The 562,409-nt window shown below is 40.3% G+C and overlaps 9 protein-coding genes across 27 annotated transcripts; 4 read left to right on the plus strand and 5 right to left on the minus strand.

Moving 5' to 3' along the window:
• The first annotated feature begins 2,555 nt into the window (after positions 1-2,555).
• Positions 2,556-186,611, plus strand: VWA8 (von Willebrand factor A domain containing 8). 3 transcript variants are annotated; one of them, XM_059493551.1, is made up of 45 exons: positions 2,556-2,779; positions 15,055-15,132; positions 25,315-25,445; positions 28,333-28,443; positions 40,703-40,870; positions 42,549-42,713; positions 43,096-43,145; positions 43,467-43,575; positions 46,320-46,424; positions 53,463-53,594; positions 54,908-55,042; positions 55,123-55,200; positions 59,825-59,985; positions 61,105-61,218; positions 68,285-68,453; positions 68,735-68,812; positions 71,546-71,661; positions 72,591-72,697; positions 74,617-74,723; positions 78,782-78,853; positions 88,898-88,974; positions 101,003-101,078; positions 101,717-101,852; positions 103,155-103,274; positions 105,480-105,685; positions 113,598-113,749; positions 122,332-122,440; positions 123,391-123,529; positions 125,237-125,439; positions 132,335-132,451; positions 132,924-132,988; positions 133,088-133,213; positions 133,835-133,944; positions 135,983-136,137; positions 137,872-138,073; positions 144,510-144,591; positions 146,543-146,747; positions 162,583-162,691; positions 163,439-163,595; positions 166,321-166,429; positions 171,067-171,192; positions 173,009-173,167; positions 180,859-180,957; positions 182,109-182,347; positions 184,699-186,611. In XM_059493551.1, exons 1-45 carry the CDS (start codon positions 2,635-2,637, stop codon positions 184,805-184,807), a joined length of 5,718 nt encoding a protein of 1,905 aa, XP_059349534.1. In that variant the 5' UTR covers positions 2,556-2,634; the 3' UTR covers positions 184,808-186,611. The 3 variants fall into 3 exon arrangements, with proteins under 3 accessions (XP_059349534.1, XP_059349536.1, XP_059349535.1); XM_059493553.1 differs by having other exon boundaries at positions 136,010-136,137; XM_059493552.1 differs by having other exon boundaries at positions 125,240-125,439.
• A 23,214-nt stretch (positions 186,612-209,825) lies between these two features.
• On the minus strand, positions 209,826-223,441 carry RGCC (regulator of cell cycle). Its single transcript, XM_059466107.1, has 5 exons — positions 223,336-223,441; positions 222,987-223,163; positions 213,805-213,912; positions 212,200-212,262; positions 209,826-210,566 (listed from the first exon to the last, which is right to left on the minus strand). Exons 1-5 carry the CDS (start codon positions 223,370-223,372, stop codon positions 210,559-210,561), a joined length of 393 nt encoding a protein of 130 aa, XP_059322090.1. The 5' UTR covers positions 223,373-223,441; the 3' UTR covers positions 209,826-210,558.
• An 11,927-nt stretch (positions 223,442-235,368) lies between these two features.
• NAA16 (N-alpha-acetyltransferase 16, NatA auxiliary subunit) lies at positions 235,369-297,356 on the minus strand. Of its 4 annotated transcripts, none has more exons than XM_059465906.1 (20): positions 297,064-297,356; positions 284,907-284,991; positions 282,558-282,662; positions 281,833-281,990; positions 280,602-280,736; positions 273,889-274,042; positions 272,261-272,380; positions 270,038-270,133; positions 266,380-266,486; positions 247,737-247,809; positions 247,330-247,499; positions 246,815-246,967; positions 244,782-244,910; positions 244,028-244,241; positions 242,098-242,291; positions 241,264-241,372; positions 240,667-240,765; positions 239,937-240,080; positions 237,421-237,518; positions 235,369-237,157 (listed from the first exon to the last, which is right to left on the minus strand). In XM_059465906.1, the coding sequence occupies exons 1-20, from the start codon at positions 297,115-297,117 to the stop codon at positions 236,957-236,959; spliced, it is 2,598 nt and encodes an 865-aa protein (XP_059321889.1). In that variant the 5' UTR covers positions 297,118-297,356; the 3' UTR covers positions 235,369-236,956. The 4 variants fall into 4 exon arrangements, 3 of the variants coding, with proteins under 3 accessions (XP_059321889.1, XP_059321890.1, XP_059321891.1); XM_059465907.1 differs by having other exon boundaries at positions 244,782-244,906; positions 246,811-246,967; XM_059465908.1 differs by lacking the exon at positions 237,421-237,518.
• A 3,800-nt stretch (positions 297,357-301,156) lies between these two features.
• Positions 301,157-314,484, plus strand: MTRF1 (mitochondrial translation release factor 1). Of its 2 annotated transcripts, none has more exons than XM_059465922.1 (10): positions 301,157-301,450; positions 303,904-304,403; positions 306,909-307,000; positions 307,806-307,887; positions 308,098-308,205; positions 308,294-308,466; positions 309,625-309,742; positions 310,882-311,018; positions 312,590-312,688; positions 314,260-314,484. In XM_059465922.1, the coding sequence occupies exons 2-10, from the start codon at positions 303,920-303,922 to the stop codon at positions 314,377-314,379; spliced, it is 1,413 nt and encodes a 470-aa protein (XP_059321905.1). In that variant the 5' UTR covers positions 301,157-301,450; positions 303,904-303,919; the 3' UTR covers positions 314,380-314,484. The 2 variants fall into 2 exon arrangements, with proteins under 2 accessions (XP_059321905.1, XP_059321906.1); XM_059465923.1 differs by having other exon boundaries at positions 301,161-301,450; positions 303,945-304,403.
• Positions 314,485-317,699: 3,215 nt separating this feature from the next.
• On the minus strand, positions 317,700-341,109 carry WBP4 (WW domain binding protein 4). Of its 2 annotated transcripts, XM_059465924.1 has the most exons (10): positions 340,871-341,109; positions 334,345-334,417; positions 332,809-332,871; positions 332,583-332,706; positions 331,564-331,767; positions 330,714-330,769; positions 327,834-327,900; positions 325,707-325,846; positions 324,485-324,714; positions 317,700-322,726 (listed from the first exon to the last, which is right to left on the minus strand). In XM_059465924.1, coding segments are annotated over exons 1-10 (1,167 nt in total). In that variant the 5' UTR covers positions 340,873-341,109; the 3' UTR covers positions 317,700-322,518. The 2 variants fall into 2 exon arrangements, with proteins under 2 accessions (XP_059321907.1, XP_059321908.1); XM_059465925.1 differs by lacking the exons at positions 332,809-332,871; positions 334,345-334,417 and having other exon boundaries at positions 340,871-341,085.
• ELF1 (E74 like ETS transcription factor 1) lies at positions 340,925-428,649 on the plus strand. 11 transcript variants are annotated; one of them, XM_059465912.1, is made up of 10 exons: positions 341,072-341,122; positions 345,974-346,045; positions 390,747-391,056; positions 399,246-399,420; positions 407,592-407,699; positions 408,273-408,437; positions 413,266-413,349; positions 416,384-416,576; positions 417,659-418,126; positions 426,962-428,649. In XM_059465912.1, the coding sequence occupies exons 3-10, from the start codon at positions 390,985-390,987 to the stop codon at positions 427,575-427,577; spliced, it is 1,881 nt and encodes a 626-aa protein (XP_059321895.1). In that variant the 5' UTR covers positions 341,072-341,122; positions 345,974-346,045; positions 390,747-390,984; the 3' UTR covers positions 427,578-428,649. The 11 variants fall into 11 exon arrangements, with proteins under 11 accessions (XP_059321901.1, XP_059321893.1, XP_059321904.1 ...); XM_059465913.1 differs by lacking the exon at positions 341,072-341,122 and adding an exon at positions 341,195-341,287; XM_059465918.1 differs by lacking the exon at positions 345,974-346,045 and having other exon boundaries at positions 340,925-341,122; positions 426,965-428,649.
• Positions 428,650-431,212: 2,563 nt separating this feature from the next.
• On the plus strand, positions 431,213-456,937 carry SUGT1 (SGT1 homolog, MIS12 kinetochore complex assembly cochaperone). Its single transcript, XM_059466296.1, has 13 exons — positions 431,213-431,350; positions 431,439-431,484; positions 434,846-434,936; positions 435,612-435,681; positions 436,000-436,070; positions 440,094-440,147; positions 441,947-441,963; positions 443,023-443,057; positions 443,478-443,574; positions 444,585-444,692; positions 454,230-454,320; positions 455,617-455,798; positions 456,407-456,937. Exons 1-13 carry the CDS (start codon positions 431,307-431,309, stop codon positions 456,506-456,508), a joined length of 1,008 nt encoding a protein of 335 aa, XP_059322279.1. The 5' UTR covers positions 431,213-431,306; the 3' UTR covers positions 456,509-456,937.
• Positions 456,938-461,811: 4,874 nt separating this feature from the next.
• CNMD (chondromodulin) lies at positions 461,812-476,204 on the minus strand. Of its 2 annotated transcripts, XM_059466404.1 has the most exons (7): positions 476,094-476,204; positions 475,680-475,814; positions 473,132-473,272; positions 469,950-470,063; positions 467,177-467,330; positions 465,808-466,010; positions 461,812-463,429 (listed from the first exon to the last, which is right to left on the minus strand). In XM_059466404.1, the coding sequence occupies exons 1-7, from the start codon at positions 476,163-476,165 to the stop codon at positions 463,214-463,216; spliced, it is 1,035 nt and encodes a 344-aa protein (XP_059322387.1). In that variant the 5' UTR covers positions 476,166-476,204; the 3' UTR covers positions 461,812-463,213. The 2 variants fall into 2 exon arrangements, with proteins under 2 accessions (XP_059322387.1, XP_059322388.1); XM_059466405.1 differs by lacking the exon at positions 475,680-475,814 and having other exon boundaries at positions 476,094-476,198.
• Positions 476,205-497,216: 21,012 nt separating this feature from the next.
• Positions 497,217-501,443, minus strand: PCDH8 (protocadherin 8). The gene is made up of 3 exons (XM_059466306.1): positions 499,032-501,443; positions 498,679-498,889; positions 497,217-498,210 (listed from the first exon to the last, which is right to left on the minus strand). The coding sequence occupies exons 1-3, from the start codon at positions 501,441-501,443 to the stop codon at positions 497,837-497,839; spliced, it is 2,997 nt and encodes a 998-aa protein (XP_059322289.1). The 3' UTR covers positions 497,217-497,836.
• Between the last annotated feature and the right edge of the window lie 60,966 nt (positions 501,444-562,409).

A 562,409-nucleotide genomic window follows, 5' to 3' on the forward strand; every position in this document is an offset into this window, starting at 1 on the left:
CTAAGAGACTTCTCTTTTTTGTTTCTTCACATTCTCTGGGCATAGTTTCAAAGGAGTTTAATGTTAGACCTACCCTCTAGACAAAGCTTTAACAGTAAATGAAGAGACTTACTCCTATTACTGTAGTCCAGCCAGACCATTTCAGTAAAATTCAGGCCTGAGTGCATTCAGTGGGAGATTTCCTAGGAAGTTCAGATGAAGCTAGGATTCATCTCAGCTTCTCTCTTCTGGTGTAGGAGAACTGACTGCAACTAGGCAGAGATGATGCATTGTTCTTTACAGTCCGCACCTGTGCCTAATTTAGTCTTGCAGCTAGAGCTACACAGCAAAGCACTTGACAGCTACTAGAGAGAATAGTCTGGAAACTGTCAGCTCAGAGGGATGCTTTTAGAGCTCTCACTCTTTGGAGTAAGTTCTTTTCTGTCTAATCAAAGGAAAAGTATTTTTGTTAAGAAACTTGACATTCCAAATAAGAGTGCTGTTAAGTCAGGGAATGAAAATATGAAATTGCTGTTTGTTACCAGTGCTGTAAATCTTGCTGAAAGCCTTCACAAACACACCAGATGCAGACTGCTAAATCCTTCCAATTCATGACAGCACCGAGCCACTGAGGGAATCACGCTTTCCACAGAGAGGATTGAGCAAGTACCAGATATGTAAAGCCTGTATGCATCAGTTATGATTAGCAAGGGATGCCACACTCAAGCAATAATTTCATATTGTATGGCCAGATAAAAATTTCACACCTATACAAGAAAAAGCTTGATTCTATGCATTCACACTAGTACATTAAATTTTGAGTGCTGTCAGGACTGAGTGTATAACCTAAAAACAGTGCAGCATTCAAGTTGTGCATATAAGTGTTTGTGTATACATGTATGCATGCAACAAAATTGCCATATCTATAATTATGCACAGAGATAACAATGTTTCCATTATATATTTCACAGCAACAGCTTCAAAATCAACAAGTATAGTTTTCTCTTGCTACAGATGGAAAGTTGGAGGCTGAACTTCAGGCTGAATTTGAAGTTTTGGAAGAGTTGATTAACTCAGAATTTTAAGACAATGCTTTAAAAAGCAAAACATTTTATAGATACATGACTCAGAAAAGGCTGAAATTTAAAGCATTTAGCTTGACAGGTGCATCTACATAAACACACACAGAGGTAAAAGGAGGCTTTGTACATTCACAGTGTGAAATTACTGTGAAAACACTGTGGATCTGTACAAAACTGAAATGTCTCCTTATTTTCAGCATAGGACAAAACCTTTTCAGCATTCAGGTGATGCATTTAATCACTTGCATATCTGTTGCTATTTATTCTTTTTTACATAGCTATGACAAAGGGGAAAAATGTAGTCTTCTAATTTAATAACCCAGATTGCTAAGATATATTCATAAACCATTCCATTGTTAGTTTGCCTCACTGGCCTTCTAGTCTGTTCCAACCGACCTTCTTGTTATTTAGCCTATCTTTAGCCTCCAGCATTTGTGATCTTCAGCTTACAAGAAATTAGGGCAATATCCATAAAAGGATGTTTCAATTTAGTTTATCCTGTCTTAGACCCAGAAAACAGGTTCACAGACCTATATTAGGTACTAAGAATAGAAATTTTACCTAACCAATACCCTATCCAACAGGAAATGCTGAAGAGGTGAAATTTCACCTCTTGTAAGTGTTTAATGCACCTAACATTGAGCTGCAGAAACATCTAGGACAAGACTAACATTCCTAGTTCCTAGTATCTTATGGGGGCTTAGAAGTCTAGGTTGTCTATGTTTAAACTGATGCTTAGCTCCCACTTTAATGACTTTCCTTTGGGATAACTATTCGGTGCTGGAAACATGCGGGAAATGGGAGGTTTACGAGAGCAAAATCCTCCTGTCTGAGAGTGCAAAAACCTCAAGTACTGCTGATAAAGGCGGTGGCTTCACTCTGGCTTCTACTTCCACAAAGGTCCCTCGCCGTCTTCTTACCAGTGCTGAGAACCAAGTCTCAACTGGATTTTCCTAGGAATTAGGCTTAGTTATCGGGAAAGCTTCAGCCTTCCACAAATTATTCTAAAAGTTATTCCTGAGCTTTCACTTAAATCCAAGAGCATTACCTTTAGCTGGAATAAGTCAGTTTTGAAGTCTATTTCTGCAACGTGACCTTTTACAAAAAATCTCACATCTAAGCCAAACGTCACTCCGGAGTAACTCAAATTCCTCCTGAAGTACGAAATGCCTGGACCCGAGACTGCAGGCGAGGGGAAGCACTGGGGCAGGAGGGCCAGGAGGCACCAGAGGTAGAAAATCTTCGGCGCACGGATCCGCCTCGGCCGCCGCTACCTCTCGGGGCTGTTTCAGGCCTTCCCAGCTGCGGAGTTCAGCCCCCTCGTATAAAAAGAAACCATTCTGTTCCCGCACCCTCCCGAGGGGCCGCCCCGGGCTGTGGGGCCAAGGCCCCGCTCCGGCAGCTCCCGCACCCGGCGGCATCGGCCCGCGCCCGCCCGGCCCCGGTTTCCGGCGGGACCTTGTGCGGCTGCGCTTCCCTTCCCCCGCGCTCGGCCGGGCCGCGGCGGTCCCGCTCTCGGTGCCCGGGCTGTGCCCGTGTCCGCCCGGGCTGTGCCCGTGTTCCCGCGGTCTCCATGCCGTCGCGGGTGCTGTGCCTGGGCGGCGGGGCCGGGGGTCCCGCTGCGCGCAGGGTCCGCCTGCTCCTGCGGCAGGTGGTGGGCGGCGGCGCGGCCGCGGCGCGGTATGGCCGCTCCGAGGTCAGGGCGCTGCACAGCTCAGGTAACCCACCCCGGCCCCGGTGTCTCGGCCCCGCTGCTCCCCCGGCTGCCTCTGCTCTGGCCACAGCCCCGGCGCTGCCGCCGCGCCCTGGGGAGGCCGGCAGGCAGGTGCCACCCCGGGCTGCGGGCTTGTCCTTGTGCTGCCGCCCCTGTTCTCATGTTCGTGAGTGCGGGGGCTCCGGAGAAGGGCAAGGGAGCTGGTGAAAGGTCTGGAGCGCAAGTCCCATGAGTGCGCTGGGGTTGTTTAGCCTGGAGAAATGGAGGCTCAGGGGAGACCTTATCTCTCTCTACAGCTCCCTGAAAGGAGGGTATAGCCAGGTGGGGGTCGGTCTCTTCTCCCAAGTTACAACTGACAGGATAAGAGGGCATAGCTTCAAGCTGCACCAAGGGTGATTTAAGTTGGACTTTAGGAAGGTTTTCTTCACAGGAGGTGTGATTGAGTGTTGTAATGGACTTGCCAGGGACGTGCTGGAGTCACCATCCCTGGAGGTGTTTAAGGAACATGCACTCAGTGCCATAGTCTGGTTGGCACGGTGGTGTTTGGTCATAGGTTGGACTTGATTATCTCAGAGGTCTTTTCCAGCCTGGCATGAGGGGAAAGAGCAGAGTTCAGTCACAGGCTTCCAGGGACGCTTATGTGGCTCATGATAGCTCCTGGTCCAAGTGCTTCAGCTGCAGTGAGGCAAGGGGCAGCCCTGCAGCTGGTGTCTGTGAGAGCCAGCCTGCTCTGCAGAACGTCTGTCACATCTCGCCATGCTCTCTGTCCGTTCCTGCATCTCGCCATGCTCTCTGCTCCTGCATGGCAGCGCTTCCTCTTCCCGCTGGGCAGAGCCGCAGGGTTCGTGTCGGGGCTGCCAAGGCTGCTGCGTGTCTGAGTGTGCCAGCAGCATGTGGTAATGAGATAAAGAGTTGACCTTGAGCCTGCAGTGACCTGAACTGCCCTGAAATATCCTCTGGTGACCCTTGAGACAGGTGATGGGCCTGTGCAGAATAGAAGCAGTGTCTGGAAAGGGTGACATATGCCTGTGGTAAGTGACACTTCTCAGGATGAATGCCAAAAGCAACAAAGCTCCTAAGTACAGAGTGAGTGATCAGTAGCGATCTGCAAGTGGTTCTGATGGGGGAGTACTTGCTCAAGCTCTTAATTACACCCCTTTAATCCCATTTCTCTACATTTTAATATTTTAAAATCTGTTTATTAGTTAGCCAGTTCATTTCTTTGTTTAGTTTCTGAAAAGTTACTCAAGAAAGTAGTCTTTGAGGGATGGATAGCCATAAAATTCCTTCAAGAATTTGTGAATAGATAATACCTTGTTTGTGAAAAGTACAAAAAAGACTGGAGTTATTTCCCATCAAACAAATTAGCATGAAAGAAAACAAGTTAATAATGAAGTGAGTCAAGTAAAACAAACACCTGAAGAAGGTAGCTCAGCACATTTTTGCCCTTTGTTGGGATGAGTAACCTTAAGAAGAAAAAGAAATCTAGCAGTGTAAAACGGTCATTCAGCTGTCATTTCATCACTTTCATAAATTTCATCACTTTAAATGTGTTGTCGAATGCAACTGAGTTTAACTCAGTGATATTTGTGAATACAGTCTGTATAAATGTGAATAGCAGGAGTATTCCCAGTTACAATCAATGATGGTAGGAGTTTTGGTAGAAAGATTTAAGTCTCAAAGCCCTAGAGAATCTTGTAGATAATATTAGGGATATTTGCCCTCCTAACACCTGAGACATCTCATTCTTTGTAGTGCTTCCCATTTTGTCTGTGAATTTGGATCAGAAGCTGTTTGTATTGAATATGAAGCATTTGTATAGGGTTTACCTGTATGACACATTTATAGTATTCCTTTTTTTGGTAACAATTTCACTTTGATAACACGTTTTTCATGATCTCAGTTAGCTGGTAATCATCACAAAGTTTCACAGAATGTCTCTTAATCACTTCTGCCCCAGGGGCAGTTATCTGTGTCTGTCCCTCCCATGGTTTCTCCTTTATTAGGCCTAAGATATCAGGCTCCTTTATCAATTCCATTGTGCTCTCTGTCTTAGTCTCCATATTTGGGACCTTGCTATTTAGTGTTTTTTTCCCTGTTTTACTTTGTGGGTGTTTTTTAAATTAATTTTTAAAATGTTTGTGTGTCCTCTTGCAGAGCCTAGCATTTTTTTGAGGATATTGAAGTTACAAAGGATGATCTGAATTTTTTTGTGCCATATGTGTTTTTGCTATTTCTGTGCAGCTGCTGTAATTACAGTTCTTGTTGTAAGTGGTGTTGAGGTTGCATAAATAAATAAGCAAAATGTGTCTTAAAAGGCTGGAAGCTGTTAAGAGTCAACTAAACAACAAATTGTTGTGTACACAGTAATTTGGATGTGACATCCCTGCCAGGTCAGGCTGAAATCCCAGACAGGATTTACTGTCCGTCCTGGTACATTCTGAGTGTAAGGGAGGAACTGTTGCCCGATGTTGTGCTGTTACATGAGAAGAAGCCATCCTTGTTAGCTTTTCAGCTCAGTCTTTGCAAAGTGAACGTGGCTTGCTGGTCCACTGGGGGCCAAGGAGGAATGAATCGCTAAAGCTGTCAAGTAGTGAAGCTTAAGAGAAGTCTCAAAGTGAAAGAGACTGCAGGACACAAGGATAATGGGAATGCCTAGGAAGGGTTTGGGGTTGCATAGCTTAATTAAGGAGGGAAGCAATTTATAGAAGCAAGTGTTGTAGAAGGCCGACTGTTGGAATCATTTTTAATGCGGGTTTCATGTTTCCTTCTAAAAGACTAAAAAGTATCACATTTTTGTAGACTGTAGATTTTTGTAGACTTGTGATGAATTAGGTTAAATGCACTGTGACCTGAATAAAATGGAGTTCTATGTAACTCAGTTCACATTTATTTAATTATTTTAATGTAAATGTAATATTAATGTTTTTTAAAAGTTGACATAATACACAATATTGGAGTTGCTGTAAGGGATTACAGGAAACAAATGCTGAATTTGATGTAAACTGAAGAGCTGGAAAAATAAAAACCATTGCCAATTAGATAGTACAGGCAAAGGAAGGTCTCTTGTGTGCTTTGTTGCTCAGTGTACATAAAATAACTTATGCTTTGTCACTTGTGATCGATCAAAATATGTACTAGCTACATTTGCTGTTTACTGTAGCACTGCTTGTCCAGGTTCACTTCCTCTACTTTCTTTATGTGAAGTTTTTGGTCAATTCCCGTTCCTAATCAAACTTGTGTTTAAAGCCTAAAAGATCTCAGTAATACATCCGAGTATATCTGCTGAGTAAAACACAGTCACTTGTGAAAATCATCAGTGTACAGCATCTAAACGATTGTGGTAAAGATCTATAATCTGAAAGAGGGCTATGAATTTGACTGTGTGTTTGAAGTGTTTTGTTTTTTTCCAGGTTTATCATTGTCAAAAGAGTAAAGATCTGGTTGATGATGGTTGTAAATGCTTTCTGGCACGTTGCCTTTTCCAGTTTTACCTGTGTCATTATCTTTGTTGAGGTTCACATGTTGACAGCTGAGAGTGTGTTTCTGACATATTTTTTTTTTTGCTGGCAAAACCTATTTTTAGAGAGACTTCATTATTTCTTCTTTCTCATGACATTCCTATAATTGTTCATTGCCTCCGTAGTTGTACTTAGGGGACTGCATTGTGGTGACTGAAATGATTCCAGGGATTTGATTTATGGTGAGCCTTGTGTACGGTTGTTGCGTCAGCACAACTCAGAAGGCAGCAAATGGGGATGGGAATTTTCAAAGCCAGTTGTCTGAAAGTTTGCAGTGTTATGCCTGGGTTATTTCAAATTATTCTAACATTTAGAAAAGAAAAGGTTCATGGTAAAAAAAATAGTGTATTTTATTAGACAAGCTGATGTAGCTGGAACAAAGGGGTAAAATGTCAGGTCAACTTCTGTAGGGCTTCGCTTTTGGTATATAACTGGATGTCAGTAAATAGTTTCTGAGTGTTAATATTTGCCTGTTGTTTGAAATTTAATTTTTTCTGTTAAACAACAGGCCTGATATGTGTTGATGTGTTCTACAAGTTGTGCCCAGCTTAATGTGTAAGATTGCAGTTATAGCTGCTTGGCATACTCAGGGACTCAGGATAGTTGTAGGCAATGCCATAGCTAATTTTAAAACTGTTTTGTCAGTTTTGGATAGCTTTTCAGTAAATGTGAAATTTCAAAAACATTTATTTTGGTTCTCAGTTGCAGATTCTTTTTGATTGAAATTCATTTTTGAAATTATACTGACGTACTTGTTATCTAAGTTCAGTTTAGAGTATATAGTCTGGTTTTTCTCCACTGAGCAAAATGTACTTCAGAAACCTTTGTGCAGTTTGAAAACACTCCGAGCTAATTTTTCACAAAAGTAGCATTGGCTACAGAAGATCTGAAAGGGAGGCCTGGTGATGCAGTGGGCATCTGTTACTGTGTGACTAAGAGGAGCTGGTGATACCACTTTCTACAGACAGCTAGCAGTAACCTCCCACTCACGAGCTTTCGTGCTCACGGGGGATTTCAGCCATGCAGACATCAGCTGGGAGGGCATTCTGGCATTGTGTGTGCACTCTTGGTACTTCCTAGGCTGTGTTGGGAAAAATTTTGTAACTCAGATGCCAGGGTTAGGGTTATCTCTTCACTTTGTCTGCTGCTTTCAAGTAGGGAAGAGCTGTGACCTGTTTGGTCACAGGTGGCAGCCTGGATCTCGGTGACTGGAACGTGACTGAGTTACACATCCGGAGAAGGGCTGGGAAGGTAAGCAGCAGAATTAGGATCTTGGACTTGACGACTGCAAGCTTTCACTTATTCAGGAGATTGGTAGGTAGAATCCTTTGGATAACAACCAGGAAGATGGAAGGTACACAGAAGAGCTTGAAAATTGTTAAATTTGGCAGTTTGGAAATGAACCATTCAGCAGTAGCAGAAGGCCTTTTTGCCCAAGCAGGGAACTTCTAAAAGACCTAAAACACAAAAGGGGAACATACAAAAGTACAAGTAAGGACAGACAGCAGGAGTGTAAAAGTGCAATTTGGTATGTAGGGACAAAATCCCTACCACCTTGCCTGAGTGCAGACATTTAGTCCAGAAGGACCCTGATGAACATGAGAACTGGGATGACAGAAACCTCCGACAGTTTAAGTATGAAGATCTGCTAGTGGACTAAAATGTTTCTGGGCAGGGACTGGCTAACTACAGCTTTGGTGAAAAGGCTGTGGGGTTGCAGTGATGTCTGGTTGAGTGCAGCAGGGGAAGAGATTGGCTAAGGTGGCTGTGGAACATCTGCCCTTGAAGGTTTTGCGATTCAGTCAGACAGAGCCACTGCTCATCAGATCTCATCTTGGCAGTAAACTGATGCTGAGGTTGAAGATGACCAGTGTTTCTGCAGTGTTCTGATATTTGATGAAATGGGCAGCTTAACACCTCTCTCACATGGTAAATGTATTAAGAAGGTATGTTCTGGAATTTATCAAGTCTGTGTAAGATCATCACGGTAGTAAACATTTAAAATTGACTCATAAGACTTTTTAAATTGAGCAATATCAGACTCCCTACTTTCCGGGTATTAGCCCAAACAAATAATAGCTTTTGCTAAGTAAAGATTGTATGCTTCCTGCCTGGCTGGATCATAGAATCATAGAACATGCTGAGTTGGAAGGGACCCTCAAGGTTCATTGACTGCAACTCCTGGCCCTGTGCAGGACACCCCAAGAGACCCACCATGTGCCTGAGAGCATTGTCCAAATGCTTCTTGAGCTCTGTCAATCTTGGTGCTATGACCACTTCCCTGGCAAGCCTGTTCCAGGATTCAGCCACCCTCTGGGTGAAAGCCTTTTCCTAATATCCAGCCTAAATCTCCCTGACACAGCTTCAGGCTATTTCCCCAAGTCTTATCACTGGTCACCAGAGAGCAGAGATCAATGTCAGATAAAATTTCACATTCACGTTGTTGATCTTTTACTAATGCAGAAAAATGAGTAAAAATGTTACTTTTCTCGAGTAAATACCAAGATTTCGGTTTCATGACACCTTGGACTGTAACCAGTAAAAACACTCCTTAGCCAGCCCAAAATAAACAATTGAAAAATCTAGTGTTAGCTTCAAACCTGAAAATTAAAAAAATAGAAGGTTTAAAAAGAACATTGAGTAGAGATTGAGTAATATTCAAATTTTATGTTTGGAGCAGTTTTATTGGTTTTTTAGAGGGAAAGATTTCCTTTTGCTCATAAAAAAACAGAACTTTAGTGGATTTTTTTGCTTAGTTCAGATAGGTTTTGTTGTGTAAACATTTCATCTATTTCAGTCAGCAGCAGCTGTCAGACTGCAGCATCCTGTTGACAGGAGCTGAGCTCCACCTCTATTATGTGTAAAGGCACTGGTGGTCAAGGAACAAACTTAAACCTTGTGAGTGCAGGGGATAGGTTTCTATGTCTCATATTCATGTTTTTGAGAGGTTTCCAATACTGATATGAGGTGCAGAATAGGTGACAGTGTTGCTCAGTGAGTGTAATGTTTGTAGACATAAAGATGGCCAATAAGAGCTGCTATGAAAGTTACAGGTTAGTTACAGGGCTGGGTTTTTTTCCCTCCCCTGAATAGTGTATTTGGCAAAGTTAAGGAAAAAGAATAAACCTGGAAAGTATAATTTCTGTTTCTTCAAAATAAGGCAGCTCTTCAAGGATTAGTAAGAGCTGACACTCTTGTCTGTTTCTTTATGGAAGTGTGCTGGATAAATACCAGTTCAAAGCATAATTTTTTCCCCCTCCTTCACATGAGAATGAAATTAAGACCTGGAAATATATATTTGAATATGATATAGATTTCAGACTTTCCTTTAACAGGTATGGTTTTATCACATTGAAATTATTATTAGCAGAGCTTAGCACCTTCACAGTTTTAAGATGTTCTTGCTGTTGCAGGCTCTTGAGACCAGATGGATGGTCTGTGTGTAAGTGAATGTGCAATATACTAAGGAGAGTGTGTTAATCTCACCTATTTTCAGGACTAAGGAGGCCAGAAGGCAATAAATTCATCAACGTAAAAACATAATGTTCCTGAAGCTTCATTCTTACAAAAACACAGATAATACAAATATGATTTACACATGAGATTGGAACTGTTTGTGTTGTATACTCAAAAACCTAAATACATGTGTAGATCTCTTCAGGTTGTTTTCTTTTACAGTAGGATTTCTTAATTTCTTTATTTTAAAATAGCCTTTTTGAATGTAGTGATTTTATTATTGTTTTATTCATGTGGTTTTTTACCAGAAAAATGGCAAGCAGAATAAAACATCTTTCTACTTTCTAAGTTCTTAATGTGTAATTCTTGATGTGTAGTCTGACGAGTGTTGCTGTAAATAATTTAAACAGCAGTGGCTTTTTCTTTTCAGCATAGAGGAAAAAATAATAGGATTAAGGAAAAGTCTCTTCTTGGGAGGTGGAGAGGTGAGGAGGGATAGTTGGTGTGGTACTTACTAGCTGTTAAGTTCAGTCAAACCTGCCAGGTGCGTAGTGAGACTGCATGTTCAGGAAGCCTCACTGAGACTGTAACATCACATCATGCACAGTGGGTCAGAACAAAGGTCCATCAAACCCACTGTTCCATATTGGCCAGCAGTGAGTAGGAGATGCTGGGGGAGAATAAAAGCACAGGGCGTTCATGCAGGGGTGCCCTGCCAAAGTGCCTTCCCAGCCTCCGGCTGCCTCCGCTGCGGCTCGGGGCCTTGGAGATGGAGGTGCTGCCTTTCTGTTCAGACTGAGTAGAAGAAATAGGCCTGCTTGTCTGAAGAGCTCTTCTCAGTTACTGTAAGAAACAGATACAGACAATAATATTGCTTCTGTCTAAAATGTAGCTCTAAAGAAGAGAGTGTATCATTCAGTGCTCTGCAATTACTGGGTAGCTATATGTCCATGTATGCCGCTCTGTATTGCCAGAGGTGCAATTCACACCTGTCTTTTTCAGATGCAGTAGAAAGAGCTCATTGCATGTATTGGGGCTGTTTTCAGTCCCTTATCTTTTTTTTTTTTTTCCCAGAGTCTCTTCAGGATTGTGTCACTGGTTTCAGTCTGTATGCACTGCCAATTTTTTACCCCTGTTGCATAGGCTCTCAGAAGACCTCCTGTGCCTGTATCCTGTCTTCCCCATGAGTGGGATGTCCCCTTTACCTTTTGGGTTCTGGCCAATGTGGCTCTTGTTTTGTTTCAGCAGACATGTTTCTTTGTGTATATTATGCACTGCTTGTATCCCACTGTTTTCCCCAAAGACTGTGGTATCTAAGGTTACTGTTTTCTCTGTGGGAGATGAGAAAGCAGAAGCATATCTTCACTGCTTGCCCAAGCAAGCCTGATACAGCCTACAAAGTCTCCATCACAAAATCCTGTGGATATAGCTTTTGTCCACAATAGTGTGGGAGAAGCTTGTGGAATGGGTTGGAGTATATGTGGGCAGTTCCATAATTTGCCATGTAGTCAAACAATTTGGGATACATGTGCTCAAATTATGGGTTTTGCTGATTTAACATCACCATTTAACCAAGCAGGCTGTTATCAGTTCTTTGCCAGCTGGTGAAACACTAGAAAGAGCCTGTCCAGAATGACATCTCTGTTCAAAGGGTTTGGAAATGCAGTGGAAATGGAGTAACCAAACATGAGTTTTTAAACAACTACAGAAGAAACAAATTGAGATGGGAAAATGTAGCCCAGGTGGAAGTGCATGATAAGATTAGTAGGCTAATCCTGCCTGTGCTCGTTTAGCTAGGAAAATGGACTTTGCTGTCTTGGTTTATTATTGCTTAAGGTTCTATTAAACACTGCTAATATTTTTGCTTTTTGGATAGATGAAAGCTGGAGGCAACATTTGTCTCCAGGCAGCAGTAAACAATTAAAAGCTGAATACCCTGTGTGCTCAGCTCTCACCACATCTTACATATAGTTTTCTCCCAGTCCATTTCTCATGGAAGAGTCCATTTTTTGTAGGGTCCATTGATATCTAGGATACTTGTGGGATTTTTGAACATGGTTAGATGTGTTGATCAAGAGTTAGCATGATATGGACTGACATAAATGCCACCAGAAATGATCATTTTTCACCTAGACAACACTTGGTTTTGATTTGTTTGATTTTTTTTTTTTAAGGGAATGTAGGAAATCAACTAAGGATTTTCAGTACTGTGCTAATGAGCTGGGTAATTGAAATTCTGTCCTGTAGATGCTGTTATCATCCCCATGTATTGAAAAAGTTTGACATCTTGTTGTTTTGGCATTTTGGCCCTACTGGGTTTTGGAAGACTGTGTATGCATGTGACTGTTGAGCTGAGGTGATTTTAGCAAGGAGCTAATTAATCGTATACTCTTGTCTCATTGAATGTTGGCTGGGGAATTCAGAGAAAATAAACTGTCACTAATTTCTTAGGGATATGTAAGGCAACCTGCTCTTTTTGAAATGTTATTGTTCCAGGCTGAGCTAATGAGAAAGATGTCAACTTTTGCAGGAAGCAGTGGTTTCTTAGGGTGTTTTCATCAATGTGGAGGTGTTTTCATAGAACCATACATGAATAGAATATACTGAGCTGGAAGGGACCCACAGTGATCGTCAGCTCCTGGCCCTGGGCAGGAATTTGCCCCAAGAATCCTCAGCATGTGCTTGAGAGCATTATCCAAACACTTCCTGAGTTCTGTCAGGCTGTGACCACTTCCTGGGGAGCCTGTTCCAGTGCCCAATCATGCTCTTGGTTGAAGAGCCTTTTCCTAAATCTCCCGACACAACTTCATGCCTCCCTGGTCACCAGAGAGAAGAGACCAGTTGTTGACCCTGCCCTTCCCCTCATGAGGAAGCTGCCGACCACAGTGAGGTCTCCTCTCGGTCTCCTCTTCTCCAGGCTGAGCAAACCATGTGACCTCAGCCACTCTTCATATGGCTTCCCCTCATCCCATCACCATGGGTAGCCCAGATTAAAAAGGTGTGATGGCAAAAATGTGGTGCCCTGCTATGATCCCTATTAGCTGTTTCCCAGTGAGGAGGGACAAACTTGGAATAAAGGGAAATGATGCTTGGTCAGTAAAATAGTTTTTCTTACTTTAAACTCAAAGAAATGGGCAAAATACTGGGATAGCCAAAGACTAGATTTTAGTCCCTGCAGTTCTTGTGTCTATTTTTCAGTGACTTTAATTTATGTAAGAGTTCCTAGAGTCAGGACCAGGGCTCTAAACTATTGCAAGACTGTTTTGGATTGTATTTCAATGCTTCAGGCTGGAGCGGGCACAGTACTCTTTGGTGCATTTGAAACGAAAATTCAGCAAGGGTCAGAAAAGGAACTCTAGACAGCTGCCTAATTCTTAGTTTAGCCCAGCTTTGTTTGGAACCATTCCACTTTTGGGCTGTTGCACAATCAAAGAAGTGTGCTTAGTTCTAGCATGATGAGTGGGAACTGCTTGCTCTGAGAACCAGGGATGGATCCTTGTGTGCTTTTTATATGGCAGTACTGTGTCCCACTTTCTGGCAAGCTGTTGGAGTGCTGTATTGCTCCAACTGTATTGTTACATGAAACTTACTATATTGGATTGCATAAAATGTGGGAACAATCACCAGCTTACTACCTTTTGCCAATATTTTAGGGAAGAATGGAGTGCTGATTTGATTAGACTCCAGAAGCAATGTAAAGACCCATGTGCAGGCATGTGTGTGAGGCTGTAAATCCCAGTCTCTGAATTCTAGTCAAGCCCTTTAGTTTAGCAGGAAGTCAGCTATAAGCCTTTCTTCACTGCTTCCTGTTTGTTACTGTAGGTGATTCTACTCTGGCTGTTATAAATCTAGTCATTTCCCATGAACTGTGTGAGCCATGTCAGAACCTGGGAGTTCTCACTCCTGTGAGGTGAGCAGTAACATCTGGGTATGCTGGAAGAGTACTGCGTTTGAGTGTAAAACTAGAGTCATGGCTGGCTGAAAGGAGCACTGCTGCATGTGTGGGAGGAGTTTTAGTTGCCTCTTTTCATTTGGGCAAGCTGCTTCTCCAGTATCTCCCTTTCTGGTTCCAGCATTGCTCTTCCAAACTGCTTGGCTTCTTTCATGGTGCTGGTGATAGGCAACTGTAGATTGGGTCCTCCTGGACAGAATAGGACAAGGGCAGGTCTACAAGAGGATTGGATCCCTGTTTAATTAAGCTCTGTACTTTCTGCATCTTAATTCTGAGAAAAGCCTAAACACATGAGACAGTTCCAAAATTTGACCTCAGTTCATGGATGGAGATGTAATCAGTGTTGTGGTAAAACTATTCCCCTGTGCAGCAGTCTTACTCCAACAATCCTCTTCATCCTCACACATGCACTACAGTGCAGTGAAGGTGATGTTATCTTTAGCAACAGTGATAGGAAAAATGCCATTTTTCTGGAGTCATCTTATTTTCATGGTCTTAATACTTGTAAACTCATTTGTGGGACCCAAACTGTTGAAAGAAAATAAACTTTGGTGTTCTTACTAGTCCAAGCCTCATTTTCCTGGGTTTTGGGCATCGTGCTGTTTTTCAGTGTGACTACTGGCTGTGTTGGTGCTTGCCCATTTCTGTACTGCAAACTAGATTTCACTTTTGGTTTCCATGAGAAAGTGCACAGGGCATGCCCTGCAATTTAATTCAAGCCTGTGATTGCAGAAAGATAGATAAGACAGGCAGGTCCTAGTGAAGAGACCATTAAGTAAAATGGCCAGATGCTTTAGGTTTGTTGAAACCCAGAGCAAGAAGTACTTGAGATCACTCAGACTTTGGAAAGGTGCCAGGTTCTGCAGCCCTGTAGTAAGGGAGTACAGGAAGGGCCCACTGGCATGATTATGTCACTTTGTACCTTTAACAGATACTGTTCCAGGCTGCTTGAAAACTCAGGAAAATCATCATCCCTACAAGTGTTTGTCACTGATAGCTCTCCAGGCAAACATGCTAAAGTTTTAATTTCAGTAAGTCAACAGTGGTAACTAGAATTGTGTTCTACACTGTGCTTGATTTTCATAGCTCCCAACAGCTTAAGGTTCTAAGAGCAGCAGTAAAAGAAAAAAAACAGGAAAAGGTAATATTAATTAAATATAAATTGTGCAGGTAGCTGATGTACTGAAAAGCAGCAGAGCCTAATTAGTAACCACAAACACGTTGGAGGCTGCTTTGTGAATGCCTAGTCAGCCTCACCACAGCAGGCCTATGATTTAAATTTTAAGGGCATGAAATATTTAAAAGTATCTAAGTATGTAAGAACTAAAAGACTTCTTTTCTTTATTTTAGGTGATACTGTCACTATTGGAGATGTGTCTTTTAAACTCAAAACACCGAAGAACCCAGAACTTGTTCCACAGAACTACAGTAAGGATCTGCTTTCCTTTTGAAGGACTTTCAAGGCTTTATTAAAAAAATTTCTATTCACTCAGTCACCTCCCTGACTTTACTGAAATTATCTAAGGAATATGTTTTGAAGAAGCATGCAGTTTGGGGTAGGCTGTCTTTGCTTAGCTCATTATCTCTGGTTCAGCTGGTTGTGTAGGAATCTTAACTTTGAATAGAAATTATCCCATTAGTCAATGGGACAGCAAGAGAATCATTTCTGTATGTTTAAGTTTTTGTAAAAAAAGATTCTTATCCAGGGATTACTTCTAAACATAATCTCAAGTTGTATAGTCATTAAACTGTGGCCATTTAGAATTACCATTCAATTGTGATATGATTATACATCCTAGCAGTTTGCACATGTATGGTGGTTTTTTGCTGTGATATTTAGTATTCCCAGGTTATCACATAATTGTTGTCAGCAAACATACAGATCTTTGTGATCCATCAAGTTAATGAGAAGTCAGTTGCATAGTCATGAAAAACACTGTCAAATGGAAAATATGCAGACAATAATGCACATTAACAACGTGCACGCATGTGCCTAAAATTCATTCACACTATCTTTTGATACCTTATTACAGACATCACTGGTTTGCAGCCATTCTTATTTCCTGGCTGTTCACAGACAATACATGCTTCTTGAGCTTTTCCTTTTGCACCATGGATCACAAGTGAATCACGTTTGCATTGTGGCTTTTCTCAGTAACAGGCCAGATATTTCCTGAAGATCCAAAATGATCACTTGCCATTTGTTCAGAACTTTCACATTTAGGCTGCTGGATATCTAGAATGCAAGTTAAAAAACATCCACTAACAACTGATTTTTCCAGTCAGATAAATTTGCAGACCAAAACCAAGCACGTGTGGTATTCTAAAATGGTATGCAAGTCTCACACGACGGTTTACACAGAGTAAAGCTCTGAGAACTCCTAATGACTGTCATTGCACAGTTCTACAGGTGGAAAGTGGGTGTAATCATTGACTTCAAGTGAATTTGCTTTCCAGGATTGTGTCTAAATTTATTACAGGGCATTTTGAATCAAGAAAACTCCTGAGGCACTGGTCTTTTTTTTTGTTTTGTTTTGTTTATTTTTCAGAAGGATAGCATTGATAATATCAGCAATAGACTCGGCACTGCACAGCTGGCCGTATAAAAAATTTATATTGTTTTCTTAAGTAATAGTACTGCAGTTCATCAGACTGGCTTTAGGTGGTTCTGTTTGAGCAGGAAGGTTGGACAAGCTGACATCAAGAGGTCCCTTCCAACCTCAACTATTCTGTGTTTCTGTGATTCCTGATTTTGTAATGACTGGGATAGTAGACTCTTAATATCGACATGTTTAGATAATTGTTTCTTACCTCTATTTTGTCACACAACATTTTGTCTGAAATATTTTCCCTTGGAAAGGTGTAGCAGAAATACAGAAATATAGAACAGTTTTGGTTGAAGGTTACCTTTAAAGGTCATTTAGTCCAACCCCCACTGCAAAGAGCAGGGACATCTTCGGCTAGATCAAGCTGTTGAGGGGGTGATACTAAGGAGAAGATTTTATTTGCTTTGACTATTTAACTGGTGTGAAATCTGCCAGTAGTCTGATGGGCCAGATTACTGATCTGCATCTGGACTGTGGGCTGATGAGGTCTCATAACTCAGTAGGCATCACACTGTCACTTTCCTACCAGGTGATCTAAGGTACCGAAAATTTCCAGTGTCCTGTACCAGCCCTTGTTACAGGGTAGCCTATGAGGAAAGGGTTTCTGTTTTAGACTGTAATGACACATCCCATTCCTTGTGAGCTCCCTGGGATTGCAGCCAAACAGTTGAGTTGAGAAATGTTGCACAGTATTATTACTTTTTACAGCTCCTTAAATAATAGATTTTTGCTTTTCACTGTTTATTTTGTATTCCTCTTCTCTCATTTTGCATCAAGGACATCAGTTGTCTATGCCAATCCGTTTTCCTTATTTATAATTTTGGTAGATTAATTTGCTTGCTCATTTTCTGTGCTGTACCAAAGGTGTTAATTATAACAATGCTTTACCAATGCATTTCACTCTTACAATTTACCAATGCTTTTTCGCTATTACACATTTTGTTCAACCTGCACTTTTCATCAAGTTAAATGTTAGCTCTAAGTTACTCTAACATCTCTTTCAGTTCTTTGGACTGAGAAGGTAAGAGAATTACGAAAGCATTTGGTAGAATCAAAGGAGAGATTTTTCCGTTTAATGACTATAAGAAAAAGTGGCTGAAAACTGATACTGAAAAAGTTATTAAGCATGGAACTGTACAGAATAATGAGATCTTTGCTAAAATCTGATACCATGTAATAATGTTTTTGTTACTAACATAAGTCTGATACCAAGTAACAGTAACACTTACTAGAACATATGTATTATTAGTAGTTTCTCTCTTTAAAAAAAAAAAAAATTGTGACTAAAAGGAGCCTGTGTCACCCTTGGGGTACTGCTGTCACATAGTAGTCCTGTACTGTAAGTAGGCTTATTTAAGGTACAAAATTTTGCTTGTAAACCTAAGTATCAAATGAGTTAAAATTAAGTAAAGTGGAATACTAAGGTATTTCATAGCAGAAAATTTATTTCAAATACCTGAGTGCAGTTTCTTTGTATATTTAAACTTAGGACTTTTTTCACCCTTAGTGTTTAAGTTCTTTGGTTATCTTACTATGGAGAACAAAGATATATTCCTGCAGTGGAGTTAAGTAGATTGTATTGACTTCCAAGACAAAGTTGATTATCATCTTGTGAGATATTTAGAGAGTGTATGTGAATTACTTAACAGATTCTTTTCTTCTTTTTTGAGTACTTCTGTTTTTGCTGTATGAATGACTGCTGTAGATACAAGTATTTTTGGTATAAATCAAATGGAATTGCATGTTTATACTAATTTATAAACTAAAACATCACATATTTTTAAAATTTATTTTAGTAGCTAATATTAAATTAAGAATGTACTTACATGATTTCTTTTAAACTAAGACTAGAAATAATTAGATCATTTGCTTAAGTGGGAAATATCCCTGAGAAGGTCTCTGCCATTGCAATGTTTGTAGTGGAGTAAGAACTAGGAGGAAGGAATTGAAGCAATTGCAGTTCATTTACTAGTATTGCATATGATATTGTTTCCTAGCTCCTCATTTGTGTGAAGTAAAATGTTTCTGCTTTTGTTCTTCTGCCAGATAAAAGCCTCGTTAAAATGTTGAAAGTGCATATCTATAATTTGCAGCAAATTTTAGGTATATTATAACATATGCTAAACTCAGCATTGTTTCCTAGGCTCAAAAATAGCCTTAAAAATCAGAAAAAATCATAACGCAGTAAAGAATGTAAATGTATGAAGTACCTACAAAAGTTTACATTTGTTATTTTGTCACATAACTGATACCAAACTATTTCTTTGTGGTACCAAATTAGACTGATTTTTAACTTCTTTATTGCACCATATTACATTTTGCAGAAATGGATAGGGTAGGTATTGCTGCTTGCCCTATGTTTCCATGTCTTTGCTTTTCTGGTTTTTTGCTAGGTCCTAGCAAGTTCTCTATGAAAGTTCTCCATTTTTTGTGTTCATGTGAAATATTAATTTGTTTTGCTGTTGTTGGCAAATTGCTTTTTCTTGGAAGACGATAATTAAAGGTACATAAAATCTGAGTTCTTTTTGTAAGTGACAAGTAAAAATGAGTCATGCACAGGGGAATTTTATTAATGGGATTTCTGTCAACTGTGTCTGACACGTTCTAGAAAGAGGGCACTTATTTTTGTGCTGCTTGTTCTTTTATCAGTGAAAATAAGCCCTACATTTTAAAAGTCTCACCATGTCTGAAAGCAAGATTGTTTCTTTAATTATATTTTGTAGAAACTTTGTGTGACTTTCTGTGATAGTTTAGATCTAAAATTGAATTGCAAGTATGCACTCTTTTTTTGGGGTGATTCATGGCAGTGTACTGCTTTCCTTAATAGTTTCTGGAAATGTTATGAAAATGACAATGTACTTGACATTTTAGCTATTTATTAATCTTGACAAAACGATTCCCAACAAAGCTCTTCCAGGACATTTTGTTCAATGATGGCGAATCCTCGTTAGGGCAGGAAAAGGGAAGTTCTTCTGCAACAGGGCTTTGCTGCTCTGTGAAGGTGCAAGTGCATTCAAGTGAGTTTACATGCAACTGCACTGAATTGTGGAAGATTAATTTCAGTGTCATTTTTGCCAGATGTCCTCAATCTGAGCACCCCTCCAGTGTGTGATCAGAAGTGATATGTGTGTGTACAAGGGATTAAGTTACTAATTTAGTTTGGGGTTTTTTTTCAGTTGAAATATATGAAACAATAATTATTGTGAGGAATTCAAGCAGAATGTTTGTGTGTGTAATAATCTCTGTCCTCACAGGATCGTAAGTGCCACATATTGAAGTTGGGACTGATGTATGCTCAGTTTTTGGTTTAAGTAGGCTCAGCTTTTCACTGGAATGTGTGCTCGTTCTTTTTTGTGTTAACTTTACATCTGAGTGTCAGCGTGTAACACTTTCTAGAGACCAGTTGTATTGCAGGATGACTGTAATTTCATGCTAACAAACACTTCATTCATTACATTTCTTCATTCCTAGCCTCAGGGAAGGTGTCTGCTGTCAGAGATGATGATGATTTCAACAGTTTGAGTTTTCATGCAGGCTTCCAGCTGTTCTGCTGTTTGGGTGTTACCGACCAATCCAGAATCTGAAATAGTGGGCTTTTTGTCAGTAGAGCTCTGGATGTTTTGCATTATTGTCCCTATTTTGTCTGTACTGAGTGAGGCACAGGCAAACATGGGGACATGGAAACCTACAGAGAAGGTCTAGATGGAGCTCAGGGAGTTGTCCCCACTGTTCCTTGTGCTTCAAAGTAAGGTCAGCTGAATCTGAACCGCTCCTGAGAGGTGTTTGTCCTCCTTGTTCTTAAAATGTGCTCATGATGTAGATTTCAGAACTTCTCTGCACACTTTGCTCCGGTAATTAAGGATTCTTTTGTGAAAAAAGCTTGTTGGAATGCTTCATTTAAGTTTTTTTGGGCACACTTTTAGTTGCCAGGGGTTTATTCTATCTAGCATAGCTTTGATGCAGAGAACTTTTTTTCTTCATGGTGGTTCTCTCTTGCATATTGGAAAACAGTTATTTCTCTCCTAGACTCAATTCAAATATCTTATGAAAATTTTTCTTGGTTTTTATCCTAGATTCTCTCATACTTTTTGGTGCTGGCCTGAGCTGTTGTGTTCAAAAGCAGACACACTATGTCCCTCCAGTTGGAGTATAAGCTATGGATAACTGCTCTGACTATGTATTTTTCTGAGTAGTACATCCAGCTAGGAATAGTTTCACTTATTCCATGTTTGTGTCACAGGGAGAAACTTAGTCTTCAGAATCCCATTCAGGGTTTCTTCCAGAAAGTTATTTGGTTTTACATGTTTCCTTTATATTATCTTTTAATTTCTACTTACATGGAGAATATGATTTATCTGTGTAGAACTAACACCTTCCTGTGAAGTAATCAACTCAGAGGAATTGATAAATGAGCTTACAGTCTCATTCAAGAAGTAACTTCCCCCTTTCTAAGCCCCTGCAAAAACTTGCAACTTGTTTCCTTAACACCGCAAGACCAAAAATTTTTGGAATGAAGAGTGTTCCCATGAAAAATTTATGAGGAAAAATAGTATTCCAGTGAAAACTGTCTGTGATGTAACCACATTATGAGACTGAAAACTCTTTGGGTTCTATGCATAAGCTTTAAATGGGAAGAGCAGCAATGTTTTATTTGCTAAATGGCAGCAGCTGAAAGCAGACCACATAGCAGTGCCTCCCTCTCTACCTTGGCCGTGCTGCCTCCTTCACCCTGTCCTGGCCAGCTCACTCTTTTTCCTCCTTGTCCCCCAGGCTGAGCAAGCTGTGAAGTAAGTCTCAGTGAGCTCATTTTAAAAGAAAAATAAAAATTCCCTTTTTGAAAGGTATTTATGTTTTTAGACAAAGACCTCCTTCCTTGTCCCTTCTCCCTTAGCTGTGTTTTACAGGTGCTGCTCCCTGTGTTGGATGTGCTGCAGACAGCCATGGACAGCCACAGGACCCCTTGGTATTCAGATGGGAGGGACATCTTGCTCCTGTCATTAAGTTATAGCTCTCCTGAAACAAGGAGCCATTTTCAGACTTGGAGTGTGCCTTGTAGTGAAAGTTCAGGGTATACAGAGGTGTTTTTTATTCTGCTGAAATTATGTATGTTGATGTTTTCTAAGTGCCTGTTGGTTATTATGAGATTGACCAGAGTCATACAGGGACAGGAGTTCTGCTGTATTTTGTACCACATCTGGAACAGGTGTTCTTAGTTTACCTAACCATCTGAACAGTGGGAAGAGTTACACATCTCCTTCATTTATGGGATTTCTTCTGTAGGTGGGACACAAGGACTTGCCAGCAGATAATGTCTGGTATCTGCAACGAATCTTACAGCTTCAGTGAGTGTGCCAAGAATTCAAGTATGAGTGAACTGGAATATTTCTGAGGCTAGCATAGCCATTTCAGTCTTGGCTTTATCAAAAGCTGATTTGTGGATCAAACGAGAGCAGCTGCTGTGTTTGCTTCAAAATCTATCTAAAACATTTTCTACTTTTCTTTTTTTAGGATTTCTCTGTTCAGCTTCAGCTGCTCACTTTACAGAATGTTTGTGCAGATTCTGCTAGGTGCTGTTCTACTCATCACTTATTACAAATCAATAGAATGCAATTTCTTTTGCTGTCAGTCCTTGGTACACAGGAATAGCAAATTGTAGCACTAGCTACTCTCCTGCATGTGCCAGATGGTGTCTTAGAGAACATACTGCAGAGGCTTGCTATGCACCATCCTGCAGATTAAGAATATAGGGCCTACTATTTAACTGCTGCAAATCAGCAGAGTGGCACTAAACAGATTGTGCAATCCCAGTTTGCATTAGATGCTATCTGACTCATCAGATAATTAATAGAATTTGTTGTAATATATTTGCTGCATTTGCCCTGTCTTCTAAAACTGTCAAGAAAATTATTATATGATACTTGTGGTATAGTTGATATATAGCTCTTGAATAGAGAGGATTTTTTTTTCATAAGTCATATTAGAGATAACCTAAAAGCCTTGCAATGCAGAGAACACAGTACAAGTAGTCCAAAATTATATAAATTAAATACAAGATACTGTGTATGTGCATCTGAGGTTGCTTTTGAAAAGCATACTGTGCTTTGGAAACTGCAGCACTGACTGCATGTACAAGAAAATGTTACATTCTTCTAATTTTAAAAAGACAACTGGGAAGGTGAAGTAGGTTTAGTATCTGAACAATGTACAGATACTACATGTTAGAACTGAAGGAACTGACAAGTGGAAGCTGCTCTCTTGACAGTTCACCATAGGGAATGCTAGCTTGGAATCATTGGCATCATTTGTAGCAGACTTTCTTTGAGTGAGTTTGCAGATGTCAATGTGCTACTTTGTGATTGAAAACATGTATTATAATTGATCTAGCTGTAATCTGTTTGTGAGGAGAATTATGTGAATGGGGAAGCAAGGAAGCCTTTTTCTATGAAATGTATCAATAAGGAACTGTCTTTTGTGACCTTTTCTCAAAAAAAGCAGGACTTTCTCAGATATTAAGTTGTAATTTTTATATATTGCTATTGCAGAGTACATTTGGACTGTTTGAACACAATGATAATATAAGTGCCTTTAAATTACTTAAGGTTTTTTATGGGGATCACATCTAATATTTTATATTTTTTTGAATGCTGTGCACTCATGTTCTCTTTTACATGATAGTTTTTCTTGCAGATGCTGCTGAATATTCTAAACTCCTGTTGCTATTTATGGTACTGTTTTGAAGTGTGAGCCAAGTTTTTTCTATTGAGACCATCCTAAAAATGAAAAAGATAGCTACACATATTAATGAGAATTATGCCAGAGGCATTTGTAGTCAGGCTGTGTCAAAGCTGGTTTTGCTGTGCTTCTAGTGCATAAATTTTGACATGAGAGAGTTCCAAGCTTACTTTTCCACTGCAAGCAAAGTATTTTACTTTTGAGACCAGCTATTGTAGGAGTACACTAGAGGCACATTGGCTTCGTCCAGGTAGAAGTAAAATCAATGTGAGATCTGTCCTAAAATTTTAATCATACCTTTAAGATAATACTTTTTCTTTGTGTGGTGCTTTTCAAATTCCCATACCTGTCCAGTAGCAAAGTTTGGACACAGCAGTTATTCTGCTGTTATCTATTACCCTTTATTTCCCTTTATTATAGATACATAAAGAATGTATCTAGTAGGAATTTCCCTAATTTCCTTGAAAATCTTGTAGAAAGGGACATGTTTTTCCTGTGAGGAATTGATTTGCACTTGCCCAGCTGTGTGTGGTACAATGTGCATTGCTTTTGGAATGCAGTACTTCAGCAATGAAGAAGAAAACATTTTACATTCATATGATCTCACCACACCATATGTGAAAGCTAATCCTGGACACACTAATTACAGTTGGTCAGAAAACAAAACTAGAAAATAGGGTAAACCTGAAATGTTTGTTTACAATTAGTCTGACAATCCTAATGCATAGATTGCCCACCTGCATGTGTATGCTATTTCTGTTCACATTGGTAGTAAGGATATTGTAAATTTCTCTGGAAGCAGATGATTTCAAATGGATTCCCTGAATGCCAGACAATGACCAAAACCTTCAGTTAATTTTTGTTAAAATTTTCCTTAATCTCCCTTATGCTTGAAAAATCTTCCTTGATTCTTACACAGTCATTTAATGCTCTTTCTGTAGTCTTACAAAAATAGATTTTAATTGTGGTTTGTGAAGATTCAGCAGCGAATTTAACTCCTTCAGGACTGAGTGGCACTATTGCCTGCTGTTCTTGACTCTGTCCTGCACATACTGGTGCCCCTGTATCAGATGTAACACCAGGGCTTGTTTTTGTAAATGTTGGCTTCTAATTGCACCCAATAATCACACTGAAAAAAGGTGAATAACCAAGTATTAGTTTGGAGATTTCATGGCCTCTTGCTCCTTTCTTACTGCACTTAAGGATCCCAGTCACTGCCCTTGAGCCTCCAGCTTCAAACCTCATCATTGGTCTTGTCAGACTGTTCTGAAAGCAGCCATACACACCCATGCCTTCATAAATCCCCCTCCTGACTTGCTTGTTCCCCTTCTCCTCCTACACTAGTGCTTTTTGCTTGTGGCTGAGAAAGAGCCAGGCTTTGCTGGGGAAGTGTGTGAAGGACTTTTCTGGGGATAGGATGATGTATGGCAATGAGTGTGATGTATGGCTCCTTCAGTATGCTGTTTCTGCATGATGCTTTCCAGTGCTGCCAACATTTGTATACATGTGATAAAAGTTAACTATCATCAGGTTATTGTTTTTTAAATTAATGCATATAGGTATTTCTTAATAGAAGTAAATAGATCTGCTTCAATTTTTTTTTTTAATTGTGATTTTGGAAGCTGTATGGTATAAATGTAGTGATAGGCCAAAGTTTGGGTTTCCTCAATAATTTAATTCTGTGACTTATTGTGTCAAAATATAAACAAGAATGCAGTTGTCTTTAAAACATGCAGCAAATTAAGTTTGTCCCTGAACACTAATCCTAGTCTGGTGCAATCTGAGTTCTTTTGGGTTTAATTCAGCTTCACAATTCATTGAGAAGCATTGAGATGTAGGCTGGATAAATATTTTACAAATTATATTTTGTAAATATATTATGTGACTGTATAATGTATTTATAGTACATTAACTGATGTTGGGGAGTCCACTCAACCTTGAGTAATAAAAACCAGTTTTTATGTTGATCGGTTTAATGTGAAATACAAATCCACAACCTATTTTTCTGGTTTATGTTGGTTGTTGTTTTTTTGAAGGATGAAGTTGTGCAGAGAAAAAAGAAATAGGTAAGATAGATGTATAAACTTTTATATGTCAGTTAAGTGGTCTGATATAAACTCTGTGTGGAATTCTCTGTTTTTCAGCTGTCCAGATTAGGGCAGTACAGCTTTGTGTATTTTCATTTTGGAGATAAGCTCAAAGAAAGTGTTGAATGGCCGGGTATCTAACACTTCAAAATTTATTAACCTGCTCTTATCTCTGTGTTTCAAAGTGACAGAGTCTCTGGCCCAGTCTGTAGTCCACCATTTAAGATGGATAATGCAGAAAGATCTTCTTGGCCAAGATGTTTTTCTTATTGGGCCTCCTGGGCCTCTCCGGAGATCAATTGCCATGCAGTACCTGGTGAGTGTGTTGGTTTAAATGTGTTGGAGACATTGTTATTAATGTCAGCCATTCTTATACCAGACAAATGGTAAAAGGTAGTCCTAGAGGATCTTACAGCAAGCTACTTAGGAAGTAAATAAGTTTTTTCATAAGTGTGCTTTTCAAAGCTCAGTTTTTGTTAACAGACAAATAGAAAGTACAGACATTTTAATACATATTTTTCTGCTTAAACTCCAGGGGAATAAAAAGAGTTGGAAAACTGTGTTACCATATGCTATCACAAATGGAGAAACAGGTTGTTCTCGGCATTATGTATGTTAGAAGATTAAGATATCTGCCTTGTGCTATAGACAACAAATCGTTTTTGCTTCATTACATAAAAAAAGAAACGAAGGAAAGGATTTGGGAGAGAAGTGTTCTGAGTAACATTTGGGAACAGTTATTCTGAGTGTTTAGAAAGAGTAGATGCGTGTATGATCCTCTCTTGGAATGTGGGAAGGACTTGTCTACAGCCATCTGCATGAACCATGGCAGCACCATGCACAAAATTTCTCATTTAAAAAGTCAGTGCCCTTAAAATGATCGGGGGGAGGGATGTCTGCCTCAAAACGTGATGTGGGTAGGATTAGGTCTGCTGTGAGCTGTGTCTGGAATCTGGTTGAGCAGAGGGTACACAAATGGAGGTGTATAAATAGTTGTCATAAAGATCAGGCATTCCTTTAAAAATCAAAATATACTAATTCAAAGGCTACCTCCCTGAGGTAAAGCATAGAGGAGAAAGCTACAAGACTCTGAACTTTGTCAAGGGGAGAAAAGGTTTCTTAATTCAGCAAACCAGATGTGCTACTTGACAGTTTGATGTGTTCCTTAAAATAAATGATAAGAGATTGGAATAACCTAAAAAGAGGACTTGGGAAAACACCTGATATCCAGGGATAGGATATAGAATGTACCTTCTTATTTATGCCACAGACTGTATGCACTTGAGATCTATTAGAAAGGCTGCCGCTTACTGATTCAATGCCAAGCCAAAAAATTATGTGAAGGCTGGTATTTCCATGTGAGCTGATACATGCTGTGGTGCCTTTAATGAAAATATACAAGCCTGGAAAACTTCTCTTTGCTGTTGCTGAAAGCTATTATGCATTCCTTCACAGGGCTAATTGTTGAAAAACACTCTTTTTTGCCCCTTTAGTTAAAAGAAAGTGTAACTATATCTGCATGCAACATAAAGAAATTTGTGGCTTTGTAACCCACTGCAAAAGTGGAAAGAAAATAGTTTTAATTGGGTTTCATATCTTTGCTTTATTTTTTTCATACAGCTGTAGTTGAAAGCTGCCTGTTAAGAGGTACATCTTTAATTGAGAAATAAGGACGAAGAGCATTTCATTATGAATTGGTTTCCTAAGCAGAATGCATGATAACCCAGATATGGAAGTAGCAGAAATATCTGTTGTAAATACAAGGGGGAGTTGTTTTTATTCCTTTAAGATTGCAAATTCTGAGCATATCTCACATTGAATCAAAATAAGATAAACAATAACCCAAGGATTATCCTTTCTTTAATAGCCTAGTTTTACAGATGCAGAGTGCATCTCATTACAGCCAAGGAAGAGAGGATAAGAGTAATACAGTTCATCAGTGTATTGGTAGGGCATGTGCAGGTAACAATCACAGCTACATCACGCTATAAGTGTTAATGAACTGTGAGAGTTTAACATTTCAATCTTTCACAGAAAACTTCTGATTTTGATTTGTGGATGCTTGTAGGGTTTTCTGGCGTTCTTCTTTTCGCTGCTGATTTATGTCCTGAGCTATTTCAGGGACGCCGCTTGTAGATTTTCGGCGTTTCTCTTTTCTCTTTGCTCGGCGCTGATTTATGTTCGGAGACAGATTGCTCAGGGAATGCCATTTGCTCGGTTTCTCGGCTGTTTAGGCTTGTAAGGTTTTCTGCGAGCTGTTTAGGCTGTTTAGGTCCAGGGAATTCTCAGGGAATTCCCAGGGATGGCCTTGGAGAGCCGACGCTTCAAAGGACGAGGAGAGACTTCTGATCTTGTCTCGGTCTTGGTGTTTATTAATTGTTTATCTAAAAGATTTTCTTTCAGCCCGACAGAGGTCTGCACAGCAAGTCAGCCATGGGCACACTGCCGAAGCCCCCGGGCGGTCACTTATCTTTATACCCTAAGTTACGTGTACAATATTTATCATTTTTCTCCAATACTTTCTACTCTTATTAACCTGTGCACTTCTAGTAACAACCAATCCCCAAGTGCCACCACCACCACAGAAGATGGAGGCCAAGAAGAAGAAGGACAGGACACGCCCCAATTCCTCCATCTTACTTCTTTAGACCCTCCTGTACCAAAATCCTAAACCCTGTGTTTTACACTTTAACTAACTTATCCCTTCACCATTCACCCAGTGAATTCCTCCCAGTCCTCATACAGGTCTCATCTCCTGTGTAGGATCAAAATCCTGCCACCAGACACTTCTGGCAACATTCCAGGATTCCCGAGCCCCCCAAGGGTGGTCTCGGCCTCTCTGCACCTCCATCCTGAGGTGCTGAGATCCCACAGATGCTGGCTGTTTTTCAGAGTCTGGAACCAGAAGATTAACCTACAGGATGTTACAGATGTTCAATGGAAAGCATATATAGCTCTTTTAGAATAGGTTTGGGGAAAATAAAAGTTTATTGAGCAGAAATTCAAACCATTTTGTTTGAGGAAGAACATGCTGTTAACATTTTAAAAATAAGAGATACTAGATTTTGTCCAGATTTATTTCAGATCACTGTGCTGCTGCCTAGAGCTTTTTTTGTACAATTATACCATTAGGTGTGTTCTTAAAGTTCAGTAACTCAGGTTCTAGTGTTATTTCTGCAATAACTTTAGGCTGTTGTCCTCAGGAGCTGACAAAGCGGGAGGTTGAATATATTGCACTGTCGAGGGACACCACAGAAACCGACCTCAAACAGCGGCGAGAGATCCGGGATGGCAGCGCTTTTTATCTTGACCAGGCAAGTTGCAGTCACACACCACCTAGTCATGATTCACAAGTAGTTTGAAGGAAGTCGTGGTTTATATTATGAAAAATCAATGTATGGATTGTTGTGTTTCTAATCCAAGTAGAAAGTCCCTTGCACAATAATCTCGTTATTGTCATAAATGTTATCTTTATCCAAATCTAAGGCTACTCTGTCTCTTAAGAGTACTACAGGGTTGATTTAGACAGACCATTTTTGGTAAGAGTAAGGTCCATTCTGTGCAAGCTAGATGAGCACTGCCCTTGCTATTGTCTTCCTCAACATTTGCAGTACATTAGGTGTATGCAGAAGATTAGGTGAATCTTCTGATCTAGTTTAATTGTGAAAGCATCTAGTTCATGTGTTTAATGACTGCTCTGTGTTGTGAAACCCAAGCACAGTAAAGGGAGACAATTGGGAGATTTGATTTGAAACCTCACTGTTGACCGGGAATAAAATAATGATTTAAACACTCTTGCCATCCATATTGCTCCAGACCAGTAGCTGATATGCCACAGTCACAGAATTACTTGGGTTAGGTAAGATTTCTCTTCATAGGTTATCAGTGGAGATTTCCTTTCTGATTATGCAAGTAAAATTCACACTTCATGTGTAATGTCTGTTTTCGTAGATACCTAAAATTTTTACAGAAGTTAGGTTTCTGGTTAGATAGGATGGGAGAGTTGCTGTGATGCAGTATGAATTTAAAGGAGTTATCTAAAAGAGTTTTTGGTTGGTGATGCAATAGAGGTTAATGATATCACCATCATAAAGGTGTTTCGTGAGAGAAAACCGGAAACTTTGTTCTCTCTTTTAAAGAAACATTTTTCTTTTTTTTTTTCTTAAATTCCCAATGATCTCCTTTTCAGCTTCCAAATTTTCAAGAAACCTTTAAATAGATTTTCTTGAAACCACAATAAATGGCTTTGAGCAGTGAAAAATCATCAGAATGAAGAATTAAAAATTAATCTAAAATATGTTTTATTTTAGTTACTTCTGGGACTTCAAATTATTTCATTCTTATCTGGAAATGTGAGGATTGCACAATAGGAGATAATTTGAAGCACTGTACTCTGTTTTAGGGCTGTAAATGGCTTCTCATTTACCAGAAGATCAGAGCATTTGTGTAGGTTCTGGGATTAACTCATAGACTATTATCACTTCCACACCTGTCTGCTGTTAGGGGCAGCCTTATCCTCACCCTTGGTACAGGATAGTCAAGGCAATTGACCCATGGTGTAATAGCATTAATTAACTAACATCTGTAAGAGCCGCTGTGTTAAGGACTGTAAGAAGCTCACTGAGATGTGAGATGGTCTGTTACTTGTGTATTTGTCTGTAGACTTTGATCCCAGACTTTGATTTGTACAAAGTGAGGCTGTCTCACTCTGCTTTGAGTCATCTCGCTCCAACATGAACACTCTGGGAAGATTTGCTTCTTAAGATCAAGGTCTAAGATGACCACCTTCCTCAGTTGGTTAGGAATTTTCAGTTGAAAGGTTTTTGCCAGAATCCAGCACAGCAGTACTTCAGACCAAGATTTAGCTTTAGCAAGACACCAAAGTACTAAAATCTGTTGGAATCTGTTGCATCTTTGCTGAGCTCATGTTTTACTCATCATATTTATAACCAATGTGTGTTCAAGCTTTGAATGGAACTTAGGAAAATAAATACTTGGTATTTAGATGAACACTTTCAAAATACTGGAAATATGAAAGATGAATCTCCTAGATAATGATGTTCCAGCTGAGGTTTTCTCATCCTGCATTTTTGTTACATGCATAAAATATGGTACATAGTTATGTTTAGAACCATCATAGTCTAATTATTCCATTCTATTATTGAGCTATAAAATTTTACAGATTACACTGGTGCCTGAATTTCAATGATTTAATGTAATGATTTTGAGATTTGCAGATGCTGTACTAATTCAGAGCATTACAGAAGCCTGACACTACTCTTCTTTAAACTACAAGCTATTAACTGAGATCAATAGGAAGCACAAACAAAATATTCCCTAAAGAGCTTGGATTGCTTCAGTTGACATAGCTGAGACAAAGAAAAGGTGAATTCATGTGAGTGACTGAAGGTAGTAGACTCTCCTTTTCAGATTTTTGTACCATTTCCTTTCTCATGCTTGCTCTTCATGTCACCCCAGAGAAGACAGCAGAGCTTGAAAGTGTGGTTTCCAGGACATCCTGTGTCTGAATTCTACACCTTCAATAAAACTTATCTGTTGTTTAAGATATAGGAGGCTCTTTGTAAGCAAGTCATAATATACTAATGTAGTTATTTTACACTTTGAATAATAATACACTGTAAAAAAATCTGGCATCTTGTGACCAGAAAAAACTTTAATTTAGTGACTCATTGGGTTTGCAGACACAGAAAGGTTTACAAAGTGGTCTCTGAGTGACTGTTAAGATATTGTAGTTGTTTATAGCTCCACATTTAATAGTGACAGATTAGGTGCTGTAAGTTATTATCTCAGAGGTTTCAAAACATCTGCTATATTTTAATATGAAATTATGGAATATGATGGCAGATACTTAATTAAAATACATTGGAGAGGCAGTCCTTTGGAAGCAGTTGTTGAAATTCCATATTGAAGTATATATTGAAAGGCCAGCATATCAAATATTCTTACATATCAGTATTTCTTAGTACTAGAGTGAATCAAGTGGGAGAGTTGGAGTTAGGTAGTTAGAAGAGATATCTGATGAAGGCTGAAACAAAAGGGGTTTATTTACCTCAGAAATGGATCATTAAAATAATGGTAAACATTGAACTATCAAATTCACTGCCAATTAAAATAATGTAAAATAAAGAATTTATGATGAGGTAATGGCGAATTATTTGTTTTAATTCATGTACTGACAGCAGAAAATTTTGTTTGCTTGTCTTTACTTTGGGCCATTAATTTTGGCTTTCAGATGTTAATTCACTGTTAAAAGCCTCAAAATTTTCATTATTTCTATTACTGAGCTAATTAAGTAACCTATTGGTTTTATTCTCTAATTTATTGCATGGTTTAATTATATTGTATATCAAGTAATTAGAATTACTTTATATTACATAAGTATTCAAATGGCACCTTCAGATTTTACTTTTATTGATAGAAGACTTGTCTTGCAAAATGGCTTTCTGCCTCTATAAATCTGACAGTTAAGCTGTCAACTTCATTGAACCAGTAAGAAGATTCTAATAGCCTATTGTATTTCCAAAAATTAGGGAACTAGATTTGAGTTATTTGTCCTTTTTTTTCCCCATTTCTATATAGTTTTGCTTTTTCTTTTGTGTGTACAGATACATAAGTCACATCCCTGGTTTAAATTCTCATTACTGCAGCCTTCTGCATTAATAATTATTAAATCTAAGGAAATCCTACATTATTTTAATGTAGCAGGTGAATTTGGGAGAGCAGCTAATCCACTTTGTTAGTGCTTGAGAAGTGTATTGCTCCAGGATTGTGTTGCAAAGGACATTGTCCAGAATGCCCATTTTTGTTTACTCTTTATCTTCCAGCATTTGCATTATGAAGGAAGCTTCCCAAACACAAACCATGTAATAAAGTACACAGTCTTTTCTCTTCAAGACATTCAACTTAACTGAGGCTGGAATAAGTAGAAAGATGTCCTAAGGTTATGTGCTGAACAATTGAAAATATAACGTCATGTTTTTGAAGATTTGCTGATTGAACTGCATCCACTGAGTGGATATATATGTATTTCACTGTCCTTTCTGTCTGTACAGAATTAGACTCTGTTTTGCAGTGTCTTTGAACTATGTGAACATACTCATTTTAGTTCAATGCTTTTTCATCCCTAACTGCACCAGCATCCTAAGTTATACAATGGCAAAATGTAAAATTGATTGTCAAGATACCAGAAGAATAGTCTTCTGACATGGCTTGAAACACTTCATGTAGTAAACAATTAAACACCCGAAGTGACAAAAATTACTCCTTAAACTATACTGTCTGTAAAATGAACATTACATGAAATCCCCTGGAGTAGCACTACCCAGTCTGGAGTTTGGCTTCTTTTAATCAAAGCAGATTAGAAAGGGAATTATAAAATAAGATGTGAGATTAATTGAATGAAATTATAATAATATTGGAGAGTGAGATTATAATATTTGAGAGTGTGTGTGTATGTGCATATGTATGTATGTTTGTGTACACAGATAAAAAACTTCCTATATTTTCTTAAAGACATGTAAGACTGATTCAGCTTTTAACAAAAATTAACCACTGAGTGAAAATTGTGTGATTCTTTGATTTATTAACTTACTGCCTTGGAGGTGGCAGTGAGTTTTTGATGTGCTGGGAAGTTAGCCACAGCCACATTGTCACAAAGTATAATTTCATGGGCTGACTAGCACTGCGGTGTCTGTGTACCTAGAACAAGAAGTAAAATAGTGAAGTCTGAAGAAGGAAGAGACAAGCAGTGCACTCAAAATTGTGAATGTTTCTATTCATTTTCTTAGTTTCTCCTTCAAAGAAGAGACAAAGAGAGAAATATTAGGTAGACATCAACAATATTTGGATGAAATTAATCTTTGTTGATGTTGGCATAATATATCTTTTATCTAAAATAAAAATGCATGTTAAGGAGCTCTGTATGGCAGCCTTTTATCTCATAGAAGTGATTTTGGTATAATCATTTGCAATACTTCATTCATGCTTCTTAAAGTGTCAGCATTCAACTGGATTTGTTAGGCTAGCAGCTCAGACTCTGGTGTCTTGTTTTGATGTGCAGGGCATATAGATGAATATCTGTGATGTAATGTGAGGATCATGTATTTGTAATTCCTTATAAGAAGTGTGAGATTCTTTTTGCTTGCTTTTGTATCTGTTACATGTATATTCCACTTCCTTTTCAGCTGTTATTTCCTACTATGGGGAAAGGAGCAATAGTTTGTAATATGTGGGATCATAATATCCATAGGCAATATGGACTTGATGGATGGTGCTCTGAGTCAAAGTGATTTAACAGTGATAACTAACTTCAAAATTGTTAGATATCTGTCAAGCATGTAATTTTCTTTTTATTTTGCTGCTCATCAGGAAGAAAAATTTAAATTGCCCTCCTCCCTTATTCCTGTACAGAAAATAAACCTTGCCTAGGTTTATTTATTTGTAGGTTTTTTTACTAATAAATCTGTTGAGAACCTCAGTTTGCCTTCTGCTGGGCCTGGTTTCAGGCCACGAGGCAAAATGTTTCACATACTTGATGTAATTGTGCTCTCTTACTAAGACCCTTGCTGTAAAGCAGCTAAAATAGCTGGACCCTGCCAAGGCAGGGACATAATTTCTTGTAAATACAATTTGCAGGTACTGTTGCAAAAACACCTGACTGTCATGTTAAGGTAAGGGGTAATGGAAGTAAAACCAGATCACTTGATGTATGGTACTTCAAAAATGGAAAATAAAATTGTGTGGAGGAAGGTGAAATCAGTGACTGGGGAAACAAAAATCAATGACTGAAATGAAGGACTGTTCCAATTCTTGTCACATTTACATATTTATGCTCTCATCATATGTTGATTCATTTCCTAGGGTAAATTTTTCTAGCCAAGTTTTGTGATTCGAAACTCGAATAAATTCATTTCTTTAGCTGCTTTTCATTCTGTGCCATGATACAGCATCATGAAATAGCTCCTCACCAGTTCAGGCCATTCATCCTCGCTGAAAAACTAACTGCTGCAGACTGCTGGATTCCCTCTTTGGATACCAGCTAGCCTGGCTGACAGTACTCTGGTATACTGCAATTTCTCTGTCTTTTGTGGGTATTTAAATAAAAAAAGGAGTGGATAACAGGATCTGCTCTGTAATTTTGCTAAACTCACAGGAGAAAACTAGCTATGAAACCTACCCAGAAAACATTTGATTAACTCAGTGGGGAGGTAGGCAGAATAGTGATGATGTAGCCCCCTCCTCCATTACAGAAGGTGTTGAATTAGTTCTTAAGTTACCTTTTTAATTTGACTAATTGTTTTAGTTACTATTACACTGATTTTCATTAAATTTGAACATCACATTTGGAATATGTGTAACTCGGTATGTTTGAGGCCTAAGCTCAAAAATGCAAAACTGTAGCTAATCATCATCTACAAAGTAAAATTTTTTTGTTACAAAAGATGGGATACACTTTTTTGGATGGATGGTATGCCTGTTTGTTATCTCATCTTGGAATGGAATTACACATTCATAACTTTTTTTATTAAATACATTTTATTTTAAAGAACTAGCATAAGATTTTAAAAATATTTATTAAGGAAAAAGATAGCTTTAAGTTTTCATTAAAATGTGACATTTTAGTTTTTAAAGTGGCTGAATGTGGCTTTAGTAGGCCTGTATCTTACTGTGAAGTTTTTGCTGATACTTTTACTTTGGAGAAAGCCTTCTCATATTCAGCCATTTACTGGCAGTCCTTGTCAACTATGGAAGTCCCAGGTGACTGGAAGTTGGCAGATGTGACACCTCTCTCTAAGAGCAGTCAGAGCAAATTTGAGATTGTAGGATTCTATTACTTCAATCCAGTAAGTAGTCATCTATTTTAGTGTGGCTCAACAGGCTTCTAGTTTGCTCAACTCATGGGGGAAAACAATAGCTAGGGAATTAAGAGGCCTTGAAGCTGAACAAATACCTTACAATATAGTCTTTGGTAGAGACATATCATTAGATATGTCTTTTACACATATCTTGAAAGTCTAACAAATTTTTTTCCTCAGTAGGGGACAGTAAAAGCTCCTCATATTCCGTTCTGCTTCTCTGTCCTTTTTTTTTCCTATTATCCTTTACTTGTTGGGTAGTTTTAACAATTTAAATTTTAGAGGTTGGATTAATTGTATTTGACTTGTGGAAATGAACTTAGAAGATATCAGTTTCCTTTGAGTTGTGTGATGTTTGTTAGCATGATAGGTTACAGGGACTCAGACCTCTCATCTATGGAAGGTAGACTGTACCACATATTTAATAGTTCAAGTTTTGTCAACCTGCTGCAGCCAGTTGCCATTTTGTTAGCTCCAAACCAGCCCAAGTTTTGTGTTGTCTTTACCAGATGGTTGTTCAGGATCTTTTTTCATCATAAGTGACATCTGGACATTACATTGTTGTGATGTTTATGAGCTACAGACATGATTGGAAAGAATTGGGTGGATGAGTTTGTGTGGGATATTGTGTGGGTGGTGGGAACAAGATATTCCATTGGAAGGGACATCTGAAATGTAGGCTGAAGATGCAGAGAATCCTTACCTCATTTGTTCTTGTGTTCACTGAGTTGCTTGTACTGTTGTTTTTCTGTGTTCTTATGGTTGCTGTGCTTGAGATGTCAGTACAGGGATCTAGATTTCAGAGCAGGAGCAAGTCATCATCTAAAAAAATCCTAAATTGTACCTTGAGGTAGCTTCTGTAAAAGACACAGTTATTGGTTACTGTTGAGCAATTTCCAGCCTTTTAATTATAAAACAGTTCTGAAATGTAGTCTGTCCATCATATTCTGAATGATGCCTAGATCTGAAAAAAGTTCTCTGGAGTTCCCCAAGAGCTCCAAGAACTCCAAGAACCTTCCTCACGGATTTCAGGACAACCAGAATGTTCTGGTGTGCATTAAGCATTTTCCTGAGAGAAAAGAACTACCACTTCAGTTCTGGTATGTGAAAACTATACTGTTAAAATTCTTGTGGCTTTACAAACTATTTTGGTAAGCTGTGTAAAAATGTCTTCTTTCTCCAATATTTTTGCATTTCAGTGTGTGCATTGTGGTGAGGTTTTTTCTGTCCTTCCTGTTCTGACACTATATAACTTCATCCATATGTTTATACACTGTGATTTATGTCAAAATTGGGGTTTACAGCTTCCTGCATTTTCATATTTTGCACTGCTCACCATAATTCAGCTACAGGAAAGTCAATGAAAGGCTGCCTGGAGTTGTCTTGTTCCTAAGGTGTTTTTGCCTTTAAAGATATTTTTTTTTTTGGTAGGTGCAGTGTGAAACCATTGTAAGCATTCTGCATAATGTATTTGTTGCATAAAGCCACTACAATAAGAGCAATGCTCTGTGAAGTGTTTTTGCTCCCAGACTCTGGTAGCTGCAGGTATTCCCTGGAGCAGGTATCCAGGTTACCAGCCTTCCCGAGCTCTGGCAGCACAGGTGGGAGGCAGCAGCATCTGTCCTCTGATGAGCAAAATAGTCCCTTTGCTGCAGTGACAATAAATCTGCAAGCAAACTTTTAACAAATCTTTCTTGACCTTTTAACAAGAATGAATATGTTTAATCTCAGATTTAGTGACAAGGTTACATGATATAAACCCCCCCTGTCAAATTTGTGGTTTATGTTAGACGTTTAGAGTCAACAAAACTAATGAGAGAGGGAGTCAATGCAACTCTCTCTGGGTTCTCATTATAGAGTTGTGAAGATTTGTTTCTTGGAAGCATTTTTAAAAATAATTTTCAGTGACAGATTGCAAACTTAGTTTCCTTCCTCTGATTTTTTATATGTGTTTTAGCTCCCATACCAGTCCATCAATACACAGCTAAAACTGATGTTTTCAGAGGTTGCCTTGTAGTATGTCTAGTTTATTGGAAAAAATTACTACTCATTACTACTACCTCATTACTACTCAGAATGCAGAAACAGTGTGAATCAGAGATGAATACTTCAGCTCTTACGGTCTTAAGAGCAGACTTAGGCTACTTTGCACAAAAACTTTAGAGGCAGATGAAGTGTGCACTTACTTCATTGTATTCTAGGGAATCCAGTATATTCAGGTATGCTTTGAAAATGGAAGAAACGACATTGGAGTAAATTAGTGCCCAGGGGGTGGTGGTGGTATCATTGTTATGAGGTGTCTTTGATTAGGAAATAAAAAACTGTGGTTGTTCATTCAACCTTTCCTGAATCTGATCGTAAAAGGTGCATATAGGTAGGCAAAGATAATTTGAAATTTTATTTTCCTGAGAAATAGAATTTTGAATTAAAATTTCGAACAAATTTAAATTTTGATACTGTAAGCTGATGATCAGCAGTCAGCCCAGTGTATGTAGTAAGCTGCTTCTCTGGATTGCAATGCTAATGGAGAACATTCTCTTTCTCAAAATTAATGATTGTTATACATTTCCTTATATTTGCTGTCTACCCCTACAGCAGATTTTCTTCATATTCCAGTTCAAGAGAGAGGTTTTTGTTAGTACTGGAAGTCTGTTACTTCAACACATCCATAGTGTATGTGTGTCTCAACATGAGTCAACAAGATTCTATGGATACTCAAAATATTTTGAAACCATATGAACAGAATGTGTATTTTCCTCTGACTAGTAAAAATCAGTCATAAAGTCTTCATAGACTTATAATATGTAGAATCCAACCAGCTTGGCAAATAAATTGTTTGTTAAAACAAGTTCTGGCTATGTCTCCAAGCTGCATTTAGACAAAATAGCATTTTGTTCATGCCAGGTACTGGACTGTCAGCTGGAGACTCAGGTTTTCTATTCAAGCAGGTTGGAGCAGATTTTTGGCATGACCAATGACCTTCCTAGGGAAGAATGTTAGTAGAAAATTTGTTCTTTGTACACATTTTATGGGATGAGGAGAGAGGTGATTTTATGTTGCCTGTTAGGTAGTGTATGATGTCCCAAAGGAAGAAAAAAATTCATTGCTTTTTTTGAAGAATTAGTTGTTCAGTGGAAGAGAAATAATCTGAGGTTTAGTCCTTGTTTAATGGATTTATTCTTATTTTAGGTTCCTCAGATACTGATTATGAGGCTAAATATAAAAGTGTTGTCTTTTTAGGAAGGGAACTTGATCTGGGGATCTGTGCTAGGATTTACGAGTGCTTTTTTTCAGTAATGTTTGCCTGAATCCAGATTAGTTGTATTAATAATTAGGAATTGTTTCCATCTTAATAGTGATGTGAAAAGTTTACTCCATGGCTAATTTGCCAGTTGTTAGTTATGCTTCTAAATTGCACAGAAGTATCTTGATTTGTCTTACTGGTTAGTGTTGTGGTGGTTTAGCACCAGATAGAAATTAAACTGCAAATAAGCCTCTCCCCTTTCCCCCTTCCCCTTCTAGTGAGAGAGGAACAGAGTCCAAGATGTGGGTTGAGATAGCAATTTACTGAAAGCAAATAGCAATGGAATAAGAAATGCACAGTAAAAGCAGCAATATTAGCAACAAAGGTATTAAAAAAAAAAAAAAAAAGGTGCTTTACATACAAAAAGTGTTCACCACCTCAGCTTAGTTGTGGTTTGCCCAGACAAAGACAAGATGGTGAGAGCTCCCTCAGTCAGTGCTTCCCATCCCTAGCTCTGAGACAATGGGGAGCAGTGATGGACAACCCCCTGAAAGCCAGGTCACATTATGCCATGCCACCTGTTTCTGGACAGTTCTGCTGGGACTCTGTTCCATGTGGCACTATGGCTTTTGACCAGTCCCTGCCTCTGCCTCTGGGGCTTGGTTTGGGCTGAGCTCCTGTTGTCCTGGTTTTGCTGCCACTTCATTCCCCAGGGCCACTTCCTGCACTGGCGCCTGCTGAGGTTTGGCTCTGTGCCAGCTTCACCTTTTGCCAGGCTCCACTGGGCTCAGCTGCTTTCATCACCCTGAGCCACACTCTCCTGAGGGATGGGATGGGAAGGGCAGGGTCCTCATGGCTGGTCCTGGCTACCTCTCCCAGAGAGAGAGTGGAGGCAGTGTTGCACCCGTGGTGTGTGCTCACCCTTGGCTTCCCCTGAAGCCTCACCTCGTTGTGACCTGTGTGTTATAGAACAGCAGCCTGGGCAACCCGTGTGGTTGTGAGCTCCAACCCCTCTCTGAAACCAGGGCAGGTGTCTTCTGTGTCTCCTCGGATGGGTGTCTGAGTCAGTTGTGTGCTTTAAACCCATGCAGCAATTAATTTGTTGTGCTGAACTCATCTTTGTTCCTACTTTATCTGTATGCATTTGTCTTTTATGCGTCTGCTTCCATATGTAATTTTTGGTTGGTTATTTTTGTATTCTGGTGCTTCTTCATTATTCTTGTTCATGTCTTCCTTCTTTCTCACTGACCTATTTTTTGGCATCTATTGTATTCATCAGTGATTTTCATCTAGCATTATATGACAGGTTCTTCTGTAGGAGTTTATAGGAGACATGCTGGGAAAAGATTTCATTTGTTCTCTTTGCAACTGTGCTTGTGTCTGAAATTGTGTTTAGATGTGATAGGAATGCAAAGAAAGACTCTGGTGCCTCTAAATGTTGCCTGTGCCCAAACCTGCCACATTATTATCAGCTTAAATTTCTGCAAATCAGAAGAAGACAAGAATGCATTGTATTTCAGAGTCTTTTACTGGGCAGTAATTATGAATATTAGATATCAAGTGTACTTAATGTACTTGAGTTAATGTCATTGTAACAAAGTTGCACAAAATCATCAGCACCAGAGGTTAATTTTACCTTTTGGCTCCACGTAGGAAGCAGCCATATATAAACAACCAATAAAGTAGAAAAGAAACCGTTTTCTAACCCTAAGTTTTCAATGGATTATCAAGTTAATGGCTGCATTTTTATTCTGGTTTTGTAGAGGACCGTACTCAAGTCAGTGAATATAATTTTAAATTAAATGATTCCTTTTAATTTTATTACTATTTTAAAAGTCTGATTACTTGTGGCCCTATTTTGCTTTCATCATCCCTGTTTGGTTTCAACACACATTCTAATCAAACTAAAGTAATGTCCTGAGGATGAATTATGCTGATGAATATTCAGAAAAATATAAGGGAATACTGGACTTTTTTCTAAATGTCTTAATATGATGTAAATAGGTAAAACCCCCTTGATTGTGTTTTCTGTTAAAAATGCTATTACAGAATTGTTTGGTGGTGTTAAACTACCTGAAAGTAGTAGAAAGAATGAAAGAATATTATGTGACATCAACATTAAAGGATGTGACATATATATATATATATATATATATATATATATATACACACACTGTGTTTGGTCTAAAATTCTGTAAGGTTTTGTATCTTATGCTGTTGGTACAAAATACTGGAACTTCTGTCAGTCCCCATAATAGTTAAGCAGTAAAACTCCAGCTCATGAATGTGTCACCCTTCCACTGCTACTGAGAGTCATGTTGATTTGTACAGAAGTAAATGTTGTTTTGGGAAAGTTCTTGGAAGAACTTGGAGGTTCTTTTTCAACAAAAAATTGTTTGAATTAATTTTGTGAAGTTTGTTAAAATGTTGGGGGATTTTATATTTTTTTCAAAGTGTGCAGTTCGTGCAGCTACGGAAGGCAGAATCCTTGTTCTGGAAGGCTTGGAGAAGGCTGAGCGGAACGTCCTGCCAGTGTTGAACAACTTGCTGGAGAACAGGGAAATGCAGCTTGAAGATGGTCGTTTTCTCATGTCTGCAGATCGTTATGACAAACTTTTGCAGGTATGGAAATGCTATTTGAATTTTCTTTTTTTTTTTTCCTCCTCTTCTTGGTAGTGCTAGAATTTTGTTGTGAAGGAGGGAGTACTTAGGAGTCAAATGGGGGAAATTTCACCAAGGTTTCAATGGGTTTTTTTCTATGTTGTCTACGTATGAAAAAGAGTAGTCCATGTTAGCCTTGTATGAAGCCTGTATGTTTCTAGAATGGGAAAGCCACAATGTGAGAGTAACTAAAATGTCCTTGTGAAAAGATATTGAAGTTGAACTTGATGCCATGAAGTTCAGATAATGCTTCAGCATGGCAGTAGTCTTGTTGCTAAGCTTTTAAAATATTAGGATACCAAAAGAATGAGGTCAAGATGAGTATCTCTAGTCACTATATTGGTGCTGTTTTGCCTTTAATTTACAAAAGTATATGTAAACAGCAGTCTAAACTACAGAAAAAATGGTTAGAGGCTTTTCCTTTGATTGGAAATGGATTTCAGTGTCTGCTGTCATTAGTGCTTTAAGCCATTTTCATTTCTTTGGGCTTTGAGTCCCACTGCTTGGAGGGATACTCTTCAGGCTTTTTCTTTTATTTTTTGACAGTTTCAGTAGTACTTTGCACCTTAGTTCCATGTACTGTAGTTTCGAGCCACATACCTGTCAGTCTGATACCTGCTTCCTCACCTGCTTCCTCATGTTTCTATTCTGTCATACCTGTGGTTAGGTGTATGATTCAAACCCATGTGACACAGCAAAGAAATTTGCAATAAGCCTTCAGATACTGATGTCCATCATATTAGGTTGCCAGCTGTGCTGAAGTACCATCAAAAAAAATTTTGTAGTATTTAATTGGTAGATGCAATTACTGGAAGCATTATTATTATATTTCAAAAACAAGCTTTTAAAATGTAATTGTATTAAAAAAAATAAAATGAGAATTCAAACTAAGACGTTGTAAAACGCCTCTCTTCTTTTAAACACTTTTCGGATGATTAAATGTTTCAAAACTATAGCCTCAGGCACACTGATAATAGTATATGAATTAAATAAATCTCTTGCTACAATGCTAAATTTAATATTGTTGTTTTGTTGTTTGGGAACTATTGTATTATATAAACTAATGTTCAATTTTGCTTCTCCTGTGTGAATAATTACTGAGCATTGAGGTCTGAAGGAAATGTATTCATATATAGTTTCAGGGAGGACTTAACTGTGTGTGATATGGATAGAGAGCATTTTTTTATGTCAAGAATCCTTTACTTGACGTAATACAACATTTCATGTCCTAATGAGGGAGAATAATGGAGCTTCTAACATGGAGATTTTAGTTGCCTTTATACTTAAAAGAGAGGGAAATAAAGAAGAAAAAAACTTGTTCATTGTAGCACACTTTTAATGTTTTAGAATAAAATATATTTTATGGTCAGTTTATTTTCTTTTCTTTGTAAAAAGGTCTGAAAGTTATACCTTAGTCGTTTTTTCTGTGTTCATTTTGGAAAAACTTGTTTTTATCATCCACAGATTTGACCAGTTGAAGTCTCTCTAGTTATTGCATGAAAGACGAGAACATTTGAGAAATTGCCACATTTAGGCTGATGGACTGGGGCTTTTAATTGAGCTGGACCTTAGCCATCATAAGTTTTTAATGATGCAATGTGGGCTCTTTTTTTCCTGTTGCTTTTTTAAATTTATTTAGGAGCATACCAAATCAGAGTTAGATGCATGGAAGATTGTTCGGGTTAGTGAAGATTTTCGAGTGATAGCCTTGGGCCTGCCAGTACCTAAATATTCTGGTAACCCTTTGGATCCACCCCTCCGCTCTCGATTTCAAGCAAGAGATGTTTATCATCTGCCCTTTAAGGTGAGTGTGGTAGACTGGATCATTTGTATTGAGTAGAGATAATATTCTGATGTTATGCTCATCTCTGAAAAGAATTATTGAGTAACACATTTATCTTGAGGTGCATTTTTCATATTTTCGTATTGCATAGTAAATTCCTGACAAGTCTTAGAGCTGCCATGGAATGTTGCAGCAGAAAAGTAAATTCCATAGCACGGCCCATTAAAGAAAGAATTTGATCTTTTTTTTTATTCTTAAATAAAATTAATTCTGTGTCAAGGAGTAAGTAGAATACTCATGTCTAAATTAGAGGGAAAGATAGAGAATGCTTCATATCATGACCTGTGACTCACAATATGATGCCAAAATTAATTTACTCTGTGATTTTATGTTCTATTTCCAGGACCATCTTCAGCTGTTATATTCAATTGGAGCAAACATTTCCACAGAGAGGTAATTTTTCATAATTAAAAAAAAAGAAATTGAATGAAGAAACTATGTCCTTTCAGAATTCCATCCTATTTTTGTGCCTCTATAACTGCATAGAGACCAGAAGTTAAGAAATTTTTAATATGTGTGGGCATATGCTTGCACAGCTTTTTCTATGCAGCCTTCATATAATGAATCCTTAGTGCTTTAGAACTTCGGTCGCACCTTACTTGTGTGCGCTCAGAAGTAGTTTCAGCATCTTTTACTATATTTAACTTTTTATGCTCTAGTATTTTAAATACAGATAGCATGTATAAAACTCTGTAATTACTTTTTCATATGCAGAATTTCTCAGCTCCTGTCTTTTGCTACAACTCTCTGCTCTCAAGAATCTTCTACATTGGGACTTCCAGATTTTCCTTTAGACAGCTTATCGGCTGCAGTTCAGATTTTGGTATGTGCATACATGTGCTGTGAAATCGTATGGGTTTAAAATTGCTCAGAATTAGATTTGGTTTATTCATGTTGTTAGAAGAAGATTAACGTGAATATTAAAAAAAAAAAACAAACCCTGAAAACACTAGGAATAGTTTGAGGGAGAAAAGTCTCCAAACATATAGCATAATACTGAAGAACAAAGTATGGTATGACGTAAGATTTGTGTTGTTATTAAATATATGTATCTTAGAGCTCAATTTATTATTTTACCCACTCTGGTAAATCACCTTACCAAGCTTCAGGGCATGTACAATTTATCTGATGGCACTGAGGTGGCAAGTAGAGAGAAATAAAAACCACAACCTAAAAGTGCTTTGTATTTAATGTTACATATGTAAGTCAGATTGATTGCATTACGAAGATACCTGTTGCTCTCCACTGACACCCTAAAGTACCCAAAACAAATGTGGGCATAGGAAAGAGTTAAATTGTATGAGAGGAGGCCTACATTAGGTCTTTGGGCTGACTGGTGGATTTAGAAGAAACAGAAATGGAGAATTATGTGAAGATGCAAGCTGTACAGTCTCAAAGATGCAGTGCTTCCTGACAGCTAAGTCCAGAGAGAAATAGGGATTGTATATCCACAGAGTTCATAGGGACAGGTCAGGCAGCTCAGGACTAAAGTTGGGTCATTCTTTCTGCTTTCCTGGATAGTCCTTTGTCCCTTGGACTTTATAATTCCATGGTAAAAAGTCAAAGACAACATGGAAGGTGCCTCCTGATGAAAGTCAGGAACATGAGATCTGTATAGAGAGGGGTTTGTGCCCTTTCATGTGCAGGAACACAACCCAGGAGGGTAAAATGCCAGGAGAGTTTCTCAGACCCACTCTCCAAGGTGCAGGTGTCTGTAGAAGGAACTCTAGATAGTTCTCTGTTGTCTCATGTGCAGTCATTTTATCTATGGTACTGCTTAGCAGCACTTCACTTCCTACATATTTTATTGGATTATAAACATTAAAGCATATTAATTACTTGTGTTACTGTGGTGCACAATCCCCTCAGTTGTGCTGGATACTTACAGAGAGAATTTGTTTTCTGAATTAGGGGTCCTACATTAGATATTAAAAAGTGGTGTAAATTCAAGCTCAGTGAAATGAAGTAGTATTTGAAGGGCTTTGGGAAAAAAAAATGTTGGATTTTGAAATAAATTGCTAATTTTTATTCTTTGAGCTGCAAAGTGAAAAATTATTTTTAAATGAATGCCAGATAGCTTTCAGAGTAACAGAAAGAAAATGAGCCCTAAGCTATTATCTAAACTATGGAGTGAAGGAAGCATTTTATTTTACATTAGAGAATGTGAACTGTTACATTGTATGACAGTGTCTTTTTTAGGTACATGGAAACTGTTTCTTTTAGAATTAGTTTTAATCACTTGGATTTCTAAGCTGTGCTCAGTGATTTCGAGCTACATAATTTTTCCTTTGTATGTTGGGTCAGTGCCATACTCTGCTTCTAGTTTAGTTAGTCTGTTTAAAAGTGTGAAGAGAGTGCATTGTGATGAGTAGTTTCTTATCTTCTGTCATAGAGTCACACAGTCCCAAAACATAATTTCTTAGTTTGAGAACTCCTGCCTGACAAAAGGGATTTTTTTTTGTAAGGTCTTTTTCTGAAGAGGCTTATTTTATACATTCCATTGTAATTATTACTAATTTGAGATAATGTGGAAAAATTATATGGTATGTCTTTATATATAAATGGAGGACTTTTAAAATGCAATAAACGGCTCCCTAATCCTTAAAGCTGTACATTTACTATAGTGCAATAAATGATTTATTTTTACTGGGTTTTTTAATGTGGAACATTATAAATAGTGTTACTGCTTATAAATTGAATTATGCATTTCATAAAATATGCGTCTCCTGGTTTCATTTCCAAGGAACTCTTCTTTCAGTTGTGTGCTTATGTAAATCCAAGTGTATAACTGAAAATCAGTTAATTTTATTTGAATTGCTTTATTTGCTTTGAAGGCTTAAAAAGATAGTGCGTGTCAACTGACTGTTTTCCACTAGTGTTACACACAAATAGTCCTTAAAAATTTGCAATTCAGTTTCGAAGCAAACAATCTATATTTAATCAATTGAGAGAGAGTTTGAAATGCCTTTTTTCTACCAGGAAAGGCTTTATGCAGAGTGTCTTCAGTAGTCATAAATGCATTTCTCTTTCTTTACTGCTGCAGCAAAATAGTCAAATGTGTTTCTAGTTCAGGCAGCAATTGACAGAAGAGTTAGTACTTAAATCTAATAGGGAGATAGTAAAAAAAATAAAAGGTTCAATATAATAGAATCAAAATTAAGTACTATAAATTGCTCTGAATGTGTAGATTATTATTGAAATACAGATTTCTTGTCATGTGTTTTTTTTTCTAGTACTGTGAAACTCATTTACCTGTGGTGGGATTTGTCTGTCTTGGCCATATTTGTCTTTAGGTATCTGAGCCAGTCACTGTAGCTTCCATTTATGCACAGGAAAGAAAATAATTTTTAGAACATAGTTCTTCTAATCTACTTTGGACACTTAAATTATAATGAATTACACCTGAGGAGTGCCTGTTTGGACATCTAGTCAAGTACTGCTTGTAGTGGTCCTTTGTATATTTCCCTTACAGTCTTATTTTAAGTTCAAAGCTGTGCAGAATTTTGGGTTAATGGCTGGTGATAGAATGAGCCAATAATTTTTTCAATTTTTTAAAATTTGAATTAGGATTCCTTTCCTATGATGTCAGTCCAGCATGTTATTGACCGGCTTTACCCCTATCATCTTTTCCTTGGAAAGGAAGGCAGAACTGCAGTCAAAGACATGTTAAAAGTAAGTATTGAATATATATTTATATTATAATTCTAGGGAGTGGTGGATTATGGCTGTAGTTCTCCTGATTAATGGTATGTTCTGGTTTAGGGCAAATTTATGAGGAAACTTCAGAAGTGGTCTTTTCTAGAAAGCAAATTCAAGTGGCCTCTACCCCAACTGGTTCGGGAGGTAAACCTCCTTTGAGAAAAGTGGAAAAAAATGTTTATTTAACAAGCAAAGCACTCACAAACAGGGAAAAATAAATAACATTAAACAATGAACCTCTTGCTGTTCTGAAGAGATGGCAAATTCAGAGTCCTTGTATGGGCTGCAGCTCAGCTTGTTCAGTCTCTTGTCAGTCCCTCCTGCACTGGAAATCACTGCATCCTGGGGCCTGGTGGGCCACAGGTGGGAGCTCCTGGTGTTTTTCTGGGTTTTCAGCAGGGCTGAACAGTTCCGAGAAAAAAAACAAAAAACAAACACAGTCCGGAGAACATCTCTGCCTCAGCTAGCTAAAAAGTAACTAAAAGCAAAGGAAAGCCCTGTCCTGCTGTCTGTGCTGCAGACAACGTGCACTGAGTGAGGAATGGGAGGGAGTGAAAATGAAGCTTCTGTGCTCACAAACTGTGCACCACCGCTTCCTCCTCCCTTTGCTCTTGGGTCTGGTTGTAAAGGTGTAGAACTTATTTCTGGGCTAAACAGATGAATGGGGATACAATTCAGCACCTGGTACTTCAGGTCATGGTACTTCATTATTTCTGTATAAAAACAGGAATCTTAAGTAAATTAAATGGCTACATTATTGCTAATGCTTAAAACTTTTGTAACAGTATTTTTAAAAGCCCTCAAAACTAGTTAATTTTATTATGGTGAAAGGTGAAACCTCTACGATCTTTGGAATATTTAGACCTCAGTTAAAGACCACAGAAAAGTCCTCATTATAAGTGGTTAATAATTTGAAAATAGTTATTTGTATGGTTAAGGTAATGCATAAAAAATACCTCTGGCATTTGACGTTTAAGAGAAGATTCTAAAAAGACTGTAAATATCGCATGTACAAAGTACATTCACTGTTGCATGATTATAGATTGTGTTAGTCTCTGGTTTGGTCTGTGTTACTTTTTGTTGCTTCTTGTTGGTCAGATCTGTTTTGTCAGTTTGTCCATGTTTAATAGTAGCTTACAAAGCCTATAATTATGATGAGTTATTTTATTTATCTTTTAAAACTTAAGCACAGTGTCATCTTTCTTTAACTTTTAATATGTTGTAGCAGTTATATATGTTGCTGAAAATTAGCATTAAAGCATTTTAACCAGCTCGTTCAGTCCTGAAAATTAGATATTATTTCTACATTCATATTTAGAAATAACCAACTTTGTAGCTAGCAAATATTTGGTTTCCATAAAACCAAGCTTATGTGCGAGGGAAATGTTTGCCTGACATCCCTGCTGACACATTCTTCTCTCCCCTCCTTTTTGCATTGGAGTTCAGTCTTATATTCCCTATGTAACTGGGCTGCTCTCCTACTTGTCTTCCTCAGTTTTGGGATGGACAGTCCTTGCATTTGATTAGAAGGTTGTTCTGAATGACTTGCTAGCTTTTCTGAACCATCAAAGCTGACTCCTGTGGGGTCTGACCTACCACTTCTCCAAGAAAGCCAGTATGGCCTGAAGTCCAGGACCAGAAGTAATTTGTCACTTGTCTGTAACTGTTGCACAGGAATTTCCATCTGAATATGAGGAAGAACTGCTTTATTGTGCGGGTAACCCAGCACTGGACCTCTGAGAGGTTGTAGGGTCTGTGTCACTGGAGATTTTCAAGAAGCATAGGGTCACAATCCTGTGCCACGTGCTCTGGGATGACCCTGCTTGGGCAGGGAGGTTGGAGCAGATGACCCCCTGTGGTCCCATCCAGCCTGACGTTCCAGTGGTTCTGTGTCATGCTTTCCTTCCACCACAGTATGGGCTGGTTAAAGTTGCCTGTAAGATCAATCGTCTCTGTGTGTAAAGAGACTTGTATCTGTTAGCAGAGCAGTAGCAGTCACTTTTTAATATGTCAGTCACACATATTTTAATATGCCTTTATTTTAAATACTTTGTCATTTTGTTTATTCCTTCAGTTACAGATGGTGAATGTCTTTGTGTTCTACACCATCAGCTTAATTTTCTATTTCTTTTCTTTAACTTTGTGTTGTGCATGCTTTTGCTTCTTGTATAAGACAGATTGATTTGGCTCATAAAACTTTCTTTCTAAATAATAATCTGCTTTTAAGTACTTATTTAATGGAATTTTCTGTGATAATTTTCCTCTTTTTAAAGAAAAAGTCTTCCTCATCACTACCTTCACAAACTTACTATGTCAACAAATACACATAATCTTATTTGGAATTTAATTCTATTTGCGCATCACAAATCTTGTTAAGCACTGAAACTTAAGAAATACAGAAAATATCTGTTTATAATGATGTTATAACAATAGCAGCTCCAGAACTGTATACATTTTAATAAGAGATTATTTTTTGCATTCTATAAGAATGGAGAGGGAGAGGAGTCTTCCAGAAGCAAGACTCCTCTTTTTTATGGGTTTTGTAAGAGTGTCCAGGTAATAACTGCTACTGAATACTTCTTTTTGTGTAAAAGGAAATGCTAATCTTAACTGGGTGGTAACAAGAATTGAAAAAAAACCAAAAAATACTGGAAGTGTGTTGGCATTGATGGATTAATTTGTGTATTCAATCACTTCTTAAGCTCAGCTAACGTTTAAAGAAAAAAACCCCAAATTTCAGATAATGGAATGTACAGTTTAGGTGTCACGCTCAGACGCAGATATGGGGGATATAGGATAACAGTAATATAGGATAACATACCCTAATTTCAGGGTATTTTCCCTTCCAGTCAGCTGTTGGAGCTGAGAAGTGAGATAGACTGTGGTTATGCCAAACAGGTAGTTTTGGCAGCTGTTAACTGCTGTCCATGTTTCCTGAAGAGATCATATTCTTAAAGCACTGTCTTCCCAAATGTTATCTTCAGCTTGGAGATATTCTTTCCTTATGCACCTAGCTTACTGAGGCAACACCAAGATCTAGGCATTATTTGTAATTCATATGCTCAGAAATGAAATAATGTGACATAATGACTTATGCCTTCCCTGGGAGGGAAGGTATTGTCTTGGGACCGTTTGTGGATGAGAAGCTTCAGGCGAGCCAGCAATGTGAGCTTTGAGCCCAGAAAGCCAGCTGTACCCTGGGCTGCATCAAAAGCAGTTTGGCCAGGAGGCTGAGAGAGGGGATTCTGCCCCTCCATTCCCACCTGGAATAATGTTGAAGAAAAAAGGATGTGTATCAACCAATTTTTTAAATTTGATTCTAATGTAACTCCTTGTTTCAAACTAGTTAGCATAAAAAAAAAAGCATTTAAGGATTGTGCTCTAATCCAGCATCAGCAGTGGTCTTTAGAGGTGCTTAACATACAAAAGCATTTGTACAAGTGCTACAGTTTGCAACACTTATTAGTTCACTAGCTTGCAACAGTCAGGACAAAAGTACCAAAATAAACTTGCCAGTGATGTGGCTTTGTTTACCCTTATTTGAAGTTTCTGCACTTTGGCAACTGTATCAATTTGTTCTCTTATTCTTAAAGATGATCCTTAACTCAGAAGATCTGACGAAGGAAAATATGAGTTGGTTGGAATTTTGGTGTTCAAAATTATTCTGTACTTTCATGAAATATTGGCATAAGAAATTATTTTGACTGACAGATGAACATTTGAAATATAATTGTAAAAATTAAATTTTAAAGTATCTGTGGTTTTTCTCTGCAAGACTGAGACATGGAGAGATCACTGATTTCAAGGAAAACAGCTTCCAGTTAAACATTGTCAAACAATAAGCTTGAGCATGTTTCCCACAGCACTGCAGTTTTCTTTTCTGTATGCAGCTGAGAGGCTTTTATAAAGCTGATTGGCTTCATTTAGGCTAGGCATGGTGGGGAATAAGAGGCTCCACATTTTCTATACTTATTTCTTCATTGTGCCATAAACGTTCAGTATTTTACAGCAGATTTATTGGATGTTTTGGGTTTACTCTTTTAATTCTCACATGCCTTTTGTGCACCTTTTTTCACAGTATTGGAAACACCCACTGTTTGGTTTTATTACCTTCTAATCAGGAGAATCTTTCCATGAGATTTTAGAAAAATACAGACAGAAGAGATTTGTCTTAATAAATGAGCAAGTCACGTTTAGTCTATATCCTTTTTTAGCTTCACTCTAAAGCCCTAGAATTTTCCTACATTTTTTTCATGCTTTGATTAATTCTGTGTTTATTGTCTTGATCTTATATCAAATAAAAGTTTTTTTGTTGCCTTTACTCATTTTTATATCACTTGCACACCCATTTTAATCTTACCTGACCTCCTCAATGAAAACTTTTTCCCTACCTCACAGTACATAGGAGTGCTTGTAAGACTGGAATTCTATTTCATGTCTAGACAAGAAAGAATTCTTCAGAGTTATTTTCTAAGATATTTCTGTTGCAAATTTTGTTCTAAGAAAGGATTTGTTTCTCTCCTACTCCTTCCAACATACTTTATAATCTTTGGGGTTTTGCATTAATAGATGCTCTTAGTGCCTATACATACCATTGTAGTGGAATCTGTCAGACTTCATATATCAATCCATCCCATCTTGCACTTGCAGTTGCTATTTTGCTCCTTGTGAAGCAGTTCAGTCCCCTGGTTCTTTGGAAATTTCTCTTTCTTTCCCATGCAGATAATCTTCCAGCCTTTGCATGTCTCTTTTGGATAGCCTGGCTGCCTTGTGGGCTCGGCTGAGCGGTCATCTGCAGCTCTGGCTCATGTTAGCTTTCTGTTTCTTTGACCAGTTGGATTACTGGTGTATTCTTCCATCTTGAGATATTGCCAGTTGTTAGATGCTTCCAAGTCGTCAGAATTCCTCTTCCTTTTCCCCCTAACTTTTACAGTTTGCCTTTTCTTGCATATTCTTAGGCATGCAGAACGTGGCCTGCTGATTATGAGCTGCCAGACCACTTCCCTGGTTTTTAGTGACTGGTCTATTCCTTTTGCTTTCCTCTGAGTCAGTGAGGCTGCCTGCTTCTGGATTTCCAAGTATCTCTTAAACTTTCTGATACTGAATGTGCTTGGTAGTTGTTCTCTCAAACCACAAATATTTTTTTCCTTTGTAGCTATCAGCTCAAACATTTTGTAGAGGAAGTTGTTTCTGGCTCAGCAGAAGTGTTTAATGTGTTGTACATCCATTTTATGCCATTCTGATTCCATTTCTACCTATCATAATTCTAAATGAATAACTGATTTAAAGAGACCTGTCTTGGTCTGAAAGCCACAGGCAGTTTTGTTTGCTGCTCCTGTTCAGGTGTAAGTGTGGTATTTACTAGAGGTGTGAGATTGTTTAATTACTAGAGTATTCAGTTCAGCAACATCTATGTAATTACATGTTGTAAATTCAAGTTAATTAGATGAATTGTGTAAATTGTGTAGATTGTGTAAATTCAGTAACAATTTGCACATAGACATTCCTCTTTCACTGCCTTGACTTAATGTCTACAATGCTACAGAACCCTCAACAACAACACAGAAAAACAAAGAAAATCCCACCAAAATAAAAAAAACCCCAACCAGTCAAAAAAATACCTTAGAAATTTTAAACTCCTAAACCTTTGTGTGCAAGTTCTGTTGTTGCTGTCTCTAATTCCTTGTTACCCAGTATCCAGCCTCTGCTGGTGCAGGTAATCTAACTCAATCACAGTTGTTTTCTCTTGTTGGTAAGGGATTTAGTGTACAAGCAGTTGACAGTTTTATATAAAAGCACCCTTAACTCTATCCAAAATGCCATTAAATTAGTAAGAGTATTGCAATTTATTAATGAAGATAAGAATGAGAACATTTGGTACTTGCTTTCACAGAATCATAGTTGGAGTGTTTCTTAGAATCATACTTGGAGATAGTACTTAGCAGGAATTCCTGTCCTCTCTTTTTGTCTAAGAATTTAATGGTATCTGAAGTAGACTCAGCTGTTACAATAAGAATATAATTTGATGTAGCCCTTTACTAAAGCACATTTATCTTAAATACGTGTTTAAACATAGTATTTTTGTAAGCTTTTGCTCCAGAATAGAAATTTTTAAAGTGAAGAAGAAAAAAAGCTTTTGTAAAAATCTGTCTCAGTTTTGTTTTTGAACTTTAATAGGCAGTGCTATGAATCCTAGTAGTAATAATACTATATGCATTTTAAGAGTGATTTTACATTTATGAATTCTGTTTAAAAAACTCTGTTTTCTAAGAATGCTAATGAGCTGGACAGTACTTCTTTTGTTTACTCAACTTTCACTGTGTTGACTAAAATCGCTCTATGAATTCAGTATTTCCAGTTATTAGCTTTTTTTGTGCATAAAGTCTCCCCCAATATGACTCTCATTACTGAAGTTATTTAATGGTTTTCGTGCTTTCTATGTACAGCAAATATAAAGAATATAATGCTTGAAAGAGGATTAAGAAAACATATGTCCTGTTTTGTCCTTGATATACCCAGAACATGCAGAAGGCTTAATTTGTACAGGTTGTCCTCAATTTTCATTGTATGAGACAGCTATGAAACTAAGTAAATGCAATGTTTGCTGGTTATTTTATTGGTAGTCAGATGTTTAAATCTACAATTGGTTATAATGAGCTGCGGAGATAGGTGATTTATTATTACACATACTAAAGGCTGTGGTTCATTTCTTGTTTTATTTTAGACTGTCAGGCCAAGACTTGGCAAAGTCACGATGTGACATTTTCAATTTATATCTGTCACTACAGTCTGAATAAGTATACAAACTCTCTGCTTTGGTTTTAAATGTAAAATATATGGGCCATCTAGAATGTTAACACAGGTATCTACAGTAAAAGTTGAAGTAAATGGATTTAGGACTTTGCAAGCAATTAATCATGAATATGCTTCTGGCATTATTTTAGAAGAAACAGTTCTAAAACCCAGAAAGTTGTATTTAATAATTTATTTCCTCACCACTGAATTTTACAGCGCTTTGAGCTTCAAGATTCAGAAAAACACTTGTTTCCCAGGAAGATTACCAGAGTAGAAAGTGTACATGGAAACAAACCCTTTAAAGCTGATGTAACTGTCCAAATTGGTGAAAAAGAAGTGACATTCCAGGTATGAATTTATATATTCATCAAATATGTTTTTAAAAAACACTAACTTGTTTTCATCTCTTCAAGAATTTGACACACTTGGTAGTAAAAGTCATTTGCACAGAACTAATTTTTCTGTAGAATAACACATGGTATTTATTGGAGACACATTTAGATACTGGAATATTAGTTTATGGATGCACATGATTTTATTTCTAGATAAAGTCATAGTTTCCTCCATGTGAATCATTACATTTTGGATGAAAGAAAAAGCCATTAATTTTCTTTTTTTTTGGTTTATTGAATTAGAATAGCAGAGAGTACTTATGATGTTCTTAATGCTGGTTTCCCTTTTTCTTTTTGTAAAAACAATAGTCTGTCTTTGTTTACACTTCAAATAAAATCTAATGAGTGCTTGGTAATGTTCCGACACAGGATGTTTGGAAAATGGAACAAAGTAATCACATCAAATATGATTAGTTTGAGTTTCTTCCAATGAAGTTTATGACCTGCGAGGTGGTGAAATAAGTTCTTACTCAGGAAACAGATGCTGATCTGAGAATTTGAAGTTAATGTTGAATTTGGAGAGTCTAGAGAGTCTGTAAAGAAGGTGAATTAGTGGGAGTCAGAGAGATTATAACAACATTGGTGTGGAATACCACAAGCGAGTTTGTACCATGACAAAGTGAAAAGGAGAATCACAGCAAATGGGAATTTTTCAGGAAGAGTTGAGTCTGTAGGAACTTGATTCAATTATTTTCTGAAGTAAACATTTTTGGTTTAATTTTGCATATAGGCGATACATTCTGAAAGTACTTCTGCAGAATGCCTCTCTTATAATCTCTGAACAGGAGGGCGTAAGAAGTTTGTAGATGAAACAGTTTCCAGACTAGAGCAGGAAGTGGAAGTGTAGAGCAAGAGCCTTAATGTGAACAATTTAATCTCTCCAAAGTTTGGGTCAAAGTAGTTCCTCCAGATTTTCACAATACTAATTGCTCTATCCCTTCCACGTTTCTCTGATGAGCAGTAAGTATTAGTGACTTTTTATTATACGTCTCTTTCATGAACAGCCTTAAGTTCTTTGCGTACCCCAATGCTGTACTTGCATTGATTCACATTTTGTTAATTTTTTTCAGGAAGAGTGGGTGAAGGAGTTTATCTATCAGAAATTACGGGGTTTAGTTTTGTGACAGTGGCAGTTTCAAGTTTTATGGATGACCATTATCAGCGAAATATTACAGTAGTTTTGGACAAGCATAACCTGGTTCACACAAAGCTTAGAGTTATCACAGTATAGCTTATTTAGCATTTTGATATACTTTTTTTTTCTTATAGGTTCCAGCTGGAACTGGAATGTTCAAAAATCATTCTCGATCAGATACTTTCATAAGGACTTCCAGCCATAATCAACTGTTGGCAGAAATGATGCAGTCCCATATGGTTAAAGATATGTGTTTAATTGGAGGAAAAGTAAGAATTTAAATTTCTGTTCTCCCTTCTCTCCCATGATCTTTAGAATGTGATCTAATTAATATTTTTTAACTTTTTAGGGCTGTGGCAAAACAGTTATTGCCAAGGAGTTTGCTGATATACTGGGATACAGCATAGAACCTATCATGCTATACCAAGTAAGGAAACTATCTGCTGGATGATTATGCTTTAAATATGGTCTTAAATAGAGACTTCCTCACAACACTAAAGGTGTTGGGTGTTTTTGCAAGCCCCAAGCCCTGTCAACCTTAAGAGCAATGTCATAGCTAGTGGTCATTTGGTACTTGTTTGGAAAGAATTATCTGTCTTTGGTTGTCTTAACCTCATGGCATAAACTGAAAAACTACAAGATTTAAAAGTAGAATTAATTAATCTCCTTGCTTTTCACACAGAGATCACATGTGTAAGGTTGTCTCCGTAACCCTGAGGAATGAAAGTGCTTAAATAAAATATGAAGTCAAGGGTCTCGTATGATCTTATGAGTCAAAATACACCATATAGAACAGGATTTACAGTTCTAAGTAATAATTGGCAATGCTGCAGGAAAACATTAGCATCAGGTTTAATGCAACACACTGGTCTCTTTCTTCCATCCCTTTTCTGCTTTAATTTTTTCCCAGACAGCATGGAGACCTCCAAAGGAAGAAATAGCACTGGCATCTGATTTAAAAGTGTACTGGCATGTGGGGAGAAACACTGACAGAGATGGGTGGTGAGGCTGAAGTGTTGGAAAAGTGAGAGTGAAATAGAAAAGAGAACTACTGCTGATGATAAAAAAGACAGTCCATTTTATGTTCTCCTGCACTGCTGAGAACGTCTCCAGACAGGGTCCCACTGCTTTTCCTTTCCCCCCTGTGTGGCTTCAGCTGATAAGGGCGAAGACTTTGAAGCTCTGTCTGCATAACTGGAGTCAGATGGATGACTTCTGCCCTTTTCTTATACTTAAACGTGGCCAAGTGGGAGCAGATTTGGGTTGCAGGTCTACATATCCTCATCAGTGTTATGCCATGTTCATAACAATATACCAGGATTCCCAGCAGTGCCTACTATCTTTTGTCTAGTAGCCTTTTGTATTAGGTGTATAGTTTCTGAGCTAGAACTCTGTGTCCAGCTGCTCTGCGTACTTCTCTCTGTACTTGTCACTGTAAACACAGTTTTAAATCATCCCAGAAAAATAACTTACGCAACTTGACAAACCTGCTTAAGGGTGAGCACAGCTTAACTCTTGTATTGTTGCACATGATACAATATTTGGTATTCACCAGCAAAATTAGATAATTATTTGCTAAAAAACATGGCCACTGTTTCTCAACTTCCTACCTTTATTTAGTATGGCTTCTATGAATATGAGCGACGGCTTCATTTTTGGAGTCACGTGAACAGAGTTGACAGTGGAACCATTTAGTAAACATCTTTCTTTGAAAGGGATCTGTAATTCCTATAAAAATAAAATCTAGGAAAGGATTTGAGGTCTCACTGAAGGGAATTATTTGCTTTGGTTTCACCAGGGTTTAATCAAGCTCAGAGGGCAAAGGGGTTTTATAGAAAGGCTTTTGGTGATATCAAAACAGTATCAATAAAGCAAATAAATGACTGAAGGCTGCTTGTTCATTGTAAATTCCTGTGTAGCCAAGACTAGGTGAGATCCACACATGTATCTATACGTATAAATGTTTCCTAATGTACATATGTTACATACATTACATAAACTTAAAAGCTTTTACAAAAAGCAGTGTATAAAAATACATGAATGTAGCTGAGCTGTAAATAGAATTTCAGAATGCATTTGTTTTTCTAAAAATATATAACCTATCAGGGGCTTTTCTCAGCAAAGTAATAGGATAATTTAATTATGGAACAAATGTTGGATTTATACACTAATTCAGCAGTGAAGACTATGAAAGTTTGATAATGCTGTAAATTTAGCATATTTTTCTACTTTCATTCAAAAAAATGTCTTCTGGGTTTTTTTTTCAGAGAGACATCATACAGTCCTAAATCCATTTCGAAAATTAAGGAGGCTTTTCTTTCTTCTATAGTATTTATTTACCTTCTGATAATTTTTGCACAAAAATGAGTAGAGAGACATTTACCTTTGGTCTGAAGAAATAGAATCGTTTCTACTCAGGCTGACTGAAGAAATTAATTCTTGGAATTTTTTAAATATATGTGTATATATATATGTGTGTATATATATATATAGTCTTTACTTTTAGTATTTGCTTCATTGTTCTTTGCAGCTGGAGTTGATTGAAGGACCTGAGTAATGTGAAAAGGTGTATTTCTCTATATTGATTTCGCAGAAAAAACAACTCTAAAAGTTTTTGTGTTGTGAGGTGAGGATCAAATTTACCTAAAGCAAACCTTTTGGAACATGGATCATCTCTTATACTAACAGTTGGCTGAGAGAGCAGTTCCTGTCTCATTTGTGATATCTGACATCATTATATGGATTTCTCATGATATGTAGTTCCATGTAGGTAGATTGCTGAGAAAGGAAACTCATCCTGATTAGGAAAGGTTTGTTTTTAAGTTGCCTCTTAATGCAGTTAAGCAACAGCAAATGAGAAGCAGTAGCCAGCTAGTGCTTTGTGGACTGTAACTAGGGAACTTTCAGTCCAAATGCTTAAAATAAAATATTTTCTCCCCCCAGAATTTCAGAGGGGAAAAAAAGTAACAGTCGAAGTCATGTTATAACAGTTTGCCAGCAACTTGCTCCTTTTCTTCCCTAGCAAAAACAGTTTTCTAAGCACATCACTGGTGTTTGTGTACTGTGGTGTTTTTGTTTCTAGGACTTTTTTTTTTGCCTGACCTCATAATTTTTTCTTACCAAATCCTTCCAGTTTTTTATTTGAGAAACACTAACAAATGATTAATCCAAATATGCATAAAAAGCAGGAAACATAGATTCTTCACCTCATGATTGCCAAGAACATGATTAGTACTACAAGCCATGAAAAAAGGCTAGGTTGGAAGCTTGTGTTGGTATTGCTACTAGAGGGAATGCAGAAGAAGTTACCCTACTTAGTTTTTCTCCTAAACATATTTTTTCCTGTATACAAACTGCTCTAGAAAATAAACAATGAAATGTAAAACACTTAAGTTAAAATGACTGCTACAAATTAAAATAAGCTTTTTGTTTCACAAGGCAATATATTGTTGCCATTGCTTTGTCCAAAATAAGAGGAATAATTAATTCTTACACTTCAGTGACCTCCCCTCCAATGGGAGGCCTTTTTAGCATTAGAGTGTTATAAGATTAGTTTTAATATCATATATTTAGTGATTTGAATAAAACTTTTTAAAAATTGAGTTAGGGTAAATAAATAAAAACAATAAATCACTGAGCAGGTACTTAGCCGTAAAATAAGCTCCTTACAAAAACTGTGCAGGTGTTAGCAGTGGTATTCCTTTTTAATCATCCCTTAACTGAATCTCATTCAACCATTTAAATCACAATGTTATATTAATGTTATATTTCAGAAAATATTTTGCACAAAATGCTCTTCTGAGTTTATGTGCCGAAAATTAATGGATGGTTCTCATTGTTAGAATTAGAGATGGACATGCTGTACAGCATACCAGGCCCCCAGTCAATTCACACTATATGTTGTTTCATTTCTCTAGAGGTGAATTATCCAAAGGTGTGTTAGTTAAATATTCATTACAGCATTTACTAGCTGCTGAATGCACAGTTCTTAAGCAAGTCCTAAGCCCACATTTTTCTCTCTTTTATAAAAATGTTAATGTCTAATTTGTTAATTATATAGAAAAGAGTGTACGCAGCAGTAAAACAAAAGAAATACAACAATAAAAACATGGTATGGTTTTGTGGATTTGAATGTGACTTTGAATTAGATAAATGTGGAAGCACTGAAGGAACCAGACTTTGAACTGTTATTTTAGGGCTTTTAAGGAAATGTAGAAAAAGGAAATTATTCAGGCTGTATGATGTAATGTGTTCTATTTTTATTCTTTAAAGTTCAAAGGGTTTAGGGTTGTGAAAAAGACATATGCAAAAGCTACAATTACAATAGAAAATACGTTTTTATCTGATTCTGGGTTGTGCTCACAGCACAGCCTGAGCAATGAATTTAGTCTTCCAAGTCACAAAATTACTATTATGTCTTTGTTTCTCTCATGCTTACCTATTGTAGTGGAACATCTAAAATACGTGTGCTGGAGGATATGCTAGATTTTGTCTTTGGTTTTATTCCCTGAGTATTATTTTGTGCTAGGCTATTTACCTTTGATAAATTCTATGTTACAGGCTTCTTTCTTACCCTGTTCATTATTCTCTGATGCTTCCAGCAGTATTTTCCTCCTGAGAGGTGGAATGTCATGCTGGTTTGTGTTCAAGATTAATGATAAAATCTTTGCTCCTTCAGGTGGCTTCCATATGAAAGAAATTATTCTTGTTTGCTCCAGGTGTAAATTGCTGCCCCCTTCTGTGCACAGGCTGTGTACAAGTTCTCATAGGCTTGTGTTTTGTTAAAGAGGCAGGGGGGAGAAAAGCTTTTGTTCTTGTTTCAAAGAGGTGATATTGGCAAGTCTAGAACTTCCAGAGACTATTTAGCATTTTGTAAGTAGCTTTGTGTGTGTATTGCTAATACTCTTTGGAAAAGTAGTTGAAGATTTCCTGCTAATCTTCCGTTATTCTTGGGAAGAACAGAAGCAGTTTTTTAAGGAGAAAGCACGTACTTGTAATTTAAGTATATCATTAATCATAATTATATTCTTCTGATGGACTGATACTTGCAGGATATGACAGCTAGAGATTTGCTCCAGCAAAGATACACTCTTCCGAACGGAGACACTGCTTGGAGACCGTCACCACTTGTCACTGCAGCTCTGGAAGGAAAGCTTGTTCTTCTTGATGGCATTCACCGAATTAACCCTGGCACTCTAGCTGTGCTCCAAAGGTCAGCAGGGGAGCTTGGACAGGTTGGGTGCACGTGGTGTTTGAACTGAGTGCATGCATACTGAGACCTGAAGCTGCTGCTGGTGAATATGGCTTTGGAACTTCAGGAATACTGTAAAGATCAAGCTGAGCATTACAGTTTCAATGCTTAAGAGCTGAAGCAATTCTTTAATTTTTTGTAAACCTAAAATAATGCAGGAAATTTCAGCCTGTTGGAAATATAGAATGTGAGTTTGAATTTTGGAATGAGCTAGATTTTATTCTAGAATTATGAAATCTGAAAATTAGTAATATTTGTTTAACAATTTTAAAATGCAAGATGTCAGAAAACATTTGAAACACTTTGAGTGCATTCTACTTCTAAGCAAGTAGGTTATAATATATGTTACACAGCATACTTTATATTGATTGCAAAGATCTCTTTCTAAACATTATTTCATAATTCAATAAAAAATAAATTAAACTTTGCAGAACACAGTAATAGCAAATACTATGTTAATAGTTATTTATACTGTTCAGTCAAAATTTTATGCCATTTCGTATGCATCCATCATATACTGCCTTTTGCAAATCAGAGGACATAGTGAGCTTTAAAAGCAGGTTACAGCAAAAGTATTTTCTTTTTTCTATTATTATATATATGTGCAGAAGGACAGAACAGAGATTTATGCTTGTCTGTGTTTTTGCCTTTTCATCTGTTTAGTGTTCCTTTCTGATTTTTAGTTTTGACAATCAGCTTCTGCATATCACAAAATAAAACCTGGACTTGTATGTATATTAATCATTAAAGCCAGCTGAAAGATAGCATTTCAAGAAATAAAAGTATATTTGTTACAAGCATAACATAAAAGCAGTTTCGTGCCATTTATGCACACTCCACTGTTAACACAGATGATTTTATTTTTCATGTTCTTACCATATGGATTTAAACTAAGTTGATTGACTTTGCACCAAAACTTATGTTGTTTTACCTCCATGCTTGGATGCATCTTGAGTTGGTATCATTTTTCTTTTTACTGAGGTGTATTTTAACTGAGATAGCTTTTAAAAATACCCTTAGCTGTTACCTGTATTATAAAAATTAATCAAAGTTAAGATAGAACTTATTCTTTATTTTCAGACTAATACATGACAGAGAACTGACTCTCTATGACGGCACCAGATTGTTAAGGGAAGATAGATACCAAAACATAAAAGAAGAATTACAGCTCTCTGATGAGAAACTACAGGAGAGGTAAAGTATCAGCTGCGACTATAGAATGCAAACAACATTTCAATTTTATAATTTTTTCTCTAATTAAAAAAAAACCAAAATGCTTTTCTGTTAAACTGATTCCTTCTAATTGCTAAGAGAAGCATCTTTTAAACATAAGGTTCCTCCTTAGCTCTATTTCTTTTTGTAGTATGGCAAAATTATGTCCTGTTTAGAGTGCTTGAACTAAAAGGAAAATATTCAATAATATTTAAGAGAAGGAGATAGAAATTGAAAAGAAATTTTAACTAGGTACAAAAATAGATATAAAGCTATATAGTACCTAATTTTGGAACATTTTATTAAAAGTCTTGGAAAATAAAGCTAAATTGAAGTTAAATACTACTTGTTACTTTCTTTTGCCTCATGAGCTAGAAAGCTGGTATTTAATTTACGATTAATATGGGGCAGGAAATCCTAAGGATGGGTTGGGACCCATAATGCTTATTCTTTTTGTTCCTTTACTTCCACTTGTCTGCTAGAAACATTCCACAGATAGAAATGTTATGCTGCAGGGTGTGCGTGTGTCCAAACTTTGAAGAGGCCTGATGGGTTTGTAGCAGGGGTGCACTCATGATATGCCACATATTTTCTCTCAGTTGTCTTGCTGAATCTGATTTTTTTCTTTGGCCTCCATAGTCTACCCTTTAGAAAAGCTGCTTTTCTTTTACTTCCTAGTTGTTTCCATATTTCTGGTTCCCTTTTCAATCAAAATACAGTGGGTTTAAAAAAAATAAGGCAAGAACTGCTCCTACAAAACCAACAAAACCCTCAAATTTCATTCTAAGCCTACTTGTTGCAAATTCTGTCCAGTCTGCAGAGGCCATACACCTAGCTAGATGGTAATTTCCTGGTAATTTATTTGTGTGAAGAACTATATATCAAGGAAATGTTCTATTTATCAGGATTTTAAGCAAAGACTTTGAAAAGAGCAGCAAAAAGCTCCAAAGGCCCACCTAGCATGGTATCCCTACTTTGCATCACACTTTTTACTATGAAATATATCTGTTGTACCAGTCTCCTCCCTGCTCTGTGTTCATAGTCTTGTCCAACGTGCTTTCAGGCAGAATGGCAGTGGCTGTGCTTTAGTTCATATCCAATATACTCCAAAAACCTGGACAGTTCATCACACATTCATCTTCAGAGCTGCCACTCCTAGTGGATTGAATCTCTCTCACAAGAATAGAGATGTACATCTGGATCCTGCACATCCTTTTTTGTTCTAACAATGGCTGTTTTGGCAGTGCTCTCCCTTTAATCTTCATTATCTGTTAGACCATGAGCACCTGTCCAAGCTGTCCTCTTTAATGATTGTTCTGTAGACCCTTCTCCTTTGTGTCACCTGTGTATCTACTTTCCTTCTTTTTAGCCTCATTGAGTAACCTTTTGGTTCAGCTGTTCAGTGGTAATTGTGCATTGCTTTGGCTACTTTGAAGATTTCAAAAGTTGCGGGGTTTTTTTGCTGTCCTTGAAAGGCTGTCTCTCTTTCCTTCACATCTCACTGTACTGCTTTTATCTAACCACCTCAATATTTTGTAATATAATGTTTCTGAGTTACTAAGCTCTTAATTATCTATTTGACTGACAGTGATCTCTAATCCATAAGCAAAGTGTGTCTGTTGTACTAGACAAGAATGCATTTCTGATTAGTCAGAAATGGGGTCTCAGAAACAAACAGATACCCCATTGTGTAGTCATTCTTATGTCTGGAAGCTCAGTGGGACCATGTAGCACCATCCTGGATGCAGATGAAAATTCTTGCTCCTGAATTATCTGAAGTCCATTTTGCTTAGAATCCTCCTAGGTGAAGTTTTCATTCTGCCTTTGTTTTCTGTAATGACTTATTTTAAAAAACAAAGTTAAAATAATGAAAACATATATCTACTTCTTTGGTTTTGGCTTTGTGCTTCTTTAGCATCACTGGATGACTCCTCTATATAGAGAGGGTGTTGTCTTCATCAGCCCTTGAGGAAATGAAGCTGTTCCAGGACCTCATCCTGGTTCTGGTGACTTCCATATTCTGAAAACATCACTCACTGCCTTTTAACTGACTCCAGGATGCAATGTCAACAATTGCTGTTTGATTCCAGGACTGTATTTGTCCTTGCTACTCATCCTTTTCAGCAGTAGTTGTCAGTTACTGCAAACTTCAGTACCTTCCAGTGTTGCAGAATCCAGCAGAATTAATCCATCAAATCATATCTGAGGTACTGACAGCTAATTTTATCACAGATTTTAATCCCAACAGTGCTCACCGTCCCTCCTTTGCCTGCAGTACATTGGCTTTGGAGAAGCTACTTAGAGTATGTTGTAATATGAATTTGTTAGCAGACTGGTTGGGCAAATTCTTACCCAAATCACATCTGGGAGATGCTCTCCATAGTGATGAGAGACATCTCTCTTGCTTCATGCCAGTGACTGTGACTAGTGGCCTTAGCTGGATTTCTGAGCTTTACTTATTTGCTGGATTTGCTGGATTTGACTAAAGTAATTTCAGTTTGCCAGGCTGTTTGCTGTTTGCCAGGCCTGTGGAATAGATGATGTCATTCTCAGTTTTGTTGGGACTGAATCTGTAATGTTTGAGTGACACATTGTCTACTTAATTTTCTAATAAGGGAATATTAATATGTTCCTGCAGTTTTAGTGCCTTTAATCTTTAGTGCTTCAATAGTCAAAATACTCTTATGTGTTGTAGAACAGAAAGAAGAGGACCAAGATGTTTTCTTGTGGTTTTTTTACTAAAGGGATGGTGTTTCAGATCATGCTGTGATCTTGAGAAATCACATGCCTCTGTGTGCAAATGCAAACAGTATTACAGTAGAGAATGTGAATGTGCTTAAACTCATGATGATGTTATTAGAGGTGATGGACAAAGAGGAAAGTATGGTTTGCTTTTCAGATTGTTGTCAGTTTTTGCAGATTAGAGCACTATTATTCATGTGTCATATATTTGACAACATTTTGAAGTTTTATTATTTTTTTAAGAGCTAAAAAAGTATATTTTGATTTTAAATTAGGTTAATTAGTGTCATTGAGTAATATGTTCACTATTATTTCATTACATTTCTACATCTGTAGAAAAATTTCCACTTTTCTAAGAAGGGCTTCAGGATGGTGGATAAAATAGCTCTTTCAGGAGTGACAAGCGCCAGCAGTGCATTGCCTTTGGGACATTCTGAGATACTCCTTGCCCTGCTGAAAGCCTGTAAGCTGCAAAATAACTTGTGGTGGCCACAGAGTCCTTTTTCCTATATTCTTTATTATGCCAGTTTGGCTGTGAAGTTAAGTTACCAAATGGTTGCAGAACTCATTCGCTCCTCTGAGGAAACTAAGAATTCATGTTCATGAGTTTAAAGAGAAGAAAAAAGTTGCCCTTGAGAAAGTGACAGATGGTTCTTAAAGATATTTTACATAGAAGGAAATAATAGCTGCTGATAACTTATTCATTTAATGATTGCATGATTCATTTCCCCCAACAAGTTCAGAAAGTAAGTGTGTCCAAGGAGTGCATATCCAAGACTTCTGCATAGAATTTCTTCTGTAATCATCCATTACTTCACCCAGACAGATGCTGTAAAGGTAGCACACAGCCTTTACAGATCCAGCAGTGAAGTGTTTGTTGGTCTCAGGATGCAGTATATCAGTATATAACCTGTTTGTGTGGGTATACCCCTTCAGCACACACAGATGCTGAGTTCTTGGTGTGGTGAACAGAAAGGCAGCTATTATAGGGAAATCTAGGAGTAGATGCATAATAGGATAGTTGAAAAACTAAAATAAGTCTCTCATAATGCATAGGTGGTTTTAATGCCTTGCAGAGAGTGGAGTCTTTTCTATGTGGTTAGGTTGAAAAGGAATGCACAGTAGATGAGACAGATGTGTGTAATTGTGGCACGGAGTAAATTTAACAAGTAATAGAGTTTTTAATTGCTTACATTTTTTAGCTTTGACTTCATTTGTTGTTTAGGGGTTTGGCTTTTTTCCAGTTAAGTGAATTTTAAGATAAAGGCATCTGTTAATGTTAGACTGTGGTGAAATTTAAAAGAAACAGCAAAATATAACAATAGGTCATTTTGGTTCTAGGGTTGGAATAATTCCCAACTTACAAAATTTGATAGAAAATGAGATTTATTAAATCATATTACAGAAAGAGATAATAAAAAATAGTTTAATCTTACAAAAAGTGGTATTAGAAATGCTGTTCTGCATTTTATTTTATTCTATTTTTTATGAGAAGCTTCAGTTGCTCAGAACCATGATCAATAACAAGAAAATCTTTCCCTAAAATCACCCTGATCTATGTGTGTGATTTTCTTTATAAGAAAAATGGTGCTAATCCTTGGCTGAAAAATTAAACAGTGATGTCAAAAGGACACTCATTTTATTAGGAAAATGCCTTGCTGCCTGTATTGTCAGTAAATGTTTAATAGAGAAGGATAGATTCTTTGCATGAATAAGTTAACATCAAATCTTCCCACCATGTTTGAGGCTCATTAATTTAAAAGATGCCAAGTTTTTAACAAGTTACATTTACTTTGTTTTCATCTGTAAAACCCACAAGATTTCTTGTCACATCAAAGATTTCTTTTTTATGACCTACAGCTCCATGTAGGAGCTCTCCATATTGTGCTGTTTTTGAGACTTGATCTGTAATGTGATGGAACAACTTTGAAGCTCTTCAGTTGTGCTGATGGAAGATGGGAACTTAGCACTGCAGAACTGAGTCATTCATGGTGTTTGTTTAATAATACACTTAGCCTGATATTTTCAGCATTGCAAACATCACTCAAACAATGGGCTTTTGAAATAGCCAAATTTTTTTTTTTTCATGTTTACAACCTGGAAACCTACAGCAGTGATGTTGTCCAAATCTAGAGAGTACATTAGTAAATTGAACTGATATCACCAAATTAGCTCTCCCTGACTTTGCATCTCCTCTCCTCCCACTTCTTTCCTGTCCTCGCTGGCTGTCCCCACCAAGTGCTTTGGGGGCAGTGAATAGGAAGTGATACAAAAGAAATACGAGTCCTACACCTTAAAAGTTGACTCCTTGTGTTCTCTTATGGTGTTGTAGAAGGGCCAGAATTTGATGGATATCTGGAGGAGGGTTGCTTTTTTTCCTAGTAATGTTAGGGAAAGGGAGTCTGAAAGTATATGTATTTATCCTATCTAGGAAATGTTTTCTTCTGTAATAAAGTTGGCTAATGTTCCCTGACCTTCTTTTATGCTTAGTGACAGTGCAATTCCCATTGGTTTCTCTTTCATGTGATGTTTTTAGACATCTATTTCTATTTTTATCAATCAGGGAGTAGCTTCTAGGCTTATGACTTTCAGCTGAGAAAAACTCATACCACTGCCTTTGTTTGCTTTGATACAAGAGACTGCTGTAATTGCCCTGTTGTATCACAGGTTTCTTGTTATGATGTACAGATGAGCCAACTATGCTGTAGGTTTGTCAGTTTATGTCTTCAGTAATTTGTATGGAAAATGACATAGTAGCAGCAATATAAACTGCCTAATCAAATTTCACTTGCTTTTTCCAAAACATCCTGTATTTTAATAAGAGTACTGTAAAATTAGTTGATGAAAACAGGCCCATCTTGGACAAAATTTGACTGGCTTTTGTATTCTGATGTGTTACTCCATTGTTTCTGCTGCTTCTGGAGATGATCTCTGTTGATCAAAGCATGGTGCTAATAACACCAAGGTCACAGGTCTGATCTCTCTATGGGTCATTCACTTAAGAGCTGGACTTGATGATCCTTCTGGGTAGCTTTCAGCTCAGAATATTCACTGATTCTGTGTGATGCTGTGAGCTTGCAGGTGTGCTGATTAATGAGTACCAATGAGTGTCCAGTCAGAGGAGGTGAAAGTATTACAGAGACAAGGGATACAGAAGATGTGAAGGTCGCAAGATATCAAAATCCAAGGCAGCAGTCTTTTAGTGCCTTAACATACACATCTAAAAGTTGTATATTTAAGTTTGTGTTGCAAGTTCCTATTATCTTCAGTGGAGTCAAGACTGTTAGTTACCAAATCCTCAAGTGAGAACTGGGAAACACTGGCTTAGGGTAGGAGGCCAGTCCCATAAAGAATTAAAAAACAATAATAATGAAAGTACCTTTTATAGCCAGGAACAGTGTGTGTTTTTTCACAGGAAGCTGTGGAGGCAGATAGGATGAAGAAGGGAAGTTCAGAACAGTGTTAGAAAAAAATTTTGGGCAAAGAGAAATTAAAGCAAATAAAGTTCTATCCTGTGATGCCTTTGAAGATATGGTTGGAGGTGCTGAAAAAATATGAGAAGGGCAGAGTACTGGTTGTGGCTAGACTTTTGTGCTTGATTGATTTAAGGAGCGAGTACAACAAGTCTGAAGTTCGTGTGAATCCTAATCTTCCACTAGAAAGACCTGTCTCCTCATGCTGACTCTAAAATGAGCCAGGGGTGAAGTGACTGGTTTGGTCTTTGAAGCATAACTTTCAGGAGTGATATGAAGTTAGACATATTAATCCAAGGACCACAAAGAGCATCTGTAAGGGAATGTTCCTAAAATGTTACTAAATTCAGCTCTTCACAGTATCTAGGCAAATCTCTACAGTGTCATCCTTTCTGTCAGTCTAATTCAGTAAAAGAAGTTACTCATTACTGCAGCTCTGGTAGGTCTTCTTTTGTGCCTGAGTTGCCTGTTCTAGGTAAAGCACTTGTAAAAGTCCGTTAAATGAGTGAGATGTGCCCATTTCAGACATACAGCACAGTTCTCTGTAGCTTAGTTGGTGGTATTTATCCATCTTAAGGTGTGCAGGTCCTGTTGCAAATGAAGAGACTTGGGTAGACTTATGAGCATTAAGAAAGTGTGTAAATTTTAAAAATTTCAAGTCACTTATGCAGCCTGTGTCTTTTTTTAGAAAATAAAGTTGCATTGCAAATGATCTGGATATACTATGATATATTTCAGCACAATAATTTATCTTCTTCTCATTTATTGTAAAAATTAAATCTGATATTCATTCCTTAAGCCTGGTAATGCATTTTTCAACTCTTTTTTTGCAGATCTATCTTTCCTATCCATCCTTCTTTCAGAATAGTGGTCTTAGCAGAGCCTCCTGTCATTGGAAGTACTACCCAGCAATGGCTGGGTCCAGAGTTTTTGACACTGTTTCTGTTTCATAATGTTCGATCTTTAAGCAAGAGTGAAGAAATTGAAGTTATTAAACAAATGGTAAGTACATTCAGTACCTTAGGCACTTACTGAACAGGATTATTTGCTACTTATAAAATATATTGCTATTTCAATGTAGCATAAAGGAGCTGATTTTTGAAGTTTATCAAAGCAACATACCTGCTTATCTTTTAATGATGTAATTCTTATTTTAATATCAAATGCTGCTGTAATAAAAAATACTCTTTGTCATAAAGCAACTGTGGCGACTCTGTGGTTATTGCATACATGAAACTTGGATATCTTGCAATAAGATTAATACTGTTTTTTCTTTCAACCAGATTCCAAATGTACCCAGTGCTGCTGTGGAAAAGTTGTTGTCAGTAACACACAAGCTTCGGGAGACAAATGATGCCACTGTGAGCCCTTCTTCTTCTTTTCTCTTTGCATTTACTGTCTCCTGCTGTGACTGTCTTTACAAAGGCTAGGTGAAACATGCTAAGCTATAGTGTTATTTCAAAGGCTGCCTGATTGGAAAACCAGCCCCAGAAAGCTATTACTAGCAATTACTGTGCTGCATACTATAAACTTATTTGATTTATGATGTATGTATTTGGAATCTCCCTAAGTTTTAGGAATTTGCACAAATCCCAGAGAATCAAAAACAGAACACAGTGAGTTTAGGTATGTGGCTTACAGTGAAACATGCTGAGGGGCTTTTTGAATGTATGGATATAATCACATGTTCAGGTATTTTTTTATTACTTTGCTTAAGTAATTGGAAAATTGATAGCTGAGGTTATTGGGGATTTTTTTGGCAATAGGAGCTATGTAGTCATTATAAAATGACAATGGACAGCAGCAGAGATTCAGAAAATAGAATGCTCCAGAACTCCTGGCTGCATTGCTGCTAGAGGCTATTCTATTAAAGAAGTAATGTCAGGAAAAATAAGTTCAGCTGACAAAGTGACCACAGAATTCTTTAAAAATACAGTTAAATTATGGTGAAAAGAAGAAGAAATTATTGCTATGGCAGCTAAAACACAGCATACCTTTGATGTAAGTAAAATGTAAAACATTTTGGTGGAATCCAGCAGTACCAGCTTAACTGGTACTTAAGAAATTTAATTTGTTGTCCTTAGTTTTCACTATTTTAACATTGATAATAGTTCTTATAGTTTTTCTATTTAAGAAGCTGAGAGAGGCTGTTATGTTCTTTTGAGCTTAAAAAAGTAAGAAAAAATTGACTTTTAGGTACACTGTAGGGGCAGTTGTTAAAATCATCAATTGAGCTTCCTCCATCTAATGTATAAATGTATCAGTCTTGACATACTTGGAGACATACCATGTCTGAATAGAGCACCACAAAAATCTTTTCCATATATGTGGATATCTGTAGAATTGTGAAATATCTAAATGAATTATGTGATGCTGAATGAGAAGTAAGTCACAGTATGGTTCGAGACAGGATTCTTGTAGATCAGTGGTGACATGAGGCATGTTAGAGACAGCACACCTGTGCAGAGAGGTGGAACGTGTGCCTAATGTACATTAGGCTATTTATAGAGTTGTCTAAGTAAATAAGTGTCTGCCAGAGATTATACTGAAGTATTAACCATTGTTTAAAATTGTTTTGTTAACAATAGAATACCTGTAAACTGTTCACTCTGTGGGTGTTGTCCACGTCATTGTAATTGTTTGCTTGATTTACAATAGAATCTGGAGGCCACAATCAAGATCCTGTTGAATTAGATGCCTCATAGAAATATATTAAAAAAATTGTCACTCACACAATTTTATGTTTGCAGTTGTTCAATATAAAAAAACCCAAACAAATCAGGTAATAGTGGAGGAAATTATGTTCACAATACTTTCGGCTACCATTTGGAAATACTCAGAAGACATGATAAAACTTTTCCTCAATGGTCCTATCCTCTATGGATAGTAAGGAGAGAACATAGACCCTTGCCCTTTCTTCAGGCATGACTGAGTAGGTCTTGAAGTAACTCATGAAATGTCATCGTTTACAGTGCTTGCTTGTAAACTATGGTTGTTCAGAAGATGCTTCACAATCTTCTGTCAGTGAAAGCAGGAGGAAGAGGAATAGTAATCTCTGCAGTTACCCCAATCTAAATAATTCTTTCTCATTGCTCAGAGATATGCTAAAAAGTATTATTCTTTCCTTTCTCATAATTTGAGAGAAGTTTTGTGTGATTTCACAGAGCTGACTTTTTTTTTTTGCAGTTAGAAATTTTATATAAAAACTTGTGTAAACCCAAACAAAACATTTTGAAATTACCTAATTAAAATATTTCACTTGACCCAGGCAAAACATGGCGTGACTTATCAGATCACACTCATTGTTGTGTGTTTCCTGCTAAAATAAGGAACCTATTTGTATTAGATACCTTCATCCGGTAGATATAATTATAGAATGATTTCTTTCTCAGTCTTTGGATCCTTCTTTAAATACATGGTTGCTTGTTTTGTGATTCTTTCTGTTTGGTTTTTTAAATTTTGCTGTGTTTGTTTGAGGTCTGCCTTCCCAAGCATTGAATAATTTCTGTAAATCTTTGCTGGTTCATGTCCAGTTTTTAGCATTTGTTTTAACATGTGGACAACAGCAAAGGACACAGTGTTCCAGTAATGGCCCGCCCAGAAGGCGTGTGCAGAGGTGATACAATCTCCGTGCTGCTGCCCAGTGTTGTCTTGTTTATATGTCTAAGAATCCTGCCAGACCTTTTTGCCAGAGCATTACATGTGGAGCTCATATTTAGTTTGTGAAGAGCAGATGACTTTGTAGCACATTGATCCTTTCACAGTAACTAACCTGCTTTTTTTTGCAGATATTAAAGCTAGGGTTTATATAGCACATAAAATTCAGTTCACAGCACATTTTTCTTCCTGTTGCTTATCAAGTGCTATTTTAAGACTAATCTTTTGGTGACATAATGATTTCCATGACAGTGACTTACTGCAAAAATACAAGCTTGCCTATTAAAGTGCACGATTTGCTGTAGAAGGCGCAAAGCATCTATGAATCGGGAGAAGAGTTGAAATTATTCCTTTTGGATTGCATTTTTCTCCTGACTTGTTTGCTCTAAATCCCTCACACAGATTGAATAATTAAACTACCCTGTATTCTTTGACAGGCACAGTCACTGGCCTCGTTTTTATCTACTCGACAACTGTTGCGAATTTGCCGTCGACTGTCGCAACATCCAGATGAAAGCCTTTATGATGCTGTTAATAAAGCCTGCCTTTCCAGGTAGAACTGCTGTATTTGGTGGAAGTTCCAAGAGCTTCTTGGTCAGTTGCTAGCAAGCAAGATAGCTTTTAATGTGTTTCAGTAATTAATGCAATTGCTGTCTTGCTCCTTGAAGTTAGTAATTTCTTTAGGAATATTTCTGTGGTATTCTCAAACCTGGAAGATAAGTACAAATGAGTTGGTACAATTTTCCCATCTTTATGAAGATATGTCACTACATTATATAAATTAGTTCACCATTATCAACATAGCTTCACTGTCTAAAAACACTCAAAGCAGAGCCATATTAATGTCTAGTTTGACTTAGATTTCATGGGCACTTGGTTTCAGTTCTAAAAGCTGTATCTAGAAGAGTTACAAGAGTTTTGTTTGCTTTGAGATTTTGTTTGTGGATTTTGGCCTGTTTGGGGATTTTGGGGGGTTTTTTCCTCTTCAAAAGAAAGCAAGTTGTTATTATGAAAAGGTTTGGAAAACTGAAAGGGTCTAGTTCTAAACACCTCAGAGCTTACTCTCTCTCTGAGATCCAAGTGAATTGAGTAATGAGAAAAGGTATTTCCAAAAGCAATTGTTTCTGTTGTGGCTCTTACTTGGAATAGAATGAGGACATGACATGCCTCCAGTTCTAAACCACCCTCCATTACAACCCTATTGCAATATTTGATAACACTGAAGCCTTTAAAAAAGAGTGCACCACCACAAGTGTAGTTCATTGCCTATGAAAGAAGCTCAGTTCCTCTCCTTGGGGATAGGTGAAATGTGGAAGCCTTTTTGTGAAATGAATAGACATTTAGGGTTTGGAGGTGCAAGTGAATCTTCATTTTAGATTACCAATTACATTAGATTTAGATTTTTAGATTACAGAAAATAATGAAAACTTTTAAAAGTAAAACCCTTAAAATACAGCCTCCCTATTATTCTCCTTCTTTTAGATTTTTACCAAACCTTGCCAGATCAGCTTTACACAAAAATCTGCAGGATTCTGGTATTGAAACAAGTCCAGATGACACAGAAAAACTAGAGGGAAAGGATTACACATGTAAGCTTTCTGCTATGTTTTTTTCCTGCTCTGCATGAATGTTACTCAAATTGCTGGATGTATAAAGGTGTACTAGTTATCCTCAAAATTAAATGTAATTTGCTTCATTTGTATCTCTGACTTTGTTCTATCAGAATGTGTTGCTGCTCTCAGTATATATCTGCTGAGTTCCCTGCTCATGGAATTTTGTTTTCCATCATGTTTAAGTGTTTCTCAGTCTATAAGATCCATGGTCTCAGGCTTTTAGTACTGCTTTTTCATTTTTCATCACTAATAGTCCTCTGTAGAGTTACAGCCTTAGTTTGATCTTAACATTTTTCTGTTCTGTTTTTTTACCATTGCTTCTTTCTCTCCCCTCTTAAAATCACCTTTTTTTTTTGAGATTCTTGTAGAGGTTTTGTGCCATCATTTGCTTTCATTCTTGCACACACTTCTTTGTTATTCTGTTTGTTCTCTTTAAATTGCTGTAGTAGTTGCATGTCACCTTTATTGAGCAGGTGTTAGTTTCTTTGGCTTATCCAACTTGTAATCATCTGTAGTCACCTTCAGGGCTATGCATATATTTCTGCTTCTGCCATTTTTCTCACTTCTGCTTTCTCATTCCTGTATGACCCCCTTCATGCTAGCTGTATATCTTTTCATATCCTCTGTCAGGCAGCGTACTGGGAGCAATTTGCCATTTTCCATTCATATGTTTTTCCTGTTCTCTGCCTCACCAGTGTTATCTCTGTTCTTGTTCTTCTGTATGTTTGTTCCCAGTTTTGTGATATATTAGATTGGTGTATTTTTAGTGTTAGATCTGTGCAGTGGTAAACACATCTTTGGTTTTAATTCATGTGGATTCTATTTTTATGAATTTATTTATGTCTGTGTATATAGAAGTACCTATTTTATATGATATAATAATATATAGATTTTGTATCTTTCATATATATAGATTTATATATATATCTTTTATATCTTATATATATTATATATGTCTTTTATAAGGTATATTAATGGATATATAGTTTCTATTATATGCAGTACAATATGTGTATGCAAGCATGTACAAATATCTATGCAGCCACGTGTATATACATATATATCTACAACCATCTATGTATTATATATCTCTTATTCACATTATATATAATCTGGATACATCCCTTGAATTTTCTGTGTTTCTCTGTTTCATGCCATAATGGCAAATAGCTAAAAAAATCTGTCTGGAAATAAGGGTATTTTCAGTTTTATACCATGCCAGATTAGGAAATTAGTAGCAAAACAAAAAAATATTTTTATTGCATTTTTTATTAATTACACTTATTTTTTATTTTCCTAAGTACTGAATTTATGGTTCTTTTGATCTATAAAAAGTTTTTTAAACTAATTTTACTCTCAGGGCTGTAGTTGAGGGGTAGTGCTGAAAGGGAGATTCAGCAGTGGCTCTGTACTGTTGTGGTGGGTGTGCTCCCCCTCTCAGCTGAGCCTCCACAGAGCTTTGTTACCTCATGTCCGTGCCTCACTCCACAGTGGGACAGGGGAAGGCAGAAGAACAGAAGTGTGAAACCTTGTGGATTGAGAAAATATAGCCTAGATGTTCCAGTAATACAAGGAGAGTGTCAAATTAGACCAAGGCAGTGCTCACAATTTCTGGTGTTTCTTATGGTCCTTTTCATGTAAGATCACCTTTTCATTATTTATTGTAATACACTTCTTTACAGTTTTAAAGAGAATTCAAATTCATGATAATGCAGCGTTTTGTAAGTTGATACTCTTCCAAGTGTTTTCTCTCTTTAGATAGAAATCATTTACTGCAAACCAGAGCCTTGTTACAATCTGTAAATCGTTACTTGCGAATGTTAGGTATTGATTGCATTGTCTGCTTAGAAGATGTTGTAAGAAATACATTTGCTTGTTTCCTGAAAAATGACTAGGTGAAATAAGCAACGGGATTCTGAAGATAGGCTCTGTGACCATGCCAATTTATAACTCAGCTGAGAAAATGAAAGTGCCAGATGTTTTGTTTTATGAAAATGCACAAGTAAGTACAAATCTCTGACTTCTGAGTTAGAAAAGTTTGTTAAATGTATACTAATGGGTATGCTCATATGTGTAGTAAATAATGCACTAACTAAATTTTAAGGATATATTTCTGAAGTAGTTTCTTTAGTCTTAAATTTTCTCATAGCATTTGGTGGTCATTTTAGACATATCTTCAGCCCCGTGTGAAGAGATTATAACAATTCTATTGAACATTTTATGTTTACTGCTGCTGGACTGATCCACCCTTAGGGCTGGATTGTAGATTGCATCCTGAGACTGTGTTTTACAGGCCTGTTGCATAAAGTTGTATCTCCCTGGGTTGACCTTGGCTGAACTCCAGGTGCCCACTAAGCCACTATCATTCCCCCTTCCCAGGTGGAGAGGGGAGAGAAAACAGGCTGGAAAAAAACTCATAGGTTGAGATAAGGCAATTTATTAAGCAAAAGCAAAACCAAAAATTTGTGTGTGCACAATCAAAAAGAAAAACCAACAATTTAAATCTCTACTTCCCACTAGCAAGTGATGTTCAGCCACTTTCCAGGAAGCTGTGGGCTTCAGCACATGTGGTGGTTGCTTGGGAAGGCAAACATTGTAAATAACAAATGCCCCCACTCCTACACCTTTTCTTAACTTTTGTAGTTGAGGTGATGTCATATAGTATGGAATATACTTGTGGTTATTTTGGGTCAGTTGGCCTAGGTGTGTCCTGTCCCAGGATTTTGCCTACCCCAGACTACTGATGGGGAGGAAATGCTGGGGAGACAGTGCTGATGCTGTGCCAGCCCTGCTCAGCAGGTGCTAAAGCACTGGTGAGGCGGCCCCAGCTCAGAACAGAGTGGGACAATCCCCTCCTTTGCCCACTGGAGATGCTGTGCCTGATGCCCCCAGGGCAGGGTTGGCCCTCCTGGCTGCCAAGGCACTGCTGGTTCATGTTCAACTTACCATGGACCAAGACCCCCAGGTCCCTTTCCATGGCACTGCTCTCCAGCATCTCTTTCCCCAGTCTGTCTGTACCTCCAGGGTTGCCCCATTCCAGATGCAGAATCCGGCACTTGCCCTTGTTGGACCTCATATGGGTGAGGATTGCCCAGCCTCTGATTTGTCAAGGCCTCTCTGCAGGGCCTCTCTGTCCTCAAGTAAGTCTACAGCTCTTCCCAGTTTTGTGTCATCTGAGAACTTGCTTAGTATCCCTTCCCATTCTTTAGAAGACAATTATGAAGATGATGAAGAACAGAAGGTTTAAATTGGAGCCCTGTGGAACCCCACTACTCACTGATGTCACCACATTCACTACAACTTTCATACCCAACCAGCTCCATCTCAGCTAGACCCAATACACTCCTTTACATTAGAATTAATATTGCATATTTGAAAAGGAAGGAGAATAGTACTTAGAAAATTAGTTATTAGCGTTATTAATTATTTCTTTTAAATAGTTTAGCTTATTAATTAGGCATTAGTGTCAATTAGGTCATAGTAGTAGTAAAGAGTGGTTAATGAATACAAGGAAAAGGAAGGGCCTTGTGACCAGGCTTTTTGGTTTCTCCAGCACCCCATTTTGTAGAGCAGCTTTCTTCTCTGCCTAGCGTAAAAGCCTCAAAACTGTCAGACAACGGTATCCTTAGGAAGAGATTTACTCTCTTGGTTACCTTTAAAATATTTTCCTACTGAAAGGCAATACTGATAGCATGATCTTGTGAAATACTTTGCTTTTAGGGGCCTAGTTTGGGTTTCCGTACTTTCTTTTCCTAGTCTTTTTTGTACCTCATTTATAATTTTGCCCCAGAAAGGCTAAGCTACATGGGTATCACCTATTGAAGGTGATGACATGCCATGCAAGGGGAACAGATGACAGACTTCATCTTCCCTACTAACATTTCATGTGAGATTTTGTTCTGTTACCATTTTGATAAAGCACATAATTTGTGTCTGTTGGAAAGGAAATCCTGAGTTCTCCTAGGACTTACCACCTGCTTTGCTTTTTCCACCTTCTTGCTTATAGCTTCAGAAAACTGTAGACAAAACTGTGTTCAGATTTTATTCAGGGAACCTCTGATAAAATTGCTGCAGAGAACCTCTGTTAAAATTGCTGCTGCTCTGTATCTTTCTTAGCATAGATATGCCTGCTAAATGCTAAAGGAAACAGCAACCAAATACCAGTCAGGATAGGTGTTCCAATTTCTAAATGAATTGTACTCTTATTTTCTGTATTGCTACTTTGCAGTTTGGTGATTCAAGTGCTACAATGATCATTTAACAAAACCTGCTGGAGAACAAATTTTATTTGAGTTTAGTGCAGTGCTTTCTTACCTAAAGCTACAGAAATAAACTGAAAACTGAGAAAAAGTATGTCCTCAGCCCTTTGTAGTGCTGCACAGTGTAATGAAACACATAGATTTTTGCCTTTGTATGTTTGGTCTTGAAACAATTCACATTACAGTGAAATTTAATATTGCCATAAAACATTGCTGTTGGTCCACAACAGGTGTCATAGGGATGGGAATAATTTTTTTAGGTAATATGCCAAATGCAATTTTCAGACAAGGCACTGGGGAACATGGATTGATAAAGGTGATGGATGTGTCTACTTACAACTCCTTTGCCTAAATAGGTAATATTAAATGTCTGCAGGTATCATAATACAATGCTAATTTAAGTCCTGGTACAAAAAAAGAACCAACAAAAGAAGAAGTATCAGTACATAGCATTTCTGGTGGGTAAGCTGCTTTGCAGGGGAACCATAATGTATGTATATTTGTTAATCTAGGATAAAAAAAAAGTAATCAAAAGGATGTATTTGTGCCTTAGAAATAAAATCTAAAATTGTAAGCAGTGTGTGTGGTAAACTGACTAACTAGAATTTCTCCTATATCTGGTCAAATTTATTTTTCTCAGTTATAAATTTCTAGTGCGTACACATGCAAAAAACCAGAATAATTTGCCTTGAAGTGCTCTCCTTAAATTGTGTGTTGAGCATTCAGTAGTCTTTTGAAATGCCTGGTTAGGATTTCACGGTATTAAGCTATGTTTACAAGAGTTTCTTTCCCCACCCCCAGCCTGTGTTCTAGAGAGATTTGGAAATTTAAAATATCCGTCACACAGAAACAAAGGGTTTTATGCTCAGAAATTATAAGTAAGCTGCTGATTTTTAATTTTTATATTAATCAAGTCCTAGAGATGAGATGATAATGTATTTATTTAAAGACAATCATTCATTTCTCTAAGTAGATTGACTGACCTACTTACTGATGACCTATTTTAACTAGATACAGTGGAGAAATATACATGACTTTATTGCGAGTAAAGTAGTCTGCATTGCCACATTATCCTGAAATCCTTTCTATCCTTTGAAACAAATCCTTTGTGAGAAGCGAGATAAGGTTAAAGGATGTACAGTGTGTACCTGTTATGATAGTGGATATATGCAAAAATATACCTCCAGCATTTTGGCTTCAATTAGGCACATATGAACTAATAATTAATAAAAATTTACTAGTTAGGCACATATTGTAAGATACATATAGACACTTTCAGACTTGAATATGCATATTCCTATCTTTATTTTCCTTGAAAATAAAGTTTTATTAGAACAGAAAAAGTATATTTGGTATTAAGTTAGACCTGATGTTTAATGTTCAATGATATATATGTGTGTATATGTCTGATTCTCTCTATTTGGTTTCTGGAATCTTCTACTAGGATATTGCTGGAAGGTTGGCACAAACTAAAGAAAGTTCTTACAGTCTGGGTGACAAGCATTCAGCTAGGCTAAAAGGAAATGTACAAGGAATGATTACAGAGAATTAAAAGTATTTAGGGAAATCAGGCTCCCACAATGAGTTTGAGCAGAGGATGTAAATGCTTCCTTGTTCTTATTACTGGATATATTGCCTCTGCTATTATTGGCTGAGAGGCTCTTGGTATGAAATAAGTAGCTATAAGTAAGTATAAAGTTCAAAATATCTAGCCCCAAATGCTTGTTGTACCACTGTCATTAGTGAATGCATAAATCTGAGAGCATAAAATCAAGTGAAAATTTTGGGTTCTTTTCTCTAGCATATGATGGTAATGGAAGATATGCTCAAGGACTTTCTGCTGGGAGAACATCTTCTTTTAGTTGGTAACCAGGTGAGTGAAATATTTCTTGCAATGTGTAGAACAAACACGTTATTCGATAATATAATTAAATCTTTGTTTTACTTCTTTGTAATTGCATTCATTTCTATTACTGAGCTATTTGGCCCATTTTCAATTCCTTATTGTACATTGTACAGGGGTTTTTATAGGCACACATTTGTGGAAAATGTAAATGCCGTAAATGTGTTGTATATGGCTGTCAGAGTAAAAACTGAAGGAATTAATCACAGAATATTCTGAGTTGAAAGGGACCCACAAGGATTATCAAAGTACAACTCCTTGTCCTGCAAAGGACTATCCTCAAGAATCGCATGCTGTGCCTGAGAGTGCTGACCAAGTGCTTCTTAAACTCTGTCAGGCCTGACCAGTCCCCTGGGGAGCCTGTTCCAGTGCCCAAACACCCTCTGGGTGAAAAACCTTTTACTGATATCCAATCTAAACCTCTCCTGACATAGTAATAGCAGTATGTAACATCATTAGCATTAAAATCTTCAGTTAATGGCTTTGGGTATTATTCTTGACCATGTATCAAACCACTCCTTTAAAATCTCCAGTGGTAGGTAAGAGGGGTACACTTCAGTATTACCCAAATCTTATTGACAGCTAAATACTCATTTTCTCTAAAAAGTAACAGATTTGTATAGTTCTTTGACTGGTATCTTTGGTTATCAATACCTCATTGTTGAGATTGGTTTTTGCCCCAAAAGTAATCTCCCTTTTGTTTAGCTGTCCTTAGCAAACAATAATTACAATAATTTTTTAGCAGATGTTTCTCTTTTTGTTTTGCAGTAGTCTGTAGAACATGTCTAACAAAAAGCACTAACAATCTAACCAACACAGCAATTAATATAAAATGCTAATTATTATTAATGTGCATATATTGAAGTATACTCTCATCTGTTCAGCATCCTTGTTATCAACTTGAATTTACAAAGATGGTTTATTTGAAACCTCTGTAGACTTTTGAAGGATAATGCCATCTTCTCCAAAAGGTTTAATCTCTTCATAAATAGAAATTTATCTATTTCATAAATGAAACAAGATCTATTTATTGTACTTCATAAACAGTGCTGTCTATGCCTGCTTCCAAGCTGGTATTGAAAATGTTATGTAGTACAGATTGCCTGCAGCAATTGCTGGCAAGGAATAGCAGGAGCAGGCTGAACCGTGAGAAAACAGAGGCAGGGACGGAGTCCTTAATGATAACTTTTGCAGTCCCTCAGTGCCAAAGCAAGAGTAGCAGGCCTGGGGACAGCAGCCATGGTCATCCAAGTGCTCAGTGGCTGCCAGACTGGTCCGTGGTGAATAAGGCAAGTCTGAGATCAAGCTGGGAAGTCAAATCAGCAGGTCCAGGCTGGGATCAGCAAGATACAGGGCCGAGCACAGCATCGCCTCAGTGCAGGCTGGGAAGGAACCAAGGAAAGGGCTTGAGTGTAAATGCAGCTCCCATGGCATGGGGGACAAAAGGAACCCCAGCAAAGCAGGAAAACCATGTCAGAGCTGACCTTCAATACAACAAGTAAAACCCTAGGTGTGGGGAAAGAGCTTGTTTATACCAATGGCAAATCAGAGCTCTGACACATGCCTCATTTAGCAGAAAAGTTTTGAAGACTATGCTAGTACAATTATTAGGATATAATGGATATTTCCAGCAGATGTATTCTCATTCTAATAATTTAATGCATGTCAGATTTTCTTCCATCTTTTGAGTCTCTACTTGAAGACAGCATTAAAAGATTTGACTGGATTGAAGTATTGGAACATATTGCTTTGATTCCAGACATCAGCTCAGCTGTACCATTAAGTTGGAAAATTAGTTGATTTGCTGCGCTTTCCCTTTGGCAAATCAGGAGTACAGTTGTTTTTTTTTAATTGCTAACATACTTTTGAGTACTTCCAGGTTTACTCTTTACAAATTTGTTCCAGAGTTTTTATGTGTGACTAAAAAAAGGCCAACAGGCCTTTTCCTTTCAAAATACTGTTTTTAAGTTTGAAGTGCTGTATTTGCCATTCTGCAGTCTTTTCAGTACCACAGCAATCATTCTTCATTTCTCAGGAATGATCACTAACCACTTAGAAATTCCTTGGCTAATTCCTTAAATATTTTACTGTAAATTTGTGGAGCTTGTGATGAATCATGTTCAAGTACTTTAAAAGCAACCACATTGCATCAATTGTGCTTTCATGCAGTATGTGTAGGTACCTCATTGAAGATATTAGTCTTTTCATAAATTTTTTGTAAAGAAAATTACTTTTAAAAAACATTATTTTTTTCTGTTCAGTTACTTTTATCAGTTCAGTCTGTATAAGAAGCTAGGGTTTTGTGATGCCTTGATATATACATCAGTGTGTACCTGTTTTTCCCCTTTGGAAAAAACAGATAAGTTTGAGGGGATACAAAGTACTGTTTTGAGTTCCTTTCTCTTAAGTGTCTTATTAGTGAACGAGTGAATCATGGAAATTCAGTGTAATAACTGAAAATTCAAATTCTCTGAACTGGAGTATTTCAAAACATAGGACTAACATCCTTTTGAAAGCTTGTGTCATTTCCTAGATATTTAATTGAGTTGGCATTTACCTTAGGACATAGTTTGGTCTTTCAAAATGATGACTAAGCATCTCCATTCAGCTGTGATTTAATGTGCAAGTTTGACCTGTAGTCTTTCTTTTAGAGTCTGGATTTGGTTTTGGTTGGTTGACTTAATGTGTTTTTCCACCTTTGCCTCTTCTATTTGCACAACACATGTACACACACACGATTCCTTTTAGCTTAAGACCTCTGTCTTTTCAAAGTCTGTAAATGTGGTTTCTTCTGTAACTTAAGAGCTGCCTGATGAGAACCCTTTTACCAAGACTGTTTTCAAGGTACAGACTCTGATGATTAGTATCAGTAAATTATAATTAAATTATCTTGGTGGATGTTGGGAACTGGCTTTCTTAATGAAATGGAGGAGAGTTTGAAGACAAATGTAAGATGCCAACAGATATTTTTAGAAGTACTCAGCTTCTGAAGTAAACTGCTTTACAACACTTCATTCATATTTGTTCCCTGGGGCTTATATGGCCTAGGATTTCACAGTGTAAATGTTTTACATGAAATACAAATATTTGTTTACAGTGGTTGATGATTTACTTTGGATGTTAACTGGAATGTGTTTCCATTTTGTATACAAACAAACAGGTTTCTTTGAGTTCATATGATATGATATGATAGATATGAATTTCCAGCTATGAAATAGCTTCCAAGTAAAGGACATGCCAGTGCCTTAACTATGGGTTCTGATATTGCTTCCTGAATGAGCCTGTAGTCTGAGTGTAAATGAATCCATCTATGACCATCTACAGTTTTTCAAAGCACCTGCAAAGCAGCTTCTTCTTTGGCTGAGGGTAAGAAGCTGCATATTACTCTCACACCAGCGGGCAAAGAACAGCAAGAGCCCCCAGTTATTTCAAATGTTGCAATGACTGTTTATGTACTCATTAAATACAGGTCTTGCAGTAGCTTTTGAGCTTCATGAGACAGACTGGGTAGGGATTCTCACTACCTTGGAAAATTTTTCGACTGTGTTTTTGAGATATTTTTTCTGATAGACAATGTGCAGTTCTTTGACCACTACTTGCTGTCTTTTACTGTCTCCTTGGATTTTCTTTGGCAAATGCAAGAGAAACTATGTTAATAAATAGAATTTGTTTATGTGGAAAACCTTTGGAAATAGCATTGGCTGAAATGATTTTATTTCGTCTCACAATTTTAAAGGTTAAATATAACATTTCCAAAATTGTTGCATTTGGAGGTTATGTAAAGAGATGTGTTGGGTGCTTTCACCTTTATTAGTCATAGGTGAGGTCTTGGCAGCCATCATCTGTCTTTGAAGATACCACACATAGTATTTATAGTTACATAGGATCTGTGGCTTTCTGGATAGAGAAGGCTCACAATCCTCTCACTTCTGAATTGTTTTATTGCCATGAAATTGTAAAACACCCAGCAGCATGTTAAGCAAAATTGAGGTTATTTTATTTGGCATCACTCTGTTGCCATGAGTTATTGAATGAGCTGTTGAGAAGTAGAATGAAGAATTCTATGAAGGTGCTAAATGTTGTAAATAATCTGAAAGAAACTAGCATCACTTGTTTAGTGTTGATGTGAACCCACAGTAAGCAGAAATACATGAATTATGAGTACTATGTCCAGCCTATGAAGGCTGTGAGTGTCCTGTGGGTGGACTGGAGCATCTCTCTTACGTGCAAAGGTTGAGGGAGCAGGGCCTCTTCAGCTTGGAGAAGGGCATCTTGTCAAATCTTTGGGGTCTTGTATACAAATACCTTAAGGGTGGGTGTCGAGACAACGGAACCCAATTCTTTTCAGTGGTGCTCAGCAATAGGACAAGGGCATCAGGCACAAACTGAAACACAGGAAGTTCCATCTGAATACAAGATAAAACTTCTTTACTGTGAAAGTGAAAGAGCATTGGAACACGCTGCCCAAAGAGGCCATGAAGTCTCCTTCCCTGGAGATTCTCAAAACCCTCCTGAATGCAATCCTCTACAACCTGCTGGTAGGTGAACCTGCTTTAGCAGGGTGGTTGGACTAGATGATCTCCAGAGTTCCCTTTCAACCCCAACTATTCTGTGATTAAAAGGATTTAGAAATGTAATGGCATTCTGGTACATTTGCTAATATATTTCCCTGACAATGTAATTTCATCCTTTCTGCTGCCTTTCTTTAACTACGAGATCAATTTACATGAATTCTTGGGCTCACACTAGGAATTTATTTTATTCTTGAAGAATTTAGTAGGACAAATGATTGAGTCTTTCTTAAAGATATTTAAAATGACATGCTTGATTAGATCTTTTCTTCTAATATAATATTTTCATTTCTAACTCATTGTGAAATTGAATTAAGTGCAAACTGAGAATGTAATGATATCAGTCATCAAAAAACTTGAAATAGCAAATGCTTGGCATTTCAACATTTATAGAAATAAGTCTTGTTTTCCTGCTTAAACTTGTTTAAAAATAGACAGTTTCTTCTGCAAGTCAAGAATGTACTATCCCAAACCAATTTTTTATTATTATTGTAAGCATGAAGAAACTGAGCTCCAAATAAGTTAAATTGGGCCAAATACAATGATATTTCTTGTCTAGGGAATTAGGTATGACAGTTGTGGAAAACTCGGAAAATATTCTCTTTCACTTGGTACAGTCAGTGTGTACACATCTGAGAATAGGCATGCTTCTGAAATGTGTCTCTGCTTACAGTATTGCTTTCTGCCTTTACACATTAAACTGGAGAACCAGAATTTAAAAATAAACAATGAATTGATTTTTCTTTTGGATACTTCTTCTCACAGATTCTTTCCATCATATGCTTCTCTCCATTGGACCACAGTTATCTTCCCTCACTGGAAATGCAATGATTGTATTTAGCCTGACAGGTCTCTGGTTCTCCTTAAAGTCAAAAAAAGGCATCAGCTCTTAAGCTTATCTAGAAATACAGTCAGAGATGCATCCAAAGTATTCCATTCATGATTCCTAACAGGGAATTAAGTTGACTCTTATGGTGAAATTTTCTTCTTTTGCTGCCACTATAATTTTGGTGTGCCCCAGATGATAAACTTGCAATAAAAAAAAAAATCAGATCCTGAATCACAGAACACTTACTTTTGTAACTGATGAATATTTAGATTGCATCTGGGGCAGGAGTTAAAATCACCACTGCTTTTGTATTTAAATTTGTTGTTTGTTGCTAACATTCAAGCAAGGTAGCCGTGATAGGGTCGATTGCAGTGGTCCTCTGGTAGCAATGTCTAGAGTCTGCTGGTGGCACACCTTCTGCAGATATTAAAATGCATTATTCACATTTGTTCCAAGCAGGGCTTCTCAACACCTGGAGTGTGTGAAATAATTCTGCATAGGTACTGCGAGTTGCTTTGGTGATAATAGAACATTTTTTTAGAAACAGAGACATCCTCTGGTCTCAAAATCGCAGCCTCAGCCGTAATTGCCTCAGCAATACATGCATTGCAAATGTCTTTGTTAACAGAAACACAAAAGCTGTAGCCATGAAAGGTGGTTTGGTGCCAGACCCAGGGTTAGAAACAGAGCATTATGAAAAGTGTTTTCATTTTCTTTATTTTCATTGTTCAGTGAAAAGTTTCTGTGATAATGATAATACAACACTTTCTGTGACGTTAGAAACTGAGAACCCTGACATGAGGGCTCTGCGTACTAAAATTGTTAACTCAAATTTGTCTTTCGTTCTCTAATAATGCAATTTTAAAATTAATTGTAAAGTGAAACTTCTTGAAGTGAAAAATTGATAAACTGCTTTTTTACCAGTTTCAAAATTTGTTTCATTCTTTTGTAATGAAAGAGGTGTTCTGATATGGAGATGATGTGATTGCAGTGTTTCAGCTAAAGGGCAGTACTGAACAGCACAACATAGCAACCTCTTCAGCTGGTTCAGTATGACCTGCAAATCATTTAAAAGAAAATAAAAATGAGGCATCCTGGTTTAGATTTTTTTTTTTCTGAAGAGGCAGATTGTTAATTTCAAAAACTTGAGTCCAATTCCTTTGGACTATAACTTTATTGTCTTTATTTGGGCTGTGCAAGGGACGAATGTCAGTTGTCAGTTCTGCATCCTGAATTGCAAAATGTCTCCTGGGACTTATAACAACAATATTGTTTATATTTGAAACTGCAGCTTCTGCTAGGAAATTAGGCCATTTCATCCTTGGTAGCAAGTATTTACAGTGTCGGTTAGAAGGATTTTTAACTAAGGGATTATTTTGCCTTCTAATTGCATAATTTCTTGTTTGTTATTCATTAGTGCAGATATTTACTTCCCATTTTTCTATTTCAGTTATCCCATATGTCTGATGGAGGAAAAATTGTCTAATATTTGCTTTCTGAAGTATTTTTATTCTCTTCAGCTGAAACACCAACACAGATGTTCTTCTCTCTCTAATTAGCATATGTTTATATTTCTGTTAAATTAAGTAACTGCAATAGTGTGTATATAAATAGCACACAGCAAGTGTTAATGGCAAACTGGCTTGTCCTCTGAATGTTACCTTAGCCTGCAATAATTGCAAAATTATATGAGATTATGTTCTGAATCCAGTCCAAGTTCAGCTCAATCTTTTAGTATGTTCATATGAAAGATAGTTCAGGTTATTCCTGTTTAAATTGTTTGTTGCTAGCAGTGTGGGAGTCCAGAAGATCAAGCTTGATCTTTGGCAGTAAGGGCAAAGGAGGTGACTGTTGCCATTTTTGTAATTTCTTGTTTCTTGGCTGCCTGTAACTAGAGTTGGTTTAGTTTTTATTTTTCCAAAATGTGTTAGCATTTTCCACATTTCTTGTTCGCCTGAAGAAGACTACTATACATGTACTCTTTATCCCATGGAGGTAAGGTGAATTTGTAACAAACCTGCTGTTTTTGGCTTTACACTAATGCATAGTACTTGAGGAACAAATTCATCCAAACTCTTGGTTTTTGGAGTTTCTTAATAGTGCTAAAGAGCCTTCCAAATATCTTTGGTCTCTTCCTTCCTTTCTGTGATATTGTAACTTCTCAGTGGAGTAGCTGAGACCTAGAGGAATGGTAACTTGTCATGAAGTAGGAATGTAGAGGGCTGGAATGAAAAAGCTTTGAGGAGAACTTTGCTGCAGCTACTGTTGCCAACCAAAGATTTTATGTGGTACACCACAGCCTCTGTGAAGGCACACAATGTACCCTCTGAAGCAGTTTAGTCTAGAAGTTAGGCAATGTTAACTTGTTTATAATAGCTAAAACCTGGTGAGAATGCCTTTTGGCTTTTAAATACTGCATGCACCTTTTAAAAATGTATGATGTTCTGAAATTGAAGTAAACCTAAATAAAAGGAAATATGTGGAGAGTGTGGGGAGATGCACAGATAAAAAGGAAGAAAGGGTGAGATGTGGTCACGGCACAGCTCCCATTGACTTCACTGGGTTACTTTGGTAACTAATTTTTTTTCTTTTTAATTACAGTAACCACTTTGTGTAATATTAAGTATGTTTTCCATTGATTCAGTATGTTGATATATTTCATCATCTTTGTACTTGCCACAACTGGCTGGAGTCCCACTCTGCACTGAAACAGGATATGCAATCTGCTTGCAATCAGTGCAGAAACTTTGTGCAGACATCTGCCCAGCCATCTTTAGCTCTCTTAGGAAAGGAAGCTGCTTTCAGCATGGGTGTTTTGTGCTTGGCATTAGAAATGCTCCTGTTTATTCACCCATTTATGATCTGACTGAAAGTAGCAGGAAACATATGTGAATAAAACTGTCTGTGTGTGCCACTAGGGGATTCTTAGCCTGTTTCTGGTTGCTTTGAATGTCACTGATAAAATTTCTGAACTTGAATATTTTCTCCCAAATGGGTATATCCTATAAGTTCCTGCAAGATCCTATGAGCAGAATTGCATCCCCTGTCACAGCAGTGGAGAACTGTTTCAGGTGACAGTTTTCAGAAACTACTGTGAAAGGTGTTAAGTGTGTTGCAGCTTCTTACTACACCTCTATAAAGCTGTAGATTCTTCTGAAGTAGATTTGTGAGGAGGCGTGTGGTAGAGCATTAACGGAGTTGGCTCTTCTGTGTGGGAGTCAAGTCTGCAGTAGAATATAGGTAGTTCTATTTTTGTCTCCTCTGCAGTATTTTTTCCTCTGCTCTCATGGTGAGAACTCTCCTCCTGTGATTTCATTATACATATGTGCATGATTCTCCATTCTTACTAATGTAGCAGAGGAAAGAGAGACTGTGGTCCCATTTTAAGAAGCTTAAACAGTTTGCAATTCAGCAGCTGGCAGTTAGCATCACTCAGCTAGAACTTAGTGTCATAAATGTCATAACTTGCAGCTCTGAAGGCTCCTATTCTGTTTCAATGCCAAGTGAAACAGATTAGTGGAACTCAAATTGGTTTAATCTAATCTCTTTTATCTTTCTTTGGGTTATATTTATCTTCTTTACACTGGCGTGGACTACTAGATACATTCATGCAGTCAGAGTGAGAATCTCAGCAGAGGGATAGTGTCTTGTCAAACAACTTTTGGCCGGTCTATGATTGAGTTTTTCTTTCTGCTGTTTCCTTTTTCTTTGCTACCTGTAGCACTCTCACTGGCATTCTGAGCTTCCTGCAGCCACCTACTTGCTGTAGGGATAAGAATTTCTGCATGTGAGCTGTCACCTTGGTCTGTATCTACATTAGCATTTCAGACCAGATCTAGAATGTACTTTTGAAGGGAATTTCCTTACTGCAGTTCAGTACATATCTATCTCTCTTAGGATGAGAGTGAAGTGGATGTTCCCCAGTAGCCCACCTAATTTGTGGTCTTTGATAATTCCTTCCCTGGGACTAGGTTAGACCTGGACTGAAATATCAGTTCCTAAAATGTTTAGGACAGGGCACACCAGGGCATTGCCAACACCTAATTCACTGCCATCATTTTCCACAGCTTGCTAGTGCAGACATCCTTCAATAGAGTTAGAGATCAGTTTTATCTACAGCTGAATTCTGATTCCATCTGGGCCTCTTTTTGTAACTGCAGTGGAATGTGATCAGCAACTATTACCAAGGCTGTGCCCAAATTCCATGTGACAGTTACAGGATGTGTCCTATGACCACCAAGAATTAACTTTGCCTATTAAGTGCAAGACAACTTCCTAGCATTGACATTGCAATACCTTTGTGAAATAAAAAGGCTGGAAAAACTTGTGTTAGTTAAAGGATGCATAGCATGTGTGACATAACTCTAGGGACACAATCCTACTTCTGGTTATTTCTAGTAAGATAGCTAAGTATTTTGTGAATATATATATATAAAATAAAATACATGTCATCAACTTGTGTTCAGAATTTTCTGAAATAGATTGAACTTGTATTTACCTATGAAGGAGTATGGAGAGTATTTTAACCATTTTGGCAAGTTATCTTTTCTGTCTTTATAACTCGTAAGTATGTACATCTGTATTATGTCTTATTATTATATTTGTTTACTGCAGGGAGTTGGGAAAAACAAGGTTGTTGACAGATTCCTTCACCTTTTGAACAGACCCAGAGAGTATTTACAGCTACACAGGTAAGAATGTGTTAGATTTCCATACTTTTTGGTTTTAATCAAATTTCTCATGTTATTAAAACTCATGTTTCTGAAATTAATGTGTTTTTGGTGTTTGAACAAAGGCCCCCTAAGTGGCACATGGACCACAGGAATGTGTCTGGCAGAGGCAATAAGCTGACAGGTTGAGGAGTGGGTACAAGAATGTGGTGCAATCATCTTGTTTGATACACGAGGAAGTAGAAGTGTGCTGATGCTAAACTTTGTTCAAAAAACAAGTAATATTTTGCTGTCATTTCTGGAAAGATTTCCCTAGCATGCAATATTGTGTGAGGGAAAAACTGTTTGAGTATATCACTCATCAGACAAGAAACATTCTACATAGTAAAGGTTTTTTGGCTTTTTTCCTTTGGCACTCCTGCTAAGTGCATGTATTTCTTTCTCACCCATAAGAGTTTGGATTAGAAAATTACATCATAAGCTAAAAAACAGACTTCAAGACAACAAACCAACTGAAAACAATTCAAAAGCTGAAATACTAGGAAATTATCTGCCTGCTTTTTATAACATGAACTTGAAACTAATAAATGGAAAGAAAGAATAAATATACCTAGAAGACTCATTTTCAATTGAACTGAATCCCATTTCGGCTTTGTTCCTAATCTTTATCTCTTTGTCTTCAACTTCCTAGCTTCATACCCTGTCTCTTTCCATAATCACTGTTTTTTAAATAGTGCTAATGAAAATGTTGATCTTTGGTATTTTGCCCATTAACAGCATCGTCTCTGTAACACTTTGTCTCCCACTTTCTCACCCAGAGTTTTGTCTTTAAGTGTCTTGTACTTGTATTCCTGATACTTGGATAGATCTATCTCATAACTTCTCTACTGCTGTTCTCCTTTATACTACTTATTCTAGACTTCCATCAGTTCTACATGAAATTCTGCTTTTGTGACCTCCTGCTTTCAGCTTTGCATTAACTTTCCTGCTTGGAACAGCTACCCACTTTGTCTGGATAAAATACACTGTGATTTTTGCCAATCCCAATTATGTCACAAAGTACTGCACTATTTCTGTCCTTTTGTGTGTTCTCCAGTGATGAGGCAGAACAGTGCTTAATATGAATTCATATAGCTCAGGAGAACATTGTATAAGCACCATGTTTGGAGTTTTCATGCAGCTGTAGAACGTATAAATTCTACATGCTAGTTGAGACATCACTAGGAAGAAAAATGTGCATTTATTGTCTTGTCAATACCGTGTTCTATAGTCTCTATAAGGTACTGCTTGTGATTACAGGGGTTTGGAGAGAGGTTGAAGTAGAAAATGAAGCAGAAAATTATGAGTAGTCCTATGTAATTATAGAAAAATAATTTATAAATATAGCAAAATCAGAAATTTCTGTTTTCTGGGTAGTATTTTGAAATGCTGTGTGAAGAACTCAGTCTATATAATATTTTGATTATACTTTACAGGGTGTTTAAACAAGGATTAGAGTATTGTTAGTGCACTCTTCTGGATTCAAAACAAAGTAAGAGCAAGTTTACAAAATACCCAAACAGTTTCCTAGTAAGCTTTTACATACTTTGTGGGGGAGATTGTCAGTAGCTTATGGCATAGATATACTTTCTTAGAAAATATTCTAGAATGTGTACTTCATCTTTGATAGCCCTGTGTTTCTTCAGATTTCCTAGCTAGCTACTGTAAGTACCTTTAAGCATGCCAAGGAAAGCACTTCTAAATATAATGCTTTTAATGGTGCTTGTATACCTGAATTATATTTCTTGACAAATTTGTTTGGATGAGTTTTTTGTTGGTTTGGAGTGTTTTTACTGTCTTGATGAAAGAGTGTAAGGAGTTCTGCTGTTCTAACTCTACATATGTTTAATGACATTCAAGCAGGGAGTATTTGCCTTAGTGGCAATAAGCTATTACCAGGAGTCATTTTAAAATCTCACATTTTATGTCTTGTACTTCAAGAAGATGAGAGGAGATAAAAGACAGGAAAAGGGACATCTGTATTTACTCTGCAACTGATTCACATGGGAAGGGTCAGCCTGACCTAAAGGTTTTGATTGCTTATAGAGGCTATAAATCCTTTCTCTTAATATTTCCTACAGCATCTCGTTGAGAAGTTTTATATTCTTGAAATTTGTAAGTCTTATCAATCATTTTAATACCATAAAGCAGAAAATCTTAATGGAAGGAAGTTGCAATTAGATTCAATAATGACAGAAAATAAGAAAAATGTGTATTTATGAATTATTAAAAAAATTGGCTGCTTTCTCTTGCATACTTCCTAATATTAGCAGCTGATCAGGAGTTGACCGGCTCTCTCATTGCTTTCATTGTGGGATTATGGAAACAGGTAATATGGCACAGGCTCAGCCCAGCCTCTTCCTAGGACTGCACTCATGAAACATTTTACTGCTTTTCTGTGTTAAGGAAGAACTTCCATCTGCCAGGATTTCCCTGTCCCTCCTTTCCTACAAGAATAATTTTCAGCAGAGAAATTCCAAATTTTTGTTTACCCTCCTGGTATGGGTGTCTCCATTTTGTTCACCCAGGACACCAGCTACATGTTACAGAATAAACAACAGCTTTATTTTGTTTTATATCAAAGAACTTTTAAGAGTTCTTATAGAAATTAAACATGTACTGGTTTTACAGGCAGTAACTAAGAAACTGACTGAAAGAAAATTTGATCTTCTCCAAGCTAATGTAACGACTATTTGTGTTGCTCCTAAATTAATGAACTCTGGAAAGTTTCATTATTTTATGAACCTTTCTGTTACTGCTTTTGCTATCTCTCCTGTGGATGATGTGGAAAGAATTTTCCAGTGGTTCTACACAAAAATCTGAAGTTAAATTTGGTAGACTAAATTAGTATTTCATTAAATCAGGGAAATAATTTTCATGGAAACTGATAATCATAGAATGTGCTGAGTTGGAAGGGAACCACTAGGATCCTCAAAGTCCAGCTGCTGGCCCTGCTCAGGACCAGGAGTCTCACCATGTGCCCGAGGGCATTGTCCAAATGCTTCTTGGACTTGGGCACACTGCGACCACTTCAATGGGGAAACTGTTCCAGTGCCCAACCATCCGCTGGGTGAGGAACCTTTTTCTAATATCCAAACTAAACCTCCCCTGACACAACTTCAGGCCATTCCCTGGGGTCACTGGTCAGCAGAGAGAAGACATCAGTGCATGCTCCTCTGCTTCCCCTCGCAAGGATATCTTGCTTTATTTTTCTTTATTGTATATTTATGTTTCATTATATCTTTCTTTTTTAATTCCCTCATGATATCTTGCTTTGACTTTCACAGTCTCTAAAACCAAGATGATTCCACAGAAAGAAGGGAAAAAAACTTCAGAGGAGACTCAGGCAAGAAAATATGCCCTGTTAAGACTGTAAAATCCTTCTTAGCACTGATAAGAGCAATAGATAAGTATAAAACTGTAAGCTCCCAGCTCTCCTACATAAAAATGTCAGAAGAGAGTATCATGGACTCTAAATAGTTGACTCCTTTGATATGATCAAAGAGATTAATTTTACTTCTCTTATCATCAAATTGCTAACTAATTTTACACAAAGGATGATTTTGCTGGAGTAAGATGTTCTTTATCTGTCATTTAACCATTTACGTTTGCATCTATTTGGAATTAAGTCATACTCTCAAGCTGTTTTTTATGTTTCAATTAGGATGATTTCTCTTCCTTGCAATTACTATTTTTGTGATGACTATATATACAGAACTACAGCATTTATCCTTCTGTTTTCAGTTCAAGCTTGATTTATTGTTTGAGTTTGGGAATTTTGGAAGGTTTTTTTTTTTTTTTTTTGTTTGGGTTTTTTTGGTTTTGTGAGGATTTCGGGAATTGTGAAGAGACTTTTGATAGAAAGCTTCCTAAAAGCCTAGGTTCTGACTAGGAACGTGTAAACTTTAGTGACACAATTTTTGTGGTAGTTTCTGGTGGTATAAATTTGGTGCTAAATGTGGAGAGGCATGTGGATTAATATATATGCATTGAGTTTTTTGGAGTCATATGTTGCTGATCTTAGCTTTCATCAAAATTTTAAAAAATACACTGCTATGCTTAATACAAAAGCATAAAAAATAAAATAAATATTTAAATGTAATTTATTCTCATATACTAATTTAGGCAGCTAAAAACAACTGGAAAAATATTGGGAAGAACAAGACCTGGGAAAGCTGTCACCGCTGTTCTGTTGGTGTTGGATTTGCTTTAAGTCACATAGCCAAAAAAATCTACTAGTAACATGAAATCTCTGAAATTACCATCTGCCATCATGAATTGTGCTCTTAATTGCTCTGATAGCAAACAAAAACCTCTCTGTCTTGATGATGCCTTTACATAAAATTAATTGTAGAACATCTGTGTTCGAAGAAACGTGTTTGGTAGGTTCAGGAAGGCATGAAGTTCATTTTTGTATATCAAAACCTTTTCTTTAAAGTTTGGTGTACATTGTGCTCCTTGATTTTTTGAGATATTCAAAATCTGGATGCTGGACACTGTCTTGAGTATCTTGACTCTACATGGCCCTCTTTTGCAGAGAGGTTGGACTAAATGACTTCCAGAGGTGCCTTTCAACCTCAACCATTCTGATTCTGTGATTTAGCAATTTCTGCAAGGTAGCAGCTGGATGACCCCTAGCTCTTATTCTAGGTGTGTTGTAGTAATGTTGTAGTCTTCCAAAAAAAAAAAAAAAAAGTTAAAATTAGTTTATCTTATCTTTATAAAATTTTATAATCCAGCAGTGGTTGTTGCATGGAAGGAAGCCATTTGTACTGTCCTTAGCTGTACTGTCCTTAGCTGATGCTCAAATGTGTTAGTATGAACAGTAGTTAAAGTTGTGAGAATTAAGAAACAGCTTCAGACTCAATATTGTTTTCAGAACAGTGTGTTAATGAGATTAAATGTGATAACTTCTAGAATATTTATTTATTGTTATGATACACATTTAAATGAGTGGTTGTTAAGCAGAAGTTTCTCCATTATGTTTCCAGCTTCATGCTGTGTCAGTGACAGATTAGCTGTAGCAAATGCAAAATTTGGAGCTCAGTCTCCTTTGCCCCCTATCACAGCCATTCCTCTATACAATTGAAAATGGTCAGGAGTAAACACTACTGATCCTTTTCTGTTCTGATGGGAACTTGAGAACTAGTGGGAGAACTGGATCCCTCCTCTGAGCTACTAAAGATGTGGCCACTGAAGTCACGATAAGTAAAGTTAGTCAACTTCAACTCTAATGTTTTCAGTGTATAGATCTGCATAAGAACATCACCATCACTTACAGAAATAGAAGCTTTTGATGTGTAGACTGAAGTGTAATCTACATCAATAATTTATTAATGGCTATGAATGGATTTTCTGCTGGTCAAAACCTCAGTGAATCTGCAGATGCTAAATTATTAGTTTCGTTCCGTTGTTCTCCTTCTATGTTTCAAGAAAATAATCTTGTAGGAAATTAGTTTATTGTGAAAAAAGATAATATGAATCTTCATAGAGTCATATGGCAAAAAGAGGGAATGTTTTTTAGTGTGTGAGGGTTGTTCTCTATGAAGTCAAAAATGTTAGAACGGCTTGTAAATATGATGTGATACCTTTTCTTGAAATAGAGACCGCAGGAAGTTTTCTTCTTCAGCTTTTGATAAAACATGTTTACCCCTAAATTAGCCATGTTAAGTCTTAGTTCTCCATTTGATATCTTTTTCTTACAAGTTGAGATAACTTACTTTTCTAAGCATTTACATATACACTACAGCAACTTATCATTGTTGTAAATGTGATGTTTGACACTGTCAATGGAATACTAACTGCTTTGAAATTCTATTTTGTATCTGATAATCTTACTATTCTCTCTCAAGATATTACACTACCTTGTTCTATGTGTCCCAATGCATTTCCTTACAAAGAATTTGCTTAAAACATCTTGATTTGATATCACATCTTCCTGTCAGAGTTACTATATTTATTCTAGTGACTGATGATTGAAAAGTGTGATACAGGGTTAATTTTAAAAATCTACTACATTTTGTGTTGTGCCTTTTCTAGTTCCCTAATAAATTACAGTAATCTGATGATCTTTTTTCCAAAACTTACCTGCATTTGCATATGTTATCCTTTTCAAAAGAAACGTAATTTTGCTGGGATCTTTAACAATCCAATTAATGGGGAGTTTGAGGTAGGAAAATGAGCTTATGGTGTCCCTACAAGCAATACTTACTACAAACTGTCCATTAATCTTTACATCTTAATTTTCTTTCCCTCTTTTTCAGCACATGTAATAAGTATAAAATCAAATTATCTGTTTCCATTATTGACATAATTTAAAACTACCCTTTCAGCTTTATTGACTTCAGGTTTTTAAAATTCTAATTTAAAAAGCTGTTTCAGAAGAAACAGCTTCCTTTGCCCAAGATACAGGTGGATACTAGAATTATATTGTACTTGTTCTCAGAATTGCATTTAATTGTCATCTCTTGAAAGAATATATGACCACATGAAATAAATGCTGATATAGCTCTGCAGGTCTGTTTTTAAACATGAACAATACAGAAAAGCCATCTCCGTAGTGGGCTGTTCAAGGAAGTGTTCTATAGCTGCACTGGTTTATTTCAGTTGAGCACAGGAAAGGCAGGGGAGATGTTCTGTTGTGGTTTTGGTTTTGGCAGCCACAAAACAAAAGTCTAGGTAATTTTTCCTCATGACTCATGTGTCATTAATGCTTAGATTATTTTCTTTTAATATTGTGCTTTATATTGTGTGCTTTATTCTTTATGTAGCTCATGTTAGGAAATAAGTAATAAGATGATACATTTTTGTCATGAAGATTTATGTTGTGAAGCCCTGACTGCATTGACTATATTATAGGTGTCTTTATAGTTTTTACTTGTTTTTTGCCTGTTTTCTTAAATACATTTTCAGCCAATACAGAGTTGCAATGCGAAGCTTCCAAGATTTCATGCCAGTCAATGGTCCCTATTTCCAATGTTAGCTTTTCATAAGCTGGCTGACTAGCTCTTTTTGTCAGATTCCAGGTGTTAGAAAGCTACTTCGTTTTTCTTTTTTTGTAGGAATTGAATTCAGATTTAATATCCTGCTGCATGGCTGTTACAGAGAAATAGCTCAGGTTAGAAGACCCTATTGTTTCATTTTCCTCTAAAGCTGAAATAAGAGTTTCTCACTGTTTACTCAATTAAATGTATTCTTACAAGCAATAAAGGAAGCTGCAGGGTGTTGTGTTTCCCCATTTATGGATTTTACGATTAGGGTGAGTGAATTTTGTATTTTGTTTTGGCAGATGGATCACATACAAGTAATTGTGTAACTTCAGATTTAAGCATATACCATGAATTAAACATAATTCCCTTTGACCTTTCTTCTGCCACCTGCAGTCATACTGAGTAATGAGTACCTTTATAGTCAAAATAATTTCTTGCATTTTAAACAAACTTATGTCCTGCTGAGTAGCTGTAACAGCATAGCAGGAAAAAAAAAAAGGTGAATTTAATTATCAGTTCCTACAGATAAGTCAAAAAGCCTTTACAGGGTCATTTTTACAGAGCAATGAGACATCTGGTTGGCTTTTCAGATATTTCAGAATTTCCTAAACATAGCAGTCAGGTCATGCAATGCAGTGGCTCTGTGATGGGTTGACTAAAGAAATTAATTTGTAAATGTCAAAATCATGCAGATTGATTCTTTGTGTTGGGATTGCCTGCTCTTCATCAGGATAATCCATGAGTGGATTAACTGACCAATTAACAGCTTCAAATGGCCTTTGGACTAATTATTTTTCAAATACTCTTTCAAATTAGGTCACAGCAGATGGGTATATTCATGTCTGATTGACATGTAGAAATATGTATCTATGTCCATAGGTATTTAATAAAAAATGCCTCACAGAAATGAAGAAGAATTTCTAGAGCATACACTCTACATCTCTGGTTTTTCCTTTTAAATGCTGTGAAGTTTTGTGTGGTGAATCAGGAGGAGGCCAAACCTGAGCTTGGTTTATATAACCTTGTTGCCATGAGCAGGGGACCCCTAGAACACAAGGTTGCCTTGCACAAATAATCTCTTACCCTTTTAGCCTCAGTGTAAGTACACACAGAAGCCAGGACTGTATTCTTCTGCATGTGTCAAGATGGAGTAATTCCAGGGAATGTGAGTGATTGTGATGTCAGCTGGGGCCTGACACTGTGTCCTGTATTAGGGCACAAGCCTTCCTGGGGACTCAAATCTTCAATTAAAGCATTGGAGCACCTTTTGTTAAACTGGAGGATAACAACTAACTCTCTGAGTTAGTTGATGGAAACTTCTCCTGACACAGTTCATAGTTGTTCTCCAGAAGGAAGGCGTTGCTGTCAGTGAAACAGAAACTGTCACAGCAGTATGTTGGAGTCAGTCTGCAGACCTCAAAAATAGCTGCCTTTAGGGTAAAAATGCAGCAGTAGCAAAAAGTAAATAAAAGACAGCAATAGGAGCTAATTAAAAACATGAGAAGAATTCTCAGAAGTCCTGCTATGAATTGAGTGGTCATGTCAGAGGAGTTTCTATATTTCAGTAGTAAATATTTCTTCTCTTTTTTTTCTTTTTAAATGGAGCCCTTGTGAGAAGGACTTCCTTGATAAAAGTACATTCTTAGAAAGATATTAGTGAGTTTTTCCTATTTTTCTTTTACAATCAGATAAAGATAAAATCAGTTCAGTTGAATAAGATGACTGTATGTCAGATAGTTTTTCTCCCTCTACATTCCTACAGTCTTGCTTCTTTGTGTCAGGCCTATTTTCATTGCTGAATGTGATGAAATTGGGAGGTTTTGGTATTCATGTCTTTGTTAGAGCCTGTTAGTTATTATTAAGGTGCTATTGTTACTAAGTGAAAGTGAATTGGAGTTTTTAGTTGCTTTCCTGAAGGAATTTTGAGTGCCAGATATATTTTGCATTTAGGAAATGCTGCTTGCTATGTTGTTCAAAAATATTTCAGACTTAGTGCGTTTTTGTTTTTTCTACATTTCAGTGCCTTTACATTTACGTAATTCATTAAAAAGCGGAAATTTAAGAAAAAACTCAAAGGAGACAGTTTCTTTTTAGCCATTCTTTACTGTGTTTGGGTCATGGTAGGTTTCTGAAGAACAGAAATTAATGATATATAAGTGTATAGCATATGATTCTGAAAGGAAAATAATACTGATCTGTCATAACCCTTGTAAAACCATTCATACACGTCTGAATGTAATAGCCTAAGCAAATACAGGAATTTCACATGCACTTAAATTATCAAGCCAATGGAATTAATATTTGACTTACATTTAACTTCTGTAATACGCTGCAAATCCCCCAATGTATTTCCTTAAATACTAAGGCCAACTATCAACAAAGCAGAAGAAAGATAAAATAAGAAAAAAATTAGAAGATAGATTCAATTGATAGATGTCAATTTTTATTTTAGTTTGATACCTTCTGTATTTTTTTTTATTGTGCTACTTTTGTAATAGCACTGAAATGAACAGTAAACTCTTGTAGTGTTTATTTTTCCTAAAAATATGTCAATTCTGTCTTCTCTGAAGAATGAGATCATCCTAAGGATTTGTGTGGGCCGCTGATTATTGTGGAATACTAAGCACAATTTAGTATTCCGTATTAGGGGGTTGTAAGTAATCTCTGCAGAGCCAGGGGATTAACTTGCTCAGCAAAAGTAAGGTACTATTTCATGTTACAGTAGAAAATCATCTCACATTTTTGTCTTTTCTTGTGTCATCACCTGTGTGACAGCACATCACTAGAGATATTCATTTCCTGATGTGTTTTGTTCACTTTATTGTTTTTCATTCATTATCTCCTAAGTGCAAATTTATGATCTGTAAAGCGTCCTGTAATTCATCTTCCTTTATGTTATTTTTGGCCTATCCTTGGGTCCTCTCATTTTCTCACCCTTCTATTACTTTAAAGATCACAGTTCAAATTTGACAAATTCTTCCCCTTTTAACCTTATATTAATTCCTCAGAACATTTTTCCTTGCGTTATTTCTGACTAATTAGTACCTGTGACTGTGACCTTCAAATACTCTAGCATTTGGTTTACACATTTTAAAATTCTTCTGCTGCTGCAACTATATGGGCTTGAACTAGAAATGTTAACTGATGGTGGAGGTAGGCTGATACATACAATCTGAGAATTTAGTCCCTAAATAATGTGTGTTCAAGAAACAAAAAATCACTGGTTTGTTGTTATTTTTGGATCTGTTATTGATTTTCTGCCCAGCGTATGAATTGCTTAGACACACAGGATGACAACAGAAGCTTTGTTTTTGTGTCCACAGTAGGATTTCTAAGATAATAGATTAGTGCTACTGCTTATTTTAATGATTTAATAAATTATATGTTGCAAGTGAATACAATGTTAATATAACTATTTGGGGAAGGGTTCCCTACTTGTGACAGGGTTAACTGAATTGAATGTGGTCCCATCTTTGTAACCTTTCCCTTTCTAGATTAAAGTTCAGATCGAGTAGCTAAACATTTGAAGTCTCTCTTTCTGCCCTTTGCTTTATTTCTGTGCATGGAAACTGGGATAAATCAATTGTGGGCTTAAAACTAAACAAGAAATTATTAGTGATTAGGGACAGAAATCCTGCTGACAGCAGTTTCAAATAAAGGAAATGTGCAAGTTATCCTCTCAGTTTAAAGCTGTTTGGAAGCTGGCCACTTAATAGCACTGCTAACAGTACTGTTTGATTTCCTGTACCCATGAGCTTATCAAAATTGTTGGTTTTTACAAGGTGTGGCAAAATTAAAGATAGAACTAAGTGGATCTTTGAAAGAGTGAGTCAGCTAGGCTTAAGCAAACATTTTTGTTACACAGCACAGCTGTGAAAGGTAAGAGATTTTTGTTGTATCAAATATTACGTACAGTGCAAAGGTTACCAACCTTACTAATGGACCAGTATGTGGATCTCAAGCAGTGTTAAGAGAGGTTTTCCTGATGAGTTTTGTCCTGTGATCAGCCCATTATTCTTTTGACACAGACTAATCTAAATTTTGAAATATGGGAGGAAAGGGATGGCAAAACCAACTTGCCCTAAGATTGAATTTCCTGTTGCCCATGAAAGCATGGGAGTCACTGGGACATTCTGTCATGAGCCAGGTCTGGATTATTCTCTAGCTCATTGGTCCATCTGAAGCCCAAAGTGGGTTCAGAAACAGGGTTGGTTATACAGATCATGACAAAGGTCTGGGCAAGTACTTTATACAATCAAACTTTCCCTGAGTTATGGACATAATTTCTGTAGGTGAACCCATTGTGGTGATGTCTGTTGCTTCACCTTTCTGAATTGCAACTGTTTTTTTATTTATCTGTGCATTCAGTGGTGGTTAAAATAGATTAAATAGTGAAGATTAAGCAATATTCTCATTATAGATTTTAATTAGCACTGTTTTACATTTGAAGAAAAGGTAATTCAGCAATTCAAAGACAAATCAAATTTCAGAAAGAAGCTGCTACTGAAGCGTCTGTCCCATCTAAGAGATTATACTGGTCATGATATAAAATGTAGCAAGCCAGTAGGGCTTAGAACTAAAAATAATTGATTTTAAGAAATCCACATGATAGGTTGTTTTGTTTGTTTGTAGGTTTTTTGCATGATGATATGTGGAGCAGAACAGCTAAACCAGTAACAATTGCTGTTTGTCACAAAAAATGACGGTTTCAGCATACTTAACTAGAAATAATAACATCACTAATGTGCCTGCATGCAAAAAATACTGGTTCTCTTCTCAGGGGTTTTGTTCTCAGGGTTTATGAGAAATGGAGAACTACTGTGAAAGTCCTGGCAGAGGCAAGGATATTCACATTTGACTACTAAGCGGATACACTGTTGTTCTCAGTTATTCAGTAGTCTAAAAAATTTTTTTTCCTCTTAGAAAGAGACTATTCAATTTTTCATTTATTCATTTTGTATTTTATTGTAACTAACATTCCTGTATTTTTAATTAATGCCATCTGTTTTTCCACATTTCAGGGATACCACTGTACAAAGCCTTACCCTACAACCTTCTGTAAAGGATGGTCTTATAATATATGAAGATTCGCCACTGGTCAGTAGAAGCATTTGAATTTATATTTGGATTTTTTTTTTAATTTAAACTGTTGGTAATTTGACTTTTCATGGCCCAGTGAGTGAGTTTAGTAATAAACATTTTAATAATTTTTATTGGGTCACATTGGTCACATTTGCTGTGCCAAATGTGAATAAGATGATGATCTTGGGAGTCCCCACATACAAAATGAGTATGGAAAATAATTTAGTATTAACCTGACACATTTTAACTGGTAGAGTGGTATTTGCCTCCTTCTCCTTTGAAGCACCTCACACCTACATGCTAAGTTGGGTTCTGAACAGCTGTTACAGCCATTCTTCAGTTCTTTCAGCTACATGTTGAAAGTCTAGATGCAAGCTGGCTTTACACGTCTGTCTGCACTCCAAGTTGTTCAGTCAGGCTGCTCACTTCCCTCGCTTTCCATCCCTATCCAGGAGAAATGGAAACACCCAACTTTCTTGTCTCACGTGCCTCCTCTTCCTTCTATTGTGGTTTGGCCACAGCTTGTCCCTGTTCTGAGTCCCTTTCTTGTCTCAGTGCCACTGAGGTGTCACTGCTGCTCACTGAGAAACTAGTAATGCAGCTCCTTGCAGGGTTTTGGCCAGGAGTGATGTTATTATTCCTTTCTCTTCTAGGTAAAAGCAGTGAGGTTTGGCCATATTTTGGTAATTGATGAGGCGGACAAAGCACCAACAAATGTTACCTGTATCCTAAAAACTTTAGTAGAAAGTGGGGAAATGGTTTTGTCAGACGGAAGGCGAATTGTTGCCAGTAAGTAGAGCTAAAGCGTTTTCATCATTTACAGTAAAATGTAACATGTTGCTGGTTTTCAGTTGCTCAGTAGCAACACAGACCATTCCAAATGGATAAATAGTTTGTTGCTAAGAAGTTAACAATTAAAGAATTTACAGTAATTTTCTCTGCTACTTTTGCAATAGTCACTAAGGTTTTTTTAAAATTAGCATTCTTGTTAATTTTGCTGAAGAATTATAAGGAATCTTAACCCAGAAAGTTTTGACCTCTCTGCTTCTCATTCACCATAAGAAATAAAGATCTAGTTGAGAAAATTATGATCTTAGTTATGCCCATCTGGACATTTGGGGTATCACTGGATCAGGTCTAGAAGGAAGATATGTTATATATCTGTGCTCAAATTGTAAAGGATTTTATCTAATCAAATATTGCATATGCTTACTTGATTATATGCTTATTTCATTATTTAAATATATCCTGCAGGATGAGGCTATCTGTAATTTGATGGAATTTAATTCATCTGAGTTCCATGAAAAAATATTTTTCATTATTTTTCAAAAAAAGGCTATGTTTGAAGGTATCTCTTGATGCTACTCGATACTAAACTTTACATAATTAATTTAATTTTAACAATATGGGGAATAATGTTTGAGTGTAGCAGTCATTCAATACTCACATGGCACGCTTGAGTTTTGCTTGTCATTATAAACTTTAGGTGGGCTTATTCTAAAATATTTTCTAGCCAGTCCTAGTTATTACTGTAGTTTTTTTTGGAGGCAGTTAAAGGATTCCCAAACACCATGTGCCACTGGAATCATGCTGAAAGGGAACAAGGTTCTGAATGGAGCCAGTCTGAGTAGTTTTGGAGATCCAGTCTTCGCATGTGTTAAATAATGTATCTCTATGTTCTCACAAATTTTGTAGTAACCAGGAGGAATTTCAATCCTGTCTTCCCAGATCAAATAGTGTCAGACCTATATAAAATCACATTTTATTCACCATTGGCTTCACCATTTTAGTGAAATTAAATATAAAGAAAACAGGTAGTCTGCACCCCAAGAACAGTGGATGCATTTTTGTGTTTTTTCAATTAAACACTTTGGTTAAATTTTTGTGAAACAGACTATGAAACTTGAAAATGAATGCTAGAAAACTCAGTTGAATGGTGTGTAACTGTTCTTCTAATTCTAAGAGGAATGTAATTAAATTAGAAGAATTTTTCTTCTATTTCTAAGAATTCTTCACCTAATCTAATTATGTTCATTCATTCAGTATTGCAAAGCTTAAATATGCAAGTTATAAATTTTATTTCTTTTCCAGATCATGCTCATGTAGAAGGGAGAGAAAATGTAATAGTTATTCATCCTGATTTTAGAATGATAGTTCTGGCAAATAGGCCTGGGTTTCCTTTCCTGGGTAATGACTTTTTTGGCACATTAGGTAAGTGATTCATGTTAATTTATGATCTTTAATAGACTTGACTAATAGAATATCTGTCTTAATCAATTACATTTCATGAGGAGAAGGGACCTTATGCATATTGATTGATACTTTATGTCATGTACGACATTAAGGCTGTAATGTAAATTTATGTATCTTAATAAAAGTGCCCAAACTTGCCCTTAATGGAAAAGCTGTATGTGATCATCTGTATTAAAACTATTTTGTTTTATGGGATCTGGATGGACAAGATTATTGAAATTTTTGTTAATGAGTGTATAGAGTATACAAATACTCCAAACAAATTAACTGTAAACTTAACATCTGACAGCTCTTTCAACTGCTCACTATTTTTTTTCCCATATCAAACAAGCTACAGCTTGGGTACTGTCCTGTTTGGTACAAGAGACAGTAGCTTGATGGATGGTTCTTTTCTTTGCTTTCAGTAGCAAAGGCTACTGTATGTTTTGCTGCTAGCACTGTGCTACCTGCTTTTCCATCTTGCTTCTCCATGTATATGGTCTTAGTAAAATATGTATGTTTGACAAGATACTGAATTTATCTCAGTATCAGGTAAAGCTGTCCAAATTTCACACCAACGGTGCTCATATCAACAGAAGCCTTAGTTTAGAAAGCTCTTGGTAGGTCTCAGAAATTCTGTGTGTCAGCAAAGATTCCCTAGAGCTTCATCTCACAGCAAAAACACGAAATTAAGTTGAACAGGGGCAAGTGGTGAAGAATTCTTTGGCCTGTATAGCCCACTGTTCATCTAAGTGGGCCTCTGGCAAGGTTTTAGCATTGTTGCTACATGATGGCTGTGAACTGAATACCCTCCAGACTCCACTGACTGTATTATCTGTGTTAGCTTGGCCATTGATATGCAGGAACCTTAATTTATGTAGTTTTGCCTGTTAACTTTGGCCATAATGCTTAATCTGTAAGAAATCGACTCAAAATATACTCAAAAAAGCAGTTGCAAACCCAATTCCATACTACTTAATAGTTCTTTGTTTTTCAGGTGAGGTTCCCTCTGAATGGACATTCTCTGTCTGAAACTCATTGATTCTGAATTTCACAAAGCTACGTTGCCCCAAAAGAATTTATTGTTGTGTTTATTTTTCACAGCCTAGTTTCCTTCCTTACATGAACCCTTTAAACAAAATCATCCCAGTGTTACTGCTCTTGGTCTGCATGGCAGAGGTGTGGTTGAGTCTTTGGGGTTCTATATTGATATTATTTTTTCAGCTTAGAGTTTCTTCTGCTTTTAGTTTGTCCTTTTTCTGCAGGATCTGATCATGCTTCTGCAAAGTTTTGTACAACAGTTCAGAGACTTTTTGTGAATAAACTCAATTTATGGATTATATGTTTGGTATCGATATAATGCCAATGTATGGAAATAATATCTTGCCAAATTTCTTACTATACTTCAAGGCAGGCAGGGAGTAAAGATAAGTTCAGTATTTCCTCTAGGCCTTTTAATTGGGTTTGCATTAGGGCCCTCCTGCATTTCAAGATTTCCCTGAATTCTGTGGTGTTTTGAAGGAATTCAAAAATAAGTTCAATTCAACCAGTTATGTTTTCTTAAAATCTTTTTTCTCTTATTTTTTCCTGCACATTATAGTGCAAGAGTTCTATTATCATTACATTGCAAGGGTTCCATATTGCTGAAGTTTTGTACCTCCGTGATGCTTCTTATAGGCGTCTCCTCTAGGCACTGACTCTTCCTTGTCCTCATGGCAGCCAACTGACTCCAGTTCCCCTCGACCAACCAATCCACTCTTTTAACCACTCTTCTTATTGGTTACAGCTGTGGCCTGTTAAAATCAGGCCTGCTCCTAATCTTTAATAATTAACCCAGCTGCAACTCTTTAGGGGGTACGATTACTTTCCACACTACCCTCATTTACTTATGTTCTATCCCCATACACCTGCATTCATTTGACTTTTGTTTCTTCTTGAAGTTGATTTCTCCCTCATGATATCAGCGTCATTAAAATGACAGATGAGATCTCTATGTTTCCAGAAACCTCAATGTTCCTCATAGCTTGTACTTCACATTTTTCACAGTTTTAGCATCTTGGTACTTAGCATTCTTTTGAGTCATATCTTTTCTATTAAAGGTCCAGTGTTAAACTTAAAGGGGCTGTTGGGATGCTATTTCTTTATAAATTATCTAACTTTGTGCTTTTCCTTTTTTCTTCGTAGGGGACATTTTTAGTTGCCATGCTGTTGATAATCCCAAACCACAGTCAGAACTGGCAATGCTTAAACAATATGGTCCCGATGTTCCAGAGGCGATTCTGCAGAAACTGGTAGCTGCTTTTGGAGAGCTCAGGAGCTTAGCTGACCAAGGAACTATTAACTACCCCTATTCCACTAGAGAAGTAGTGAATATTGTAAAACATTTACAGGTACAGTACATCACATTTAATTGAAAGCTTGAGTTCATCAATACTGATTTTTTAATGCCTGAAGGTTTCAGAAAGAAGATGCCATTATTGTTCATGCATTTTTATTTAATTCTTGTGAAGCACTTTACATTTTGAAAGATGCATAATATTAAAGATGCTCAGATAGTCAGAGGATAAGGATCACAGATGTACACGGGCAGATATTTATTCTGCATATTTATCGATAGAAAAAAAACCTGTAAATCTGTTTTTCTACTGTGTGAGAAAAAAGTTGCATACTGTGAATACTGTGTGCAATGTTCATACTGGCCCTTATTATAAAACTCCATATTCAACATACAATACTTCCAGGACAGCGCAACCGTTCGTTTTATTCTGCTATAAAATTTGTGGATTTAATCCTTTCCTGTGAAAAATACAAATTCCTGCTGCCCAACAATAATACATCTGTAGTGGATTTTTTTCTAAGGAAAATGCTAGATGGATAACAACTCAGCAAGGGAATATGTAGGATTCATTATTACTTCCTACACACATTTAACTGCAAAATTTTGAATTCTGATTTAATGATGATCTGGTTTTTAAATATTACGGTAAAGTCTGACTTCTGTCTTTATAAAGTGAAGGATTTTTTTGCCTGAAGTATTTGAAGTGTCCTAATGCTCTTTGAAATAGCAATGCTTTTATTTTATTCAGTTTATAATTCTAAAATTGGTCATTTGTTAATTTATAGGCCATTTCTTGAATTATTGAGTCCTATATGTTTTTAAAAAATAGTGGAAATGAATGTAATTAATACAATTAGAATATAATTTCTCACAAGTTTGGATCTACTGCTCCTGTGTTTTATACTGCATGGTATAACAGGATTGCATGATAGTTTTGTGTCTGTGGTCATGTACATATTCACACACATTCAGATCCTGAAGGGTGGATTTGCTACTTTTAAAAATCTTCATCTAGATTTGTGGAGAGTATAGATTTTTATGTTCTGTGGTCTCTAGAGCGTGAGAAGATCTCAAGACAAGCTGGTGCTCCTAGTTATCAATAATAGAAAGAAAAAATAATGCTCTCTAACTTTGTGCTAAGGGTTAAGAAGATTCAGACCTAAAGGCTGAGGAATCCAGATAAACACATAAGCAGAGCAGTCTATTAGGATCCATTACCAGCTGATAGGTATTTGTTTACCAAGCTGATAGAACATGTACATGCTGATTTCTAAACACACAGTTACATTCAAAATGACAGTGGAAAAATTACAGACTTGAGGAATATTTGCTGTGCTGCTGAGAAGCTAATTTTTAGGGTATTTGTTAAATTAGCTGGTTTCTGTCTTCATACCTTTCTGCTCTCCCTGCCTTCCTAGCTTCTTTCCTTCATCATCTACCTCCAAGTAACCTGAAGTTGTACTGATTTCTGTTAGTGATCAGTGCAGAAACATAAGACTTAATTATTGTTTTATTTGAGTGTGGACAGTATCTAACTGGAGATTGAAAGAGCTGTATTGCTAATTGTCTTAAGGGCTCTTACTGTCTGCTTCTGTCTCCCTCACTTAAGCAGATTAGTACGGTCACTTCAACCTGGACATTGGGTGCAGTTCAGTGGGGAAGTTTCCCATCTGCTAAGCTTTCACCTCTTTGAAAGTGTAAATATCCAAATAGCTCTCCAACATGCATCTTTGACTTGTTTTGTAACATTTATTTTCAAGATCCCAGTCTCCTAGCAAGAATAGAACATTTTGTTTACTGTAACTTGGTTTTCAATCTGAATAATAAAAAACTGTGAGTAGCCAAATGTAAACAATGAATATAAACATAATGGTTATTCCAAAGTAAGAAACTTTTAGGTCTTCAGGTAGAGAAGAAAGAGGAAGGAGGGAAATGAGTCAATAATATTGCTGGTCCTTAGGAAGGAAGGAGGGAAGTTAGTCATATTGTGAAACAATTTCCCTTACAGCAGTTCCACAGCCCTGCTCTCTTTGTACTATTGTGTTGATTTCTTTCACATAATTTTGGAATTTTTTCCTTGTGTAAAAAAAGGTTGGATGTTTTGGACGAAAAAAATGCTTTTGATTACTGTTGTCTGACAGCAGTAATCAAAAGCATCTGAGCATCAGGACTAGTCACTTAAAAATATACTGATTGCTATGGTATCAGCAAATTGATAGGCTAATCTCTGACTAATTGCGATCTTCAGCACTTAGGATACACAGAGAGAGTACAGTTACAAGATTATCCTCCCCTAAAGACTATGCAAGTAGGGAACATGTAGTAATTTAGTTGTAGCTTAAACATTGTGTTCAGACCTAGGTTGCTTCTATATTAACTTTTTCTTCGGGAAAGGTTTTTTTGGTGATGCTTGAGACACCAAACTATTTTGAAGACCCAAAACTGCAAGTATAGGGAGAGTTGTCTAATGCAGGTACCTAACTTGATTGCTGCAACTTTTTCTCCTCACGTTCTGTATCAGGAATTGAGATCTTGCAGCTCTAGCTGGCAGGTGACCTGATACAGCCTTTTTGTCTTGCTCAGCTCCAGTTTTCAGACTGTCAAATGTCAAAAGTCTTTATGTTAATAGTAGCTTATGGGTAAGCTCAGAAACTCTGCCCTTGCTCTGTTGGGTTAGCATAAGGTGCTTTAACCAAGGTATGCTGTGACTGCTTCTCTGCAATCTAATGTGCTGTTTTTCATGAGACCTTGGTAGATGCTAATCAGGAAAGCCACATTAGTCTAGATAAAATGGCAAGAGCTTTTTTGCTAATTCTTCTTTAGTTTCAGAAAGCTGAGATTTTTTCTTCTTGGTTATCTTTCTTGTTTATATCTGAGATTGCTTCCTAATGGTAGGCACTAGTATAACAGTTTTCAAACAGTAAATGCCTAAGAAGCCTTCTGGCCCTGAAGTCTACTTGTCATCAAGTTTTAAGGCCTATTCAGTAAGCTTTTGTGGTAAGATAGTGCCTTTTTGTAATGTTCAGCCTAATCTCAAAAGGAAACTAGGCTTATCAAATAACAGTTTTTATCCCCTTCTCACTTTGTGCCTGATAACCTTTTACCCTTTTGGACAGTCACAATGGATCTCAGTTATCAATTTTCAAAGATAATTAGGTTTTTGCTGGTTTAATCAGAATCAGTGGCTATATGACAGAGAGGAACTGATTGAAATTGCAGGGGGAGAATTCAGCTGTTTCATTTGGCAGTAGATGTTGCCCACTAAAGACAGGAGTACTGGTTAATCCATTTGTATGTCTGTCACTCAGGATGAGCCATAGACATGGTGCTTCTGGCTCTGCTGAAGGACAGCTGAGGAGGAACAGAGAGAGCTGGCAACATTCAGTAAAAGGGTGTAGGGGTAGGTGCAGGGGCAAACCAAGAGCGCAGGGGAACAAACAGATATCTGAAGGCACTAAGATACATTGGGAAGTGCGCGTTAGTGAGAATGCAAGGCAGAAGTGTAAAACAAAAAGTCTGAACTCATTACAGACTGAACACCAGATAATTTATCACTTTCATTTCAGGACAGTGGTAGAAGTACAATAGACCTCAATGGGTATAGCATATTTGAATTCTTGATTTCTACTGGAAACCACAGTTTTGCTTATAGATTTTACACAGGCTGTAACAGTACATACCCTCATGGAATGTTAGATCCAAAAATACATGGCTTTTTCACCAAGTCAAATTCTCCATCAAATAAAGCACACAATGTACAAATAAAAATATACAATTGTTGAAAGCAAAAAACTATGTTACTTACTATTTTAAAGAATAGCCAAGAATCTCAGGTACATACAAAAGTGTTAGTTGTAAGGGGAAGAATCAATGAATGACAGTCAGACAGACTGATAAGAGGTCAATATTTTCTCTAGTAATGTACTTTTTTTAAAAATCAATAGAAACCAAATTTTTTTTTTTTTTTACGTTCAGTTCAATCCCCAAAGAGTCAGCCCTTTTTTTGGGTTTTGGGTTTTCTTGTCTTTTTCTTCTTTCCCTTTAAATGAGCTGTCATTTTCTTTCTTCAGTTAGCAGTTGTCCAAGCAGTTATTAAAGAGGGATTGGATTTGTTCTGGTTGAAGCAGGAGAGTTGTGGTTTATTTAATAACTGAAGTAGAGGACCTTTGTACAAGTGGCTTGTGCTCCCAGAAGCCATCTGTTGTACCTCAGGAAATTTTTTATGATGTCCAGCTGACACAAGAAGCATGGAACTGTTGATGCAATTCATTACAGAAAAGTGTACTGATGACAGAAGTTATGCAGTGATTCAGAAGACTGCAGACATACTTGGAGACTTCTAGAGAAAACTGGATATTATTTGAAGTACTTGACCAAGGATTCTGCAGTACCTAATGCAGGGAATTGAAAGTGTAGTTCATGAGTAAATTAGATAGCTTGGTGCTGGCGTGTTGGTTGTGATTTCACTGAGAAGAACAGAGAAAACACAGTATTCATAATATAAATTTTGTTTCAGGATTATTCTCTACTTCTTACTGGTCAGTTAAGCCAAGGTGCAATTAAAATGTAGAAGTTAGCACTTTCACTGCTAACATTGTCATGAACTTTTCAATTCACCTCATATATGAAATGTTTATACATTTAGTGTTTAGTTAGAATAGATGATAGGAGAATGAATTTAGTACCTCTTTCATTGTACTTGTTACTTTGTTAGAACTGGATGTTGTAACAAGGATGGCACAGGCTGTAGAACAATTTTATATTATCCCATAATAACTTGTATTTTGCTAAGCTGTAATGATGTAGAACTTCTAATAGGTCCCTCATAGACAGATTTAAAAAGGAGAACATAGTTTAATATGCTTTTATAGCAACACTAGTATTAAAATATTCTATGCCATGTACACCACAGATAAAAAAGGTTTGTATAAGCTTAATTTAGCAGTGGTATTCTAGTCTATTACAGTGACTAGCTAATTTTAGTATTGCTTGTGGCACGGGTATTTTATTACTGAGATCAGATATTTATAAAGTCGGGAAAATATTAAACTCCTAATGCTGATATTTGATTAACAGTATAGATCAAAGCATTTCTGAAATTCTTCTGTTTTCTTCTGTTTTAATTTTTTAATCAGTATTCAAATATCTGTATTTTTAATACATTTATAAACTTCTCTGACACGTCTGTTTTTCAAGTTCTCCATACCAGCCTAGCTCACTAGTGGGGGAAAAACAATTAAGACTACAACTTCCTAAAATATCTCTCCACAAGTTTATGTTCATCACTGTCAATGTGCCATACTGAGATGGAAGTGTCTAGGTCCTTGTCTGAAAAGTCTAGTATTTGAATGAAAGGCCTGTGGAGAAAAAGTGAGACATTTTTAAATAGAAAGATTCTCACTCCAATCTCTTGCCAAAAAAAAGGATAAAATAAATCAGGCAGTAAAGTTCCAGGATATACAGCAAGTTGATAATTGTTTTTTAAAATTCTTTTTATTTGCTTTGCTCCATTTACATCTGTGGTGGGCTAACCCTGGCTGGATGCCATGCCCACCAAATATATTCTTTCACTTCCCTCCTCTGCTGGGAAGAGAAAATATAATGAAATCCCTATAGAACAAAATAAAGGCAGGGAGAGATCACTCACCAATTACTGTCACAGGCAAAACAGATTTGAAGAAATTGGTTTAATTTATAGCAAATCAAATCAGAGTAGGAAGATGAGAAATAAACACAGATCTTAAAACACCTTCCCCCTATTCCTTCCTTATTCCCAAGTTCAACTTAGCTCCTGCCTTTCTCTACATCCTCCCCTTCAGCAGCACAAGAGGATGGGGAAAGGGAGCTGTGATCAGTTCTTCACACGTTGTTTCTGCCACCACTTTCTCCTCAGGGGGAGGACTCCTCACCAACTTCCCCTGCTCCAGCCTGGGGCCCTCCCATAGGAGACATCCTCCATGAGCTTCTCTATTGTGAGTCCTTCCCACTGGCTGCGGTTCTGCAGCAACTGCTCCAGCCTGGAGCCCTTCCACAGGGTCACAAATTCTGCCAACAAACCTGCTCCAGTGTGGGCTCCTCTCCCCACAAGGCCGCAGGTCCTGCCAGGAGCCTGCTCCAGTGTGTGCTTCTCACAGCCAGAGATCACAGCCTCCTTTTGCATATACCTACTCTGGCTTGGGGTCCTCCACCTCGGTGACTTTCTTAATCAATTACACCAGTTTCTCTGAGTGCTTTTCTGGTATTAAAAGTTCTTCATTTCTCTTATTTTAGCTTATAGAATCCGAGAATATTTTTGGCTGGAAAGCACCTAAAAGATATTCTAGTCCCCAGCTGCTGCGGGAAGGGACACCTGCCACTAGGCCATGTTTCTCAAAGCCCCATCCAACCTGACCTTGAGCACTTCAGGAATGGGGCATCCACAACTTCTCTGGGCAGCCTATGCCAGTGACTCACTACCTTATTATAAAGAATTTCTTCCTAATAACTGATCTAAATCTGCCCTTTTTCTGTTTAAAGCAATTCCCCCTTGTCCTATCACTGCATGGCCTTCTAGTCCCTCTCCATCTCTCTTATAACCCCTTCTAGGTACTGGAAGGTGTTATAAGGTCTCCTTACAGTTTTCTCCAGGCTGAGCAACTCTCTCAGTCTGTCTTCACAGGAGAGGTGCTCCAGCCCTCTGATTGATCATCTTTGAAGCCCTCCTATGGACTCAATCCAGCAGGTCCATGTCTTTATGTTGAGAACCCCAGAGGTGGATGCAGCCCTGCAGGTGGGGTCTCACCAGAGCAGAGCAGAGGGACAGAATCCCCTCCCTCACCCTGCACTACTTGCAGTGCAGCCCAGGACACATTTAGCTTTCTGGGCTGCAAGTGGACATTGCCAGGTCATGCCCAATTTCTCACTTTCCAGCACTCCCAAGTCCTTGTCAGAGCTGCTCTCAATCTGTTCATCCTCCAGTCTGTGCTGATTCAAGTGGTTACCCCAACCCAGGTGCAGGACAATGCACACAGCCTTGTTGAACCTCATGAAACTCGTGTGGCCCCACTTCTCCACCTGTCTAGGGCCCTCCAGACAGCATTCTACCCCACAAGCATGTTGGCTGTATCAGTCAGCTCAGTATCATCTGCAAATTTTCTGAGAGTGCGCTCAGTCCTGCTGTGTCATTGATGAAGATAATAAACAGTCCTGGTCTGTACTGACATTTGTCACACATCTCCGTTGGGACCTTGAGCCATTGACCACTACCCTCTAGATGCAACCATCCAACCATTTAATTCCTCATTCAGAATAATCAATCCAGCACAGTAACACAGCTTTAATTTCTGCTAAAGATACTAATGAAAGTCTGATAAATATTTGGGGTTTTTAAATGTACATAGCACATTTCAACTAGTATTTTTCCCTAAGGGAAAAAATAATTGTGGGTCTTAAGCAAATTTCTGTGTCTACTAAAATCCATCATGACCTAAAATAGTTTTTTTTTTAACTAAGCAGTATATTATCTGCTTCTCTCTATTAAACATTAAGAGTCAGAATTCTTAAATTAATTGTGTGGGTGAATTACATGAATTATATTAATTATATGAATGTTATCTGATACTGTCTTAGTATCAGATCTTCATGGTTTACAGAAAGCAAATTTTAAGAATACAGAATAGTATTAATTATATTCTCCAATGATTACACCATCTTGTTGTGTGTATAATGAAAGTAATTCTTTAAACCAATGATGTTGTTTAGTGTTAAATAATTGTCACATCCTTTTTTTGTTTAAACCAAGTTTAGTGTCAGTAGTTTCACTCTGACTTGAAATGATGTCCTGGAAATGAAAAGTAAAGATTACTTCAGAACTTGTCTGTCAATCAAAGTTGGAATTGTTTATTTTAGAAGTACATAATGATGTGCTGTTACTTAATAGATAGTAACTAAAAGAAATGTTATTGTAATGGTCTGTTTCTTTACAGAAATTTCCATCTGAAGGACTTGCAAATGTTGTTCGAAACGTGTTTGACTTTGACTCCTACAACAATGAAGTGCGTGAAATTTTATACAAAACTTTGCACAAGTATGGGATACCTATTGGAGCAAAACCGACCAATGTACAGCTGGCCAAGGAGTAAGAATAACATAAGATATATATTAAGAAGACATATTTCTCATGATCACTTTATAAGTGTGTTATCTTGCTGCAAATTGATTTTAAAACAACCTGGAATTCTTGGAAGTCAATCCTCCACTGGTTCAAATTTATAATCTTCCAAATAATTTACAACAATATAAGTTACTTCATGAGTATTTGCTTATTATTAATATTTAACCTATAAAATCGATGTACATATTAATAGCTTGTAAGGTAAACAGGTATATCTTAATAAAGGGAAATACTTGTTTCTTCTCCTGTGTTTTTAATTCAATTGCAATACACTTCTGTCCTGTTACTTATCACCTAAGTCTGCAGAAAAAAAAGTTGTCTTCAGTGGTAGCTGGGTTTTGTCTTTGATGCTCACAGAGGGCTCTACAAAAGTATTTCTTCTGAGTGGAGCAGTGCATGTAAGCTTGAAGAACAGCTTCTGTATGTGTCTGCAAATCAGTTATTCTTTAATTATGTTATTATTTGATATATTACACCATATACTTCTTTTGCAGAGGTTAGAATCCAACCAGCTACATGAGATAGTAATGCCCTCCTGTCTTCAAGCCAACCCCCACTCTCTGAAGGGGCCTTACCAGAAAGCTGGAGAGATACTTTTTACAAGGGCCTTTATTGACAGAACAAGGGGGAATGGCTTTAAACTGAAAGAGAGTAGGTATTTTTAGGTGAGATATTAGGAAGAAATTCTTTACTGTGAGGCTGGTGAGGCGCTGGAACAGGTTGCTCAGAAAAGTTGTGGATGTCCCCTCCCTCCAAGTGTTCAAGGCCACGTTGGGCAGGGCTTTGTGCAACCTGGTCTAGTGGAAGGTGTCCCTTCCCATGGCAGGGGCTGTTGAAACCAGAGGATCATTAGGGTCTTTTACAACACAAACTATTCTATGATTCTGTGAAACAAATGTAATACACTCTTCCAAAATTCACAGAAAACATGCTTAAGTAGATCATATTCAAAAATAATTTAAAAACTTACTCTGTCTTCAGCTCTAATACATAATTTATTTATGAAGAAACAAATATTTCCCTTTCATGGAGAAAGCTTTATGGATATATGGAAAACTGAGTTTGCCACATGACATACATATTTGATACTTTCTAAGGAGGGACTGATTTTTATGGCATGATGTATTATTGATAGTGATTCTGGTATGGGTGAGTGAGCACTGGAACAAATTGCCCAGAGAGGTTGTGGACTGTCTCTTACTGGAGGTATTCAAGAACCTTTGGAGCAGCCCTGTGCCTCTGGGTGACCCTGCTTGAGCAGGGAGGTTGGAGCAGATGACCACTGTGGTCCTTTCCAGCCTTACACATTCTGTGGTGTTATGTCCATGTATAGGTTTCTCCTCCTGCAGCACCACTGTTATCATATATAATATCCTACATTTAATTATTACAAAAGATTGGCAGAGTAGTGCCTGTGGTGTACCTTTTAATTTTGATGACAGGACTATTACATGCCTGGGGAACCAGTACTTGAGCAATGACAAAGTCTGTCAAATTGACAGAACACACTTGAAACTCTTGCTATAATTTCTTTGCTGAACATCCCTTATTAATATCTATTTTAACTAATTACAATGTTTGTTACAGTTTTTGAGAAATTTTGTCTTTGTATAATTTTAGAAGTATTAGATGTGGGAGAGGATTCTTTAGTAATGAGACAATTGGAGGTTTAGGAAACATAACAGAAAGACTGATGTAATTGGGGACTGCTCAGTCTAGAAGTGAGAAGATAAAAGAAAAATGTAATTATATTGAATTAAAGATAACCAGCTGATCATTTTGAATTCATCACTGAGGTTTTCTAGGAGAGGTTACACCAAGGATGACAGACAAGATCTCCACAAGATGCTTGTCAAAAACTTCACTAGACAGGCAGCTGTGAGCACGTAATTTGTACGCTGAGGGCCCAGAGGAGGAGAAAATACAGGAGCAGTTCACACACAGCTGATAAAAAAAACTTTTTCTTAGATCTCACTGTGCTGGGCTGAGCACTTGGCTTTGATGGTCTGTCCAACTTACCTGTCTTGGTCTCAATCCCTCACTCTCATCCACTACAGCTGGCATTTCAGGTTCTTACCCCTGCATTGTAAGACAGCCTTGATTTTGGTCATGAGATTCACTCCTATGTAAGCCACAGGTAGATCACCTTGAATTACAGCCACATCTTTCATGTTTTGGCACTGTTGGTTTTGCTTTGAGGTTAAAGAACATTGAGATAGTCTCTCCAAATCTGTTCCAGCCCATATTGCAATCTCCCATGATGGACAGACACATTGAGGTAATTTGGTATATATTGTTTGGACTGCTGCAGAAAAGATACTGGAGTACTGCCCTCTCTATTGTTTTCCATGAATCTGAGAACAGGATAATGATGTTAATTTAGTCCAGCCCACCTCCTTCAGAAAAGATGCAGGTTATTCTAAAACCTTAGCTCACTTTTTCATGGTTCATGCCTGAAGACCTTCAGAGATGAAGTTCTATAACCTCCCAAGGCAAGTCAGTCTTGTTTCCAAATAGCCTCAGCACTAGAAAGTCACCTCTCAATCTTCCCTGTTTTTAAGGCCTCTGTTTGGTTTTATTTTTCTTTTATGCTTCTTGTCTTCATTTGATGTGTGTCCATCCTTAAGTATTGGCTGTGAAACTGGTCAAGTTCCTTTTTTGCTGGTGCCAAGTACCGTAGTATGAGAGTACAGAATAGAAATGTATTGACATTTTAAAAGCTCAGAATGTTTTGCATTTCATGCCATATTTAACTCATCTCTGTTTTTCTAAACATAAATCTCCACATCCTTTTTGCAAAACTCTCCATAGCACTTACCCCATCTTCACTTTATGTGATCAACTTTTTCACACTTACATTTTTCTTACTGTATTGGGTTTTTTCAGATTGGTTTTATGACATGTCAATATCACTTTCTGTTTTAAGCTAGTTTCCCTACCTGCTTCTAGGCTCTCACAACCTGGCAATCTGAAGGTGTGATTTCTAGGTGTGATTTCTATGTTGTTCCAGCAACAACAGCATATCCTCACAGATGACTTTTGTGCCCCAGTCTTTTTTTGGTAGACTTTAAAGACTTACTAGCTATCATAATAAATTGCACAGCAGTTCTCTTAAGTAACATGAAAACTGGGATAGTAGTCCAAACCAATTCTTCCTGAGGCTATTAATCATACAACAGCAAAACGGTTGTATAAGAATACAAATTCAGTACAATTAAATTTTGTGATACAGAAGCATTTCCAGGAGATTCTGGGGAGGAAAACTGTTATAGTGAAATACTGACTACTTTACACACGTGCTCTCTGGCATGTCTTGAATCGAACAATATGTGAATTCCTATTTGAATAAGCTTTGGAGAAGTCTGTCACCTATTACTGGATCGAAAAGAAAACTTGCATAAATCAGAATTATTTAAATTGCTGCTGCAAAATAACTACTGTAAATATAGGAAGAAAAATACATGAGAGACACACAAGCAACACACTAAAATACAGGGTCTCAATAGAAGAATTATTTAAGTATGTGTCCAGCTGAAATTGCTGAAATCCAAGGAAAATTGAACAGATGCTTGCGGTGACCCTTACAGGAATTTTAGATTAAATTCTGGAAATTATATACCTAGTCTTGGAAGGGAAGATTAGATGGTATATAATGACCATTTACAGAATGATTCTTGCAGTAGTTGTTTTTTAAAGAGAGAAATTAATTTGTTGACATTATTTATTAGCAAAATGAATATCATGTATTAGACCTGTAAAGGAATGCTTTACTTGGTCTTTTTGCTTTCTTCAGTTGTCACTTTTTTTCCAGGTAGGATAACCGTTCTTCAAGGTACTGACATGTTCAGTATTGTTGGGTGTTAAAATATTGTCTGCCTCTCCTGGTACCACCTGTCCACTATTTAATGATTTTTTATCAGTATTGTATGTAAAGCAGATGAATTGTCTGTGATGGTTTGCCAAGACATAGTAGGTAAAATGAATTATTCATGGTACTAACTCATTTTCTTTCTTTATGTGTACAATTACATTTTGTTTTTCCCATTGACATCTGTTATGTCGTATTTTTCTAAATACATGTTAATCTGCCATTTCAGTGCACAGTTCAGACCATCTGCAATTTCTAGGTAAAACAGCCTTTAATCCTAATTCTGACATTTATCCTTGATGAAATTGCCATTCCATATTTTTCCTCCTGTCACTATTCACTTCCAGGTGCTTCCTATAAATTCAATATTTGTTTTATATGAACTGAGTTTTTTATACGTAATGTAAATATGTACATTTTACCAGCTTTGTTTTTCTCTTGAGACTGTTCTTTCATGTGGCTTTTCTTCCCCTGGTAATCTGTAGTTAATTATTGGGTATGTCTCCTATCATACATGTCTGTTGTCAACCCTGTGTGTTGCAGGGCCGGCTGAGGAAGGGAAATTGTCAGGGGACAGGAGTTTTAACATACAACTGTTCTGAATGTCTGTTTCAGAATATCTACTGAATGTCTTCAAATCAAAATACGTTTGGATAAATTATGGAGAACTGGTTGGCAAGGAATTTTCCTGATTTCAAGCTGTAGCTTACTTGAGTCCAAAAAGGTTACGTGGGATGGAAATCTTTTCAGCTAGATGGAGCACAGGCTGTTACTGGAGGCCTTGAATAATACATTCTGTGCCAGCACTGAGCTGGTTTACAAGATCATATATTAAGCAGCTTTGTTATATGTCATAGTTCATCTCCCCAGCTGTACTAATACGATGCCTGGCAGTGAAGAATTTGCTTTCAGTGGAGCTGCACTTTTACAACATTCGTATCCATCTTGTAGTATGTTCTCTGAAAGCTAAACAAAAAAATTTATAAACAGGTTATGTTGACTTTTTAACACAGTTGTTTGGTGATTTAGGGCTTTTTTTTGTTTTTCATTTTTTTTTAAATACCCTAAAATGAATTTATTTTCTTAAATCAAAAATATTAAATGGAAAGAAATTGTGTTCTATTGGTGTCACTTTGAAAAGTTTACTAGCAGCACAAGAGAATTATGTTTTGACAGATCATTTTCCCTTTGATGGCTGTGCATGCAGAAATTCAGGCTAAACAGTAATTTCTTGTAGAATTGCCCCATCAACTGTAGGTCTCGTGCAATCACTTTTGTGAACCCTGCCTATATATACATTTCATGGACAGCAGTAATCATGTAGAAAACCAGGATCTAAAATTAAGGGTGAATAAACAGAAAAAGTTTTGAATTTTCCTTAAGCAACAGGCATTGACACATCCATAATCAAAGAACTGATCAGGAATAATTCTCTAGAAATTGCTCTTAAATCTTGGATTTCTTACAAGATTAATGTAGTCTGCCTGTAGTTTTTCTGTTCTAGAAACCCTTTCCAGCTTTTGACAAAGGCAAACATGGTTTGCTCTGTACACCCCAGCTTAGAGACCAGTGAAGTTTTAGTACCATTCTTACTCAGCCACTGCACTTTTTATACCTATCAGATCTCTTTGCCTTACAGATTTTTGCCAGTGTTGACATTTCCATTGTTTTCTATCTGCCTTTTAAGTAAATGCTATTTGGTTAATTAATTTGCAATACAGCAATGTGGCAGGAACATCTAGTGAAGTCTTGCTAGTTCTGTCACTTCAGGTTATTTTCAAAATTTGCTTGTTACAAGTCCTGGGAAAAGAAGGTAATTTCCTTACTTCCATGTGTATCATATGTATTCATTAGGGGAAGGCTGTTAAGATGTATACACATTTTTAGTGTGAATATGTTGTTTCAGTTGTTCTGCACCCTCACTCCCTCCTGAAACTCCTTCAGCAGACTGATTGTAAGACCTTAATGCCACCAGCTTCTTCAATACTCTTAGTCTTTCTTAGACCAGATTTACACGAGAGAGCAGTGGGACAGCAAAGAAAAAATAATTGTCAGGCCCTGGAAAAATGAGATCCCTATTACTCTTGACAAAGAGCTTTGTATTGTGAACTCTGCTTTCTGTATTATTCTGAAATTCAGATCTACATTTTCCTCCTCTTTACTATTTATGATGACTAGCTCTGCTCCCTCAGAGAAACTAAATCATTCAGAAACAGGGAAGAGAACAAAACCTCAAAAATCTAGGAGAAAGTAGAAATCAGTTTTCCTGAGAAGAGAGGAACTATTAGCAAAGAAAATCTCCAGAAAGCTGAAAGAGAGTGGAAATGTTTATTTGGGTATGCAATCTGTAATTCTGTTGCTATAAAAAGCAGGGTGTTTGGTTTGAGGTGGTTATTAACATATGTTTTGTTTCAAAATTTAATAGCTATTAATGATCATTAGTAAAGTTCTTGATTTCTAGGATGTTGTCCATGGGAGTAAAGTGTAAGGAATTAAAACTAAAGTCCAAATCCTTGTGAGAGCTGATGTTCCACTGACCTAATGGGAAATAACTATTGCTGATTATTGACATATCAGAGATTATGCTATTCAGAGTCATAGAGCACAAAGAAGTCTCCAAGGTTTTTTTGCACACAAAACAGCTTGTGGGTCAAGACATAAACAATGCTTTGCCAACAAATCATTTAGAAAACCAAATGGAAGCCTGAAGTAAAATTCTATTTTCATAGATATCTAAACTGACATTTAGTCTAGTGGCTTGACCATTTGCCTGTTTTTGTGGTTGCATGAATAAATATATCTAAGAATTTTGTATATGTTGAAATACTGCATCATTAATGTTTTTTCCTAATGATGTTGAATGTTGCCATGCAAAAGCACAGCCCTGTATACTTGAGGGTTTTTGGTTTTGCATTTTTTTTTAATCTGGCTCAATTTCCCTTCTTCATTTGGGAACAATTTTGGCTATACTAGCTAGGTGTAAGAATGGAAAAATGCAGAATGAAGTGAGGAAAAACGCAAAATTAATCACTCTGCAAACACTTTTATCTATTGATATTTTTAGTCGGCAACAAACAGGCCATGAAGATTCTCTTGGTTCTTTGACTAAAAGAGGGAATTAATGAGATACTCTTTCTTCATGACGTGCCCCAGTGGCACATTGCTGGCAGCTGGCCATTTATTTGTCTGTGAGCACCAGTCATCAATAGCATCCAAGCCATTTTCTGTTTGCAAAACAGTGTCTTTGGCTGTCTGACTGCCTTGGCAGATGGTCCAAACACAGAATGGTGATGGAGGCTGAGTGAATGCCTGTGACTTCTGGCTTCTGGTTGTTTGAGGTTTGGAATCAATATATCATTAAGAAATGTTAAGACATCTTTCCTGAATGAGTAGCAAAAATTAAGGGATATCTGTATTCGTCCCCTGTCTTTTCCTCTAAGTTCTTAGGGGAAAAATAAAACTAAAATTCTCTAAGTTTTATATATATAGTCAAGTGATATTTTAATGTGGGATTTTTTTTTTTATTTTATTTGGGATCCCTTCTTATTCTGAAAATAATATAGAGAAGAAATTAAACAATCCTCTAATATCTAAAAGTGCCAGATTGGTTGGTGAGGACAGGGAAAATAATTGTAAGAGTAGGAACAAGCATCATCAGATAGGACAGAAGGGACTAAGCAGATACTTTTAACAAACAGTCTAAGAGAACTTCCTTAAAATAGACTTTGAAGATATTTATAGAAACTGGGAGAAGGAATGTCTTCTGTTCTCCTGCCAAGTCCTGTAGCTGTGCAATAATGTGCAACAGCATGTAACACAGAATGCTGTTTTGATAGGAAGTCTCTTTAGGAGTGACTGGTCCCAAAAAGAAAAAGCCAGAAGTGATGAGTTCATTAGCTTGAAGGTATCTGTGCCAATTAACGAAGTCAAACTGCTTTCAGTGGCTGTAAATCACTTCAGGGGAAAGAAAGAGAAATTGCACTGTCTGTATTTTGCTGTGATGCTAGATTGTCACACATCAGCATTTTCTTTTCATGTATAAATGAGTTTTGCTGGCGTCCACATATTTATTCCTTAGATAAAAGATACAGAAATGAAGAAATTAAACCATGGCAAGCAAATGTGGCCTTTGAAGATGTCCTGGTCCTTTCTGTAGATTGTACTGGCCAGAAGGCAATGGGATACTCTCCTGTCTGTATTCCTTTGCCTTTTTCATGTGAGTGGTAGTAAAATAAACAGAAATAATTTTTTTTTCATGGTTAATGAGCAACAGAGCTTACTGTGGTTTTTCTGCTGGTCTTTCAGAAGAGTGAGCTACAGACAGAGGTTCCTTTAAGGGGTGCTGGCGCACCTGATCCAAATAAAGCAAAGCAAGAGTTGGTTTGGATATAGCTTACATAATTCAGACTGGAGAACTTTTCCTTTTGAGGCCATATTATACATTGCCTCTTCTTTTATGATACTGCTTAGATTGTGTCTATATTAGTAGTCCAGAAGACTAACATTTTTGTGATTTAAAATGTAAAAAGGAATAAAATATTTTAGCAAGAAAACACTTTCTTCAAGAGAGTCTTCAGATATATTTTGTTGGAAAAATGCAGTTGTCTAAATTATTTATTCCATATCACTTACTGGTTAATAAATGTAAAAATTCATTTGTTCCTACATTATTTGACAGACTGCCATTACCAGATCATAAGTTTATGGGCTACTGGAAAGTCGATCAGCCAGGAAATGCACAAAAGAAAATGCTGTGTCCATCAGAAACTCAAAAAATAGAAGTAAAGGTTTGTCTTTTAAATTATTTTTTTATTCATATAATACCGGTTTTATTTACTGGGTTGTGACAAGTCTAAAATGTGATTAATTTTTTCAGGAAGAAGAGTGTGTACAAGGCATGGTCCTTGTCGCTTGTTCTTGGAGTTTTTACACTGACTAGAAAACTTACCATTTACATATACCTAGCTGTCACAGTGTAAGATGTGCTTGAAAACCAGTAAGCTTGGCCAGAAGTTCTTGGAAAGAAGTATTTATAAGGATATTGATAATACCTTATCTGAAGAAACTTTGTAGCTGTCTTGGATGTTTGGGGGTGGCCAGTTACAGGCCCCAGATCTCAATTTTTGGCTATGATCAGTGGCTGAAAAGAAGGCTTCTTTCTGTTTGTATTTTGCTTGCAGCTGAAGTCTTACAGGTCTTTGATGCTGGCAAGTTTGAATCTGAACCTTTGGAACCATTTGATCTGCATCCAAAGTTTCTAAGTCCTTTTCAGCTCTGAGTTCTTGGCTTAACTTCAGTAATTATTACTCCAGTGAGTAAGGAAAAACCTGTACTGCTAATGTGCTGTATGGGTGAGATTTAAACTTTATATAACAAGAAATTGCCATATAATTTCTTTGAAACAGAAATATTCTGGTATTTTCCTTGTATAAACTGTGTTTCATCAGTACATGCTACCTCCTCATGCTACTAAGTGATAATGGTTCCAAACCATGAAAAGACTAAAGAGGAGAGGTACGAGGTTTCAATACCATAAAGGAAATGGTAGTGTGGATATTCAGAGAGTTTATATAAAAGGCATTTCCTTTTCCCCTTAATTTGTTTAGTAATAAATATAAAATTATTTAGCGGGTTTTTATTGTTAATAGTTTTACAGCATTAAGAAGACTTCTGTACTTTCATAAAAAATGGGGAGTGGAATATTTTAGGAAGCCCTCATGGTTATTATTTGTTTTAGGGCCCTGTGTACTTAAATATTCAAGGCTTTCCACTGGAACGACATGAAGCCAGGTCCATCAGTTTCACAGAAGAACTTGCTTTTTGGACACTGCCTTTAGATGAAATTAACTTGGTTTGTGACGTCACAGTAACAAAAGGTACAGTAAGAAAAGCTACTGACTTTTGTAATGATCTGGAGCATTACAAAGAGGTGAGATGTCCTGAAGATGAGGAAGGATTGGGCTGTTGACTTCTTAAGTCCTTGCCAATAGCCAGTGGCAGAATATCAAAGGGCAATATGAGGGATTTCAAGTGTAGTAACAACACTCCAGTGCATTTACATTAGTGTGTATTTTTAGATATGCTTGCAGTGGAGTATAGGAATAATACTAGGAATTGTAATATGAGAATTAAAATACAGAGTATGGGAGTGAAGTGTAGGAATAATAACTTACCTTTTTCCACTTTCTTTTGTTTTTAATAGTAGGTGAAATACAAAAATAATCCACTGAAATTGGTGCATAATTTCACTGAGTCAGTGTGGTCATTGTAAGGATATGCATCTTTCTCAAGCTAAGAGAAAGATGTGTAATTAAAGTAGAACACAGCCACAAATCTGCAAGTTTGTTAAGTTTGTGTGTTCAACCCTGCACTACTTGACAAAAACAATTCTTTGACTTTTCCTCTCTCAATTCAGTTCTAATAGAAATCTTTTAACTTGGAGGGTGCTGTGCTTTTTTCATCTGTGCTTATACTGATTCTTTCTCACTGGACCAAACCTGCCTTAGCTGCCTCTATAGCTTATGTCCCAGCGGGAATTGCACCATTGGGAATATTCATAAATGTTTTTAGGGTTCATCATTAAGCATGTCATGATGCCTTAAGTTTTTAGCTTTTAATGATTTTCAGATCCTGTACTGCATTAGTGTATAACTCTGAACTCCATGCAGAGTGTTAGTAAGCTCTCTTCCCATTTTGGTCAGACAAAACAATCTTCCAGGCCTGAGAACCAAGGCCACCCTCACAGCCTCAGGCATTGAAAAGTATAAATAAAAGTATATGGCAAGGAGCAAACTGGGGGAATATGACTTCATTCCCTGAAGCTTAAGTTGGACAATTAACCTCTGATATGCAAATAGACAAAACATATCTGCCTGAAAATCTCGTGACCGTTGTCCATCTTGGGTATAGCCTCTGCAAGGCTTTTGCACTGTCCCAGGTGTGTCTGTTAAAGGCCTTTAATAAATACCTGCTTTATTCTCTAAATCTGTCTAGCCTCTGTTCTAGGTAGCCATTCCAAGGCATCAGTCTAGACATTATTATGTATTATGTACGGATCTTTAATGATCAATACTGGAATGCTGCTCTTTCTATTTGCAGTCCAATTTACAAGTACATTAGCAGGCTTTCATGGAAACAAAAGAGAAATTAGGTAGCTTTTTATTGGTTTCAAGAATTGTCTGAAATTATTCAGGAAAGTGGTTTATTTGAAAAGTTCTGTATATTGTTTGCACAATGTACTATGTTTAATTATTAAATACATGAATTTAAAGAGAGGATAGGATAGAGAAAGAAGAACATTATAAACCAGCAAAATCAGAGGAACATACTAGCAGCTGGCTGACACTGCAGTCGTGCCTACACAAATGTGTCTTGGACTGCCTGCTTAGAGTTAATAGTGTTGTGGCAAGATTCTGCCTGTTAACATTTAGTTAATATCAAGAGATCATTTCTCTTTATCTCCCTTGTCAACAGTGGTAATTTTTCAGTACTTTTTGCTATATCATCTGCCAAGTTTATGACATCTATTTCCAGAAGAAGAATGCACAATGTCAATAGCCTTTCACTATTTTTTCTTATTTCAGAAGAGGAACATAAAAATATTCTTTATGTTACTACATGCAATCCTGTTTCCTTATACTTCATGAACATTTCTGGTAAGACTGGATACTTTGTGGATCTTTATGACCTCTTCCCAAGAACAGTTGGAAGTGTCTGGCAACCTTTTGTGACTGCAGCACCACTGGGAAATCCACTTAAAGGTCACGTGGTTCTACATGAAGAGGAGGTAAAAAAAATTAAATTCCAGCTAAATGTTTAGTCATGAGCAGAGTAGTATCATGAGGGTATGTCACTGGGGACTACCTCTATAGACTGGACAAGGCCGCCTCCTGCTGAATGTTCTCTCTTTTACTGTACTTGTAGCTTGAGAGTTGCCTTCTCAAGCTACATGAATGGAGATTTTCCTCTTGCATCCTTTAGCTGGACCATGTCCTTTTCTATTCTTGAAGCTGAGTTCTACCTGCTTATCTTCCCTCACTGACAGAGGGAGATTGGGCTTGTGGGAGAACAGGGGAGAGTGGGTCAAGTTCAGGAGTCTCGGTCAAACAGCACATGTTTGCAGAGTAAAATGTTTTATGGGAACTTAAATTCTACTCCAATCTTGTCCCCCTTTTAACTTTTCAACTAGTATATAAAAGAGACATTTTCTGAGTCACCAAGTAAAATGTTGCTTGTATTTGCTCCATATTTGTTTTCTAATCCTTGTATTTCTTCTTCTCTAACCTGTGAAGTGTTAAGACTAGAAGGAAGACTACGTAAGCATTGACATCCACAATGCAAATTGAGAACCACTAACAATGTCAATGTTGTTTAGGAATGTGATTTTTTTTATTGATGGAGTGACAAACTATCCTTTGTTCTCTCAAAAAGAAAAGAAGCCTAGAAGTTTTTCTTTTCAATTAGGTGAAAAAGCCACTTCATAGGTCTAGGGCACTTCACCTCAAATTTAAGGATAGCTAATTGAACAAGAGCCAAAAAGTCCCACCTGGGCAATTTAGTAGAAAAAGAAGAGAACAAAGAAATTAATCGCTTTTGTAAGGTGTTTTACCAGGAGCAAACACCTCCTGCACCTAGCTCAGTTTTTCTCTGTTTGTTATTTTGCCTGTTATTAAACCTTTTTGATTTTTATGCCTTCAAGAGTAGCTGAGCTATCTTGGATATGTTATAGACCTCTGAAAGCTTATTAGACCTAGCTCGGAGAAGTTACTATAACAGGGTTGGTTTGACTTGAATGCTTTTTTAAAGACAACTATTGCATACTTTGCACTTTCCCTTACTATCTGTGTGCTGATTGTAACATTTTCAGTTCAAAATTTCTTTTCCCAGGAGTGGGAAGAGGCAACAGTATATACCTGCTGCTAGTGCTCATTTTTTAACATTAAAAATAGTTTATTAGTCTACCTAGAACTCACTGTGGTTTGATATGGGCATTAAATCAGTCATTATTGTTGACTGTTTTTTCCTTTCTTTGAGTTTCTTCTATCAATGTTTCAGTAGGTGAAAGGCTTCAACCTAGAAGAATTCTTCTTACATTGAGTTGGGATGTTCATAGTTTTCAGTCATTTCTAGTGTTTCTGCAATGCTGTTGTTCTAGGAACATTTGTCAAGTGTTGCTGCTACTTTCTGGTGTCAGATGCTGCTGTTAAGCTCTGTGCCTTATGAGAAACACAATTCTTCTGCCTTTGGTGGAACTGCCTATGCAGGTGCAGCTGCCTTTTGGATACTTTCCAATGCAAACTGGAAACAGTATGATTCTGAGGTTACCTTCTTGTTGAACAGCTATAGAAATACCATTTGGGCTATTTTGAGGTGCACATAGCACATTTTTTTGTTCTAAATAATTCTTGGCTTCCTTTGGAGAAGTTGATGCAGGAAACTAAAACAGATGGCAGTCTGTCTTGTATCTAAGAATGTTTAGAACGTCTCACACTTTTTAATATAAAGCCAGCAATAGTCTTTGCATTCCAAATCTCCAAAATTCCTACCATTTTGTTTTTAAGCAAATCACAGTAGCATCTGGTGTCAGAAATGAAGGTTCTTCCATGAAGTGTTAGGTATTTATCTCAGAGTCTGGTTTTGGCTGTCCTCATAGAATATACCTTTTAGTGATAGATACATTTTTCAGATTCTGAAATAAAATTTGTGACATGGAGAGAATATGGTAGTTCAGTGTCCCTTTCCAGATTACTTCAGTCATGTTATAACCTCATGTTTTTCTCTAACAAAGCTTAAATATTGCCAGTTTCAGACTTGCCTTTCTTGGCAAGTGCTACAGGTGAATACATCCTGTCTGTAAATAAGCTTGTTTTACACAGGAAAATAATACAGAATTGAAATATTCCGAATGTTTTGCATTATCTTAGCTCTTTTGACATATTTTTACCATTAAGGTGGGCCTTATTCACTGTTTGTGAAAATACATTCCATTTAATTACAAACTTGTTTGCAAAAAGTCCTATTCTTAGGACACCATTCAAAAGTAATTTTGGACTTCTTGAGAACTTAAACAAGCAACTTAGAAAACAAAAAAAGAAGGAAGATTATTCTCTTGTATATTGCATGCTCATATCCATGGACTACATTGGTAATTTATTTGGGGTGGTTCTTAAGTAAGCCATTAAAACAAAGGTTAGATGAGTGCTGCTGTTGTAGTCTTCACAACCACTGCTGTCCTTCCTTATGTTGGGGTTCAGTTGTTGAGATCTCTAGTTCCCTCTGAATCACAAGAGGGATTCCCAAGCAGTTTAAGTTTTATACATTGAGCTTAGGTTTTATTCCTAACTCTTCCTACAGTGGAAAAACCATGTGCTCTGTGCACCTGTGAACTCAGGTGAATGTTGCTGTGTATGAAATTTAATCCATTATTATTGGTGTTAGCAGGTAAGTATATGGCCTAAGATAATCATCCTAGTACCATCTGTATTTGCTGTGAGAACAGAGGTGACCTGAAGAGCATTTCCTCTCAGCTCAAGTAGAACATGTTTAATTGCCCTCTGGAAGTTCCTCTCTCTTTCCACTGGCTACAGAAAGAAGGCTTGGCATATAGTCAAAGTGCCTACATTTTAGGTGTAGTAAGATCATGGGCAGGCATAAACTCAGAACTTGAAGCATTCACATGTTAAGAAAAGTAGATTAGTCGCACATCTGCATTTCGAGCAAGGCTACAAGCATTAGCTAGTTGTGCCACAGTGCATCAAACAAAACAAGAAAAACAAATAATATAAATAACACATTTGATGCTTTAGAGATTCATCTGTGTTTAGATGCAAAAAGACTAAGTATTAACAATATTTGTAAAAAAAATAACTTGCATCTATTAAATAAAGTGGCCACTTGACAGCTGCTATTTCATAATAATCAATATCATCCATTAATTAGACAGTACCAAAAGCAGCTTTTTCAATTTTTTTCTTTTAATAAAGGTCTTTGGAGATTAATGTTTCTGACTAAGTTATAAAAAAGAATGATTTTAAATGGATGATAACCTTATTGGAAAAGATGGAATTATTATATTGTGGCTCTTCAAATAAGCTTGTGGGTTTTATCTTGTTCCCAGATAACATCCATCTAGATTCAGTAGAGCCCTCCAGTAAAATAAAATGAAAAATCACCATTTCTTCCTGTCCTTTTAAATAAAAATTTACTGAAAGTAAACTCCTCAGGGATTTAACTTAATGGCACAAGTGGGAGATTTATCTGATTTTAAGCCACATTTACATCTTCTTGGAAGAAAGGGTAGATGATTTTATTCCTCGTGGTGGCCATTGGTCTCAGTGAGTGCAAGCTTTTTTGACTCTATCTTTTTGTTCAGAGTAAACTCATAGACTTTGAAAGGACTCTGCAGAAATCTCAAGTAACTTTGTAAGATGGGAATTGCATTCATCTTTTCAAAGCAGCAATGCCTCTGCCATCTGTCCTCCCCACAAGTACTTCAGGGCCTACTCTTATTTCCTGCTAGAGCTTTGTGCCCTCTGTGTGCACTTTTCTTTCTGCATCTCTCACATCTACTGCTTAGAAGGAGAACAAGTAGAGACAGAAAAGAGTTTTGATAACTTTTATGCATTATTTTATATGGGGCTTTAGGAACAAACTGCACATGGAGAATTGATTTCTTATAAATGAACAGCACACTTCCAGGATTTTTTACAAGCACTTTACTGTGTTGAAAGGCCACAACTGGACAAACAGAGTAACCTACAGGCTACCTCAGGGAGCACAACAAACTTTGTTCAGGCAGTGTCCTGTTGGCATCCTTTAACTCTGCTTTTATCTTTCTTGGTCAGGAAATGGGGTGGGGGGGAAGGAAATGCTTTTCCCCGTCCCACGTGCTGCTGCAGTTCTGTCAAAGCTCCCTGATAACAAGGGAGTGAGAGAGTCTGTGGCACAGAAACTGATGCAGAGATCCACCTCACTCACATGTAGGAGATGGCAACCGTTTTTAAAAGACTTCTTTTAACAGTTTGTGATCTGGCCTGTAGCACAAGTGAGGATCTGAATATGAAAGTACCAGCAGCATAGTAACTTCTGTGACCTCTAGTCCCCATGATATTCTGATGTATGTCTTCAGAACAAAGAGTGATTTTCTTCAAAAACTGATTCTTTTTTTAAAATATTGTATAAGACTTTCATTTTCTACGAGTACACGTCAGAGTAAAGGTCTGCTTAGATAGAAATGTGTACACCTTCTGTAGAATGGGAAAAGGCTCGTTTTCCATAAGCACAAAGCTTATGCCACTACTTGTTCTCAGACCTTGAAATATCAAGTACAGTCTCCCAAATGATCTGAAAGACACCACTAGCATTAATTAGAACACCAGTAATCTACTTGCAAACGTTTACCTACCTCTGAAGATGAGATGGTTTGAGCCCCAAGCCATAAATTTTTGCACAGACTTTTTCCAATTGAACCTGGTGAACGGTGTGTTAATGTTTGTATCTGTTCCTATGATTTACAGTGTCAGGATTGTAATGTTTCTATCACTCAAGTGATCCTTGAATAGCTCTAATAGAAAAGGTGGGATAGGAGGCGAGAGGATGTATGATTACCCTGCCAAGCTAAGGGTCAGCCTCAGTCTGAAGCAGACTGTATATGCAAGCTTCCTTGCTGAGGACATGAGCATTGAGGGCAGAACAGATCAAAACTGACAGTGCATTTAGGGAGAAGAATACAAGAACATTAAACTGAGTTATTTGCACTGTGCCACTCTGAAACTTCCCCAAGCTCTCCCCTCTCTCTGCAAAACCATAAGGAACAACTTCCCATACCAGCAAAATGAAGTCACAGTCCTGTTTGGTTTAAGAACTTTTTAGAGGAAAATGCTGGCTGAAATAAAAACAGCACTAAGGAAAGGGAAACTTTGCAGTAACTAAAAATAAAGGCACACCACTTCACAAGATTGGTTATTGCATCTGTCCAGAGTTTGGAATTCCAGACACTGGGGTCGGGAGGTCACCCAAAGGTTACTTTTCTCCCAGTCAAGAACAAACAGAGCAGAATTGCACACCAACGTCTTCTCCCAGCCCACTTGAGGAGTTGCCAGAGCTGCTCTTGGATGTGTTCACAAGTGACGCAAAAATCTATTCTTAAACACAGACAGAATATACATCAGTCACTTAGCACAGAAGGAAGCCATTAACATCAAAAGGGGTGGAGTAGAGAAGCTTTTTATACTACCAACTGCTTTCATAAATTTAACACTAAGTGGAAGAGTGTAATTGATTCATATGTGTTCTTTATCTCACGTGGAAGGCTGATGCTTTTTCAGAATTGTATAAATGAAATATGGCAGAAAACCAAAATACCAAGCAAATATCCTATTTTTTTTCCTGAATCACATTTCTATAATTTTAGTTTGTAATACATAAGCAAGCTTCTTTTTTTAGAAATATTGAACTTGAACTGAAATTCCCAAATGCTCCAAATAACATGCTAATATTTCAAATACTTTACCATATTTAGCTTCAAATTACTGTCATTATTAAAGCTACCTCTCACAAATATTTCTAGTGAAAGTATGAAGAGTACCCAAAGAGAACAAAACTGCTGTGACTCAGATTGTTCATATTTGTTTTATTTAGGGGAATTCGTGGGAATTTATGTTTTACTTCCTTAACGTCTATTGTGCGTTATTGCACATGTTGTACGTAGGCAGTTTACTTTTAGTAAGTCCTTGCAGAACCTAATGTCCTTGCAGAAGTGAACATTTCCTTGAATGGCAAGCAAAAAATTGAGCCCAAGGCTTAATTAACTTATTCATTTGTACCTTTTGAATTTCATTTGATGCAGTTAAAGGCTGGCCCTGAACGCTTATTGTCTTGAATTCTTAGTTAAACACATTAGGAGCAGCTATAGCACGTTGTAAAAAGAAATGTTTAAAAAGCCCCCATCATTTAATAGCATGTATGACCCTTAGGCATCAAGTAACAAATGAGAAATCTGAAGTTCAAAATTTAGCACACCATTTTTCATGTGACGGGGATTTGCACCATCCCATCTGCTTCTGGTCTCCATCCTTTTGAGTCATCTTGCTGTCCTCCAACAGCTGTCCTACCTCTGACACTATAAGCTGTCAGAGAGTGCAGGTCACAGAAGGATTGTCACACCCTGGGATATTTAATATCCACAGGCTCCACAGTATCAGAAGTATGAACTTGGAGAGAAAGTACTAAGCCATTTCTTCTTTCACTAGTTTGTCACCTTCAGTGGGACTTAAGCAATAGGTACAACAGAAAAATGGTAAGAAAACATAAAAACTGAAATGAGGTATTTTAGTGACTTGACAGAACTAATTGATATGTCTCTTATCTGTAGCTGCATCTTAGACATGTAAGCCATACTAATCCAGTTTCTAGATGTTATGCAGAAGTGAATGTGAGATGTATAGATAAAATGCTGTGGAAAAACTGTAGTATCATTCCAGCCCTTGCATGTACTTAACCTCTTCAGTTTCTCTATGAACTTCAAAATGAACCAAGAAAATCCAGCTTACGTTTTGCAACAAAATCTTAATCATCTTTTCAGCATGCCATAAGTGGCTCAAATTGCAAAAGTGCTTCAGATAGATTTGTTGCAGTCTCTTAAACAAGCCTGAGATGAACATGGATCTGCTTTTCATTTTCAGAGCAATGTTGTGTTGTTGCTGGATACAAGCAATGGTGCCCTTCGCCGACTTTTGCTCTCACCAGATGCTCAGGACTCTCCTAAGAGAACATCTTGGTGGAACAACAAGGAAGTGAAGGTGAGGAATAGCACCTGCCCCTATTATACTAAGTTTTTTTAAAACTAAATGTCAGTATTGGAAAAACAGGTTCATTAAGTTTTTCCTGGTTTTACAGCCCAAGCATTTATTTAATTGTTTATTCTTATGTATGCCTAAATGACTTACACATAAAATAGCATTGTTATGAACTAGTGACATAAAAAATAAAAATAAATTTTCTGAAGATACGTGTCTTTAAAATGTCCCTTTTTAGGGCTAGAACTGGAAGTAATGGAACATTTTGTTACAATGAATTATGTCCAACATAATGAACGCAATTATGATACAATTTATGACTTGGAACAAGGCAAGCTAGATAGCATTTTGAGAGGTAATTAAAGCTGTGGATTCTTCTAAATAAATGAAAAAAACTAGTACACTTTCAGAGGAGTCAGGGAAACTCACTGGGACAAATCTAACACTGATTGTCCTATGATGTATGCTTATACAGAGCAACTACAAAATGTGCCGGGAGTTTTCACACAAAAACTGGCTGGTGTTCTACAAAGAAACAGGGTAAGAGTAAATTATATCCTTATATTAAATTGATTTAAATCAGATCTCCTTGTGTGTATCTCTAACTGATTATTCTTTTCTTGGCTTCCAATTTTATAGAAACCACCTTATTGTACTGGATGTATTGGAGGGTCAAACTCACACCATCTCACTTCCAATCAGTCTGAAATCTGTTTTCCTCGTGGCTGAAGACCGGTGGCTCCTGGTGGAAAATGAAACAAATAAGTTAGTTCAGCCTAGTTTTCTCAATGGCATTATTTCTTGTTTGTGTCTCATTTGTGTTCAGGAGTTTCACTTCTGGTCTCAAACTTGTTTTTTTCTGTTTGTGAAACTGGCTGGACTTAAAATATTGGTGTTTAAGATGCAGATTTGCTGTGGTGAAAATGCAAATAGACTTTATGGTAGGAAATGAAGAGGATATTCCAGCCTCTGAAAGTCTAGCTATCATATATGTGGTAATATTAATTTTACTAAGGTGATATTGACCTTTAGAAATGAGAATGTTGATGGACCTCTCTCTGGAAATACAGGCATGTAGTCCAGAGTTAGTGCCTGCTGCCTTTACTTTCATGGTCACATGAAAGAAACATTACTCTGCTGTCTCATTTTTATAAATGCACAGCAAATGAAAGTGTGTAAATAGTTGCCAGAAGACAAATCTGCTATTTGCTGGCTTACCCTTTCCTATCTCACACATGTTTGGGAAATTATATTTGGTTTTATCAAAAGGTGTTGATAACCTTGTTTATATAAATGGAGAATGTTTTCAGTGTTTCAGAAAATAGAAGTCCTTGTTTAGAGTGACAAGTTTAATCAGGAATTATTATAAATGTGTATCTTTCACAGGAAATTTCTTTTAACCAAGCATGCCCATATGGAGGCTCAAGGCAGTGAGGTTTGCCAGCTGCATGCATTGAGTGAAGAGCCAGCTGACATGGGATTTGGCTTAACAACAGGTACTGAATGCAAGCTTGGCTAGTTCCTTTTTTTTTGTTATTTTGTCATTTCTGTTTGCAGCTGCACAAACAAGACTCTCTAAAGGTCTGAGTAACCGTCTCTCCTATTCTGTTTTTGCCCCCTTATCATGTTTGGTTAATAATAACAGCTTTTCTCACGGCATGGCGCATTCCATACTCAAACTTCAAGTGGTTTGAATAAAGCATTTTTGTTTCATTCGAGCATTCAAGACCCTCAGTCATGGACTTTCAGCAAACAGACAAGCACATAGAATAGAAAAGGAAGAAAGATGACTAGGCAGGTATTAGAACAGGAAAAGAAGGGAACAAATATACTAATGATTCCAGACTGTAGACTGTTGCAGGTCTGCTGCTCACACTCAGATGAGGTAGAAAACACTTCCCAACCCTTAGAAAAATACAAACCACCTACTGTTAAAACAGAGCAGAAGTCACAGTTCCTGTGGTTCTGTTGATAGTATGCAGGAGGCCATTGGGACCATCACACCTGTGTTAAAAGATAGATAGGGAGAGTTTGATCAGTAAAACTCCCAGATGGTGCTAGGCACTGAGGCATGTCTTAGTTACACAGTAAGGCAGAAGTCTGCAATGATCATCATTTTGCCTGGTAAGATCTGTCTGTCTTCAAATCTGATAACATTTTCAACCCTGAACATTTGATCGCGGTGCACAAAATCTTTAGAGTGCTTGGTTTAATAAGACTGGAAGTATATGTGCATCCCACCAACAGCTCATAGGTTTTGGTCAGTATATATCAGAGAGACAGAGGAAACAAACAGAGAAACCACTCAATGTCTCATAAAGAAGGAACAAGTTTTGTTCTTGTTCTTGTGGCTAGCATAAATAAGAAAAATGAGATTAGCACAGTGTAAACATGATACAAACATTATTAACAAATAAAAGGGCTTCATTTACATAAACAGCAACCAGGTGGATGCTAAAAACTAACCATAGCCTAAATATCCAGAATCCTTTTTAGCTCTTGTACAGTTTACTCTACCAGCTTATCAAGTGCTATCAGAGCACAGTAGTTTCCTTCCTCTTACTACCTTATTTAGAAACCATTCTGGAGTATCACTCCTCAGATGGATAGAAATGTTATTATAATTTCCAGTCTCAAATTGTTTGTGGGCAGTTTATTGCTGCATGCTTTCTGTGCTATTTTTATGCTTTGTTATCTTGTTTCTTCTCTTCCAATCCAAAATGTTATCATATCCCCTGTCCACCTTTTTCCAAATCATCCAGCAAACCCCAAATATAGCATCTTCAGTCTGTTCTTTTTCTTTGAGGCAGAATCTGTGGCAAGAGAGCTAAAAAAAGGTAGACCAGTGTCGGTTTATGCTGATCCAGACCATTTATCCTTTGAGGGAGGAAAGGTTTCTCCCACTGCCATGTAAACAAGATAGTCTTGTGCTCATCAAAGTGGAAACAGTGCCGAACTAAAGATAGCAGGTTCTGTTGGACTGTGTTGGTAATTTGAGGCAAGGTTAAGGGCTTTCACAGATGCACAGAATAAAATTCAGCTTTTCTTACCTTAAAGACAAAGGAAACCAAACCATTATTCAAGAGAAATGCATTACAAATTACAAATAACATTATTTAAATTACAAAGACAGCAAGAGAATCACCAAGAAATGTCACATTGACACTTACCTGTGCAGACCTATGTTTTGCCTTCTGGTGCATTTGCGTTATAACAAATTTCAATGAGAATACATACTGTTTTGTTCTATTCTATAGGCTTTCTGCCTCATTTGTACAGCAGAGAGAAAAATTAAGTGGTATAAGCAACTATAAAGCTAGTATTTCCTGATTTTAAGTACTTGAGTGTACAAAAATAGGATTATTTCCTTCTCCTCTGTGTTATAGTATAGTATAATCAGATCTTCTACTTTTTAGTAATTTTATGCTCAAAGTAATAGCCTATGTTCAGTGCTCAGCACTCTTACAGTTAATATCATTTCCTATTGCACATCTGGGTTTAATGACTTTCATTTTGTTGAATTTTCCTGTTTAGTGTCTGAATTGTGTGTGCCTCATGCAGTTTCAACTGACCAGCTATCTTCAGAAAACCTCAGTGCAGCTGTGGGACAAAAGATCAGCTCCCCCAACAGGATCTTCTCAGATGAGCATAATTATGCTGCTGTTGTCATTGGTTTCCCAGACCTCTTGGTAAATACTCAGCATTATTGTACAGTGAAATAATACAGTCTCATTTATTCTGCAACCCGTTAAGTACCTGTTTACCAAATGATTTGAAAAAATAAGGGAATGACAGCAAGGGAGAAATTAATGTAGTGTACACCATTTGTTATGGTAGTCTAATCTAGAGGAATATAGGTGGTTTTTTAGGTAATAAGAAATGGGACAATACAATGTCTAGCATGGACAAAATGCATTTTTAGTAAGCTCTGAACAGTGCTGGCTAGAGTAATATTTTCTAAATCATATATTTTTACAGTTTTTTAATTAAGCATAATCTCTGAGAAAAAGGATATCTATATAATTTTGAACTGTTCAGTGTGAACTTCTTGCCCAGTGTGCAGCAGGTAGCAAGACTAGATGAAGGAAAAAGAAAAAAACAATACAGAAAATTATAGCAAAGCTATAAAGCCTCTTCACTACTGAATAATGTAGCTATGTGTAAATACTACTTGTAAGTGTGCTCACTGCCATGACACAGTTAGAAAAGGAGCAGAAAAGAAAGTGAAACTTAGCAGTCTAATGACTAGGGCTGTTGCAAAGAGTAAAAGTAAACTCAGGGAAAATACAAGCAGTGTGTTTAGTTCTTCAGACTTTTTTAATATTTGCTTCCTAATGGTACATAAAAAGGGTAGTGATTATGGAATAAATAATTGTATGTCATGTTTGTTTTTTAAATTGGGGCAAATTATAAAGTGTAACTGTTAACAGACATGAATAAGCCTAATGACAGAAGAAAATTGATTGCAATCCAAAATTATTCAAAAATATGTTTTTGTCAATAAGACCATCTTTGCAATTAGCTTTTGATTTTTCCTTGGTTTGTTTTTATATTATCAGATGGTTTATTCAAGCTGTTCATATTACTTACTGTAGATGTGATTTTTTTGCTGGAAAAGGGAGGTGGTCTAGAGGAGGGAGTACTAAAGAAGCTGCACACTTCCATACTAACACACCAGTGTTAGTGGTGAAGCATTTTTGGCTCTGCATGATTTAGAATGCGGTACCACCTTTCCTCATACATAGTTTTAGAGATCCATGTGAATTTCAAAGAGGGAGTGCTAAGGGTTAATGGAAGAGTGATGGGGCAAAACTTCAGATTCAGTGTTCCGTGCTGGTGGTGTAGGTGTTTAGTGTGAACAAGGTATCTGAGCTCTTATTTGTAATAGCAGTGCTCAGTTGACCAAACCCTGAGACCTTGGAGATGACTTTTTCACCAGACTCTTTCAACCATAGTGGGAGGTGAAGCCACTGGCTTTCATGTAGAGACCTGCACTTCAATTTCTGAACCTGGAGCTAAGTCCTACCCTTATTGCTTATCTTTTAATTAATTACTGGAATATCTATTTGCATTTATCTATATTAGTGGAAACCTAATAGATTTTTTACATAGTTTGATTCCAAATCAGGTTATTTCAATGCTTTCTGTTCCTGGTTGAAGTCAAAAAAAGTCAATTCGACTTCAGATCTTCAGACTGTCATGATGCCTAAAACTCATGTAGATGGTTTGTTGGTTTTTCAACCTGTGGGAGTTTTTGATGACAAAATAATCCAGGTCATTCCTTGTCATATGGTAGCATAAGAAGTAACCACAATAGCCACATTTGATTGGAAATTAAATAAGAAGTGTAACTTATCGAGAAGTGTTTGTTCTTAGATTCAATAATAGGGATGTTTTCTTCAGTAGCACCTTCTCTTTTGCAGTCTCCCAGTGAAGTGTATAGCTGGAAGAGAAACTCCTCTCTGAGTCACAAACGTGCTTCTCCTTCTGATCCACTTTATTATGGAGCCCAGAGGAAAACAGGAACTGCAAAACAAACCAATTGTGTTACTTTATTGGCTTCTAATCAAATAGTCCGAATTTTAGCACCTGGAGATGTGCCCCTGAAAGACATTTACCCAAAAGGTAAGAGGTTCATGTACCTGTGCTGCAACACACTTGTTTTTTGTTTTGTAATCTGCTATCACTCATTAATTTTTCCAGAATGTTCCTTAATAGTCACAGGGCAAGCATTTGAGAAGAAAGGAATGTAGTTGCACTTATTTCTAAAATTAATTTGAATCTTAATTAGCATGCTGAATTATACTTCTGAGGAATTAACAGGGTGTCTACACTGTGGATATCTCGGTAGATGGGATTTCCCTCTGTCTGCAGAGGAAACCCAGTAATAGAAGATGATCAATCCAGTTCAGCAATTGGCCTTCACCAATCTTCTGTTTCAGTATCACACAGAGATGCAGTGATAAACTTGTTATATGACTAACTCAGAATTCCATCCCCAGCAGGGACAATAGGAGAGGTTGTTTTGGGAATGCATGTGAGCCTATCTACTTCTTTGTCTTTCTCTTCATACTTTCTCAATATTTGCACTTGTTTTGCTGGGAATGTTGCAGAGGACATCTCTGCCTCAGACTTTAAATCTCATTTTATGGACCTGTTGTCCACAAGTTTATCTGGCACCTCTCTGAACCTGTGCATCTCCACAGCAAACTTTTACCTTTTGGGAAAAAGTTCATGATTTTTTGTGATCATCTGATCTCTTACCAGGTTTATCAGGTGCCCCTTATTTTCTAGCATTGCAGGCTTCAGTGAGTAACAGTTCTGCATTCACCTTAAACATCACCTTCATGACTGGGCAAGCTTCAGTCACTCCTGCCTTCTCTCCAAGCTGAAGAGACTCAGACTGTTTAGTCCTTCTCCTGTCTAAGAGAATCTTGCATGAACAACATTCACATGCAGCAAAACCATCCTCCCTTCTGACACTAATAAAGCAGGTGTAGACTACGGATCTTCAGACATTTTTGTGCTGCCATGCCAAGCCTTCTGTTGCCATTATAATTTTAGCTTCTTCAGACAATAACTGAAAATACACAAATTAATACTAAATAACAGCATTTGTGAGTTTTGCATTTATTACCTTTAGGAATCTCCAAAGTTTACTATCAAAAAAGAAAATGCCCAAAATATTTGTGTATGGTAGAATGGCTTGATTTCATCAGCAGAAGAAGCTATTCCTGATTTAGTCCCTGTGTGAACTCTCTGACCCAGACTAAACATTTTATTCCAAATTAACTGAAACAGAATGAATGATCTAATCTGCCTGTCCTCATTTAACACAGATCAATTTCCCTATGTAGAGAAACCCTTTTATTTGTTACCAAGAGGATAAAACATTTACTTGACTAAAGAAGCCAAGTCAAGGATATTAACAAGGTAGAAAACTTCAGTTACCTCCTTTTGTAACTGAAGGAAAGATTACCTCTTAAAAAGATTAAAGTTAATAAAATTAGTTGGAGTTAGAATCTTGGAACTAATTATACAACTTCAGGCTGTAATCTTCTCATACTTTATAAAATGCAGAATGGTCACACTGGGTCACTTTTTCAGGTTTTCACAGAAAAAATAAATCTGAATCAGAAGAAGTTGATTTAGAAGATAAATCTTCTGAGCTTTTTCTTAAAATTAGTTTACTAATTTGGGAGTGAGAGAGGTATCTTCCCTCAGTGCTTCCAAATAATACCTAAATTGAGATCTTGAAAAAGATCTAAAAGATCTTTTATTTCTAAAAGCCTTTAAGTTGCTCTGCTATACAACACCTTGTATTGCTAGTTTATTATGATTAAAAAACAGGGGACATTCTTCATGAATCCAGGATACCAGTAATCTGAGCATATTATCAGTTCTGAGAATTGGCTTCTCTCTGACCAAGCAGTTTAATTTTTTCTCAGCTGTGATGAAATATATTTATGGAGATTCATAGTTTTAAATGTATAGAAAATTGTATGAGGTTTACACAGTGCTTTATGTGGCCATTTAAGTTGAAAGATTTCATGCCTTGAAGATGATTATCATTGATTTTTCTTTTCTGAATGATGTTATAATTTTTTAAATTACAAAGACTAATTTTAACTGAATCATGTTTAATGTAACCTTACTGATTCAATTAAATAGGACCTAAACAAGACTCTAGGTCTTCTGTTCCATAGCTTTTTTCAGGACTTTTTCAAGACATTTCTATTTAACAGTTAGTGGCTGGATTTTCTAGTGGAGGAGGAGCTATGTGGGAAATCCTGTGGTGACCTGTGCTACTCAGCATGTCATGAAAAAAATGGAAAACTTAACAATGAGGTGACAGTGCTGATGATAGTGGTTATTATTCATTGTAGGAAGGATTTACCATGGAAAATTATGAGAAGGACTACAGTTCTGAATTCAATAGAAATAACCGGTGAAATTCAGTGTAGATGAACATCTGGAGGAAGAAAAATATCCTAATTTTACATCATAAAAGATGGGGATGATGAGAACATCTTACAAGCATTATTTTGCTGTCACGATAGATGGTTTCATTAAGATAGCATTTCAAAGCTCAGTAGCGCTTGAAAGAATCAAATGAAATGTTAAGAATTACTAGGGAAGAAACAGAAAAAAGCAGAGAACCTCTCTGTGCTGTTGTACAAATCCACATGTCCTTAACACTGTTCAGTTCTGGTCCTCTATCTCTAGGTGGGAGAAGGCTGAACTGGGATAAGTTCAGAAAAAGACAACAAGAATGAGCAAGATTGCATTGGCCAATCCTCCAACATGTGAAGACAAGATCAGGAGAGGGACATATGGTAGAGTTCTACAAAAACATGTATGGCATGGAGATGGGGAAAAAACCAACAGTTTTGCACTCAGTACCAGGGTTAGGTAGCAGCTAATGAAGCTGTTAGGAACTTCATTGGAACAAACAAGACATATTTCTTCATAGAGTACTAACCTGTGAAACCACTTCCCAAAGGATATTGTGAATGTTTCTTTTTCCAAAAGAAAACTGGACAAACTCTTGGAAAGTTAACTAAATACATAGATATCAAAATATAGACAGCACATTCAGTTTAAGAAGCCCCAAGATTGGAACTGGTTGGTGGCTTGAGGAAAATACCATGTGCACTTGTCTGCTCTTACACATTTCAAGCACCTAGCTACTCTTGGAGACAGGATACTAGATTAGATTAGAGGGGCCTAGTACTGCCCTTGTTATGGCACAAATCAAAAATATTTCCAAGTGAAAAAGGGAAGACAGGAAAAGAGAAGCATGTGTCTTTGTGCTCACTTGGAAGGTGAAATAATAAGGTCATAGCCCTCATGATCTCCATTTGAGATTCTGGTTTTGCTGCCTTCTTTGCTGGGCTGTTGTTTCTTTTGGAGTTTGCCTCTCGGTCTCACTGATTGACAGAGTATTTGATTGAATACACATTACCTGCTACCAATTTCTGCTTAACAGTCTTGGTCCCTTGAAATTCAGTGCTGCTTTATTCCTCATTGTGCTCCATTATTTCTGTATTGGAAACCTGTAGTTACTTACCTATGAAAGTTTTATCCTTCCCTGGGAGATGGTAAAGGGAAGCGAAGGCATCCTGCTACATGAAATCAAGGATGTGTCTGTCCCTTGAAGTTCTTGCCCTATTGTCTTCTGCTGCCTTTGAGAAGTTGTTTTATATTTTTGATTCTGTTTCCATATCTATCAGATTTTCTTTCTCATCTTCTTGGACAACTGGTCAGTTCTGGCATACAGCCTTCCATTTCTATTAATAATTCAAAGTACTCAGCCAAACTCTAGCATGCTCCAGTATGTATTAGTGAAGCTGTTCCAGGAACAATAAGCAAAGAAATATTTGTCTGTATGTTTTATTGGAATTATAAACCAAATGATAGTTATTTTTGAAAAGAAATTATAACAAGTAATAATTTCCCCAAAGACTGCCAAATAGATGTATGGACACAAAATATAAACTCAGACAAGAGATTGTGGCAAAATCCAGCGAAGAACTAATGTTTATTCTAAAAACAAGACTGTAAAGATGAGGGACTACTTGAGATCAAATATTTACTTGGATTCTCAGCACTTTCTATAGATGAGCATAAACCAACACCCTATTACTGGATTTGTATCTCTTTGAGTATGACAGTAACTGGAACATGTAGTGTAACACAATGTCACCAAAATAGCCTTGACACATCATCTGGTCCATCTGTTTATATAGGGACAGGATGACACGTGTACTCTCTTCTTAACTGAGGTTTGTGAAACAATTGTCCTATTTCATTGCTTCGTTCTCTTTGTATAAGAAAAGCTTTTCATGGTATCCGTTTTTTTTTCTCTAAACAAAACTGAATACTTCATGTCACCTTCAGTCATTCATGATAATACCACTCTCTTTATAACAATCTTCTCAATAGAATTGGATGTGGTTTTTTGGAAAACCCTCTGTTTAGACAAGAAAAAAAATCTTTGCAGCTTTGTCATCCTCAGGACTACTTTGTGTCACAGGATGATGGAATAGGTAAGGCTAGAAGGGACAGCTTGAGGTCATCTAATCCAATCTCCCTGCTCAGCAGGGTCCTCTAGAGTATGTTACTCAGGATTGGGTCCAAACAGTTCCTCTCCAAGGAAGGAAACTCTACAATCTCTCTGGGCATCTAGTTCCAGTGCTCGGTCACTATCACAGTGAAGAAGTTTTTCTCATGTTCTGGTGCATAATTTTCTGTCTGTTGCCTCTTGTCCTTGGCACCAGAGAGCAGAGCCTGGTCCATCCTCTAACACCCTCCCTTTAGATACTGACAGCCATTATTGAGGTCTCTTCTCAGTTTTCTTTTCTTGAGGCTGAGCAGGCCTCAGTCCCTCAGCCTTTTCTCTTAAGGGAGTTGCTCCAATCTCCTCATCGTCTTCGTAGCCCTCTGCTGGACCTGCTCCAGGAGCTCCATGTCCCTTGTACTGAGGAGCCCAGATCTGAACATTGTGTCTGTTTTCCTTAAAGCTTTATGTCTGGAGCTGTGCATAGCTCTTCTTCTCCGTCAGGCTTTGGCAAAAGAAGAACAAACTGCACTTGTTCATGTCTAATGTTCACATTTCATCGTCAAGATTCTTGACTGCAGTTCTGGGGCCTAGCCAGCAGTTCTTGTGTAGCATTTAAACATTTGATAGCCTTTTTGTCAGCTGCCTACTCTGCAATCCTTTGTCTTTTTATTGTCTTTAATTTGTTTGATTTGTGTTCTTTCTCTAATTTATTAACTTAATTTTTAATTCTTATCCTACAGTTCTACCCTTTCTAGTTCAGTATCTGCCCTTGTTCTAGATCTTCATCAGAATTTTTAATGTGTATCTTACTCTTCATTACTAACAAAAGAGAGAGAGCGCATTTTAAAATAGTAACAAAATCTAGGGGACTGCAAAAGTGGTATTTGGTCCACAAACCTGCATTTTTCCAGGCCTTTTTCCCTTGTTTCTGATGTATGTGATATTCCCATTTTTATGAAGTTGAGTAAAGTCAATAGACATGCTGCTGTAGGCATGTATGCTACGGATATATAAATACATTGGATATGCATGAGGTGCTGCTGTGAGTTATTCTGTGTGCTCCTTTGAATGTTAGATCTCCTTATGCTGCTGATCATGTTGGTCTTTTCTGTGTGTGCTCTATGCAGGCATCTGCACTTCTGCAGGTAAGGTCGGACTCCTTCAGGTCAAGGAGGTGAGAGATACTTTGTTTTGGAGGAAAATCTACACTTGATTTCATCTTGTGACAAGGACATTTTATATCCATACTGGGCAGTGTGATTCAGTCTTGTGGTGTCTTTCCTGAAAGCTGCCTCAATTTGCTTCACACAGATCAAAGTCAGCTCCTAACTGGAAGCCACTACTGAGGCCAGGCACAGTATACTCATAAGCTGGCAAAAGCCAGTGTAAGCACACGAACACAAATTTATTTCTGAGGGAAGGACCATATATTAGCTGTATTCCTTAAACTGTCCATAAACAGAATATTTAATGCTTGATAGTCTAGGGCCTATAAATTATAAATCTTTGCATAAAATCTTTGCATACTAAGAATCTGCCTTCAAAGAGTGGTTCAATTTCAGGGAACAGTGTGTAGGTTAGTATTATGAGAAGTTTTCAAGTGGAAGTCATAAACACAATGTTTTGAAATGTTCCTCAATATGCTATTAAAGTCAGATATACAACTGACATTATCTTCAGTGACAGATCAAACCAGCAAGGTAGGGACTGCAGTAATGCTTGAATAGTGCTTTTGTGAGCAGAGCTATATTTGTGAGTAATTTTGACATTTTCTGTATAAATACATTGTTCTTTTGTAACTGTGACTGTCTGATTACTCACTATCGTAATAATAAAACAATTCCTTTTTTTGCAAGTTGTATTCCTGTATTGAATATGAAAGCTTATTATTTTCTGACAGGTACTGTATAATAAAATGTTTAAATTTAATCTGCTAAATGCAAATGCAATAACCAGTTAATCATGCAGCTGGAAAATAACATGTTTGTTTGTTTTCAGATGTCACTCCTCCACCAGCTGCTGGATACTTGGAAGTAACAGATCTTAATTCAAAGAAAATCAAATACATTCCAATTCCTGGGTAACTGATTTTATTGATTAGAGCACTGTCATCTTAGAAGAAGAGTAATTATTACTTTATGATAAGCAAATACTTCTTTTGATGTGGAAAGTAAGACTGATTCATACCTAGTGTAAAATTCTACAAACATTGCCGTATATTTTTGTCAACATAATTTATCTGTTTTTACTAGGTAATGCTGATGAAAATGTAGCAATTAGTTACTAAATATGAAAGCTACCTGTATCTTCTGATTTTCATTCCCTTTGTTCCTTCCCCCTCTTCATCCACTTTATTCTCAACCTTCTTTCATTATGGTTTGCAGTCTTTATTTTCTTTTCCTTCTTCCTTATCTTTAGAATCAGAGAAAGACAGGCAAAATGATCCAGTGCCAGGTGTTAGGAAACTGAGAATCAAGTTCTGGTCCAATATAAAGTTCACTTTGAAAATAGCTTGAGCTTTTCTGTGGTTCTCCCTTTGGAAAGTATACATTCCCAAGTATCTTATATGATAAATTAAAATAGCCAGATTCTGTAGCTTCTCTTTGGTTTTAATATCTGTGTCTCACAACTGTAGAGAGTGTTTGCAAATGTTTTATTGAATAAACATATATTTTGGTCCCAAATTGTCATTTTCTACTGTAATAATAAACATTTTTTAAATGGCACTCTCTCCACATTGCATATATGAATAGCACATGTATGAAACTCACTCACAAAGAAATTTATATATTTTTTTAAATTCCATTCACATATTGCTGATTTTGACAGTACTCATTTAAATTCATCCCGGTTCATTAATAATCTTTGGGAAATTCTAATTAATAGAGAATTATTTTTGCACTTTCACCATTTATAATTGGTTTATTGGCCTACATCTTACACAGTCTTTCAAAAATGAAAGACATTACAATAAAACTAGTAAGGAATCACTTTATTTTTCACTTAGGATTTTATAGGAAATAACAGGAATTACAAAGCTATTTTTCAAAATTAGACCCTTAAGCTAGCATTAGGATTTAAGCTGTGTATGGCAGATCTTAGCAGAAGTCCAGATTTTTAAATGTATTTCAGTAATAACTGATGAGTAAAGTAAGTTTTCATCATATATGAAAACATTCATATATGTATGAATAGTTATCTGTTAAATTCTAACAACTTTTCTTCCTTCTCCCAAAGCTAGCCCAGTCAAATGCTGAGATAACTCTTTCAGCTGAGTTACTACATGGTGGTTTCAGTCATAGGTAGAAGCATATGGGTTGCTCCTTCTTATATTTTTGAAAATTATTAATTTTGCCATTAGTGCAGGTTACCAAGTCCTTTATGCATGTAATTAACAGTACTGAAAAATGTATAGATTCTTCCCTGCATTGTCTAAATTTCCCTTCATATTCCATACTTATTAGGCCCTGTCTTTCAGCAGTAAATTTTTGTCAGCAAGCTGACTGTCTAAAAAAGTGCTACAATTCACTGTACTTAAAGCTGTGTCATTGTTAAATGAGTATTTAAATTTTAATATTTTATTAAAGCACTAGAGAAAGGTATTACTCTAAGTTGTTGGAAGTGTATTTTCCTCAATGCTCAGATCATGTTCTCCCTATTTCTATTTAAGTTTAATATTTTTCAGTAGCATCTTTAGAGATTTTTGATATTCTTAACAGTTTTTTTCCTAAAGATGGACAACTTTTAGATAGATTAGATATGCAGTGTATCTAAACTAGAGCAGTAGTTTGGGCAACATGTTGCCTTTCAGCCTAGTCTTTTATACTGCTTCTTATACAGTCAGATGTCTTTTGGTTATGTCCAGTTTCAGTAGGTGGAAAATTTCAAACAAAATATTGGATCCACAGGGCTGAGTTACAGTCTCTTGTGAAATGAGGATGTAATTTCATTTAATTGTCACCTTAACTATAGAAATACTCATCCCCCTTTTAATTGCAGCTTCAAAAAAAAATCATATTAATGTTTTTCAGGTCAAAGTCTCTCTCTCCATATACATCTTGGCTCTCCACAATCTCAGATGCTGATGCCCTGCTGGCACCACTGGGCAAAGTAGGTTTGGTTACTGTGGACATGGGAGGAGGTGTGAGGCTTTGGGAGACTGGGCTGGACAGCCTCCAGCAGTCACTGCAGGATTGGAGGAACATGATAGGCCAAGAAGATGGGCGTCCTGTGCAGGTAGGACTTCACAAAGCTGGCCTGAAAAATGTAACAAAATAAGCTATTGGAGGAGTTTTCAGCTGGGAAAGGAGTGGAGGGGAGAGCTGTTGAAAAACACTTTGAAGTAGAAGTGCACCTGTGAGAAAAATTTAATAGACTTTTTCCCTGGAAAAAGAGGCACAGTAGCTTAATTTGAAAACATTTTGGAGCTCCTGTAATTATGGTTGCTTACAGACTCTTTGTCTTACACTGTTTATATTTTTGCCAAATCCCAGCGCAATTAAATGCAAATAAATCCTTTATCTCCTACTGATTTTTAACTGTAACTTTCAGAATGTAGAATAATGAAATTATTTTTAAAGAAAATTATATACTTTTCCAGAGATCAAATTATTTGAAAAAAATATTGGGGTTTTATTTTGAAAAAGAAACTTGAAACCTAGGTGAAAAATGCCTTGAAACCACAGTAGAGCCTTTGGCTAATCTTGATAATTTTCCCAGCTGAGCAGAGTTGCAAGGATCTCCATACAGCCATGTTCTCACATGGAATGTTTTGGTAGATGCTGAAAATGCACAGCATATACATGTGTGGTGTGTATGCATGTAAGTATGTAGGTATATATGAGTGTTAATGTACTGGCTAACATGTGTGATCACCATTGCAACACAGAGGGAACATTCAGGACTCTTCAGTTGCATCTTTTATTAGAATGGGAAAACAGAATGAGTCTATTCAGAGCTGGATCTCTCTCCCTGGTTTTGGTTGGGGTTTTTTTGTGAAAAAGATATATTAGGCCAAAATGTTGTTTACTTTTTTTTCCCACTCATAGCTCCCTTTCTACAAGATGTTCTGTGGTTACAGAGACTTGGGCAAGAACTGATGTGTTCTTGTTACAGCAAATGCCATTCATAAAAGTCATGAGAAAAGGAAACTGTTACCCTGTAGCACCTTCATGCTCCTCACTTGTGGCTTTGCCAGTGCCATGTGCATTACCAGTGCAGTAGCACTAGCACCATCTTATGGTCAGATATAGTCAGTTTACACCAGCCAAGGGAGTTTTAATAGTTTGGTTTTTTTTTCCTTTTTTAAAATGACTTGTTATTTTATTCAACAATATTAGGATATTGCCAATAATAGCCAACAAATGATTAGACAATACTGGCTTGGAAAGTACACTCCATGCGGGGAATATGTGGGAATTTATGTCAAGAGCTTACGCTTACTGAGGAGACTATTGGGCTGCGGTAACTACGTCTAGATATGGACAACACTGGACAATCTAGACTACAAGAGCTTTTTTTTATTTTCAGCACATCAGTCTTGGGACATTGTTAAACAATGGAGACAGGATGTTAACAGCTCGCTGATCTACAGGGAATGCTAAGGAGGTGGAGCATTACAGCATAGCATAAAACTATTTCAGCTTAGATTTCAGCTAATCATACATAGAACAACACATATTGACAAGTATTCTATCTAATTTTATAAAACACACGTAATGGTAGTTAAAACAAAGACTGGTTCATAAGAGACAAAGAATAGAGCTCTATTCATGCTAACCTTCTAAAGATATACATTAAATAACCTTGTTGCTATCTATAAGCTAGCTCTACAGAGGCTTATTGTTATTTGTCATGTATGCTCTACTGCTTAGAAAACTTTTTTGCTGTATTTGCAATGCTAACAAAACTTCAGTCTGAGACGTATACTTTTTTAACCATTTCCTAAAAACCCTCTAACTTTATGAATTCCAGCACTCCATAAGAAAATTTAAGTCATTTAACTAGAAATCTCAAGTAGCTATTTCAAAGAAGGCTAAGAAGTTGCCCCACAGTCACACAGCAGTTTTCAAAATCTGCTGTAGAATTCCTCTCCACTGACAGCCATTCTAGGCACACTCCAGGGTAAAGCCTCCTTAGAATATCTTTCTTTTTTCCTGTGTCAAACCAGTGGTTTGTCACAACTGAAATAACATGCTGTTTTGTTGCCACATTGTCTCACAGTACAAGCTGGCTTGTACTGGGCAAATTAATTCAGCTCCCCAGCCACCTCCATAAAGCAGCCTGTGGGTTGACTGTCAGGAACTCCAACCAATTATGTTCCTTCCTAAGCTGCAAGCATATCACTGCTCCAGCATCTGGGGGATGTAAAAGATCAGACCAATGAGCTATCCAGACTGGGTTTTTCAAATGCCCGTTATAAAGAAGGGCAGAACAATAAACTCTCTCTGTTGCTGCATAAACACTGGGAGAGTGGTTCTCTTTGTCTCTGACTAACATCCCCCCCACATTCACACTCTGATTTGTGCTAAAGGACTGGAACAAAACCTCCAGTGTGATCTTCTGACTTGCATGATCATCACTAACTTCTGTTTCCCTACTTTACTTTGCTGCTTTGCTTTGAATGGAAAGATAATGAGACCTAAGAAGCCTTGTTTACAAAGGCATTGCAGAGCAATAAGAAATAAATTAGGTCTTTTATTTTATGTAATCTTCAATAAGATAATAGATATGTAGTTGCTGTGTAAACTCTGTACTTTGATAATTGGAAATGAAGGCCTTCTCCTTTCCTACTTAATTTCTCAGTAGGCCTAGACATAAAAGCAGTACTTTATTAAGGCATTCATTTCTGGAAATGAAAGGATCCTACTACCTTAAAAATGTATTCATGTAGCTTCCCTGTGTAATTGAGCATAGTAAGAACATATCTCCTGATCCAAGGACAATTACTTTGCTAAAAATGCTGCAGCTAGGTATTTCCTGATACCTGTTTTTGCAAAATTGGACATATTTTGGAGCCATGTGTTTATGTGATCATTCAAGTGTATGCAAATTACCTCTGTTTGTGTAATGCTGCATGCGCATGCTCGTGTTAAGCAAGATTTCAAGTCTAATGAGGTTTCTCTAGTTCTTTGACTAAACCCATCATTCTCAATCATCCTGTAGCAGAAACTCACTTTAAGAGAATTTTCAGTGTTCCACATATCACCCACCCACCTCCAATCTCCCCTTCCCTTAAAACTGCCATTTTTGCATCCCACAAAACTGCAACAGGCTTAGCAAAGCTTATTATCCCTTCATGGTGATGTTCTTAGACCAATCCAAGAGCTGTCCATGTGGTTGGTTGGGGACCACTGATCTGCAGAAACATAAACTCTTTGAGTCTTCCTGACCCTTTAGAGCAAAAAGAATTAGAAGGCTTTCAATATAAATATAGTTGCAAAGAATTGGAATCAAATCTTCAACCAGGCTTCAGTTGGAATATTGGTACTATCTTCTAGAGCTGCATTTTTGCTTTCACAAACACGTTAGCTCTGAGAAGGAGGCTGGATATACATAAGCAATGAAACAGAGGAAAAACAGCTGTTTCACTTGTAATCAGTAATTAAGCTCCCTTGATATAATTTGTGGCAATCTTCATAACAGTCAACTTGTTTTGTATTGTTGACATACTCAGCAGAGTTCAAACTGCTGAAGTCTCGAGGCTACCAAATTAGTTTATCAAAATATAGTATGTGTTTAAAGAAGCCTACATTTATACAGGCAGGTCAGAATTTTTTGTCATTTATTGCAGTTTTCAACTCATAATACTACAGTATTCTGAAATTATTAAATTGGAGTGTCTAAAATACAACATCTAAACAAAATACTGTATTTTCTAAAGCTGTGAGCTCTACTCCAAAAACCATCAAGCTTTTTCACTGTTTGGTGTCTCCAACAAAACCATCACTTCATTATCAAATACAGGAAGAGAATTTGAAGGACAATTTATTTTTATAATCTTGCCCTAAAGTTTTGTGGCAATATGCAGCCATTGATAAGCTTGTGTTTCTTTTTTCATCCAAGGGTTATTGATAGAAATTAAATAGAACAGCACTGATTACATTCTGGTACTGTTCAGATATTGTCTTTTAGTAAGCATTTTTTAGCGGTATGTCTCATTTAGATAAATGCAATGCTTACATAACAGAAATTAAAAGGTGCATCATTTAGAGGTTTTTCAATAGATGTTAAGGCATTTATTTGTGACTATTAGCAAAAGCATTTAGTTCTGTATTCACTCTACTTAATGTTCTCCTGCTGTAGGTTGTTGTCCACAATGTTTCATGCTATGTACTCCGTATGCCATTGTTTTCAGAAGTCCCAGGATATATCCAAACCTGTAAAGTGCATAAAAATATACTTAGTCAAAGATTGCAAAAGTTTTCCATCTAGTTGATCCTAATATGTATCTGAACTCAAAATCAGATCCACAACATTTTTTAAATCCAAATTTAGTCTTGATCTAAGTAATATCACCATGCAAACTGAACATCCTGAAGCTGAGGATAGTCTCCTGTCAGTACCAAGGTTGTCCAAAGAAGTGATCTGATTGATTAAAAGAAAATTCCTGTAAACTGAGACAGTTTTTTGGAGTCTGTTTAATGTATTTGTGGAACCAACAGTTATATCATCTCCTACATACATGAGATGGGTTTTTGAAATTGCAGTAGTGCCCTCTGTTTGTGGCTCATATAAAGGCCTAATGAGTTAAGTAGTTGAGATTGTGACTATTTTGATTTACTATGTACTGATCTCTCTCATTTTCTGTATAGGAAGCCTTCCTCATAAGCATTCAGGTACTTACTTGGAAATTAATTAATATTTACATCTAAGTGAATAGTTAGCAAGAAAAAAAAAGAGACTTCTTTCCATTTTCCCATCTTTCTGCTGTCCTTAAAGAGGGTCACAATTTCCTGGTATGTCCCAGATCTTAAAGGTCAAGGCCTGCTTTTTTTACAGTACACTTCTTCATCAAGGATGGACATTGCTTTTGTCTCTGGCCTGTGACAGAGCCCCACTCTAACATAAGTGTTCTGTGTAATGTGTGATTTTCCTCCGATGTTAAAAAGCTGAAACTTTTGACTCAGGTTATGTCTCCTGTAAATCTAGGAAACTCAGGTGGGTTTCCTAGATGATCCAGGTTCAGCCAATATGATGTCAAGACCACATAGTGTAGGACTGAGCAGAGCAAAGATACAGCATGTGTGAATTGAGTGGGCACCAGCTGTTTAAAAATAGATAAAGAACGTTTACCCATGAGCAAGTGCATGTGCTGTGCAGAACCTGAATAATACAACAACTACACCATCCCACCTCTCTAGTCTGAAGACTGATGGGCAACACTCAGCTTAAACAATGATGTACCTCTTTGTAGGTGTGTCAGTCCAAAGGAAATGGGTAAGAGAGACACTGACACCTTAGTATGAAACCAGGCCCTTCCAAAGAAGAGGATCAACCTGGAAATGTTTTCACCCATTTTTTCCTCACTTTGCTTTTGTGACTTTACCTGATGTAAAGGTTGAACTGGAGTCAAAGTTAAATACACTCCTGAAGTATTCATAATGCCAAAAATCTCACATTTCCTGTTGAAGTTAAAAGAAGCCAAATCACATTGAATTAGGTGAGGGGTGTGCAAATGTAACTGTGTGTATCTGATGTATTCACACACAGGTACATGTACATATTTGCACACACACACATGCTCATTTTTTTCCCCAGTTGTCATACCTAGACAATGGTTCTCTTGAATTAGAATTTACCTGAAGAGATCATCATAACTTTGCAGGTAGCCAGTCCCACAGGGACTGTATTTCATAATGAGCAAGAATTGAAAGTCAGTTTGGATAATGATCGTCTTATTCCCTTCCTTCAATAGTCCCATTTATTCCATTCATATTCCATGCTGCTAATCATGTAGAACTCTACATGAAGTATTAACCCCTTAATTAATATTTTTTTTATTTCATTGAATGCATCCCTTTTTTCTCTTGTTATTTTCTGAAGCTGTACTTTAAAGTTCAGGTTAATGTGAGTTCACCTGATGAAATTTAATTTTTTAGGTTGGATGTTTAGCTAAAGAATAATCAATTCGAGAGTTTCAGTGATTCCAGCTTGCTTATGTTTACTGCTCAGAATCTACTTTAATCTATACTGATAGTTTGGGGATTTTCTTCCTTTATAAAAAGTGACATTTCACTACATTACTTCATAATGTAACAAAAATCCAGCCTTTTCCTGATGTTAAAACTGAAGTGGGCAAAGCTGCAGTTCTTGAATCGAGACAAAAGCATGACCTGTAGCAAGAGTGGCTGGTTCTTCTCCCCACCACCCTCCCTTTCTCTTATTTTCTACTTTGCACCAAGCAGTCTTTCCGACCACATGAGGGCATCAGTGGGCTAATAACAGTGATTTCCGTCAGCTTTTAAATACTGTCTGTGCAAACCCCACAAATTATGATAAATACATGCAGTGGAGAGTTCTTGCAAGTTTGGAATAACCATATGATGGCATTCTGCAGACCTGCGCAGGATCCCAAAAATCTTGAAATACTGCAGATTGCAGATTTATCTAGTCAATAGGTGGATTCCAAGATATAGATTGATAGCACTTCCAGTTCTGAGATCCATGAGCCCCAAATCCATAGTTTAGTTCTGTGACCTCTTCCTGGGCCATATAATTTATTAATCTGAGGACTAGCAGCTGTGTACCAGCCCTTGAATGAAGGCATCTGAGTATGGGGAAGCATGAGACTGGAAAGCTGTGAACTCACAGAGCTAAATAAATGCATATCTCTAAAAGTATTTATGGGATAAAGTAACTCAGATAAAGATCATTGGCTCTCTGTCAGATACCTTTTATATAAATTTCCTCAGCTTGAGTGAGGCCCTTGTTAGAAGCACAGTACAAACACTTCTAAAATACATTCTCTTTCTTAAGGAGATCTTCCAGTCTAATTGGAGCAGACAGACAGAGCAGGAGGGAAATAACCTTAACTTTCTATTAGAGCAGTCTGATGCAGCACAGAGTTCCCTTTCTTTCTCTGACCTTCCTGTGGAAGCCCAGAGTCCTCATGGGTGAAAATATTACCTCAGCACACTGTCTTGAAGATCTCAAAAAGTCTGCAGCAGTGCACATTGCTGACATAAAGGCTGGAGCTCCTCACACCAGTGAAATCCTGCTGTCCCAGCAAGACAAATGCATGCTAATAATGATGCCTTTATGTAAGTGGTTCCCTGATTAGTGAAAGGACAAGCATAGGGAAAATAAAAATAATCTGATATGTTACACTAATGCCAATTATAAGAGACTTTCCTTTAGAAAATAAAACAATGTAGTAGATAGTAAATAACTTCTGCCTCTGCTTCTTAAGGACAGCATTGACAAGGTCATAGGAATACAGAAAATCAGGCTTTTCTCCTTCCACATGTAATTTTTTTCAACTTTAATTTTACCCTGTGGTCTTCAGTCTGGACCATTCCAAACTAACATCATGTGTTCACCTATCCCATGATTCTAGCTTGTCTAGGAGGTCTGTCATAGTCATGATAAATAACCAAGCTTGATTTTATCTGTCTCCTCTGATAATATTTCATAGTGGATTAGAATACTAAAAAGATGATGACCTCACATCTTATAGTTGAATAGAACCGACTAGGGAATTTTAAATAATGACACAGGAAAATGGGCTTTACATAGGTGTTTACATAGCAGAGGATCCATTACATGAAACAAATGCATTATTGTATTACTTTATTTAGTTTTCCAGCTTTTAAGCCACACACTGTATATTTGTGGGCAAAATAATCTAATGCATCTCCTGTGCAGAGTTTCTGAACTGGTTCTTCAAATGACAGCATTCAGTTCAAAAAAGAACCCACTGCAGAATTTTGTACAGTGGTTTGGTTTTCTTAATTGATGTATATAAACTTCATTTGCAAGCCAGATACAGCTTTTTATAAGTTTCACTCCAGATCTCCACCTCTACCCCATCCAGATTCACTTTTCTAAAATGCCCTCAAAGTTTGATGATGCTTCCAACAATTCTGGCATTCAAGACAAAAGCTTAATGCCTGCCTGAATTTTAAATGCTAGTTTTAGAATTAAATATTCACCTGAGTCAGATGATGCATGAAGCTTTATTAGTTCAGTCTGAACTCCTGAAAAGTTTTACAGACAAGAAAAAAATCAAAATGAAGTCAAATAAAAAAAAGATATTAAAAGTTTTGTACTGCAGTGTGATAAATGTTTTTTTTTCATTTCAAGATACAGTTGAAGAAACAAGATCTATTTCACACATTTTTATTGTCTTATCTAAGATTAGACTTATCTTTTCTGTGGAAAAATTACTTGTGGACTCAACTTTTGCTATTGTGAACAGAAATTATGCTATTAATTTTTAGTACATAGAAAAAAGCTGTACATGATACAAGTGAAAAAATTAGAAACCATTAGAGGGGTTTTTGCCTGTTTATTTCTTTCTCTCACTAGTTTGTATAAGTAGATTATAAAAAGTTTTCTTTCTCTCTTTAGTAGAATCAATTTTCTGGTAGAGTATAAAACCACAATGGAGCAGGCAGGTTAGCCTGTTATCTGCCTGATGTGCTACTTCTTTGCTCTTTGAGAATGTAATGCATATATTCATGCTGCTGATAAAGATTGTGTTAGAGGAATGTTCTTGTGACCTGTGCAATGCAGCCTAGGATAATATTGGGGGTTTAAGATTGGAGAAACTCAGAAATAAAAGAAAAACAATTATTTTGTTTCAGGGAAGCATCAGTCTTTTGCACATCTGCAGAAGTACATTCTGCATTCCATGGAACACGTTTCCTAATCCTTTGTGCCACTGTGGGATGGATTACTTAATGCATTTTTCACATGGAGTACAGTTGTGCTTTGTTACAGTCAAAGTCAATCTTTTTTCACAATAATGTATGAGAGTGAAAGCAGATTTTGTACTGATTTTGATAATGAAATTACCATCACCCAAATCACCCACAAGGCAAAAATCTACAACCTTTTCCCTTCTTTTCATGCAATATTCTACTGATACATGCTCAATCTTTGTCTACAGAACTAATGAGGACAGCAAGTTAAAATGCTTTATGGTGTTTTAGTGGGTTTATAGTCATATAACTAATATTTTTCAGCAATAATTTAGTGCCTTTCATGGAAAGTAACCAGTTTTCTTAATTGACTATAAACTGCCCGGTTTAATATGTTTTATGTTAATGAAAAGGCAAAATATCAGATTAACTATTTCCTTCCGCATCTCAGATATGTTATGCTAAGAGCAGGTATCTTCTAATTGGAATCCTGGAAGAGTTCTTTTGTTTATAATTAAAAAAAGTTAATGAAGAATGGGATCTTGCCAGCCTACATCTATCTACTTTCCAGGACTGTCTAATCATGCAACAAATTAAACTAATGCACACCTTCTTAATTTACGTTGAACTGAGCACCCGAATCATACAAATTGTGTTCTACCTCAAATCCCAGTGCACACATTCTTTTCCCTATTTTCTTCTGATCAACAGTAAGAAACATCCAATAATGCAGTGTCATTACTAGTAGAATAAGTGCTCGTGAAAACAATATTTGGGCACGGTAAAATTTTCTTTTTAAAGATTTTTCTCCACAAATATCAGCTGTAAATACTGCAGATGTGTCCCTGCTTGTTTGTATAATTTGTACACATTTATTCAGTTGTGACACATGAAATCCTGCTGGTTGCATCTTTAGTAAATGTGCTCTATGTGGAATGATCCACTGAATGCTTAGAAGGGCTTAGTAGAGAGGTTGATTCCTTGTCACCACATGCAACAAGGAGGAATTCCATTTATTTCTATTGTGAAGATGTAAAAGCTTGTAAGGAATGCCCAGCTCTGCTTAAACATTCCCAAAAGGATAAGAAATACTTGGTTTGGGGAGGTTGGAAGAATGGAAATACAGACTATTTTTAAAGTAAAAATTTCATCTCTTTACACTGCAGGATGTTAGCCTGGAATCGAAGTGGTTTTTTCTGGTTTTTCCACCTTTTTGTACCTGGAGTATTAAAATAAGCACTGTGTTTTGTGTGAGAGGATAGATATGAGTTCAGCCTGTCAGGGCCAGAGATAATTAAAACTAAGAGGTGAAAGGTCTGTTCCCCTGTATGTGAGGCAGCTCGCCCCCATCAGAAACCAGAGTTTCTTTGCCATTCCTGAGGCAGAAATTTGCTTTTGTTGCTGTGAGCCCCACAAAGGAGCTTTCTGGCAAGCAGTCCTGAATGGGAGGCACTGACACCTCCTGCACTCTTGAGGAATTTTAATGAAGTTAACCCTGTCAGGATACAAATGTAAGCTGCTGTATTAAAAGACCATCCACTCTCCAGCCAATTTGCAGCGTTGCAGTGTCAGTTACAGGGCAGGATGGCAGGAATATCTACAACAAAAAAATTATCTACATGCCAGTCAGTATTAAGGAAAAAGCCCTTCACATTTTACTGGAAGCTGTCGCTCATTGATTACTTTTCTATTCAAAGCTAGAAATATTTTCAAGCTTGTCTGACTTCTGCTTACAAATTCTAAAAGATATTTCCTAACCTGTAACCACGAGTTCTCCATCTGCCAGCAGTTAAGTCTGAGTACATGTTCTGTCCCTTTTTTTAGAGAGCCAGCTTTTTACACAACTGTAATGGAGGTTTGGACAGTGAAAGCTGTTGGCTCAATCTCTTACATAAGCCTGCCAGGAATAAATAAAATTTCAAGTGGGACAAGACAGGAGAAGATGAAATTCCCTCTCTTTCCCTGTCTCCACAATAAATACAACTTGAGGAATCTTAGTCTTAAGTTAGTGGTAACAGACTTGAAGGATAAGGAGCTGATGTATAACTTAACATACTTGGCAGAATGTTGTTAATAATCTGAAACATGAATGACTGAATAATAGATCTTCTGAAATGTTCATTCAGTTGACTTTGATAAAGGTCTTTTACTCATTACACTGGATACTATTATAAACATGTTAATAATAGAGCTATTAATATACATTCAATGCAGATGTACTTTGAATAGTACTTGCTAGGATACAGAAGTGCACATTGTGCTGCTTGGGACTCTCTTTAAATTATTAATCTTCTTTTTAATTTTTTTTTTCTTCTCAGTTTTGCTGCAATGTACAATTAAGATTACTGGATACTAAAATGTCATTAAGGTCACCTGCACAAAATCAGCTGAAGCTAAATTTGATAATGCTTTTGGTCAGTTTTACTCAGAGAGCCAGAGAGATGTTTTTGCAATGCATTAGAAGCAAATGAATTCTGAAATCAAAAGGGAAGTACTGTATTGTGAAAACAACTCATATGTTAGAATGAAATATGGGGGTGTGTGAGGCATCAATAATTTTAATAATAGAGTACAGCATCCATCTTCATAATTCCCACACTTTTATTGTGGGTTATTTTCTAACGGGTCATGTAAGCTCTTTTCTTCCCATAGCTGTGACAGTGTCCTGTAGTAGTGGCAATGCACAGTGTATCTGGGTCAGCTGTGTGATCCTCAATACAGTCTCTGTCTCTTACTGAGGGATTGTGAAAGTGTCAAAAGTATGCCAGTGCTTCCTTACTCTCCAGGGGTTAGTGTTATTAAATTAGATGATTTCACATCAGAATTCAATAGAACTCAATCCCACATTCACTTAACTGGCATGAATGTGGTTCGAGATCCACTTCCAAAATAGTTCAGATTTGTTTAGTACGCAGTATGCCATAGTTTGTCTGACCAGCTGAAGTCTAGACAAAACTACCAGCCTTTGACTCATCTTTGCAGTGGCCACTATTACAGATTGGTATGTGTTTAATGGCTGTTTGGCATAAGTATGGCACAGATGTGAAACACCTGGTTTCACTCTGGCGTTGAGTGCGGTAAGTCATGTAACAGACTTCTTTCAGCCTCTTTATCTTCTTCATGAAGGATGGTAAGATCACTTACTTTCTAAACTGAATATGTTTGTATCAGTTTTCCCTCTGCAGTTTGCTCTTAGAATCCCAGGGTTGTCAGGGGGAAAAAAAGGGAGAGGGGAGAAAGTGTAGCCATGTAAAAGCATTTTGTCACACATTCATATTTTTCAGAAGGAACTGATCTAGAGCAAGTTGTACAGATGCCATGTATCTCTCACTGAAAGTAAAATCAGTGTTTAGTTCTATTCCTGCCTGGCTACCCTTACTGCCAGGAGTTAATGGATGTGTAAGAGGCCAGACCAGAAAATTAAGTCAAAGCATTAACAAGTCATGGTGTTTGTTGTTGTTTCTTAATCTTCCTTTTTCTTAAGCCTTTCATGCCATTGCCTCTTAAGAAAAGCACATTCCTTTGGCATCCTTCTGACCTGAACTGTTCATATTCTCTCACTCAAAATTTTTGTTTGTTTCATTGAATTTGAAAGACCTACAGAGCCTGCATCACAAAGTTGTTATGAAGGTACCCATTACCTATTGCTATAAGTGCCTGAGAATATAGAAAGAAACTGAGAGAACAAAAGTATTTGAAACCAGGACTAAGATCATTGAGGATTACTGACAATTAGGACTCTACAGAGAATAAAATAAGAATTGTGTATTCCAGGAGAGGATGGTAGTTGTGCTACTTGTGTGATGAAGACTTTGAAAAAAAAAACCTTCCCAAACAGGGAGTGGAAAAGTGCTTTCACACTCTGATTGTGAATCACCAATATATATAAACAAGTTGAGTTAATTTACAATTGAAATATGTGTGCCTTGAATGTTTTGGAAATAGTGGGTTTTTTGGAAATCAAAAGGAACTTTCAGAGGGAAAAAATTCAGTTTTTCCAGCTATTTTTCTCTGACCTGTGCCTCACAGCTCAAGGCTGCAAGGCTGAATTTGTGTGTTGTTTCACAAAGCCATAATATGCACACCAGGCAGTATGGAATCTGCACAATAGTGCAGTAATGAATAGTGCCTTTCAGTGCGTGTACAGCTAGGAAGAGCACATACTTCTCTCAAGAAGGGGTGATTAATCAAAACTTTTTGAAAGGAAAAAAGTTCCTAGAAGTCTTGCAATTAGATTCAAATGGAAAATATTCAGGAGGGGGCAGGTCAGCTTTTAAGCAAGGAAGTAATTTATATATTTGAAAAATACCCATCATAACAGTAATAGAAAACTCATTGTAGAAATTACAGTGAGACAAGCTTGGCAAAGCTAGTGTGGATTTTAGGTTTGCTTGAGTCCTTTCTCTGCTTTTAATACTTGTTTTTCTTGTCTTCCTTCTCACTCTAGACAAACTAGGTATTTCCTGCTGAGTGTTCTTCAGTTTCTCAGGTTCCTAATCCATCCAGTTTTGGATTCTGCCCCTTAAATCTACCTTTCCAATAGTTTCTAATGTCAAGAATTCCTCCAGTCCTCAGAGGGGTGACTTACCTATGGCTCTTCCATCTCTTTATATTCATCATGCTGAAGAATTTATCATTATCTGAAAGTTTTTCTCATCAGTTTTTTTCCTGATCCTCCCTCTGATTTCATGTCATGGCTCATTGATTTACTGTTTATTTATTTGTAAAATACATCTTCAGTTCTAATATAGGTATTTGATAGTCTAACTTTTAGTTTATAGAGGTGCTTTCAGAGTAGAGACAATTTGTTGGCTGTAAAATTACCCTGTAACTTGTAAAATTGCCTTCCACAGATATGGGAATGGGAAAGGGAAAAGTCTGACAAGTCAGTGAGGGAATTATCTAAGAGCTCACACAAAAAACAGGGAGGTATATCCAGAAGATTCTCTTCAGAGGATTCTGCGGTGTGCTAATATAATGCAGTTTCTAAGTATGTGGTAAATTTGAAAAATAATTACCCCAGCAAACCAGTGCTAATAGAAATTGGCTGTTAAAGTATTCAGAGTTAGCAAAATTCTACTACCTTTTGTCTGCATAGGTGATACTTAAAAGAAGAGTAGATGAAAGTACTGCAATTCACTGGCATGACAATTACACATCTGCTGGTGGTGTTCCACTCCAGTATCATTGAATTTTCAATTTTATCCATTCAGCTATTAACTATACATGAAAAGAAAAACAGCAAACAACTCACATTCTGAAGCTAAGGTTGATTGTGACCTTTGTTTCTTTTCTTCTTTCTCAACCAATTTTTCTCAAAGTTTTAACAGAAATAAAATGTTGGATGTTTGGTGTCTTTTCAAGAAGAGAAAGCAAAAAAGTCATTATAAGATTGAAGACTTTCTATTAACCACGTGCCATTTCAAAGTTACAAATACTTGCTTTAATCAGATTTAATCAGATCAATATTGTTGTAAAATAAGTTTATACTAGAAACTTTTCTAGTGCATGTGTATTAGAACCACTATTTGTGAACAACTTACACTTCAGAACGTTTTGTGAGCACCAAAGCTCTTTTGTCTGCAGACTTTTTCACTGAAGATTTAAACAATGCTTGTATTTCAAAATGTTTAGTGGAATTTTTCAGTGGAAAAACTTGACAAAAATAGAATATGACATTTGCATCACTGGTTATAGTTAGGTTTGTTTCATAGAGCTTTCTTATGAGGAAGAAATATTTTCTATTAAAAATACATAAGCATGAACATGTAAAATTTTTGCCTAATTTCATGTTTCTCATTATAGAATAATAGTTTGTTTCATGAGGCTGAAACTATCATTTTGTGTTTATAATTTTGTTTTAAACTAAATTAAGCAATTTCTGTTAACCAGTGTTTTTGATAGTTTTTAAATCTACCAGTGATGCAAAAAAAAAAAAAAAAAAAAAAAAAAAAGGAGCAGTTTATTTTAGAGGAAATCTCTTAAACCAAAAAAAGTATATAACCCTAAGGGTAGCATGCTGTTGTGGTTACATGTTTCTCCCTATACAAATGTTAAATGGATGTAATTTAGCAGATTAGATCTTGATTTTACACTAATGACATGGTTCACAGAGGATGTATTGTACCTCTTTGAATTGATATAAATTCTGTAAAGGGAAAGAAAATGATGTTTTGAATAGCTGCCAGGACAGTGTTGTTAGAGCACATGTTTTCAGTTCAAAAACATGTGTGGAATTCATGTCAGCATGAAGTTGAGTCTACAAGACAGTGAATTCACTGCTCTACAGTGAAAACCCTGATAATGGCAGTGAACTTCTGAGAAGGCATTAAATCATAGTTATTGGGACATCTAAATTCATTGGAGAATTAAATGTATTATGGTAGATAAGAAGTTAATTTTAAGTGGTTAGAGATACTACTTTTCTATCTCAGTCACTGGGTTTCATTAAAAAAATATAATGTGGCACTAAATTACAGAAGATTACTAAGGGGCAATTCACACATGATTCACTGATTTACTACATGACTCAGAGTTCCTAATGGGAAGGAGTACTTTTGCCTTCAGTCACCCACTTAAGTCCAGCCCCAGCCTTAAGTGACTGAACATCTGGCAGCTGTTGGCATCCAGCTGTGCCGTGAGTCAGTGGACAGGTCTGGGAAACCCAACATGGCAGCACTTCTGGGGTCCAGGCAGCAGGGTTGAGAATTCCACGAGCCTGTCCTTTGAACTGGCCATTTGCAGGCCATTCTCATCTCTTTAGTCACTGTTCATGAAAGGAACATCAGTCTGCCCATCTATAGGGAATGTGCGGCTGCAGTTGGGTGCACATGGAATGTGTAAATGGATGTGCAGTGCTGTGGATATACAATACTCTGAGAAGTGTTTGAACTGCAGGTGATTCTGTCTATAGGGGGATTTTGAGTTATGTTGGGCACTTATCAGGAAGCAATTTCTGGTGTGGATATGTACAGAATGCAGAGGGGTTCAGATGTGGCAGGAGCCTTGGTTCAGGTGTGAGTCTAATGTGCCACTCAGGAGCCCTGTTTTACTCTGCTCTGTTCTGAGGTGGAATGCATTTATTGCATTTATTGCATTTATTGAACTTATGCTGGTCCTACAGCTGCTCAGCACACCTAGTAGTTATTATTAGGTTGTTAGGGTATTGTCTTTACTATAAGAGATACTTACATCTCTCTCTTTTACAGATAACCATTCAGAGGGAAAGTGGTTTGGATGTCAGCTCCCCCAAACATGGAAAAGTGGATCCAGCCAACATGCCACATGTTGGTGGAAATATGTGGGCTGGTGGAACAGGTTTTTCATTGTTTTTGTTTGTTTGTTTGTTTGTTTTAATTCATCATTGACAGATATCTAAGGGAGATGCTGTACTAGTCAAAAATGGTTTTATACAAAGCTGTCCTCTGATCTATTTTACCCAGTACAGGGTTGCTTTATTGCCAGTAAAAGAAGTATGTGCAATGTCTAAGTTAAACTGTATGTAGCAGATCTCTTCTTCAATTATATTTTTTTTGTTTCCTTTTACTGGCCATACCGATAACAAGAAGCTTGCAATCACAGCAACTAGGCTGAGTCATTATCTTAAATGTCCCTATAGCTGCAAAAATTCAGATAGTGTAGGCAAGAGGTACACAGAACAGGCAAAGTACCTGCTAATTCTAATAAGTCATTATAGTGGTCACAAGATAATGTTATTTGGAAGCAGTCTAAACCAACAAATTCTAGGGAGAAGACAGAGTCTGGGACCAGGAGCTTTGAAGAGATCTTCAAAATTTATATGTTCTGTGGTTCCCCTTTGTACAGTGTGAAAACCATTATGAATCAAGTCTCAAGGAGCTATAAACACAAGTATTCTATGGGAGTTCTTGTTTACCATGATAGCTGTTAGGTTTTGAAAACCTTTGACAATAAATATTTCAGCTGGGGGTTGTTAACATTTTTGGAAAATGTGTAGATGACAATGGAAGCTTTAAAGAAAATTTGTTTTTATTTTTTTAAAGCCAAGTGTATATTCCTAATGGTTTTTTATCTCAACCATCTTAGGTGGGAGAGACACTGCTGGGTTAGGTGGCAAAGGTGGGCCATATCGACTGGATGCTGGCCACAGGGTTTACCAAGTGTCCCAAGCTGAAAAGGATGCTGTTCCTGAGGAAGTTAAGAGAGCTGCTAGAGAAATGGCTGAAAAGGCCTTTAAACAGAGGTAATGTGAAAGTCTTTCTTTGCTTTTCTGTTTCCCAGAAGAATTTGAAAGAGATAGCTAAAAAGAATTTTCTTTCTTACCTGCATGTGTCAGCTCCCTTACCCTGTTCATTATCACTTAAAGAGATTACTAGCACATGTTCTTTAGCTGTTCTGGGCAAGATATATGGAATGTTTTATTGAATTAAGCCACAGTGTTAAAATGACTGTATGATATGGTAAAGTACAACATAGCTAGATGGAGAAGGAGATGGAGGTAAATATTTATCTTTTTTAAAAGAAATAGATTATATGAAAAATTCTTTGAATTATGATGAATCCAGATTGTATGTTGTTAGGAATTAATCACTTAATAAGTGTCTTTCAAAATGGACCACTTCAAGCAAATTGCTTCTGTTTGAAAGCTTTATAGCCAGATGGTTAGAGCATGGTGCTAAAAATATTGTGGGTTTGATCCCTGTATGGGCCATTCACCTAAGAATTGGACTTGATGATCCTTGTGGGTCACTTCCACCTCAGAATATTCTGTGATTCTCTAATTTGAACTATTAAGTTTCAGCAGCTAATTAACACAAACAACAGGTCTTCTCAGCATGAGTGTAATGTGTGATTACCAGTTATTCTTTCCCAGAATATGCACAGAGATTCATATTTCTTCCACCAACTGAACTCTCAAGTCAATCTCTAGTATGTTATATTAAAAAAAGCATCCCCCCTCTTCAAAATTGCTTCTGAGCTGCTTCATAATAGAAACTATGGATATGTATGGTCTTGGATGCTGTACATCTGTCTGTGCATATGTCCACCTGGCAAGCTTTGATGAGTTTCTACTGCCTATGTGGTGATTTACTAAAACAGAGAAAAGGGGAAATTCCTGGCTACTGCTTCATGCTGTGGGAACAATACAGCTATGCCCTGTAAAATCTGGGTAGCTGTACATGAGGTAACAATTCCTGTCCTGCAAAACCCAAGTGGGCTGGTGTGTACCAGCTGCAAATGTAGCCTATTATGAAACCGCATTTGAATTGGATCATTATTCTGTATCACTTTTATAGTTGTGGGAACTAACAGATAAAAATAGGGAGGTTGTAGTCCTCAGGCTGACAGAAAAAAAAAAGAAAAAGGAAACTGCAGATTTCACTGCTTTGTTTATACAGGATTATCTGGAGAGAAGAAATTTCATATAAAAGTTACTGATGCTTTCCTGGCTAGATAATATTTCTAGTGGTAAATATCTTAAATTGCCCTATTTGACAAAAATGAAATTAACTATTCTGGAATAGATGCAGTATTTTTCATTGTATTTTTCTGAACTATCTTTCACTTTGGATATATGTAGAGTGCAACAAAGTAAAAGGGCGTGTGAGCTTCTTGGTGTCTTTTATAGATCTGATGGTACTGAACTCTGTTGGCAGGATTCATGAAATTAAATGTGCAGCACTGAAAGTTACTTTTTCCTGCCTCTAATGAATAAGAGTTGCCTATAGTGACTATGTGTATGCAAAACGTCAAATAGAAAAGACATCATAATAAAGACAACAAAAAATTGATGTTTGATTTTAATATTATCTTCAAAGGGTTGGTCTAAACAGCAATTCTCAGGTATACTTCATGATCCAGGCAATTAACTTGTGATTGTGTTATAAAAATTTGCCATTAAAAATAAAATTAGCCTGTACATACTTTACTATCCATTTATAGTTCAGTGAAAAACACTGTGTTTTTTAAACACTGTGAGTGAGATTATGCTGTTATGAAGTGCTTGTTTGAAATGGGCTGGGCACAGAGAGGCCAATATGTTTTAGCTCAGGACTGAACCCAGCCACATGCTGTGGGTGGGGTGGGCAGGTACATGACTGCTGCCTCTCTGAGTGTTTTTGGGTCATGGCAAGTACTGAACAGTGAGCACTCCCAGCATATCTGCTGTTCCCTAGCTCATTCTTCACTGCTGGACCTCCGTAATTACATTCCAATGGTGAATTTCACCTGTTCTGCTAAGCTATGCTGTTCAAAAAGTGGTACAGAACTTGAAATGGACACATCTTTGCTTATAAAAAAAGCATGTATCTGTTTTCATGGTGCAGGTGTGCTCTCTGCTATGCGCCTCTGGACAGGATAGTGCATGACTCATTTTCTATGGGGGGAGCACGTTTTTGTTAATGTTCATTTAAAACTTCTTTGTTTCAAGGTTTCTTCATTAATGAAGCACAAAGATAAGTATTTGAAACAGTTACTATTTTTAAGATAAGTATTTGAAACAGTTACTATTTTTAGGTCTTCAAGGACAGATTTTATAGTATTTTCCTTAACCTTTGTGTTGAAGCTGGAATCAGGATATGTTTAAAATACTCCAACAGTGAAGTAATGAACTCGTGATCCTTTTATGTACAGATAGCAACACCTGAGCCAACAAAACCTTTCAAATTTGATCACATTTTTCAGAACCTCTGATTTACTTCTTTAAAGCATATTAGGAGAGAGTGATATATTATTAACTTAAATTGGTTGTAATGTGATAGAGTCCTTGTAGACATTGGTGAACATCTGCCTTATCAAAAATTCACAAGAGCAGCTGCCACTTCTCTGATTCTCTGATTCATCTCTTCTGTGTGCTTGTTGCAGTCTAAATTTCTCTGTTACCAAGTAAATAAACTTTTAGTTTAGTAAGTAAATGGAAGATATGCATGTTCCCTAAACTGTTCTTAGCTCCTTGTTCTTTCCTTTAGATTGAAAGAGATCCAGATGAGTGAATATGATGCATCAACTTACGAAAGGTTCTCTGGAGCAGTCCGACGTCAAGTTCAGTCACTCCGCATCATCTTGGACAATCTGCAGGTAATCTTCAATTCTCTGATAAAGGAACACAGGGAGGTCATTGCATTAGGCCCCAAATACTATCCTGCTAATATCCTGTTAACATCTGGTAGTCATACCTTTGAAGACTAAAAGCAAGTTCAGGTTATAATCAGTTAGGAAGAACAGTTTCATATTTCTGTTTTAAAAGGCAGCCTACATGTGAATCTCAGTGCTCATCTCTACTGTTCTCTAATGTTCCCTTATTCCCATCCCACACCTTACAGAGAGTACTTACTCAGGAGCACAGTTTTGTGACAGAAAATACTATTACACACTATGAAAAGAATTTGTAAAGGTATGTAGAGCCCAGTCTTTGTCTTTACCTCCAGTCCAAGAGTATTTTTTAGCTGTGAAGTGCAAATGCTATAGATATTAAAAGAGGCACCCACTCCAGGTAGGAGCTTTAGTACATATGCAGCTGAAAACATGGGTTTTTCTTAGGTTTTTTTAACTCTTGGTAATAGAAATAGGCATAGCCTAAATCTCCTAAGTGGAGACTCACCAAAACCACCAGTTTGCCTTTCTTTTGGTAACTGGCGTGGTGGTTGTTCTGATTTTTTTTTTATACTAATGTTCATATACAGGGTAAATAAAATTGTAAGTGCATTGTTTCTAGGAGGCATCTGCTAATCTTCAGTGAAAATTAAAGAAAAAGTTAATTACTCCTTATAAGACATATTTGATTATTTCTATTGAGGGCTACTAACCACTATTGTATGTATACCTTAGTTTATTAGTCACTGTGCTGTGTCTTAACAATAAAACTGAAATACAGAAAGAAATCAGTCTGTATGATAAACAGCCTCCTCCTGGACAAAGAAATCCAGTATCCAGTGCCCTGGTATTGCAAGTAAGAAGGGTTATATTTCTTTGCCTTATTTTTACCTTTAAACCTTTGTAGCTACAACAGCATTACTATAATCACATATATACACAAAGAACCATTAGCCAGTTTTATTATGAACGTACCAATTCAGAGAACTCCTCCTGTAATGAACATTTAAGTTGGGCATAATTAGGTAATTCATGCACTTAGTATGTGTTTCAGTTCAGGACACAGACTTTTGGCTTATAAAGACAGGTCTCTGTTGGAAAAGAATTGGATGTAAATCTCAGTTTTGTCTACAACATTTATATCTAGGCAGGTTTTTGGCACACATGCTATTGGAAGCACACTCTGGGTATGAAGTCAATAAGTGAATCTCCAGTTTAAAACATTTTTTTGAGTCTGTCTTATCTGTCCCTTGGAGTCAAAATTCTTATATTCAGGGGTCATGTTAGTCATAATAAAAAAATAACATATTTTAATATAAGGAGGCATAACCTCTTGCTTTTTTCAAAAAGGTCATTTTAATATCAAGGCAAAGTCTTATAAGCTGCAATGTTTTATGAGACTGCTAACTTCCTGCCAAAACCTGTAACAGCTAACCACAAAGTTACGAAAAGTAATTTATTTTTTTATGAATAAAACAAATTACTGAATTTGAAAAAGCTAGGCAAAGAATAAGAGCAATAGTGAAAGAAAATTTTTAACTTTATAAATTTTATATAGATTTTGGTAAGGATTTTATTAGAAGATGACCTAGAAAAATGAAGATAAATTATAATAGGAGTTAATCAGTTGCAAAATGCGTTTTGTTAATGAGGAAGCTGAGTACAAACACATTTCATGTGAGGTTTTTGAGAGGGAAAAAAAGTTGTTGAATTCTTCAGCATGGTAATTATCCAGCCCTCAAGAAGAGCTGTGCATCTGTCTCCCATTATTTTCTGTATAGTCCTGTGTACACCCTGAGTTCTCAACTAGAACAGTTTTCTTTCTGTTATGAGTCAGTCATTTCTTATATCTCAAATAAGAAACCAATGACAAAGTTCATTTGCAGTAAAATTTGCAACTCATATTGTCTATGTGTTTTTAACTTTGTGAAAATCCCAAATTACTTTCTCAGTAGAGAATGTATTTGGCTTTTTAAAAATGTTAGAGTTTGCTTTGTTTTAAAATTGTGTTCACATAATCCAAATATGTTGCCCATGTTCATTTAACTTGGATTTTTCCTTTAATATGTGCCTTTTTATTCTTATTTTTGTGGGTTTGTTTAAAATATATTAATTTTATTAAATTTTACCTCCCTAGAATCAAGAGGCTGCGATATGGTTCTAGTTGTCTATGGCTTGCCAAAAGTTAGTAGCAGCAGAAAGAAATTTTTGGAATAGGCAGATCCTTCAAAGTGATACATAAACATAGTCTGAGAATGTAATTTCATTGTTCATTTTGCTTTTTGTAACTTGCTGATCTCTGTCAGCTCTTTGAACAACATTATCAAAACATAATGAGTTTTTGTTTATATTCTGTAGAAGTAGCAAAGCCAGAAGTCCAGGAAATCCTGTCACTGATGGGCTCTTTCTTCTCTCCCCTGAAGCTTGTCTTTCTGAACTCCAAATTCAAAAGGTTGTGGTCAGTCAGTCACTCAGAAAGACCTTCTTTAATGTAAGGTGACTTGCTTTACAGCAAGTACTTCTCTCATTATTGATGATTGCAGAGAGAACTAGGGGCAGCTGTAGCTTCTGAGCACCATTTAGGCCCCTACATTTAAACTGGGCAAACCTGAGTCTGAGTTACTGAGCCTGCTGGGCACTGTCTGATTTAGACCATGTAGGAACAGTCTGGTTATAGCAGCAAGAGTAAAATAGTGGCAGTCCTATAATAAGCGTGGCTTGGAAAGCTGGAAATATGAAAAACCCTGTGCCCTGCCAGTAGTATTTTCATGATTTCAGCAGCTAAGGGAACATTTGTGTAATGTTTTCCCAGAAATAAATGCAGACCACAACTGGCAGTGTTTAATACATCCTCTACCATTACAAGCTACATATTTAGATGTGATAATGTCACATATGCAAATTTTTCTCTGACATTTACAGACAAAGGCATGTAATTATATTATCAAAACAAGGTGTGTGTGTGTTAGTGATGGTTTTCTCTTAAAATTGTAAATTCTTTTAAACTGAAAGGGTTTTTTTGGTGGGACACATAGAGGTCACTGGGAATTCACAGGTGAATGTTACACTACTCTGAAGGCAACAAAGGGATCAGTGATCCTGTGGAAGAAGGGATTTAACTTTCATCCCAGGCATATTTAATGACTGCAGAAATTCCTACTTGGTGGTACAAACAAACTCATGGATGCCCTGCTGCCAGAGTGGCTTAAAGCTCAGTTGACTGCAGCACCATGCAAATGTATCAGAGAACACAATTGGTGAATTCACAACCTCAGAAATCTTTTCAACTTTCCCTTCTGTGATTTACTAAAAGGCTGAGGTTTCCATGTTTTTTGGGAAACATTGTTTTTCCTTCCCATCAGGAAGCATCTGTAAAGCTTTTGATTTTGTTAATCAAAACATTTTTCTGTGGCTTTGTAGTCTTGCTGCCCACTGATTTTCATGGGCAAGGAGTCCATTAATCTTGAGTAATTATAGGCAGTAGTCTGAAGTCCAGAACTCCTTCTCTACACACTGAAACAAAACCTCATACATTTAGTCCAAAGCAAAATCAAAGACTCTCTGAACCTGAAGTCATTACCTGCTTGTACAGAACTATAAAGATTCATCCTTTCAAATCCCAGGCCTGCAGTTTACTGAGGATTTGTAATATAAGACTTCCTGCTCATCAGAGAAGAATTGATTTTCATTCCTGAAAGTCAATGTTTAAGGCAGTTTGAGTCCTGTTGGATATTTGATTTTCCTCCAGTTGCTGACCAGAAATTTGCTGAAAGGGCAAAAGCATTATATGTATACAAATTCAAAATTGTCTTTCCTTGTTGGGCTTATTACTAGAATGAGCAATTTTAACACAAAGATTTAAACAAATTAAATAAATCATAAACCCCATATATACAGACTTTGCTGTCTTTACGGGATCTTATGTATTATAAACCTATTGTGCCTTATGTATGATGAAGCTAACCTTTGAAAACATGCTTAAAGATGTTGCTTATAATATTAAAGCACTTGAGTCTTCAATCTTAACTGCATGCTCTGTGTACAGGAGTTCCATGAATGTTTGAGTTCATGGATTGTAATGTATTTTCATCAAGTCAGGCTGTAGAAAACCAATGTCCTTTCAACTAAAACACAAGAAGTGCTTATTGGACTGTCTCTTGAGTATCACAATTTTAAAAGTAGGTTTTTTTTAATTTGGAATTAGTTTATACTGTTAATACTGTTTTAAAAGCAACCATATACCATTGCCTAAAGTGGATAAAATGGATACTGTTTAGTTTTTTTAAGTCACCCAATGGCTTTTTCTTGTTCTGTGTGGATTGAAAACACCTAACAAATGGTCAGGTTTTGTGTCCCTTCAGTTGTATGTGTATCTGAACAGGCCTTCCACACACATTTTCAGCATATTTGCAAGAGGAAGGGTTAACATTTTTGCAGTTGCCAGTTATACTCCCATAAATGAAACTACTGAAAAAAGACCAGAACAGCTGCGAACACGTTTTTGGATTTCTTTGACTTAGGCCAAAACTATCACATCATTACAAAGAAATGAATGTGTATGTCATGTGCAGTAGGCCTTACATTGTCTGACACACACTCACATCACATCTTTTCTGTTGTAGGCCAAGGGTAAAGAAAGACAATGGCTGAGACACCAAGCTGTTGGAGAGCTGGATGATGCCAAAATCATTGATGGGCTGACTGGAGAAAAAGCCATATATAAACGACGTGGAGAACTTGAGCCACAAGTAAGTGTCCAACAAGAGCCAGGGAAAGGTGAGAAGAACTTAACCAGTTTGCTGATTTCATAGTGACTGTACAGTGCATCTCTTTGGAGTTTGAGTAGGTTATTTGGATGAGAAACTCAGAAAAATATCTCTGGCTTGGGATGTCCCTGGCACAGAGGCAACCACTGGATGGAAAATTTGCTGTACCTCTTCTTATAGTCTTATAGCATAAATATTTCCTGTTGGCCACCCTCAGAAGGGGGACACCAATCTAGGCAGTGCTAAGTTTTGATCCAGTACAACAGTTTTTTTATGTTCTTATTTTGTATTTTGATGATCAGAAGGCAGTTAGAAGAAAAGATTTATTTTGTTTGCTTTTATAGAAAAAAGGAAAATATTTTCTCACTAGCTTAATTTTTGTTAACAAATATGCTGATCCCTTTGGAAGTTTAAAAAAGTGTTTTACAAATGTATGTTCCTTATTCATGGTACAAAAATAATTTCAACTTCCACAGATACGTGGATTCACAAGAATAAAAATTATAATAGAAAAAAAAAGTGTGAGGAAAAGCCATTAAGATATGATAAAGTTGACTGTCCTATAACCTGATTCAGCCATTCCTTAGAAGGCTTTGCAGTTAGATCTGTGTGAGTCAGCAACAGTGAAACCACTTGAATCAGACCAACTAAACCTGGCCAAACTAGTGGGGCTAGTCCATAATATTTAACAGTAATACTTAATGACAGATTGCAATTTTTAAGTGCACTAAGTTGGTCTTGTTAAATGGCTGAGTACAGCATCTCTTTGCATGTCAGCTACCCACATGTGATAAATCCCTGGTATTATTTTTTTATGCTATTTGGTCCTTAGGTTGCTTTGAATGATTTATGTAATTTGCCACTGCTTGTGTGAAAGATCAGTAAGGGAAAAGTGATTGAAACATCAATTCTCATTTTTTCAAAATATATTTACTCAATGTATCAGTTTTAAGGCTATGTAAAAATGATTCATTTAGGGAAAAAATGTAGGATTTAATGGGCCTTCCTTTGTTTCTGGGAGGGCAGAGATGCCACAGTCTATTAAAAAACAAAGTACAGAAATCCCTTACAGGTAAAAGGAACATTTTAGCTATTTGTTTATATTGTGACTGGGATTTTTTTGTCAGGTCATCTTTAATAGCCTCATACTTAAATCCAGACACATCTCATTGCATGCTAAATAAAACACCTCCCTTCAATGTACTGTGCCAAAAATTGTTGGAACAGATGGAATTTGTTTTCAGAAAAAAGGAATGGTTTCGGCATTAGAATGAAGATGGAACTAGTAGTTAATCAGAACAAGATTTCAAACATTTTTGGAATGTTATTAACCTCAGCAGACAAGTTTTTACAGTCATATACAGTCACTGTTAGTACTACATGCCAAAGAAAAGCATTTCCATTATGAAATGGCAGAAAAGAGCAGAAGGAGCTCTTTCTGCCAAATTTGAGAGTTTCTTTACTGAAATAAAATGTTAATAATCAAAACTGAAACAGAAATTTTTTTTCCTGACAAGCATGTGTGGAATGTTTTGAGGTATTTTGTTTCCAGTCATTGAAGGTAAGAGGAAGTAATGAGCTGAGTTATCTGTCAAATAACTGGTTTGAAATAGAAAAATAGTTGGGTTTTTTGTTCTTGGGAAAAAAAAAACTACAACAGCAAAACCAAACAGTGTTTACTGGATAAAATTATATTGATTTGCAAAGTGCCTTGGGTTTCCTTTTGGAATATTTTACTTTTACTGATATTCAGCTTTCCCATTTCTGAGGATTGAGTTCTGTGGTGTTTCCCTGGCAGCCGGGGAGCCCCCAGCAGAAGCCCAAGCGCCTGCGCCTGGTGGTGGATGTTTCGGGCAGCATGTACCGCTTCAACGGCGTGGATGGGCGCCTGGAGCGCTCCATGGAGGCCGTCTGCATGGTCATGGAAGCTTTTGAGAACTATGAGCACAAATTCAAGGTAATTGCAGCTGGGCTGGGAGCTCTGGGGTTATTGCACAGCCTGTGTGCAGCACTGGAAAAAGTGTTTCAGCAGTCAGTCTAGCCAAAGAATATTATTCATTCCTACAAGGAAATAAAGACATTAATCTATTTCTAGCAACCTGAAAAATAATACTAGTGAGAGGGTAGGAAACCTTACACATTTCAACAGGGGAGTATTCAATCTAAGACTTTGATTTAGTGAGATTTGCTGGGGTTTGTTTCTGGTTTTATCTGTTTCTTTGAGAAGAAACACTGGAGCCTACAAAACACATGTAAATATGAGCTTCAGGACATGCAGAGATACAATGTCCTTCCATCCGCCCCGAGTGCACACATCAGTACTTGGTCATGGGAAGAGACCAGACTTTTTTGTCCCTTCCCTCTTTTAGTTAACTGAAAGCAAGAAATAATTTCTTGTAGTGAAACATACTAGGTTTTATTTAATGGCAGCCTGCAAATGAAATGTAAATAAATTTAATGCTCTTTTTGTCTCAGTAAGCCTAAACAAGGTCTAGACCATGTTTCTTTAGCCATAAAGAAGATAGAAATGGCAGTCTCCAGTTAATTCTGGACATACACTGTGTTTAATGGAAGAATGGAAATGTCCACTACCTTTGCGGAAGAGCATATCAAACATAAGAATTAAAATATATCTGAACAAAACATAAAATCTCCAAAAGAAAGTTAATCGAAATTTAATCCAGATCAATTCAGAACAGGCCTTCACCTTGTTCCTCCAACAACATGATTCTACAGGTTTCTGTGCTTCCATAGAGTCTCATGTACAAAATCAGGCATTTCGAATGTCTTCTAAAGCCTAATCATGCACACTTCTATTTTTCAAGAGAAAAGTATATAAGAGGAGACAGGCGTTAGTTTTTTCCTAAGAAAACAAGGCATGTCCTACAATCTTCTTTGGCAGTAATGCTTTCTTGCCCTTAAACTTTATTAAATGGAGTATGTTGCAGAATTTCAAACAAATTTGAAACTATGGTTTTCCTCCCAAAGTCACATTCCTGAAAACATAATGAAGATATGCTGGATAGAGAGTGATGCTATGTAATCCTGCTGGAGGAAAATGCTGTAACCATAAGCTTCTACCTTAGCCCAGAGAAGCCACATAGGAACTAAAATGTAATTTAGAAAATAATTGGAAATCAGGGCTTTATTGCTTCTGCTGTTCATGTATCTCCTGCTCACTGATAATAGAAAAGTTAAAGACAAATATTTACAGTGACAGTGCAATTATGCAGCATGATTTGTGTAACTTGGTAAATCAGGCATATCTGAGCAACACAGATATGAGTATGGCAAAATGCAGGATCATCCACACAGAAAAGTAGTGGGCACAAGTATAAATATCATATACTGTGGTGTAGTCAACATGGTTTTGTAAAGGGAAGTAAGGCATCTGTGTGCGAGACAAGCAAGGTTGGTTGGTTGGTTGGTTGGTAGGTTGGTAGAGTCTCCTTATCCAAAAGCAATTGACAAAGTCCCTTGCAGAGGCTTTTGGGGATAAAAGAGAAATCTCTTAGATAAAGAAAATACTGCTAAAAATACAAGAATCAGCCTAGGTGGTCATTTTTTAGTGGTGGAGTTGTGGTGGGATCTGTGCCAGCACCCATGCTGTTCTGTTGTTCTGTATATACGAGTGATCTGTTAATGGGGATGAGAAGGTGACAAAAGTTGCTAATTATATGAAGTTATTTAAGAAAGTAACAAGGGAAATCCAGCTACGAGCAGTAGGATAGGGACCTAGCCATAAATGGTGACTGGGAAGTAAAATGGTAGGTGACATTTAGTGATTTTCAATGTAAAGTACTGCAGGTGGAAGAAAATAGTTTTGATCTTAAATACAGAGGGAGAAAGTCTCAGCTTTCTGTTAGTCCTCACTCCCAGCTATAGACTGGTACCCAACAAAGATGTCTTGTAATTATGTTGTGTGGTTCTTTGAACACTCCATTCTCACCAGCTGTCAAAAAAGCTAATGGAATGTTCTAAACTATTACTAGGAGAAGAGAGAAGAAAGGAAAATGCATGATAATGTTGCTACAAGTATCCATAGTGCATTCACTTTAGGAGTAATGTGTGCAATTTTGCTCGCCCATCTCAAAAAAGTTCTTGTAGAGATGAAAAAGAAAAGAGGGTAACAAAGATTGCAAAGGGTGTGGAAGTGTCCCTGTACAAGGAATGACTAAATAACTAAGCAAGTTACTTAGTAAGAATAGCTCAGTATGGAAGAGATAAAAAATCAAGAAACTGATAAAGCCTTGATTAAAACAGAAATGGTGACCAGGGGACAATTGTTCATTCTGCTCTTATTTTGAGCAATAAATTATTTTTCGTTCACACATCTGAGGAAGATGGCTTAGAAAGGGATAACACTGGAGAAGGATGTAACACAATGGCAGATAGCCATTTGTCCTTATTTCCAGTGCAGCTCTGAAGTTGAGAACCCAGAACCTTCAAGTGCATGCTAAAGGAATGACATGTAGAACTTGACATGCAGCCAGGACACTGTGGAGAATTAGTTAAGATCATTACAAACTCACTTCAGTTCTGTGATTTTAAAATCTATGGGTCAGGCTTCAGAGAGCAGGAGAGGCAGTGATTTTTTCAAAATATCACTGACTCTCTTCTGTTCAACTCTTGACACTTTGCATGACGCTGCTGATTTCTCTCAGGAGAAAGCTGAAGGTTTGGTATGTCTGCAAAAGTAGCATACATTTCTCATCTCTAAGAGAGGAACCATTTGAAAAAGAAGAACACACAACTCTGTAGTGTTCAATTAAAAATCTGCAATATATCACTTTTTTTCTTTCTTCCTTTTCCTTATTATCTTCTTCCCTGTTTTTATAAAAATAGACTTTTTTGCCCTTCAGATATGCCTGCTGTTATCTGTTCCTGTTGTAGCTCCATCTGCACGGCTCACAACAACATATGCTGCAGATTTGAGGGTTATCTTGTAAAACATGTGTTGAACCAAGGGGATCATCTAGCTTGTTAAGCAAAGGGGATTTACATAGTAGACTTCTCTTCAGCTATCTAACTGCAGTGCAGACTTTGGAAAGCAATTCCTGACTTTTGCTCAGGATGACCTTTCTGATGGTGCTTGGTTTACTTCTCTGCTACATACAGTTTTGAATTAATCAGATGGGCTTTTTCATGGCTGTTTTATCCTACCCAGCTGAGCTTTCCTCATGGGTGGTACCCCTTGGTATCAAGAATGATGTTGATTTTCTGATGATCTTAACAGCACTGAGTGAAGGTAGAAAATAGTTTCTTCTTGCCTTCTTATACAGAATAGCTGAGTATTGGGTATGTGACTGCACCAAGCAGGTAATGAAGTTACCATTTATAAAGTCAGACAAGTGCAGCAGGTATTTTTCAGCTTTTTATGCTCATGGGGGCATCCTCCCTACTTCCATTTCCCATAAGTGCAGGTAGTGAATCATTCCTTGTCAAGGGGAAAACAGGAGGCCTATCATCTGAACATCCCATTTTAGGTGCCAGTTGTTTGACAATGCACAGAAGTTCTCTTTTTTTGTCTGAGGTAGTACTATGTCTGTCACAAACTGTATGTTTTTATATCATTCCCAGTTACTGTGATTTGCACACATAATGGCAGATTGAGGAGGCATGTCCAGTAAATTATCCAACAGCAATTTTATGAAGCCTTAAAACTATTGTGACTCAGTAAATAGCATATTATGTAACTGTTAGGAAAAGCCTGAATTGTTATTTATAGCTATATTAAAGGGATATTGAAGATTTTATATGCCTCTTTTAGCATTCTGTGTTTGTAAAATTTACTGTGGAGGCAGCATTGCTAATTCAGGAAAAGAAGAAATGGTTCACATGTTTGGCAGAATAGTTTATTTTAAATAATAAACAAAAGGTTTAAAATAAATTCAGAAAAATAGAATGTTCGGTGTTGTCCAAAGAAGAGATGAATTTATAAAGATCTAGCCCTCCAGCAGAGTCTAATTCACACTGCCTTTTACATTCAGCACACATCTTCTTTCAGCTTTTTAAATGCCTTCAGAAATTAAACCTTTTGGCATGGCAGCTGCAGAAGACAAAGTCTTCCATTTTACCCATTTTAGGCAGCAGCAACCATCCATTCAGTGCAAAATGTGGCAGTGGAACAGAGATTGCATTAACCGTTTCCTATGGAAAGAAACCAACAAAATGATGCTATTTTGAGATGCATGTTTACATGTTGTGTACCCTGAATAGAGCAGTCCTTGTCAGAGTGTACCTGAGGCTATTGGAAAACAAGCTCTGGTGTACCACAATAATATATTATTTCAATTAAGCTGCACTATGGCAAATGTACTTTGCTTCTGGATTTGTCCTGAGAGCCTTTGCTTGCAATTTGGTAAAAGAAAACCGAAGTAATTTTCAAGTAAGTTTGTGTCACAGGTTTTCTCTCACTGTAACTCCTTCCACATATATTCTCCTTAGGGAATTTATGGGGAAAAAGCATTAGATTGGATCCCTGCTTTTCAAAGGCCCTTCTTCTGTGCTTGTCTTTAGCTACTGTAAAGGAAGGAAACTGGTTTTGACAAAGTCTGCATGTGCCTGCATGTGTTGGGGTTGCAAGTTGACCAGGACTGAGGAGCTGTTTGCAGCTTTTCTTTACAATGAGTGCACCAAGGAAATACGAAATCACTAAGGGTTCATTTACTAGAACACAGATCAGGAGGAGGTAATAATTTCCTGCAGGCGAGATTTTATTTCTTTGCCATTTCAGAGTGAGCTTCTTTGCTCCAGTTTTGCTCCTCTCCCAAACTCTGTTTTCCTAAATTGTGACAGATTCCATACATTCCCCTGGGCAAACATTTCTGTTTTGTCACCTCTAAAACTTTGCTGTGAGCCTCCCCCCTCCCAGGGAGTGTCTCCCAGCCTGCAGTCTTAGGTTGATTTAAGTCAATCCAAGTCAGTGCAGCTACATTCCCTTGCTGTGAACTCATCCAGCCTCACAGTTTGGGGAGCTGATCTTCCCAAAACCAAACTCACACTCATTAGATTTTGGCTACTCCTGGTCCTTGACTTGGCTTCCAGAGGGATCAGTGGACCATGAGGACCAGCGCATGGGGGCTGTTGACCACAGCTCCTCTTTTCCCCAGCGCAGCAGGATCTCACTCTGTTCAGGAGGCCCTACTTGACCCAGAATGCAGCAGTCAGGATGAATCAAATAGCCACTTCTTCCCTGCTGCCTCACCAAACCTTTTTAAATCACAAATAGCATAGTAAGCTGTCAGCAAAGAAACAAGGAAACTGATAACATCTGCTAAAGATAAGCACACGTATCATATCGGGTGCATGCATGGGCACACACAAAGAATAATAAGCAGCTCTCTGAGCAGGGAGCAGACAGGACATGATGTTCCCAGGTGGATGCCTTTCCATAGCTGCAATAGTTTGTTCAGATCATTTCAGCCTCGCCTTGCCTGTAACCAGGTTGTCTGTTCCCGCCTTGTGCAAGAATGTGGAAGGGGCCCTGCTGTAAGGTCAACATCTAAGGTTTCATCAGGAGATACAGCAATTCCCCTTACACAGACTGTCACACTGAGTTTAAACTCAGACTGTTTGAGATGAAAGCTTGGTCTGTTACTGATGTTATGTCAAGAACCACAATGATATTCCCAAACAGCAAAGTTTGGCTTATTCCCATGAACTCAGTATGGCAGAGCTGACACAAGGACAGCCAGTGGGAGACATCCAGGAAGCCAGGAAGGAGCCCTCTATGAAGGGATCAGCCTTTTTACACAGGAGAATGGCAGCATTTTGCTTTACATAGTTAATGTGGTGATTTAAAAGTGATCCCGAATGCAAAACTGCTCAGCAGAGGATGTGCAAGGTTTCATAATTAAGAGCCTACCCTGAAGATGTGTGGGCTTTTGTAACATTGCATAAGAACCATGAACACTTTATATTTTCTGCTCCATTAAACCTCTGCTTTATTTAGTTCCTCTGATTTGAATAGTCTCTAATTTTTAAAACACAACTCATGCACACATTCCCCGTTTGTGGTTCAGATTTTATTAAAAAGGATATATTCCTGTTTTATTTAGGAAGTATGTTGAATGTAACCCCAACATTATTCTCAAAATTTGTATATTTTCTTTTGCCATGTCTTCATATCCATAAAGAGAGAGTCTGAAGCATTATTGGAGATAAGAAATAGGTTTTGAAGAGAAAGCATGTGGCAGACAGCAAGCTTTAGGTGAGGCTTGGTAGCAAATACTAGGCATGTAAGAGTTGAGGAGAGCAGAAATGGGAAAAGCCAACAGAGCAGAAAGAAATGGGATTGTGTGGGGACTAGATTATATAAAGATTTCCTAGGGGAAGGAGGTCTGGTTTACATGGGCCTGTCATAAAATGGTCTGACCTTGGGTGAAATAATCTGCAGTATGTGGTACATTTGCTCTTTAACAGAGCAAGGTGTCACCTTTAAAAGTGTTGTTCCAGCTGCTCTAGCTTTCTTTTGATACATTTTTAAGCAAGTTAGTGATGCGGAAACAAAAAGAGCTTTGTCTGTAAAGACTGCCATTTCTCCTCTCTCTAGGACCTGACTTATACCAAATAAAGTGTCTTTCAATAGGAAAGAAAAGACAGAAAAACTATGAGGAATAGACCTGCCTTTTACCAAATGATTATGTGGGAATTAGGGATGGTGAACCCAGCAGGAACCTGTAACAGTACTTGAAAAAAAAAAACCAGAAAGGTAAAATACTGCATCAGAGCTCCCTGTCAGGCAGGGGGGAATACAGGCATGTTCATGTTGAGGAATTGCCAGCTCAGGTCTCTCTGGGCTCAGATTCTGTACACTGTGCTCTCTTGCTTGGTGTAGGCAACTCTTAAATCTGTTTTTGTCCTGCTCATGAATTCTCCCCGGGGTGGCTGCCACATCCACAACACAAAGGGCAGGTCAGGACCTTGCCATAACTCAGCTTGTCTTGGTTTTCATGTAACAACAATGAAGCTCTCACATGAAACAGAGGCCTTTGCAATATTGCTTTATTTGTTCACCAGGATATTTGAACTATTGTGGTTCTACATGTCAGTTTTGCAGCATCTCACAGGAGAATGATGTGCACACCATCTCCTTTGAAAACAGACAGGGGCTCTTGGAATTCACTTCTCCACATACTTTCAGCAATGGCTTTGATCTGTTATGCACAAAAATAAGGAGTGCTGATTTTCAAGAAAGGAGATTTGTAATACTTTTTTTTTTCAGAGCAGAATGGGGTCACCAAAAAGATTCATCAAACATAGGGGCTACTCTCAAACAATGTGCTTCTTGTTTGTAAGACTCAAGAGGGTGAAAATTGCTGCTTTAAAAGAAATACGTGGACAATATGAGAGGGCAAGGTCTTGATCTTACACATCACCATTCTGCAGTTGGTGGGATGATGTGAAAAACAGATCATGGAAATAAGGAACTGTTCCTTAATTTCATTATTTGGCAATTCTTTCCTATCTTTTCATGTCAGTGAGAAATTGCAAGTAGTTCCCTTAAACAGCTCATAGACAGAAACAGGGAACAGTACTTGGGGTCTTCTGTTGAAAATTGCAAATTGTCTTTGATCTGTCCTATGTCATTATGAGCCAAGGGCCACTTGTGACTAACAGGTGACTGATGATGTTTCTTTCTTGTAGTACGACATCGTTGGACATTCGGGAGATGGCTTCAACATCGCCTTGGTTGGGAGTGACAAAGTTCCCAAGAACAATAAGCAAAGATTAGAGATTCTTAAGGTAAAAGTGATGCTGTTAATTAAAGATTTTATGACTGCAAAGATAAAATTGTAGGCAGGTCACAGAATACAAAACATGAGGATAGTAAAATAAAGACAAGAAAGCAAAAATCTGTGTATTTCCTTAAATGTAACAGGACCTTACAGAGACATGGCAGAAAACAAATTGTGCCAAAATAGTAGAAGTTGGGTATGCCTTATTCTGGACTTCTACGCCCTAAATGTGTCATTTTGACTTCCTGTCAAAGGACAGGGGAAGTTCCAGAGATTATATGGTGATATAGATAGCTCTGCCCAAATCATGTGGTATTATTAGAGCACAAGTGACTCATTCAAAACTGCAGAGGGATCCCAGGTCAGTGATTTAGCGTGGTACCTTCGAAAAGTAATGCATCACAGTAGCATTGGGAAAATGTGTCAGTGCTAAATTGGACACATGCTAAATCACAATGGCAGAGTGTATTCACCAAAATTTTTCAATAGTAGGATGAAGAAAAATTAAGCGTATTGTAGGTTTATGTGGTTGGCAGCTTGATAGGCTGGAAGCATGTATCTGAGCTTCCTTCAAAAACTGTTTTTGAAATAGCTCCTTTGATTAGAAGAATCTGATTTAGTAACATCTAAAATTCCTGGCCTTCTACATAGGTAACAGCTTCATTGATGAATATGGTGTATTTGTTTTGTAACAGCTCAAACAAAATGTTTTATCATTTTTAAATGTGACTACCACTGTCAGGAATCAGATATTTGATAATAACTAAGACACTACTAGGATTTGGAAGTCTAGTGCAAATTGGGAGCATGCAGGAACTGTTTGCAGCATTAGGAACCTGTTTTCTTCTTAAAATACATAGGAATGTATCTACTCAAACTGCAGCTGACCAAAGTATTTTACCTTTCCTAAGGCCCAGTCTGTGTGGGTTTTGATTGTTTGACCAACTGGCATTTTTACGAAGTACTGCCTGTCTTAAAATATGACATATTATGTACAAAAAGCTGCATCTTCTTTTCTATCTGGAGCACTGTATGCATTTCTGATGGATCTCCTAATACAGCAGCACTGAATATTGACTCCCTCCTGTGCTAGCTGAAATGAATGCTTGTTCCTAAAGTCACCTGACGTGTTCCCACGTGGTTATGCTGTGCACACAGACCATGCATGCCCACGCCCAGTTCTGCATGAGTGGAGACCATACCTTGGAAGGGACAGAACACGCCATTCGGGAAATCGCCAAGGAGGAGGCGGACGAGTATTTTGTTATCGTCCTAAGTGACGCAAACCTGGAGCGTTACGGGATCCCACCCGCGAGGTTCGCACAGGTCTTGACCACCAACACTCAAGTCAATGCTTTCGCCATATTCATAGGATCCTTGGGAGACCAGGCAGATAGGTAAGTGTTTGGTTTATGCCTAGTGCTGTTTGCTTTCATTCAGCATTAATCTCAATTAATGAGATTAATCTCAATTAATCTCTTTTATTGCAGTGAGTTGCCCATGCTTTTGTTCTGCGCCGAGGTTTTGGTCAAAGTATCATAAAATCATAGAATGGTTTGGTTGGAAGGGATCTTCGAACTATAATATATTATACCTTCCAACTCTAATATATATACCTTCCAAATATAATCTATTTCAACCCTCCTGCCATGAGCAGGGACATCTTTCACAACTCTGGATGACCTGTGCCAGTGCATCATCGCTCTCATTGTAAAAATTTCTTCCACATCTCCAGTCTAAATCCAGTCTATATCTACCCTCTTCCAGTTTAACACCTTATCCTGTCATTACAGGCTCCGGTAAAAACTCTTACTATGTCCTTATGAGCCCCTTTTATTTATTGAAAGGCCTCAATAAGGTCTCCCTGGACTTTCCTCTTCAGGCTGAACAACCCCAACTCTCTCAGCCTGTCTCATAGCAGAGATGTTCCATCCTGCTGACCATTTTTGTGGCTCTTCTCTGGTCCCACTCCAACAGATCCATGTCTTTCCTGTGCTGAGGACCATGTAGCTGTACACAGCACTCCAGGTGGGGGTCTCAGTCTCCTCCCTGCTAGCTGTGCTGCTTTTGATGAAAGAAAGCCAGGGTACAGCTGGCTTTCTGGGCTGCCAATGCACATTGACAGGTCACATCCGAGTTTTCACGCATTTTTTTTACTACTTTCGTTATTAATGTACTGGAGAGAAGCTGTAGCTCCTGAGTTGTGGCAGGGAGGAGACTGGCTTGTGGATCCTGCAGATCCCTTATAGCCAACAAGTTCAGAGCATCCTGTGCATCCAAAGGGAGCAGCTGATGCCATCCTCCTGCTGCTGGATGTGCACTATACCCTTATGTAATGTCACCATGTAATCATAATAGTGCCTTTGTTATTGCCCAGTATATGGTTCCAGTGTGTGTAGGCCTAAGAAAAGAGATTAAAACAAAAAATGCTGGACTTAATTTGTCTTCCAAACAGCCAAAGGTTTGACTCAGATACACCCCTTGTGTTAGAAACATAAATTCTTTGGCGTGTCTGAGACAATAAGCCTGGGTTTAGTTCTACTACATAATTTCACTTTAAAATGTTTGGGCACAAGGGGAAAAAAAAGAAATTCTGTCCCAAGTGTTTGTTCATGTTCAACATCCACTGAGGACCAGTACCTGCAGCAAAGAGCTGGTATAGCCACAAATACCAACAGTGTATTTTCTGTTTGAGTTTTCAACTAGAGGAGAATGAGAGAAATCTGAAAGGGAGTTGGCCCTCAGTGGATAACTTTAAGCAGCAAAGTGCTGAAAGATATACAACTGCACAGACACCATGAGTTTTGGCTGCAGGTCTGTAGATCAGAGCTGTGTTAATCAAAACAGAATCAATTCTGAAATATTATAATTACAGAAAGTCCATTTACTTTTGATAGGAATTTTTAAAAGAAAAAAATAGTTTTTGATGTTGTCCTGCTATGTAAGAGATCTTATAATGGCCTAGTTCACTGGGTATGGAAAATGCACACAGTGCTGTCACTGAAATGCATTTCTATGTATGTGGAAGTGCAGAATTAGACAAAGCCTTCCTGTAACTGCTGTGGGGGAAGGAAAAGAGAATTCTCTTTTGCAGATTTTTTTTAAACTAATTTTAAAAGTGAGATTTTACTCACTTTTACTCACTTGGAGAAATAGTATAGAGCAAAATCTCCTGTAAAAAGCACAGAAAAAATAAACCCCAAGCCTGCTAACTGGACATGAGGGAGATGGGATTTGTGACATGCATCTAGTTTGACTTTTAAGGGTGGGTTAAGCTCTGAGTAAAAACAAGTCAGGTTAATATTGGCAGAAGAATACATTTCCATGTAATCTGCAGTGATGTCTAAGAAATATAAAGAGCACAGTTACAATCATTGGACTTGTTGAAAGAGCTGTGAAAGAGCTGTGGGTTCATGGTAGTCGATTTTCAATAAGTCTTCATTTCCAGTGCAAATCTGTAGCTGTCCTCAGCAAACCAATTGTGGTGGTGCCTCATGGGATCACTGGTACCTTGATCAAAGTGGAGTTCTGGCATGTCAGAAAGAGGACGTGGATAGAAAGCTCTGGAAACACTCTTGTTTGTGTTGCTGAAAGGAACTCTGTGCCCTAGCTGCTCTCAATGTTTCTCCCTCTGTTGCTTTCCCAAACCTTTAATTGTATGGTGACAGCAATGTGAAGAATGCTGTCTTGTGGTAGGGGAGATAATTTGAGGTGTTAATTGTGTTTTGTCCCTCATTCTGCTCCCTAGGCTACAGAGGACACTGCCAGCAGGTCGGTCTTTCATTGCCATGGATACCAAAGAGATCCCTCAGATTTTGCAGCAGATCTTCACATCTACCCTGTTGTCAAGTGCCTAAGCATCACTGGCGTCACCAGGTGTGAACTCAAAGAGGAAACCCACTCCTGCTGGAGGTACAAACCCTGAAGTTGAGGATAAACACAATTATTAAGAAAATACATACCCTTCTTTAATCAGCCAAGCAACCATAATCTACATGACAGCCAGGCTGTAAATTTTCCCCCAGAATCTCTCAAGCAACTCAGCACATTCAAAGGGCTGCAGCAGGGCAGAGGATGGCGACAGAATGGATGTTTTTCCAGAGGGACAAACAAACAAAGGACAGTCTGTGATCATTCCTCTGCCTGCCGTGCTGCCAGCATGGAATCATCTCATCCTGTTTCATTAAACACAGTTCACTGGGATTTGGTAATCCTGTGCAAGGCAGATCCAGGCAATCTGTGTCAGTGTTTCATGTGCATATGTTTGAATGGGTGGTTAACTCCATCTCTGATTTAAACAGGGCTGCTCTTGCCAGGCAGGAAATCCTTCCTTCCTCTCCTGTTGCTTTCTTGTCTTGATGGGCATCGAGGCTTCACCCCGAGGCTGGGAACAATGGAGCAGTTTGGAAACACTGACCATCACATGTAAACATTCGTTATCTGATCAGGCACCATGCTCTGAGTTGTCAGAGCCAGAGAAAGTGGCTGTTAAGAAGTAAAAGAAAACAAAAATAAATTGGTTCAGTTCTGCCTGTGAAAAGTAAGGGGAAAGGATCAGAACACTCTTAAGAACCCAAGAGGCAGCGTTTCCAAGAAGGACACTTTGCACAACTCCTTTGCACAGCTGATGATGCTGCACCCACTGCAGTGTTACAGAGTCCCTGAGATGGCCTCAGCACATGGGGGTGACTCTTCAATCAGGAGACAAAAAGGTTACTAGAGCTTTGCTAGAGCATGTTCACCATCTGTTTTTCTTGGGTCATTTGAAGGTTAAACTGGAGGAGAGATTTAGGCATGAAAAAATGAGTTATTTTTTGTAAAGGAAGAGGGAAAAGTATATCTGTGTTAGAATGTATTTAATATCCAAGTTAGTTATAAAGACTTACTTTGTGATTCAATCAGTTTGGTTTGTCCCATGAGGTGATAATTCCTCTTTATCTACTAAAGAAGAGCTATTTTGTAGTTCTTTGGGAACAGTGGAATACTCAATGAATTGAATGTATGATTTAATTAAGCTGGTGTGGGGGATGTACATCATAACTGATACTAATTACAGAGTAACTGAATAAAAGAACATTCAGGAAGAGTGCTTATAAAAATCTGAAGGAGGAATTGCAATTCTTTTAATTTTTCTCTTAGTCCTGCAGTTGATCAAGCTGCACTTTGAGCAGTATCTTTAGAAGGGAGGAGGCAAATTAATTTGGTCTCACTGAATACAACCATGGGTGTTTTAAAAGGTCCAGCTTATGGTGGTCATTCTCTAGTCCATCAATCCTACAGCAAAAATCTTCACCAGAGCATCAAAAATGTCCATTGTTTAGGATGAATTTTGAAGCCTGGTCAGCTTTCAAACTCTTCATGACAAGAGGGGACGGAAGACATTTTTCAATGTCTTGTTAGCATTGTTATGATAACTATATATGTGAAAACAAAGAGATTGAAGATGCAGTTCCTGCTTGGAATTGGGAGGAGAAGGTTGAAAAGGTTATCCCTGGAGGGACAAATGCACATGTATGCACATGCACACAGATGCTGCTACTAAGGGGAAGTGTGCTTCAAAATAAAAATATCTTGGTCCTGTAAACAAATAACGAGATACTAAATGCAATAAATAATTGAAATATTGGTAAGGCTTTTAATAAATGTGTGTTTAGATGGAAATTTCTTTAGCACATCTGCCTTTATTGTCAGAGTCCTGAAAAAAAGAACCTTTTTCTTGCAGTTAATTAGCAGATGCACTGTACACTTTCTACATTACTTGTGTGGATAAAATTTCTCACCTCAGATTTAAATGCAGTAAAATACTGTTATCTTTATCATTAAAAAAAAAAAAACTATTTAAAGGAAAAACTATGATAAATCCAGTTTTTAATCTTTTGTTTGATTATGCCTCTAAACTACACTTCATGTATAAGTATCATTTACAGTTACCTTTCATTAAGTTACATCATTTACAGTTACCTTTCTGTAGTGTTTGGTTTTATCTTTGTTCCAGGAGATATCTGTTGAGTTCCAGTTCTTGTTCCTTGGGCCATAGGATACACCCATGTCCAGGGCCAGGCATGGCCATGAGTGTGGGTGGGAGTGGGTGGTCGTTCTAAACCTGTCCTCTTTCAGTTCCAGGCCATTCCCCCTTGTCCTGTTGCTACATGCCCTTGTAAAATGTCCCTCTTCAGCTCTCCTGAGCCCCTTTAGGTGCTGGAAGGTATCCCTGGAGCCTTTTCTTCTCTAGGCTGAGCAGCCCCATCTCTCTCAGGCTGTCTCCACAGGAGAGGTGCTCCAGCCCCCTGACCATCTTTATGTCCATCCTCTGGACTCCCTCCCCCAGTCTGTGTCCTTCCTGTGCTGGGCCAGAGCTGGATGCAGCACTGCAGGTGGGCTCTGTCTCGAGTGGAGGGGAAAAGGCCCTGCAGTAGATTTTGAGAGAAAGGGAGAAGAAATGGGTAAAACTTTTTTTAATTTTCAGTTCAGAAGGAAAGGGTTTGGGTTTTGGCTTTAATAACATTTCATCGCAGAGCATATTTGACCTGACAGTGTCTCTTTAAATCATAAAAATTCAGGGCAAAATTTTCCCCAGGCTGTACATCTCTCACCTGCTGTAATGCCCATCACTACCCCAGGGAAATCCAAGCAGCAACTGTGCTTTTCCCTGACTCACCAGGACTTGCAGGGTTAGTTCACTGCTCAAAAATTCAGCAAACACTCCTCTTTCATGTGCCTGGGATTTGCAGAGCTTCCTAATATGCATTTATTTTTAATTAGAGGAATGCTTAAGAGTAACATGGCTTTGTCTGCCTAACAGCAGCCCCAGTGGCTGCTCTCACTGCAAAGCAGGCACCAGCTTTGTGTGTCACTCATCCCCTCTGAAAGCATGTTAAGGTATTTTTCATCTCTTCTCACAGTTTAATAAGGCACTTTTGCACTCATCAGTTTTTATGGAAAGGGCCTGTTTCAGCAAATGAATAGAGCTGCCAGTTGGAGCAGGGTCTGACCTATCACTAATGCTTTAATAGCATTAGTCACATCAGCAGTAGTTATTTTAATTACCTCTTGTAATGCAGATTTTGGTCTAATTCTGTTTCTGTATGTACTGTGTTCATACCCACTAGCCAGCTAGTTACACTACACAATCATTTTTGGGATTATTATTTAGCTTTGGTGCAAAAATTAAAAACAAAAATAAGAAAAGAAAACCAGAAAGTCCAGCCAGATGAGATTTCAATCAGAGCAAATGCAGGCAATGTCACACTCAGGCATGTCAGATTGTTTACAACAATTTGTAGCAAACAAATTCCCCTACAAAAATAGCTTGCAAACCGTTCAGGTGAAAGATTTCCTCTTCCAGGAGACAAGCTTTACACCACCAAAATAAACAGGTAATAAATTGCCTAATTCAGAAGTGGTTTTGTTTTTGAGGTTGCTGTGTCAATGGGAACAGCATTGTCAATTAATAAAATGTTTTAAAGTCAACTGCATTTTCTGGGAAATAAATGTATGTGGGAAGATTGCAGAAGAGATTCAGCAATTCTTCAGCATGAAAGTAATGGTGGGTTTTTTCCCAAAGACAAGGACAAAATTATAAAAATTGAATAACTTCATTTTCATGACCATCTATTCTCCAGCTTTTGACAGGACAATTAAACATATGAAAATGAAAATCTATTTTTAAAAACTAGATACTTTAACATTACTCATAACATCCTTAGTCTGAACATCTGGAGTGACTGCATGCAGAAAAATTCTGTGTATCAGAACACAGATCTAGTACTACACTTGTAGTGTGATCCTAGTCAAGAAAAACCTCATGGCAGTAAATATACTGAGAGTTTGAAATGTAAAAAAAAAATAAAAAATCTGAGATATTGACCCTGGTTTTTTCACCCATCACATACAGTTTTAATTTGGACATTCTGAAGTGTGCAAATGCAGGTAGTGCTGGAAACTAGACCCTGACTCTGCTTGCCTGGGCTGTGGATCCCTACAAGCTGGGTGTAACCTGGCACCAGGATTCTCTCAGTTCCAAAAGAAACATAAGGAGAGAGAGCAAGCAGGGGGAAAAAGGACAAATTCCTCATTTTCAACCTGCTCAGCGCTCTGAGCTGGCTTGACTTGACCAGCAAAGCAGGATGGAGGTGAGAAAAGCAGATGAAGTAGCCAGAAAGATGCACCAGGCACAGCCTCAGCAGCAGAATCATCCCAGTGCAAGGCCAGGAGAGGGTGCCCAGGGAGGCACACTGAGCTCACAGAGCAGCAGGGAGGTGTGCCATGCCCTGGCCAAGCCCAGCTGTGGGCACCAAGCTGCACAAAGCCAGCCTGGCTGAGGATGGGCAGGCTCAGAGATGGAGTCCATCTGCCAAGGTTGGCACCACGTCAGAGCCATGAGCCTTCAGCTCTTGTGCTTAAGCCTCCTCCTCCTCAGCAACAGGCATCAAATAAACTTCCCAGGCACGTGCTCAGAATGAACTGAGGCTTGTTAACCTCATGGAGCAGTGGCATGGGTACTAGAATACAACATCTATGTTCCCTGCATACAAATTGCAGGAGCTTGCTTGCTTTTTAAATATGTACAAGTTCATTCTAGCACAAGCCAAAATTTACTGGTCTGTGGAACCTCTTACTGAGGGTGGAAATATTCACTCAGCACCTATAAACTAAACACATCTCACAAATATGAAGGAAAAAAAGTTCTTTTTGTATCAGACCTTGATAGAAAGCCCATTCTTAGCAACAGCCTTTTCAGTTCAAATCATTAAATGAATATTTTATTTGAGCTTCCCTTGCCAGGCTGACTAAGATGACAATATTATATGCAGACTGTGGTCTGGAAAAAGTCCACAAATAACATTCATGGTTAGGAAAATGTGTTATACTGCAGGGTGATGTGAGGAATGGTGTCCCACATATTTTTGCTGTCGTCATGGCTAAATCATGCTCCATGCCATCTGCACCAACATCTGCATTTCAGCTTGGTTCAACAGCTGCAAGGTCACCTACTTTAGTTTCCAAATTCATAATTATGAATAAGTTTGACGTTTTTAAGGAAATGCAGTTTGTTAGAAGCAAGCATGCTCCCCTTGAGTGCTGCATTCAGCAGCAGGAAGTGTGGTAGAATTTTTATGCACCAAAATAACCATATATTTTTTTCCATCAGAATTATCTGAAACTGCTCTGCAGGTCTCCTGCTATCCCCCAGCTCCCTTGCGATTCCTCAGGAGGGTAACAGGGATCACTGAAACTCTGTTGTCCTTCTCTGCTGTACTGAGGACTGAGTACCTCACTGCATCCCTTTAGAAAGAAGTCATATAGTGTGACCAAAACAGCAAAAATCAGAGTAGTGATACAGCTGCCATAGTCCTCCTCACACCTCAGTTTTCTGACATGACCCACTTTCAGTGTGGCACAGTTCCAGAGAGCAAGCCAGATGTGAGAGGAAAAGGGACCTCCCATCCATCAATACATTTGCCCCCTGGAGAAGGGCCATCTTTATGTTAAAGCACAGATTTCATGGGGCAAGGACTGAGCAAGGGACAAGGGCAGACACAGATGGGCAAGCAAGCCCCTAGTGAGGAGATGCTCCAAACTGGCTGCCAGTTGGTGTGTGAGGGCAGCAATCATGTCAGGGAGAGCACAGTGGAGCCCACGCTGGCCCAGGGCCATGCTGACCTGCAGCACATGGGTCTGCCACACTGCAGCTGCTCCCTGTGTCAGCACTGACCTCCTCTGCTGCTGTCTTCTCACTTGAATAGGACAGAGATTGCTTCCTGCTCCTGCTGTGATTTCAAAAAAATTGCTGCAAAGGTTGTAGCTGAGCACTGAACACGCACTGAACTGATAGAGCAGTGAAATGGGGGCAGTCACTGGAAGTGCTACTGAAAATATTTTTTGAGAAGTTGCCTTATTCTCCCTCATTCTCATATTTTTAAAGTCCCCTCAATTGCCATTGCACTCAAGAAGGTCTCTATGTCCACTAAACAGCAGATTTCCCTCTGTGTTATAGTACATTTAGTAGCTCAAAATTCTCCTCTCCTTTGGCACCAGCTCAGAAAAAGAATATCACCATCCCCTGAAATCACTGCTCTCTCTGCTGCAAATAGTACTACAAGATCAAGGAGTCTGTGGGCTCTGGTCTTTTGCAGGCAGGTTAGGTTGGAAGCAGAAGATCTTAAAATACCCAGGATCTGGATTAACACAGCAGGAGCCCCACACCCCAACACTCAGGAGCCAAGCCCTGAACTGCAGCATCCATACCCAAATATGGGCCAGCATTAATGCTGCTTGTGCACTGGGTGCAGACAAGTATGATTTGTTTTATTAAAGCTTTAATCACGTGGCTTTAAAGCTCTGAAGTCATTAAGAGTTTATAATGCAATGAAAACATGTCCTTTCTCCTCTGCTTTTTAATTCATCAGCTCTGAGTTCTTATCCACATGCATATCACAGATAAATCATTCAGTTAGAACTAGATAATGACAAAGGCCAAGACATCATTTAAAATTAGCATCTTAGTACTAATCCTATACTTGGAATCACAAATTATAAGCAAAACATTTCCATAAATGCATCTGAATGATTTACAAAGCAACTGAAAGATCCTGGTGTTTGGTCAAAAGCAGCTCACAGCCCATTAATCTTTATCTTTTTTTAATCATCCTTCCTGTTAGTGCAGCTCCTAAAGGGGGGGGGGTCTCAGGATTGCCAGGCAGATGCACAGTCACACAAGTTAAATCTCACCTACTGGCACCTGCAAGTCCCCTCCATGAGACCCACACTCCTTTCTCAGCCTCATGCAGATGGTTTGGCTAAAAGACTGCACAAGTGATTTGCTAAAGCAGGACACCATAATGTACAGCAAGCATCTGCAGCAGGTGTCTGCCCTGACACCTAAGCATGACCCCTGCATGAGCCTTTTGAGGCATTGTTTGTGCCCTCCACACCTGCCCCAAAACCGTTACACAAATCAGAGCCAGCACAGGGGGGTTTAAAAGCTTCCTCCTTGAGCACTGGTGTGTGCTCTCATTAGTGAGCCGCATAAAAAGGAAGCAGTAGTGATTCTCTGCGAAAACAAAAAGGGAAAAGATCCTTCCTTTCACCACCACCAGCAAAAATGAAGGGGGAAACCAGGAGAGAAGAAGTTATTTTTCTAAAATAAATGAGAGCAGAAATAGATGCTGGCTAGAAAGAAGCAGGAAACAAGTCAAAGCCAAGCTGACACAAACAAAAGCAAAGAGCCAAGAACAAGTGTGCCCAGGCACAGACTGAGGCAGAGGAGACCCTAAAAAGAGCTCTTTTCTGTCCTCTGTTCCTCTCAAGTGCTGTGGTCAGTGGGTCTCTGTAGGTGTCAGACTCCAGACTTGGTGTCTCCTCATCCCACCCAGCAGCTCCTCCCACCCTTTGGAGCCCCAGGCTTGGCAGGGAAGATCCTCCATGGCCTTGGAGCTGAGACCTGCTCTGTGCAAGCCCCAGAAAACAAACACACCACTTCAGAAGGCTTGAGGCCTCCTGTGTGTCAGCTCACAGCCTGCAGAGCCCAGCCTAACCTGAGGTAACGGGAGACAGCAAACCAAAAGGGCACTGAGCTCTTTCTGTGCTGTGGAGGGATCTGAAAGCAGCATTATTTAACTGAGACTCCTAACAAAAGGCACGTTGTTCCTCTGGATGACTTCTTCTAGGAAAAGCATGTGTGTGAATGTGGGAAACTCGGACTGGCAAGGCAATGAAGGTCAAAGCTTAGTCAATTTTTCCTCAAAACAGGAATTCAACACTTCATGGCTTTAAAAAACACCCTAACCCACCCCTTTGAATCACTGAAGTGTCACACTCTGTCCAAAACTAGGTAAGCATCATTTGTTCAGGCCTTAATATTTTTTTTAACCTCCAGAGTTTTGAGTGGGTCTGGACCCAAATCATAAGGGACTAGTCTCTGCTGCTGATTTTCCACCATGTCCCAAATGAATGGTGTAGCCACTAATGTTCTCCTTCATGCCTCAGGGTGACAGCTCCCATCCTACACTATTCCTCCCCATTTCTTATCTCCTGCTTCAGCAGGATCACTGCAGGTGGGAAGAATTTGCTGGTTTTAACTTTATTGATGATTGATTAATTGATATTTTCATGTGAGTGCTAATCAGCCAGCTTTGTCCACACCAAGGAGGATGTGCCAGTGTGCTCCCAAGCCCCTGTTAGGCAGGTATGCATCCTACAGGAAAGGGTGGTGGAAAATGGAACAGGCAGAGGCTTTCCAGCATTAAAGTATTATGGTACAGGATTACATTAAGTCATGACAGTAATTAAGATTCTTGCAACAAACCCATGATTAAAACAGTTTTAATTTAACAAGGGCTAATGCATACAAATATTTAAGTATTTGAGTATCCCTTTCTAGTAACTTAAACTCCCAAGTATTCATCAGTCATGGAGCCTTGGTTAACACTGAAAAATGCCAAGATGAAGCAACCTCCTCAGGGAGTCACAGACAGAAATTCTATGCATAGGCATAAAAGTAACTTTTTCCATTACAGATGGGGTTTGAACATTACTTTTGCAGTTCAGATGCTGTGGTGTTTGTGAAGACACAGCTGGTTGTGTGGTTTAACCCTTTTCTGAAATGCTAATTATTTTATTAATATTTATTTGCTCTGTTGGTGATTGCTGCAAAAAAAATTTGCAATGATCATTTGCTTATGGAAAATGCTTAAACGCATGAAACATTCTATGAATCACATTAACTCTTGCCCAGCCAGAGGCAATGGTACATGTTTGTACCAGGTTTTACACAATCTAATGGTAACAAGGTGCTCTAGGAAATGTCCAGCTCTGTCTTGCAGGCCCACCTGAAGATAACTCTCTTCATTTAGGCTGATGGGCTTTGTTAATTTATGCTATTTGTATCTTGTGCATACTTTTTAAAAAATAACAAGAAGACAGCAACCAGAGGATTTTGGGGGTTCTCTTCCCTCTCCCAGTGGGCATGGCAAACATGTTGGCTCCCAGGCTTCCATGCTCCAAGCCAACATGTTGGCTTTGGAACTTCCATGCTCCAAAGGGCAGCACGATGGCAGATCTCTGGTGGGCTCTGAGAGGGTCAGCTCCAGCCCCCAGCATGCAGATACACAGGAGGAGCCCAAGGGCACAGACAAGTAAGAAGCTCAATGAAATGGCTAATCCATCATCATCCAAGCTCCTGCTGGCTGTTCAGCAGGGTGCCAGCACACACTGACCATTTCTGCTTGGACTCAGAGCCCACAGCCAGTGGTCAATTCATTTTTATGCAGTCCTCCTTCTTTTCACCGCAACACTGCTGGACAACCCTTACAATGAAAAAATTCTCTACTGCTTCTCCAAATGCAAGGGCAGAGTTTGGCATTAAACCTCCAAGAGATTAAATTTGTAAGCAGACACCTCATTGTGCTCTTGTGGTCACTGTCTGGTTTTTGCGAATTTTGTCCCTGAAAAGTGCAACCTCCCTTGTGCAAACAACTGGAAGAAGGAGGAACATAATAAAAATAGCTGAAAGACCCCCTGCCTTGGGGGTAACTCCATCCTCCTCTGGGTACAGACCACCAGCTGCTGCCGCATGGCTGTCAAGTGCCAGGCCCAATGGGGCAGCTCACCCTTCCCTTCCCTTTGGGAACACCAACACGACACAGATCCTGCCAGGCACCTCCTGCTTCAGGGCACTGGGCCAGGGGAGGCTGGTTGTTGGCACAGAGCAGCCCCTGAGCCCACTTCCCCAAGGCCAGCCTTCCACATCCGTGTTTCTAGTATTTCCTAAGCCTCAGGAGTCCAGGAAATCCCAATCACTAACCAATCTCTCATTATCTTAAAACCAAAAATCCTGTTAATGGCTTTACCTCATACTCTGCAGCTCTGGAAACTTGCCCAGCTCCTTCTTGAGTTACTTACTTCAGCTGATGATCTTGGCAGGTTTTTCCCCCAGATCTTGGCTACTGTTCCTTGGTGAAACTGTGCCTAACCCTCTTGTTTTGTGGTTGTCTGTCCTCAGGCTTGACTCCACGGGACATTCATTCCTGCAGCCGTTCACAGACTAAAGCTGAGCAGGCAATTAATCAGGGCAGCGCTTGGAGGCTCCCAGGCACCTAAAATCAATTAACCACTTCACCATGGGTTCATTAGTTAAGAAAATGTTTCCATGCATACACATGTGATAAAATCACTGTGAGTGGTTAAACCTGCTTTCCATTGCCTAATTTAAAAACTGAGCTTTAATGCAGTGGTTCTCCCGTGGCAAGGCTGAAAGGTGCAGCCCTTGCTCCTGTGACTCCTTTAATAAAGTTTAATAAAGTTCCCATTTACAAGCACCTCTTGTACCATTATCTGGCATGAGGTGCATGAGACAAAACCCTTCAGAGCCAGCACCTTTATTAAGAACGTTGTTAGGGTTTCACTTGGGGCTCTTTTGAAGGTCAGTGGGATTTAATGACCCTCCTTGCTTTCAACACTGAAAGCTGAGCAGGGGCTGTGCAAAGCTGAGGCCCAGCCATGGACAACTGGGGGAAGAAAATAGCTCCAAGTGTCAAGGCGAGACACCATCCATCCAGGAATCAGACAGGGGTGTAGGATGGGGTCTAAATTCCCCAAAGACATGCATTTGCACCAGACTAAACATAGTGGGCTCCTACAGCTGTCTTGTGTGTTTGGGCTCAGTTCAACCATCTCTTATTAGGTGACACCTTTGGGGAGCTGTGTCTAGTCAAAGTACCCCATGATTCCCCCTTGGAGTGTATCCATGGAGAGGTTTCAGCCAGTTTCAGGACTAACCCCATCAGTGCCTGCTGCTTCCTCAGCTGCATTTTAAGCCCAACTGCTCAAACAGAGCACTGCAATGCTGTTTTCAGGAGTCATGGACAGCCCAGGGGGTGCTCATGTCAGCTGCCACCATTCCCACTGCAAAACCCACTGGCCCTGGTGACAAGAACATTAGAGACTGAGCTGTATCTCCTACCAAAAAGAACTGGGATTTCTTTATTCTTCCTAAGACAAAACAGAAACAATTATCTCTGATAATCTGAGCAAATTTTGCTTGCAGACTGGTTCTTTACCCTTCCAAGTGTATCTACAGAAGATCATTGCCCCATTGAGCCAGGTGGGTTGAAGGACTCAGAATTCTCTTGGCCACCACTCCCAGGCAGCCACTGTCCCTTCTTTGTCCTGGGTTAGCAGCACAAGCAAATCTGGGAGTCGTGCTCGGCGCACGCCAGCTGCTGCATAATGACGCACGGACAAAGGCAAGCCATGTTCCCAGGGCTGGCATCTCCAGCAGAACAGTCTCCTCTTTGTGGCTTCAAAGGGCCCAGCACTATTTACAGCACTTCAGTTTCTGTTCTTCAGCAGTTTCATGTTCTTTGGAAAACAACTTTCTAATTTTGTAATGCTGCACATAAAGCACAGACGGGATGGATTTATCAGCTGCTGCTGCGTGCAAAAAAATAATAATTTTACCACCAAGTCTTCCTTCACCAGACTCTTTCCACCCCTTCCCCAATACTCTCTCCCACTAAGAGCTTTTTCAGCCTCTGTCTTTGCAGGTGGACAAGTACCTCACCTCTGGCAAAGCACTTCATCGAGGCAGTGGTAACACTGCAAAGGAATGGCAGGACTCAGAAAGTCATTTTACATTTCTGAGTTGGAAAAAGCTGTGAAGCCTCATTAGCAGATTATTAGATCTGGGAGCTTCTGACCTTCTGGGAAGCTTGTGGGAGGCACTGGTTTGTATTTATGGTGAATGCAAGAAGGGGCTGCGTGTGATTTGCAGCATAGAACCCCAGAACATTTTGGGTAGAAGACACCGACCCCCTGCCATGTGCAGGGACAAGATGCTAAAAGCCCCACCCAACCTGGCTTCAAACACTGTCAGGAATGGGGCATTCGGAGCTTCTCTGGGCAACCTGTATCAGTGCCTCACCACCCTCATAGTGAAGACTTTCTTCCTGTTATCTGATCTAAATCATGAATCCAAATTTAGCGTCTCATGATTGGTGAATATTTGAGGGGAAGGTGAGAATTAGGTCATAACACTGTGGAAGAGCTACAAAGGGGCTACAAAATAGCTGGAAATATCTGTATGATTGCCATTGCTTACCATGGACCTACATACCTGTCACAACATCTGCTTGAGAAGCCTAAAGTGAAATCAAAGACTTATTTGAGGTTCAGAATTACTTACTGTCCAGTTCCTTAAATGTCATGCTAAAAGAGAGCAAACTGAGAAGTTCCTACAGCATTTCAGAAAGAAACTTGTCTAGATAGTGAACACCAACAAAGACAGAACACCTGGCAAAGTCAGAGCCACCATGCTTAAGTTGGTTATATCTGAAGAAACACTTTTCTTTGTCCACTTCTGAGCTCAAACTTATTTATTTTGGAGCACTCACTTTTTATTCAGAGTTCTGCTTTGAGATCACATTCGGTGAAATCTCCCCCTTCTTTTAAAGTGAAGCTTCCAGCACTTCTGATTTCAGAAAAAGTTTTAAAATATGATACAAGCAAAGGATTAAAATGCTGTAATACTTTCTTATGTCTGCCCTGAAATCAGGTTTGAGACAGTTTGGAGTCTCCTTGATGTGTTTTGAATACTTGTCATAGCTTTAGCTTTAGCTTCCTAAAATGTTCTTGTCTCAGCAAGGCAGACAAAATCGTGGATGACTGTTTGACCTGAGCAGATCAGATACACCGTCCTGAAAGAGAACATGACTTCTGGCTCGGTGTGAGTGTCCTCAGCAGTTTGCTATTTGACCTTTCTCAACAAACAGCACTTCAGCAGCAGGACTGGGAGCTACTCCCTGGGCAATCCTTTGAGCCACTCTGTCACTGTTAAATATTTAAATGTCCTTTTAAATTGCTCTCCAGATTTCATAATATTCACCATCAAGTGTTTGCACCTTCTTCGCTGGGCACATCCTCAAAGGTTCCTGGTTGCATGAGTCTCCTTACCATGGAGGGGCAAGCCTTCGACCAACAGCTTCTAAGGTTTTCAAAACTTTGCTAAATCAGTACAAACTGGTTCTGGCTGGAACATTTTCTAGCTGGGCTGCTGGAGGGTCTGAAGAGCTTTTTTTCCTCCCTTTGTGGTGCATTGAAACCTGAGGCAGATGATGAGGGGGCTGGAGAAGGTACTAGAGCATTTCTGGTCACAAAGGGAGATGAGAAGCTTGGGCCCAAATCTGCAGGCAGCCTCCTGCTTCCAAGTCCAGAACATCATTTATATTGGATTCAGAGGTTTTAAGACAATGTCAGCTTTCACCAGAGGTGATTTGGGATCCTGGGGTAAAAGAACAAGCATCTGGTGTCCAAGGTTAACATGGTATTCAGGCAGCAGCACAGGTCCTTGGAGAGTGAGCATCAGAAGATAAAAATGAGGGGACACAGCATGGAAAGCTCAGTAAAGGCAGCAAGGTATGCCATAAATTATAATCAGATCGACTATCTAGAAAAATATCATTAAATGAGATGCAATTACTTAAAGCAAACAACCATGCAGAAGCAAGGATAGAAAATAAGCTGCAGTTTTAGATCTCCTCTATATTGTGCATTGGAGATGACCAGGTGGAGTCAGCTGGAGTCTCCTTGGAATCCTTTCCATGCACTGGAAAGATTTTACGATCAGTTGCTGCCAATATTCAGTCACAGAGACAGGTCTCCACCTCAGACCTTGGATACAGACCCGTGTCTCTGACCAGCCAGACTGAGAGACTCAGGGCTTGGAGCAGAACACTGGAGGGATCTCTGAGGTGTATGATAAGCACAGAAAATCTGAGTAAATGCCTGTGACAGTCCCTTTTAATGCCTGACATGAGAACTCAATACTCAAAATGGAGAACTTGGATGTGGCCTGCAGGGATCTGAGCAACTTGACCCACAGACACTGAATGGGAGAAGAACTTGGCCCAGGATACACAAATCCACTTCTCAAAGTCAGCCTATGTTGGAAAGAAAGAAAGAAACCCAAAAAAGGCACCAAAGGCAATCACAGCTGTGGACTGCACCAAAGAGGGTGGAGGCAAACCTCCAGTGAATCACAGTCTTCTGGAAGAGTGATGCATGCTTACAAGGAATCTTTATTTTGGGCAAAGTCAGTCACTCCTGAGTCATTGCAAAGCAACACCACTCAGATGATCAGGGAGAGAGAAATATCCACATTGCCCTTCCCGAGCAGAGCAGGTGTCAAATGCCATGCAGGGGAGTGACAATGTCCATCTGCAGCCCTGGTCCCTTTCAGAGAGCCCTTCTGTGCAACACCCTTCTTCCTCTCTGAATCCTAAAACCCAAAAGTGGGCGGGAGAGAGGCCTGGAGCTCAAAGGGGATCAGTTCATCTCCCCATAAGGGATGTGGCTGCCCCCTGAGTGAGTCAGGGGCTGGGAGGGCACCCAGGTTTTCCCACCCCGGCTCCTGTGCAGCTGCCAAGGCCAATCCCTCCAGCCGCAGAGGAGCCTGCCAGCCCCTGGGAGCAGGGGGAACTCTTTCCCTGGGAGAGGGGGTGCTGGGAGCAGCGAGGGGGAGCATGGGAGGCAGGAGAGGAGAAAAGGAATTGAGGGCAGAGAGGATGCCTCCAAAGAAAGCCAGAAAGCACCTACACAGAGTATATAAATAAACACTTTCCTGTCCCTAATTTTGACACATGTGGAAAAAAGACCTTTTTTGCTGGGCATGCTGGTGGATCTGGGGGTGGATCTCAGCAGCTGCAAGAGGAACAGGCACTCCTCAGTGACTCCCTTCCTGTCAGGATGGAGGCAAGGAGAGACCTGCAGACATCCACCCACTGCTGCTTCCCTCAGCTCCTACACACCAACAGCCAAAAAGCCCCAGGTACTGGGTCACTTCAGCATCCCCAAGAACAAGGCAGCAGTCCTGCCCACACACACCTCAAAACTCTATTTCCTTTCACTGGAACAACTTCTGCCCCTCAAGGCTGGAAGCCTAACAAAAAGCCACAAATAGGATTTACTGTTTCAGTGTGTTTTCCAAAGAGAGAACACCTGTGTGCCCGTGGGTGGAAAAACCATCCGCCCAAGCTTGGGCACCAGGAGAAGGACCCACGTCAAGCCCATTGTTTCAGGCCAATGTCATTCTCCTAGAACTGGTAGGGACTTGGTTAATGTGGCTTGCGGAGGTGGAGAGGCTCTCACCCGGGTCAGGCTCAGGAGCTCAGTGTGTTTGGAGCAGGCAGTAGGGCTGAGCATGAGGCTGGCAGTGAGTCAGGCAACTCCTCATCGCGCCGCTGAGGTTTTGCAGGACGGAGTCAGCAACTTTCTCAGCTCCAGTTAAAGCACAGGGTGAGCTGAACATGAAAAATGGCCTGAGGCCAAGCCTCTAAAAGCTGAGAATACATAATTTGATGCTAAAGTAGGTCTTGATTTCTATTGAGCTGGCTCTCTGTGCACATTCCTGCATGGGCTGCCTCACATTGCATCAGGCAGGAGCGTCACTCTGCCACTTGTTCACTGCTTGCACAGAAGCTTGGCTCTGCAGCAGTGACCCAACAAGCCAGGTAGATCCAAACTTGCCACACAGAGACTTGTGTCAGTGTTTGGGTGTTGTTTGGGCAAGCTTCTATTAAAAGCAAGTTATTTTCCCCAAAGCTTTGGCAAGGAAGTAAATATGCTAAAAGGGCCAAGACACACATGGCCTGTCCATCAGCTTCCTCCCTCTGGATGAATGACTTTAGCACTATAATCCATCCATCTGGCACGTCTGAAAAGGGTTCAGGATCCATTTCTGCCAGCCCTCCTTTGATGGCTCCAAATGAGGATACCCAAGCCAGAGGGCACAAGGCTTTTAGAGGGGTTTCATTCTACCAGTCCTGCCATCTCCTGAACCTCCCTTCACCTGCTAGGTGGAGGAGGAATGGTTCACTTCAGATAGTAGAATTGGGAGTCAACCTTCCTTTAAGCCAACAAGCTAACCCCCAAAAGGACTGGAAGCTGTACCAAACAATTTCAGCAGAACTTAGAAACCATTGCTGATACTTACTTGTGTCTGCAGAGAACTTGACACAGCAGAGGGTCACTGTAGGGCCCCAAGACAACAGTGGTTTTGCTCCCTTTGGGGAAAACCCAGCATCTTGGGGTCTTTTCTTCACACAGCCAAGGTGACAGAGGCCAGCCCTCATGGGGCAGCAGAGAAACACTGACCTGGTTAACACTTACACATGCACATGCCACATTAACATATACTTTTTTTTCTATTTCTCATCTGTTTTCATGAAATTAGATGGAGGCATCACATAGGCTCTGCTTATAGGCTAACAGATCACTCACCACATAAACTGGGGCTGTCTGGAAATCTTACATATTTTGTTCCATTAGGAACAAGAGACTGTTGTAATTCTGGCACTGAGATGAGCTGAGGGCATCAGTTTCCATGCAAATCCCTATGATATCAGTCTGATTATGAGGGAAAATAAAAGTTCAAAACCACAGGAACTGGAGAAGAGCCAGATAATAGGGAAATGAGAGGCTGAGCCCTTAACTGAGCAGAGTTGAGAGAAGTCACTTTTCCTGCCTTCTCCTTTTAGCATGGTCAGTTTGCAGCCACACATCACTACCATGTAGTAGTGCTCCTTCTTGATAAAAAATCTGCATTTGCAAGGCTGGCAGGTTTGTCATCCTGCCCTTTGGTTCTCACAAAAGCCAGGAAAATTCATCTATCTTGAAGGTATTTCTAACTTTCAAAAGATACAACAGAACTGGTCTGGCTTTAAGAAATGGTCTGTAAATTGTAGGGGAAACATCTGAAATTATATCAGTGATTTAACAGACACCTACTGAAAATGCATTTTTATGTACAGATATAAAGCAAATCATTACAGCCCAGCATCCTCAAAATCCTACCTTCCTTTTCCCTGCTTCTGCAACTTCAGCTCTGCTACCAAATTCTTCTTTAAGGACCAATGCCACCCTACTGCAGGCCAGGCTTTTCTGTGCATGCATATCTGGGCACATCAAACCCCCAAAGGAGGGGCTTTCCTCGAGGAAGTGGCTCAGTTCAGAGTCTGTTTCCCATTTTGAACATCATCATCATCACCACACCAACTGCTCACCCCTGGATGGAAAGAGAAAAGAGGACAGAGAAATAAGAGCTGCCTGGAAATTTTTCCATCAAAGTCTAGACACGTCATTATGGGGAAATAGTCTGCAACAGAGGTGCTCTGAAAGTGAAAATTCCTGAATAAAAAAAGTAGCTCAGAGAAGGTTTCCAGAAACGTTTGGGTGATTTTATTCCCCCTTCCTCTCATTTCATGAGGTGCTAATGATGGCATGTCACAGGATAGCACAGAAGCTCAACTTTCTTACTGTATTTTGAATATCAGCCAATAAACAGAACCAATTTAAATCACCTTTTTTTTACCATCAGGCTGTTGTTACATGGGAGCCAAGATATATTTCAAAACAATGGTGTTATTCAAAATACATAGGGAAGTCTGCCTCATTGGTTTGGTAATGTAAAATTTATTTTTAGTCAAAAAGAAGTCAGTTTTTTGAAAGGTCACTGGAAAAGCACAATTGGCAGATCCTGAATGGCTCCTTCTTATTTAACCACTCTGTCATGAGGACTAGGGAAGAGTGGCAGATTGTCCAGCCACCACCATGAGAAATGCTGGTTTTAGTCCTAAACTTGAGTCCATAGACTCATGTGAGCCTTTGTGGATGGGTCCCATTAAAGAAACACTAAAACAGACCTGACATTTTAAATATTTAAATGTTTTTCAATCCAGATTGCCCATTGTTGGGATGCTTGTTCCCTTCCCCTCCACCCATATAGGGGTAACTAAAGTAACACATACACCAGGGCCCATCCTCTGGAGTTGAACCATTTAATCACTAAGACAATTTAAAAAAAAACCAAAAACAAACAAAAAAAAAAAAAAAAAAAAAAACAAAAAAAAAAAAAAAACCACCCAACAACAGCAGATGTCAGATTCCACAGTTGGCCATGGAGAAGGGATGTGATGAGGGAGCTGCTGCTGCCCCTCGGTGCACAATGAGGCACTGACGGTGCTGGGGAAAGTCAGAGTCCATGAAACAGTCTAAATGTTGCTTATACACTTTTCCTGTGGCCCCACAAGTCAGGGGGATGGGGCCAGCTGGGATGCAGAAGGTTTAAAACCTGTGGAGATGAGCAGGCTTTTCTCATTTAGCTCAGCTCTGGCTCTGCCTGCTTTCTGCCTCTGAGGGTACAGGCAAGGGGCTCACATCTCCCACAGCTCTTTCCCAGAAAAGACCATGTGAGTTTTGAGCCACAATTTATGATGAAGGAGGGAAAGAAATCTGCAACCTCTAACTGTGTCTCTGTTCTTTCCTTTTGTCTTTCTGTGGATGGAGCAGCTGTCAGACAGCCTGCAATGCCCATCTTTGGGTCTGATTTGGGGAGGCTGCTCTGTAAGAAGGGGTTTTGTTAGGTATAAAGAGATGTAGAGGGAAGAGAACAGTTCATGGGAAGTGTTTTGCGTTAAGAGGTATCTTCCCAGCTGGTGGAGGTGCATTTCAGTAATGCATTTCATCAGGGACCGTGTGTTTCTTTATACCTTCATGGTCGGTGGAAGTATAAAAACACACATGGTGCCTGATGAAAGCATTACTGAAAACACTAAACAAGGATACTAATGGATTTCAGACAAGTTTCTCAATACTCTTTAACTTTACTCTGCAGTCATCTGGGCTGGAGTTACCTGGTAGCAACCTCGGGAAAAACCCACCAAGTTGGTTCTCTTAATTTCATTCAGCAAGAGCTCAGGAATGTCAGACACTCTTGCAATGGCAAGACATTTCCTACAAGATTATTTAAGTATGAAGTGCTGTGAGCAAGAAGCCCTGGTCCTAAACTCAGCATTAATGCAGTCTTTGGATCCCTGATGGACACAGCCAGCCTCCTCTGGCCAAGCACCAAACTTTCACCTCTGCCTCCAAACTGGGGCTGCTGCATGCTGGAGAGATCTGCCCTGAGCTTTATAGTGGAATTTATTTATTGGAGCATGCCAAAGTGCTTTGAGGCAGCTGATGTGTGGCTGCTAATGTGCAGTAACTACTGTTGGATTAGCAGCACATTGTACCAGCTGTCAACAAAATAAATTATCTGGGGTGCTATTTGGAGACTGAGAGCTGAGCTGTTCTGTTTGGCCTCTGAGAAAAACATGTATTTTGTTTCACATCGTAAACTCTACACATAAACAAACATAAATGTTCATAAATCAGTTTTCCAAGAGCATAAAACTACTAAACTATACACAGCCTGGAGAACCAGTCTGTGGAGACAGATTACCAGCATCAGAGCTTAATATTGCACGAGAGTCCATTGAACTCACAGCTTGAAAGCACAAAATATTTGTGGGTATGAGCTCTTAGCACCACCCTGGTGCCAAATCCCATGGGGGAAAGAGCAACAAGTCCCATTCACCCTCGTGAATCACTCTGCTTCCCAGAGAGATGGAATGAACCCGGGGACAGCACAACCATTCACTCAATTTTAACCAGGCTACTAGGCTGAATGTCTCCTGAGATGTTCTAAACAGTGTTCAGAAACTCCTACTTGTGTTGCACAAGAAAGCTGACACACCCCAAATTTATGGATTTTTCTGGAGCTCTGAGGGAGCCCAGGACACACTGACACAGAGCTAAGTCCCAGCCCACCTGCAAATTTCACTGCGGGCTTCAGTGGCCAGATCCATTCAGTCCTCAGCCACTGAGCCACACACTATGGACAGTTAACCTAGAAACTGTCTGCAGCTTGGCATCCTGCTTAAAAAAAAAAAAAAAAACCAAAAAACCAAAAAAAACCCAAAAAACCAACCAAACAAAAAAACCCCAACAACTACCAAGGCTCCAGCTCTCCTGCTACAGCAGAAGGGCTGGCCTGACTGAGCATGGATGGGCATGTGGGGACTAGGGCTGGGCTGCAGACAGGGAGTGCTGGTGGGGAGCAGCAAAAGACAATAGAGTGGGCTCTGAGAGTTCATGTGGAAACCCAGGGCATTGGGAATATTTCTCTGTCTGCTCTGGGGTGCCCTGACCCCCAGGGGAGCGCTGACTTTAACCCTCATTCATGGAGAAAGTTTCCTAGACTTCAAGATAGACTGGAATCCACAAATGTGTGAAATAGATTATAGAGAGTAGTGTGGGTGTATCACTTGGTGAGAAATTTAGGTTTTGGGATTTTTAGTATGTTGTGGATGGAAGCAAGATGGAGGGCACAGGGGGTCACCCTGGGTTTCTTCTTCATGGGTTTGGGTGGCATTTTGCAATTGGGCAGAAAAGTCCACATTGCAGCTCTTTGGGATCAGTTATTGGGTTAAAAGGGAAAATAATCTAGGTGTCAGTTCTTAATTGGATAGTTCTTAAAGGACCTTGGAACAAGAGACTGTTGGCCATTTTGTGCCTTCTAATGGAAAGGTGCCGAACTCACAGTTGTGAGAGTTTTCTGATAAGAAATAATAAACACCTGAGTCACAACACAAACTACTGTCTCAAGTGCCTTCAATCCAGACCCAGAAAAACCGCAGACTGGGACCCCTACAGGTGCAGACAGCCAAAGGGCACAGGCCTGGCTCAGCACTGTGACACCCAAGCACCATCCCTGGGCTCCCCGTGGTTTCCTTGCTCCTGCCCAAGGAGGAGGCTGGAGCTTCCCAGGCCTAGCACGGTGGGACTGGGCAGCAGTGGTGAGGATGAGGAGTGCACAGCTCCTCAGCTGGCTCTGGCGGCTCTGCTCAGAGCCCTGGGCTCCTGTGGCTCATCCTGTGGCATGCCACGTGGGCTGTGGTCCCAGCAGCTCCCGGCCGTGCCCTGCCCCAGTCCCAGGGCTGAAGGAAGCTGCTGTGCTTGCACAGTGTGATGCAGAGCCCCAAGCACAGGAACCTGCCCAGCTGGGTGTTTCTGCCTCTGCTCTTCCAGCCCCACCAGCTGTTACACTTCAGGCTATTTGTAGGCAGGTTTATTTTGACACCTACACTTTTCTTTAGTCAGTGGATTAAGAAGCCCAAGTGACAAACCTGCTTAACTGGAGTAGTTTACAATATTTGCTGTAGCAAAGGACCATCATTAGGGGATAATTCAGCCTCCCTCTCCTTTCTGTAATGGCTATTGAAGGAACCAAGGGCAACATCCTAACCTCAGTGGTTTACATAAGTGCTTAATGCAGGCTAAATTGGTCCTGACCTGATTTGATAGAGTAGCAAGGTTTTTTTTTTTAATGTGAAGACTACACATGTACCATAATATATTAATTGTTTTGAGGTTTTTTTTAAGACAAGGGCAACAGTTGTAATTAAAACAAATTATCTGAAATACATTATCAACAGAACCAAAGGATGGCAATCAGTGTTAAGCCATCAGCTATGGAGAAGGCAACTTTCACCTCCAGTCTGAAGCCTATTTAAGCATCTTCAGGCCTCCCAGAGAAGACAGTGAGCTCTGATGCCTTGGAAGAATGGAGGCACAGGCCTCTAGTCTGCAGCTTTTAAAAGCTAAACTAATAAATATTTTAGCTTTCCATACCTAGGTGTGAAAGAGCAAAAGCAACCAAAGCACTGGGGTGCCTTTGTAAAGACTGACCTATTTTAATCACACAGGTCAGTCTACAGCATTTGACTGATAGCTCTTTTAACCTCTAAGAAAGGAAAGAACCTTGAAAAGATCTGGTTTACAAATCTGATTTTCAGTTTAGAATCCAAGCTGATGAGATGTAGCAGCCAGGATCATCTTACATTATTGTAAAGTTATCTAAGAGCTAGAGCTGTTGGCCAGCCTGCAAAAAAATCAGTAATGTAGCAAGTAACATAGAAAACAGGAGATTTCCCCATTGAGAATATGGATTTCGTGCTGTCAGTATGCAGAGCTGGATTCAGTTCAAGAACTGCTGCAGCCATATTGGCTTTGCTTCCAAACATTGCAACTTCCAAAATTTTCTCTCCAACAGTCTAGCAGATGTCAGGTCTAGCACCTTCAGATGAATTAACTCTCCCAGGATGGGCTCCAGGGGTGCAAATACCACTCATATGGGTCAGCTGGGTACACCTGAGCCATCTGAGATGAGCTCCAGAGGAGACCATGCAGGCTGGACCTTTCCCACTGGTGAACTCCTAATGTTTCCCAAAAGGCAGAAACTTCCTGTGCTGGTTTTCTTTGCAAGCATCCGCTACTGAAACCAAGGCTTAAATGAACCTGTGAAGCTCTGAGCATGGATCCTCCTGCCCTCTTTGACCCTTCAGATTAGGCAATGCTGCTGGAAATCAGTTCCACATCCAGCATGTACCAAAAATCCCACAAGAGTAACAAAGAAGGGGAGAAGGCACCAGCACAAGGGCCATGGGAGCAGCAGGGGCTGAGCCCTTCCCTTATAACCAAATTCCATCACTGCCAGTGCAACTGTTTTCCTTCCTCCTAAAAGCTCACCTAGCCAGAAAATTCCAGTCAGTGCATCAGTAGAGGCTGCAGATGCCCACACAACCCAGGAAAAACATAAATCCCTCCTTTGTCTGGTCCCTCTCCCTTACTAAGGTTGCCAAGCATTGGGTGTTACCGGGTACCAGCTGGCACCAAGGACACACAGAGTCAACAGCAAGCCTAAGATAAGATACATTAGCTCAAGCCTTGCTGATGGAGAGTTAAACTAATCCATTTAACCTTGAATTTTCAGTAGGTAAAGAGCACATGTGCAATTGTTTCACCTCACCTTCCACAGGTTAAGCTGTGGTGACATCTGCTTAGTCTAAGCTGCTCATTTCCATTTCTGGGTGCATGGGGCTGGCACAACAGCGCTGAGACTCTTCTGAATTCAAATTCAGCACTGCAGCATGAGAGGGAGGTCAAAACAAGGACTAAAAATTCAGCCAGGCCCATAAGGACAGTGCAGTCTCCAGCAATGCTCATTGGGAATAAAGCATGACAGAACTTTTTTCCAGCAATTCATTTTTCAGTGCCATATGTAATCAGATGATGAACTTAAGTCATAAGCATCCTCCTGTGAAATGACATCTACATCAGTGCCTTCCTTCTGACACATTGAAAATTGAACATAAACTGGCAGGAATTCAGACAAACAGCTCCACAGAAGATACTCCCAGATCTGCAGCTGATGATCTCCAGATCTACTGTATAAGCAAGAAGTCTCCACCTGTTCATGCATAAACAAGATTAAAAAACCCAAGCAGATGGTGACTTAATCCCCAACTCCATCACCACTGACGTTAGACAAAATGAGGAGCACGCCTCGCTAAAACCTTTGCTTAAACTGGAAAAACCTTCAAAACTTGGTGTCTGTGAGGACAAAGTATTGCCATTCTAAAACACAGCACTGATGGGGTGATTTCAGCCTATAAAGGGAGACAGCTGACTTTAAATACTGATTATAGGCACAGAGTATTCAGCAGGACCAAGCAGCAACAGAAAGTGCACAAGTGGGAAGCTCGTGCCTCAAACAACCCAACCTGAGGAGCAAAGAGCTGTCCATGTCCCACCACATTGGGATCACTTGGAGTGGCCACCCCCTTGTTCAGACCACCAACCAGCATTAAAATATAGAAAAACAGCCAGAACTGCTGCTGCTATTCCAGCAGGTTTAAAAACATGCCTTATGCTAAGGATGCTTCTTAAAAGGGAAGCAGAAACTTGTCCCTGCTGTCCTGGTTCCCCTTCCCTCAGCTCCTGCTCAAGGCACAGCTAACAGGAGTCCTACACCAGCCAAAGGAACCCCTTCACATCTGGGGCTGGGGAGGAGGGCCAGACACCCATCACAAAAAGGAATAATTGCTCCTGTATGATTACAGCATAGCAGCAGTGAATTCTGCATTGCCAATTATGGGGTTCCTGTGGTGCAGGAGCCTCTGGGAAGGTCCCAGAGCAAGGAGAAGGACATCACTGCCTCAAACCTGAATCATAACTATTTCCTTCACAGATCTGAAAGTTAACCTGCCGCAAGCACAAAGCTTGACCCTCCTAAATCATTTTACTCCTTTTCTATTCTATGGGACAATTTACCAACAGAATCTGCAGTAGGAAATGCTGAAAGCAAAGTTTCCTCTTGAGGAGCACACTCCATCACACACTGCTCCACTTCACATTGCCCTCCTGCCTGAAAGAAGGAAAGAACCCACAGAGCAACCTCAAGACTCTTTCAGACTGATAAAATGTACCCAGTTCAGAAATTTTTTTCCTTACTAATGAATAAAACTGGGGATGGGCAGGGGCAAGAAATCATATGGTGTTCATTAAAACCAAATGTTTTGGTCAATTTTTAGGAAATCTAAAATCCAGGGAGATGGATCTACCCCATTCTTATGATGTTCCTATAAGGAAATACACAGCAGGTTTTCCCCAAGCTGCAGATCCAGGTCCAAATCTGTCCTTTAAGGTCCCCCAAGCAGGTAGCTGTGTCACAGGTACTCACACACCCCAAGATAACACATCAGAGCAGGCACAAAAAATGAACCATTCAAGCAAGTGTTCACTGGACAGCTTTGGTCAAAATTAGGCAGGAGTTCAGCCCAGCCCAGCCCCAGCCCACTTGGCAGGACAGCCAGGGGAGCAGAGCTCAGACAGCAGAGGCAGCTGTAATGCCTGCAGCAGCTGCAGGAGAGCTCACATAATGACATTCCCAGTGCCTAATGCACATGGAAATAATCAGGTTCCTTGTAAAAGCACAGGTTCACCTTCCCTCTTTCAGCACCACAGTGATGGCCAGGAAGTCTTTTCCGAGTGGTTGAGTGTTCCAGACCCAAGGGCCTGGTGTCAGAAACACCCAGACACCAGCATTGTCCCAGTGGTAAGGAACTCCACACCTCTAACCTGATGGGCCTAAATGTCTGACCTTCCAAAGAGCCAGTGCTTCATGTCAAATGGTCTGAGAGTTTAAAATCAGCCTTTACATAGGGTTTAGAATATGTATTATTGTTCAAATGTCTACTAAGTCAGAGTTATTTCATTTGTATTAACACAAATCCGAAGTAACAGTTTGACCCAATTTATTATTTTTCTGCTTGTATTAATTTTACATAGCACAAAGTTCTTATTTAAGCAACCACATTCAGCTAGCACAACAAATTTTACCTAATGGAAATAGGTGAAATTTCTAATGCTAGTTGAAATTGACAGGAAATATACCATTATCAAGATATTTTAAAGCATGTTGTTCTCAGTAAGAGTTGAATTTGTGCTTCTATTTCAGAGTTTACATGTTCATAGGAAGCTTACAGACATCTGGATTTCAGTTCAGGATTTATTTGCATACAAAAATATATTATAATGGAGAAAAGCATTAAAGTCTTCAACTATATAAAATTACAAATATATTTGCATAAAAGCAACTTTAAATTAAAATAATTCAAGCTATATTTTAAAGCAAAATACAGCTCTAACATTTAAGTTATTCCATCTGCTGCAAAAAAAAAAAAAACAAAAAAAAACCAAAAAACACCCAAAAAACCCAAACCCCAAAACCAATGTTCAATGTTGCCAGTTAAATACTTGTAGGAGTTCACAAAGGTTATGTTCAGAGGGTATCTTGAGCAAAGTTATCACACAATGGCAGCAGTTCTCACTGACTGATGTCACTTATCCTTCAGAGGGCACCCACTTGCAAACACAATGCTGAAAATTCGTGTCACATACCTGAAAATACAGAACAAGAAAGATCACTAAGCTCTCTATTAAATAAGATTGCATGTTGTTGTCATATCAGACACTTGCCTATGCCCAGCTTGCTGGACTGCCTGACAAGCCAAACTATGTCTTTTTTTTAAGTTAACATGAAAGCTGAAATGCTGGTGTGCTAAAGAGACAAGGCAAGTACTGTTCTAACAAGTGCATTAGGCTTGAAAAGGTATCTGCACAAAGTTTGTGTAACCTCAAGCATATACAGACAACTCCTCAAAAATGTGGTGATAAATACCAGATGGAAGTTGGACTTCTTCCTCACTGTACAAATGAAACTCTGCTGAGATCACTGGAGATTTGTCTAGTTGGGATTAAAAAAAAATAAAATCACACCAAAAAAAAAAAGAGCACAAAACCACAGAGCAGGTGCTAGTTCCTGCCTTCACCTTTGATGTACTTTGCAAGGGAAAAATAAAACCTTGGCAGCCCTTTTAGAGCTGCAACATGGCTGTGCAAGATAGCAATGCAAATATTTGCCGGTTTGGGATACACAAACCTTCCAAAACTTGGACTTTTTTCAGAAGAGTGGTCAATTAAATTTCAGTAGTAAAGATAGAGTCAGTTCAAGCTCACATCCATGACAGAAGACAGGAAACTAAAAAATGTATTTTAAGTATGAGAAGTGAAACCAGGATTAAGATACAAGCAAGACAGCAGAGAAGCAGGAACTCATAAGGGCAGCTGTCTGGAATTAAGTCCATATCTTCAAGAAATACAGGGAAGGGAAAACACCTAATGGGCACAGAAAACTCTCAGTTCATAGTTTGAGAGGGCTTTGTTTATGCTGTAATTTAGGTCTAGCCCTACAATTTGTTGGTTTGGGCTCTATAGCCTAGTCCCACATAAAAAAAACCCAACCTGAAACACAAAAGAAATGGCATGATGTCCACAACATAAGAAGCAAAGAAGAGGAAGAAGCAAAAGGAATAGGCAAAAAGGAATAGGCAGAGTACATGGCTGGCAACAGTTGGCCTGTTTTTTGGTTGTTTTTCTTTAAAAATCATAATGAAGAATTCATTACTGTAGCTGAAAGATACAATTTCTAGATAGTGGCAGAAAAAGTGATCCAAGTTCCATTCCTGGTAAAAACAAGCACAAATAGGATTTTGACATTAAGTCAACAGATACAGATATCTGCTCCTTCATTCTTTCATAAAGCAAAGTCTAGAACAACAAGATTGTTCCTCACCTAAGGACACTCCTCCAGTTACTTAGCTTTATAATGAAGAAATAGATCACCAGTTTTTAAACTGAGATTTGAGTATTTAAGAAACTGATATTCATTTATCCATCCATGGTCAAGGAGGGGGAATTGCTGCTGACTCAGAGGTGAGACCAGGGGTTCATTGAGCTCAGCCTTTGTCACACAGGATAAACTGCACACCTTGAACATTCAGGCAAAGTCTGAATTGAGTCTGTTTTACCTTCTCATCCAGATAATGATCCACAGGACTAGCAAACTAAAAGGAAGTGACATTATATAAAATATTTCTATTTTTCCCTTCCCTCTCTCTCTATACTTTGGCTTTCAGCACTCTTTGTAACAAGTTCTAAGTGAGATGCAAGCAACTAATAAAAACCTACTTACTTGCTAGTGTTCTGTCAAGATCAGCAATGAAGTCCTCCAGCTCTTTTGTGTCTCCAAGCTTTGCTGCAAAACAAGGGTCAACACTGATTAGACATTACATGTCTCTCTGGCTAGAAGAAACACTAGAAACACACAAGCCTCCAAATAATTTTCAGGGGCAGCAAAGTTGCTGCAGATCATCATCAGCAAAGTTCAGTAGAGCTGCTGCAATGTCCAAAAGCACTTAGAGAACATGGGACACTGAGCTGAAGTTCTAGCTTTCATAGTTTTGTACTTGACAGAAGCAACACAAAGCAATATTTTATGCTGTCTCCTTAAAAAGAAGGGGCTGCAGTGAAGAATAAAAGATACACATCAGCTAACCCATGTCTTTGCTACTGTGGCCATCTTTCCTGTTTCATCTCTTCAGATGCTGCATGCATGGCCCTAATCAACCCCCATGAGCTCCCAGCCCGACTCAAATCTCACCCTCTAAAATCATGTCAGTATCACAGGTTTGCTGCGCTGCCAGATCCTTTCATCTTGGTCCATACACTATAAATGTGGAACCAAACATCCACCAAATTTTCCGCTCCTGGCAACACCACTGGTTCCATTCAATCTAGTTTTAGTGCAAGTTGCTTCCTTATCTCATGTCTGTGATCTTTTCCAAGCCAGTTCCAACTCTCTTCTCATCAGGAAGAGCATCTTGTCCTTTAGTGTAATTCTTCACCAAATATTTCCTGACAGTTCAGCTGAGCTCTTTTTTTGCTACTTCACAGAAACTGTTACTCATTACTTCTCCCCGGTGTCCCACTAATTGAAAAGAAAGCATTTAACTTGGTTTTTTTGTGATTGTGGAAGAGATATAAAAGTGGAAGAGATACAAAAGTGTGAAAGGCTATTGAGCATGCACCTGAGTATAGTGGTTGTAACAAAAGCACCATGTAGTACAAATGTCTGAGTGCTTGCTTATTGACGTGTCTGCTCCAGAGTTAATCCAAGCTAACCCAAATGAAGCAGTGTCCTGGGAAATCAGCTGCAAGACAGAAGCCTCTTTCAACAGCATGGCTTCAAAGGAGGAAGGAGTTGCTAACACATGGTTTGTATAAGCCCTGTGTAAGGTCTGTATGTATCTGATCAATTGTGTTAACTTAAGTGGCAGCATGTGGCTTCAGAGGAGTCCCTCTAGCCCTCCATCCAGGCTAAGCATTTTATAGAGAAATGGGATACTTAAGCCACTCAGTTGCATCAGTAAGAAAGTAACACAAGTTAATAATTAATCCTTATCAGCCAGAAAACTACAGTTTTTTTAGTTCAGTGTTTCAAAACCAAAAGACTTACTAGGCCACCTGCAAAGTGCAGATACAGAATGCTATTGCCATTTATAATCAAGACAACAATACTTGGATCTGTAGTGTGCTCAACAGTAATCCTTAGTCTTGTTGTCATTAAAAAAAAAAGCCAAACCCAAAACCCACCAAAAAGACCAACCTACCAAGAAAAAGAATCACCAAAATGAAAAAAAAAAAAAAAAACCATGCAAGCATGTGAATCCTGGCTCCCAGCAAGGAGCCCATATAATTGAGGAGTAGGAAGAAATGCCAACAGCTTAAATTAAGATACCTTTACAAGGAGTCACTGAAGGGGATGGCAAGCTTGGAGTAGATGCAGTTGAAGAGTTGAGCTTCTCATCACTGAGACTGAAACTATTTCTGTAGAGGGAATCTGCACCTGTAAAAAACAACATTATAAAGTAAATTTGACACCTTCTGAAGTTTGCAACATAACTGAAACCCAAAATGCAGCCTTTCCTATACAGACTTCAAAGTCTGCAGAACTCAAATTTAAGCAGAGAAGTGAATAAATAAACCCTTTATTGTGTGAAGGCTACTGCTCCCTCTCCTACTGTTAAAGAGAAAGCAGGCCTAGGCTTAATCCTCACCCCCAGTAAGGAAAGTGTCAGCTTCCCCTTCCCCTGAAGTCAGCACCATTTGAAAAATTAAACAGAATTTACAATTATCCCATATCAGCAAAATTATATCTATTAGGACCTGCCTAATTCACAATATTCTGGGAAATTCTCTTACCTAAATTTTTCAAAAGTTACAAAAAATCCCTGAATAAAAAGCTCCAGAACAAGGACAACAAGAATAAAGAAGATATTTAGGGCTGTCCTTTATTCCCAAAGCAAGCACACCCCTTTCTCCATACATTACTCTGCTGTTTTAGGTATGGCATTTTAAATTCCTTTTTTCTGTGGCTCTCTGGAGTTCAAGAAGCAGCACACTGGTACACTAGATATCCTGCAATCTTATTTTAAGTGAACTTCCAAAGAAAGCCTCATATGCCCTGGAAAGGCACAGAAAAGGCCCCCAATACCATTTTGATGTTCTTGTATATTAGAGGAGGCCTTAAGCTCGAAAAGCATTAAAAAGTATCTTTAAGTTCAGTGGTAACTCTAATATTAGTCCTGGCTCCACTGGAAGGAGGCTCTGTCATCCTGCAAGAGACTCTAAAACTGCTGGTCCTGCAGTTTCAAGCCAGTGACCTGAAAACTGTGCTTCTACAAAAAGACACCACTGAGATACAAACATGGCCAGGGTCTCCATTTTCTTGGCACATTGCCTGGGACATCAATGCTTGTCTTAGTATATGGGAGGGCGACTACCACGGCTTGCCATGAGGCAGCAATCCTGCTCCCTGCAGCACACACAGCCCCTGTTGTCCCTGGAGCCACAGCCTGGGAGGGGCTGCACTGCAGCACCAAGCCCACTGCAGAGAGCCCATCGCACTTCCTTGGATGCCTCCACATTTGCTGTGCCAGGAGAGCACTGCCTTAGCTAAGTAAGGGTGTCTGGGTGAATTGGCAAAATGGGCAGGCCCACAGCTTGCCTTGCCAAGATCTGCACCTCTACTGAACATCTGGATGTCTCCAGACAGCAGACACTGAGACCATCCCCTCGCAGACCTGGGCCTCAAGTTCAGCTGTCTCTGGGAAGAAGAGTGTGTGTCCCCAGCCACCTCCTCTGGCCTGCTGTCCTGTCCAGCACAAAAGCAGCTTCCACAGGAGCACACAGGCACAGTGACAAGGCAGACCAGACAACTGCACCTACAAAGCCTCTCAGATCTTCCCTCAGCCATAAAAGTTCACTTGTTCATTTTTTGCCAGCTTCCAAGCTCACCCCTTTTACAATACACACCAAAAAGACTTGGGAGAAAAGCTTCAACCTGGAATACTTTCCTCTTTCCCATGTGTTTTGGCCCACCACTGGGCTGTATTTTCAGTTTCCTCTGCCATCATCTCAGATCTTGTCCTGGCAAACACACATGGCCCTCAGCACCACAAAATGTGAGCAATGACATGACTGACATCTCTCACCTGGGGCTATTGCCACCTGCTCAGCCACCACTTGGTATTTCTTGTTTGTAGGCATGGGAATAGAGTTTGATGGCTTCTTCAAACTACCCCCTAATTGCAATTCCTTTATCTCCACTATTAAGAAGTGCTGTTCTCTCTAAACTTCAACACATCAAAACCAAGCTATTGGAACCAACTGGATTCCAACCAATTGGAATTTCAAATGCAAGAAAGACTTCACAAATGCAATGCAGAAATTAGATCATTTTACGTAGAAAAATGGGGGGGAAAGATAAGCCATTTTAAAAGTAGTGCCTAAAAACAGAAAAAAAATTAAAAATAACCTAAGGATGAAAGAAATTTGGTAGTGCTTTGCAATGATGTGTGCCACTAGTGCTGTACTACACCCCATGAACACTGTGCATTAGCTGACACTTTCTCTCTATTAAAGGTATGGCAGATTTCCTCTGAAATCAGTTTACAGAACAACTGCCTACCGAGGATACATTTTTCAGCCAAGATGCAAACCCCAGTGACTAAGAAACACAGAATGGAAAACACTAGCTGTTCAGGACAAAACCCCAAGTAACTTGTAATAGCTGACACAAACAGTGCTGTAGCCAAGACTGTAATTCACTGAAATACTGATAGAACAGACCAAAGATAAAACACTTTTCAGCCTATTTATTTGAAAAGAGGAGAACAAGAATTTCCAAATTAATTAATATTTTAAAGGTTTTATGGCTCATTGAATTAATAAAAAAATACAGAGAACTGTGGTTATAAATCTGAGTATACTTTTAATGTGAACTTTCTGATTCTAACATCCAGACACCAAATGTAGCAAGGCTGGGTTGGCATCAGAAAATGTAATTTCATACTGGCTTCCACAAACATTATGCTGGGAAATATTTACAACTGGACAAGGATAAAATTGACAAAACTGTTGCTTTAAATCTCTGAATGTTTTTCTCCCAGTTTCAAAAGGTGAAATGTTTTCACATAACAATGTTATCTTCTGATGGGTCGTAATAGTTTCAGGAAAATATCAACATTTATCTTTCTCAAAGCAAAAATATACTTTAGCAAGTGACTGTGGCTTATTCATGCCACCAAGCATCAGAAATTCTAGTGATGTAAGGAGGAATGCACTGACTCCACCAGCAAGGTCACCATCACTGCTGAAAACAATGTAAAAATATTTATGACAAGCAGCACAGAAAAATATCCTCTTTGGCAAAGGGTGGCTGTAGGGCAGAAAGCTCTGGGAAAAGGACACTTCAGTCCTTGCTCTCTACGAGCTGCCAAAGCCAAGATTTGCTCATTCACCTCCAATAATGGCCCTTGGAAGAGTTCCACTGCCAGACAAATACAACATCCTCTGCAACCCAATAAGCAGGGGCTGATGCCAGGGATCTCATTGCTGCTGTCCTTCCTCACCCAGCTCCCTCTCTCCCACCACAAGTTTGTTATTCATTACCTGTTTTCTACTTTGTACATTGATTCTAGTGCCTGTGCTTATATTTAAGAGCCTTTAAATCTGAGAGTTTTGTCAGTGAGTCGATTTGCATCAGTCAGGCTACACTGCAAAATTAGGGGGTAGGAATAAATACGGGTGGATTTTACTTTGGCAAAGTAATCTGTAGTTAGTATAACTCTACTGCTCCAGTGAATGGTTAAACCACAAAATAAACCATGGCAACACCATGTAAATATAGAAATGGCCCCATGAAATGAGCAATAGAAAAGCTCTCGGCAGTAATGGACTGAAGGAGAAAAACCTCAAACTTCTCATTTCAAAACAGACAGACAATGGAAAAATTCAGCTGTGTAGCTTCTTTAGTATCATGCTCTTTCTAGTACCATGGCTCAATTTTGAAGAGCGCTGGAGCTGGTAACATTTTTACTGCAGTTTTCAATGGGGAAAGTTTTAGGGGAAAAAGTTAAAGCACATCCATAAAGCTTTCAGAGAAAAGCTTCACAAGTCCACTCAAGTGTCTACAAATCATGAATTCATTATGAAACAGTAACTCAGCACTTAATGAGCAGACTGCACAAATAATTCCTAACAGAACATAGCCTATTTGCTAAAAATCAGAAAAAAAACCTGGAAATTGTAATGTCACCAGCAGAAGTGAGAAATATTCATGATACAAAAAGCCTGTTTCAAAATGTGTATGTTTCAGCCCCCAAGGACAGTGTTTATTTTTATCGTCATCAGTTACACTTGGCTGCATTGTTTATTTTTGTGGGGATTTTGCCTAGCTAAAAAACATCTGTTCCAATACTGACTAAAAAATGACACCTTTTCTCTATTGACACATCTCAGCATCATCATTTAAAGGATTTCAAATCACATAGCTATACAAAAGTGATCTAGGAAGTCTGAAATCCAGATGCACAAGCATGTTTTCTCATTATATACAAAGCTTACCTTCCCACTTCCCTCCATGCTTACCAGCTATGAGGCAGTTCCCAACTCCAGCCCCCCTTTTACTAATCTTCCTTTCTAATGAGTAACAGTAGTGGGTATGCTGAAGTGACAAGAACAGGAAATCTTATGAAAACTGCATTTCTCAGCACACTGAAATACCTGTAGATAAGGCTACGCACCTGAAACTTCCAATTTTTCTTCCCCTTGAGCATATCACTAATGTAATAAAAGTTTATTTCTCAGATCATTTAATAAAAGGGACTTTCTCCAGAAGAGAAAGTGTTCACTTTTTTCATTAGAAGCATTTTATTGTCCTCTTGTTTGAGACAAGCCATAGGAAGTTCACAGACACAATCTACCTCCTTTTCATGTTACAAGACTGGCATTTGCTGCAGAGACCAAAGGCTCATCTACTTCACATCCTGTTTCTCACAGCAGATGCCTGCAGAGGAGCTTCAGAGAGGTGCAGCCACACAGAAGAGAGCTGCAGGATGAGCTCTCCCAAGTTGTCCCAATGCAGGTACCACTCTCATTCCTGAGACACCAGTGGCACTAGCCCAAGCAGTCCCCAATGGCCCCATCCCTCCTGCTGGGATTTTATCACGTTGGTTTTGAGTATGAGAACTTTTAGTATCAATAATACCTTAAGGCAATATCGTTAACTGTTCATGAAAGAAATAACACCTCATTTCTTTGAAGCATGCTGATTTAATTTGACTTCCTCATACTGGTGAGGTAGCAGTCACTTTCCTAGTGTCTCTTAGGATTCTCCAGAAGACTGTCTTGTCCCCACCCCAAACATCTCTTTTTTGCCAGACAGTGCCAGACTATTTATTTGGAAAATATTTTACATCTTCAATCATTTCTGTTGACTTTTTCTTTGCCTTTTTTATGGTCACATTACAAGACTGACAATGCAAACAGGTTTTTCAGGGTGAGTGCTGCAGTTCTAACAGGGGCTGATACCTCATCTCTGGATGGCCTGGGCATTAGCAGGAGCACGTGGAGACATCCACAGCCACATCCATGGAAACACAAGTACTGGCACTGCACCAGGCACTGAGTATTAAGAAATCCTGCTCAACCCTTGCACTTACTTGACTTTAAAATCAAAAAATTAAGAGTTCTAGATGCACTCAGGATTTCTTTCTTGTGTTTGAAAGCCATGAGGCATTGCTCATTTATTTACCCCTAAAAAATAACTACAAAGAAACACTGCTGGCTGTATGAGCACAACAATTGAACTGATGAATTTATCTTGCAATGCTCCTAACAGAGAGGCAGGAAGCTGAACCTGCCTCAAGAAAACGTGGAGCTACAAGTGTCAAACATTTCTGAGATTATGATGTAGCTTTTCAGTGTTATTGCAACTTTGGCCCAAGAAACACTAAACCACTTTGCTTCTCAACCTCTCAAAGTCCAACTTCCATTCATTATCCTAAGTCTAAACTTGGAAGGCTGTCCTGACACTGCCATAAACTGTACAGGCACTGACTGGGCATGCATTTTACACAGACTAGCTGCACTCTTCACAAGCTTATTCTGACACAAGAAGACAATGCTATCTGTAAGTTCATTAACACAGCTGCAGCTACACGAGAGCCTTCTGCCAGCACAGCACTCTCTAGCACAAATCCTCCTTTATCACAGCCCAGATATGCTGTGAATAGCAAAGAGTCACAAAGTAGTCCTCAGCTTAAAAGCTCCAGCACGATTAATAACCTAAAGAACGAAGCTGCTGGGCTCCAGCTTGTTTGAATACATCAACTTGAAACATAACTGGTACTCACAGTCCAGAAGCTCTGGAATGCTGGAGTAACTCAGCAGTTCATCATGATTTCCAGCTCTGGCCCACTCAGCTGTGGTGGTTAATGTAATACTCGTGGGCAGAGATCATCACACACAGCTGCACTCGGAGCCTCTCTGTTACTGCAGGGTCTAGAGTCCGCTCTGCTACGTACAAGGCTTAGACACAGCCAAGCCAGACCTGTCCAAAGAGCGTTTGGTCAAAAGACAGGACAAGATATGGGAGAACAAAGTACTGATAGCACCCATTTTTCATACAGAGTCTTCAAAATCCTACTTTTTCTCAAGAGCCAGAAATGTGTAATATAAGAATTTAAAGTAGCATTTTTGTAGCTAGATCTCTTGGGAGATTTTAAGGATAAGAGAATATTTTCAGGATTAACTGCATTGACAGAGATCTTCTGTAAACTTTTCTGTTAAATTGAATGGGCTCATGCCCATGACAGAAACCCCAGGAGAGGAAAGGCTTCCCTGTCCCAACTAAAGAATACTGTTCAAGTCGGACCACTTGACATCTGTTAGTAGCTGCTCATGGAACTGAATTTAAGGCTGATTCAGGAGCACTGAAACAAACAGTTGCAATAGTTTACAGTTCCATCCCTGAGTGGAAAGATATCACTGCAGGAGTGGCCAAAAGATACATATCTTCAGCCACACCACATCAGTTAGGAGGATTAGATCAAACAGCAACAACAGGTAGCACTAAAACACAATAGTCTGAACTGTTCTACACACACATGATAAAGTGTGCTTGAAATAGTCTTGGCACTGGATAACAAGATTTTGCAAAGAGGTAAAGAATCTTCATTAACAAGATGATCAAACTACCTGCAGATAATATGGTTTTTAAAGATTCATGTTATCAGAACTTACTCTTTCAGCCCAGGTACCCCTTGATTCTGCAGTGGTATTTTAACCTAATCCTTATCACAGTAAGGGCAAGGGCATGAATTCAGCACTATACTGGCTAACACTAAATTTCAGAAATCAAAGGGAAAATAAACTCAAGAAATACTTGAGTTTGAACTGAAAGAACCTGGGTAAGTAGGCAACTCCCTGCATTTATTCTTAAAATAGATGTAGGGTGTGTAGCTGGATTACATCAGACACTAGAGCCTGTTTTATAAAAGGAGCTCTTCATAAACCCACAGTTCCTCTCCAATCCTACCAAAACTTCAAAATAAAAAGTTGACTGCACTGAATGACTCCTTTAGGAAAAAGTGTTTTACCAGGCCTTTCCTGAGCAGAGCTAGCTGGTTTTGTTTCTTCTTCCTTGAACATATCCTCATAAACTCTGGTGCACTCTCCTGGTCCCCCACATGCCAATGTCCAGAAGGAAATTATTCCAACCTCTCCAGAGCCACCTTTCACACCATGCATCACTCAGGCATGGGACAGGAATTAAAAGCCTGACAAGTTCCTCATACAAGATCTTTGAGGACTTCATATAGAGCCATCAAACCCAGTCTATCCTACTAACTCCACTACTTCCAGCCTAAATCCATGTGGATTTACCTCACAGATTTTTATTTTCCAGATCTTCCTGACAATCTGATCTGCCTGTTTGCATGAGCATGCTGTTTTCTCACCAGGCCTTTTGCCCTGCCATCTTCCTCCAAGTATCCTTCTTGTCAATTCTAGCAGAGCAGTTTTAAGCAGTTTTCAAGATTTAAGTTTTTTGAACCATAGCAGATAGCTATCTGTAGTTAGCATTTCTCCATACAAGAAGTTCTAGATACAGGGTTGGGGTTTTTATAATTCCCAACAGTAAATTATTTCACTCTATCATTACAAGTGTCTCAATTGTGAGACAAAATAAGTGTATGTGAGAGGTTAACATATCACAACAAAGACTGCACAAGAAACATAAGCACTAGGGCAGCCAGTTTGACTCAGTAAAGGCAGATTTCACCTTACACACCCTTGGCCATACCAAAGAAAAATGTTCTGTCTAAATTGGGCACACAGTTCAAAATCCTCCTTGGAGGCAGAGAGATTCTAAAGAGTTTTACGCTCACTACATTATGAAACAGAAAAATAGCATCTTGATCCATGTATTTCCATAGGAAAACCCAAAGGCAGTGCTAGGTAGGGTATCCAAGTTCAGGGCAGGTAAAACAATACCTGTCAACAAAATGAATTCCATCCATGGTGATGAAATAAAGGGCTCTGATAATCTGGAGGCTCTCTGCTCTCACAGCTCAAGTGCTAGGGAGATAGCATTAGTGTTTAAGCACTAAATCAACAGAATGGCACCTTGAGTCCATAACTGATAAGGAGGCAGAACAGAAATTAGAGGAGCAGTCTTATTATAAATAGCCTCAAAACAAGTAAATTTCATCAAGCTTCCCATATAGTTAGGAACTTAGCAAAAAAAAAAAAAAAAAAAAAAAAAAAACAAAACCACCAAACAAACAAACAAAAAAAAACCCCACCAAAAAAAAAAAAAACAACCAAGCACAAAACCCAAATCAACAAAACTGGTTATATTTTGCATTTAGCAGGACTTATTTTTGAGAAAGTTACCTACTGTTCTCAAAGAGAACAGCAGCTTCCAGCCTCACTATCTGGAAAAGGAAAGATATTTTCTCTCCCTGATTAGTAAAGCCAGTAAGAGGGATTGAACTTTTTTCCACGTTAACCAGAAAAAGCTTAATTCCAATGCTACATTTTCTTGCTCCAAGTAGCTTTCTTCCCTTCCTGTTGCATGTCCTGCACACACCATTCACATACATCTAGTGTACTTGGGCACAAGGTAGCTTAAAATCAGGGCCTCTGGAACAGTGATAACACTGTTGCCCATCCACATGGATGGACGGATGGATGAGCATTCTTATAGAGGGAAATCTGGGCGAGTTTCCAGCGGCTGTGGGAAGCACATTTTGGTTCTCTCTGTGCAGATGATGCTGGTTACCGAACACAGCGGGCAGTCCCGGCGAGCCCCAGGGACATCTCTCACTGCAGCTGCCGCCGGGACGTGCCGGTGCCCGCAGCCCGACCTTCTCCCAGAGAGCTCCTCAGGCTCCGCTCCAGCCACCCTCCCCTCCGTCCCACAGCAGCGATAGAACCAGCGGGGCCAGGCTGTGCATCCCTGCGCGTCCAGCCCAGAACGGGACCGGGAAGGAGCTGCTTTCATAGAAACAGCCGCGTCCCTGCCCCGCTCAGAGAGGGCGACCTGCTGGTCCGGACGGACCGACGGACACTCACTCTCGGAGTCGCTGAGGCCGCTGCCGTCGCTGACGCTGGCGCTGCTCCGCCGCTTCATGCGCTCCAGGTGCTCGCCGTAGAAGAAGCGGCGCCGGCCGGCGGGGCAGGAGAACTCGGCCAGCACCGCGTCGAACTCGCCCAGCGCCTCCGCCAGGTCCCCGCCGTCCTCCCCCGGCCCTGCCGGGCAGTGACAGCGGCGTCAGCACCGGACCGGCCCGACCCTGACCCGCCCGCGCCACCACCCCGGCGGAGGGAAAGGAGGGAAGGGGGCGAAGGCAAGAAGGGGGAAGAAGGGGGAGAAAGAAAGAAGGGGGAGAAAGAAAGAAGGAGTCCCGCCCGCCGCTCCCACCTGGCCCCGCCGGGCGCTGGGCTGCCGGAGGCTTCATGGCTGCTGCGGCGGCGGGCGGAGATGCCCCGGCGGAGATGCCCCGGCGCCGCTGCCGCCTCCCGCCGCCAGCGTGAGCGCCCGGCGCTGCCGCTGCTGCCCCGCTTATAGCGCGGCGGGGCGGGCCGGGCCGGGCCGGGCGGGGCGGGGCGGGGCGGCGGCGGGGGCGGCCCCGGGCGGTGCAGGTGAACCCGGCCGGCTGTCCCGGAGCCGCAGTCCCGCCAGCAGCGGCAAGTGTCGCCCGTGGCCGCCCGGCCCCCAGCGGGATCGCTGCTCCCTCGGGAGGATCGCGCCGCGCTAAGGCCGGCCCCGGCCGTGGGCTGCGCAGGGAGCGAACAGCGGGAGTCAGAGCGGCTGCAAGGACGGACTGCCACGGGAACGCAGGACTGGGCCAGCCTTACCCAGCCCCGGGACTGCCAGCAGGACACGGCACACGGCAGGACGGGGAGGCAGCAGCTCCCCTGCACTGAGCCCGTGGCTTTGCTGCACAGCAGCGCTGCTCGAACACCCCCGGGATGCCCGCCCTTCCCCATCCCCATGGCACTGGGCCGGCATCTGCCCGTGGTTGTTGCCCTGCTCCGCACATCGGTGAGCTGCGGGCACGGCCGTGGGGGCAGCTGGGCCAGTTAATTCCAGAGGATGAGCCGAGGAGAAGAGCAGGAGGCAGGGGACATGCAGGGAATGCTCAGGCAGAGGGGGTCACAGCCCAGGTGCATCAGGCAGGGCGTTATCCATGGAGTTCTTTCCTGGTTCTTGTCCTGAAGTCAGGTAAACCTGATGTTTACACATGCCATAGCTACGGAGTGTTGTTGCTCTTGGGCTGTCTCTTGCTCATTTTAAATGTAAGCTGTCTGAGCAGCTAAAATACCAGTTTTGTTAAATACTCACTGGGGAAGACTCTGCCATGTTTAGTTATGGCCAGAAATACTGAAAACAGACGTCAGATGCTATTCCATGGGAATGCGTCAGGAGTTATGGTTATGTTTGTGTGCTGATGAAAATATTTAGAATTAGAAGAGTCAGGGAGAGGTAAGAAAAAACATCTCAAACTTTTTGACATTTTTAGACATGCTGCCATTTCTCCTGTGAGATACAAAGTTAGAAAAACAATGTTCTAGACAATAAAACAGATTTGTCCACCTCTCCTTACCGGCTGATATGGAGGCATTTATTTATTTTTGCAGTGAATCAAAAGAGGTTCTCATGACAAAGTTCAATTGTTGTTTATTCTGTGGCTTCCTCCTCTCTGTGGTCTTCCTCTGTTTTTCTTTCTGCTAATAGAAGTGTCTACAAACAATCCTTTTTAAAGATCACAGTGACACAGAGGGAAAGCGAGGTTAAAAAGTGGGGGACAAGGAGATACGAGGGCATGACGTCAATGGCACGAGCAGGATGAGAGACAATGGATGCAAGGCAGAAGGGGAACTGTCGAGGAGGTGACCAGGCACAGCTCACAGCCCCAAAAGACAAGGACCTGGCCCTGCAGCTGATGTCAAATCTCTTTTGCTCAATCACATATGATCAACCTGTCCCACACATCCCCACCGAGCACTGGTGCTTGGTCTGTAGCACAACTTGGCTTAGGGGCAAAAGGTGCTTGAGGTTAGGCTTAGGAACCTGTCCATTTGCTGAGGAATACAGGCAAAATAACCAAAGGCTAAAAGTCCTCCTGTACCCTTCCTGTTGTTTCTCATAAAGATGGTCAAGCCATCTCACTGCCTTTTGGGATGGGGTCTGAGGTCATGTCACAAAGAAAGAGCACAAAAGGGGATGAGAACCCTGCACTGCCTGGGGCCTGCCAGAAAAGGGGAATGACCTGCCTCCTTCTCCCTTCTTGTGCTCCTGGCCTAGACTTCTGCATGTCTTTTTAGCAGGTTTTTCTCATCTGCTGCTGAGCCAATTCAACACTTTAGAACAGCAGAAAACTAATCCAGGAAGAAAGTGAGTAATTTTCTGTTGAACTGAGTTGAATGGGTATAGATAGATAGGGGGAAAAAACCAACTGCCTACCTGTAGTGATATAAGAATTTATCCCTGGCATTCTCTTTAAATTATTATCTTACACTCACATTGGCCATTTTCAGAATAATTTCTAGGCATGCTGAAGAAATTATTCTATAAACTTCCCTTCTTTACAGCCATGTGTTTGGCTGTAAATCTTCTTTCCTTAGGATGACCTGGGCTTAAAACTACTTAGTTGTGTTTACTGCTTCACAGACTAATCTCTTAACATTTCTTTCAGTAAATACTCATGTTTTCTCCTAAGCAGCCTAGATTCTGCTGAATGAAACTGAGACAGCTGCTGAGTTTCAGTTTTCCACATAAACCATTAGCTTATACAAGAAGAAACAAAGATTCATTTTTGTGCTTATTGGTTCTATGTCATGGACCATGTAGCCATGCACATCCATAAATATTCCTGAAAGGCTCCAGCATGCTTCAGCTGAACTGGCTGCACTTTTGGCACAGATGCCAACAGGAGCAGCCCACATCTGGCAAAAGGAAAAAGTCACTTTTAAGTGCAGTGCCCTGAAACTCTGCAGGCTGACACGCCTGGCTGCTCGTGCTTATGGGGAGAAACATCCAACACAACTCCTAATGTAAACCTCAGCTACTGAATCCCTCTCATTTTCTAGGCAGCCATCCAAGCTGTATTTAAAGTGAATTTCTTCTTGCCCATTCGACGCAGTATCTCCAGATCCTCCTCAGCTGGTGACGCTGTTGTTTACAGTGGTTTCCTACTGCATTTTTGACCTCACAAACTTGTGAGCCACACAGCTATTTAAATCAACAAATCCTGCCTGGAAACATGCTTCAGGGAAAGGCTTTTAAAACAGGCACTTTGATATAGTCAAGCTGCAAGGCCCATGAAGCACTAGTTTTCTGAACAAAGCATGGGATAATTTGGGACACAACACATTGTGTTGCTACACCGGAGAGACTCCTAGAATGGGTTTAAAAAGGCGTTGATGCTGTAGGTTGAATAATCTAGCTTCCAAAGCATGGCCCAGAGATGCCCACAGATCCATGAACAACTTCTGAGGCATTCATATAAAACAGAAAAAAAAACCAAAACAGGATGAGAAATTAATTGGAAACTGGTTACAATTCGCAGTACAGGTGCAGCACCATATGCACATACACAGGAACTGGAACTGCAGAGGGGAGAATTTGCAAATCTGAAGTGGCTGTAAAGTTTTTGTCTAATGAATCATTTCTTTTCACCTCTTCAAAGATCAAGAATAACCCAAAATATCAATTTTGTTGAGTAATACCATATTCCCACAGTTAAAAACAAATGTGTTGTGAAACCTACATCTGTCTTCTCATTGGTACTGATACTAGACAAAAGCCAGAGTGCCAGATCCCTGCCCCTGGAAGCACCCTGGAGTTTTGAATATTTAATTTCCACAAGTCTTTAAATATTTATTAGTCTGTGAAAATAACAATTCTTTACATAAGTAACAATACTGACTTGTTAAAGTAGATATTTTAAAACCTGTGAATGACAAACAACAGCCCATCATTGCCAAACTTCTAGCTGAAGGAAGCAAGGGAACCCAGAATGAAGACAGCTGTCAAACAGAAAAACGAAAACTGCCAGAGGATGAAAAAGCACAGGTGCCAGCCAGACTGACACACAGGGAAACCCAACTCCTCGGGCTGCAGAGCAGGAATAGATCTAACATCACCAGCATAACCTGTCTCCCTGTGCAGCACATCACAGCCCTGCCCTCAGGATGCTCATTTAAAGGAGGCAGTGGTTGACATTCCAGCCTATTTTATCCTTCACGCTGCAAATGGAATTGCCTATGTGAGTTAATTGCTAAACTTGCTTTGTAATGAGGAGAGCTGCCTGATTAAACCTTGTCAGAGACATGAGCCATGCATTTTACATGGGCTGCCTAACTACCATCCAAGGTGTTTTGCTGCTTTGGCTGCCAGCTGGGCTAAATAAAAGCCTGTGACCTGTAGCTCAATCCACCCCACCAGTGGGAAGAGTGAGTGATTCACAGCAATATATTAACCTTGAAAGATTGTTAAATAAAAAATCTTTTGCCAGAGGTCTTTCACAGGAGAGAAAGACCTTTACTTTACTTCCTCTTCTCCCAAAATGTTCTGTAGACCTTGAACTGGAACCTGAAGTTTTGACAGACTGATGCATTTCCTTTGGGTTTTCTCTCTGCCCTTGACTGATGCACAGTGGATGCAAACTCATGGACCTACTCACAGCCATTCACAGCTGTGTCCTTGTGAGCAAACCATACACCTTCCTGCTGAATTCTGCCAAAACCTAAGCTCACTTTCCCTGGCCTACTATCCTTCTAAATTTTCTGCTTGTCAAATTAACCTCCGGAATGTGAACACAATACAGTCTGTGTCTGTCTTTCAGTAACTAGAGGCAGAATCTCTTGGAGTTTTGAATGGATGGCTTTAAATAAGTTAATGATGCTAAAGCATATTTATGGCAGTTTGGATTTAATCACTATTGTTGTAGCTGGATTAAAAGTAATTTAAACTGATAAAGTAGATTTGTAACCTATATTGACATCACTGGCATATAGAGTTGAATGTTGAGCTGCTGTCCACAGTAAAGAGAGATGAAAAAACCACTCATGACTTTCAATGTTCTGGGTCAAGGGACTTTGGCTGAGCACTGCATGGGAAAGGGAGAGAGGTTCAGGTGAGGAGAGGGATGGCAGTGAGTAAATAAGACATAAAGAAGTTTGTAGCCTTTTTCCTGCTGTGCCAAGGAGCCACCAGACAACAAGCAGAGAGAAGTGGACAAAAAGGCAAGAAAATGTAAGCAAAGAGACCACGGCAGTAAGCCAGGAGGGAGAGAGATCCTGGCATTTGGAGTGCTGTGTGGCAACTAGAGGTGAAGAAATTGCCTCCATTCTGGCTCTATTTTCAGGAAAACAAGTCTGTGCACATATCCTTTGCAAGAGGAGGTTGCATACAAGACTCTGCACAAGGCTGAGTGGAGGAAAGGGTTTGTTCTTCTTCCTTTAAGTCCTCCCTCATCCAAAAGGGTCCAGTAGCAGTAAATATCCATTTTACAGGGTAATGTGGGGGAAAAATAAAGGAAAAAGCATACTTATGAATGCTAGGTAAGAAATTTATTTCCTGTGTTAGGTTGTGGGCTCAAGCTCAGGGCAAGCCACTTGCTCTACCTCTACCCGATGTTGCTGCCACCATACCATACATAAGGATCAGGAACAGGAGACACTGAATTCTTTACTTTTCTGCCAGTTTTGCTTCAAAACCTTTCATGACTACCACTCCATCAAGAAGTTTGTATGGTTTAAATTACAAATGAAAAACAGTTGTTTTCCACCTAGTTTGGCTTTGAATTGTTGATAAATTGAGGAGTTAAGATTGCTGGATATTGTGCTACTTCAGAAAAAAATGGCAATTTTGTCCAAGGGAGAAGGAATATTCATTCAACAGTGAGTGATTACATACAAGGAAAAAAAAAGGGAATTTAAGGCTTGAGAGGCTTGTATTTTATGAAAAATATCTGACACACAAACCCCATTGAAAGCAGATTTAAAGCCTTGTGAAGCAAAACATATAAGGGAAGTCTTATGTATTAAAACAATAAGACATCTCTCCTAATTTGTCTCCTCCATTAGGAAAATAAAAGGTAGCAAATTTTTCTGGTAGATATATTTCACATCAGTGCTATTTGCTGTGACTAAAAATGACACATTTTGTATTTTTTCTGTTGTATTTCACACACTCATGCACGCAGAGCCTGCTTGTCTCAGTCATATATTACTTCCTATCCAACACTGTTTGTGGACTCTGTGTTTCTCAAGCCTTAAATCTTGCCAGGAAACAGAGATTCTAAATAGATGCAATTAATAACTACAATGATAATAAAAAATACTTGTGGCCAAAATACCTAGCCAAAAAGATACAGATCACATCTAAAGGTATAAAAACACTTCTTGCCAAATAATTCAAATTAGATTTTCCTGGGAACACTGAATACTCTCTGGGTTTTGTGGTGGGTTTTGGTTTGTTTTTTAAAATGTACATGGGTTTCCACTTTGTTGTTTCCACTTGTTCTTATGTTATTAAACCAATATTTTGAGTTTTCCATGGTGTGTTGCACCAATCTCAAGGAAACCTATATAGCCACAAGAACAGGGGAAGTTAGGAATGGCAGGGGGTGCTGGGTGTTGTTTCCATCCATCCCACCGAAGCAAGCGACCAAAACAGGCTGAAAAAACCAAGACTTACTCTCCCTTCCATGCTGTGTTGGCTGAAAGGCAGTGGGAGGCAAAGGGAGGGGCCAAGACTGCTTGTTTGCTGAAGGCATGTGGCTGCAGAGGTTAGAACAGGAGAGCAGCTCTTCAGTTATTTGTGTTGCAGTAGTGGCAGTCATAGTCCAGGAGCCCATTGAGTCAGTCACCATACAAATGTGGAACAAAAGCAGCAATCTTTGAGCTTTGGTTAGCCAGTATTTCATGCCCCTTTAAGGGATGGGGATTTGCATGTTTATGGTTGAGAAATAACAATGTCTGAGTCCATTGGAGCCTCTCCTGTTGCCAGTGCACAGGGGACTGTGTAGATGGGAAGAAAAGAATCAGTGTTACAGCCAGTGACCATGTACTGCATCCAGCCCTTTCCTCTGAGCGAGGCAACTGCACTTCATTTCAGGAATAATTATTGAGCCCTGGGTATTTTCCCCATTTTTCTCAGCTTCAAATAATTTTTGTGACAAGCCATAGTAGAATCCTGTTTTCGTCAGAAATGGAAGTTAAGTAAACCATGCTCTAATTCTCCTAGCCAGAGGGAGGATCTGTGACAGCAACTTCTTCCATATGCCCATTTTCTATTTTCAACTCTTATTTCATAAATAACAGGCTTTCAGAATTGCTCACTCCATACTGCCCAGCTCTACTAGCTGCACATCTACGTCAGAGGACTTGCATCCAAAACTAGAGCTCAGAGCATTTACACAAGAGGGAAGCAGTTAAAAAAAATAAAAGAACATGGAACGCCACTGTAAAGCAGAGGCTTTGCCACTGTAGACGCTTAAAAACTATGGCTCTGCACATCCAGATTTGTCCTGCCAGGGCACTGAGAAACATTTGTATTGCGCCACTGTATCCAGGGCTCAATAATTATTGAATTGAATCAGGAAGCTTGGGCTTCCTGAAAGCAAATTCAAGGAGCACACACCTACTCAACACTTAGACAGCAGAGTGCCACGCTTGGCACTTGACACAGATGTGAGTTTCCCATTATCAGAGCAAGATTACAAGCCCTCAGTGAGTAGGAGAAGACAACAGAGGAAAAGAGGTGGTCACCAGAGACAGAAGTACCTTATGTGTTTTGGAGGGCTTCTGTCAACATGGTCAGTGCTCATGAGGGGGTGGCTAATAATCGAGAGCCAAATGCAGTGACAACTTTCTTCGGATCAGTTATTTGTTGCTGCCAGTTCCACAATGTCCCTGCCCCCCAGCCTGGCTCCTCTGAGATGGCCAGGATTGTGAGAGGTTACCTATGAAACATGGTAGGGAGAGCCAGGCATGGTCATAGGAAACACAGAAAGATCACAATTTCTTCTAGAAAAACCCTACTTCCTAAGATGGAAGCTGATTGAGAGGAATTTGTACCTTCCTTGAATGGAAGGCCATGTAAAAAACAGCCTGCCACACCTATGTGCAGGCTGCTCATCAAATCCTTGATTAGCCATTGCTGTCCTTTCATTGTCTGCCCATCTGTAATCAGTAGACAACCAACCCACATTTGCCAGGTAAGGTTTGTGATAAGCTGTTGGCCTGAATCTGTTCACAGAAGTAAGCAGCAAGTGCCAAAGCCTGAAGTGGAGAGGGAGACTGAAGAAATACAGTGGGGAGAACATAAAAAGCTTTTAGCAACATATTGTCAGATAAGCTCAGGAAATCACACAAATATACATCTTTCAGCACAATTTGTTACAGTCTAGGTGGCACTTCAGAAGCAAAGAGGAAATCAGCCTTGCAGATCTCAATTTAGAGATTGAGGTCTGCAATTTTCAGATCTCTGCAATATTTTAGATGTCTGGCATCCTGAGGTGTCCATAGCTTTGCACTGGATATAGGGGTGTCCCTATATCCCTCCGAGCTGTCCAGCCTTCTGATTTTTTATGAATTCATTGCCTGTTAAACCAGAAAGACTTCAGTGAAGGTGTAAGATCCCAAAGAGAAGATGGACTACACCTGTTGATATCACTACAGGGCTGTTGGTTTTCATCACCTGTCCCCTGGAGAATCACCTTATGGCTCCTTCAGTGCTGACAAATGACACAGCTGAGTGCCATGGTCCTGAGCAGGGCAGGAGCACCAAGGGACTGCTGGCATTCTTCTGCCACTTTGGGGATGGATGCTCTGCAATGTCTGAGCTAATCACCAGTGCACAGCTCACCACCTGCAGCAGCCCTCCAACCCCTGAGCAAACAAATCATACTCTCTCTTATGGATCCCAAACCCAAAACAATTTATGCATGGCAAATCTAACAGCTTCATCCCAGTGGTTTGAATTTCCCTGGACAGGTATTTAGACATGCAGGGAACGTGTTACTAATAGAAAAGTTCCTCCAACTTCAGGAACTCTCAGAGCTCAATTGAAATACAATCAAACGCATGGATTAGCTAACATTTTATTAAATCTCTCCAGTGGCAGTTAACAGACTCCTTTGGTGCTTGATGCCTTTTGTGGATTCCTGGATGTCTTTTGCACTACTGTCTACAGAGCCTGGCCTCAGGCAGGTATAATTTGCTTGCATTTACAAAGAGGCTTTATGACAGTTGAGCCCAAACTAGGGGTTTACTACACCCCCTCAAACTAGGGGTTCTCTGTGCTAGGCACTGTATGGGGAAGAGGAAAACAGTTCCTGCTCTGGTCCTTGCTTCCTCCCTTCTGTGTTGCTTTAAATATGAGCATTTATCATATTTATAGATCATATCATATGCTTGACCTCTTCCTGGATGCTGCAGCTGCAGAAATGTGAGAAACCACCCTTTTCACCTTAAATCAGTCCTAAAACTACCATGTATTAGTTCTTCCACCTTACTGCATACCTAAAATACATCTAGGAACTCTCAAAACCTGAGCCTCCTCCTAAGTGCTAACAGCACGTTCTCAAATACTTTGTCTAGACTTGAAATATGTTCAAGCAGCAAGGTCCAAGTGGGGAACAGACAACATGTTTAGTTCATGATAAATTAACTGGAATGAAGACTAATTTTCAAGGCTGACACATTCTGTCTCTCTTCAACAGCCTGAAGGCAGGAATGGAGTTGAGTGAAACTTTTTGCACAGGACATGGGATTTCCCAAAAAGACTGATCTGATCATCTGTGGGCTCAAACATATTTTCCCAAAATGTCTCTTCTCCAGTGCTTTGAAGTAAGTCTAACCAACTGCCCTCTCAACTTGAGATCCCCACATCAGTGCCTACAGACAGCTAGGTTATACAAACACGAGTCTAATTCAGATTTTGAAGCACATACAGAACAATGACCTCTCTCCAATGCCTGAAAGGAGGAAAAATATAAGTATTTTCCCACACTCTTAGTACAAAACAACACCTACAAGATTTCAGCGTTTTGTTACTATGAAAATATTCTGGATGCAAGGCTTCCCTCTAGTGGAAAATCCACAAACTTTTCATTAGGAGCTGCAGTTAAAGCTTGGAAAAACAAATGCCATAAGTACATATAATGTTGCTGCTGAAACAGCAAGTGGCAAGTGCATTCACACATGCCAACACGATTATGTTTCAACCTTCTGTGTCACACTTAATGCTTGACCTCTTCCTACATGCTGCAGCTGCAGAGATGTGAGACACCTCCCCTTTCACCTTAATTGCCAGTTCAGGACTAAACGTTGGCTATCTGTACATGTATCAGGTCAGGGTTTTCCACTAGGGCCTGGGTTTTGGAACAAGCTTATTTTCTATGATGAGAAGTTGTCAGCCTTGGGGTATGCCGGCCTGTAGGAAGAGGAGAAGGAAAGCGGTATTGTGTGATATGGCAGGACCCAGTGTGAGGTTAGATTAGATGCTGAGTCAATGAGTTCTCTTGACATTTATGCTGTTAACACAATTATTCAGTTGGTGAAGGGATCAGCAGTTGGAATTTTAGAAAAGCCACTACAAACCAGCTCAAAACAAAGGTTTTCAAAGATCCAGAAAACAAGACAGGTGAGTAATTAATAGCAATCATAATCAAGGCATCTATAGCTTCACATCCAGACTGTGAAGGAAATTTGAAGGTGTTGCCAAGACTGGTAAAGAGCAAATTAAGCCTAATTAACCTATATAGCAAGAGACTACAGAATAATTCACACAATCATAGGGCTGCAGAACGTCTGGTGGGGGTGGGCAGCAAACCTAAGGTCAAGTCAGAATTGTACCCGTGCCTTGTTGCACACATATCCCAGTGGGGTTAGTCCTACACTCATCATTATGCATTCAGGAAGCACTGCTGCTACTCCTGTTGTTCTCAGCTCCTCCTTCTGTTGGAAGGGCACAGCCACAGCAGATCCAGACTGAAAGGCCAAACCAGAAGGGCAGCTTCTTGCACCAGGAGTGCAACACTTCTGACACCCTGCTAGTCAGCATGGATAAATCCTGAGCCATGCTAGCTGGCAGTGCTGGCAGTGTCCCAAGCAGCAGCAGTGCCTGCACTGCAACACAAGATGAGCTGCCCTACTTTAGAGCACTGCTACCACACTTCCCTGCACTGGGTCCTGGCCAGATGAGTCCGATGAACTCATTAACCACCAGAAATCAAAGCAGTCAAAACATAAAACATTTTTATCAGTTCAAGCTGCTCAATTTAGCTCATCTCTCAGAATGATCTAATGCTGTCAGGCTTGTTTAGATAAATGAGGTCCTGCATTCTGCCAGCAGCCTTGTGCTGCATTTGCTTATTTTCCTTCTTTGTGCCTGGACACCTTAAGGTGCTAGGGTACACAGCACACCCTGCCCATCTGCAACAAAGATGAAATTTGGAAGAGATCAAACTGCCAGGCATTTGTTACCCCAAGAAGTTCACACCTGCAATGACAGCCCTGAGGAAAACGGCAGGCTGCATGCCTCCAGCAGTTCTAAGAGAAGACGAAACCACTCACTGCATGACAGAAGACTCAATTTCCAGAATTAAGTTCCTACAACTCTTAGCCTAGATATGAAAGCTATTCATCTACATTATCAAGGAATCCACTGCTGAAGAGGAACCCTGGGTGTTTTTGCTGACATCTGACTTCAAGTGTCAAGTTAAACAGCACAGGACTGGATAAGTAGTCCAATCTAGAGTGCCACAGCCTTCTTTTTGAAGGCCTGAATTCCATCTCCAGCAAGAGAAGTATTATCACTAAAAAAAGACAGAAGACACTGTATCACTTCATGCCTTCACCATACAGTGCAAGTGGTTCTAAGGTGCTGCTGAGCCAAAGCAATCTTATTATGGTCCACCTTTCCCTGCCTAAGACATCTTTGAGCCAGGTGCTCCACAGCAAACAGCTCATGGTGAATACTTAAGACAAAACCACATCACTACTTGTCAGTGTTACTATCACAGAATCATAGAATGGTTTGGGTTGGAAGGAACCTTAAACACTGCCTGATTCCAATTCCCCTGCCATGGGCAGGGGACACTTTCCCATAGACCAGGTTGCTCAGAACTCCATCCAACCTGGCCTGGAACACTGCCAGGGATGGGGCATCCACAGCTTCTCTGAACACTCTGTTCAAGTGTCTCACCATCCTCACAGGAAATAATTTCTCCCTGCTATCTGATCCAAATCTATTGATTGCAGTCTGAAGCCATTACTATTTATAGATACACATCTCAATCTGATAAATAGTCATGTTTTTCATAACTACTTACAGAGTTAACATTAAACCAGTGAATATTGCAACTCAACAGAAAAAATGAAAATGATGGGTTAAAGTTTGATTGCCAAAAATATGCAAAAATTCCAAACCAAAGGCAAATGTGTACAAAATAATTTATTACAGCATAACATGTTGGCAATATCTTACAGTGAAATTTCCATTCAACATTTTTTTTAATCTAAACAGATGACACACAAAGGAGAATTTTAATTAGAACAGTTTATTCGTCTTAATAAAATCCCCTCTTCATGAACTGGTATTTGCCTTTGAGGGGCTAGTTAATATTACTGAAATTATTTACATTGCAGTGAAATAAAAACAAACCGAGATTGAATAATTCCATTACGGTTTCCAGAAATTTTCTGTACAAGCCACAGTATAATTATGTTTTGATAGCAGTCTTTATAGAATGTAAAGCTGTCATGTGATATGTAGCCATTTTGTCTAGCAATGCTATGCTTTAAATAGGTATATTAGATTTAAACTTCCATTTTGATGTGTTGTATATTTAATAGTTAATGCACCAGAATACAAAGTAAGAAAAAGGTTCATTATGATTTATAGTCAGCCTCTTTGTGCTCCCTTAAACAGTTTTAAAATGTAAAACATATTTCTCTGTTTTGCCTTTCAGCACCTACAGCAATAGCATTTAGGCAGGAGAAATTCTGGAGTATTGGCCATAATACTTAAGTAGACAACTAAGACTTTTAATGTAGGTAATACAGCACACTCACCAGTGAGTCTTTATGATGTAGAGAAAACCTGTATTCCCCATTACTGTACCTTCTGCACTTGCACAAAATTGGAGCAGCTTTTTCGTCCTAAGTGTCAATAGGTGAACAAATGGGGAGAAACCAGAAGAAAGAAGAGGAAAGGGGAGATGGAACAAAGGACAAACAACAGTATTCAAATTCATTATGTCTTCTCAGGGAATTGCTTCAGGATATTAAAACCTTAAAATGTTAAACTGACCATAAAACTAAGGAAACGATAGCTATGGAACACAAGATAGAGGGAATAGGTTTCAAAAAGCCTTAGATATTTGTTGGTTTGGGTTTTTTACACAAACCTAATCTTCATATCTGTCAACACTGGTTCCATAAGACACACACCTGACAAAAACATGCAACCCCCCCCAATGCTTTCATTGTTGCTGCGCTTCAAAAGAAACCAAACTGACCAAAGATTAAAAAAGAAATCCAACCAAAACAATCCAGAAAAAAACCCCTAAAGAACAGTAAAGACAAAGAGGGCAATTCAAGCAGCACTTCAGTCTTAATCTGCTAAAAACTCTCAAATGATAATTTATTAACAAGATATGTTCACATATATCTGCATATGTAACAACACTTAAGTGAAAGCAGTCTTTAATATCCATATTATTGTGAGGGAGGGCTGATGAATTATTAAAAGACTTAAACCTGTACAAGTATAAACATGAAAAATGCTGATTAAAGATGTTTACATAAATATTGGCAGTTTTCATTGGGAGGAAAAAAACCCTAATAGCATACTCCATTTAACTATCCAAATATTTTGTTTTAGATACCTGTTAAAGATATTAAAATACAACCTGGAAAAGTAACCCTGATCTGTATCCAGCCAGCATGTAATGAGAGTCAGAGTTTCATACACATGTGTGCATGTAGGTATACACACACACACACAGGGGCTTGCACACACTACTTCAGATTTCATTGGACAGCAAATCATGGTTAATGGCCGTGTGATTCACAGATGCAATGCTGCTGTTGTCTTCGTTTGTGGCAGGCATGAAGGCAGATGTAAAAGGAAACAGTTTATGACATGCTGCTTGATATTCTTCACATTGAGCATGGCAGCTTCCAAAACTGCCATCAAGCAATGCCTCAAAAACCTTCGTTAATGTCTAAAGAAACAAAAGCATCAGTTAATAAATGTAATTCAAAATTGTTTATTTTTAAGGGCACATATTGTTAAACAACACTAGTTTGAGCAAACAGGCTTCTCTGTTGGTATTTACATATCTTCTACTCACAGGGAAGACTTGAAACCTTGTTCTTTCAAGTAATCATTTATCATGGTTAATAAAGCATGCACATTATCCTGCATTAAATTATACACTATTTAAGACCCCACACAGTTGGTGGCTTTATATACTGTATCTTTTACCTTCACATTTTTGTCTCTCATGTTTTTATCCAATCTAGTTGCAACAGCAATTGCCTTTTCTTGTCTTGATTTGTCCAGGAAATACATCATCTTTGCACCTTATCACAAGACAAAACCCACACTGTTTAGTTTTCCTAAATGCCATACAACATATACAGACAAACAGAACCTGAAAACTTACACATAAACGTGAATTAGACTTCTTACAAGTTTTAATAAACTACATCTTTCTCCCTGATTTGCAACTGCAAACTAATGAAACTAAAGCCATTTTGAAATTTATTAGAAGCATAAGGATTGAATAATACAGGAGACCTGTTCCTGCAAGAGTGACATGCCTCACTTGACTGACAGATCTTCAGGAGAGAAAAATATCACAGAGTACATTGATGACAAGCCCTTCAAGTCAGCAGGCTAAATGAAATCCATCCAACAAATGCAGGAGTGAGTAATTCTCAGAGACACACTGAATTCTCTTTAGAAGTACTGGAGCTAAGTGAACAACAGTTACTAAACAACTGTGGAACATGACCCAGTAAAAGTTCAGACCAGTCCACATGGCAGAACACAGGGCCGTGGCTGCTCACCCAGAGCTAAGGACAGCTCAGGTACAAGGAAAGTGCAGCACAAGTTTGGTGCTTTGCCTGGACCACACTACATTGGTGGAAAGGAACTACACAGCTTCTCAGAGCACAATCAGATTGCCAAAACTGGCCTGGGCAGCTCTGCAAAATTCTGTTCCTTGTATCACAGGTGCCTTAATTTAAAATTCCTTAATGAATGTGTTGGCATTTCATGTACTTTCCCCTTTGCCCAAGTACAAAGTCCAGACCCACACCACTACGTAATCTACTCCAAAACCCAAAAAGCTTAATCATTTTACTGGAAAAGTTAAAACCTCACATTCTGGATGTTTTGTCTGTCTTTTGGTTTTGCTCAACTCATTTCCCCAATTATTAGTTTTCCTAATTAAAGAAAATTTCCTAGTTCTTACTGCTTTTTGTAGGTTTAAGAAAATAAATTGCTAGACTCTATGCAGAGCCATTATTGCCCAAACCACTTATATTAGCCTAGTTACTCTTGCCTAAAGTTAGGGAGGCTTTGGTACAGAAATTGGAAAGAGGTTAGAAGTGTGCTTACAGTTTTTTACTAGTAATTTTAAGCTGAGCAAGCACTCATTTGTGCTCTCAGACTTAGGCTTTGGTCTTCCAGATCTTCATATGCAAACTTTAACTATAGATAACTGTTCAAGAAACTTTAAAATTGTACAGTAGGTAAGTCAATTGCCTCAAACCTGTTCCAGCATAAAGAGAAGACGGACACACAGTTGAAGTCCTAAGGCTACTAAAAACCTAGCCAGGGACTGTAGTGTTTTCCATAACACTGGAGGATCAGAAAATAAGACCTATAAAGCAGACAGTGAGATGTTCGACAGTCCCAAGAGTGGAAGAACATATCCCCCTGAGAATTAGGACCAATTGACTGCTGAGAGATCTGTACTTGACTTCCCAAATCTTGACCCTGCTTGCAGGAAAGAGGTAAAAGTATTTCTCTAAAAATGCTGTCCTGAAACACAGATCTTACAGAAGCCAATGGAATTTTGTGGTACTCTACCTAACCTTCCTTTAGAGTAATAAGCAATCCTCTGAAGCTAACTACTTCTGGTTATTCTGGACAGACCCTGGGTCACTTTAAAAGACCAGGTGAGGTTAGCACTAAGTACTTGAAGTGCCTGATAAAACTACACTTACTTTTGTTCCTTAACTGCTGGAAATGCATTTTATTTTCTCTACCAGCTTTATCAAGTCACATCAATATTCCAAAATTTTCTGTAATCATTCATAATTTCCCTTGACTTAGCTCCAGCAGCTACTTGTGGCTCTTCTATATAAACAGTGTCTGAGTGTCAGATTTCAACATTTTCACTGCTGACAATGAAGCAGAAAAGCAAAGACTGCATAACAAGTCCATCATGGTACTTTTATTGATGCTGTTGCTACATGATAAAGTTATGAGTAGGAACAGAGATATTTCAGCTGAAAAGAAAACGGGGAAAAGTACTTGCTAATGAATATGGGATTTTGTTTTATATTTTCTAATACTTAAAAAAAAGAAGCTGTAACAGGAAGGATGACAGTGCTTCAAAACTTGAGTATCTATAGTGGTTTGACTGTACTTTTTGAAGGTATGGAGCAAATTTCTTATGCATCTAATAAAGTGAAGTACATTTTTAAAAAATGGTACAAGCAGACAGAAATGCCTCCCCCCTCCCCCCCCAAACCACATAATTTTACATCTCATTAGAATTTATATATGAATTCATAGAATGGTTTGAATTTGAAGGAACTTTAAAGCTCATCTAGTTCCACATGCCCTGCCATTCCCAGGGCCACCTTACACTGGACCAGGATGCGCTAAGCCCCATCCAACCTGCCCTTGCAGATTGCAGACAAAGATTCTGGTTTTACATCACTTAAATCATCTACTTTTCAAGAGCATGAAAAAGTTAGACAAACCTGACAGCTGGTGCCGAATGGAGGTAGCATTGTGTTTGAGAAATTCTTCATTAAAACTCTCCAGGTTTTTATTAACAAATATTTTCTGCATTTCTTGTGTTAGGACCTTGCTCACAATTTCTGGGAGGTTACTATGGTCAGACACTAGAAGAGGGTAGGCAGGGGGGAGAGAAGCAAAAAAAATTGCCATTTAAACAACTGTAGAAAACACTGAAACCACATAAATCACTGCTAAAAGTCCCAGTTTTAGAATTTGTGCACAGAAACACAGATCAAAATGTGTCAACACAAACACTGCTGATGCATTTACAGAGGAAACTTTCATAAAGGATGCTCTGTCATGTAAACTTTCTATTATATGTTCACCACACAAACTGTTACAGACAGAATCATTCTCCTATATCTACCACTTATTTTCTTAAATATTAAGGTTTTCCAGGATCCTTAGAACACTCATTTTCCTGTGAAATCTAGCCAAAATGAGTTGTTGGGTCCACCTGGTGGATTAATGGAGGAAGGTATAATACATACACAGTACACTGCGTAGCACAGCCTATGTTTTCTTTGGTATTGCCATGAAAAAAACATATTTGTTTTTATTTTTCTTTGTTTGTGTTTCAGGAGTACACATCACAAAAATATGTAATTATGTACTTGCAAAATGTAACTTCTATCTTTATAATTACACAAATATCTATTTTACACACATACATATTTCCTACACACATACCAGCTTTAGAGAATTTAATCAAGCACTCATGTAGCCATGGGTTATTCCTGTCGATAGCAAAAGCTCTTTTGACAGACTGTAACATTAACAGAAACTTTCCTGCGGGAAGAAGAAAAAATATTAGGAAACCAAGATTAAGAACACAGAACATTTTCTCTTCATAATCAATTATTGTTTTCTTTAGTAAATCTAGTAAAATACTAGAAACATCAGTTTCTACACAGAATTAGAAACTAAGCTTATTTTCCCATTCAAATTGCTTAATAAAGCAGAAGTTCTTGCTGCTCCAACTCTGCCAACACTGCACAGGTGTTACCATTTATTTAGCTTTGGTCTCCTCTAGATAATTAAAGATCACACCACAAATACCATTCCACAGTATTTAAGAGTACATACCACAATATAATCTGCTCTTAGGGCTTTTTTTGTTGAAGGGTGACTAAACAAAAATGCTATTTACTCTATTATTGGGTATGATGCATGCCTCAGCTTCAGTCAGGTAAGTATTTCAGATCATTTCCACTACACTTTGATAACACAGCTGAACTGAAGCATTAAAATCTTGTAAAGCAAAAATAAAATTAAGCAGTACTTTACCTTTTCTAAAATATATTTCAAATGCTAATAAGTGTGTTTCTATATCATCTCCAATAAGATTCTTAAGTGGTATAAGGAACTTAATGGCTTCTTCTAATGGATTTTCTACCTGTTTTAAGAAAAGAACAGTGAAAATTATGGCTTAAAATAAACATCAAGTAAAGTCCACCAATAATTTCTGTTACTCAAAGCATTTAAATAATCAGGGGTCAAAGGTGAGGTGAAGCTAGCTTTCTGGATTAAACTGCACCATAACAAATTTTGCTGTTTAAATAAAAATGTTAAAGCGTTTACTCGTCATCTCATGTTGACAAAGACAACATCATTGCTAACTCTGGCATTGCTTGTGCACTCAGTGCTGTAATTTAGCATTTGGGAAACTATTAAACACAACCACTTTAGACAACAAGCTTGAAGTTTACTGTGATAATGGAGGTAGCTCTTCATGCATAGCAAAATACTGGCTCATGCCTTCAAACTTTACAAATTGCAATAATTTCTGTTACTTTTTCCACTATTCACTGTATGAAAATCAGATTTCTTCAAGCAAAATGCTTTTTTTTTGTTCAGTATCTATTTTAATGAATATGACCTACTGCTTTGAAAAAATCCCTGAAATCTAAGGACAGTAACAATATTAATGTACAACTTGGATTTATTGATGAAAAATACTTCTCTTCAGTGTAAAAAGAGATGGACTACAAAAAAGTACCTCTGTATGCAAAAATGATTTTATAAAAACACCTGGATTCTTTTAGGAGAATCTGATAGCAAACCCATATTATAAGCTTTTTATGATAATCCTGGGAGTTCAACAAGAAAGACCATGCTAACCCTTTCCAGTTTTTCAGGAACCAACTCTTCCCTGGGTCCACTAGTTTCCTCCTCCTCTTCATCCCTCTTTTTCTTTTGATTTTTTTGCTGTCGTTCTCTTTCTGCATGCTTTCTTTCTTCTTCAAGTTTTGCTTTCTTCTGTGCTCTTCTTTGCTTACTAAGCATTTTCTTCAATTCTTTGGCTGAGAGATTTTCTACAGATTAAAGTAACAGACAACATATAAAGTATTTAATTCAAAATCTCGTTTCTCTCAGACAATTCAGGTCATTATGCTTCTCCCCATCTCAATTTGGCAAATTTTTAAGTGATTTCCATAACTACCAGCAGTCACAAGAGTATCACCACTACACAGGCCAACACTCCTGCTGGACTGGTATTTACAGCCTAACACAACACTTGATCTTGCATATTTTCTCTTACATGGCTGTTAAAGAAACCTCAGTGATTTCAAATGTTAGCTACATAAAGTTGTTACATCTGTCACAGGTCTTAACTTAGAAAATGAACAACGGTAACGCTAAGCTCTCATTTTGACTGCAGCTTGGCCTGCTTCTAATGCCATCTAGAAATACCCAGATGGATTTCCACTCCACCTGAAAACATGCTAAACTTGCTATTTTCCATTAAATTGTCTGACTAATATACAGCCATGATAACTGTACCGATTTCAGGCAAATGACATGGGATAACGAAAGGGAAATTATCAGTTTAGCCAGAATAACACTACAGCCATCAGTCTGTTTACTGTGGTGTTTCACTGAAAATAGAATTTTTGCTAAATGTGGCAAGGCACAGAAAAATGAGCTCCCAAGGGACTAACACATCTTTTTTGAGGCTAGGGCAGCATGACCTCCCTGCCTGGGTCATCCCTATTCTGACACAAGGAAGCACCATCCACACAGTGCTGCCTTCTTCCACAGATAAGCCTATTGGATCCCAATGAGCAGCAGGCAAATGAACTAACATGACTTCTTAGACACCACCCACCTTTATGATATACTGCTATCCTCTGTGATAGATCCTCTGCCACACACTAATCTTACATTATATACAGAAACAAACTAAAGTTGGAGAGAAAAAAGGTGCAAGTTCAACTATTCGAATATGCCTCTTCATTATTCATAGGCAGGTATAGAAAAACTTATTCACCTCTGAATAAAGGTAAGAATTTATCTGCAATATTAAGTGGCATTTTTAGTTTAGCGTCCCTTTTTCCCCATATCAAATATTTTTCCCTTTGCAAAAAGCCAGACATGAATTTCACTGCTTTAGTCAACAGCCACTGCAATGCTGACAGTAAATGCAATTCCACTAAAGGAGAAGCAACTATTTATCCTAAAGTTTAAAAAAATCTCAAATAATCTGCCATTGAATCCTCAAATTTCCAAACTACACCCCACTGGCTTCCTAAGAACGTCTGTTGTCCATTAATACTAGTTTTAAATAATGTTCTAAATGTATTAATATCACTAACACATTTATCCATTTATTCTTTGGTCCTCAAGTTGTGTGAGAAGTGGTAAAACTTAATGCAGTAGTAACTAGTATTACCATGTAATTAATTAAATGCATGAGACCAAAATAAAATTCTTATAATTCAGACTGCTTTTCCACAAAATCTATCCATTGCTCCATAATTAATTTATTAATAATATTTATCTAATGGCTGAACTGAATTTGATTTTAATGCTCTGAAATGTCACTCTTCCCCAAGTACTCCAAAACTACAGTTAGGTTCATTCATGTTCTAGTTCTGCAAAGTAATGGGATGTGAACAGAGCAAACTGTAGCCTGTTACCTATGATCTCTTTTCAGTTATTGCAAAAGACAAGAGGAAAACTTGTGTTCTATTTACTCTGTAACACGTAACTTACTTAGCTTAAGCTTTTACATGTGTCAACATATGAACCTTCATTAAAGTGTAGATACCTGAATTCACTTCTTGCTCTTTGCTTTCATTGGTAAGAGGATTATCATGGAGCTTCAAGTAAATTTCAATTGCTGATCGGGCAGCCTTGAAGTAGAAGGCATGTTTCCTGAGCACATCTTCTAATCTCAGAAGGTCTACATAGGCACGGAGAGTCATCTTTCTCATGCAGTACGTGTGGAAGTCAAACTGATCATCTGTTATCTCAAAAAAATGCTTAAAAAAGAAGAACACACTCATATATTCATCCTTTACACTTAGTCTACTTTTTATTAGAGACAGGTGAATAAAGTTACAATTGATATTATTTACAGACAATATTCAACAAGTATAGACATATCCTTGCACTATTGACTGTTCAAAAGAATGTATTGACATGGAAAAATCTCAGTTAACAAAGTCTATAATGTGATTATGCAAAGACTTAGGCACGCTAAAAGCCAACTGAAATGCGACTATTCTGATTAGAAACACAATTGTTAAAAGTCAGCATAAAGTAAATGTAGGAATAGCTGCATAGAAGATGTGGTATTTTATATTGAAACCTTTTCACTTCAATAATAGTCTTTCACATAATAGCTAGAGAAGACATCTGTTACAAAAAATCATCAAGTATTAGCCTGTTGTTAAAAGCCATTATACTAGAAGTTTTACATGCTTCTAGCATACAAAACTGTGCTGATTACATCAACAAATATCTTCATTTGAGTATGAGAAATACTGGGGAAGCAGTGGGTGGTGTTTGCACCTACTTACCCTTTCTACTTCATGACATTTTTTCAAGGCGTCACCGTACTTGCCCAGCCTTTGATAAGCTGCAGCACATTCCGTCTGGAACCACATACACTGCATCTCATTAAGGTTCTCCATTGCAGAAGTTCCTTCCTGAAAGAAGAGCTATCATCAGGTTTTGCTATTGTAATTTACCAGCTGCATCATTCAGTGCCTGGTTCAGGCCATTAGGAGCAAACAATCAATCCTTCAAGGTACTTGGAATACAACAGGACATGAACAGGACATGAACAGGACAGTGTTCAAGTGAGAATAACACTTGTGATATTCTGTGCTCTCCTAGACAGAAAATAATAGATTGAAATTATTTAAAGACTCCAATTACCTGAAGATTAATGTCTTAAGAGATTTTTAAGATGAACTCATGCTTGCACAGTCTCACTTCTACAATTTGGGGGCACAAAATAACATTATTCAAAAATATTCCTTGAGTTCAGCAAACAATTTTAGCTAGTTTTCCCCCATCAGGTAAGTGGCATCCACCAGTCCATAAATCCACCAATATATTCACTGCTTTATCACACATTTCTTAGAACACATTATTACACATTTCTTAGAACTTGCTTGTCTAAATAAGCAAAGTTAGATTGATACATGATATTTTGACAAGAAAAAAATCCTAGGATTGAGACTTTATAATAGTCATAATGCTCTAGAGTAAGTGAACTGGAAAAACATCCCATATATTATTAATATTAGCCATTAGGCTTTCAGAACAATCTTTATAGCAGATAAAAGACCCAGTACTGTTACTGAGGATGATATCCTGTCTTTCCAGATGTCTATGATAAAATTCTGTCTTTCTTACTTTAACACTTCTGACAAGCAAACATGATGAGTTTTAGCAATCAAATTTTCAATTATTCCTAGAAATACCTAGCAAGCTTGAATCCAATTTCAAGTGTTACCACATCTAGAATTTAAAAGAACGAAGGAGCCTAATTTATGTACTCCAGGATATCCCACAAGTAGTCTTCATGTTTAGTTCCATAAATTACATGAAAATCTGATATTTATTAATACAAATTTTGTCCAATGTAAAAAAAATAGAATTTAAAGTCCTTATCCCATCTTTTAGGGATAGACTGTTTTAACAAAATTTTTGTGCGTAATACTAGCTTCAAGGAATGAAATGTTCAAATATAAATTAATTGATATTAATACTAAATCATAATGAGTATAGTACTATGCTCCTGGGCAGTTAGATTGGATGGTACTAAAGGGGAAACAATGAGGTATCCATCAGATGCATTTCAAAAGCAGTATTTTGAAGTATGGCAATAAAAAATACTCCTGGACAACTACCCTTGAAAAACCTTTTTTCCAGTATTTAGTGGGGCTACACAACTGGAGTGCTGCATCTATCTCTGGGGCCCCCAGCACAAGAGGGACATGAGCCAATCAGAACAGATTCAGAGAAACACCATGAAAAATCAAAAGGCTGAAACTTGTCCTGTGACAAAAGATAGAGAGTTGAGGTTCACCATGGAGAAGAGCAGGCAGGCTCCAGGGAGACCTTACAATAGCCTGCCAGTATATACAGGAAGTTCATAAGACAGAAAGAAAGAGACTTTTCACCAGGATCAGCAGCAACACCAACAGCAGCAAAAGATTTGAACTAAAAGAGGGCAGCTTTATACTGGATGCAAGGAAAAGAAATCTTTTCTGTGAGAATGAGGCAATACACTGGACTATAGCTGCCCAGGAAAGCTGTGCATGTCCTGTCCCTGGAAGTGTTCAAGACTGGGATGGATGCAGCTTTGAGCAACCTAAGTTAGCCAAAATGTCCACACCCATAGCAGCGGCATTGGACTATTCCATCTTTAAAAGGCTCTTTCCAATACAAACCCTTCTACAATTCTGTGTAGTTCCTTACCATCAGGCACAGAAGTATTGTAATAAAAATGGATACTAATAAAAGATATTTGATCAAAAGTTATGAGTTAAAAAGTACCAGAGGCAAGCAAAACACCTCTTAATTAAAGCAATATACTTGCCCTTGTGAATTTAGAGCACATCTCCTCTGCATCCTTCACCATATTTGCTCGCAGCATGTATTTAGCACATTTAGAATTGATAAATCTGTCTGCAGTATCCAAAGACTGTGCTTCATCCATCCATTTGGCAGCTTCCTTGATGTTACCTACATGCTGTTAGGGAGAAATTAAATATTAACTTTCAGTAGAGGCCTGCTATAGACCATCTCCTGAAATCTGTACTTGTTACTGGTATTTCTCCATCAGAACCAAAACCAGTGTTATTCTCACTCCCCCCACTCCCAGATTTTTTTCAGAATTACAATTCACTGTAATTTGTGACTGGCTTTGCAAAACCCAAACAAAAGGGTCTTCATTTCCTTCCTGACAAAACAGTGCCCAAAAAGAAACCCTCATGAAAACTGATGCCCATAACAACTGCTAACTGAAATACTACCCACACATTCACACCAGTCTGATGGGTTGATATGTTTTTAATACACTAGGTACTCCACGTGTCCAAATTCCCCTTTTACCTTGTAAATTTTTGCTTTTAAATAGAATAGCTCTATTAATGTTGGAGTGCTTGCAATTGCAGCATTAATGTAATCCAAGGCCAAAGAACACTGGCCAAGTTTGTCAAAGTGCTGTGCCAGGAAATACCGAACCCAAAGCAGTGTTGTTGGGGGCTCTTTCTCTCCATTTTCTGCAACAAAATGGGAAAGGTTACAATAACCAGTAAAGCTGAAGACTGCATTTGAAAAATGAACACAAAAACAAAGCTTGGCAATTTTACCAAGTATTTCTTGTGATGAATTATTTTACTAGAAAATACAGTAACTATTTTTGTGCAAAAAGTATCAGCACTTCAACAGTTCTTGATGACTTTCATGAACAGTATTAGTAGTTACAGGGTAATTAGCATAAGACCACAGAAACTTACCACTTGTACTAAAAAGGTCACAAGTTTTCAAAGAGGCTTCATAACCAGTAACAAGTTCCTGGATTGTAGAAACCTACATATAAAAAATTGTATGTGAAGTTTTGCTTTACTATCATTTTAACAGAAACAAATACTCTGAAAAAAACACTTGAGCAAATTAGAGAAACTATACAAAAATAACTACATAATTTGGAAAAAAATGGATGTATCTTCACATAGTTTACTTCACCTTTTGCAGGCATTTTGATCACCCATTTTAACTAGTGATGTGGCAGGGAAATGGGTTGATCTCAGGCAGCTTACAGCAGAAGGTATTCAAGTGCACATGATTAGTATCTTATGTAAAAATTTCAAAACATAACTTTACTTATGCTATTCATTTTTAAGCGTTGAAACTGAGACAATTAAAAAAAAAGGTACCTTGAAAAAGACCATGCATGAACTTCCCATAACAATGATGAAACAGACTTTTGTGGTTTTTTGGCAGGTTGATCTGTATAATTAATGATTTCTGTTTCGTTTGAAAGGTATTGTTGCCTAGACTGCAGGTTCCATCTTTTGACAAAAATCTATACATTGACTGAAGGATAATACTTCCTGAAATCAGACCTTGTCAACAATATTGGTTTTCATTTCTAGGTTTAAGACTCAAAATTCATCCATGCATTTTTAACTCACATTTTATAGGTCTGAAATTTACAGTAAGTGCAAACGTTAGGATCTGTACATTTCATGGCAACTATTCCAATTCCAGGTCCACAGCTCAAAAATGCCACTTTGTATTTCTAAACATTTTATGAAGTGCTCAACCTGTTTTGTAGCTTAAGTCAAAACATGCCTGCCATATCCAGCAAGTAACCAATGAGCCTCTTTAGGTAACAAGAACAATATTACAGTAAAAATATGAGGGACTTTGTGTAAGCACAGCAGGGTAATGGCTACATTCACCATCAGGTGAAATCTCCAGATGGTAAAAACCTAAAACTTCAATGGTTAAAAGTTATGATGATCCTACATTTAAAAAGTTGATTGCAAGAGTAAAATAGAATTGTAGGGAGACAGTAAAATTTTTAAAAGGGACAAATTTACAATGCATGCATTCACTTCAAGATATACTTTGGGAGAGAAGGGAGAAGAGAATAAACATTGTTTTAGAAGACCAAAGTAAACAATTTGAAGGATACTACTTATTTAACCTAATCCAGCACAAGAGGCAAAAATGCTTTCAAAGAGAGCAGAGAAAGCGATAGGCCCAAGTCACACATAGCCACTGTAAATATCTCAAAAGTGTAATAAAATGTATAAGCACATACATTCTGGGAAGCTCTGGGCAAATCTCATAAGAAATGAGTTTCAGTGGCAAAATCTCATAAAATATAATAAAATGTTACTGGACTTCAAATAACTATGAAGTGATAAAGGAATGTGAAGAAGTCAGAAGTAAATGGATGAAGGCAAACAAATGCATTAAGTTGTTCCCTGGCCTGCCTCAGACATCTGTTCACTGGAAGAAAACACCCCCAAAAAATATTTGAAGATTCTTTTCTCTAAAAAAAAAAGTTTAAAAGCAGAAAAACCTGCTTCAGATAGCAGGGTTGCAGTGTGTATATGCAACTGTGTAAGCATTATTTTCTTGCTGACTTTCATTGCAATTTCCAAGTATTCCCAAGTTTTCCTCATCTGGCTGCCACTGACCTCATCATCAGTGAACTGTGCGTAAAGGGAGAAAGACTGCTTCATTTCTTGAATAAACACCACCCCCACCTCCACATTCTAAATACAAATGTTTAAATTATTGCACACTTGGGAGTACAGCTTCACATGTGGACAAAGACCAAGCTACCACCAAAAAGCATGGCATCACCATCCCTGAGCCACATGTGCCTGGTCCCTGCTTTGGCTGAGTGCTAGTGACTGTATCCAGGGTTATGAGCGATTCCTCCCTGTTCCACCTCAGTGCACCAATGCCCAATTACTCTTTACTCACTGCCACTTTCCATCAGCAGTGGGCAGTGGCAGTGGACAGACCTGGGACATCCTTGTGTGAGGGTCTTCAATCAGCTGACATTAACAGTTAAATAAAATACTCTGAAACTTGATGAGATGGAGAACAGCAAGATGTGTTCCGTTGTTAAAAGATGCAAAGTTCTTCCAAATTCAGAACTCTGCAGAGGTTTTGGCTTTTGCAGCTCAAGAAAATGCACTGTAATTGTCATTCTGGAAGCTACTATGAACAATACATTTGGAAACAAGTATTCAGTGAAAACAACAGCTAAGAAAACAAATGGAACAGCTGGATTTTTGCAGACATACTCAATGAAAATGGCCGTATCTTCTTCCCTTATTTTTTATGCTTATGCTTCAGTCTCTTGCTAGTAATTTAGGAAAATAATTCCAGGTTGGTGTGCCCCTTCAGGGAGCTAATGATCTGGAAATATGAACCATAATTTCTGTGTCCGTATTAACTGCAAATTTAGTTACAAAATCTGTCTCTTGAATTTACTATTATCTGTATTCTAGAGTTATCACTGCCATCTTAAAGGCAATAATATTTCACCTTTAGAAAAGCCACAGCATTCTTCATAATTTTATAATTTCCAAAAAACTGAGCTGAGGTATCTGGAAATACCATATTGTCCACAAGCTAATTTCAAATAGAATTATTCTAGGAAACCAGTGTTTGTTCTCTTGCCATTGAGTTGAGAAAGCTTAAGGTATCACAAAAGTGTAGCTGAAGTCACCAACAATCTCTCATTTCATTGCAAAAGGACTGAATTGATTCTTGGGGTCACCAGTTTCAGAAGCCTCTTAATCAAAATTCAAGCCTCAAACCTTTTCATAGGTCACTATCTACATCTTTCATTCATTATGGAAGAACAATGAGCTGAGCAGCAAGAATCCAAGAAAGAGGAAATGGGCTTTAGCCTTCTCATTTGCACTAACAAGTGAAGTGCTCATTTTTCCTCCTATACCCTAAAGATTGAAATTGTACATGCTCACAAACCATTACATATTCTTGCCAACTGTAGAAATCCTGAAAGTCAAAAAAACATCTTCCACACTTGGTACTACATCAGCCAAAGACTCTACAAAGGTGGCAATGCTCTTCCATTCCCGCGCAGTTTATTTCCATTGGAAAGGACAATTTTGCAAGTAAACTTTGAGTAAATGTCTTAAAATGAATAGCTGAGAAATTGAAAAAGACAGCAATAAATATAATGCACACACACCTTAATTTATTTTTAAATTATAAGTAACAAGGATTCAATTGACTTAAAATACCTTTTTCTGTGAGCACTAGTTCACAGTTACCTGATTACACCAAGATATGTTTTATGTGCTTTTTGTAAGGGACAGCCTAAGGGACTGTTTCCCAGGTAAACAGGCAATGACCAGAATTCTTCTACCATCTTTTGTAGCTATCACAGTGGCAACCATAGACCAGTCATTAAATCAAAATCTGTGCTGCATGCTATGCCATACACCAAATGACTACAGCTACAGACATTTTTCTTTAGGAAAAAAGTGGTCTATAAAAGGCCTCAAAAAACAGCGGGTAAGAATTACAGTAACCTAAATTTTATCTTGATTTTTTTTTCTATATTCCATGTTATAATATGTAATTAAGTTGAATGAGATGACAAATGTGAGGTGAAATACATAATGGAATATGACCTCAACAGCCCACTACCACAAAGCAAGGATGCAAATTTTTCAAGCACAAGGCCTAAATTCTCTGGTTTATTAATGGAATCTAAATATCTATATCCCATAGCCTATTAAAACTGTAATAGACTTCTGTTTCAATGACAACCTTCCAAACACCAATACAGTATTTTCTTCAACAAAACAACTGCAAAAAGAGGAACTGAATTATTGTAATGTACTAAATATTGGTTAGATTTAAGTTGTGTCAATAGTAATTTATAGACTTCAGCTTGTTACTTTATCAGTTACAAACACTTCATTTAAATACTTCTGCAAGCTTGAAACCCCCTGGAGCTGGAGACTCTTTCATATGGGAAAACTTTGGCTAATCATTCTCATAACCTCCTACAAAGGGTCAGACGAGGAAAACTAGACAACAGTTTTCCATCAGGCAACCTAACAACACTTCTCTTAAGCAACTTCTGGGTACTTGTTTGGTAGTCATTAGAGCAGACAGGCACTGGAAAAATAAAAATTTCACAAACCTCCCCTACTCAGGTTTATCTGTCTCAGAAAGCTCCTGAACAAAAATGTAAGAGAAGGATGACATAGAGGAATCATTCTATATTCAAAAGCCATCTAGTATCAGACTGGAAAAAACAGAGTGAAAGTCTGGGTGCTTCTTATTCCCCATCTAAGCAATAGAACTCATTTAAGACATCCAATCCTGAAGTACATCAACCTTCAGTTGCAGGAAAAAGACCTGTAACATTCAGGAATCAAAATTGCCCTGGTATTACTGAGCAGGAATCTCCAAATTGTTAGCAGTCTGAAAGTTCAAACATTAACTATATTTTGGCACATAGATCAGATATATTCTCTAGGGGCAGGCCCTTCATTTAATGGACTGTGTTACATGGAGCATTCCCTTCTGAATTTCAATATGCAGACAATTTTAGAGACAACTGTAGCACTTTCCTGAGGAGGGCAACGGTTTGCTGCCAAACTTTTCTCCCACCTTCAAAGTAAAGGAGTAATTTTAAAAGAATATAATCTTATATTGATAAAGTACTTCTACTGTTCTAGCAAAAGGCCAACTAATGCAGAAAAGCCTGGAAAAGAGACAGAAAACAGCTGGCAAGAGGGGACACCCTTTATGAACTTGCTCATCCTCCACAGGATGAAGGTACTCTGTGCTGTAAAATAAACAGGGCAATTTCACTCAGGTGGCAGGCAGCTTCTTATGATTTGCAGTGTTGATATGGGTGGTCTTCACCACTGGGAAGATGGATTTTTCAGGTGGTTCTGCAGCTCTGGAGCTGGAGAAGGACTGCAGAAACCAACCTGCAAAGGCATTATTTCCTCATGTTGTGTTTTCACTTAAGGCAAAATGATGCTGACAGGGGAAAAAAGAGCATGTGTTCTTGCCCTTCAAGGAAAGATTGTCTTCTGTCCTTGAAAGTTAGAATTGAACAATGTTTCTGCTTAAATAGAGATTTCTCCACAGAAGCATCTTTCCTGAAGAAAACTTGTTTCTTGCAGATAATGCACAGTGGTGACAATATTGGTCCTGCTGGTCACAGAAACTGATCCCAAAGCAGCACTTGCTTTATCAGCAGCAAATCAAATATCTCTGAATCAAATGAGTACTTATTTTTGAAAAACCAACTCCTAAAGATGCAAAAACTCCACTTCAATAGCAGAAAAGTACGTCTCAAGGCTGAATAACATCTCAAAAGTACATCTCAAAGTACAACTGAATTTTTCCAGTATCTCCCTTCACTGGCTTTGCTAACAGTAGTGCTGAAAGTGAAAGCTTTCTGGTTCCACAAGAATAGTATTCTTTATTGAGGAATATGGAATTTTATTGAGTTTGTGACACCACTTTTCCAGTCCAGCAGAAGCAACATCCATTAAACTTATGCCTGTTTGTCACTATTATGCCTATCTGAGAAACTGAAAAATAGCTGTACTTATCAAAATATCTGACCCCCCTATATCTAGGTATCTCCATATTGACAGATTGAGATATTTAGAAACCATTTGCAAATGGCTTTGCCACAGAGTACCCAAAAGAAACTGATGTTGTGTAACTTCAAAATAGTCAATCCTCATCATCTAGAAAAAAATGGGATACCTAGAGACTGAATGACAAACAGCTTTTTAAGTATTATCCTTGTGCCAGAAAACCATGTTGACATTAACAGAAAGTCCTTGTGACCAAATTAGGAATAGCTTTCACACCACAAAGAAACATCTACTACATGCCCTGAGGCAAAACTCTAAATGCCTCTTGGGAAATGGAGAAGCAACAATAAAAACAGTCCACAAGAGTCCTATGTCAATACTTGAAGTCTTTGCCAGAACACGATTTTATCTAAGAGAGTGATAAGAAAGTGCATGAAGAGGTATCACTACCAGATCATGCAGAAGTGGTATCAATACACCCTGACTAACATTTATGAGCCTAGTACCAAATAAATTAAGACTGAAAACATATCATGCAGTTGCTAGCACAGAGGTCTGGAGAAGGCCTTTGATGGCAACATTTTGAACAGGGTTTGCAGCTGGTCTGTAGCACACTAAGCCAAGCCTTTCTTGAGTTTTCTCCAGTATCAGTCCATTTCTGAGAAAGTGCTAATCATTCACACACACACAGAGCCAGCCAACACAACAGAGCTCAAAGCTGAACTCACTAAAAATGAAGATTCCCACTATAATAAGCTGGTTCCCTAATCTTCTTTTGATTCTATGGTCTCCACACCATTCTAAACTGAACCTTCCCCAGAAACAGCTTAGCACTAGAAAAAGCTCTGACACAACGACCGCACAAACAATAATGTCCTCCTGCTGCTCACAGAGACACCTTCATAGTGTCTTTGTGAGCAGAGACTTTTACTTCAGTAAACTGGATATTCAAATCAATTAGTCCAATTGTGAAAGCCTAGCCAGCCTCATACAGACAACTTCCATTGCTTGCACACAAGGCTAACGTCTGAATGCAATAAAAAAGTCACAATCAAAAGTTATTCTACAACCTTCACACTGTGAAAATCAAACCAGAAAAAGAGGACAAGCACAACTTGTCCTTTACTTAACACAAGTCACCTTAAATTTCTTGTTTATCTTTGACATATACAGCTATCAAGGATGTAGCTTTACTGTTTTGTGTAACACCCAATGAAATAGTTGCTTTAAAACTAACAGCAATTCACATGGAGGTACATCTCTAAATTTATTCAACTGAGCCATCAATACTCCCTTCTGCTTCCCTGAGAAAACCATTTTTAAATGTGTGCATATGCTTATGTTACACTGGGAAAGACAAAAACATGTAAACTGCAGTAGAACACACATATTATGGCATCATGGTTAGTCACCAACTTCAGCATTTCTCTGTGTGTGGTGGTTAAGCAGACATTTACCCTCAGGAATTTTGCCACAGAGCTACCAGCTTGTAAGGAAAATTACTGCTACCACAAGCAGTAATTTTGCACTACCATATTTAAAACCACTGGTGTCCATTGCTGCTAGCACTGCTAACAGCTGATCTTGAAATAAAACAAGTGATACTTTTTCTAGTGTCAATAGCACAAATGAACACACAGGCTATCAGAAACACTAAATTCCAGAATAAAAACTTCCTCCATTTATCTAAGTGAATCTAGTTTGCATTTGTCATTCAAAAAATAACTTGTAACAGCTATTCTGTGCCCTTAAAAATAATTGCTATGTACAAGCATAATCAACTGGAAAATTTATAGCAGCTGTAGCACAATACAAATACAAATTAAGAGCACACCAATACTAAGATGACACTGTGGTCATCACAAAACTCATTTAACAAGAATCTGGTTTTCTGAAAGCTTTTGGACAAGTCTTGAGACTGCACTAAAGAAATCAAATAATTTCACATGAGCAAAACATCAGTAGGAGCAATCATGAACAGAGGTATCTAGAGGATTTCTTGTGAGTCTCCAAATGGGTTAATCCTAATATAGACCACTCAAACTATAAAAGCTCTCTTGATAAAATAGTTCATAAATCAACTGCTCGACCTGTCAGCTCCTGGCTTACTGTTACCTCAAAGACCTAAACTATCAGCCATCAGCATGTTTTACACTCCCCATTCACACTGCAGAGTGGAAGCATTGTAACCTTGCGGTACCTACAATGACATATCCAAGCTTGCTCCTTCCTCTACTTACTTTAAAATGTTTCCTTACTCCTCCTTATCATCCAGCAGCACAATACAAATGCTGTCTTTCACTATGAATGTACCAGTTGTCAGCCAGATCCTAGGTAAATCCACTTACCAGATCACACTTCCTGGAATTTTAACTCAAAGACACTACTTAATAACACATGAAATGATGGAGCCAGCATGAACAAAGGACTGTCCTTGGTTAATCTTTCAGAACTATTTCTTCTTAAAATGCAGAGTTTCCTAACAAAATTAATGTTTTTTACTTCCTTATGTAATCCACCAATAATCTGCAGAGAACATCTAACTAAAAATAAAAATCAACCAACAGTGGCAACTTGCTTTGTGTTGCTTTAGCTTTCCACATTAAGGAAGAAATATGCCTTCTTTCCAGAAAGGTTAAAGAAAGATCTTCACTGAAGACAGCCTACCTTCCTGTGTAGACAGTCTTACACCTTTTTTTGAGACTGCTGTTTCTGATGTTTCTTCCAGCCAGACATTTTCTGTCATCCAGTATTTCCTCACAGTCTCCATGATTTTAGATACTCAGAAAAAGGGCACATGGTGCACTAATGTCGAGCTTCAATGGAATCAACCAATGCACCTGCAACACAATCGACGTAAACCTTGATGTTGACTAATTGAAGATCTTCACTCTTTGGATTTTTTATCTCATGGATGCAGAGACCAGCATGTATGAAGAACCAAAGAGGATTTCTGAGCATTGATCAAGTACAAAGAGAATTTTCTGGGGAGGAGGTGAGGGTAGCACTTCAAGATCTGTGAGCAAGAGTAACAAATGAGGCTCTTCACAGATATTTCTAATACATCTGGACTGTAGCTTACAGAATGTGAAAATTACTTCATCTCATGTAATTGCTTATACTTCAGGTTATTAGCTTCCAGCAGAAACATGTGGCCAAGAGCCACAGTTACATTCATCCTGTATACATCCATAAACATCAAAACTCTTAATAATAAAGTGGCACTCCTAAATCCTAGTTTTTCTTCTCAAACATACAAAGCCTACAGCTTATTCCTGACATAAGAATTATATCAACTATGCAAATTTTATTCAAGCAGAAAGATATCAGTAGGATGTCATTTAGTCAAGTACTCTTGCTAATTAGAAGCTAAAAAAAAACTGATAAAAAGATTTAATAATCCTCCATGTTACATAGTAGGCTTTTTAAAAAATAAGTTTTACAAAATCTATTGCCAATATTACAAAAAAAGTAAGCAGACATTGACTCAAATGGCCTTTGTCCAACTGTTCATCGTGCAATTCAATGCCCCTCTCCTTATTCCAATATTAGAGTAATTGTATGCTATGGCATGGTATAGAACTGGACTCAGGATACTGAATAGCTGGCATGTTTTTTAAAAAGTATATTTATATTTTTATATTTTTTGTGCTTAATATTATTTGTAGTATTTTTATAATCAAAAGTTCTATCCAGGAAAAACTCAGGAAAATGGCAATAGTTTGCTGATATCAGTATTTTTATAATAACAAACTCCAGATACTACAGCACAAAGCGAAGTATAAACGCTATGAAACCACTTGTAGCATAAAAGAAAAGCTCCACAGCTAGATAGAAAATCTCTGCCTGCATGGGAGACTAAGACACCCACACTACAGTACTTAAATTTACACACAGACTATACTGTGTTGAGACCTTTTCCTTGTAAATGCTCCATGTTTCTCAGCATATAAAAATCCCCATATATACAGTCACATTTGAAAACCTTTCATTCACATAGTAGTAGTTTAGGTGATTATTCCAAAAAGTCTCAACAAATGATGAAAATTAAATTGTTCATACCATTAGAGAAATATCAACTATAAGTAAAAAAATACAGTAGATTTATATTTTTAAAAGCTGTGTTTTAAGTAACATTTCAAAGTTGTAGAGGAAAGCAGGTTATCTTGTAAATAAAACTCCCAAAACACAACCACATAAGTTTCTTTATGTTGGATGAAGTTTTTTTTATTATGGCTATCCTCCCATGTATCTCTCCTGCACAGAATTCACTGTAATTAGCCACATACAATTCTTACTACATGGTCTTTGGTTAAAAGTCACAAATACCAGAAATTCACTTTAAAATACGTTACCTCCAAGTATGTTTATGAATTGATGATGCAAAAATCTTAGTATTTTATGGCAAGATCAAGAATATCAAGTGAATAAATCTCTAATGGCAATATGAGAACTACATGTCTTGAATGTTCTTAAGAAACTAATTTTTTTCAGAAATAACTACAATTCTTCAAAACACACTATCATAACTGGCCCCACTACGCACAAGCACCTCTCAGATTTTTTTTAAACATGTCTGTGGACTTTCCCAATTAGGACAGCTAGTATTTTTTATTTTCACATGTTTAATCCATGCATCTTTTCGAGTTTGGCATTGCAGAAACACTTTGTTGAGCAACTCCATTTTAGCTTATTAGCACAACATAAAAAACTGAGTACAAATCTAAAGCTGTACAGACTCAGACACTGGTACTCAAACACTTGCACTGTTCTTTCAGCAAAAATGGCAGGGTGGAACAGACAATTGGAAATGTGAATTACTCTGTCTGCAAGTCAGGCTTAGATAATCCATTCTGAATTGCATGAGAGACTCATAAATCAGCTCTCTAAGAACATAATCTGCTGGAGTCCTATAAATCCTGTGTCTTTTATTCTCCCCTTCAAAATACACAGTATAGAAAGAACAAGAACTTTTCTGGTGCAGAATTTCTATATATTAAAACTCCAATATGAGGATGACAGCTCATGGGACTTGTTTTATCACTTCCCATAAAGCAAGCTATTTTTTGGGCTAAAGGCCATTTCTTTAAACACATGGCACTGTAGTTGTCACTGTAGATCACAGTAAGGCATCAGGTACTGGCAACAGCAGATAGAGGTAACAAGTCCTGATCTCCAAAGCACAGCACCTCATTTATAAACTCACATATGATATTTGTCAAGCCTTAGACAACTGCACCACTGAGCACCTCCCCACAGCTGCACACTTACACAGCACATCAAGGGTAGAGGCAGCAGCACACTGACCCCACCCGTGTCACACCAACAGTCCCACTTGCATAATGTTACCAATACCAGCAGGTTTGCTAGAAGAAACTGACTCCATCAGCAGAAACCTACTCAGTGAACATGAGCTATCTCACCTGAGACATTAATCTGGATGCAATTGTGACTTTATTAGACTTTTATTAGTATTTTGTCCTCCACTTTTCCTTCATCGTCTAGATGGGGGCAAACTCATATTCAGTGAGCATCTACATCAACAGCCTGGCCAAATGATTGCTGAATTCTAAGCTGGAAGTATTTTTTACACAGCTCTTTTTCTTTAATTGAGACTACAAGCAGATGATCACTGACAAAATACCAAATGCATAACACTTTTTACTAGAATTTGCACTGTGAAATTTTGCAGAAATAAAGACAGATACCATATGTGCCACTTTGAGAGCTCCAAAATCAAGGCTGATGAAGAACTGTATGGAAACAATCATATGTGATATACAAATCACATCCTCAGCCTAACTCCACTGCACTCTTTAATGAACAACCTGTTCTTTGGCCTACCTTGAAGCATCAGCTTCACATGCTTCATGTGCCCTGTGGTGAACCATGCATTTACTCACATTTAACATAAATCTAATGTGGGTCTGCAGCTACTCAGCTGTATTTTGAAATTAATCCATTTCTAAAAGGCAGATTCTGTGACAAGTTTTTTCCCTTTGCGAATAGCCTGAAGCAAGAAATTCTAGGAAGTGATTATGGCTCTGCTGGCAAATGGATATAAAAATCACAGCTGGAGATTCCAAATTACAGTATGTGGATTAGGGATCTCAGTGCTTCTGTATACAAGCATTCATGCATATCAGCATGACAGTCTTTACTGTGCCTTCCTGCACTGTTTGCTGCAGTGTCTCAGTGCTGCCACACTAACATAAAATGCACTTGCCCTGGCACAGCAGCAGCAGTTCAGACAAGCCTGCCTGTTGGCAAGTAATGGCGACAAGCTGGTCCCAGACTTGCAGGTGAAACAAAGTAACAAGATTAAGAATCATGAAGGTTTGAAGAGATTTCTACAAATTGCCTAGTCTAACCCCTTGTTACAGAACAGGGACAGCTGAAGCAGACTATTCCTGGTCATCTCCAAGAAGGCAACTTCACTACCTCTGAAAAACCTGTTCTTAAGTTTGACAACCTCTACAACAATTATGTCTTTTCTTTTGCTCAAATATTCTCTTGTATTTTAATTCATGCATATAATATCTTGTCTCTGAGCACCAATGAGAAGCATCTGCCTTGTCTTTTCTCATTCTTGCCTTCAGTTAGTTACATACACAACATTCCATCTAAGCCTTCTCTTTGCCAGGCTGAACTAAGTCACTAAACAAAGATGCCTCCACTACTGGCCCCACTGTCACCTACTTGGGGACACCAGCTGGAGTTCATGCAGCAGATGACAACACTGAGCCTGGCAGTTCAGTCAGTTTTCAGTACAAATTACTGTCTACTAAGGTGTACTTCAACATGTTGTCTGTGTTACTACAGATGGTGCCAAAAGCCTTGCTAATACACAGGATCAACTGCTGTCCCCTTGTATGCAGAAGTAATTTTGTTACAGCAGGCTATTAAGTTAATCAGGCATGAATTTGCCATCATAAATCCATCCTATCTACTGTCCTTTGTGTGTTTGGTAATGATGTCCAGGATTATTTGCCTTATCAGCTTCACAAATATTAAGATCAACCTGACTGGCTCATAGCTCCTCAGATCCTCCTTTTTACACTTGAGAACAGGAGACATTCACTCTCCTCCAGACCTTAGCAAGCTCCATCCATCATGATGATCTCTCAAAGACTGAGGAGAAGTACAACTACACTGTCTAGCTCTGCTAAGAGTTGAAGATGCATCCCAATCAAGTTTGATGTGCATATCTAGTATGTTTAGACATTCTATCCTCCAGTACCAAGATGTGTGTATTTAAGAAAGCAGTTAAAGTGACACCCATATACCCTCAAAATTCACAAAAGTGGTGGACATTCCCGGCTGCCTTGGTATACCAAACTACATACTTCAGCAACTCTCAGAAGACTACCAGAAGATTTACCTGAAGAATTGAGCTTGAAATGACAATCTTGTTAGAAAAGATGACAAAAAACAGTATCATGGAAGGTGCTTTGAATTTTACAGGATTCTGTCTCATGAAGAAGTGTGAAATTGTATTTTCATTTATTTGCTATTGTTTTTAGCAAAACAGCAAAATTGCCAATGAAGTCACTAACAATTGGTATCTTCTGTTTCTCCTTGATAGGTAACAGGAATGCACTCTTGTACACGCAAAAGAATAAACACATGTATCATCCAGACAGCACTACATGCACCAACTAGGCATCAGCTGAGCAATGCACTGCTGTTGTGCTGAATGCAGTCAATCACAGAATGTATGCAGGTGCCTTAACTGAGTCTCCTGATTTACAAAGTGTCCTATCAGAGGAGCAAAAGTCCTAGAAGATGAAAAGATAAATATCACCATATCCAATGTTTGTCTTGGTGCTAGCAGATATGAAGATGCCAGATGAGATGATAAAAGAAACTTAAGTACCTGCCTGGGACAGGTCTTCCTCCCCAGAAGATGAGGCATGTGCTCCATCTACCAATTAAAGCCATAGATGCAATACATATGAAGAGTAAAGTCTAAACTGCAGATTTAGCGTCAACACCACCATGAGTGTGTTATCACAGAGTGCTTTGCCTTTACAGGAACTCCTATCATAAAATGGAAGAACTATGGGGTAAGAATTATCCAAATGAAGTTAACATGGGGGGGAAAGGGTCTGAGAAACAAACAAACATGGAATGAACTTGGAGAGTTTTGTAGAGCAGTAAGACATTCACAGGCTTCTCTCAGGATATCTTAAACAATAGCCAGAACACACAATGTGCTTCAAGATGAATGATGTGAACAGGCAAAGGCTGGCATTTGAGAAGTTGACTGAACTCAAGATTAGGTGAGAAAAATTAATATCAAGCTCAGAACACAAGTTCTTTAACATCAGTAACTTGTAGAGGAATCTCTCAGCTCTTGTTCAGATCAGCCATTTCCTTTTTCCAAACCTCATGGGTGAGTCGAATCTGGTGCAAAGCTTTTTACATTTGTGAACTTTGCCTTTATATAACCAGACTCATTTACACTACTTCATTATAACCAAGGGCTTTCACGTTTAAAAAGCCTCAGGCTGCCATATAATGAACAGAAGGAAAGCACAGCTAATTTCTTCACAATGTACAGTGGTTACTTTAAAAATCACCTGAAACAAGCTGATAGTGATGAACATTATATTTCAAGTATTTTTTTTTAAACACAAAGCCATCAAGACAGTGTTCCATCAAATGATTTTTCTAATATTTTGCAGATAAAAGTGATCTATGACTGAGTACCAGCAATGATGTACCACTGAACATAGTCTATATGGTATAATAAACCTCCTTTGAATGAGACACTGGAAAACTGTAAGACTGAGTCCAGCAGTCTCTATCACCCTCCAATTGACCTTGCCTTCAGTTGGAAAGACATGCAACCTGGCTGTGTACCAGTGTAGCAAGTCAGGAAGTGATTAGTGCATGCCTTTGGTAACTAGAAACAGGGAGCACAGTAACAATTATCACTTGAGAAATAACTTGAACTCTTTACATCCTAACTCCTTTTACTCCTTTTTCATGCACATAACCTGTACAAAATCAATTGCCAATATTACAAAAAAAGTAAGCAGACATTGACTCAAATGGCCCTTGTCCAACTGTTCATCCTGCAATTCAATGCCCCTCTCCTTATTCCAATATTAATTTTATGCTATGGCATGTTACAGAACTGGACTCAGGATACTGAATAGCTGGCAAGTATATTTGTATTTTTATATTTTTTGTGCTTAATATTATTTGCAGTATTTTTATAATCAAAAATTCTATCCACAGTACAATACATTGATCAAGTTAAAATGACAGTACAGTTTCTAGGCAAAAGACAATCGTTAGCCTCCTTTCTTATGGCTTCTCACCCTTCAGCCTGAACTATTTATGTCTCCTCCAGTCTAGGTGGCTTGACAAAGAACAAACAGTAAAAAGGCAAACCAGTTCACATGCTACTTTATTGCAGTAGCATAACAGCACAAAGCCTGAAGAAATTATAACCTCATCTGAAGAGCTTTGAAGGATTAAAGCATGACTTGTATAACTCCCTTCTAAAACTATGGAGAAAAACATAAGTCAGATCTTCGACTTGTAAGCAGTGATGGACCACAAAGTCTGAAACTGGGTCTTGCTGCAAAAGCATGCACAGTAATTTACAGCAAATCCAGTTTAATACCTTCTACACATCAGGTTCTGTAGTTCTTTTAGTCTGCTTTAACATAATCATTAGTGGGTTACCACCTTCCTCCTAAGAGGCAACAGTATCGTTGGGAGTGATGAAATCCAGCACCACTTGTCCCAGGTTTCACCACACCACCTCTGTTACTTTCTCAAGCATCCAAGTTTCACATTTACCAGATCTTGAAGTTTACTTTTAAACCCAATTGGGCAGTCAAATATAAGCCTCTGCACACCACAAAATGAACACAAGGCCAACACACATGAATTTTTTTCTGCTCCAGAATTACAGGAAAGGCACAGATTGCATAATGAAATATGAAGCATATTTTAACTCATTAGAGACTTATTTATTAAGGAATTATTTACCTCAAAACAAGTCTGAGAGTATACATAGAGCTTTGTTGCTTTTTGGCAGTCTTTCTTTATTAAACATATTTCAGATTCTCATGTCTTTGGTTGCTGAAAGAAAGTTTCTTCCAGCAATAACCTTAAAATTACTTTTTTATTGAAACAAAAAGCTTTACATTTCCTACTTACAGCACCCTTCTGAGACTTCACCCAAAGGATCTTACACAGTTCTACTTGCACTGTGAAGGAAGATTAAAACCACCTTTCCTACTTAATCAAAGTAAGGCTTATTCTTTTATGAAGAGCAAGTTGCAATCCACACCCTTCATTACACCAATATTTGCACAAGTATATACACAAATTTCAATCCAGTAGCTGAAAAAATAACATGTCATGCACCCAGTTGGCACTGCAGTGATTTCAGTTTTATTTTTGGTAGGGCACTCATTAATTCTTTCAAGAAGCAGCTGGGAAAGCTTCCTCAATGTTAGTTTCATAGATATGAAGTGCTCATGTAATAGATACCTTGGGAAGAAGCCTACCTAGCACAGCCAAAAGGCTGAGTACCATCTTACAGCAATTAGATAATAAACAACATTTTCCTGAACGCATCTAACAAATGTTTGCCTTCTATACAACCACCCTTTTCTCCTTGCTGTTCATGAAAGATCACAGACCTACCTGGAGCTCTAGAAAGAAGGAACTTCCTAGCCTTACACACCAGCTCTTTCATCAAGTCTTCATACCTATGTCACTTCAAAACCCAACCACAGTTGACTGTGCCAAACTACACTTGTTTCCAAAGAAACACAGGGGCAACTTTCTTCCCAACTGGTGGCGAAATCAGAATTTTGCTAGGTATTTTCTAGAAGGCACAACACAATACTGACTACAACCCTCTTTCAGTCAAACTACACAAGTAATTTATGTAAGAAGCTACTACTAAGCTCCAACTTAGACAAAGTAGATACCAAAATAGAATATTTTCCTTAAATATGTAGGACATGTTAGTTGGTCACAATTTTCTGCCCTCAACCCCTAAATTTTAGTAATTATAAAATTCACTGTCGGAGACTAAAATTAAGTTTTTCTTAGTTTCAAAGATTCTTCTGTCACACTATAGCAATAAGTAAACCCAAGCAAGTGAAATGTAAAAGACAGCCTGCTTTTGTAAGGACATAATTTGAAATATGACAAAAATGTTTCCGCAGAAGTTAGCAGCACAAACAAATCCCAAGCATGTTTGGAAAAGGCAAAGCTCTTTATTTTAATTACTTTTTAGGATTAAGCTGGCAGTTTTGAGCAGCACCGATTTGGTATAATGAAGATGTCTACCAGAAAGGAACCTTTCTGTGTAAGTTTGCCTCAAAATATAGTAGTCCTCTTTTTTAACCCATCATGTCAAAAATTAAGTGCTAAAAATCTTTTCAGATGCCAAATGAGTTAATACATATGTTTCAACATCCAGATTCTTCGCACTTCAAATAGCAGAAGTTAGACTTCCCTAACATTGACTGTGCTTCTATCTAGATACCCTGTGCATCACAATGTAAAAAACTTCAATTCCATTTAATTTACATTGATAACGTGCATTAGCAATAGGCACTATAGAGAAGCCTGTACTATACAAGTATCTTGTTTCTAGCTGGGATAAAGTTAATTTGCTTCTTAGTAACCAGTAGTACAGTGCTGTGTTTGAACTTAGCATGAGTACAGATAAGACACTAATGTTTCAGTTGTTGCTAAGGGGTGCTTGCACTGAGGTGAGGACTGTCCAGGCTCACATGGTCTGTGAGGCAGCAGGGGAAAAAGAAGCCAAGAAGGACCATGGCCAGGACAGATATTGACAGATACAGACAAAAGTAGCCAAAAAGATATTCCATACCATACAGTGTCATGGCCAGTATATAAATGGGGGGAGTTTGCTGTGAGCCGTCAATCACTGCTCAGGGATGGGCAGGGCACTGGTCAGCAAATGGAAAGCAGTTGTTCTGTGCATGATTTGTTTCTCTTGAATTTTATTCTTCCCTCTCTCCTTGTCATTACAATAGTTTATTTTGATTCAACATTGAAGTTAAAGTCCTTATCTCAACCAACAAGGTTCAGGTATTCCTGATTCCACTCCTCATCAGGCAGGGCAGGGTGAGCAAGCAGCTGCATGGTACTTAAATTGCCAGTTGAGGTTAAACCCCAACAACATGATACCAGAATTTACTAAACTTATGTCAGCCTTGGAAAAAGTAGAGATTACAGAAATGTACTGAAAATTTCATGTTACAACCCCAAAGAAACTCTTTAAAGAAGAATGATTTTAGTCCAAAAAAGGAGTATTCACTTTGGTTGAAAACTGCATCATGTATTTAGGGTTTTTCCAGATACAAATCCCTCTTTTAAGTCATGAATGGCTTCGAATACCTATAATGTTTGTAGCAAAGATCTGAAGAGATATATCTGAAGAGACTGATATAAATTATTCTGATTTCTACACACTTGAGTAACATGCTTTAGTTCAAAAGTTTTTTTTGTATACCTTACTGTCAGTTCGGAAGGAAGAATTACATTTGAAACAACAGTTCTTTTGTGACACAATTACACCAAAACAGAGTTTAGAAGTACAAAAATATACACTGAAGTTTTAGTGAAAGACTGAAAAAGGAAACAAGCCTCTGTGGAAAATACTTATGTATTCATGCAATTCAGAAATCTACATAGAACAACAGCCACCTGTTATTTTAAAAGCATTACTTCTGGTGACATCATAAACCATAAGTTGAAAAAATTCTGTAACACTTGCACTCAAAGCATACAAAGTTAATGATCTTGATTCTTCACGAACCTCAGTGCACTCTGCACCAATCTGACTTCAAGCATTTTGACATCAAGTGATCATTCACATATGACAAAATAGCACATTAGGGAAAAATGTTCAACAACTCTAATTGGCAGTTTACAGGGAAAGCTACAAAAACTCTTAGATAGTCTATGAGCAATTCAATACAGAAGACTTCATTAAAACCAAATAAATGCTAAATTTTACCTTTTCTGGATTGTAATATAAAGATTTCAAAGTGGTAAACAAGGGTGGGCAGCCTTTACTGAAGTTAACCCTCAGGAACTTATCCGTTAGTTCTCTAAATTTTTCACCTAGGAACAAAAGTGTGTTTGGTTATATGTCAGTGATTGCAAGTGTTATATAAATATATGCACTAACTGCTGTGCAACTCTGCATAACAGAGGAACTGAGAAACTGCAATTGAGGCCTTTAGTCTTTCCGGTTATTTAATAAGACACAAATATGCTCCAGATTAAAAAACAAAAAAACCAAAAACAAAACCACAGAGAAAAATGCTTAAGTTGCTAGTGCTTAGGAGTCTGCTGGCAGACATGGTAACAGTCCTCAAACCTGCAGTCTATTAGAGAAAATATTGAGTGATGACTACAGAGGATGTAGCAAAAGCCATCTAAACAAACACTGAAAACACCCTATAGTATTAAGAATAACAATGGAGATTTTGCAAAACCTCCATCATTGGAGGTTTTTATGATTAAGTTAGACAAATATGTGTTAGGAGTAGAGCAGATATAAAGTATCCTGATTTGAGGAAGAAGGATGGATGAAATGAATCCTTTGCTACTTCTCTAGTCCTATTTTAATTAGTAGGACATGACTTGTGATATGATTGTTTCTGGAATTAGAAATAAGACTTATTGTTTCCGAAACATAAGCTCCATATCAGAATCACCTGTATCAAAATATACTTCAGAAAGCTAAAAATCTGATCCAATTATATTTTCAGTTAAAAACTGCAATACTTGCAGTTAGGTGCTACCTTTCTGCAAAATGCTGTTAAAAAACAAAAACAACAACCAGTACTTCTAACAGATGACATCCAGCCAGGAAAACAGCTGGTTTTCTTGTTTCTTGCTATGATGAAAGTGATTGTTTACAGCTGGGGGGGGCTGGAGGGGGTGGTAGTTGTTGTTTGGTTGGGCTTTTTTCTGTTATTTTCATTGACTTTGTTTACTTTGCATGGGGATGAACTTTTTCCACACTTCAGTGCCTCCTCTGTTGTGGACTTCTCTAACTTTCTCAACAAGGAAGTACCACACTTCATGTAATTCTAAGATTCACCCATAAAATTGACAAAACTGTTGAAATAAACTTAACCTCAATAAGAACAGTGAAAAATTTTTAACAGCTTTTTTTAGATATTCGGAAAATGCAGACACTCCTGCTTTGTATACGACATTTTCATTTACTCCTCTCAATTCTCAATTGTCCTACAATGTTATCAGCAGTGTTGCTAATAAATACTGAGATTAATGAAAGTAATTTATGTTCTCATCTTGCTGTACTAAACCAAACTGCTGCATATAGAAACTCCTACTACCTGTGGATTGGAATCCATAATTGGACTGTAAGCACATGCTTTATTACAGATGGATTAATTAAAATGTGTTGTCTCACAGTACAGAAACTCCCTTATATAAAGAAAAAAATCCATCTCAGTCTCTCCTGTTGAATTCTTCTAATTATTATCTTGCTGGAAGAATCATAATTTAGAATTTAGGAAAGCAAGATTCAAGCGTCCCTATTTACTTACAGAAAACAACAGTTTTAAAACAAAATTTAAAAAAAAAGAAGGCACACAGCTGGGCACCCACCTATGACAAGAAGCAGAGTTACAGTTTAGTCTGGGGCACACACCTTACCACAAGAGCATAAACAAATCTAAAAATGCATGCACACACACTTGATCAGTAAAATTGATGGTAACAGCCTTCCTCCATAAAAATGTTTTCCAGCTTGATCAAGGAGCTAATTTGCTTTAAATACAAGGTTAGGATTCAATGCACAGCAAGGTCTGGACAAGAACTTGCCCTTTTAGCATTAGCCTGGATTTTACAGTATTTTAATTTTTAAGAGCAATTTAATTCTGAATCAAACAGTGACAGCTGTAACTGGTCAGTGACCACACTGGAACAGTAACTGCATTTAGCCAGAAATTCTATCATCTTGAAACCTGCCAACATTTTTCTGCAAAGATGTTTCTTTCTACACTTTCACATTCTCACTATCAAATTTCAACCAATATAAAGTCTTGTCTCCTGTACTTGTAAACACAGAAAATCATTAATAGACTAATCTCTATAGGATCAAAAACAGTTTTACACATTCATGCCTGATAGGCTTAATAATAAGTTAACAGAAACAAATTTTAATTTTGAAAAACTCTTATTTGTTAAAAAAAAAACTACAGAAAGCAACCAAGAGACTTTTCTTGACCAATCTAATAATGGATTTTGCTTTCATTTATCCTATTGCTACAGCATGAGCAACTAATTCTTGTTACTATACATATTTCTACTTAAATGAACATAAGCTGTGAAACTACACTGCCAGGTGTAAGGCCACCTAGAGCAAAACACAGAGAAATTAAGTCAACAGCAAAACACACTATTAATAAAGATATAGGAAAGTGTTTTGCAGGTTCTTTCCTTGTTTTCTGTGTTACCATAACAAACTTATTACATATTAAAAAAAAACAAACAACAATTACTCATCACCCAGCTTTTCAAAATTTGCTGAAATGCTTTAAAATTTGCCCCCTTATCTACAAATAAACTAAGGTATACAGGATGATAAAAGGCACAAGTGGTCACTTCTTATGAAGCAGTTAAAATCTTTGGATTTTACACAGGAAATGTGTATGCACATTCAGACACATGAGCAACAGCAGGGGAGTGGACTAGGTGCTCTGGAACATTTAAAGGTTGCAACAAATGTGATGCTGAGCAAATTAGCTAAACTAAAAACTAACCTTAGAAATTTAAAAACATGAGGAGGTATGTTGGGAATCTGCAACTCATCTCAAATTTCTTGACATCTGATATCTAGCTCATGTACTTTCCAAAAGTCTTCTACTGGAATTTCAGCAGCTAGACAGCTACACACTAATTATGTATTTTTATGGTATTTACCATTTCATTTAGTTTCCTTCCTTCCATTTTAGAAGAGCCCAGATCTTTGTTATTTTAACAAGTATGTACAAACTTTCCTTCCAAAACTGAGGGTATTTGTGCGCCATATTTCAAAACAAATTTTGAAAGGGCAAAGTCACAAAGAACTTAGCTATAAAATGAAATAATTTGGGCTACATAATACTGCAGATATTTTTGTTCCTTTTCTTATCAAATTAGCAGCACAAAGGTAGTTTTTGTTGTCAAATTAAGTCCTAATGGCTCTACAAGAAAGTAGGCATACATTTTAGTAGTAAAAGTACGCATATTAAAGATACAGGAGGGGGTATGCATACATATATACACCCCCACCTTGAATTAAAGTGTACTATACCCTTCATTTTAACTCATGATTCTTAACTTGCATAAAGCAAAAAAAATTATGTATAGAAATTCCTACAATCTACATATCATTCTGTACTGTAATTTTATCATCACAAATATTATATTGCTCATATCATCATATTCGAGTGTATGAAGCTCTTCTATCAACTCCTAAAACATAAAAGAATTATGTCTAACCCAAGAGAAATGCATACATTTGATTTGCCTATGTTGGTCAAGTAGGTATTAAATGCACATGTAGGTATTAAATACATATTAAACAGCCTGAGGAAAACTGCAGAAAAATATAGGAAAAAAAACTATTACAGAACAGATATGCAACTTGTTACCTGAAACAAAGTTTAAAGGTAATCTTCTAGGTGAAACTGCTCTGGGATGTCTTTTACTAACTTCTTCATAAATCTGAAGCCTTTCTTCTAAAGTGCCTATTATCAGCAAATACAACAGATATAAGTAACAGACATAAAAACCTGTTCTTTTAAATGTCTTTAAATGTTGAGAATTAATCGAACTAGACTCCTTATGTGGATTTGGAACAATTTAAACATTTCATGTTACTTCTTCCAGTTAATCATAAACAAAAATTGTACTGAGAACACACTGTATATACAATACACAACTACCGGCATTAATACTCTAAGGATAAACTGTAAACAGGACCATAACCTTGCACATTCAATCACACAGAGCTGGAGTTTGGTTTCTTTCAGTTACATGGTCCTTCAGACCCATTCACTCATTGTATTACATTCATAGCTTCAATTAACCCTTTTTTCACTATGCATTCATTTCAGACTTAAAGCATTCAGAGAAACATGCTGCATTTCTAAGCAATAGGTATCCAGCACACTATACAAGTACACCTCTATTACAGGTCCTCTGGTGACAGCAAAACCAGAGTACAATACTGCCAGTAAGTGCTGAGCACCAAACTCTTTATACCTTAATGTTTAACAAAAATAAAGCTACTTGAAGATTTTCTGCCCACTCCTCCCCTTTCCCCCATAATATGCTTTGGAGCTCCAATGTGGTTAGAACTTAAATAACACTAATCTTTTGCTTTAAAATGCCATTTTTCATGTAAATAAAATCGATTTTGCCTAAATATCAAAATATTAAATTCATCAAACAATTTAAAACTGAATGTACAGATCAAGGCTACAGTACACATGTATTAAATATATCTGTTTTCCTTTCATACGAAAAACAGTTTATCTTGTCACTGAGCTCAGATGTTGGGGAAGGGGGGGGAAATCTATTACCCAGTGTCTCCAACAGATGTAGAGTTATAAAAGTAATGCTAAAATATTGTTTGGACTGGAACTAAAGCATATAAAAGCCCTAATTGAAGTCACAAGTTGGAGCTCCAGAACTTACCATGGGGGAGGAAATAGTCCTAAGACCACCTAAAAAATAAAGTAGCATTATTAGTTTTATAGAATTAGTACAGTTTAGTCTACATAGGATTTTAATATGTCAAAAACTGCGGGACTGGCTCTTTGTTAAAAACTACATGCTTTCGTCAACAAATTTGTTGTATCAGAAAGAATAACCGAGTTCCTGGGTAGCTTAATTTCTGAGACAATAACCATGTGATTCAACTCTATGGATTCACCAGGAAAACCACTCAAAGAGCAACACTACACTCTGAATATATGTAACAAATTAAAATTTATTTTCATTACCCAATCACTACCTGTATTCTCAGAGCTCATGAGAGCTAATGGTAAAACTTTCTAGAAGAAAGTTGGTTGAGAAATGTAATGCAGCTATAACATCTACAAATAATATAATGGTGAGCTTATGATTTATGATGTCATCAGAATAATTCCAATAAACTTTCACTAATTAGTGAAAAAATAAATACAAAGAAACCATTCCTGTATAAATGTAAACACTCTGCAAAGTTATCACTGCAAAACACTTAATATAGCATAAATAGTTGCAATATTGCAGTTTTGAAAAATGAGCTGTTTTTTCTGGAAAAACTATAGCAGAAACATGAGCTGGCATTGAAGTAACAAAGGCATTAACACATTTATCACCTTTACCTTCTGAAGTGCCAACTTAAAAAAATAGGGGGAAAAAGGGCATTTTTTTCAGATAGTCTGCCTTAAAAGGCCATCCTAAATAGATATCTGAGTATTTCTCACATGCCCCTAGAAAGAGGTACCACATAAGCACATTTCAGAATTCTAATTACATAAAATTAATTGTGGCATATGATAACAGTCTGATAATCAACTACTAGACAGGAATTATTAGCCATTTGGTTTCCAAGTTCACATGTGGCAAGGTAATGTTCTTCATATAAGCATCTTAGTAAATACCACCCTTAGTTCCAAGAAGATAAATACTTGGTGTTGGTATTTTCATGCATACAAATTTTTCAGTGAACATTTTAAAAATGAAAGAACATATTAGATGCAATTCAAAATCAGAAGGTATATTATTTTCTGTCAAGTAGAACTTTCTAATCTAAAGCAGGACCATATCAAACAGTGTATCCTATATCATAAATCTTTTCACTGTATCTGTGTAGCTTAACTTACTGGGTTGTAGGGCCTTTTCCAAGCCTTCATAATAATACCAGTTTTCTGCATTACGCTCAATTAACTCCTTGTATACTTCACCAGCTTCTTTCAGTCTTCCTAACTTCAGTAACATCTCTCCTAGAAACAACACAGTACAGAACTATGAATTACATCACAAAACACGTGTGAGTAAAGTTTACAATACTAGATATATAAAATTGTTCTTAAACATACACAGACTCTTAAAAAAAGAGACCTAATTTTCCCAAAGGCATATGCTGCATGTTACGAATGCTACTTGAAGCTACCACCTATCGAGCTCAGAATATTCATCACCTGTGAAGACAAAGACTACCTGAATGTCTGTATCTGAGTATTTAAAATAGCTATTTGGGATATCAAATAAAAGCAACTCCTCCTTCCAGGACTTCATCACATAACTAGATCAGTTTTTATCAAGCTGTTTACTTAAGCACATTTTTCACATCAACTAATCAGTTTTTAACTGATTAAATCACACTGATTTCCTGCTAAGTAAATCATTGTCTACCAGGTCTAGCTTTAAGGGAATTCATTTTCTTCACAGCAGCTCATGTTTTGGGATTTGTGACTAAATGCTGGTAAGTACACCAATATTTCCACCACTGCTAAGCAATACTTGTAGACCATCAAGGCTTTGGCTTTTTATCCCTACTCTGCCACCCATCAAGTAGACCAGGGTGGACAATAAGGCAGGAGTGGACACAACCTGGCCACCTGATCCAAACTGCCAAAGAGATATTTTGTGCTATTTAGTTTCTTACTAAGCAATGAAAATTAAGGAGGAGTGTTGGGGTAGGTAGCCATTGCGTGGAGACTAGCTGAGCATCAGTCTATGGGAAGCGTACAAGGACTGTGTAAGTCGAGGAGCTAGGTTTGATTTTCCTTCCTTTCCCTTTCCATCACTCAAGCTATCTTCATCTCCATGCACAAGTTCTCCTCCTTTTGCTCTTCCTATTCTCTCCTAACTTGACAAGCGAGGTAGGTGGAGTGGGCAGCTGTGTGGGGCTTACCCCACTGGTCAGGGTCAGCCCTGATCACAACTGTGCAGGCAATGAGTAGCTGAAGAACACGTGCCATTACTCACACATATTCAGAACTCAGTCTTAGCACTGCAAATCCACAAAACAACTGAGAGTTATTTTTAACCAAAAACGTAATTTCAGTATTCACTTCAATAAGTAAGTGCATTAGGAAACGTGAAACAAGAACTTGATACTTCAGTCATAAAAAAAGAAAAATTTATGTTTGTACTTCAAACAGTATTCTTTATGAAATTCTTTTTCATAAGATTAAAACTGGATTATAATAGTTCTGATTTATGGAAAGCTACTCACGTGTACCAACATAACCTCTGAGATTTCCTCTATTTCTGTGTCAAACCCAGAGAGACTATCTGCATCCACTACCACCGTTGGTAAGAAAAGTTATTTACTTGTGCTCAAAATGGTAAATCTGTTAGTATCAGTTTTCCTACAGTAATTGTTACAAATAAATTAAAGACTTTACATGCTGTATTTTCTTCCTTTCACTGCTTTATTGTACCTGAAAGCTATTAGCAAAAATTTCTAACAAAACTGGGTAAGAGAAGAATAATAATGACTTACCTTTGATTTCTTCTACTATTAATTTATCACATATTTGCTTTTCATAGGTCTCTATATGTTCTAAAGACTCCTGAAAAAGATCTGCCTCTCTCATCACTTGATTCTGATATAAAATCAGTTCACTGTATTCATAATCTATTTTGTTAGGAGGAACCTGGGGGGGAAGAAAACAATGTAACAGTTAACATTTACCTGTACCTTAAATGTATGCTGTATTACAGAATACAAGATTTAAGCTACGGAACATAACCAGGTCTGTTTATATACACCATCTAAACATTCAAAATGTAAAACTTCCATTACTCACAATCAAATCAGATTCATTTAAGGATATCCATTGTAGTTAACATTTTAGAAGAAATCCTTTATTTCTCTTTTTTCTATCACTGTGGCAAGCTAATTAAAAAGTGAATTGTATGAGAGAAAGCAAACATCTTCATACATTTTCCTTCTGAAGCACTTATGTGCTACACAACAATTTTGACATAAATTCTATAGCAGATGGCTGGAGTCTAACAGAATCATTTTTAGTATATCAGAGTTCTGGATCAAACTATTTCCAAGAGGAATGACCCATCTATACCTTGAAAACTGGAATTTTTCAGATAGAAAACTTACACTATTTCTCTCTAACCAAGTGTTCTCTGTATTAAACTTCAATTCCTGAGAAAATACAGCACACACAAGCATACAGAATTTTTCAAGCAACAGATAATTATTTTTAGGTCTGCCCGCAGTTGCAAACCTAGGACTTCCTAGAGGCAACAACTACTGGCTTATCCACCTTGCAGGGCTAAAACAGCCAAGGAAGCAGGGTAACATTGAAAATCATTCCTTTCAGAGATGACTCCCTAAAGCGGATTTAGGCAATGAAAAGTCTTGCCAGAGTTATAGTAATTCTTTTCATAGTAAATGCTCTTTACTAATATACAAAACTACTCCAATTGCAAGAATGCTAGAGAGCAAATGCAATCTCCAGAAAATGCCCAACAGAGCAAGAAAATTATATGAAATGTACTGTCCTAATACAAATTGTGAGAGAGACTTATAACCTAACATGATTTTTTACATAATAGAAGATGAGAAGCGGGTGAGTTTCACAAATGTTAATGATATTTTTCCTGTGACACTACGTACTTTGTTTCTTCCTGAGCAACCAACACTTCAAAGTCACATCGGTCACTAAACAGTTTACTATGATTCTGTTCCCTAAAAAAAAGCTTTTCCTTGATCTTTAAAGATAAATTATTTAATAAGAAAAAACAACACAAACAACCAAAACATTACACTGGGTGAAAGGAATTTTCTTATTAAGAATAGAATCCTAAATCACTACTTCCAGCCCTCCCAAAGCACAAACAGATTGTATAGGATTCAGCATTTGTGATTGTATGCTCTTCAGATTTTGAGAGCTAACTTTTACAGTACTGCTGGGCATTTTTAGAAATATTTGCTTTTATATAAAAGTGGTCTGAAAGATAGTATAAATAAAATACTGTAAAGATGTATGTATCTGACAATGAAGTATGAAAATAATATTATTCAAAAATACATTTTTTATCAGCTAATACAGTATAGCAAATGATCACTAATGGAACAAGACTATACCATACACAAACTAGTGAGCAGGTAGCATGAAATTCTATACACTTCTCAAAGTAGCTCTCAACTACAGTTCCACTTCCATTTCCACCTTTGCACAATTTCTAGTCTCTATCACCCACTGGAAATCACTAATAAAAACATTGTTACCAGCAAAGCATTTTAACAGCTTCACAGCATGGACTCATGGAACGGGGTTAAGCACTACACGATTCAGCACTACACGATTCCTGTTTATCCTTACTGCAGTACCATGGAACCAAACTGCAGAGCACCAATTCAGTTCTTTCTCCTTCACCTCCTCCTAAAAATATCCTTTCCTTCAACAAAACACACATATCTAAATTCCAGATTCCACAAGTAGCGCAGCTTTTTTGGCACCTAATGAACTGGTTTTAGGCCTTTGGAACACAGATTACCCAAAAAGCCATAAAAAATATATACACAATACATATCCAATATATACACAAACATATCCATTGACTGCCTCATGACTGTTTTGGTTCAGCAGGATAACAAAAGAACCAAAACAAAACAAAAAAACCCAAAACAAAACAAAAACCCAAACAAAAAAATCTCAAAAAACAACAAAAAACCCCCCAAACCCCAGCAAAACAATTCAATTATCCTTACACATAGAGTAAATCCACGAGAAAGATATTGCACTTACTATCACTCCATTTAAAAAGTTATTTTTAAAAGTAATTTTAAGAAAAGTCCATTTTCAAAGATACCTTGACATCTCATCAATTTAATGAAGATTTAAATCTGTAATTCATCAGAAGGCAAGCAGTTAACAACCCCAGTAGTTAATCTGAATAATCAGATTGTTTTATAAAGATAAGATACTCTATAAAGAAAATGTCCACACCATTGTTATTGCTGCTTAATACATCTTTACTCCTCTCTCCCCCTAAAAGAGTTATGATTCTTCCACAGGAGATGTCCAACTTTCTCCTGAACCCAATTCTGCTGTTTCAGAATAGATTTTTTCCTCTCCTCTTGGACCAAAGAAGGATCAGCTTTTCAACCACAGGCCCCCTAACAACTGTCACTGAAAGAATGTGACAAGATGCAGCCAAAACATACCTAAGAGCAGACCCCCAAAACTCCAGAGGTTTTCTGTCCATATCTGTATTTGTGGGCCTGATGCAAAAATTAGGAATAAAATTAAAAATTAAGAATAAAAAAATTGTTCTGGAAAAGAAGAAAGGAAAAATGGGACATACAACAGTAAAATGAATTGCACAGTTGCTTTACACCTTGGTTCCCAAAATTTTAATTCTGAACTGACTCTTACATAATTTTGACTTAAGCTAGGACAGCACAAGCTGTTACATTTCCTGCAGTGATGTCTGCCTTTAACCTCATAACCTGTTTTTGACTGAACTATTGTGCATCTGGCCAATTTACAGCTTTCAGATGACAGGCAACATTGATCTTAACACACTAAGAGAAAATTCACCATTTCCAGTGATAACTTAGCCACTAGAATAAAACTGTCAAGGATAAAAAGCAATTTATCACTTTGTTGATCAGCTTCCTGACACTATTCCTTCCTTTATTTTCCCTGCTAAGCAAACTTCTTAGCTACTACTCTTCCCAAATCCAGCATACAGTTTTAAAGTCACCTAGGCCTTTTTCTGTTTACAGTAAACAAAGAAACTCTCTGCCCTTCAGATAGCTTTCTCTGTAGTCATCTTATCTTGCCACATTCTTTTCATTTTCTAACTTTTTTTGACAACAGGCTCATCACTAAGTCTTGATCTCTCAGTAATGAGTACTTTAGGGATAAAAATCCCTGCTTAACTAAGAGTGTACTTTACTTTTCACCCATTAGCTTGTCCCGAGGGACAGTTTTACAGCAAACTAAGTCAGACTAACTGCAGCCTGGATCAACAAAGGCAGCTCACTTCCCTCTATTATTCCTCTTCCTCTATCACCTCACAGTTATTCAGTTCAGCCAATCAATCCTTCCCAAGAGTGATTATCTTTCTGGCACTTAGGCTTCCTGAACCAACCCTCCACAAGTCAGCCAGTACTGCACAAGGAAGTGGTGTGAGCACACAGGGAAAACTCAGATTGCTGGTTTTGGCAACAACTTGTAGCTAGATTAGCTACATTATTTTGTAATACTGCATCTTCAGATATTCATCTACGATCACTAAAATGACAGTTCCTTGATTTTTTTTCTTAGTTTTGCTGCTTGGTCGTGGCTGTTTGCATTCATATCTGAAAGGACAGAGCTGCCTGAGTAATTCACATAAATAAATATCATCATCCTGCATTACCATTATTTCTCAATTATTGCAACAGCAGCGTTTTATGCAACGTGCTACATTGCCTTGTCTATTCATTAACATGAATGGTAGACAGTATCAGGCCTAATACAGATTGCCATAAAACTCCTCAAAAACATCAATTTGTTAAAGAGTGCGGCTCACAAGTCATTTGGAAACCCTTCAGTCTTTTAATCCTCTTTTTAAATTACCACTTTTCTATTGCAGTCACATGCAATTGTCTGTAAAGTCCATCACAGAAGTTCATCTATCAACTTGAGTGCATATGCACTACAGGCCAAGAGGAGAGATTTGGGAAGGAAAGTAAGCAAGATGTGTAACTCCTCAAAGATCCATGCAATGTCCTGAACTTAATTATTTTAACCACAGGACTGAAAAATCCAGACACTGCAAAAGCAGTACATTTGGGGAGTATTATGGAAGAGCCAACACACGGCAAAACTGAGCTGTGAGTTCGCCTGGGCTCTCCTGACTGTTCTGGACACAACTACATTGATTCTCTCTTCCAGTGTTTGGTGTTCCACCTGGGCCTACACTCTTCAGGGAGCTGGCACAACAAAGCACAAGACTATTTTCAAGAGAAATGCAACTAATGTGTGCATACATATTTTTAGTGTTTTGGAGGAGAAGAGATAATATACCTACTTAACTGTCTCTAACAATCTCAAAAAAAAAAAGAGGAGAGGCTCAATGGGACTAATTTCCTATAAAACTATGTTGTCCAATATTCGTAGCATATTTCTGTCCTTCAATGCCTAAGCAGCTTTTCCATCCCATACCACTGACTGACACGATAGTAATCAACAGTTAAGCCAGCTCATTGTACAAGTACAAGCCATATTCCTACTTACGTGAATTTCCCAAATAGCTCCAGCTTTATCAGAAAATGGCATCAGTGTTTGCACTCATCTTAAGATCATCTTTGTTTGGGTGAGATTTGAGATGGTGCTAACTTGCACAGCAGACTCAACCAATACAGTGCATTCATCTACAGTATTTAAAACTGGCTTAGTCACTAGACTACACAGTGTATCACGACAGCCCTCAAACAAAGATATTTACACACAACCTTTCAGAGAGACAACAACACAAACACCATCACTTCCAAGGCGCCAATACCACTACTAAGCTCTCTTAGTCCTTCAGGAGCCTCAGTTTCTTATGCGACATTTTCTGGTTTTCCATCTACTACACAGTCTGTCTTTCTAACTCAGTCATTTTGGCACCCAACTCAGACTGGGCGCTGCTGACTCATTTGAGAATGACGACTTTTTGGTTGTCAAACACTCACAGAAGATGACCCAATTTTGATTAAAACTTACTCTTTCCAGTTTTTACTCAATGCTGAAGTTACAGCTCTTCTGAAATATCAAGCTATATATACCCAGCCTGCAACATCCTTTTTTGACCACAATAAGTGATGAAGACAAACACTGGTCTCTCCTAGCCATTTATTTCCTTTCTTACACTTAATCCCATATATAACAACTCAAAAAGGATATGAGATTTTTGTTTTGAAAACACAATTTAGAGGTCGGGTAATATCTTAGTATTTTTACACAGTGTTGCAGTGTGTTGTAATATCCTGTTTTAAACTTCCGGGTCCCTTCCCCAGGTGTGCCAATACCTCTCTCCCTTCCCCCTCGCCCCCTTACTGAGTGAGTCCTGTCAATCAGGAAGGTCGTCCTGTGGTTGGTCAAGTTCAAAGGATGCCCCTATGCCCAGAGGTCATTGGCCTGTCTGGGTGTCATCCTCCCCTGAGACCCTGCCCCTCCCACCTGGTTGGTGGCTCACCTGTCCCTTCCCTCCCCCTGTCCCAGAGCTTAAAAGCCCAATCAAGCCATGTGGTCGGGAATTCTGCTGGAGTTGTTGCCTACATTCAGACCTCTGTGACCATGGAATAAAACTCTGGATATAAACCCTCCGGCAGAATCCGTCTCCTCCCTCCTCACCATTAGCCTGAAGCCTTCCCTCCTGAGGTAAATGGAGTTCCTAACAAGCCTGGACTTGTTCAGCTGCCCAGCTGACCCTCCAGCAAGCTAAAGGTGTCTCTGGGGTGATACACCACAGCTGCCGCCTTTGGCCCAGCAGCAAGGGTCAGACTGGCCCAGGCACAATCTACCTGGTAATATTGGGATTCGTATTCCAATAACACAGTACTTCCCAGATGCCTCCCCAGCTGAATGGATCTATAAACATGTTTCTTTTTCTTTCCACACTACAGAATAATCAACACATCAACTCTGTTCTGCTAATATAGACTTTATAGCTCTGCATTACCACTAACAGAACAAGCCTCTCTCTAAACAAGGTTAAATTCAGTGATTTTAGGATTGTACGATTTGATTTACTCAGATCTCACCAACACCACATCTGATCAAAGACTCTTCAGCTACACATTAATGTTACCTTGAAACCAAGCATTGATTTGAAGTGTACTAGATACAGATGCATACAAACCAGTGACAATAGTTCATTCTTTGTAGAGATGTAATGGCATCCAGACTATGGCAGGAGAAAGGGCAAATGAGCACATCCAAAATATTAAAGTATTTTCTGTCGTTTCACCTGCTGTAAAGGGGCAGGATCATCACAGGTTTTCTCTAGCTATAAGTCTCACAAACATTAAGTTACTTCACATGAGACTGCTCTTATAAATTAAACTCTTACAGTTTATTTCTCAAAGCAGAAAGCTTCACAAACAACAAATTTATTCCCAATTCATAATTGTTTTCTATTTCCAAAGAATTAATTCCTCAGATTCCATCCCTTATACAAAAAGTGTTCTCTTTCCAGACCAGGAACTCTTACCTGCTGGGTTTTCCTAAACTCTTCAAGTAATTTTAAGGCCATATCATAATCTTTTAGCAAGTGGTATGCAATAGCATATCCAATCCAGGAAGCACGTTGTGTGGGGCGCAGTTGAAGCAGCTGGTATCTTGTCTCCTTCAGTAAAAGAAAAGCAATTTTAAAAGAAGAATTTTTAACCAGAGTTTTAACCAGAGTTACTACACATGTATCATAATTTAACACCAAGACAGCTAATATTTTCGAAGGATTTTTGAAAATTAAAAGTCCTAGGCAACTTTTGAAATTCTAACAGCATGGTGAAAAGCGGCACATTACTGTTTCATAATTTTGGAGGTTACATTTAAATACACAAGCCATGTAACAATGCATAAAATCTATTTGAGGAGACAAAGAAGGTGTCATTCTCAAGAGCACCTCCTAAGGGCCTAAATTATTTCCAAAGATAGAGCTTTGAAATCTCAAAAAGCCCTTTCCAGCAGAAGGCAGGAGCTCGCTGCCACTGAAAGAGCAGCATTCACTCTCATAGGTACAAAGTCCTCACAAACTACTGCAACACTTCTCAGAACTTCTTCTCGAGTCAAATCATATACTTGGGTCAGCAATTCTATTTTCCCTTTGCATTAGCAAATTCAAGGGAATGAACATCCTTAGTAAGGAGACCAACTAATGCCAAGCCCACAGTCCAGTCCTCTACTTCATATGAAACAGACAAATCAGTTCAGCCATTTTGAAAGAACTCACTGGTTTTGGACAAATTTTAAGGTTTTATTTATAATAATCATCATCATCATCACTGGGATTCCAGAATCAGTTATCATGGGGCAAGTTACCCACATACTAACAAGAAATGTCATAGTGTACTTCTTCCCAAAAACACCCTCAGCATTTGCACCCAAAACAGAGTTTGTAGGGTTCACAATTGCTTGGTAAATACTTGCTAATTTAAGTACTGTATCTTTTTCTTACTATTTTAGTAAAAAATTAGTTAAGAACTATTTTTACAAAGTGACTAGTGAATCCAATTGCACAGAACAAATATTTCTAGTTCTGCTCTCAACTTCATATAGAGCTTTACTGCAATATCTTTTCCTGCTTTCCTAAACAGTAGCTTAAAATATTTTTGAAACAGATAAAGAGTAGCAACAGAAATACTACCAATAAAAGGCTTCACAGAGCAATAGAACAAGAGAAGGCGAGCAGCAATGAGTGGGAATTCAAAGAGAATACTTACTCTATATCCTTCTAAATCCCTCATCTGAATCTGCAACAGAGAGAGATCTCTCAAGATCTGTAGATTATCTTTATCTAGTTTGAGCGCATTCCGGTAACACTTGATGGCTTCATCATATTTCTTATCTGAACGCTGCAGAAGACCATAGACATGCCAACCTAATGCAGGTTAAGGAAGATACATTTACAATTTTCACAAAGTAACTGCAGTGCACTTGTGTTACAGGACAAACAACTTGACATCTTCCTTGAAGATCAGTACCCTTACAAAGGAAGATGGATTACTGCAGCCAGACTTCACTAACACATTGCAGACTATTAAATGTTTCCAATTTTTTTTTAATGACATGTGACTGCTTAAGTCACATTCAGAACCCTCTGAGAACTGTTATACAAATTAAATTATCCAAACTCCACCAGACTGTAAGAGTTAGGCACAGATTTATTGTTTAAAACATGCTGCCACAATTACAGTAGGAATTCTTACTCATAGAAGTGTTTCATTCTAACAATGGAATTCATGTGTGATTTCTACTTTTCCTTGCTTGCCTATCTGTAACCTCAATTAGACTCCAGCTTTTACAGTAAGGAAAACACACAGAACTCCACTTGATTCGGCAACAAAAATTTTGTGCATCAGAAGCGTTTGTCACAAACTCAGCATCTTAAACTTCCATCAACAGTGTGCCATAGCAAAACGATCAGGTTTTGTACTACAAAGGATACAGACGTGACTCTTCACATCATTACGAAGTCCTTTCCGAACAAATTCGTACGCTTCCTCCTTCTTCCCTAAGCAGTTCAAGGTCAGTCCTTTCATCGCAAGAGTCTCTGTAAGAAGTATCAGATACTTATGTTTCTGACTTCCATATGCCAGCTTCACAGTGCAGATATCCTTTGAAGTTGTTACACAGTAAAGTCCCCCATTAAAAAATAAATTTAGATCACGACAGCAGCCTAGCACAGCTGAAGACTATTACATGGATCATTTCCTTTCTTGAAACTTGTCCTAAAAAGATCACTTGTAGAGCATCACGCAAATGTGATGAAAACAGACAACACAAACTTTTATTAATTAAAAAATACACTTAGCTGGCTTTGAGGGAGTTAACAATAAGCTGGAGCAAATTTAGAGAGCTCCTCAATGCATATTAAAGTTCTCCATGAAAAGCCAAGGGGAAAAAAGGCTGTGTCCACCACAAGAAACAACTCGCTGTCACAGTCTGTTCCCTTGTTCCAGACTTCTTACAAAACATGAGTTAAGGGAAGCATATTTACTGCTACCCTACTACGAGTGTATGAGACCACAATGCAATAACATTTTAATCAACATTCTGAGAGGCACAGGATTGCAAACAGTATGCTGGTATGACTACTGCTCTCCCTCTTCCCCCGTTCTTCAAGGCACACAGTAGACAAGCAAGTTGCATGTAATGCATGCACTATGTCTGAAAGCTGTCCCAGATTCACATTTCAGTGTTTTTGTTAAATAAAAGACCACTTGTTTTGGTTCCTGCCAGAAGATCAGTCACCTTTTTCATCATAATGCTGTTTTTTCCTCCAACTACAACCTCTTCCCCAGTATTAATAGCAACAGACCATAACCTCAAGGTCACCTCTAACAGCAGTTCGAAGTTTTATTGATAGAGCCATTTTACACTTTTTCTGCACAGTACACCTATAAGTGAATGATGACCCAAAATTAGTCAAGGGCTTTTTTCTGTTGTTGTTTTTTAGTTGTCCTACATCCACACTGTAAGAACAGAGAAAGCCAGAATGATACCTTTCAAATAACATTAAGACATTTTATGAAGAATATCTGCACTGTTGGGAAAGGGAGCAAGCTAATCCTGCCGTCCCACACCAGGGAGATAACTGCCCAGCCACATCAATCCATCTCTTTTGCCACCTTTTCACTAAACTTTTGAAACTCCTTTTCTCTGAGGCTTAAGGTGACAAGTGCAGCTTTCCACCAGATCATTTCACTGGCTTAGTTCTGCCTCAGCTGTCCATTCCAGGCTTTACTCCCAAGGTTCAAAGCCATGAGTGGCTCAAAGCCATGTAGTATGTGGCTTGCCAAGGCAGCTAGCTGTCCTGGAAAAGTTTAAGAGGCAGAAAGAGCAGAAAAGACAGATCTGTATACTGAGATGTTACAAAAACAGAAGTGCTAGTAGAGACAAATGCATTAGGTCAGAGCTGAACCACTCTAGATTTGAAGCAACAAAAAAACCTACTTTTATCTCTAGGGAAGTAATGAAGACAACAAAGAAACAGTAGACATGGATGGAAGCACAAAAAGGATTAGTCAAACATTTTGACAAGATCTGACAACATCAAGTAGGAAAATAATTTTACTGACACAGTACATGCACACTCAGGTTGCTTCAACAGAAAACAACCCCCCAAAAATCCACTGTATCAGAAGCAAAGTGTCTGAATAATGTAACAGAAACCTGTAATACAGTAAGACTAGAGTATCCTATTGAGGATGTAAATAGAATTTAACAGATGTAAATTGAAGCAATATTCTGCTGCCCTGCTTCCTACAATACTTATCAGAGCAGGATCACCAGATTCTGTCTTCAGCTTCAAGTATTAACAGCAATAGTATTACACTTAACTCTGCTCCCTTTAAGCAGCAACTTGGTATGCAGTGCAGGAAATTTAAGCCTATGAACTTGACAAAAAACCCTCCAGATTTTTAATTTATTGGCAGAACACATTCATATAATATTCAAAACAAGGCTGGGCTTGCTTTAAATAGGAATGTAAGGAAAACCCACACTAGCATTCTGACCCAGAAACCTAGAAAGGCAAGTTGGAAGCTTCAGTGAAGTGCTGCTTCCACCATGTATTTTCATCTTCAACATCCCAGTACACAGGACTGTTTGACTGAGGCAGAGTGGAAACCTGATCTGAATCCACAAAGACTGAAAATCCAGAGTAATTATTCAGTCATAACAACAGAATCACATTCCACAACATGCTCTTTTTTTCTCAACAGTATGATGTAGACTAATAAAACATTAAAGCTCTTGACAGGAGACAAAAAAATAATCTTTAGTCTGCAGTTACCTCCATGTTCAGCAAATTTTGGGTTAGAAAGGATCATCTTGCAGAACTTGAGTCCATTTTTGTACTGTTTTTGTTCATAACATTTCTGTAAAAGATGTGAAACATAATCATTGAAATGCATTTAAAACCACAGTACCTTAACATATTATTACAAATGTAGTCACTCATCCAGCAAGGTATGGTGATCAGATCACCACCATCCTCTAGACAAACATACCTATTCATATTAAATTGCTTCTTCTCAGCATTCAGAACATGCAACAAATACTCTACCTCATGGTCTACTTTTTTATTAAAAAAGTAATTCCTTTTCAACAGAAATAGGAAAGGGAAGTAGCAATATCTACTTCAATTCAGAAATTCTTAAAACAGAATTCAGTTAGGAATCTTGACTCAACAGAACTTTTGAGGAGAATTAATCTCGGAGTCTAGACACTTCTTTCAAAATCCCATTTCCTTGGCCTAGTGACTTCCCAGAAAAAGACATTTCAAGACAGAAAACTTTCCTAGTTGCCAATACAGACTTTTAGAAAAAAGAGAAAAACCATGAAGTAGGAAACACTTATTATAACCTCATTTGATTAAGTGATAGAGGTATCAGGGTGGGAGAATTTACCTACGTATTAAAAAAATAAAACATTTAATTTCTACCTGTAATAGTACAGCTAAAGGCTACTTATAGATATACTTAGAATACCATTCACCTAATTACTAGGTAAACTGGCAAACTGTACAGTTCAGCTGTGGGAACATATGCAAGAAACAAAATGTGAACGTGGGTCCCTTTTCCTCTTTAGGAAGATACTACCTAAATCACTAAGGTTTTAGCAATTTAAATCAACTACTGAACACTACAGTGGATCACTAAGACAAATCTGTTTAAACCAGTTAAAGGCATGCTTGTGTCAGTAAGCATGAAAGTGATTCCAGGTCACTTATGGTTTTTAACTGTAGGAAAACTACCAAACCAGGCTTAACTTGGCATCATTTTCAGCTAATAAGGAGTATTGTCCTGCTGTAATTTAGATAGCTATTCTCAGGAGAAGATATGTCATTTCAGTTATGTGCTTGAGTGCTTTAGCAGTCTCTCATAGATCATTCCCACTCCATCAATCTTCCAGGATAAAGGCAAAATCTGTGTTAAATTAATATGGAGATAGTAACTCCTTTGCAATCAGAACAGATTATCCCATTATTTCACAGGGTAAAAGCAATACAGAAACACATGCATACTCACTTTGGGGAATTGGCTAAGGTAGCAAAACAAGGGTCCTCCCCCAGTCTGTGAGGAAGGGCTTAACTGCAGACAGTTTTTAGGTTCTTGCTGCCTGCAACTCGAGAAATTGCAGCTAATCATGACTAAGTGCAGATTGAATCACAGAACAATTTAGGCCAGCAGGAACCCTTGGAGGTCACCAAAATCAACTCTCAAAACAAAAGACAGCTAACCTTGACATGAGATCAGGTTGATCTGCCTGACTGATTTCAGGCAGGATGGCTAGAGAAGCAAACAGTTATACTATGGGAATTCACATTAAAACAACAGCAACAGAAAAGATCTGTTTGGCTTTTTTTTTTTTTTTTTTAACTGAGAACTAGTGTCAACATCTTTTACCAGAAATAACCTAGGTTGTGGCAAAACTTGAAGTCCCCTCTAGGGGAAGGTGACACTGTCCTGTTCATCTACTTTCTTCATTAACTTAGGATGCTTTGTATCATTTTTAGGGAATCCTAGGAAAATGCCAACAATGTGCTATGTATTCTTTCTAAACTTATTCAAGTCTGCCTAAAAATTAGCAATAGTGAACATTCATTCACGGTTCTACAACTCTTGCAATGTTGAGTGAAACCCCAGATATACAGCAGTGCTTAACCAGAAGCTATTTGAGACAAGTGTGCACTCAAAATAGATTAACTACTGGAGAAAATCAGATCCATTATCCTTGTTCTGACATTTTTATCCTATAGAGTTCAGTCTCAGGCCTAGAATAAGAACTGAATTGAAGATTATTAGAGACAAATGTGATTTTTGGAGGACAGACAAGATGACATTTTCAAATGCCCAACAGATGAATGGGAAGGAGAAATTAACACACTCCACACTGAGAGGAAAAGTGAGTTCAGTATTCAGTTTTTTGGCTTGCTGACAAGACAACCCACATCCTTAATTTAGGTTGAGAGAAAACCTCAGAGGCCCAAGTCCAAACTTCAATCCAGTACTGCCAAATCCACCTCTAAACCATGTCCTCAAGTGCCACATCTACACATCTTGTAAGTACCCATGGTTGGTGATGTAACCCCTTCCCTTGGCAGCCTCTTCCAATGTTGGACAACCCTTTCAAGAGAAGAATTTTTTCCTCATATCAAATTTAAACTCCCCTTGCAACTTGAGGCCATTTCCTCTTATCCTGAAGCTTCTAGGAGAGAAGACCAACCCCCATGTTACTACAGCCTCCTTTCAGGTAGGACAGATGGACATTACATAGTTGGGAAACCTGATGTCTCCATATGTGTTCTCAAGGTCTCTTACTTATCAGGACAAGTGTAGCTGAAATGCATTTACTAGAATCTGTCTCATTGCATTAAATCTTTGGTTCACTAAAAGCTCAAGTTAATTTGCTGAGTTGGTTTTTTTAACTGTCTTATCTGTAGTGTTTAATGTGATGCTCCCCATCACCCCTTTATGGCAATCACTTCCCGCTGTAGCTAAAATCAGATTGTGAATGTTTACACACTTGAAACCTCAAAGGGAAATTGTGGCAAGACCAAAATGTTTTTCAGAACTTCTGCTACAAGATGTTCCTAGAAGGATCCTACCTCATCTGGCAAAAATCTCATTTATTCCCTTTTTCAACACTAACTCAACCATATAATCTGCTTGTAGACTGCCATACCAATCTAGATACCATTTTGTGCACTCTCAGGTAAGTATCAAGTGCCTCTACACAGATGTCAAATTGGCACTGCATCTGAGAAGTATCTGTAATTGTAAAGGTAAAAAAATCCTCCTAACAAGGATACAACAATGAAAAACAAGAAAAGATTTGATTCCTGTATTACGATGCTTTGCTGCATCTACTTAGCAAAATGCGATTCATAAATTCTATTTTTTTTTTGTATGTTATTTTTTTAAAGACCTAAAATCCCTTCCACTACTAAATATGAACAGAATCAAGGATTTTAATCACTGGCATTACTGGTAAAACAGAAGGACTCCACATATCACTACTCAATGACATGTGTAATTTACATCTTACTTGTGTTTAACTATTTACAAAATCAGGTTAGTGCAGGGATGATTTTACAAACCACATCTACCCAGACATAGCATCTGCTGCTTTGAAAAAGGCCCTGCACTGAGAGAACAGTTACATTTTTCACACACAGAGTTTAATATACAGGCAATTTTATGGCTGAAGAACATCCTATTATCTCAGACATTAAGACTCACTTCCAAGTAGTCGTCTTAACAAAAAATAATCTCAACTGGTGACTGGAAGAGAGACTGCAGCTGCAGCAACCAATTCCCTTCTTCACTCCATGGCCCCAGTGCCTCTGAAGGTATTCAAGTGATGCATTACTTCACAAAGCATTTTTATGTGAAGACTAGATAAAGAGCAGTATCACATTAAAAGACTGAGGACAGCTATTGCATCAAACCAAATAGTGTTAAACACAGCAAACAGGCTTCCCTGATCAGCTTACATGTTTCAATAATTTAAAGTGGTTTAAGATGGTCTGTGACTGTAACAAAGCTGCGCTGACCTTCAATCCAAATTGTACACTAACCCACCTGATAGTGAGCTTGTGTAAAGAGGGCTTGTAAGAAAGGTGGGGACAACTTTTTAGCAGGGCCTATTGTGATAGGCTAAGGGGTGATGTTTCTAGCTAAAAGATCAATTCAGACTAGACATAAGGAAGACATTTTTTATGATTACAGTGGTGAAACACTGCAATAGGCTGCCCACAGAGGTGACAGATGACCCGCTCCTGGAAATATTCAGGGAGTTCTGAGCCATCAGATCTAGCTGAAGATGTCACTCCTAATGGCAGGGGGTTGGACTACATGGCCTTTAAAGGTCCCTTCCAACCCAAGCTGCTCTGTAATTCTATGTGCAATTTCTTTAACAACAACACTGCAATTTAAAAATTGATTCTGCTGTCTCTTGATAAGAGCTTATCAAACACAAAATCCAAACCATAACCAGCATTTTAACATTATTCTCCGAGCCTACTTGTACAGCCCACATTCTGTTGAGGCAGGTCTGCACATCAATAGGCTGCCTTGCCACAAACATGATGGAGCATCAGAACCACCAAACAGAAAAATAAGCACTTCAAACCAAATTAAACAGTTTTAACATAGCTGGGTAAACACAGCTTCAAGTTTTATTAGAAAAACAAATGAGAGAAACATTAGGCTGGAAAAGACCTCTATAATTGCCAAGTCCAGCTGCCATGTTCTCAATGAACTACGTTCATGAGTGCCATATTTACACGCCTTTGCAAATACTCCCAAGGGTTGGTGGCTCAACCACTTCCCTGGGCAGCATGTTCCAGTGCTTAACCACCCTTTCTGCGTGGAAACTTTTCCTCATATCCAATCTAAAGCGCCCCTGATGCAACTTGAGGCCATTTCTTCGTGTCCTGCCACTCATTACATGGGAGAAAATACTGACTCTCACCTCACTACCACCTTCTTTCAGGCAGTTATAGCAAGTGATAAATAAAGTCTCCCTTGATCCTCCTTTTCTCCAGGCTAAACATCCACAGCTCCCTCAATAAGACTTGTTTAAGACATCACTTGTTTTAGTCTTGCCTGCTACTGTTCTTCCATATAATCCTGCCTGCAGACCTCTCAGCACCCAACAGTTTCTACATTCTTCTTGCCAAGGAGTGTCTTGGCTCCTGTTGCCAAGATTTTGGTGTAGAACTCGGGGAAGATTTCAGCAACACCTAGGATTCATTTTAAAAAAAATACTCTTCTCAATGCTCTGTAACACTGATGGAAATGCTGCCTAAAGTAGGAACCCAAGGACTAAATGTGGAACTTCAGAGCCTAGGGAAAAAGGGCAAGATTTCCATCAAGCCTTATAGGAAGAGTGTTGGAAGTCAGTTATGCTGGAAATCTCTCCCAGTCACAATGGTGATCAAGTTCAGTAGTAAAAACCCACAGAGTTATCAATGGCACAGCTTCTCATCAGCACCTTTTCCTAGGAGCTATCTGACAACTACTTTGGGATTGATCAAATTACTGATACACATTCCTGACCAAAACCAGGCACAACCAATACAGGAACATCAGCACACTGTCAGTATTCTTAATTGGCATTTGACACTCGGACCTTTTAAAAAGCCTTGTTTTACTGCACATCTACAGAACAATGCCATCAACACAAAACAGGCAATCCACTTCCTACAGCAGCTGACAAAATTAGTTGAATCAGTACCTTAGATTTAGGCAACACTCAGCAGTTACTGCTTCTAAGCTAATAAATAATTATTAAATTATTCACCAGTTTGATAGCATCTGTCCATCTTGTTTGAAGGCATTCAGCATCTGTGCTGGAAATGCTCCTCATATTACAAACTATATGAATATTTCCAATGCTGATACACAAAAAGAAAGTATCATGATACCACTGAAGTTCAGAAACAGACTAGAAACCTCTTCATGAGGTTTTCCAAACAGCATCCCTCTCTCTCTCTCTCCACACTGACTTCAAGTCACCAGTGTTTTAGAGAATGAAAAGAAGTATCAACTGGAAGGGGCTTTGGGTCATGAAGGCCAAGAAAATCCTGTCTCAAGCATCTTAAACTTCTAGTCCCATTCTAGGGTAACCATTCCAGAGTATCAACATGTTTTTCTACCCATTCTCCATACCATACCAGGATTTTGTATATGCATGGCCACCCCATGTCTGCTATTACTCCCCTGGTAAGAGCAGTTAACATAACCTCATAATTTGAAATAAAAAGAGGAAGACAACATAGATACATCCTTGCTTGCTTCAGTTGTAAAAATGGACAGGCCACATCATTCCTGCCCAGACCTGGGGACTTAGCAATGCAAAACAGTGCTGAGTCAGAACACAGACAATGATGCGCAACAGAATAAGCAGCCAGCACTACACGGTGGTAACATTTTGGTCAATGTATTAATGTCACAGTAATATCTAAGCTTTCACTTGCATGATACTCTGTATACAACAACAGCATTTTTGCTCCTCAACCAGATTTTCATAATTATTCAAGTTCAAATCATCAGAAGATGCAAAACTCGGTACATAATGCAGCTGGTAGTAACAGCTGTAATCACTTGCTGCTTGTATTCTTTATTATTGGCAGAATGAAATTGATATTCTATTTATTATGGGAAAGAACATGTATGATAAGAGAATGTTTTTTCACCATTTATTGTCCACAGACCTCTTTAACACCCCTCTAAACTCCACCTCTTTTAAAAGGGGAAGGCATTATCAATAAGCTTGCCTTAAGGCCTAGTGTGATTTTGTGCTGTGCACACAGACTCAATATAATCTCAATTCCTAGAATATCCTTTGCTTTAAAAGGGCAGAAATAAGAAAACAGAGTAGAAAGAGCTCTTGCTGGCAAGTACTTTGCATTTGTAACTTTTCATTGCTTGACTTAATACAGTTATCTCCTGTTTATGAACACGTATGGCCCTACAAAGCAAACACCATAACAGCAACACTAGAAATGACACAAATCATAGCCCAGACAGACATTTCCCACTAATTTTCAATCTGCACTTTGTGCAGAAGTACTGAAGAGCCCAATCTACCCCATCTCCTGGGATGAATTGCAATTTCCTTAGCAAGAACTCAGACTAAGCAGGTGGCTCCACAACCTAGTGGAACTGCATCTGAGAGCAGTTAAGTAAATGAAATCATGAACACCAGCACTGTTTTGTGGTATCTGATACAAAACACAGTAAAATAAACACCAGGCTTTAAAAGTGACAATTTTATTTTGGCATCTGCAAGCATGTTCAAGACAATTACCAATGCAAGCCTTCAACATCAATTTAATATCGACATTCCATCCTTAAGAACACAGTGATTCAGCCAAAAATCGCATGAATCACAGCAGATCAGAGCTGACATCAGACACACCTGGGACAGGCCACTAGAGGTAAGATACAAGGGCTGGATGCAGAGAGAGGCTTTGGGTAAGACAAGCTCTACTGCAGTTCTCACCAGAATGTTCTCAGCCTCCACTTATTCGTGCCTCATCAACATTCCAAGCAAAGGGTTTATCTTCACTCACAAGAAGTTTTGTTAAGAAAAAGGATTCCACCTTTTTGTTAACAACTTCTTGTTTGGAGCCTGCTACTTTGCAGCCACTGTTTCTACCAAAATCAAAATAAATCCTGATAGCTTGAAGAAAGGCAAGTACTTACTTAACTTCTGAATCTTCTGTTAAGGTCTTTCTCCCTCTAATTTCATACTCCTCCTTCCAAGGAGGCTTGGGGGAGGAACCAGGGCAAAGAGCAAAGCACACTGCACTGCAAACACAGACTTGCAGTGTACTTGGGCAGCAGCATAACAGCCTATGGATTTCCCAGGAATCACTAGTTTTCAATATATAGGGGGAACTGTTTCAACAAAACTTCAAATACCTGTAAAAATCTCAAACTTGGGGCAATCCATCTCACAGCCCATCCAAGGTCTGCAATAAATTAGGATTTCCAAGTCCTACATTCATCTACAACCAATTTTACGTGTTATGACTCAACTTGTTCCAAAAACATGAAAGTTTTCGGTGGCCTTCACTTTTTGTGCCACAAACAGTTCTGTGGGTTTTTTTTCTTGCTATTCAGTGCTTGTTCTCTTCCATATAAACAGCCAAATAAGAAAAAATTCCAGCATAAAACGTGGAGAGACTTAACTCTGAAAAATTAACATTTTTAAAAAGAAAAGTATAAATAAAAGTCCAGAATCAAGAAACAACCCACAGCATTCCACAGAAGCCTCCTTTCTGAGCCTTGCATGATGACCTTCACAAACACCTTTTGAAAAACTAAACCAAGAATATCTATCTGGGATTAAGTCTTCTCCAAATGAGACTGACAAATGTGAAGTGTGACTTTCCCTTTTGAAAGCCTTCCTGACTCTTAGCACCAGCCTGGCATCTGTCCTCTTCAATTGTGTCACTTCAGCAGTTTGCAGTGGCCAGGCATCCTCACCTCCTCGCCTGAAAGTCCGTATGGAGGGAACCCCCTGCACTCTTCCTAGGCTGCCTGTCCTCTTGCACAAGCAACAACCACACCAAGAATCAGTCCTAAGTTACACCAGAAGGTTTTAAGCAACTGCTCCAAACTCCTGTCTTTAAAAGGAAGGGGTCTTTAAATATCAGAGACTTCAAACATCCACTGCTCCAGTGGTGGGTTAATAATGGCTACTTCAGCTATGGTATCCATCTCATTTGGGAGATCCTAATTAGCATAACATAACTTCCCAATTATCAAATTTGATAGTTCAGTAACTTCCCCACGTCATTCCCAGGAGACTGACTAGTTGCATGCTTATAAACTATTATTATTTCATTAAATAAAATTTTCAAAAAGCTTTCAGAATTCTATGGATAAGAATTAATTAAATCCTACAAACACCTGTATATTTAGATTTTATCAAAAAATAAATCTCTTAAGGTTATTGAAGAAGTTGGAGAACAAAAAGGACATTACAGAGAAGCTGAACAAGTCCTCAGAGAGGGCACTTGAAGTAATGCCTAACATTTCCTTACCCTGAAAAATGGAAAACGTATGCCTCAATGAACTGAGCAGCAACAAGCCACTGCTGCAAGGCTATATACTTCCAGACTTTTTGTGTCTTATTAGCTGAAATCATCTGCAATTAGAGCAGCAAACCTTATTTTCGGCAACAGCAACATGAGGAATTTGCTAAGAAACCAAAGGATTAGTCAGTTACATGTACGATACTATCCACAGTTCTATCAAACACGAAACAACATCAGATCAACCTTACACTGCTTGAGCCTGGGCTCCCACCAATACATATTAGAAGACAGTGAGCATTTCTTGAGAACAAAACAAAACAACTTGGCAAGTGAGCCACGAAAGCATGACAAGAACCCCAAGGCTTTCCTCTAAAGCCTACTAGATTACTTACAAAGACTACTGCCATGCCCTGTACAGACAGGGCTGACTTGATTCCATAAAGCCAATGTTTAAGACTATCTATGAGACAGTTTATGGTATGGATTCTTGAGTGAAAGAAAAAAAAAATAAAAACTGCTTAAACTGAAACATACTCTGAAGGCAAGTTTACAGCTCAATTTTAAATAAACAAAATAGAAGATTAGGCTAAGCTTACTAGAAGTAAACCCCAAATACATGACACCAAACTTCAACCTTAGCTTTTCTAAGCTATCATGAGTATGCTTATTTTAGACAGCATCTGCCCCATTCACTTAAAAAGTCACCTAAGCTGAAGACCGACTTTAATTGGCAGGAAACACACAAGCACTCCTATATTAATTCTTATTTATGATGCTTTTCCCCTTCCATGACAGGGGAACATATTCAAATACTTCATCCATGCCTTCTGTGAGGCTGTGAAGTGGCAGAGCTTGAAGCTGCTCAGCCCCTCACTCCCAAACAACATCACACCTGTAAGCACAACAGGTCTTCCAGGGGAAAAGCACCTAGACTGAGAAAATCTCTGCAGAAAAATGAAAGCATGGCCTAGGAAACGAAACAGAACTGGAAGACAGGAGAGAGCAAGAAAGGAGCTTTAGCACTACCTTACAGCAGTCCTGATCAACTACTACCTACACCACAATTGCTATTCCTTCCCTAATCACCTAAGTGCTAGTTTTAAGTCAGCTTGTTCAAGCCCTGCCAAGCATGCAAGCACACAGATTGATGTGGCTTAAAGACTATTTACTCGGCTTCTCGAGCAGACTTCTCAGCTTACACTGATCTCCAAGGGGCCACACCAGCCAGGGCAGCTCTGTCAGCTTTGCTGTTACTTGGGCATCTTGTTCAGAACATTGATAACCTGTCTGATATGTTACATCCACCCCTCAAGTCACTGTGAAGGATTTCTCATGATCTCCAAATGAGTTTTCCCTTTTCCAACTGCTAATTCTCTGCAGAGCATTCATCAAAATACTGAAGTCCTAATCTATGAGTATAATTTCCTTGCATCTGTCCCAAGTGATTAAATCACTACATGCTTGTAGGGTCTTATTATGCAGCCTCCCACTTAATCCCTGCCCCCAATTTTGGAAATTACCAGGAATGCTATGGGCATTTAAAATATTCTAGCAGTGCCAAAGTAAGCAAAAGCTGTTTCGATTAAAGGGCCTTTAGCACCACAAGCTATATTACTAAACAAAAATACTCTGAGACATGTCAAGCAAACCAAGGGTTCCATGTGTAGTATGCCAACATTAGTATTCCAGAAAGAAGTGCACCATAAAAGAGTCAGAGCTAGTTAGAAAAAAAATTTAAGAAATTAATTTTCAGGAAGAGACACTATATGAAGAGACAAGCTAGTAGCTTTGTGATCAACACTTCGGGACTGCAACTGGCCACTACACATCACCAGTTAAAGGCTTCTGAAAGTTTTAGAACGTAAGTACATTTCTGCATGAACTTCACTGAAGGTTTATGTATCTCTCCTCCTTGCCTAAGCACTAATTTCCAACACTTTTATCCATCGTTTAATATTAAAAAAAAAGTCTAAAATATGATCTCTAAAAAAGCCATTCTATAATCCAATCAAAAAAAACTTTATAAGTGGCTGCTACTGTGAACTTGTCTGCTGCTAGTAAGAATAATCACTTAACTGTTCTAATATTAGTCACTTATTTTTAGCTGAGAGAAAGAGGAGTGCTAGAATGACTTACTAAAATGCATACCATAAGCATGCAGTAAGCAACAAATCACCATTAAGAACCAGTAAGTTTTTTAAACCTGTACACTACGCAAAGCAGCCAAAAGAAAACAGCTCTGAAGAACCAGCTGAAAAAAACCACCTCTGTACAGAGTACAGGAGCTTACTGACACTGTTTGACCTCAGCTTCCTGAAGCCCAAATGCCTACCTCTGAACCACTACGGTGGTTCTGAAGCACTGGAACTACCTAACCAACTCAGAGAGAACTAAAGAAATTTCCGCCTGCCAGCAGGATTACTTTAGTGTGCTGCACAGACGTTCTCTGCCTGCAGAGTGGTAAACTGAAACAAAACACCTCAATTTTGTTGAGGCTGGAACTCCATTACTATGACACTGACAAGCTCGCGAAAAAGGGCGTGTGGTGTTTTCTTGTCTCGGGAGGGAGGAGTGGGGTTTTTATTTTCATGAAGTGTTATCATGATAAAGTACAGTGATTGAGTCAGAAACTCACAGCTAAAGCGAGCTCCTTCGTCAAAGTTATCTCGCGAACACTAAACGTCCCTTGCACCGTTAAATCGCAAAGAGCGGAATTCGCCCAGCACAAAGGAGTTGAGACAAGTCCTCCAAAGGACGCACAGAAGCAGGACACCTCATTCCACCACACGTCTTCAACTACACTCAAAACTGCTGAGCGAGCGAACTACTTTTAACCCGGTCCCTACACCAAAGCCGAAGCTCTCGCTGGAAATGAAGCGCAGATGGGAATCAACCAAGCAACAGCAAACCCTGCCGCACTCGCACCGTGCCTCGAGGTCTCCTCCTTCCGCGCTGCGCGGGGAGGGAGGGAGCGAGGGAGGGGAGCGGCGGCGCGGCCCCGGCCGGCCCCGCAGTCCCCGCGGCGGGCGGGAGGAAGGCGCTCGGCGGCCCGGGGAGCCCGCCTGGCTCCCTCCCTCCTTCCCGCCCTCCCCCGGCCGGGGGCCACACCAGCCCTTCCCGGCCGCCAGCACGAGCAGGGGCGGCTCGCCCGGCCTGCTCGGCGGGCCCCAGACAAAGGAAGGAAGGAAGCGGGGACGAACCGGGGCGAGGAGGCGACGGCAGCCCGGCTCCCCCCGGCGAGCGCGGCCGCCGCATCCGTGTGCGCTCAGCCGGGGCCAACTCCGGCGGCGGGCGAAGTGACCCGGAGGGCACCGAACGAGGCCGGCGAGCCAGAGGGAAGAGGAGGGAGAAGCGGCGGCGGGAGGAGGAGAGAGGAGCGGGGCTGGTGGCTCACCAGGATCCGCTTGAAGAGGTTGCTCTCCTTGGGCGGCAGCGGCACGGACGGCATGGCGCGGGCGGCCCTGGGACAGGCACGGCTGGCGGGGGTGGGGGCGGCCCGGGAGGGGCGGCTGTCGGTACGAGGGATGGGAGGAGGGGGCAACACCGGGGAGGAAAAGCCCGAACTCGGCGGGGCGGCGGCGGCGGCGGCGGCACTTTAACTCATAGCCCTGCGCCGCCCGCCCTCCCCGCCGGCTCCCCCGGGCCCCTCTGCGCAGCTGCCGGGGCGCCTCGCCGCCCGCCTGACGCTGCAAAATGGCCGCCGGGGTCCCCTCGGCGCAGGCGCAGCGCCGCTCCCCTCACAGACACCCCCTCCGCCCGCCCGGCCCCAGGGCAGGGAGCGAGGATTCCCTCCGTGATTCCCTGCGCGATTCCCGGAGTGGCGGCAGAAGCGCTCCGCTCCCGGCGCTCAAACGACCGCTTCGGAGAGCCAGGCTGCCCGCAAGGCTGGGAGGGAGGCGGCCTTGGGAAGGAGCGCAGCCTCCGTCGGCGGCGGAGCTCGGAGCGACTCTGCGGGCTTGCACTGCCCTGGCTGGTATTTAAGGAAACAACAGCAAACTTGGCAGCCAGGCTTCGAGCGAGCGGGGACGGCCCCCGTCGCATTAAGGCATTTTCAGCAGTTGGTTATGTAAAACTTCCCGACACCATCGGGCGTCCACAGAACAGCGGCGTTTTTTCATTGCTTGGCTCCTTCACCGAAGGAGGTCTAAGGTCTTTTTTTTCCTTGTTATTCCCAAAAATCGTTCTTAAAAACAAAACCAAACCAAAACCACCAACAACCAGGAACGCTAAAACTGCATGGCCAAGGGCATTACTTAGAAGGAAAATCGGTTAAACTGTCAAGGTTATAACCAATTTAAAAAACCATCTTATAGGGAAAATAAACTAGGCGACTGCAATTAAAATCTTTGTTTACATAATTAACCTTTAAAAATATTAATTATATTTTGGCATTTATTTCAAAGTATCTTAGTTCTGTATTAATATGATTACCCACCTACAGTCGCAGATGATGAACATGATAGATATCCCCAAGTAAAGCAATTGCGCAAAACAGTAACTCACAAGAGCCAATTAGAAAGTCTGTGTACTTGATATATTTTATTTGGTACTCGGTAAGCAGATGGCTGTGAGACTGAAGATCCCAAGCAGCATGTCCTTGACTTGACACGAGCCTTGCTGGAGCTGATGACATGATAGCTGCTTTCCTTTCTGTCTGACACAGGGAACGAGACAGTAGGCAATTTCCTGGAAGAGAGTAACTTGCATGTCAGCCTAATAATTTGAGGACTAATAAGTTAAAAAAAAAATGGTATGTTTAGGAAGCTTTCTGAGATGAAAATAGTAAAGATGAGAACGTAAAGTATATGCTTTCCTATAGTACTTTATAGCTGAGCCATCAGCTTATGGACAGTTTTTGTGAATGGTTGTTGGTTTCCGTAGTGTTTTGTTAATCTGTCTAGATGTATGGTCTGTCAAAAGGAATATCTCTGTTGTGTTTATTTCTCACTTTTTTGTTCTGGCATGCTTCTAATGATGTCAGTCAGCAGGGTTGCTGATCACAGGGTGTGTGTTCTCCACACGCAGTACCCAATTCACTGTTCTTTCTGCTATAGGCTATAGTAGTGCTGCACTGGGTATCCGATTTTTACAAAGCAGGAGTATTACTGAGAGGGATGGCAGCCTTGGCTTTGCCCTGCAGCATCATTTTCAGAGCCTGTTTGTACCATGGCATGTCTTCAGCACTTCTGACAACTAGCTAAAGCCTCGACTCTATGAACCCTAATTTCTGTCTTGGCAAAAAGGCATCTTATGCCTCTGGCTGGGTTGAATGATAAACTGATGCATCATGGAGAACGATCAGACAAATATTGTGCTAGGTGGATCTTTGGTCTGAAGCAATAAGGCTGTTCTTCATAGCTAAAGATCTCTGTTTCCTGATAGTCCAAACACTATCCACTAGTCCACACAAAAGAATGCTGCCTGAAAGTAGGCAAATTGCAAATAAGAGGCAGGGGTTCGATTTGCATCTAGATGTGTCCATATTAAAAGTCTGTTAAAAGCAGCAAGAAAAGGAAAGCAGAGAGGCAATAAAAGAAATGTTTGCAGGCTAGCTGGGAGAGAATAAACAAAGAAATGAGCTTTGTGGGAAGGCAGAGCTCCAACTGAAAGTGAGGTTTGGGAGCGCAGTCAAGAAAACTTCTTGTCATTTAATCCCGCTGTGCTGGGCAAAACAAAGCTCTCTCTACAGGCTTTGTTATTAAACAGGACTGTATTTAAGATGCGTGTGATTCTGTCACCGTTTATTCCTTCAAACAAGGATTTCAGAAGTCTGACCTGTTTGGGCTGAAAGGGGGGAACAATATTGAAGTGTTACATACATTGTAACAAGTTTGCTATTTTTGCAGAGTGTGTCTCTTTGCTCCTGTGGAAGTTGCTGGGAGATGCTGGCACACCCCTAAACCCAGTTAGGGCCCCCTGGGCGAGCAAGGGCCCCGTGTGGGCATGGACCTGCCTTCAAGCCAAGCGTGTTGCAAGGCCTGGAGCCTGTTCTGTCTGATGAGCCATCCCTCTGCCTCCAGTTTCTAAATTGGCAGGTTAACAGTGCCAGCTTTTAAAGTACAACACCACCATATCTATCCTAAAGCCCCAGAACCCAGCTGTCTTCCTGCTGTGACTCTTCCCTTCTGCACCCAATGTGCCTGTGGGCTGCTGAGGAAGGTGGTGGCACTCTGCCCCAAATAGCCCATGCCCCATAACCCCTTATCCTCACCAGCTCCATCAGCACCTGCTACTCCACCCATGCAGGTTTTAAGGCATTGAAACAAACTGTGAGAGGGTAGAAGCAGATTTCACATCCTTCTTACTCATTTCCCATACTGCAGTCTAAAAGCGCACGGTAAACTTAGGGCAGGAGTGTATCTTACATGTTTTGAATATGAGATGCATGGACAGGTCCTGTGGTGGATGGTCCCTGGCAGCCCTGCTGGCTGCACAGAGTCCAGCCCTTGTCTTGGCTGTATTGCCCCTGCGTGCTTTGCTGCCTGGTAGGGAGAGGGAGCAGGACTTTGTTACAGTCTCTGTTTTCACACTTAAAACATTCAGCCACAAGGCATAATAAAAACTGAATATGATCATGTTAAATCAGAGGATTCAATGCAATAACCATTACTGACTGGAGTAGAAGCTGATTTGATTTTCCTTGGCCTACCTTCTCCTTTTAAAACCAATTTTGGAGCATGAGGTCTACTTGCAGTTTCAGATTATTAGGTTCCTGGTTGTCCTCCCAGAGAGGACCTTCCCAATACTTTTAAGTATCAAATTACATATTTAGAGTACCAATTCAAGTACAATTTTATTATTTCATTTCACTGAGTCCCAGAAGTCATAGTGGAAGAAGAGTGAGGTATAATGGGAATGGTGTCTGGCTGATGGCATCTCTAAGGGCACATCAGTGTGGGCTCAGGCCTGGGGAAGATTTCAGGATGCCGTTCCCTGCAGTCCTTTTTGTGGACCAACTCCTGTTCTTTGGAAGTGGCTTTCCATCTGTCTGCCTTGCCTCCCGTACCCACGGGTAGAGCAGAGCCAGAACCTGTCCTCAGGCCTAAACAAGGGGTTAGTTGTAATTCAGGCACTGAGCTTTGATCTGAATCCTACCCATTGATTCGTCCTGTTTTCAGTCTTTTGGAATATTGACTACACCAAATCCCATGTTTTATATGCCAAATACAAAAGTTTTACCTTTTTTTTTTTTTTTTTTTAATTTCATAGAATGACAGTAGCTGAGAAGAAAGGTATTTTGGTGATTATAGGTATAAAAAAACCCATTGCTTAAGTATTTTTAAAATTTTAATTAGGGAGGTAGAGGTTTAATAATAGCTTTTAAAATGTCCACATACATAGTATGTTTTAATGCATACTTTATGAGGAAGCTGCAGCTAACTAGCGTAGTCATAATCAGAATGGTAATTATTATTATTATTTTGCTTGCTTTTAGTAGAATAGTAACTCATTTTAAGTAGAATTGAATAGTGAGCTTTGACACAAAGTGGAGCTTAATGTTATTTCATTCAGATGTCTCTGAAATTAATCTTTTACTAACCAGATTGGCAAGGCGGAGGCCGCCTTTGCCGGCGGCGCGGCTCAGGCGCCGTGCCGGTGGCGGCGGGGGGACGGGAAGCGCGTTTTCCCGCAGGCATGCTGGGACCGGGAGCGCGCCCGCCGCACTTCCCGTCTGCCGTGGGCCCGCGGGCCGGGCCGCGATCCCGCGGTGTTCGGGCCTGCGGACGGTGAGAGCCGGGGCCCCGCCGCGGGTACCGGGCAGCGCGGCCCCCGCCCCGCCGGTGAGCCTGCCTCTCGGTCCCCGCTCCTGCCTCTCCTGCCTCCTCTCCCTGCCCGCTCCTGCCTCTCCTGCCGGCTCCTGCAGCCTGTCGCTGCCCCGTGAGCCCCGCAGCGGGGCCGGGCTGCCGGGGCGCTCCCTGTCGGGGCTTTGCTGGGTGGCCGTGGTGGAGGCAGAGGTGTGTGGGGGGCGCTCCCGGGGCCCGAGCTGTTCCTGCTCCGGTCGGTGGGCCTTGCAGTGCCTCCTCCTGCCGTGCGGCTGTGTGCTCGAGTGCTGCTGCATGGCGCCGGTCGCATCTTTGGTTGTTAGAAATGCATTTTATAACCTCTGAAAGAGTTCGCAACATTGAGAGCTCTTTCCTGTCTTGAAATTATTTTTTAAAAATTATTATTTTAATTGGACAATTAGAGTTGTCACTTTCGCTTATTGGTTTTTGATTTGTGGTGTGCACGAGGTCGTTTTAATCACATTTAAAAGTTATTAAAATCTGGTTTGGAGATCATTTAATAGGTCATCTAATGCTTATAGCTCTGTAAAAGTAATATGTCTATTTTTATGCAAATAAGGTGTGGCAGCCCCACTCTGAGAAGGAGATACCTTTTTTATTTAACATAGCAAAATGATTTTGAAACTTCTGACTTCCTTGAAGTTCTGTGTTATTTCATTACTTTTTTTTTCTTTTAAACCCAAGAATATTATTTGTGAGAGCTCAGGCAAAGCGATACAGCAAATGTTTTATTATTTGAGTGTGTTGCTTCTTAACTACACCAGTAAAAATTAGCTAGATGGTTGTAACTAATAATTTATATGTTTAATGAATTAATTAAAATAAAATACAACATTAATGTTTTAAAATTGAGTTGACGATGGTCAGCACTTAGCCAAACAACAGTGGGCCATGCTGATCTGGAGCAAGTCCATATTCATTAATGGAATTAGGTCTTTGGAACTGAGTCCACTCATGCCGAAATCCAGGATCATGGATGATGAGCATGGTTTGTGTTTTTTGCTGTGTTCCTGGTGAAGGGAACAGGATCTCTCTGCTGCAGCTGGTTTTAGTCACTACAGGATTCCAGGAAGGCTATAATTTTCTTTCTGTACATCAAAGCAGTCTTGAGATTGCTGCTGTGGATTCAATAGCACCTGCTGGCTGGGGAATCTGGGGAGGGTACAGAATAGAATAAAGGTCCTTGCCTCCTTCTGTAGGTAGTAAAACAAGCATTCAGACAGGATGCAGTACTTCTGGTTCTGCTGCATATTGCTCTTTCTTCATTGTGGACAAATGGATGGCAGTAAATAGGGGAGAATAACGGGCAAGTTGAGTAGTTAGAGTGTCACAGTAATTTGTTAGTAAAGTGCGTGAAGGTGCACAGAAGGTCTTGTCACTGATGAGTAAAAAATAATTTTGTCAGGAAACTGAAACGTATGTTTCCAGGAGATCTTGTTGCAAAAAGATTCATGCTCTTATTTTCTCAGAATCCACATTTTTGTAAAAATCAGTGGGCAGATGGGACCGTGGCACTGGCAGGGTTACTAAGAATGCTTCTTTGTATGTTAAACCTTTTCTGTGTGAGGAGCCCTAGAATAAGTGTGATCTCAATGTAGTTTTCCTGGCAGAGCCTAGCAGTCCAATATAATATTTTAGAGCACAGTAGTAATTCATAACATAGTTTGCAATGTTGATGATATAAAGTGAAGAGGAAATGATCTTTCATAGAGCAGCAGTAATGCTAAGGGGAGCCTGGGTCCTACAAAACTGTAGGCCAAATGTCTCAGAAAAATACAGGAGTTGTATTTCAGAGTACCTGCTTCTTACTCACTTTTTGGATGGAAAATATCATGTTGGTTAAGTGTAAATATATCACAGTAAGGAGTATGCAGGGGACATAAAGCACATAAAGACGTTCTCCTGTCTTCTCCTGTCCTCTTCTCCTGTTCACTCACTTCTCATATGAGTGAGTGATTTTTTGTAAGTGTATTGAAGTCCTGTTGGCTCATATGTTGTGTGGTCATCTACTAATGTTCTCCTTTTATGGTAGTGGATGTAATTTGACACATAATTCTGGACATTTATTACATTCTGTGTATAGAATTCTTTACCTCTAGTATTGATTTGCCTTCTCAGCAGCATTTTTCTTTCATCAGTAAGGCATGAAATGCTTGGATTTTTCTGATGAGACATATGGTAAAATGAAGCTACTGTCTGTAAAGCCTCATCCACAGGAGCTTTTCCATAGTATAAATAAACTGTTTGAGGAGGGGGGAGAAAAGACTTTTTCCAGCCCTCAGTCAGTATAATGGTAGTGATAAGAGCTTCTGTTTAAACTGGGACTAAAACAGGAATAGTTTTGTCCATGACAGTTGGATTTGTGTCGATGTAATCAAACCAGGATATGGCCTTGATACCATCCTTGCATTTGTTGTATTTTTTTTTAATAGAATTCTTTCTTTTTCTAGATAACAACACTGGCCAATGGACTGTGTACTTTTAATTTCAGGAGGTGGAAAAATAAGAAACAAAATGAAACCTCTCCAAAAGGTCTGCCATTTCAAGAGCCTGCTTGCCAATTGCTGCTGTCACAGCCAACTTGACAGCTGTCTTCTCCCTCCTGTTGCAAAGAAGATGGGCTGCATGGTGGGACTGCACAGCCATGGATTTTGGAGGCCAAAGCCTTTATTGGACACAGCTAGATTCACTCTGTCTTTTAACAGTTGGCACAGAAAAAACCATCAGGATTCTCAAGCTTTGTGGAAGAATGAGGCTGTGCAGAAGTATCTGGAGTCTCTCAGCAGGGAATACCAGCAGGTTAGTCATCAGTTAAGTGCACACTCATTAAATGACTTTGAGCAAAGAACCCTGAGGAGAAGATGTGCCGATCTGTCCCCCCTTGCAGCTGCGTTTCAAGAAATCAAAGAGGCTGAAAGAGAAGTTCAAGAGTTAGAAGCGATGTGCACAGGTAAAGGAAAACACATCTACTTGCTTGCTTCAGAACAGCAGCTGTGCTTGGGATAAATTTCATTGCCCAGCCTTTGAGGAGAGCTTGTGAGTAAGTTCAGCCAGACCTGGAACACTCCCTGGTCCCCCCTGCTCCCAGGAGCTCGTGTGCTGCAAGGGCTTTCTGCATCCAGCCACATCCTTCTGGTTTTCATCTCGTCTCATTTTAGTTTGAGGTCTCAATATGATAATTTTGGGAGAGTAGGGATTGTCTGGAACCTCAGGGATATCCATCTAACAGAAATGGTTGGGAAGTGTTCATTTGGAGGTTATTTTTTGGTTGAACTGAAGGAAAAAAAATAGCAAGGCTCAAACCTTTGATAGATGCAGACTTCTGCTGTGTTATTTAAAATGAGATTCCACCTGACCAGTTCAGTGATATTTATTGAGCAAATGACATGAACTTTCATTAGGCTCTGAGTTGTCAGCTTCCAATTTAAATGGCAAAAGCTAATATTTCTTTGAAAATATTTGGGGAGTCCTTTAAGGAATAAAAAAAAATGGTTTAAGAAGCCGCTGTTTTTCGATAGTTTGCTACAGTAGAAGTGGTAAAAAAGAATTAAAAATTGTAACTGGTTTTTGTACCAAAAAGAAAGTACAGAGGGAATAAATAAAAGAATTTATGAAATAAGTAATGGTGCAACATTTGGGAAAAAACCCAGCATTGTTACAAGTGTGAGGAGGTGCACACAGTAGGAAGGAAAAAATGGATCCATTCTGCTACAGTGGCAAGTATTAAGCCAAGAAATTTAGACACTGACCTGGAGAGAATAGGATTTACATTAAGGCAGAGAAGGATGGGAAAATCAAAGGATGGGAGAAATCAGTACCCAGCAGTGTTAATGGAGGAAGACAAAAGTTCATGGTGCTTTTCAGAGAGAGACAAGGGGTGTGGACAAAACAGTAAGAGACATACTGAAATAAAGATGTAAATGTAACTTATTTAGAAAGAGATAGAAAACATTTGTATACTTTAGTTTTAATAATAAATAGGTGTTTGTGTTTTTGGAAAAAAAACGGGTTATTTAAAATATTTTAATCCTCAACCCTCTTTAATTCTCTTCACTGGAGAAAATAGGAGAATGAGTGAAGGAGACAAGGTACAAAAATTTAATGCTGAAAAATAAATGCTCTTGAAAGAATCAAAAAGTATTAAGAAAATTCTGGAAAATTCATATTTCAGCTTAGGCTGGTTTTGAATCAAATGAATATAATGAATTTTTCTAATTCCATAAATTATGATGTGCAGGGATGGAGTGAGTTCTAGTTGAAAGAAGGGAAAAGAATGGTAAAAAATTACAGCCCATAAATTAATTAAATAGAGCCAAATAGAGCCATATTCTGTCTGTATAAATGATAAATGTCTGTACCATTTATCCTGTGGCCAAGTTAAAACACAGATGTCCCCTTCATTTGGCTATTCACTGTTTTCCACTTGGCTCCCTAACTGACCCTCTTCTCTCTGCTACCTGAATTCCTGACAATTGATGTAAGATTTTATATTTGCAACACTCAGTGAAGCAGAAAAATATTTCCCAGTTTCCCTCTGGTGGTGTGAGTCATGAGGTGGGTTAAGTGAATTCTGTTTTGAAGGGAGGTAGGAATGGGATACCAATCCTTTGAACCTGAGGCTCATTGGTCACAACCAGACCATCTCTGTTGACAGTAGTTAATTTGATACTGTTTATCTAACTGATCAATACTTTTTGGACCAGCTAGAAGCAATTGAGTGTCCACTTTTATGCTGCATCTGAGACAAACCTATGGTTTCCATGCTGGCCACAAGGCAGAAGGTTTTCACCTTCTCTTTATTGCTTTGTTCCCTCATTCTTACTCCCAATTGCTCAAAGCTGGCTTCAGCCATTCCCTCCTCATTTCTGTTGGTAATTGTTCAGTTGTAATTTAAATCTAGTTCAACTTGGCATGGTAAAAATGTGCACTTATTCAACCAGACTTGCTTTTTCATTTCAGTGAGTTGAATTGTTTCACTTTCTGGTGAGTAGAAAAGTGGAAAGAAAGATGAAAAGGAGAGGGGGTTCCCTGTTTTAGCAGTGACAGGTTTTTCACTTGACTCCAACTGTCTTCAAGTTTCTACTTAGTGTATAATCTATTGCTAACAGATCAAAAATTTTTATTACTGTAAGCTGGAGCCTCCATAGCAGAAAAGGCTTGGACCTTCTGTGAGCTTTACTTGAGAATGTGTTGTAGTTTTTAGTAAGCTCTAAAATGTGGGATGGTAAAGGTAAAATATCTGCTGCTCCTTCTAGTACACCTGGAAAATATGATCATTGAGTTAGCAATGTGCATCCTAGCTTGGGCTGCTCTTATTTGAGTATTTTATGCTGGCAAAACTCTACAAGCTTCTCTGTGCTGCAGTGCATGTCTTTGGACAGCTTTATAATTTTACAGTGTTATAATTTGCTCTTGGTGAGATTGGCTAACATCTATTCCTGTTGTTCGAATTTAGAACTAGACAGCAGAGATGAGAAACAACTTCTAGAGCTCGCCTTAGAAGAGAAGGAAGGCCTGGATAAAAAAATGAACATGTTGTGCAGAAAGGTGAGCCTGAGATAAAATTTCACAGCTTTGTAAATAAAGATGTCAGAAAACCTTTCCTCTATGATCTTACTAATAGATTCTGACACTTGAGTTTAATGAAACAGAAGTCCAGGTTTTGTATTCTCCCTGAAAAGAAATGGCAACATTAATTATTAATAAGCTTGTTAGTGACAATTGTGTCTTAGGAGATGATTGAGTAATTTCTCTTGCTTGTCTGTCTGCAAATGCTGAAGGGGATTAAAAAAGTGGTGAGTCTGTGCTAGTGAGATTTGACATAACATCCTAGTAACTGTTTGTGGCAGTAGAACATGCACTCTTGAGGGATTTCTGATTGGAACTTGCAATCCTTCATTTTCTCTTCAGCTGACAGCATCCCATGAGTAGGGAAAATAAAAGCAAAGAAGTTGAAGCAATTCAGTGGAGACCACTGTGTTTGGGCTCATTTCTATACTCAGACTAAAATAATATGAAATGTGACTTTCTGAGAAATAAGATTAATGTAAAGATTGGCTGTGTTAGCTAATAACTTTGTCTCCATAGGTAGCTGGGGCTGGGGTGGGTGACCTGACACCTGACTTGGCAGGACTGGACTTTCAGCTAGCTTTCATGTGGATGCACTACACTGACTGCACTGAGTTGCAATGGTCATTGGACAGTTTTTAGTCCTACTTAACTTCATTGTGAAAGGAAGTCAATGGCCGTGTGTGCTCAGGCTGTGGCAGTTGTGAAGTCTGGCTGTAAATTTGATTAAGCGAAGATCCAGGGTCATGACAGAGATAATGGCATTCTTTTATTTTTTTTTCAGCTTTTCCAGCTTCTAGTGCCAAAGGAAAAATATGATACAAGTCCTGTCATATTAGAAGTGACAGCTGGCAGAACAACTGGAGGTCAGCAAAGCCCCTACAGTGAAGATTACTTCCAACCTCCATCCAACTCCATTAAACCTCTTATGGGTTATTCTTAATGCTTTTTTTATACTTTGCTGGCATAAAGCAATACTTTCTAAAGATGAGCCTTAACCTGCCTAATGACTGGGGTTGGAGTTGCAGATAAATCTAAAATGTGCTGTTTATGTGGTAATGCTTTTTGATTTTTAGGTGACATCTGCCAACAGTTCACTAAAGAAATGTTTGACATGTACCAGAGCTACGCCGACTACAAACGTTGGACCTTTGACATCGTGAACTATACCCCAGCTGAGATAGGTACAGCAGTTCTTCAGAGATTCCAAGACAATGGAATTGGAAACAGTGTTTCTCTGCTGTATTTGTCACACACTGTTTGTCTCTCCAGGAGGTTTGCATCATGCTGCTGCTCATATTTCAGGAGAGAATGTCTACAGGCATCTGAAATATGAAGGAGGGACTCACCGAGTGCAGCGAATCCCTGAGACGGGCTTGTCATCAAGAATGCAGCGTATTCACACTGGGACAATGTCAGTCATTGTCCTCCCTCAGCCAGAGGAGGTAAACTGTTCATTGGTTTGCTAAGGTGGTGCTGAACCCCTGCTCACCCATTTTGGTATTGGAGTAGGTGTTATTTAAAAGCATGTTACTGTTTTGGGGATTTCACTGATAACCAAGTGCTTCGTGCAAGTCCCAGCAATTGAAACACAAGTGCTCTGACTCTGGGAGTTGATAGTCCTTGGCTCTGTACCTTACATGTATAAATGGATCATCAGAAGCAACTTGGCAGAGATTTGATGTTGCCTGAAATGGCATGTAAGTGAGTGATCATTTCATTAAGTGTTCCAGCCCCAACACTGACAAGACTCACTGCTATGAGTAAGCAGGCCAATTTTAAATTACATCACCTACTAAGACAGAATATATCCAAGAAAATACTCAGTGTTGCATAGTAATGTGATTCTGTACATCCTTTTGAGTTTTTTGTTTCATTTAAATTATTGGTGTCCTTCTCTGGTAAATCAAAGACAGTCTCCTTTGAATGTGAATGAGTGTGTTGGCTAGTCTGTCTGAGATCGCACTGATACGGACAGTTCTTACTTACACCATGAATTTTCACAAAAAATAAAAAAAACCCAGATCCTGTAGGCTTTTTCTGCACCTTCTCCTGCTTCTTTGTAATACTTTCCTTGCAACACGGATCAGATCTGAATGTTCCTTTCCTATCCACTGAGCTCAAATTATGGTCCAGGTCATCGTGGGCTCCTATTTCCAGTGTGGCAATCCTTACTTGAATAGATCTGGATATGTCTATTCTCAGATGATTCTAAGTACTTTTGCAAGAATCATTCAGGCTTGACTCATGAACAAGATCCTTGCACTGCTGTTTAGAAGTGGTTTTTAAATATTTGCTTATTTTTTAGCCTCTCTGCCAAAGCTAGTGGTTTTGCAAAACAGTGATTGTGTTTTGTTTGACACACATACTTTGTTTTGTGAAGAACCTAGAGTAAGAGTTTGAAAAACTAAGAGAAATCTTTGAGGCATCATTTGCTTTTCAGAGATATTTGACACTGTATTTTTTTAAATTATAATGACTGTTACTTAGGAACAGTTGTAAAGGAGCAATTTTTGAGAAGTGATTTCTTATTAATGCTGAGTGTCACTGACATCCAAATATGTTTGGAATGACCAGGAAGTAGTAATTTTCTTTGCTTCTAGGTTGATGTTAAAGTGGATCCCAAAGATCTGCGCATAGATACGTTCAGAGCCAAAGGAGCAGGAGGGCAACATGTTAACAAAACTGACAGTGCTGTGAGGATTGTGCACCTTCCTACAGGTAAGTCTGGCTGTACTTTGCACTTCTAATCACACTGAATCTGTATCTTGGAAAGGAAGCTTGTGTTCCTGCAGGTTGTCTCTTGCAGGGCTGGGCCTTATGCCAAGAAAGGAGAAGTAGCCCCTTCTGGTTCTGTCCCTCTTGTAGCCAGGCAGTGTGAGAAAGGGGCTGTGTACCAGGGGCACAGAGATTATGCCAGTTCTATCTTTAGAGCGAGTGTTTCATGAGTAAACTGTCTTTGAAGGATGAAAGAACAAATGGAGGGTGACATGGATGGGGTAGAAGATGTAAATAATTTGCACTGTGTGCTCTTTACCTTCAGCAGTAATGGCCGCTGGCAAGCAAAGGCATGCTTAGCCTAGCTGGAGTCTGTGTAGTTACATGACTGATTAAAAAGAAGGCTTAAAGATCTTCATTCAATACTAGATAATCCTATCATATGTTGGATAGAAGGGAAAATGTGTATTGATGGGAAGGTACAGTGTAGACTGGACCATTCTTTCTTTTTTGGGATTTGTTTTATTGAAACTCAGTGAGCTTCTCTTTGTAAGATGCAGAATCATTTTAGGCACAGGAAATTGACTGAAAACAGCTGTTCCCTATAGGCCTTTTTCATTCAGTAATCAAATGAGATTTCTTTTAAAGACTTAAAGGTCTTGTTTTGTCTCATTTTTCATAATTTAGTTCAAGACTCACCAGTGTTGATTAGGCACCCCTTTTTCCTAATATAATGAATTTTCCAGTCTCCAAGAGCTTATCTGGACTAAGATTTTAAAAACTTGTGTTACGCTCTTTTAAACATCCTCTTGTAGATGGTTCAAATTGCATTTTTAACATATGGCAGCTAATTGGAGTGAATTCAGTTTCTAGAGGCAATGTCAGAAACTTGTTTGCTTCATGAAATTTTAAAATATCCCTGACTTTTCTGTAGCACAGAACAAAAAGCCCCCAGTGCAGCTGTGACAAGTTTAAAAATGCACTAATGGTGCTGGCCAGTGTGTTAAAATGACTTTTTATCCTGCAGCTGAAAGGCCCTACAAAGCAGCAGCACTCCAGTAGGTTTAATTTGCCTAATGTGTTAGAATTAATTCAGCTTGTTTGTTCTCTGTTCTAATGGGCTCTTGGATGGCTGTGTGCAGGGCTGGCAGTGGAGTGCCAGCAGGAGCGCTCGCAGCAGCTGAACAAGGAAATCGCGCTGCGGACACTGAGAGCCAAGCTCTACCGGCAGGTCCTTGAGAAGCAGCTCACTCAGGAGCAGAGTGTCAGGAAGCTGCAGGTGAGGCAAGTGGTGCCTGAGATCTGGAGGGGGTGTTGTGTTGTAGATTGTTTCTGATCTCTTTGGGTTGAAGGGACAGAGCAAGTGGGAGTGTGTGTCCAAACTAGGGGTGCTCACAAGGGAGGAGAATCTTGTACTTCAAAATAGTAACTCTGCCTTTACTTACCCCTGTTCAGTGGTATTGTAGACTTCTCAGGCAATGAAAGGAGACATCAACTGTGGCTGGAAAGAAGGGTCAAAAGAATGGTTGAAATTTTTCAAAAGAGAAAATTCAACATTGTGTACTGAATACCCCCATTAAGGCCAGAGTTACACAAATTCAAGCATCAGTAAAAAGTTACGTTCAATGGAAACTAGGATCAGGAGTTCTCAGAAGTTTTTAAAGGAGAGTATCTTAAGGCCATACAGAGGTTTTGAGAGAAACAAGTGAAAAAATGAACAATCCTGCCACAGTGCAATTAAGTAGCAGCTTATTTGATACAGTTTAGGTCACCTTTTGAGGAAGAAACAGCCTCTGGAAGAGTTACCTCAGGTTAGGCTGCCAAGTGTGCTTTTTGCTCAAAATGTCCTGTCATTCTTTTCCCATTCTTTGAGTGTTTCCCCATTTGTGGTTCAAACTTCAACAGCAATCTATTGGAATAAAAATGCTTCAGAAGTAGAGAATTAATTAGTACTCCAGATTTTCCAGCTCAGCTATTTAGTCACTTATTTCATGTTGCATTTAAGTGTATTGTCCCTGCAGATTATTAACCCCATCATTGTAAGTTCACTGCAATTTATCTTTGTTATTAATTTCAGTTCGAGAGCTTTCAAAGCTGCATAAAGGATTTATATTTATGTTTATGTTTATATTGCTAGTGTGGAAGACCAGGCAAAAGTGAATTACCTTTCCTAATGCTTTGGAATTTATTCAAGAAATTCTGTGTTCTAAAATACACATGTGGAGTGCAGATGAAATTTTCACCAACGCCCACTGAAACGGACACCTATTTATTTCTCTGAGAGTTTTTTAACATTTAATTCTCCATTTTAGTGGAGACCAGACCACAGTGTTTAGTGAAGTGTTTAGTCCCAACAGTGCTACATTTGGGTTTCTGCTTCAAGTTTAATTGTTGTTTGCACTCTCACACTTCACCACTAGAGGGTGACTTCACTTTTTACTCTTAATCTCTTTGGGTGCTCATTTCTGACAGCCACACATTGACTGTGCTGCTTCCATTATTAATAAACCCTATTTCCATTATTTTGTGTGGAAGCTACAACCCTCTCCCCCCAGAAAACCCCACTTGTAAATTTTTTGAGGTAAGGACTTTGGTACCTTACATGACCTTTGAAAGTGATGTGATTCTTTCAGCTACAGAGGGGGAGCAGGAATGTGCTGGAGGATATAGAAACTTGGTTTGTGATACACATTGACAAACAGTACAGTTCAGTAATGCCAAGCCAGTGACCACTAGGCTGGTAGTTGGAACAGGCTGATCCATCACTGTTTATTTTGAGCATCCTGTTCTAGAGAAGTATTTGGTTTTTTTAAAACACAACAGATTTTGTTTTTTCCTGCTTTGCTGCAGTTGGGAACAAGAGCCCAGTCAGAGAGAATTCGTACTTACAACTTCACTCAGGACAGAGTGACTGACCACAGGATCTCCTATGATGCACGCAATATCAAGGTAAGGATTCCGTATGAGAGTACTTAGATACTCACATTTACCATAAAAAGAAAAAATTAACTCAGTGAGTACAACTTAAGATATATATGAAGAATGTAGCCAGTTGTGCTCTGACAGAACACTAGATTTAGAAAGCTTAAACTTTCTTTCCCGCCTTCTTATAGTCTTAGAGATGACTGGCACAGGCTGTAGCTCACTGGCCTACACCTCTGTGTGGTTTTCTCCTACTATGTGAGTGGAAAGTGACCAAGCATGTAGTCCTCAATGAGATCCATTAGTCCTTTGGCCAAACTGGGCAAGTGACATTTGAGATTCTTGCAGCATAGTACATCCAAAGCAAAAACCTGACAGGAAGGACGTTTTAGTTTTGTTAGGCCATTTTTTCCTCCTCCTAATGTGCAAGTAAAGAACGAGAAAAACTTTTATGTTTTCATCACAAGCCACAGTTAAAAGAAACTGAAATGGAATGTTTTCATTTTAATATTATCTGAGATCTTGTGTCCAAGTAAATATCTACATATGGCTTGAATCTTAGTGATTGTTCAACCTGGAAAAGAGAAAGCTTTGGGGTGACCTAATTGCAGCCTTTCAGTACTCAAAGGGAGCCTACAAGAAAGAAGGAGATTTTTACAAGAGCATGACAAGGGGGAATGGCTTCAAACTAAAATAGAGTATATTTAGATTACATGTTAGGAAAAATGTCTTTACTGTGAGGGTGGAGAGACACTGGAGCAGATTGTCCAGTGAAGCTGTGGGTGCCTCATCTCTGGAAATGTTCAAGGCTGAGTTGGATGGAGCTTTGATCCAGCCTGGTCTAGTGAAAGGTGTTCCTGCCCATAGCAGGGGGCTTGGAACTGGATGATCTTTACTGTACCTTCCAACCCAGGCCATTCTGTGATTATATTTATTGGGGTTTTTTTACATTGGGAAAAAAACCCTAATAATGGATTTTTTAAAATTAAATTTATGAAAAACAAAGTTTAGGGTTTGCTGTAAGTGCTGTTGCATAAGGAGCAACACATTTGAAACTGTACCCACAGGTGTCCTGGGTAACTCCAGAAAATGCAGGGCATACTGAATATGGAATGGTTCATAGTTAATGGAGTGCAGAATACCATGGCAGAGGAAATAGTTCCATGATTGCATGAAAGTGGCTTTTGTTAGTCAGTTCCTTAGTGTTTGGATCTTTCTTGAGTGAAACTGGAGCCACAAAGTGCCTGACAAAACTTAGTCGAGCTTTGCTTGCAAAACAGTCTCACTCTTGCCGTGGCCAACAGTATTTGAGTGAGGTTCTTCAGTCCTTGATTGTTCTTGCAGGGAATTCTCATGTAGGTGCATGAAACCAAGGCAGCAGCTGCTTTTGTTGCTGCCAGAATCCATGTGCCTTGCACACGCAGGCAGCTGATGTCCTGCTGCTGTCCACCACTGCTGCTCTCACATGGGAGGAACCTGAAAGGATGAGCAAGTGGAGGGACTGCAGGCAAAGTGCATTTCAGGGGTCTGAGTAGTTGGTGTTTCAGAATAATGCTGAAGAACAGTCAGTAATGCTTTTGTCTGCTTTTTTTCCATAGGAAATTCTAAGTGGGAAAGAAGCGCTGGATAAGCTAATCAACAGACTGCTGGAGTTTGCAGAGATAGAGGCTGTCACCCAATATCTAGAAAATTTGCAGGCTTTAGAAGGAGGAGGCTGAAGACCTCAAGTAGAATTAAAACAGAATTGTTGTGTTTGGTAATCGAATAAAAAAGATATCTTTGTTAGATGATATGTTGAGTAAAACCTATTTCTCTGTTTTTCAGGGTGTGATACTATTATTTTTGTATCTTGGTGGAAGTGGGTTGAATTTTTATTGCAGCAGCCCTGGCAGAAAAGCATCAGCTTGGAGTTCTGTGTGCACACTCCTCCTGTCTTGGCAGCTGAGCTTTGTTAAGCTGATCCTTCTCTTGACAGTGTTGCAGCTGGAAAGACAGAGAATTGTGGTGGTGGAGCAGAATAAATACTACATAGTGCACTTTTTGTTTTGTTGTGGGAGATGTTCTTCTTCTCAGAGTGAAAGAAACTGAGCTCCCCTAACATAGTCTAGAATCTTACCTCCTGAATACTATTTATTTTTTTCCACTTAGTGTGTGAACTTCTTAAATTAAGTACCTTAGAAATAACTTTGTATTAAGATGCTTTATCTTTTTTAGAGGAAATATTTAAAAACAAAGGGAGCGGAAAAGGGCCAGAATGTCATAAGATAAACCTGTTAAATTTCTTCCAGGAACTCTTGGGTCAGCTTGTGGTGGGACTGGCCCATGTGCTGCAGTGTAGAAGTACGTGCTCTGCTTTTCAATGAAGTTTATGAGGTAACAGGCAGCACCTTGTCTCCTGGCAGAGAAAACAAGTTCATACTGCAGATGCATTTCAACAAACCAGGTAGCTCTGGAACTGAGCTCCTGTCTTTGGAAATGTCTGCTTTTGCCTGTCCTTGAGGGGATGGATCCAGGTGTCTCCAGGGCACACTTGGCTTTGGCAGGACTGGTGCTGAAGTTTTGCCCTGCACATGTGTGGTGCTGGCAGGCACTGAGCACCTGCAGGCACTCCTTGTGTGCCTGACTCAGGAATGCTCTGTGCTCAGGGTGGCACAAAGATTGGTGCTCTGCTCAGCTGGCTTCACTTGCCAGATCATGGCAGCTTCTTTCCATCCTGCTCGTCCCAGGTTCTGCTGGAAAGCTGCTCTGCACTGTCTTCTGCCCGAACCAGTTCATTGTTGCAATTTAAATTATGCCTTGTGGTTGATTTATATTTGCATATTTACTTTGTAACCAGGAATGATGCAGTGTGAGAAAATGTTCTTCTAAAGGGTGTAGTTTTTATTACTGTATATATAGCAACAATTGTAACATTATTCAGCTATATTAAGAAAAATAGAATTTCTAACAGGAAGGAAGCAGGAAAATTATACTCAGTTCCTCCATTCTGCAGTTATTTTCCCATTCTTCTGTGTATTCTTATCAGCAAGCTTTGTCTGACAATTTCTCTCTTGCTTCCAACACTAATTGCAAAAGCTTTGGGGCTTTGGTTGAGTTGGTTGTTTGTTTTTTGCTTAATTGGTAGCTCTGCAAGTCAATCAGAAAACTTACTGCTGTGCAATTCAGGATTCATTTGGACTTTGACTTCTTTCGGTAAGGAGTCCAGAAAAAAAACCCTCCAGAAAGATCTGCAACTGAGCATATACTTCTTGCAGTGCCAACAGACTGGCAATAACTAATATGATCAGCTGTAATAGAAGAATATCCAGCTGACATGGTTATTGAATTACCATGCTCACTATCATTATGCAATTAAATGCACCAATTAATTTTATTAATTCTATCTCTCAAACATTTCCAAGTTTCTCTTAAATACTTCCTAAAAAATTTAAGATTCTGCTTCCAGGGTTAGTTAGTGTCTATGAAGTTCTTTACTATGAAAAATTATTGAAACACTTAAAAATATGAGCCTCATTTATTTTACTGGAAGAAAGACGGTGATATTTCTGCAGGACCTTATGGATATTTGTGATTGATTAATTTCTGTAGCCCTTTCTTGTTGACGGTTTTGTGCAGAGTGATGAGATGAGGGAAAGCAGACAGCAGCTCCCCTCTTACTAAATTTTGGATGTCCTGAATATAGGTATTGAAATTTAGAAGCTGAGCCCCTTCTGCCAGGCTGGCCCAGGAGATCCTGGAGGGTCTGTGTCCTAAGCTTTTCCTTCAATTGCATATACAAATACAGCTATGACAGCCGGCATGGAGTGGAAACACTTCTACTGGAGGCCACTGCCTGCAATGCTCTGCTTTACTCAAATCGGATATATTTGCTTCTCCTTATTGAAAACACATTATTTGAACTTGTTTTCTCCAAACTTAAAAAATACTTGAAGCCATATTTTATTCTGAGCTCTTCCACCCCAGCCTTTCTGTGGAATGAAAGAGCTGAGAGATTGTGTTTGACCATGGCCTGGCACTTGGCCTTAAGGAAAGGGTGTGCAGCATAACACTGCTATTTCTGAGGTGTTTTCAGGATAGAATATTTCAGCTTGGGCTTTTTGGTTCCTACAAGCAGTCAGGACTTCCAGCAGCAAAATCAATAGCAGGGAAAATTACACTAACAAAGCATGGGGAAGAAAAGGGAAAACAGTTTCTTGGGAAGAAACAAAGAGCACAATAGAGCAAAAGAATGTTCCTCTGCTGGAAACAGCCTTCTCCTGCACTCTTCCTTGTCAAATAGTGCTACAGCAAACACAAGCTTCCACCCTCTGCCTGGCTTCCCCACAGCTCTCACATCACAGCTCGTGCAAGGCACCAGCTTCACCGCTCTGCAGCTCCTGCTGATTGATAGGAGTTGTAGTTCCTGGACCCCTTTCATTTCTCTGCTGAGGTCTCATCCAGCCAGCAGGGAAGCCAGACAAAAGCTGTGTGTGCCTGGAAGCAGCAGCCCTTCCATGGCAGTGCAGAGATGGATGTTCCCCCTCTGCTAAAGGAGGGCAGCCTGGGTGCCTTGCCTCGATTGCTTTCAGTGAGTCATTGAGTGTGTATCTGACTCTCAGAGCACTGCTCATTGTTCCTAAGGCCAGCAAATACATGAAATACTGAATCACAGTCAGTTATCATCAAAAAGCTCATATATTCAGCTTTATTTTGAATGTTACTAACAGTAACCGCAACAAATCTTAGCCTGAACTCAGTTAAAAACTTTTAAATAAAAAATTTAAACCAGAGGTTTTTGTTACTCATAATTGATGCACAGAATAAACCAACTTCCAGTTACTGCTTAAGGTTCTACAGGAAGGCACTCAGATATTCTGTTGGTGGCCACAAAATAAAATAAAATAATAAATAATAATATTATTTTTAAGAAGCATTTCCATATTTACAGACCTATTTTAGTTTATATTTACCCCAGACTCCATTTTTAACAGAATCTGCACCCCTAAATCTCCCCGGTTGCCCTAAACTCCCTGAACAGATACACGACGGTACAAACACAGATTGTTCAAATGAAAGCTTTATTCAGTGTTTTCATATAAATTCCACTTCAAGAGCTTGCAATATTTTGTAATTGCAACTGAGAAGAGAAACCAGCTGTTTAACTTTGCAGACTTAGTTATAAACTAAAACAAACGCTTTTCAATCACCCCAAGCAAGCCATTAAAATCCACTGTCTCCAGTCCATGGTCTGTAAAACACTGTCTGCTGGTTTTTAACAGGCTATTTATGGTTTTACAGGTAAAATCAAATCTGCTTTTGAATCTTGGGAATTCCCCAAATTCTCCAGGAATCTCTGAAATTTGGTTCTCTGGAAATCCTCTTGGGGAAATTTAGCCTTTTGTCAGATCATAATGTGCAACGCTTTTTGCTTTGTACGGAAACTTTAATTCAAGTTCTATCCTGAAACATTTCACAAAACTAAACCTGCTAATCACACAAATAGTTAACACAAATTCTAAGTTAAATAATTTAGCAGGTAGAAGGTAGGAGCACTTAAGAGGTAGATAGAAGAGAGACTGAAGAGGTCTGGCTGACAAAACAGAACCCAAGGGTTGCCACAGCTGATAGAAGGAGGTACAAAGATAGCTTTTGTACCAACAAGCAAAAGGATCTAAGGGCTGCAAACCCTGTGCAAGGAATGGAATCTGTCATGGGAAAAGGAATTATCAAGGAAATCAAAAGAGCACATGTACAGTCTTGAAACAGCTTGTGTGTTGTTGGAAAGCAGACAGGGCTCTTCAGGGCACAGTGCAAACAGGCAGCAGAATCGCTCCTGGGAGCCGGGACCCAGATACACGGCGGCTACAGGAGAACACGAAGATTTCTGGGAATCTCAGCAGAGCAGGGGAGAAGTGAAGGAGGACAACAGAAACACGGCACAGCGGTGATAGAGATTTGCATATCTGGGAATACTGGAGGAAGACAATTCAAGGAAGACAGCAATAATAAGGAAAGTACTAAAAAAGCGGAGACACAACTCAAAAAACAAATAAAAGAAACCAAGCAGCATGAAATTGTTTTTTACTCCCTTTCTGAGATGCCCAAATTTGCACTGAAATAAAATTTCTTTCAGGGAAGAAAAAAGAAAAAGGGGAAATACTTATCCATGCACAAGTTAGTGAATTTAACTCAGATCCATGTCATGATCTCCCCAGCCCTCCCACTTCTAAAACTGAATATTGGAACTGGAGGACGCTGCAGGCACAAATTTTATCTATAAGGGTGTCAAATTTTATCTATGAGGGTCACTTTCCTATTAGGAAAGTGTGGATTTCAATCTACAAATCCCCAGGTGAAGGATTAAAATGCATTTTAGCCTAAATAAGAACAAGGATTATTCTGTAACATGGATAAAATTGAGCAGTCTCTGCAAAGCTCCTGGCATAGCAAATGCTCAACAAAACAATTTTTCTTTTTTCCATATATGCAATATATTTGCTTCTAAAAGCCTCCCCAACTTCAGGCAGGCCTTGCTGTAAAAACACACACGAGTCTTATGCTGTGAAGCTGCCTTTCTAAGCAGACAGGGTGGATGAAAACATGAGGCAAGGAAAGAAAAATACAGAGCAGTGAATTGACTGGCTCAAAACCACACAGAAGAAATCATCATCATCAGAAATTGCAATGACTGCCCCCTGCTCTCTGGCTCTCCTCATATTGCTCATAATGCTTATGACATCACATAAAACCAAAGGTGTAGTCAAAGAGCTGGCAATAAAAACAGGCAAGCAGATAAAACCACTGTCTGATAGAAAATAGATCAGCCAGAAAAGACAACTCTTGGCTGAAACAGTAAAAAGAACATTCCTTTGTCAAAAGCCAGCACAGCCCAAAGAAGGGTTAGCAGATGAGGAGTGTAACAGTGGCAATACCTAGAGGGCTCCTATAGCAAATTCCAAAAGCAGAAGAGTTTGCAGGGAGCTAGGACAGAAGGGAGGGAAATCTGTGCAAAACAGATGTCCTGGAAAAGCAATGTCTGCCTTAAATCTCACACAAGACAATGTTTTTGTGTAGAGCAGAAAATATTTGGTTTAGATACACAGTAAGAAAATTGAATGACAGCATGGTGCAAAATTAAGCAATGGTTTAGGATATATCAAAACTCAACTGGCCTTTTTTATAACTTACACTTAAGAACAAAGTGGAGAGCAAAGTGCTGTATTTCTTTGTGAAATGCAGGCTTTAAACACATCAGCTAAAACCACACATATGGTATTTAAACTAACTTTACTAGCTGTAAGCAAAGAAAACTTTCAGTCTTTTTTCCTAATGTTCTGGTTTTTCTACTTAATACAATACAAAGACCTTTGGCTCATATTACAACTAACAGCAGCTCCACAAGGAAAGAAGTTTTGAGCACTCATTTTCAGATGTTTTTAAACATCTGCTCAAGAGATTTAGTTACAGGTATCTTAAATTGCTGCCTGTGACCACTTCAAAGTGACAAAGCATTTTAAAGGAAAGATGCTAATATTTGGGGAACCTCACTAAAAGAGGAAAGCTATCCTCCTCAGAGGACATTAAAAGTGGAACCTACAAAAAACTCTATACTATTCGATAAAACTGCACTAATAAACAAAATCATAATGAAATCATAATGAAATGCATATACTTTGGAGTAACAGAAGGAGGATGAGTACAGTAATACAAAAAAATGTCTAAGAAAATAAAGAATTGTGCTTGAAAGGAAAGCATGACCAGCTGGTAAGTCAGCAGCTGGCAAAAGCAAAGGAGCAGAAAGAATAGTGCTAAATCACTGGTGACAGTGCCCATGGCCGACAGTGTGTGAGGTCATGGGAAAAGCAAATGAGGTTTAGGGAAGTGTCAAGAGTTACTTCCAATATGCTAAGAAGTACTGGTGATATCATGCATGGCCTTAATCAAGGTGAACTAGCCCAGGGAAATCCATCTAGGCAAGTGTAGTCCAGGCAGACACAGGCTGGAATGGGTGAAGAGAAGCACTGGTGGGACACTGAAGATCCTGTCACACAGGGATGCTGTTTATGATTTCAAAAAGAGAAGATGTGATGGATTCAAGATGAAGGAAAGCTACTTAGCAGGACTTGTGTAAATTGGCCACAAACACAAGAAAACTTCAAGTTAGAGCAGGCTCCCAGAGTAATGCGCAAGTAAGAACAAACCCTAAAATACCTGATTAAGAAACCCTCTTCTGGGAGTACATTTCATACATTCCTGCATCTCAGAATTTGAAGCATCCTGCATGTGTCCTGCATCTCTAAGTAATAATAGGTCAGATATTACAGTAAACTTTCCAATTTATCAGAACAAACATCACCCAAATTACACCAACCCTGCGGAAGCCAAGAAAACACATGGGATTAAATACAATAATTCTCTTCTAAGAATAGAAAAAAGAACTTCAACTTCCACTGTAATACAGAATAAACCAGATTCCCTATCCTGCACTCCTTTCTCAATTGATCCAACAGATTAATAGTTGTTTTCTCAAAGACATTCAAGCTCAGCAGTTACTAACTCTATGTTGCTGGACTCTTGACAACTGCCTTAGCTGCATTCCTTTTTTTCTTGACTGAGACTCTCCTGAACAAAACACCAGTGAGCTTTAAGATTAGAGACATAGTTTTTAACAGATTCATTATTTGGACCTTTCTGGTTCACTGTTTGATGGCTAGAGAAGCAATGAGTGCAGCTATATTCTGACACAGACAATGAATCCTGGTGATGCTAATGCAGACCAATCCCACCAAGTGGGACAATCCTTCAGAAAATGTCCAAGTCAACTTGGACTCTACAGCCATCAGCTCTGCTGATCTTTTGGTTTCCTCCCCTGTGGTAACGAGAATGATGAAGCTTCAACACACTTAGGCCCTCTCAGCTTATCCAACACTGCAACCATAAAACACACACTTCTTACCAACAGAAAAAACACAACCACCTCAAAAATGGTCCTGTATGCTGTAGCAGGGCCAAGTCTCTAAAGTATTTTTTCATTAAAATATCAGGCAAGTGGCTTTTTGCTAGGAAATAGACAAAAAGAAAGCAAGACTAAAAAAGAAAACTTGATAAGTAAAAGGAAGGAAAAATTCAAGTAGACAACAAAGCAGGAGACAGGAAGATATCACAGAAAAGTCTACTCCAACAGGGGTGGCTCTGGTGCTGTGACTACAAGTTAGGATTGATCAGAGTTAAATCTCCTGCAGAGGTTTAATACATTTACCATGCGCAGACACAAATAATTTTTCAGAACATCATTTGGAATGGGTGGCACTGATGTGACTAACTCTTCTAAAAACAGCTTCTAAATGATCAGTTTGAAATGCTGGCAGTCTCACCACCCACTCTTTTGCAAGCGATCAGACAAAGGTTAGTAAGCACAATATTTTACTTGTTAGTGGAGAAACTACACCACATAAACAATCTTGGGGGATGATTTTACTCTCTAGTATATTCTGTTGATCCAGTTCCTCTATGAAAATAGAAGGTCTGCTTCATTTTTGTCAGATTAAGGATTACTGCATTCTCACATACTTAGAAAAGGAGTAAAAAACCCTTATGAAATGTATTTAAAACAGCATACACAGAGCAAATAGAACTTGGAGGGCATGGTTACAATAAAGAATACATGTATGTACAATATTGCATAAGTAATTTCACACAAACTTCCATTCCAAAACCAATCACATCAAAATAAAATAAAAAAATATTAAACTCACGTATGCTTTATTACCTATAAATCCTTAATTTCTATCCAACACTTTCTTTATAAAAGCCTGTTGAAAATATTATACTTTTGATTCACTCTAGCTTAAACAGAATCTAAAATGATTTGTTAAGTATTACTGATCACTTAGTCTTTGTCTTAAGTTTCTAGATTTTCCATTTTCAAATTTCCTCTTCTTAAACATGGGCACCCCTTCTGTCAGGTCTCCGAGGGAGGTGACTGTCTTCTCTTTAAATATGACTGTTTCCTCTTCTGGATCCTCTAGCACTGGGGCTGCTACATTGTCACTCTCGGTACTTGGAAGCTCCAGGTCCACTTTTTCACTGGAAGAAGAGAGGAAAATATAAAAGGGTTAATCTACATGCAGAAAGCAACATGGTGTACTGCAGTCAGCAACAGCTATTTTTATTTGACAAAACAGCTTTGAGCTAGATGCAGTCTTGTAGTTATCAACATGACAGGCATCAAGAAAAAACACCCATGTCCTTTGTTTCTTCTGCGTAGGCTGCCATAAAAAGCAGCAAACGAATACCTCATTTTGTACAGAACTTATAGCATGGCCCAAGCACTCATTGTGCTGACTGTCCTGCAAGAGGTAACAGGGCTGTATGTCTGTAAATGTGAGACTATTGAAAGATGGGAGACAGTGAGTAGTAGCAGGGTTCACTGCCAGAACACCATTGAGTTGTTTGCTTCAAGTGTCCATTCTGAAGGGACTGCATGGCAGAAGAGAGACCCAGCTTACCAAATCAGACAGCTGGGAGAGGCGGCTTTGGAGGGCACGATCACAGCCAATAATGATCCAAACAAATCAAAGACAACAACTAAAAATGACCTATCAATTTTAAGGGGTCAGCAGCAAAACACTGTGTTCCACAAGGATAACCCGTGGCACAAACATAAGACGAAGAAGAAGAACCAAAGAGCTGGCAGAAAGTTATCTAAATCACAGGTATTGCACCAATACAACACTGCTGCAGAGATACTGGCCAATCCACACACGAATACTTCTGCTACTACTGAGTGTTAGCCTGATGTCAGCTTGTGTACTACACCCAGTCTGAGGTTCCAAGCTTCTAGGAAGACATGGACCTGGTTCAAGCACCCAAACAGGAGCTACAAGAATGATGGCAAGTCAAGAAAATGTGATTGTTGTAGTATCCCAAAAGTGTAAACTTTCTGGAAGTGGTTGACACTGTTCCTAGACTGAATTTAAAGCAAATAATGAACAACTGCATTTGTCTCATTGACACATGTGCTCATCTCAAGCCTGTCTGTTGAAGTACAGACTGATCTATCAGGTCCAGTGGCTGAAAGCACTTTTTACTACACAGTGCTTTCCAAAAACTTAAAAGAATTCTTCAGCTCAGGAGTCAAGGAGTGGTTTAGCTGGTGCTATCAGGAGGTGTTATGTGAACATTATCATGTTCAGTGCTTAATTTAGTATGAACACTGTTGGAGCTCTACCTGCTCAATAACATTGAAGAATGGAGAAGGCATAAGGGGAAAGACTCTTTTCACTCTCCAAAACCTATTTTTGCCAGACTCCTTGAGGAACCCACAAGAAGAAGCTGACAATAAAAAGCATACTTCACAAGGAAGAAACAAAAGATCCACCACAGGCATTATGCAGACAAACAAAACAACCCTTCTGATCAGATGTACTTCATGAAAACATCTGCAGTTCATTGGTCTGACATGGGGGAGAGAGAGAGAAAGAGAGATCATAGGAACTCCTGGGGCAGCTGAATCAGTTTGTTGAAGGAGATGATGTAAGGAACATAAGCTCAGAGTAACAACATTTAAATATTTGATACTCAGCCTCTGAAAAAATAGTGCATGACTATGATTCTTAAATCACTTCAATTTACTTTGTACTCATGGTGAACTTGTACACAAAACCCAAAACACCACCTCTGTCTGCAAAGGAGAACTATTACTTAAAATAATCATTGTGAAAAGAATTGTATTTGGGCAATATTTCCAGTCACAGTTGTGCTAATTCTGCCAGAATTCAGAGGAAAAACCCTCAGTTCTTGCAAACAACATTATGAAAGTAAGGATGGTAAAAAGATACTCACCCTGCTTTTTCTTCTTGTTCTTCCCCTACTTCTTTAAGTGCTTTCCATTTTCCATAAGGGTTGGTCATGTTAGATCCATCACTAGAGGTTTCTTGGGAAGCTGATGTACTCTTCTCTTTATCCGTGGTTTCTTCTGACTTAACTTCTCGCCATTTCCCATAAGGGCTTAACTTTTTAGCTTTGGGAGATTTTTTCCCTTCCTCTGATTCCTCACCATTATCTCCTTTCCTCTAAAGAGGAAAAAACCCATCTTAAGCAAAAAAGCCTAAATAAAAACATAATGTAGCTTTATTTTACATCTTTTATTTGCTACTATTATTATCTACTATTCATGCTTTTCAACCAAAAGTAACTTGAAGCAATAAATTCATATTGCAATATGTAGTATGTAGATTTACAAACTTTTCTTCTTGAGTTTTATAGATGAAAAATATATCTTTAATGTCACAAGAAATTAAAGCAGGAAAATCCCATCTACCAAGGCTGAAGTTAGCAAACTTACAAACTCACTGGAAAACAAAGCTTAGCATATCTTAAAATAAAGATGAAAAATGTCAAATACAACTTCCTCTACATGCAGATGCACACACTTATTGCTAATACCTGGTAGCAGTTTGTAATGAGGCACAAAAGTACGTGTTTTACAATGACTACCTGTTTTGTATTTAAATTGCCTGTGTCTGTTCTGAATTACCAGCTTCAGGGAAACCATCTAACTCAACCAGAGACATTATCACATGTTTTATCTCAAGTTTCAATGTATGTTTTAAATATGTAATTGATACAGATTTTGTACTATGTGCTATGTTTTTTCTCAATTTAATAAGGAAAATACAACCATGTCATTTTCAGTCCAAAGTATTTCCTGAAGGTCTATTGGCAGTCACATTTACCAATGAAAGGTTGAAGTCATCCTCACACTGAAATCCAAACCATTTTGTGGATTATTTCAGAGAGATGACAGTGACCTTTCTCAGAGAACATCACATGTCTTGTAGAACTCAAGGTACTTCTGGTGTGTTGAAGAAAAGATCATGCTTTCTATTCTGGAACAGTGCCACTAATGAGCCAAATAATTAAATAAAGATTCATTTAATTAAGCAGTGCAAAATTTTACTTTTGGTCACACATTTCAATCTCATTTCAGTAAGTACAGCCTACCACAAATCATCAAAGATTCAGTTATAATTTTCTATGCAAAATAAATCTGAGGAAAACTTACCTTGAAGTTTGTTTCTGAATTCTCTTCTTCATTCTCACTGTCTTCTGAGTCTGATTCAGATGCTGTTTCTGCAGGCTTGTCACTCTGACCCTTCTCATTTGAAGATGAAACAAAACCAGCCGGTTTCTCCCATGTGGATACTGTCCAAGACATTTGAACAACCACATTATTTTATGCTTCTTGTTTTGATCTCTTATTGCTTTGACAACATAACCTTTCAGAAGCAGTGCTGCCTTATGCAAAAATACAGCAAATAATTTAGCAAAAAGCTTTTGCCTTTGTTTGGTACATTTGTTTTAATAACCATAATCAGAAAGATAACATTTCTTCCCAGCAGAGACACAGTCAGGACAGCTGAGTTCACTGTTGATAAAACTTGTTTTAATTAGCTCTTACAAAAAACATCACACACAGCGAACTGTGACCCACAAGACTGTGGTCCCTCTCATCCTTACACAGGAGAGAAAAATAAATTAACTGCCCTGTAGATGTGCCTATTTGATTTGAGCTGTTCATTGATTACAAGGACAGGATAAAGTAAAGAATGATAACTGCAAGCTTCAGGTCTCCAGGCAGCTAAACCCTTTTCTAGTGCTACTTTTCTTAGTAATGTTAGGTCTCTAATTAAAAGAGCTCTCAAGCAAACAAGGAAATACAAACACCAATCTGAAAAGACACGGAAGTACATACACGATATGCACATACACATATAGCCTCATTTTCAATTTAAAAGTAGTATTGCAGTATATACACTGAGAAGAAATACTCAAATAAAAGTTGACTCAATGGTCTTAAAACTGGTTTTAGTAAGAATACAGCAAAAGTACCCCAACTTTCAGTCTATAATTTTACATAAGCTTTCAGATGTAAAAAACCCCTACTTTTTTTCCTAACTGCAAACAATACAACATGTAGGTGCCTAGATGTATCTTGAAGAAATAAAGATGTAAGAAACTGGCAGTGAACAGCAGAGTCTCTTAAGGGTACTGCTGTCACCTGGCTTCAGATCAGTAACTGAGCAAGTCCACTTTCCCAGGTGCCACATAAAGAGTGCAGTAGGTGCAGCCTCCCAGACTGGTAGCACCAAGCCTGGAGCCATCAGTCCCCTAAGTTATGTGACTGACACGAGACACTTGTAAGTATTTATATCAGTAAAAAATTTGTCTTGTCGTTAGAGGATGGGATTACTGTTAACAGAACAGAGAAGTCATTTTCAAGCACTCCCAAGACACACACTTACAGCTATATAAAAGTGAGGGATCAATTTGAAATCTCAAAAGCCAAAATTCTGCCAAATGTGATGACTAGAAACATATTCTTCAGAAGTGTCATATGTCCATGAAGTACTTAAAAGAACAGCAAACATAGGCAAAAATGTATCTGAACTTGAAAGGCAAGGTTTAAAAATAACCAACATCTCCTTTCCCTTTCAAAAGAAATTGCAAATCTTTTGGGCAGGGGAGTGGCCCAATGAAAAACTGAAAGGTTTTGGATTAGTTTTACTGGTTGGGTTTTTTTGGTTGTTTTTTTTCCCCCCTATTCTTGGCATCATTAGTAATGCCACTTCATACCCAACTGCAGAAGGAAAACTCATAGCCAGCAAAAAAATCACTTGCTCTCCAGAGAGGCATCATTGACCTTAAAATGATTCAAATAGATTTAGAAAACAGATGCTATTCTGAGGGAGTTTCCACAAAGTTCCCCATGTAGGGAGAAGAAAGTGGAAAAGAAGTAGGAGGTAAGATTCTGGACTTTCTTATCAATGCTACGTCAGCAAGAGGAAAAGTTTGGAGGGGATTCTTAGTCAGTTCTACATGCTCATCAACACAAAATCTTGCCTTCTTCTGGTTTCCAAATTGTAATTCCAATATATATGTAGTAAAGATGAATGCCTAATTTAGAATTATGAGTTGAATGTCCAAAAAAACCTCTGAAGCAAAAACATATGCACACTGACAAGGCAGCCAGAAAGCTAGTGCTGACTTAAGCAACTATTTTATTCCAACTAAGACAGCAGCTTAAAAAATACAGAACTTAGTAAAAAATTCAGCTATTTGCAAAACAAAAAAAAGAGGTTTTTCTGAAAGCCCTCTCTACCGACGCAGAGTTTAAGAAGAAAGTACTTACCTCCAGTTTGTGTGTTATAGTAATAGGTATGACCATCTTCAGTGACACCTTCCACCCACTCTGCTCCCTAGGAAAAAGATACAGGAGCTCATGAAAAAAATGTTCAGGATCAGCCAATGCATCATTTATGAGTCTATTCAACCCTTGAGTACTTTTGTCTGTGACCACCTTACTGGTTTAAAGCTTGAATCCCTAATGTTGTTAGAAAGTATTCCCTCTGACTCCAATGAGATGGAATTCCATAACCTAAAATACTGCAAATGCACCTACACAATTATTTCTCAAACAGTGGATAATTAGTATGAGGCTGCATAATAACTGTTACCATACTGTTTAAGTTTTTATATGGGCCATTATTTTACATGTTTGGGTTTTCTCAAAGTATCTATCCCTGAGGCTGTAATTTCCTATTTGTGTCATTCTCTCTAGTGGAGACTGCTGAAAAAATTATCTGGGACTTAGGTCTTTGTGAGGGCTACAGAAAACTAGTACCAATAAATTGTATCACAAATTAAATATACACAAACAAATAAAAATTTATTCCAAACCAGAAAATTACAACAAATAATTATAGAATCAAACTTTGAATGCAAACAATTTTACTTCTTTAGTAAAGGACCAATTTCAACAATGCACTTTTTTCCCCTACTGGTTAATAAATAAACATGAAATGTGACCGAAATTGCTGGTATATCTTTGTGAGTATGTAATTTTTTTTCAGAATCAGTTACAGCTATATAATCAGTCATTACAAATATCCTAACATCTTCCTTAAGAAAACAGTTTTCATCCCTTCTTATGCACACAACTACCTCCCTGCTCCTTAAGTACCAATACTGCCAGCTCTGTGTTGGGAAACTTCACCATGTATTATTCTGGTATTAATAAATGCATAGATGTATACAGAGATACACAGACAGGTTTTTGTATACCTATACATTTGCTTAATATTCTCGTTAAAACTTTGGGGTTTTTTTAATAAAAGCACAATACAGTCAGAAGCTAAAGCTCTTGCACCCACTCTGTAAACACAAAATATTGTACTGATAGTTTCAGAGCAGGCAAAGGCACAAAAGCCTTCAGAATCAGGCTTTCTCAAGGTTTTGCCCTCAGAAGTTTAAGTGTGTTTTGACAAAAGAAGCAAAAGAAAAGTTTATTTTAAGGATAAAGAGGCCAAAAACATATAACCCATCTCTGTTTTTTATGAATTATATCCAGAGCATTTGTAGACCTGTTGGTTGGAGGTTTTCAGCCAATACTGACACTAGGCACACTGAGTGTGACCTGAATGCTGAGAAGCACACTGTCAGTCTAACTGGTTATAGGCAGCCTTCAACATGCCCCTTCATGTCCTCCCCACCTCTTGCCAAGTCTGAGCAAAACCTAACATGCTGTAAAGCCAGGAGGGCTCCTGGCACAATGTACTGCAAGTATGCCCTTTAATTTCTGGGCAGTGAGTCCTAGTCCTTGCTAGAGATCTGGAATGTTCCCAATATCCTTAGCTCAGACTAAATAAGGGAGCAATCAAATGCTTGTTTTTAGCGATAGCGAAAATAACTCAGGACAGGACGAAGTCACCGAGCAGGGTGAGGGAGGAATGGCAAAATACAGAAATACAGCTGTGTGGTGTTAGAGATACTGGGGGCTGAAGGTGTGTGCTTCTGATATGGCTAGGATGAGCTAACTTCAAATTGATGCCAAGAAGGGAGTGCCTTCTCACCCCCAATCTGCTCTGCCCACATTGGCATTTTTTCTGATTATTCAGAATGCTGATAGCAAGGGAATAAGTCTCCAAAGCACTAACCTCAACTCTGATGCCTTCACTGCCTGAACTAGGTCACTGTCAGGGTAAATATGTACCAAGGACCATACAAGATTAGTTTTAGGACCACATCTTCAGTGGAAGGCTACAGTAAGACTGACTTTACATATTTCAATGCTATGCATTGACTGGAAAGATAAAGTGCTGATTAACAAGTTGTGCAAAACCACAGACAAAGGAATCAGAAAGCCAGAGTAGCATGCAATGTAATGATACAGAGCTACAGAATATCAAGCACTCTGAAAACACCAGGTTCTTTTGAACTCTACAGTAAAATCCAACATTGGCAAACCCAACGAAATTGACATCAAATTAAAGTGTATATATGACACCAATCTTGAAAACTGGGAAACGTGACATCACAGGAGTGTTGGAAAAATCCCATTTTTAATGCTGTGCAGCACAAAAATCCTGGAGTGGTAAGTATCATGGGAAAACCCATTAATCATACTAAAAATTTTTTCTGCCTTTGGACTATTCTACAAGTTTTTCTGTGCCTCAAATAAGGAAAATTAAGTAATGTACTAAATGACTAATTTTGCTGAATAATCGCTTGCATATAGATTCCATAACTGTAAGAACCCCAGTAAAACACAATTTATTATGTAACTGTATCATAAAACAAACACAAAAAAATGGGCATTCTTTTTTTTTAAACTGCTACAATGCAGTCTCATTGTTGCCTTAGCTAAAGGAAGCTTAACTATTCCAACTGTGTAATGTTTAGTTTTTATAATTACATTTCATTCAAAAAAGGTTTAACAGAATTTATTCAGAATTTCTCAAAAGCTTTCCATTTTATGGGTTGAAGCATAAAATAAATATATTCTGCAGGAACCCAACCATCACTAATTACTTCTCTTCCCTTGACAGAGAAATTAGCCAAATAGAATTTCTATAGAAAAACTGCAGTTTATCATAAATGATTTTACATATTCAAATTATATTTTCCTAACTTTAAAGGGCAAAAAATTCATCTTCCTCAATCAGATGACTTGCAAATTGCTTAGATTATTTAAGTGTTTACAAGGTCAAAAAACTATTAATAATTTGATTACCGTTTGTGAGTTTTGAGAGTTGCCTTGGAATCCTTTCGGTTTCTCCCACTGTGATTCTTAAAAAACAAAAGCATATTTCACCCATTTCACATCATTCAATTTCATTTATATTTCATAATCTTTACTAAAAACAGATCTAAAGGATATGACACCGCAGCGTGCACACATATAAACAAATTATATAAATATATATACACCATGCTGGAATATGAATAATCCTTGACCTAACTATGGTAGGAACAATAAACCAAAGTATCATAATTACAGCTGGCTTTACTGGAGCTAACAATCCTCCAGACTCTATTACTATGCCTGATACAAAGATATGGGATTTTTAGTTTAAAAAAAATTATGAAATTATGAAAGACTATAGTAAATACTAATGTTAATCCTTAAATTTTTAAGAAACATTTTGTAATATTCTCATTAAGCATAAAAGAAGGTTGCTTTTATATTCTAAAGTAAATCACAACATGAAGCTCCTCAAGAGAAGTCAGTTAGATAAATCCTGTGAATGTGGAAAGACACAATGAGTTTATTTTACATCCCTGATCACAAAGCTTCTTCAGGAAGAACACTGCTATCTTTGTGTACTTAACCCCTGGCAGGCTAAACATTTCCAGAAACTGGAATTACTGTATTCTTCCATTATTAATCAACAGTAAAACCAGTCTGAAATTCTGGATACCCAAGTCTCAAATGCTGTATACCAAAACTCCATCTACATGTTCACGTTTTAATTAATAGCATACTACTGAAAGAGCAGAGAAGTAAAAAAAAAAAATGCAGATAGTCTTTTCTCACTTAGATTTGGTAATAATATCTGCACATGCTCCTCAATAGCTTTTACCTCCAGTTTTTGTGTTGTAGTAGTACGTATAGCCTTCGGGAGATAATCCTTGCACCCACTCCTTTGTTTCAATTTTTGAGGCATCCTGAGGTGTCTTTTTTTTCTTTTCTTTCTTTTCCTTCTTCTCTTTCTTTTCTTTCTTTGCTTTAGTTTCCACTGTGTTACTCTGTGTTTTACTCTGTGTTGAACTGGAACCTACATCATCTTGGAGAATAAAAATATCCTTGAAAAAAAGAGTACTATCCTGAACTTAAATATTAGTCACTCTTGCACAACAGAAAATAGGAAACTTTGTTCTTATGAGTATTCTCACTAATGAGTGAAAATCATTAATGAATGAAAATCACTCCTAGCAGGTGCACTTAAAAGACTATATTAAAAGAATCATGCTTTTTACCACTACTATAGCATCATAACAATAACAATGTCCAAATTTAAAATTATGAGTTAGAAAGAGAAAAATCATAAGGACCAATTAACTCTAATTGAACAAAAAAAGAGAAAATAAAAGAGTTATGAAAAAGACAGCTGCCATAAGGGCCTGAAACTACAAACTTGTTTTTAAAGGACAATTTTGTCTTCAATGTCCAGAACAAAGGTACTTGTTGGGCTGCAAGCTGACTAGGAGATTCTCATCTCCACTGTTTCACACCAGTGGGAACCCAGCCTCTCCTACTCATGACAACTTTTGCCTCCAACTGGCAAAAGTGAAACATAAAATTAATCAAAGGAAGCTGCACTGCTGATTCAAAGCACCAACTACAGTCTAATTTTCTGTTAACACATTGTTTAATTTTTCTACTCCAAATTTGATTGTTCCATGAATCAGGGGATACCATAGCTATAAATACTCTGTACTGCAACTTCTACTACTGGCAATTTGCAGACTCAATTTTTTTAAAATGAGCAACAGTCCTGGAGGCCTTCTCTCTCGCTCCTAAACCTAATTTAAGACAAAACTTTCCTATTCAATATTCTTTCAATTCTGTCTTTAATCTTCTGGCAGCTATATGAACTACCTGGCTTAATTCCAAGCCTTTTCATGTCCTCTTGATATGCTTTCATTGCAGCCTCCTCCATTGCTGCAAATTCTTTTGACATGTTTTCTTCTTCTTTTGCCTTTTCCAAGCTTTTCTTCTTAATCTAAAACAAAACAAAAAAAAACCCCAAGAGAATAAATTAAACCAATCTGATAACGAAAAAGAGCAAAAATAAGCATTTGTGCAATTAAGATATTTGAGTTACCTCACTAATTCTCTTTGCCACATTTTCTTTATGATTTTTTCCTCTTTCATGAAAATCAATGCTCTTCAAAGTAAGAAAAAAACCAAGAAAAGTAATATGTATTATACAATTTTAAAACAGTTAATTTTAGTTACTTAAAATTTAGTTGGACTCATTTTAGTTGAACAAGCCTAAATGTAACCTGTTCTGAGAAGACTTACAGCAAACACTACAGCTCTAAAATGGCTATAGGAATAAAGGAACACTGAGAAACATTCAACAGAGAAATTATAAAATCTCATAGTATTAGATTCTATGAGTAATCTCATAGATACTATGAGATTACTATGAGTAATCTCATAGTATTAGAATAAGATTCTTTTTTTTTTTCAAATAATACTGCTCAACACACATGTTAGAGACAAATAACAGGGAATCTGGGTTCCCTCTTCACGCTGTCCTTCAGGATTCTATCATCAGGAATTTTTTTGCCCCTATTCTCATGCAAACTTTTAAAAACCACATGGGTTATTTAGAGTTCCAAGTATTACTGCCCTTAATTACATTATGCTTCACTTTGGAACTATCTCATGAATTTAAACTAATCTGCAGGTTCAAAAATCTGAAAGAGAGAGAAAAGGAATAAAAGGCAAAGTGGGTGAGTTGGATAACTAAGGATAACAGAACAGGCTGCAAGGCAAAAAGCTGCCAGAAAGACTGACACCAGTAGGAGCTGGAGCTCAGAAGCTCAGCTACAACACTGGTAGTCCTCATGTGGTTCTCACATAAAAACATCTGTGCATTTGGGTGTTAGATGCCTAAGCCTGACCTTTGCACAAACTGATGTGCAGAGGATGCACATCCCAGGATGACTCATCTCGTTTAGAGACAGACTTTACAAATTGCTCAAATCCCTCCCTTGACATGTATTTCTCTTCACTTAGTCTTGCCGATACCTGCAGTTCATGCGAGCTAATTAGGTATCTTACTGTAAGCCAGAGGAAGCTCAGCTCTAGGAATACCCCTGGCATCCAGTCAGGACTGCAAAATCTACTGCTAAGGAAGACACCAATGTGTCTAGTAGTCTGCAAAAGGCATCTGCAAGTCTGAAACACCTTTCTGTAACCCAGTAATGCTTCTGTGGGCTGTGTGAAATGAAAGAAACCTGCTTTAGAAGCTCAGAGCACTGGCTGTACTGTGCCTACCACATACAAACAGTACAGACGCCAGGTTTTACTTTCTGCTTGCACACGAAAGCGAAGGACAGGCAAAGAGAGTTTCAAGACAGACCAAATGTTAAGTTACAGAACTCGAAGAATAAGCAGGGTCAGATATTTAGTCCCTATCTGTACTGCCAAGGAGAGCAGCAGACACCATCTTGTATGTGGGTATCTGCTTCTCATGCAATATATTTTAAGCACTACACGTACTACAAAGGCATTATTATAGAACAAATTGCATGCATCAAGAGAGTAGTATCAAAAAGTGATGTTTAAAGCCTGTAATTCAAATTCCTAATGTTTCAAATAATGGACATAGTATGGTAGACCATCATACAGGTCTGTTGTCTGCTATCCAGCACTTGCAGTAATCGCAGAATTTTTTAGGCTGAGATTTCCAGTAATCGGCCCTGGGGAAAGAAAAAAAAAGATGTATAATCTGAAACAATAACCAAAGCCACAGGTTTTCATATATATTTATATATATCTTCAGAAACTAAATTTAGTCTTCATTGGGTGATTAAATACTAAGAGTTTGGTTGTCTTTTTTTAAACCAAGTCTACCAAGAGTAGCTGAGTAGCTGTATTAACAACTGTGTCTCATAAAGCACAGTTCAGTATTGGGACTTTGACCATTTGACCTCCAAAAACTGCGGAATTTTTACAACTGAGGTGGTGCTGTAAGAACCAGAAATACAAGACAAAGCAAGCCAGAGATAAACAAGCAGCTCTAGGTACCCCATTTAAACATGGAACTGTCAGAAAAGTGCAACTTGCACTGTTTTTCATAAAAATGCTGGATACTGTACACAGTGAACTCAGCAACACAAAGGTGCAGTTCTGGACAACGCTGAGCTACTGTGGGGAGTGAATCCCAGTTCAGATTCTGACCTGTGGGGTCACAGACACAGCAGTAAATTGTTTGGATGTTTCAGTGTAAAAAAGTAGGAATTTCTGACCCATGTAATTAGATAAGCGAGGAAACTTGAGGAAGATTCTTCAGAACTGAAAAGTTAGTATATCAATGTACTTAACAATAAAACCAACAACCTCCAATGGCTGTTTGTTCACCAAAAACTGCTTTCTAATGCCAGATGAGACTTATGTATAAGCAATTCTATTTCTCATTGGCTTGCAGCAACAGACACAATGCTTTGATTCACCAAAACACATTTGAACAACAGACTTCTATATTTTTAAGTTAAAATGACAAAGAATGAGGGACAAAATAAAAAAATACAATTACACTGATAACATCAGAAAATTTGAATCTTGGCCTTTTGTCTGAAGACCACTGTACAAAATTCAAGGACAGTACTTCCTGATATTCAATAAAACCAAAACTTCTTCCATGCACAACAATAGCACCCTCAACCCTTATGATACGTGTGAGCAGTTCTTTAATTACAGAAATAGACCTGACCAACTCAACTCCTACAATTGAAGCAGGTATTAAAATGCATTTTCCCCACCAGTGTTTCACACAAAAATGCAATTGCCAAGAGGCTATGATTATTTTAAAGTCTAAGCAAGTCTAAGTACAAAGGATGTACTCTGCAAAAATATATCAACCTATAAGCAACAGCATGGTTAGCAATGCACAGCTTTTCAAGCAATTTCCTGGAAATCTAGAAAGAAGCAGCTGGGCTTTCCCCGATTTAAACAGAAATCCGCTCATCCCTAAATGATGTACTTTAGAACTGTGTGATTACTTATCACACATTTAATTAAAAGGGGTTTTTTGAGACTTACACCCAAACATACTGGGGCAAAGCCCAAGAAATCTAATGCTCTGGCTGGTAAACCAGCTGAGTGGGAGGGAAAAATTCAAAGCTAAGAAATACCTCAAGATCTCTTTTCCTGCTTGAGCTATAAATTGTCTCTAAACCCTTTGACATCATCTACAATGAATTTCCAGCTAAATGCAGGGTTAAACTTCCTACAGCAATGGACCAATTTTGACAGAAAACATAAACTAAAAAAAGTCTCACTGCATGTTTTGGATGTGCAAGAACCTCTGCCTTCTTCCAAGTTTAACCTATGACAGGAGGCTCTTTCTCTTCAACAGAATCAAATGTGAGTGCTAAAATTAAGACTGCACAGCTGCACCCACCACAAGTCAAGACCTGAGATTTTGACAAGCCGTATTTTCACAGCTCTATTTTACACCCATTTCTATCCTAAATGCTGCTGGCCACCACATCTGTTGCAAACCACTGCAGCAATACATAGAGTAATCACTCTGGAGAACCTGAGGGCACACCTGTGACTTCAGTACAAATCCACATCTTGATAAAAGTCTTTTAGTTTCATCTCCTATTGGTTTTCATAAAAACCTCTCTCTACTGTTGCAAATAAAATAAATGTAAATGGTAGTGTGCACAGCTACCCTAAGAACCTTAAATCCTGCACTTCATGATTAATGAAATCAATTGTGTAACTTATGATCTCAATTCTGTGGCTTATAAGCATAAATCTTATATACCAAATAATTCTCTTAAAATTTTTCTACTTGAGTTCACACCACTGCAAAAAAAGAGCAAGCTCAGCTGAAATGTCCATCAAATAACACCTGCCACTGTAACAACAGCAGAACCTGCAAAGTTGCAGCGGTGCTGCAATGAGAGCAAACCAAAGAGGAATATTTGGAAAGGAGCAGCAACTGAAGTGAAACCCCACTTTATTGAAGTGCTACAAGTTCTTCATGCACTCCAGTCACAATTCACATCCATGACAATTTTTTAAGTCTGTGATTGTTTCATCAATCTGACAAATACAGGCTTGAGAGTAAAGTAGTACAAAGGTTTTTTTTTCTTGAATAATTGTGTACAAATAAGGGGAAACAGCTATTTTATAAAGTCATTGCAGTCAAAATAGTACAGCTTTTAAGACTCCTTGTCTTCTGACAGAAGTTAAGGTTGATTCTTGTTCTCATGTCCACAGCTGGGCCAGCCTCCTAAGGACTAGAAAGCTGGCCAGCTGGCCAGCACCAGTACAACTCCCTTTCTCCCTTTTAGCAAAACAAGGAGACAGTCTAGAGTACATCACGTCTGCGTGGTTCAGGTTTAGCACTGCTCACATTTTGCCAGGTGTGGCTCCCAAAAGGGACTTGGTGACACAGGCCCAGAGAGAGGTGCCAGTTTTACTGTGAAGCTCTAACTCGGCACAAGGTTCTGGTTCTCTTTGGAGCCCGACTTTCCCGAGCTGGCTGAGCAAGTTGATTTGGCAGCCTGCTGCCAGGGAACAGGGCAGCACCAATAGATGGGCACTGGGAAACCTCTGGGCAAACTGCTGTAGACCCAACCAGATGGAAATCCCACACTAACTCACAACCAATTTGTGTCTCCCCAAGAATAGTGATCTTCTTTCAACTTCTACTGGTTATACCACTCAGAAGAAGAATGTACAACATTTTAGGGGGCTAAAGGAAAAGGAAGGAAAAGGAGGAAATGAACATGAAGCTAGTTTTTTGGAACTCATGAGATGACAAACTCTTGGCTGCAAACAGCAGACTGGAAACTGATCAACGTTAAAAATATTTTCAGATTTCTGAAACTAATTTAAAACATCAGAGTGAACAAGAAGACAAGAAAGAACAAGTAGCAACTCTGCATTTACAATGCCTGTTATTTGCCATTCCAAAAGATATGAAAATGATGAAACTCAGAGAGAAAGCACTGAAACTCAGGTACTTATACTCTGCACAATGCATTTCTTGAGCCAGGAGAATGACACAGCCCGTGCTGCAGTGACCAGGTTACACATCCCAGTGCAGTGTTTGGGAGTATGCCAAAAGGACAGGTTCAGAAATAACCTGCCTCACGTATTACAGTCCAGGGCTCTGAACTCTCAACCTGCAGGCTGCTTCTCCTCACAAGTCACTGTACCAGTAATGTTTCAACAGGTGGTGCAAACAGCTTTCCTTACACAGGGAAGATTACAAACCCTCATAAAGTAGCTATCTTGGGCTGAGACAGCTTTGCCAAACTTTATGTGGAGATTGGGCCAGAGGATTTTGTTCCTACCATGTACTGAAATCAAGAGGGAAAGAGAAACAACTGATTTAGGTGGTTCTGAACACAATGAAAAAGAATTTTATTATACAAACAAAATCTGGAAGCATTTGCTTTGAATAGCTCTTTTCTAAAACATCTGACTTGAAATCTGGCAGGGATGCAGGGGGGTTGTATCAGGGGTAAAAAATGTGATCTGTCCAAATCAGAAGGCCTCAGGGGTAAAAAACAGAATACATGGTCTCAGCAGACTTTGGTTTGAGTATCTAAAACCCCCAAACACTTTACAAGAATCTAACATCTTAGAGCTTTCTGCAAATTTGAGCACTAAAGGGCTGCTATGAGCATTGTCACGTGTGAGTAAGATTCAAGTTCTTGAGTACACAGGCAAATTAATTCAGGGTAGATATTGCAGCTGTTCTGTAACAGCCAGTCAAAAGGACAGAATCTGTTATTATTTCTGAACACTTTGAAAAACTGCGTACTTCTGAACAAAAGTAACACTTCTGTAACAGAAAGAAGTAGAAAAAAACAAAAGAAAAAAAAAAAAGAATTCCATGTATTTCACAACAGACCCTCCTTCACATGGGAAGCTGTTCCAGAATAGCTAATTTTAATTCAAATATCCCAGTACTGGTGAGATCTAAAATTGCAATACTAAGATTGGCAGAGAAGAAGACCAAAAATGTTTTCTGGAACTGTGAAGTAGGTCCCAGTGTCATGGCCCCTACTGACTCACACTCCCCAATAATTCACAGCAACCCTGTTCATTCATAGTTTACTAACTGTACCCTAAAAACTCTTAATTAAATACCCTTAACGTTTGGGGGTTTTTAAGGCATTTAAAAATAAGGTAAGGAAAAGGCTACCCGACTCTGTGTGACTGTCCTGCCTAACCCCAGCTTGTTGGCTTTCCAACAGACCAAACAATATATGTTTATATGTGGGCTCCTACAGAGTAGAGCCAGATGAGAGTTTCATCCACATGAGACATGGCAGTTTTCTGAAGGGCTTTGCTCTTCTGGCCCTCAAGTCAAATATATTTTTGCAAGCCCTTGGTAAATAGTAATTCACAAACCACATGTCTGCTTCTTTTTATCATTATATTAGCCCCCTGTGAACTACATACAAATTACAATATCCAATGGAAAATAGAGTCTGCAGGGGCTGCTCAGCCTGACCTGTATTCACATGAATTTGCTTTGCCAAACCTCTTTTCAAAATTGTAACTTACAGAATCACAGAATCATTAAGGTTGGAAAATATCTTTAAGGTCATTGAGTCCAACTCTTAGCCCTCTTAGCACTGCAAAATCCATCACTCAACCATGTCCCTAAGTGACACATCTATGTGTCTTTTAGCTACCTCCAGGGATGGTGACTCAACCACTTCCAATGCCACAAACGCTTTTAACATACAAGAATGCACAAAGATATCAGGGAAGGCAGCCCTCTGCATGTATGGAGCTGCAGTTCTCTGGGTCATCGCCTCTAACTTCAGTTGTCTAGTGAGGTAGAGCTGTCTCACTTCTCCCTGTCAATAGATGGAAACTGTCATCTCAAAACCAGCACACTTTGCATCTGAAAGAGACACTTGAGAAGCATGTTGAACTCCTTAGGTGTATGTTTCATCCTTATACAGGGAACCTAAAATGAACTGTCTGAGCCAGCTTTCAAAAGTTAAATATCTGAAGTCAGGGATATCTCCTGAGAGCAGAGGTCTGCTGCTGTAGATGCAGAAGAAGGATATGGGCTATGTCAGGAAGAATGTGATAAGAATTAGAAGAGAGGAAAAAACCAGCAACATAAATTGGGTCAGGAATCTGTTCAGGTATAATTTTAGCAACAACTAAAATTAAGAACGCTGCTGTACCTAGCATCAGTCTGCAAGGCAGGCTCACACAGCTCACCATCAAGTACTGCCCCATAGACAGACCTCTAGAGAAGTTTTTGATCACGTCAAGATTATTTTTTTTCAGCAGGGAAGTTAGGATATTTTGAAAAGCAACAGAAACAAGCAGATAGAAACACCATTCTATATGCCCCTGTCACCTAATAAAGACAGCAGCTTGGATTTTTACACATCCCTGTCCCCAAAATAATACCTGTTAATATCTGTGGTCAGGTATTAACACAAATTTTCTAATTAAAGGCTTCAAGTAGGTAAGGCTGCCCAGGTAAAACCAAGGCACAGACAATTTTCTTCCTCACGCTTTGCCCAGAACGAAAGGCGGCAAAGGGTGGGGGGACCTGGGATAGGGAGGGAGGGAGGCCAGGGGGGACGGAGAGAGGGGCAGGAGGGAGTGCAGGGGACAGGGAGGGAGAGAAAGGGTACAGAGAGAGGGGGTGCAGGGCGAGGAGCCACGGCCCCCACTCCTCGCAGCTTCCCGGCCCGCTGTGAGGGACGCCGAGTGTCCATGCCTGGCTCTGAGGGACGCCGAGTGTCCATGCCTGGCTCTGAGGGACGCCGAGTGTCCATGCCTGGCTCTGAGGGACGCCGAGTGCCCATGCCTGGCTCTGAGGGACGCCGAGTGTCCCACCGGCGGGAGGCGAAGCTGCCCGGCCTGTGCTGGGGCGATAAGAGCAAGGCAGCGCAGCAAAAGCAAACAACCTGGATCGAGCGGCAGGCCGGACGGGAGCAAAGGGACAGGAGCGACAGTGAAACACCTCGCTCAGCGGGCCGGGGGTCGCCGGCCACAGCCGGGGCACGGTCGCAGCCTCCCTAGCCCCGAGCTCCCCACGGCCTGCGGAGCCCCGGCCCGGCCCCCGCACCACACGCCACCAGCCCTGCCCGAGCCCGGCTCGCAGGGCGGGGGGCTGTGCCCGCTCCCTCCCGACCCCCGGCACTCACATCGCCGCTCCCCCGGCAGCTCGCCGCGCCGCTGCCCTGCGCTCCCCTCCGCTCGCCGCGCCGCTGGGCTGCGATGGGGCGGTGCCGGCCGAGGGAGGGAGCGCGGCGACGGGAGCCGGGAGGGCTCAAGCCGCGCTCTCCTCCCCGCCCTTCTCCACCTCCTGCCCTCACCCGCTCCTCCTCCCTCGTCCCCGAGGAGGCGAGCGCTCAGCGGGAGCCGCCCGGACCGGGAGAAGGAGCCGCGGCCGCTCGGTGAGTGCCGCCCGCCGCCCGCGTCCCGCGCTCGGGGGCACTGGGAGGCTCAGCCGCCTCCCCTGCGGTGGGGAGAGACACCGTGGACCACGGGTTCGAGCCCCAGCGCCGGCAGCGCCCCGTGCCAGGCAGTCCCTGCCCCGCGGCACCCATGGGAGATGAAAGGTGTGGGGAGAAGGGCGGTGACAGGGTGCGAAGGGGCCGGGGAGGCAGCGGGCCCCGGCCGGGCGGCGGAGCGCGCCCTGGGGCGGCGGCCAGCGGAGCCCCGTCCCGCCGGGCGCCGCTGCCAACTTTCTGGGAGTTCGGCGGCGCGTGTGTCGGGAGGGCTCCTGCTGCGTGCCAGCTTCACCTCCTCCCTCTCCCCACTGCCCCCGGCGCTCCCGCCCTGCCCTCCCTCTGTCCCTGCCTGCCTCCCCCGGGCGCCGCCGTTGTGGGGCAGGAGAGGGGGGCCGAGGGCCGGCGCCGTGCCGGGGCGGTGGGACGGGGAGGACACGGTCACACTCGGGCGTCCCCGGCACATCGGCCCCTCCGCTGCTCCACGTATAAAACTCACCCCGGGCTGGTGTTCCACCGCACACCGTCACCCCCTCCCTCCCCCTTCGCCCTGCCCTGTGTGACTGATCTCCCCACGGTTCTGCGAAAAAAGTCGTGTTAATTCACCGGCTGCAGCTGGCAGCCTGTTTGCTACAGTCACGCACAGGGGTGGAGGAGAAGCCTGCGGAGTGAGTCATGGCTGTAAGAGGCCCTCCGGTTGTTTATGGCAAAAACAGGGGGTGGCTCATTCAACATGTGGGAAATACGGGGAGTAAGAGTTGCCTCCATCCATCCTACAGGGACAGGGCAGTGGTACCTGTACCGAGCACCCCCTGCCCCAGCTCGCTGTCGAGCTCCCTGAGAAAGGAGGTGGGGAGATTGCCTTTTCCTCTCACAAGGAGGGCTTGTGGTCAAACTGTCATAGCTAGCTGCAGGAGTTTTGCATTTGTCAGCATTTCCACTATAAGTGTACTTTTTATGTAGTTCACAACATGGCTATAAATATACACCCTGGGCTGAAATTTGGTTGATGGTGTCTTCTCCCTCTAAGCAACTTTTGAAATTATTCTGCTTGGATGCTAAGTGGAAATCCATGGAAAATACCGGTTTTTATGTTTCTTTCAACTTTAAAGTTTAGTTGCTTACACACATGGACTCATTTATAGCTGTTGGTCCAAAAAACATCCACCCCCCCTTCAGTTTGTTAAATTGGGGAAGAGTTTAAAGGCTTTATCTCAGTAGGCATTGGTCATTAATTAGTGCAGCAGAGACTCTTACAAGGTCCCTGCTACCTCGAGCGAGGGCACGCAGCTACAAGAGGGACACGGGACACTGTGTGTCCTCGCAGCTCTAACCCCCGAGTGCCAGGGCAATTCCAATGCCACAGACAAGAAGCTGGTGTTAAAATCAAGGCAGAATACGCTAACTTCCCTCTGTGGGATTTTTTTTTTTTTTTTTTTTTTTACCGTGTCCGTTCAATTGCTGCTTCTGAGACAGGGAACAAGCCCAGTATTTGGGAGCTTTCGTTTTGTGTACCTCTGTATACGCGGCTGGGTCTGGATCCCGTGAAACGTGCCTGCCACCCAGTGGATGTCGCTGATCTCTATACATTCTATACATTTACCGCCTCTCCCCTGAGCACAGCCCTACCCCGCCGATAAGTTTGCAAAGCAAAGTGCTCAGGATGCCGGGCTCACCTGCCCGCCTCGGAGCTGTGCCTGAAGATGGTGTGACAGGATGTGCCAGCATCCTTCCCGGCCAGCTCGGGACATGACAACGTGTCCCCCAAGGTGTAGCAGCTCTCTGGCTGGACAGCAGTGACAATGGGGCAAACAACTGTACACAGAGGGAGAGGCAGCTTCGGAGCTGAGACAGCTAGAGAATCGGATTTTGCAGCTTGATTTCCTTTGCCGTTGATTTCCACATAAGCATAAAGGTTTTTGCCCGTGGTCTGTTGGGTTTTCTGGGAGCCTGGCCTGAGTCCCTGGGATCTGCTTTGCAGTTATGCTAAACTTAACCATATGGAACATAAATGAGTGTCTGTTTGGTCTCTGTGTACAGAAGATGTTTTGCAGGTCTAAGCATGTTGGAAATACAAGCCTTGAGTGTCAGATTTGCTGACTCAGTGTCCGTAGTTTTTTGATTTAATATATCTTAGTTTCCTGTATTAAAAATATGTGGGTAACAGTATCCTTTATCTTACAGATTACTGTGGTGATGAGAAGCATATAAGAACCTAAGAGAAAAGAAATAATTTCCTCTGTAATTTGAAAGTGTTTTATGATGCTCTAGAGAACAAGGGCAAAAAGAGGAGTTTGTATGTTAATTATAGCAAAGCTTCAGTGGGAAAAAATGTGGCCAGGTCAGCTGCAAATACAGATTTATCTAGTTAGAGATTGATGCATATGAGCACTAGGAGACATTGTTAGTTAATGTAAACCACTTAGTTCTAATAATTTCTAAAATCTGCTTTGCTTATCATGCTTTTAATACTGCATTTTGTAAGTAATTTCCTAGATTTTCTTTCCCTTAGGAAAAGTGCCAAAAAGCAGATAGGCAGCCTAGGGTAGAATATTTGTTCACTGTCCTTCATCAGCTGGCTTCATAAGGTAACACCTGGGACTCTGCTGTCAGAGCCCCCTGTTGAGGGTAACCAGTGGTGGCAGGTCATGGCTGTGCTCTGTGTTGCTGTGCTTGCTCGTAATTGTTTGTGCTGTCTGATCGCCAGGAGGAGCTGAGAAGAATGTGGAGGTGGCCTAGCAGACACCTACTGAAAATGCACACAGTGCAGCTGGGTTTTGGACATTTGATCAAATGCAGGTGGACTTTTCACGGGGGCAGCAAAAGGAGGACTCCAAAAGGGCTCCACCCCCCATTCAGATCTGTCATCGGGAGATGGAAGAGCATTAAAGCCTTTCACATTTCCAGACACGTATTGCCATTGGGAGACAGCCTTTTCCCTGGTTTTGTTCTGAAAACAGTTCAAGTACTTTGGCCAAGTTCTTCTAATCCCAGTCTGCCTCTTTCTGCACCCCTCACTCAGAGGTAACTCCTACAGCACATGGAACAGAATTTAGCCTGAGGCAGACATTCAACTTGGAAAATTTCAACCCAAGCAGTCAAAGTCTGGCCAAGTTACAAGCAGCTGGAAGCAGCATCTTGCATTGGAAGTGTTCAGCAGCTGCCTAATAGGCAATGCTACAAGCTTCACCAATCCTGTGTGTATGTTTATGTACATGGAAATGTGCTGCTGAATTACAATGTTATTTGACTGGTTACGTGGTCTACTAACTGTTCTTTTGGTTTGTTAGTTTTGGTTTGGTTTTTTTTCCTTACTAGAGAAAGGAGCCTAAACATCTTTGGTTAATGCTATGAATGATTTTCCTTACTCACATTATTCATTGTTTTCCTGGCTGAAAAATTGAAAACTTTAAAATGGAGCCTCTGAAATAAATGACAAGCCAGGGCTTACTTGCTCTGCATACTTCAAAATGACTTAACGATTGTTAAAGACCAGTTTACAGTAGAACTAAAGCAAATAGCTTCCCAGCATTTTGAATTGTAAAAAGCCCACATCTCCCAAATTCCTAAGCTATTCATCAACTGTTCTATTGTAGCAGACTCACCCTATATTGTGTCCCTGAAATATCTATTAAGTCTGCAGTGAAGTGTGAGTTTAAAACAATTGTGCCATGGAGTCACTGTGGAATAAACACCACAAACATTGGCAGAGTTGCTTCATAAATCTTTCTTAGTTTAGAGAGGAACTTAGGCGTGCCTTTCTTCTATGGGAGCGCAGCTGTTTCTTGTGAGGTTCCCTGGGGGCTGGATCTTGGTGTAAGGCTTAACATCAATATATTCACAGCTTCTGTGATGATATCGCCTCATTACCAGCATATTATGTGCAGGTTTGTGCACGTGTGGAACAAGTTACTAGTACACTGTACTCCAAATAATTTTTTTTAATGATCAGCATCCATCAGAAGGCATTTTTCATGCAGCCACGTACAAAGGAACCAGGATTGTGGTTGCACCAGCACGATAGGGGGCTGTCCTCAAACTGGTTATTTATTGAAAGAAAGCTTAAGAATTTGTGCAGAGAATCATCTCAACAGGAGTTTTCATTGCAATGCTGCAACTGAAGTGTGGTCTTTGGCTGTGCAGCAATATAAATATTGCACAGAAGTAGGAAAGTACGTGGCATTAGTAAGATCACAGGAATTCCATGTCTGGTTTTGCTGCTCACACGTGAGGGAGGATGTGAAATATTAATAAGAGCACGGGGACCAAAGTGATCCAGGGTTTGGAGACCAGGTGTCACAATTGCAGATTGTACATCTGAGGAACTATATGGTGCCTGTATATATCATACCTGTGTGTAAGGAAAATACATGATATTTACTTGACCATCCAGTGTCTGAGAGATGAAGTTAGGCATGTTGTACTTTGAACTAATAAGTAGCAACGAGGGCTGTAAAGGATTGTAGTGGATTTGCAGTTGCTGAGAGTGTTTAAAGTTGCTGGGTTTTTCTTCTTAAAGATATGCTTTCACTTGCTTTGGTGGAGGATGTTTCCAGTGTGTGTAGAAGGGGGAAGAATTGTACTCCATTCACCTGCATTTTTCCCTAGACTGAGAAAACAAGATTACTTGCAGTGCTTTCTGTGTATTGTAGCACATATTGCTACCTTGACAAGATTACAATAAAATGCCATACTTTTGAACTTGGCTGGTTTTCTCTTGGGTCAGGAGCACCATTTTTTCTTGATGCCTAATTTGACTTCTGGGAGTGTGATTAATTATTGTGTACTTCCCTCTAGAGTATCACATCTGGTGGCAGCTGGTGACAGGATATCAGATCCTCACTTTACACAGTCCCCTCCTATTCCCAGGTTGGTGTATCATCTTTCTTTGTTCAGGATGCTGTCAGTTATATATATATATATATAGGGATTAAAAAGGTTTTTTTCTGCCTTTAGATAGGCAAGCTCAGTGTTCAGAAGTCAACTGCTCACTGCTCTTCCCTTAGCCATCCCTCTGTCCTTCGGGCATTCCCCTCCTGCAGCCACATCTGGTGCAGGCAGACAGAGGCAGGCAATGTGCACATGGCCTGGCAGCGGAACACCCCTGGCAGTCACTGAAACAGCAGAGGGTGCCTTGGTGAAATCTTTTGTAACCTGAAACATGACTGGCTGCCTGAATCAGGCTGAAGCCTTACCTGCAATGCTCCTTTTCAGGCAGCTTCACAATAAAACTGAAAGTTTAATTTAGCTTGGGAATTGAACTTGAGTCTAGATATAGCTGCGGGATGGTGCTTTATAATTCCATAGTCCATTCTTTTTTGATATAACAAACAGACTCATTTTTTCCTTCTGCAGCTGAACTAGAACAAATAGACTCTATAGAGTTGAAATATTTCTTTCTGTAAAAAATGTATTTTATTGCATGTACTGTAGTGTATATGGTATCAAAAATCTGTTGTTCAGTCTTTTACAGTGGTTTTGGTTTGGCTTTTTCATTCACACTTTAAGATATCCTATGAAAGTTTTAAGTTAATGAAACATTTTCTATATAGGATGAGTTTGCTGGGAGTTTTCTTGTTGAGAACAACTGAAACTTGAAGAGATGAAGTTCTTGTAAGTCACTATCTTTAGACTTGAAAGTATGTATATATGAGTGTTTCCACAGACTTGGAAATACTCAAGCACTCCTCTCAAACATGATTTTCAAATACACTTTCCTCATCTGCTCTATTGAGATGTTCATGTTTGGGAAACCAGTGATGGTACAGCCTTCTAGGGTTTGGCCCATCTGCCTGTTGCTATGTTCATTGGAGTTAATAATAATTTACTATTGATTTCTAGGACATGCAGGAGCCAAACGCAAGTACAAATCAGATTGGATGATTTCAATTTTAAAGAGCTCTAGTTAGGCTATTTAATAAATTTCTTCTCAAAAAATGGCAGACTCAGAGAACAATGAATTTGGCATTCAATTTTGATGTTTCAGTACTTGGATAAAACTTGTGTTAATATGAGATGATAATGAATGTTGCCACATTGTGTCTGTTCTGAAAGTGCAGTCGTGGGTTGTAGTTTGCCACTTTGTGACATCTTACTGTGTTTGTAATATTTAGTGAGTTTCCTTCCCTTCCTAGTTGTGAGGTGAAACAATGTTTGAGGCTGAGATTAAAATTGTCAGAGTTGTTAAGTGTCCATCTCAGAGGCATATCAAATTTTAATTTAATACTGTTAAGTAGTTGAGCTGTATAGCTGACTGTTTGTATGTGCAACAGCACAAACTTATGTGTGTAGGATAGTTACGCACCCTGAATTAACAAATACTAGAAACAGGAGTAGGACTGTGTTATCTGTCAGGTTTGATTTTCTACCTCACCACAGCCAAGTGTCACTATAATCAGAATAGTCAAGAGTTAGGTGTTTTTATGGAATACATTACTCTGTACCTGTTGTGCAAACTTCCCATTTGGTGCCTAATCCAGCACACCTGTGGCCAGTGAAGATGTAATTTTTCCCACTCTCCAGAATTTAACTTCCTTTTATTTGTATGTATGTACAGAATTATTTTTTCATGTTAAAACCTAGTACTAACACCCACTTGTCTACTCTAGGCAGTGGATATCCTGGTTTTTTCCCCTCCATGAATACAATAGTGACATTAAGCAGTTACATTGTCTGGAGTTGCTGGCAATACAGGCATCAACAAAATTTAATGAGGTGTTTTAGCTTGCTTGACCTTGTTCTGTGACTCATTTGCATGTCATAGGTTCAGGTAGAAAGCCCTGGCAGAAGGTTGCTCACACAGTGTCTGCTGCTGCAGCTTCTGTTTGAGCATCTGCTGCTGCCCAGAGAGGCTCTGCTGCTGTGCCATTTCAGCAGCTTGCACGTCAGCCTGCGTTGGATGATTCTGGGTGTGTTTGGGCTCTTTGGAGAGGAGGCATGAGCTGGTGGTGGAGCAGTGGAAAAGCTGTAGGGTTCTGCAACTTGCTGCAGACCTTTTCCAGGCAAGGGGGCATTGAACAGCATTCTGGTTCTCTGTTCTCTCATTGTGTTAAAAGGGAAAGGTCTAGGAGAAATTGAAAGGTCTGTGGTTTTTAAGTCCACTGTTGATCAAGAGAGCTACAGCAAATATGTTTGTTTTAAGGGAAGCTGAGGGTGGACTTCGTCACCAGTTCACTGAAGAGGTGACAAGGTTATGCCATCCTGTGCCATGGGATTTTGGTTTTTTTTAGATCAAGGACAAGGGAGGTGGTATTGTGGGTAGGAGGACAGCAAGACTGGTCAGAAAAAGGGTGTGAGAGTACTTAGTGTTCACGTACTGCCATAGGAACACTGAGTGATCCAACTTTGTCGTTGTTGAATCCAACATCCAGTTATGTTGTGATAATAATGTGTTGTCTGAGGAACAATGAACCTCTAGAGCATAGCCCATAGCTGTGATGTCTGCTTGTCTTGCATCAGTCATCCCCCCACCCCTGGCAGCTGGTCACTCATCTTCTGCATGCTTTTACTGCCCCTGACCTGCCAGCTGAAAACAGGAACCCTTCTGTTCTGCCAGAACTATTTTGCTTAACTTGCCTGGTTAAAACATAAGATTTATTTCACTCAAAATGGACTGGGGAGCCTAAGTGGCAAAGCTGAGGCAGTTTCTGGAAGCTGTGCTGAGAAACTTCTGGGGGCAAGGGTTAAGGAAATCAGTTGTGTGTTAGTGGAGATATTGGAAATGAGATGTATCCGCAGAATCTAGAAGTGTAAACTTTTCTGCAACCTTGTGCTGGCCGACCTGTTGCCAGCATTTTATGTTTGCCTCTGCTAGAGGGGAATTATACCCACATGTAGTTTTGTGCAGAGAATAGTTTCCCCAGCACCTGCTTACATCCACTGAGGTAGAACTGAGCTGAGCTCTTTTCTTGTGTGTTTGGATTTTCATGTGCTCTGTGCAGCTATCTTTCTTTCACTGGATGCCTTTTCAAGTGAAACCTTCATCTTAAGCCATCCAGAACAAACCTCTAGGAATCTTTCTCAGGTTTTCTTAGTTGACCTAATTTTATGGGTTAACAGATTTGGTCTGAAGGATTTAAAAAATATTACTAAGAATTTTTCAGATTCAGTTTTCAAATGTTAATATTATCATGTAGCAAAACTTGGCAACCATTACAAGTATAATATTTTAATTAATGAAAAAACTTGTTTCTGATCATAAGTATACCACAGCCATGATTGTGAGAGGCAGAAATACACTTTTATATTCTTTGCAAATGACTGTTTGTGAATATTTTTCCAGGATGTGTCTATTATGTTAAATTGTTTTCATGTCCTTAAGATTAAGTATACCAGTATACATCTATCATTATTGTACCCTTTTGGGAGGGGAGGGGGTGAGGGCATCATTGTGTACCTCATTTGAGGTGAACTATTGCAAATACATGACCTAAGGTCTGATGTAGCTGCTTGCTTTGCCTCTGGAGGTACATTTTGGGGCAGTCTAAAGCAGAGGTCAGACAGAACGGATTTTCAGGGCAGCATGTTTTCAGGATGATGTTGGCATAAAAGGTCTTCCTGTGTTTTCTGCAAGAAAACCATTATGTTAACCTTTGTAGATGTAGTGTTTTGTCCCTCTGAAATAAAAGCTGAATCAGAAGTGGGGGTTTGTAGTCTCTGTTTTATCATTGTGTGTGACTAGCAGCTAAAAGGTCAAGTCTTACATGAGACTGTTACTATACAAGCCCTTCATTGTGTTTACTAGGTAGGTGGGGTTTTTCTTCTTTTCCCAAATCTATACACATTAGTCAAAGAAAACTACTAATTTCAGGTTTTCCTGAAGGGGGGAAAAAAAAAAAAAGTATTTTTAGAGAGAATGCCTTTCCTGTGGAGAATTTCTGCAAAATTCTGTGTTCTTCACGTACTTTGAGATGCAGACTAGGTTTCAGATATCATGTCTTTGCCTCAACACCCATCAAGAATATTACTTTGTAAAAAATTCTTTAAGCCTTTAGGTCTCCTGGATTCACACTTTCCTTTTTTCAGATTGACATCAAGACATGTAGCAGCATTAAGTGTAATTAGACCCTGTGTAGTTTGTTGGAGTTTCTGGTTTATGATGTGGTGGATATGAACTCTCCCATCTTTTTTTGAAGTTGTAACATGTATGTTCAGATGAAAGTTTCTATTCTGCATATGTTATCATCAGACTGAGCAGTAGTCTTGCTATAGGTGTTCAACAGGCAGAAGTATTTGTGCAGGTGTCATTTAAGGAAGAAAATGCATAATTGTGGTTCTTTTGCATAGCACTGTGATCATCTTTGCAGGATGACCGCTTTTTAGCAGAGCAACCTGTCCTAAATGGGAAGTATTAGGGAAACCATGGAATTTGGATACTGTGTTAAACTGGGGGATGGATGTGAGGGGGGCCTTATGAGTGCTGTCACTGGTACTTGGCTGTTTGTGTGCTCCCACTTTCTTAGTCGCATTTTCAAATCATGGCTTTCAGTTTGTTACTGAACTGGAGACAAGTAAAAATAAAAATTTGGAAGGGCTTTTTTTGGTTTCTTTTTTCACTGTTCTGGGGAGGAATCTCTTTTTTGGGATTACTTGTTTCATCTGCCAGAAAAATATTACTTACCATCTCCAGATAAGCAGGGAGGAAATTACAATTGTATGTGGATTCTGACTGGAACATGATCAGAGCTTGGGTGGCTTAAAAGCAGATGTCTCCAAGCTTTTGCTCTGGAGAACCACCACAATCAAATTTTCCTATCTTTATTATAAAATATATCTGAATGTTCATTGATATGCTTGAAGAATAGGGAATAGAGCTGGAATGAAAGAAAATAAGGTAAAACAAATTAGAAAGGGAAAGAAGTAGAAAAAGGCAATCCAAACTGGCTTTCTCCTTCTAACTGGAAGAACATGAGCCAGGGAAATGAGACACAGAAGAAATTGAATAGTCCCACTGGTAAAGTTGTGGTAATTTAAACTCCTATTGAATAACTGGGAGCTAGATCAGTGCTTGCAGAAGAATGTTGGGTTTAATTCATTACCTGTAGTGAGACATTTACATCCCTCTCATCCAGCTTAGTGTGTGGATATTTGTTTACTGAAGGATTTTTTGGTTTCCTTTTTAAGAGCAAAGTGTTATCTTTTGCTAAATGTGTTATCATTTGCTAAATGAGGAAAATGGACTCAAATCTGAATGCTGCTACCAAATAACATTGAAGACCAGTTACCTGTAATTAGAGCTTAACTTTCTTTCCCCTTGTATCCTGAACATAGTGTGATGTAGTTTTGAGGAGATTAAGAGCATGAAGCATGGACAAGCAGTTTTTTCACCTAATTAATGATCAGATTTTCTAAGTGAATGGTAGCCATCAGTGAAGCACCAGAGCTTCTCCAGTTGGATATGACCAAGAGTTCAAGCTCAAGATGTTTCAATTCCTTTTAGACAGTCTGGACTTACTTTGCTGTGCTTTACAAATGAGGAGGGAAGTACAGAAAGCCCCAGGTGGTTCTGTGGGAAATCAGGTGTGGTTGTTAGCTTGGGACTGGTGACAGTGATGAGACCTGAGGGGAAAGTAATGGGGAAAGTAAGTCAGTAAAATCCCATCAGTGATGCGGAGAAAAAGAGGAAATTAATTAGCAGCCCGCCACTAGCTCTGTTTTATCACAGTAGTGATATTTTTTCTTTTTTTCCCAGAAGATTTCAACTCTTTGCACTTCTGGCATTTAATAAAAGTGAAAATAAATGGATGACAAGGAGATATCTTTTGGGGCTTTGCTTGCAGGGCTAGTAGAAGTGTATTTCTGCTCTGCTCAGAGAGATGGTATGGATGAACAGGTGTCCAAAGTCAGGTTGGGTGAGGCTTTGACCAACCTGATCTAGTGCAAGAAGTCCCTACCCATGGTGAATAGGATGGACTAGATGATCTTTGAATCCAACTCAAACTACTCTATGATTCTGTGATGTTGATGGCAGGGAGGAGCTTTGTAACAAAACAAAATGTCAGTAGCCCTGTGGAGAAGGACTTGGGGGTTCCTGATGGATGAAAAGCTGGACGTGAGCCAACAAGTGTGCACTTGCAGCCTGGAAGGTTGATCACATCCTGGGCTGTGGCCAGCAGGGTGAGGAGGCGATTCTCCCCCTCTGGAGATCCCAGCTGGAGTGCTGCATCCAGCTCTGGCATCCTCAGCAAAGAAAGAAGACAGGGACCTGTTGGAGCAGCTCCAGAGGAGGGCCATGAAGATGATCAGATGGCTGGAGCCCCTCTCCTACAAAGTCAGGCTGGGACAGCCTGGGAAAGCGAAGGCTCCAAGAAGACCTTATTGTGACTTACAGAAAGGAGGGATAGGGACTTTGCATGTCAGGTAGTGACAAGAGGCAATGACTTTAAGCTAAAAGTGGGCCAACACAACTATTAAATGATTATGCACCATTTTCCCCATTGCTCTGTTTTGCTTTGTCTATGTGGATTAACAGCTTTTTGCTGCATTAGCTCTGCCCTGCAGGTCCTCAGGTCAGGTCTTCACCCTGCTCCTTCCTGCCTACAAGCATCAGCTGTTCCCTGGGCACTGTACCTGTTGATTTGTGCCCAAAGCAGGGTGCTCTCTCCTCTGTTTGCTTCCTATATGATCTCCAGCTGCCATATCGCCACAAAAATGCAAATCTTCATTTTCTGATGATGCAGATAGCATTTTTCCTGTGTGGTGAATTTTCCAATGTATTGTATAATTTTGTTTCATAAATCCTGTACCTCCAAATCTGACTATTGCTGGAATGGTGCACAAACAATATATTTGGGTAGCTTTGAAAACATTCACTGGGTAATGTCATATACTTGAGTAGAAAGGGGAAATTTAGTATTAAGCTGTTAAGGAAAATGTGTATGTTTTCAGAAAATTAAGTAGAAGTAATGCACCTAACACTGTTACAATCACCTGGAACCACAACCCTGAGACAGATTGTTTAGGATCTTCTGGGGAAGCAGCAGCCTGCTGCATGCAAGTAAGGATTAGCAATAAAAGAATTAAAGTGTCCTTGTTTAGGATAGGGGAGTTCATTTTCTCATGAAGCAGAGTAGCAGGAAGTAAGCTGCTAGCTTATGCAAAGCAGCAAGGGATCATATCATAAAACCAACAGGCCTGAGGATGAGAGCAATTAATGAAAAAAACCCAGAAAAGTAATTTTCTTCACTCTTTCTCCTTCCTCAGTGAGATCATTGACTACTGTAATAGAAAAGGTTGTTTTAATTATTGTTATTCTGAATATTAAAATTAAATTAGTTTGATGTTACTCTTCAATTACTCACACAGGAAGATGTCTGTGCTCTCAGTCACAAGTGGTATATTTTTGTCTGTTATGCAAAGCTGGAAAACATTTCTAATAAGTCTTGCTAAAAATGGGGAGCATTAAAAGGAAAAGTTCAAGAAATAAAATTAGTTACAGAGAAGCAGTAGATGAAACACTCTGAATGGAGGCTACTGTGCTAGACTGTGAACTCCTGTTCCTTGATGGTGGAGGGAGTTGAAGTCACTCAGTTCTAGTGGTGTGTTTTTCAGAGCACAGGTATCTTTAAAGCTGATGGACCTTCAATAAATGCAGGACAAAATGGATTACAAGTTTAAACATATATATATTGAAATGCTAAAAAGACTAAATTAGACTGAAATAATAAGAATGAATTATATATAGTACTTTGAATGTAGCATTGAGAATATTAAGCCTTTATGACAGGTTATTTGGGGAGAATATTGGACTGCTTCAATTAATAACAGAATGACCTCTGTCAGTAGAAAGCAGGAGGAAAATCACATTGGGAAACTGTGCATGCCATAATGTCTTCTTGTTCTCTTAGCCTCTGCTTTCCAGTTTTGGTTTCAGGGCTCCCTAGACCACAGAACCAAGAAAGAAGATTCCTGGGAGGCTTTTGGAAAACACATCATAGTAGCAGCAATTCTCTCTGGAGCTGAACCTCCGTGCCTGTTTAGGATACGTCTGACTGCTGTACCTTGTTTTTATGGGCAAGGGACAATAGCAGAGGTGGTGGTTTGGTTTGTTGGACTGATCCACAGGCTCTCAGTCCTACAGGATTTGCTGGTAGGACTGCCTGCCTGACTGAAGATGAGCTTAGAGATGGAAACTGTTGTTTTTGTGACTTGAAATGTAGCTGAGAGATAAAAATGTTGGCCTTCCAGCAGCCAGTTCACCTTCCCAGCAGCGCTGAGCTCCTCTATACCCCTCTTTTTTGTGTCCTGCAGTCCTTATTTTTTTTCTCCCTCTCTTGTCCATGATTTATGTATTCACCAATTGGTTAATGTAGCATGTATTTGGATAGGTAAGCCTGCTACTAAAAATATTATTTCCTGAACAAGCAAGTAACCAGGTTGTGTTTCTAGCTAACTGTTCTTTAATAGCCAGGTCTCAGCCTGAGTGAGTTGCAATGGAAAATTGATTCATTCACATGAGCTTACTTTTTTCATAATTTATTTTCTATCTCCAGCCTCTCCAAGTTACCACTTTTATCTTTCTCCATTAATTAGAGCAGCTGGAAGAGCAGTAATAAACACACTTTCCTTTCCTTTGTGTTCACCACCTGAGCAGTGCAGAAATACCCTTTTGCATTCTTGTAAGCATCTAAAATATTCATGGAACTCTAGCCCAACATTTTTCTAAAAATGATGTTTCTCTGGATTTCCTTTAATTCCATGAATTTGGTCTGCATCCATACAGGGAATCAGCACAAGTGTGTGAGGTAGCCAGTGTGGCCTGCATAAGGCAGCGGGATTGAAAGAATAAAAAAAATCAGAATAGAAGTAAATATGTTTTCATCTGTCTGGAGCAGTAAAAAACTTGCAGCAACCACCCTGACACATGCATCTGTTGGGTGCTCTTTTTTGTTATTGTCTGAAACACAAGTGTGGACAAATAATTCCCTGGTACTTCTTTAAGACATCAGCAGTAATTTCCTGTAGTGCGGATGTCGTTCTGGGACTGCACAGCTTCTGAAACCTAACTCTCTGGTTTTAAAAGAAAATTAATTAAAAAAAAAAAAAAAGGCAGCTGCAGAAGTGCAGCTTTGGGTCCAGAACTGTCCAGCTAAGGGCGGTGCCTAGCTGTTCGTCCTCAAGAGAGGGTTTGATGGGGAACATGATGATCCCTCCCCCTCTGCTCCCACCCTGTGAAGAGGCCAAACAAAAACAGCAATACTGACACTGCTGTGCTGTAACTTTGGCATGTGTCTGTGCACTGGTGTCTGGGTGTACCAAATACTTTGTCTGTGATTAATAGCATTCCTTGCATAGAAACTTCTGAAAATCTCAGCTTTATTCTTGATTTTTATACTGATATATACAGACATTAAAAAAATCCACTGTGGACACTGTTTTGGTTTTTTTTCTTCTTCCTAATATGTGTTTATTATTCATGAATGTGTTGCAACACCCAGAAATGTAATGAATGACTCACAGAATGAGCAGAGGAAAAAAATACAGTTACAACTTTTTCACGAGGATTTCTTAGCCAAAATGTCCCAGTTGAGAAACTCCTGTTGGACTATATAAAATTTGCCCAGTCCTCTGTTTTATGTTCTTTCTGGATGTCTTTGCAACATAGTGTCACTTAGTATATATTTCTGTTCATTCACATGCCCGATTTTTTTTTTTTCTTTCTTGTATCAGGGATTACAACATTTGGACATCAAAAAGAAAAACTACAGAATAACATGTTTACGAATAGTTCTGGATTTTGTGTTTGTGTGCATAAAAAGGAAAAGAGCAAAGGCCAATTTTACCACTACTGGTGTAGTAATGGTTTCAGATTAAGCTGATATTCTTCAAAAACTATCCTTGCAAAGATTCTGAAGCAAATACAACCATCCTGTTAATGCAGCATAGCTCTGAAGGAGTATAATAGTGGGGGATCTGAAGCTTGTGGGATGATGTTGGGTGTGCTGTTCTACTTCAAGGATCAAACCTGACTTACTTTCTGGAAAGAATGGTTCTTATCCTTGGAAAGTCTAAACTTTTCTTCCATTCACATGTGTTTGAATTTTGTCAGTATTTATAAATTTTACTTCGTGTCTTGTACCACCTTACCTTTGTGTCTTTCTTGCACAACAGTGGGAAATCCATTTTTGCTTAAAACCTTTGAGTGCAAATCTGTAGAGATAGATAGGCAACCTAATACTTGTCTTTCAAAACAGCTGTACCAATAAGTGATCATTTCATTTGTAATGTTAAGGATCTGGCATAATCTTACTGCAGTCAGGATTGTACAGATGTGAAAGAAATTTTCAGGGCTGATACACATACAGTGTGAGAATTTGAAATAAAGACATGACATTGCTATGCCCTCGTTGGTTCTCTTGGGATATTTAGTAATTCAGCAACAAAAATGAGTTCATTTTGACTTGGTTGCAAATATGTTGTAGTGAGGTGTTCTGTATATAAAATAGTGTTGCCTTTACAAGGCAAAGCTGTACTTGGGCCTTTTTAGAATTATACTATTTTCTGCCTTGTTTCAGAAACAGGTTGTGCCTTTTCAAACAGTAAACTCTTCTAGATTTAAAAAAAAGTAAATCCAGATTGAGTTAGCTCTTTGTTGGTATAAAATGCATTCCTCTGTCTATTTTCTTCTGATTAGTTGCCTTGTTTCTTGTAGGGTGTGTGCTGGAACAGTTTCTGCAGATGGCATTCAAAGATGTAAGGAAAGTTGGCCTTTTTGTGGATCAGTTGAGTGACTCTGAATGAAGAACTGGAAATTAGCAAATTATAAGTGAGTTGGATTTTAGGATGCCAAAGCTTTAACTGTCTGTCTGAGGGTGCTTACCAATAGCATTAGATGACACATGACAATTTTTCATTTTTCTCCTGGGAAAACCTGGTAACATTGCTTTGTATTTTGAAAATATTTGCAGATCATGGTTTAACTCTTTTAGTTTCATGATTTTTGTGGGGTCTAAAGCTCACTGAGAGAAGTAGTGTGGGGTATAAATTTGTCCTGTCTCTATTTTCATTTCTTTGCGTGACTTGCCTTTGAGCTGTGGGTTTACAAGCGTGACTTCTGTCACACCTACTGGCAGGGATATTTATAGGATGTTAAATAACTTTCAGTGCACTTTCTGAAACAAACAGGCAAGGAGTGTGCAGAGGGAGGACAGAATAAGAGCTAGCTCAGGTCAGAAAGCCATGGGTTAAGCAGTATTCTCTGTCCCTCCCTCTGCCTGTAGGGGAGGGACATTAAATTACATTCCCAAGTAATGTATCTTTTTTTTTTTTCTTTTTTTCTTTTTTTTTTTTTTTTGTGACTGTTGTGCAATCATGTGAATCTTAGGGTGAAAAATTTACCTGAGTGCAGGCCCAATGTAGTAGTTATTACTGCCACAGAGGGAGGTCTGATGTCTTTGGCTGGCAGTGCTCATCACAGTCTGATCTAGTTCAAGAGCAGCCAGCATTCCCCATCCTCCCCAGTCAGCTTTCTGCCACAGTAAGGCATTTAAATGGATCACTGAAAGGTTTAACAGGTACCACATGGATCAGAACCAGTGCAAGGAGAGGATGGGAAGGGAAAAGTGTGGTTGGGGTTGGTAAAGAAGTGCTAGGGAGAAGTTGGAGCCTGTAGTTTCTGGTTGAGAGTGAATCAGAGATTATCCTGTGTCAGAGCTGTATCTACTACCTGGATTTTTGAAATTCTTTTCCTCCACAGCTTGCTTGTCAGCAGAAAGGAGAACATACGCAGATTTTAAACCATTCTCAGAAATATTGAGAAGAAGTACTTCTCAGCAGAGGCAAACCTATAACAAAAGGAGGAAGGAAGGAAGGAGCTTGAAAGAGTGAGGAAAAGTAAATTGTCCTATAGGTTTGCCATTGCTAGGATGTGACCTAGGAATACCTTAGAGGTGATCCAAGAAGAGTTTGTGCAAGGCTGTACAAGGTCAGGGGTTTGTAGCTGTGTGGGATGTTGCTGTACTGCTGGCAAAGCAGCATCTTTGCCAAATCTGCCTTCAGTAGGAAACACTGGAGGCGCAGTTGGAAGGACAAAATGGACAAGGTTCAAGCGACCTGGTGCTTGATTGTGAATCCATTTAATTTCAGACACCTCTCTAGCCCTTCTGCTACCGAGGAATCATTTCTGGACTTCTGCTACCATAGACTTGGGAAATGCTCTCTTGTATATTTTGAGGATGACATTTACTGTCTGAAGGATTCCAGTTAAACACAGATGGCCAAGATACCTTCCCTCTCAACTTTTGAGAAGTGTAGTGGCCTTTTAATATACACTTTGTTTACTATCACCTTTCCTTTCCAACAATTCAACTGAAGTTCAGAAGATGAGCACAGTGTAAAAGTAGACTGTATTTTCTCAAATTCATTGTGCTCTGCTTTCACAGTATGCTCTGAAATATCATGGAACCCTGCCTTTAAATTGGAAATTAAGAACTGATAGCTGCATGGGCTGCTCTCCAGGTGTCATCCACATTTCTTCTCTGAAAGTCTTTTCTATTGAAATCTCTGAAAATGCAGGTTTGTAGATGGCAAGAAGTTGTCTTAAAAAATATAAAAAGTGTATTGCCTGAATTTGTGATTAAGTTTTTAAATAACACAATGGTACAAATTTGTCAGTGCCTAAAGTCCTCCTTCCTTTGGGCATAGGAGTAAGCTAATTTATAATCTGATGCAATTTCTTCATGTGTAAATATTTAGGTCATTATGCATCTCGCAGCATTAGAAACCCACACCAGTGTCAGCCTGTGTTGTATGTGGCATCTACCCCCACGGAAGGTGCCAGCCCACAAACCAAAGTACCAGGGCAGTAACACTGTGATAGATGCATATCATATTTATTGGATTAAAATGTGATTGCACCGCTACTAGTGAGTGTTTCTTGGTGTTGTGCACAAGGAGAAAAGAAGATGCAGGAGTTTGGGTGTTAAGACTTGGGTGGAAGCTGGTTCAGGTGTTGTCCTTCCATACACAGTTGGACATATTGGGCATATCCATTGCTCAGGTGTTCTTTGGGGCTGTGCTTGTGAATGGGATGCTGGAGTTTTTCCCTCCTTTCCAGAGATGCCTGAGATGAACTCTTTTGCAAAGCTTGAGATACTGGGATCCTACAAAAACAAATTCAAAGCAGAAGCTTCTTAAATCCAGTCTTGAGACAGTCTGATGAAACACCAAGTTTGTATGAGGTGATTGTATGAGCCTGATCTGGGAGCAGGGTGGTAGGATCTCCTCTTGCAAGAGTGGAAAGGAGTTAGAGCATCTTGAGCTGCATTAGGAGTGATACCACGGGGTGCCACATGAATGGGAGCTTGCAAAGGATTCTCGTGTGGTGAACTTGTGTATAATGTAGCAGAAAAAAAAACCCGAAGAGTTTTGGATCTAAATTTTCTGCTCCCTTTCCTTCATCAAAACAGTATTTTCTCCTCCCCAACCCCCATCCAAAAACAAAAGCTGAACAGAGTCACAAGCCTTTCTTTTGGCTCGTGTTTATGAGACTAAATGGTTTGCCTTTCAGGTGGTGTGTCCTTGCATGGTTTCAGTTTCAGGCTGCCCCTTGTGCAGGCAGCTGCTTTGTTCTGCTCCTGTGCCTCCTGGCAGCCCATCTCATCCCACCCTTGCAGACCTGGAGCTCTCAAAGCCACTTGTGGAGGAGGGAGGCGATTACCAAAGCAGGGTGTGAAAAGAGAAGCAGCTTGCTTGGGTTCTCACTTGAGGCCAGCAGAAGTGAGAGCCACATCCAGGTCTCTGCCAGTCCCAGCCTGCTGGGCTGCACTGCTCCCCTTAGAGCACATGATTTGGCATGTGTTTCTCTGGGAGCTGGGGCCAGCAGCAATGTGAAAATTGTACTGTGCATTATCCATTTATTTATTTATTTATTTATTTGTGCAGCCTTAACTTGTCTGCTGGTGGGCTCCACCCTCTGCCACGCTGTGTGACTGCACAAATATTTGCTCTGGGAAACAGTGGGGGGAGTAGCTCAGTGCAAGGAATATGAGGCTGGGATGGAGTGGAGGGCTAAAGCTGTTTAAATTGGCTTAAGCTGTGCTGTTGGTCAGTGTCTAGCTATGTCTTTTGGGCAAATGGTGATCTAAGTTTCGTGGAAATACTCATCCCAGCAATGGACAAGGTCACTGCTTCTTCAAGCCAAAATTATAATTAGCAAGAAACCTGATACAGTTCCAGGGATGAACATCCACCTGCATTCTCTCTTGCTAAATATGTTTACATTTTACATATGCTTTTTAAAAAAATACTGCTTCCAGATTTAGCTTAGAAACAGCAAAATGTTTGCATAGCTTGTGCTAATACATCACTACAAAATGATTTTTCAATTTAGTTGACTGCTTGGATAAGAATGTGTTGTTTCTTTCCTTTCTAAAACATAACTATTAGACTTTCTTCAATTATTAAAATGGTGCTCTCCCTGTGCCAATGTTACAGCTCCTTGTAACTGCTGTGCACCTGGGTCAGATTTCTTCCCTCCGTGCCCCATGATTTACAAAGGGTTGCGCAGCACAAGAAACAAATGCTTTTGGATGTAAGATTGGATTAGACTTACGTTGTTGGAGAGAAGGAATATACATCTGTTGTGAGAGGTGGAAAATATATAGTAACTAAAATAATGACACAGTGTTTTCTCCTTATGGACTTTTTTCAACTGAGAAATACAAATGAAGTCATATTTTGATAAAGAGCTGTAGTGAAGATATTTTAGTACTGACTTAATTGATACTTTTAATCAGTAAGTCATAAAAAGTGTGCTGCTGCTTCTTTTTTCAGATCTTTCACTAAAGCAGGCTGCAAAAATAGGATAATAAACTACATCTAATAAAGTCATACATGGGTAACTGCCCTTTAAACAATAAACTGAGACCAAATTTTGCTTTTAAGTGCCATACAGGTGTCATAAGGACTCAATTACTTGGAAGTAACCCCAAAATTTTCTTCTTGGTAATTAAGCATAACCAGTAATTGGAGATATTAATGTCCATAAAACGATGGGTTTTATGCAGCACAAAACTTGTGGGACTACTGGTGAATTATTACTGTAAGCGTTAATGACAGCTCTGCTGAAATACGTTTGAATTTATCTCCATGTGTTTGCTAGAAGCAGCTTCAGGTTTTTCTTACTCTCATCTTCCCTGCTCATTGCAAGGCTGCTCCTGCTGTTTCCTCGCCTCCCAGCTCCTTGCCATGCCGTTGCACCCTCTCTGCTGGCTGAGTGGCTTGGGTCCCTGTGCCACGCCTTCCCTTATGGCCTGTGTGCTGCTTTGGACTCTGCCTTTCTGGGAATTTGTGGGAAACCAGTGCACATGCCAGCCACAAACAGAGCATGAGCTTACCCTTCCTACAGAAACAAGGTGGAAGTAGCTCTGTCCTCACGGTCTGTGCCATGTTTTTAAAATTACACCTCTGTCAGGCCTTTCAGTGTGCCCTGTGCAATCACAGAGCCTGTCCCAAGCACCTACACTGCTGAGGGCTAGGCAGCTTCCAGTGTGTTGTTTACTAGGCACGAGGCTTTGTTTAAAGAACATGAAGGTGTATCAGAAATTTACTGGGAATCCCAGAAACCCTGGCTCTGGCATTGGCTGTCTGTCCGTGCTCTGTTGGATACTGCATTTTAACTCGATTTCCCCAAGCATTTTGGCCTTCCAAAGTTTCAATCTTTTTCAGGAGTCAACCATTTTGGTATGAGCAAGATGATATTGGTTGAAAAGATGAGATGTTCCTCAGAAACGTGTTTGTTAGTTTAATTTAGGATGAGAGAACACAGTGTTAGAGAACATGCCTAACACTAACGGGGGGGTTTAGGTTGGACGTTAGGAAGAATTTCATCACAGAAAGGGTGGGTAGACATTGGAATGGGCTGCCCAAGGAGGTGACAGTCACCATCCCTGGAGGTGGCACTTGGTGCCATGGTCTAGTTGACGGGCGGGTTTTTGGTCATCGGTCAGACACGATGATCTCAGAGGTCTTTTCCAACCTAATTGACGCTGTCAATTATTAGTGGTGGAGGGGTGCGGGGCGGGATGTTCCGTAAGGATCGGAGGCAGCGGCGGGACCCGGGCGGAGCGGGACGGCGCGGCTCGGGCGCTCCCGGCACACGAGGGAGCGGGGCCGAGCGGAGCCCGGGCGGGTCACGAGGCCGCCGCCGGCCCGTCCCCCCCCGCGCCCCGCCGCCACCTGCGGGCCGGGCCCGGCGGAGCGCCGGCCGCCGCCCCGGGGCGTGTCGTGTGGTTCCGAGCCGAGCCGCCCGGCCCCGCAGTGAGTCACCGTCCGGGGCCCGGGCACAACTTCCCCCTCTCGACAGGAGCCATTTTAGCTGCACGACGCTGCGGGGAGGCCGGGGCGGCGCCGCGGGCCCCGCGGCCGGGCGGTACGTGCTGCCCGGGCAGCGAGAGCCGGGCGGGCGGGAGGGCCGGGGGGACGCGGCGCCCCGGGCTGCGGGCGGCGGCTGCCGCTGCTGCCTCGACGGGCGGCCGCGCCCGGGGCAGCGCTCCGCAGCCGTCGGGAGAAACTGCGGGGAAGAGGGAACTCCTGGAAAAGCGCAGCAGCAGGGAAAAGCGAAAATAAATTGGGCCGTGAGTAAAGGGGCGTCTCGGGGCAGCGGCGCCGTGAGCTGCCTGAAGCTGTGCCTGTTGCTGCGGGCAAAGGGCACCGCGGCTGTGCTTCTCTGAGCAGCGCGCTGCGCGAGTGTGACAGCTGGCTTGTAATGCTGCTGCGTTTTATACTTTTGTCTCCTTTTCAGCGTGCGCGGGTGCCAGGCTGGCTGCCGGTCGGAGCCCTCGAGCCGCCGCTCAGCGGGCTGTAAAATTCACGTATTTTATTTATTCTGAAGCTGTGTGTGCATGGACTCGGCTAGCATGGAGCAGGGCACGGTCCAGAGCGATTCGGGCAAAGTTTTGACTATCAGCGCTGCGGCTTTGAACACCTCCGCTCCGCTGCTGTTCGCCCGGTGTGGTCCGTGGTGACTTTAAAATGGCAGATTTAAAAGATCATTTCGAGGATAGATCATTCTCTGCGCCCTTAAATTGAAGTTCTCTTTCTGCCGAAACAGAGCCATTAAGGGCAGCCGCCGCGGTGTCGTTCACAATAGAAGGAGTTAAGTTGGTATGCGGGCAGGTACTCACCTTTTCCTGAAAATGGTTAAGAAATGGAAGTTATGGTGACGGTGTACACGGCAGACCAATTAGACAATAGGCTTAGTGGTAGTTGTAATCTTGGAGGTAATTGTGGTGCGTCAAATTGCTTCTTAGACTTTCAGTGGATGAAAATCACCTTGATTCTCCTAATTACGTACCTCCGGACTCGAGCAAAGTTTTTGAAAAAGTATCTCTGTTTCCACCTTTGTTGAACGAAAGCGTTATTTAGAAGTTTTGTCTGAGTGTATAACTTTGGACCATATATTTCCGTCTGTCACTTGAGAAATCCAATTTGATATCTTCTTACTGAAAATTAAATGAGGGGGCACTTGAGCTGTCGTGCACAAGGGAATACTTTCCAGGTTCATTTACTGACTAGAGCCTGTATCTGAGAAGTATCATGGAGTTTTGCTTAGTGCTGCGATCAGTTGCAGGGGAGGGAGAGAGAGGGAGGCAACCATTAAGTAAATGGTCATGTTTTGGGTGAGGCTGTCTCTTGTCTTCAGCCTTCTCAGTGTTCAGCCGTATCTTCCTTCGTCATCTTACAGTACGTGTTTTCACTATCTTTTCATTTTACATTTTGTATTTTTTCTTTCTGAAAGCAGCAAGTTTTGCAACTGTTTGGGGGATTTATTTGGCACATCGTTACATGTTGAAAAATCACAGATAAAATTACAGAGGAACTACTTGAAAGAAAAAGAATTAGCAATAGAAGTTTTTTTCTGAAAAAATTCTTAAATATATTTGCATCTATCTTTTTATCATCATAACTTTAATTTTCAGATCCTAGGGCTCTCTGCTTGCAACTGATAGAACATGACCCTCCCTTTCCTTATCTCTTTTCTCCCCTCCTTTCTTTTGCACCAGACCCTATTGAGACATCCAACCCTAAAAACTTGAGGTTTTAAGTTTTTCTTTTTAAGTCATCTCCCAAGCTGCACCTGCTTATCTTGGGAAGAAGGCTTTTTGTTTTCTAAAGGGTAAGTGGCCACTGCTACTTTCTTTTGATCAGGGCTTCACAGAGGAGCAGTTCCTCTGTGAAGGCAAAAGCTGCCATGTTCATTCTCTTTTGCTGCTGTACAAGGACTTTGCCAGGGCTACGGACACATCTGTGGTGCAGTGGTGGAGCTAGGAAAAAGTGATTTGAAAGTCCTCCCAAGACTTATGGAGGACAGCTTGGGCAGATCTAAAAGGCAGAGAAGTGGATTAGAAGGTACAGAGAAATGGTGTTAGTTTTTGTATAGCTGAAGCATGTGTTTGTCTCACAAAAAAGAAAAAAAATCCCACCTTTCCCCCCACCCCCAAGGCAGGGATCTTTCAGTTTGAATTGTTTGTGATGAGAGAGCCATGGGAGTGGTGTGTCATCAGATGCCAGTTAGCTTGAACATTATTTCCAGATCCCTGCCTTTACAGAAGTGTTGGTTTTCTAATGTGCTCTTTTCTCATCCGTTGAATATTAGAATTGTCAAATCCATGGTCTTGGTCCTCAAATGAGAAGCAAAAAAGAGATAGATATCCAGATTTGAAGAATGTTGTCGGCCTAGTATAGCCTGATGTTTAAGGATTGCTGAAAACTCATACTTTGGTGTGTGTTACTTTTTAGGCACTTGATGTATGAAAAAAGCCGAATACACGAGGTGTATTTCGACACAGCCATATTCAAGGGAGGGAACTGTGGCAGGACTGTGCTCAGTGAGCTGATAGAAAAGAAAGAAAAATGGAGGATTTCCCTCTGTGTCAGAGGAGAAGCTGTGATCTCCAAATCAGCTTTCTCTTCTTGCAGGTTTTAGCAAAAATTTCTCAGCTTTTGCTTGCAGATTTTCTTGATTTCACTGACAGTTTTCATAACTCACTGGAGTTTGTTGGGTGTGTGAGAAGGAGCAAGGACTTTCCCCCACCACAGTGATTCAGCACAGGAGTAGCAGGAGGTGGAGTTCACCTTTCCAGCCTTGGTTACAGTCTGCACCATAAGCTCTGAAACTTTGCTACCATATACCAGTGATTTATGGTGCTTATAATTTTAATGCCGCTGACATGTTTTAGAGATTACTTGCATTCTTAAATCTTGCTTTCTTAAATCTTACCTAAGCGTTTCTTCACAGATAAAGTAGTTGACAGAGACTGTATGTACTGGAATTTTAAGTCTTTTGCTTATCAAAAGTCTGCAGCAGCCGTGTGAAAGGCTCTGGACATTTTCACTTTTTTGACCTGACCTGGCTAATCTATGTAGTGGTAAAAACGATTTATTCTTCAATATAAGCCTGTCCTTTGGCAAAGCTTCCCACAGTCAGTGTGTCAGTGGTTGTGCTGAGAGGATCACATTGGCTAGGGACCAAAGTTTGTGCATTCTTGCCTTGGTGTGCTTTAGGCCTTGCCTGTCAGCCATCTTCAGTGTTGAATCAGAGGGCTGGAGCTCAGGTCATTTATTTGTCCTTAAAGAGATCACTCCCCTTGTGTCGTGTGTGAGTTTGTACTAGGTTCAAGCAGGCTTCAATGTGAAATTGATAGTACTTTTGTTAGCCTGGAAAGAACCTCCAATTCCTAAATTTATGTGTCAAATTTATTTCTCTCTGTATTGGGGGAAAATATGGTTAGGATAATTTGCTAGGAATAGGAATGCTAAGTGCATAGGTTGCAAACTGTGGGAAAGAGTTGCTTTGGGATGGATTGAATGTCACTGTCTTCATCTATAATTAGACATTTTAGTCTATTTCTAGAACACCCTATATTTAACTCATCATGAACATTTCTGTGTGAATTTACCAAATACATTTTTTGTTTGGAGAGGAATGTGCTGCACTTCTTGAGTATTGCCGTTAGCGTACTAACGGTTTCATCGCTTCACTTGCGAGCTCCTTCCGCATTTCCCTCACCTTCTTGCGTGGTAGTGGTTTGACTTCTGAGGTGGGCTCAGTATAAATGTCATACCACACAGCTCTTGAGTTCCTGTGTTGGAAGAAAGAGGTGAGCTTGGGTGATTCAAATTTTTGTCTTCTCTTGAGAGAAAGAAACATTTTTATTGCGGCTGCATATACTGTTCTGTCGTGCTGTATGTTCCTCTAGCATTATTAGTGTTTTTCATAAGATCCTTTGATAGAATGAATAAAGCTGACAGATTAGAAGAAAACTACCTTGCTCTTCTGAGCTTTGTATCAAGTCACTTGTGCTGTTCTCCAGTTTTCAGTTATCTTGGTGTTTATTCGGTTTTAAGTTGCAGCTAGGGAAAGAAGCAGCAAAATATGATTGTGAAACTACAGTTACACTTTGTGATACCCAGTGCTGACCACTGTCAGAAAATTAATGTTTAACTTGCCCTTCCAACCAGACTCAATTTCAAGTTAAAAGCAAGTTGACAAGGATACTGTCAGTTTCCTCCTCTTTGTGCCTGCTACATGTGCTGCCCTACATAATTTTGGAGCTAACAAGGATAGTTTCCCAAGTATGTGATGACATGGTTTGTTTTTAGTGGAGGCTGTCTTTGCAACCAGAAGATGACCCTCTTAGGAAGAGCTTTCATGAAAACTGTGTCTTGAAGGCACCAGGGCTTGCACATTGTCTGCTGATGACAGAATTTGCCTGGCATTGTACTCAGAGGTGGTGGTTTCGTTATCCACTTGTGTCCTCTTGATGCATTTTCTGTTTTGTACCTTCACTCCCCCACCTCCAGAGCCTCTGTAAACTATTTACTCTCTGTATCTATTCAAGCTTTGTCCAGATGCCTGTAAATTAAGCATGCAAATGAGAGTATTAGCTATCAAGAAAATAGTTGTGAAGCTTACGGCCATGGAAGGCAAAGGGTTGCAAACTGCACACGTTGCAAGAATTCACTTCCCTGTCTCATGGTGCCTCTGAAGCAGCTTGTGGAGAGCTCTGTGAGCCCAGCACAGGGCTCCAGGTACTCTTGATAGTGAGCTATTGAGAGGCCATCCTGTTGGTTCGGGTTTTTTTAAAAAAGACCAGCTAATGTTTATTTCAAAAAGAGAAAAGAAGGAACTGTAGAGAGGAAGTGTCTATTTGGGGACCTTTTTTCTTTACAGAAAAAAAGATGGTTTAGTCATATGAATGAAAATGAAACTTTCTGTGTTGAAAAACAGTCTGAAGTTTGCTGAGGATGCCTTGCAGCATTTTCAAGCGTGTGGGTCCTTTTTAGTGAAAAAAGTGTATTTATTTTAGTATCAGTTCAAAGCAACAATGAAATAAGTTGTTTTTGAAGCAACTAAGTGAAACACAGTTTTAATTTGTCTGAACAGGCTGTAATCTGAGCGACCTGATTTAGTTGAGGATGTCCCTGCTCACAGTAGGGGGGTGGACTAGATGACCTTTAAAGATCCCTTCTAATAGCAACTATTCTATGATTCTTACAGAGAAACTATTAATTTAGACTATTTAAATATGGATTATGACGGAATTTACAGAGAAAAAAAGCAGAAAGAAAGTTACTTTTGGCAGAATATTTTCCTATTTGGGCACTTCTGAAATACATATGTCTGATTATGAATGCTTGATGTAATGCAACATTCTACCATTTGTTTTTATAAAGACCTAATTGTCTTTTATTATGGTCCTACAAATGACATGTATTAAATCTTGTTTCAGTGGTACTGGACTAGAAATAATTCTCAACAGTAAGAAATATTGAAAAACTTTTGCCAAACTACAAGATAAGACCTTGAACTTACAAATTTTAATTTTTATTTAAATTATAACGGGCATTTGCAGAAAAGGTTTAATACTTTTGAAGCAATGTAGCTAGAAGGGTACATTTTGTGTGGAAATTCTGGTGTTTGTAATGTCTGAAGTGTCTCTTATGGGTGCCATATGTTCAGGTGGCTTCGGAAGCATTTTGTTAATTTGTACTTTTACGCTTCATAAACAGAAAAACTGTGATGACATTTATTGATATATGATAATGTGAAATCTGTGCTTTTGAGGGAAGAGTTGATAGCAGTTATTACTTGCAGAGAGCTAGCTGGGTAAAATCCCATTGCCTCGGGAGAGGAAACCCAGGACTACTGATGCATGCATGCTGTACAGATGCAACATGTCAGTAAAAAAGGGAAATAGAAAAAAAAACCAGTGTGAAGTTTGGTTGGTTCATTTTTGCTTCCTTAAGTGAGGATCTCTAGGTGGGGTGAAACCTCTGCTGTGAGGAGAAAGTAGTTTCTTTTTGACAGACACTGCCTTCAGAGAACCTGTTACATTGTCTGTCGTGAGCAAGCCTGGTATTTATTAACTAGATGGGACAGTAATGCTAATGCCTTGATGCTGGCCCTGGTGTTTTCACATACCGTGTGCTTACAGAGCTTAGGTGCACACTGGAGGTTCTTCAGCCTCACACCAGCTGCTTTTTCACTCATAAGTGAAGGCAGCGTGTGTAACTTCCCTGCTGGCTCAGTGGCACATCCCATTAAAGCCATGCAGCAGCGGTTTGCATGGATGTGCCCTGGAGCACAGGAGGGAGGTTTGGGCTAAGCAAGTTTTACTCGGATAGTGAACTCTCCTGGAGGTGATGGGTTGTAAATCCTTTAACAGCTCATTTAGCATCTGCCCAGGCCCTTAGCTTGCCCTTAGGTAAGACTCAAGAGTAAAGCTGTATTAGTTGAGGTAAAGTTGCAGTTTAAACTCTAGACCGACGTTTTTGTGAGCGTGCGAACCTGCACCTGTCTAATTTAGTTTAAAATGTGCCTTTAGCAAAACAGTCAGAGGTGGGCATGGTCATTCCTGGATGTTTTCTTGGCAGGAGCACTCATCCAGCTGCTTGAGGACTGCCATCCTTGTTTTTTCTCGCTGACAGCATAGATTGTTTTCTAATGCTTTATTGCCTTCCCCTCCTATCTGCAGACCAAGCTGCTTGCGAGAGCAACCTTTTCCTTATCTGGTTCAGCCAAGATGAGCCAAGTTGGCAAGTCAGATGTCAATGCCACAGAAGTTGCTGGCCTGGTTGATTGAACCAGGTTAGGGATTGATTTCAGAGTGGTGGAGCTGTGGAGTTTGTAAGAGCTGGGATTGAGCAACAAGGGGAAGGACGAAGTAGCACAGTTGTCCTTGGAAATGGACCACATTTCATGGCCAATGCTTCAGCAAAGCGATACTTAGGATGATTGACTTAACCCTCTTCTACATGTCACATCAAAACTTGTTTTCCAGTGAATTATCTGAACACCACAGCCGGATGCTTCTGATTGAGAAGAAGAATGTGTTAACTAATAAATTAAATATTGCCCAAAGTTATGTAAAGGAATAAGCCTTGATAATATAAAATGGGAGGAAAAGGTATGTGCTAGTTAATTTGGGATCATATGCAAATAAAAGCTTTTTTGTTCTTTTTACTTCTGTGAGAAGAAGGGGAAGGAAACGCAGGGATGAGAACTGCATTGCTGCAGTTTTGAAAGAGTGTCAACTTCTTGCTTTGTTTAAAAATATTTTAGTTATTCCTGTCTGCTAAATCAGGTTATTGAAATGAAGTGATGACCTTTGCTCTGAGCCTGAAACAATGCAGAAGAAAAGCAGGTGTTCGAGAAGATTAAACTTCTTACCTCCGCTAAGAAGTGTTCTGGTAGGGCTGAGGTTCTAAGGGTGCCATATTCTTGCTGAGACTAAAAATGTAAGAATGAGGAAGAATTTTAGAAGTTGATTATGGTCAGTTGCCAAGAGCAATGCCATGATAAATTATTAACTCATTGCACTGTACTGCCTTGTAGTGCAAACAGAATAGCTGGTTATTGTGCTCTGCTTGGTAAGTCAACACTGTAAAAAATTCCTCAGTTATCTGGAAAATGTCTTCTTTGGGGTGTTTATTAAAGGGATATGGTAGAAATAAAATCATGTTCCCCTCTGCTGAAGCTGGTTAAAACCAGTAGAAATCCATGGAGGCAGTTTCTTTCTTTCTGTCTGGGGAGCCTGGTCAGCGGTTGTCGGCCAGCTCAGTTTCGCTTTTGCTCCTCTCTTCTCACAGTGCTTTGGTGAGGTGTGGTCCCTCCTACCTTCCCAAAAAACACACCAGAGCCAGGCAGTTGGGCTGTTAGGTGCAGAGACATGGGGCAAGTTGACTCACAGCTGTTCTGCTGGAAAAGCCACTGTGGAGACCACTCCTCCTGTTAGCTGTAACTGAGTCAGATGAACAAATGCAGGAGCGTGTGGGTACCTTCCCAATGCCATGCAGCAGTAGTCTTGAGGAGTCCATTTTCAACCTTTTAGAAATTAAGTCATCCTGATTTTTGTTTTGCCTTTAAAAATGTAAATACCACAACATTTACCTTTTCATTTTTGCTTCAACTATACAGAGCCTGGAAAATTACATGATTTTAAGTGTCTCAAAATAATTTATAAATTAACATTCCCCTCCCCCTCTTATATTAGCCCTATCCTTCTTACATTAAATTTCTAAGTTAATAATCTATAATTCATGTAATAGATTTGAATTTCTATGTAAATATTACTTTTAGTGTTTGTTGTGCTTGGAGTTAGTACCATAGTAATACACCATGAAAATAAATATGTATGAGAATTTTGAAATGTTTGCTGTGATAAAAACTGTTGCTCTGTGTTGGACACAGATGAACTTTCAGGGTTAAAAAGAATATCTAGCTTGAGAGCAAACCATTTCTGGACCAGTGTCAGCATCTGCCACCCCAGTTTTCTTAGGAAAACATTGAATCCTGCCAGTACATGTTGCAAGATATGACCAACGTGACTTATGAACTAAGAAGCAAATCTGCAGAATGCTGTTGGCTACATAGTATTGTTGGAATCTGAGATGGAAAATACTTTTTTTTTTTCAGTTCTCCTTTTGCCAATCCAGCAAAATTTAGTAAGGTTCAGTTCATGCTGCAAGGCTTTTTTGTTCAGAAAGGCTTTTGAGCAACCATTACTTTTTGTATCTTTTTTTTTTTTTTTAATTTGTTGGCTGCTTGGGATTACTTGAGTACTTGTCAAGGGTGGGACATGTGTCTTAAGTGGATGTCAGAAATGCTGCTGAAGCAAACGTTCTCTTAGTGTCTGATGGGTCCTAGTTTAGGGCTTTCATTCTGATTTCCAAGGCATGAAGTGGTGAAGCATTCAGTGACATGGAGTGATGTAGTCTTGTCTTTTGAGGCAGGGGACATGTGTGGTTCTGTGGAATAACCCAAATGGTTATAGAACTCATGTGGGAGCGCATGAGTGCCAGGGACAAAATATGCTGTATCAGAGGAACCTGATGGGGAATATGTTTCTAGTTAGAAATGAGGAGAATTTCTACCCTGTTCTTTTTCAGGGAATTGCAAACCTCCAACTTTGAGGTGGCTATTCTATTAAGAGAATAAAAAGGCATTTTTATTCTGAACTGTTTTGGGATAGGGACAGAGACCATGTTAGGATGGAACACCTTGGTTCTGTGAAGGGTGAAATGTGTCAGATACACCTTGAAATCCAGTGAAGATGTGTACTGCTTTTAGGTTTGCAGAAAATTCTCCTAGACCACAGCAATACATGATAGTGTAAAATCAATTAAATATCTACTGGTTGATGTACTTCCCAATTTACATGACTGGCATGTCTCCAGTTGCTTTAATTGGCAACCCTGCTGATAACAGCACAAAATCGGTTTTCCACCATTTTATACCACCAGTTGGTCATTGATGAGAACAGATATGATGCTGTCTTAATAATTTCTCATCCTGCCTGAAAATACAGTTTTTAGACCGACTAAGGAAATTATGTTTCCTGACAGATGATATTAAAGGGAAATCTAAGACTGAAGAGAAGACAACTTACAGAGGGGCTGAATATAGCATATTGCTTCACATATGGATACTATAGAAGTTAAAGCTGGAGTTTCTGCTTTTCAATGAAGTTGTCTAGCAGTTGGTTTTTGTGCTTACCATATGAGTACCAAATGCTTCTTCAGGGTTTCAATTTTGCAGGAGACTAATAGGTGTTGTTCTCTAGGTATTAGTGTTGGAAAGGCCCTGTAGATCATTAACCTGTCCCCATTTCTAGGACAGGGTGCTCGTAGGAAAGGCTGGTACTGTATTTGGCAATGGGTTTTTTCCCATTGGTTGTAGGTGACATCTGAAGATTTTAGAAAGAATCTTAAAAGATTTCATCTTCTAAGTAAAGTTACTTGGTTTCTTAGTGGTGTACAAGCCTGGCTGAGGAAGACCAGACTTGAAAACCTCCACAGTTGGCCTGCTTGTTGTCCTGGGCCCTGCTAGATGAGAACATGGCACCAGTGTTTTTTGCACTGCTTCAGTGGCCTTCTGGGAACACATTTCAATATGCTTCACCTGTTTACTTCTTTCTCCATCCATCTGGCTGGCTTTCTGCACGTGGGGCCTGATTGACTTCGTTTTTCTCTCTTCTGTGTCTTCAGAAGGTGTCTCAGAGTGTCTGCTCGTGGCGGGCGGCCGCGGCCCGCGCAGGGGACAGCGCGGGCAGGAAGCGCTGGCGGCTGGGCCCGGTATCTCGGGCTGTGCTTCCTGTCGTTAAACCACGAGCAGGGGAGCAGATGCGCCAGAGATGGCAGCGCCGCCTGCCCAGGCAGCCATTGTGAAACCGTCTCCTCAGCACCACGCTCTGCGCCCATGCGCCCGGGGCCTTGCTGTCCCTCACAGCCCCTTCTTCAGGCACCTGAGAGTAAGGATCAGGGTCTGTGTAGTTCAACAGAGAGCAGGACCTGAACTCCTCAAGCGTGAAGAACCATGGGAGTCATCCTGGCACAGCGAGAGCTGAGGTCCAGCATTCCGTTTTCCACAGCTCCCAGCATGGGAGTTTTTAAATGCATCTGAGAAATGGGCAGGTTGGGCCTCAAGTTGTGCAATTTCATTAATGTCTTTCTGGGTAGGTAATTGCCACATTACCTGACCAGTTTTTATTGAAAAATCTGTGGTCTTCTGGGTGTTTTTTTCCCTTTTTAATTATTAATTTTTTTTAATCTCAATACACTTGTAGTTTTGAGACAGCTCTGGCTTTCAGTTAAACAGCTTTTTGGAAGTGCACAGAAAAAGCACATAAAACCTTCTATTATAAGCAATACAATTTTTTTAATGTAAGTTGCATGATTTCTGAAGATATAGATGTTATTGCAACATAATTAATTTCCTGAAACTAGAACTCTAGTAGTATCTACCCCAGCACTAGATTTTAGAGAACTGAGTAGTCTGCACATCACAATTATTTTAGAACTGAAACTGTGCATACATTTCAGCTTTTTTGTTTCGTTTGGTGATCTTTTCTTCCTCATCTGACAGCATTGCTTCTCCCAAAATATTGGGTTTTTTTCTCTTAAACTGTATGTTTATTGACTAGCCAGCATTGAGTAGGGATGTCTTTGCCATGTGATAAAATGATTCTGTACTATATGCTCTTTAAAATACAGGGTCTCAGCCTGAGGGTCACACTCCTCGGGGTGGGGAAGAGTAGAAAGTTGTAGGGGTAGTAAGATTGGGTGGATTAGGGGTTTGGGGATTTTCTGTTGCTGTTGGTTTAGGGTTTGTTCTCCTGCCTTGCATTGGGCTATGGGGCATTCTGCATGGCAGCCCACATGAGAGGTTCTGCATACACAGAGGAGCTGCACTCAGAGGCAGGCATCACTCTGAGCTCCTGGTCCCCCGGCTGTCTGCAGGGCCAGCACCACAAGGGCAAAACTCGGAATTTTGCTGCTGTGAAAGGCACCAGCTCTCACATTTCTAACAGAGCTGCACTGGAAACCTTTCACAGCGACAGGATGATTCTGCTGGCCTTTCTCCCTTTCAGGTTTTGAGCACTGTTCTCAGTACTGTCGTGTTTGAGAAAGGAGAGGTACAAGCAGGGCACAACCCCTGAGGGGAACATATAGTAAAACCTCCACAAAACTGCTTGAATTGTATGGCATCTTGAAAAATGCCATAGATTTGGGGGTTTTACCCACCCCCACGTAATTCTGATATTATTTAATTGTATCTACGGCCACAGTAAACCACCGAGACTTCACAGAAGCAGATGAAATGTTAGACAACAGAAATGAAAAAAAGAAAGGAGGGTGGAGGATAAATTAAAGGATGGATTAGGAACTATGTAAAGCAGCCTGTCTCTGCATTACCTTGTTTATTGTACTACTCAATCTTCCATCTACCACTCAGCTTTTCCTTGTGTTTTCTTCTTTTGCTTTTTTGGGGGGGCTTTTTTTGTTTGGTTGTGGTTTTTTTTAGTTCTTTACTGTGGGATGTTTTGTATAGTTTTTTGTTTGTTTCATGGGGGTGTTTTGTTTTTGCCTTTTTTGTTTGGGTTTTGTTTGTTTTGTGGTGTATAGTGGATTGTTATTTTTTTATTGTTATTTTTTTCTTTTTTTCTTCTTTTTTCCTTTTTTTTTCCCCTCCTGACTCTGTATGGGCTGAATGTTGTCCTGGAAGAGGATTGAGTAGGTTAGAAGTGATACATAAAAAACATTCTGCCTCTGGTTCCTATGATAATTTGTGGGTTTTCATAACAAGGATGATGTCTTCTGAGGAGCTTCTTGCATGATGAGGCTGTGGTGCTGCAAGAAAAGCTGGAATGTTTGTTTTCTCAGAGACCTAAATGAAAATTGTCAGAGGGCTGGAACGGCTATCCTGCAAAGAAAGTCTGAGGGTTGTTCAGTGCATAAAAGAGAAGACTCCAGGGAGATCTTGTTGCAGCCTTTCAGTGTATAGATGGGACTTTTCAGAAGGACAGAGATGTTTTACCAAGTCCTGTAGTGCCAGGAAAAGGGACAATGTTTTTTGACTGAAAGAGCATAGATTTAGATTAGACACAACGAAGACATTTTTGACAATGAGGGTGGAGAGGCACTGGTACAGGATGCTCAGAGAAGCTGTGGATGCCCTATCCCTGGAAGCTTATGTTGGATGGAGCAATGTGATCTACTGACACATGTCCCTGCTTCTGGCATTGGGGTTGGACTTCAATGATCTTCAAAGGTCCTTTCCAATCCAAACCATTTTCTGGTTCTCTGCACTGGGGCCTGCATCAACTCCTGATAGTTTACAGAAGTCAGATGTGACCTAAGGAAGGACCTTTCATTTTCAGGAGGTGGAACCTACATTTGCTCCCATTCATTATATGGAAAACTTAGAGCAATCTTAGTCCTTTCTTCTGGAAATGTTAGAGGTTCTTAGAATGAAGGAAAGGTAGGAACAATCTTTAACCTTGTGGGTTAAAGTGGGGAAGAGCTGCTGCAGGAGAAATATGTCTCCTGAATTCCCCTTCTGTGTATGACACTGTTAGGGTTTCTCTTTTGGGAAGTGTGAGTGGACTTGTGCAGTCGCCCCATTCAGACAATGAGGTCTGAGAGAGGGGGCCAAGTGCATGCTGAAGTGTCTGTATTACTCACTCTGCAGAGCTGAGGGGAGGGAGAAAGAGGTCTCCAGGTTTGTGAGCCACTGGCTGTGGTGAGATTGTGCTGCTTCCTTTTCCAGAATGACACCAAGCTGGGCTCACAACTCAGCACAAGGTGATGGGAGGATTTTGTGTTTTCCTCAGGAGATTTGGTTCCCCCCCGGTCTGCCTGCTGCCTTTCTTCCCCCACAGCTGGGGAATCAGGCTGGCTCACAGAGCCCCGTGGTAGGGGCTGCAGCTGGATGGCACAGGCACATGCACAGCAGCCACCTCTGATGCCTTATTTAGTTCTGCAAAAGACATGGGAACTTAAATGGTGAAATGAGGAAGAAGTGGGGCTTGAATTTCTCTACACCTGGTTGGTGGGAGCTCTGAAAGTTTCCAGAGTACACTGATTCTGTAGGTGTTTTCATGCAACACTCATAAATTCTGTGTCAAGTTCATTTCATTAGCAGTGAATTTCTGTGTCTCCCAAGAGCAGGTGTGTGCTCATGTAAGAGAGACTTAGGCTTCAGTGTACACTTCCCCAGACATTACGAAATAAGAAATACTGGCCTGTCCAGACACTACCTTCCCTGGAGGGACCTTTGCAGACCCTGTTCCTTTTCCATAACACTCTAAAGAAAAATCTTTTTGCTTTTTTATTTTAATCTTGTTGGTCTTTAAGTTGTACTTTGTCACTGTTTGAAACCCCATGGTGGGAATTGTTAGTCTAAAAACAGATCAGAAGATAATTTATATTCTCTTAATAGCCAAGTTCAATAGTTTGAAATTCCCCAGACTAATAGTCTCCCTTCTTAATCCCACCCCATGCAAATACTTTAGAACATGAATTTAGGCTACACTGATCTCTAAAAAGAAAAATGTACAAATGGCATGGGAATATTAGTTTCTGTCTTGTTCTGCATAGCTGCAAGTTAATGCATTTATTATTGTAATTATGCTAAACATCATGAAGAATATGCATTTTTAGAATAACCTGGAATGAATGTATTGCATTTCAGAGTGCATTAAAATTGGGAGCTTAAAGGCCCAAAAAGCTAACTCATAATTATGTCTTGAGTGAATGTTCTCCACTGCAACTGTGTAAGCAGTCTCTCACCTTGAGGAGGTTTTAAAGACATGACTTTAGATATTCTCTGCTTGGTTCTTTAACTATGATTTTTTTTTTCTGCAGACATTTAAATTAATTGAGTCTATAACATTTTATGTCCTGGATAGATGTTCAGTACAGCAGAAACCTCTGTACTCTTCGTACTGTTTATGCAGCTTCTCCAATTCAGTCAGCCTTCAGTACCTCATTGATTTTACCCAGCAGCAGCTTTTGAGGAAGGGCAATATTGAACAAATAGGTGACGGGCATCGTTTTCAAAAAGGCATTTGGTTCTAGACCCTTACTGCGCAGGATTAAGGAGCAAAGACACCATCATACTCTTAAGTCCAAGGACTGGTGGATGAAAAGCTGGGTGTGACCCAACAACGTGTGCTTGCAGCCCCAAAAGCCAATTGCATCCTGGGCTGCATCAAAAGCAGCGTGGCCAGCAGGGTGAGGGGTGTGATTCTGCCCCTCTGCTCTGCTTACCTGGGAGCCCACACTTCTGTGATTCCGTGAGAACAGCACAGTTCAGTGAATTTCTGACTTGGAACCTGAAGGGTAATGATTACCTTTTGAAAAGCTGGCTGAAATGAGACAAACATGTGCGAGAGTGAAATAAGAACAGCGTAGAAGCATTTGCCTCTCAAAATGTTATTCTTAAAGCACAACAAGTGAGTAATGCTGAAGATGCTTGTAGGGAGAAAGAGGGAGAGATGATGACCAAGTCTGGAGATAAAAAGCTCAAACCTGCAGCTTCTCTGCAGGGATGAAGGAGTCATCTCTGCAAAGTTCAGAGACAAGTGAATTGTGTTGCTTTGTTCCACATACAGTGGGGAAATACTCCATGTGTCTACACTGAGATTGGTATAACCTGCACATAGAACTCTTTGTGCTATGTGCTCCACACCCATAAGTAGTTGGCTGTCTAGTAGCAAGGTGGTTTGTGTACCAAACAAGTTACAGCAAGAGCCTAAGGTCTGGGTTTTGTTGGTTTGCTTTTTTTTTTTGCCTTTGTTTTTTTTTTTTGAAGTCCCTCTGGCTATGTAATACTCACATTTTCTAACCAAGACCATGTTCCTCCCTCCATGTCTCAGTGCTTTGTTTGTGTCGGTACTTTCTTAAAGTTGTATCCAATCTCAAGTGCAGTTTTAAGCTAATGTTTTGAAAGTATTCCTTGAGTTCAGAGCAAACTGGTCAGCAGGTGACTTTGCTCCCTTTCCTGCATGGTGCAGATCTTACCTATTGTTTTTTACTTGAGCATATCTGGAGTATTTTGTTCCTTCTTGTCTTTCTCTTTGGTGAGCTGTGACACTGGTACAAATTTCCCATGCAGAAAGCACATCCCAGCTCAGAGCTGTGACTCATGCTGAGGGAAAATACAGAGTTACAGCCTTCCAACCCAAATTAGCCTTTACCCTTCTACCTGTGAATTGAAAAACTTGTCCCTCAATCTATAATTTTCAATAAATTTCAAATATTTTTTTGTTTGGCTTTAGATGACATGTGAATTGCAGCCACAGTGATCTGTAAATTATGATACACTGGAAATCAGAAGATTTTACCTCAGAAAAATGTAACAAATCTCTTGTCGCTAGAGACTCTTAAAGATGCGATTTGTTTTGGTCTTGGTTAAGAGACCAGGTCTACCCTGGCTTACATAAATGCTGTCTGAGCTACCGTAAAAAATCTGTTTAAGCCAAAAATTAGGTTGAATATTCTTGTGCTAAAAAAACTCCAGACAATTATATTAGAAATGACAAACAGTGAAAAAGAATACCCCAGACTCATGAGACTTGGAGGTTAGTGGGAGGGAGTTCAGAAGTCTGACTGAGGGCTCAGACTTCCCTGTGTGCAGCTGTTCCTTATCAGTCTGCCTGATTGTAGGTATGGTTTGGTACTTTGCACCTCTTCTTGAATTACCTTTCATTGCCATTTCTACAGACTTTTGAACTAAGTAATTCTGCTTGTGAAATGTTAGGAGGTGTTGTCACCTTTTCTTGAGTTGGGCATTTTTTGGTTGCTTTTTGGGGTTTTTTGAATCTATACAAAAGCTCAGTGCAAGTATCAGCTTTGTGATTTTGGCAGTAGGAGGTGTGCATTAATTTTTCCAAGAGATATGCTGATGGAGATTTGTCTCTCCTGTCCCAACCTCATGAGTGAATCCCTGCCTGTGTTAGGAATAATGTTGGACTCTCCAAATGCTTAAAACCAAAAAATTCAGACTACTTGCCTTAGTTCACTCATCAAACTATTTCAGAAAAAACTTCAGAAAATAAGTAATCTCAGTCATTGTGACTGAATGGGTGACAAAATGGACCTTTGGGGATGTTTAGAGAAGGTGTATGTTGGGGCACTGTATATGTGCTCTGACTGGTCACAGATTGTAGAAAACAGGTGACTTCTTGCCTGGTGCAAAAGTTCTCACTCATTAATTCCTGTGGTATAACCATTGGAAATGTGTGACTGAGTACTTAATTTCTTATATTTATGGGTAAAGGTGAATGAGGATCTTTGTGGCCAATAGATTAAAAAGCTTCAGGCATGGTTTGCAAAAACATGTTTTAACAGATGAGCTTTATAAATGAAACTGAAATATGTATCTATATTTTACTCACATGTCATTGTTAACCACAGTGCTAGCTTAAATATAAATAAAAGTGTTCTTGTAAATGAGTAGAATCTCTCGAAGACCAAAATGCTTGTCTAGTGCTGAGTTAGAGCAGCTTACAGATAAGTATTAGTTGCAGTGCTTAGTGATATGGGCTGTACTGTTTCTCATTACAAGCCCTCTTAGCCATTTTTTTTTTTTTTGCTTTGCCTTGACTGTGTCCGTGATTCTTATCTAAAGGAGTAAAAGTTACTTAAGTAAAGATTTAAGTTAAAGCAGTATGTGATTAAAGTTCTTGTGTGTTTCATCTCTGCTCTCTTGAGCTAGCTTGCTTGTAAGAGTGTAATTGTCCATCACCCTGTATTCTCAGCTTTAACAAAATGCACCACTGGTCCCAAGAAGGAGGATGCCTGAACAACTCTGGATGAGTTGTAAGAATATGCATATTCATTTATTAAAACTCTGTTTAAGTCCAAGATGCACGATGAGTGTGTAGGAAAGCTAAGGTACCTGTCCTACAAGAACACAAAATACTTGTGTAGTCCCTCTGAGGCACTACCACTGCAGCTGCTGGCCATGGGATGGCCATGCACCTTGTGCAAAGAGGGAAATCGCTGCTCCTTTTGTTTCAGCATTGCAGTATTTGACTTGCCACTAAGTTGTAGGTGCTATTCTGTGAGAATAGGGTTAGCAGGACACCTTCCAGAAAGGGGAGTTGGGCTAAAAGCCATCAGGGAGATGGTGGAACAGCCAAGCCCGGGGCAGCACCACGTCCTGGCTGGGCAGAAGGAAGCCAGTGTTGCTGGGAGAGCCATGGGCTGGAAGCACCTTCTCCTTGTGCCATTCCAATTATGTGCTGAGAGCACGCCTGCCTACCCCTGCTCTAGCAGCAGGGTCTGAGGGGAGGCAGGGAATCAGTGTAGTTACATGATTTTGAACCCAGAATGGGGACTGAGGCTTCTCAGACCTGCTGAGATAAACCACAAGTGCTTCCAGGCCAGGGCTCTTGTTGGAGGTAGGGTCTGCAGGTGCAAGTTTGTTCTTGGGGGTGTCTTGGAGCCTCTGTTCTCGGTGGAGCCTGCCTGTGTTCCACAGTTCCTAAAATGAAATCTCACTCCATCGCGTAATCTGTGAGGTAAAAAGGAAAAAGGACTCCTCTGCTGCAAATGTTTTGTAGGTGATACAGTCTAACTCAGAATAAATGTTTCTCCTGTTGGTAGAAAGGGTTAAGCATTGAGGGCAGCAGGTATAGGCAGACTTAGGTATGTGATATATTCGACTGTTTTGCAAGGTGCTATAAATGTTGGCTCCCTGTAATCTGATACCAGGGTAGGACAGGCTAACCTAATGGAGGAAAATAGACAGCAATGTAAAAGAACTGGAAATTCAAGTCTAGCTGACTAATACCAGCCTGCTCCAGAGGCTTTTGACTGTTCATTTTGCTGACAGCTGACAGCAAATGAGAGGCAAACATGGCCTAATCTGCTCTGTATCCTTACAGCTTTTTAAAAGACACTGCAAAGGTAAGACCCCTTATATTTCTCAAACTGGCGCTTTCCGAATGCAGCCTTGAACGTAAACATCACTGACAAGAACAAAGTACCAAACTGAGGCTTGAAGTCCAGGTCTGTCTGTGAGTTTGGGAAGGAGGAGGCCTCAGTGGGTTCTCTGTGGATTAGTTTGTGCCCCTTTCTAGCTGGTGCACGTCCATTAAATTCAGATTTCTGAAACTGCTCAAGTACTCAAACATAGAAATGCAAATCACACAGTACTTCTATGGCTATGTCAGAGAGTAATTTTGAACTTAGTAAAGTATTTTGTTTGTGGTACTTGACAGTCCAGTTAGAAGAGTTTTTAAAAAAATTATTTGCAAAACAAAACCCACAGAATGCTAAAAATCTGTGTTACAGAAGTTGTAATGGGGTTTTTACTGAGCTAGGTCCTGTAGCAACTTTTGCAGAACACTGAAAAAGTCCTGTGGGAATTTAACTCCCTGATCTAGAATTACTGATGCTTGGCTGGAAGAGGTTGCCTGGAGTAAGAAACTTTTAACTTGAACTTGATCTCTGCTGGCCTCTTTTTTTTGTTTTCCTTTTTCATATATATATATATATATTGCTCATTTATAGTGAAGCTAAAAAAGAAGTTATTGTTTTTGGCCATCAGTTTTTCTTTGGTAAACTTGACTTTTACCTGCAGGTGATTTAAAAATAATGACTGTGCTACTAATTTATAGGCAAAATGGTTTTTAGAGAACGATTGACAGTTTTATGTCAGTATTGGGTACAGACTAGCAACTGGTAATTTGTGAAGTTTGGCACCCTTCCAAAGCAATTATATTTAGTTTCTCTGATCTTTCTTCCTCCCACTGCCACTACTTCGTTTTCCTGTGTGTATGTGTTAATCAAAAGAGCAAGATCTTGCAGGGTCAAACAGTTCTTCCCTCCTCCACCCCTCTTTTACAGGTTTCCTCATATCCTGTTTTAGCTCTCTTGGAACTCAGCCCTTCAGCCCTTTCTGAAAGATGCAAGGGAACTTTCCCTTAGAAATCACTGAAATTTGACTTATCTGCAGCTCTGTTGTTATAGATGCTTGTAGGCTTGTGGTCTTAATGCTCCATAAAAGGTGCTATTAAATGCAAGAAACCACTTAAAGGTGCCTTTAAAAACATGTATTTTGTGTCACTGGAATAATGCATTTGGTTTGCAAAAATTTTGGAACCTGATTTGGGATTTCATCAATTTACTGTTTTCTTGGTATCTTTTTTTAAAACAGCATTTTGAGGTTTTGTGCAGTGTGAAAAATAGGAAGATATATTTGATACTAATGTTGCTTATTAATGCTGGTAATTTGGTTATCTTATTACAAGACATAAAACCTGTCTGCTCCCTGCAAATTTACTATTGGATAAAATAGCTTATACTAATTGTTATAGGAGAGGAAGTAATGAGACACCTTTTGTTTTCCTTTCTCTCTGTAATTAGTATCACTTACCACTTGGTGAGCTAGACTAGGTGGACATTTGCAGTGTCATATCCAACTTCTAGTCAATTTATTCTGGTTTTGTAATGTTTAATATATTACTATTTTTCTGATGGAAAAAATGTAAATCCAAAAGTGTGCAGTTAACAGGAATAAATGACAGCAAAATCCTACATTTAGATACACATGATTGCGATCTGCATTACTGAAGGTTTGTCTTGTGTTAAGACAGCTCTTTTCCATTGTTTAAAAAGAAATCCTTATGTAATGGGGCTGGTTGGGTCTGATTACATTGAGCTGTTTTTAAAACATTTTACCATTTTCCTATGCTTTTCACTTCTGTCATGTCTGTAGCAAGGAGTTTGAGCAAGTACATCTAGGCTTATGCATTTTTAATTGCTTTTCTTTCATTCTTTCAAAACTAGTTGCCTTGATGACTTAATTGAATGTCTCCCTGGGAAATATAATCACCTGATTTTCTCCTTTCTCTACCAATAGTGATGAATTAACTACAAAAGGTAGAATCAAGGGGCAGACCAAGTTAGTGCCAAGAGTTTTGGACCAGCAAACCACACTTCCAGCCTCTGCATTTACTGGACATTAGTGTGTTTGTGTACCATTTTGCAGTAGCAAGAGGAGAAGCAGGTCTTTGCTATGCATGTTATGTTTTCAGCTGCTCCTTGGATCCATATTACATTACTGCAAAAGGCCATGCTTTCAGAAACATTCCCCATAACAAATCCTGATGGTTTTGTTAGGATAAGAGACCTTTAGATAGTCCTACAGAGAATTCTTAGAAAGATGTGCAGTCATGCTGTCAGTTGCCCAGGAGCTCAGTGTGGTGGTGTGCTTGTGGCCAGCATTTTTCATGGCTGACACCCCCTCTCCTTTTTGACAATGCCTATGCACAGATGTTAGCTTTCCAAGACCAAGATGTTCATACTGAGGTGTCAGTGCTGCTCCATTCCATGGCTGGTAGACAGACTCTGGAATTCTTTCAGGCCTGGCAAACTGTGTGCTGTCCCCATGCACTGTCTGGGGGACACTATCCTTTTAGGTGTCCTTTTTGGGGGTGGGGGGCATGCAGTTCATCTTGTTTGGCTTTCAGTGAGTGAGGAGAAGATCAAACTGTATATTTTCCCAGTGGCACTGGGGTGTTGATGAGCAGCAGTGGGTGGAGGTGGTGAACTGGAAGCAGAGAAGGAGGACTTTTGTGTATCCCCTATTGTATAGAGATGTGGGGGTTTTTTAGTCTTTGGTAGGCAAAACAGCTGCACCTGAAGTTAAAAGTCAAGGCAGTAGAAGGGCACGCATTTCATACACATGCTTTGGTGCATGTGTGCTGCATGTGCACATGGATGTAAAGTGTGTTCATGCAACTGCAGCTGCTGTGTGTGCTTGGGTCTGTGTGTCCTGCCGGCAGGTAGAGTAGGGGCTGTGCAGTGAAGCAATGTTATGTGGCTTTTATCTAACTGTAGTTGAAATAAGTGATTTATCTGTGACCTGAGGCTTCAGTAACCAAATTCAGTCTGAAAACTTTCAAAGCTCTATGAGTAGCCAGATGATGGCTAACCACTTCTAAAAATTTACCCTGCTCTTCTCTTTTTGGTGTCTAATGTGCTGAAAGTTGGGCAGCTGCAAAGTGGTGTTTGAATCCATAAAACAGTTTTGATTGGAATGGACAGAGAGCTGGGGGCTGGCAGGCAAGGAGGAAAAGAGATCCAATCTCTCACATGATTTGGGGAGGAGAGGGGGAATGGAGTTGTCCCATCGTGGGGGATAGGTCATGTCCCATCTCCTTAACCTCGTCTTATACTGTGCAGTCAGTTTATGAAAATGCAAAATTCAGTTGTTTTCATGTTGGGGGAATGGGGAAGTGGATTTGGACCCTCTATTCCCTCTGGAGTGTCCTTGCTCCCTGCTTTAGGTCAGCTAACTTTTCCTGTTGAGTTGGTTCTACTTTGCTAGAGCAACGTAGAGGGGTGACTAAAACCCGACCTGGCGTTTCCTTGCCTGATCAAATTAGGGAGGTTTGCTCTTTACAGATGCTCAAGTACTTTTTTGTGGAGCTCAGGAGCTTCAGCGGAAAAGCCTGTCTCACCTCAGTATCTTTTAGGTCGCTCTTTAGGCCTGGCCTGTTGGTGGTAGGCTGATCTTTTGTTGCTGCAGCATAAATCAATTACTTAGAGTGCTTTACATCTACACACCTACACTGATTTGAGGCTGCCTTGCTTGACACATTGAGCGTGCTGGTGGGAGAGGATACAGAGGAAAAAAAAAAGCCTCAACCATGCTTTAATTTTTTTCAGCCTTCCCAGCAGTGCTCTGCCAGGTTGCTGGGTTTGTGTTCAACAGCTGTGTTACATAAATGTGCTGAATAAAAGGGACTTAAAAAAATCTGAGGGAGCATGGGAGATTGGAAGAAAAGAGTTTTCAGGGGTGGGGGAGTCTGTACACAGTGGTGGAGCCATTACTGTTAGTAGTCTGGAAAGGAATCTGGCCTTAAATTAAAATATTAAGGCTAAAAGAGATAGTTACAAAAAAGAGCTCAAAATGTGAAATTTTTTTGTGATGGCAAAGAGCTTGTTGCTTGTGTTTGTTGTTTTTTTCCCTTTGGAGTAAACATCTGGTTTTGTGTCAAGTGGGTTCATTTAATTTCTTTGATATTGACTGGCTTTTGCGTCAGTTTTGGGGTTTTACACTTGTTTATATTTAACAGATAAGCCCTCTTATTCTCTGTCCTCCTTGCTGTATATGCACTGAGAGCCTGTGGTTTCCAGACAGGCTGCAAAACAGGGATTTATTGATACTGATGATTTCTTTGTCCTTAATGAAAGCTCAGCAAAGGTCACTCTGTTGGCTTTTATTATGTCAGCTGCCCTTTGCACAGTTTGCCCTAGGCAGCATGGATGCTCTCAGAAGACTTGAGTTGTTCTTTATGTTGCTTCTTTCCTTCCTCAGTTCTACCCTCTTAACCATGTTGTTTTTCTATCTCCTTTAATTTGTGTGAGCAGTAGAAAGACTGAGGCTTCAGCAACTTTTTGTGCCAAGTGACATATATTAATTTGTTCTTCTTGTCATTTCATCATTGCAGATGCCCTGGGTCTAAGCATATGTTTCAAGTCCCTTGTCCTGTGCAAATTTGTGATATTAATGGATAGTAAAAATTAGTCCATAAAGAATGCCACAGAATACTGAACTGTTAACATTTATGCTTGGTGTGGACTATATATAAAGATGATTGTTGGTCTGGTGTCGCAGACATTTCTCCACAGAAATCCTTCCTTTCATATTTCTGTGTCTTCGGGAGCCAGAGGCCCCCGAAGAGAAGGTAAACAATTATTATCAGCTGCTGTGGAATGCAATAGGATTCACCTTGATTGGCTCATTTTCTATGTTTATAATTAAGAGCCAATCACCAGTTCAAGCCAGGGGACTGAGTCCTTGGCCACAACTTTGTTGTGGGTTCTTTTCTATCTCTTCCTAGCTTAGCTAGCTGCTCTGCAAACCTCTCTCTATATTCTTTTTAGTATAATTATAATGTATTATATCATATCTTAATAAATTCAGCCTTCTGATCAAGAAACAAGATTCACCGTCTCTCTCTCACCAACTGCGACCCACACAGGTCGCGGTAATAGTCTGGGATTTCTGCATTAAGAGAATTGCAATATTATTCAGCTTTGCCCTCCTTTTTAAGAAAACCTGACTCTATGATGGTACTTGTTGACTCTTCAGAAGGTGAACTGACTCTGGGTTGAACTATCCTTAACCTCTGCTGATAGAATGGAGTTAGAAATTTGAGTGAAATGGTGTGGTTACCATCCATGTGTTTGATCTCACCTGAAGTGGTTCTCAGTCCTTCTGTTCAGATTTCTGTAATCTTCCCTTTCCTCTCATTCAGTCCCCTCTTTTCTCTGTATCCAAGATGGTGTAAAGAAGGGAGGGGTTCAGCTTTACATTTCTGTTAAGTCACAACTTTGACATTTCTAGGCTAGTGCTAATGCTACAGACTGTCTTAGGAAATCAATGGGAAAGTCCAATCTCAAGTGATTTGTCCCTGTGTTGAATGAGTGCAATTGTTTCGTCAGTAACTCAGAATTCAGATCTGCACTTGAATCTTAAAGCACTAAGCTGGTTCTTGATTTAAATGTATGAATGATCTTACTAATTTCATGAGAGAGGCAGTGCAGGATGATTACAGTCATTTTTAGTAACCCTAAATGGGACTGGATCCAGTAGCTTCCTGGAGGCATCTTTCAGCTATCTGGGATGCTCTCAGTAGCAAGAATTGAGTCTTCTAAGCTCATAGCTGACCTTTAGCAAATTTTTGCGTTTCTGCCTGGTACTTTGATGCCTGCTACGCCTGCTGCAGTCTGGTGCCATTGTCTTATTTTGGTGTTCTGCATTACAGTGCTTGAATGATAAGGTAGTGGCTCATTTTATCGGGATTTGAAGGAGAGTTTGTGGATCCCAGCATGGAGCCTAGTTGCGATATTGCAACTTGACCATTGGGACCAAAAGGATTGGTTCTGGAGGTTTTCTTAGAAGCTTTGTTGAACTGGCTCAGTTAGTCCTCAGCGGGCTAGGACTATCTGGAAGGCATAAATGGTAAAGAGTGGTGGGGAAAGTTATGATGTCTAGCTGATGTTAAGGACAGAATCCTACAGTGCATCTTCTGGGATTCCAGAGTAGCATGTACTAAAGCTTAGATTGACTGAATGTGCTTTTTGACAGACTGAGGAGCTTGTTCCTAGATGTTGAAATCAGTGGGTGAGGGAGCTTCCGGGGGGATTGAAATAATTTGAGTTCTGTTTCAAGGATTAACCAAAATAAAGATGTTTGTTTATATTATTGTGTTTTAATGCTGCTTTTTATAATATATTTGTACAACAATTAGTAAAAATGAAAGCAAAACCTTACTTCCTCCTGAAGTAAGTACTAGTTCTGAAAATTTGATGTAAATTTTATGATAATATATATTGGGTTCCCTTTCTCCTAGGATTATTTGTATGTAGTCAAGCTTACTGTGCATGTGAATAGAATTTACACTTTTTATGCTGTTTGCAAATAACTTATTTTCTACTTGCAGATGTATGTAAAATCAGGCAGAGGATAAGTGGCATTACATAACAAAAACAATAGTTGTGTTTGTGTTAGCCTATAGACAGCAGGACTCTGTGATAGTTGGAATAATGAAAGCACAGTTTATGAAATTAGATGTGAAGGAAAATATAGCTGGTTTAGAATTCTGCTGGGTTCTGTGAAAAGCTGCTCTTGTTTTCTGTATGGCAGAGAAATTAATATGGAGTAAAGGAAAGCACTTTTGCATTATTCTGCTGTGCTGTTGTTGCCCAATAGATCATTTGCTATTACTATACACTGAACAGAAGTAATGAAAAATATCCTGCAAAAACAGTAATAGTCTGAGTCCCTAACTTTTATAAAGTTAGATGTAAAAGCTCACTAAAGCTTGTTCACTCACTTGTCTTTGGATTTGGTACCAATGTTGTGGTAGATGTTTCTTTTGTAAAAAGAATATATCACTTGTCTTTATTTATAGAGCCCTTGGTGGTTTTTGGGTCGGGGTGTAGGGGAGGAGGAACAGTCTCACATCACTGCATCACCATAGTGCGGCTTTTGACTGACCATTCCTACAGTGGCATCAGATGATTACTTTCATGTTAGCATAGTATCACTGGTTTAAGCATTGTTTGTGTGGATTAAATGCAATATGCTGCTGCAGTTGCTTAAATTATATTAAATCAGGATAATTAGTTTTGTATTGAGAGTTTTGTTGTTTTTTTTTTTAAATAAAAAGTAAGGAAATATTTCTTTATGGCTTTTAGTAAGTTTACTGCCACAGCTTTTGTATCTTATGCGTTTAGTGTACATTTTGGTATTGTAGTATCTACTGTAAAATATTAATGTTTTACAGAATAATGAATAACCCGGCACTAATGGAAGGAAATGTCAGCTCCCAGTGCAGGTGGGGAGCTGTTAAAATTTTTAGGGTAGCTTGACCTCCAGTTTTCCTTATATTTAAGACCTTACTGGGTAACCTGTGTCTCCAGCATGTCCTTTATCCCAATTTTACATTGACTGTATTAATTGTTATTGACTGTAAAAAGTTACTGGATCTAAAGAACTTGTAGCCTTTGTTCATACATGTGGCTTCAGTCAATGTAGTGGCTGTGATTAAAAGCCCTTGCAGTATTCTGACTCTGAGCAATTAGTTTAACCTCTATTTAAACAGAAGTTTAAATTTGGACAACTGAGGAGGTTCTTGTATTTCCCTGTTTGCTTTGTGATCCCTTACAGTGAAGTTGATCTTCAGTGATTAGAGGGTGTGAGTTAAAATATTATTTCATCTTGTTGGACAGTTACAATTTATTCCTAAGCAGGAACCAAAATAGAAGTTGTACTTCTATTACTTTATGTAAAGTTTAGTCAATGTAAATTTCCATAACTGTCTTCTCTTCTGAAAAAGTTGGTGTATCCCTGTTGGCATAGATTGACCCACTTGAATCAGTGTCTGTAGGCAATATTAAAACTATATATTGTAGAGTAATATACTTAATTTTCAGGCTGGTATACAGGATGATAGGAGTCTAGGATGGGCCAAGTTGTGCCTGTTCCCACTATGCCGGCAATGTGTGTCTACTCCCTAATGGCATCTTCCAAAAGGCAAGGCCAAATAATTAATTTTGGGAAGTCACCCAGGATTATATGGTTGCATGTAATGCTTTCAGTGCCATAACTCTGCCAAAGTATGGAGAAAGCCTCGTTAACTATTCAAGTCAACCACTAAAGTGCAAGCGCTGAGGTTGAAATGGTTCCTACAGCACTTCCTTCTCTGTTCCTGCATGTAGCTCTCATTAAAGCAAATATTCTGTTGTTAAGGTTGTGGCTACTCTTACAAACCTTTTAACAGCTAATTAGAGCACGCTTTGGAAGTTGGGGAGATTCTCCTGTTTGCATAACCTTGGGTTTCCTGATTTCTTAGAAGGGTAGGATCTAGTGACTTAAATGCCTAAATGCTCTGCCATCACTACTTAGGAATTTGGGAATACCACAACCTATATAGGAAAAGCAGCTGTTACATTTCCTTGAGTGAGGGAGTACAAGTCTCTGACATGATCCTCCCTAACTAAATTGCTTGGCAGTGGGGAGAGGAAGAGGATCTTCATTTTTTTGAGTTTGAGCCTACTGCAAAAACAAGGCAAAGTTAAACCTCCTGTACAAAGGCAGATGCTAATCATCACCAAAGGCACTGATGTGGATTCTCCTGTGGGTCTCAATCTGGATGGGTGCATCTTAGACCTCTGCCCCTTATTCTTTTGTCACAGCAACTCTTAATCGAAGGCAGTCTAAAGAATTTTGCTCAAAACACTAGGAACCGCACATTTTTCTTCTTTTAAAATATATTGATTAAAATTCCTAGGCACCAACACACTCCTTAGGTTCCTAATTTTAGATACCTGTTCCCGTTATTATTTGAAATGGTAGATTTTTAAATTAATGTCTGGGTCACCTGAGTTGCATACGAAGAGTTCTTCTTGCGCTCTCCTCTTTCCGCAGAGGTGGTGCAGCAGCCTCTTGGTCAGCTCACCCTAACTGAGTTTACCTTTGGCACAGATGAGTAAGTAACAGCCTGGGAGCTGTGGGCAGGCATCCTTTCACCAAAGCTGTTTATGTTCAGTAGTTGGGGATTTTTTTTCTTTGTACTGTGCAGTTTTTTTGACAGTTCTAATTTGCCGTGACGTGGTCAGTGCTGTTTCCTTCCGGCTGCTTGAGAGCCTCTGGTAGAGATAAGGGTACATTCACAGTGCATTTTTAATATGAAGCTGAAGATCTGTTTCATGTAGGAACACGGGCACTCTCTGGATTGTACAGAGTTTATTTATTGGTTTCATCATTTTTAAATGGGGATTCAAGATCCAGAACATTTTACTTGCAAAACAACAACTTTGTTAAATTTGAACTGTGTGTGAAGAAGAAATGTGATATACTTGGGATATCCTACAGCTGAGTAGGTCTGTCTGAGTTTTTTGTATGTTCGCTTTGAATAAACTTTGAAGATGAGAGGTTTTAATGAATGTGAAAACTTCATATCTGAATCAAATGAAAATATGGATTTTCTCTTTGTTAACTTTTATAACATTTCCTTAGACTCATGCTTTTAATATGAAACACTTTGAAACTGATGCTGTATTTCCTGAAACAGTTCTGTTTCAGGTAATGAAAGTTCTCATACAGTAATCAGTAAAAGTAATACCTTTGGAGACACAAAAGTATCTGACTTGCTTGGATGTAGATAACAGTTTTAATACGTAGAAAGCTTTATTGCCACTGCTACAAATTCACATTGCTAAGTAACAATTTTTTAATGATAATTTTTTATTTTTCCCTCCACAGTGGTAAAGGCTATCGAGGCGGGAAGAACAGCTCAGGAAAGGATTTGCCTTGTTTTGTTTTGCTTTGAGAAGAGAAGAACCCAGGAACACTGATGATCTAAGAAACACAAACATTGATACTTGATCCATTTTGTGAACCTGCCTTTCTGCCCAGCTGGACCTCAGTGAAGCTCTCTGTTCATTCACATTCAAGAACATTTTTCTTTGTATGTGGAGCTGAGACCTGGGAATGCGTTATTATGGCAGCAGTTGTACAGCAGAATGAGCTTGTGTTTGAATTTGCCAGCAACGTCATGGAGGATGAGCAGCAGGTATGGGATGGTGTAAGAAACCATATTTGTACAATTTGGTGTTAGGAGTATTATGAAACACGAGGAAAAAATGTGGTGTAAAACACAAAAAGGAAACATTGAGGTCATTATTGTTGCAGCAGATCTTTGTGCTGTTTCAAAAGCTTCCTGTTGCTTCCCGTAACTTGCATACGCGGAACAGAAATTGGCTGAAATGTTATAACCTCTGCAATATTGCAGAGACATCTTCCTCCAAAAATATTTTTCCTGTTTTGCTGATTTGTGCCAGTAGAATCGATGCATATGTGATATAGAATTCTCAAAATGATGGTATTTTATAGTAGTTTCAACTTCTCTAGTGTACTAGGATAAAATTCTGAGTAGAAGTAATGGTCACCCTGCAGATGACTGGAAGGAGCAGTATGTACCTGCTCACTGTTATTTACAGATTGGTTTCTAAATTGTATTACTGCATGAGGCTTATTCAGAAATAAGCTTGAAAGTAATTTGCATTGGTTTCTTTTACACTACAGGGAAAATATGTCTGTTTCTACCTACGCAGACTCTCAGTTAGGTGGTGATTATTTAAACCACATCCTGTGAGTCCTGAAGCTTCAGTGTAGGATTCCTATTGTAAAAATAATGCAGCTTCTCTATAGCTGGTGGTTAATATTAGAGCTTGCATTTATTAACAAGAAATGAGGTGTCTGAGCCTTTTTAAAGGCTAAGTGCCATGACAAACTATTCCGTTTTTGTTAATGTAAAAAAGCATTTATTCTCCTCTCTTAAAAAAATACCCTGCTTTTGGTTTTATGATCTTGTCTCTGGTTTTCTGTATGGCCCAATATCTGGCTGGGTCACTGGCCTGTTTCTGCTGTCAGAGTCATGCGATCATTTCAATGAACTGAGTGTTGTCTGTCTAAAGTGCTAACTCAGTTTTGGGTGGAATTAGTAATGTAACTTCCTTCCCTGTATTTTTCCAGAGCTTGTGGTAGCCTGGGGATTTAGATATGGGAATTGCACAAGCGTAGTCAAAAATGAGCCTTACTTATTACCTCTGCTCGTTGTTCATTGCTGGCTTTACTTTACAAGCCAGTAGGAAATGGGAGAATTGAGGTAGGGAGGGCCACTTCAGTGTGGTTCCTGGGAGGGGTAGTGTGAGCAGATAGGGCTTTGTTTTGTTTAGCCACACATTCTACTTCTTGCAATTTCTTCAGATGCTCGCCTGAGAAACTTTAAAAATACTAAGGAGTGCTCAACAGGACAGTAAAACCTCTCTAAACAGAGCTTTCTCCAGCTTCAGAACAACTCAACCTTGATGTTTATCTCATAACCCCACTAAATTCTGCTCTGGATGAAGTCTAAGCAAAGATGTTCTGTAGCATACCTTAAAGGTGGTGAAATCAAAGATGTGAAAGGCTGGAGATAGAGGGTGCATAGCAGGAAGTCCATTGCTCCAGTCAGATGCAAGCTCCCTTTAAATCACTGGGTTCACTGAGTTCAGATATCAAAGATGCTAGCTGGCTGCCTGAAGGTAAATTTTAAATGCCCAGTTGTAGAAAAGAACTCCTGCACAGGTGAAGACCTGGGAAGCTGAAACAAATTTTCCTTTGGCTGAGAGCTTGTAGTACCTTAGCCCTAAAAGACTGCTTCTTGCTTATACTTGGTTGATCTGCTTCTTACTACACAGGAGCTATTGCTACTCCTAAAGTTTCTAAGTTCTTAGATTAGTCGTATTTAGGGATGGACAACAGAATTTGTGTACTTTGCAAAAGTGTTAGCTCTGTAAGTGCTCTGTGTTGAGCAAAAGCGGTTTTTTGGATCTTCATTGTATACAAATGGTGTTATTTAACTTATCTTTTGATAGTTATTTTTGCAATGCCCTCACAAGCTGGAGTTTTAACAACTTTGGTACTTTTCTTCTTGTCAAAGCTTTGCCTGGAGCTCTCTTGTGCCAAGAGCTCTTGGGACATGGGACAGCTGTGGGGAGAGGTTCAGGGTCTAAGTGGCAGCTATGCTCAGTATTTTAGGGAAGTCATAATTCATAGCTATTTTGCTTTTTTTTAAGTCTTGGTTAAACAACCATAAATTATGAACAGTTTGCAAATGTAAGCATTCAGTGGCAGATGCCAGTGGGAGGGGCTCAGTCACATGGACCCATGTGAACGGGAAGGACTTGCTCTTATCAGCTTTATTTTTTTTAGTTTAAAAAGAATGATTTTTAAATTTTTCATTATACTTGGAGGTTTCATTTATCACATAGTAGATCTGTGGTGAGGAAGAAATGAAGTGAAAATATCCTTATAGTTTTCAGAAGGGAACAAGTGGCTTGGGCTAAGGCTACTGATAACCTGTCTGGCTTCTGCTACATGTCAGAAGTCTGGTTAAAATAGAGAGTTTGCCCTTTTTCCCCCCGCTTTTTTCTGTGCTTTTGTTTTGTTTGTTTGGGTTCTTTTGTTGTTGTTGTGAGACAGAGGGAGATAGCACAAACAAAACTCCTACCCTGCCAAAGCCTGCAGGGTAGGAGTTCCTGCAGGCTTTGGCTGAGTCAACGCCACTGCGTAAACCTGCTTCTTTTTCTATCTGTAGCTTCTTCTCTCAATGCCTTTTTATTTAGTCCTTTGTGAACTTAATTTAAAAAGCTGAATAAAAGCAGGCATAGTGGCTAGATCCATAGTAGGAAGCTTTAAATGGTGTCAGGGAGAAGTTGAATCATTATGGCCATTAATTTGCTAACATGGTTCCCAGCATGACTGCTCTATGTTGGGCTGGGCTCTCTCAGGTGGCTCTGATGCTTGTAGTAACCTGTGCCTGAAGGCCCCTTCTGTACTTCTGGCATTTGTTTCTCTCCTGCTTTCTTCTGATAAAGAGGGGTCTGAGACCTTAGGTTGAGCCATGACTTCTGCACCATCATCTCATGCCTACCTTTGCTCTTCCATGTTCCCTGATATCTCCATGGGCTTTCAGAAAGATTAAGCCACCTGGTCAAGGTGTAAGTCTACATTTTTTTGGCTGTTTTTAGCTCCAGCAGAAGGTTCCTTTCCTTTACCCATTTACAGTTTTATGAACACTTTAAGGAAAATATGAAATCTGTAATGAGGTTGTCTTCCCAGAAAAGTGAGCATTGTGTGTCTGCCTGCAGCATCCTCTGTGCAATTTGGTCCCTTCTCAGATGCTGGCAGTGGGAACACCTATAAAGCTGAGAAGCTACCTCTGCCTCTGCACAGGGACTGTCAGCAAAGGAAAACTTCAAAAGCTGTTTTCTAGTCACTAAGGTCACTTCCCTTAGTTCTGTTTAGGGTTTTGGGGTGCTTTATTTGTTCTTGAGGGGGAGGATTGTTTGTCTTTTAATGTAAATGGTCATCTGCATTGCCAGTCTGGATGTTGTTATTTGGTTAGAAAGACAGTTGTTTTTTCCCTGAGGTTGCTTTCACCTTTTTTTTCCCCACGTAGCTTTTCCCTTCTACTATCTATTGCATGTATTTCTTCTCACCTATCACTCACTCACACAGCATTTATTCCACACCAGTTAAAAGCTAGTCACCTTATTCCTGGGACAAGTTGTCATCCTTAAAGACTTGCAGTATGAGAAGACAGTACCTCCAAAGCAGAAGAAATCCCCTTCCATTTTTTCCATTTCCATGGCCCAGATGGTGTTTTGATATTCTGTCAGTTGGTGACAGTTGATGAGACAATTTTCAGAGAAAAAGAGAAACACCTTGTCAGCATGTCAAACACACTAAAAGAATTAGAGAGCAGAAAGGAAGATTGCTGCCTTTAGCCCTCGAAGGAGGACGGGGTTCATTTTTCAGGGGATTGTGGGATATAACTAGTGCTTTCAGGGACCCACTTATGGGATTTCTGTGAACTTCATCTGTATGAAGTTTGCATTCCTCTGAATTGGTAAAGGTCCATCTATGGGGATTTGGTGGCTAATATTTGGGAAGATTTTAGCAGTAGCTCAATTGCTTTATGTGTCCAGCAGACATGGGAAATGGGTTGAAGCCAAGTCAAAGCTTTGCTGGAGCTAGGGTGTCATATTTTACCTATATTTTGTATGAGAAATATGAAGCAGCAGAAGTAGGAAAAATTTTAAAATACACAAATTGTTCTTCTATGGATCTCTGTATTGATTTCTTGAAAATCATTGCTGACACTTTAATTTGGGACTTTAAAAAAAACTTTGGGATAGTTTGCACTCTCCCTTTTTGCTAGGCCATATAGAAGCATGTTTGTATTAGAAATAAATTCTTTTGCAACCTTGCTATTAGAGATGTAATTTAATTTGTGTTAATTGAATCACTACCTTGTAGTTCTTAATTTAATGTTTTCTCTGTGTGCAGTTCTCATTGCACACTAGATTCAAAGGGAGGCATAGTAAAAAAGGGCTCTTTTGTAGTTCCAAATGTGTACAGTTATTTTTGTGTCTTACAGAAAAACAGAGCTAGAGGAAGGTTTAGATTGGCTCTCGACTGGGATTCAGATGCATTCAGTGAAATCAAGAGCATTACCTCACTATAGTCATGTGTACATCTGTGTACATTAGTATTAGCTTTTAAAACTGAATGAAAGGCTTGTGAATGAAATCATAACCAATTGCAAATACTGTATAAAAACACAATGGCCACTTCCACAAAAATGCATTTCAAATTAAATTGACTTAGTTGTGCGAATGCTTTTCTCAGTAGGAGCATATTAAAAGTTGTTCTTTCCTTTCTTTTTCACAACCATTGCAGGAAGGAAAGTCCATACATCGTATCACTGTAGGGACTGAGTTGGAAGCAGTTATAACAACAGTTTTAAAATAATAGAGTACAAGAAGTGACATTTACTCTGATTCTTCCAGTTCAAAACTGTGATCAACTTAAAGAAAAGCACATTTAAAGTGTCTTACCACGAGTGAATGCTTTTCTGTTCATCTCCAGCCTTTTGGAAGTGTAGTGTGTCAGCAGCTTCCTTGGTAGTCTGGCACCAAGTTCAGGTGAAGAGGTATTGCCCTGGGGGTTTCTCTGCCTGCAGACAGACATAGCAACCATATCAGAGTGTTGTGTGTATGATGATTGTTTCTAGATATGGCCAAAACCAGTTTAATCTGGCAGAGCAGTTCAGATCTGATCATAGGATTAAACCAAGTACTTCAGAACTGCGTGAAGCAGCACAGTTCAGTACCACAGGAAACATTCTGATCAGTAGAGAAGCATATTTTAGAAACATGTGGATGTTTGGGCTTTTGTAACTAGGTTTCATAGCAAAGTGAAGAGGGTGTAATATAAACAGGGCTTTGAAAAACTGATCTGAAAACATGTGACAATCAGTTGATTTTATCTGTTTTGTTTATTATTCTGAAACATTTTCCTACAACTCATCTTCTCAGAGGCCAGGCCAGTGGTGTGAGCGTCAGTCATTAGAGAAGGACAGAGCTGAGCCAAAGTGATTTTCTTCTCCAGCAGAAGCTAATGTAAGGCTTATCTGGAGCACAGGCAGCTCGATGTGTGGCTGCAGACACTGCAGCTCTTGAGGCGGTGCAGGGCGGAAGGGGCGAGGAGCGTGCCTCGCTGCGCAGACGTGGTGGGCAGGAGGAAGCTGGCCACTTGCTGAGGAGAGTGTGGGACACAGCTGCCTACACCAGAAACAAGCACCTCAATGCCTCCACCATTTCGTAGTCAATGCAGGTGTTTTTAGGGCATGGCATCCTATCATAGCACAGGAGCCTAAAACTGGGCAGGGAAATTGTGCCCTAGAAATGCCATTCCTGTCTGTTGGCTAGGAAGGAAACTTGGGGTTCTTAGCTCATGTCCAAGTGCCTGCACCACAGCTGTCTGTAACTTAAATCCCAAAAATTATGTATCATGGCATATTACTTAAACTGGGGTATTTAAACTATTTGCAGAGCATAATTGTATCTCAGGAATGAGGCCCTAATGGACCATCTATCTTGTAGCTTATGGAATGTATTGTTGAAAATAAAACTTTTCTTTAATGCATGCAGTTTTTTATTTTTCTTCTCTCTTAACAGTGCTTTATCCTTTTTTGTTGATGTGGCTTTTACTTCATCAAATCTATTTGTTTATTCTTGCCTGGAAGCAAATAGGAGGTTAGGGTCAGTAAACAAATAGGATGCAAAATGTGAACATGATTTTTTCTGAAGAACAGTAGGGTCCTCTTGACTATCAATGATTTCTGATTTCTCAGCTCCAGTACGATGCAGCATTGGTTAGAGGTGCCCACAAAGGTGTGGGGTAACAGCTGTCCTGTTGCATGACTTGATATACACCTGTCATCTGGTGATAAGATTGCACAAGAGGGCTTTAACTGGTCTGCACTTTGTTCATTTTTATTGATCTTCTACCATATTGCTTTCTTTTGAAACATGTTTCATAGAATAGGTCATTATTTGGTGGATCTTTTTTTAAAATTTTGGTTTTGTTGACTTTTTTTTTTAGGAGACTGTCCATGATAGAAGTCCATTAAACCATTAAAACACTATTTTTGGTTTTTAGTTCTTTTTTTGCTGATTGCCCTTTACCACAGTTTTTGCTGAAACATGGTTTACAAAACACAGAGCAATTTAAAGTGGTAATTACTGCCTTTTAAAACTTGTAATTGCACTTTCTACGTTCAGTACTTATGTTCCAGACTCTTCCCTAGGGGAGGCTAGCTCCCATAGCTGCTGTCTGGGTTGAGCAGATAGCTCTGATACCATTTTCTGTCAGTGACGGTGTGTGCAGTGGCAGGAGTGAGAGATGAGTAATTCTTAAACAAGAATTAAACAAGGACATAATCATACACTTGATTTTTTCCCTTGGGTTTTTAACTTGTGTGGTTAAAAAAACTACTTGATCTTCCTTCCAATACCCGAAGGGAACCTACAGGGAAGATTGAGACTATTTACAAGCACATATGGTGACAGTACAGGTGGGAATGACTTCAAACTTACAAGATGGTAGGTTTAGATTAGATATTGAGAAAAAGTTCTTTACTGTGAGGGTGGAAGGGTAGTGGAACAGGTTGCCCAGAAAAGTTGCGGATTCCCATCCCTGGAAGTGTTTAAGGCTAGGCTCGTGGAACTTTGAGCAATCTGATGTAGTGGAAGGTGTCCCTGTCCATGGCAGGGGGATTGGAACTAGATGATTTTGAAGTTTCTTCCAACCCAGGCCATTCTATGATTCCATGATAAATACATATCTGTGCTCTTCTTTGGAGGGTGAGACCAAAACTACATATATTGGTTTTCTCAGAAATATGTTTTAGCGAGCTTTTAGGTTTTTTTCTTGTTTTTAAGCTTGACACATTCATAATGTGTTTTATTTTTGTAGTTAGGGAACCTTAGAGTTAAACTAGACTTTCTTTGAACCTGTTCTGCTATCAATCTGCTATAACTTTCTTCCTGCAAAGCACATTTTAAAATGCTCACTTTGAAAAATACAGTGTCTGTGGTAGATGTTATTTGCTGAAAACCTCTTCCTGTTGAGCGGTTGCCTTTTCAGAAAGTGTGTTACTTGTTATTATTGCTAGTCAGTTTGATTTCTGTTTCCCAGCTGCATCTTTTCCTCTGTATCTGATGTAAAATGACTATCAAGACCAAAGGATGATGTCTAAATGCCAACTTTGGAAGGAGAATGGCGAGGGCGTGTGGTGTGAGCAAGATCAAATGACTAAAGCCATAAGGATTAGAGAGGGAATGTATTACAGCACTTTCATCAACATGTTACACCCCTTCCTTCTGTAACAAGTGTCCCCTAAAATGGTGATTTTCAAATAATGTCTCATAGGGAATTTGTTGCCTGTGAGTGCTTTGTCCAGTCCTCACAGCCACAGGACTCCTTCACTCTCAGCAAAAGGTGAAGGTGTTTGCAGCAAGTTGCTCACCCAGTATTATTGCCAGCAAAGTTTAGCACTTACTGTGCTGTGCCGCTCCTCTGTATTGTCAGCTTTAATGCTGCAAAACTCTGTCATGCAAGTCTGGTGTTATGTACTGAAGTGCAGTCAGTACAGTCTGTACAGTAGATACTACAGCAATATTCAGCCTCTGGCTCCTGGTGGGACTGCTGCTATTTGCTCTCAGGTGCTAAAAACCATCTTTAGTATTCCTTCCTGACAGTTTGATATCCAGGTGGTTTAGAACAGATCTGTTGAAATATTAGTCATTAAGTGGCTAGATTGGAGGCAGTCTAACTAATATTTTGGGGTTTTTTTTCTCCACCCTCTAGCTTGGTGATCCATCTATTTTCCCTGCTGTCATCGTGGAGCATGTTCCTAGTGCAGAACTCCTACATAACTACTCTGGCTTAACCTGCGTGGATGAACCTAGTGACATGATCACTGAGAACTCTCTGGATGTTGCAGAAGAGCAAATCATAGAAGATGATGATATCACCCTCACAGGTTGGCAATAAAACCACCTCTCTGCTACTCTGCACTCTCTTGGTGCAAAGACTTCTCTGCGTCTTTGTATCAAGATGGCTGTGACTAATGCAGGAAGAAAGTTAAAGGACAAAAAGCAGCAGGGAGCAAAATGAATAGTGGTATTGAATGCTGTTTAATTCTATGCAAGACAGAGAAAATGGCATTAATATTGTTGGCAGGTGGCTTGCAATCCCAGGTGCACTCTTCCCAATGGTAAAGAGTTTCATCCATCAACAGTGGATGCTTAGAGAACCAAGAAGGTTTTTCTTTGTTCTCTGTAGGTTTTGTTTGCTTTTAATTAACATGTGATACATTCCTAAGTAAACACATATAGCAACAAGTAGGAATATGCAGCTTGAGTAGATGCTGCTTTTAACTTTCTGAGGGTATACAGTTATAAATTAAGATGTGCATGCTAGCATGGCTTACTGGTGTAAGTATACTCAGCATACTCTGAGTAACTCTAGTAATGATTCACACCTGAAATACAGGGGTTTTTTTTGTAAATTCTATTAGAAAAGGTAGCCCTAAAGAACAACCAATTCTCAAGAAGAAAGTTCAAAAATCTGTCACATTTTTTAAAAACAACCCCTCACTGAATGTATGTAAAAAATCTCAAAGGTGGAGTAGATGCTTTACAGAGAGAAGTTTTCTTTCAGCCACTAGCACCACACCTGGACTGTCTCCAGGGATGGAGACAGCTTGCTGGTTTCACTCATACTTTTGACATTATTTCCAAAGACATGCTCTGATACAATCTTTTACTACCAAAAGCAAAACAAGAACTCAACATTAACTTGACATGAGGAACAGTTCACAGAGTAAATTGACATGAGCTGTTCTCAGTATTTTTTTCATAGCAGTGAATTATCTGTGAACAGACTGTGACCATACAAATAAATTAGGTTATTATTCAAGAAGGTTTTTGATACTCAAACAGTATTTTATGTTGAGACTTCTTGCCAACTTGCTGTTCATATTAATTATTCACACTACAACTGGCATTTCCCCAGTGTGTTACTTAAGCACCACTTAATGCATCTGTGTGCATTTCATAGAGTCATTTTTGTGAATCCATATTCACTGTAATATATCGTGTGTTAATTTTTACATGCATGAGTAATTGTGAAACTCCACTTTTGTGAATGCCCTTGTTAACCTTCTTTTTCTTTTTCTTTTTTTTTTTTTGGTTGTTGTTGCTGGTCACTTGAGAAGGGTTTTCAAATTGCTGCCAGAAACTGAAAATATTTAATCCTTGTAACTGATGGTGTCCAAGGGTTTCTGGGATACTTTGGAGTCAGACAAGTGCAGTATTGTTCCCATCATACATTATAGTTCAAGAAATCTGGATTTCTTTAAAGGCAAAGTCCTTAGAAATTGAGAGCTGCCACTTTGAAGAGATGATTGCTGTGAAGGAGATGATAACTAATTATCAGTTTCACAGTCTCCATCTTGTGCATGCTGTGGATTTCCTTAGAAGGGAAAGGGGATCAATGCAGGATGGGCCAGGACCAGCACTGTGGCTGGAAAGCTCCTGCTCAGGACAAGGCAGTCAACGCTGGTAGCTCAGCCCCTGGTCTCTGGCAGGAAGCTATCCAGCCTGACTGCAGTGGGGCAGAATTTGGGGCCCAGGGGTATGAAGGCACCCCACAGGAGAGGAGAGGACACTGGGGAGGGAGGCCCCTGTTACCTCCCTGCCCACTGTGGACAAGCACTGGCTGTAGCCACAGCTGCCCGGTTGAACTGCGAGACTGCAGTGTGGGAGACCCTAGTTCAAGTATAGCTTGCTTTGGGCCGCCTCTGAAATGGGGCTAATCATAGCTCAATTTTCCCACCTACTCTGTTTTTCAGCTGCTTTTTTTCTTTTCTCCCTTCTTTGAAGTTTCCTTCTTGATTTTGTTTGCTCTCAACAGTGAAATGTGTTGTTTTGCTCTTTGAAGTCAGTACCAGTCTTTTCAGTTGCTTCCACGTTATGCCTTTGAGAGAGGATCAGACATCATAAAGACTGTGCTAATTCCACATTAAAATATTTATGACTGAAGTTCACAGCAAAACAAAACTGAAGCCACCATAATTTATGACTAAACATTACTGAGCGATGACTGCTTAATATGAAGGATTTAGGTTTTTTAAAGTTACTCTTTTTCAGTACTATTTTGTGACTGCCATCCACTGTGCTTCTCTTTTCTCCTGGATTAACAGAAATTAGCAGTAGGCCTCACGAAACTGTAGCAATCAGTTTTTAGGGATCTATCTGCAGAGTAGTGGGCGCTGATAGGTTTTTTTCATCTATAGGATGTAGCTTCAGCCCTTCAATAGCACAGCTATCACCTGTTGGTAATTGACCTGTCATATAAATTATAACCTGGAGAAAACTTAAGAACAGCATCTGTTGCACATGAAACCCTACTGAGACATGGACAGCAATCAGCTTTTTAGCTATATTAATGTTCATGCTGTAATTTTTTTTTAATGAATAGGCAGATGTGCCTTATCACTCTCATCTTTAAAAGCACTTTTCCCTGAAAGAACTGCAATGGTAATTTTATGGTCAGTTTGTTGCCAGTCTTATGGGTTTTTAAATGATTAACTGTCGTGTAGTAAAGAGTAATTAACAAAATTAATTGGAACATTTGGCTTTGAATGAAGTTTTATCTCTAAAGGGAATATTGAAATATTTTTTCTCTGAAAAATACAGGGGATAATATTTTTGTGCAGAAGAACTCTAGGCCAACTTGTCAGAATGTACAATTGCTATACTTTGTATCTTATTAATGTGGCTAGTTATGGATATAAGGTGCACAGGAAGGAGGAACTAATCGGATTATGTAGTTCCTGAAAACATTCTTTTAAAATTCTTGTTATAATTTTTTTAAACTTTGTCATGTTTGGTGAGTTTTTTTTTATTGAAAACCACAGTTAATCAAAGTCTGCCATTTTATGGTTCACCTGTTCTGGCATTGTCTTCATGGGATCAGGGAAGTGGCTGCACTGGGACAGTTTTGAGGGGAGGGGATGAGAGAGCAGGGACAGAAAATTTGCATTTAGATGTGCCATGGTCTGAATAGGGAGCCTGGAAGTGTGCATTTTCATAGATCAATAATGGTACTTAATAACCAGTTCATTTTGAAGTCTGGTACCATTGGCCTAGTACATTTTGTGAAGCTCTAGCAGTCCTGCACAAACACAGCTTTTTTGGTGGTCATTTCTGCTGTTACAAAGAAATACACAGGATTAGTTAGCTGGAAACTGAACTTCATAGTGTTAATCTGTGAGGATTGTGAGTTGATGAGATGCCAGTTGCAACAAAACAGGTTTTGGTTTCAGTTACTTTGTAAAGAAATTATTCACAGCTGCCTGTAGCTCTAGTAAAACTAGAGGGTTTTTTATATACCTCCTCAAAGAGATAATTTTCTTTACAAATTGTAAGGCCTTATTTAAAAAAGAAAATGGTGATTTGCAGGTCTCCTGAAATACCTGTGTTTTTAAACTCAGTTTTCCAGTGTCAGATAACAATCAGCTAAGAGTGGATACTAAAAAGTAAGTGCTTAAATTTAACAGCCAGCTATTCTGCAAAAGGGGAGTCTGTCCATGTCTAATGGCTCTCTTTCTTCTTTAAACAACTTTAGGTTTCTTCTGACATTATTTTGAGGTTCTCCAGCCCCCGTTTTCGTCTCTAGTAAAACCAGCAGTGAATTTAAAGACAGCTGTGACTAGCACAGCCTTTATCTCAGCCTGGGCAAGGACTTGTGTTGCCCCCTCTCCAGAGCTCCCAGTCACCAGAGAAGCAAAGGGAGTGGGATAGAATTGCCCAAAGTGGTGTAAAAATTTCAAAAAAGACACTAGACAGGAGTAGGGAAAGCAGGACTTTGAACTGAGGTGGGGAACTTCCAACATGAGGCATCATTTCAGAGCAGAACATTGTTTGGGCAAGCCCTGTGCAAACGCTGATTCATAGGGAGCCTGGATTCACAGTAACTGGGCAGAAATCGGCATGCAGATACAAAGGCTTAAGTCTGTGGCTTGCTCAGATAAACAAAAACTTGTAGGGTACCCTGGGAAAAAACGGAAGATATTTTTAGGTGTGGTTTTCCCCCTCCCTTCTCTTTTTCTCCCTTTTTCCTCTCCCCTTTTCCTTATTTTCTTACCTATGTTTTCTTCCATGCCTCTTTTCCCCCTTTTCATTTTTGTCTTCCAATGTTTTATTCTCCCTCCCCCTTTTTTCTTTTTTTTAAAAAAGCTTCTGCCTATTTCAGATAACCTTTGAAACCTGATACTTTGCAGCAATTACCCTCCCCGCTCCCCCATTTTTTCAGCTCTGACTTTGGCAAAGAGGAACAAATAAGCCATTTTATTCCAGGTCTTCTTAAAACTGGCCCTGTATCGTAACAGCCAGTGATTGGAATACCATTCTGCAGCATTATGGAAAAGCAGCTAAAATAAGAGACACCAGTTTGCCTTTAGTAGCTGAGCTGGTTATCTCTGAGCTCTGTGTCACATTGAAAGATGCAAATGAGCACTTTGCTGTTAAAAGGACAAAGAGGTGGTGCTCCACTTTTTCTGTGAGGTGCCCCACACCTTGTTTGTATTAGCTCTTGAGTTCTTGTAATTCAATTTGCAAACCCAGCAATACCCCCAAAACCTTTTCAGACACTTTATAAATCTCAGTTGTCTCACTATGTGATCAAAAAAGTGTGAAGCCTGGCATGTGTCAAGTGACAGAAGTTTGGATCGTGGACCAGAGGCAGAGATGGGAGGAAAAACCACAACCCTTGGTTCTTTCAACAACAAGGAAATATTAACTGGTCTTAAACCACTTTGTGAAGTCATCTTCTCGGAAGAGGCTTGAAGGGTGTTGGCAAGAGCAGTGGAGTGGTTAAGAAACTTAATATTGCCATCCTGTGTTTGTGGATGGAAAGATAGAGCTGCTGCTTGCAGAGGAATACGACTGGTCCAGGTAGCTCTACTGGCAAGCTGCAGAGTGGGATGCAGATTGAGCTCTGGGTGGGAGCCAGACACAAGAGGCTGTGGGCTGCCAACCTTTGGGATAACTAACAAAGGGCACCAGGGCCAGGCAGGCAATGAACAGTGAGAGAGACTGTAGAAGCTGGGAATCGCTGGAGAAGAAGGTGACAGCAGCAGCAGTGGGGTGGGTGGACACAGAGGGGAAGAGGAGACTTGCCCAGAGATGGACGTGAGGCTGTAAAATCTCAGGGGTTCCTTGGTTGGGGTCCTCCTTGGGGCACCGGCTCGGGCTGTTCCTGTGTTACTGTGCTGTGAATAAATGGCTTTATGGAATGAGACATCTGGGACTCTGCTGTGGGAAACCCGGGGCTGAATGGGCAAGGAAAGCTGGTCTGACTGTGGGTGTGTGTGTGGGGAGCCAGGGGGACACGTCAGTCACGGGAGCCACCTGCTGTGAAGGGGCTTTGACCCAGCAGTGACAGCCCTGGCCTGGGGATGTGGCTGCCAGGGAGTCTCGTGGATGGTCAGACTGAGAAGTTTCCTTAACATGCTTAAATTTTTTGTGAGCAACAAATTATATCAATTTCTATGTTTACATTATTTATATGGCTATTATAAATTCCTTTCATTAGTCTTGGATAGGGATGGTAAACTTGTGGCCACATGGTGTAACAGTGATGTAAAGCTGTTAGACTCTTCCTCACCTGCTATTATTCAGAGTGAAGAATTGGCTCTGCTCCATCACCTTAGTCCCTGAAAGCCAGCAGGTGGGTTTGGTCCTCCTGCAGCTCTCTCTGGGGAGGGAGCAGACAGCAGCAGCTCTCTCCTCCCTGCCTGCAGAACTGAGAAAATGGCGGTGCCACTGCTAGCTTTAAAACTGTATGTGGTAAGGCAGCCATGCTCCATGACTTAGCCTGCCATGCTGCAGCTCAGCCAAACCTTCCTGTCCGTTCAGACAGTGTCAGAACTCAAAGAGCTGCTTTGGCAGTGCTGTGTGCATTTATTTATATTTGTATGATGTGACATCTTCTTGAGGTCTTGGTAATGCTGGTAGATGATATGGGAAGTTCTCATCCAGATAAAACAGAACCAGAAGCATCAAGTCACCAGCACCAGTCCAAGAGTGTACATAGCCACAGCCTGAATGGGATGTGCATGTTCTGTCTCCTCCTGATGGACAGGCATTCCCTAGAGATGCTGTATGGCTCTTGGGGCTCAGATGCCTTGGGTCTGAGCTCCTGAGCCTGTCAGCTGCCTGACAAAGTTGTCAGGGAATTGCTGCCCTCTCTTGCTTCCAAGGTCAGGACCATAGTCCATACTTACTTTCTCTTCATGCTGTCCTCACCAGCTCTATGTTTCTCATTTCTTAAGACTGTTTGGAGGTGTCAGCCAGAAGGTGCAGATCCCTGACTGTCTGAATGTCTTTGTCAGATATAGGGTGGAGGTGGTCCTGTAGAAAACAGGGTGAGTTGCTGTGTGGATCAGGGGTTCCCAACACCTGTCTATTTTATTCTGCATTAGTCTAAGCCTCTTATACTAGGGCCTCAAGGGAAAATGCAGAAAGGAAGGAGGCTTCTGTAAGTCACAGTTGGTGGAAAAGGTAGGGCTGACGTGTGGATGCCAGCATTCGTCTTTGCTGATACAATTGCTGAAGCTGTAAACATTTGTGATGAAACCAGGGGGTTTTGGCTGGTTGTTTTTTTTAAATTGTGCAATTGCTTAGTGCTAATTGAACTGGTTGCTTGTTGTTACTGTGATATTTTTAAGGTTAAAATATAGAAATTCTGGCATAAACTTCTTGCTTTTGTGTGCAAAAATATTCCAAGGTCATTACATTGTGTTTTAACATGTATATTTGCTTGCTTTGTCAGTCAGTGTGTTCTTTTGGTTTTGTTTTGTTTTATAATGTGACTGCCCCACCCAAAATTCCTCAAAGCTTAACAGGGAGAGGGGTGTAAAGCCTGTGAAAGTAACTGAGGTTTCTTGGTGTCCTAGAAAGGGGAATACTAATGCAGCCCTTTCTGTCATCTGTCAGATGCAAGTAAATTCCCCAAAGTTGCATCAAATTCACATCAAAGGATAAGGAAGCCTGGCCCAACAATTTCCATTTGACAAACAGTAATTTCTAAAAGGATGTGTTAAACAGCTTTAAATGTCTATGGTACCAGGAACTGCCATCTATGTTATTTTTCATGCTACAGTTATTTTGAAAAAAATCATCTGGTAAAGTACTCTTCCAGTTAAACCAGCTGTTTTTTTTTTTGCAAAATGATATTTTATTGGATTTTTTTGCTGTGTACCCCCAGATGACCTTAACATGTACCTTAAGCATTATGATTAATGCTCAGGACATTTGGGTTTGGCTAATGGCTGTCCTCATGAGATTCATGAGGAATTGTCTAGAAGTCAAACATTTTGAAAAGCTTGCCAACCTTTTATATTGCCCTTCATGTTTCATGTTTGCTTTCCAGTGTGTTCTTGGAGCCTGTGCATGTAATTCCCATGAATTTGAATGGTTTAGGATTCAGCTACACCTTTACATCACATGGTCTCTAATAGAACTTGTGCAATATTTTTTCTCTCCTCCCGGCTAAATGGCTGGAGAATTTTGATGAGCATCTTTGCATCTTTTATTTATGGAATTCACCTCTGTTCATAGAACCACAGAATTGTTAGGGTTGGAAAAGACCTCTCAGATCAAGTCCTACTATCAACCCAGAACCACCCTCATGTTCACCATTAAATCATGTTTTCAAATGTCATATCCACATGTTTTTCTGTAGATGAGACATTGGAGCACCATAAGAAGTTAGCAATATTGTATTTTTAAGGAATGATCTCTGGAATAATGCTTGTGGTAGTGATATTTCTTAGTTTCAAGGGTGTTGTGTTTTACTGCATGTGCTTGATCAGCAAAGAGAGGGGTTAGAAAGATGAGGCAGAAACAAAGGGTTTGTTTGAGGTTTTTTATACATGCAATCTGAAAAATGTACTGTACTAAATAAATTAAATTATTGCAGTGTGCATTTTCTCCCCAGCTAATCTGTTGCTACACACCTAGTAGAAGGTGCATCTCTATCTCTTTTTCTTCTTTTTTTTTCCTGAGAATTAAATACTAATAAATATAATGTTAAGCTTTAAATCTAGTTTGTAGCTTCTTAATTTTTTTTCTCCCTTGCTTTCAGTTGAAGCATCTTGTCATGATGGAGATGAAACAATGGAAACAATTGAGGCTGCTGAAGCACTTCTTAATATGGACTCCCCTGATCCTATGTTGGATGAAAAAAGAATGGGTAAGTTTTTTATGAAAATCCAATCTTTATTTGCCAGGTTTATTTGTTAAAGGAAGGGGGGATTCACTGCAGCATGGTTGCATGGAATTAGTAAGATTTTTTTTTGTGATTTCTAGAGAGCCTGTATGTACATAGTTTAGGTATCAGAAGTCCAGTATTGTAGGCAATGAAGGATTTCATTGTCCTACCAATGTTGAACAGGAAAGGAAAGAGTCAAAAATTACAGAGGGAAGGTGAGAATGAAGTTGGATGGTTTAGATTGCAATGTTTTGTTTGGTTGATGTTTATGTCGTCAGGATAAAAGAATATACACTTAGAGTTAGAGATTGCCTTAAATATGAATGTGTGATTAGCAGATAAATGTGTCTTTTTGGGGGGTCTGTTCTGTCATCAACTTGTTCTATTTTAGTAGTGCTTCTGTGTAAAATGTCAGCACATATATTGAATTATACACTTGAAAGAATCAAGTGTCATAGTTTGATTTCATTCTATTTTTGAGTTTTTGCTCTAAAGCCAGCTTTTTAAAGTCCTCATGGCTGTGTGAAAATACTCCTTTTGTCCCTTTCCCTTAAGCAGCTATGTTTGGTGCGACTGAAGAGGAAGAAATGGTGCCTCCTATCACACACGTGTCAGTCACGCTCGATGGGATCCCTGAGGTGGTGGAAGTTCACCAAGCCCCAGACCCTTATGCTGAATCACCAGAGACTCCAGAATTTGAACAACCAAAGAAGAAAAAAGGTAAGGTGCTACCTGAGAACAGCAGTGTGGAGCAGGAGAGTAGGGGGTGGCATGGCCTCTTCCTTGTGGGTGTCTGGAACCATTCAGGGTGTCAGGTCAAAATAACTGAGTGATCTCAGCCAGAAATGCAGGGGGAAAGCATTTTCTTCCTGCACAGTGTGAGCACATGTACAGGTTCTTAGATTAATGATGTTGTAGAAGTAGCAACAAGATTCCTTATCCTACAGGAATCTCTGCTTGTTCCAATTTATAGTTTCTTCTTCAGAGCAGAATTGCCATACAAGCCACAGAGATTTTGCTGCTGAGAATCCAGAAGTACTTTCATTAGCTCTTATTTAGCTTCAGCTGAAGATACTTGATCAGTTGAGAATATGGGATGAGAATGGGATGGATTTTTAGCTTTTCTTAAATATTACTGATTTTTTTTTCTTATTAATAAAATAGCTGCATGCTCTAGTAAGTGTTAGTCCCATTTGTAGTAGATTCCCTTTACATAGTGATGTTCCACTGCAGTCAGTGCTGTGCCAGAGTCATGAAGTGGTGTTAGCCAGACATTCTGCTCCTGTTTTCCCATGCTGCTTCAGCATGGACCCCATTAGAGGCTCTGCAGCTGGTGTCTGTGGGAAGAGAGTCATGCTGTACATATAGATGGTGAAAGCTCTTGCCACAAATTAATATAAAAGGAAAAATAAACAAAGGAGGTTATGTTTCTGGAACTAATCCTAGGGCTCACCTTAGAGCATGAGGACTTTAACGGGTTCCCCTGTGTAATAGCCTTCCAGAATAAGGCTTCTACTACCCAGCCATACTCCTGTGGAATAGGAGCATTTTTGCTGCTACTTTTGCTGCTAATTCCAAATGTTGGGAATTGTTATGTGTGAGAGAGACCATATTGGCCTGTGAATATCTTGGGGAAGCCTCCTGAGCCCCGTGTGTGTCACAAGGTCTCACAGGGATGGGTGTGGTTCAGGAAGTCTCTGATTCCCCTGAGAAAGCTGAACTGAAACTGCTGTGGAGGAGAGCTTTGCCAGCAGCTGCCCGAAAGCGCTGCTGGGGAAGCTGCTGTGGCTGTGCACACCACTGTGAGATAACCAACTGCAAGAGGATTTTAAACTGGGGAGTTTTGTTTGTTCTTTTCTTCCCTTCTTCTTTTTTAATGTTGACTGCTGTGTGGGTCAAAACAAGGAGCTGCTGTCTGCCAGATATTTAACCTCTTTGGCTTGATGCTTTCATACTCCTTCGTGTTGTGCTTCTGCTTACTCCCACTCCTTCCTCCTCCCTAGCTGTAGGTTAGAAAACCAGTTTCTTCACAGAAAATGTGTATTTGTTTTAGGAAAAAAAAAAAGCTGGAAAAGAGGCATCAGCTTAGTGTTTCATTAAGTACTAGTTTTCAGTGAACTCAAGGCTTTGTAGACGGTATGGTCTGAGTGATGGAAAAGTGTTACTTCAAAATGTCTGGGAATTTGTTGTACAAAAATTGCTGCAAAATGTTATCAAGTTTGTAGTGCACTTTAGGATAATGTGCAGTGTGTGGGTGGGATTCTTTTGGGGTTTTGTTTGTAGGTTATTTTTTTTTTTAAAGTACAGTCTGTTTCCCTTCTTTTAGCCAGTTCTGAGGCATGGCAAAGGATGGTGAATGTTTTGCCCTGTCCATATCACTCATGATTTTATAGGGTTATTATAGATTCTATAGATTCTTTTATAGACTTCTAGCATATATATATATCAGCCTTTGGCTAAAATTAGAGGGATTCACAGTGCAGAGCATTGCCAGCTAACTGGGCCAGAATGGCACTGCCAAGTAGAGCTCCTCCAAGAGAATGTTCATCAGAAGCAATGTGGTGGTTTCACTTCCTTTCCTTTTGGCCTTATTGCTGCAGCAGGAGAGCTGTATCCACCCATCTGCTCAACTCCAAACCCATGTCCAGCATGGGTTTGGAGCTGAGCAGATGATGTTTGTACTCGTGAATGTCTGAGCACTGAGCTGCTCAGCTATGGATCAGAAAGACAGGAAAACAAAGGAATGTCAGACAAAGAAGCTTGGAAATTTGCTATATTAGTACCTTCAGTTCTGTTTTTGCTGTGGAGGATATCTGGCAGCAGGTGGTCACATAAGTTATATACATCATATTTTAGAGATATATAATTTATTTTGTTTGTACATGCATTTTTTTAAACACAACTCATTGAAAATAGTGCAAGAAAACGGATTTTACATTTTCTGGTGCAGTATAAGATATTTAATCAGGATGAACATTTCACTGCCTAATGTCACCTTAATTTGTAGCATGAATTTCTAACATCAAGTGGTTTTTAGCCGTGGAAATAGGAAAGTGAAAACGCCAATTGTAAATCCAATTAGCTGTCCAAAATTATGGTAGGCCCACATAAGGCTTAGGTCTTGCACACTTTTTATCCTTCCTTTGTAAAATTCTCTCCTAAAAAGGAATGTAGTGTTGTAGTCTGAAAAACAACAGATTTGTGCTCTATTGAAGCAAAGGAGGAAGCATGCTTAATGGACTTTAAAAAAATATCTTCTTTTAAACAAAGGAAACATACCTGATGTGTCTCTGTTAACTGTTTTTTGATGGTATCAGTCAGTGCCTGGAGATTATAGCTCACAGTGTAGTCTGAAACTATCCAAATAAAGTATCTCTAGCCCAGATATACAGCAGTAACAGCAATACATTTCTGTAAACAAATTTCACGTCCTTCACTGGTTTCTAATTTTGGATGACTTCTACAGAGTCCTGAAGCAGTCTAGGCTGAAGAAAGAGAGCCTAGAATTTCTCTTGCAGTCGTATTCATATGTAGTAGCCTTGGCTATCTCTAATCAGAAGTGCATAAATTATATGGGATCAGTACTTAAGTTTCCTGAAGCTGACTAGGTGTAGTTCAGTCCTGACCTAATTGAGCTCTCATCCACTTCATTTTCTTTTAAGAACTGAACTCATTTAGACATAATGTCTAAATTAGTGATATCAAAATAACACTCCCTACTCTTGGTGGCTACATTTGCACCTGTTCGAGAAAAGAAATGAGACAACAGAGTCTTCCCACAGCTCTAACGGGGAAAGCACTTAGCCTAAGTTACCCTCAGGTAACTTAGAAGCTCATCCTTGTGCATTAGAAGCTCATCCTTGCCTGTGACTTCATCTAGGACATTTTAGGTGAAACAGACATTTCTACAACCTTCAGTGGTGAGTGGAGAAAAGCTGCTAAAAATGTACTCCAGTAGTTCTTTATCCTTTCATGTCATGATATATTAAGAAAATAATGTTGTAGGTTTTCCTCCCTCCTACCTTCTTTCAAATCAAGAACGTTACAGGCCAAAACAGTGGGTATCATTTGTGTCCCATTCTCAGTCCCATCCAGTCATGAATCCTGTCTGGATGAAAGCAAGAAAATTAGAGGTTTTGTTTACTCACTGTAGCTCTCTCAACTAACTATCCCATGCCTCTCCTCCCCCATGCACTGCTGAAAAAAAAAAAAAAAAGGAGGTATAAAGATGGACTTAGCAAGATTTCTTATGTCAAAAAGTGAGTGCTTAAGTCGAAGTTTCTTATGATTTCTCTGTAGATACTGGCAGTTAAAGATGAAGGAGAGTGCAGGCTGGCACTGAGCTGTTGGGTTTTTTTCAGAGCTAGTGAAAATACTCTCTCACTCTGCACCAGAGCTGTTTCCTTACTAAAACCACCTCTCAAAACAAAACCAAAACTGGAAAGTTAGAGTGTATGGGATTGCATAGACCTTTTGGTCTTGCCTCTTTAGAACATTAACTCTTTTGAAGTTCAATAAATACAGGAAAGAAAAATTTCTTTAGATTTTTAACTATGGCAGTGTTCTATCTGAACTAGAAATATGTTTCTCTGAGTCTTGTGTATGCTCAGTCTGTTCTACCTCTCAAGAGATTACAGGTAACAATATAAGTAATGTCAGTGTAGTAAAGGGTCCCTGCAAAACCTGGTAAGATAAATTCTTATTTCAAAAGAAAGTTCTGAATGTTTCTGATTAATTACATCACCTGTAAAAGCTGCCATTGCAGGGAATGAGAACTAATAAAAGAATAGGTTCGAGGTTTTATATTGAAAAATATTTCAGCATGACTTAGCTTTTTTGTTCCCTTTTGTGTCAGTAGTTGATTTCTCAACATTTTCAAATGAGTGCTCTTCATTTTTGTAATCAGTTTTAAGTAACTTCTTCCTTTTAGTCTTCCTCACCAGAGAGACACCATGCTTATGACTTTAAAACCTGGTATTTTTTCAGAGCCTGTTACTGTTTCTCCTGATTTTCATAAACAAGTGACTTCCCTTTACCTGCAGCCACTGTAAAAGTGGTGTAAAAGACAAGAGGATGGAAAAAATGTTTGTTTCAGATGACAGTGTAGTTTGCTGCTGGCAGTGTATTTGCAGTAGATTAAACAAGGAGACAAGCTTGTTTTGAACCTACCTTCCATTCTGGCAATGAGTGAACATAATAGCACTTTGTATTTTATCTAGCTTTTCCTGTTTAAGCCCTTACATGTAGTTAATAGCTTATTTTTCTCTTCTTGTCTGTTTCAAGTGCTCTTAAGAGTACCTAAATAACCACAGAAATTTCCAGTGTGCATGGACTTCAGGAAAGTGCATAGTGTAGTCTTTTTTTAGAAGTACGGTAAGAGTATAGGAGGTCTATTCTGCCATAGGAAAAAAAAAAAAGTTCAGCATAGAACTGAGTTATCAACTTGGTAGAAATTTAATCTTTTTTGAATTGGAGAAACAAATCTCTTCCCTTTTTAGGTAATTTTTTTTTCTTAAGCTGCTGTTGACTTACTGATGATTTATTTCAGGGAAGAAACCAAAACCATCTCGTTCTGAGTCCCCTACTACAACTCCAAACATATCTGTGAAAAAGAAAAACAAAGATGGAAAGGGTAAGTCCAAATGGTTGTCACCAAAATGTTTAGGAGAACATGGTTTCTGAGTGATCTGTAAAAAGAAAAAAAATCACCAGTTCACTTGTGATGCAAACATAGGTCTTGTGTTCAGGGGGGGTTAACATCTCAAGGCAAGGAAAAGATGAGCACATGAATTTTCTTGGTGAAATACTCAGTTCCTTGGGAGAATAATGTATTTGTCACTTTAGTTGCAAGGGTTCTTGGAAACTCTTCAACATCCCTGCAGAGTTTGCTGTGTTTTGAGTGAAGTCTTGGGGAGTGCTTTGCATTATATTAATGCTTCTTAGGCTGTGGTTATTTTGACAGATGATCTTTGCAAATGTGTTCCATCTGTATGTGTCTAATTCTGCATGAGGCTAACCAAGCCTGCCAGTTGGCAGCAGGAAGTACCAAGTCCTGAATTTTGAAAAAATTTATAGCACAGCTTGAACACTTGGGCAGAAAACTTGGGGGTTTGATACTTTCATTCCTTCTGTGTTTAAAAAGTAGAAATAAAAAGAAATGCCACATAACATACAATAAATAACTTCTCAGCCTGAAGTGTTCAGTAGTGCCTGTGAGTTTTGTCATCAGCTTTGACAAAAGGGCTGCTTTGCTGTGGGGTCCAACGCTGCAGCTGTGCTGGCGTTAGAAGGGAAGGCTGATCCCAGCCCCAGCGAGCTGTGCTGCCCTGGTGGGAGCTGCAGAGGAGCCTCCCCTGTGTCACAAGGGCCTGCTGCCTGGGACAGAGGTGCTTGCATGCCTGCAGTACTTGCCAGGACAGCAGCCTAGCCACTGGACACTGGCGGCAAAAGAATGCCACACTCCTGAGGTCAGAAAAATCTCTACTCTGACAAACGAGTGTGTCAGGGTTTCTTTTCTTTTGAAGAGGCATTTTCTGCAATAACAGGAAGAAAAAAACCTGTTGGCAATCAATAAATATTTTACATGTTAATGCCATCAATTTTAAATATACATTGTTGTATTTTTTTTTAATTAAAACCTGATTTTTATGTAAAAATGTACAGAATATCAGAGGAACATCCAAGTGGTGCTCAGATGAAATTATAGAAAGTATGGAAGCAGCCAGCCACAAAATGTAAAGGTGGAAGAGTCCAATAGTTCTGTCGATGATAGCAAGGATACTCCATAATTCACATTTGTCCATTGTTACAAAGTTGCTAATTCTGAAGGGAATAAAATGGAACATGTTGCCTCAAACCACTGTTTGTTATGAAACCCATTTGTTTTGCATTTTTAGGAACACAAAATTGAAGTAAAAAGCATAGTAATACGACCACCCGTGTCAGGGAAGCAGCTAGGAAATCACAAGAGCTGCCTGTCTGTTACCTAGGGGGAACTTGTATGCTAAAATTACAAACTTTCCATACAAATACATGATATGATGCATAGAGAAAACTGTATTTTCCACATATTTCTTTTTCTGCTGTGACTCAGATGAGTTTAAATATTCTGCCTGTAAGTAAAGCAAACCTGTTTTTTGCAGCCAGTCTTCTTCACAGTGATTTTTAGTGGCTAAGCAGTGACAAATTTTCAGGTTGCCCTGATGCAGTTGAGCATTTTTAGTCTAGACTACAACAAAAACAGCCTGGATTAGATGGTAAATGGCTGGGAATGCTCTCACTCCTGCCTGACACTGTGCCTTGCCTAAGCAGTCTGGTTTTGCCTTTGGGGTATCTGAGGGCTGGGAGGCTGGTTTATATAAGCTGAGAGACATGTGTTGCAAAGGCAGTGTTTTTTCCCTAGGAATGCTCATTTTTCAAGCTTCCACCAGCTGAAGGAGCTGCTAACATTTTTTATAGGCAGTACTGATGTCTTTGGTGAATATTTGCTAAGTATAGTTTAGTATTATAGGAATTTCAGTTTTTAATAGAGCTCTTATTGGAAGAAGGTTCAGACTGATGGTCATAAAGTTGAAAAAATCTGCTTGGCTAAATTGAAGCTATGAAAAGAGATCCTGTCACCTTCTGATCTGCTGGGCATCATTTTTTGTGAAACTTCAGCACATGCTATCCTTGCTGGTTTTGCACAGATACTTGTGGGAGGTGATACAAGAAGTTTTTTCTTGCTTTCTCAGACTAACAACTAAGAAGCTTATATGCAGCTTCAGATTCCCAAAAGAACATCAAACACCAAAAGCCTTAAAAAAAAAAACGGGAAAAAAAAGGTCTCATTAGTCGTATGAGTTTAGGCTCCTTAAATGTGGTTTCAGAAAAAAAAATGCAAATTTTGTGCTAGTTTTAAGTATTCACCATCTGTGATTTTAATACTCTTTCTTTATATGGGGCAAACACTGAACAGATGTGATAGATTTTCATATAAAATTTTTGTCCCCACTTGTTTGTAAAATGAAATTTGAATGTTGTCTACCAGCAAGCACAAGCACTCACTGGATGAAAAAAAAATTACTTTTTTCTGTACTTTGTTATTGAAGGTTTGCCTGGCTCAGCATGTATCACCGATTGCCCCACATAAATCTCATTGTTAAAGGCAAGGATTTTGTTTAGCCTTTTAAAGGATTATAACTCTCACCTCGATTCAGCAAAGCATCTAAGCAACAGCTTAATTTCCATCATTTTTAGGGGGTAGAACTGAACATGTTCCTTTTCAAAGTAAAGCAATGGTGACTGCTTCTGTAACTGGATTAGCCAGGAGGGAAATGGGCACATGTGTGGCTAATGCTGTCTAATATTGGTGGTCCCACATTGGCTGTAGGTTACAGAGTGGCTGGGGTATTTGCACACCTAGATTATGATAACCCACAAGATTATAATAACTTCCCTTCCCATGCCCTTCCATCACTATTTCCTAGTCTTGATGACATATTATAATGTGTTTTGTAAAGATATCAGCTTCTTAATTTTAAGATTTGCATCATTAATAACATAAAATATGGCCAAATAACTTTTTTCTTTCTTTTTTTTTTTTCTTTGTTTTGTTTGGTCTTTTTTGTTGTTGTTGTTTTTTGGGTTTTGTTTTGTTTTTTGTTTCTGAAATTCTTTTATTCTAGGAAATACAATTTATCTCTGGGAGTTCTTACTAGCACTGCTTCAGGACAAAGCTACATGTCCTAAATATATCAAATGGACTCAAAGAGAGAAGGGCATTTTCAAACTGGTGGATTCCAAAGCTGTGTCCAGGTTGTGGGGAAAACACAAAAACAAACCTGACATGAATTATGAAACAATGGGTAGAGCTCTCAGGTATGTTCATTTTTAATAATAGATTGTTTTTGTTGCTTTAATGTTTGTATGCATTAAATGCCTCATTTAATTTGAATAACACGAAAACCTAGTATTCTATTAGTTTGGGAAATGAAAATGTTATTTCAACAAAATAAATTAGCTAACTAAAATTAACCCTCGCTAACATCAATTCCAAATCAGTCACCTTCAGTTTCAGCATAGATGTTTTTCAGTACTGCTGCAAAACTGCATCTTCACAGCCAGTCTCTTAATTATCTGTGTCTGAAGATTTCCAGTGGGGCAAACCTTTCACATAAAATTTCAATCTGTTTTCAAAAAACTTGCCAACATTCATGTGTATTCATTAAGTTATTTCTACTTGTTGCCCACGATTCCATCTCCAATGGAAAATACAGTTTTAGAATTCAGTTCTGGTTTCAGTTCTCTGAACTTGTGTGTACAGACAGTTCTAAAACATAGAATCATGTGGCACTGCCTGTCAGGCTGGGAGTTTTCTCATACATAAAAAACTGTGCAAAATAAATAGACAGCCATGGAGCTTCAGTCTTATCAGCTGATTGATAATTGTCCAACTGAGTTTTATGCATTTCTTTTCATTTGCCTCACCCTGGCAAATAATTTCAAATTATCCTACTAATTCTGTAAATATAACAGAAGTAGTGCTCTCCTGTCCTGTTCCCTTCACTTTGTTGTAGCTAAAATGTCTGCCTGTGCTCACTGGTGAATAAACAGGAATTCAGATTATTGAAAGAACTGTAGGAGTCAAAAGGAAAATTGAAAGTTGCATGCAACTTTTTACAAAGTGCTAGTTGATAGCAGATCTGCGAAGTCATGGAGTTCTTTTCTTTCTCCTCAGTGTTATCTAAGTTTGCAGTTAAAAGGTGGCATGAAATAGCAGTAAAAAAAAAGTTGTTTGAGGGAAAAAGTATGCTATTAAATTGGCCACTTTTTATAATGAAGAAACTAGACACATAAAAGTTTTTTGGCTTGCTGGTGCTGTGCTTATTTTCTGGGAGTTTTGTTGCTTTGTTTTGTTTTTGTCAGAAAACCTGTGTAACTTGTGCGTGCACTTTAAACAGATACTATTACCAAAGGGGAATCCTTGCTAAAGTAGAAGGTCAGCGCCTGGTATATCAATTTAAAGACATGCCAAAAGATCTCATCTATATTGATGATGAAGATGCCAGCCCTAGCACTGAATCATCAGATTCAACTCTGCTCTCACCTGCTGTAGCCAACAGAAACCAACCAAGCAGAACTAGAGCATCTGCAAATGCAGGAACAAAGGGAGGATCAGCCTCAGGGGTAAAAACAGGAAACTCAAAGCCTGCTAAGCTGAAGGAGCAAGTTGAAGTTGTACAGCAGCAGACACCTGGCTTGAGTTCAGAAGTTTTGAGGACAATGCAATCTCCACAGCCAGTACAACCTGCTCAGCTTTTTCGGACAGTTCATGTAATGCAGCCATTGCAGCCCCTCACAGAAGGACAAGCAGCTGTAACCAGTAATGTTCCAGATGAATCGCTAAATTCCTCAGTTCAGAATATAAGGTAAGAAAATGCACAGAAAATAAATATTTGAATGATAATATGTTCACTGGATGATGGCTAGATAGACTTGATTCTTTGTTTTGCTTCCAAGAAATGCTAGTTTTCCAGTTTGGTTGAAGTGAAATGATGTCTTTGTGGCTCATCCTAGGAATTTAGAGTTACTACAGCATAATATGACAGGTACACACATAACTGTACTGCCTATGGTGGAGGGAAGCTCATCTTTTCCCATGGTGTTAGGCATGGTGGATATCATTTAATAAGGAAAAAATGTACAACTTCTCTTTAAAATTGACATTGTCAGTTCTGTCCCACAGCAGAAGTTGTGTTTTCATGTCTGCTTTTACACTGGTGTCCTTGCTTTTGAATTGTACATGCGTTTGCACAATACCTTCAAAATTATTTTCCTTCTTGCTTCTTAATTTTTCTTTCTAAGAATTTTTTGTCATTTTTTGCATCTTTTCTATTGTCCCCAGTTACAAGGAAAAGCTCCATATTACCTGCTCTTGCATTTTGCTGCTGTAACAAGAACAAGTTCTTCCAATTGTAGGAAACAATTAACCGACTAATCCTTTGGGAGTTGTGCATCTGCAGACATTTGGGAGCCAGTCATTCTTCCATGTTTCATCTGTGAGTCAGCTGGCTGACACTACACAACACTTAAGCATCATGACTCTTTTGCACTTACCCCTTGGTAGCAGGATTTACTTGTAAAAATGCACAAGGGCAACATAGTAAAGGGAAAGCAGTACAGACATAACTGAGGCTATTGACATTGTCAGTTCTGTCCCACAGCAGAAGTTAAACCATATGAGTCAGCAGAACAACAACGCTAAACATGAATAGGGGGAAAGTTCAGCAACTTGCAGAGTTAAATAGCTCTAGGCTAGACCTACAGTAGATTATGGATCACAAACAATATCAGTAGTATAGATGTTATAAGGAATGGTACCAACAAACAGAATTATCTGTAAGACTTAATGCAAGCAAGAAGTCCAGCCAAATGTTTGGAAAGCTATTCAGTGACATTATGACATCTAATTACTGCATTACAGTATTTCCCAGTCAGACCTTGGGTAATAAGCTAAGGGAGAAAATAGTAAAGATGATACATGTGTGAAGCTCAGATGAAACAGAAGCCTTAAATCCTTAGAATTCTGTATTATCTTGGTTCACATCCATTGTTTTTAACCAGAACATTATTCCACGAAATCTCTAACTGTACTTTGCCAAGATGACAAAGTGAAGGAGTTCAAACAGAAGCATCAAACCTTTTCAGAATGGTAGAGAAGTACTGCTGATTAAAAATGTTTATACTAAAGGGTCTGAGCAGTTAGAGTGAATATAAAAACTACAATCCAGACGTTTTTGGTGTGCTTTTACCTAAGTTGGGACAAGCTGCAAAATAGGTGCTGATGAGTCCTGTGCAATAGACACTGCCCATTTAAGGCTCTCAAAATGTAGTTTATGACAGATATATTTGTGCTCAGCTTCAAAAGGCAAGATTCAAATAGTTAGTTGAGGAAGAATGACATACTGAACATTTTTCAGAGCATATGTTTTAGGTCTTGTTTTATAAGGCTGAAACAACAGTTTGTTCAGACAGCTGTAAATCTTAGGCAGATGAATGTACACATTCTGAATCATTGCAGCAGAGCTTCTGTAAGGGTTGAAATGAATGGTCTGCTTGACTTGAAAATGTACAGCAGGTATGACTGCCATTGTAGACTAAGAACTGACAAACCTTCTGATGTATGCACACACTCTGTGGGGTTGTGGTTGGAGCCACTTTATAGTGTGGGAAGCATGAGGACAAATAGCAGCTTTGGTTGCCAGTTGCTGTTCAGTGGCTGGGGCATGTAAATAGCCAAGATAATTTGGGCAAAACAGCAACCAGGATCTGGTAATGATCCTCAAAAGATTTTCTTTATGCATACCAGTTTATGATTGGGCTCTGTCTTGAAGCGTGAACCTCTTGAACCCATATAATTTGTCTTATGCAATTTAGTTTCTAAAGTTTTACTCATGTAAATGTCCACCCCTCTTCTTCATGGAAATAAATGTTTTTCCCTCTGCAGCAATTTGCTTCTGTTCTGTTGTGAGAAGAAAAAATAATACAGAAAATATTGAGCATCTTTGAGGTCAAAACAACTGATATCTTAACACTTTAACATAGCCTTCAGAGAATGTTTGCATGTGCATCTTCTCTGCTAAGGTTTTTGGTAAAAAAATCATATTTACAGATTGTTGTGAAGTGCTTGTGTCATCATCCCTGACCTGCACTAGGCAGCACTGCCTGGTACAGAGCACTCCCAAAGCATCACTGGGAGAATGTCGCAGCCCAAGGCCCAAGTTCCCCAAAGCCTCTTGGCAATTCTCAAAGGAATGGGCATGTTGATAAATCTGTGGTTGGCTCTTCACAAGGCAGGCAGTGACTTCATTTATAGCTGCACAAAGCTGGTATCTTACTCTGAAGTGGAAAGGTCTTGGCTTTTGATGTGCTTTTTGGAGAAGTTTTGGTGCTTCTCTATGAAAGGGAGACAAGGAGAAGTGTTACTTACAAAGGATAAAAGTCTCTTCTTCAGCCCCAGTGCTTAAACAGAAAGGCTGTGATGTGCTAACTGAGGCTTGGGAAACAGGGCAGGAGTAGGGTCAGGTCAAGCAAACTGGGTTTTGCTGACTGAGGAAAACATGCAGTATCCCCAATGGGATATTTGGAATTGTAAACATACTGCTATACTGCAGGTCTAACTGTTCTGGCTCAGTGTATGCAGGCACAGTAACTGCAGACTTGAGTCATGCAACTGAGTTTGGCACTACATGTTTCCAGTGAGAAGACAAAACCAAAAATGCCTCTCTGGATGAGCATTTTATTGCTTACTTTTACAGATGAGCCAGCTTTTATGAGGAAGAAAAGTTTCTTTGGATTTCGTGCTTGTAAAGTTCTGTTTAAACCAGGATAATGGACACAGGTTAATCAGAATACGTGGATTATTGGAGTTATTTTGTTTTGCCTTGGAATTAGGAGGCACTGGCCTGGGATTCAGCTCTGTGTACATTGGCTCATTCTGAGCATTAAAGGGCATCCTTTCTGTTGCTGCAGAAAGTGCACCTCTCCTGTTTGGCTAGTGACTTACCTTGCCTAGGGCATCCTACAGGCCTGAAAGGTGCCCGTGTTTGGACAAGTAACTTTGTCCCTTAAATGATAAGGACTACAAATAAAGAGAGATGCATTTTCATTTACCTTTAATCTAGAGTAGTAGTCATTTGAGATGGAGTGAGAAGAGATTCTTATATTACTTACAGTTCAATATCATATAGGGAGTAATTTTCACTTATATGTCTGTCTCTGCTATTGGCTGTACAGGACGTGGCTGAACCTTCTAGCTAGCAGCTCTATATGCCAAGAAACTTGCAATTAGCTGACTTCTGACAAACCCTGTGCAATCTTTTAGCACACTTCAGGTTTTAATCTATTTCTGTCAAAATTCAGCTTGCTGTTTCCTTTCTGTACTTGCAAGTTGTCATTGTGGTAGCTTGGACAGAGCATGTTAGAAGACCAGAATCCTGACTCAGTTCTGTAGCTGGGGCTAATACAGGCCACAGAGGACCAATGGGATATGCTCTCTGTTCACTTCTGAACGGGAGAACCTCGACATGATGAATCAGCCACCGTTTTCATCTTGATCTTTTTGCAAGCTTCAAGGTAGAAAATTACTTCTGAAGGTGACACAAGCATGGATTGCAGTGGCAGGATCCTGATTCAGGAGGAGGAAGAAATAGCTGAACGTGAATCATGTTTTTTCAGGGTGTGAGCATTCTGAGTAAGAGCGGCGATGAAGCCAAGAATTCACCAGCACTATGTATTGGTCCCAGTAAGCAGAGTCAATTGCCTTTGAAAGCCATGTGTACCCAAGCAAACACATGCTTTCTGCTGTTGTTCCATAATGTGTTCCTGTGACCAGGCTGTGATGCTTTGGCAATCTGACTGCAGCAATGCTGATGCTGAAAAAAAAAAAAAAAAAAAGAATTGTCTAGCAGGAGTTTATCAACTCTGAAAATGTGATTACAGCTGCTATATCAAATGAAGTGTCTTCATCTCATACCTTATATAGACATTGTCTTGTATAAGTTGCACAGTGAATGTCAGCATTATTTTCTGTAATCATTCTTCACACCTTACCTCTTTTGGCTTTGCTCAAGCTCACATAACCCCACAGACAAAGGGAAGCAGTCTGGCACTGTTCTTCTGAGACTTTGCATTGGCCATCTGCTTTTAGTCCCTTTTTCTTGAATAAGTGCAAGAGTCCCATCTGCACAATGTCAGCTGGTGTTGTAGCCCATCACTCCTGTGCCATTTCTATAGGTCTCCTGAATAAAAACCATCCCTGGTGTAGGTCTTGGTAAAGGGCTCCCTAAGTCTCTCCGGGACTTGATGGGGAGCATAGGCAAAAGAGGATGATGCCAGCTGTAGACTTGCAAATAATCAGAAACAGCTTCTGAAGCCCTTCCTTTGGTCGGCCACCATCAGTGCACATGCTTTGCTTCTGTTTGTAGTTAGGCAGAAGTCTTCTGTCATTGCTCCAAATGCAAGCCTGCAGTTCTAAAAGCTCTCCAGCACACTGACTAGTAGGTATTGTTGGATCTGGCACACTGCTGCCATAGCCTTCCCCAAAGGAAGGGAAACAGGGGACTGTTACAAAGACCTCATCTCTAATCTCTTAAGTGAAGGCTTGACTGCAATCCAGGTTTCAGGTTGGTGAGAAAAATGTCCTTCCTAAGGGAGGTGCTGGTCAGAAATAGACTGTGGTCTCAATGGGCTTCTACTAGAAAAAGTGATTTAGCTTACAACAGGGTGTGTTTCTCAGAACACATTTCCAATATGGACAACTTCTATCACAGCAAAGACTTTACTTATAACCAAACATTTTGATTTTCCTGCAGCTGAAAACGACCTTTTCTTAAGCCCACTTCTGATTTAATTTCTGAGATATGCAAGAAGGTGACTGCTTATTGACAGAAAGGACTATAGTGTCATCTAATTAGATTAATTTTGTTTCTGCACAATAAGAAGATATCCTTTGGAGCTCTCTTTCCATGTCTTTGGCACTGCTGAAAGAGGTGGAGGTTCTGTAGCTCTGTTAGCAGCAAAGTTCCTGAGTTTTAATCAGGTGACTGTGCAGTTTTGAAAAATTCTTTTGAAAAATTCTGGAAAGAAGACTGTTAGACTTTGTGGTTCAGTAAAAAGGACACATTGAGAGTTGAGTCCTCTGTTTCTGTCCTCTCTTACCTCTCTCTACGTATGTCTTAATATTGCTTAGTTTCATTTTCTTACCGTGATGTGAAATACTTGGTTTACCTTGGCTTGCAGCTTCAATATTTTTGGTATCTTCTCCATCTCATAAATTTCACATAAATTACCATAAATAAACTTGTTTTTCTTGCCTGTCACTATTTATCTCTTGATGAGCTAATAAGATATTGCACAATTCTAAGCCATTACCTGTAAAATATGGCCCAAGAAATAGATGATCATTTTCTGCAAAGCTAAAATGACTTCGGAATTTTTGTCATTCTTTTCTCAGTTGTAATCAGATTGTTTTATGGCAGAATTTCCTTTCCATTGCTGTTGCTCAATGTTCTTGTTCTTTTTGAAACCTCAGCAACAACTTTTAAAATAATCACGCAAAAGATTTGTACCTTAGAGAAGAAAGGCTGTTAGCAAAATGCCAGTGAAATTCAGAAACATAGCAAAATATAGCCTTAAAAGCACCTAAAACAGTGTAGCCCAATGTTAATATATCACCTTAATTATTGTGTACTTTTTTTTTGTAAAACAGACAAAACAATCAAGCTGTATCTTTTTTCAATTGTATTCAAGGCAAATAGTTTAGGAAGATAGATTTTATTTAGTAATCAGGTTTAACAACTAAGGCAAATGTCTTGCTTGGCTGCCATTAACATAAATAAATATTCATTATGTGCTTGTACAGCTACCTGCTGCATGCAGGTAGCAAGCACACCCTGTTTGTGTATGCATATACGTGTATGTACAGGTGGATGTGTATGTGTATCATGTATTTGTATCTTGGCTGATGGAGAAGACAGTGCATCTGGAGTAAACCTCAGGCACGGGACTGCAGATTAATATGCAGATACTAATTAGAGTGTTCTGAGACAAGTGGTCTGGTTTTGTCTCTCAGAGCTGTTGCTCCTAGTGCTTCACAGATGCCTGCATTGATTAGATGCAGTTCACACATATCGAGCTTATCCTTCAAAGCCACTTAGCAGCTAACAGCTTTTATTTTTACAAAACAACTACAGAACAAGGAAGTAGCTTCAAGATAATACTTTGAGGGCCTACTGGCACAGACTAGCAGCTTTAGCCCCTGCTTTCAAAATTGCAGCTATTGTGTTGTTCTTAATCCTTCAAACTCGGGTAAGTTTCTTCATGGATTAAAGAACTGCCTTGGTATCTATTCTGATTCTTTTGATGCTTTTCTAATGGCAAGTGTCAGTTATCTCTCCTTCATAGCTGTTCCACTTGCATTTCTGGTCTCTGTAGACTTTCCTGGGTTGAGCTGTACCTGTCTGACATTTTGATTTTATTACGAGTTTATTTAACTGTAGATAGTTTGCTTTTTTAGTTTTTTAAAGAACCTAGTGGATGCCCTCATCCTGTTGCTATATCTGACATAGACATTAATGACTTTTCTGTCAAGGTCCCGGGGGAATTGCTGGGGGAAAAAATAGTTAGCACTGATAACCCTTAGGAGACTTGGTATGAGCCTTGGTAATGTCATTCTGAGCCTTGCACTTAGGCTTGGTTGTTGGTATTTGATGCGCCAGCATCAAGTTCTCCAGAAGTTTGAAAGAAAGAAGCAATCATTCTAGCTGGTGCTTCACCTTCAACCAGCCCCATTTCCATGAACTTCTTCCTTGGGATTTCTTCTGTTGTGTGAAAAAGGAGCTCAAGATTGACTCTGGTGTCAGTCACATCAAATTTTGTTCCATTGTTATGATGGCTGCTGTGATGAGGCCTGTATTGGCAAGGATTTGGATTTGGTTTGCTGTAGCAGCATTGCTGGGTACTGCAACTGTCTTGGGAGGAAGAGAAAGTTACAGATGGAAATTTTGTTTCTTGTATTACCAAGCCCTATGTGATCTGGGGAAAAGATTGCCTGCAGGAAGGACTGGCAGCTGGAAGATGCTCAGGAAAGCACCCACGTGCTCTGAGCCTGATACCAGCAGGGTTACTGGGCCTGCTCTTGCTGAAGCAGTCTTTGGAGCTCAGCTAGAGGCCTTTCCTAGAGGACTGTGCTGAGTGGGACATGAGAAACCTTCTACATATATTCCTGTACTTGTCTCTGCTGCTGCACTAAGAAAGAGGGAATGGAACTCCCTGTGCAGTTGGACTATGACCAGCAGCAGCATCTGCCTCCACATTGTCCCATAGCTTCAGCACCACCTAAGTCCTGCTTTGGTAAGCTTTTTGTTGCAACTATGGTAGCCAGAGTATGGTCTTAAATGGAAGTTTTAAATATGTTGAATTAGATTGGACTGGTCAGTGGCTAAATGTTGAAATGTAGACTTACACAGAGCTGTGAAAAATAAATTCTGAATGGGTGGAAGGAGTGTAGAACGGAGGACATTCCATGGTTGATGTATGGCAGGCAACCCTTACAGCATATCTGAGGTGCAGTCTTCAGAAAGAAGAGCAGGCAATACTGTGCACAGGCGTGAAAGTATGAACATTGACAGTAAATTGCTTTCCATCTAAAGTGATGGCAGCAGGGGTGGAAATAAGCTATGAGGTGGAGATAGTTATTTTTTTTTATTTTTGAGAAAACACCAGGGAGAGCTTAAGACTGAAAAGGGGGAGGAGGGCAGGCATTGAAGACTAAACATTGAAGAGAAACAGGAAGATTGGAGACAACTCTGCATGACAAACAGAAGGAAAGAGAGATTGCCAGAGACAGCATGGCATGGTGGCATGGAACAAGCTGTGTCAGGGTCTCAGAGCAGTTACCCTTCCCTTCCTCTCTCCCTCCCCTGATAGCCATTTATGTTTTCTGGGGGTTTTGTTTTGTTTTAATTTGTGTGACTGGAGTGTATTGCCACATTTCAGTAACCACTGTGCACTGCAGTAGCTGTGTACTCCAGCAATACAGCTCTTAATCCTCTAATGTTGTTCCCAGAGCTCTACATCTATTGACAGTCACCTGGTACCCAAGTCTGTTAGCCTGCAATCACTCCTAATTTAAAATGATGTTTTGGAAGCAGATTCTGATCAGCTGTTTTACCAGAAGTTGTGTGTGAGCCTGGCAGACAGAGAACTCTGTGTCCTGGAAGTGTGGCAAGGCTGTTCCCAGACATTGCTAACATGTGGATGCTTTTGAATACAGTTAAATGTATATGTGGATGTCAGGACAATCAAGGCCTGAGTTAGGCTTGTGATTTATTACTTACTTGGCGTAATTTTTGAAACTGATGGCAGATCTCTAGTGGGTTGTGCTTTTGATGTTGGTCAATGCTTGAGGTAGAGGTCTTGGATGTGATTCTAGGTTTCCTGATGAACCACTGAATGTTTTAAAGGCAGGCTGTTCAGCTTGGTGATGGCAGTAGAGTTTATATGGGGTACCTTTACTTTGGGAATCATCTTGCTGAATTCAGGAGTCAGGTCCAGTTCTGGTTTTATTAGGAGAGATTCTACTACCTCTTTTGGGTAAATAAAATGTTTATGATGCCAAATGTTTTTTCTGTGGTAAATCTATAATTATTTTTTCAAAATCCAGCCTGGAAGTGTTCTGACACAATAATCTTCTCTAATCTTAGCAGGACTTTGCAGACTCCAACCCAGGTTCCAGTGGTTGTTTCACCTGGAAATCAGCAGCTGCATACTGTAACACTCCAGACAGTGCCTCTTACTACAGTGATAGCCAGCACAGATCCAGCCTCAGTAACAACAGCACAGAAATTCATTTTACAAGCCATTCCTACTTCCCAGCCCATGACGGTTCTTAAAGAAAACATCATGCTACAGTCTCAGAAGCCAGTCTCACCTCCTTCCTCGATTGTGCTGAGCCCAGCACAAGTGCAGCAGGTGCTCACCAGCAGCGTGCAGACAATTTGCAATGGCACAGTCAACATGGCTTCATCTCCATCCTTCAGCTCCAGCACCCCCGTGGTGACGTTCTCGCCCAGCAGCTCACAGGTGGTGTCCCAGCCCTCGGGCACAGTGATCACGTCGGTCATTAAAGCGCCAGACACGAAGCAGGTTGGCCTACAAGAAGAGGAGAAGGAGGAGAGTGACAAAGTAGAAGATACTGAGCAGTCGGAGCAGAGATTCCAGCAGCAACCATTTGTCATGGTAGTGTCCAGTTCAGATAATTTCCCATCTAACGTGCAAGTGAAGCAAGAAAATGAGCCATTGGAACCCAATTTGTATTGATAATTAAATAATTTTAAAAAAGAGACCCTGTGGATGATTATTTTCATAAATGTGATGGGACCTTTTCAGTTATGTATATATTATTTGATTCTGAAGCATGATGTTGCAAAGCTACTAAATTTCTGCAGTTAATTTTTAGAATTCATGCTTTAGGATGGATTTTGATTTTCTGTTAATTGCTAAATGTTATCATATAAATAAAATTATATATTACTCATTTTTCAAAGTACAGGCATGAAGGAACATGCTTTTTATGCTATGAAGACTTTCTCCTGAGGTTGTTGGCCAAAGTTCCAAACTTCCCTTATTTTGTTGTCAGTCTGTTGCCGATTTACATTGCAGTAATGTTATTGTAACCTTTTCTGTTTAATCTGTATGTGTATCACCTTTGGAAGCAGCAGTTAGTTCTAGTAAGACAGTTTCATTCCATGTGTTTGAATTTTTATGATTGAGTATCTGTTTCATATCAGTGAATGACATCAGTTTTAGACTTTGATAACCAGGTATCCTCTTGTATTTTTTGCAGCACAAGCTCTTGTGTGTGCAAAACTGAATATACACTCCTATTGAGAGTACTCAAAACATATATTCCAGAAATGACAATGCCATGTCTATATTTTATATGAAAACATCAGATATATTTAATTACAGAAGCTAACAGCATCACTACAGGTGCAAATGTTTCATGCCATTTTGCGACTATGAAGCTTAACAATCTTGCTTTCTACTTCAGATTATTTTGTAAGGGGGGAGGGAAATTAAATATATACAATTTATGCAGGTTTTTGGAGATTAATACTGCTAAGAGTTCTTGGTTTTTGATTGTAAATACTGTATATTCAATGTTCCAGGGAAGTTTTTTCAGCTAAATTTTTTCCATACAAATTTTTGATAGATGCAAATAAGATCAATAAGATCGTTATGTTTAGAGGTCTAATGTTATATGTATTCATATTACTGAGTGACTTTGTATTTAAAGACAAATTTTTAAATGATGGAGCCCATTGAACCTTGGGTCCTTCTTTTGTATTTTAATTGGTTTATTATGAAAATAAATCAAATGGAAAACCACTTTTCTGTATTTACTCCGGAATGTTTTTAATTATTATAATGTTTTGACAGTCATCATAAATAAGTAAAATACAGTGAGAAACAGGGACAGGGTCATTAGTCAGTGTGGGTCTATGGTGGAACATGTGCAATTCACTTCTGAACAGACTTGAATATCCTTTGAAACAGCAGTAATGTATATTTTTGTAACTGAACTGAAGATTGAGATAAATCCAGGAACTGGACTTAAACTTCTTTTCCATCATTTCCCAGTATGTTACAAACAACACAAAATTCTGAGTGTAATTCAGAAAGGTTGTTGTAGTTTGTATGATACAACTGACAGCCCAAGCTATTCGGGCTTCAAAAACTTGCATGTTGCAGTGTTTAAGCAGAGGGTAAGTTAATAATAAATATTTTGCCTGGTATTATGATTGTCAGTATAAAATGAAAGGGAATATGACCTTCTATGATTGAATTAATGTTGGAGTTTTATTGATTGATTGGTAAGGTTAAATATAACTTTAAGCACTAATACTAGAAAAACTAATATAAGCAGCAGAGTGGCAGAGAGAGTATGGTCTTGCTGCTTGACAGAAGAAACTCTACAAACTATTGAACATGCAGTTCTCTGCCACAGCTGCTGTGCTAGTTCAATGTTCTTCCCTCTGACTCTTGGCAGTCAGGGTTCCACCTGCAAACCCAGCACCTCACCCATTTACAGGAAGGCTGGTCATACCCACACCAGTGGTTGTTTATCTGGCAGCGCTCCCTGCAGCTGGGGAGTGCTGGCAATATTTTCAGGAATGTGGATAAGCTTTGTGGGAGCATATCTGGTAACAGTCCTCACCCCGAGGGCTGTGTTAGATTGACGGAAACACTGGAGATGGAAGCTATTTTTTAAATCAAACTATAAAATAGGGATGTTTTCCTATACTACAAATATTTCATAATTCTAAAAAATCTGAAGTGATAATGCTTGACTGACATTAATTTTTAGATGCAGGGAAGTTGCTTAAGTGTTTACTGGAAATGTGTGTGTGGGGGGGGAATTGCACCATAAGGTTACATCTTCACAACAAAACTTCATGCCATAGATGCAGCTATTACACATGGAAAATGCTTTGTCAGTTTAGTTTATGTCAGTTGCAGAAGTGGTGGAAATCTCCAGCAGCAGTAATGTGTCTCCAGCAGCAGACTGTTGTGTAACAGACAGTAAATGGAAATCACTCCCTCCCCGTGTCCCTTGGGCTCTGGTGTGCCAGCCAGGTGGATCTGTACTTTGAACTCTCTTTGATATGGCAAAGGAAGGGAAAAGCTGGAGTCAATCATGAAAAGAGAGCTCACATTGGGAGTTTGAGCAACCCCTCCCGTTACAGCTGCCTTTGTGCCTGTGGCAGCAGCCAAACAAAACATGATAGCTAAAATCCCAGCCACTTCTGAGTCAGAAAGTAAAAATTGAGGCCGCAGTTCTTTTCCACACGTGTGTGAAGCCACAGAGGAGAAAAAGTCTCTTGTTTATTTTTGAGGCATTTCACAGAAGGAAATTCCATCCGGAGGAGGCGGAGGATGGAGGCCTCAGGCCGCCTTTGAGAAGTCCTGTCCACAATGTTGTTGTCCTGGACATGGGCTGGGTGCTTGGTGCACAGCACCAGCTGACACACTGAGAGGTATTTCTGTTTTTATTCTGATTTGCACAAAGTAGGGAGCTAGGTGGTAACCCACAAAAGGCTGGTTCTCTGATTACTAAAACTTCACCCTGGTTATAAGTTTTAACAAAGGCATCAGCCTTCATTGGTTACAGATTATATAACTTTTTTTCTTTAATTAATACTCTAACCCCTATTGCTAGTGGTCTCATAAACTGCACCAGGGGAGGTTTAGGTCGGACATTAGGAAGAATGAGGGCAAGCAGGTATTGGAATGGGCTGCCCAGGGAGGTGGTGGAGTCACCGTCCCTGGAGGTGTTTAAGGAAATACTGGACTTGGCCTGGTTACGGTGGTGCTGTTCAGCCAGGGGCTGGACTCGATGATCTCAGTGGTCATTTCCAACGGAACTGATTCTGCCATCTCTGGCTTCTCAGGCCTGCGAGCGCAGTTCTTCCCTCCCTGTGAGCCCGGGCTCCGCTCCAGGCGGTGCTCGGGGGGTCAGTGGTCCCGATGTCCCAGTGCTGCCATGACCTTCCCCAGTTACTGCCCAGCCCTGCTGACTGCACTGCCGGCGGCTCCCGCCCAGCCAGCCAATTCCTCTGGTGACTGCCTTCCCTTTTCCTTTAAAGCGAAAGGTCAGGCAGGCGTACGATGCTCACAACGCAACTGCGCAACTACTGCACTGCTCCAGCTCCAGCTACCGGTTAACGACTGAAAAAAAAAAAAATTTAAATTGCCGACTTTGACACAAATCTCTCCAAGCCCGAGGGGCCGAGGTTCCCCGCGGCGGGCAGGAGGGGGCGGGCGCCGCGGGCAGGAAGAGGCGGTGGGAAGGGCGGGCAGGGCCGTTCGCTCCGCTCCGCTCGGCTCCGCTCGGCTCGGCTCGGCCGGGGCCTCCGCTGGGGCGGGGCGGGGCCTGCGCGGCCGCTCCCGCGCCTCCCGGCAGTCCCCGCGCGGCGCGGCCTTGCGCGGTGCGTGCGGCGCGGGCGCCTCGGCGGCTCCAGAAGTTTCCTGGGGGCCACGGGCGGCATGGAGGAGGCGGCGGGAGCGGCAGCGGGAGCGGCCCCGCCGCGGTGAGCGCCCTCCCCCGCCCTGCCTCCCCCGCGGCCCCGCCGCCCGCCCTCCCGGCCGCTCGCTGACGGCGTTGTGTTTCCTTGGCAGGTTCTCGGACGCGGACGTCGACCGGGACCCGGGGGCGGCGGCGCAGGTGAGGGCCGGGCCGGGCCGGGGTTGGGCCGGGTCCCCGGGAGCCGGGCTCAGGTGAGGTCGGGCTGCAGGGGAGCCCGGCGCGGACCTGGCACAGCACTTGTGCTGCCTGTGTGGCAAAGAAGGGGTGGGGGGGAAAGCAAAACAAACTTTGTCTTCCTTGAAGGTAGTTGGTAGTTCTCACAGCTAAATCAGTTAAGATTTGTGGGAATAGAACCCCCAAGCTTATTGAAGAGAGGTATTGCATCTTAGTTTTTATTCTGCCGTGGTCTGTTTTCTTTTGCTCTTCCTATATTTTGTGGGCACCACGACTGATCTTCCTTTCATCTGGAGAGAGAATAATTTTTATGTAGTGAGAATGGTCACTCACTGAAAGACTCCCCACGGACACGGTAGAATCCCCATCACTGGAGGTTTTCAGGACACGAAGGGGCAGGTTGCTGGATACTCTCATCTAGGCGGGCTTTCCCATGGAAGGTTAGACGAGATGATCCTTTGAGGTCCCTTCCAATCTGGCCTGTTCTATGACTTCGTCAGTTAATATGTTTTAATCTATTTTCTAAATGCAATTTTTACTTAAAACAGATGGTTAATGAGAAGACAACTGGAGGGTGGATAAGTGTTTCTATTTAACTAGGGAGGGGAGAAGATGTAAAAGGTTAGCACTGCTTGAAGAGAGTGGGTGGTAGAACCATTAAGTGATACTAAATTATCTTTCTGCAAATAAAATGGTGAAGCTGAATTTTTCAGTTCTTTGGGGTTTAGGCTGTAACTTGTAGAAGTTTTTCAAAAGATAAATGACATTTAAAAACCAGTTTGGAATAGCCAAATCTGTATGGCAGAATAAAACTAATTCAAGATGTAAAAAAAAGAGTTTCACATTTTATGGTTAAAAATAGCCACCAGCAAACAAACCAAAAATCCCTGACACTAAAAGGTCTTCAGAAGTATTAGGGAATGCTGCCAGAATGTGTTTTTGCATTTTTTTTCCTGGATTAACATAGTTGTTTTGCTTTTCTAGCTTATATTTCAGTTTTTTTGTGCATTCAGTGCTTCAGGACATTACGTAACACATTCTATAGGCATTATTTAATACCTGACACAGTAATGCTGGTGCCAGTTTAGGCCTTGTTTCCAAATCCCTGCACTGAGTAGGCAGATTTGCTTGGTGCTCTCTGAACTGGGAAGTGCCACAGCTCAGGGCAGCGTTTTGCTGACTTGGGGGCTCAGGTCTCCAGGTGCTGCACTGTGCTTGCATGAGCTTATGGTGGTCTTTATGTTCATTTGTTTGGTGTTTCTCACGTGGGAGACAGTTCTGTAGAAATGGTGCTGTGTAATGCTTTCACACCCGGCTGGGCTTCTGTCCAGTTGGCCTGGCATTTCTGCACTGTGTCCTTGGGATTTTTGATTGCTTTAATTCCTGGAGATTGTGCTTTGGCTTTCTGCACCTGGCTCTGATGCAATTGCAAGATCATCATCCACCTTCTAATACTGTCTGAATGACAAAACTCATGAATGACTTCTCATTTTAAGTTGAAAATGTGAGCTGCTATGTGGAGACAGAAGCTCTTTTAATTCATGCAAACTCTTTACTGAATTTTCCAGTGTATTTAGAAACAGATCTGCAATTTGGTCACATGGTAAGGGCCTTTGGAGTAAAAAATATGCAGATATCACTTAAGTGTGAGGGCAAAGTCTAAGCTTGTTCTAAGTGACTGTTGCTGATGTCTATAGTCTGGAGTTCCCAGTGCCAGTCCAGCATTACTTGGCTTCTCAAATAGCTTACAGGAGTTACTTGCTCCATGTCTGTGCCTGGATGAGACATGGTAACTTACTGATAAAAAGCACATAAAGAGAGAAGTTTTACACTGTTGAAAATGCTTGGCTTTGCTTTCCTTTCCTGGGATGAGGGTTAATTTTGTAGGAGGATCCATTCATATGTTGCTGGCTCCAATCGGTGCATCTGTCATCAGCATAAATCACAGGAAATGGTGTTTGGGGGAGAGGTGATCTGTCAGAGCAGTGCCTCTGCACCTGGATGTGCCTGTGATGTTCAGTGTCAGACCCTGCTGGGTTTCACATGTCAGAAGTACTTCACCTCTCAGCATAATATGAACCAATTTGAATATGTGCAGGGCCTCACATCCCTGCCATGTGGAATACCTGCAGCCATGAGTATTTCCATATTGACAGCTGCTTTTGAATAACTTTATCTCATGAAGTACAAGTAGATCAAGTTACTGCTGCCTGCCCCTTTCTTCAGAGACCCCCAAGGATTTAAATTCATGTGCTGTGTCTCTCTAGAGGTGTGTGTATGTTACATAGTAAGAATTTGTGCCGCTGCTAGAAGCAGCTGTTCTGGCCCCTTAAGTCCTAGGTGGCATAAACACTTTATGTGACATCTGTTAGAAAAAGACACTGGCCTGAATTAGAGCTAAGGCAAGTCCTCCTTCCCTTCTTTTTTCTGTCTTGGTGGAGCAGAGTTTTGGCAGCTGTGCTGTAAAAATGTTTCTGCAGGTTTAAAGCTTGTATCTTAGCTACCTTCATACTTGCTAGGTTCCCCGTGGAAGTCTGAGTAGAAGTCAACTTAGCAAACAGTTGTAGCAATGTACTGTAGTCCCTTTTGGAAGACTGGCTTCTAGCAACAGGAAGAAATTCTCTCACCAGTAAGGAGAGAATTGGAGATGCTCTTTCCAGGTGTGTGCTTCAAGTTGCTGTGATTTTATTCTGTGTGCACAGTCGTGAACTTTTCTCAGAGAGAGCAATGTGTTATTATTTCAATCCGTATATCCTGTGATTGCCTTAACAAAGGACTACTTTATGCTTATTTCCATTGTTCAGTAATACCTCCTCTGAACCCTCTGTTCCATAAATCTTTCCTTCATCTGCTTTTGTGCTCAGCATAAATTGAAACAATCTCTTAGCACTATAATTTGTGTTACATGGTATTGCATAGCATCTTATCTCCACACAACTGTTCTGACATACTGTGCATTGACTTCCAAACTCCTAATACTGCTCTGCTCTCTCAAATCCAGCAGACCTGTGTACAAGCATACTTAGAATTGTAGGAAGGTTTTTGGAATAGAGAGGATCATCTGTGTTAGACTTCATGTTTAGAGCATTTGAAATCCCACTTCCTTCACAGTAAGAAACAGTCTGCTTGAATTTGGTATAATTGGCAGGTTCCTTGTACTTCAGGCTCTGATGTTTAGCTTTGTGCATGAGAGCTAAGCAACAGGTAAACAGAAATGCCAGTTAGGATTTTGTCTTCTGAAATGTCTCTTACTTGACAGAGTTTGATACTGTGTTTTTATGAGGATTTCTGAAGTACTGTTTCATTTTTTAATGTGTGTTTACAGGAACTGACAACAGCTTTGGAAAAGAATCCAGATGATGCAGAATGTTATTGTCAACGAGCTTATGCTCATATTCTTCTACAGAAATATGCTGGTAACATCTTCAGTCTAAGAATCCTTTTACAAGTGTATCATAACACGTGTTTTACAGGAGATGTCTTCAATCACAGTAACGAGAGAGTGTGTTATCTGTAACTTAATATGCTGGTTTTAGTGTTGGTACATAATCTTGTCGTTTTCTTAGATTGTTTTGTTACTGCAAAACTTTCAGTGAAATGGGTTTGCTAGAGTCCCAGTTTTCTATTTGATTCCAGTCTAGTATTATCTTGGCAGCTTTTTATAAGCAGACTTCTTAGGCAGATCTTGAGGTTTTTGCATTGTGTCTTCCATCATTGTGTTCTTGGTAGAGACTGAATCCTGTCATGGTAGGAATGTGATAAGTGAATAATGCCTGGGAAAAGATTGACTGAATAAGATCTGGTTTATTTTTTCTTTCCAGTAAAAACCAAACAAACAGAATCATGCCTCACATCTAAGCAGAGTATTTAGCTAAATGAAAGTCTTGCTGCATTTTACATAAGAGCTCTGCAGCTCTGTGAGGGATTCATGTGTGGCAGTTGTGGCTAGACTTGATTCAGACAGTGTGATTTGTGTGCAAGCTAAGAAAGATAACATAGTTCATCCTAGAAAAATTTCACTACTGAAACACTTGACACGTCACTGCTTTTTATAACATTATGTTTCTCAACTTTAAACTGACTTTCAACAGATGCAGTTGCAGATGCAAAAAAGTCTCTAGAACTCAACCCAAATAATGCTGTAGCGCTCCTTAGAAAAGGGTATGTATCATTTATGGTACTTGGGGAATATTGTGCTAGTCTCTAGGTCAATACTAGAGTTTGGATTGCAGTTCTGTGCAAACTTTTTACAATACTAAGAATTAATAAATTCAAAGCCATGCTGCTTGCAAGGCATTTGTAATAAATCCATGTAGTTTGGGGTGATTATTGTAATACCTTTGCCTTTTCAAAACCATACCTTTTAGGTAATTTAAATTCTTACATGTCATTTTAACCAATACAGCATGTTATCTATAGAATGTGGACTCCACTGAAAAGTAATCACTGTTTTCTTGTATTTTTCTTTATTTGTGTCAGGTTAGGTGAATATCATATCAAAAACTATGCATCTGCTTTAGAGTCTTTCAGAGAGGGACAGAGGCTGGACAGTAAGTATTAAAGTTTCTTGTGTGTATTCCTTATGTTAAAATAATGGGTAATGTGTTAGATTAAAATGGAGACCAAAGATTTTTTTTTTTTTAAGGCTAATGTATTGGGTCCCTAACACCATCTGTCTGACTTTTGAGAGCCTTTATGCAATCACTGCATGAAAGTGTTAAACTGTTTAAAAATGTGTATCAAAGTTCTGAGCAATTGGTAGCAGATTTATTTTTTGCTTTATAAGTGTTTTCCTGCTTCCTGGCAGTCTTGAAGATAAATAGTAGCAATATTATAGTGTTAAGTGTCATAGAAAACATTTTAAATAGAGCAGGCTCTTTAGATGTAGCTGGAATTTCTTCTTAAACAGTTTTATAGATCAGTCTTTAGAAAGAATGTGCAACTTAGTGGGTATTGAAACTGACAAAGTGGATTTTTACCTTACATTACATACCACTTAATTACAAAAGCCATTTTTTATATCTCTCTTTTCATCTTACAGTGTTGGCTTTCTGGCTTTCTTGGTACTTTTTAGTTTGGGAACACCTACAGCTTTTCTAAAACCTGACTCTATTCAATAAGCAGGAAAGGAGTTGTTAAAAAACAGAAGGCTTTGGAGGACTTATGGGGAAGCACAGAACAAACCAATTGCAAGATGGTTGTGACCCCTTTATCTTCTCTCCTATCCCCCATTATAAATACAACTTCATCCTCTCTTCCAAACAGCAAGAAAAGGTGGTAAAAAAATAAAAAAGCACCTTGAAAAGTTATGCAGAGCAAAATGTTCTAATCTGATAAGAATTGTTGTGGTCTCAGATCTGTTCATCTTGTTGTCTTATCTATAATAGTAGTGGCTGGGACATGTAGGCTTAGCAAAAATATAATTACTTTGCATCTTTCAAATAAGTGATCTAACCCTCTGATTTAAAAGTGGAGTTCCATGGAAGTGTAAGCTTATACTTGATGCCAAGTGATCGTGCTCCTTATTACTCTTGTGCTTGTTTAGCCTCTTGTTTCAGTGCATTAAGTCTGCAGAAAGCTACTATTTTTAAAGTCTTTCCTCCTGGATGAATGTGTTGAAATGGCCCAACCAAGGGTCTGAGTGCTGAAGCCATCAAAAGTGAAGTGGCAGTGTTGGGCCAGTGGTAGGAGGGAGATGTGGTGAAATTGCAGCAACTCACAGCTGTCAGTTTAGGCTGCCCTGGAACAAGAGTTGAAAATAAGAAGTTTCCTGAAACTCTTTCTGTATTGGTAATTTGGATAACTAGATGGTCTATATTAATTTCACAGTAGAGACAGGTTTGTCTTTGCAGTGTAGTCCAGTTCTCTATTTTGTAACTTTCTGTGAAAGGAAGAGATTCCTTCCACTAAACTATGTTGCTTTCCTTACTTGGTAGGTTACTTTTTGTGCATCTCCAGGCTCATCACTGCTGAATTTGAGTGTCTATTCTTTACTTTTCATGCTCTTGCCCCACCCCAAGCAACCACTATCAATTTGAGGTTTTTCATGTGCATGGGTAACCTCACATTCTATTGATGTTGTAGAGTATAACACAGAACTGCAGATATCTTTTAGATAAGTCAGTGAATACCAGGGTCCTCTGCTAATTCAGAATCCCCAAAATACAGCACATTTTCTTGTGTTGAGTTGCTTCATTTCTACCTGTTTGAATTTAATTTGCTGTTGTTTTGCTGCTTACTCAGTTGAAGAGTTTCTGAAGCTTCCTAGCACTTCCTGATTACTCTCTTATCTGGAAATACTTTCTGCTGTGCTTCCTCCATCTCATTACAAAGTTCTGTAGCCTGCTGTGAGATGAGGAGTCTCCTGAAGGCCTTTTAAAAATTACAGACTTAGTTGATTTTCTTTCATATATTACCTAATTTGCTGGCAAGTTTGTGTCAGTAACAGAGTTTACCTTTGTGGAATGTTTCATGGATCCCAGGGGAAAACATTGTGAGCACAGGCATTTTGGCAACACAATTAACTTGCAGTTAAATGCAGCTAAGGCAAAATGAACAAAGCACAGAAGGAAAATTTGCAACATTCACTAGGCAGGTGATGAAGAGTGGCTTCAGCTGTTGCTGCCTTGGGAAGAATTGCTGTGGTGGGGAATTCTTTGCTGGCAAAGCTGGTTTCTTTGCCACACAAGTGGGCAGAAGTACATGGATACGGGTTTCTGTTCTTTGCTAATGTAAGGGCTGTTTTAAATCTCAATCTGGAATGCTGACAAGGATGAGCTTCCTACTTGTGCTCATCACTGGCAGGCCCAGGGTACCACAGCAACCTTCCCATTACCCACCTACAAAGATATCAAAGTAGGACTTAATGTGATGAGCTGTGCAATGTACAGTGTTTCTTTATTTTATGAAATAACATTAGAAAGCAGTACTCCTTTTGTTCAGCCGTGTGATGCATGCAGATTTTTGCAGTTCCTATTCCCTTAGTTAAAGAACGAGTGTTACCTGGTACTCTTCAGTGTGCTATGTAGATTTAGGACAATTACTCTCAAATTTTCTTGAGGTTTTTTGCTGTGACCACTGAATGAATTTAGTAAAGCTGGAACATGGCGACTTTTAAAAGAGTTTTCTTACTTTTCTTGTATTTTAGGAGTTAGTAGATTTTCATCAGTGAAGACCCAGGAAGTTTTTAGTAGAAATAAGTTATTTGGGAGGATAATACCATTTTAGAGATAAAAATTTATTTGCCTCAAATTATAAAATGTGCCAGGATGCAGGGAAAGAGTGTGCTCTTCTATAAAAATAGGGAAGTTAACTCTGCACTTTTTAGGTTTGTATTGCCTAGCAATCTAGTCATAGGCCATGGTTAAAAAGAGAATTCCTCACCTGCTTGTGAGGGAGGTTGGATCAGTGGAGACTTTGCTTAGACTGCAAAGTTTGGAAGTCTTTTTAGGTTGTGGTGCTAAGTTTTGAAAATATTGATTAATTTAGGTTTCATGGGAGCTCTGGAATTCCTGTAATTCTGTGCTCTGACCAAAAGTAATATTAATTTTGAACTTGCTTGTGTTTGCTTGGGGCTTTTTACAAGTATCTCCAAGACTCTTTGGACAGCCTGCTTGAGGGTTTGCCCATTCTTTTGGTAAAAAATTTAGATAACTCTTAAGATATCTGGTCAGATGGCAGAAGAAAAGTGGAGTGAAATGGCTTGAGGAGTGGGGTAGCAATTTTATGACCAAAGGTGCACCTCAAAGTGGATGTACATTTTATATTTAGAGGGTTGGGGTACATTGTGTAGCTTCAGTGGAGTCAGACTTGGTGTTACGTGCATGTCTGCTGGGAATTTTGTCAATCTTCTCCGTGTCCTTTGCCTCATAGTGTGAATTTACTTATGAAACTAGAAAAAGTTCAGCTATTCTTAGTAGTTGGTGAGCATTATTGCTACTGTTTTACTTTCTTCACAGTGGAAGAGTTTTTGGGAATATTGTTGAAATAAGGTGATTGCTCTGTTGTTACACTATCATCTTTTTAGCTATTTTCCAGTGAATTAATTTCTGTTTGGGAGGCTTGCTTCTAGGAGAGAATACTTGATGTTTGTCAAAAGTTGTACAACTTTGGGTTGTCTACACAACAGACCATCTCCCTTGACATTTCTCTGGAGAGGAAGCATGTGACTATTTGAAAAAGTACTTGAGAGAAAAATGTGTAAAACTGCATGTCTTGCTTTCTAAGCAGTTACATAGGAGTTGAACAGACTGGAAAGCAATGGCATATTCCTGTCAGTTGGACAAAATCTAGTCTCCTACAGTATAATTAGAATTTAATGAAATATAACACACAGTGTAGTTGTACAAAAAGACTTAAAGCCTAAGTGAAATGACAGAGCTTACAAGGAGGTTGTAGGATATAACACCTTTTTTAGTAAATTGCTACAAGTTTGGGATGGATTTGCTCCACTTGGCAACTGAGAGGACTTTTTCTTCATGCAATACATGTAATGCTTGATTACATGTTTTAATATTACTGTGGAGGAGTAATATTACTGTGGTTTAATATTACTGTATTTTGATCTCTTCTAGATGTAGATGATACCTTTACTATTTGGATTAAAAGATGTGAAGAAATACTGAATGGTAAGAAAAACCACATTTATTTAGTAAAGGGATTTGATATGCCCTGTGCTTGGAAGCGGTGTTATGTTTTTCAAAGAATCACTACTTTCCTCTTGTTTAGAACAAAATAATTTGTTCTAAAAGAAAAATCATTTTTAGAAGTCATGTTTTGCTATCTCTTGTTTCTGTTGGAGTAGACACCCTTAGCACTCGTATGCTTCATTCAGATTTGTAGGAAGATTTATATTGGCTTTTTAGAGTAATAATTAGCTGTGCCAGGAGAGTACTTATTTAAAGATCAGACAATCATAATTAATTTTAACTTATTTTCATACACAACTGTGAACTAATTTTAACTGTAGAAGTGTCAGCTTGCTATCTAAAGCTTACATCAAAATAAATTTTCAAGTCTTACAGAAGATAAAGTTGGAAAGAGGTAGAAATTTGGAGATTTTGCTCCTTGATTCCATGTGGAAAGTTCCATAGATGCTAATGGCTGTTCTGGTGACTTACCCATGGTAGTCACTGAGTGTAAGCATAGTTTCCTTTCATACCTTCCTACAGACAGCCAGCCCTGACAATTAACTCATCCACAAAGCTTAGGCTGCCTGGGGATTCTGATGAAAGAGAGCAGAGCAGAAGAATTTTGTGTCATTTTTTCCTCTGCTTGTTGTGACTTTCTCTCCTCTCTGTGCTGCACACTGGAGAATGGGGCAGTAGAACAAGTTTGTGTCAATGTGTTGACTAAAAACCATATAGAGGAGAACCCTTTTGTGTTGTAGAGTGATGAGCAGATTTCTGCTTTGTGAGACACTTTTTGCAAGGTTTAATTTTATTTGGAGGAACTAGGTAAGTGATTGGCCTGCATGGTCTTTTTTGCAAAGACTTACTTTGGGCGACAATTTTTTCTGAATGAGGTTACAATACACTTTTATCTTTAACATTGTATTTATATTTTGCAGTGTTTTGCAGTAACGTTGTATTTATATTTTGCAGTAGCATTTTATATTTTGTTGTATGTTATTCAGTTTTATCCTGAATATTCACGGTCTTGTTCTGAACCATCTTCTTAATTCTCTGATACACCAGCAAACAAAGCAAACAAACCGATAAAGGCAGTAACAAAGCAATAGCTGATTTCTTCATTGCAGCTTCATATTTTTTTCTCTTTTTGTCAGTGTTCATTATAAAGAAGCAAAGGGAAAGTTTGTTTCTTTTCAAACATATTTAATCTGAAATATTTTAGAAAAAAATAGTTACAGGATGGGAGGATACTAAGCTATAGTTCAGATACAAGTGCTGCAGTACATTTAGGGTCATGTAAGTGAATTTCCATCTCATTCCCCAGTGGGAAATTTCCATCTAATTCCCCAGTGAGGTTTTCCTAGCATGAGATAAAACTGTGCTGAGAGCTTTGTGCTGTTCCTGGGGATGGATGGATGATAAACCTAGTGCAGACTCCCAGACAGTTATTTTTTTTTTAACCTCTTGTTTCCTGTGATGTTGTTTTAATTAAAAAATGCCTGTATCCATTTCAGGTAGGCAAGGGAATGTAATGAAAAATTTCTTGATTCAGTTAATCAGAACATGGTTTATATTAGAGTTGTTGGTTTGCACAAATTGCTGGTTGAAGTCTGATTAGAAAGTAGAGTGTCATGGAAGCAAAATACTATAGGTAGAACTGATGTGTTACTACGTGCTCTGCTGTTGAGACTGGAGTGAATGCAGGATGTCTGGAGTAACTGAAGCAGCTAGGGTAAGATTGTGCCTTGTAAGTTCAATATGTCTTTTTCTGAAAATGCAATTTCTTTTTTTTCCAGCCTCACAGACTGATTTGGTAAGATATTTTCCTTAGTATGTTTACTATTTTCACTTTTCTGTTATGCTAGAGTATATTTTCTGCTTCAGTGGCTTCACTTCCGAGCTTTAAAAAGAATCTTTCATATTGTGTGCAATTCTGAAGTATTTAACTTTTCTTCTGAGCATGAGTGCTTTTGAGACTGAGGCTGCAGACTTGAGCCCTGGAAACTCTTAGGAATGCTTAACAAATCTGGCAATTACTGTGCATCCGTTGAGGTAAAATTTAACTTTCTGGCTCGCAGTCTGCTGCCTAATTTACAAATTAACCAGTTGTGGTTAATTGTGTTGTCACTACTAACTTGATTGAAACTGTTAGGAAGTAACTTCTTTTTTTTTCCAGAAGCTTGCAAGTGGTTTGTGTAGACTTTTTTTCTGTTACAACCTGCTCAACTTTCAGTTGTCTTTTTTTTATTGAAAGTCTTCATAAGAGATGTTGAAATCGACCTCTCCTTCTGTTTTTTAATTGTTGGGACAAAAAAAAAAAAGGAGGGGCGCTTTGCATTGGATATTCTGCTACCTCTTTAATAGTTAACCTAAATTTTTTACATTTTGAGAACAGGGTAGAGGAGAAAAATGTACAGGAAGCATGGTGGCAGTATGTAGAGACAAATCTTAGATTTAGAAGGATTTTATGTTTAAAAGTTGAACCTTGAGTTCTCAGACCTATTTTAGGTTTCCTTCATGATTTATAGATTAGCAGTATAGTCACTGGATGTTTTCTAGGTCTGCATCTTATCCAGGAGGAAATGAGTTTGAATTGAACTTAATTGCTATTTATAAAATATATTCAGGTTACAGACTAACACATTTGATGTAAATTGAAACTTTTTAATTTGTAATCTGCCATAAATGATTAAACAGTGGAGAAGTTCAACCTGTAAGTTAATGTTCACACGTAAATCAGGGAAGGGGAGCAGTTGGAATCAAGAAAAGGGGAGCAATCCGTGAAAGTTATTTGTACCTTGAAAAGTACTTCATGGTGTAATTTCACTTACATTGATGTAACTTTCTTTCCAATTGAATGTGCTTCAACTAGAATATGCAGCAGCAGCCTCTGCCACCAAAGATCAAGTAAGTTGACTTCAGCATTACTGTGAAATTTAAAGTAATTGACATATTTGCACTTTGGCTTGGGGATTGGAGAAGCAGGATAATGACTGTAGGAGGTTTTTTTGGGGTAACTTCAGAAATGTGGCAGTCCAAGTGAAGTGTTACTCAGTGCCATCACTTTTGTTCAGACTAAATGGTACTTTCAGGAGGTTAAACCTAACCAGGAGAGAGTGGAATAGCATCAGCATTCTGACTTCTGTTTTCTTATTCTCGTGCTGAGCTTAATTCAAAGCCTGTTCCATTGTGCCTGGTATAGTTAATGTTTTTGAGCTATATTAAAGATTCTGAACTAAGAAGCGAATGATTTAGGAAAGTGATCTAATTTTATATGCTGTGTGTGCTTTAAAAAAAAAAAAGTTCCTTCTTTTTTCTTTTTTCAAGATATGACTGGTACCAAACAGAATCTCAAGTAATTGTGACCATAATGATCAAGAATGCACAGAAGGATGATGTCAGTGTGCAGTTTTTGGAGAGAAAGGTGATTTGTATTGGTTATTGCTACTCATCCCTAAATTCCCTGAGATGCAGTGCTCAAGCCAGTGAACATTACATGCTGCAGTAGCACAAAAAGAATGGGGAGGGAGCCATGGGAAGGGAGCTCTGTCCTGCCGGAGCTTCTCTTCTGTACAGTTGTGCTGCACATGAGTGTGCCCAGTCAGGCGATTTGGGATGGGTTGCCACAGCAGTGTCCATAGCACTTAAACACAAGCAGTATGAGGTGCGCGTGCTGCAAGGGAACGTCTGGGTTTCAGCTGCCTGTGTGGAGGGGTGGGGGAAGAACTCATCTGGGTTTAAACTATACATGCATCTGGAGCAGGACTGGGCAGAAACAAGGTATTCTTAAAATAGGTAGGAATTAGTAATGTTTTGCTCTAGGACAGTTAGAGAAATAAACCCACCCACCAATATCCAGTCTTTTTTCCATTTGGCACTACTAAAATCGTGGCAGCAAAATATATTTTTTAAGGAAGTACAGTAATCCCTTTAATGAAGTACCATATGTTGTATCAATGGATTTCATGTTTAAATTAACAGTCAATATCAAAGAGTTGGGTTCTTATTCTCAACTAACTTGATACTTCATTAAATACCAGAAGTACTTGGTTATTATTATCTAGTTTAGGTTGTTAAAATAGTCTGAGCACTTGTTCTGTAGTTTTCTTGTATTAGAAGAGAAGCTGCAGATTGTTTTCATGTTCCATTATTAATATGTTGATACTTAATTTGTTGTATAATTCCTTCCCTAAAGACTTAAGATCCAGTTGATAGGATAGTAGGGTTTTTGAGTACATGTAGCAAGGGCTGAAATCTTCTGTTCATTTTCTAATGTATCTTAGAAACATCTCGTCCAGTAATGCAGTAGTGTAATGGCATGGTCTGAAATTATAGTAATTTAATCGCTTCATCTCTGTGTGAAATGACTGTCCTTTACTTGAAAATGGAGCTGCTATCAAAGATGACCAGAGACATGTTTTCAACTTTTAATAGATGAATGCATCAGTGAGACTTCCATCAGGTGAAGACTTCAACTTGAAGCTTGATCTTCTTCATTCTATAGTGCCAGAGCAAAGTACGTTTAAAGTGCTTTCAACAAAGGTGAGCTTCTTAAAGTGTAAATCATTTCTTTGACTGCTGCAATCCTGAAAATGTTTCTGTTCTATTGTCTTGTCTCTCTGCAACAGTCATAGTATCTTGCTTTTCATATAGAAATGCTCTTTTTTTCTTCAAGGTGTCTTTCAGCTGGTGGGAGACTTTCTAAACTTGTGCAAATATCAGAAATAGTAATATGATGGCACTTATTGAAGTGCAAATGAAAGAGTTATGTTGACGATTTTTTCACTTCTTGCTAGAGAAAGGAGACTATAATCTTCACTATTAAAATTCAGGTAATAGGAAAGCATGTACACCCTTTTACAAAACTTTCAGTAGCCAGTCTTGCCTGGTGAAGCCTTGTTATCTTTGTGTGCCCAAGAAATACAAGTCAGACTTGGAAGATTTCACTGAAATTGTTCTCTACCCTTTCATAGCTTCTTGCTGGTGAAGGTTAACCATGTGGTTAACTGTCCATGGCTTTTCAAGAGAGTGTATTCCATGCTGTTCCTGGAAAAAGTACATGCCTGGGGGCACTTGAAAATGGCATGGTGTGAGAGAATGCTGCTGTTTCAGTGTTTTGCTTCTTTTATAGTACAAGTATAGAAAAGTAAGGAACAATGGTCTGGTATAGTACTTGTTGTTGGCATAGTGGATAGACAGACATATGCTTTGTCCACAGAACAAAGCCTGAATCCCCAGTGCTGGAATATGATGTTGTTTCTTCTCTTGTATTTCAGCAGTGGTTCTGCAGAGCTTATGGGAATTCTTTTGTATACTCATGTTCCATTTTACCCGTTATATTCTCAAAAAGGTACCTATAATAATTCTTGCATAATTTCATGGAAGAGAGATTTCAGGACGGCATGAGAGGATTGCCACAGAAAGTTGGTTTTGTTTTTCCACTCCTTGTACAAAGAAATCTGGGCAGGTTGTGTGATTGAGGACTTTACTTATTCCCCCACAGTGTAGTAGCTTACATGGCTCAAAGTATGTAGAAATTCTGGTAGAAATTCATTAGTATTTGTATAAATTTGAGTGGAATGAGGACAGACCTTGTCAGGAACAGTAGCTGTGGTGTCCTGTTTTCTTTATGTTCTTAACCTAGCTTCCTTTGGAAGTGTCTACATTAACTGAGTACTGTGAAATTCACTTGACTTTGTCTTTTCCACACTGCCATCTCTACCCTGGGTTTAGTTTACTTTGAGGTTCCAGAACTGGAGTGGAAGGTTAAGTTACGTTCAGGCAGTGTCTGAACTGTAAATATTTTGCATTTATTTTCAAATGTTATTATTCCTAAATACTTGTGAGAGACTATTTTTGAGATAAAATGGGTAAGAGGTTACACAGAAGGTGTTCTAACTGCAGAAGTAAGGGCTTCAGTGTGTCCTTTTGTAGAAAGGAGTAGTATTAAGCTGCCTGTGAGGGCATACTGAAGGAATACAGTTTAAACTGCCCCAGCTGGTTCTTATTTTGACCACCAGATGGAGTCTGGAAGGAAAAAAAAATTAAAAGCATCTTGATGTTAAGTATGCAAAGACTTCTTTACAGGTTTAGAATATTTTTCTTAGAAAAATATTAAGTACTTTAAGGGAATGATGCAGCCTTAGTGTTTGATTACCAGAAGTTCAGCTTTCTTTTCTTAGCTTTGTGTATATACTTGGCTTCTATGAGCAGAATGGCAAATAGTCAGATAGTACTTTGAGTAAATTAATCTTACTGATTAAAACTTTTCAAACCATTCACATATTATTTTGTATTATTTACATGAATTCCTTTTGTAAGTACTTGGAAAGAAAGACATAATCTCATTATCTTCCCAATTACATGAGCTTGTTACTATGCAATCCTAAAGAAGTTGAGTTTTCTTGGGATAGAGAGGGATCTATTCCTGTGGATTATTAATTTCAGGTGAGAATAACTTGATTTTTTCATACTGCTTTATTTTGTGCTGCTGCTTTGAATGTGTGAGCCATGTTGCCACTAGTATCATATAGTCATCACTGGGCAACAAAGATCTGGCCTTTCTTTTTCACTTATGTGAGCAAATATATGAGGAAATGGTGGGACATATGAGCAGGCTGTGTAGTGAATAGTTTGGGTCCATGAACTTTGTACAACTAAAAGAATTAAGAGATAGAGAATGAAACAGCAGAACTGGCAGAGAGTAGAACAATCCTGTGTATTTTGGAGATAAGAGGAGCTGTGGAGGGTTTTCTCAATACTGCTTGAGATTCAGCATCACTTGACAAATGCGAAGGCATGACTGTAAGGATGCAAATCCAGGAGGAGAAAACAGCCTTAAGTGTATTTGCAGAACTACAAATTCTAAAGTCTGCAAGGAGCAGACAGAACTCATAGACTCCTGAACTGGTTCTTTCAGCGAGTGTTGACAGTAGTGAAAAATACAATTGCCAACATGAGGATTGTTTCTTTCCCAGCGAGGAAATGAAAAAGTATACCTTTGTATCCATGCTGTGTCAAGCTCTGAGATACAAAGTCTGTTTGGAAAATAAACAGGACTAGCAAGTGTTACAGGGGTGGCATAGATAGATGTTTTGAGCCGTTTCAATAGTTTCTGTGTGAGCAAAAATAAATTAGTGTTTGTCATCTGCAGACTTTGACTTCAAGCTGTGCACTAGAAGATGTAAAATATTTGATGCCAGCTGAAGAGCAGCATAATTTGTGGATGAAGTCCAGTTCTGAGATAAAAATTGTAAATTGGTCTTTGCGCATCCTCTAATATTTTATATTCTCTAATTGTCAGCAGTTTTGCAGATGATATAGGCTACCTTTAATAGTGACTATATCTATTATTACCATACTTGAAGGCTTTTTATTTTTTTACCCAATTAGAAAATTTACTTGCTGTTCAATAGGTAACAGTGCTGGGAAATTGAACTTTGAGTTGCTTATGGTTCCTGCTCACATTTAGTGGCAAGTTACTCAGAGTTGCCTCTTGTTGTTCAGCATTTATTTCTATGGCCTATTGCCTCAGGTTACGTTAGTGTTAGAAAATGCTGAATACCACTGAACTGAGCCCTTCTCTTGCAGGTAATGCTATATCTACATAGCATTTTGTACTTTAACAGCACAATTGATACATCATAACTAAATCAATTGATGTTGTTGATTGTACTCCTCATCTGTCAGAAGTGTCTGACTCTAGCAATCTGATCAAGCAAAAAGTAACAGCTGCTCCTAAAAGCAGTGTAGAAATTTGAGATTTGTGTCTTACAAATGGAAGCTGAAAACTGTGTTGCACTCAAGGTTTCACAGGAGGAAGGCATCTTTAGTAGTGCTGTTTGGCTTTTTACTTCTTTCCAGAAGAGGGAGCCAAAATGTAAAGGCTGGACCAGGTTTGCTCTTTGCAAGCTGCCTGGGTGCAGTTATTCTGTGGCTCAGTGTGCATACTGTCATCATGCTCCCTTCACAGAATGAAGAAGGCATAGAATTTTAAATTTTTATGGGACTAAATATGTTTAAGAAAAACTAGTAAATATGTATCTGTCCAGAAAATATGTCAGGAGAGTAGAAGTGTACAAATAGTGTAAGGATTTCTACTGTTATTAAATATGCACAATCAACCTCACTTTCTTTTCCCTCTTCTGCTCAGTCTATGTAGTCAATGTATTTTGGATTCCAGGGGAATATTTTGCAATGTTCCCCTGGGAACTTAGGTGACATGAGCAGTTTCTGTAGGTCTTGTGATGAGTTCTAGGTGGTGCTTGGGATTTTCTTTTCCTCAGACTTAGAAGAGGAGAGTGAAGATGACTATGTGCTTTTAGTGCTGGTGCTTATGACCTTGAAGGAAACTTGAGGTGGTGCTTTCTGGTTTTCCTCCTATCTACAGATAGACTGAAGACAATTGCTGTGAGTTCTCAGTTTGTAGTGCTTTGGGCTTTTTGCAAGCAGTGACTTGCAGCAGTGTAGAGCCGTTTGAAAAAGTGGTAAAATATGGTTTCTTTACCCCAGAACTGTCCTTTAATTAGAGATCAAAGTTGTGCTGCAGACTGAGGAGGTGTTAGAAACCTTCAGCCTCTTTTACAGTTGACATTTGTTGCTTAACAGAGATGTCTGAGGGAGAAGCACACACTCAGCAGCTTCATGCCAAGAATATGGTTGTGTGCATCAGTGGAATGTTGTTTTTTTCCTTGAACCAATATTTTGATTTGCAAACACTGGAATACCCTGTGAAGCTAACTGGAACTGATGCCTGTTGCTGAATGTGAGGGAAAAGGCAAAGAGTGGAACTGTTTCACATGCTCTTGGACTGTCATCAGAGTCTCTATTCAGAGGCAAATGTACACAAAGAGATAAACAGAAGAACATATCTATTTTAACTGAAGCTGGATCTTACCACTGCAGTCCAGTCCTTAAAAGATACTTTCCTGTTTAGGGTGCTTGCATTAAATTGCTTGTAGGGACTTGAATGCAGACTTGGCTGCTCTTGAGTGCTTGTTTTCACTGGAAGAGTTTCATGCGGATTGATATCTCCCATGTATATTCTTGAGCATTTTCTATAAATTATAAACTAATATTTAAGGTGAATGGATAATTTTCTGAAATTTCTTGCATCTTTTAGGCAGGGCGGGTCGGAGCAGTTTCTTCTTCTATGATAGGCGTGATGTTTACATATTGAACAATAAGTTTGATTTTATTAATTTCCTTCTGTATGAATGAAGATGGATTTGAGACAGATTTAAACTTGGTAATACTCTGAGAACTATTATTTTATACATGCATATAAGTCAGTGCCCATGCTTTATATAAATGCATAAAAGAAAACGATGCATAAGGGGGTTTATGTCTTGAGAACTATTGGAATAATGATGGTTTACACGGAGAATAAAGTGACAAATAGCTTTAGAATACCAAAAGGATCTCTGTTGCTAGCTTCTCTTCTAAAATTTAAAAACTTTGTGTTGGCTATGTAATATCAGTCAGAGGAAATTTGAACCTTTTTCCCTCCAGTTCCCCATAGTACATAGCTGGAAAAGAAATAAATAAATCCCTTCTGTTGCAGTATACTCCATATAGAATAAATGTCTTAATTATCATTGTGTGTGATAACACTGTAGAATTATTTTCATCTTAACATATTTGGTTTAAAGCTATGGACCAAAAATCTTGGAATTTAGAGTACAAGCAATATATAAAAGGTCTTTGAATAATTAGGACACCAAACTGTAGGCATATGTGCTCTTAGAGGCACATTTGAATAGTTCTTATATTTTTAGAAGACTGTTCTATTTTATCCTATGAAATTCATGAGATGATCACAGAAGGACAGCTCTAAACACTTAAAATTTATGACTCAGAGGAGGCAGTCAGTAGTTCAGTAAATAACAAAGTAGCTGATCAGAAACACTGAATTCCTGTTTTCAGGTGTTTGATACCGCAGAACACCAGAATTGAAAAGAGTACTTTTGGTATGTCTTAAAATTAATGGCTGGACTGTTGTTTAAGCTTTGCCAGTTTTGACCAGAGCTTGACAGAAATTTACCAGTAGTAAATGAACTTGCTCTTACCATGGACTGTAAAATATAAAACACAGTAAAAATTAGGAAAAAAAAACAAAAACCCTTGTAGTTTGTCAGTGTACACCAGAATCTCCTTTTAGGGTGGAAGATAAAAATTCTTCCCCTTTTCATGTGTCCCAGTTAGACTGCCACCGCCTGTCCCAGAAGGAAAGTTCAAGTGAAATCAAGCATCGGAGGTTTCAGCTTTTTAACAATAAATATCTGCCTAGAAAATAAGTGTTGCCTAACTAGTGTTGGTCTTTTCCAAAGAGGAGAAATTATTTCTTAAAACTGGATTAAACACTCTTTTGTGCCAGTCATCCTAAAATAAGATGTTGTTGTTTTATTTTTATGCCATCAATGAAATTGTTTAGGATACATTTTGAGAGGAACTGTGGTGCCTTTTCTGATAGCTGTCACTTGGATTAAGCCCCAAACGAACATGTCCAAATCTCTGGTAGGCTTTAAAAAATTGATTACTTTTATGACCAGGAAACTGGGTAGAAATTTACCTGTGTCCTTTCACTGTGGGTGGTGTTTCTTCTAGACAATAAATCCCTGATTTGACTCTGTTCTCAGAGGGGTAGGTTTCTCTCAAGACGATATTTCAAACAAGTAGTGCATGAATTCCATGTGTCTTTTCCTTTTTGCTTTGCTCTCTTTGAACCCAAAACACAAGGGGCTTTAAAGAGAAAGTGTATTATATTTGCATTGGGATTTTTTCTAAATCTGGAGTACCATGTTCCATTGTAGGCTTACCAGTGCAAGAAAGGCACTGATGTAGTGAAGCAAGTCCTAGCAGAGGGCTGCCAAGATGGTCAGGTGGCTGCACAGCTTGAGCTACAAGGAGAAGCTGAGGAATTAGGCTTGTCCTTAGGTGGCATGCAGAGCATTTAATTTGCAGTTAAATTTTCCTGTCTTATATACTAAAGTTGGCATGAGGCACACAGGCATACATTTTATGAAATATAAATGTTGAATCAAAGTAGTTGGCAAAGCGTTGATGTATTTCTCTTGCCCAAGTGAATTTTTTTCAAAGGAGAGGAAAAAGCTAACAGTACTTTTTTGCTAGATATGACATAAATGTCTGTGCTGATGTGTTTCTTTTCTGTGTGATAGCTATCAGTATCTGTATTAAAATCTTCATTAAAATGCATTCATTGCCATTTGTGCACGTAATTGGGACTCACTGAGTTGTTCCTTCTTAGATCAAATAGAGCTCTCAAGTTGAAGAAACACGCTCCTTCACAAGCAGAACTTTATAGCTTTATATTTTTGGAAAATGTGGTTGTATAATGGTATGAAGTTAATGATTTCCCCAGCTTTGCTCCTGCCTGCCACTTCGCCTAATGAGTAACTTCAATTGAAGTGGATGTAGTAGACAGAGTAGAAGTTTAATAATGTCAGAAATACATTCTGTCTCAGTTCTTCAGCTGTGTGCACTTCCAGCTTGGCGGGGTTGAAATGGTTTAGAGTTAAGAAATCTGCATCTTACACTGGGAATTAGTTTGTGTCATTGGCTTCTCCTTAGGGCTGTTTGTTGTGCAGTACTGTTTTAGGGACAGTTTTAGAGAGGAAAATGTAAGGGCTAGCAGATTAGAAAAGAAGGGGGATTACTGGAGCAGCAAAACTAAAGTTGTTCCTTATTTTCTTCTTATTATGCATGGGCAGAGTACTGTGGTGAATAGCCAATGGTCTTTATAAGGACTCATTGAGGAGGATTGTATTCTGAGAAGAAAACAGTCCATGTTTAGTAGCTCACATTGAGCATTATATTGCATTAGAGGTCATTTTTGGTGTGGATGAAATAAGCTGTATTTGAGATACTGGAAGGTATTGGTGGAAAGCCTGAAGTGTAAGGGCAAGAAGAATTAGTGAAAGAAAAAATAAACAGAAATTGAAGAGATATAGGGGAGAGCAGTTTCAAGCATCTGCTTTCCTCCCCCCCCCCCCCCCCCCAAACATGCTGGTAGATGCACTAATAAGTAGAGTATAAAATCTGAACTTTAGAGCCTCAACTGAAATGCACAACTCAATCGAATATAGTCTCCTCAGCTGAGAAGAGTTTATATAAGAAACAGAGGAGAGTGGTTTTAAATTAATACTCGTGTTCACTTGTAACTAATTAGTTCCTTTGTAAGTAGCTAATTAGCTTAAATGTTTGGCTCAGGAGATCCAAATCCACTGGGGAAAGAAAACCTGCTAGTTCTGCCACTTGTGGAACTACTTGATTGTCTTAAATGCAGATATTCAAATGTTTTGCTTCCTTAAGCTAATAACAGAGCATTAGATCTATGAGTGTAGGTGCTAAGAATGAACTTCAAGGTTGCAATTTTCAAAATGTTTTTAAAAGAGTCCAGTGGAGGTAGCTTTACTGACTTCTTTTGGTTTACTGAAGAGTAATTCTTCTGCATAGTTTAACAGAAATCGCTGCATCCGTACAGATTGCGGTAATAAACTCTGAAATACAGGCCTTTTTTAGGGAGGGTAGGTTGGTCATCCAGACTAACAGCATTTTGATTTTATTTGGTTATTTTTGGTTCTGTGATGTTACTTTCAAAATGCATACTCTGATGCCTAATTTGTGACTTGTCAAGTGGCTGAAAGTATTAAAAAATCCAACAGATGCAGGGAGTGGGAAATCAAATACATGTCGGTGTTGGACTTAGAAGTTTACTGAAGCTTTTGTCTACCTTTCATGCCTTTACCTTAAACTTTTTGTTGTTCTCAGTACACGTTAGTGGTGGAAAATAAGTATCAGAACTTATCTTGGGAATTTTTAGCTTCCTGAGGGGAAAAAAAGCCAGAAAACATTCATAACTGAATATTCTGTTTCTTAAAATTCATTGTGATTGCAAACATGGAAGCATTAAAACTTCAGTGAGCTAATTTTTTATATTTTGGTAGGATACCTGAATCTGTTGCTTACCAGTGATTGATTTAACAATGGATTAAATAAAGTTCAAATTTCGGATCAACATAATGCTGTGCAATGAGCTTGGTGTTTGAATCTAAGGTTAGCTTTTACAGTGGTGCCTTTGTTCTTGGGTCTGCAGGGATCCCCAGGTTGTAGTGGCTTTAGGCAGAGCTAAGAACTTGCTTCTGCTGAGCTGTTTGCAAATAAGGAAGCACTGAAGTTTAGCAAGCACTGATTTCAGTTAATTAATACCATCATATGAGCTTTGTGACATCTCCTTAAGTGAATAGGAGTGACGTTAGACAGTCCTTGTTTTGAAACTTTGTAACCCTATAACCAAAGGAGAAGGTTAATTATGAAAAAAAAAAACATTTCCGTGTGATTGTCTAAAGGGATTATGTGAAGTCGTGAATAGGGCATGACATACTTCACTTAATTTTGTTTCTCCTATGGTAATTGCAACCACATCCATTTTTAATTGCCAGTTTTGTCAATGAATACTTGACAATTTTCTCCGTAGCAGTGTTTGTTCATTGAACCAAATGAATACAGCTTCTGAATTTCTCCAGTGGGAAGATCTGCATAGTCCCAGGGTGTTTCTCTGGTTTGTGTAGTACACATCAAACATGGAATTTTTTGGTAAATGAAATGTAAACTTAGATAAAGTTGGATTTTGTAGTCTTTTAAAACTGCTGCTTATTAGAGCTGACTGCCAAGAAAGGGATGCTTGAAAGGCAATACCTTGGAGCCTGGCAGTGTAGAGACTTTGGGACTGATTGTTACCTTTGGGATGCCATAATTTGCAAAAAGAATCAAGTGAATAGTAAGTAAAAGAAAGTTAAGTGCTCCTGAACAGAAAGGTAGAAGTCTGATACAAAAGCTGCACAGGCACATGGGAGCTTGTTTGATGTGTGACTTGAGCTCGAGTAACTTTGTCTTGTAAGGTAGGTAAATTTGGCTGTGATACAGGTTTCATATTAGAGGCTGTGTTTCTAAAACCAAATGTTTGTATTTTCTTACAGCTACAGGATCCAGCTACTTTGGAGCTGCATGGCAGAATTGTTTGCATATGGATTAATTTGTTCTTTGTCTTATGTTTTGTAGGTTGAGATAAAAATGAAGAAGCCAGAGGCTGTAAGATGGGAGAAGCTGGAGGGCCAGGGAGATTCTCCTAAGTTAAAACAATTTACACCAGGTTTGTTCTCTGAACTATTTAGTCTTAAATGTTTTATTTGTAATGAGTGAGTTACAGTTATTAATAATAGTTCTGTGTTAAATATTGTTTATAAAACCACAGCTTCATATTTGCAATGAAAAGCCTAATCATCTTGGTTTCACTCTGTCAAGAATTGACAGGAAGTCTGCAAGCCATTAGTGAAACATAGGTATTAAATTTAGTCATAGTCTCTGTTAATCTGATGAATTGTTAAGGGTATACATGTGCTTGCCAGTAAGTCTGCCTATCTGCTTGGGTCCCTGTTCTGCAGTTCTGTACGTTAAGTGTGTGTGTTGTGGTTTAGCAATGGTACCTCCCAGTTCACTGCCCCATTGGGCCCCTCCCAAAGGACACCATCGAGGTCTCACTTTCCCCTCCCCTTTCTCACTGCAGTGGGATGAAGTTGAGAATTGGAGGCACAGTAGGTGAAGGGTTGAGATAAAAACAGTTTACTTGGAACAGCAATTAAATTAGAAAGCAAACAGTAACAGCAACAACATTAATAACAAAAGGCTACAAAAGAGAGAGTGATTTACATGCAAAATGCACCAGTGGACCCCAGTGCCAAGGACCAGGGGATGGATGGTTTCGCCCTCCCCACACCTTTTTCTTGACTGGAAGCCCTACCCTTCTTCTGAGATGCCCAGATCATCCCACCCCAGCACTGATCTGCCCTGTTGTAGAGTATCATCCTGTCGTGTCCATTGAGCTTCAGGCCCCACCCCTCACCACTACTGCAAAATATTAACTCTGTCCTGGCCAGACCCAGACAGCAGTTGTTATGTTATGTGACCTGTTGCTTAAATAATTATTGTTTCCCTAAGTATTGGATTTCGCTTGGAGACTAATAGATTGGAGTTTTTCAGTACAGATAAACATTCTGTCTTTGACAGAATTTGAATTTCCTGATGTATTGATTTCAGATTTTTTTAAAATTTAGCTCAACTTATTCTATGGCTCTAGGCTGCTGTTTTGGTTTTTTTTTCTGTCAGCCAATATGTCTTTTTGATATCAATTATCTGTGTTGCTGCTGGCCAGCTTTTTGTGTGTGTGTGTGTTGGATAACAAAATTACATAACTCTGTTTACCTAAAAATAAACTTCTGCATTTCTTAGTTTCCTTTATTTTTGTTTCTGCAATGCTTATATCAGTTCAGAGGAGTCCATTTTGCATTTTCATGACCCATCTCTGATTCATCAGGTACCTGTGTCTGTGTTCTCTGATGCTCTCAAAGTAGTGAGAAAATGCTTAGTTAACTAACACTTCTGTTTTCAGATACCCAGCACTTATACCCATCATCGTCTCACTATACAAGGAACTGGGACAAACTGGTAGTTGAAATCAAAGAAGAGGAGAAAAATGAGAAATTAGAAGGAGATGCTGCTTTAAATAAACTCTTCCAGCAAATCTATTCAGATGGTACAGATGAAGTAAAACGTGCCATGAACAAATCATTCGTAAGTCTTCATTCTTTTCTCTGAAAAAGAAACCTGTGACTTTTGCACACTGATATGATTTACTAGATTTCGCATATGTGGGAAAAGCCTGTTACCAAAATTTTATGTCTGTAAATGAATAAATTTTGGCCATGGGTCTGTTGGAGATACTGGTACAACTACACTCACTGAAAGCTACAGGGCTGTACTCTGGTGAATGTGACTCTTTATGAATCCAAGGTTGTGCTTTGTCACTGGTCTCTTCATTTCAATCTGTATTACCAAAAGAAGTAGAGGCTTAGCTCATGTAGAGTTTGAAAACTTGCCAGGGGGTGAAAGGATCAAATTCCTCTCGATTACTTGACTCTAGTTTAATTTGTAGCCATCACAGGCAAGAATGTGACTGACCCTTCAAAAGCTTCTTGTTAATGAAGCAGCATCTCCCTGTGTCCAGTAGTGATAAAAGTGCTGCTGGGCTGGAGATTATGGAATGATGCCTCTGTCGAATTTTATTTCATAGGTACACAATTTCTGTGTAATCACTACTCTTTGAAGTTTGCTGTAGGAACTGTGGCTTTTATATTGCTAGAATGCTCAGCAAACTAAACAAGCTCTTTCTCATATTGCAGATGGAATCTGGTGGCACAGTTCTGAGCACCAACTGGTCTGATGTTGGTAAAAGGAAGGTAGAAGTAAATCCTCCTGATGACGTGGAATGGAAAAAATTCTAATCCTATTTCTGATCTTTACCATCTATGTGTTGCCATAGTCATGTACTGACCACTATGTATGGACATAGCATTCTTGGATTCAAAGCACTGAATGTTCCCTTGAAAACAGGAATTGTCTGTACATTTTGCGTGCTTTAGAAATTCCTTCATCTGCAAATCTTAAAGATATACTCAAGAGTGGAACCCTATTTTTATCATCTGTCTTAATTTCTGGGAATTGAGTCCATCAGTCCAAATTTTTTACCACCTTTATCAGCTCTCCTCTTTGGGATAGGGTGATCTCTAATGGCTGGTCAGGATTATTGCCTTACACCTGGTATTTCTGTTCAATAACTTATTAGATCTTGGCAATTTTGGGTAAAAACACTTTTCACAACAGTGTTAAAATTGTTTGCTCCTTAACTCTGCTAAATAAAACTGTAAATACAACTTTTTCTATAAGGAAGCTGCTTTATTTCATTTTTAGTATTGTTTTTTGATAGGGGAATCACTTTAAGCATATAGGTAAGGATAAGGTAAGCATGTGAATGTACTGCTTCAAAAGAAAAGCTGGTATGTATAGGAGCTAAATGTGCATTCAGTGAAGAGGATGAGATTACTATTCTTGATGCAGACACAAACCACCCACTTTGGAGTCCTTCCACCTCAGTGATAAGTTGAATTTTAGTCACAGTCATGGAAGATAACAAATTTGTTGTGACTGGAAATTTTTACAGAAAAGTAGGTCCTCTGTCTACCTTCTAAATTCAAAATAAATTTACCTGGAATCAAAGCCAGCAAGCAGTTGCTTTAAGTTACGTAATTTCTGAATAATAGAAACTGTTTAAAGAACAACTTGTATGTCCTTAATTGCTTGCATTAGTGCAGCTTTATTGTCATGATCAAATTGTAAATAACAATAGAGAAAAGGAATTGAGAATCTATGTACTGTCTGTGCTTGTACTTTCTGAATACAAGTTTGCAGGGACCTAGAGATGCTCAAAAGCCATGTGGATACGCTCCTGGGCACCTGGCTCGAGATGTCCCTTGAGCAGGAGGGTTGGACAAGGGCACTTCCAGGGATGCCTTCCAACCTGAGCCTTTCTGTGATTCCATGGCAGATGAACTCAGAAGGTTGTGCTAAATGTGCCTTGTCTGTGTGCCACTGTCTCTTGGGAATTCAGAGTATGTTGTAATCATAGAAACACCATGAATTGCAAATATTGACAGCGCCATGAAAGCAACTTCATTCCTTCCTAATAACCGTTGGATGCTGTTTTAAGTTTGCTACTTTTTCTTGCTTTCCTAATGATGTGGGGTTTTCCAGACCATTTGTTATTCTGCCTGTTGTTTTTGTATTGGACGTGTTATTTTCCTACAGTGTCAACTGGATGAGCTTGGTAAAATAGAAAGGCTGTTAGAACAGGTGTTTTTAATAGCATGAGTCAAGTCTGCAGCTGTTAGGTATTAAATGATGATTGAAAATTAAAGAGGAGGAAGGAAGGATCTATTCTGTTCCTGCTGAGATTTTGCAGTGATGCTGGGAAAGTACAGTGGCTTTTCCCCACTACTGTTACTGTGCTTGTGCAGTAGAGAGATACCGAGGCTTTAAAATCTTACAAATGTTAAAAAGAGAAGGATTTTTTGGATGTAGACTATGACTACAAGTCTTGACATAATTGCAGTTTCTTGATGCACTGAGATCATGATGATGCAGTGCAGACTGGGCAGTGATTTCTTTTGCCTCACTTCTGGCTTCAGAATTGATACATGTTTTCCAAAGTTCAAATTTGGTAACCTTCAGAACCCGATGTTACCCTGCTCTTCGAATGCAATGAACAGAGTTGGATGGGATTTAGGAAGGGTTTTGTGTGCCTTACCTCTTGACATTTACTGAACAATGTCTGCTTCTTGGAAGTTTCTCAAAGCGTGAACTTGGGACATGTTTCAGAGAAGAATTTTTAGCTGTGGTGTGAGGCTTTTCTTGACCTTCAGAGAATTCTGAGTTGCTGGTTGCTTGATATGTAGAGCATTTGCCCATCCATATGGGATGCTAACATTGGAGTGATTTGATTTGGAATAGGTACTTGAACTCCACTCTCCCAGATAAGTGCTTTGCTGCTTTTTATTTATGCGCAAAAGCATTTCTTTCTTTTTAATGTAGAAGGAAGAGAAATGTTTGAGTGCTTCACTTTGTCACAAAATTGGGTTCTTGTCTCTTGGCCAGCCTTGCTTTATAAATGTAATTCAGAGTACTTAACAGAGCTTAGAAAAGGCTTGCTGTGGGGAAAAGCCTAGGTAAACATCTCTTAAATAGAAATTAAAAAGTAATTTTATGATGTTTTCTGCCAATCAAGTTGCTCTTACTTACTGAAGAGAATGTAGCAGAGGTTCCTTTGTCTTTGCTTACTGAAAGACCATGGGAGCATTATGTCAGATAAACACAATATATTCTTGTATTAAGTGGGTACTGTTTCACTGCTTTGAGATTCAATTCACTTAGCTTAAGGCAAAAAGTAAAATTAAATGCATTGCTACTTACGTACTCTTGAGGCATATGTAATGCAAATATAATGCTTTAGCTTCAGGCTAAAACTTGTAGCAATCAAGTGGTAGAGCTCTCTGTCCATCTCAATCCTGTAAACCAAGTTTGCAGGTCTAGACATAATTCCAAGCATGTTTCTGAGCACCAGCAGATAATCTGTGTGTGTTCCTCCTTCAAGTTAAGGTTAATCAATAATGGCATGTCTTGTTGCCTTATAGGTTGAGGGAAGTGTGTGTGGGGGATGGAGGTGTTGGGTTTTTTGTTTGGAGGGGATTGGATTAAATCAGTAGGCAAAATTTCCTTAGACAGCGGGGGGGGAAGGTACTTCATGAACAGAGTGTTTTGTTCTTGTCAAAACACACACACACAAAATGGTACCAGAAGCTGTAGATCACGAGAATGCTAGCAGTAGCTTGGGCGTTGAATAGAGGTTCTGAAAAACAAACCAGTGACAAAGGGAATTTCCTTTGGGACTGGAGAGGGTGAGTGGAATATGTAGCAGCACTGATAATGAGTTGGCTGGAGGAAGGGAACTGCCTGCAAGGACAGAGTGGATGATGTTTTAATTGCATTCAAATTACTTGAGGGTTTTTTCCCCAAGCTTTTTGGTCATCTGTACATAGTGCTGTCTGGAAGGCCAAGGCAGTGTCACCTCAGTGCTCTGAAGTGATGTGATGACCTCAGTGATTTGTGTACTGATGGAAATACTGGAAGAGGACAGCAAGATGTAACAGTGCCCATTTAATACCACAGATGGGATTGCTCTCTGCTCCTGCTCTTGGGGAAGATGCCTGCTGCAGCTTAAGGCTGCCTCTCTCATCTTTGATATATGTGCTTGTGGAAGACCAGTTTGTAGATGTGGATTTGTAAAAGGCCAGCTGAGCCTCTCAGAAGCAGATGATGGTGCTCCTGGTTCAGTCTCTCTTTTGCCCTTTCTGAGCAGAGATTCTCTCCACCCAGACATGTCAATCAGCAATCAGTTCATTGCCAGCTGTAGTTTTATGCTTCACTACTTTTTTTTTTCCCCACTGCATGGAACAAGTGCTTAATCTGTTCTTCAGTGAAACTTTCTTGGAATTTTTTTGTGCTGCAATAGGGGTGAAGTGTTACATGGGAGGTAGAAGCCACATCACCCCATGGCTCCCAGCTGCTTTTTGCTTTTTCAATGTAGATACAAGTGGAGGGTGATTTCTGTATGAAAAAGGACAAAGGCCTCATTTGTTTTAAGTGGGGAGAAAGGAAACTGTAGATTTAGTAAAAAGATTCCTCCTGCCTTCTCATCACTGGCTTTCCATCTGTTTAACCATATGAGATTGCTCCCTGTTTTCCATCTCTTTTTCATGAGCCTGAATTTATCCCCTTTTTCTGCTCTAATATGCTCTGCCATTCTAATCCTCCTAGTAGAATCACATGGGTAATTAAGTTTTAAGGATAGTAGTGGAACTGCAGTGCTGTGACAAACATACACCCACCTGTGGTGGGAGACACTGTTGATGACAAACTCATTCCTCTTCTCTTTCCCTAAACTTTGGCCTAAGGAAGGCTTTCAGCTGTTTTCTGCTGGCCCAGGGTCAGGTTCAAGGAACACCCTGCTCCATATTTCCCCAAATGGTTATATGTTGTAACCTCTTGAGTGTGCCAAGGTGTGACATTTGTAATGGCAGTGAGAAACTTACTACTTTACTGGTACTAAATAGTGTACAGTAGTGAAAGGATCACTGTGGATGGTTAGAGCTGGAGTCTCAGCCACAACCACAGGGAATACCACAACATCTTTTCACACTGATGGCTTTTTGGTTCTACTACTATCCCTGTGTTGTCTCAGAACTTTTCCTTCAAAATCAGATTTTGAAGGGAAGATGGCTTTTTCCAACCTTGCTGCAGCATGAGATCTTCACTTTTCTCTCTTTGAATCCAATATGAATGTAAATAGGAATTTGCTCACTAGAAGCTTGAGTTGGAGGAGACATTTTGTTTCCTACCTCTTGGAAATGGATAAATGTTATGGTCACTGTGGCTTTTGTGGCATGGTGTGCACAGACATGTTCTTGAGATGTACATGCCATATGTGACAGCTCTATATCCATGAGCAGGATGCTGTTTTTACTTCTTACATGCTTTGTGACTGCCTATAGAAAGCAAATGATTACAAGCTTTTGTTAAAAATTAATTCTGTTAAGTATGTGTAGACATGGAAATCACCTACCAGAAAGTTGGTTTTGTGTCTTCAGAAGGAGGCTGTTTTATTGGGGGACACAGAGAGAAGCAGATGACAGGTTGCCTCAAGATGCAAAAGAGAGCAACAGTCTAGTTCAGACGTACACACAATCACATTTCTCTCTCTTTGCCTCCAGTGTTTCACTTGCTGATGCCCTTCTTTTCCTCCTCAGACAGTTCTTTAACAAGTATGTGAAAGAATTGTTACACCTTCTACACTGAAAAAGGCACAGAAAGCAACTGGGGTTTTTTTAATGTGTTTGTTTAATCTACAGTAAAAAAAAAAAAGGAAAACTGACTTTTCTAAGCATATGATAGATGTACTTCTAAAACAACATAATGATCAAGGTCATTTTCAGTTTAAAAAGCAGAAACTCAAATTTAACAGGCCTTGAAATCCCACTTTAAGAAGTTTCTAACTTAAATATTTCAAAGCAAGTCTGTCCTTCAGATTAAGGGAAGGTGAAGTTTATACTAAAAAGCTACAATAGAACAAAATACTGAATTCTACTCTCATCTTATTCTCATTTAACACTTTGCTTTTCAGTTATGCAGTTTAGCATTCCACATGAGGTTGTCTTTATTTTCTTTAAGCCACAATTATGTCAAATTAATTCCTCTTTTCTGTGTGTCACGCAGTGTTAATAACATTAATGGGCTTGCAACATCTCAAGAGCTGTTTAGTCACAAAAATGAATGCTCCAGAAAGCAGACTATAGGAAAAGCTGAACCATTTTGTAAATAAAGATCATGTAGATGGCTCCATAAACTTGAAGGTAGGGTTCATGATACATAGTATGGATAAAGGCAGTGTAATACCACTAATTTTGTTTTTCAAGGCTAGAAATACTAAATTGTTCCACCTTTGAGTGTTTCAGCTTAGTACCTTCCTTAGAGATTTAATGTGTAGTGGGATCAATCCCAATAATTGCAGAGTTTGCCTTAGCAAAAAGGGTGAGGTGAGAAAGGAGAGGGGAAAAAAAAAAAGGCTTTTCTTTTTTCCCCCTCCCTTCTGGTAAACAGTTTCTCTTGTGGGGAAGGGATGTGAGCTTCAGCAAAACTAAAGGAACTGTGTGAATGGCTGCTATCCATGTGAAATAAAGAGGGGTTGTAATCTTGTGTCAAAAGTGTCTAGTTCAAGGATTTATAAATAACAGTGGCTGTTGTACATTCTGAAGGGTCTTGAGACTCCTTGGTCTCTAACTGCATGTAAATACTTTTGCTGTAGTAGCTGGATAGCAGATACTTGTTAGACACTACAGTGGTATCATGGATACAGGATTCTTGATGCTGGGGCTTCTTTGATGTTGGGATGTGCAAAGGGTTTTGATTCTGTGGCCACTCACATCCCCTTCCACAGCCCCTTTTCCTGCTGTTTGTTTCCGATTTAGTACAATGTGCGCTTTCCCGTGTCCCCTGGAGCAGCTTTGTGGGAAAGGTATGCTGTAATTGGTTTATAACCATTCATAATGACCTGGCAACTCTGAATAGCAACAGGGAGCAACTTAAGTTGTGATTTATTTAAGTAAGCTACATGGATTAAAGGCACTCCCAAGTGTACAAGTTGAGCTAGTTGCTTAATTGGGTGTAAATTTTCACATATAGCTTGGAAAGAGAGGCGTTTGTTTTGAAAGGCTGAATTTAGATGTATGGGCAGGCTTCTGGGCTGCTAAACCAATTTTGAGCAAAGTTTAATGTTGTCTTTTTTTGGGAAGTCTCAGTTTTTTAATTCAGCAAGTGCTATTGTACCCTTGCCTCTTGTAAAGCTAATGAAATATTAACTTGAGCATTTAATTTGCAGCTGGAATATCTGACCTTGCTTTTGGTGCAGAAAAACAGGCTCTGATTTTGTAAGGCAGGATCAGTACCGCTGCTTTGGTTTTAGCCTTTTACCAGTTCATTGTATTCCTGCTCATTTTGTCAAGGCTCCATTGAGTTGGTTTTGTTTTGGTGGAGGGATTTGCTCACACGACGCCCATGATGCGCGCGACCCACCAGCTGCAGGGCATGATGAGGCGGCAGGCGCTGCGGCAGCCCTGGTAGTTGTAGGGCCACGGCTGGAAGCCCATGAGGGGCTCGCAGATCCGCTGGCACTGCGTGTAACTCCGCCGGCACTCGATGCAGCACACCCCCAGGTGATCCAGCATGGGGTCAAAGGCCATCCCTTCACCTTCCAGCTGCTGGAACGTGAAATGTTAAATGTCATCCCAGTGCTCTCATTCTCATGGAATGGCAGAATACATCTATGCTCCCCTTAACCCCACAAAGGGTAAAACCTGCAGCCTTGGGCTGTGTAAATTGACAGAACTCCCACTAAGTGTCCCATGCATCTTGCTTTATTATTTTTTCTTTTGACTTGCTCTCTTTGACAGAAGCATAGAATTGGTGCGATCACCCTTGCAAAATGGAAAGAGCAACAGGCAGCTCTAACTTCGCTATTTTTCTTCTACTGTCCTTGCAAAAGCTCCAGCAACAGTAAGCTCCTCCCAAACTTTAAATATTAGTGACAGAAATGATTTCAAGATAGTTACCTGAATCATTAATGTAGGTGAGAATTCCTGAAATATATGATGTGGTTTTCATGATTAGTTTTAGATTCTGTATTTTAATGCTTTTTACAGCACTTTTAGGAAACTATTCCTCTGGAATAGGAAACTGGTCCTCTGCAGTTTTCTGAGGATTTGGCTCTTGTCTCTGAGTCTGGTTTCTTCCCTCCCACCCCACTACACTTAGGTGCATTGTTGACAGTGAGAATTGTGCCTGTTCTGTAGCTGACAGTAAGGAGTTATATGGAGCAAAACATGCACAAAACACCTAAAAGCCTTTACCCTTCAAAATTCCTTTCCTCATTTCTGGGGAAAGAAAGGTAACCTGATATTCTGCTTTTGGAAACTTGGGCCATTTTTTGCCCATTGGTGTTACTTCAAGAAAAGCAGCAGTAATGCACAAATGCTGAAGTACCAGTCAGCTTTTTACCTAAGCATTTGTCATTCATTTTTTGAAAGTAGCAACACAACAAAAAAAGTGACACAGAAAGGTGCCACCCCTTGTCTGGGCTTGCACAGGACACTAGTGACAGCTGGGTGTTTTTAGGGACCCCCGCAATTCCTTCCCAGTCCTGAGAGCAGGGAAGATGTTTTCTTGGTTAGGATTCATCATCCTTGAATTCAGATACCTGCACCATGAACATCACCTGAGCTCATTGTCCAGGCTCCACTTATAGTGAGTAAAGAGAAATAGCTCTAGGGAGGGTTCGTTTCATCCTTCAGGAAAGGCCTGGAGCATAATGAATGGTGCTTGTCAGTCCAGTGGCTGGCTCCAAGAAAGCCTGGTGATAGGCGTGGGTGCAGGAGCTGTTGGTGAGGGCAAACCCCACCCTGCAGGCTGAGGGAAGCCTGATGGCTGCCTCTGTCTGGCCCTTCTCCATTCGGCCCAGCCGCCCCTGGCTGGAAGAGCAGACCTGTGGCACTTGTGCCTCCAGAGGCAGGGCAGCTCAGACCTCATGGAGATGGTCACCTTAGTGGCTGTGAGGAGAAGCTACATTCCAGTGCCACTGCTGTTTTACTGACCTCGTGAGAGAGTCGATTTAGATCCACTTTATTTGGAGTGATTAATTTAAGTTTAATTAAGGGATGTCAACTCGGCAGAATGCTGTCACAGTATAATGATCTCCTGCTGTTGCATAAATGTCAAGTCAAAGCTGGGACTTACTTCCAAAGCAGGAGGCATTTATCTTGTGACAGTGTTGTATTAAAATGACTTACTCCTGCTGTACCCAATGGTGGGTGTAAATTGTCTGGCTCTGGTGCAGCAGACTGGAAGGTGCCTCCTGCACAGCCAGTGTTCCTGCAGTGTGGCAGAGGTGTTGGGACACAGCAGGGTGGCTCCTCTGCTCTTTCTGGGGGCTGCTGCTTCTTGAAGGGTGAGAACAAGTTCTACAACAGTCATCCTCCACCCACTGCTGCTGTCTCAAAACAGATTCTTCTCTGTCAGGTTATTGCCAGTCTAGGATTGCTTACCCTCACAGAGGAGAGGCTGAGCAAGAAATTTATTTGGCTCAACCTTTATCTCTTTGCACTCAGACACTTCTGCTGTGTTCCCCTGTAGCAGTCATGTCTGGTACTAATTTCTGTTTGAGAGCAAAGCATGTTTCTAGCTACTGGACTCTCTTCACATAGTAAATGATGGGTCTCAGCTGTCTGATCAAGACCAGCTTTGGTTTGTTTTGAGAAGGTGCTACCCTTGTCACATCTCCAGTGCTGTTTCCATATGGATCTGGAAACCTCAGAAAGAAACTTGGCATCAACTTGCCTTTACCTTGTGATCTCAAGCACTTGTGCTTGTTTCAGACTTGTTTCAGAAATCTAAAACTGGGAGAAGAGGATAGAGCGAAGACATTTTTGAGCTTCTTAGGTGTTTTACCAGTCTGTTATTTCCTAGAAAAGCTGAACAAGCAAAGACTGTGCAGATAAAAAAAAATGACAAGCCCCACATTACCAGTGTTACCTGTCCAACACAGTCCTGAGCTTTGAAAGAAGATTACAGTGTAAATACTCACATTGTATGGGTTGTCTGGATTAAATGTTTGATCAGTTTCTTGTCCCATTGCCCTGGTTTCATTAGCCTGGTGGCCAAGCTCTTGAGTCAGCTGCACGGTGCGTGACCTGGGGTTTACTTCTTCAGAAGCAGCTTCCAAGTCTTCCTCATCAAAGTTTGGTTCTGGCTGGCGCTTGTTTCTCTTCATTTGTCTCCTCTGGTTATCTGAAGGAATATTTACCAAGGGACAATCTTACCTTGAGTGTGTCATTGTAGTTACCTAATATTTCAGTGATTTCTTTAAATATTAAAAAGGAGAGGATGGAGGGCAGAGAGAAAGCCAAAACTGTGCCTTGGCTAACTTGACATGCATTGCCATGGGAGCTGCTTGCCTTCCTCCATTTTGTCTGCAGCCAATGCCAGTCTAAAGCAGTGTGATTGCCTTTCCCCCCCTCCCTCTTCTCTCCTTGAGGCAAAATTTGAGGAGATTTGTTGGGGCTTTTCTGACCCAGCCTGTAGTCACTAACCCAGCAGCAATTCCCAGCACTAGCAAGACCAGCTGTTCACATCTCACTTATTTTAAAAAATGCTTTTATGGTGGAATGGTGCCCTGCTCTCAAGGATATCTGGTTCTGGGCAGCTTTGATACTGTTCTTTTGTTGCCCAGTGGGATATGCAAGGGAAGTGGAAAATATTGGTAGCTTGGTGCTTAGTCCACAGGTGCTCTAAACTGTGGTAATTTTTTTTTTCACACGTTGTCCCACCCAAGTGTTCTGATATTAACTGGACCAAGGAGGAATACATATTTTTGAGCCTTCTCTCCTCTGAAGCCTGGAAGTTACCTGGAGGAGTTGCCATCTTCCTGGTGACTCCTGAACACCTTTGCTAAGCTTGCCTATGGGCCCCAAGTTGAGAGCTGGGACTGCCCCAGGGTCTCAGAAACCACCCACCAGCTGGCTGGCTTAAAGCATCTTGCTTCCACTCCACTGAATTCCTCTGGGGAAGCAGGGTAGAAAACAGGACAGGCTATGGTCCCAAACTCCTGGCCAGTGTTCCTGGTACCTGGTGTCAGCTGCCTACACATTGAGGGGGCTAGTTTAAGCTCTTGTCTTGTTCTTCTCTAGAAGTAGACTAACCTCTCTGGAAATGTTTCATTTCCTAGCAAGTCACCCACTTGGGTTATGCAAATTGTCTGAGTAAATACAAGGAGGGAAAATATCTAGGGGATAAACTCCAAACCCACAATCTTGGCTCAAGCCCAGGAAGGCGTGGGCAAGGGAGGAAAGGAGTCTGGTTTCCCAGATGTGCTAGTTTCAGTAGCAAACCTGATGAAGGGAAGGCATTTAGATGAAGGGAGGGATAACATACTTTTCAAATAAAAGAAATGTTACCTTTGGGATATGTTGGTTGCAGCCAGAAAATTGGAAGATCCCTGCAAAGCTCTAGAATTTTGGGGCTTAGGAAGCTGTTATGCTTGATAGGCTCATCTGCAGCCACCCAGATAAGGGAGTTTTTGTCAAATCTCACAGGCATGATTTCATCTTCCTGCAAATAGAAGAGCATAAATCCTTTGCTGCTCAGTGAGCAGTCATGTGCCTGCTCTCTGCTAATTCTTGAGCACCAAACTGTATAATTATCCGCTGCAGCTAATGCTGAGCATCCTTCTATGTCATCAATGTGAGGGAATCGTGCTGAGCCAAAGCCTGGGGAAAGGCTGCCTCCACTGAAATGAGGGGCAAAGCTCTGTCAGCTTTGCTGGGGCTGTGATTTCACCCATCTCACTCCTGGAAGGCTTCTGCCCCATGCATGAGGGCCGGGTGACAGAGTTCTTTCAGCCCAAAGCACCAGAATTTCAGGTGATAGAAACCAAAGTTCTGCCACCTTCAGCAAAGCAGCAATGGAATACCAGCAAAATCCAAGTCCTTCATCTTTTTTTGTGCCCTGTTCTCATTTGACATACTCCCAATATATAACTCTATTTACAATGTATGTATGGGGGCGTGAGGGGAGGAACTTGTTCAAAAGTTTTAGAGAAGATTATAGCTTGAGAACTGCTCCAGCTTCCAGTTTTAAGTCGATGTGATCAGTCTGATTAAAGGTCTTGTTTGGTAAAAGCAATTCAATTGACCAAAAGCTTGAAGTGCAAGTTAAAGGAGCCTGCCTTTTTGAAGTGTACCCTGCAGGTTTTTGGTTCATATCTTCAAAGTAATGTAGGAAAATGCCAGTGATTGATTCTTTAAAGTTGTTAGTTCAAAGTATTATTTTACATAAAATGTGTAAGTATTTTATAGCAACGGTGAAATATTAAAAGAAAACTAACTTTTGAATCATGAAAACCAGCATGATTTCAAAGTTAAAATTCTAAATTGCTTTCATAAAAGTCATCAAGACTTGTTATATAACTGACTAGATCAATTTATTCCCTTGAGTTGTTGTTTCTTTAGTGTTTATTGATTTATTTTGTAGGTCTCAAGTCATTTAAGTTTGCTATCCAATCTGTCTACTGCTCTTTATTTATATTCTCCCATTTAAGCTTTTATCAACATCAGAAATATCTGACTCTAATTTTCAGAAATAAAAATATCCTTTGTTTCTGTTTGAAACGATCCTGACTTGTGAGCAGCCAGAACGTGGGTATCTATAAAACTCATTTACTCAACAATTTTTGTAGGTAGTGTTGCTATGATGCCCATTGCAGGAAAACAACATATGCATACTTTTTCCTAAATACTTCCATATCAGAGAGATGACTTGGCCCAGAAAAACAAATGCTACTTTGCCATTCCTGTAGTACATCTGGCCTGGAAAATTGAGTGAGGGGGAAAAGTTAATGTCTTAGGGGTAGCTCTGAGCTGCTTGGTGCATGTGATTCATTGCAACAGTCACATAGGTGATGCATCTTGGGAGAAGATGCACAAAAAACAGGGCAAGGAAATAGTTTTACTGTCAGCAGGTAGAATTAGAAATAAGTTTTTGATGATTTAGGATAATGTCTTCAAGTCTGTGACTTTGTTTTTACAAAAAGATGAAAAATTCAATCTTTGACTTCAAGCAATAGTGCTAATTAAGTCAAGGCCAGCTGCCTTTAAAATAAGGCAAGGCAGGAAAGATGGAACTCTCTTGAATTTGTGCAAGTTCTCTTTCCCATCATGGGGAAAATCCTGACAGCTTCAGGAGGCTTTGTAACATTTGTCAGCCTTTCTGACTCTATTAGGAAAGATCTTTTCCCCCCTAATTTTAAAGCAGACGTTCAGCAGTCACAGCACCACTGCAGGAGGTGTAGCCTTAACAGCGCCTCTGTCCCCGCTAATTTTATCTTGCTTTTATTCTCCCAGGAGCAGAGCAAACCCAGGGAAAGGGGCTGTGGATCCCCTGTGCACTCCTGCCAGTGACTGAGCATCCAGCTGCCTCCAGGCTCAGCTGGACTCAAGTCACTGGAACCACTCCTGTGTGAGCAATTACTTTGGGGGTCTGAGCTCTGGGAAACTCAGGCTTTGAGCACATAAAGCAGTTGGCTTTTTGGGCAAATGTGAGGAGATTTGGTGGTATCTGGGTGAGAGCTGCAGCTTCTGCGCTGGTTGTGATGCAAATTCTATGAAATTTAATTAACATGTAAAATTAAGTTTTATGCTAAGAAGGCAAAGTCATATATTTTAAAATAAATTATTTCTTCTGAGTTATTTTAATTTCTGCCATGTTTCTACAATTCCCTTTTACTGATTAGAGTAATGGAGTTCAGGATTCTGCTCAAGAGCATTGATAGAAATCTCCTGAGATCTACCACAGTCCTCCTTTGCATTGACTACAGCAGCTGCTTCTTCCAGGCCCTCCCTTCCAGCCTTGTGCACAGCCTGGTCGCAGGCAGGTGCTCTTGTCATGGAGATCTCCTGTGGATCTGGCAGAAATCAGTCTGTGGCTTCCCCACTCACTAATCTGCAGCCTCTCATGATGACCCTGGACACAGTGACATGTCTTGACACCAACCTTGTTTTTCTTACCTTTCAGGGACTTCTTGCAACCAGTCATTGAATCCCAGCTATCCCACCCTGTCCCTACCATGAGCCAGAGTGGCTTCCAAATGCCATTTTTATTTGTATTTCAGTACCTCCTTTAGGCTCTCTCTGTACAAAGATTAGTTAAAAAAACCAACAAACTACCCCTTACCAGCTCAGATGAGAGGCTCGCTTTAGCCATAGCATCAACTTCAGGGATGTGAGCTTTTGGCTGAGCTTTGATGTAACACTTTTCTCCTTCAGCAAAACGGATCCCAGTTATGCCCTGCAAAAGCAGAAGGCAGGGGGTTGTGCACAGCCCTCCAGCTCCTCACCACCCCCAAGAAAGTGCCTCAGCTCTGCTAAAATTGCTGCTGAATTTTCAGTCTGAAGGTTAACCTTATTTAAAACCAGAAGCAATAAAACACTCTTCCATTCATCATTTTAGCTTCACAATTTTGGTCAAATTGGTCTAGAAGTTTTTGCTTGATTCCTGAAAGTGGGGGGGTGTTTTATGTAAGTGCTTCCATGCAGGCTGTAGGCTACCTGGAGTAGCTCTGTTAAGGAATTAGTTGACATGATTTGAACTGTAACTTAGCACCTAACGTAGGCAGGCTTGAAATTGTGCTAGCTGGTGGCATGGTACCCTTGTGACACAGTTTTACAAAAATGTGGGGGCAGTTTGGTTCAGTCTGTACAAATAAGTGACTGTGACGGCAAAGGGAAGTTTGTGACGGGCAGTTTGGTGCAGAAATCTGTGTGTGGGACTTTGTCTGACCTACTAGGGTGAAATGCAGTTGCATAAACCACAGATGTCTAGTCTTGACCAAGAGAAGGAGCAAGTTTCTTGCAAGTCCTGGGATGTACCTTCCAGTCTGTGCCAGAACCTTGGGCATCCACATCTTGCCGTTGTCTGTAGTGTCTACGTTTCTACTGTAGGCTTTGGGTATCCATAAAAGAGCTCTCTTCTACATTATAAATTTAGATACCTCGTTGTAAATGGCAAAATTGTTGTGTTTTTCATGTGATTGCACAAGTCAACCACCTAAATATAATTACCTAGTGTCCTTTGAGTTGTGCTGGTTTTCTGCCTGGCCTCTAGCTGCCAGGAGAGAGAGGTGTGGGTGTCAGCATGACCCCTCTCATCTGCCTTGAAGGGGTATCATGGATGCCTTCGTGTGCGGTGTTGGGTGCCACAGTGGCAGACATTAAACTGTTAGGGGGTGTCCAAAGGAGGGGGACATGGTGAAGGGCCTTGAGGGGAAACTGTGTCAGGAGCAGCTGAGGTCTGTTCAGCCTGGAAGAGACTGAGGAGAGCCCTCCTTTTGCAGTTACAGCTTCTTTGTGAGGGGAAGAGGAGGGGCAGGCACTGATCTCTGCTCTGTGGTGACAGTGACAGGACCCAAGGGAATGGCCTGAGGTTGTGTCCGGGGATGTTCAGGTCAGATATCAGGAAAAGGTTCTTCAGCCAGAGGGTGGTTGAGCACTGGAACAGGCTCCCTAGGGAAGTGGTCACAGCACCAGCCTGGCAGAGACCAAGAAGTATTTGGACAGTGCTCTCAGGCACATGGTGTGACACTTGGGAATGATGTTGTGCCAGGAGTTGGACCTGATGATCCTTATGGGTCCCTTCCAACTCAGCAGATTGTCGTGTAGTGCAGCATGAGATGGATGGTACTGGGGCACCTGAGCCATGTCCTGTGTGTCTGCAGGTCCTGTGTAGCTACAGGACACAGCCCCGTCACAACAAAATGACTACAAAAAGCAGTGAGAGAGGAGATGGCTGCTCAAGGATGGATGCATTAGGATATAAGGCTTTGTGGTGTACCAGGTGTTCTAGGAATACCCTATATTGCCAAATCCAAGCCTTCTCTGACCATGCAGTCATTCCAGCAGTGCCAGTCAATCCCAAACTGTTAACGTAAATACCAGTCTGTTGGAAGCACATCTCTTCAGTTGCTTTCTCCTTTGTGTGCCTTCTTGGCTGATAACCCAAGTGGCATCATCCCTTTGCTGAGGTTGTCCCTGGCCTCTGTAATGACAAGCAGGCACCGTCCCTGGGAGGTCCCTTGAGCCGGTTGGTGTTGGGAGCTGATTTGTGTTGTGACATAACCTGGCTGTGACAGGCCGTATCTCACAGGCAGCAGCACATGTGGAGCAAACATGAATTCAGCATCTCTCCAGTGGACTGTGCTTCTGTGCAGATGTGAAATGGCAAAGGCAAATGCGAAGAGCTCGCTGTGGATGCTCTTACTCAGCTGCTGATAATGTTGCTATGGTGATGCTAATGAGAGTTGCATAAAGGCAGAACCACAGCTGTTGGGAAAGTTGGGGGTCCACCATCTCCTGGCATGGATTCATTTGTTCTTGCTCAAAAGCCAAGGAGCTGGATTTCCTCGCTTTTCTAGATCCAGCAAGGGAAAGGTGGCTGCTCCAGAAGCAGAGAGGCTTCCTAGCAGCAGCGCCTTTGTTTTAGGTGCTGCTTGGACTTGCAGAGGGCTTAACTCTGAAGCTGTTTTGCACCTGAGAACATTTAACTGCAGGCTCTGGGCCCTGTGATGGGTTTGTGCAGCATCACACAGATGTGCCTTAGTAGCTCAGGGCAGCTCAGAGACCTGCTCTGTCTGAGCTGCTGAGCTCTGCTGAGGTTTGGCATCTGTCAGTCCAGGCCCTGCTGAGTAGCCACAAGTTACTGGGGTGCCCAATTGTGTTTGCTGTCAGCCCGAGGGTCCCACACCTGGCATTGGTGCACAGATGCATAAACTGTGCCAAATGCCTCCATCCTCTGCCATGGGGATGAAACCAGGCCAAGCCATGGAGAGCAGCTCCCATCCTTGACCTCAGGGCAAAGGAAGCTCCCCAAGTCAAGCACTGCAGAGTGGTCTCTCCTCGGTATCTCCTTGGCCTACTGTATTGACCCTCTGCTCCTCAGACAGGGATGTCTGGGGGAGGTGTTTCTGCCAGTTCAAACCACATGAAATCATGAGAGAGTTGTGTCACAGCCTGACAGAATGTTTTCCTAGTTAGACCCCAAGGTCTCGTGTCACATTTCTGCTCAGCGGTTTGAAAATGCAAAGTATTTACATGGAGTCAAACCCGATGCAGCCTAATCCACACCACTTCCTGGACTGGTACCTGGCATGGCTGATCTCCAAAAAGCACTTTGATTTTTGTTTTGGAGGAAACTGCCTGTCTCCCTGGGAATGCAAGCCAGGACAGCAAAAATGTTTGTGTGGATGGTTGGAGGCTGGAACCTGAGACTAAGTGGGGCAGAGAAGTCAGGGCAGAACAAGGTGTCCTTAAGAGTCCAGCGCTGGAGTGTGTTACATGAAGGACAAGAGTGGCACTACTTACGATCTGAAAATCATGGACTTCAACTGCCTCTTCACTCCCACTTCCTGTTTTGAATGTCTCTAAGTTGTTTCCAGCATCTATTTCCATTGATCCATCTTGTACTTTTCCATTAATGCTCATAGTATAGTGAACGTTGTACACCTGGAATCAATAAAAGAGCGGTAGCACATGCCAGTAATTACTTACTGCCTTCCTCCTACACCAGGCAATGGTCAATCTGACTCTCATATCCCTATTTAGCTCCTAAATTTTGCTGCTGCAGGCATTTGATAACCCTCCAGCAACCAAGAGTGCACTACTTCAGCACTGGGGTCAACTGGCAGTGGGGCAGCCAGCCCTGAGAGGTTGTTCAGTCTCCATCCTTGGAAGTTTTCACAGCCTGACTGGATGAAGCCCTGAGCAACCATCTCTGACCCCACAGCTGTCCCTGCTCTGAGCATCAAGTAGGACTAGAGATCTGAGATCTGCCTTCCAGGGAGTGCTTATAGTTTTACTTCAAAAACAATGTGGGGTGAGTCCACATCCATGTTCACTCTGGCCTAAAAACCCTCTTCTAGGATATTTAGGAATTTCTTGTTATGCTGGCATGATTCCCAAAGGACAGCAGGCGTGAATGTCCTGCTCTGAAGGAAGCCAAGCCCTGTTTATCTCTTAGGACGTTCTGCTGAGGCACAGGAAAACAGGTTCCTCTTGAATACAAACACACTTCCCAGCTTGTAATGGATGTGAACTTTGTTTAAATTGGATGTGAAGTTGTATAGGCTGGTATTTTCCTTGTCAGCGTATTTGCCCTTATCCTATTTTCAATGAGGAGAGCTACGGAGTGGTTTGTATTTGCTGGAGGACCACAATCTGTAGAGGGGTTTTGTGATTCTCCTGTGCAGCTCTGCTAAAAGTGCTGCACAAGCAGTTTATTTTGGGTCTTAAAAAAGCCCTTACAGCATTTTAATGAAAAATTTACACCGACAGCTAGAGACAAATTTCTTCTTCTCTCACCTTCGCTCAGGGAAGTCTAAGGTGTTAAAGATTTATGGTTCCTCAGTTATACACAGCCACTCCCATATTTCTGCTTTCTAGGACTCCTGTTGAGAGTGGTCCATAAAACCAGACCAGTGTTAAGTAGTCTCCCCCTGACAGGGGCTGAGCTGGAGTTGAGACTTTGATACCCCTGTCATTTAGGGAAGAATTTAAAGATATAAAATAAAACCAAGAATTTAAAAATTGTGTTAGTTTTTTAAAATCAATTACCCTGGACATAATTTTTGCAGTTGCTTCCTAAACATTTGCAACTCAAGCGCAGCTTTCTGAGTTTGAAGGCAGCTTGGAAAAATAACTCTCAGCTTTCTCAGTGTCTTCGCCTAGAGAGCAGCTTTGAAGCTTAATGGAAACTGTGAATGTGACATATTTTGTATGGCTGAATTTAGATGACAGGAGCATTAAAAAAGGGAAGCATTGTCTTGTACTGCACAAATGCACCTACCTGCTCAGAGCTGAAAGCACTGTCCCCTGCCTATGCCACCATTTGCATCCCTCTCCCTTTTCAAAAGCCCAGAGAAACACACAGTTCTTGCAGCACGTCTTAGAGGTCAGCAATGTGTCCTGTCTTTTTGTGGAAAACCTTGTACTTTTCTTTCTGATTATCTGAATTATCCCTGTGTGTAGGGGTGTATCTCACAGGGCCACCTTTGCTCTGGCTGCTGGAATTTCACAAGGCTCTCCTTGATGAGGGCTGGCGTGTGGCCAGAAGCAGTACAAAATTTCTTCCAAAGTAAATTCAAAGGTACTAATTTAATTTATGGAGAATGGTACAGTCATGTGTGTACCATCATGTTTCAAATATGTTTTAAACACAGATTCTGTGTAAGCAGAAAGAAAAGTTAATCTGTAAACATGTTATAATGCTCTGAAGTTTGAATCTTTAACTGATCACCAGCTTCTCAGTTTCATTCTTTGCTTAAAGTGTTTCTCATGTACCCCAGAAACTGTAAATAATAAAACTTAACTTTAAAAATTGCTCCACAGCTGCAAACCTAAGTGTACACACAGTTATACAAAGCACCAGAACTAACAGTGCCTGTTAATGGGTTAATTATGGTATTATGTACTTGAGGGTCCTTGTAGAACCTGGACTGAGAATGCAGATGCTATGAAAAAAGAATTTACACATTTCAATGTTTTTTTGTCCTGAGAGCTGGAGTTTGCCCAGGATGTGAATCCCCAGGGACTTGTTGGGGTTTGAGTTCACTGAGGAGTTTGTGAGCAGAAATCAATGTGCAGTCTGTGCTCTCAAAGATGTGTTTCGTGTTTGCTAATAAATGTGCTTCCAGGAAGCTCCATCCACACAGCCACCAAAGACAGCGATTATGGGTTTGGGTTTTTAGGTGTTTGGGGGTTTTTGAAAGGAAAAGCCCTACAGGTCTGCTTAAAGACCTCTTTATAGACCTCCTCGCAAGGAGCGCTTCCAGCCCGGGCCTCCCGTAGGTGCGGGAGCTGCCCGCCCACCCGGCCCGGCTGCGGACGAGCCCGGGGACCGGCGCGGCGCGCTCACCTGCCGCTCCGTGCCTTTCCAGAAGTAGAAGGCGCCGATGGCCCCGGCCAGCAGCAGGAGGGCCCCGGCGATCAGCACCGCGGCCCCGGCCTTCAGCAGCCGCCCCGGCGCGGGGGGCGCGGCCGCCGCGTACGCCTGCGGAGAGCGCGGGTGGAGCAGGGACCCGGCAGGGACCCCGCCCCGGGACCCCGCCCCGGGACCCCCGGCCGGACCCGACCCGACCCGACCCGACCCCTTTTGTCCCCATCCGGCCCGCTACATCGCGACCTGTCCCGACCCCACCCGTTCCCCACCGTCCCAAACCAACCCGTCCCGTCCCGTCCCGTCCCGACTCGCTGGCTCCCGTTCCATCCCAACCCATGCCCACAGGCTTTGTCCCGATGCCACCCTGTCCCGCCAGCCGGCAGCACTCACGGGCGGCAGGCACAGCTCCACATCGTCGGGCCCCACTCGGGCGATCGGCACCTTCTCGGAGCCCTCTGCCATGGCTGCCGCGGGAGGGAGACCTGCCCGGGCTCGGCCCCGGCCCAGGCCCCGGCCCCGGGCCTGCACCGCCCCGGCCCGCCCCGCTGCCGGCCCCGGCCCCGGCCCGCGGGGAGGGCAGCACCGCCCAGCCCCGGGCACAATGAGCCCCTTGAGCTGCCCGGCAGCCGGGGGAGCTCCCTGAGACTCTGTCCTCCTGCCCCATCGCCGCCCCCTCCTAGCGACCCCTGGGTGTCGTCTCCAGCGTCCCCCCTTCCCGAGGGGGCCGGGGGTGTAGGGGACACGCACCCCGCACGCCGTGGCGGGGAAGAGGGATGCCCCGTCAGACAGACGGCCGTCGTAAAAAAAACACCAGCTTTCAAAATAGAACAATGTGTTGACTGATTTTTTACACTTGCCACAGGAATTTACAGGCGCTGGAGCTGACAAACTGCTGGTCGGTGACTGCTCCACAAAACACCTCGCTGACTGGCACAAGCCAACAGCCTCCGGCTGAGCCCCGTGTCCAGGCTGGGCACAACCACTCTAATATTGTACATGGCAAGCTTTTAAAGGCTACAGCTGGCTATGTGTGTCTATCCACGTGTCTGTCCATGTCTGTGTTTCCTTCACACCCCTTATGGATGTCCTGCCTGTACATACATACACATGCCCGTGTGTGCACGCTTTGATGCTGGAAAATAAACTGTGCTGGACTCCTTTGGGGCTGATGGAGTCAAACACAAAGCACAGCATCCTCTGTAAGGCTGGAAACCGAGACACAGACACCAGCTGCAAAAGGAGTGTGATGGGGGGTGGGTCTGAGTTGTGCCCCATCCCGCCATGCCCTTCTTGCTCGTTGTGCCAGCTTCAGCTACCCAGGCAGGCAGCAGTGGGGAGGGTTCATCTGGGGAAACCCTGCTGCACGGGGCCCCTTCTCACTCCAGAGCAGAGCCCACACCAACCAGCTCTGCTGCAGCAATGTTCTTTTTTTAAGTATGTGTCTCTATTAATATTTCTCTTCCCCTTTCTTCTCCATTTTGCTCATCTGGCAGGTTGTTCAGTTGTTACACACTACTGACATGTTCCCCCTGCCATCTTAGAATTTCTGGGATCTTGATAGTGGAAGCCAGCTGATGACCTTGTCCCACCATGGCTCATCCCACAAAAGGAAAGTCTGGCCCCCACTGTTGATTGCCTACACCTGACTCTCCTCTGTGCCCCACTCCATAACAGCAAAAATCTTTGTTTTTTCATGTCTGAATCCCCTTAACTGAGTTAACCAGTAGTTAAAAACCCTTCATCAGGCACTACGAAAGCAGAGAAAGCTCAGGCTCTCCTGACCACCTTGTGTTTGCTGAATCCCAGCAAACTGTGTTGACTGAATCCCAGAGACATAAAATTCCCATTTTCCTCCCCTTCAACCTAAATTCATCCTTTCCGTCGATTACTGTCGTTAACGATCAGACCTTCAACCAAAATTTAACAGGCATAGTTGCTGCTGAAAATAAACACAATCACAGCTCATTAAATCAAAAGCAAAACCCACTGTGCAACTTCCTAAACTAGGACATATTCCAACCCGCTCTTGAATGACATACTGTGGTAGTTCAGGCTAATAATAAGATTATGATCCTCTTCATTAGCAAGTATTTTGTTACACCAAAAATCTCGTGAATGGATATGTCTATCTTGGCAAAATGTGAGAATCCCAGCCTTTGATCTCAAACCTTCATTTAGCATCTCTGCTTTAAAAAGACAGATTTATTTTAAGGTCCCTGTGCTTGTCTCCCATGGGAAAATGTGCCAGGGAAGGAGTGCTTGCCCAGGAAGAGCTGCTGCTCACTGGGGTTCAGCTTGTTTGAGCTGCTTCCCTGGGACTAAGGAGAGAAGCTGCTGTCCCTCTCATCCTGGCATGAATCTGAGTGCCCAGTGGCTCCTTTCTTGGGAGGTGACTGGAAGGACAGAGGGAGGCTGAGCTGTTTTGTCTTGCAAAAGTGTGGCTGAGGCTGCCCTGACAAGGACTGTTAGCAGAGACACTACCAGTGCAAGAACGAATAGGTGGAATTCTGTGCTGGATATTCACAAGTGGGGCCTTCACTCCAGTGCTCTGTGGTGAAGTGCAATATGCCCCCTGGAGCAAAAAGGATAGAGTGGGAAGGCTCACCCCCACCCTAGGGATGGGGCAGCAGGGGCCCTGGCAGGTTTTGGCATGGGCAGGTTCGAGCAATTCCAAGCACTGGTGCCAGCTGCAAGCTGACCCACAGGGATTGGTGCCTGGCTGCTGCTCCTTGGGAAGCTGCAGCGTGAGATGGGTCCTGCTCACCTGGGGAAGTGTGGGTGGGAGAACCAGTCCAGTGGGAGGGAGCTGTTCTGCCTAAACCCTGGGAGAGAAGCTGTGCAGCATTTCCTTCTCAAGCCAAGGTGCAAATACCCTGAGTAATCCTCCAAACATATTTTTCTCATGCAGGGAACAATCCCAGATTATTTTTTTCCCAATTCAGAGCATCACTGCCTTTTCTTCTTTTGTTCCATAGACAGAGGAAGAGCAGCATGAAATTTCAAGCAGTGAAAAAAATTGCTCCTGTTACAGGGTTCACAGCTTACCACCTCTAGCTAACCCCTATGCTCTTGCTTTGCCTTTTGTGTGGGCACAGAACTGTTTTCCTTGGAGGGTGCAGGGAGTGCATCTTTTACCGTTTGATTGATTAGGTGACAGGAGAGAAAACAGGAGTTTTTAGACAGATGCAAATCTGTGCAAACAGCTCTGCATTCAGCAGCTCCAGACTCTCGCTGCAGAGCGCAAAGACGATTGCAACAGCCACTGTTTGCAGGGCTTAGGACAAAAAAAACGTGACTTGCCTTTCGCTGGCTGAACCCTTCATTTGCAATAAAGATGATGGTGATAGCAGTGTCTGAGCTCAGTCTCCTCTCTAAATAACATGTGTGTGCTCAGCTGGATTAAGCCAACTTCTGAGACTGGAAATCATAATAACAGTCTTTTACAGGACAGCCTTTCTGGTCGTCTAATACTATTATCCTCTGGGCTGAAAAGCATTCCAGAGCACTTGGAGTGCTACGATGAATGTGAGGCTGTTTAGCTGATAGTACTGGCTTGTCTCAAGGAAGCACATTTTCTCATTTTTTTCCAGTTTAAAGAAAAAGTTTAGAAGAAGAAATAGAAATATTAAAAATGAGAAGGATTTGGTCATGCTGTGTGCCTTTCTGAAAGTCTCTTGTGGTGCCTTATTTCATCTTCATTTTCTAAGTGGTCCAAATAGTTGTTTGAACTCCATTATGGCCTGAATGAAAATGTATGAGGGTTTCTGAGACTGGGCACCTGATTCACTGCTCTGCTTTTCCATGGCTTTATACCACCATAACATGGTGCCAATTCAGGTTCCACATACTTGATGTCTCTTCAATAATAACCAAAGTCCTTGGAGAAAAAGTCCTGCAGAAAAAGAAAATATTGGCTTTGGTATTGTGGCGGGCTGAGTCTGGCTGGATGCCAGATGCCTGCCAAAGCTCCATCACTCCTCTCCTTGGCTGGACAGGGGACAGAAAATATAAAAAAATGCTCATGGGTCAAGATAAGGACAGGGTGAGATTAGTTTGATTTAGTACCAATCAAATCAAAGTAGGATGATGAGAAATGAAAGCAAATTCTAAAAACATTTTCCCCCCACCCCATCCTTCTTTCCAGCCTCAACCTTACTCCCGATTTTCTCTCCCTTCTCTCCTGCAGTGGCGCAGGAGGACAGCTAATGGGGTCTGTGGTCAGTTCATGGCATGTTGGCTCTGCTGCTCCTTCCTCCTCAAGGAAAGGACTCCTCTGATTCTGTCCCTGCTCCAGTGTGGGGTCCCTCCCATGGAGACAGTCCTCCATGAGCTTCTCCAGCCTGAGAACTCCCCAAGGCTGCAGGTCTGCACAAACTGCTCCAGCCTGGGTCCCTTTATGGGGTACAGTTCCTCAGGAACAGGCTGGGTCCCCCATGGGGTCACAAGTCCTGCCAGCAAACCTGCTCCAGCTGAGCTTCTTCCTCCATGGGGCCACAGCTGCTGCCAGGAGCCTGCTCCAGTGTGGGCTTCCCACATGGCCACAGCCTCCTTTGGCATCCATCTGCTCCTGGAGTACCCCCTCCCACTCCTTCATTGACCTTGGTGTCTGCAAGGCTGTTTCACTCACATATTCTCACTCCTGTCTCTGTTTGCTGTTTTGCCAGCTTTTCCTCCCCTTTCTCAACTCTGTTACCCCGGAGGTGCTACTGCTGTCCCCGATGGGCTCAGACAAGGCCAGTGGCACATCTGCCTTGGAGCTGACTGGCATTGGCTCTGCTGACACTGGGGAAGCTTCTGGCAGCTTCTCACAGAAGCCCCCCCCACAGCTCCTCTGCTCCTAAAGCCAGTTATTTAACTTGTGACAGCCTAAGAATTTTGATAAACTCTAAAGATTCTTGCTGGCAGTGAGGCCAAAGGATGAAAACCCACGTATGTTTGTCATCATCATGGCTCTCATCTCTGTGGTGTCCCTGGACTCTGCTGCTCCAGGAATGCTCACTTTTCCTCCTCTCCTCCCCCAATGACACAGTCCTCCCTTCTCTGACCAGCAGCTCATGAAATTTCAAACACCAAAAACATTGCCTTTCCTGATAGGCTGTGAAATTCTCCCTAGAAAGCCGTGCAAGGTCCATGTTCTAATGCTACTCTCTGGAGAGGATGAGCATCCCTGTTTGCCCTGCTTGGGATGCACCTCCAGCAGGACAACCCAGCGCAGCTGAGCTGGCCCCAGGATGGCCTTAAGTGTGCTTGGTGCAGGATCCTGCTCATCCCAACCCTCCCTCTTCTCTCCTGTGGTTGGGTGAGGACATATGGCCCATCACAGTTTGCTCTTCCTCACCCCAGGACACTAAAAGCTGATTTGTTTTTCCTCAGGGCTGGCTCCCATCTATCCATATGTCTTCATCTTATTCTTCTTAATTTAGCTAGTGGCTGTGCCTTCTGTTTTCCTTGAATTAAAGAAATAAAATAAAACAACTAGCTGTCATTACATGCTCTCATTCCTACCTTTAACGATGTGGTCTCTTTTGTAGCTGTTCTGTGCAAATTGCTCATAGGCTACTGTGTTTCTTAACCTCCAACCACAGCTTCGTGCTTTGGAGGTAGTTATTATCTTAAACAACTTGGTAGCATCAATCTGTTTCTTTCCCAGAGGCTTCTTTACACTTGGATGAGAAATCTGCTAAGTCTCTTTTTGCTTTGTGGAAAAGGCTGAGTCTAGCTTTCTATTTATTTTTTTTTTCCCCTCATCCAAAAGCACCCATGAATCAACTCTATTTCTCTTTTTCGATCTATGGGCTGCTTTCCTAATAATTTCATGACCTGACTTTAGAGAATATTTCCAATGAGATTGTCCCACAGGCGTCTGCAGCACCAGAATGTTTTTTACAAATCCAATCTCTTGAACTGTGTATTTTACTCACCCTTCTGACAACACTTTAAACATTTTTGCTCTCATCACCTCTGTGAGACTTTTGAAGGAGTTCATTCCAGTAGATTTAATCCTTATTAATCTATTTTCTGTTCTATTATTTTGTCTCTTACATCAAGCTTTTCTTCTTTTTAGCCAATCTACAATACTTCTTCCCCCAGATTAGATCTTTTTACTTTAAAAAATATTTTTTTTTACAAAATGCCCTCCCTCACATCACAGATTTCATAAACTAAGCCTAGGAGAGTGAAAGAACCATGAGAAATTTTAGTCCTGTGGAGCTTTTTCACTTCAGAACCTTTTCTTGAGCCTGCTGGCCCTCAGAAATGACACATCCATCAAGGACCTCTGTTCCCCACTGAAGGCTGTGAGAGCTGCATTGCCCCTAAGGACCTCTGTGCTTAGGTTGGAATATGGATGAGAAAAGGGGTGAGTTCCTGCTGGAAAGTCCAGCAGACAGTGATAGGACTCCACTTTGCTTATGAAAGGAAGCACTAGCAAGAACGACAATTTTGGCCTGGCTGAGGCCAAATCTCCTGTCTCAAGATGTTATTTGGTAAGCCTGGGGCAGCAGGGTTGTTGTGTGTGTCCAGTGTGGACCGCTGAGGGGAACAAATGCTTGAGAAATAGCATGAAAAAAGCTGTGGACCTTTCACCTTGGACAGCTTGGAAGAGTGAGGGATGGAGGGAGGAATGGCAGCCTGTGGCCCTGGAGGCCAGGTGAGTTTGGAGAGAGAATTATGAGCTGCTGGGAAGAACTGGCTGCTCTGGGGCTCACAGCTGCAGCTGCCTCCAGGATGCCCAGCACATTATCAGGGCTTGCCCCACAGCAGCCATTTCCATGGTGTTCCCAAATCCCAAAAGGGGAACTGTCAAATAATTTAAACTCCATGCGTTATAACCCATCTGCTCTGGGCCATGCATGGCATGGGAGAGAGCTGAGGATGGCAAACACCACCACAGGAAACCTTTCTGATTGGAGAAGGGGTGGCAGTCCCTTTGTCCACCAGTTTGTCCTCCATGGATTCCTGTGAGTGCAAGGGCAATGCCCAGCACACCTGGCTGGGAGACGCTGGGGATGGGCATGGCCTTTCCCTGCTCCTCACCAGCCGTGCTCTCCTGTGGCTGACAGACCTTCTGGTTGCTGCCTCAAGCTGTTCCCCTGTCCTGGCATAGTGTGTCAGGGACAGCAAGGACCTATCATCAGGGCAGTTTTGGGGCTGGTTTGGGGGATAAGAACAATTAGCTCACAGAGAGCCAGATAAATGGCTCTGTAGCATTGTGATAGGTGGACACAACTACCTTGCAGCTGCTCTGCCTTCCTGTCTTCCATCTTCTGCAAATGCCTCTCCACCATCCATGGCCTTGGTGGCCCAGAGGAGAGGCTCGAGGTAGCTGATTTCCTGGCCTCTGCCCATGGAAAGCCAAACTTGTGGTCCTTACTACCCACAACTCCTCTTTCCTGCAAGGAGGTGGTTGCAGCTGCCCCAGAGTATCTTGTGGCCACAAGGGAAACCCGCCTTCCATCTGGGATCAGCAAGTGGCTTTGTGGGAGAAATGTCCTCCGTGCAAACTTGGCCTGATGAAAAGAGCTTTGTTGCCTCGCTGCCTCAGCTGGTTGGTGCTGAGGAAACCTGGCCTCCAGCTGTGGCAACACAGTTTTAAAGGAGGAAGAGACTGGCAGAGCATTTGCTCTGTGGTCGAGATGCAGCTGGGTGGTCCCTTGTGTGATGAATTAGTTAATGTGTGAAGAGCTCTGAGGAGGATATAAAGCACTGAGCATTTCTAGTGCCTTCTGAGGATAATGCATTTTAAAGATCAACTTGGGTTTGCCTGCAATGTGATTAGTTTAATTATTTAAAGCCTGTTAGCATATTTTCCTCAAGGGATGGAAAATCCTCAGCAAAAGGATCCTTACACCAGAACACAGGTCGCCATTGTATGCTGCAGGTTTGTGCTCATGCCCAGCCACTGGCACTGATCCCATCATGCTGTGCAAATACCCACATTCCCAGTTCCAGAGGATGCTTCATCCCAGCCTCTTCTTCACACCTACAACTCACCAGTCACTAAAGGGCACTTCGTGGGGCAGCTAGGATTATAAGGGCTATGGAGAAGGCTTTGAAAGACAGTTCTCAACCTCAGCCTTTTCCAAGCCTGTGCTTGGCTGGGTATGTCTGCATGGTTCAAGGTGGGATAATATTAAGACAGAGAAGTACACCTGGGATTCTTGTCAATGCCCAAGGAAGAGCTTTTTGCTTCAGGAGTCTAATCTTCACATGGCTGCACAGTACAGGACTGTACAAGAAGATGCAGAGCAGGTTTGGGAGCAAATGGCCTTGCCATAGGACTAAATTAAGTGGATCCCAGGTGTCTTGCTCTGTCTGGAAACAGTTTCTTGCTCAGTTTGCTAAGCCCGCTGTGATAAATGGCACGTACAAAGCTGACTCCACACTGCTGAGATCCCAAGGGATGGAGCCTGTCTTCTTCATTGCTCCTCACATTTAAATGACAGCTTGGAAGCTCTGGCTCCTCTATGCCACCTAGAAGTCTGACCTACAACTTCCCACTTAAGAGGGAAAAAGCTCTCAATTGCTCCCAACTTTGAGAGAAATCACTGTGTTTTATGTGAGAAGATGTGTGTGCATTGGACCGGGTGAGGTGGTGAGACAGGGCTTGTCTTGAGCATCATGGTCATACCTGGAAGGTGTTACACAGCAAACAAGCTGTGCCAGCACCTCCTTTCACCTCCTTCTGCTGCACTGAGCCACGGGTGCTGACAGAGCTGCCATCCTGACTGCGGGACAGTTTGGAAACATTTTGGACATGGTGTGACAGAGCACTAAGGCTTTCCTGTCCTTGGCATGGTTCATGCCAGCTTCTCCATGAGGGAAGAGATGTCACCTGTCTGGCAGCTCAGAGACTTAGAGAGTAAGGGGGACCTTGCTTCCCCCATCTGGGACCACACGTGGCACCCAGTTTTCCCAGCACTGCTCGGTGTGGCAGCTGCTGATGTACCTGGATACTGGAGCTGGCACCACGTTGCCTTGCTGGAGGCTGCAGCACTGCTGTCTTTCACTGCAGCACAAATTGCAGGCATAGCTCTTAGATTTGCTCTGACATTGTAACGGGGGACCCCAGAGACTGAGCACTGTTTACACTGGCAAGGCTTGACGTCCTCGTGGCATTTGAGCTGGGTCACTGCAGATTCAAATTGTTGTTGATTTTTATTTTGGATTTACCCATGGAATCTGGACTCAAGGCCCAACTGGGGCACGGTGGATGGTTTCCACGAGGTCCATCTTTCATCCAGTTTTACAGCTGAGTTGGCTGAGGTGCAAAGAGGTCAAGAGCCCTGAGTGAAACACACCGAACAGGAGGCTCATTAAGGGCTGAACTCCAGACCCATGTTCCCAGTCCTCTGCTCTAATCACCAGGCGAGACAGGGGAGAGCCTCATGGGGCTGATGCTGATGAAAGAAGAGTCAACAGCTTTATTTTGCAGCTTTATTAGCAAAACGATGTAAAGCCAATGTGCCTGACTCTATTATTGAACCAGTAATCTCCGTGTGCTTACATCCAGAGCTTCCCAGCCGTTTAACTAGGAGGCTGAACAATAAAATATGTTCAGTCTGAAATGGCGAGAGCAGAGGCAAAGCAGGAGGTAAGCTGTCTAATTGGAGAAGTTGCAGCGGGATTCTCACCCCAGGGGTCTGTCCCTTGGGATTAATGGTTTGCTGACATCTGGGTTGCGCGGCACTGCTGCCTTGCCCTGGGTCCCACCAGGGCTGATGGCAGGGAGCCAGAAAACAGAAAAATAACTCCCCAAACTCTTACAACAGGGAAGAAGAAGATTTTTATGCTGTCAATGTGGAGGCTGTTGGGAGAAATAAACTGGCAGCTTCTACCCTGAGACATAGGGGTGTGACTTCTCTTGGCTTGCAAAGACACCTAAGGAAAGAACGGGAACAGGGAAATGCAGTCTCTTCTCCTGACACCAGGGGTTGTCCCAACAGAGGCAACCCCACTGTCTTTTCCCATCCAGTTTTAAAAGCCTGAAGTCTTATGTCTTACACTCTGCTGAGGGATCTGGACAGGCTGGATCAATAGACCAAGACCATTTGTATGAAGTACAACGTGGCCAAGCGCAGGGTCCTGCCCTTGGGTCACAACAACCCCAGGCAGAGCTACAGGCTGGGGGCAGAGGGGCTGCAAAGCTGCCCTTTGGAAAAGGGCCTGGAGGTGCTGGTCAACAGCAGCTGAACATGAGCCAGCTGTGCCCAGGGGGCCAAAAATGTCAATGGCATCCTGGCCTGGATCAGAAAGAGTGTGGCCAGCAGGACCAGGGCAGGGATTGCCCCCAGCAGTTGGCACTGGTGAGGCCACACTTCAAATCCTCTGTCCAGTTCTGAGTCCTTCACTACAAAAAAGACATTGAGGGGCTGGAGTGAGTCTAGAGAAGGGTGACAGAGATGGGGTGGGGTCTGGAGCTTATGAGGCTTATGAGGAAGGTCTGAGGGTGCTGGGGCTGTTTAGCCTGGAGAAAAGGTGGCTCTGGAGAGAACTTACCACCTTCTACAGCTCCCTGAAAGGAAGATGCAGCAAGGTGGGGGATGATCTCCTTTGCAAAGTAACAAGAAGTAGGACAAAGGGAAATGGCTTCAAGCTGTTCCAGGAGAGGTTTAGATTGCATATTAGGAAAAAAGTCTCCACAGAAAGGATTGTCAAACACAGTAAAAGCTGCCCAGGGAAGTGGGCAGCCTGGGGGTATTTAAAGACATGCACATGTGGTACTCAGGGATGTGGTTTAGTGGTGCACTTGGCAGTACTGGTGAGTTGGACTTGATGATCTTAAAGGTCTTTCCAAACTAAATGATTCTATGATTCTATGTCAGCTACTCAGGATCATGCATTCATGGCAAATGCACGGGCATGTGGCATCCTCTCCTGGTTTGGAAAAGTGGTTCCAGGTCCATCTGTATCCAGGCATGCACATGTTTTTGGCATACCAGGATCTCTAGGCAGGCCTTGGGCTTCTGTATACATCTCTTCTCAGCTGCAGGCACTACTGAGCCCTCAGCCACTACCAAGGACAGATTCCTTTTGTCCAGATGGGGTGCCTGAACTAGTTAAGAGAAGGAGGTAGCAGCTACAAGTTGGAGGAATCACCATTTAGAGACACTCATTTCTTTCACTCCCATGAATGAGACACTGCTGGGTGCTGGCTCAGATGCAGACCTTTGGAGCCACCAAACAGATGAGACATGTCCCACTACCAGCCAGTTGTCACTTGCCTCTCCCTCTGGGAGTCTTTCCAGATGAAACCAAGTCACTGCTCCAGATCCCCTCCTCCCCTGTGATCCCATTGGAACTGATGCTGATGAAAAACTGAACATGGAGAAATAAAAAAAAAAAGAAAAAGAGTGTCCAAATGTGCTACAGCTCAGGAACTGAATTGGACCCATAAGCTATGGACACCTTAGGAGGGCCATCACCCCAGGTCAGCTGCTCCACACCACAATGCAGAGTCTCACACAGGCTCAGAACTCATCGTAAATCCAGCTAAAGTACCCAGCCTGTTGTGAAATCCACCCACACTCCTGCTTTTTACAACCTCAGGAAGAAAACGGCAAATTAATCCTTTTTTTAAAAGGATGAGTCGGTTCCTTGTCATTCTCTGTGTGGCTCAGGATATGATAGTTTCTGCTGCATAAATACAGATTGTTTCTTTTCACAAGTTCTCTTTCATCAGACTGATAGGAAGGCCTGGAGGTTGTTAAAAAATGTGAAAGAAACTTGCTTCCCAATTAAGGTCAGTCTCTTTTATCAGAGTCTTTGCATATAAACCTCACTTTCATAAGGATTTCTGTAAACTCCATCCCCAGCTCTGACAAAGTGGGAGATGCCCGAATCTCTGAAGGAACTGGAGAAGAGGCTGCCTTCCTTCCCAGCTCGCAGCGCAAAGCAGGGATCTGATCTGTCATGATGACTGAGAACATGTCACAACAATCTGTTTGCGTTCTTCAGGAAAGAAAAACATCTTTCTTTCCCCAAGCTGTAAGCTAATTTGGAGATTTTGCAAGCTGACATGCAACCTGATTAAAATGACCTCAGGCCAACAATTCTTCTTAGGCAGCTCCACAATTAAAGTCTAGACCTATCTGTAGCTGAGGGATTTTTTTTCCTTCAAATCCCTTTTAGGGAGGAGAGTTCTGTGTTTTTATTTTTAAATCTACATATTTGGAATTTTTCTTTTACACTTTGCTTCTACTGTAGCAAAATGTGCTAAGGGGATCTATATTTTTTCACATTTTGAGCAGATGAAACTTGTACGCAGAAGCGCCAGTTTCTTGCCTGCTGGAAAAATATACTGAATTTCGGAGGAAATAATACATGAATAAACTCGAGGACTCTAAGAAATACCCAAGGCACTTTGTGGCCTACATAAATCTGCCCTCTGAGGTAAAAATGTTGTGCCCTCAATTTTCCAAAGTCAGTGGATATTTTTGTAATGACCATCGCACTGCTACTCAAATCACTTTTTTGCTTTTCTCAGTTAGTTAAGCAGTGGGATCAGCTTATTAATCTGCTGAATTTTTGTGAGCCCAGAGATTGTCAGGCAGCAAGCAATGGAACATAAATGGGAGCCTTCTGGCCAGACATTTTTCAGACAATGAGTAACCCCGAAACTTCATTCAGTGATCTGGGGAGATTTGATGATTTGTCCACTGATGTTTTAATGTCCATTTCTTTAAAAAATCACTGGTCATTTGTCATTTGTCATTCACTGGAGGTAAATCCAGGAGAGATTTTTCTTCCTCTTTGCTGATTTGGCTCAGCCTGGATCATCATCTGGTTTCTAGTTTGTCAGCTGGCTAAAGTGATTGACAACTTGTGTTTTGCTAATGCTCTTCACAGAGTAATGAGATCCCCTAAAGGGTTTTATTTATGAATTCAAATTATATACTTTTGAATTACCAAGTAAACTGGAGTGACTTGCAGACTAACTTTTTAGCATCCCTGAAATACCCTGTACAGCCATGGTTATTTGACACTGGCTCCAGGCCCCCGAGCTGGGGTGGGAGTTTTTCCTGGGTGCAAGGGTGGGATGGTGACAGGAGATGCTGGTGGCTTTACACTGGGGACCCACGGTGGGTCATTGCGTGCCTGTCCCCAGCCCAGGCAGCTCCCTGCCTTGTGTTCCTCCGCTGCTGGGGGGGTTGAACACATGGGCTTTTCTCACCTGATTGCACCACCCCGCCTTGGCTTTAGCTCTTATACAAGACTTCTCTTCTTGGATTACTTCAAGAGGAATTTGCCTCCTGGCTCATTTCTTTCTGCAGACACTGCTCCAGCTCAGAGGTGGAAATTTCCCCTGAGGAGGTAAAGGACATGTCTCCTGGGAGCACAAACCCTAGGAAAGTCAGATGGAGGCTGTCTCACTGCTCTCACAGGGCAACCCCCCCTGCTCCTTCCCGTGCCCCAGGAGAGTCCCTGCTCTGCCATGCCATGTTCTGCTTTCCTTGCTTCTCACAGGGCTTCATGTCCCAGTCCCGAGTGGGAGCTGACAGAGCCCAGACAGCTGGCATCTGTCTGGGGAGTAATACTACTGCCTTTGGTGAAGTTAGGGTCGAGAAGGACATATTCTCCAACCCAGCTTGCTCCCAGGACCCTGGCCATGCAGGGGCTGGGTCAGAAGCTTTTTAGAAATAAAAGCATAAAATGGTTGGGGTCAGAAGGGATTTTAAAGATCATCTGGTTCCAAATCTCCAGCCATGGGAAGGAATACCTTCCTCTAGACCAGGCTGCTCAGAGCTCCATCCAGCCTGGCCTGCTTCATGGGATGGGGCATCTGAGACCTCTGTGGGCAACTTGTTCCAGCACCCAATCATCCTCATCTCTCCCTAATATATAATCTGTACCCAGCCTCTTTCAGTTTAAAACCATTCCCACTTGAGCTGACGCTACACGTCCTAGTCAGAAGTCCCTCCCCGGCTCTCTTGTAGCCTTTAGAAGGGCTATAGGAAGGTGCTACAAGGTCACCCTGAAGCTTTCTCTTGTCCAGGCTGAGGACGGCCGGCTCTCCCAGGCTGCCCTCAGAGGCGCCCATCTGCCGCCCAGCCCTGCTGCCGCCGAGCTCAGGGCTGAGCCTCCTGCCCCCGGCAGGCTGGGAACTCCGAGGGAATAAGGGGCTCGGTCACCAGGGAGCTCCTCGGTGGTACCAGACACCGGGATTTTGGCACATCCCGCTGCCTCTCCCGCCCCGCCGCTCCCGCCGTTCCCCACAGGGCCCCATGGCGGGGCCGGGCCCGCACCGCCCCCTGGCGGGCCCCGCCGGCAGCGCCCCGGCAGCGCCGCCGCTCCCTCCCGGCCTCAGGGACCACATCGGCCCCCGGCCCGGCGGGACACGGCGGAGCGGGGCTCGAACAGAGCGCACACCCGGACTGGAAGGTCCTGTTCAGAGGGACCGCCCGCCCTGGGGTACCGAACGAGCTCTGGATCATGGATGCGCTCGGATGGGGTCACGTGTGGCTGCCGGTGGCAGCGCGGGTGCCCGGGCGCGGCTGCGAGCGGAGCTGGCACCCGCTGCGACCGGGGCAGGCTCCCCCGCCATCGCATCCAGCATCATCCCTTACAGCCCCGATCCGTTCACGCCTTACACTTCTGATTGTCTTGGATTAAACATTACCAGAGGAAATAATACTAATAGCCTTTCACAGCGAAGAAATCAACTTCTAAGGCATTTGTTATGGAAAGGATTATAATAAATTAAATGCTTAAACTAGCACTGTGCAAGCATTTTTGTCTTGGATCAAAATGTTTGCACTGGCTGTTTAAACATTTAATTTATTATAATGAGAAATATCATTGTAAAAATAAGCATGTTAATTAAACCTGAGTTTTGCAAATGTGAGTCATCCCATGTGGACACAGTATAATGAATATAGACAGGTAGAGTCTGCATGCCCTTTTTTTTCTCATTAAGAAAATTAACATTTACATCTTTAAACCCTGCAGCTATTAGTTATTTTTAATGAAATGTGTTGCCATTTCAAAGTTAAGCTCTTATATGATGCAATCAGATATTGCTAGGTCAGGAAGAACTTTGCAAATTAAGTTGCAGAGAAGTTGTTTGCCGCAGATAATTGATTATAGTTGTTACATGGATAATCAATTTATGCAGTTAAATAAATAAAAATAAATAACTGCTAAGAAAACGCAGGTCATGCCAGGGTGGTAAAACAAAGCGGTACCCCGGCCATCCTGGGGCCCAAAGGAGCCATGAATTTGGAAGCGACAGACTGAACCTCTTTGTTATCATCTGACAGGGGACCGAGGGACCGTGGGGACTTCTACAAAGGCGATTTGGACAGTGATGGCTTGCTGCTGGTGTGGGTGAGAGAGGATGGAGGCAAGACTCTCTTTCTCTTTCAAGTGAAGTGACTGGAAGAAATTTTTTCTACCTTCTCATGCCACTGGTCTCTGGTGCATGCATCTGGTCTTGTCCTGGATTCATTGCATGTGTCAAGCTGTATTCTGATATGTAAACAAAACACACTTGGATTTACTCCCAGCTCTCTCACAGATATGTGGTGTAGCCTTGAACATGTTCCTTTACCTCCTAGAGGTTCATAAAATGTTCTCAGCTACGGCCTTGCGAAGGGTAGAGGCAATGTTACTCTGTTTTAATTAACATCCTGCCAAGCTGTGCGCTCAGAAGTACCTCGGGTCTCTTGTAATTGTGCATTACTCCAACAGGCAAAGGTCACAGCAGGCTGCTGGCCCTGCCTGGATCCTGTTTCTGAGGTGATCTAGCCCTCAAGGGAGGAAAGGAGGGAGAAGAAAAGTCTGGCACAGAAGTGAAATTAAACTCTAGGGAGGGAGGAGACCTTGGGGAATTATTTTCTAGGAGCCACAGCACAGAGCTGGGGATGGAATGCCCTCACTTAGGGGTCACACCTCAAATACACTGTATACTATTGTCCCCATGCAGAGATTCAGGTAGGAAATCTATAGACAAAAACAATGTTAAGATTTTGATTTGCAGAGGTGCCTCTTCATGCTATTCTCTACCTAGTTGTCCACTGAACTCGCTCTTAGTGTCTGCTGTAGGACTTTTGGAAAGTCAAGGTCCTTGAATTTCTTCCAAGTCCAGTGGACATGTTTTGCATGGGAAAAGAGGATGAATTAAGCTGAGGATCCTCTGTACATAATGAAATTGCTTATTTAACTGGGGATCATCCTCTCAAACCTTTGTGTGTTTGCAGCCTCTGGACAGCTTAGTCCCCCATCATGTGGGTCCGTCTCTCCTGTCTTCCCAAACTCCCTGCTTGTTTTTGTCTTCTCACTGTGGATGAGAGAAGATTTTTTCCAGGTGAAGGGAGGAAGTTGTTGCCCTTTCTTCTTCTTCTTTTTGTCCCTCTGTTCCTCTGAGCTCTCTATCATTATGATATCTGCTGATATCCCACAAAACTCTCCTCTTCTTACAGGACCAAATTGAAGTTATTAAGTTATAATTAAGTTGTGTTGCTTTAACCACAAAGGAGTATTTCTACACAGAACATGAACCTGTGGGAAAAAAGGAGAACTTGTCTGCAGAGACCTTTGGGCAGGTTGTTCTCCAGTGAGTTGCCCCATCCTGAGGGGATGGAGCACATGGCTGTGGTACAGTGACCATGCACAGAGTGGCCAACCTGGACAGGGTCAGGACTCATCACCGTGACAGAGGGCTGCAGCCAGCAGCCAGGTGGATAGAAGGTCCTGGGAGCTGGGCTGCAAAGGTGGGGCTGCCTAGCGGACATCTGCAGGGACAAATGTAATTCCTGTCACCCAGCACTGGGTCATCCACTCAGGAGAATGGATAGGAGGCAGACTCCACTTCTGGCCTCCAGCACATTCATCCAATGTCGGTTTAAGACAAAGGTGCACAACTTGGAACAGTTTTCAGATCTGAAAGATGAAGTTGCCACAAATACCTCTACATTCTTTAGCAGCATTTGACTATAGCACCACACAGGGTTGCTTCCTTACCTCAGATGTGGAGCTGGTGGGTCCTCCTTACTCAAGAAGTACCCTCTAGGCACAGTAGCCAGTCATCCACTGCAGCAGGAGCTGACAGGCTAGTGGGGTTTGCCTGCTGCAGGCTGGGTTCTCATGCCTGTGACCCTGCGGATTCTAATGCCCACTCAAAAATAATTAATAATTATCAACTGTTTAATAATGATCAACTACTGGCTTCTCACACCCAGGCTAAGTAATCGCATTTCTCAACTTGGCGGCCATCTGCTTCCTTTCTATGGGCACCATGGGCAAGAGTGTGAAATCAGCTTTGTGTGTCCAGCTCAGGAGGGATCTGTATCACTGCTGAGGGGGAAACCAGCTCCAGGGAGCTTCTCCTAACCATCCATTTAAATAAGGAATACTTCGAGACCTTGGTGTATATGGTGGGAAGTAACACTTCAGTTACTAGCCCACATTCTTCAAGCTAAATTTGAGCTTAGGTGACAGTTGAAGAGTCAGTGGGCATTACCACCAGAAATGCTAAGCCTTCAAATTATCCAAAAGGCAGTGTTTTCTCCTTGATCAACCTTGAAATCGATTAGAAACCTCAAGAGGTTTTATGTTACATATAGGCTGATCTACTTTGTTGGCTGCTGCTCAAAACCACAATCCTATCTTCTTTCCAGGCCCTGGGGCCCTCTTCTCTCTCTGCCCTCTTCCTAACATTTGCTTGACATCTGGATGAGCTAAATGTGCAGCAATCTACCTGATTTTGTTACTTTGGTACCTCTGTCCATAAGCAGATGACTTTCCTGGGTGGTGCTGTCAAAGGAGTCAGGGGAAAATGAAGCTGGAGCTGGAGAGGATGGACCCTCTCTTTAGATGACAGTGCACTCACCTGAATTTCTATATCCACAAGGTCTGTGCCTGTGTTTAGGACAGGTGCCTAGTCTGCTGTCGTGTATAGTGGTGGTCAACACAGTTATGGGAGACCAGAGAGCAATAGTGAAAAGAGGATGCAGGTGCCTAGTGTGAGATGTCAGCCCCCCTAGACCCCCCTGAGCAGCTCTCCTTGTCTGCCACAGGAGTGCAGATGCCTGTTATTCATGTAGACCCTACACATTGGCCACAGAAGTCACATCTGTCCGAGTCTTCAGCTAAACCCCACCTGGTGTCTCTCTGCCTTCAGGGTCTGGGCCAAGGCAGCATTTTCTGACACATTTTCAGCACATTTTGCCTGTGTTAAGGACACAGGATTAAGCCCCTACCCCAGAGGTCACAGCCATGTCCACTTACAAATGTGGGTGCTGCCACCCTGTTTTAGGAGGAGCCCTGTTCCTACAGCATGCACTGCAAGAGCCAGAACCAGGCACCTCAGTGGTATTTGATTCCATCACACATCTCAATACATAAAGCATCCTTGGAGGCATTCAAATGGCACAGGACAGAAAAGCAGGTCAGTGGGAATTTGACTAATTTTTTGGCTGAAGCACCAGAGAAGTCATCCCTGGGATCTTGTCTCCTTGCTGCACGTGGTGGGTAGATCTTGGTCAGCAGCCAGACCCCCTCCCCATTTCTCCTCAGCAGAACAGGGGTAGAAAATCAGATAAAAAAAGCTCATGGTTCAACATAGAGAGAGATCACTTACCAATTACTGTCATGGGTGAAACAGACTTGACTTTGGGAAAATTAATTTAAATTATTGAGAGTTAAAAGAGATTTGGAGGCCAGCCTAAGGTCTCCAGGGTGTCAGGTGCAAGCCCACGATCCCAGAATATGAATGGGGCACTCAGGAGACATTGCAGCTACGCCTGAATGGCTGTGAAGGTACACCTGGAAAAGAGCCTGTGGGAATTACCCACTTCTATGTGTCCTAAAAGTGCCTGTTTCTCCCCAGTGACTGAGGAGGGTGTCGAGGATGCTTGTCTCCATTGCAGGTGACTACCAGACATTTCAGCAGGAGCCGGCTCAAGCTGAGGAGCAGGCTCAAGCTCAGTGTCAGTGCTTTTGTGATGTCCCACTGCTGTAGCCAGTTTGGGCCATGGAATTAGTGCTGGCTCAGTGAAGGAGCGCTGTCTCCAGTCCTGTGTCTTGGCACCCCCTCACCTCTTCCCTCTGAGCCAGGGAAAGGCAGACAGGAGAAGGTAGCTCTTTGTGAGCTGATGTTGGCAAATAAATGGAATTTAACTGATAGGACTGCTGCATTAATTCCTGAAGTATGTTAGCAAAAATCTCAGGATAATCAAAAACTAAAAGAAAAAAACTAGGACATATACAGTGAAATAGCATCAATGGAGCAAATGTTTGACCCCAGGGACTTAGCCCAGGAGCTATGCCTTGGGCTCCCCCTGCACTCAGCTGCGCTTTGGGTGGCATGTGCTCTTATCTGATGGAGCTTGGAGACTTCCCTCATCTAATTTTAGGCATGTAAAAGTTACAGGAGTCTAGACTGCTGCCCCTTGCCCTTACAAGAAAAGGGGAGATCAGGAGCTTCAGTGATGCACCTGAATAGTCCCTGTTGCCTGGCCAGGTCAAGATGAGAAGCTCTCAGAAGAAGTCTGTATCTTTCCACTAACCAGACAGTATCTGTGAAATGATGGGCTCAGATTTAAATACCAAGGGGTATTTAATACTAAAATCTCACATTTTACAGCATATGGGATGCCAGAACAGACAGATCCCAAACCCCAATGAGACTGTAGCTTCTTGCTGCTGAAAGCTGTTATGGGAACAGGAACAAGTGACGTTAGTTTCCTACCATTTGATGGTTGCCTTGCACTGGGTTGGTCCAAACTCCTGATCAGGCAGTGAGGAGCATCAATCCACTTACAGAAGGGCACAAGCTCTGTTGCAGAAAGCAGCCCAAATTTGATGCCAAACCCTAGTGCAATCAACCATTCTTCATCTGTGACTACATCCTGCTGGCCCTGCCAGGGGAGTCTAGGAACCAGCTGTGAAGCTGTTGGGGTATGTAACCCAGGCTTTTGAATTAGATGAGGAAGAACCAGCTTATCAGAGAGCCCTGCTTTTTTTGACAAAGAGCCTTTCCCTCCCTGAGCTCAGTTATGATTAATTACTTCCCATGCAGGCGTTGCTCTCTGCATCACTGGTCATTAGCCAGAAGGGAGGCTACCAGCTTTCTTTCTCAGCACCCGTCCTCCAGCCACAACTTCAGCTCTAAATTTAACCAAGATGACCCTCTAAGTTCATTAGATGCATCACAATTTTTACTACCAGACTTTAGAGGAACCACCAGAAATGCTCACCTGTTTTCCTGACCACAGGAGATGTTTCACAAATGTAGCTTCCCAATTGAGTCTTGCATCAGCCTGATTTAAATTCCCTTTAAGTACAACCTCTGAAACTCTTTGCCCACCACAAATCTTTACACGATGGTATTTTTGAAGCCCCAGATAAAACTCAGACCCCGTGTGCATAAAAACTTGATTGGCTTCTGCCACTCTTGCTACAGAGACTTGAGAAAGCTGGAAGTTGGGGGAGGAAGGGGATTTTTGTTGGTTAAGGGACATACAGGTGGGATGTTTTTGGCTTACATTTTGAGGCACAAAGCCAAATAGAGCCTTGTTTATATCTAAGAAAGTTTTATATTTCCTTGGTGACCCATATTTTATAGATATGTACCACACCAATTAGATAAATAGTTATAGAACTCGTGATAAAACCCCAAAGCTTTGCCTTGTACAGATTTTTGGATTATTGATTTTTACAAAATGTGAAGTTATATAGTCCACAAAAGGAGCCGTTCTCCCTTTTGGAAAACTTCAATCAAATATTAAAACTCCAGTACAAGTGTTACTTCTGGTGTAAGCATTTTTTGAGCACAGGAAGAAACCTTCATGCTTCATTTTGTTTCATTAAATGCTATTCTATACCTGATTTCAGCAGAAGTATTTGAGATCTGCTTTTAGCTTGAAGACCCATAGGAAGGAATTTCAAAGCTCTGTATGTTTTTTTTTCCAGGACAGTAATTTCAGTGAGAAGAGAAATATGTACCATAGAAAATGTCAATATAACCAACATTTTTGAATCCTGTTCTATGCACCTTTCTCTTGATGTATAAATATATGTACACAAACACAAGCTACTGTCCTTTAGTAAGGCTGCTTTAACAAGGGGTAAGCATTTGAGCCTACACCCATAGAGCCTGACTCTGTCTCAGCCAGAGCAGAAAGCAAAGTGCTCGGGGGGCTGCTGATGCAAAGACATCGGCACAGCACGGATGTTTCCACTGAAGAACAGAGCTTCACTTGCTTCCCTAAAATCACACCAGTCCCCACCCGAGAAGGATCAAGCTGGGAGAGCTGACCACACAGTGACAAGCAAAGGCTGGCTCTCTCACCCCAGCCTCCCTCCCAACCCAGCATTAGAAGCTTTAGAGCTAAACCTGCAGAGGTATTGCCAGAGACCAACGATGGGCAAGACTAAAAGTTGCTCCTGCCCACTGCATTTCCCAGCACAAAATACTTTTGTTGACCTGTGAAGACCTCTGTGCTCTGAAGCATGAAATCCATGAACAGAAGCCTCTGAACATGACAAAACCTTTATTAGTGTTTATCAGTGATACAGATTACAGGAACCAAAGGCAATTAAATAACACTTAAGTTGACCACAGACTCAAGAAATACAAGTCACATTTGGCAAGGCAAACTTCTCAGTACACTAGATTGCTTAGGTTATTATTACACTGTGAAAGAGGAATTTCCCTTACAAGATTCTACATATTCAGGATATTATTATTAATATTAATTGTTATTATGGTGTCTTTCAGACAGCTCCTTTGGCAAGAATTCCCATTTTTAAGTATTTATTATATAAAAATATAACAAATTTTCATTATGTACAAACATTACATTACACAATGTACAGGTTAAAAACACTACAAAAAATGGCAGGCCATGGGTAAACCAAAAGTAAAAGAAAAAACCCCAATGTAGAAAACATGAAAAGAAATTTAAATACTGCACATTTCATAAAAATTACATTAACTACAAACAATTTTTTTTGTTTGCAAATATCAAACAGTACTGATCTGATTGGAAATCTTTCCCAAACGACTTCATTTTTAAGGCACATCTTGCATATTTACACATACGACACTAGATCTGGTCAATAACTTAAAGGCTCTCGGGAGTGACCTAGTTGTGTGCGCAGGGAGGGGCGCACTCGAGGGGGAGCACTCTGGGCTACGCCTTCTCAGTTGTCTCAGTCTGGGGGCCCAGGTATCTAGTTGAGGGGGCTGGGAACAGGGGCACCCCGATCTCCTGAAGGTCGGGGAGCCGTGCAGGGCGCGGCGGGGAGAGGAGCGTGATCGTCCGGTCAAAGTCCCTGTGCAGCACCTTCTCGTAGACACTCTGAAGCCCCACTGTTTTGGGCAGCTGGGCTTGATAAAAGTTGTCCCTGCGAAGGGGATCCCTGGGCAAGGACGTGCTCTTGCAGAAGGTGGAGAGGGGTGCTGAAGGATATGGAGAGGGGTGAGGGTTGGCTCGGCCACAGGAGGGGCTCCAGCAGCGGTCGGAGTGCCCCAGGATCTTGCATTCAGCCGTGCATGCCCACAGACCTAGAGAGAGAGATAGGGGAGGAGAAACCTGTCGTTACTGCAGGAATAAATCCACACCGTTCACAATCCTTAGAGTTACCAGTCACAGGATGATTCACTGCACCGACGGTGGGAGTGGGGAGGCTTTACAGCGCAACAAAAACCCAGGCTTGGTTAGGTAATGTTGTTCTGTTAGGAACACTCCTCGCAATTCTAGCTTTAAGGGAACCTTTTTTTGGGAAAAAAATCCAATCCTACAGCACTTCTGACAAATGCTAATTTGTGCTGGGCTCTCAGTGCAGAGAGGAACCAACACCTAAAAACAGCCTGCTCCAAGGAGAGGGGCAGTTTGAGCCATGCAGTGTCTGGCTTCCCCTTCCAGCTGCCCTGCCTGATCCCTGTGCCCCAGGGATGGGTCCCCTCATCCACCTCCCCACCCATCCATCTTTCTGTCTGAGGTCCAGTGGGGAGCAGGGGCAGAGCCCTTACCGTTCTGCATGTGTGTGATGAGATCTTTCTTCAGGGCATCTCCGCTGATATCCGAGTCGCTGTCGTTAAAATCACTGTCGCCTTTGCCGCTGTCTTTGCCACTGAACTTCTCTGCCTCCCGGCCAGAGATGGTGTTGAAGGAGTGTCCCTTCCAAATGGCCACGGGGGGAGCAGGCTCCTTGTTGTAGCTCGGAGTGGCAGCAAAACCCTGCTGGTGGGGAGGAAAATCAAAGGAGATATGAGGGAGAGAAGTGGTGAAAAGTAAACCAACATTAACTGCACCTCTGCAGCTAATTCACATCCTCCAAGACACCCCCCAACCCTTTGCCCCACTTCCTCTGGTGGGACCTTACCTCCCCACTCTGTCCCCTCAGCCTCTTCTGACCCTCATAGAGGCAAGTGCTGTCACTGCCACTCTCAGTGGTGGAGATCTCTTCAGCCGCTGGAGAGGGGTCGGGGCTGGTGAAGGAGGTTTTGCTGGGAAAGGTTCGGACCTCAAACATGTTCCCCCTCTGGCTGCCCTCCTCCTGATGGCCCTTCTCCAGGTGGGAGATGTCTATTTGGTCCTTCAGGGCAGTGTTGTTTTTGATGTTGTTCCCCTTCTTGCGCCTGTTGCAGGTGGTGGCGATGGTGATTATAGCCACAAGGAGGAGGGTGCAGCTGCCTGCCAGGACAATGATCACGATCAGAGGGATGTCCCACTGCAAAGCCTTTCCTTCCCAGGAGCTGGGCTTGGCTATGTCTTGGATACTGGACGGAGCAGTGGCAGTCACCAGGAAGTTGACCGTGGCAGTTGTGGCCAGGGGAGGTCTGCCATTGTCTGTCACAGTGAGGATGACCTTGAATAGCTGTCCCAGCTCCTCAGAGAGGTCACCCCTCAGCACAATGTCCCCAGTACTTGGGTTGATGGTGAAGAGGTCTTGCTGGGACTCTTCCAGGAAGGCAAAGGTGAGCTCAGCATTGGCCCCATCATCTGCATCTCGAGCTTTGATTTGGGCCACCAGGGAGTCACGGGAGGTCTTGCTGGACACACCAATTTCCACAGTCCCATTGGTGAGCACTGGGTGGATGATGACAGGAGGGTTGTCATTCTGGTCCACCATTCTCACTTTGACAACAGTGCTGCTGGAGAGCTGTGGGGAGCCACCATCAGTGGCCTGGATCCTCAGGTCCAGCTGCTTGAGGATCTCATAGTTGAATGTCCTGAGGGCATAGATGGCCCCAGTGGCGGGGTCCACTGAGACGTAGGTGGAGATGGGGGCCCCCATGACCTGCGTCTCCAGGAGCCGGTAGGTGACCTTACCATTGTGGCCAAGATCAGGGTCACGAGCCACCACGGTGGTGATGTAGGCGCCCGGGGGGTTGTTCTCTGGCACTGCCACCTCGTAGAGGGGCTTGGCGAAGAGCGGCGCGTTGTCATTCTCATCGCTCACCCGCACCGTGTACTGCCGGACGGTCTTGAAGGGCGGCGAGCCCAGGTCCTCAGCCACCACGGTGAGGTTGTACTCGGGGATGCGCTCGCGGTCCAGCGCCGCCGTGGTGACGATCATGTAGCTGTCCTCGTAGGCCCGCTGCAGGGCGAAGTGGTCGTGCCCACGGAGGCTGCAGCGCACCTGCCCATTGGCGCCCGAGTCGCGGTCCGTGGCGCTGACGAGGGCCACGAAGCTCTCCGTGGCCGCCGCCTCGCTGACGTAGGCCACGCCGGCCGCACTGGCGGCGCCACGGAGGGCGCTGATGCTGATGCGCGGGGCGTTGTCGTTGACGTCGGTGAGGCGCACGACGACGGTGCAGGTGGCAGCACGGGGGCTGGCCCCGCGGTCCTGGGCACGCACGTCCAGCTCGTAGGTGCGGGTGCGCTCGTAGTCCACGGCGGCTTCCAGGGTGAGGTGGCCCGAGCGCGGGTCGAGGCGGAAGAGCCGCCGTGCCTCAGGGGGCACCTGGCTGCTGAAGGCATAGACCACCTCACCATTGGGGCCCTCATCAGGGTCAGCAGCATCCAGATCGAGCAGCAGGGAGCCGGGCGGCGCATCCTCAGGCAACTCCACCGTGACTGAGCTCTGGGCAAATGTGGGACTGTTGTCATTGGCATCGAGAACACGGACATGCACGGTGGCTGTGCCTGAGCGCGCTGGGCTGCCACCGTCCTTGGCCACCAGCTCCAGGGTGTAGGAGGGCTGGCGTTCGCGGTCCAGCTCCTGGAGCAGCACCAGGTCGGCACAGCGTGCCCCATCCGCCCGTGTCTGTGCCTCCACACCGAAGTGGCTGTTGAGGGAGACCTGGAAGCTCTGGATGGAGTTGGAGCCCACGTCCTCATCCACAGCAACCTCCAGCGGGAGCCGAGTGCCGGGTGCAGCACTCTCCGAAACCTCCAGCGCCATCTGGGCATGGGGGAAGCGCGGTGCATTGTCATTGATGTCACGCACCTCCAGCTCCACGTGCACCAGGCGGTAGCGCTCCCGCCAGCAGCTCACCACGTCGAAGGCCAGGACACACTGCGGAGCTTGGCCGCACAGCCGCTCCCGGTCCAGCCCCGCTTCACCGATGCTCAGCTGCCCGTCCTCCTCCCGCACCCGCACCAGCGAACTGTTGCTGAACTGCCGCATCAGGCGAAAGCTCATCTCCCCCGGCGCCTTCACCGGCATCTCATCGGCCAGAGTACCGATCACCGTGCCCGGCGCGCCCTCCTCGTCGGTGCGATACCTCACCGTCTTGCAGCGGGACAGGGCCAGCAGGCAGGCGGCGGCCAGCAACCGCAGGGGGCTCATGGCAGCGGCGCGGAGCTCAGCCCGACGGCGCGGTGCGGACGGGACGAGCGCGGGCTCGGGCGGGACGCACAGGAATGGCTCCACCGCCGTCTGCGCCCGCCCGCGCCGCCGCGCCGCCTTTCATAGACGGCGCTATGCAAATGAGCGGGCGGCGGAGCCAATGGGAGGCGGTGCAGCGCGGACGGCGGGCGGCCCCCGGCGCGCCCCGGGCCGGGCCGGGAGCGGGGTCGGGGGGCGCTCGCCTTTGTTTTCTTTAAGTCTGCGGGGTCTGGGGGGGTTCTTTTCTTTTTCCCATTTTTTTCCCCTTCCCCCGCACCGTCGCTATTTCTTTTCCTCCGTTCATTTATTTCTTTTTTCCTCCCTCCTTTCCTCCCGCTCCCGTCTCTTCCCTCTCTCCGGAGGTGCGGCAGCGGAGCTGGTGCGGGGAGCGCGGAGTGCAGTGCACGGTGGGGTTTGTTAATCCTGCCGGCAAGTTGGGACAGGTGCCGTGCCGTGCCGTGCCGCGTCGTGTCGTGGCATGTCGTGCCGTGTCGCGGCGTGTCGCGGCGTGCCGCGCGGGCGGGGGCGCGGGGCGGGCGCGCATTAGCGGGGTGCGGGGGAGCGGCGGGGGCGGCATTCAGCTGCGCCCGGAGTGGTGTGTCACTCGCGTGAGAGCCTGTGATCAGCGCTGTAAGTCGCCTTTCAGGAGGTGTCCCCGCATGCTTTAGTATGCATGTCACCGCCCGGGTTTCTTAAGCCTGGGGCACTAGCAGGCGAGGAGGAAAAAAAGAAAAAAAAAAGTTCCAAATAGGATTTAGCATAAGCTTGAGGAGATTTGGAAAGGTTTCAAAGATCAGGCAGTATCAAAGGCTTATGAAGCCCTCGTTAGCTGTAGAAATATAATAGCATGGCAGGCTATCCCATTCGAGGAACCAATGTCTGTATTATTTCACTATGACAGGCTAAAGGGAGAGAAAGTTGAACAGTTTCCACAGAGGAGTTGGACTAAGTTGAATATAATGAGCAAACGCCACATGTATCCATTATGTCCCTCTATTCATTCCCAATCACTGCCATAACTCTTTGACTAAACGATGATGAGCGCTGAATTACACACAATGCCCTGCTCATATTAAAATACATTTAAGACCTATCCCTCCTGGTGCCCTGTTACGCCTATTCACAGGATTTTCTTTTTGTCCTAATAGGGCCTCTCTGGGAAGCAACACCAGTCTCGTTCCAGAAGAACAAAATAACAGCATGAGGCTGAAACCTGGCACGAACCGGGGGGAACGAAACCATCTGCCCCGCAAGGCACCGAGGCCCTGCGCGGAGCCCACCGCGGCCCCGCCGCGCCTCAGCAGCGTGGGGAGGGCGGCTGTCCGCCCTGGCCCGCAGGGGGAAGCCCTGATGGGGAGGGAGATGGGGGTCCTGAGGGGCAACCGCTTCTCCGGGAAACCTCATGCCCTCTCCTCTCCTCTCCTCTCCTCTCCTCTCCTCTCCTCTCCTCTCCTCTCCTCTCCTCTCCTCTCCTCTCCTCTCCGTCTCAGGGAACCCAAGAGACGCATTTTAAAGCAAAAGGGTGACAAACAGAATGCGGTCCGGTTTCCTTTGCCAAGCCGGGATAACAGCGCTCGGCGGGGCGCACGGAGCGCGGTCGCATCCCGGGGCTCCACCCCGGGGCTCCATCCCGGGCTGTGCGGGATGCGCGGGGCGGCACGCGAGCGGGGGGCGGCGGGCTGCCCGCAGCGCCGGCTTATGGAAATGGGATTTAAATCGCGCTTCGGCCCCGGCTGCGGGGGCGCGGGGAGGGGGGCACGCTCCGCCGCCGACAAAAGCTCCCCGAAGGCGCGGTTTCCATACGAACGAGCCTCCGCGGGGCTCTGCTCTCCCGCCCGCGGGAGCTCCGCAGGCGGCCGCCCGGAGGGGCGCGCAGCTTTCGGGCCGGGCCGGGCCGAGCTCCGAGGTGTGGAGACCGGGACCGGGCTGCCTGGGAACGGGGCCGCCGGTCGGGAGCGGGCAGTGGGCAGCGGGGCGGCCCCTCGTGTGTAACAGGATTATCTTTGCCATTTCAAGTTCCATGCAGCATGTAATTTATTTTTAATTAGGATTAGATCGAGCAGGGAAGGAGACCAGACCTTTCCCCCCACCTCCCCCTCCCCGCAAAGGCATGGCTATTCCACGAGGAGCTCTTATTCTTTACAAAAAAGCCAATCAATCGATAAACCAGGACCTGTGTTCACCTCCCACGCACTTTGCAGGAGATAAGGGTGAAAAGGGCTGTACTTTCAATGTGTGCTCAAGTATCTGAATCAGAAGGGGAGGCTTGGAAATCCTTTCCTTTCCCATCTACCCAGTCCCACTCTCACATGCTTTCTATCCAAACCCATTTTTAAGAGGGACACAGTGGGGTCTTGCTCCTCATGCCTTTTTTTTTTGTGCGTGTGTGTTTTGTTTTAGAGTTCAAATGCACTTTCTGCCTGCTTGGGTTATTCTTTTCCCACTGTCGTGACTTTGATTTTAAAAAACCCCAATGTATCAGTCTCTCTGCCTTCTCCCCAGTAGAGCCCACCACAGAAATGTTCTGAAAGGCTAGTGAAGAATCCTGTTTTACAGCTCAAAATAAACATACGGATCAGCTGCATTAAAAGCACTTCTTTGAAATATTGTGGTTAAACAGCCCAGATTGGTTGATTGCTCCATGTGGGGACATATGTTCTTGCAAACTGTGCGTATTGTTACTAATGGGGATTCTCACACCACAGCCTTTCCTTTGAATCTGAGGCACTGGTGGTTTCTCTGGAGCTGTTGCAAGGTTGTTTTAATAATTTACCAGCTCCCTTGCACTTAGTGTTGTTGCGGAGACTCAGAGCGTGCAAAGAAGGAGGTGTTTTGCGGTGTCCAGAGGTCTGATCTCTGCTGCCAAGCTCCTTTCTGTACCTCTTTAGACACAGAAATCAAAGCTGCTCCGAGAGATGGGTGCCAGGCAAAGGAAAAAGCAAGGCTTCCCCACACACCTCTGTGAACCTGGGATCCTGGGTAATGTGTTGCTCCCAAGGAGGGGGAGCACTCCTAGACCAGCAGCCTGTTGCCAATATCAGTCAAGTAAGTGATCACCAGCAAATCACTCCAGGTTTCTCTTTTTCAGCTTTATATTTACTTCTTTCTTCCCCCAATTCAGATCTTGGAAATTAAGTTTGTGGGTGCTTTTCCCTCCTCCCAGGCAGTTATTGCCTTACGAGGGGTGGCAAAACCCCAGGACCTCATCCTGTTCTTCACTCCTCCAGCTGAGCGATGACACTTCACTGCATTTTCCCATCGCTTACAGCACAGTAGGTTCACATATGTCTCAAGGTGTCAAGTGTTCCCAGTGCAACAGGGTAAGGCTTCCCTCCTAGCAACAGGTGCCTGGGATCCTGCCCAGAGATCTCTGTTCATGGAGATAAGCTTGAAGATCTTATGTTTTAGAGGTGTGAGAGAAGGCAAGGCTCCCATTGAGCTCCCATCTAGTATCTCAGGACCACATGTACCACACTTGAGGGAGAGTGTGCAGCTTCACACAAGCATGGGGCAGTGTGCTTCCCTGTTGCACAATATTTGTGTGTCCCTGTTCCCAGGAGATCTTAAAGGTATCAAGCTTTGGCTACTGAAAGTGCCCCTGTCTGGCCCTCTCAGCACACAGACTGTATAGTGAGTGTGTGCCCCGGGGGTGGTGGGGTGGGATCCCTTGTGGCACAACCCCTGGGGTGGTATGACTGTCTCCCAGGAGAAGCCAGGCTACCTGGGCATGGTCTCCAGCTGGTCCTGCTCACCCACACACCAGAGGATCTGTTTGACCTCTCTCCAGACATGAAGTTGAGGTGCAACATGTCCCCCCACCCCTTGTCTCTTAGCCTGCAGAGTAGTGGCGTGGCCCTCCCTCCCTGGAAACTCATCTCCATGCTCAGGCCCTGTCTCTTTCTTCTTGGGCATCCCCACAGCTTGGCTGTCTTGGAGTGATCTACAAAAACAAAGGAATTCCTTCTGCTTCAGGGTCTAAACAATCCCCCCTGTTTAATCATTTCTGCTGAAACTAAGGAAGTGTGGGTTAACCTGTCAAGCTCCACAAGCCCGGGCTGACCAAAACCCCTGGAAAACAAAGGAGTGGAACGAAGCAGTGAAGGGTTTTGTTGCTCTCTGGCTGTTTGTGTTGGAGGGTAGCATGCGGCATTGTGCTTCTGTCTCCAGCCATGCCGGCTATAGAAGACACGCTGCAAACCTTCCCCTGAGCTGTGGGTTGGTACCAGGGCTATAAATCATTGTGATCATTTGCTTATTTGCTTCAAATGCTGCCCTGGCTGCATCTCCCCTCTGTGAAATGTGGGTTAGAAGAAGGAGTTTATTTTGCAGAAGAAAGAAATTGCATGCCCGTACCCCCTACCCAGCAAGCAGTTTTGATTCCACAGGGAATTTATTTTTTAATTGGATTAATTTCTAGCCTCTCCCGGAGTAGCAGCTGGGGTCTTTGATACAAGAGGTTAAAACAAAGGGGCATGAAACAAAAGACCAGTTTTCTGCATTCCCCACACAGCGTGGGTCTCGTGCGAGCTGCCTGGAGGTATCCTTGGCACACTGCATTCCTAAAGGTCTCCCCATGTTGTCCTCAGCCAGGGGCTGCTGCAGGTTTTTTGAGGGTGTTCTCTGGTCTGTCTTGCTAGCAAGATATCTGAATATGAGGCTTTGCCTCCTAACCCAGCTTATGTTCCCACATAACCTTACTCCTTGGTGTCCCTTTCATTTTCCACTCCTCCACCCACCCTCTCACTGCCCACCCCTTTTCCAGCTCTCTTTACCCTCTATGTTTTCTGCCCCAGTAGAGATAAATGAGGCTTTCAAGCTGTTAAACCAGGAGGCAGGTTCTCATGTTCAGTTCTCAACTCTCTCATCTGGAGGAAGGCTCAGCCCCACCAAGGTCTGGGATATTTAGGTATTCAATTGTCATTGGATTCTGTGGAAGTTGGACACATTTTAGCTTGACTGAGGGCTTGAGGATCTCAGTTTCAACCTCTCATGTCTACAGACCGTGGGTGCATTGGACAAGTGACAGCCCAAGTCCTGCTTTTTGTCCACTAGGAGGACTGTTATTAGATCAGACATGCCTTAGAAGTAACTACCTTTATTATGCACATCCCTTATGGGCTTAATGCCTTTGGATTTAGGGAGTGCAGATAGCAGAATAGCTATTCATGTCTGTCCCCAGTCTGGACTTTTAGAAGAAGTGCTTACCTTCTCCATAGCTTGAGGTCTGATCAGATCACTAGGATGTTAAAGAAGGGACTTGCACAGCTTCTCTCCCTGGCTGTTGTGGATTGGTGCTCCTGCTCCATGGTGGCTGCTACATGCCTGGCTGGGATGTCTTTCACAGCACTTTGAAGGTGTCCGCACTGATATATTTGGCTTTCCTCCAGCAGCTCCTTGTTTCCTCCTGGGTCTTGTTCACACTCTCCTCCTTGAAGGACTGTTTGGAATTTTAGACTCTTACAAATGATGAATGGGTGGAAGAAATACACCTCTTAGCTCCCAGAAAGATGTACAGTCCTCTGCGAATACTCATGTGTGCTGGTTGTGATGGGCTCCACTGATTTCTCCGAGAAACAGCTCCCTGGCTATTTCGTGTGCAAAGTCCCTTTCTGCATGTCCTTCTGCTGCCCCTGCCCAGCCAGTGCCACCCACCCAGTGCCACACTCAACAAGCGTGGTCCGGTCACTCTTTGGGCTCTGCCACCTTCCCACAGTTTCGGAGGCCCTTCCCAGTAAGATCATATCCTTACCCAAGCACAAGGATAGTTACGTACATGCCAATATATTTTTACTATGCCCATAAAAATAGCCTTCCCATTTCTCTGCTGTCTAAATGTTTTCAGTATCACCCTGCACATGTGATTTCTCACCCCCTCCACTGGTACATCTGTGGCATAGGAGGGGACATTGGGAAGGAATCCTCGTTAAGGGAGGGAGAAGTTGCCTTAGCGTGATGCCATGCTGGAGCTCATTAGCCCAATATCGCAGCGGGGTTAATAGGCTTGGGCACAGTGCCACAGCTTCTAATTTCAAGGCTGAGGGGGCCTGCAGGTTCTAGCCCTGCTCTGCTCCCAGTTGTTTCCCAGAGGATTACAGTGAGAGGCAGCACGGGGGGAGAGAATGCGACAGGGAATCAGGGACTCAGACATGTGCCACGAGTCCCTTCCTCCATCTCGCCTCTCCTTCTCCCCCCTGCTTCCCCCCTCATCCTCCATCTTAATCGTGCCTCAGCTTGCAAAGTCAGAGCCCCCAGCTGTGAAGGACTAAGTCTCTTCTTCTCCCAAGCTCCTGAGCGGCAGCAGGCTGTGAGCAAGAGTGTGCCTGGTGTCACTTCTGCTGAAGAGGCTGTGAGAGCAGGGCAAGAGCTCAGACGCAGGCGGCTGCCGCACTTGGCCGCCTGCCAGGGCAGGAGCACACTCTATGAGCATCCTCCCTCAGCCGGCTGCTTCCAGGGCTGGGAGTCTGCCCAGCACCAGGTTTTATTTTGGCACAGTGAGAAGCACCCCACAGCTGAAGGATGTGGGGGGAGTGGTGGTGAGTTCCATCAGGCTGCTCTCCTTCGTCCTGGTTTTGGGATCATCTCCCTTTCCAAAGTGCAGGAGGGCTCAGTGTTAAATGTCCCTCTCTGCCCCCCCACAATGTGTTGGGTGATGGATTTTATCTTCGATGTCTGCCAGGGTGTTGCTGCCTGACATGCAGCCAGCTCCAGGCAGAGCAGGGCAGGAAAACAGTACATAGCTGTACAGAGGAGGATGGAGAGCAAACACATCCCATTACAAGAGAGATGGAAAGACTTTAGATATTCCTATTGAGCTGAAGAGAAGTAAACTTTTCCGAAGCTTGGCAAATCTGATTCTTAAATCATTTGGGTGCTCTTGAGCGTTTAATCCAGGATTTTTGCTTTGAGGTTTTTTGCTACTGCATTCTGCTGCGTTTCAAGAGTTTGGGGTATTGCTCAGGATTAGATCAGACTGCCATTCAAGGCCACTGGGTGACTCTCTCTTTTTTTTTTTTTTTGACCACATCTGCCATTCTTTGACCTCTGCAGCACCTCCAGACCTATGAAACATTCCTGTACTCACTGTTCATCTTTCATGTATGGCATTTGCTCGTTCTCCACATATCCTTCACTGAAGGGGTCTGGCTGAGGAGGCAGAATGTTGGCCTGGGGTGATGTGACCTGGGACTGGAGCTGGTGACAGAGTGGAGAGGACTAGAGCTGTTTCCATGGCTGAAGGATGCATGTGTACCACAGCCCTGAAGGGCACGTTTGCCCATCTTTATGAGTTAGCCAGTCAGTCCCCAAATGTCACCCGTCCCTCCTGCACCTGTGAGTGTGCATCACAGCAGGACAAGGAGGCAATTTGGAAACCACTGCAATCTCTATGGCTACATCTACAGCACTGAATGAAATGCTCCATACTCTGGCTCTGCTTAGTTTACTTCTGCAGACATATTCTGTGGAGATATAGCCCTTTTACAGTTTGTGGGGAATTACCTGTTTGCCTTTTCAAGTTTAGCCATTTGGTGCCTTCACTTGTTTAACTCACATTAAAAAGAGGTGCACATTGCTACCCTGTGTCTGTGGTTTTTGCATCTGGAAATGCATACACCATCACATATTCCACCTCATGATCCCCAGGAAAAAATCATCTGCCCCCAAAGTCTGCAGAATTCTGTTCTGAAAAGTTAAATAAATTGTTATCGCTTCTTAAGTGCCACAATAAATGTATGGAATGATTTCACATAAAAGCTGGAGGCTTAGAGAGTAGGTGCAAAAGAAATGCATCAAATTAGACCAAAAAAGAGGCATAAAATCTATGTTATCCCAAAAGATAAGGGCTGGCGGCTTAAGTGACTTTTCTGTTTGCTGCTGTACTAAACATCAAATTCATTTTTCTGCCTAAAAGAATTTGCATCTCTGCAGTGAGCAGATCTGAAGGCTTTGTTTTTCCAGAGAGGTACATGGTGGTGGGGGAAAAGTAGGAAATGATGCAATCAGGCACGATTTGTAAGCGAAGGGTCACAGATGGGTGAAGCCTTGCCGAAGATAAAACTAACAAACAAGCAGTTGGAGATTCTCTTGGAGCATCCTGAACATTTAGAACTGAAGAGGTTTGAGTTTGCTTCAGCAACATTATGTATGTATATGCATGTGTTATATATTATAATGAATATGATAATTACAGGAGATAATTTATAATATATGTGTACTATATATGAGTGCCTCCTCAGTAGGCTAAAACAATGCCATGAGAGTGTAAAGAAATGTGAAATCTAATTACTGTAGCTGTGTAAGTGAAGTAATGAGGAGCTTGAGAGTGTGACTGATATGCAATTAGATACTAAACTAATGAGCAAGCTGTCTACAGTCCATCAAAAGAGTGAGGGAGGCTTGTGCAAGACACCCCTGGCATTGCAAAGAGGATGATATACCACATCCAAATGCAGCTCACTAATGACTGGAGATTGTGTGCTCAGCTTGGGGGCAAAGCCTTTAACCAGGCAAAAAACCTGTGCCAGACCCACAGGAGATGAGGACAGTAAGAAGTACAAAATATACAGAACTGCAAGTATATATAGGAGAGCTGTAGCTTGGACTGAAGGTTCTGGATTAGTGACTCCCCAGAACTTGGTTTGCTGGGCTATCTTACCCCAGATAAAACAGTCAGGGTGAGAAACTGGTGTCAGGTTGGGTGGCAATGTAAGTGGGTGGCAATGTAAGTCTTGCCTTGGGAGGGCCGGGCTGGGAAAGGCAGCAGAGAGTCAGGCAAAGGTAGTGGAGGCAGACACAGCACGAGCTGATGGGGAAAAGCACTCAGGGCTCACTCTGTCCTGTGATAACAACATCTGGAGTGGATAGATGTCTGTCTACAGGAGCTTATTCTTCAGCATGTATTTACTGTTATAAACTGAAATTTTCAATCCTAGGTGTTGACTTCAGGCTGTTAGTTCTTTCTAAGAGAGTTTCAGGTGAAGCACATAAGTTATCTCCTGAACTGAAACTAGGGTAAATTGATCCTAGGCTTTATATGGTTGTTTTGCCTGTGGGATAAATATCCAGGGTCTCCCTTTTTTTTTTCCCTTATATCATGGAGTTCTCATGGTTTCATTTGAGGATTTGACATTTTGCAAGAAGATGCAGGCAGGTGACTTGTGCCACTTTGGTAAGCATTCAACCAAACTGAACTACACATTTTAAATGGTACAGCCTGTAGGATTTGAGTAGAGTAGAGATTAAGCAGGTAACCTTCTCTTCTTTTTTCCTAGTCTGCCACAAACTTGAATCAGTATTCTGGCTACTTGAGAGACACAGCCAACTATTTGTCTGGTATCAGGAAAGAGCCATAAAAACCCTCTAGCAAAACATTCCTAATGCTCTTGATTTCTAGAATGGTTGGCCATGATAGCCCAATGCTGGTCTTGGCTCTGTGCTTCCTCAGACAGGACATGGTCTGTATGATGGACCTAGGGTTTGCAACTCTGGGGACAACAGCAGGAGACCTGGTGGTGAAGTGACTCTTTTCCAAGATCTGTACCTTAAAATCCAAGGGGATGTGAATAAAGCATCATGGATTTTGCAAGGTCAGGTCCCATAGAATGAAAGGAAAGCTAGCCTTGAGTGTTTCAGCTTAGGTGTGCAAAATTAGCAGATATTAATCTACCAACTTGCAGCTCTGTGTCTCAGCTCACCAGCTGTAGTGCGGAGTTAATGATACACCTTCCTTCCACAGGTTCATTATGGAAATAAGATAATTAACATCTGTGAATCACTCTAATTTAAGAGCAGGGAAGGCCAAAGAAAAGTCTATGAGTAAATTATTGCTTCCATCCTGAGCAGGGCTTGAGTGATGTGAGGAAATTATGACCAAGGAGCGAGGACCCAGAGTATGCCACTGAAGCTCTTGGGTCTGCGGAGCAGAGTAGGAGAATGGTGGAGAAGTGACACCTCTCTGGCCACATAAGGGTTGCATCACAGTGAGACTGGTGCTGCAAAGACCACCTTAGGCCTCATATTTCCTAGTTTAAGTGCCTGACTTTGCAGTCTTACCAATATACTTCCAGTGCAGCTCTCTTGGGTGTCATAGCCATGGAAATATATAGGTCTGTGGAGGGAAAACCCTGTCCTGTTTGTCCTGTAATGACACAAGCTGGCATGGTGGAGGTTTAGATCAGCGATTGCTTATTAAGCTACAAAATTTGGCTGCCCAGGTGGTGACTTCTTTAGTTACTGTCCTCCAGGTATTCAGTGACCTTCTTGGTCTCCTTTACCCTGCAGCTGTAAACCTTCTTTGCTCTCCCTGCCTTGAGGAAGAAACCTCTGCATGGGACTTCCTTGCTTTGCTGCTTTGGGAATGTGGCTTTAGAGAATAAATAGCAGCAAAGCTTTATCTGGAGGCTGCAGCTTTTTGAGGAAGAAAAGAGGCTTCTAAGGTGATCAAAGGCTGAAGACCCAGGTGAGCCTTAAAGCAGAGCTGTGCAAAACTCATTTTGGGTGGCCAAAAATGATGCATAGGCACAGTTTGGTTAAGGTGTGCCTTGAGACTGTGAAGGTTCAGTCTTGGGCTCTGTGTGTGTTTTTGGGCAAGACATCTCCTTGTGTTGCCATTAAAACAGCACTCCACGGAGGGCAGTGGGCTCAGCCTGTCGCTAGGTCCTTTTGAAATCCTGAAATGAAACAAATAATTTTGATTTGTTATAAATAAAATCATACTGATTTTATTTTTCTAAAACCCTTCCAAACACCTAAAATCCCAGTGAAGTCTTTATGGATGGGAATTTCCTCCAGACTGACTCTTGGAGAAGAAGTGGGCAGGGAAAGGGAGCTGTGGGGTTTCATCTGGTGGGGTAAGCTGGAAGCTGAAGGTCTGCTCCCATTGGGATGTCGGGCCTGTCAGCAGCATGGCAGACACAAATGGCAGGGATGCAGACAGGTAGGGCTCTCTGCATAGAGAGGGAGATGGGGAGATGGGAAAATTTGGGCTGTGAGCAGAAGTGGGAGAGGGAAGACCAGGTGGGGGGACTGAGTGGTAAAGGGACTTGGTGGGATTATTTGAAAGGGGGGAAATATGGGTATGCCCTGGAGGGACGAGAGGGAGCTGTGAGATGGCAAATCTGTGGTGCAGAGTTGGGGAATGTTATGGGGTTTGGGTAAGCCTGGGGAGCTGAGGTCTTGGTGGGAAAAGTGATGGGAGAAATATGGTAGAGAATGCTGGCTTTGGGCAAAGCAGCTGGAATGGGAGAGGCTAGGTCTGAAAGTAGCTGGGGATTTGAGCTCTGAGATGGTTTAAGAGGTCTGGGACCACAAATGTTGGGTATGGGCACTTTGTGAGAAGCTGAGGAATCTGGACTGGGAAGGGCTGAGGAAAAGCCCCCATCTTTGGGGGCAGCAAGCACATGGGTAGGGCTGAGTTTCTGGAAGATGAGGGATTTTAGGATGGCCTCCAATAGGTATCATCCTGTCCTGGGGTGCAGGCAGAGGCCTGATCTGATGCTTGCTCCCAGAAGGCTATCACATGTCTTCTTGCTATCATAAATATGGTAATCCTAAGCATGCTGGGAGCTGCATCTGTGCATGCATCAGGCAGCTGGACTCACATTAGATATATCACCTGCACAAACCAACTGCCATTAAGTGGGAACACACTGGTCTGGATGTGTTCATCCCTTGAGCAAGTCACCAGGTGATCCTACTAATATAATAAATTCTCACATTCTCCCTCTGCTCCCCCTTCTGTGGCTTGTCCCACTTTCTTTCCACCTCCTGTTGAGACAGTGCACTCGCTGTCTTTCCCATCACTCCACAGCATGTCTGGTTGCTCTCACAAAGTAACCCTGAAAAAACCAGTAGACACCCTTATAAATCCTTATGAACAGATGTGTATGGCAGCACAAAGCATTTCACGGAGAGTGCTCCCTTGCTGCAGAATGTGTTGTTTAAGGGCATGGTGTCAGGGCATGGGGGATGGTTGTAGGGTGGCTCTCAAAAGGCATTTAGAGCTGCACGTGGGCAAGCTCAAACTGTGCATAGCATATTGGCTGCCATCCTGTGCTGAAGACCATGTCTGACCCAAGGATGTGAGCTGTCCTTGTCGCCTGTCTATTTCAATTTGCAGTATTTCACCTGAAATCCCTCCCTAATCATAAACAGATGAGAAATTACTTATTACAGAGTGCCATAGGTGTACATGGAGCTTTACGAACATATGAGGAGACAGATTGCTGCCCTGAAGAACTCACAATTGGATTTAGACAAATACAATAAGAAAGGAAAAAACTATTGGGCTTGAAACTTTAAGCAGACAAATAAATGCCTGTATGCAATTGCATCAGTTGCAGACCATGGAAATACTCTCTTTTTTTGATTCAAATGTTCAGCTGTGTCACATCTACTGCTGAAGATGACAGACTGCTAGTTCCTTAGGTATGAAATGCTTATATTTTAATGCTTGTTATGTCATGATTTATTAAATCAATTTAAATGTAAAAATCAACTGAAAGGACAAACTTATGTTTAAGGATGACCTGCAGCATCTAAAATGGAGACACTGACCAAACTAGTAGAAGCAAGGTCAGATTTTGTTTAGTTCAGATAATTTATGCCCAAGTTGTAATGCTGATGTAATTTATGTTGCATGTAGTGCTTTGTTTCCTATGAAATTTGACTGTGCAACAGTGTGATATGAGTAATATTTTATGACAGTATTTTTATAAATGAGGCTTGTATCTAATATACACAGAGCTTTTACTGGTTGTTCTTGTGAAAGGAAGAAAAGGAGGAAGGAGGAAAGAAGGAAATGAAAAGCACAAGGCAATAGCTGTGTGGGGTTGCATCCTCTAAATCAGGAATAATATTTTGTTTATTTTAATTTTTTGGTGTGCTTGCCTGATAAAAATAAAAAAATAGGTAAATATATTTTGAAAACCATGGACTGGGTAATGTAGCTCTAATCTCCAGAGCAGCTGTGAGGTAGCCCTCCTGTCCTCTGCTCCATGCCTCTTTTTTCAGCCTTTTTGTTTATCCCTCAGTGAAGAAGTCCAGCCCCTGTGCTACAAATCAGCTGGAAAAGATCCTGCTCGTGTGCTGTGAAAAAGTGCCACTGAAGTACGCCCTGCATGGCATAGGGAATGGTCCTGAAAGGCAGCAAGTAGATTTATAAAGTATGACAGCAGAAACAAGAGGTGTTGGTTATTTTTTATGGGCAGCCATTAAAAAGCAAAAAAAAGAAAGAAAAAAAAGGAAAAAGCAAGCCCTTATTTATCAAATCTGAGACAAGGGTCACATAATGAGTTTCTCGAATTCAAGGTGAATCAAAGGAAAATTGTGTCCAGGAGGACAGAGATGCTCAGCCAGCACCACTATGCCATGGCCACATGACATACCCAGCGGCAGGGACAGGGCTGTGAGCACAGCTGCCTGCAGACTCTGCCAAGGAGCCAGATGATGCTGGAAGAATATCTTTCACAGCTCTGGATCTGGCTATTCTTGGCTTGTTCTCTGGCTTCGGGAGCTGGAGCTCATTGCTGGGCAGATAAACAGAGAGACTAATAAAGAAGATGAGGAGCTGTTGATCGTTCGAGCAAATCGGAGATGAGCTGTTAAGCAGAGCAGCATGGTGATCTCTGTGAAAAATCACCTGGTGGCTGACACTTGGTCCAGGATGAAAGTGCCTTGGAATAAAACTCTACTCTCCCCCCAAGCAGTCCCTCTCCCCAAATGATTAAATCCTGTGCATAATTACAAAAGTGTAAAAAGCTCTACCTCTTTCATACACTGATTTTTTTTTCTAATTCCCATAATTGGCAAGCGGGTGTACATGGGGGAAAAAAGGGGAGAAAGCTTTGATTTTTTTTTTTTAAGCTGAAAACGTGCAAGCCCTGTGTGGGTTAGGTCCTTTAGATATTTAAAAAGATTGAAGCAACTTCAAAGGAGACGTTCTGTTCTATCAGGTTAAGTATATTTTAATATTAGAGAGGCTTTTTTTTCAAGAACAGAGATCTGTTCTCTTGAGGAAATAAAACATTCTGAAAGATTTTATCCAGAATGGTTTTTCATTGTTTTTAAAGAGACAACACAGGATTTTAAGCATGCTGAAACTGGTAAATGTCCCAATTTCTGGGTGTTGACTGCTCTGTGTTATCAGGTTGATTGTTGATAGTTATGTAAATCAAATTCTTTTATCAACAGACTGCTGTTTTTTTTTTTTTTTTTTTTTTTTTTTGAAACAAGAAGGGAGAAGCATTTGGCAATAATGTTTTTATTTACCTGTTATGAAAGCCAGCATTTTGTGGCTGAACAGGGTGCAGAGTGCCAGCCCTTCAGTTCAGAGACACAAGGGAGTTCTCCTAAGGAGGATCTGCTGAATTCCCTGCATATGGCCAAGAATATGATGAATTACCAGAAGGCAGAACTATTCTCTCTCTACTGCAGGTGTTTGTTTGAGCTCTCTCTCCTGCCCTGCCTGGTGGACTAAGTGCATTTCTCACTACCAGTGTACTTTAAAAACAAACATGAAATGTTTGTTTTCAGTGCTGGACAAATGGGAAGGTGAAGATTTAACAGAAAATGGATGAAAAATCTTAGGAGGAGGGTCACTGTGACGGCTTGAAGCAGGGTTAAGATGTTGTGGGGTCATATAGGGATGGAGCTGCAGAGGTTCAGGCAAAAGCAATGCAAAGTGTGGGGCCCATGGTCCCACAGCTTGTGATCCTCCTGGAACTGCCCTTCCAGGCCCACTGGCAAGGGATGGTGCATGTGGCAAAGACCTTCTCCAAACCCTGAGGGACATGGTACCAATGGGGATGTGTGACTCTGCAGAGCAGTATCCCAGGTGGCACCTGCCGTGGCAGATTCAGGCTGTGACACAGATAATTTGATCTGTTTTTTCAGAAGAGGAAAAGGTAGAGGCCATGTTTCCATCTTCTGCTGTCAACCCTGGCTTTGGCAGCAAAGCCTCTGTGTGGGATTCGCAGCCAGCTGGTTTAACATCTGGGCAAGAAGTCTGCAGGGAAGTGACTGCCTCTTAGCCTCTTTTCTCTCTTTTTATTGTAATCCAGATAATGAAAGCAACGAGTGGCTGATCTGCCCCCTGTGAACCCCGAGGAGATCCAGCTGCCAGCTTCTGAACATTCTTGTTATTTTAGATTAACCTCCTGGCCTGTGTGCCTTTTGGGGGGTCAGCACCAGAAATAAGGCAGTGAGACAGTTCAATGCTTGAGCAGGATTGTTTCTTCCCTTCTGGTTCAGACTCCACATAATGTAGCTGGGATGCTTTAGCCTGGGAACAGTCTGGAGAACGGCTCCTTGTCAGGTTCTCCCAGTGTGCAGAGCCAGGGACCAGGAGCATGTGGCCAAGCATGTGGCTCCACAGGTTGTCATCTGTGCCACCCATCATGAGGGGTAGGGTGGGGAGGAGGCTCTGTGTTTGGTGAAGGTGCTCCTGAAAATGGCTATCCAGAGAACATGGCATGGTGGAACAGGTGATTGTTCTCCCAGGGGATGTCCTCCCACAGTCTGTGGGAAGGCAAGCTGACTTGGGACATTCTCCTGCTGGGATCAGCACAGGCAAAGGACAGAGTATGCTGTCTTGTTAGATCCTGTCATTACTAACAGTGGTTAAACATGTGTTTTCATGTATAACATAGTGCATCTGTCCTCAGTTAGCCAGACTCCTGTAGCTGAAATAAGGTCACATCCTCAATGTGTATTAGTAATTCTGAAAATTCCCTCTGTATGTGATGCCTCCTTGTCCTTCAGATCATTATCAGGGGGATTTTAGTTTTACTACTGGGGTAATTTTAGGCTAGAGTGATCCTGAATGAAATCTTGATGAGGCAAAGTAAAGAGGAAAAAAAAAAATAGCAATCTCAGAGCTTCTGCAGTGCTCATGTGTGCCTTATGATCTCTGCATGAAGTCTTAATGGTGCACAGCAATGAGCAGAGTACATATGCTCAATAAAACAGATGCTAGACATGTTTCCTTAAATAACTCTTTTGCTAATTCAGCTCAGCTTTGCCTCTCTGCTTGCTCTGGGTGTCCAGTCTGTAATTCCCCTGATAAAGAACTTGCTGGGGATGCTATAGCTTGGCACAGAACTATGACCAGGGAATTAGCTTCCCTGAGAAGCAGCAGAAAAGGAAGATGCCCCAAAAGCAGACTATCCATAAGTGACTGTAGGTAGCCTCAAGCCATAGTTTTGATCTAAAGTGATTTGATCTGCTTCATTCACAAACTGGATCAATGCAGCAAAGAAAAGTTAACATTTCAATGGCAAAACTGTCTCTTTTTGCTGCTTACTTCTTAGCAGGGACATCCAGTAGTACCAAATTTACCCCATTCTTTCCTGGATACCAGGTTATCCCACAGAAGGAATTGGAAAATCTGGTGATGCAGATTGAGTTTGCTGCACAAAAAATTATGGTTCATTCTGTTCTTGAAGTGGTCTGATATATAAAATACGCAAAATGATTTAAAAAGTCAGATAAATAACAGTGTGTGTGCTCTCATTATTCATTCTCATGTTTAATTTAGAAACATCATTTTTGTAGTAAATGTGACACTGAATGCTACAGAATTTCCAGCCCAGGGCACTGCAGTACCAAAAACCAGAGGCAAGATCTGGTACAAGTGCTCCAATCCCACGTGGCTGGTCTGCTGCCATCTTTCCCTTGCCAAGCTGAAGCTCTCAAACATGGGCTTGGCTTCTCAGAGGGATTTCCATGACCAGCCCTGTGAGCTGGGAATGGGTGGCAAAGGGCTGCCAGGTTCAAAACCCTGCCAGCCTGCAGCTCCAAACGCCCCTCCTGGCTGCAGGAAAGGAGCAGGTCTCACCCCACTGACCTTTTCAAACAACAATTTCTATTTTTCTTAAAGGATGGAACAAGTCTCTTTATTTTTCTGCAAGAGACATCTGGAACATGATGAAGGATCTGTCTCTTGCATGTGTCTCTTCCTGTTTATGACAATTATCCAAGGTATAGACCCAGGTTTGTTGTCTGCTCTCATAGAGAGGGTTTGAGTCTGTAGGCCACAGCTACCAGGTGATGGGCTTATGAGGTGGGGAGGAACATTGCAGGGAAAAAAACACAAACCTCAGGCATGATTCCAGGGAGAAGGTTTGGAAGAGGGAACAGGGATTGTGAGAGACAAGATAATTGTCCCTTCAAGCTAATCAGTAGAGGAAGGGTACCACTCTCAGCATCTCCTTTTGCAGATGCTTTTTAAAAGTAGAATGCCTCAGGGTGCATTTTGTGAACGCTGGGACTGCATCAGTGTTAGGTGTGCTTTGACAGTAAGTCTTGGAGAGAGCTGCACAGGGAACTTTTTTGTTTATTTTGCCTGCATCTTGTTAGTCTGTATGGCTGAGCTCCTTACACCTGGAGCAGATCTAGGCTTTCCAAGAACCAGAACTCCGAATTTTTTAGAACGTTTTTCATTGGAGAGAGAATGTTTTAAACCAGAAAGAGAAAAACTATTGAATTTAGGTACTTCCAGAGCTAAATAGCTGCTGAATTGGGCACCAACATCCCTAATAAAATTACCCCTACACCAGTGGACTGCTCTGATCCTTATGTAAATATTGCCAGTACAGCAGAGAGACTCAATAAACACAGCACTTTTGCAACCTAACATCAGCTACAACACCAGGCTTCCAAAGGTCCAAGTTACCTTCAGCAGATTCTGTCTATCCCCATTCCTTTTATCTCTCATTAAAAAGTACAGCTGATGGTAAGCAAGCTTGTTAAATAAATGCAAACAACCAAGAAAATGAAAATGTGGGCGGTTGAGGCCAGCACCTTGAAATCCTCTGTGTTGTCACCAAGCTGGTAAGTGACAAAGCACAAGAGGATGAGGACAGCAAGGGGCTAAAGCAGAAAAGTGCCTGCAGTGGGAGGTGAGCTGCCCCAGCAGCGTGGGTGTGGTGAGCAGCCCAGCGATACCAGCTTGTTGCCAATGTGGAACTATTTTCTTCAGGTAGAGGAGCAGGGATGGAAACAGCTATTTTCTGATGTGGCTGTATTCAGCTGAGATTTTATGTTAACACAGCTACGGACCACATGCCTCTGTGGGCGCCACTGTGGCAGCACAGTGAGGATCCCCTGAGTTACTGGGCAGCTTTTGTAGCATCATCTGAGAGACAGCTCAGAGTAGCCTGGAGCATCAACTGGTTTGTGGTGGTTTTGTCTTGTGGTAAACTGGTAAGCAAGCAGTTTAGAAGATGCTATACTGGAATATCACTCTTGATTCTGATGTTGAGAATTTTACACGTGACCCATATACCATGAGATTTTGTATTTCAACTACAATGAAAGACTTAAGGAAATGGTGTTTTGACGTTGGAATTTTTTTTTTGTCCCTTTTGAGGCTGTTTGGACAGAAGTGAGCTCTTTTTTTCAAATGACCTCCTAAGAATTTAGTGTACCTTTTGACCTTTGTCAGTAAAATAGACAGAAAGATTTGCAGAGGAATCAAACAAGACCTTAAAAGTGGGTAATGGAGTTGGAAGTCCCAATAGCAGACTGTTGAGGTGCATTAACTCCATTTGTTATAGGAAGATTCATCAGGAGAGAAGACTAAATGGGAAAACCTGGGAAAATGTATTAAAATAAATAATTAAAAAGATAACTTTTAACTTACTGTATCCACAGACTTAGTCTTTCATGAAATAGAACAAAAAAAAACCCAAAAGATTTTCCCAAAAAGTATGCTCCCAAAACAGTGCTGTGTGTGTATGTGTTATGATTTTATTTTTTTTCCCCAGCCTTTGAATTAATTAGCTACCATGTTGAATTCTAAGTGCAATAATTAAGCAAATTAATGCTGCAGTGAAGTTATTAATGAGGCAAAATATGCTAATATGCTTTCGATAAAGAACTCTCTTTTTCTCTCTTACCAAGAAACTGGAAAAACTCTTTTATTTCAGGCCAAACGCCTTATCTGGAGTTCTTAGAGAGAGGGTTCTCAGTCATATGCTGGTGAGCAATTGCTTAAAGCAGGGGTTAATATCTGTAATTTTAGACACCTGTAAAATATTTCAGAAATGTTGCAGTGACAATGAAGTTATCAACCTGGTATAACAGCAGCATCAATAATGAGGAAAGGAAGATGTTCTATGACCTGTACTTCCATTATGGAAGAGGATAATACCTATTGAAGGATTTCTATTTTTATGAGGATATTTTAAATATTCAATTCATATGAAGAAGTAAAGGCAATTATTACCAAGACATAATCAAAAATACGCTTCTCTATTCAGTGTGTCTGGTGCCATTATGTTTTGAGACTGCAAAAAAATATTCTGCATTGAAACATGATGGTAATTATTTAGTTGCTTGGAAATATGTGCATGCAACAAACAAAATAATAACTTATAACTGGTTTCTGTAAACTTTGCCCAAGTGTTTGGAGATGGGCATGTAATCTGTAAAGCCATTTAAAATATGACAGTAAAAGGCTGTTCCTTGAAATGCTAAAAGTACCCATCTATGAAGAAAAACAGTCACGCTATAACGTAGAGATCCCTTGTATGGCTCCTGCTTTCTCTGTCTCTGCCTAACAATCACTTCTTTAATCCCTAGCAATCCAACAGACACTGCATTTTCCTCCACTGAGTTCTTGTTTATAAGCAGCTTCTGTGAATTGCAGGTACAGCTTCTCTGGGAAAACCTTTCAGCCTCTTTCTTTCACTCCTTACCTCTCCCCTGCTGTACTTTATCCTTCTTGTTATTGGCATCAGTTTGGTCGGATTTCCAAATGCTGAAGGGCTCCTAACTGGTTCAAAGAGGCCCTCGAGCCAAGCCAGGCAGCTGTTCATTAGTTTCTTGTTTTTGTGTTTCATCCTTTTTTAAAAAAAATTATTTTTATGTTCAGCAATATAAATGCCTTGGAGATTTTCTTATCAATCTCATGAAAAGATGTATTCTTGCTACCTCCTAGGATTTGATTTCCTTCCTTTAAACCTTCAGGATATTTTCCTGTTCATTTGCTGACATGTTTTTTGTTTTCAAATATGCTGTTAGCAGGTCCTTTATTCGTACCAAACTAACCCCTTGGACATGTTTTAGTTATTTTGCAGCCAGTAAAAGTGGTTCAGGTAACATTATCTGCTGTGTTTTAACTCTATGCCAAGAATAATCTCTCCTCCTGACACGCTTATTTCCTGGAAATGCTAATTTTAGAGCATTAAAGTAGTGAGAAATCATTTCTCTAAATTTTCTCCCTGCAGGCAGTTTGACCGGTTTACCGGACAGTGGTTGAAGTTCTCTGTTTAAAAAAAAAAATGTCAGGAGTTTTCTGCTGCTTTGATCTGTTACTGCAGCATCTACTCCCCTTTAACTTGTTCCAAGGCTAGCAGTTCATCCATATATTTATATCCTTACGGGCTGGATCCGTATCCAATGGGCTCTGCTATTTAGATCTCATCACTCAACACTTTTGCATCACTGGGGGTGCAGGTTTCATTTGATTACAGCACAACTCATCCATGTGTTTACCCTCACCAGCCTTTTTGGTGCATCCTGACTCTGGCATTATGGATTTTCACTCTTCCTCTTGCCATTTCTGCAGTGCCCTCTTCTGCAGCTCTAAAACTTCTACCCAAGAGGTCCCCATGCTAACTGGTGGGACTCCTCCTGCACGCCAGAGTTACAGATTGAATGGTCTTGTACTCTGGAGGATCAAAAACTGGTCAGCACTGAAGGCTGGCATCAGGGAATTAAGATAGACTGAACACCAGTTTATACCACCCTATATTTGGGTGTCTAAATGTCATTGTTGGTCCAAAAGCCACAGTATGTGAGCAGTGGGTAATTTTAGTAAATTATCTTTCAGTGGGGTTTAAGAATATGATCAGGTAGTTGTTGGAATCTAAGTTAGGGGACATGGGAGGATGTAAAAAAACAGGGTGAAGTATTTGATGACATCTAGCAGGTAAATTGACAGGACACTTGTCCTTTATGGTGCGACTCTGAAAATACTGTTTGTTTGTGCCTTTATCTGGTCTTGTGCATGTGGCTTGAGATGAAGACAGCCAGAAGAGAGTCTGGTGGAGGTTCTCAGCACATACAGCCACTGCAGTTACAGGGAAAGCTGTAGTTCCCAAAAGCCATGTAGAAATGCAGGCACTTCCCATAGAGATTCACTGCAGGAAGAGCATCCAGCTACAGCATTTGGTGTTAGTTTCAGCATGGTCATACCCTGGTTAAATTTGGACTGTTGCTATTTGTTTGTGTTCCTGAGTGCCTTGGAATCTTTGGCATGGATGTGGACCTTGCTGTGCTCACACTGCACAACAGCAAAATGAAAAGGTTACTCTGCAGTAAAGAGTTCCTGCTGCATGGAGCTGAAGTCTGCACATATCACCCTCTTCCCCCTGAAGACTGTCCTCTTGGTTAAACATGAGAGCTCTGATCTCAAAGGCTGAAGGTCTTTCAAATCAAAGGCCAGGATATTTTTCTGTAAGGTAAATAGTGGCAGTGCCTAAAGAGGGTCTAAATGACTTTGGAGGAAATATGCCAAGAATGACTGCAGCCCTATGTATATTAGTTTGAGTTTCTGTGTGATTTTCTTTGATCCAAAATGCGTTGCTGCTTCACTTATTGTGGAGGTTCTCACATGATTTCCTTAGTCAACAGCAGAACTCCATCAGGAATTCATTAGACAGTGTTTGTACAGATGTAAAGCTCCCTCTAAGTGATCATATTATTATTTATATTGGGCCTGATCCTGACCCTTAGTCACATAAACATTTCCCAAGAAGGCAGTCAACCTATGTGACAGAGACAACTGCAGTGTTGAATTTAAATTTATGCTGCCTTGGCAGCATACATTTTTCCCTGGTACATAGGAATTTTGTTATTAATTCTATTTTTGGGTTTTTTCCCCATCTTTTAAATTTATTATAATGAACTACACTTCTATATTGTGCACAGTGCACACTTCTTTAAAAATAAGGAAAGTGGGAACATCTTACTTTTCATGATCCAGGAACTATTTTAAATCTTTACCTGTACTTTGTTAGGTGTTCTGTCTGGATTTCTGTAAGGTCTTTGACAGGATCTCCCACAACATCCTTCACTCCAAATTTGAGTTATATGGATTTGATGGGTGCACTGGTGAGTGGACAAGGAATTGGTTGAATAGTCTCATCCATAGGATAGATGTCACCAGTTCAGTGTCCAGATGGACATTGGTGACAAATGGTGTCCCCCAGGGTTTGTGGTGGGACCAGGGCTGTTAATATCTTTATCAGTGGGATGGGGCGCACCCTCAGCAGGTTTGCAGATGACACCAAGCTGAGTGGTGCAGCTAACACGCCTGAGGGATGGAATGCCATCCAGAGGGACCTGGACAGGCTGGAGAAGTGGGACCATGGAAACCTCACAAATTTTAACAAGACCAAGTGCAAGGTGCTGCACCTGGGTCAGGGCAACCCCTGGTAGGAGCACAGGCGGGGGGATGAATGGATTGAGATCAGCCCTGCCAACGAGGACTCGGAGATGCTGATGAGGAAAAACTGGACACAACCTGGCAATGTGAGCTTGCAGCCCAGAAAGCCAAACCTGTCCTGCAGGGCTGCACCAAAAGCTCTGTGGCCAAGAGGGCAAGGGAGGGGATTCTGCCTCTCTGCTCTGCTCTGGTGAGACCCCAGCTGCAGTGCTGCATCCAGCTCTGGGATCCCCATACAGGAAGGACAGGGACCTGCTGGAGTGTGCCTGGAGGAGGGTCACAGAAATGATCAGAGGGATGGACTACCCCTGCTGTGATGACAGGCTGGGAGAATGGAGGCTGTTTACCCCAGACAAGAGAAAGATCTGGGGGAACTTTATTGTGGCCTTTCAGTATCTAAAGGGAGCTTATAAGGATGACAGGGACAAACTTTTTAGCAGTGACTGTTGCAATAGGACAAGGGGTAATGGCTTTAAATTATAGGAGGGTCAGTTTAGATGAAATATAAGGAAGAAATTTTTTTTTTGGTGAAACACTGGCACAGGCTGTCCAGAGAAATGGTAGATGTTCCATCACTGGAAACATAAAAGGTCAGGTTGGATATGGCTCTGAGCAAACTGTTCTAGTTGAAGATGTCTCTGATAATTGCAGGGGAGTTGGACTAGATGAACTTTAGAGATCCCTTCAAACCTAAACTAATCCATGACTCTCTGGTCATTGATGGACCAATACAGATGTCAACTGCCTGTGATATTGTTGAATTTTGGGTTATGACTATAGAACATCTCCGAGGTCATACTACCCAGTTACTTGGCTGACAATGCAAAGAGAGAAAAGGTATGTCCTACAAATAGGGTAAGAAAAGAAGAACAAAGAGCTTCTTTTTCTCTTCAGTGAGCATAACTGTAAACATTTGGAGGTTTTGGAGTCACAACATACCCTCCCAGCTGGATTTAGTGGCTTGTCATCTCAATGCCAGGGGAAACAGCCTGGTTGCAGTGGAGGTTGAAGCTGGTGATTGTTTTCAGCATTGAGCTCTGGGATGTGGGTTGGATGAGGTGACCCCAGAGGTTTCTTCCAGCTTAAGCCTATGATTCTGTGGGGATTTATTGCTAAATCAAGGTTGGAAATGTCATTAAATATTTCTTTGGCTGAAAAAGTACTGCCACTGAGTGCCACTGTATGTCTGAGTGTGTGTGTGCATGTAAGTATGGGAATACTCCTCCTGCTGCAACTAGTGAATGTTTTGGCTCTGTGTACAAAAGAGACCATGACACTTGTGATGGATAAAACTTGCTCCAGGATGCATAGCAAATCTTTGCTGGAGGCAAAGGCTTTCCAGTGAGGGGGGTATGGTATGACCAATGAAGACTACTTCTGTTCTTCAGAGCACACAGTTCATCTTACAATATTCAGTTTGAGACAGGTGGCATAGCAGATTCACCACGCTGCTGCTTCCCTGCAGTGTTGAGTTGAAAGCTTTGTCAAGCACTGGAGAATTACCACTTTGGAGGCAGAAAGCTAATGTGCAATGGTTAGGATAGAAGAAGTCTCATCAGGGATATAGAGGGACCTGGCTTCCATATGTCTTCATAAAACCACTTGGAAATGGTCCTCTTGATTCTGAGCTCCTGCTAAACCATATTCCTCACATGAATGTAATGAAAATAAATCATCTGTCAATCTGGGGACACTGAGCAGCTCAGAGAAGAAATAAAGCATTAGATCTTAGAAGTGCACATCTTTCTTAGGCACCCCTGGGAAGCTTAGTCCGTGTATCAATGTTGAGTATAGTTGGCATATGAGGGCAGAGCAGTGATTTTCCTTCCCCAACACCACACATCTTTAGCCCATCTGGAGCACAGCATGGTTAGACTTATGGTGACTGAAGGCTCTATGAATGAATCTAAATGAATGTATTGAAGGTTCCTCCATAGCCAGCTGTTTGCCCCCCCTGTCAGGACCCCTCATGCTAGTGACTGATGGCATGCTGGAGATGACAAATCCTTGCACTGATGAAGCTGAACTGTGTACCTGGGCTCTGTCTGGCTGTGTCCTCTTTAATCAAATGATTTTATACAGCACAGATACTTCCAGGCTGGTGCTTTTATTTCAGCACAAGCTGGTCTGCACTGGGCCAGTGTCTTGTTGCCTGTCTCCAGCCCAGTTCAGGGCACCTTAGAAGGAATATCTTTTTGCTTTCCAACTGGCTGAGACATAGACTTCAATTTTGTGTGCTCCTTTGCATCCAGGCAATAAATCTTGTAATAGCTTAACTTTTTATATGAATGCTGCCTCAGGCAAGGACTGTGTGGCCTAGAAAACAGGAGGTTTAATATTTTATAAAATCTCCAAATGCTGTTTTGCTGCTACCTCTCCTTGAGTGAATGGAAGCCACAGTGGTTTGATAGACCTCCAGACTCTGAATAGCATCAGGGAACAGAAGTAATCATGGACCATCTCGGTTAACTGACATTACACAGAAATCAAACACTGGGGAAAAATGGTTTGAGTGAAAACACTTGAGGAAATCACAATCCATTTGGGGAATAAGCAAAATCTAAAAAAACCCCAACCCGTGCCTGCAGGTAAGTAATTTGAGGGGAATTGGTCACTTGTCTCTAATAGTAGCTGGGCTGAGGTGTGTTTTGAGCTAGGCAAACAGTTCACATGAATGTAGACATGAGACCAAACAGTGAAGTCAACAGACTGGCTCTGTTCTTCAGTAGTGCTAGAACTTTGAATTGTTGAGGGCACATTACTGTGGCCACTTGTTTACATCTATTGGGCACCACTTGCAGCAAGCTACTGGGGACAGTTGGATTCGTTATGCTTGGAGGAGTACCTTGAATCCCCTAAAACAGAAATAGTTCCCTTCTTGTGTGTGGGTTAGGACTGATCCGTGTGACAGTGGCACTTACAGATTCATCCATGAGATTCTTCAATACTGACTTAGGGCTGCCTTTAGACTTTGATGCAGCTGGGGCCTTTTTGTCTTCCTTAACTGTCTCTCTGGTCTCAGGACAGAACTTTGAAAAGCCAAGTGAAAAACAAACCATGCAGAATGAACAGAAGCCAAGAGACTCCACGATGAAGCTTAAGATTGTAGCAATTTGCATTTTTCCAGGCATAACATACACCTTTATAAAGGTAAAAAAGATCTTTCCTGTAGCTCTTGGTACCTTATGCAACCTCTTCTCAACAGTGCAACACAAAACGTAGCAACCTGTGATGTAGTCCAATTATAATACCTTGGCTATGGGCTTATTATTGGTAGGAATTGGATCAGGAGAGCACTTACAAATGTTTCTCCATGGAATTCCACAGAGTTCAATGAAAGAGAGGGAAGAGGTAGGGCATTGTGCCTTCCTCCTTCTCTTTTTTTGGTGTGATGGACTATGACATGTCACACGCTGTGGCTGTATCCACCCCTCAATTTTCCCCCTCAAAGTGACTGAAGCCAGACAGGAAAGGCAATAGGGTTCACTTAAATACTTGGAATGAAACATGGGATTAAATGGTTAGCAGAACTGTATTTGTACAGCCCCTCTGGAGACTGGAATGAGTTCGTTTGAGTCAGGAGCTCACACTGCCATTTGCAAGCCCTGCTCAGGATCTCTCATTTTAACCATAAGCTTAAAATGGTTGGGGAGGAATCCAGTGTTGCAGAACATGAATGCATTTCATCATTAGCTTTTTTTTTTTCCCTTTTTTTTTTTTTTAACAGTTGCTGTTCTGACCACATTTTCAACCAGAGAACCAGAGCCATCTGATGGTGAGCAAAAATGAACACAATCACTTCTTGGAATTTGTCATCTCCAGGTAGTATTACTACCAGTCAAGAAAGATATCAGATGGGACAATTCATACCAGTTTGTCTCGAAAAGAGATGAGGAAGAGATAAATGAGGTCTCTTGAACATGCTTCATTTATCCATCCATAACAACTGAATGGGTTAAAACTTAAAATGTGTTGAGAAAGGGTAACTGGCACTAAGATCTTCTACAAAGGTTGTGACAAATTACCTTTGGAAAGCCCCTTTGCCCTTCACATGGGTGGCAGATGAGGAGTCACCGGGAAGCTGAGCTGGCAGTTCAGGGTGCTAGGGCTTCAGGCTGCTTTTTTCTGTACTTCCTTCCAACCCTCTGTTCCCATTTTGTATTTTCATACCGGTGCAGCTGCTCAGCTTGGTTCAGCATTGCCTCTGCTTTTTGCATTCCTGCCTTTCATTCCTGCACAGATCCCTCACTCCCATCTGTTTCTCTTCCCTCTGACATCAACCTCTTGCAACATGCACCTTGGGATACCCATCCTACATGACATCCTCCATGGAGCTTGTTGCCTCTGAGCAGAGAGCAGTGGTGGGGGGATGCAAACAGCACCAGAGAGAAAACCGAGACAATTAACAATACAAAAAATAGGCAACCTGGGCTCTGTCTAGTCTCTCTCTCTTTTCCCTTCCCCCTCCTTCTCCCTCCCTGTTTCTTTCTTGGGGACTTTGTCCTTTTTTCTGGAGCTGTGCTTGGCATGTTGATGCAGGTCCAGTGAGTGAAAAAACAGGCTGGGTCTGGTTCTGCATTTAAGGGGGATTTCTTTAGAGCCATCTGCCATCTCAAAAATTAAAGCAGGGAAAGGTCATTGGGATAAACCGATTTGCTAAACAAAACGGTTAACAACTCATGAATAAAACTTAAAAAAAGAGAATATCCTGAGAGGAGGGGCAAACTTTATAACAAGAAAGAAACAAACCCCAAAAACCCACAGTCTGCCCATGCTGATCTCCACTCACCCCTTTCCAGTTAATTTCCATCCTTTTGGGAAAGAGACTGGTCCCCTTCTTTCCTTCCTGAACCCCCTCCCTCCTCCAACTGAGCTTCCATGCCTTGTGTCTGCCTTGGGAGAGGAGGACTTTCAATCTGAGTGGGGGATGTGAGCCCTGAGCTTCCTAATGCCTTTCCTGTGGTAATGTCCAGGGGGCTTTGTGCCTCCCCTTAGCATGTCTGAAGCAGCAGCAGCTACCAAGTCACTTTTGTCCCTTGCTTGCTTTAGCAATGCCTCCTTCTGCCTTTTGCTGGGTTTCTTGCAGGTCACACACAGGAGCAGTGAGCCTGCCCCTGTGCAGACAAGAGAGAACTCATAGCCCTGCACAGGCACAAAAAGCAACAAAATCCTCCTCCTCCCCCTCCCCCATTTCAGCAGTGAGGAATAATAAGGATTATAGGAAAAGCTGGCTGCTGGAATATGGCTCACTGGCCATGCTGGCCACAGCTACTGCACCGCTTATCTGGGCTGAGCCTGACAAGGGGCCAAGCTACCTGAGATAGAAAAGAGGGGATGAGGGGAAGCTCACAAGCCACCCATCACCTGCTTTTGTTTCTCTGCCCAGCAATCAGCTCTCTATATTCCCTGATGAGACCTTAGCACAAAAACAAGTAGATAGTTTCCATGTTTCCACTCTGCAGGGCCTGCCCTAAGCACCAGTTCTCAGGGGTCCCCTAATGGAAGAAATTCTTAAAATGGTTGCTGTCTGCAACTATTTTAGAGGATACAGGCGTTCTTCTTGGAGATGGTTGAGGAGAGCCCCTAAAGATCTGAAAACAAAGATCTGCTCTTGCAAGGAGCACCATGAGACTGTCCAGAGGGACTGTCTTTGAGGGTGTCACATCTACCCACACAGCAGTGCTCTGGATCCACATCCTTGCCCTGCCCTCTAAACCATCAAGGTCATGTTACAGCCTTCACTATCTTCTCTTTAGGTCTGCAGGAATGATGAGAGCTGCCCACAACCTTAAGGAGGGAAGCTGAAAACATCCAGTGCCAAAGGGATACATGTCTGCCTCTTTATGGGTGATGAGGGTGCAAAGGGGCTGTGTTTGGTTTTCTCCCCTCATGTTGTTCTTCTCACCCACAGGTTCCCGATGTGGGAAAATTTCACCCATGCTCTGGCAATTGCCCCAGAAACTCAGGCATCATTTCATCCAGTCAGCAGGATTTTGCCCATGTGCAGCCAGAAAAGCTGTGAGTGTTTTAGTGTGGGATCTCTGGAGTCAGCTTCTTTCTCAGACTCACCAGGCCATGCTGGCAAGCAGCTAGACAAACTGGTTTCTCCCCCAGCCACGTGTGGACAATGCCATGTGCCACCAAGGCTATGGGAAGAGGGTCTGAGAACTGCCAAGGTATGGAAATGAGAAGCCAAGGTGTTTGGAGAAGGGTTGTAATCAGACCTGAATCCCATCTGAATCCATTTTGTCACAGATCAGAACCACTGGCTCTGCTCCCTTGGCCCACTCATGGCTTACCAAACAGCAGTTTGAGGCGGGGAGTGCTACCTCGCCTGAGCTGCTGAAGAAAAGCTACATGGGCTATTATGTAAGCCCTTTCTAAAGCTACTTTTTGTTGGTATTTTGGGAAAAGTAAGAACACGTTAACGAAATTTAGCATTTATTTATCTGAAGTCTGATGACATCAATTGAAAGACATCCATTCAGCCAGTTCTTTTATAGTGGCTTCTAGTGTGTGCTCTTTTCTCATGCCTTTCTCCATTTTATTTAGTTTTAGAATGGCTAAAATGAACAATATTAGGGGAAAATGGAAGTACTTGAATGAAAAGAATTAATGAATATTGTTATAGCTATTGCTACAGCACAGTTCAGCTTTTCTATTGGTCTTGCAAGTGAAAGCATTAAACTGCCAGAGCAGACAAGGAAGGTCCCTCTGACCATGCAGCTTGCTTTATCATCAAACTCAAGTGGGCAGAAAGGCATTTTCTGTGCTTTTGTTTAACTTCCCAGTGTAAATGAAGTTGGCCTACATTGCTGATATGCACCTATATCAAACTCATTCTTGACTTTATAAATTTTTTATAGAATTCACACCATGAATTTTGCATAAAATAGTTGCAGAAGAATTGTGCCTGGACTATATTTGCTTTTGCATGAGTAAAATGGTGAGTACTTAATGTTTAATTGATTAACAAGCAGGACTGTCCAATATATTTTCTTTCTAAAATGCACAGTATAAAACAGGAATCTGTAACAAGTAAGGTCAAAACACCCCCAGAAGAAAAATCTCAGGAGGCTTGAGCTGCAGAAACATTTATAAATGGAAAACTTCAAAATGGGTGATAGAATAAAAAATGTTGTCCATGGGTTAATTTTTACTCTCATTATGCCTCATTTTCCCTTTCCCTTCCCATTCTACATAAGAACATCTGGCTCCTGACTGCTGTTTACATATCCAGGTGATTTTTCCTTTTGTTTTGGGAAGTAGAATATGCGTTTAATATGTTGCTTACCTGCTTTGATCTTTGACAGTCATTAATACAATTTTAATTTTAATTTTTGGACTTCCATGCTGATATTTAAAGTATTAACTCTGAAACATCATTCTTCTCCAGGGAAATGATTGCTCCTGACTTGATCTATTTAGAGTTAGAAAGAATCAAAGAGCCCTACAGGCTTGTGGCGAAGCACTCGAGATAAGTGTTTTTCCCCCCATGTATTACTTATTTATTAAAGCTGGTGGAGCATAACTAAAGCGGAGAAAAAAGACCAAAGAAATGCAGAATACAATGGCCTTCAGATTTTAATGGGCGATATGGCTGGAAGCAATTTCTAAATTATTAAATAAATCGATTTTATTCTTGCAGTCACCCTCCAAGGTGTATTTGTCAGACTTATTATATTCATCTTCAGTGCTATTCAAAACCACTTACAGAGAAACATGTTTTTCCTGGCCACAATTCTTCAGCCCTCCTAATTAAACATGAGATTTACATTATAGGTACAGCATTCTTTCCTTTTCTTTCTCTTTTTCAACCTTTTTTAAATTTCCCTCAGTCAGTTCTCCCCATCTTTGGTTTCTAGGCCCAAAGACAAGTAGATGTCGGGCTAACAAACCTGTAGGCAGCCCTGTTCCCATTTAAAATTCAAGATCTATTGGCTGCAAACATTTTTTAAGATAATGTGTGCAGCACAGTCCTGCTTCTGCTGTTCACCAGAGGATGACAGGGCACAAAGCGTTAAACAGCTTATTTGTGACAGCAGGGTTGTAATAAAAGGTTATTGCACAAAGGAAAATACTTTAAAAAAAATTTGATTTATCATTTAAGTGGTTCTGTGCTCTTTCTCACTCTCTCTCCGTGCAGACGCACACTACATAAAATCCATTTGCTCAGCTTTTCCCATGAGTAATCCAACCACAGTGGTTTGGAGCAAAAACCTGAAGAAGCAATTGAGAAAATTCCGGTATTGAAAGTTATTATTAAATGCCCATCGATAAACCAAATGTGCTGGCGTGCTGAGAGGGGGAGAGGAAAGTAGTAAAGTATTTATTTCCCGAAGATCAACTTTACGGTCTCCAGCAATTAAAAATGGATAAAGGCAGTGGATTCCTCCCCCTTCCCCCAATTGTGAGTGGTGCTGGTACTCAGCACATTGAAGCATGGAAGGAAATTGGGAGCAATTTTTGCTCCTCCCTTTATGGAGGAGAGGGACGACGCTCTGCTGAGAATCAACACTTCAGAGCAGTGGCGTGGGGTGTACCTTCTGTGACCATTCCCTCCACCAGCATCTTTGCTGGAATACAGACTGGGAGAGGCCTGTGAAAAGACGAGTGCATGGAACTCAGAGGTGAGGTACTTTACAGCACATGCCTAGAGGTTGTGCTTTTAAACAGGGTTTCTTTGTACATGCGAAAACATCGCTAGTGTTCTGCTGCTTTCTGTGCGGGTTTGCCACAGAGAAACAGAGCACAATGGTACTTAAAATAGATGACTACCTCTCTAGAAAATATACGCCCGCTGTGTAGTGTTCTTCCAGCTGACTCTCTGCTCATTGTTTTTTCCAAGAGATGTAATTTTTATTATTACACATTGTACCCATAAATAATATGCAACTTGAGAAAGAATGAAAACATTCCTCAGCTCAATTAAAAATCAGGTTATCTCAAGGCTAGAGCCGTTGCCAAGTACATAATGGCTGTTTCACTTTACTGCCACAATCGCTTTATTGCCAGAGCCAGGCTCATTACTTTGGGCTACTATGCATCTCAAGGCTTTGCTCTGAGCAATGCAGAAGCTGGGTAGCTGCCTCGTCTCAGGAACTGCTCTGGGAAACGCTGTGCCTCTTGCACACCTCCCTGCCTCAGCTTTGCTGCAGGGGACAATAATTCACTGTTAATCTATGGGCAGCATATTACATCAAGCCTTGTGCTGAGCAAGGTGTTTGGGAGCAGAGCCCATTCCCCACTTCTCTTTATTCCCTCACTGCTGCTTCCCCCTCCCTGCAGCCCCCAGCTCTGTGAGCTGACAGACGGGCCCATGCCCACTGGTTTTCATCCTTCTGGATGCATGGTGAAATGAGCCTGGGCAAGGCACAACCTGGAAGTTCCTCTTTTCTTGTGCAGCTCCTCAATTTTAGTCACAGTCAAATCCTCTGAAGTGAGGGCATGGATTGGATGGCCACAGGAACAGACCCACACCACTTGGTGGTGCACCATCTAAAACTTCATTTACTTCGCAAGGTGAGTTTAGTGGGTGGAAAGTGATGTTTTTATTCCAGGAATTCCGTTCTATAACATACAGATGTACAACACACATGAATCAGACCCCCAGCCTCACTCCAGTCTAGAGCAGCACCTCAGAACCCAGGGGGCAGATGTTTGCTCTGACAGGGGGACTGTCAGCTCCTCGCTGGCAGCTCGGCCCCTACACGGGGTGGTTCCACCTGGGGCAATAGCTGCTTTACTGTGTCAGCTGTCCTAGTGCATACGTTCTCCTGCCCCCAGGAGACTGCTGTTTTTAACTATTTATTACTTTCTAAATTAGACTGTTGGCATAAGCTGCCAATGACTTTGCTAATTACATTGCCCCAGGCCAATCTCTCTGACTTACTAAGGCCAATTAGCAGTTGCCAGAGTGGTTTCTGTCACCCGCTGGCCTGCCGCCCCAAATGTGAATTCAGCGACAGTTATATAACAAAGTTCACCTAAATCTCGGTTTTCTGGATTATTATTTCCATCAGATGGAGCTGGGCAGATGCAGATAAGGTCTCACAGGGGGTCTTTTGAGGAGGCTAGTGCCTACCTCATGACCCTGGACCGTCTCAATAGAGATCTCACCAATGGTTTTGAAAGAAATATCTACCTGGTCCTCAGCCTTCCCAGGACTTCATTTGAATACTTTGAAACTAATTTGAAAGCAGATGCAGGAAAAACTGCATCTGCCCTGTGAATGAATGCATGGGGATGCGGCCACTTTTCCACAATCCATGAGGTCATATAACACACATTGCTTTTAGTGATTTAAAAAGGGAAACTGCTGGTTTTCCTGTCTCCATGTAAATGTGTAGAACATACATGAAGATAAGGCAGTGACATAGAGCAGGAGAAGGAGAATGTGTGTTTCCATCCTCTTCTTGCAGTCCCTTAATGATGCAGTGCCCCTGCTCAGAGGTGTAGTGGCTGGTGATGCTGACAGTGAACCCGATGCTCAGTCTCACTTTTCAGTGGGGCACTCCACCAAAAACCTTGGGAGGCTTTGTGGGGCTCCTGCAGAGGGAAGCAAGCCTTTTGTAACACAAATTCAGTGAAGAGACTGTGCAGCCCTATTGGTAGGTGATTTGGTGCTGTTTTTTTAACCTTGTTCTGTTTTTAAGCTTATTCAAATTATGCCAATGCAAGGGCCTTGGTGGGCCAATTAGTCAAACATTGCTGTTGATTTTAATCATGGAAATTACACAAGGCTGAAGCTTTTCTCCTTTGGTTTTTCTCATCTGCACTCCACTGTGGAATGTGATTGCACTGCTTATGTTTATGATATCAGTGCCAGAGATAGATATAAATCAGTCCATCTGGGTTCTGCTAGAGAGGTAGCAACAGCAGCAAAAACTTCACCCAGAGCTTGCATGACCCTCACTGTAACACTTCAGAGAGAGGATTTAGTTCCACTTTTATTTACCAGCCAGCTGGGGTGAGAAAGGAGTCATGGTCAAGACCAGGGAAGCAGGCAGTTGTCAAGGATGCCCCTGTTACTCAGAATGTGGGGAAAAAGGACTAAGAGGGAGAGCTGATCTAGAACAACATGGCTTTTGCCTACAAGGGTGGCAATGGTGAAATGGAGATGGCTCATTGAGGTTTTCCGGTGGAGGGGAGCTAGGCATGATTTTGACAACGTGCTCAACAGAGCCGGTGGGAACAGCTCCACTGCACTGGTGCCTTTGGGCTGCACTCTGCACACCAGCACACAATTAGTTCTGAGGATATACAGCCTCATGTCAGCAGACCTTTCCCAACAATGCGCAACAATGTGGCTGCTTAGGACATGCAGTAAATTCCACACCTTCAGGACTGCAGGTCTGGCAACTCATCCCCAGAGATTCACTCCACTGAATTACTTCATGCAGTTGTTTGTGCAGGCACCAATAAAGTCTTTGCACATGCCTTTGAAAGTAATTTACAGTGAGCACTGTAGAGTTTGCTAAATATTCCCAGTGCTAAATCCTTTACAGGGAATCATTTGAACACGATGATATCCTTATCCACTTTCAAAGGCAGAATTGGAGAGGTTTTAATGATAGCCACTGTCTATGCATTTTATGCATTTTGGCTGAGTTTTTCAAAGCATGTAGGTAATGAGGACATCCAATTCCCATTAATTTTAGAGGCACCTTAAAAGGCTTTATAAATCTCAGCCTTTATGCTCTAGCCAAGAAGGGAAGATTGATTTCCATACTGAGAAAAATTTTAGCAAAGTACAGATAGCTACTATAATAATGTCCATGATAACTCACAGAAAAATTAACCACATTATCTGCACCATGTATGAGTTTCTTTTCTTAGTGGCTTACCTTGCATATCAAGGTAGTTGAAGGCTATGATTGCTGATGTGGTTGATGCTACATTAAGGCTGAAATTGCTAAGTACTTATCTTTTTTTCTGCTATCCTCCTGGACTCATGAAGTTGCTTAGATTGCTTTACACAGCAATGTCACTTAGATTGGACTAAAATTTGTCTAGGAAACAGTTTCCTATTCCTAGAGCTTCTAGATATGTCTTGTTTGGAGCTGAGGTTTTTGGCAAGATTTTTCAGTTCAGATCAGTTCAGCTTTGATCACTTTTGACCGCTCTTTTTATGGTATTTTCTTCTTCCCTTAGGTTTTTCTTTGCTCTCCTTTTGATTGAGTGGAATTTGTGCTTTCTTCTGTAAATCTGTGATCTTTAAGCAGACTGGAGACTTTATACAAATTTCTGTGAACTAAAAGCTTATATATAAGCTAATATATTTCAGCTCTTGGATTGCTCAGTGGCTGTTTTCCAACAAATTTTACTTTAGGTTCATAATTTTGAATTTCGGCTGCTTTGGTTGTATATAAGGGGTAAAATGTCTGTATTTAAGGGGTAGCAAATCACCGTCTTTGCTAAAGACAGTGATGTGGGAGAGTGCTCTTAGTTCACATGCATGTGTTTGTGGATAATGTGGGAATTTGTTCTTAATTCAGAAATTGCATGCATGTAAATTGCAATTGATACACAGAACTATAGCTGTAGAAACACATGGATATCTGTCAGTGCAGGTCTCACCACTGCTGTCTCAGCACCTTCAGCTTCACCTTCCAAAACTCCCAGTGCTTCTCATCTGACAGCCCCAGTCCTGTGTGGGCAAACTGAGGCCCAGGCCACCAGATGGAGTGAGTGACACTTACTGCACGCACCGTGTAAAGGTGACGTGAGGGTGTTAAGACTGCTCTCTTGGTGTACAGTGCTTATACCCAGGCACTGGTGGCACCTAATTCTCCCTGGCTGCTGGTTCTGGTTACAGAGCATGGCTGTGTTCTGCCTGTTGAGGTGGTGGGATGGACACTTGATGTTGAGCAGCCCCTTCTGTGTCCCAATTTCTGTATAGTGGCAGCCTGCCCCTTCCTCCTGCACCTGCCTCTTCACTGACCCCCCATCTTATGAATGGATCTTGATACAGAAAGAGCTACCATGGTACATATAATGTATTTAATACCTACACTCTCAGCTGGGTGGGGTTCAGCTGGCCCAGCTTCAGCATCACAGCAGGTTTGAGCTGTTATTCCAGATGTAGGCACAACTCTAGTCCAGACTCTACTGACCAGGGCATGACAGGGGACAGATCACAATCTAAACTACAACATATAACCATGGCACATGGAATTAGTTCATACCTATGTCATCGATACCTCATGGTGGAGAAAAACTAAACGCCCCTGGACACCTGTCTGGCTCATTGCTGTGCACACATATTGAATGACCTTTCTTACAGTTTGGGAGACAAGCTGTATAAACTCAGGAGGTCTCTATGGAGAGGTTTTACTGGGAGATGTGGGGCTGTACTGTGTACTCTCCAAAGCAGAGCTATGCATCTAGTTTCTTCTGTGGAAGTTTGCATGGGAATGAAAATGTGAATTATTTGGCTCAGGTCAGTCCCTATTATGTGGCTGGCTGAAAAATGTATTGGTTTCTTACAGGCAAAGCTATTCCCATGAATGCACAACACTAAGTTCATCCTTGTTATATGCCCAGTGAGTTACACTTGGGGTGAGTTTCATCCAGAATTTTTATAGGTATCAGAATTATATAAAGCCAAAATTATTAAATGCTTCCTTTTTTTTAGAGCTGCAATATGTAATTGTCATGTAGGTTGCAGTAGTTTATGCCTTTAGTTACATTGCCAAGGTTCTTAATGTTTAATAAAATCCTTTCATAACCCTTTGTCATTAATACATAACTTGAAAGAGCTGGGACAACAGTCGTGGAATCTAAATGAAGCAGTAAGCTTGTCACTTTTAAGTCTTCCTCATTATCTATCTTTCAAAGTAGGCTAGCCCTAAAACAAACAGACTTCCTGGAAGGTATTATTAAGACATACAAGACCAGTGCTATAGGAAGGAGCCCTGTGAAACAATTGTATATAGGGTAATTTTGTTGATAATGTTTATTTCTTCAGAAAAAACCCTGAAAGCAGTATCTTGTTAGAACAAAATGTTAGTTGAAGTGTTTTTCCTTTTTTTTTAAATAAAGTTACCCTGTATGCTTAATAAAGTTCCTTTAGTAAGCAATTATGGCATTTTGTTCATTATGCATTACACCTTGTCACATGTGATGAAGGAAACAGCAAACCCTTTCTTCTGCCCTTGAAAACTAAAAATGTAAATAGTGGCATTAGTCCCGAGGGAAGAGCTCTGTTAACTGTGGAGCACTGCGTTAGAAATCCTGGATAGTGTGTGTCCCCATTGTTTAGTTAGTGCGGGGTGGTTACTGTGGGATTTAAACCATATGTCACTTGAATTCCAAAATTAGCCTTTTCAGTCAGCTGTGCTTTATCATTCAGTATTGATCACAAATAATATGCTTTGCAAATTAGGGGTGGTTACAGTGCCTTTGTCCATAATAGATGTTGTCATTCATGTAGAATAGCCTGAAAGTGAAGAACATTTTAAACAGGGTTAAAGCTTCTGTAGTCATCATTAATGAATTTTCTAATGCTGTCTGGATTCCATAATCGTGTGAAGATCAATAGCTATTACAGTATAATGTAAACAAACAGAGAATCCATTAGGAATGGAGGGATTGTGCAGAATCATTTTACTTCTCTCCTACAATGGTACATTACTTATTATCAGGGCAAAACTGAATAATTGAGTGTATAAAACACAGCCTGAAAACGAGACGGTGATTAATGAAAATGAGGCTATGGCTGAATGAAGACAGTCTTAGTACCTTTTTTAAGTGAAATGAATTTCAACAAATTTAACTGCAGTAACAGGATCCCTTTTAGGTATTGCTGCGATACTGGAATACTTATGAGCTGGATGTTTGAAAACAGTAAAATAACAAGACAGTTTTGTTGTCTCACACCAACACTTACATTGTGGCAGTGCATAGATGCTCCGCTGGGGTGGGACCTGCATTACCACAGACACAGGAGAAATGCAGAGGAAATTGAAGTGCTTGTCCCTGAAGGGCATGGTCTGACATATAAAGCATAAGAAAAAGAAACAAACAAGGAGGTGAAAGGATGACAGGAAGAGTGGCTGGTGTTGAGCTGCTCTCAGCATATTTTAGCATAGTCTGGATAGCTGTGAATCTCTCATCCAGCTGGCGATAGCAGCCTCCCACTAAGTCCATGGCTGAGTTGTGGCATTGTGAGCATTCGCTGTTGCAGAATGACTGAAAGTTGAACTCAGATGACAGAGCAGCCAAATCCACCACAATGGAGCCTGATAAATTGCATTTCTTTTGTACAGTCTGTGATATTGGGACACATGTGTGGTTTCTTTAGAGCTTCATTAGCTTGATTGCAATGACAAACACAGAGGTATCTCTTGTCCTTAATAGCAACAAATGTTGTATTTCTTCTCATTGTTGTGTGCCATTAACTGAAGCTCTCCTTAGGAGATAATGGGAGAAGCTCAGACCTGGGCACTTCTCTGGGCTCTGGGGGCTGAGCCTGTGGGGGCCTGCTTGTGTCTCTATACAGCACCTGGGCAAGGCTGATGGTGTATTTGCATGGACAGAGGACAATTGCCCAAGACTGAAATGTGTGCCACACTCTGCCTGCCAGCCTTCAGTGGGAAATGTCACCTGCAATATCTGTCATGCAGCAGAAAACTGCTCCAGTCTATTTCCCCGTCTGCTTACCTTCATTACAAAAGAAGCAAGAGATGCGTGAGCCCAGGATGCAGCACAGCCCCAGCTTGTGATTTGTTCTGTACTGCTTTGTGGTTGGGTGACTTTTTAAAGAGAACTGTGGTGTGACACCAGAGGATCCACCTGCCTTGACTGCGACAGGATTTCTCAAGGATTCCCTTGAAAATCCCAAGGGCTTTTTTCTGTTGTAGCACAAACCTTACTGTGACTTTGTGATTAAGACATTCATAAACACACGTCCCACATACCATTGTCTAATAGGAGCTTACCTCACTCAGCAGAGTTTCCTACATGGTGCCATTAATGTCTCTACTAGAGCCATTTACAGGAACTTCGAGTCGGCTGTACCTCTGTGATGTTTGAAACAGCTTGAAGACAGACCATATGGAACTACAAACATAGGGACTGCATCTCCATAAGAAGCTGAGGAAACAGAAAAGGGACAAGAGACTTCTCTCTCAAAGATGTTTCCACTCCATAACACACCACAACTGAAATACAACACAGCATGTCACTCCCATGGATATAAAGTTACTGCTTTCCACTTACCTGCACTGACACCCTCTGAGGAGCCCAATCACTTATGAACATACACTGGGGAGCCTTCTCTGTCCTGTCTGTGATGCTGAGATCCCCAGTCATGTCACTGCTTCTATTTCTGCAGCAAGGCACAGAAGAGCATTTGGCTTAATCTTTCCTGAGCTGACAGTTTGCTATTTGTGGCATTTTCTCAGATTACATACTCTGTGTATCTGACAGTAGCTTGTGGTTTTCAGCAAGTGGAATGTAAGGGAATGACATGCATCCCTGGAAGTCTGGTAACACATCCACAGTGGGCTATTCTCAGAACCCTGAAACAGTGAGCCTGTATGAACAAAGGGCCTGGAGAGGCGGGATCCTCTGGTGCCTCCAGCCAGGCACAGTTGTCCCCATGTTTGTTATCCAGCTTCCAAAGTATTACTAGATTTTTGTCTGAGTGCAGATTTGCAGGACTGAACCCAAAGAGTTGATCTTATTTCAAACCTGGATTTTCTTTTTTCTCGTGCCCAAGAAATAAGCCTGCTGTAACTACCCTGGTCTGAAACTTGGCTGAGAAGAAAAAAGGGCAAATGCATTGAGTAATTTCCTGCTATTTCTGACTCCTGAGATCTTTTTGGAACCTTCAAATTTTGTGCAGCTATTGTGTCTCTCGGAACATTTTTCTGTCATTCTAAATTGTCTTGCAGTTGTTGTAAGCCCTTGAGGCTAATTGCTGCAGAGCTGTACACTTATCCCTCAGTGCTTCACGTCTGCAGCCTGAGGACTGCTCATGTGTGGGTGCAGATCCACCATGGCTGACTCTGAGCATAACTAGTTCGGCTCGTGTGGCTTATTCTTTCAGACACAGCAGTGGCAGAGCAAGGCTATACCCTTTCCTTGCCCATCAGGGCTAGGGAAGCATTTTAGTCACTTTTGCACTATTGAGGCTAAGCCTGTGCACTGCAGGCAGTCCAGGCCTGTGGGAACTGTGTGCCCATGCCCTGGGAATGGTGGGAGCCTATGTGTGGCTCTGCATGGAGCTAAGCCCCACACGAAATGGTCATCTCAGCTCTGCTATTAAATTAGACAGAACCCAAGGACAGGGTCCGAGGAGAAGTGACACAACGTGGCTTGTGTCCACGGACCTCTTCTCACCAAAACAAAGCAGCCTAGTGCAAGCTGTACATTTAGGAAAATCCAAGGTCTGTGCTAGTCTCTTGGAGGTGCCTGGGCATTGTGTGGGAGACAATAAAGGCATTGTGTGGGAGACAATAAATTATTATGGGGCAAAACATTACCAGGGAATGTGCTAAGAATTACCTTGAATAGATAACTGTGGAGTAGGGCACAAGCCCTCACCCTGGCCCTGGTTTATTTTCCTGTACAGTCTGCTGGAACCACGGTGGCTCCTGAAAAGGCTCCAGATTTGCTTGTACTCTGCAGGTGTGAGCTCACACTTGGCAGTGCTTTGCAATGAGGTGAGCTTGCTCTGCCTGCATTTAGAGTGGGCTCGGTCTCATTCTGCCTGCACTCAGAGCTGAAAGCAAGCCCTGTGACCATGCTAGAGTGCTGCTTTGACTGCATAAACTCTGCACAGTTCCATGGTTTATTCCTTTTGGCTCAGGGCTGGGCAAAGGTGTTACCAAAACTTCATTTTGTCCACGAGTAACTCAGGTAATTAATGCTTAATAAAGTTCCTATTACTGCTTAATAAAGTATTAATCTGATACCTGGGGTCAAAGTGCCAAGAAAATCCTGTGTCACCCAGTGCGCCAGCTTGCTGGGACAGTGACTTGGATAACAGTGTTATCCAAGTTAACAAATTGTCCAGAAATTCTGCATCTTGGGGAAGACTGTAGGGAGATACTCCAGGAACAATGAGGCTCTGGGTCTGTGCCAGGTCCTGGTTTTCCCAGGGAATCACACAGGGTTTCTCCATGCTTTCTTCCCCAGCATGTATATTTTCCAAACTGTCTCCATGGCTTTTGATATTTTAAATTCCCATTTTTCTGAAAACAGAGAAAGAACATATTTTTTTGTCTGATAATAGGTAACAAATAGCCAAATTGTTCATGTTCAGGATTTGAAATTCCTCAGTGTCCTGATCCTGATTTGAAAAGAACTGTTTCATTTAAAAGAAAAGTTTCTGAGTAAGTGCTGCTGAACACACTTATTTTTGGTAGCTTTTATATGGGATTTGCTTCAGGCTAATGTCAGGTGACAGTGGGACTCCAAAATCCTGTCGGTTACTGCATTTGGCTTTAGATTTCTTTGCACTGACTTTACACTTAATTTTCTAGGTTTTCTTTTTTTGTTTGTTTGGGGTTTTTTTTATGTTGTATAACAGTGGTTTTAGTTGTGATCTTAAAAAGGTAAGGAAGGCTAAGGTCTGAAAAGGGTAAGTTACAGGTATCAAATGGTGTCTATTCTGTGAGTTCGGGTTTGCCTGGAATGGCAGCACACGGAACCAGGATTACATGAATATCTACTGAAGTGTAAACGAGCAGATTGTTCACATGACACTCTGGACTCAGACTTGCTTGGGAATGCAAATCTCTTTTGTCTAAAAAAGAATATCCTGCTTTAAGGAAAATATTTAATTGAAACAGCTGATCTACAACAAAGAAAGACAAAATTTTTCAGAAGTGGTTTTGGAAAAAAAAAAAGGGAAAGAAAAGGATATCCTTTAATTTCTGGGATGTGAAGATTTCAGACATGTGAGATTGAATGAGGGAAGTTGTAGCTGCTGTGCTGCTGGGTGTAATTAGCTTCCAGATTATATCACTTTTGATAATTAGATCTACATGAAACCTCCAGTCAAAGACTTCACAAGCATTTCTTGTATGTCAGCCTGGATATGTGCTAGTTGGAGTGATAGATCTACTGGATAGATCTAGGCTAGTAGATGCTTTGGGAAACACCTTCATCTTTCTTTTAAGCTGGCAGATGGTTTGAGTCCGGGCTGGACTGCCTGCTGTTGTTTTCAATGAAGGAGTGTTACCTTTTTGGATTCATGAAAGACTCTCAATCAAAGCTAAAATGGCAGGCCAGTGCAGTGAATCAATAAAATCTCTACTTTCAGCTGGAGTGTCGGATAGTAATTCTTCTCGTGTCACTGCCTGGTTAAACAGTCATACTCCTGCTAAAAGCCCTATAAGACATAATAGATTCATGTGGCGTTAGTCTATTGTACTGCATTTACCCAGAAAAAGGGAGAGAGGTTACTGTTTCACTAAAACAAACCAGACACTGATGCATTGTGTATCAAAATGTATTCACCCATTTCGCTCTGCCTCATTAGAGCAGGGGGAGCTTGTTTTCTATACCGCTTGTGGAGCAGTGTGAAGACATCTGACATATTCATTGCAAATCCTAGCTTAATGATGACTTAGACATCAAATCCCAAATGATTTTATATACTGGCTGTCTGATTTGCCATTACAGCACATATTGTGAGCTTTCTGTTTATTAAACGACAATAAAGATGTACAAACTGGATGTATTAGAACATTTTCCAAGAAGCTTTAGAATAAATAATTTGGCCCTGTGGAGCAATTACCCAACTGTATCATTTCTAATTGCAGGAAATTAACTTGCTGCATCTGATTTGATGTATTAAATTTTCTAGTGTATCATGTTTTAGTAGAAAATGTTTATGGGACAAAGAGTTTTCATTCAAAATGAATCTGAAAGTCCTTAAATGTTAATATCAAGGTTCAGGGCATGCAAGAAGGAATGGCTGCTTTATGCCCTGCAGCTGGAAGCTGGTGGCCCTGAACCAGCTCTATTCAGAGGCAGGCAACTTTCCGAGCCCTTGGAGATTCCCCAATTGCATATATTAGCCATAGATACCCTTCCCCTATTCACTCCTAGAGACTGACCTTGTATCAGAGAACTGAATTAACAAAACATATGCAAGGATCTGAGTTAAAACTCTGCTTGGAGGCCCCTCATGTACATCACACTCTCCTGAGACAGCCAGAAGACAGATCCAAAGTTAGACCCAAAGGCAAAACAGTCAGTGCCTTAGAGGGAAAAAGTTCATGTTTCAAATTCTATCTGTCTTCCTTGTGAAAGAAAGCTGTTCAAGAGTGGAAGTTTTGCTTCCTACGACCCACATGATACTCACACATCTGCCATGTCTACTCATCTACCTACTTATCCAGCTATTTACTTATCTTCATGCATATTACAAATGGGAATCATTGATTATTTTGAAGAAAACCATTAAGGGAGTATTTTCATTCCTTATTTTGGAGACAGTCAGATTACCCTTGCTAGTGCACATAGCAGTGCAGTTTGCTAACATTGTAATTCAGAGGTGATGTGCAGGATTTTTATACTTAATGAGACTCACATACCACATTATCTCACCATCTGCGTGGATCTGGGAATTGTAGAAAGTTCCCATTAGTCATATTAACATCCATCATTCTTTCAGCTCACTGTGAGGATACAACCATGGAGATGTTTTTTTCACATTCTTCCTTTGAAAATCCACTGAACTTTTGCATCTTGGACAACTTAAATATCTCTCTATGCTGCTAGGTCAGGTATGACCCTGGCTAAACAAGGGCAGACTACAAAATATCAAGGGTCCCCTCCTCCACCTCTTTGAAGCAAACCTCAGCAGATGTAGACAAGATTTTAATAGCTACAAAAAGAGAAATGCATGACAACCTCATTAAGGGAATATAATAGGCTGTCAGAATATCTCCAAGAGGACAATATATCAATGTCTAGTTTGTTGCAGCATTGCTAACTATGGTAGTTTGCCCCTCTCATAATCTTTCATTCATCCTCTATTGGTCTGATTTCCAATAATACTTCACCACCACATGCATCCACTTTCCTTTTCAGCTACCTCACAATTGCTGACATAACTCTTTAAGTACAGAAGAATTGGGACTGGTAAGTGACAGTAATAAAAAAGCAGTTAGTGGTCCACCCCACTGATAGCCCTGATACGGTACATTAGAAGGGTTTTCATTTTCTTTCCCTTTCTACCATCCTGAGGACCATTTTGTCCCATCCCAACATCTGCAGGAGGTCAAGGTCCAAAGGGCCCAGGGATTTTACACCATCTGCCACCAAAAAAAAAAAAAAAAAAGAGAAAAAAGAGGGAAAGGAAGGCCCTAAACATTGCTCTAAAGAGCTACTTAAAGTTATTTATCACTGTAATGGCAAACTAATCATTATTAATTGTACACGCCCATTGTCTTTCATGTATACCGCAAGGCAGAGACATTATTAAAATAGATTTAAATCTCTGCAGTTGGAGTTCTTCACCCCTCCCCTTTCACCTTCCTGACCCTTTGGGAAAATGAAATGGAGTCCAGTGATTTTCTTTCTATTCTTTCACAGTGATCCTGTTCTGTTGGGGATCCGGCCTTCCTCTGAGCTAGGAATGCTCTGTAAGGGTTGTGAGACATCTCACCCTAGTCTGTGCCAACTGCTGAAACTGCTTCTGAAGCTGGGCTGGAAACACACACACCAGAGACCCCATAACATTGCATCCTCCTGTATATTTAAAGAATTTTCCCCCACCTGCCTAGGAAACATCATTCCTAGTCAAAAGGCAAGAAGACAACAATGGACTTGGAGGCTTTTCTGTTCATGTGTCAGTAAACAGCACTTTTGGTGAACCTGGCTTTGTATACGTTAGGCAGCTGTGGTTACAATAATGTGTCTTGAATGAAATGTGCCAATTGGAGGAAATTGTCAACTCATTATTGTGGCTAACAACTGAGATACAAATGTTTCAGTCAGAGCAGGAGGCGATTTTGTAAACAAGGAGCATTCCTGAGGGGATTTTTTTGCTAAAATCCATATGAAGTAGACCTGAAATAATTGTAGTGACAATGTAGGGTACAGCTCTGCTGCAGCTGGAGTTGATGACAATCCTCCATCTGATTTCCACAGGGCCAGGATCATGCCCTTTGGCAAGCACACCTAGCACTGCTTTGTGCTCTGCAGGGCTGCTGACGTGTGCCCAGCTATAACCCGGAGTTCAGCTCAGCCAATTTAAACTAGCTGGTCAGATGGCCCAGTGCCCACATGGATGCTGCATTTCCTCTGCTGGTCCAAACACACTTCCAGCAGCAACCTCCCACTGCTTGCTGGCTGTGACAGCTCGGGGCACAGACCTGAACTCTGCTGCCCAGTCACCGCGGTGCCCAGACGCTGCCTGACCTACTTTCAGACTCCACAGTGCTGTTTTGGAGATGCCTCTTCTCTTGGCTTCCATTATATGGGTGAGCACATGTGCATGGCTCCCCAGAGAGCTACTCTGACACTGGTGTCCTTGTGCAGGCACAGGAGACTGGGGTGTGTTTGCATGGGAGGGTGAGAAGGAGAACAAGAGGAATGGGACCATGGAAACTTTAAGTCACCAAGAGACTAAAGTTGCCTCTGGGGAGAAGCCAAGAAGGTCCAGGCAGAAGGAAGGAGATGTGGCAGCCCTGAGCACAGAGAAGGCAAACAGAGAGTTTAACGTTGTCTGCATGCTGTTTGACACAATGAAAGAGACATTAATCTTTATTTTCTGAAGGTTTATATTCTCCTGGGTCTCTCATATTGCTGAAAAACCTTGGTTCAAAACTGGGGCAAAGGGTGGAATGGGATTAGTCAGGGGCAAAATGCCTTTGTCAGGGACTTCACTGTTGTCCTGGAAAATGGTAGAAGGACTTCTCAAAGCACAAACCAACAAAAAACTTGCTGAAGCCAGAGAATGAGAGGGAACAAAAATGAAATTGAGGCCTGTAATCTCTTTGCAGTTCAGCTGGCATAAAAAAATATTATAGAATTGTAGAATCACAGGATGGTTTGGATTGGAAGTGATATTAAAGATAATCTAGTTTCCAAACCTCTGTCATGGACAGGGACACCTTCCACTAAACCAGGTTGCTGTTTTAGTGGAAAACTCCATCTGACCTGGCCTTGAACATTTCCAGGCATGGGGCAGCAACAGCTTCTCTAGGTAACCCGTGCAAGTGTTTCAGCAGAAAAAAAATTATAAAAAATAAACTCTTGTTTGCTCTCTCAGAGCCTTCTGCCTCTGGCCTTTCTTAAGAGAGCAACTGCATGTGTAATGATGCAGTAAAGAAGATAAAAGGTACCTGGTTTATGATGAAATAATGTACCTTTTATGATTATTTAAAACAAAAAAGGCTTGAATGAGCAACCCTAAATTTCCATTAAGAACAGGTTTTCAAATAAGGCAAGTAAAAAAAATTAATTTCTAGTTGCAAATCTCCTTGTATAACATTCATTCTAGTTGCAAATCTCCATGTATAACATCGTGCTTTGCATAAATATTGTTGCTTCAGAATTCATCCATAGCCTATGAAATATTTAAAGTAATCTTGGTCAGCAACCCAGTAACTGGTCATTAGTATTCTATGAGTTGCAGAATAACCCAAATAAAAAACAGGTAAATTCTGAACACTTTGTTTTTACTTTTCCAAGGCCAAAATAGATTATTTGCACATTGGAAAGTTTGCAGTTGGTACTTATCACAAAGTGAACCCTGTTTCAGTGTTTGAGCACACAGGTTCCTCCACCCAACCTGTGCTGCTGCTCAGGGAATGCACACACAGCATTGGGACTCTCAGGCACCCCTGCACTGAAGGGTCTGTTTTTCACTGCATCACAACTGGCTGCAGCAGCAGATGCTGAAGCTCCTCAAAGGCAGGAGAAACATCACCAGGGACAGTGCACTATCACATATGGCATTCAAGTCTCTGCTAAGAGAGAGCTGGCAGAGGCACTGAATCTTGGCAGCTGGACAAGCAGATTGTGGGATGTGCCTTGGTGGAAGGATAGTGATTGAGGGATGTGACTGTGGAAAGTTGTCTCAGTGGTCTCACAGTTCCCAGAGAACAAGGCTGATCTCCCACAAAGCAGACATTACTGTCCCACTAATCAACAGACATGCCAGGGAGTGACTTGGCACAGATCAATGAATCTCTTTCTGTAAGAACTCAAACTGAGACCACAAGCTCTGATAAGGACCACGTGTGCCTTTTCTAGTGAAACAGCAATTTCAAGCAGTCTGCATCAGCAGAATCTGTCCTCTGAGGTAGGAATGAAAGCACAATATTTCCAGTGGCATGCCTAAGGGAAGACAGGTTTGGGATTACAGCCATCATATTAACAAAAAATTTATGTCCTTCCCTCCACTGCCTTTTCCTTACCAGTGCAGATGACTATGTTCTTCTCCTCACCTGCTGCACACCCTTCCCTTTTAGTGACACACTTGCCCCAGAATATCCTGTCCATGTGATGAGATATTTCCAGGATGTGTACAAAGAAACTGAGGCTGTGGTATCATGTAACATACAATATTCTCATGCAGCAACTTGCTGTTGCCAAATGGTGAGGTTTCTGTAGCTCCTCTGCTCTCGTGCCTGGTTCCCTCGTGTCTACTCCTGTTTGCCAGACCCTTCCCATAGCCAGTCTACATCGCTGAAATTATCAAAACCTCTTATTATCAAAAAATTATCAAAACCAATTTTCTTTTGGATTTCTTTTCTGCCATTTTCATGGGCTAGTTCAGCTTCCACAGGGACCCTTTAAGTAACAAACTGGATGAGTGAGAAGGGACTTTTTGTACAGGGCTGAACAGTCATATTGACTTTCAAGCCTTCTAAAAACTTATTTTGAAACAAAATGAATGTAAAAAACTGACTTGCCAAGTTGCTGAGCAATTGTCATTCTTTGCTGAAGCCACTTTGTTCTGGTGCTGGTTCTGTGGGAGACGCTTCAAGCAGTAGTTCCCAGACCTTGGCACCAAGGGCAGGCAGTTGCATGCACACCATTTATAGAGAATCACAAAATGAAAAGCATCAGCAGACCTGACTTTTCCTTTATAGAACCATACACACACCTGGATACACAATGACTTGGTGAATGGCTCATAACAGGTGCTCTGAAATAAAATGGAGATGAGTGTTTTCGGCTCAGGCACCTGGCAAAAATAATGTGTGTGATGTGGGAAATAAACAGTAGCCCTCAAATCATGTGCAGTAAAGGTGGCTGTGAGTTCATCATTTGTTGTTATCCACAAAAGGACCAAGAGCTACATCTGGGCAGAGTGAAAAAAAAATTGTGATGAAAAGCTTGACATCCAGCCAGTTGAAAAATCTGGTTTAACTTTTCAGGACAGGATTTATCTCTACCATGTGAATGTATATGGGCAAATACAGCGGTTCTCTTTCTGTAGTATGAACATGAAAATAGCAGAAAATTACTGCTTGTTTTGTACTTGTTTTTCCCCACCTAAATTACAACCTATCTTCTCTCCTTTTGGGCAGTTTGGTGCCTGTGAATTCCTTCATGTGCACTTCTAATTCAAAGGAAGACAAAGTCTGTGCAGCCATAAGCAGACACATGTGGCTGGGATGGGACTGTACCTTGTTGTTCCTGGAGGGCTCAAACAGGTGGTGCCTTACAGAGTAGCCTGAGGAGGCTGCTCTGACCAAGGTAGGGCTCTCTGCATTGTGCTGTGGCTCTCTCCAATGAAGAGCTTCAAAAAACCACAGATGTGGTTTACAGCCTGATCCTGCCCCATACTGCTTGCCTCATTTATTTAAGACAAAGCACAAACCCTTATTTTTTAGATATGATAAAATGTTGTATTTTAAAAAAATATTTCATTCTATTTGATCTGTCATTTTAAAGATGAAACTGATTTTTTCCAGTTCAGGAGCATTTCGTTCTTTTTTAAAGCTCAGTATTACACTAAAACTATTTGAGAAGACACACCAAAGAGAGAACTGCAGACCTTGAGAGGAGATTCTTTGTGTGAAAATATTGATTTTTACCTGACACACCTGCAGTGAGCGAACAAAATTGTTCCACTTGTATAAATGTAATTCCTATTGAAATCAGTCTTCTGGACTGAACTGAACAATTACAAAATATGAAACTAAATAACTTCCATTAATTTTGATGGCTTTGCTGGTCAGCTTAATTACTTTGTTTTTTGCAACTATCACTCTTCTATCAGGCCTCCCTTATTTGACATGGCATGAAGGGTCTTAAATATTTTCAACTTAAAGACTGTCAGTACTAAAAGAGATTTTGTTTAATATGAGTATTTATTGCTCTTCACTAAAGATATAGGGTAATAAAGAAACCTATTTTCTTCAGATACTAATTACACAGGTGCATAATTAAACACCTTAAATAATGAAATAGATGCTCTGTTAAAGGCTAAAAATATGTGGCCATAAATTAGTCATTTAGACTATATTAATAAATAAGTCCTGGATGTCAGCTTACAAAGATTTCCTTTCTGTAATTTGACCACTGGTACACTCATGGCAAGCACATCAGACTCCCCATCCAGACACTGCTCAGTTGCATTTCTTTGTGTTCCTGGATCACTGCGCCTCACAGAGCTGCAGGGCTTTGTGTACATTTTGAGTCTGATGTGATTCTTGTATGGACAATGGTTTTGTGCAGAGGGCTAGGGTGGCTGTGTCTGTGGAGGATGCATATGAGGCTGTGCAGCAAACCCTTCTGAGTGCTGACCTGCCTGGTGTCAGTGAGGCTGGGGTTTCATCCCCAAAGCTGTCTGGGAAATCTCTGGGCTTGTCTGCCACAGATGCATTGCACTCTTAGGTAGTTAATTCCCTTAGCTTCTTCATTCACCTTTGCAGAGTGAAGATTATGTGTAGATAAACTATCCAAATGAACTGCTCTGTGGACTCAATTACTGATACTCATACAGCACCAGGAAGAGTTCATGCTCCAAAGAAATGCTATTGGTTATTCTTGGACTTCCTAATGAAATTAGACTCCCATGATCCCACATCTTTGGGATCTTTACTGTTGTATTCTCTTCAACAAAGAACTGAAATGTTCATTTAAAACAAATTCAACACAGCAGTAAAGGCTCTAGGACATTGTGGTCCTGCAACCTCTGTGAAAACAGGCAGCCAAGTAGAGGAAAGACAAGCAGATTAGTGAGGCCACCAAAGGAAAATCTGCAGTGAGAGCAGAGCCAAGCAGCAGGAGCTAGAGAATCCACTTAGAAAAGAGAACATGGCCGCTGGAAAAGCTGTGGACAAGGATCACAGTTTATAAAACAAAGAAGTAACTCAAACTGTAAGCACCCTTGCACAAGAAGGTACTTATTTAATTTGGTTAACTGAAATGATAGGGAAAGGGCAAATTGTTTTTGGAAGAAAAAACCCACCCCACTTCTCCACTGGCCTTTTGCCCTTTTCTAAAGCCTTGCTCAAAATGATTCTTTGTGATGATTCTGAAATATTTAGTTACTGCCTATCCTTATTTTTCACATTTTTTTTCTTGTGCATTTCTGGACTGTGGCCAGAATGGAAACAGATTTGCTGAATACAGCAAAAAAAGCTGTTCTCAAGGTACTCCCATGCCATCTGAAAGCTAGAAGTGCCGTAAATCTTGAGCTAACGTGCACTCAAAACCTTGAAACTTGCTGACAGTGCACTTCATCTGTACTGCCAGGTATAACCACTGATTGTTCTTGTATTAGCAGGTCTCATCTTACCAGGGCTGGCCTGCAGGTATCAAGGTAATACTGCTGTTCTGTGTGGTACCAGACAGCTGTAACATCATTCAGTGCTGCTACTTGGCAATGCACACTCCTAGCATCAGCCAGGCTCTCTGCTGCATTGCCTGTGCTCTGCTCTTGTCTCTGTCCATTTTATCCTCTGCTGTCTTGCAGCTGAAATGGCACTTGCCTGCAGGCTCCTATAAAATCCACTTTGAGAACAGGAGATGAATTTTTTCTCCTACTTCTCTGTATCCCATCTCAGAGCAAATAGGTGCAGAAGGGCAGAGCTGGTCTGTATGTAAACCCATTGCAGGACTATGCCTGTGTTCAGGACATGCTTAGAAGAGGGTCTTATTAACCCCTAGAGAGGCATGGAAGTTCCTGTGATGATACTCTGCATTGCAAACTAGTGTCCTGGAGACTGGTCTTTGCTTCTGTTGTCCAGCAGGATCAGATGAGCTAAGGTGGAAAGAATTGCTCTGTTTTTGATGCCTGTCCCCTCAAACTCTCTTCATCTTCCCAGTGCTAGCAATGTGTCATGGTTGTATTGCATTACAGTACTTGGTGTACCTTTTCATTGCCTTTTCATCAGTGTTATGAAACTTCCAATCAATACTGCCTAAAGTCTTCTTTTCCTTCTTCTTGTTTGGTACAGCTTTGTCTTACTTTGATTTAAACATTCAAGATACAGGCTGTGCCTTTGCTAGGTTATCCATCCTCAGAATAACATATCCCTGATGACTCAGGATCTCAAGAAACTTCTGTTAAGAGAGACAAGGGACAATATCTTTATTAAAACTTCAGTATTTCTAGCCAGCTTTTAAGTTCATGTAAATAAAAATACCTTAGATAAGTCTCAGAAAGTCCCAGTTTCATCATACCCCAAAAATGGGCATATTTTCCATGATTATTTGACTTGGTTTTTTAGCAAGCCCAACCAAATCTAGTAAAGGGAAATGATGAATGTTTTTGCATCTATTTAATGAAAGATAGTGAATTATTACTGAGTGCAAATGGATTCCAAACTTTTGCTAAGAAAAGTTCTTAGCAAGTTCTAAGAAAGTTCTTTTGTTCTGGATTTTATTCTCCTGGACAGTCAGTCTCATAAGGGATAGTCTTTACTTGCACAGATAAGCCTATATTCACATGAGAACTCCATTGTTTTCCTGGAAAACAGCATAGAGAAGTAAGTCCTGCCACTTCTGCTGAGCACTCAGCAGATTTGTAAATGGCAATAAACATAAGTAAGGTATGTATCACTCAGGTCTGTATCATCATTCAGAATGCCACTTATCCATGTGAGTGTCAGCAGATCTCAGAGCAGAATGTGAAAACATGCCACAGAAAACTGTAAAGAGATCTTTTTCCTCTTTGATTGTGAAGGATGCACAAACCACTTTGATGGTTGGCAGAGACAGAGAGAGAAGAAAGAGATGTTCAGACACTTTGAGAAAGCCACTCATGAAGAGTTTGGGTTTAATTATTCTGTCTTAGGTCGATTGGTATTTGTACCTTTGCTGAGCCCAGTGTACCTTCCTTATGGCCACAGGTTCTTTGTAGGCTGACCAAGCATTTGATAATTTCATATTCAATCATCTCTGCAACTATAATTCTGAAGATTAATGCCCTGCTGATAAAGCACCCTGCACATGAACACTTTCTGTCCCAAGTAATCATCTATCTAGAGAAGCACACAAAGGATAGGTTTGGGTCACTTTATTTTTCCCTGATGTGAGGAATAAGAGGATAACTGGCTTTCAAAGGTTAGAAAGGAAGTCTGTGTCCGAGCCAGGATCTGGTTTTGTGTTTCTTGAATCCCAAACTGCAGTTTTAAGTACCCCTTCCTCTTGAGTAAATGGAAACATTTAAGAATTAGTCATGCTGGTGAGGTTATATATGATGGGACGCAGGCCAGTGAGTGAGCGAGTGGGGATTTATAAGGAAGGCAACAAACATAAACTATACATATGACTGAATAATGTTTATCCATAAATCAAAATTGTGCTCTTCCTGCCAAGGAAAGATGTATGCCTGGTTTTTTTCTTCACAGTCTTCTAGGAAATATGGTTTGAAAGTTTGCTTCTCACCTTTAAGGTATATGTGTTAATATCGACAATCCAATCCTGTATCCTTCGGGGTGAAATCATGTTGGGAGAATTATATGCATTCAGGTGAAACTTCAAGCTCATAAGAGTAAAATTTGTTACCCCTGTTGCCTGTCCCTGAACTTTGAGAGAAGAAAGGTTCCAAAGGAGGTAGAACACAGTGGAGATGTTCTCAGTACAGAATTTTTAGAGGCTGGATGGGAAAAGAAAAAAAGGAAAAGATATCACTCGTGCCAAACATACTGCAAGTTTTCACGTGATTTCTACAAATGAGTTGCATTAGAAGACTCAGCCATTTAAATTATGCAAAATCAATATGCTGTGGATATGAACATTTCTCAAGGACAATTTCATTTCCATAGAGGAGGTTGATGGTAGCTGGGAAGTGTATGTTGAGGGTTGGAATTAACCCAGAAGAGCCTCTTACCTATGAAGAGCACTGAAGTCCAGTGGGTGAAAGATTTACATAGGGGTAATCTAGGAGAACTAGAGGTTTACCTCCATATCCATGAATTTTCACATAGCCTTTTTTGTTTCTTTTGTTTTTAACAAAATAGCATCTCATTAATCTGAGGACTCTCACAAAGATTTACTTATTTTTATATTTCATGGCCAATTGGGTGTCAAGTGCTGCAATGCATTCCATGTGGTAAGGTCATCCTGATCTGGTGGTTGTGTTTCAAAGCTGCAAGGTATTCAAAGGAGCTGAATTCTCACAGGCATGGCATGACTGGAAATCAGGGCTGGCTCATCTTCTGTTGTAAATGTATGCGACTGTCCCTTATTGCTCATAGGGCAGTACAAGTTCTTACCAACAACAAGGCTGGAATACATGGTGCATGCTCACCGTTTGCATTTCCACCCAGTGGAAAAACACATTTTTGAATCTCAAAATCAAACCAATCTGCATTTTAACACATCAGTATCCTCTTATTTGTACAAAGCATTTTTTCTTTTTCCTGGAAAAAAGCCCACCCAAAACCCACCCCAACAATCTTGCTAGAAAATATCTTAAGTAACATTGGATTTACTTACTGAAGTGTTAAGTAGTAGCATAGAGATTTATTTAAATTTCATTCATTGCCATTTTTTAAAGGAAAATGAGCATCACAGAAAACATAACATTGGAGAGTATGAGGTTCTGGCAGTTTGGCATCTCTTTCCTACTCTTATGGAAAGTAACTATCATTTTCTGCTTTGTCTGAGCCACTTCTAAAGCAGAAACAAAACCTGATATTGGATGGAGATAGTAAAGCTGAGTTATGATGGAAAGGAATTGGTAAATTCATAAGTTTGAGTATTGTTTGCATAAAGGACCTGGAATGTCAGGAATTTGGTAGGAAGCAGCAAAGAAAATGACAATGTTCTTGATCATCTCACCACACCCAATAACAGTGTTTTTCAAGGAAAATGAGGAGCCATCATATGCAAGTAAATCTTTGATCTCAGGAAATAATTGCCAGCTTTGTGAAAATGGGGGTGACAGCATTTTGCATGACGAGGTTGCTGCTCCACATTCCCTTACTGCTGTCTATATTTTTATGGCTTCTTCATGAAAGTGAAATTGATGGAGGAAATCAGCCTTGTCCCACAAAAACTGCCATGTTAAACTATGACTCTGGTAGTCAGTGGATGGACTTTTCCTTCTATTTTAAGTAAATGCTATTTGGTTGCCCCTTAATATGAAATACATTTTCTGTTTATATAAGTTTGTCACTTTTTAGAACAGCAGTCCTGTGAGTAGCTTACAGAAGCATCACAACACTTTCAAATCAGAATCCCAGGCAGAAATTTCCAACTCAAGTCAGCAGTGCTGTTATATCCAGTCTTTTTTGGTCATTGTCTAGTACCACCATGGTGCTCTTAGTGCTGGGAGGGTCTGCTAAACAAACAAAATGTGCTCACAGAAATTCCTTCCTATTTGTATCCCTGTCGGTAGAATTCTAGCCTGTATCGTGAACCAATGGTGACAAAATAATCAGTGATTTTTGGCCTCTTCCCTAATTCTATCTAGTGTAATTGCAGGAGTTGGTACTATTCGGACAAGTCTATGTTCTTTTAAAAATCAGCCAGCTCCTGTCTTCTGAGATATTTTTGATAGTTGCCTTATGATATGCAGTGGCTGTCTTAGTTATGGTGGATGATTAATTCACAATTTATATTTCCCTATATCCTTTCTGTTTTATATTTTTATATGGTCATTTCTTATTAATTTCATCCCAGAATTAAACTTCCCTCACAATTTTTACTGGCTTTATACAGCTTTTCCTCTACTTTAAACAGTCTTAGTGATATAGCAAAGCAATGACAAAGCTGTACAAGGCTCCTGTGAGACCTCATCTGGAGTACCCTGTGTAACTTCTGATTGGGAACTGACAAACCTGCGCACAAGCGGTTGGGGTAAGGGAGGAGATTATCATATAAGAGAAAAATAGAAAAAAATAGAAAATTCTGGCTTGTTTTCCCTCAAAAACTGAAGACTGAGGAAGGACATAACTGCTCTATGTGGAGCAGGGGGTTAAACACCAGCAATGAAAAAATTATTTCTTATGCAAAGATTGATGTTGGCACAAGAACCACATGGGTATAGACTTGCTATGGATGTATAAAGCCTTGGAGTTATGAGAATACTCCTAATGGTTGACACAGTGAGGTTCTGCAGTGGTGTTTCCATCAGAGGGCGAAGGGCTAACTGCTTCCAGGATGGTTATGAAGGAATAAAGCACAATGCCATGGTGCTGAGATGGTAAAGGACCAAAGTCAGTGAATTCACAGATTAGTTCCAGTTTCTCTGTCTGGGAGTCCCAGGTCCAGACTGTAGGTTTAGATTTCTAGAAGAGTCTTAAGTGTTTTGTATCCCATTTTACTCCACAGAGAACGGAGAACAATCCAGCTCTGCCAAATGTAAATATGAGCATTTTATCAGTCTCCACTTACTGTAATGAACAGACACCTACTTTTAGACACCTCAATTTAGATGTTAGCACTGGAATCTCACTGTACTCTGAATTAATTAATTGCATAGCCCATGGGGGTTTGACTCAGATGGCTCAGAGATGTGTCTTGTCCCATCTGAGAGGCCAGAGGGAAATCTGAAGATGCAGGCAGATATGGCATAAGACCTGTTCTCTTCTGAAGGAGCAGCTGGGTTTCAGCAGACATGAGGGTAACTTAGAAAGCACTAACTGCCTATATTTTGATAACTGGATTGGGTCTCAGACAGAGGGAGCATCCAACATGAGAGTGAATCCAAAATCATAACCTTGATAACTTTCTCTCCTTTCCTTTCCTTATCCCTTCTTGTCTTTCTCCGATTTTCTGTTGTATTCACTTAATTTGGTTACATGTGCAGTTACATACTTCAGAACAGACTGCAGAATCTTGAAAAGCAAAAAGAATTATGCATTTTTAAACTGAAAAGAAATAAATTAAGATTGGACCTTTCCTTCCCAAGTAAAGGCTTCACTGTGCAGTGGGCACGTGGATTCCCTCTGTTTAGCCCCAAACCTTCTGCTGATTTTTCACTAAAGTTTTCAGCACAGTAAACTGAGCATTTTAACATTTACTACCAGGTTTCTCAATGACACCAGTGAGTTTCTTCTTAGCCAGCAGAAGTCTTTTCATAATGTAGGGCAAGAAAGAACTTTAAGGAAGGGCAAACAGCACCAAAAGGTAAAGTGATGGTTCCCTGCAGGATCCTGGTTGCCAACCATTATTAATATGCTCATTTTTGGATTTGTCTTTGGGGCTTTCCTTGCACTGTGACATTAAAAGTCTTGGCAGATGTTAAAAGTAAACAAAATCTGCAGTGTTTTTTGTCTCTCTGAATGGAAGGTAGGTGTGACTGATCACTGCCTTGCAACCCCTTGATAAGAACAATCGGTGTTATTGAGGCACGTGGAAGGAAAGAAATCCAAGCCAGACTGTTGTGAGGGCTTCTTGAGGGAGCGAGAAGAGAAGGAGAATAAAACAGAAGATTTAAGAGGAGACAAGAGATTATGCAAATATGAGCTGTGAATAACATCCTGGCAGTACAGCCCCTCCAGAGATAACTTGCCACCTGCATTTCTCTAACAGGCACCTCCAAGTCAGTGAGAAAAAGAAAGTAGCTTTTGAACAAAAAGAGAAGGGCTAGAAATCAAAATCAGACTAAGCACTCTTTAATTCTAGCCACGTTAAACTCTAAATGCTGCCAAAAAGCCAGCAATAAAATTTAATTCTTTCTGAGGACATGACGATCAGTCATCCGACCAAAAATCAAAGTCTCCTGGGAGTGTTTCTTCCATTGCAGGGCTTGAGTAGACTTGACCCTCTCAGCATTTCATATTTCATAATTGAACTCAATGTCCCTCACACTTTTAACATCTACCTAGATTAAAAAAGAGCATTAATCAGTCTTGCCTTAGAACAGCTCTGAAGAGGGAAATAGGACGTCAGGTGCAGTTTAGAGAGGCCTGGGGGATTAAGATGATCAGTGTCTCTGTGCACGTGTTAGTGTGTGCCCATGTCTGTGTCACAAACAACAAACTCTCCAGTAATTGCTACAATATATATGATCTACCACCACCTCAATAGTTTCACAAAATTGAGCACCAAGCTTTTGTGGCTTATCTCTGGAGAAGTAAAAAAAAAAAATTAAAAAAAAATTAACAGGCGCTTTTTAACTGGGTGCTTTGTTATGATTTATAAATTTCTTTTTTGAATAGCCGGGGTTTATCTCTTTCAGCTGCAGGAACTTAGAGTAAATGATAAATGAAAACATCAAGCCAGAGCCTGCGCTAATGTCTGACACAAACATGTCATTTGATATTTAAGTATTTATTTATTCATTTATGTTTTTGTAGTCTCTTTTTAGGCGCAGAACCTTTGTATTTATTGTAATAATGGTGACAAAATGTGGGAATGGGGCGGGGGTGCGGGGGGAAAGAATGAACGTAAACGCAAGGGAAAAAAAGAAAGCAGCGGCTCCAGAGCCGGAGGACCGGTCCCCGCGAGGGGTGGGGGCATCGCTCCCCCTCTTTGCTTTTGGTTTAAGCGAGGAAAACCCATCTGGGGAGCGGGGCGCACCCGAGGGGAGCAAGGCCGAGAGGGCCTTTGGGCCCGGGCCCGGAGGGGAGGCTGCGGCAGCGGGGCAGCCCCAGGGCCCTGCGGCAGCGGGGGCGGCCCGAGGGGCGAGGCCGTGTCCCACAGCCCCGGCGGGGCCCGGGCCCCACGGCGGGGTGGTCCTGCCACCAGCACGGCTACAAATTGCCGTGGCTGCGAGCCCGGGAGAGGGACAGCGCGGGGCCCCGGGGACGGTCCCTCCCGCCCGGACGGGCTGCGGGGAAGCCACGGGGCCAGGGGAGCAGCGGAGCGAGCAGGGGACAAAGGGGGTGGCTGGGGCTGGCTGCCGGAGAGCAGTGCCCGGCTGAAATCCTTCACAGCTCCGCCACACAAAACCTCCTAAATCTTCATCAGAAAGTCATTAGAAATCTGTTGGCGGGGCCGGGCGCAGATTGCCGGGGGAAGGGAGTGCAAAGCCCCTCCGGGCTCCACAATACCTGAAATGAACTGGAAGGGATGGGGTGGGGCTGGGAAGCAGATTTCCTGCCATAACTAAAGACCCCTTTCAGCCTGCTCTGCAACAGTTTTACGATGTGTTAGAATTTACATTCACGTGTTGTTAACCATTCTTTGGTGCAATGAAACGTTTTATCTGTCTGACCTCAACCTTTGCCATATGCTGGTGCAAACTGTTCAACTTAAGCCTGGACGAGTTTAAGAAAAGGAGGAGAAAAAAAAAATAAAAAAGAGGGGGAGAAAAAGGAGGGTCCAAAAAGCACATTGCTGGGTAGCCTCTGTTGTTGCTTGTGATAGCTGCCTTCCTCTCTGTTTTCCATGGAAACGTTTTGAAAGCCAATTCCAAAAAAGAAAAAAAAAAAAGAAAAAAAGAAAAAGATCCATGCCAAATAATGAATAGGGTTTCAGAACATGCCAGCTCTTCACTAATTGTCCACTTTACTTATGCTACTTCATGTTGGGTGATTCTTTTTATATTTTGGAGAGATGGCAATGAAACTTCTTGCTGGGTTAAGGAGAGGTGAATGGAATATATTTGAAAATGATCAGGAAGAGTTTTGTTAGGTTTTTATTTATTTTATTCTAATTTCCTGGTTTCTTTCTCAGCCTAGTTATTTTGAAAGAATAAGAGATATAGACTGTGGAAGGAGAGTGATAGTTGTGTGAGATAGCCTGGTAATTCTGTAATGAAGGATCCCATTTTATGCTTTTAAAGATATGCCTGGTTAACTTGTGAATTCGACCTCATTTTTCTCAGAGACTGGCATTGTGGCAATGCCTCAGGCTTGCTATTCTTTCTTTCTGAAACTGTGGTTATGGATTTGTCTCTACATCCTGCCTACAGTGTTTAGATGTAGTTAGGTATTTCTCATCTTATGTTTTGGGTGTACTAAACAACCCAGGGTGCACTTCCTAATACTGTTGTGATGGATGTTCATGGTCATTTCTGTTCTGAAACATCTGATTTCCTTCATCTTACAGATGCCTCTGGAATCTATCAGGAATGGTCTTGGATAGGTCCCTCAGGAGGATGTCCACAAAGATGTTGTAATGTTGTCATGTTCAGCAGCAGGGGGACTTTGGGATCAGAAAACCTTGAGTTCAGCCATTTAGCTGTGAAGGTTTGTTTGCACACATATGGAGTTGTTTATGATAAGGTTTTGAATGCTTGAGGATACTAGGTTATTTGGGAGTTAGGCAAGTCCTTAGTGACTCAACTTGTAGCACTTGTGTTTCTGGAAGGCCTCCATTGTCTTGTGAGCCTCCCTATGTAAAGCCATGCTGACCCTGGGGGGCATCCAGGTGAGAGAGCTCTTGTGGTTAGATAAGGCTCATATACTCACCATCATAATGAATCCCCAAATCCATTAAATTCAACCTAATTAAATGTACTAGCATTGATAGAGCCCATCCCTGCCCTGGCCCAATCATTGCTGCAGTCTCTTGTAGTATATATTTCTGCATTTCTTGGTATAAGGCACGATTCTCTGGGAAATAAAAATCATTGTTGTTTTCTGTGAAACCCTGTCACATTTTTATAAGTAATTTCCATTCTGTTATGGTCTATTACACATTATGTTTTGAAAGAGTGAGAAAGAGTTAAGCAAAATGAAGACCATTATCAATATTTCATTTGTCACAGCTGAAAAACTGCATTTATAGGTCAGTCCTTTTCAATCCGTTCATTGATTTCAGTACTCAAAGCCCTTCAGGGAGTGTCTAAAAATCCACTGATGTTTCAGAGTGCTAAGTTTTGTGTTTGGATGTCTGATAAAACTGAAAGATGTGTCAAAACCATGTAACAAGCTCTGGATCTGATTTACCACTGTACACTTTCAGTCTCTACTGGTGTTAACTCCAGTGATTTCATTGGAGTGGAGCTGGTATTGATTTAATTCTTGTGTTGACGTGACCCTCCAGAGACACACTTCCCTGCTCTTATTCCCACCGACTTCAGTTCAGAATATAATCAGGATCATAATTAGAAATGATGACCTGATTCAGTCAGGCATAAAAATACAAGTCAGTCTTCAAGTTTCTCAGTAATTCTACTGACTGCAGTGGCACTACTTCCTTACTTGAAGTCAAGTGTGTACTTACATCTCTTGCAGATGGTAACCTATGTATTTAGGTTCTCTCTTGAATTCTCTGAAAGTGGAGGTCTTTTTACTGGCTTTTGACAAGCTTTGGAACAAGTCTATAAATAAAAGAAACTTGGTAAGAGGAGGGAGCAAAAAAGAGAATTGGGAGCAAAACTGCGGTTTGCTCCTCAATCCTCATCTATGCAATTCCATTTGCTTCAATTAACTTTAATGTTTGCAACTGGAATGCTTGAAATTTGATCAAAGTCCCTTTCAGAACATATTCATGGTATTGTCTACAAACTTATTATGCTAAGAAAGCAAAGTAGGATAATGCATTTCTTCCTGCAGATTGTGCTGTCTATTCAAGGTGCCATTTAAATATCTGGTGCCTCAACAAGCATACCCAGCAGGATTCAAATGCCTTTGTTTATCTGTATTTTTCAGTCAAAAACTTGCCAAAATGCAGTTGCAGGCTTCTGGGGAGAGAACTTGGCTTGGAATTAAATACTCTGGAAATGGACTGGATCCAAAAATAAATAAAATCATAATTGAGGTGGAAACACCTAATTACAACCATTGTCCAAAAATTCAATGCAAAAATAAGGAAAATATTACTCATTACATGAAAAGGTGAATTTTTCTAGTTCCATTAGGAGATTTTAAAATCGACCAAAATATCAAAAGCTAGATGATCTAAGTATCCATGATGAATGTTTATATTCAAATGAAGGAGAGGAGGACTGAGGCAATGAAATTTAGAAATGCATGTATTGTAATTTGATTTGAACAGTCAACATTGGTAAAAAGCCTATTTACTAGAAGATTACTTTCTGATTCAGCATTACCATGCAGATCTACATCTGTTACTCTTCATTTGAATACTAAAATTACCTCTAATCTAATTAAAAATACAAAGCAAGAAGGAGCTTGCTGTCCTTTGAAAGTCCTCAAACTTGTTAAAGCTAAAAGTTATTCAACAACTTTAAGGAATTTATTTGATTA

Source organism: Ammospiza nelsoni, chromosome 2 (genome assembly GCF_027579445.1).
Source record: "Ammospiza nelsoni isolate bAmmNel1 chromosome 2, bAmmNel1.pri, whole genome shotgun sequence".
Classification (NCBI taxonomy): Eukaryota; Metazoa; Chordata; class Aves; order Passeriformes; family Passerellidae; genus Ammospiza; species Ammospiza nelsoni.

Excerpts from the sequence above, each read along its gene's own strand:
- MTRF1 (XM_059465922.1), top strand. The coding sequence starts at position 303,920 with ATGGACTGTGTACTTTTAATTTCAGGAGGTGGAAAAATAAGAAACAAA. Across the intron at positions 308,467-309,624 it reads TCCTCCCTCAGCCAGAGGAG|GTTGATGTTAAAGTGGATCC; the intron begins GTAAACTGTTCA and ends CTTTGCTTCTAG. Across the intron at positions 312,689-314,259 it reads ATGATGCACGCAATATCAAG|GAAATTCTAAGTGGGAAAGA; the intron begins GTAAGGATTCCG and ends TTTTTTCCATAG.
- CNMD (XM_059466404.1), bottom strand. The coding sequence starts at position 476,165 with ATGGCAGAGGGCTCCGAGAAGGTGCCGATCGCCCGAGTGGGGCCCGAC. Across the intron at positions 475,815-476,093 it reads TGGAGCTGTGCCTGCCGCCC|GCGTACGCGGCGGCCGCGCC; the intron begins GTGAGTGCTGCC and ends CGCTCTCCGCAG. Across the intron at positions 473,273-475,679 it reads GGAAAGGCACGGAGCGGCAG|GTGTACAACGTTCACTATAC; the intron begins GTGAGCGCGCCG and ends TATTGATTCCAG.
- PCDH8 (XM_059466306.1), bottom strand. The coding sequence starts at position 501,443 with ATGAGCCCCCTGCGGTTGCTGGCCGCCGCCTGCCTGCTGGCCCTGTCC. Across the intron at positions 498,890-499,031 it reads TGAGGGGACAGAGTGGGGAG|CAGGGTTTTGCTGCCACTCC; the intron begins GTAAGGTCCCAC and ends CCTCCCCACCAG. Across the intron at positions 498,211-498,678 it reads CATCACACACATGCAGAACG|GTCTGTGGGCATGCACGGCT; the intron begins GTAAGGGCTCTG and ends CTCTCTCTCTAG.
- VWA8 (XM_059493551.1), top strand. The coding sequence starts at position 2,635 with ATGCCGTCGCGGGTGCTGTGCCTGGGCGGCGGGGCCGGGGGTCCCGCT. Across the intron at positions 61,219-68,284 it reads GATGAGAAACTACAGGAGAG|ATCTATCTTTCCTATCCATC; the intron begins GTAAAGTATCAG and ends CTTTTTTTGCAG. Across the intron at positions 144,592-146,542 it reads AAATACATTCCAATTCCTGG|GTCAAAGTCTCTCTCTCCAT; the intron begins GTAACTGATTTT and ends AATGTTTTTCAG.
- ELF1 (XM_059465910.1), top strand. The coding sequence starts at position 390,985 with ATGGCAGCAGTTGTACAGCAGAATGAGCTTGTGTTTGAATTTGCCAGC. Across the intron at positions 391,057-399,245 it reads TCATGGAGGATGAGCAGCAG|CTTGGTGATCCATCTATTTT; the intron begins GTATGGGATGGT and ends TCCACCCTCTAG. Across the intron at positions 418,127-426,961 it reads TCCTCAGTTCAGAATATAAG|CAGGACTTTGCAGACTCCAA; the intron begins GTAAGAAAATGC and ends CTCTAATCTTAG.
- SUGT1 (XM_059466296.1), top strand. The coding sequence starts at position 431,307 with ATGGAGGAGGCGGCGGGAGCGGCAGCGGGAGCGGCCCCGCCGCG. Across the intron at positions 435,682-435,999 it reads GTAGCGCTCCTTAGAAAAGG|GTTAGGTGAATATCATATCA; the intron begins GTATGTATCATT and ends TATTTGTGTCAG. Across the intron at positions 444,693-454,229 it reads TTAAAGTGCTTTCAACAAAG|GTTGAGATAAAAATGAAGAA; the intron begins GTGAGCTTCTTA and ends TATGTTTTGTAG.
- WBP4 (XM_059465924.1), bottom strand. Across the intron at positions 330,770-331,563 it reads CTACAACACAAAAACTGGAG|AATCACAGTGGGAGAAACCG; the intron begins GTAAAAGCTATT and ends TTGTTTTTTAAG. Across the intron at positions 327,901-330,713 it reads ACTCTCAAAACTCACAAACG|GGAGCAGAGTGGGTGGAAGG; the intron begins GTAATCAAATTA and ends TCTTTTTCCTAG.
- RGCC (XM_059466107.1), bottom strand. The coding sequence starts at position 223,372 with ATGAAGCCTCCGGCAGCCCAGCGCCCGGCGGGGCCAG. Across the intron at positions 213,913-222,986 it reads CGGCCTCAGCGACTCCGAGA|GTGCAGATTCCCTCTACAGA; the intron begins GTGAGTGTCCGT and ends TGTTTTTTACAG. Across the intron at positions 212,263-213,804 it reads TTCAGTGACTCCTTGTAAAG|CAAAGCTTGGAGACACAAAA; the intron begins GTATCTTAATTT and ends CTTGTTTTGCAG.
- NAA16 (XM_059465906.1), bottom strand. The coding sequence starts at position 297,117 with ATGCCGTCCGTGCCGCTGCCGCCCAAGGAGAGCAACCTCTTCAAGCGG. Across the intron at positions 266,487-270,037 it reads ACCTTTAAACTTTGTTTCAG|GTGAAAAATTTAGAGAACTA; the intron begins GTAACAAGTTGC and ends TTTTGTTCCTAG. Across the intron at positions 247,810-266,379 it reads TATATTACAATCCAGAAAAG|GTTTCTACAATCCAGGAACT; the intron begins GTAAAATTTAGC and ends TTTTATATGTAG.